This window comes from Neolamprologus multifasciatus, chromosome 11 (genome assembly GCF_963576455.1).
Source record: "Neolamprologus multifasciatus chromosome 11, fNeoMul1.2, whole genome shotgun sequence".
In the NCBI taxonomy this organism is placed as follows: Eukaryota; Metazoa; Chordata; class Actinopteri; order Cichliformes; family Cichlidae; genus Neolamprologus; species Neolamprologus multifasciatus.
The window spans coordinates 8966718-9462651 of record NC_140449.1 but is presented as its reverse complement, the minus strand read 5'-3'; the positions used below and the strand labels follow the sequence as shown (position 1 = coordinate 9462651).

General features: G+C 39.7%; 7 protein-coding genes and 6 long non-coding RNA genes across 22 annotated transcripts; 2 read left to right on the top strand and 11 right to left on the bottom strand.

Annotated features, from left to right (window-relative positions):
* The first annotated feature begins 8323 nt into the window (after nucleotides 1–8323).
* On the top strand, nucleotides 8324–10340 carry LOC146507808 (uncharacterized). The gene is made up of 2 exons (XR_014876828.1): nucleotides 8324–8696; nucleotides 8736–10340. It is a non-coding gene; the product is annotated as an uncharacterized LOC146507808 (long non-coding RNA).
* Nucleotides 10341–66068: 55728 nt separating this feature from the next.
* Nucleotides 66069–323964, bottom strand: cdkal1 (CDK5 regulatory subunit associated protein 1-like 1). Of its 3 annotated transcripts, none has more exons than XM_085176654.1 (15): nucleotides 323805–323964; nucleotides 322708–322871; nucleotides 320634–320746; nucleotides 282980–283064; nucleotides 245040–245136; nucleotides 240196–240244; nucleotides 233983–234103; nucleotides 213685–213788; nucleotides 178257–178423; nucleotides 167193–167338; nucleotides 134836–135016; nucleotides 121663–121725; nucleotides 86232–86315; nucleotides 81270–81434; nucleotides 66069–67822 (listed from the first exon to the last, which is right to left on the bottom strand). In XM_085176654.1, the coding sequence occupies exons 2-15, from the start codon at nucleotides 322863–322865 to the stop codon at nucleotides 67670–67672; spliced, it is 1686 nt and encodes a 561-aa protein (XP_085032780.1). In that variant the 5' UTR covers nucleotides 322866–322871; nucleotides 323805–323964; the 3' UTR covers nucleotides 66069–67669. The 3 variants fall into 3 exon arrangements, with proteins under 3 accessions (XP_085032780.1, XP_085032779.1, XP_085032781.1); XM_085176653.1 differs by having other exon boundaries at nucleotides 66069–67831; nucleotides 323805–323963; XM_085176655.1 differs by lacking the exons at nucleotides 66069–67822; nucleotides 81270–81434; nucleotides 86232–86315 and adding an exon at nucleotides 106818–107972 and having other exon boundaries at nucleotides 323805–323963.
* On the bottom strand, nucleotides 96229–106168 carry LOC146507807 (uncharacterized). Its single transcript, XR_014876738.1, has 2 exons — nucleotides 105956–106168; nucleotides 96229–105922 (listed from the first exon to the last, which is right to left on the bottom strand). It is a non-coding gene; the product is annotated as an uncharacterized LOC146507807 (long non-coding RNA).
* On the bottom strand, nucleotides 189030–213678 carry LOC146507806 (uncharacterized). The gene is made up of 2 exons (XR_014876735.1): nucleotides 192499–213678; nucleotides 189030–192464 (listed from the first exon to the last, which is right to left on the bottom strand). It is a non-coding gene; the product is annotated as an uncharacterized LOC146507806 (long non-coding RNA).
* On the bottom strand, nucleotides 252831–269060 carry LOC146507805 (uncharacterized). Its single transcript, XR_014876736.1, has 2 exons — nucleotides 267892–269060; nucleotides 252831–267857 (listed from the first exon to the last, which is right to left on the bottom strand). It is a non-coding gene; the product is annotated as an uncharacterized LOC146507805 (long non-coding RNA).
* On the bottom strand, nucleotides 269455–282973 carry LOC146507804 (uncharacterized). Its single transcript, XR_014876737.1, has 2 exons — nucleotides 271006–282973; nucleotides 269455–270974 (listed from the first exon to the last, which is right to left on the bottom strand). It is a non-coding gene; the product is annotated as an uncharacterized LOC146507804 (long non-coding RNA).
* Nucleotides 323965–326081: 2117 nt separating the features above from the next.
* Nucleotides 326082–339183, bottom strand: LOC146507802 (transcription factor E2F3-like). Of its 2 annotated transcripts, none has more exons than XM_085176652.1 (8): nucleotides 338257–338580; nucleotides 336513–336633; nucleotides 335209–335339; nucleotides 335029–335117; nucleotides 334205–334363; nucleotides 332061–332172; nucleotides 330709–330850; nucleotides 326082–330274 (listed from the first exon to the last, which is right to left on the bottom strand). In XM_085176652.1, the coding sequence occupies exons 1-8, from the start codon at nucleotides 338302–338304 to the stop codon at nucleotides 329973–329975; spliced, it is 1104 nt and encodes a 367-aa protein (XP_085032778.1). In that variant the 5' UTR covers nucleotides 338305–338580; the 3' UTR covers nucleotides 326082–329972. The 2 variants fall into 2 exon arrangements, with proteins under 2 accessions (XP_085032778.1, XP_085032777.1); XM_085176651.1 differs by lacking the exon at nucleotides 338257–338580 and adding an exon at nucleotides 338598–339183 and having other exon boundaries at nucleotides 326084–330274.
* Nucleotides 339184–351320: 12137 nt separating this feature from the next.
* Nucleotides 351321–366254, top strand: mboat1 (membrane bound O-acyltransferase domain containing 1). Its single transcript, XM_085178760.1, has 13 exons — nucleotides 351321–351903; nucleotides 352593–352738; nucleotides 353841–353918; nucleotides 355650–355745; nucleotides 357169–357224; nucleotides 357599–357653; nucleotides 360180–360372; nucleotides 361783–361975; nucleotides 362090–362193; nucleotides 362312–362376; nucleotides 362467–362599; nucleotides 362995–363146; nucleotides 364850–366254. Exons 1-13 carry the CDS (start codon nucleotides 351814–351816, stop codon nucleotides 365013–365015), a joined length of 1527 nt encoding a protein of 508 aa, XP_085034886.1. The 5' UTR covers nucleotides 351321–351813; the 3' UTR covers nucleotides 365016–366254.
* Nucleotides 366255–367156: 902 nt separating this feature from the next.
* Nucleotides 367157–411165, bottom strand: LOC146507800 (transmembrane protein 65-like). Of its 2 annotated transcripts, none has more exons than XM_085178775.1 (8): nucleotides 409762–411165; nucleotides 409095–409495; nucleotides 388464–388508; nucleotides 383904–383971; nucleotides 383354–383408; nucleotides 378682–378724; nucleotides 372550–372655; nucleotides 367157–371526 (listed from the first exon to the last, which is right to left on the bottom strand). In XM_085178775.1, exons 2-8 carry the CDS (start codon nucleotides 409399–409401, stop codon nucleotides 371377–371379), a joined length of 774 nt encoding a protein of 257 aa, XP_085034901.1. In that variant the 5' UTR covers nucleotides 409402–409495; nucleotides 409762–411165; the 3' UTR covers nucleotides 367157–371376. The 2 variants fall into 2 exon arrangements, with proteins under 2 accessions (XP_085034901.1, XP_085034899.1); XM_085178773.1 differs by having other exon boundaries at nucleotides 409095–409437.
* Nucleotides 411166–411297: 132 nt separating this feature from the next.
* LOC146507798 (protein MTSS 1-like) lies at nucleotides 411298–457844 on the bottom strand. 6 transcript variants are annotated; one of them, XM_085178753.1, is made up of 17 exons: nucleotides 457256–457844; nucleotides 455525–455586; nucleotides 449572–449645; nucleotides 427161–427245; nucleotides 426005–426096; nucleotides 425719–425793; nucleotides 424680–424691; nucleotides 419907–420064; nucleotides 419524–419631; nucleotides 419287–419384; nucleotides 417670–417934; nucleotides 416555–416668; nucleotides 415957–416196; nucleotides 415571–415780; nucleotides 414686–414845; nucleotides 414297–414578; nucleotides 411298–414210 (listed from the first exon to the last, which is right to left on the bottom strand). In XM_085178753.1, exons 1-17 carry the CDS (start codon nucleotides 457325–457327, stop codon nucleotides 413744–413746), a joined length of 2574 nt encoding a protein of 857 aa, XP_085034879.1. In that variant the 5' UTR covers nucleotides 457328–457844; the 3' UTR covers nucleotides 411298–413743. The 6 variants fall into 6 exon arrangements, with proteins under 6 accessions (XP_085034879.1, XP_085034882.1, XP_085034884.1 ...); XM_085178756.1 differs by having other exon boundaries at nucleotides 417670–417799; XM_085178758.1 differs by lacking the exon at nucleotides 415957–416196 and having other exon boundaries at nucleotides 457256–457843.
* Nucleotides 427291–449565, bottom strand: LOC146507799 (uncharacterized). Its single transcript, XR_014877048.1, has 2 exons — nucleotides 437870–449565; nucleotides 427291–437815 (listed from the first exon to the last, which is right to left on the bottom strand). It is a non-coding gene; the product is annotated as an uncharacterized LOC146507799 (long non-coding RNA).
* Nucleotides 457845–460183: 2339 nt separating the features above from the next.
* Nucleotides 460184–473324, bottom strand: mal2 (mal, T cell differentiation protein 2). Its single transcript, XM_085178776.1, has 4 exons — nucleotides 473005–473324; nucleotides 471789–471959; nucleotides 469894–470073; nucleotides 460184–461063 (listed from the first exon to the last, which is right to left on the bottom strand). The coding sequence occupies exons 1-4, from the start codon at nucleotides 473143–473145 to the stop codon at nucleotides 460992–460994; spliced, it is 564 nt and encodes a 187-aa protein (XP_085034902.1). The 5' UTR covers nucleotides 473146–473324; the 3' UTR covers nucleotides 460184–460991.
* A 4497-nt stretch (nucleotides 473325–477821) lies between these two features.
* On the bottom strand, nucleotides 477822–493610 carry colec10 (collectin sub-family member 10 (C-type lectin)). Its single transcript, XM_085178771.1, has 7 exons — nucleotides 490102–493610; nucleotides 488165–488236; nucleotides 484603–484674; nucleotides 482740–482793; nucleotides 480363–480458; nucleotides 479843–480054; nucleotides 477822–479618 (listed from the first exon to the last, which is right to left on the bottom strand). The coding sequence occupies exons 1-7, from the start codon at nucleotides 490199–490201 to the stop codon at nucleotides 479391–479393; spliced, it is 834 nt and encodes a 277-aa protein (XP_085034897.1). The 5' UTR covers nucleotides 490202–493610; the 3' UTR covers nucleotides 477822–479390.
* Between the last annotated feature and the right edge of the window lie 2324 nt (nucleotides 493611–495934).

Sequence of the window (495934 nt, the reverse complement as noted above, 5' to 3'; positions counted from 1 at the left end):
ACGAGTTTCACACTAACAGCTGCCAGCACCCACTGGCCTGTTGTCCAAAACACACTCGTCCCCAGAAACCTGTGGTTACTAGGCCAGTCGCTTGGCCGGTGTGAATGGATCTTTAATGATTAAATCCTCAACAACTCCCAACAACCACTCGCAACCAGTCAGGGAGTATATTTTTTTTCGCCTGATGGTCACTGATTATTCTCTAGGCCTGTGTAACTAAGGCCTTGGCCTCTGGGAATAAATATTTAAGGGACACTTTTCTATCATGAACATTTGGGTGATTAGATGGAATGAAGCAAAGGAAATGGAGATGAGAGAACCCTCTATTTAAACACAGGTGGCAGAGAATTTGAGTTAGCAGACAGATGACACGAACAACTGGAGATGGGGAGATTATGGTCTGATTGGCAGAACAAGAAAATAGCAATATATGAGTAATCCAGTGATTCACTGGACTGGAACAAGAAGACCTTTAGTGCAGGGTAACTTAAAACAGAGAAAGAGGAGCGTGAACAGTCAACTCTCTTGCATATTAGCCATGCAATAATAAATGCCATCTGTCACCATCAACTACGTCATGTCTGTTTAAGTAGAAGAACTGAAACACAAGCCACAAAACTAATGCGTACAGATTAAAAGAGAAGCGAGACGCACAGGAGGTTAGGTGGGATTGAAAGTGGTAAGAGTGGGTATGCAAGACCATCTGAGGTTATTAATTAGTCAGTGTCAGAGGGAGGGATGGGGGGTTGGGAAGCAGGTAATGCACTGATATGTTAGTGATGTGATTCTGAAAGAGTGGCAAGGCTGCTGCAGAAAGAGCTGCTGTGTATGGAGTATATATGTAGCGTGTCACAAGGCTGCGAAGCTCGTCCTCGTTCAGTTCTGACAGGCTAAAACTGACTTCCAGATCTCCTTTTCAAATTATCAAATGTTTAAAAGGGTATTACTTAAAATAATGATTTGGTTAGCATATTGCCTTTAATTCTGAATTATTTTAACCTGAGTGCTCAGTTTGAGTCCCTTGTTTCTGTTCTCATTTTTCTTTTGTTTACTTGTTTACTTACTCTATGCTTTTTCTTCTCCGGCACCAACAAATCTGCATTCCTTTCATTATCTCATTGTCTGCCATCTATTTCTTTCTTTCTTTCTGCACTGTACCGTTTGACCCTGTTTTACTTCGTTCTTCTTATTCCTCTTCACTCATATTATTCTGTATCCTCCTTGTCAAGTAAGTCAAACAGAAGATAAAAATCTGGTAGTTATTAATAAACCAGAATTCATCCATCCATTCATTTCCTCTTAGTCTTCTATGACCTTTTCCACCTACTTTTCATCCCACACTAATCCCATTCAGAAGAGATTCAATAAAAGAGCTACTGGATCGCAGATCCCATGGATAGGGGATGCAGCCTTTAATCACACTGATGTTAAAGAGATTATCTACAGAAAAAAGGAGTATAAGCAGTGTCTGTTTATCGCTGCATTATCTACCACTATCCCATTTTGCATGCTGAAACTGTGCCAAGGGATTTGATTAATACAGGAACCGACGTCCATACAGTAAGAAATCTGAAATGAAAAGCAGAGGTTATTTGCATACATACTATAGGTCAACATAGGGCATCGGGGCACTGAGTGAGACAGATGGAGAAAAACAACAACAGAGAGGTTAATTAGAAAATATTGCCATGAGTGATACAAGGCTTTACTTTCTCCTTTGCTTGGGATAACGTGCTAATATTTAACTCTTCATCTTATTATTGCTGAGCCCGTGGGCACTGCTAGCTTAATAAAGGTTTCATATAGAAAACTTTTGCAACTTATGGAGCTCAATTCACTTGGTGCTGTTTTTCTTCATAATTACATGAAAAAAATGTTTAATATTGAGTGAAGTGAAGAGAAGAGAAGAGTGAATTTGTCCATAATAAACCTTGCATTATTAATGAGAGCATCATTATGACTGCTTAGCTATGCAGTGTCTATAAAGGGCCCACTAGACCTCCTGTCTGAGCACTCCTATGAACAGCACATAGTGCACAGTTAATCACCCTGCTGTACAGCTGAGACTATTACAGAAATATTCTTTCAGGCTGAAACTATACAGTATATCCAGGCAAAATAATTCTGATTGTAATCATTGCATACATGAACTGTTAAATCTTATTTTAACCAAAATGTATCTCTTGCTAACATTAGCATTTATATGACAATAACAGCTCGGTGAAACAGAGGGAGGTCTGACATTTCATACATTTGCATAAGGCCATCACATATAGGGTCTGAAGTCGTAACTGGGAATACATGTCAAAGTCTAACAGTGGTTCTGTTGCTGCTCTTTATGAGGCACATGGAAGAGAAAAAAATGAAAAGTAAAAAAAAAAAGACCCAGAAAGCGGTGCCTTAATCACTCGCTCATTCCTCTCTTTCATTCCCCCTCTCTCTTTTTCTTTCTGTATGCCTTTGGAGATGCTTTAGTCACTATAATCCACCGAGCGCTGCTTTAATCACATCTTCGTGGGTCTCCACTTTTTAATTAAGGCCCATGTTTCAGCTCATTTCACTGTGCATATTTAGTGAGCCAGTGGGACGCAGAGGCATTCATCAGACTGAGTATTTATTTTAAAGGCACTGATTTGGTTTTAAACCAAGGGCAGATGAAGGGCTGTATTATAAACACAAACAGATCATTGCATATATTTAATTTCCTCATGGTGTAGTTTTCTTTTAATTACAGATGCAGTGTAAGAATAAATGGCACCTCTCACTCTTGGATCTCTTAAACAAGCCAATTAAAGATTTTGTCCAAACATCATATGGATAAAACAACACGCTGTGCCGTAGATGTTACATTAATAGCCATTTGCTTCTGATTTTAAGCTGTTTGTTAAGTGTTCTATAAAAATGGTCACTTCCTCTCTATGAATCTGGCATGTGTATGTCTTAACTCATACCCAGGATTCCATATTGCTCTTGGTTTCTCTCATTCAGACTTTACCTTTTATTCACTCTATCTATCTGTGTCTCTGTCACACACACATACGTCTCCACCCACCGCTCCATCAGTGATCATCACAAAGTCTTCCATTAACTTCACAGCAAGTGGTTTTCCATCTCGCTCAGATTGCTCTTGTTTGTCATCCTAAGCTCTGCCTTCAATCATGTTTGCCCACGCCTTTACAGCACATTGCCCATTTAATTGGATTGAGAACCCCATTTTGAATATGTAAGAGAAGGAGCTGCATAATAATCAGGGATATTCAAATGAAGGACAGTGCTTTAACTGACATTTGTGGATGTGCTGGAAAGGACGGAGTCACTTTGGAGGATTAGCAAATGATGTTGGCTTTGTAAAAGGATTTTTTTAAAGAGCAGAATCCATGAAAAATGTGCAGAATTGCCTCATAATCTTTAATGAAATCTACTTCAGATATTTTATCACAATGGCATCAAATGATAAACATTATTATGCAGCTAAATGAAAATCTCTATATGGATGATTTTAAAGGGACATTTTTTTAAACAACTGGTGATTGCAAGGAAGTTCCCCACGCGTTCTTCACCTTTCCGCACAACTCATGTATTTGGAGATACACCTTTTGTTAAGCAAACATGTTAACAATTATATTACTTATATTAATGATTTTAAAGAATATAGATTTAAAGAAAACCAGTCAGACTGAATACAAAAAGGGGAGAAATACATCCAAAAACTAAAATTCACCTTAATTAGACAACAAATTATAAAAAGACAAAAATTAATGAAGCAATTTGAAATTGACTGAACCCAGGAATACTAGACCTAAGCTCATCCCCATCCAGGTTTAATTTGTTTCTTTCTTTAAAAGCTAAATGTCAGTTATTGACTGCTTGAGTGTAGGCTGAATATTGACATCCCCAGGCACACGTAGGAGCTAGTGGGGTTAAGGTCAGGTCCACTGAGTCAGAGTTCACGTGTTAGTGATAAGAGACTTTGCTGAGTAATGTAAGAGAACTGTCACTGTAATCACAGAGGTGAATTAAAAAGTTCCCAATAAACAGACAAATAGTAGATGGCGTAGAACAGAAAATAGCCTCTTTTTGTGGATCGATAAATGGATATTAGACTGAAGCTCTGGTAACAATCAGACCTGCGTGTGTCTAGTCAAGCTGCAGCTTTTTGGATATAGTAAAATGGTAAATGGACTGGTTGTTATATAGTGCTTTTCTACTTTAGCTCTCAAAGTGCTTTATACAGCCTTCACAAATTCGCCTCTTCACATACACACTAATGTAAGTACTCTTTTCTATGCCTAAATGCTTTCTATCTAACGTGTCTGTGAAAGTTCTCAGCCATCCAGCGATTTGAATCCTGGGTGATGTGACCTCAGGATATCACATGATAGGGTGGGGCTAGGTTTCACAATGAGTTCACCCGAAACCTTGGCTGATTGTGACCCACACCCGTTTTCACACTTTGGCTCATGCGATTAGGTAGAAGACCATTAGGGGGTCCATTGTCCTTCTTGGGAGGATACTCCCACAAGGCTTAAATCTGGGACTCTCCACCATTTGACCCTAGAACTGAAGAAGCTTCTCGGATGAGAGGTGAAACGTCTTCAAGCAACTTAAAGAAGTCCAAGCTCATTAGACCCTTTATATCTAAAATTCACACTGCAATACACACACTGAGAGCAACTCGGTTTCAGTATCTTGCCCAAGGATACTTGGGCATGTCAACTGGAACCAGGGATTGACCAACCACAACCTTCTGATTAGTAGATGGATCACATGAAGCTGATGTCCGAGAAGCTGCAATGCTTCCTATGTGTTGTGAGATCAAACCCACTTTAATGGTTATTAGAGCTACATGTTGTACCAAGACCACACGAACAGACCTTGGATGAACACCTGCTGTCTAACCAAGTAATTAAAGATTCTTAAATGCACTTTTTGGTGCATTCTTTTTCCCACCAAAATGTTTCTGTGTTGTATTTTTTGAGCCGTGGAATGTATTGATTGAGGAAGAAGTTTTGCAGTGAGCAAACCAAAGGAGCAGATAAAAAGGGAAAACTGCCAAGAGGAGAAGAGATAGTGAGAGCTCAAATGGAGAGAGCATGCAGACAGCATAAAGTAGTAACTTATAACAAAGTGACAGAGTTCAAGGCAAGGCTGAGTCCTCTTGTCTCCTCGTTGCTTTTGTCATGCTCGCACTCACACACAGACACACACATAAAACACACAACGGTTGACAGAGAAAAGGGCTGATTCCATTTCTTTGAGCTGACATAAAGATCAGTGTTGCATGGCCCAGGCAGCCTACTGAGCGTACTCTGTGTCGACTCCAATACTTCCTGACACCGGAGCCTCGGGGACAAGAAGACTCTGTCGCTCGTGCTCAACCATATAAAAACACAGAAACCACAAAGACCGTGACAAAACGCCACTTCTGTGTATAAATGTGCACCACAATATATATCTATATATCTATGCTTGAGCACCTACCTTAGAACGCACAGTTCCAAACTCGAGCTTAGGTGCGTGCCTGTGTGTCTGTGTGTGAGTCCATCTATGTGTGGGTGCAGAAGTGTGTAAGATACTGCCCTTTTGCCTCATCAGCAAATGCCAGCAAGGACCAATGTGTCAGTGCTATGTGCAAATGCCAGTCATGATAAGAGAGAAGGGCAATTACCACCATAGGGCTTTGGAGTTGGACAGCTGATGGCTTTAGAGAAAAAAATGAAAAGGACTAGATATTAAAAGGAACTTTATTGAAGTTCTTTTTTTACCCAGAAAAAAAGTTATCACCAAGGTGTGACCATGTTGAATGGGAAATCAGTTCTAGGTATCAGCTATTCATCTGCAAGTTAACATAAATCCCTAGGAAACAGAACTTTCGAACACTGCACCTACAAACAGCTGATCTGACTTCACCAGCACAACAGTGTGCAGCAGTGAGACTGTGGGGAAATGGAGATTGTTGGACTTGTAATTGTAAACATAAGTAAAGCATTTCTATCTTGATTTACAGCTAAAATCTCAAAAGCCTTTCAACTTCAATCTGTTTCCAATTTTAAATCCCCTTATAAACAGGAATTTCTTTCATTTGCACGGAGAAAATCAAATTTTCCCCAGCGGGAAATCAGACTTGACCTTTGAGTTTATCATTCCACTGGTGGTGGTGGTGGGGGGGGCATCAGTGAAGATCTGTTTTCAATAGGCTTCTTCTATTAGGTTTGATTTTAATGTAAAAATCCAAACACCCTAAACACTACTAAGTCGCTAAATGTTACTCACGAAGGATGTTTAGACTTGAAAGATGTGAGGAATGCAGCATGCTTGTGGGGCATGTTACAAAACAGATTAAACTGCACATCATTTGCTGTGCCAGTGCTTCATGAAAGTAAACTAGAAACATAGAAAGGGTCTCTGTGGTTAGAAATATAGCTCATTTGCAATGTTGAAACTTGATGTTTACCTTTGAGAAGCAGCGTTTCCACTGCTCACTGGTGAACATATGTATCTCTTCTAGGGTTGTAGCAGGAATATATATCATACTGTTTGAAATATTTTAGATGAAACATATGAAATGCTTTTAGGCTTGTTAGGGTTTGTGATATTTTGTTTACTGATGTTTTGTTCTCAACTGCAACAAACGAACATGTGTGTAGCTTTTGGACCAGTTTAAATCAGGTCTACAGTGATTGAATGCACAGTTTATGAAGTAAGTTTATCTTATAGGCTTGCTAGAGAATTTCACTGTAGTTTTACAAGTTTTTCTGAATGCTTAAACCCCAACTGTGATTCTTATAGCACAATTTCTAAAACTATTAATACACAGCAAATTCAAAAGTGTTAAATGTTTTGGTGTTAGTAGTCTTAGAGTTAATTTTACTCTAAGTAGAGTCACATTCTTTTAATGTAACTCTGAGGTGTAAAATGATAGTAGTTAAAATCGAGTGTTAAAAATGAGTGTTTCTATTTCAAATCTGGAGGTGTTACAATGGAAACATTAACTCTTGACCTCTTAACTCTGAACTCCTACAGGGGCTATGACACCAATAGAGTAAATTCACAGACTCCGCCCCCAGCACCATAGGCTCCAATCGAAGCTGAAGTGAAGCCGTTTCAAAACATTTTGCTCTACATATTTGAGTTGTTTGCCATGCTTGGTAAGTCATGTTTTCAAAGATTGTTTCAATTATTGTTATTAGCTTTTACTTCTGTGGCTCTTTGGAGTTGAGACAAAGCTGTGTGAAAGGCATTAGCCATGTTGCTCGGTGATAGCATAATATTCTGTTTTAGCTAGCTGAAAGGTATTGTTTGCGGGCAAATACCACAGCCTTGAAAAAAGCTTGCATGTGAATTTTCAGTCAAATTTCTTGGTCAAATACACTTAAAACAATGTCTAGAATGTGAAATGTTGGTATAATGGTGCTACTTGAAGCCTGAAAACGATCTCCCATAAAAAACGAGCAAACAGCAGTAGCAGATGTCCCGAGTCCCGACTGAGTTCTACGTTAGCATTTAGATTCCTCCAGAGTTTTGTGCACACGGTTTAGGTAAAAATGAAAAAGGTTGAGGTTTTACATTTAGTTCAGTATTACCTGTTGCCTGTGTCCTTGTCTTTTGGGAAAATACTTTACACAAGTAATGTCTCAAAGAGGATTCCTTTTTTTTACTGTGCTGCAATTGATTTGTGCCATTAATTAGTGTCAACTAATTTTTATTCAATCTCCACATAGGATATGCTTGTGAAGATGGAATATGGGGGAGAGCAGAAGTGCGTTGAAGTTCCACAAAGTGATGAATGAAGGACATGCATATTGTATTTTGTATTTATTGAAATAAGTGATGAGAATGCTGTTATTTGCATTTACCAGCTCACCTATGTCAGACCTTTTGATAAATGAAATTCTAATGAAAGTGAGAACATGTACACTGTTACATCTTTCAGAAAATGTTTCGAAATTGTGGTGCCCAGTTCAGAATAAATGTTTTTCAAAAACCATTGCGTCTTTTTAGTAAATGTTTATTTCCAAAAGAAATTTCTAGAAGTTCAGAACAGTAAAATTCCCGCTTTTTAGAATTAATTAGAAGATAACTCTTACGTAGTTAAACTAAAATACTCTCTGAGAGTTAATATATAAACTCTTAACACCAAGTGTTAAATTATCAACTCCAGAGAGATTTGGCGTTTAACACTAAATCAGAGTTAACGTACCAACTCTCCAAAAAGAGTCAAATCAACACTCTCTGGTGTGGACCCATATAGACACTTTAAAAGTGTTGAAATCAAATCTGACAGTGTTAATTTGGACATGCTGGATTTGCTGTGTACTTATAGCAAAACCAAACACTGCTTTGCACTCAGTTTGCCACTTTGTAACACACAACTGTAGGCACAATCCACTGCACAGCACTCTTTTTACAGAACTGTAAACACAACTCACTGCTTTACACTCAATTCCCAAATGATCAACGCACTCCTAGCAAAACTATACACATTTATGGCTATTATTTACACTATTTTGCCAACTGTCTGGCACACTGTCACATGTGAAAACTGTTTTAGATAATTAGTTCACTTTGCAATCAGCATAAGCACTATAAATATAAAGGTAACTATAAAGGTAAGCTGTCCGTGTGGAGTACAATGGAGGGAGCAGGAAGAGTGAGAAGAGTGAGAATTAGAGGAGGCCGAGGAAGAGGACGTGGAGGTGAAGACGTAGGACGAAGAGGACGACAAGGACAAGGAGGTGAAGTTAGAGGAAGAGGACAAGGAGGAGCAAGAGGAGGACGAGGAGGGGTAAGAGGAAGGGTAAGAAGAATAAGATATAGAATTGCTGATGACATCAGAGCTACAATAGTGGACCATGTAATCAACCATGGAATGACCCTGAGGGAAGCTGGCCAACGGGTCCAGCCTAATTTCAGCCGCTACACTGTAGCAAGCATCATAAGGACATTTCAAAATGAGAATCAGTTAGTACAGTCACTTTGCACTAAGAGTTGTAGCACTGCCATATGCTAATGAGAAACACAACAATACCATAGATGTAAAAATACTGAAATTGTTACTTTACAGAATTGCTAGACGACCAGATGCTGGGGGCAGAGGAAGAATGTTCACTGCAGACGAAGAAGCCCATATAGTCAATATGGTGATTGCAAATCATTCCATAAGGCTACGCAAAATTCAGCAGCGCATAATTGAGGATGACACCACCTTCCAAAACATACAAAATGTGAGCATTTCTGTATTAGGTCGTGTACTTGCTCGCAACAGAATCCGAATGAAACAAATCTACAGAGTACCTTCTGAAAGAAACAGTGAACGTGTAAAACAGCTGCGATATGACTATGTGCAGGTAAGCTATAGTATCATTGATACTGAATCTGGAAGTGCACACTGTAGTGCTGTGCATGTGCCTGCTGTGCTGAATTTGTTTCGTCTTGTCTAGAGAGTGATGTCATGAGCAGTTTTTTGTGGATGAGGCTGGTTTGAGGTGGCAGGAACATTATTGGACACCGTGCCATAATCAATGTCCCAGGACAACGTGGTGGTAACATAACTATGTGTGCAGCTATAAGTCAAAATGGTGTTGTTCACCATCATGCAACGCTGGGCCCATATAACACTGCACACATTATTACATTCCTGGACACCTTACATGACATGCTTACTAATGTTCAGAGACCAGAGCAGACCAGATACGTCATCATATGGGACAATGTTAGTTTCCATAGGGCTGCGTTGGTCCGCAAGTGGTTTACAGATCACCCACTCTTCACTGTAATGAACCTCCCCCCATACTCTCCATTCTTGAATCCAATTGAAGAGTTCTTCGCTGCCTGGTGCTGGAAGGTCTGACCGTCATCCCCATCAACGCATAGCCCTTTTACAGGCAATGGAGGAGGCATGTGGGGATATTGACCAGCCATCATGTCAGGCCTGGATACGCCATTGCAGAAGATATTTTCCCCGGTGCCTTGGACTAGAGGACATTGCATGTGATGTAGACGGAATTTTATGGCCAGACCCAGAGAGACGACACAATGTAGACTGATTTCTTTTTTTTCCTCAGTGAAATTACTATTTTGTTTTGACTTGGAAATAAACACTTTTGATGTGTGTGAATAAACACCAGTACTTGAAGTCCGGATCCCTCTATGTTTACGGACCTATGACAAAAGTATGACCTCAAACTGACATAGCCTACCTTGTCCACAGAGAAAGCAAAAGCCAGATGTGTTTTTTATTCATACCATCAGTGTGTAGTTGGTGCATTGTGTGCTTATTAATGTGATGGCTTGTGTTAACTGTTTGATACGAAAATACCATTTTTACAAAGGTTTGGAGAGTTAAGCAAGGTTTATTAGCTTTTGCAAGAAAACGACAATGTTTTGCTGATTTGGTGAAGGGTTTTCTTATCTGTGTGTAGAGTTTTGCAAAAAATAGTCAATAGTTACAAAAAATGTGCTTAAGCCATCAGAAAAAACTGTAAAAAATAATAATGCACACTAGCCAAAAATGCTGTATCGGTATCCATGCATATACTTTCATCTACCTAAAATGATGTCCCTGCCGAGGTATTTTGTCTGTGGATGTGCATGTATGCCCATGAAATGTGGATACACATATCAGATAGGATTGGGGTCACCAGTGTAATGAGCTTTGTTGTCCCCACATGGTCACTGAGTATTGGTAAAGAGCTGAACAGACGGGAACACACACACATACACGCAGGTCCCCCCGGAGCAGTGTACATATAGGCGACATGTTGGCACTGATGAGGGCAGACAGCTCACCCCCTACACGTAGACAGACCCAGACAGGATGGCATGGTGCCAGGAGGATGGTGCATGCATGTGTGTGTATTTGTATGTGTGTGCGCTTGTGCTTGTGTGTCAACTCTGCCCACCTCGAGTGTCCTGCTGGGAGTTCGGCTCCATGTTAAAAACAAGCAGACAAGAACAAACAAGAGAGAGATGGATACTGGGAGGAATGCAGACTTTCTATCTGTCTATTCAGCGATTTCATCTTTCTACAATACCTTTTCTTTACACCTGGTTTTTGTTTGCAGCAAAATCTTACCACCCCTGACGATGGAATAGAGAAAAGTTCTTGTAATCATCCCCCTCCGTGTGTTTATTTATCTTGGTAGCAGACCCTAAACTAAAACTAATTAACCCTCCGTGACCTGGTTACAGATTGGCATTTGTAATATACACTTTTGTCTTTTTTGAAAGTGAGCAAGACAGCATATATATATTTATGTATAAAACCGCACCATGTTTTCTACATCGGTTACAAAAATCACAAAGCATAGATTAGAGATAATGAAGGTTGAAGTTCTCTAACTCTGTGTCGGGAAAATGACAAACACCTTCCATCCACCATGTGTGTGTGTATGGTTGTGGGGATGTGCGTCAGTCTCCCAAATCCCACACCTCTAGGTGTAAATGAGATTGAGAGGCAGCAGACAGAGGCCTACCTCTAACTAAGACAGAGTGAAAGAACAAACAGACTGGCATTTTGTCTCTTTAGAGCATTTCCCTCAAACAGATTGAGACACACACACCTACATGTTGTACGTGAACAACAAGGACCCCCTGTGGTTCGTGGCGCTAGCTAGTTATGCTAATGTCTCTCCTCACTAAGACTGTCAAGGAGTGGAACCGGATTAGCATAAAGTTGATTTCAAAGCATGTACACACGTATACCCGGGCATCTGGCCTATTTCAAATAATCACTCCTCATACTATAAGCTAACAGCACATGGGTGTCAGGCATTAATAGAACATATATGTGTGTGCAAAAGCAATCACTGCAATCGTGACATCCTGAACTTAACCCTGTCTGCAGATCTGTAGCATCAAAGTAATTTGCAGTTTTGCTGAGAAAGAGATTTGGAGTTAGAATTGGATTTATTGGATTAAAACAAATCTATATATAAAAGATCCCTTGAGAATATACAGAATATACCCGAAGCAAAGAGATAACAAAAAAACCCAAACAGGTAACCAGTTTCCAGATGACCTTCTTGGAACAGGGATGCAGTAACCGTATCCAGTAACATAAAATGTTCAAATATAGACCAGCCTATTAAGAAGTGCAGGTATAGACACAATAAATAGTCAACAGACTATAAAAGGGAATTCCGTGTGGAGAGAGATTATACATTTTATCAATCTTGTTTATGGAAAATAAAATCCCATTTTAAAATATTCAAAATTTACCAGTCGCAAATCCTGTCTGATTACCCTGAGAGCATCTTTGGTCCCTTTTCTAATAAATCTTTCTTTAATCAAAAGAACCATGTCAAAATTTTTCATTATAGAAATTTATTTGAGATGCGTAGTACCGTAGTCTTCTTAATCCCTGAATGATATGGCAGGAATTATGTCATAAGATGTAAGGTTACAGATTTTCTTATGCCTAAAACAGAAATCTGTAACAAATTATTCTATCAGCTCCAGCACAACACAGTGAGTTTCATCAGATGTTTCGCTTATTTCTCTCTCTCTCTCTCTTTTCACTTTCCCTGTATCAAGAAACAACAGATGGATGGAGAGGAGGGAAGTGGGGGAAGTGGAGTGGCAGGAGAGCGAGGGAGGGTGGGAAAAAGAACCGGGGAGGTGGGGGGGGGGGGGGTTCTTCTCTTTTTTTTCTCTTTCCTTTTTAAATCTAAACTGAATCTAAACTCTGTGCTGACATATGCTGACCTGCAGAGGAATGTGCCATATGCTCAGAAATTCATCAAGCGCTACCAGAGGCAAACACTGAATGAGCTATGTGGATTCAAGGACTATTGGAAACCTTAATGCTCTTCCATAAGTGCTGCTGGTGAACATCGCTGCAGAAGCTGTGAAATAGTCTTTGTTGCTGCAACAGGCAGAGGTTTAATGGGGGCGATTAGCTTTGAATATAGAGCCTGGCACGTAAATGCCTAGTTGAATATATGAAATATAAAAAAAGGAGCAAGGCCTTTTAATGTACCAGTAAATTCGCTTTACAACTCAGTGGTGCTTTTCAATGCATACATAAAGCTTGAGATAAATGTTGTTTGGGACTGGTGCTCACCTGATTTTTGCCCTATAGACCCTGGTCTTCATGAGAGTATTTTCCTAATACTGGATGTAATACAAAGTGCAGTTCAAATCTTAAAACACTGCATTGAGTGGTACCAGGAACCAGTGTTGTGACAACACATAACAGGTAATTTAGCAAAGAACCAGTTTTAAATTTTATCTTTGTCCACTTTATCACTAGCAGCCTGTCACAAAAACACATCATTAGCTCCCTTTTTTTTTTATTAGCTAAATCAACAAAAACTGCCAAAGATAATTTGGCAAAAAATGTTAGTTTTGCCCCAACAAAGTGATTGTTAAGAGCTATGAGCTGAAAACTTGGTAAGTGCTGGCATGGTGTGCAGTGTGTCCTTAAAAAATTGAGGAAATTAGACAAGTGGAGGATGAAGGATGTAGCATTTGGAAAGTGTCTGATGAGCAACAGCTTAATTTTTCAGCATTACAACGATCTCAAAAACGCTGACAATACAGTAAAAGAATACCTGCATAGAAAAACGTGCAATGGAACAGTATCAGTCATTAGCCAGATCTACCCAGAGCTCAGACCTCAACATTGTTGAAGCAGTGTGGGATCATCTTGACAGAGAAAAGAACAAAAGCAGCAAACATCCAAAGAAGAGCTTTGAATGTCCTTCAAGAAGCATGGAGAACTATTCCTGATGACTGCTTAAATACTTACCAGAAAGCTAAGAAAATTCAGACTGTGTTGAAGATTAAAGGTGGTCATACTAAACACTGACTTTCAAGCTCATCAGAATTGTCTGATTGACCAACGGGGATTATGCCCCGGTGTTGCGTTTCCTATTCAGAAGCATTCACATTAACAGTGTTTGACTTATTTCTCTCACAGCTAGAAGAAGAGGCAGAATGTGGCACTGCAGCTTTAAATGGAAACATGCAAAATATCAGTCATGTATCAAAATATGATACTCCAATGAAAGTTTGAAGCAAAACATAATTTCCATACACAGGTAAAGTATTTTGTCCTTTATAGTCATTAACTTTATCTAACATGTTTGTTTTTCCAACACCATGAGATACCGTCTCAATGCGAAACTGTTTTGCATGTAAATACCACCTCCGTTTGGAATTTAGCTACTGTTATAAATGCTTTTTAAGCCTTTGACTTCTTTCTTTTTGCCCAGATGTAAAGAAAACACCCCTGAGACAAACCATTTAAAGGTCGCTGTTATATTCAATGACATATGCCTCAGCTGGACAAAGATAAATGAAAATGGTTTTCAAAGCTTTTTCAGTATTTCAGGAAATGCAGAAATAGTATGAAATTCATACACTCTGAAAAATGTGAATTTCATAAGGAAATCTTTTCAAATCAACTGAGCAAGTAGAGGGATGCCCCAAAGGCCTCGCCTTGATCACGAGTGGAGGTATATCCTCTCTCTCTCTCTCTTTCGCACACACACACACACACATAAACAGAAAGTGCGATATGAGGGTTCTTCCCACAGATATGATGGGATATCGTTTGTGTCTACCCGTTGAGGTCCCACCACGTGCATACACACATATGTGTACACACACTGCCTAGGCCCTGCTTGTCTGCCACGGGTGTCAGTACATCTAAAAGGTCTCAACATAAATGGGATTAATTCAGTCTCTCTCCCATCGGCAATCATTAAGCATTCTGTTTAAAGCGCAAACACACTCAAAATAAACGCACTACCAGTCTCCCCTGCTGAAGTAAATTATTCAAAGAAAAAAAAATTAAAGAAAGAAGGAAAGGGGGGAAAAGAGAGAAAGTGAAATAGGGGAAATATAAGTGACTCCTCTGAGGGAGGAGGTGCATTGGATAGGAGGCAGAGAAAAATAAGAGGTGGTGGGGGGGGCACGTAAAAGAATTGTTTTAGAGTTAAGAATCCTAAATGCAGCTTTGTCACCGAGGACTGATTTCTCCTTTTTCCTCTAGTTTTTCTCTTCTTCTTTTTCCCTCCTCATCTCCGTCGCTCTGTCCTGACATGTTCCACCCGCTCTCTCCAACTTTCTCCTCCCATCTCCCTCCCAGTTTGAAATCCCTGCATGCTGCTTGCCATACGTTAATAACTGTTTACTTCCCACTGAGAGCAATTAGGCTAAGAAGGGCTTATTGTTTTCTCCTTTCATATTCTTGAACTTTTGAAACTGGGCTTAGGTTTTCAAGTCTATCTTTGGTGGTCCTAAGTAGTTAGAGCGTGGTAGTCTGGGTCTCTTTAGCAAATGAAAAATGTTGGGACAAATCAGAGCAGAGCAGAAAGAGTCTGCGCTGGTCTCTGCTTAGTTTGGATTAGGCTTCTTCTGAATTTACGAACAAGGCTTTTATTTGATGTTAAGATTGCTACAGAAGGAGATTCTTTTTCATTAATAATCCGCATTGCCTATTAAACAGCAAACAAAACGTAAGATCAAGTTGACTGAAAAACTAAGTGGAAGCCACTTTTCTTTGATATCTCACACTCGGGTGGGGGTGGGGGCTTATGTTGAAATTGCCAGCCTCTTGCTGAAAGAACTGCTGCATTGACCAAAGGGTCCCCTATAAGCATCCACATGCACCACATATACATGCCTGGCATCACTGGGTCACTGTCATTTTCCAGTGGGCATTTTTAATGTTCCATTTCTAACGCTAACCACCAAGCTTTTGCTAAACCTAAGTATTTTTTTATTGTTCTAATCAAGCCAAGTAGGCATTTGAATGCCCTTGAATGAGGTTTGAATTTCTAGTGCGATGACGACCCTAATCTGAAGTGAATTATGAAGACAAAGATCTTCACACAGAATTTACTGATCACATATTTCCTTCATATGACTTCTTCTGTAGTAACTATATCAATATAAGCCACAAACGGTGCTGGGAAGGTTACTTTTAAAACATATTCAACTACAGATTACAGAATTCATGGCCAAAATGTAGTTTGTAACGTATTCCATCAAGTTACTCAATGCGAGTAATGTATTCTGAGTACTTTGGATTACTTAATATATTGCCATGCCTTTTAGAACTACATGAATGTAGCAATCACATCCTTCTGGCTGCTTCTTAACGGACTGTTAAGCCTAAATTTTTCTGACTAGACAATATATGTAATGTAGAGGAGCAAAGACTTAGGTTAACATAAGTTAACACAAGATAAGACATTAGCTCGGTGGCGAGTAGCCTTCAGTAAAAGTAATAAATCACACAGCAATAGTACATTGAAGATACTGAAGTGGCACATAACCCAGGTAGCTACCACAACTAAAACAAGGTAGTTGCAGTAGGCTAACGTTAGTTTAACGTTAGTGTCTTGACGCTGAGAGCAGCTTGGTTGCTGGCAAACAGCACTTGCATTGCACGGTCAGATTTCGCCCATCCCTTTCTTCTTTAAATGTGAAGCGGTATCGGAAGAAATGCATTCCTGCCCTGGCTCTGTTGTGCTGGCTCCGAGTCCATTGTGTATCTGACACCACCAACATTAACAGGACGCTTACATTAGAGCCTCTCATTGCGTGCTTTGTTTGGGTTTCCAGCAATGCGTGGAATTACCAAAATTAGAGAGGGGATAGCCTAACATACAAAATGGAAACAGGCCGCCGTGTAATCCATTTATTTTAACAAAGTAACTGTATTCTAATTATCGCTGCTTAAACAGTAACTGTAGCAGAATACAGTTACTCATATTTTGTATTTTAAATACCTAAGGCGGGTACAGGTATTCCATTACTCCCCAACACTGGCCGCAAATAACATTAACTAGTAATTGCCAATTGATAACAGCAACTTTTCACCAGATACTCGGTGCTTTTTGAGGTAATGTAAGGTAAACTGTTAACAAAAACAGTTTCTGAGACCTTTGTCTAACTCTAACAGATATTTTCATTGTTTAAAATTGACATAGATGTACTTAATTAAAGAGGGCAGCGTTTCTCTGTATGTACACAAGCTTCAATAATGGTCTTTTTTCTCACTTTAATGAAACTTGTGAAAAAAAGAAATGTCTTCATGCCTCTCTAATTTTATTCTATTGTCTTTCGCTTTACATATTCATGTGTAAATTTGTTCTTCTTTCCTGTTTCACATGTCTTTAGTATTCAGCACAACCTTGTTTTCTGCTATGCACATAACATAATATCATAGCCAGAAGTAGAGATTAGAGGTCACCATCTTTATATTCTTTTAATCAGAAGCAACACTTTAACAAATTATTTTTATGTATTATGCATTTGACGCAGTATTTTTTCATCTTGTTTAAGGAATAAGTCTTTATAATAAAAGTTATTATTTGCTGTATTTTACAAAGGCATAATTGTCATTAAATGTAACAATGAAACAGCGGTGATCAGCAGTGACTTATTGAAGAAAGATAGGACCTTTAGTTCAAGGAACATTTTTCACTTATCTAGAATGTTCTTTAATGCTGTTTTTTATTCATTTCGAAGGCCACCAAAAACTTGGCAAATCAGTCTTCTTGTTTTTGAAAAACAATGGCCGTTTTTACATATAAAACTAGACTGGGCGATCATGGCTCAAAGAGTTGGCAGTTCGTCTTGTAGCCAGAAGGTTGCCGGTTCGAGCCCCGGCTCGGACAGTCTCGGTCGTTGTGTCCTTGGGCAAGACACTTCACCTACCGCCTACTGGCGGTGGCCAGAAGGGCCGATGGCACGATATGGCAGCCTCGCTTCTGTCAGTCTGCCCCAGGGCAGCTGTGGCTACAACTGTAGCTCGCCTCCACCAGTGAGTGAATGAATAGTGGAATTGTACAGCGCTTTGAGGGCCCCGAAATGAATGCAATCCATTATTATTATTAAAAATTCAATTCAATTTTATTTATATAGCGCCAAATCACAACAAAAGTCGCCTCAAGGCGCTTCATAGGTACAGAGAAAAACCCAACAATCATATGACCCCCTATGAGCAAGCACTTTGGCGACAGTGGGAAGGAAAAACTCCCTTTTAACAGGAAGAAACCTCCATCAGAACCAGACTCAGGGAGGGGCGGCCATCTGCTGCGACCGGTTGGGGTGAGAGAAGGAAAACAGGATGAAAGACATGCTGTGGAAGAGAGACAGAGGTTAATAACAGATATGATTCAATGCAGAGAGGTCTATTGTATTGTGACTGGAAAGGAAAAGAAAAACTCAATGCATCATGGGAATCCCCGGCAGCCTACGTCTATTGCAGCATAACTAAGGGAGGATTCAGGGTCACCTGGTCCAGCCCTAACTATATGCGTTAGCAAAAAGGAAAGTTTTAAGCCTAATCTTAAAAGTAGAGATAGTGTCTGTCTCCCGAATCCAAACTGGAAGCTGGTTCCACAGAAGAGGGGCCTGAAAACTGAAGGCTCTCCCTCCCATTCTACTTTTAAATACTCTAGGAACAACAAGTAGGCCTGCAGAGCGAGAGCGAAGTGCTCTAATAGGGTGATATGGTACTACAAGGTCATTAAGATAAGATGGAACCTGATTATTTAAGACCTTGCATGTGAGGAGCAGGATTTTGAATTCAATTCTGGATTTAACAGGAAGCCAATGAAGGGAAGCCAAAACAGGAGAAATATGCTCTCTCTTTCTGGTCCCTGTCAGGACTCTTGCTGTAGCATTTTGGATTAACTGAAGGCTTTTCAGGGAGTTTTTTGGACATCTTGATAATAATGAATTACAGTAGTCCAGCCTGGAAGTAATAAATGCATGAACTAGTTTTTCAGTGTCACTAAGAGACAGGATATTTCTAACTTTAGAGACGTTGCGCAAATGGAAGAAAGCAGTCTTACATATTTGTTTAATATGTGCGTTGAAGGACATATCCTGGTCAAAAATGACTCCAAGGTTCCTCACAGTGTTACTGGAGGCCAAGGTAATGCCATACAGAGTAAGAATCTGCTTAGATACCATATTTCTACGATTTTCAGGGCCGAGTACAATAACCTCAGTTTTATCTGAATTAAGAAGCAGAAAGTTAGCGGCCATCCAGGTCTTTATGTCTTTAAGACATTCCTGCAGTTTAACTAATTGGTGTGTGTTATCTGGCTTCATGGACAGATAGAGCTGGGTGTCATCTGCATAGCAGTGAAAATTTATGCTATGTCTTCTAATGATACTGCCTAAGGGAAGCATGTATAATGTAAACAGAATTGGTCCTAGCACTGAACCCTGTGGAACACCATAATTGACCTTAGTGTGTGAAGAAGACTCTCCATTTACATGCACAAATTGGAGTCTATTAGATAGATATGATACAAACCACTGCAGTACAGTACCTGTAAAACCTACAGCATGTTCTAATCGCTCTAATAGGATATTATGGTCGACAGTATCGAACGCTGCATTAGGTCTAGCAGGACAAGCACAGAGATGAGTCCACTGTCAGAGGCCATAAGAAGATCATTTGGAACCTTCACTAAAGCTGTTTCTGTGCTGTGATGAGCTCTGAAACCTGACTGAAACTCTGCAAATAAGCCATTCCTCTGCAGATGATCTGTTAGCTGTTTGACAACTACTCTTTCAAGGATTTTTGATATGAAAGAAAGGTTGGAGATTGGACTATAATTAGCTAAGACTGCTGGGTCTAGAGATGCTTTTTGAGTAAAGGTTTAACTACAGCCAGCTTGAAGGCCTGTGGTACATAGCCAATTATTAGAGATATGTTGATCATATTTAAGATCGAAGAATTAATTAATGGCAGGACTTCTTTGAGCAGTTTCATAGTAATGGGGTCTAAAAGACACAGAGGTTTGGAGGAAGTAAATATTGAAGTTAACTTAGAAAGATCAATTGGAGAAAAAGAGTCTAACTTAACATCAATGGTACTAGGAGTAGCTGTAGATAATATTACATCTGTGGGATGATTATTGGTAATTTTTTCTCTAATGATAAGAATTTTATTTGTGAAGAAGTTCATGAAGTCATTACTAGTTAACGTTAAAGGGATGGTTGGCTCAACAGTGCTCTGACTTTTTGTCAAAAAAAATTATTAACAAGATAATCGACCTCTGTTGGAGCAGCGTTCGGATAGCTGCTCTGCTCTATGTTGGTACAGGGCATTGAAGATGTTAACAGTGGGTGGATTATTTTCTTAAACTTAGTTACAGCGCTTTCAGAAAGACATCTACTGTGATAAAGTCTACTCTCCACTGCTGTGTAATCAATTATTGTAAATGTAAATGTTATCAGGAAAGGATCAGACAGGAGAGGGTTTTCAGGAAACATGTTCAGTTTCTATGCCATATGTTAAAATAAGATCTAGAGCGTGATTAAAGTGGTGGGTGGGTTCTTTTACATTTTGAGAGAAGCCAATTGAGTCTAATAACAGATTAAATGCCATGTTGAGGCTGTCATTTTTAGCATCTACATGGATGTTAAAATCACCCACAATAATTATTTTATCTGAGCTGAGCACTAAATCAGATAAAAAGTCTGAGAAATCAGACAGAAACTCTGTGTAAGGCCCAGGTGGACGATATATGATAACAAGTAAGACTGGTTTCTGAGTTTTACAGCTGGGTTGGACAAGGTTAAGCATCAGGCTTTCAAATGAATTAAAAGTCTGTTGGTCTTTCGTTAATTAATAGGCTGGTGAGAAAAATTGCTGCCACAGCGCCCCCTCGGCAGGTAGTTAGACACAGTCTCAATTAGGGATGGGTATCGTTTAGGTTTTATCCGATACCGGTCCCAAACCGGTACTTTTGAAACGGTGCCGGTGCTTAAACAGTGCTCAAACCGGTGCTTAAAGAATGGAGAACACAAAATTGGTCCAAAAACCTCTTATGTTTAACCGTTTTCCACTTTTTCTTTGGTCATTTTAGCCTTTTTGGCCAGGGTGAAGGGAGTATCTGCCATCAAACAAGAAGACAGCCGCATGTAGCTATGATGATGTTTGCTAGTTCACCTTACATGCATTAATGTAATAATGTGGTTAGCCTACGCAATGTAAATTACATACATAAATAACAACATTAAGCTACTCACGCAGAGAAGAACGGCTGCTGCTGCCATCATCATCTGTCATCATTTCTGCTACACTGGCAGGGCTAGGGGCCAGGACTGTACTCTTCGGGCTTTTGGGGGATGTTGCTAACTCTTCGTCCGATAACAGGCACCACACCCGCAGTAGATGTGCTCGGTGTGAGGTCTCGCAGCAAGCTATTAAATACGGCGCATTTCTCGGCTTTAAAAAAACGCTATGCGTCACCAGGTGTTTCATCAGATTTGAGGTGTTACTTCCTTTGACAGTATCACAGTATCAGCTTAAAGCACTTGTTGCAGGCTGCTGAGTTTGCATCTTTTGCTGTGAAGTACAGCCAGACTTTGACCGCTTCGCCTTGGGCATTTTTAATCTGTAGCTCTGCTCTAAAAGAACGTACGTACCTGGACCCGCCTACTATCCTCGGAAACGTAAAATGATTGGCTAGAATCTAAAGTGTGTGACATCTCAGGAAAAAAAAAGCACCGAAATAAAGCACCGAAATGTGCGCTGCTTTTCGGTCTGTTTACTACCGTTTATGTCAGAACCGGTGCCATCATGGCACCGGATACCGGTACCCATCCCTAGTCTCAATGGAGATGGGTGTTTTGGGGGGTAGCAGAAGGAGAGAAGCCTCAGAGAGGCGTGTAAGACTGCAACTCTGCTTCCTGGTCCCAACTCTGGATAGTCATATTTTGGGGGTTTAATAAATTTGTCCATATTTCTAGAAATGAGAGCTGCTCCATCCAAAGTGGGATGGATGCCATCTCTCCTAACAAGACCAGGTTTCCTCCAGAAGGTTTGCCAATTATCTATGAAGCCCACATTGTTTTGTGGACACCACTCAGACAGCCAGCAATTTAAGGAGAACATGCGGCTAAACATGTCACTCCTGGTCTGATTGGGGAGGGGACCAGAGAAAACTACAGAGTCCGACATTGTTTTGGCAAAGTTACACACCAATTCAATATTGATTTTAGTGACCTCCGATTGGCGTAACCAGGTGTCATTACTGCCGACGTGAATTATGATTTTACTGAATTTACGTTTACCCTTAGCCAGCAGTTTTAAATTTCCTTCAATGTCGCCTGCTCTGGCCCCTGGAAGACAATTGACTATGGTTGCCGGTGTCTCTAGCTTCACATGTCTGAGAACAGAATCACCAATTACCAGAGTTTGACCCCTGTCGGGTGTGTCGCCGAGTGGGGAAAAACGGTTAGACACATGAACAGGTTGGTGGTGTACCTGGGGCTTCTGTTTAAGACTATGCTTCCTCCTCACCGTCACCCAGCCGCCCTCTTTCCCCAGCTGCTTGGGGTCTGCCGGGGGGCCTACACTATCTTCGGCTGCACCAGCTACAGGGGCCTGGCTAGCTACGGGTGAATGAAGGGTGCGAAGCCGAGTCTCCAATTCAGTAATCCTGGCCTCCAGAGCTGCAAATATGCTACATTTGTTACAGGTATCATTACTGCTAAAGGAGGCCGAGGAGTAGCTAAACATCTGACACAATGAGCAGGAAAGTGCAGAAGGGACAGGTGAAGTAGCCATGGTGCTAACGAGTCAGCTACGACCTAAGCTAAGCTAGCGAAACAGTACAGAGACAGTGAGTGAATACTTTGGCTATAAATTAGGTAGTGAGTACACAGAAAGTGTGCTTCGGATGAAGCACGTGAAGATTATACTATGAAAAAATAATGTATTTAAAAGTTTTTAATTAAATTGCTAAGCAGATAAGCTACTCAGAAACACTGTCACTACCCGATCCGTACCGGAAACCCGATCGGTACCCCGCATGCGTGAAAGGTGTCTACCTCTGGTCGAAGCGTTTTACGATAGTTACGGGTCAGAGTATCTGTTAAGAATAATAAGTATCTCTTAAAATGTTTACGATAATGAAAAATTTAATATAATGTAGACAAAAATAAAAAGATAGTTACGGATCAGGACTCCCCGATCCTTACTGCGCATGTGCAAAGTCGGACCGTACAAATCGGGTCTACCCGATCCGTACCGCGCATGTGCAGGGGTTTTCTTCTTCTTCTGTTCGTTTAATGGCAGTTTACTCCCCTGTGTACGAGGATACTGCCACCTGCTGACCGAGAGAATGAACCCTATTGTAAACTGAATTAGCGTGTGTTAAATTTGATTTAGTGATAGTCGAGTGTGTTTATGCTTGTCTGTGTGGAGAGGATTGATTGGAATAGTGATGATGATGTCCGCTATCACTGTCAATTGTCAGTAAACACTTCATCTGGCTGATGAATCTTCATGTGACATATTACAAAGTCTGTATTATTAACTCTGTAATTAGGCGCCATTCTTCTTATTTTACGGCGCTGTTGTTCAATCGGGGAACGCTCTCTGTTGAGGAGAAAAGCATGAATTTGTTTGTATACAGATTATCCATTGTTTAAATGTCCCGGTAGTCGAAAAGGAGGCAGAGCTGTTGAGAAATGCAAGGAGCTAACTGGGCGCTAACCACTAATCATCCCCAATGTTCTCAAACTATTAGAAGGTATAATAACTAATCAGGAACTTGTTAAGAGATAAACAATATAATGTTTTAATAAACAATTAATATTTTATATTGTTTATATAGAGATAAACAATATAATATATAATATTTCAATATAATATAATATTTACAAACTCAGTTTCAGAGGCACAGACTTCTTGTGGAGTGTATAAACCACCTGCAACAACATTGTAGCTCCACACTCATCTTTAAACCCTCAAGCTTTTATTTCGATGTTATCCGCATACCTGTGCATAATTGCATCTTGTGAGGTTATGACAGTATCATGTTTTACATAAATTTATAAACACCTACCAAAGTCCTCAAAACCACCTTTTGGTAGGTCCCGCTGGATTAAGTGTTTTCAAACCAAGAATTTGGGATGGAAACACACATGCAAAGGGAAATAAATAGACGTTGGTACTTGTCACATTGTTTGTTATCATATCTCTGTGCTTTTTTCTCTTTAAGCTTTACCCTCATCTCAAGTCAGTTGAGGCAGATGGCCCTGAGCTGGGTTCAGTTGGAGGTTTCTTTCTCTTAAAAGGGATTTTTTTTTTCAACACACAGTTGTCAAGTGTTTGCTTATAAGGAGTACTGGTGTGTGTGTGTGTGGGGGGGGGGGGGGTTCTGAAACGCAACGATTTTACATAGTGTTTGAGGCTGTATTTGTTATATTCAGGACTGTATTCAGGACTCTATGGAAAGTTGCAGGGATTCCTTTCTGAATTATTTGTTTATAAGAGCTCAGGGCCAATCGGAATGAGTTGGTATCTAGCAGATCTGTTACTTGATACAGTTTGATTGGCTAATTTGTTATAGTGCTCACCTCGGTTTTGCTCATCCTCTTGTCTTCTCCTTCTTCCTTTTTTGCTCAAGTTTCTAAATGTCTTGCATTTTCTTTTCATGCTTTGTGGCTGTTGTGCCCATATATACTGTGCTGTTTTTCTTCTTCGCTACCCCATCATCCTCCGTTCGACAAGTGACTTAACAAGCCAGTGTTCTGATTAACTTCAAATGTATGACGCAGCCAAACTGTCATTGAATACATAAAAAATTCCTTTTTTCATAATTAACTATGACTCTGCTGTAGTTAATTACCTTTCCCTTGGTTCATAAGTAAGCTAGAGAAAGCTTGCTGAGTCTATATACTCCCCTTATCTCTCCAACAGTGATTTACAAGGAGCCATTTTTTCATGTGTAAATTGCTTTATTTGAAATTTAAATGTCTAATCTTATTGGTAGTGATAGCGGCACCATTTGGGAATCCTGGCATTTTCATCAGGGCAGAAGTATGAATGTTTCACTTTTTTGGGTTACATTACACACGAACATTGCAACAACAGCATGCATTGCGTTTAGAAGCTATATACCCAGTATATATCCAGTTCAAAAGTCTGATTGCGCTCCTCTTCGGACTCTCTGATTTGTCACTTTTCTGTAGTATGAAATCCACACTCATGTACTCTGAGTACTGAGCTCAACTTATACTGCAAAAGAAAATCTTGTGAGCTGTGTCTTTGACAACAAGGGTCTCCAGCCATGAGCTTTGATTAAATATGGTTCAAGGGATAAGGTTATAACATCTATACATTCTTCTCATCTCTATCTGCTCCCTTTCGCCTTCTTTTGATTCATAAGTAATGTTACACAGTGGGATTCATCAATAACCGACTACAACGCTCCTCTGTGAAAAAAGCATCACGCTCATAAATGTTATCACTACCCCCAATGTATAGCACTAGATGCTGTGGTATATCAGTGATATTTCTCTGTGCAGGCTTGTGTTGTTTGTGAAGAGAGAGGCAGAGTCAATAAGCCATGAATGAAGTTACACTCATGTATATTCTGCTTTAAATGTATATTCCCCGGGGTCAATTATGTGAATGTGCAGATTTCTTTGTTACTGCAAGCGGAAAATGATATTCAGAGTGGCCCAGGGCTCTCTCACCTTCCTGGTGTTCATAATAACACTGTGTCAATGTGACACTTTATTCGTGAGTCATTAAGCCATATTAGAAGAGAGTCTAAAGCTGAGAAAGCTACATTCGGATGAACAGAATCAAGTTTTTGCCATTCAAATGTAACTGCAATTCAAAGTCCCCTTTATTTGTTTTTTATTTTAAGGTTAGTAGTACAGGTGGTTACCAAAGGGACCAAAGGATACCATTGACTGACTGTTGTTAAATACATTTGAGGCTCGCCAGAATGTCTGCTTTATATCTGGAAGAGGCTTTAGAGTTTAACCACTGTTAGCCAAGTAGCATTAGCCAGTGCTGAAAAATAAAGCTAATGCAGAACTGTGAAGAAAACCTGCAGTTCCCATACCTACTTACTCCCTAAAGAGCCATCCATTTTCTTAACCACTTTTCTAATGTATGGTCATGAGGGGCTGCTGGAGCCTATCCCAGTTGATATAAGGTAAAAAGTGGGGTACACCTTGGACAGGTCACCAGTTTATCATAGAGCCAACACATACATACTCACACTCACATTCATAACTACAGCCAAAGTAGTACGCAGAGAGAGACCACGCAGGCACAAGGATTACATGCAAACACCGCACAGCAGGGTGCCTCTATTTTTTTTTTTTTCAACAATTCATTGTACATACTTAGTTTCAGCCTCTGTTATTGGTGTGCCAACATGCTGAGGGCTGTCTGCTTAGCCTCACATCTAGTAATTCCAGTCTTGACTGAACTGGACCGTGTTTATGGTGTTGGAATGGAATCATGATATTATAATAACATGGCCTGCTGCGAGGTACAGCCAGCTATACATCCAGAAAATCCACTGAAAAAAAATCACTCCACCCTCTGGTCTAGAAAGTCACTTCTGGTTGCAAATAAAGACACCAAGTGTGTAAACAAATGATTGATGCTACTTTGATATACTGGACATTCCTGCACTGCCATATTGCTTTTGCACTGTTGCGTAGAAGGTGTCGCTCGCTCTCTGATCTCTTTATAAATGCAGTGTCAAAGGATGTACTCACGTGCATGAAGACGTAAGGGCAGTTGGACTGGATAACAAAACACGGAGCAAGGGTTATGACATTGAAAAGTGTACTACAAATGTCATTTTTATAATGCAGCTTTATATGACACATACATAGATCTTGCATGTAAAATATTTCTGGAACACAAAATCAAATCAGTTTTGTTATTCTGGTTTGAAGACATCTTTTACAATAAAGGCAAATGATGAATGAATTGTTGATGTGTTTTGCTGCAGTTAATGGTGCTATTTCTTGTATAGGTAACACATGTCAAGGATGCTTCATGTAGCTCTAATAGCTGGGTTAGAAGAGTCATTCTGGCTATCTGCATGTTTTGTGAGCTGTTTTGCAGTGAAAATGACTAAATCTTAAACCCTGATCGTTGTTGATGTCTCCTTGAACAAGACATTGAACGCCCTACCTCTGGAATGGCACCATTAACTTAATTAATTTTTCTCTGCTGAGTTAAAACATGTATGCACCTCCCAGAAATATACTTCTAATTACATGGCTATTTAATATGGCCAGTGAGCACCCTAGATTCTTAAATTTAGAGTGCCCTAAACTTGAATATAATATTTCCCTTTCATCACCCACATGCCTTTGTGAATATTACAGAATAGAAGTTCGCAGGGTTCACATTAGCTGTGGTGATGGTGGTCGGGGGTTAGAATCAGAGAGAGTACTTTCAACATATTAATTAATAATCCATGGCTAGGTTATTATTGTAGGAGCGATTTCAGGCCCCTATTACTGTAGATCAGTAAAACTAGAGGGCATCAAGGGAAGGGATGAAGGAAGACGACACAGACTGCCTCTTAATTCTAAATACATTAAAATAAAATGAGTACATTTGTTTCCTATTCAGTGGCTCCCTGCAGTGTTTTCACCCTACAAGCTACTAACAGTAGAACTATTTGTTGAGGATGCTAGTTAACTAACCAAGTTAACTACTCGACTTTTTCCTTTAAGTCAAGGACAAAGTTACTGGTAGAAACAAGCTATATCCCGACCTCAATTCTTGGATATTTGCTCCTATCAGTCAGTTTCCTATAACATGTCCTCATATTTCAATTAATAATGACTATAATTGAATCAAGAATCTATGAGCTTTGTGGGCCCTTTTGGATCTAAAAACAGTCTGACTTCACACTACACAAGAGGAACACATCTCCTAAGGAATCATCAAATGTAGCCCATTACCTACACATCACACGAAAAAAACACCTTGAAGCCACCGCGCCACTATAGCCAATTTAATTTCCATACGCTTATGCTAATAAGCCTGAAATAATCAAGCTAATTTAGAAAGATGCAAATGTGTTGGAGGCTGAGTTCATTAGTAAAGGAAGCTTGTGTGTGTGTGTGTGTGTGTGTGTGCCTGAGTGCGTGTCTGTGTGTGAAGAAAAGAGAGAGCGAGAGGGAGAGAGAATGGGTGTCATTAGCGCGGGGCCCTAATGTGTGCTGAGAGGGAAGCTGTGCAGTGAAGGGGAGAAGAATAGTGACTATGGCAGGTACAGTTTCTCCAGAGAGTCAGATCATTATGTATGCAGTGTATTTTAGTCACTTCCACCCATCTATCCATTTTCTTCACCACTTATCCAATTTAGGGTCACAGGGGCGCTGGAGTCTATTCCAAACTGACTTTGGGCGAGAGGCAGGGATGCACCCTGGACACGGCCATCATGGAGAAATAGGAACTCTCACATGCACAAGCTAATTTAGAATCACCAATTAACCTAACATGCATTCCCTGGACTGTGGGAGGAAGCTAAAGTACCTGGAGAAAACGCACGAGAGCTCCACACAGAAATATCCCACCCAGGAGGTCCTCTTTGGAAGGGATACATTAAAGCCTTTATTTAATGGTGCAGTCGTGTACATACTCATGCCATGAGAATAAAAGGATTTTCATTATCTATAAGAGACTGCATTGAAATTCTTTGATGTTTACGCTTGCTTTTGGAAACCACAGAATTTAAACTTACATGCATGGCTACATGTGGTTAAATCTTTTCGGTTTTGCATTGTGATCTGTGCACTGTCCTACACAGATTTGCACAAGGAGACCTTTGTGTATCTGTAGCTACTAATTAAACATTGTAATATCCCCTTGCCCTGCTCCGCTAAGAAGCTGGAGACCCAGATTACGCACAAACACCTCTTCCGCAATTATACTGATTACATTAGAGCTGCAAGTTCAAACACGTTCTCAGATGCACATTTTTTTGCTACACTTACAGTACATATTCTCACATCAACACATACATATAATGGCATGCATACTCTGCCAGGTCCCTCAAGGCCAGGCGTGGGTGCCACTGGAGGTTGTAGCAATTAAAAACATCATCCTCCGCTTGTCACAAACATGATGAATTTGTAGCAGCAGAGCAGTAAGGCATAACTCCTACAGCCCATAATGTGTCACTTTCTTCTTCTCTTCTGATTGTTTTGGGTTGCTGTATCATTATGCTTGTGTTGACAGCAAAATAAAAAGTATGACGCTGAGATAGCACCAGTAGTCAATGCTATATTTATATAGTCAAGTAACTTCTTCTGTTTTTTTTTTCATTTGCTGCTGAAATGGCTTGGAGTCTGGATTTGTGGCGGTGTACCTGTGCATGTTGCAGCACAGCAAATGCATTTAATTGTCATTTAAGTGACAGCTGCAATTGAGCAGATTTAAAAGGACAGGGCATTCTGTTGACACGGGGAACACTTGACTTGCCTTATTATTCAAGAGGCTCAATAATCATTCAAGTGCTTGTCAACGCAAGTGCAATTAAATGAGCTGAAAATGGTCTGTTTCTTTAGAATCGCCGTTTCACCATTAAAGACCCACAGCTGGGGTTGTCTCCATATTTTTTCAATCATAAAAACGGGGTTTATCTCAGCTATTTCAATATGGCTGACACTCATGAAGGAGACGAGTGGTTGAAATGCCTTAAGGCATCCATTTTTTTGGTGTCCATCGCATCAGTCAGTGGTCTGTTTGATGGCAAACAGCTGAACAAAAGAAGAAAAGAATATGGGGGAGCTTCAGAAGCTAGCCTTCAGTGCAAGCCTCTACTGGAGTCTTCATGCTCAGTTTATGTCAGCTGTAGCAGTTTGCTTTAGGTGGAGATCCCACTTCATATTCATCAGGCAGTACATGTGTGTGTGTGTGCTATTCTCTTTGCTGCTTTAACTGCATTGCCCCACCTCATAACATATGCCATCTACAACACATCTAAAGCTCCAGCATGGTTCAACGTGCTAACCCACACGCTGTGTGTGAATAAGTGTACGGGGGGAATAAATTAAACCACCTGCAACAGTGTGATCAGCAAAATGTTGCTGGGTGAAAATACTGCGATTAATTGTCCTCACTTTTCACCCAAGGCTTCAACTTATTAAAGTTAAATTTAGAGTATTTTAGATTTGCATATGCACAAATGTTCTCCAAAATCATTTATAATTCTTTAAAGCCACGTGTATTGTGTTTGATACATGTGTTTTTGTGAGTTCTTGAGACTTCTACGTCATCAGCGTGATTTTTTTTTACCCTCAAAAAATGATATAAATTGCATGACACAATTTTTATGATAGCCCTGCGACAGACTGGCGACCTGTCCAGGGTGTACCCCACCTCTTGCCTGCTGGGATAGGCTCCAGCACCCCCGCGACCCTGCAAAGGGTAAGTGGAAGCGAATGGATGGATGGACATTTTCAATGACTAAATTGCAAAAATATGGCTAATGTAGCAAATTTGATACAAATTAACACCCGTATATGCAGTTTAAAATTTTCATATATTTTTATATATTTTGGTTCAACAAACACTCCATTATCAAAAAATTAAAAAATTCTGTTTTTTATGGTTCAGGTTTTAAAGGGATAAAAAATCTGACAAAAGTCTTTTGAAACACTCCTGCTTGAGTTTGCCGCTGCTGCGTTAGTCTTTGAGTAAAATGATTTTTGTCTTGACGTGGGATTATAAAACTTTAAAACAGTGCACCTGTCATTACTGCAAATGTCACGGCGGCCCGTAGAAGGCATCCAAATCATCGGCATCAGTTTGGAATAAAATCATCCACGTTAAAATCATTCCCCTAATGCAACTCATCGTTAAACAATCAGAGCTTGTTAAGCTCCTTGTTTGTTAATCAAGCACTTGCTTGTTAAATATGAGATGAGATAATAGACCTCTAGTGTGTGTGTCTAATTTTGGGGGCTGTCTATCTGCCTGATTGTTTATTACTTTTAAATATCAGGCACCGCTGAGGAGGCTTCTCTAATTGGTTTGTTTGACTTAGCCTTGAGTTGGTTGGGTCTTTGCAACTGTTTTCCTAAAAATCCTCTACCAAGTATCTATTTATTTTTTTTGTAATCCCACAGTTTGGTGGTGTTTGGGATAAAAATGAACATTTGCATGTGCTGCGAGGCGCTTACAAAGACACGTTTGCTTTACCGAGTTTCATGATCGCTCCTTTTTTTCTTAATCTCTTGTTTTAGTCCAAGAATTTTCCCATTGACAGTTACATCCTAATCCTACACCCTGTATTTTATTGTCCAAATCAAAGTCCAAATTGTGTTGATGAGTCTATCATGTGATGGAATACACTGGCTAGTCAGCTCTTGCATTTTGTAAGGGGATTGGTGTAGTTCACGCACATACTATTACCCAAGTAAACTGCTGCAACCCACATAGATTATCAACCTCCACAACACTGACATCAAAGGTTGAGAAAACCTCCATTTCAGGTTTCAGCCTACATATCTGTAAGTCATAAATCCTAAAACAAGGAAGGGTTTAGGGGGAGAGGTGTTTCTGTGCTATTATGAATGCTAAGTCCTTTTTTTGAGAGCGCTGACAAATCCTTGTCAATGAATGCATCAAACCTGATCACTCTGGATTTGATTAGCATTGCCTAATGTGCCATTAAATGCAGAGAGAGGGACGGAGGGAGTGAGTGAGACAAACGAAAGGAGGAAGAGGGAATAGTTTAAAGATTTTGCCGCGTTGGTTTCCGAAATCATTTCACTGTAAGCCAATGGACAAACGCGCTTCTTCTGTTAAGACGCTTTGAGGCCTAGAATAGCTGAATGGTTACATGAGAATGTTTTGATGTTGCAGCAGGTAATTCGCCGCGTATTGGCCTAAAGCCGGCCACAGAGCTATGCCAGATGATAAAATAACATGGATTCAGTCAATGGTGTCTGTTCTTGTCAGCAAAGCCTTTATCTCTCTCTCAGGATTTTATTTTTCTGAGAGGTTCTTAGGGGGAAATTGTCATGTTTTCATGTCAAAGGCGTGCTTTTATCTGTTTGTTTTCCAGGGCGCTTAAAGTTGTTTACTGTGCCAGGGGGGGCTTTCAGTCTGTAGATACTGTGTGTTAGTGTGTGTTCCTGTGAGTGTGCGCAAGACAGAGAAAACCACCTAAGCAGGGATGATGCAAGGAGGAGGTAGAAATCTGACATCTAAGCCTTAATGTATCACTGTATCAAATAGAAAAGTAGAAGCACGGGACAAAATTTAGCAATGGCCTACTTATCTTTGATCACGCAGAGATGTCATTGATTCCCAGCCAAATGTTGACATAAAATAAGTCAAACGTGTTGATGACCTTTTCAAGTCTCCCAAAGCAGAGCAGGGCCAAGGTACAAAAGCTGACATAGTATGTGATGGAAATTATTCCTCCTTGACATTTCAGGGACCTCGGCCCGTAGGTTTTTAGCATTCCATTCAAGGCACCAAAGAGAAAATGTCACCTTTTTATTTACTTGTGGGAATACACCAATTAAATGTGACTTTAAGGCTAGGCCACAATAGCTCATCTCTACCACTGCCGCGGTTGTTCAGGAGCCAAGCCACGCAAACGCGCACTCTTGGAATATGTCCTGAACGTATCAGTGACATTTTAAATAGAGCTGGTGTTTGACCCTGTTAAGGTAACCTGTTTACACCTTCTTCTGCTTTCTGAGTTAACTGCACCGAGCTGTGGAACCACTGTTGGAAATTTGTATTAGAGGGAGTGGTTGCTTTCTACCCGGAAACAGGACCCACAACAGGAATTCTAATGCAATGTTAGGGTCCTCCTTGGTGTTGTTGTTAGTATTTCCTTCATATAACTGTAACACACTAGCATTTGTTTGGTAAAATGAAGAATGGTATACTTTGAAAAAATATTCAAACACAAAATAATGTTGTGTTCTTAAAATATGATACCATAGAGGGGAATTCATTTTTTAAAGATTTGTTTGTGAGCATTTTTATTAGCAGGAGTAGTGGAAAGAAACAGAAAATATACATGAAAGAACTGACATGCAGTGAATGAACTGGCCAGCCAGGAATCCAACCAGGGACTTGCTGCCCGGGGCATCAATAACCATGTGGTAAGCACACCAGCTGCTTTGCTACTGGGTAGAACACTAAATTATTATTGTTCTGTATTTGGGGATTTCATATGTATTTTTTTCATAATACAAATTATTTGATAATTGTTTCAGGATTAGATTCGAGATTAAACATTGGTGTTATATATATATTATTTATATATTGTTTATTGAACTTGTTTGTCAGTGAACTGAGCTATAGATCTCTCTGCAGAAGTCAGCAGGTGAAACGGGAAGAGAGGAGAAAAACAGAATATCATCATTTTTCTCAAGACAGGACACAAACTTAGCTGGTACAACACGCTTTATGAAAAACTATAAATCAAATCCAGTAAGCAGAGGAGCACAAACAGACATTTTTTAAAAATCCATATACAGTGCAATGCCCAAGGCCAGGGTACAAATACAAGAAAAAACGATTTTTAACCAAGTTTTTTGTTGTTGTTGTTCATAAGTATAGCAGGACACTGTGACTTAAAGTATATAATAAAATGTATAGTAATATACTACAACAGCCTTTATTTGTAACATACACAGTACAACATGTAGTGAAATGCTTCAAGATCCAGACAGACTGTGCAATTCCAGGGCTTGGTTTTAGCATGGGGGGGTCTAGCCAGGACCCTTACTGGATACTGGGTGGGAATTGAACTTATGATTCCTGCTCCAAAGGTGTGTAGGCGTACCATTACACTGTCCAGCGGTAGGCTGGAAATACACTACGGTAAAAACAGTACGTCAGCATTTGTAATATGTGTTTTATGAATTAAGCAGAAATACATAAATGCACCAAATGTACATATGCATTATAGGACTGTGCAGTGCATTCACGTCATTGTAGCACATAGTAATAGTTGTAAAGATGATGTATAAACATCATCAACATTCATTCATTCACTTTGCTTTTTTTTCCTTTAAACAGATTTACCGTCAGGCTTCTTTCTTACCGTCAAAGCCAAAAAGGAGTTTTAATGTTGAAATGACTACTGTGTTCATCACAGTGGCCAACGCAGTCTCTCGTCTTTCAAACAAGCAAGAAAAGACAAATTTAAGCCAAATAAAACGATTAATTGGTATTTTCTCAGCAGCGAGAAATCCACTAATTAATCGTAATAAGATATTAGCTTACAGAAACATGGTACCCATGGTCATTATAACAGTGACTACGTGGCATTTGAGAACATCCTACACAGTCATATTCCTGCCAAGTTTCCTATTCCACTGTAGTGTGCGTGACTTGGACTGGGGTCAGGCAGAGAACCCTGTGTGAATGTAAAATTGTATGCAAGAAACAGCAGTTCAAAAATAACTGATGCAACATATTAAATTGGACAGGAAATGCCTCTGAAGCACAGAGGATCTTCATCTCTTTCCCCTCTTTAGTCCCAAATCCAACCACCCCCCTCTTTAATTAGTGCTTTTTCAGTTTCTCCAGCAATTTTTTCATCAGTGTATAGCTTTGCTAGCCTCGGTTCAGTGGGAGTAAGACAGAAATGGGGAGAGAGAAGGTCCTCTGTGGCTGTTAATAGTTCTCATCTCTCCCCTGGACTCTCCTTTAATTGCTCTGCTCTGCCTGCAGGGTCATTATTACTCTGATCAAGTGCAACTCTGGCTTTCCACTGCTTTTCATGAATATCATTTTGCAAAACAACTGCTTTGAGGTTTCTCAGGCAAGACATCAACTTTGATCACCTACTCTGACGCAAATGTGTGAGCATTCTTGGCATTAGCAGGACACAATATCTTTCACATGCACAACTTTAAAGTCTTTAACAAATATGACATCCACAACACTTTGAAGTATTTTCCCCCTTCACTTACCTGCTTTAATCAAGCAAAATGCTTTTTGAGGTTTTGACAGTCAGTGGTCAGACCGCATGCATTAGTTCACTCGCTGCAGCTGCAGGAATTATTGTCCTCAAATTCGCATAAATGTAACCTTCTGGTAATATTAATGTCTCGCTCCCCTTTGCAGTTTTCTTAGTCTTTCTGCGGGTTATTGTTGCTCTGATCAAGGGCAACTATGTTTTTAGAGGTTTTCTGAATGACATTTGGCACATAAAAAAATTAGTCCTGGTTTTCTCAGCTAACAGACACGAATAAAGTCCAAAAATGTAGCACAATGGGAAAAAAAGGGAACAATCTCATTCATTCAGCAAATTTAACAGGGCTGAATGTCAATGTTTGAAAGGGATATCGCTGACAAAAAAGTGGAACCAGATGTATCACATCAAAAAGTACAAATTGTGTCATTTTTTAAATTCTATTTTCACCTCAAATGAAAGAAGATCATTAAAAGATCAACAGCACTTTCTAAAGGAAAGGAGAAGATGAAAAAGAATGCAGAAAACAGCTGTTTGCACTTGTCTATCAAACTTTAGACAAACATGACCTATTCAGAGCTTCCTACTGAATAATGTCAAACCAGTTCAAATAATGGCAAAAAACATATTGTACTATGTAGTTATGTCACATATTTTTGAAATATGTTCCAAATCTTCAAGTGACTATGAAAGGCAAAAAAGAGACAATGTGTTGGTATCTGTTCTATAACACAGGTATAATGTTAATAACAGCTATCTATCTTAGGTACAATTATATGCAACCCTACATGATAGCCCCCCATCGTCTTACTATGAAGGCTCCTAAGACAAAGACTGCCATGTTGCTTGCCAATTGGTAGTCAGTCACGCAAACTCTGTGTACCATGCAATCTTCCATGCAGGCGTCGTCAAATAAACAAGTGAATCTTCAAATATGGAGAGGCTTATCGCGTACTTCCACTCCCTTGATGCTTTCGAAATTCAAACGGTCTCCTCGGTGTGGCTCTGAATGCTGATTTCGCTGGGTAAACACACTTTTAAACTTACCACACATGTTTTTACCAAACAGATCATCTGCAAAACCAAACATCTGCCCGGCCAGCATTTGCCACTGGATTAACAGTCACCTGATTGGCATTACAGAAGTATGAACAAAGACAGACATTTTGCAGATTTCTACTCATAAATTACTTGCTTTAAAAAGGAAAAAAGAGCAGGTGCAGGAAGTTTCGCTCGAGAGCTTCATCTTTAAAGTTAACCAAAGCAGAAAAACACAAGTTATTAATGAAAGGACCTAAAAGAAAATCCACGGTTTTGCACTTTTCTGCTAAACAAATCAGGCAGTGAAGCACGGATCAAAGCGGTTGCTGTAATGAATATTATGTGTTCACCGTTTGTTCTCTGTCATATTTACAAATATTGTATCCCATGCTGGTTTGCAGGCAATATTTTTTGTTCCTCAATTGCATCTTTTTTGACGGCTAATGTAATGTGTGTATCATGGAATCAAAAGAAATATTCATGTCCAAGGTGTGACTGACTGCCAGCGGTGCAGTAATGAGCGCCTTCCTCTGCCAAAGACCAAACTGCTTCAGTTTTCAAATAACAGTGTACCCAAAAGCAGCTCCATTATTCGCTTGGCTGAATAACAAGCTCTGTAACAATATTGTCAAATATACTTCTGTGAATATCAGAGGCACTCTCTATGCTTATGATTCAACTCAGTAATGTGGTTAGAGGGTCCAAAAGCACATTTTATATCCAATTTTCTTGGGCTGCACAGTCTGGGAGCCTGCGGGCAGGCCACTCAAAGCAGGGGATTCTGTAATGGTTGCATAGCTGTTGAAACAATTTGTTATGCAACCTCTGAAATACAGAAAAGAAAGAAAAGGCAAGCAGTCATTTTCACTGCCAACACAACACAGAGAGAAATACCAGTTTCAGCTGCATGCCAAGATTATACCCACATGCATTCGTACAAATAATTCAGAACTGTGCCTTTATGCACCTCTGTTTATCTCACGTTTTACCATATGTGCTTTATATATATCGTTTATTAAAAACATGTACAAAGTGGATGTTTACAATTTGCTTTGTAGTAGCAGGCCCAATTAAAATCATTACCAAATGACTTCTAATCTGTATATTTACTGTATAGCCTATATAATCTTTAGCATGAAAAGTGCATATTAAGTAACACTCATTATAACAATTAGCTCTCACACAGGGCACAATATATTAACTCACAAGACTTTCACTTAATGAGAAGCAAGTACTTAAACACTGATACACTGAATATTAAAGATATTTGTAACTCTCAAATAAGCAGTAGGTTTTAGTCATTTCAACATATATGTATACACTTGTATGCATTGTACAAACAAATAATTTCTCAAAGTCAGAATGTCAATAAATCAAATCAAATCTCTTCCCCCGAGGTCAATCTGAGAGTCATATTGGTTTTCAGGAGGTTAGGGCTCTTTCAGCAGAATCCTATCTTGTCAATATATCACAATGTAGTTTCCAGTCAGCAACTTCTGTGTGCCTGTATGTGTGTGTGTGTGTGTGTGTGTGTGTGTGTGTGTGTGTGTGTGTGTAAATGCGTGCTTTCCCGGCAGACCTGCCACTGGCCTGCTTCGACAACAGATGTGTGTAGAGTCCAGCGGAGAAGAAAGTCAGCGCATTGATCCACAGCACAGCAGACATCAAAAGATCCATAGGAGAAAGAGGAGAAAGAGCAGAAAGGAGCAGGGAGGAGGGTGGGAGTATTCACACCGCAATGTGTGTGTGTGTGTGACTGAGATTAGAGCTCATACAGAAAACAAAATGATTAACTTAATATCATTATACCTGCCATAAAAACAGAAAAGAATGACTCATAACTGTCTTCCATATTCAGAGATTACCGAAAAACTTTACATCTGGTTTACTAAAATCATTACTTGTTGGCGACCCACTACGCCTGTGTTTTATGAAAAACTACTGGGGGAAAAAAAGAGTGATATTCATTACTGTGATTGGGTTGGCTGAGGGAATTAGAGATGTTGTAATGCCCTGGCAACACACACATAGATCCTAAGTTGAGTGACTTGCCAAATGCCAAATCTCTGGGTAGCAACACGGCAGAGAGAGAGGGGGAGAGGGGGAGAGAGGAAGAAAGCGAGCGACTGAGAGAGACTGTGGGCAAAATGCAGCACATTTGTAAAAAAAAAAAAAGGTCTCCACGTACCGAAACAAGATTTCAATTACCACGCTGCTCTCTCCATCACCCAATAGACTCTTAGGCAAACACACGCATTTGAAAAACCAGTGCCATTTATTCTATTCATTCTCTGTTTCTGACACAACACAGAAATTAAAATGTTCGTAGCAGGAGATAAATGGCACATTGAAAGACCGTATGAATAGAAGGAAGCAAGTAGAGGCAGCCTTGACTCAGTAAGTTTGCAGGGAGCTGTACCCTGAACTTTCCTAATAAAGCTGTTTTGCCTGTCAAACAGCTTCTGTTAAGAATATTTGTAAGGTAATGTATTACTGTTTTCATCAGACCAGAAACGGTGAAAACGTGTAGTATTTCTTAACAAAAAAAACCCAAAAGCACTGGAATGTATCTTTTTTTACAAGTCAGAGAGTGTCGAAACACAAAAAAGAAGCAGACCTTAATTACTGCGATAAGGAAAAAGAAACACCGAGGTTACACAGCGTAACCCTAGGTCAATGCAAAAGTCTCATTCATGGCTATAGTTTTTAAATGTAAATTTGCTCGAAAAATAAATTTGCACATAGAATTTTCACATAGAATAGTTTGCAGCTATGAAAGGTTTATATTGATCATATGTAACTGTTGAACTCTGACTTGTTCTCCCATAGTGTGTCTTTTGTCTGAGCTCCCTCTGTTCTCGTCTCTTTCCCGCCGGGTTTCTTCCTGTTAAAAGGGGAGTTTTTCCTTCCCACTGTTGCCTTGTGTGTGCTCATAGCGGCTAATCTGATTGTTGTGGTTTCTTTCTAATACTGTGGAGCCTTCACCTTATAATCTAAAGCAGCGGTCCCCAACCTTTTTTGCGCCACGGACCGGTTTATGCCCGACGATATTTTCACGGACCGGCCTTTAAGGTGTCGCGGATAAATACAACAAAAAAAAACTAGTACCGGTACCGAAAAAAAGAAGATTTATTCATAACACACGTGAAAAGACCCAGGAAAACCGAGTTAACGATAAAAACGATGACAAAATAACGCTGAAAACCGATAAAAACCCTGAAAAACTATACATTTCACACCTGAGCCTCAACTCTCGCGGCCCGGTACCGGTCCGAGGCCCGGGGGTTGGGGACCGCTGATCTAAAGCACTTTGAGGCAACCTTTATATTATATTATGACAACTTACAACCCATAATCACATGTGGTCAGGACAGTTATGCACTTTGTGTGACTCTCTTTATATTCCACTATCAAAGCCAGGATATTAATCTTGGATTTTTATCGTTAATGGTTAATAACAGATGTGGGTTATGGTGGTCAAAGCCTTATACAACATTTGGTAAAATATGTGCCTATGTCAAAAACTAATTGGTGGCAGATATAAAGAGACAGTGGTAATACAGTGGTAATAGAAGACATATAATACAGATTGATAGCTATTAATCCTCTTGAGACTTTCTTTTTAGCTTTCAATAAACAAACATCTGTTTTGTGTGTCTGTGTCCAACACATTGTTCAATAAAGTTGAACGGGTTCGGTAGCTGATTCCATCTGTTGACTGTCAGCTGATGCAATAGGAGGCAACTGCTGAGAATTAGCTCTCCTACTGTCTGTGAAATCTGGGCTCTATCCAGCTCTCCCTTTCTCTGTCCCTGCGCGCGCACACACACACACACACACACACACACACACACACACAAGCAAATGCACACCGATGCTATCTTTGTGAGGACATTGCCTAATACATTCCCAACTCTTGCTTAATTCTAACTCTAACCTTAAAACCAAGTCTATAAAACCTCCAATCAGCCCGTCAAAGGGGTGTGACAAAGTAAGAAAGGGTGTGTTTCCTTTCTTTTCATACCTTGTTAAAAAGTGGTTAAACTTTGCACTTAATGAAGAGCTATTAACCTATTTGAATAGCTGGTTGTGTGTAGATCTTCTCTTTGTCCCTCCTGCCTACTAATTTATCTTCTACGTGGATGGGACCAACAGCCTTGGGTAGACCATGGCTCAAAAGTGGCACATGGTGAGGGCAAGCTGGGTCAAAATAAGACAAGCGGGCATGCGCGCACACATGCACGTACAAAAGAGGACAGCAGACGGGACAAGGGTGGTGCATCTGCTCTTTAATTAAAATAAGAGGGGGGCCTGCAGACAAGGCCTTAATCAAAATGTGCACTTGCTCACATACACCTACACACACATACGCAAAGAGTGACCTCTGTTGTTGATCCATGAGACATAAAATTGTGAGCCACTGCAAAATAGAGAATAGGATAGGTGGGAGAGAGGGAAAGGCAGAAACACTTAACCTCTTAAGCCCCAAGCCTACCTGATCTCCTGCCTTTTGCCCGCGTATCAGGGGCGTTGGGGCTTAAGAGGTTAAAGAAGGGCAACATAAATAAGTAGGTGAAGTATCATTAAAGCTAGAGTGTTTCTTTAACATTAAAATTAGGATTTAAGGTATAAGGATGGCTTCAGCTCTTAAATGTAATGGCATGTTGTATGTAGTCAGGTCCATACGTATTTGGACAAAGACATATTTTGTTTTGTTTTCTTTTGTTTTGCAAGATTAGCTCTCTACACTTGATTGATTTATTTTACATCAAATAATCAAGATGTAATTAAAGAGTAGAGACTTTCACCTCGGGTCAGTGAATTGGCCATCACAGAATATCCCATTTCACTGCCTTGAAACACTCTGTTCTTTTTTTGGCAGTGAGCTTTTGGGTCATTTTCCGTTAGCACTGTGAACCGTCATCGGGTCATTTTTGCAGCATTTCTCTAAATCTGAGCAAAGAGAACAGCCCTGCACATTTCAAAATCCCTTCTATCAGCAGTCACATCATCAGTAAACACGAGTGACCCGTCTCCACTGGCAGCCATACATGTCCGTGCCACATTTCTCTTGCCATCACTCTAGTACAAGTTAAGATTGGAAATTAACACACAATGCAGGCAACAGAGAAAAGAAAGAGAGCTATTTTCACTCAGAGATGAAGAAAGATAAGAAAGACAGGACAGGACAGGAAGAAGAGAAGTTAGATTTAAAGGTCAGGACTGCTCAGTGGGATTTGATAAACTGCAAATTTGAAGCTTACATGCAAGTTTAAATCAGGTATTGGGTCTGAACACGTGACATTATGTTTTTTATATTGTGAAACATGGTGCAAAACAAACCGAGGTAGACTAACTGTGTTATTTAAAGGTTGCATGAAAATCCTCTGCAGGTTAAAGCAGGATAAACAGGTTAGTTTGCTCTACTGTAATAAATGTAAAGTAAATAACAGAGTGTGACTGGTGCCCAGTGGCTATATGAAGTTAATATAAACAGTCAAATTAGGTCAAAGCTAAACAGTGGGCTGTTAGTGTAGCGCATAGGTGTCAAACTCTGGCCCGCAGGCCAAATTTGGCCTGCAGCCTAATTACATTTGGCCCGCGAAGCCATACCAAATTACTATTAGAGCTGGCCTACTGGTATTATACAGCTAATATATATATTGCTTAGTATTAAGCTTTGCTTGTTCCATATTCAGTTTTTCAGCAAAACTTGTTTGAGTCCATAAGAAAAGATTCATTCTTATATCTAGAGGAATTATTTTTTTTTAATATTCAATAAATATTAATGTTAGCCTGCGACTTTGTTCCAGTTTTGAATTTTGGCCCACTGTGTTTGACTATTTGAGTTTGACACCCCTGGTGTAGAGGATGAAATCAGCCAGGACAACTCATTAAACATCTGCTGACATCTGGTTGATTTCAGTTGTGTACATCCACAAAGAGCAGCAGGTCGGCTGATCACAGCCTGTACACTAAGAAAATCTACTGGAGCTCCTTATAAAAATCTACTGATATTATTTTATCATTATGTTCATATAGCACAAGGTTGTTAGATTTGCACAAAAATAGAAAGATCCCCCAAATAGCTACTTTTTACTTTCTTACTTTGAGTACATTTCATAGCCTGTACTTTTTTGCTTTTACTTGAGTAAAGAAATTGAATTAGTACTTCAACTTTTACTGGAGTATTTTCAACAGTAGCATTTTTACTTCTACTTAAGTGCAGAATGTCTGTACTTTTGACAACTCTGTTTATTATTATGGGGCTTGTTGAACAGTCTGGCAAACAGGTAAGCGGGCAGATTCAGTGGTGTCTGTTTGTTGATTATGTCAAACACCAAAAAGCAATGAAATGACTTTAAAATTTCTTGAAGCCAGCAGGAAAAGACAGTCTGTACAATATTATTGTTGCTCATCAGGGAAGGCTAAAGGGTTTAAATGGCATCTAGAAAACTAGACCCCTAGAGAGACTCCTGGAAACTCCCCTTATTATCCACACACTGAGCTCAGTGGGATCTTCTAGGAATGGTGATACAGTTTTGAGCAGAACTGGTTGGTCAGTAAGCAGCTGTTTCATGAACGCTAGACTGTTATCTCAAATAGCCTTCTCCAGAACAGATTAGGTTTCGGGTGTAGGTTACCATGGTGATGTATCCTGGTAAATGTAGAACCAGAGTGAAATGATAAAAGTTACCTCACAAAGTCCAGAAACCTGTTTTGTAGTTCAGATCTCAGTTCATGACAAAATCTCAACGAAGTGCTAAAAAAATGCAAAGTGCTGGTGATAAACGACAACACTTAAAAATTATCTCCAGAGGAATGGGACATCGTCAACTGGCTTTTTTCTCATTGTCAGTAAAACATTTTGTTTTCCTCAGCTGTAGGCTGATAGTTTAATGAATGATCAGCTCTGTAAGTAACAATTTGTTTATTTTTAGAAAAGCAATCAGCCTTTCCTTTTTCCCCACCACAGGCCTGTGCCATGATGTAATACTTGGAGCTTAGTGGGGTAGCTTCAAGTTCAACCTTGGGTTTTCAGGTCCATGCAGGTGGTTCGCTTTTTAAATCAATATGGTAAATAGTGCTGATGCACACATAGTGAGAGGGTATTAGCAGACTGAAAGTTTTGCCCCTCCGTAATAAGAAACAGAGATTTTTAAGACCAGCTTAATTCCTTGCTCTTTTTCCCCCAGCTTGCTGCAAGCAATTTTAAACCAATTTTGTTGCTCGCTGTGTTAATATAGTGAAGAAATCCTAAGGGCTCCAAAGCCTCGTACTTGTTGACCCTTATAAAAATTTGCAAGTATGCCTGCTTACCAGTTTGAATTCTATTTTTCTATTTGCTCTTTACTTGCTCTCAGACTGCCTGGTTTTGCAGCTGAGAGAATATGACTAAAGTTGTCTTAAACATCACAGAAATACCTTCATTTTAACCTTAAAGGAATAAAAAGTTATAGCGACTAGAGCTGGATATAGGAAAGTCACTTACACGTTTGGTATTTTGTATAACTCCCTTCATGGCTATGCAGAGATTTATTTATATAGTGTTTTTATACTCTTGCTGATCACTTGAAGCATACGAATTCATTCTGTAGAGCTTTTTTACTTTCAGTCACACGCACTCACATGCTGCTTTGGCTGAAGGACTTGTGTTACATTTATCTAGAATTACTTTTTATTCTCTATTTTCTTTTCTAATATTATAGCCTTCTTTGTAAAATAAGAGACTCTTCTGCTAATACACCTGCTCCTTTGTGCACTTTTTCATATGTAGTAAATACAACCTCAAGTGTTGAGTTAATAACTGCCTGCATATGCCCAGTTACATATAACAACTTATCAGCGTAAGGGTAAGTGTGGCAATATAAGACAAGGATTTTCTAGGTAAACTGAATTTATTTCATAGAATATATTCCCAAAGGCTATTGTACCCCAAAGAGTCTCTCATCACCTGCTGCAGAGAGCAGACAGAAGTACGGGCCAACACTGTCTATTGTTGTAAAAAGCTTTCCACTGCTGTTTAAAATGTTATTTTTAAATCATGTCCACAGTCCTATCACTGTGTGCACCCTCAAATGTTAGTGGGTTATGAAACAAACAAAATCTAGTGTTATGGGTTTGGTATGCTGTAGTAATCTAAGAGAAAAAAGACACATCTTTGCATTTCAGTGGGAAAATATGAAAATGTCTCCAGTCCACATCTGTGTTTTGCTCCAGCTACCAATACTTAAGAAAAAAAAAGGGGGAAGTCATCGAATTGTTCTTTACAAGGTCATGTGAAATCATGTGAACTGGCAAGAAGGAAACTGTAATGTTGTGATTATTTCATTTGCAAGCATTTAAAAGAAATTGCTGGGGAGTACTGGAATTGAAGATACAGGCTATTATTTTTAAGTTTATTTAATTGGAAAAACAAATATTATTCTCATAAATATACACTGATTACTGTTTAATTATGTTTTACAACAAAATAATGCGTTCTAATAACCTTAGATTTAATCCATTAAAAATACGCAGGAGCTGGCTCTGGTATTGTGGAAGACACCATGTTACTCTACCATGTTGAATACAGTGGTCAAGATGGATATTGCCATTCTGCGTAATCATATTATATGTTTGTGGCTAGAGACCAGCCACATATGTAGTACACAAAAGGCGAAGGAGAAAAGAACCTGTAGGCATTTGTTTGTGTACCAATGAGGCAAATTTCAATTCTTGTCTGAACCTTTAGACTCAACATATGGAGTTTGTTTATGTGTCATGAACTGAATTCAGGCCTTTAATGCAAGAAAACATGTTTATTTATTCCTGATATTATTGTCAGCAGATTAGAAGTGTGACCCTCCCATCTCCAGACAGCTGTCGGCTAAACAACAACAGCTGTTAAGCAAAAATTGTGGCAGCTAATGATTGCTTTGTGTGTCCTTAAAAAAAAAGAAATCACACTTTTCTCCCGATACACCATCATATGAGAGCAAATTCACTGTCCATGTCCAACAATGTTAGATTCATTTTAAAGAACGTTTCACTTACACCGGCCAACAGCAGCTAACAGAAGATAACAGCAGCTAACAGAGGCTAACAACAGCTAACGGAGGCTAACAAAAGTTAACAGAGGCTAACAACAGCTAACACAGGCTAACAAAAGCTACTGATAGAAAAGTACAGGACATTCTCAACAACTAACCTCAGTGTCACTATCACTTATCATCTCACTGGGCTTCTTTCACAAAGTTTTACAGCCTCATCCAGAGTTAATAGACAGCAATTCTCACCTGGCATATTGACAGCTGAGGTAAAGAGCGCACAGACAGCCTACGCTGACTACAGATGAATAGCGGCCAGCGTTTTGAGGGGGCTGCCAAATATTTAACAAATCAATTAAAAAATTCGGACTTTATATTAGTCAAATATCTTAAAATAGTCAATGTTTTGTTTTGTTTTTTGCTTTTGTTTTTGTTTTTTTGCGGGGTGGGGGATTCTTTTTTACAGTAGTAGAGACAAACTGGCTGGCCACGGCCATTATGGGTTAAAGTGTAAATTTTATGCTTTTGAGCTCTAATTCTGTTCGTGCTACAGTGGCCACCATAGCTGTGATTTCAAACTTACGAAAACAATTCAGTTGACTAGAATCCGCAGTCTACTGACATCTAGTGGTGAGATTTTACATACTGCAACTTTAAAGTAATTTCAGGATAACGCGAGACTGTGCAAATTTTCATGGTTTTCAGGCGTTTCATGCATAAAAGTAAACACCAAGAGTCGCCACATGCACTCCAAAATCTGTACTATATAATGTGTATATATATATTTTTTAATTGTTAGATTATCACTTCAGTAATTCCTTATTTAAAACACTTTCTGGCGAAAGCAGGCGAATCCATCTGCACATAAATGTATTCTGCGTGAACACTTTTCCCTACAGAAGTAGTTTTAAACTGAGTGTGCAACTGAATCTCTACGGTCGCTCTATGGGGAATGTCTCACTGGAATAGTCAGAGTGAGCAGGACCCCATATATCCACCATAACTAACAGGATTAAACCTGACTGGGTAGGGAGACTGATAAAGGGGGGGAGTTAGTGGAAGAAATCAGGTTCTCGTCTTTCACAGCAATGGGAGAAAGAAAGGAGGAGGGGAAAGAAGAAGCAAGTTATGAGCATCAAAAAGAAGAGGGTAAGGCGGAGGATCAGAAGAGACTGATCAGTGTGGCTGGAATGGTGGGGGAAAGTAGAGTATGTCTGTGCATACATAAAAAAATCATTTTATGTTTACCTACGCAAGTGTTTCCACCATGGATGAGTAGTCCTCCTTCCATCAGCTCTGTAAGGCATATATTCACCAAACCTGTCCCGTGGGCAATTTAAGAGCAATTTCGAAATGCGTTCACACTTTAATGCCTTCAACACCACTTCAACACACACACACACGTGCATATACACAAAGCCATGTAGTGCAGGGAGCATAAAATCAGAAAGCACAGGTCAGCAAGATTTGGCATTATTAATCGAGCAGCATCTAATATTATATTAATATTTAGCAATATTAATCAACTATGGTGAGGAACAGGGGGAGGGGGGGGGGGGAGAGGACCTGTTTTGCATCATCCCATGCTGAGTAAAATATGTTTTCCATAAGGTTGCCTTTTGCAAAGTGTGAGCCCTGCTCTGCTGGGTTTTTACATTAACACCCTGCAAGAAGTCATTCACCACAAGCACTGCAATTTCCTAAGTAATAAGTCAGCATGTTATATTATTCAATAGTCTTTCAGTTTCCTCTGGAAGCTACACCAGGGTTTAAAATCATGTTCCTGCTAATGTTTTAGCTATTAAAAAAATGTTGCGCCGAGACCTGAAAAAAAAAATCTGATTTGCTTACTAATGCATCTGAAAGCAATAACTACATTGCAGTCCCATGAGCGAGGCTGGTGTAGCAGATGGAAAAATGTAAATAAATGATCATTTGACAATCATACTGCGAGCTTTTTCATGATGAGAGAGTTGTTAGAACCGCACAAGAAAACACAATCAACAAAATCAAGAGGAGGTGTGAGTTTATTTAAATGGTAAAATAAGAAGGGGAAACAGAGTCACCATCATTCATTTTCCAAAGTCAAAAAGTTTGTGCTACAGATTTTGTGTCTGGTGCTGAACTCTAAAAAAAAGAAAAAGAAAGAGAAAAAAAGTTTGTCTTTTCATCTCAGTGCAGCAGGTTTTTGAGAATGTCCTTCAAAAGGTCCTTCCTAAATCCACCAGTGTAACATCCACTCTGCTAAAAAAGCCCTACAGGCTAGAGAAGAGGACTTAAACTGTTTTAGATCTTGAGGACAGCTAAATAAATGTAGTTGAAAATGAATGAGCAGAGCTCTGCCAAAAGGTGTGACCTAGTCAACCTTGCTCAAGTCCCAAGTCTACATAAAACGAAAAGAGTATGTGAGTGGAGAGGAGCCACAGTAATTTCTGCTTGCTGCTCAAAGCAGCCTGTAATCACTCTGCTCCCAGCTGCTCTGGGATTTCTATCTGCCCCTGCAGAGAGAAAACCTGTTCGCTTTGTAACAGGTTTGGCTCGTCTTATCTCCACAACAGTGACAAAGTGTGAATCCTGCCCTACAGTTGCACCCTGGGCTGCTAGAATGTGTTCTTTGCATTCAGCTACAATGTGAAGTGAAAGAGGTGGTATGGATGTGTATAAAGTGAAAATGGAAATTCACATCAGTGCACAATAACACATCTGCTCAAGCTGAAACTTAATTTAAGAGTAAACTTTGCAGTTAGAGTCAGATAGTTCTGTGCATGTGCTGAGGCAGCAGCAAACAGCCGGAGGCCAGGAAAAGAGGAAGTGAATTAGTTTGAGGTTTGTCTGGACCTCTGCACATACACAGAAAAGCTATCACACACATTCATGTGCTGTTTATCGCTATGGATGACAAAATTTATCTAAGTCACATAAAAAGATGCTTCAAACTCTATGATCTTGCGTGAAACGCAAGACGATTCGGCCTGCCTCATTTCTGCCTGCCGTTTATTTACTTTCCGGCTCTTTGAAACGACGTGGCAAAATGTCGAGGAAAAGCACAGAGTTTTTTAAATGGACTAACAATAAGGTGGAGTTGTTGCTGTGAGTAACACAAAGGTACAAAGTTGCAAAGGCGAGTGAGAATTAAAGAATTTGAAGAAAAGCTATCTGAAGAATGTACAAACTATTCATCTTTGATAGGGCTGTCAAAATTGAGAGCAAACAAAACAACTGCTGTATAATGCCCTCCGCTATCTTAGTTTAATTAGTCACTTGACTGCATCACATGACTAAAATGTGTCATTGCTTTGAAAAAGTCTCCATTTTCGCTGTCCACGCTGCGACGCGAAAGCACCGTTTTCAAATGTATGCATTTTTGAGAGTGTTTTCAAAACACTGCGTTTTCGTTGAGTGAAAACACTGTCTCGGTGTGGACATGAGGACAAACCGGGGAGAAAACGATGCGTAAAAGTAAAAAAGGCATCGTTTGCAATGAATTTATGATTCTGTTGCCTTTGAAATTGTTGGTTTGAAGACGGGGACCTGGTCTGCAACCGCTCAGTTAGTTGCTGTCTTCAAAGCAACTTTGGTGCATCAAGACGGCAATAAAATTTAATCAGTTTGCCATCAGTTTGTAACTCATTGGTGCCCAGTTTGCAATTACACACAATCTGTTTGTGATGATACAGTGATTAACTGTGATTAGTCTGCAAAATCACAAATACCCTGCTGTCAACATACACAGATATTCACTAAAAACTTACAGAGTCTGGCCAAAACCTACAAGATCTGAAGCAGAAACTTATATAGTGATGTAGTTAAAGCTGATCGGTTGATTCAAGATGCCCAGTATTCATGCTTTTATATAGGCACTATAACCACTCAGCAACCTCTTAAGTGACCTAATGGAAAGAGACTTATTGCAGAGGAGTTGTGCTCAGTCACTCTGACTGATTCAGAGTGACTGCAACATGTTGCCAGTCTGTCTCCATCTATACATTAGACAGAAATTATTTGCTTCACCATTCTGTCTGAGAAGGATTGCAATCAATCAGTGATTGTGATTATTTGGAGACAGGTTGCCTCCCACCAGCCGACCTGTGCAGATGCCCTGCATTCAAAGGGTTGGTCGCCCGGAGGTTTGGTTACAGCAACTGCTTCTGATCAGTTGCTGAATGCAACAACAACAAAAAAAAAGAATCAATGCAATTCTTTCATCATATTTTTACTTGAGTGTGACAAAACCATTTATGTCTGATTGCTGTCTTTTTCATGAAATCATGATCAACTCAAGTATTGCTTTAGCGAGTGCTGACCTCATACCTTTTAAATTCCTGGAGTCGTTCCTTTTCAATCAAAGAGCTCACACATAAATCAAGCTAAATATTCCTTTAGGGGTTTCTTCCTTCCTTCTTTTCCCAGCCACAGTGCCCTTGAGCAAGGAATCTAGACTTCAGGCCCAGCAGAGCAGCTGAGAGAACACCGGGTGTATGCAGCTGCAGTTAGTGGTTCCCAGGTATTAACATTTGCCAGGGTGCTGCTGTAATGAAAACAAGTGTGCTCCATTGACTTTCTTGGATTCAATTCAATTCAATTCAATTTTATTTATATAGCGCCAAATCACAACAAATGTCGCCTCAAGGCGCTTCATAGATACAGAGAAAAGCCCAACAATCATATGATCCCCTATGAGCAAGCACTTTGGCGACAGTGGGAAGGAAAAACTCCCTTTTAACAGGAAGAAACCTCCGGCAGAACCAGGCTCAGGGAGGGGTGGCCATCTGCTGCGACCGGTTGGGGTGAGAGAAGGAAGACAGGATAAAAGACATGCTGTGGGAGAGAGACAGAGATTAATAACAGATACGATTCAATACAGAGAGGTCTGTTAACACATAGTGAGTGAGAAAGGTGACTGGAAAGGAAAAACTCAATGCATCATGGGAATCCCCCGGCAGCCTACATCTATTGCAGCATAACTAAGGGAGGATTCAGGGTCACCTGGTCCAGCCCTAACTATATGCTTTAGCAAAAAGGAAAGTTTTAAGCCTAATCTTAAAAGTAGAGATAGTGTCTGTCTCCCGAATCCAAACTGGAAGCTGGTTCCACAGAAGAGGGGCCTGAAAACTGAAGGCTCTCCCTCCCATTCTACTTTTAACAACAAGTAGGCCTGCAGAGCGAGAGCGAAGTGCTCTAATAGGGTGATATGGTACTACAAGGTCATTAAGATAAGATGGGGCCTGATTATTTAAGACCTTGTATGTGAGGAGCAGGATTTTGAATTAAATTCTGGATTTAACAGGAAGCCAATGAAGGGAAGCCAAAACAGGAGAAATATGCTCTCTCTTTCTAGTTCCTGTCAGTACTCTTGCTGCAGCATTTTGGATTAACTGAAAGCTTTTCAGTGAGTTTTTTGGACATCCTGATAATAATGAATTGCAGTAGTCCAGCCTGGAAGTAATAAATGCATGAACTAGTTTTTCAGCGTCACTCTGAGACAGGATATTTCTAATTTTAGAGATGTTGCGCAAATGGAAGAACGCAGTCTTACATATTTGTTTAATATGTGCGTTGAAGGACATATCCTGGTCAAAAATGACTCCAAGGTTCCTCACAGTGTTACTGGAGGCCAAGGTAATGCCATCCAGAGTAAGAATCTGGTTAGATACCATATTTCTAAGCTTTTCAGCGCCGAGTACAATGACCTCAGTTTTATCTGAGTTAAGAAGCAGAAAGTTAGTGGCCATCCAAGTCTTTATGTCTTTAAGACATTCCTGCAGTTTAACTAATTGGTGTGTGTTATCTGGCTTCATGGACAGATAGAGCTGGGTGTCATCTGCATAGCAGTGAAAATGTATGCTATGTCTTCTAATGATGCTGCCTAGGGGAAGCATGTATAATGTAAACAGAATTGGTCCTAGCACTGAACCCTGTGGAACTCCATAATTAACCTCAGTGTGTGAAGAGGACTCTCCATTTACATGCACAAATTGGAGTCTATTAGATAGATATGATACAAACCACTGCAGTGCAATACCTGTAATACCTACAGCATGTTCTAATCGCTCTAATAGGATATTATGGTCAACAGTATCGAATGCTGCACTAAGGTCAAGAAGGACAAGCACAGAGATGAGTCCACTGTCAGAGGCCATAAGAAGATCATTTGTAACCTTCACTAAAGCTGTTTCTGTGCTGTGATGAACTCTGAAACCTGACTGAAACTCTTCAAATAAACCATTCCTCTGCAGATGATCTGTTAGCTGTTTGACAACTACTCTTTCAAGGATTTTTGATATGAAAGGAAGGTTGGAGATTGGCCTATAATTAGCTAAGACTGCTGGGTCTAGAGATGACTTTTTGAGTAAAGGTTTAACTGCAGCCACCTTGAAGGCCTGTGGTACATAGCCGATTATTAGAGATAGGTTGATCATATATAAGATCGAAGAATTAATCAATGGCAGGACTTCTTTGAGCAGTTTTGTAGGAATGGGGTCTAAAAGACACGTTGATGGTTTGGAGGAAGTAATTATTGAAGTTAACTCAGAAAGATCAATTGGAGAAAAAGAGTCTAACTTAACATCAATGAAACTAAGAGTAGCTGTAGATAATATTACATCTGTGGGATGATTATTGGTAATTTTTTCTCTAATGATAAAAATTTTATTTGTGAAGAAGTTCATGAAGTCATCACTAGTTAACGTTAAAGGGATGGTTGGCTCAAAAGAGCTCTGACTTTTTGTCAGCCTGGCTACAGTGCTGAAGAGAAACCTGGGGTTGTTCTTATTTTCTTCAATCAGTGATGAGTAGTAAGCTGTTCTGGCTTTGCGGAGGGCTTTCTTATAAAGCAACAAACTATTTCTCCAGGCTAAATGATGATCCTCTAAATTTGTGACACGCCATTTCCTCTCCAGATTACGAGTCATCTGCTTTAGGGTACGTGTTTGAGAATTATACCACGGGGTCAGGTACTTCTGATTAGAGACCTTAGTTTTCACAGGAGCTACAGTATCCAGAGTCGTACGTAGTGAGGAGGTGAAATTATTAACAAGATAATCGACCTCTGTTGGGGTAGCGTTCAGATAGCTGCTCTGCTCTGTGTTGGTACAGGGCATTGACGATGATAACAGTGGCTGGATTATATTCTTAAACTTAGTTACAGCGCTTTCAGAAAGACATCTACTTTGATAAAGTCCACTCTCCACTGCTGCGTAATCAATTATTGTAAATGTAAATGTTATCAAGAAATGATCAGACAGGAGAGGGTTTTCAGGAAACACTGTTAAATGTTCAGTTTCTATGCCATATGTTAAAACAAGATCTAGAGTGTGATTAAAGTGGTGGGTGGGTTCTTTTACATTTTGAGAGAAACCAATTGAGTCTAACAACAGATTAAATGCCATGTTGAGGCTGTCATTTTTAGCATCAACATGGATGTTAAAATCACCCACAATAATTATTTTATCTGAGCTCAGAACTAAATTAGATATAAAGTCTGAGAAATCAGACAGAAACTCTGTGTAAGGCCCAGGTGGACGATAGATGATAACAAGTAAGACTGGTTTCTGAGTTTCACAGCTGGGGTGGACGAGGCTAAGCATCAGGCTTTCAAATGAATTAAAAGTCTGTCTTGGTCTTTCATTAATTAATAGACTGGTGTGAAAAATTGCTGCCACACCGCCCCCTCGACCTGTGCTTCGAGATTTCTGGTAGTTAGAATGACTCGGGGGTGTTGATTCATTTAAACTAACATAATCATCCTGCTGCAACCAGGTTTCTGTAAGGCAGAGTAAATCAATTTGTTGATCAATTATTAAGTCATGTACTAACAGAGACTTGGAGGAGAGAGACCTAATATTTAATAATCCACATTTCACTGTTTTACTTTTTGGTTCAGATGTGGATACTGTATTGTTCTTTCTTTGTAAATGTTTAAGTTGTTTGTTGCTGGTTTTTAGTTTGTTTTTTGTCTTTTTGGAAGCAGACACAGTCTCTATGGAGATGGGTTTTTGGGGGGGTAGCAGGAGGAGAGAAGCTGCAGAGAGGCGTGTAAGACTGCAACTCTGCTTCCTGGTCCCAACTCTGGATAGTCATGTTTTGAGGGGTTTAATAAATTTGTCCATATTTCTAGAAATGAGAGCTGCTCCATCCAAAGTGGGATGGATGCCGTCTCTCCTAACAAGACCAAGTTTCCTCCAGAAGGTTTGCCAATTATCTATGAAGCCCACATCGTTTCTGGGACACCACTCAGACAGCCAGCAATTTAAGGAGAACATGCGGCTAAACATGTCACTCCTGGTCTGATTGGGGAGGGGACCAGAGAAAACTACAGAGTCCGACATTGTTTTGGCAAAGTTGCACACCGATTCAATATTGATTTTAGTGACCTCCGATTGGCGTAACCGGGTGTCATTACTGCCGACGTGAATTATGATTTTATTGAATTTACGTTTACCCTTAGCCAGCAGTTTTAAATTTCCTTCAATGTCGCCTGCTCTGGCCCCTGGAAGACAATTGACTATGGTTGCCGGTGTCTCTAGCTTCACATGTCTGAGAACAGAATCACCAATTACCAGAGTTTGACCCCCAGCGGGTGTGTCACCGAGTGGGGAAAAACGGTTAGACACATGAACGGGTTGGTGGTGTACCTGGGGCTTCTGTTTAGGACTACGCTTCCTCCTCACCGTTACCCAGCCATCTTTCCCCAGCTGCTTGGGGTCTGCCGGGGAACAGCTAGCGGGGCCTACGCTATCTTCGGCTGCACCAGCTACAGGGGCCTGGCTAGCTAAGGGTGAGAGCAGGGTGCAAAGCCGAGTCTCCAGATCAGTAATCCTGACCTCCAGAGCTGCAAATATGCTACATTTGTTACAGATATCATTACTGCTAAAGGAGGCCGAGGAGTAACTAAACATCTGACACAATGAGCAAGAAAGTGCAGAAGGGACAGGTGAAGTAGCCATGGTGCTAACGGGTCGGCTACGAGCTAAGCTAGCGAAACAGTACAGAGACAGTGAGTGAATACTTTGGCTATAAATTAGGTAGTGAGTACAGAGAAAGTGTGCTTCGGATGAAGCACGTGAAGATTATACTGTGAAAAAAGAATGTATTTAAAAGTTGTTAATTAAACTGCTAAGCAAATAAGCTACTCAGAAACACCACTGTGTTTGAGCAGGAACAGGAAGCGATACTATACCACAGAGCGAGCGAACACCAAGTGACAGCGCCACCGACAGGAGAGACAGCAGAGAGTTCAAAACCTGAATAAAGGGTGATACCCCATAAACACTGATGACTGATACAGACACTCAGAGAGATTATATAGCTCATGTAGCCTGCACAGAATGCTGTAAGGAATCAGAGAAAGGGACTGGAAAGTGGAGATACTATTATAATGGGAATAAATCACGCTACACTCTGGGGCTTGAAAATGAAACCTGACATGGGCCATAAATCTTCAGGGATGTAAATAAAGCAGGACCAGAAATTAGATATTAGAACTTCAATATCCGATGACACCAACTCTAAAATGCTTATCGTTTCATCTAAGGAGCAAAATATTATACAAATAACTAACATGTTCCAAGAAAGAGGAAGATGGAGAAAGGGTAAAAAAAATAAAATAAATAAGAGAAAAAAGAAAAAGATTTGGAGAGCGCAAAGGAAAAGAGCAGAAAGAGAGATTAATGCAAGCAGTAGACAGCATGAGAAGCGAGAGAGAGAGAGAAAGAGACAGGGATTATGAGTACTTTTCTTTTGCAGCCTCATCACAAACAAATAAGCCGATCGTCAAGACCCAGCCAGGCAATTAATATTCAAGGAATTAGTTTTCTTTTTAAAAAGGAGGGGAGAGGAGATTTAGATTCTTTTCCTCCCTTTGCTGCACGAGGATCCTTTTTGCGAGCTTAGGCTTTAAACAGCTTGAAATCACTTTGACAGCCTGCGCTATCTCATGGAATACACACACACACACAGACACACACGGGCACCCGCAAACACACACTACAGGGAATTTTAATTTTCAACCTGTGAAATTGTAATTGCCTCCCGTGCAAGAGGCAAAGGATTGTGGGAAGGCAAACTCCCATGTATCAGCTCTGACAGTACGACTTCTTTATTTGATCTATTTATTGGTAAGTTTAAGTTTTGATGTAGTTTTTATCTCTTATTTTCCTGCTCCCCTTTCACCTCTGTCTTTTCTTCCACTCTCGCACTTTCCTGTGCTCAGATCTGTTTCACAGCGCTGAGGCGAGCCTGGCAGAGCTGACATTAAATTAACTGGAGCTGTCAACGACAGGAGGAGGGTGGCTAGGAAAAAGAAGAGAAAATGAAAAGAGCAGGGAGGAGAGGACGAAACATAAGGAGGAAATGAACAAAAGAGAAAGAAGAGTGATAAAGAGAGAAAAAGAGCAAAAGGTGAACCCCCACACCCACACCCACATGACAGGAAAATGTGACGAAAATGTCTTCAGGGAACTTGAATGCCATTACTGTTTTTCCTTTTCTGTTCATTTTGTAGTTCTGACTCCTCTCGCTGCGAGGCTGCCCTGCGAATGACTTCTCAACTCCGTATGTGTGATTGTTGTTTTGCAGACCGCCTGCCTTGCAAACTGTCAGCAAAAGCTATGTTCAGCTCAGAAAGAAAAAAATAACTTCAAAATATGGCATGAAAGCCTTGCACGTGCATGTAATTAGCTGTGATATTAAGTCTTTTCAACCTGTCAGTGCTCTTCTCCCTCAACCCAGACACTCGCACTATGAGGTGAAGAGGTGCCTATTAAATAACAGCTCCCTTTTATCAGAACCTAACAGTGAAAGTCCTTTAGATGTATGAATATGTTTGGATATGATTTGAGTTTGTCTTCTGCTATATGTGCACCGAATGGGGAATGGAGGACGGGTGAGTTTACCTACTTTATTCACCAGTGAATATCCATAACATCAGTTCAGTTCAGTTCTATTGTATCAGTACAGTGCTAATTCACAATAACAGTTGCATCAATGTGCCTTATATTTATATTCTAAGGCAAAGACCCTACAACAATCCCAAAAAGCACACAATAATAATGGACTGCATTTATATAGCGCTTTTCGAGACCCTCAAAGGGCTTCACAATTCCACTATTTATTCACTCTCACATTCACACACTGGCAAGCTACAGTTGTAGCCACAGCTGCCCTGGGGCAGACTGACAGAAGTGAGGCTGCCATATCACGCCATCAGCCCCTCTGACCAACACCAGTAGGCGGTAGGTGAAGTGTCTTGCCCAAGGACACAACGACCAAGACTGTCCAACCCGGGGCTCGAACCGGCAACCTTCTGGTTACAAGACGAACTGCCAACTCTTGAGCCACGATCGCCCTGAACCACGATCGCCCTACACAACCTTGTAGCAACCATTTGGCAACAGTGGGAAGGAAAAACTCCCTTTTAACAGGAAGCAGCGTCCAGCAGAATCAGACTCGTGGAGCAGCAGTCATTTGCCAAGACTGGTTGGGGGTGAGGGAAGGGAGAAGAGAGTTGAGGGAAACAGCACAGAACTATAGGAGAAAGCCAGAGTTTAATACTTGCTAATGAATAAATGCAGTAGTGGTGTATGAGTGAAAAGAGATACAAGTAATGAAGAATGCAGAGATGAGTGAGAGATATGACAGAGGGAGAAAAGCAAAAAAACTAATGAGGGGAAAAGGGGGATGATATATAATTTTATAATATATAATAAAGTAAGGCAGAAGAGAGAGGCTGCCCTATTGTAGTTATTTTTAATATACCAGAGTAGTTTTCAATATCATTCACCTTTTGCTGGATGATGGTTATTGCTCTCAGTTCATCTGCGTGGGGAAACATTTTTTAGCTCCCGTCCCTTCTTTCTTTAGGCAGTTTTTCTACTTCTCATTGGCTGCCTCATGCAAACAAAAGTTTTCACCAGCAGGTGGGTGGAGCTTCTGAGCCTGAACTGATCTCCGCTCAGGTGTAGGGAAGGAGGACCCAGGCACGGAGCTCTGTGTGCTTAGCAGTGCGTTTATTTACAGTGATGGAAAAACATGACAATAAATCCCCGTGTTCTCCCGACTCCTGTGACGTGTCCTCTTCCCAGTGCTAGTACTCCTGTCTCCGCTTCTCCGCTGTCCTCTCGTCTCCCCGCTACTCCTGGGGACATAAGAGAGAGGCAGCAGTCAGACACACAATAACGCAGCAGACTTAAACTGAGAACTGGTCGAGAGACTAACGTGAAGCCACGCAACGATCCAGCGTCGGAGAGAGCTCCACCACACTCTCAAGTAGCTCCTCCGACGAGGCCTGATCAGCTGCAGGTGTGTCACGGTCTTCAGGTGTGGCCAATCACCTCCCAGGGCCACACCCACCAGGCCTGAAGATGCCTGTAAACGAGTGCTTACAGCACACCTGCATCCACACACATATATCTACAAGCAGGGAGAACGAGGGACAGCAATACCAAAAATACATATATTATAATACAAGTTCATAACTGGTCAGGGTCCCTGAGTCGCTCAGACCGAGGACCGTGACAGATTGACGTGATACAGAGCCGAGAGTGATAAAAGACTTTGCGTTTAGAGCGGCCTGAAGGGATGTTTCACACAGAAATGCAGAGAAAGTTTCTGGTCTGTCAGTGAGGGTGAAAGCATGCAGCCTGTTCTACAGTGACCACTTGAGTCATAGCCCGGAGGATGTGTGGAGAAACCCACCATGGCTGGATCTCTGGGCCTTTATATCGATCTACAGTGTATACGTTTTTACTGGTATTGGTTTATTCAAGTAAATTTTCTTTTTCCAATCGGTTTGAGAACAGTTTAATTTCTTCATGTAAATTTAATTCAGTTTCATGTAAATCTAATTGGTCAGACTGGGCTGAGTTCTTGACCTCACCAATATTTGTTCTCACACTTTGTCCACTATGCAAGTTGAAACAGTAGTAAATAGACTAATATGTACACTTATTCAGGGAAAGCCCCCTGGGGAGGTGCGGTATGAAAAGGGGGAGAAAAAACCCAAAACGCTTGGATACTGCTAGCACGGGGCGCCCACAGAAACGCAAGAGATGAAGCATCGCTGAATATGTTTCCAAACCAACTTCATTCTAAGCCAAAGACTAGAAAATATGGTGAAGCATATCTTCCCTTTGGTTTCACCTGCACAAGTGCTGAGGTAGGTCTCCCCTGCAAAATTGGTTTTCCCTTCGTTGGGAGCAGCGCTGGGCTGTTCAAATCACGGACAAACAGTATCCCACATTCTTGATTTTTAGTTCACAAACACTTGTTGTAATGACTAACTACTCCTGACATTTTGGAGATGTTAGCTCTTTATACAGTAAAGTTACAGCGGGATACAAATAACATCAGGCTGATCCTGCAACAATTTGTTCCCCCTGTCTAAATCACAGACAAACAGTATCTTACAGCTGTTTATGTTTTTAAACCCATTTTGCACAGAAAGGCATTTTTGAAAAATGTATTGATAGCAATGTTGAATATTATTACACAGGAAAAAAACAACAATTACATGTAAAATAATTACACCGTGATGCCTCTGCCTTTCTAAATGGAGGGACATTAACTGCATGTGTATATGTAAGCGTGTAAAACCTGAAGACAGTCAGATTAACAGTATTTTGTCTCTATCTGCCATTCTGCAATTCATCTCATGTAAACAATAACGTGGCGCACAGCGTGACGTGAATAAAGGCACATACCTTTGACGTTGCGTGACGAACTGTATTCCTCGTCCACACGTAAACGCAAAAACTGAGTTTTAAAAAAATCTCAGTTTTCGGTGATTCGAAACGCCGTTTACGTTTTATTTTATTACCACCTGTAATTTATTGCAGATTACTTGTATTTGCTTAATTGTTTACATTTGCAAAAAAGAGCAATAAGGATCATAAATAAAGCTACTTCAAGAGAACCATCAAATCCACTTTTTATCAAATTAAATATTCTCAAATTTAAAGATTTGGTTGACCTCAGAACTGCGCAAACAATGTACAAAGCAGCGAAATCTTTGCCCCACAACATTCAGAACTTGTTCCAAATAAGACCAAATACTCATGACCTGAGAGGAATCCTGTGTTCAGCAAGCCAGTAGTAAGGACAAATGTAAAATATCAGAGGAGTTAGTGTGTGGAACACCTGTACAGATGCAATCAAGACAAGTACATCAATACAAAAATTCACACGATTGTTCAAAAACAATAAATTGCATGAATATATGAAATCTTGAGTTGTCTCATTGTGTCCTCATTTTTTTATAGATCAAAGCTGAGTAACCCAACCTTAAGTGTTCATTAAGGCGTTTGTCACATAGATATAAAATAAGCTCAGAGATTAAGCGGCTGTTATAGACAGGGTGATTAGTTTATGTAAAAATGTAGTTTGTTGTTGTTCTGGTTTACATGCTGAAAATGGTTTTATTTGTGTATGTTCAATGTTGTACTTGTACTTGTACATAGTTAACCGTATATGATCAAATAATGATGAATCCTGGATATGGATTTGTAAGCAATGAAATTTGAAATAAGGGGTTAGGAACAAGAAAAGTGTAAACTTCATCCTACTCCTTTTCGAGCACACGCATTCTGTAGACATAGATATTTACATGAAAACGTGATAATTTTTACGTTTTGGGTTGTTTTTTGTTTTTTTTTCTGTTGTTATTTCAATTATATTTGCATGTTCGAAATAAAATTCTATCTATCTACTAAATGTTTGAGGTGTGAAATAAACCACAATGGAGCAAAATATGGGTGTGTGTGGTTGGAGGATGTGTGCGTGCGGGGGGAGGAGGGGGCACAAACATTTTTTTGTTAAACAAAGGGGGGCCCAGCAAAAAAAAGTTTGGGAACCACTGGCTTAGCAGATATGATGTATCTACATATCTCTACTCTTAAAAAACACCCTTAATTCAGCATTCTGCTTTCACACATGTGAGAATATCGCCAATAAACATTAACAATGTAGTTATGTAAATGAGCATTGTTTCATGCGCGGACAACGCCGCAGGAACACTTCACCATGGCAACAAACCAGCCCTCAGGAGTCTCAGGCAATGTACAGTTATTTCCATGACAACATCATTAAAAGTTTCTTGGAAGCCAAGTGAAGTACTCTAATCAAACATTAGCAAGAGGAAAACAGCCACGAGACCTCAAGGTGATCTCTCTGTTTTTCTCTTCTGTTTTTTTCTTTTTTTTTCAAATTCCTGTTTAAAAAGATATTATGCACGTTCCTGCTGTTTGATGAAAAATATTCAACTCAGACGGTTCATTAAACTAAAACCTGCTAAATGTGGCACATTACCGCAATTAGCAAAGTTTCTCGGAGTTACTTTTTTGACCCTTCCCACGGTAAAAGTGAGTTGTAAGCTTGCCAAGATCTACAGCGTAGCTCTTATCTGAGCAAACTTACCTGAGTGAAGTGCTCTCTCTCTCTCAGAAGAAGAAAAAAAAAGCAGTCCAGCAGTTCAATGAGAAGCTTTTCATTAAGTATCCAGAAGCCGGAACAAGTTGAACATAAATGACATCATGAACTCCTAAATAGACTTCATTTTGACAGGGCTTTTGTGTGGAGAGATTTTATTTCATCGACAAGATTTCACGACTATGCAGACGAGTTCACGATGACTTAACAAAAATCTTCTCTTTTTTTTAGTTTCAGACAGATAAACTAAATGATTTTATCCACTTCCTGTTGTGCACTCAGCACACACACGGCATGTTTAGGGACATTAAAACTGCCTCCAAACTAATAACAGCTTTTAACACCAAGTAATACTGCGGCGCTGCCGTGTCTCTGTGTGCTTATTAAAGTGCTTTCAAGAACAATGAAAGTGTGGAGCTAAAATATTGACTTTGGTCTCCCGTCCCACTGGTGATTACAAACACCCTTAACCGTTCAAAGTCAAAGATGTATGTAGGTCCATCAAACACGAAGACACAAAACCAGAGACACACAAAGAAACACACTGAATCAGAACTGGCAAACCACCAAGACGCTCAATAGAGCCAATCTCTCGCTCACACGCCAGGCTGTGAATTCCCAGTTTGCTTTGCAGCGACAATGGGGTGTGTGTGCAAGTCTGTGTCTGTGCGTGAGTGCAGATAAAAACGCCACAATCACTGAATGCAGGCACAAGGGCCACCAAACTAAATGCTTGGACGGAGCTGGCATGAGGACCCATGTACACACACATATATATATGATTAGGAATGGATATGCTTGCCAAGACGGTTTCCCCTCTGTTCCAGAAGGCACTAAGGTGCTTAAGCACTCAGCCTATATAAATGGAAAGGCAGAGTGTGACAGAAAGAAGGGGTAGGGTGGGAGGTGAAGATGACAATGCAACAAAGCAAGTTGGTCACCAAAATTGCAAAAATTAATTGGTTACACCCATGTGGGCTTTCATTCACACTCAACAATTGCACTTGGGTCTAGTTGGAGCAAATTAAGCCAGTTTTAGGTGAAATATCCATCAGTGCAAATATTTCCATTCATTATCACAATCCGTCCTTGTCCTTACTCAATTAATAGCCGGAGTACTGGTTTAATTCCCTGTAGCTCAAGTCTGATATGGCTTCAGTGTGCTTCTTTACAACATGCGTTTACGATGTCGGTCCATGCAGTGCGTGCAGAAATGTGTGCAAAATTTGGAAGGTGGTGAGGAAAAGAAGGATTTTTCCAACCTTGTTTCCAAAGAAGGTCACGGCGGCAGCTGGAAATTAGCGCAGCGCTGCACGCACATTAGCGGATATTGTTTCAGCCAGGCCTCAGTTGTAAGGTAATGCCAATCACTGCTCTTACGGTGTATCTGCCCCGGGGCCTAGTAGACCACACTCCCTCCAGACACACACGCAAGCGCTCACAGATCGCAGTATTTTCATATTTCTTTTTGTGGGCTCGTCATCCTGCGTCAATTAGAATCAGCGCTGTAATAAATGGTGCGTGAAAGGCTTTGATGGTGTAAATATTTTATTTGCACCTTCAGCGCCGTTGTCCGTGTAATCTCGCTGCTGCAGCTTTGACTGGCGTGGAGGAAAGATGCTGGTTAAAATTCTGAGCTAAAACACACGGGGAGAGAAAATGATATTTTTAATGAAACCGTTGTGAAGCATGCTGAATGACAGCATGGTAAATTGACTGTGCTAAATTGGGCTTAACCTGACATATATCAACATGGGATTTATGTCAGGTTTTTTCATTCTCCGTACTTTAATGACTGCTTTCCTGCAGGAAAGAGGAACAAACATTAACAAGAGTGGTATCAGGTAAAGTCTAAAAAAAAGCAAAAACCTTGCTTTCTAAATTGTATTTGTTTGCTTTCATGTATTGAAAATTGAAACAGTCAAAATATCCATTAATCAAAAGAATCATTTACATTCAGATAAAGTCGAGCTGGGGCTACTGCATACATAATCTCAGAGGTGGATGCAGAAAAATGGTGAGAAATTTACTTCATTAGATGAGAATGAAAAGGTCATTGCCTGAGATTGTGGCTAATAAGAATCTCCGTCAGCCAGTGGCTGATGTCAAGACCCTCTGTATTAACCAACAATTCACACAAGTTATTGCTATCAAAGTGTATATAGTCTAATTTTGACATGCATTTATTTAAACAGAACTCATCTTCTGTGAAATTGAAGTTTAATCTAAAAATAATTGTATTCTTACGAACTTTTGATCAGCTCAGTGGAAAGGGTACCTGGAAAGCCAGAAGAGAAGACTAGCTAGTGCATGTCAGATTCTACAGCACCATTAGATTTACCGGATCATGGGCGCTCAGGACACACAGATCCAGTCAAAGAAAAGAGCTTGGATTGAATAGCAGAACTCAAAGGGTAAAAAATTCACATTTGCAACAAGGCTTACTGTGATTTTGGAGTATTGATTTTACGTAGGATTTTAGCCCTGGGAGAGAGGAAGCAGGTGGGGGCAGGTGAGCGGAGACTGGAGAACAGAGGTGTGGCTGGTACAGTTAGCCGAGAGCAAAGTGGACAGCGGAGAGGGCAGGTTTTATCCGGTGAGAGTAGAAGGTGGATGGTGGGGTGAGGCAGAACTGGTGGCTGGAGGAGAAGAAGAAATTGAGATGGAAAAATGGATAGCTTAGAGGTCAAAAAGAGCACAAGAAGAAGACGACCATAACTTTACAGTTACAGGTGTGGTGTGGTGTAGTGCAGGCCTGAACAATCCAGTAGGGAATGATAAAGAGAGCCAGGGGTTAAATACTGCTAAGTCTTGATGAGCTGATGAATCTCAAGTGTGCCGTTTAATTGGTCAGAGATGCAGGAATGTGGAAACACCTAGATAGAGGGAGCGAGAGAAAGAGGGGGCAACACGAACATTAGGAAACGAGAGAAAGGTCAAACGGAGGCAACAACAACAGCAATGAGAGAGAGAAGCATAGTAACCAGGGGGCTGTGGAGTGATTAAGCATTCAAAATGATTTTTAAAATGATTTACATTCTACATTCTTGGTGCATGTGTTTCATCTTTATTAACTTCTAATTAGAATTCATCCGATTCTTGTGTCACATGGTATGTACAGTAATTTGAAAGAGTTCTGGGCAGCACTGTTGTGTGGCTGTTAGAACCGTTACCTGAAAGCAAAAAGGTCTTGAGTTTAACTCCAACATCTTTCCATGTGAAGTTTGGATGTTCACTCTGGCTTCCTCCCACAGTCCAAATATATGAAGTTAGTGGAGTTAGGTTAATTGGTGTTTCTAAACTGACCATAGGTATGAGTTGTGTGTCTCTCTGTGCTAGCCCTGCCACAGTGTGTACTCTGTCGGGATAGGCTCGAGCCCCCTGCTGGAAGAGAATGGATGGATGGACTTTTAGGAATTGAAAGGGCAAGTAGCTGCCAGGTACACTCAAATCAAATGCACTTGATTTCACTGATCATCAGTAAGTGTGAGCACATCTATAAAAGCAGATGTTTTTGCAGTTTGCTGGTCTGGAGCTTTCAGGTACGCCTAAATAAAATGCTACAATCTTACCAGGAGTGAATTTCTGAGCATATTCACCCCAACAACAGTCCATGCAAGGCTTGGAAACAACAAAAATACCATAAATACATCTCAGACCCTATGGGCCACAGTTAGCATGTTAAATGTTAAAGTTTGTGGCGGCATAACTAGAAGATGATTCAAGTACTGTTTATTTGGAAGGGTTGCCATGCTTCTTCTCTCTAAAAAAACATGGCTGCACAGCTTAAATGTAATTGATACTCTACTGTGTGTGTGTGTGTATATATATATATATATATATATACATACACACACACACACACACACATACATACATATATATACACACATACATACATACATATATATACACATATATATACATACATACACATATATACATACACACACACACATACATACATACACACACATATATATACATACATACACATATATCAGGGGGTTGGGAAGCGTATCTGTAACCGGAAGGTCGCCGGTTCGATCCCTGGTCGTTGTGTCCTTGGGCAAGACACTTTACCCTACCCTGGCAGCCTCGCTTCTGTCAGTCTGCCCCAGGGCAGCTGTGGCTACACGTAGCTTGCTTCCACCAGTGTGTGAATGCGAGAGTGAATGAATAGTGGAATTGTAAAGCGCTTTGGGTGCCTTGAAAAGCGCTATATAAATCCAATCCATTATTATCATTATACACACACACACACAGAGTAGAGTATCAATTATTACACAGATAGAAAAAAAAAGGTCCTATACTCACTATCAGACAACAATTTGGGCTGCAAAGGGATGACATACTGTGTAGCAGCATGAAAACAGTGAGCGTATGCTGGCCTCCCACATGCTACCACTTGTACAGTTGAAAATGCAAGACGTCTTTCTTCCTTCTTCCCCCTGTGGTCTACATATTAATTGTAACTTTTCCTGTAGTAAATCACTGTCAAGCTCTAGAACAAAGACTTAAAGTGTGATCATATAGAATCTTAGATCTCTTAAAAATTTTTTATTTTGGATTAGAAGACCTTAGTTTGATGTACCCCTGAAAACATTTTCTTATGCCGGCCAAACAGCATTTAGATCAATGAACTGAGATGACAAACAAATGAGAGACGACACCGAAAAGTGTGTTAATGTTCAGCCTCCCTTGCATTTGTCTTGCGTCCAAAGTTTCTCCGTTTCAAACCAAGAGGACATCACAGATGACAAATTGACAACAGCTGCAACTGTAAGACAAGAATTCAGAAACCGCCGCTTTTATTAGAAACGACTGAAGTGAATGATGCGAAGTGAATAATGATCTTCTGTGGATGGCTCCCGCCTCAATATTTCACAGTAAGTGATGATCTCCTAAACATAAAGGGTGTCGTTGAATCCATATTTCATTGGAGAACAATGCAGTGTTACTGACATACACAAGCAGGAAATGTGCTTACAAAGCATCAAAAGAACTGTCGCACAGTATGGATGGCTGCAGAATAATATAGGGCACTGCTGGATGGATGTAACAAGCTTCACAGCTACACGCATCATTTGATCACATAATACAAAAGGTAGTGTGTGCGTCCGTGTGTACGACATGCATCATTTGATCAGGTAATACAAAGCTTTGGTGCTTGTGTTTGTGCACAAGTTTGCCTGGCATGCATCATTTGCCCATACACTACAAAGCTACAATCTGCTGTGAGTGTATGTGTGTGCGTGCATGTAATATGCATCAACTAGGGAAGAAAAAGCCTGAGCGCATGCTTGTATCTGTTTGTCTACAAAATGTGTGACATGCATCATTTACTTAGATAATACAAAGCCTGCGTGTATGTAGGCTACAAGCAGTGGTATATCTAACAAGAGGGCTTTTTGAATAAGAGAGCGATGCGTCCTGTCAGTTCTAAAGCATGCGCGCGCACACACGCACACACAGAGACGCACACATGCTGACTTTCTGCTAAATTAAGCACAGGACGACCCTACAGACAAGACATCAGACAGCAGAGGCATTTTCTGACACACACAACTTTTGACACAAGCCCATAAACAAGCTAAGTGAGTGACTAGAAATAAATATGCACAAGGCGCGCACACACACACACACACAAATACAGACATACTGGTGGAGACACGTCCCAGTGAAGCGCCACATAAATTGGGGCATGCATTATTAACTGTCTGGGGTTTTTAGAGCTTGCGCTGGGACAGCTGTAGGTCCAAACAGCCTGACATTAGAGAGCAACACAGGGAAACTCTATGCATGACAACAACCGAGCAATCAATAATTCAATGACTCAGTGAATCAATCAACACTTTGGCAGTTTTACTCATGGCAAATGGATTTTATCCTTTATTTAATAATTCTGGATGGTTGGGACAACAACCCCCCTCAAAAAAATCTAACTATAGAGAGTTGTATTGGAGGGTAATTACACTGGAATTATAGAAAGGGGGGGAAACTAAACAAACAAAAAAACACAAGCAAGTTTTGGTAAAATCCAGCAGTAGTATGATATCGGTGCACTTGAGATTTCTGCTGCTATCCAACTATTTGAATTTTGTCCACATGTGAATTATGAACCCTATGAATCAATGATGGAGGTGGAATCATTCTCGTTATTTAGATTGGCATGGCAGGAAATCAGCTAGATACCACTGCAAGTCAGCCACACATGCCTAGAGACCAACTGGTAACCCTCTGGGAACTACAGATTGCTTGGGAAAATGTGTATTCCCTGCCGTTTGCAGAGGGTGCCGCAACAAAAACCTCTTTGCTTTGGTTGCTAGCAGATTGCTAGTCACCTATAGTTTATCCGGGCATTAGATTGATGTCCGGAACACTCCCCATCTAGTCGCTGAGCTGCAGTGAAAGTGGGAAAAAGTGTGATGCAAAGTAAAAGCTGTGCTTTATTCTTTTAACCAACAGGTTTAAAAGGAGCAACTTTTATAGTTTCACTACTGCTAGGCAAGCAGTTAGAGTGTGTTTGGAGACAAGTTGGTATCTTCCATGGAAACTACAGGTGACAATGGCTGCTTGCTGGTTACCAAAGAAATTACAAGGATGTGCAGGACTGTATACCTCTTTGCAACCAATGTCACTCAGCAACAGCCAGCAACTACTTGGCAACTGGTGGGGGATTTTTCTATCGCAGCCTGTGGTTGCCAGAGGGTTTCTCACCATTCTCTAGACCTGTGTGACGGTGGCCTATTGGAGAATATAGGGAACCTTGTATGCTAGAAGCAAACAACTACATCTTGTAAAATGTGTGCGTGGTGACACAATGCGTGTCAATAATAAATGAATCCCAGCAGTAAGAATCGTTCGCCTGGCATCTCTGCCAAATATTCTATGAATTATTGTGGAAAACTCTAAACACAAAGCACTTCTTGAACAATGAAACATAAGGTTAACATTTTAAAACAACACAAATGACATTTATTTTCTGAAAATATGTTCATGTCTCACTTTCAAAAATAAATACTGTGAAAAGAAGTTGTACACACTTTAATCAAAGTATAACGCAGATCATCACTCAGTTTCACGAAATGAAATAAACCAAGCTTAATCACGGTCCAATTTAAAAGGATGCAGAGTGACAGATCAGACTCTCGTACTGGTGGTAAAGCCCTGAATGTATGATCAACTGAATATCTGTGTAACAGCTGCATCAGTAGCCATCAGTAAGAACTAAACAAAACACACTTTTACCTTTTTCCTAAGCAAGAAATGGCTCTACTGTCACTGTCACAAGTAATCAGCACTTAAAAAAATATTCTAAATGAACTCCTAAATCTGGTGAATTATTTGTACCAAAAAGACTGGTATAAAAGGTGTTTGGTAAAGCCGTTTGACCATGCCGATAGACTGCCAAGAGAAGGTATTGACATTACAATAAAAAAGACCGCACACAACAGTCATTGTTCAGTACACTCTCTGTACAATATAAGCCAAGATGACTGCTGCCAGCGCAAGCCCGATCCCAATCTTCTTCAGCATTTCTCTGTCCAGACTATTAGATCCAATGGAGAAGGTGCACAAAGAAGGCGTGGGAGCAGAAACATGGACGCCATTGACCTTTTGTTCCTGTCGGAGGAAAACAAGCAGATTAAAAAGAATCCCAACACAAATCAGAGAGTTAAGAGAGTTTTTTCTGCACCATTTATAACAATTGGTAGTTTAAATGATTTAATTTTAGCATCATCTGTGATATGTGAAAACCCATCTCCTATGCAGACACACAGAGAGCTTGATACTGAGGCGGTTCATATCATGTATATGTATATAATTATGGTGGAATCATCTTTAAAATAAATCAGCTGGCCACAGTCACAAATCAAAGAAGGCTTGACAGCACAGTGAAGAAGATAAAGAAGAGCATTTAAGGACCAAACCCCAGCTGTCTTTGAGTCTATTCCACAGCACACAAGCTATTTCTTTGAATATGACACTTCAGCCAACTAAATAATTTAACTGCAGTTCCTGGACAGATGTGAGGCAAGCCCCAAAAGAAATATCAAAAAATAAAAAAAATAAATCCATTCATAGATCATACGTGTTGATTACTGCGTACATTTTGAAATATATCTATGGATGCTGGTATGCTGGCATGATGATAATGACAGGGATTTATCACTTCCTCTGCTTGCTCACTGCTGTCTCTTCCTTACACCTTCTGTCTCTCTCCATCTGTTTCCTCTCTAGAACTCAGTTTCATGTAGAAAGGAAAACAATAATAAAGTGAATTTAAAATGCAGTGCTTGTTTTAATACTTTGCGGATGAAAGCATTCATAAAACTGGCCATTTGCTTATGCAAATGAGTGCATTTCAATTATGATGCTATTATCTCTGTGTAAGCAGTTAATGCAGTTTTGTAGTGATCCAATTACTGCAGAGTGCTGTCTATTGAATGGAGCTGATGATGAGAAGGTGCACTGTTATGTAGTTAGAGAAGCCTGGATTGACATGAGGAAAGAAGACTGATGTGATGGTGTTATAGCAGCACGGCTGAAGCAAGACTGTGGTAAAAAGACGGTGACTGCATTTGTATTACAGTGAAATGATACTGCTCTGCTACAGCTATCAATTCAGCCTACAATATCAATATCCTAAAATCAAGAACAAAGCAACTTCCTAAAATCAATAAGAGGAAGCATTAAGCCAAGAATGCTGAAGCAAATGGCTACAGATAGTCTGGTTCTGTTATTTAAGTCTGCAGTGATCTTCATCAGTGGCACATACAGTGCTGTATAATCAGACAATTGGCAATATGTTAGTAAATTTGATGTTGATAAAAATGGTGATATACAATATGGCTCAGACCTTAACACCCTAAACCTCTGGTCAACACAACTACTGCTACACTCAACCTCTGCGAAAACACTGATGATTGCAAGATGACAGCAGAGGTGACCCGGTGGGAGGAAACTAGTCTCCAAACAATCTCAGTCCAATTTGTACCAACTGCAATGAATCTGAGACAGATTGCCAACATGTTGCCATTAGTCTGAGTCAGCCTGCACGGATGAGCCCAACTCGTCACCACATCTCTGCAGCAGTGGACTCGACTTAGCTGGTTGCCAACTGGTTGTATTCCAATTACGTTGCTATGCAAAAGTAAGGTTGCCAAACAGTTATGTCATTTTACAGTTAAACTGCTGTCCTGGAGCAACTAAGTCACTATATGTGGGAAAATTAGGACTGAATACAAGTACTTAATGTCTGTATATAGACGGCAATAGATTTGCAAGTTTCACCAGTTTAATTAACTATATTATCACAGATAGAATGCAAAGCCTGACCACCTTTGAGTGGTCAGACCTGGTCCCTGTTGTTGAAGAAACCATTTCAAAGGTAACAACAGTGCAAGTTCACTGCACACGACTGCAAAAGTTTTGGTCGTGCTGCAGTCTCCAACTACTGTTTGATTGTAGCGTTTCAATATTTTGTGAATGTTCATAAAAGGCGTTAATCCGTTAGACCAGGGGTGTCAAATTCAAATGCACAGTGGGCCAAAATTCAAAACTGGAACAAGGTCGCGGGCTAACATTAATATTTATTGAAAAAAAAAATCTTCCTCCAGATTTAAGAATGAATCTCTTCTTATGGACTCAAACACGTTTTGCTGAAAAACTGAATATGGAACAAGCAAAGCTTAATACTAAACAATATACATATTAGCTGTATAATACCAGTAGGCCAGCTCTAATAATAATTTGGTATGGCTTCGCGGGCCAAATGTAATTAGGCTGCGGGCCAAATTTGGCCTGCGGGCCAGAGTTTGACACCTATCCGTTAGACTGATTTCTAATATTTAAATATTTAAATATGTAATATATGTTCAGTGTGCAGTCCTTCATTTACATTTGTTATCTCATTATTTTAGTCAGGTTACCCACTCCTGATTCAAAGCATTTTTTAAAAGTTAGATTTAGCAATTTCCATGTTTGGCATGAAACATTTCAACAATGTACATTATCATGTGACGTTCAAAAATGCAGTTTGTGGCGAGAAAAACATCAAAAACTCGTTTCAGGCCTTGATAGCTGTAATAATTCAGTTACTAACACTGACTATCAATCACTAGCCCAATCTCTCCCTGGCCTCCACCCACCGTCATTGATCACCATTCTGTTTGATTACACATTTATATGATTTTATCGTAATGTATGAGAACGGAGACCTTAGGTGTGATTTGAAGCTAGGCTAATTAATTGATTGATTTATAAATAAATAATCCTTCACGGTGTGGTGCTTTTAATTTCAGCCTTAAACAAATTGCAAGAAGAGGAAGACGGGGAGATAATCGATCCAAATGTCCTTGTTCATGTACGTTGCTTTAATATACGCCATCATCTTCATATTCCATGTCTCTTTAACACGTAATATGTGGTGTTTCCAATTTTCTGTACCTTTCAAGCTTTTGTTTTTAGGTCAACAAAGAAAAATTCCAAAATAAAAAGAGACTACAGAAACTCACACTTTACATACAAACATACTAAGATATTTTTACCCAAGGACTGAAAGCAAAACAATGGCAAACTTTGTTGACTACAAACACCTACCTGCATGTACACTATACATTCATATGAAACTGAGCATCGCTGCACGCCTACACGTCTTGCACGCACATGGCTGCGTGAGTGAGCAGCTGCACGGTGTCTTGTCCTCTGCCTCTCTATCCTCCGCATTACTCTCGCTCCCCTCTACTTGCTGGAGGTTGTGAATGCTACCTTGCCACCCACTCGTTTCCTGAACACACTGTCATGAATGGGTTCCTCTGTTACGGGCGCACAATGGTGAATGGATACTATAACCGACAACGCCTAGGTGACACATCTCTAAGTCGCTTACAGTAACTTTAGACAATGAGTCGAGAGAGAATCTGTAACAGTCGTCTAGCTGACGCATCCATGTTCGCTTAATGTTAGGATCACAGCTTGACTCCCTAATGGCAAAGTGATACGCTGTTTTGTTTTTAAAGATGCTTGAAAACAATAAAGGTGCATTCAGGCTCAGTGGCAAGACACACTTGCCATGACTGTGAGAATTGCATCATGATGGATGAACCTCATTCAGATTTGGATCGCCCATCCTCTCTCATCCAGGACATCATATTTATAAAGTTATTTTCTATGAAGATAAATACTAAGTATTGTTAGTATGGTAATATAGTATTATTAGGGATAGTAGTGATAGTTTTGCAGTGCATACCACACCGGGTAGAGAGGGCAGCTGATAAGCGTGTGTGCCCAAAAAACCCTTATCAATAAAGACCCGTCACCTTGCAACGGCGCGTGCGTGGGTCATCCTCCTGTCACGGATAGGTTTTAAAAGAAAAGACATGGCAGATGAGGAAAAAGTTACAAGACAAAGTAAATATTTAATTACCACTGTGACAAAAGAAGAAGTTTATAAAGCGTAAAGGACTAATGCAAGAGAAATAAATATGCTGTGGGCCAAGTCCACCACCTTCTTCTCTATGCTTCTATTTATCTGTCTCTCTGCAGGTGTCTTTTAACAATGGGGTGCCAGAAAAGATACTGAACACTACAGTCGAAAATCTATTACTAGTAAGAGGGATAAGTGAAAATCCAAGTGCCAGTAGGTGCGTGTCAGCACAGTAGGAAGCAGCGGAGCAGAAGAGCAGAGAGGAGAGAAGGAAAAACTGAGAAGAAATGAGAAGCACAAGAAAGGGAGCCCCCCCCCCAAAAAAAGAGATGTGGCTTTCAGTGATAGTTTACCACCTGCTAGCTGGCATGCTGAGTTTGTGCATTTCTGTGAGAAAGACAGCTGGCATTTGTGAGTGAGTGTGTGTGTACATGTGGAGACCTGTGGTAGATAATGTCTGTCTCTCTGCTCACAGCAGTAAAACACAGCAAAATAATCCCCCTGAAAATCATCTAACACTACACCAGGAGTACAGACTGGCTAGCACAGCTAGATACTTTTCCCTCAAGGTCTAAGGCTTCTCAAATGTCTGTTTCTTGGAGAAAAAGAAAGAGAGAGCGAGCGGGGAAAAAAAAAAAAGAAAACGAAAACTCTTGCTCCAGTTCCACATATGCACCTTTTTTAAAACAAAATCTGCCTGCGCGTCTGCTGCAGCCTTTGCCAATACACTGACATATTCGCACAAAAACACACACTGTGAAATGCACAACACATCACGAGAGCCAGGAAGCACAGTGCACAATGGTCACATTTCTCACATGATCCTCACCAGCTGTCAGTGTCACTCTAGACACACACAGACCACGGAAGTTGGTGTGTGCGCGTATAAACAGATACTGTAACAGGCTCCTTAGTCACGGCTGATTCAACAAAGCCATAATGACAATCACAGTGTGCTGTAGCTGTATTTACAACAGGAAATAGGGACAGTCGGGGAAAAAGGAGGAATTGCAAATTTTTCTTTTTCTCACCAAAAGGTCATTAACCTAAAACCAAAGATGGAAAGAGTGATTTACCCTAATGTATGAAAGTCTAGCAAAGCTAGAGCACTAACAGCTATGCTCCTGAGGGCTGGCAGTGTAGTGTGACCCTCCTGCCTTTGCCAAGCTCCCAACTCCAGGGGAAACCGTAGTTCTTACTAAAAAAAATGTCTGCAAATCACCACTACTGATAAGGATGCTATTTCTTGACAAGCTTTCTGTAACTAAACTATTACTAGTCAACTTTTAGCATTTACTTCTATTCAAACTTGGTTAAAGTTAGCCATTCACTTTTGACATTTTGCCATCAATTTTGGAGCTTATTTTATTGTATTATTACTGATATCTATACTCTCTAGTCAAAATGTCATCATTTATATCAATAAATCAACTTTCCACAGTGGATAACTGCACTTCAGGCCTTTAAGTGAGCGCCACACTTAAAGTAGCCTTTGCCTCCAAAGGACTCTTGATGGGCGATACATCAATCAGTCCATCAATTTATAAACTGCTTAGTCAACTCAGTGTTTTGTTCGTTTATGCTAATCTGCCCAATTACTTTTGAGTGAACCTCTTAAGAAAGGCCTGAACACCACAATCCCTCAGTGTAAAAACTGTCACTGTCAAACTGTATTTGGCTTTTGTGCAGACTCACTTTTATCCCACTATGGCTCAGAAAATCACAGCCAATCAATGGAAACTAATCAGTTCTATTCTAAAAACAGTCTATAAAACAGTGTTTTCAACACTAAAGGTAAGAGTTTGCTGTGATGTGATTTTTATGTGTGTGTGTTTTTTTTAATTGTGTTGTTTGTTTCCACTGTTGTATAGTAAGTTGTCAGAAGGACTAGTGTCCAAGCAAACAATTTGTATTGGAATGCAATTTGTAACATAATTACCACACTAATAGACATTAACTTTAATCAAAATGATCTCAAGAGATTTGGTACGCACACTCAAGTCCTAACCAGCTTCTATCACTGCAGTGCTAATGATAACTTGTCATTAAAACACCATGACACACACATCTTGGTCTTCATACAGTCATTGCTTGTATAGAGTGTATACAACACTTGTCTATAAAGCTGCTCACAAAGAGACACAAACACATATGGTTTGCACAGTTTACAGTTACTGTAACTAAATACAGAAGAGCACTACATGTGCTACACTATAGTGTTGGGTGTGCAAACACATGACTGATCAAACACATGGCAGGTAGTCACACACAGACAAACGGGGGGAAGAGGCACATGTTTTCAGGTACTGGGAAAAGTACACAGACATAACAGAAAAATAGCATTTGCAGATACACACATAAATTTTAAATGAGCAAATGGTGGGATAAAAGGTCCGTGTTAAAGTGAAAAGACTAGCACTAAAAAGAGAACGCACAAGAGAAATATGCCAGTTTCCATGAAAAGGGTGAAAATAACATGCCAAAAGAAAAGACAGGAGCACGAGTGGTGTTTTGGGAATGTTTTCTTGTTGGGGGGAGAAAAAGACAGAATAAAAGATGGGCTGGGATACTGCTTTAACCACCTTGCTGTTCAATGCTTTATAGCTTTTGAAGATGCTGGACTTGTCAGTGGTGTTGGAAAACAAGCTGACATGTCAGAAAGCGTAGCTTGATTGCTCAATTGCTCAAGTTATCATTGGTGCTACATTAAGTTGTCAGTTTGATAAAGATATTTCTTTAATTTCCCTGTGTTTTATCTATTTGACTGTGCTGTCTTAGCACTGACGTCTCTCAGTCTTTGTACTAATTTGCATTCCTTGTGTCCACTACATATATCCACTTGCATTATTTCATGGTTTTAGTATATTCTGTTTTAAAATTCCAAAAAAAGAAAACGGTTAAAGTAGTTAATAGCTCTCACGTAAATGAACTTGTTGGGTCGCTGTGTAAAATACAAATAAAAATGGACAAATCTCATAAATCAACAACTTTTTGACACATATTACTGCCATCAAATCATTGCCTTCTGCCCCCCCACCCCCACTTCTGCCTTGTGCTCTGTCATCCTGGAAGAAACGCTTTCTATCTGGACAGAAAGATTGCATCATAGGATAAAAGGTGATCAGTAATCCTTTTCTATGCAGCGTCTGTAACACCGAAATGACACACCAAGCTCAAGAGGAGGACACGCTTATAAATAAAACACAAGACATGGATGAGACACTTAAAAATGTAGTGGTGTTTGTTTACAATGCCCACGCTTGGTTATGGCTATGAAAGCATGCTAAAACATAAAGACTGCTGTAAACTGAACAGATCGTTCCTCGTTCACACAAACTGATTTAGGTGTTCATTTCTTTTTTGCATTTACTTTTTCTACCCGTGGTTCAAATATTAAAAGCTGTTTGAACTCTTTAACATTATGAGGCACAATGAGGATTTGCAATGCAATCTGACATGTCAGGCTGGAACAGAGAAAACACACCCGACTGATATTTTGATGGCGTAACATTTGGCTCTAAAGTGGAGCCGCTGTAATGTAACTTGACACGCTAAACGAAATGCTTAAAAATAACGATCCCTGCTGTTTTCAAGGCAAAACAAATGATCTGCTATTAGAGTAAACAAAGTGGAGCAAAGGCCAAGCAAAACCCTTTGACATTTTAAATATAAGGTTTAAAAATAGACCAATTTCAGAGGATTAACTGTTCCCTGACCAGAAAATTACATCCCGATCTTTGATTTTGGCTCCTTTCTTGACAAAGCAGATGACAACACGTGAGGATAACGCAACATCAAAGCAAGAACTCACAACAATTGCACGTCAGTCCGGAGGAACAAATAAAGGAAAATGAACTCCTACAGAGAAATACTGACTTTTGTGCGAGCTCCGTGTCTGTGTGCATCACCACTGCTTCTGTTTTGTTTATGTGATGATTGCGTGTGTGTAAAAGAAGCACCTCATACAGCCCGCGGCCAGTCAGAGTCTGCCAGGCACACTGGGGGAGACAGCATAAGCAAGTATGTGCTTAGAAATGTGCACATATAATAATCAACATGTGTGTATAAGCTTTCCTTTACCATTGACTGCTGCTATATGCAAGTGTGTTCGAGTTTACGTACTATAAACACTATGATGCAAAGCAAAGGCAATCCCACCCACACGCTCTGTACTAAAACCCCGTTTTTCTAGTTGCATTTAGAAGATGTATTTCAAAAACTGCAAACTGACCAGATGCCTTCTCTTGCTGGGAATTTACATCGAACGTAAAGGAGAGAGAGAAAAAGCTGGCAAATTTCAACTCCATTTCTGTTATCCTGCCAATTTGTGGTTATGGAGGAACATTGTTCACTACCTAGATTCTTCCCCTCCTCCAGATCTCTCCCTTTTACATTCTGCCTTCCATACAAGCTGTCAATTTACTCTCTTGAGGGAGCAGAGCAGTTTTCTTCTCCCTCTCTATTCTCTTGGTCTTCTTGAGGAAATATGCTGTGAAAAGAGCTGATTATTATATGGCACTCCAAGCTGCTTCTCTGAGTCTTGATCTCTCCATCTCACTCACTCTCTCGCCATCATTTCTGCTTTATTTTCCAGTCTCTCTCTCTCTCTCTGTGTCTCTCATTCAACCCCTTCCCATCATTTAATTTCGTCTGCAGATGAGGACTGGTGAAAAAACTTTTTCCTTCACCATGATGTGCTTTCTTTGCTATTGTGTCTCACCAAAAGACTCATTACTGTCCTTCCTCTCATGTTGAAAGTGCTATTTCTGTGAATGAAGGACTAACAGGTGTAGAGAGAGTAACAGAGAGAGCGAGCGAGAGACCGGGAGACAGGAGGAAGATGTGATCCATCTCAATAAAAGAAAAAGTATGGTGTCTTTAATGCTTTTTATTACACGGTGGAAAAAAAGCACACTTAGCAGTTTATAGATCTTAAGGTGGCCCACAGGAGGTTCAACGATACACACAAAAAGATCTATACATAAAGTGATGCTCTTCCTCTCTCTGTAGAAAATCAAAAGTGTTTCTTGTCCAGTGTTTAAAGCAAGAAAACACAATTTACTACACTTTGGCATTAGTTACACAATAAAACCAAAACGTCCAACAGAGGTTTTGTGTTTTCTGTGGATTTTGCCTCATCTGGTCCATAAAAGCATCGTCACAGACGCATATTCTTTGCAAAACAATTTGGGGATGCTTTTGGATCACTATTAATTTATACACATTACTCATCCATCCGTAACTGTAATATATTGTTGATATATTCACACATCTCTGCACCGATTAAACCAACTCATTCACCAATTTTGGGCAACTAAGCCACATTCATCCAAATATATCTGTCGCTTTTCCCAACCATCCACTTATCTGCCACTTTCTTCTTCTTGGTTTTTTTTTTTGCCTTACATTGCTCTTCTGCATCTTAGATGAAACGACAAAGCTCAGATTCTTTCCTTCTATCAGCCATCCAGCTATCATGCACGTCATCACACACCGTCTCTTATCCTGCTCTTTTTTTCCTTTTGCCACAAGCCTGCAATTATAGACCCTGCCACAAGACACAGGAGTGAATATGCGCCTTACCGCAATCACTCGTTCTTCTCATACTCCACCTTTTTCTGCAGTGGACTCAGCTGCAGACACTCACTGTTACACCTCTCTCTCGACCTCATTTGTACATATTGAAAACAATATGAACCAAAAAATTCCAAATTTTAATTAATCACTCCATAACTAACTCCACCTGCTGCCACTGTGCTTCTACCTCAGCCCTTTTCCCCATTGCTGTTTCTCACAGAATGGCTTCTTGAAACCACTTCTGATGAGGCTTCAGTGAACAGTAGGTCAACTGTATCAAGTGAAGTGTCAGATGCAGCTCTCGGGTCCTGTGTCAGGCATTTAGTGGATTTATAAAGGATATAGCTTTCAGATACTGTTCACCTGCTATATTTAAATATGTTTTTTCTTAACTTTGGAATTTTTAATAGACTCAACTAACAAAATGGGAAAACATTTTGTATACTCGTACAATAAGCCGGTCTTTTCCAGATACTATTGTTTTTCCCAGAGACTAGGTCGATTACTACGCTCCGCTTAAGTGCAACTCAGTACCATTAAGAGCTGACAATGCAGGTCATCAGGATTGCAGATCGTCAGCATCGCTGGAGATTTTACTTAATATAACTCAGTGCTTAATTGCAAATACACCATGGAAAGCAGAGAAGCATAAACGGAACTTTTCAAGTTCAGACACAATATTTAATTAAGACAAACACTAATGTTTGTCTTTTAGCTTGATTTCTTAGTTGTCTTCCTTCAGTTCATTTAATACTTCTCCAAATAAATTCTCTACATTTTGTTGTCATTTGTTAAGTCCTTGACTTGCTCAAGTACCAGCAAATCAAGACAGTCAAAACAGTCAAACTCAAAAACCTTCACAGCATCAGTTTTGTTTGCAAAGGGATATTTAAAAAAATCAACAAAAAAAATATCAATGTTTCCTATTCAGCTATTGCAATTCCAAAAGATTCTCTCTCTTCTTCCTTGTGTCAAACTCAACCTCTTAACATAAATTCTCTTCTACTTCTCGGTGACCTTATCTCCCTTCTCACCTTGGGTAATGGAATAGCTGGAAATATATGTATTTGCCCATTAAGCATGAAAAACAGTGTGCAGGTAGAGTGCTGGGTTGTTACTGGATCTGAATAGGCATTCAATATGTGAATTTTTCCAAAAGTTAGCACAATCGACCCACAATTAGTCTGTGTTGCACTATATACACCATTTATATATGTGCAGCCCTGTTTGTTTTTAACCATTACTTAGTGATAACGATCAAGTATGGACATCTAACAGTGCCCGTCTCGTTAAAATGAGTCAAAGTTCCATGAATCCGAGTTTAATCAAGCTCAGGGATGCTGGAGTGTAACTGCCTCCTCTACAGAGGTTTTCGAGAAAACAAGTTACCAGTAGACGTTTGGGTAAACTGGCTCTATACAGGCTCATCGTTTCATTTGAAGGGATTACTGGTGTGTTGTTTTTTGGTTTTTTCATTTTCTTTTAGTGCTGCCTGAGGTGATTTTGGTTAATCTATGTTGAAGTGTGATCTGATGTGTGTGTATGAATTTATGGGCAATCCACATGTTTCTTCAGTGCCCAACAAAATAAGGCCTGGATTATTGTGTAAGATTTTCTTTTGGAAGACTGCAAGTGTTTGAGAATGAAGCTGGGTGAGGGGCGAATGCATGTGTGCTGGATGACCTGCGGGATTCATAAAGCTAGTAGTTTTACAAGGCCTAGTCTCCTCTTCTGAACTTTTTACTGCTGAGTGACGTGCCACTTGGCTTCCTGTGAAATCCTTCTTTTCCCTTTCTTTTTTATCTCAGTTTCTGCTCTCCATTTCTCTTTCTGCTTGCTTTCCTCTTCATCCATGCCCCCTCCCACCATGTCTCTGTCTGTTCCTTTCTTCCCCTCCCTCTACGTCTGGCAGTAAAGGCTGATGGAGTGTGAAATTAGAAAGTGTATCATATTCTGCTCTGTGGCTCCATGTCCTGAGCTATAAGCTATAGCTAGTCAGAGTGAAAAATAACATGCAGTGAAACAGATACATTAACATGGTTTTGTGTGTACATGTGCGTGTGTGTGTGTGTGTGTGTGTTGAAAAAGACAGTTTAGCCGGCCTGCAGCTTATCTGAAATTACTTATCTCATGGATGATACACTGGGGCTTCTTCCTAAACTACAGGACTGAGCATGGATTCAAATTATGGACAAACATAAATACACACCTGACTCAGATGCTGAGTGCACACAATTTGAATAGCCTGTTGTAAACAAAATTTTAATAGTTTTGATAAAGAAAGTGCACAGAGTGAGAGATAGATCCTCTCACTAATTGAAAAAGACAAGACCGCAGTATTTGATCAAATACATGCATAGTCACAAGAAAGAGTTTGCAGACCAAGATTTCTGTACTTATTGCTGATACAATATATAACCTTCATCTGATTTGCAAAATACATAAAGAACTGAGTGTAAGATGAAGTCCACACCACACTTTATGAGCAATGAATGCATCCTAATCCTGATTTTCAACGTTTTTTTGCGACTGTAATTATCTGTTAGGTGTACCTGCTGCACATTACATTTGCTTCCAACACAACTCACCGTCTTAGGTTCACTATTTGTTCCACCTTGGACAACTATCAGTTTGATTACAGTGTAGCTTACAAAGAGCAACCTACAAACCTTGTTCCCAAGATGCTGTAGCCGATTTGTTCAGAGCACTATCCACCAAGTGGCTATTAGAACAGGAACCAGTAGTACCACATCATGTGAAGTGGTCTTAATAAAAGGGAACACTGGTCCTCAAAGTATATGGAGTCAGTTAAACTTCAGGGATATAAATGTGTACACTTTGGAAGTCACTTTCACCTGCTTTGGTGCAAATTAAAGTGACAGCAGTTGCACAGGAGGCTCAACAACAAAACCTCCAAAAATAAAATAAAAAAGGAGAATGTCTTTGGAGCCATAGACCATTGTTACTTTTCTTGTCATTCTTGGTATTATGGGAAAGTACCTGCAACCCATTCACGTTGCACAGGTGTTCCACTTCTTGCAGTAGGACATTTTCATTGGCGCAAGAAGCTTTTTGTGTCTCCCAGCACAGTCTCAAGAATAGGGGGTAAATACTGTACACAAGAACAGCTGGACAGGTCTGTAAAAGTGCATCAACCAAGCACCAAGACCCAAATCTGCTCTTTTGTACAAGGAGGAGCAGGAGGAGCTCTACCACAACCCTACAAAATTCTTCAGTAACATGCACACATGTAACCTACTGTGTTAGCATACGGTGCTGTGTACATATTCGCACCGTGCAGTGAACACTCCTGTGCACAGATCATAATAAAGGACCAAGAACCCTCATGCCACCCTCACGGAGGCCGATTCTGATAAGCTGAGTAGAAACATGCACAAGTAACCTGCTGCATGCATTTTATGTCTCCTCCTGTTTCTCATCACATAAAGCAGCAGATGCCATGCCTTGTTGCTGGCTCAGTGCCCTTCTATGGTCATGTTCAGCTCTCCTTCACACTCCTGAGACTGTGCTGAGACACAAAACTTCTTGTGAAGGCATGTGCAGAAGTGCAATCCTGGAGGAGCAGGTCTGCTTGTGCAGCCTGAATGGGCTGTAGGTATGGTCACATGGACACACTAGCCTAAAGCGAAAGTAGAGAGAAATTAGTCAGGAGGGAGAAGGAGAGAGCACTGGTCTGTAGCCAACATGCACAAAACCTCCCTTTTTGGGAGTTGTGTTGTTTTTGCCTCTCCAGTGGACTTGTCATTTTTATTTGCACGAGAGCAGGGATAATGGACTCACAGTGATTTATACTTTGTAACCTGACACATTGATATCCCTGAAGTTTACCTTATATTGTGTTATACTCTGATCACCTGGTGTTCTTCATTTTTTGAACAAGTGTGTTTTTGTCCAAGGTATATATGAATATTTGAAAGACGATATCTGTTTGTGCATCCATTTAAAAATGTCATAGCACCATAATGAGACAAGACAATGACACATATAGGCATGAATTTAATTACTGTAACTGTAAGCATGCATGTATGTGCTTACCTGCAGCAGACCAGACACCTCTCCTTTCTGAAGCGGCATGGCAATGGAAGGAGTGAACGGCTTACTTTCCTCAACTGGTTTGCCTTTCATGAAGTGTTTTCCTGCCTCATAGACGTCCACCACAATCATCTTTCCTTTAAACTCCACCCTTTTAGGTACCAGCACCTGCAAATCGGAGGACATCATAACTGACTTCACTGCAAAAAAATACACAAATAAAAAACACTTTAAGGCGAAAATTCTAACAACTCCATATTGCTAAAATTTCAAGGTAGAATATAATGGATACAATTTTGTTGTTTGCTGCTTAGTCACCTTCTGTGGAGTACATGGAAGATAACTCAAAGACTTTAATGTGACTGATGTAAAACAGCGGACCTATATAACCGTCCACTCCACCAGATAATGTTCCCTGGTTCTTTACATCTGTCAGCCTCCATACTGATTTAGCCAGTCCACGGCTTCACAATAAAAACCAACAACGACAACAGCAGAAAAAAAACAAACAAACCCCCCCAACTGAGTGCTTTCAGTTCCATTTATGGAAGACCTCAAGGTCGACAAGTACAGGAACAGCTGGGCGCTAAACCAGAGGGAAGGATTTGCTGGTTTGTCTTATTATTTCACCATGGCAACTGCACATCTTAGCTGATCACAGCAGGAAGGAAAGGGAAAACAAAGAGTTATAATTACGGATTCATGTGGAAGGGAATTTGTTCTTAATGACTTATTCCTGTAAATAAAGACTGTATGAAAATACTTTTTCCTTCAAAGACAATTTCAAACTAGCTACAAAGTCAACAAGCTGATAATGATGTACGGTGTATGATTATCGTGCCGATTTACTCCCTTTCTTCGCTCTTCTTTTCAGATTCAGTCGTTTTATGTAGTAAACACTAATTAAATGATTTGGTGTGCGTGCATTTTTGAAGGATGTCAGGCAGTTATAAAAACTTCTTAAATTCTAATCACTGCAAAAGTGTGACTTTCTTTGTGAAGAAGGCATCATTTTTTTTATCAAGCTTTGTGAACACCTTAGGAGAATAATAGCAGATGTAAATCCATCCACCTAGATGGATTTCATCTGACACTACACAATAACCTTTGAAAAAGTTGTTTGAGAACTTGTTAGCATATTATTATACATCATTAAAGATAAAGATGATGTACAAAATGAATAATGACGATAATAAGATGGCATGTCACTGATCCTTGTCCCTGCTATAAGTCCTGTAACGTTTTTGCTTAATCCTTTCCAAGGACAGATCAGAGTTCGGGTCATCAGCCTCAGACATGCTGGGAATTCAATGTCTTGTACACATTGGCTTCAAGCAAGGCGCTGACGTGCCGACTCGGATCATCTGGTGGTCCGTCTAACCATTACACTACTCTGCAGGGCTTAGGCACTGACTGAGCAGAGAATAGCGCATGAACTGGAGGAGAGATTGTTACTGGTGTGATGGCGGGGGCACGCCTGCCTCAGTGTTAATCTGTCAGCCTTCATCCAGCTGGTAAAATATGATAGGAGACGGAGTGCTGGCCAAACAGACACAAAGCCAGCACGACGTCTGCCCAATCAACACACCTGCTGCTCAACACTCTGACCACAGAGAGAGGCTGTGTGTGTGCGTGTAAGTTACCAGCTGCCAGACTGTGAGTGGAGAGGTGAAACCGCAGGGCTGTGGAAGAGATAGCTGTCTTTGTGTGTGTGTGTGGGTGAGGGTCATTCGTTGCCCATTACATAGTGATTAAATGATGAAAGAGCTTGTCTGATTTCATTGGAAACCCCCTCTCCTGCTGCCTCACTCAGACACTAACACATACACACACACACACACACACACAGGTGGGTTGGGTACCTATTACAGCCGTCAGGATAGATATCCATCTGATGGTGTAAAAGTGAAACTAGGCCATTTGTTCACTCTCACACCTCTCTCTTCCTTATTCCCCATTTCCTTCAGCCCGCACATCCTCCTCCTGTCCTTTCCTTTCCTCTCAAACTCACTGTTTCTTTTACAGTTCAACTACCTTAACTTCCCTTTCTCGTCATCCATTATTCCATCCATTTACACTTTTATTGCTACGCAATCTTTTTAGCAATAATAACACAGGTTTTAGAATAATTCGATCTGTATGGATCAATATGGTAAGACTTAAAGTGAGGCTGAACTCACAACATCTGTAATGTATAATGTGTATGAACTGGAGATCAGTGAGCTGCCTTAATGGTCCCATATAACGCTCCTTTTGGACAAGTTAATGTCTCCTGAATGTATCTGTTATGTTTCAGGTCACCACCTTTTGTTTTCTCTGGCAATGTGTCTATTAACCGCTCTGTTTTAGACGGATTCCAAATGAAGCTGGTTGTAACTTTCAGTCTGTTGCCCATGACCCCTTTCATGCCCTTTTCCTGTGACTTACCTACTATTGCAATGAACACCTGAGTTAAAACAGAACAAATGTGTCTGCAGTGAGACTCATAAAAGTGAGCGTGTAAGAGGAAGAGCCGGTGCTTTATGAGCACTCGTTTCATAAACATCACCTAAGGCTACGTCCATCGTTTTCTCTCCATTTTGGCCTCCCGTCCACACTGACACGGAAATGGTGGAAAATCACAGCTTTTGGTGGAAAACGCAGCTTTTTGAAAACGCTCTCGAAAACGCATACATTTGCAAACTGGACACCAATGAGTTACAAACTGATAGCAAACTGATTAAATTTTATTGCCGTCTTGATGCACCAAAGTTGCTTTGAAGACAGCAACTAACTGAGCGGTTGCAGACCAGGTCCCCGTCTTCAAACCAACAATTTCAAAGGCAACAGAATCACATATTCATTGCAAACGATGCCTTTTTTACTTTTACCCATCGTTTTCTCTGCGGTTTGTCCTCATGTCCACACTGAGACGTGTTTTCACTCAACGAAAATACAGCGTTTTGAAAACACTCTCAAAAACGCATACATTTGAAAACTGTGCTTTCGCGTCGCAGCGTGGACAGCGAAAACGGAGAGTTTCTAAAACAATGACGCATGTTAGTCATGTGATGCAGTCATGTGACCAATTAAACTAAGATAGCGGAGGGCGCTATACAGCAGTTGTTTTGCTTGCTCTCAGTTTTGACAGCCCTATTAAAGATTAATATCAGTCTGTACATTCTCCAGATAGCTTTAACTTTCTTTAACTCTCACTCGCTTTTGCAACTTTGTACTTTTGTGTTACTCGCAGCAACAACTCCACCTCATTGTTAGTCCATTTAAAAAAACTCTGTGCTTTTCCTCGACATTTTTCGGGAAAGCAAATAAGCGGCAGACAGAAATGTGGCAGGTTGAATCTTCTTGCGTTTCACGCATGTGCAGCATGCGCAAGACTGGAACGTAAGCGTTGTCGCCCGTTTCAATGTGGACGCACAACTCTGTGAAAACGACCGAAAACGCTAGTGTGGACGCGGACAAAAACACCATTTTCAAATCTATCCGGGCTAGTGTGGATGTAGCCTAAGTGACAAAAAAGCTTGATTTTATCAGACAATGTTGTAGTTACAAACTTATTAAATGGCTATTTTTGCAGCAAAATTATGGATCACTTTGTAAATGATGGGAAGCACGACATCCTACTACAAGTTACTGGCAGCTAATTAAACTGTAGTCTTACATGTGGGCTCTAACAGCTATAAAAATGCAAAAATTCTTCAGGAATGATTTGAAGAAGATGACTGATTTCCAGGTGTTCCCTTTCCCAGCATTCCCGGTCTAATTCATACCAAACATCTGTTTGATGTGCTGAAAAGACAAGTGTGATTCATGGAGTGTGCACCTCACCACTTACGGGACTTATGGGACTATTGCCTGTGGAGTCTGTTTTAACAGCACTAGAGCATCCCAAACTATTTCAGGCAAATGTTTAAAGTGTTTGCATGTTCAGCAGGAGTATGGATATTTCAACACAAGAGGGTCAGAGATTGTGCTTAAGTACGGTCAGCTGACACACATGCCAAGACATACACAAATCCAGGCACGCATTAAGGAGTGCGCACTCACGCAACGCACACATGAACACTTGTAACTGAAGTTTATAGCCTACAGAAGAAAGTGCAAAGGAGGAGGAGAAGAGGGGAGGAGAGGGAAGTGGAAGGGAGGAAAAATTATTACCATCCTTTGCCCTCCCTGCTAATAAAAAGCATAACTTCAAACATGTTTCTGATGATGGTTAAAGCAGGAGGAAATTGATTTATTTGAAGATGTTTTAAAGTGGATTTTTCACAGGTTGAGAGAGGGTCTTTGAAGCCATGCAAAGGTATATGTGTGTGTGAGTTTGCAGGATGGAATGTTCATGTCTTTAGGGCTGACCTTAATGTTAGTACAGTTAAAAAAAAATAGTACTACTGCTATCAGCCTCCAAATGCTGCCATGACCACCGCAGGGTTTATGTGTGTATTTGTGAGTGTGTTTGATATTACAACTAACCTAGTTTACTCAATACAAGCTCAAGCATCTGACACCTAATGTGACGAGTCCTGAGACATGAAGAAGAGTTGGAAAAGTTTCACACTGAAAAAACATATTCGTTAAATTATTGATTAATTTGCCTTTCCACTAGAGTTTTCTATGGAGGAAAGTGTATGTGGAGACCATCTTAAGCATTATTGATCCATACAGTGCAAGAGCTTGGCTGAATGGTTCTTTAGCAGACAAGCTATCCATAAGTCTGTGCACTTAGATTAAATTTTCACTATCAAAATATGACTTTTTTAAAAAAAAATATTACCACACTAAAATTCACACTTTTTTATTTTGTAGAGAATAATTAAATTCAGCAAAGGCACGGCTCACAGTTATCCTCACTGGCTCCTTGAGATTGCATTTAGGTAATATATTCGATATATAAACGGTGAGAAACAAACACGATCTATGGATTCTGTGCTTGAGTCGTTTGTTAATGTATCTGGACAATAACCTTACCTGTTCGTAGTACTTGTTGTGAGCCACATAGTATTGGGAATCAAATGACTCCTCTGTCACCAACACATGCTGTCTCTCCCCTACCTGCACAGACAGAGGGAGAGAGAGTGAAAAGGAGAGAGAAAGAAGTTATCCAGTGGATTTACTCAGACAAAAAAGAAAAATTGGACTATGTTAAAGGTGGACATCAATTAACCATTCACAATAAACAAGCTGTAAAGCCGTTTGATTTAAGCTCATCCAGTAAAACTGCTAGTTTCGCTGAAAAAGAACACATTTACTGCTGCAGCGCACACATGCACAGCAGACGTTTATGAATGTCTGCCGTGCATAGATGCGTTGGCTATGGGGTTGCAGTTTTTGTTACATAGGCCGCGTTTCTTCTTCAGTTTTAATTCAAGCAAGCTTCCTCAGTCAAGCTTCTATTCACGGAGATCCAATATTCAATAAAAGCTTTGCTCTTTCACGTTTTTTTCAAGTTTTATGTTAGTGCCCGCCGTTCACCTTTTAATTAAAATCTCAAGGTTTCAGAGCCACTTCAGTTTTAGTGCTTTGCAAAGAGATGGCGAGCACTATTCAGTTCAGAAAACTGCATTTAAAAAAAAAAAAAGAAGTCTATACACAATACACGCAATTCAAATGCATACAGAAAACAGTCTATTCAGGACATCAGAAAATCAAATACTACAAGGTCTCCCCATCTGGCAATTTAGTGTTGGATGAAATGAGAGAAAGCACATTTTTGTGGAGGAATGTTGTTGACTCTCCGAAGGATTAATAGAAGAGTAGAAGAACTTTTTTGAAAGTTCTACAGGAAAGAATAAAATCTATTTAGGACTAGTTTTCTTACCAAAAAGGGGGAAGTGTTTCCATATTTGAACAAGTATCAATTCATCACAGTTTCTGTGCTTCATGACTATATATACGCCCGTACATTTCCTAAACGGCTAATTCATTTTAAGTATATTAACAGGTATAAATTATGCATTAATACATCCCTTCATCTCTGACGTAACTTTGGCCAGTATCACCTTTAGGTCATCTTCTTGGGCAGCCGTGACTAAAAATGACCAATGGATCAGTAGCTCCACTTGTGTTAAATCCTTGCATTTTCACTCTTCTCTTTATGGTAGACTTGATTAATGTGCACATGCATCACCCGGCATGCAGCCTGTTTCAGTTGCTCCTTTTTCTCCATATTTGAACTTTTAATTTTTTTCTTTGTCTTTTACTTCGTATTAGAGTGTTTGTTTTCATAGTTTTCTCATAATTTCCTGCCTCCTGGAGATTTTTCATGACCTTGTTGTGAAGAGGTTTTTCTATATCATGTCTGTGATCACCACACACGCGTCTTGAGGATTTCCAGGCCGGTTTATGTTGCCAAACACAGCACAATGTAGCAAACTGTGGATGTCCTAATGTCCACGCCGTCTCTCAGATGGATTTGTTTTGTTTTTGCAGGCTAAGACGATTTGCACTGATATCTGCTTTGACTTGGGGTTCACAGAAGTACTTTTTAAAAGCCAACATGAGCGTTTGAACAAAGCCAGGCTTTGATCTTCTAATTAATGAAAAAACAATAATGAAAAAACTAGCCATACTTTTTCATTTAACAGTTTTGAGTAAACTGTCCATTTCATTTGAGCCCATGAAAACAGGCTGACAGCATTCAGTGCTTGAAGCAACACTGTGCAACTTCAAATGTGAGAAAAGTGTCACCGTTTAAACATTTTTAACTGCATTTGAAAATGTTTCAAATTCAGGTGTCCTGTGGGTAGCATTTGCATTTTAACTCTGTCAGTGATGAGACCTTTACTCAGAGTATGCTGACTGATCATTTCCTGAGCAAAATGTCAGAGCCTTAGAAATCACGGCTCTGACATATCGCCCAAGGTATTTCCATTTTTGCAGACGTCCATATTCTGCGCTCTCTTCTTCCTTTTTCCCCCCCCCATGTTTACCCTTTTTCTTACATCCCTCTCTACTGTCTCTGGGCTGTCTCTTTGTTTTCAGCCACTTCCTCTCATCATTGACTGACTCTCACAGAGAGCACCTGCAGAGGCAGTGACAGACTCAAAAAGCGATCAAATAAATTGTTTTTATTTGAAGGGTTTTATTTTCAGGGAGAGAAGTGGGTAAAAAAAACCAACATAAGACCATTATTACTGGACAGCAAGCACTCAATTGTTGCCTTTCTTAGTGCACTTAAACCGAAGACAAAATATTTTTCCAGGAAGATAAAAAAAACCTTTTATTTAGTCATAGTCAAATTCTCCTTTGCCCTTCAGGTACATTACAAAATTATAAACATAATATTTAGGTGGAAATGTATATGTATGCACACACACTAATGTTGCCTGAGTGCATCTAAAAAAGAAAGTATTGTTGAAAAAGTTATTTTTTGTAATTTAATTGAAAAAAATGTAATTTTCATGGAGTCTAAGTGCATATGTCAAACTTCTCTTTAATTTTGATTGAACCCTGGTATCTTTAATTCAGTTTTTCAACACATTACTGCTCAAACAGTAAAAAAAAATACTGTGTAGCTTAATTTAGCTCGGTACATGCAAACACAATCTTGGGGAAGACTGCAAACTTGACAGTGGCCCAGATGACCATCATCAACACCGTCCAGAAGGAAGGCGAGCCACAGAAGGTCATTTCAAAAAAGGCTGACTGTTCACAGTGCTGCAGCAAATGGAAAACTCAGTGGTAGGAAAAAGTGCACACACAAGCAACAGGGATGACCGTAGCCTTAAGAGGACTGTCAAGAAAAGTCGATTCAAGAACACGGGGAATGAAGACAGTGCAACAAGAGCCACAGATGGGTAGGAATGTGGCTAAACTGTCACATTACCAATGTCAAGCCACCCCTGAACCAGAGACAACGTCAAAAGCATCTAAGTACTGAACTGCTGCTCAGTGGTCCTTTTTAGTCTTTTTAGATGTAAGTAACATTTTAAGTCAACAAAATCAAGGTCCTATAGACAGTCTCAAGGTCCTAAGGCAGGAGAATTCAAGCTAGTGTGAAGTTTATTCATTCTGTACTGATTTGGGGTCCCATGTGGTCATCTTCTAATGGTGGTGGAGGTTTACCCACTATGTATGATCAAGTCAAAAAGTCAATGTTGCAACCTACTGGAGGTTTCAGAGCATTTCATGCATTCTTTCGCTGACAAGCTTCATAGAGATGCTGATATCCTTTTCCAACAGGACTCAACACTTTCTCACAGTACCAAAACTGCTAACCAACTTTTACTGTACTTGATTGACCTTTATATTTACCATTTTGAATGAAATAAAACATATGTAATGTAAATATTGTAAGGAGTAGTTCTAAAGTAGTTCTCCAGTTATAACAGTTTGTGTACGCATTTGTTTTGGCTTGTTTGGCCGCTGGACTTTTTTCCTCTCATATCTGCGTATGTATGTGTATTTAGATTTGTATTTACTCCATCTGTTGAAGAACGTCACAGCTTTACAAAGAAGGACTGAATGTCTTTACACAGCATGATGGTTTTTTATTTCACCATCCAGAGAGCAACATCCCAGGATACACCGAAGATCCAGTAAAGATTTGCGGGATCATGTGTTTAATTGATAATTAATCCACATCATAACAAGAACAAGGAGACGACTGTGGCTTTGAATTTTAATCACCATTTTTATCTGTGCCACTAAACATCATCCAAATGATTTTGCTGCTGTCGTTTTCATTTTGAGCAGGAAGACTAATCCGGGCGAGAAGCAGTCGGTGCATGTTGTAGTGGGATACGTAGCGTCATTCAGACATAGGTTAGTATTACATTCATGCCCGTCACAGCTTCATTCAGACATTCCCACAATGATGTAACAAACCACTATTACAGAATTATTTAATATGTGCAAGATTTCACAGCACAGCAGCTGATATTTAATGCATTAGGTTAGAGTTTTCTTCGCATGGGGACTACATTTTAATACTTAAAGCAGTCAACTAATAAAAAAAGCAGCTCAAGTATATAAATCTGTCACCGTGTTCAAATGTCTGCAATTATTTTTTCAGTTATTTATGACATTACTAGTGTACTGTAACTACTGTTACACCATGTGTGTAAATGCGTGCACCTCTTTCAATTTGGAGAAGGTTGCTGACGGACTGTGATGTTGTGTGGTGCTGCAGGTATGCAATAGAGAAAGTGACAAAAAAAAAACCTTTATACATACTTTACAGTATTGTAGTTTCTTATTTTGAGTCATAAACCTGAACATCCACCTTTGGTTTGTTCTGAAATGTTGAAAAGCTCAGTTTGTGTGCAGAAAAATCCTGAACACCACTGTTGAGCAGTGGCTTGTAGACTTACAAACACACCGCTAAACGCCGTTCTAGCAACCATTGTACATTTTATCACAACAGTCTTGCGCAGACGCACTCATTTTTACCTCAACTATCCTCTGGACTCATTATCCATCCATACGATTCTTATATACACACACAGTTTATCACACAAACACATACATAAACATACACAATACATAAACGTTGCTCAACTATGACATACGCACAAAGCGGCACACACACGGCTTTTTTGTAGCTACTTGTAGAAAGATAGTTTGTTTTGTTGCCTGCTGAACAATCGCTGTGGGGAGTGATTTAACAGGGCTAAAGAAAGAAGCTCTGATGTTTTGGAGGTTCTCTTTGATTCTTGAAAGATGAAGGGAAAAAATCGCCCCTGTTGGTCTGGGTATTTTGTTTTAGCCTCAAAGTAAAAAACAATATAAAAGAGACTCAAATTTTTAAGCGTTGGCCATGAAACAGAGGGGATTATGGGTGGTTTTGGTTTAAAGATTGCAGGGACAAATGTAAAATCAAATCAAGTTATACAAATAAACTGTTCTACACAAGGCATAATTACTTTAGACAGAGTAATAGCTTACAAATGATGAAGACACAAGGAATAGATGTAAGAAAGGTTGGAAAACAAATGAAAAAAGGATCAACATTGAAGAAATTTAGTCAAACTAAGCTAAAACAGAATAGCCTGGGAGCAGTTATCAGATCTTTGTCCCAGTCAAAGCCTCTACTAGCTGGTCCAGGTCAATAACTTCACACACATACACACCAGCACCAACAGTTTCTTCACCAAGTCAATAAACCTTCCAAACACTCTGTTCGGGCAATGCACTTGACTTTTTACAGCAGATTCAAATTGCATTGTGCTTGATTCTCTGAGCCCTTCAGAACTGCAACAATATAAAGTATATAAGACGAAATGTGTGGTTTGCTAGCCTGTGGAAACTATCACTGTTTTACCTACCTCCAGCAAGTAAAGTGAGATCAACCATAATCTGACAGCTGAATTTACAGTTTGATAATGCATGATGCCAAATAAGCAGTGATTATGTATAATTAAGTAATGACTACTGAATATTTTAGGGGGGAAAATAGAGAAGTTAGCTTAGAGAACAATGCAACAGTTCTGGTTAATCTTAAATACGTGAAACACTGATTACACACAAATTAAAGCATACACAGAGAAGGAAAAAAAAGCAATCAATGTCTTTAAGCTTTCAGGGAGGAACTACACTTTGAGAAAACATGTTGGAAATTTCAGTGGTAAAATTAAGTGAAAAGTTCTTTTATAGCTTTTAAAGGAAGTTTGAAAGTCCTTCAGATTTGCCCAGATCTATACACAAACACTCCCGCTAGTAAGAAAAACGGACCGTGAATTCATGAATAACTCTTTTAAAGGTGGTTGTGTGTGAAGATTTTTCCGTTTGACAGAAACAGAAAAAATAAATAAATTAAAACCTGGTGTTTGTTAATCCAAAGTAGTCTCCATCCACCTGCCTGAAACTTCAGTGCCTACATGTACATTGGTGGGAACATAATTTGCAACTGTAAATGTGAAAATCCATTAGGGTGGAATTCATTCTTTTAACACAAAATACACAATAACACAATAATGCAGATTAAAGCATACAAAGGGAAACTTCTCATGCTTTTGAGATTATGCATATGATACACAAAAATATCCTGTAACATTGTCTCTTACAAAACAAGTTCACAGTGACATTTAAAGTGCTTTTTTAAAAAAGTATTTTTCAAGGATTTCAGTATTTTGTTGACTATGGATTAGAAATATCCCTGCTGTTGTGAGGTTTTAACTTATACAGATGTTTATACAGGCCCGATGAGAGTATTTAATTACACAATTTGGGGCGGGGGACTAAAAATGCTGTCTGGAAATTTAAAACCTTCCTATTTCCCTGGATATTTCAGTAAACCATTTGCTCTGATTTCATAAAACATATACAATAGAATGAAAGCTGAAGGAAAAATTAGTGTTTGTGCTTGTTTTCTACTTGGAACCTTGAAGCTGAGTATCAGTGAACCATTGACCGAGCCATATAATAGTCAAGACTGATAAACAGCTTGGAACAAGTTGAAGAGCTGGAATACAGCAGAATAGTGACTCTTCAATGACATGCCCATTGTAGAGTCTTTACTTTACAATGCAAAGCTCCTTGAAAGCGACTGTTATTATATGCAGGCACTATATAAATAAATAAAAATTGCATTTGAAGGTTGTCTATGGAAGAATAATGACGGATTAACAGAAGAACTATAATGGAAAATGTGTAACAGTTCAGGTTTGGAGTTAACCACACTAGTTGTAATGGTAAAGGTTAGGGTAAAGAGCTTTGCGGAAAAAATACGTCAATGAGGATCATCACAAATACAGAAAGGTGAGTGTGGATGCGTATGACGGCCTAGATATCTCCTGGATCATAACAAACTCTCACAACACACACAGGACAAAAGTATTCACAATAACACCTTGTCCAGCAAAGCACTTTATAAACAGAGTCTAACCCAAGCTCCACATTTACAGAGAAAGGCTCTTTAGACAGCTTAATATTCTTGTTGATTAACTTTGCTTGTTTGCCTTGAGGCTCTGAATTAGACCCGTAAAGTGTTCTTGGCCTTGTAATGTCCACTGTCCTCTCTCAGAGCTAAGGGAAGTGTCTGCAGTTTTTACCCAAGCAGAATGCTTCGTGCCTGCATCAAATCTACAAGCCCCCTCCAGGTCCTCTCCAGCACTCACAGAACTCATCAGACCAAAGCTCTCTCATGCACATGTGCACACTTAAAAAAAGAGACTTTAATAACGTTGAGCTGCTGATTCAAAGGAAACAACTGTTAAACAGAAGGGAAGAAAAAAATATAATTTTTTAGCAAGAAGACTAAAACCCACAATAAAGGAAATGTGCAAAATTAGTAGAATTAGTACAACCCCAATTCCAAAAATGTTATTAAAAAAATAGAATTCAATGATTTACACATTTGGTAAACCCATATCTAGTTCACAGTAGAGCATAAAAATCAAGTATTTAAACAGACATTTTAGTATTTCATTAAAAAGTATTAGCTAATTTTAAATTTGATGCCAGCAACACGTCTCAGGAAAGCTGCGATGGGAACGATAAAGGCTGGAAAAATAAGTGGTACTAAAAAGAAACCGGTTGAGGAACATTTTATAACTAATTTGGTTAATTGGCAACAGGTCAGAAACATGAGGAGATCTAAATCAGAGATTAGATTAGAAATCTCCGTATGCAAGGGACAAGGCTAAACGTCAGTACAGGATGCCTGTAATCTTCAGGCGACACTGCTTGAAAAACAGGCATAGCTCTGTCATGGAAGTGCATGGGGGTCAGGAACGCTTCTGGAAATCATTGTCTGATCACAGTTCAATGCCCCATCCACAAATGCAGGATACATTTCAAAAGCACTGCAAAGCCAAATTGGAAAAGTGTTCTGTGGACAGACAAATTGAGATGTTAAATTCTTTTTTAGAAAACAAGAATGCTGCATCCTTGAGACTAAAGAGGAAAAAGGACCATCCGGCCTGCTGTCAGCGCAGAGTTCTCCAATGGTTTTAGAACAACACATGATCCCTGCAGAGAATGTCTTTTTCAGGGAAGGCCTCATCCTAAACTGCATACTCCTGCCATTACAACATCGTGGCTTCGTAGTAGAAGAGTCCAGGTGGAGTACTGGCATGCCTGGAGTATATACCTTCTACTGATTCAACACATGGACCACCTAGGGGAGATTTTTTACTAGGTAAAAATCCAGAAACTGATGTTATATGATCGATAACATACACAAGTCTGCAACTGCTAGCATTCCCTAAATGAATGATTGAATTTTGCCATGTGTATGGGTGTGAACACATATGTATAACTGTGTGTGAGTGACTGTGTGAACATCGTTTTTGCACCACAAAAACCAGCCAAGACTGTTGAGCAGCTTGAATCCTACATCAGAAGAGAATGTGACAACATTTCTCTCCCAAAAGTTCAGCAACTGGTCTGCACAGTTCAGAGACTTTTATGCACTGTTGTTAAAAGAAGAGGGGTTACTACACAATTGTTAATATGTGTGCAAATTTAAAAAGTGTTAGTGTTTGAACTTTGAAATGCTGGTTAAGCTTGCACCAAGAACACAGACTTTCCAAGCCTGAAGGATGGCATCCTTGCTGTTCTCTTCTATATAACAAAGCAAAGTTCTTTATGGTTTTCTTGAATGCTGAGGTCATAATATGTCTTGTGTCAAACAAGGACTTTCAAGAAGTTTCACAGAGTGTTTACTAAAGAATTGAAAGCATGCGAAGGTTAGCGCAAAATCATCACAATAACAATGAACAGGTTTGGTATGCAGTGTCAGTTTTGGTAACATGTTCCAAAACATTCTCACAGTACTTCTAAATTGACAAAAAAAAAACCTCAAAAGGAAACCTTGTACAAAGCACCTACCTTTTAAACCCTATTTTATGAGCTATTTTATGAGCTATTTTATTCTGCGTTTACGCAAAACGGAATGTCTGCCTGCATTTGATTTTAATGCCCAAAGGTGAGCATACAAGAAAACTCCATACACCAAAAATCAACAACCAAAGTCCTATATTAAAAGCTTTTCTATCAACTCAAAAACACAACAATCACGAAGTGCTGGGCTCCATCGCAAATAATAATGTCCTTCATTCTGAGCAGCAGACTTGAAATCTGCTCTTAACAATAACTTCTGCAACTAACACATCATCGGGTTACATGATTAAACTAAAAACCTTTTATTTTACTTCTTGTGAAACCAACTAATGCTCGTGTTACTGCTGATCGCACCAGTTTATTAAACATTCTTTACCCTTACAAAAGGTTCAAGTCACATTCTTAGCCGGCCCCAAAATACTGATTCTACTTAATACTTAATATTGCCTGTAGGCACTGTGGTACCTCTCCTTTATCTTAATTTGACCCAAAGATGTCAATGTTGGATTTGTCACTCTTTAAGACCTGTTCCAGAGACACACCTCAGCCTTTTCTGGCCGCTCCCCCTCTTTAAGAATGGCTTCTCGACAGCCGTCCTCCTATTGAGAGCACTTCTGTTGAAGCTTCAGCTTGGTGGGTCAACTGGATCATTTGAAGGGCCTGATGCATCTCTTGGGTCTTTTTTATTACAATGTGTTTTTATTAGTTCTTGAAAATAGGAGAAGCAACCCAAGACTTTTGCATAGCGCTGTATATTTTCACCTTTTATTTTCACTAATGCTGACGTTACCCTTGAACTAAGGACGGTATCTACCACTGGCATAAAATTCTTTATAGCAGAAAGTTCCTACAGTCATAACTGTGGGTTAAGTGAAAAGACTGGATGTTTTAGCATCTTGAAGGCATTTGCTCAAAGCTTTACAAGCTTTAATTATTTTGTTGGAATAAGTTGGAATAACATTTCTCGTTTATTACAATTTGTTTTTGAAAAAGAGACGTTGACCTCGATGACTTTCTAAATACATATCGTTTGCTAAACAGTTTCTAAAAACAAAGGGGAAAAAAGCCAAATAAGAATGATTACACAGTGCAGTCTTTTACCGTTACAGTTAATTTATTCGAATTATTGCTCATATGGAATATGTCCCATAAAGCTGCTTTATTCCTTTTAACCTCATGAATGTGTACTCTGGTCCTACTTGCACTCTATAATCTAGAACGTACAGACGACATTAAAGTTTTCTGGCAAAGTTTCACTAAAAACTTACAAACATGAGCAACTGATTACCTCATCAGTTTCAGCCATTTGAAAAGAAAAGACAGCCAAGTCCGCCACCAGCGTGACAGATCTAGTTTGTCAGACGAGAGACAGATAGATGTATCTCTCACTACACATAAACACGCAGGCCTGTGACAGTAGCCCGTAGGCTGTTTAGTGTCTCAGAATGAATCACATCAAAACAGAGACGTGGCAGAAGACGCAGGAGGAAAGCCTCTGAAACATCAGTTGCTAAAATCCAAGGCATCACAGACACAGAACTCACAAACTGCTGAAAACACATATACTTGGTCATGCTAGAGGAAAGATTAACGTGTCATGTCTTAGAAAAACATGTGAACGAAATACACAGAAAGAAATCACACAGCACAAGAGCTGTAGGTGGATGTGGTCTCGAGTTTATCACGTCCTTCAATATTTTATTTTCTCTTATTCTCAATACATGTATTTATTTATTTATTTATTTTTACATGAGATACTGCAGACATCCACTCCTCACAAACTGTCACCAGTACCCTTTGGCCCACACCCATTTGATCTACAAGGTTTCAGACAGAGGACTGGCCATGTACTTCTTTCCTATCCAAGAAAAATAACAACTAACCTCAACTCGCTCCTGACCACAGCGATTGTAAACGTTCCATCCTTCATTTATTCAGCCCCTTATTGTCAGGCTTATTAGACAGAGTGTGTGTGTCTGTGTACACGTATGTTTACGTAGGGATGTAGACTGCAAAGTCCTCTTGGCATTACAGCATCTGTGCGTCTGAAACTCTGTGTGTGTGTGTGTGTGTGTGTGTGTCTGTGTGTATGCAACTGTAGCATCAATCAGAGCTCAGCTGCGATTGTCAGGCTGATTGTCTGTTATGTCCCTGTGGGCCTGGAGGCCTTGGTGTGTGTAATTCATGTATTTATGTGAATATGTAACAGACACGGGAGGAGACGGAGAAATAGAGAGAGTAAGACAGAGTTCACATGTAAGGCATACATCTATACATCAACATTAATCTATAATAGCAGCCGAGGCTAATGCCTTGGCAATAGCGGTACAATTATGATTATCACTGGAGGCCACACCGGGAGACACAACAAATAATCGCACATGCACTGGCCTATCTAGAGCAAACGTCGGATTGCTGTTCAAGGCTAGCCCTCCAGTCATCATAGTAGGATGAGGGAAAGTATGTGATAAGGGAGAAAGAAAATCATGAGCTACAAGGCCATCCTGGTGGCTCTGTGGGATAAGGCGAGGATAGTCCTAATGCCTCACTGGGTTAAAAGCTGGATCATGACCTTGATGCATATTCCTTTCTTTTCTTGTTGCTTTTTTTTTTTTAACGTGATTTTTTTACCAACTGCACAAATCCAAAAATACTGATAAAAGACTTTAAATTTGGTGAGAAGTGATAAGACAGTCCACTGAGAATAAATGTGTAGAAGTGGGTCATTTAAGACATTTATTGTATCCATCTATCCAGGTTCTAGTCCCAAGGCCCTTTTACAAACCACTGTAATGGTTGGCGAGTGACTTGACATTGAAAACAGGGATCGATAATACCTTCAGTAAATCTTGTTCTTGAAAAGTATATGATGGTCTATTTTTATTCATGTTTATGTATTTTATAACATGTTGGTGTGACATTAATTCTACTTTATGTTTGCATGGTAGGCAGTAGTTTGAGGTGTTTCAGATTTATGTTTATTTGTTTAAAAGATAATTTTGTACTTCCCACTGGAGATCAAAGACAAACAATGGCATTTTTGTCACTAGATGAAGCCAACAAATTTACAACTGTAGTGTAGCATTTTAACAAGTTTGTTGGAAGGAATACTATGAATACTATATAAATATACAATTTCTTTAAAAAAAACTGTGCTTAATCTTATTACCAAGTTTTCTTTTCTGTTTCGCTGAATTTAAATCTTTCCCAACAATTCTCCTCCTTCACAAACAGAAGCGTTCCCGTCAACCAATATCAAGGAAGCTGCAGCTGTCGCTCAGCACAGAGTAGGTTTTGTGTATAATTGTGATGTGCATCTTTAATTTCCCTCACTTATGCACATAGAACGCAGACACGGGGTTTAAATGTGTGCTGTATAGGGTTGCTTGCTCTTGGAATCTCAACATTTTGATTCCCTTCATGAGCTAAAAATTTTGCACGCGTGTGTGTGAGTCTTCCTGATTCAGCACACTTGCGTCCTCTTCATTTGTCCCACTGATGGTATATTCTGAAGTGCAGCAATGATGGACTGTGAAGTACTTTGTTTTTTTCCTTTCAATGAGTCACTCAGGTACCAAGGACAAAAATACAACAGATGTCCTGAACAAGGAAATGTGGAGAGCAGGATGCAAGACTGAAGGTTTTTATTTTCTTTATGCAATCCATTTGTTTTCGCAGGCTTATTGTCAAATGTACTTTTATACTTTTTGATACCCCCCCCCCCCAAAAAAAAACAGGTGAGTGATGAAGCAACCTGTTGTTGTTAAGAGCGTCTTTAAGAACACACGTGTGCTGCTAATTTGTAACAATGTTAGCATTTATCTATTTCTTAGTGAATAGTAGTAAATCACAGAAAAGTGGGAGTCATTTCTTAATAGGTTCAGGTTCAGTCTTTAGATATGTCAGGCAATTAAAAGAGGTACATACACTAATTAAAATGAGGAATGAGAACATAGAAAAACTGAAAATGCAGTAGGATAAGTAAAATCAAAGCACTCTAGTCCACCTATGCAAATGTGGTGCACATTAAAAACTGCAGACACTCAATACAAGTACAGCCCTATTTTTGCTGGTAAATCTAAACCATCAAAGTGTATACATGTATATGTAGGTAGCCTGAGTGGAAAGCGCAAAATCAATAAATGAATAAATAAATAAAGACAGGCTGTTTAGTGGCCACAGGGTCAAGAATTGACAAACTGGATATGTATGTGTTTGTTAGCCGTTAGCACATGGACTATGTCGTAATTTGAAGGTTGGAATATGTCACTGTTTTTAACTCGAAAAGAAAACAAGTGATTAACGAGAGCAACCTGAGATGATATACCTCCAAACTGACTAAAAATTCCTTCCACACTACGCAAGAATTGAGGGCCAGAAACTAGAAGGATATCTGACCCAGAAAGAAGGGGTGACTTTCCCAAAACCGATTGACTCTGAACAGACACCCCAAATGAAAAGTCTTCAGATGGTGACAAAGGGATTCGATTAAATCACAGAGAGGGGAACCCGTCATTTTAGAGTATTCTGCTTTTTGCAAGCTGATCTATGAATTCATTTACTTTGTTATTTGGCAGCCAGAGTCCCAATAGGAAGAGACACAAACAGTCAATGAAGCATTTATACTTGCTGACCAATTATGCAGTTGCCAACTATAGCATACTTTGTATTTCAAGTGAATATAAAGACAGAAGAGCCAACAGATGAGTGTCGATGGAAAGTGAGAATAAATTAAAATATTATTTATCGTTTGAAACACTGAGGGCCAAAATTAGCAAACACACACACACAAGGCAGATTGTAACATAATTAACAGGTTTCAAAATGCTCTGAATGGACATTTATGTTCTTTAATGACTTTGCCTTAATATCATCTATCAGATGGTCTTACTGTTCATTAACATTTAGAACAAAATAACACAATTGTTTTCTCCCCTCTGACGGATGTAAAATTGAATAATGTAGTAATTATAAAATATATATACTCTGATGTTCACAACTAGAGGAAAGTGAATCCATAATTAGCAGATGTGTTCAACAACAACATGTTAGTAATTATGAATTTATTAATTCTGTCAAAATATCTGAAAAAAAGTCTCTCTATTGTCAAACGTGGAATTATTTATTAAATTCTTCCAATTCAAAGAACGAAAGTTTACATTTTACAGGATGGTCTCTTGTTATTTGCCTAGTAGTCCAAAAAAAGCCCAACTTCAAAATATTTAGTTTGCTATCATGCTTGATCAAAAAAAATTGTTGGGTTTAAAGGGGGAAAAAATCAATTATAAATAAAATGGTTGCAAATTAATGTTGCGTGGCTTGTCTAAACTTGTCATAGAAATCATTAAAAATAAAGTCAAAATCCTCATCAGTAAACGTCAGATTGCCTTCAGCGAGATGAGACTTGAATAAGAAAATGGCTCACAAAGGGGGCAATATTAGCACTTCAATGGTGTTGATTGATTTATGGCAGGGGGGTCAGGTTGAACTGGCTCTGTGAGCACATGCACACATGGACGCACACACACATATACACGCAGACATAATGAGCATTAATCAAAGGCAGCAAGTAGCAATCAGAGTGAGATTTAAGAGGCTAGTGTGCTCGCACACAGCTGTGCCATTCAAACCAAAAGTCATCAAAAGACAGACAAAAAGTCCAATCCCTCAGCATTCAACCAAAACCAGTAAGATAAACACATAGCTAATACCCAGGATACACTCATAAGAGTGCTCTTGTTCATACGAAACCACTTCAAACAAGCACGCTAAGCATGATGCAAAGTGTCTGTGATTAAAGCAAAAACACTTTGAGCTCAGCCTTTACATGGTCACTGAGATGTGTGAACTGAGAGGAGGTAAAATGGCATGTGTAAGCACTGATGTTTAAAAAAATCAATATCCTTCAGTATTTATGACCAAGGAAACGATATGTGATAGCAAATAAAATAGTGAGTTTATGATTGAGATAGATAACATTAGGTAATGTAAGTGCAAGTCTTGTGTGCAGGCAAGTCATCTTTGAGTGGAAGTACAAATAAAGGAATAACCTTAGTGGCTATAGATGAATTCAAATATGCCTTAACTCGGGGGGTGTTCCATTCTGGGTATGAATGTGCATTTTTAAAGGGCTGGTTTTGCCGACACTGATCTGTTGTCCAAAAAGGGGTTACACCAACAAATATGTCTGGATTATACATGTGTTGCTTTAAATCTATTTTCATACAGGGAATGAGCTGTTAAAATGACAGGACTGCTTTGTGTAAGCAGAATACACAAAGAAAAACCTGATTACTTCAGCATGTGTCTCTTGTTACTGTGCATTTGTATTCCAGCAGATGCCAAACCCTCCTGTGGCATATGGCTGAATGACAGGGCTCAAAAACAGCCAGTGCTTGGGTGTGTGTGTGTCCATGTATAGACAAATTCAGGCTCTGAATAGACTAAGATATGATTGCTTGAATGTAGAGCGTGTATATTAAGCACTTCGAAACAAATTGGCTCACACACTCACAAGCACCTGTATGCTTGGCATGGTGGGCTTCACTAATTTGACACTCAGCAGATGCTTGAAGCTACTGTACTCATTAACACAAACCCATATTCACAAAACGGATGTAAATGTATGAGGAAGTGTTAAAAAAAACAACCCTTGAATAATGCAAATGCACAGACATTACACAAAGATCTGCATAGAAATGTGCATGTGCATATGAAATGAAGCAGAGTGCTGGAAATTATTTTCATTTATATAAAGGTGGTAACACTTTAATTGCCTTGCACTTTGCAACAAATAAAATAATAGAACAATAAGAATTAGTGATTCCTATTGTGGGACTCCAACTCTCTAATCTTAGACTTGAGGTAGTCGGTAGGTCCTGATCTGCTCTGAAGCCTTCAGTTTGATCTCCGGAAACAAGCCTGTTCAACTGCAGCGTAAGAGACTGACTGGAAAACCAGCTGAATCACACAAAGGACCACCAAAGCAGCAAATGAGCCAGTGAACCATCCAGCAGGGAAATACAAGATGGGAAGGGTTGTGCAAGCTGGTTACCAACTACTGGAAATGAAGAAATGTGTGTGTTCCTGTCTAGCTATCTTTGTGAGGACCAAATTCTGCATTCTACTATACTTGTGAGAACCAACAGTCACTTGTGAGGACACACACACTGGACTTAAAAGTTTGAAGGCCTTTTTGAGGGTCGAATGTGGTTTTAGTGTCAGGGTTACAATTAGGTTATGGCTAGGTTTAGGGTTAGGGTTAGGCATTCATTTTTGATGGTCAGGGTAGGGCTGCTCGATTATGGCAAAAATGATAATCACGATTATTTTCACTGAAATTGAGATCTCGATTATTTGACGATATTTATTTAACAATAACAATGTATTGAATAATGGCTTTAAAGATGGTCAAAAAATAATATAAAATAGTGTGCAAATACTGATAACAGTGCAAATGTTTGCAAATGAAAAAATAAATGAAAAATGTAAACGTCTATGTTTAGTGAACTTTGCAGTGTTGCTCTGTGGTGCAGCTACGACACCGTAGCAAAGTTTACACACTATGTCTACTTGATCCACGTCTGACTCCACGAACCCATAATGTTTCCACACCACTGAAGTTTTTTTTTTTTTTACCTCTCTTTTCAACCAACGGCAGTCACTCTCCTCTCCAAATAACTTCTGCTTAGCTTTCCGAGCTTCCCTCGGGTCCTCTTAATTGTTGTGACACGCGTTCGAAATGCAGAGAGGTGCGCTCGATTTGCCACACGGAGCAGCGCGAGAGTAAAGCACGAGGGAGGTGCTAATAATCGGCTCAGTCATTTTTAATGATCGTTGAAAGCCCAGATCGTAATTTAGATTAAAATTCGATTAATTGAGCAGCCCTAGGTCAGGGTAAGGGGGCATTATGTCAATGAAGGTCCTCACTAAGATAGCTGAACGGGCTTGTGTGTGTGTGTGTGTGTGTGTGTTTTCATGTCTCAGCAGCTACTGTAAGAGTTAAATCAATATTTCTATGTTTCTATATTTAAGGGAACACAAGTATATTGGACACACTATAAAATAAAAGTTTTTGTCTTGCCAACTGTCATTTTATCACCTTTTACAGAACTGGCAAATTTCATCCAACTACTAACAGCTTTTCAGTATGTGTTAGATTTAGCGTAGTCGTCAACATGTTATATCTTTTAATGATTGAAATATCTCAGTTCTCCATCTCAATGTGAAACTTACAGTAGCTTTAAGCCATGAATTAAAAAGTTTTCACATTTGAAACAGACAAAAAAAACAGACGTCAGTTACTTTTCAAGTGTGCAAACGCAAAACATACACAGTAACAACACTACTATAGTGTTATATAAAACGGGGTCACGGTGAACAAACACCATGATATAAGCACGGCCGTATGGGATACGCCTGCTGGGGTTCGGGCTAACACTTAACATAATGTCTTTTAAAACAAACCAACTTTTTAAATGATCCTTTAGGACCTTGTTCTTAGATTTGTTTTCAGTCTCGTGTGTTAAGAAGATCTAAGCAAGATAAACTGGCATATTGGCCGATGGCAGACTTCAATAAGACTTAATCATTTACCAAGTCTACGCATCAAGTACAAGTCTGCGGTACTTGTTCTTTCTTTCTTTATCCAACACCCTGGACACACACTCAGTTATACTCAATAGACATTTACTCAAAGCAAGAAAAAAACCCTCCATACTATACTATATTAATAAACTAGCTGGTGCCTTCCATAAGGCCTCCACACAGTTCTTAGTTCAATCCATACTTGCCACTAAAGGTTATCCACTCATATATGGTGCATTAGATATGTAAACAACTTTGTCCTTTGTAAAGACCTGAGGCATTTCATGCACATTGCTGCACAGTTACTGCAAAGAATGACTTTTGACTTTTTCTAAGGCCTTAAAAAAGGCTTAAACTCATAATGCATAATTTTCTGTATATTTACTGTAAAGCCCCGCTCAATGACACACATCATGCATGAAGGCTTGTACTATGATGAAACAGTGTAATGTTATGAACATGAACTGCACATCAAGCAAAAAACTGTTAAATAGTAATGCAAAGAAACTTAATGAGTCACAAAGGGACAAATATTTCTACGGCTTCTGTATTTGTTCAAATAAAAATACAGTTCTATGCATGTTTAGTCAGAAAATGTCTATAAAACTGGCAATTCATTTGTGCATTTACATTTTATGAATCTAAATGCATGGTACGTGATATTACATGACGTTGCCCAGGGCGACAGCATAAAAACATCCCACAAATAATCAAACCTCAATCAGCAACGGCGGGGTTTTTTTTTTTGCTTTTTCTTAAGTACAGACACATACAGTGTATGTTATATGCAAGAACTAAGACACACATCAGCATATGGATTGTATTGCTTGTCAGTGCATTCAGATTTTTCTACGTGCTAAACATCATACACAAGATGAGGCCAATGAAACCCCCAGAGTGCAGTTTTACCACCTTTAAATTAAAAGGTTAACATTGTCTCTCTCTCGATATCTCTATATCAGGGGCGATTCTAGGATTAGAGCTTTGGGGGTGCTGAGCACCCAGAGAGCTGCCCAGCCAGGCAAGATAAACTTTACACGTCACGATGAGACTTCTTCCCTGTCTCTGTCAGTCCCTGCATCCTTAAATGTCTTCAGTTGTCCCGAGTTCTCTACAACTGTCTCCTTGGTGCATTTAAACCCCTGTTCCTCCCTGTTCTCGTCGTCTGTCGTCTTCTTCTCTGTTATCAGTCATCATAATTTTACCATCTCTGTGCTAGTCTGCAAATTTCTTTATTAAATCATAAGATTCCTAAATTCATCAAGTCTCTCTGTGCCTGGGTCCTTGTCTCAAAACATGACATCACTGTTTTGTACATTTTAACACAATTTAATCCCACATTTGTGAAAGAAAAACAAAACACTTTTTTGAAAAGTCTGTAACAAAACCATCAAATCTGATAAAGGTTATTTAAATGCTGCAAAAGAAGAATGGATTGGAATAAAAAAAAAAATACATATCCTAACCTTAATTACTGGGGGAGAATAATGAATGATGATCATAGTGAGTAAAAAGTAAACTGGACAGAGATTTACTTTTAATGTGTATGTATAATATAATACAGATACATAAAAAACACTCCCAAAACAGAATAAATTATTACAAATAAATTATTACAAAATATTAATAAAAACTATAGAAATTGAGGCAACTTTGCCTGTGGTAGAATGTATAAAATGTATGAAAAAATCTTTACTGCAGACACTAATTTTGTGTTGTAAGATTTATGACTTTCATGCTTTCATAGTGGTACTTGGGAGAGCTTGACATTTTATCAGGTGGTACACACTGTAAGAAGTTTGAGAAACACTGATAAGTGTATGTGTGCTTTTGGAAAACATTTAAAGCTGCAGTACAGAATCTTTGAAACAAGCTTAAAACATTTTTAGAAACAGAGCATCTGCTTCTCTTTACAGCTCCTCACTCCACCAGGCTGTTTGGCACTGACAGTGTGCAAATGTGATGTACGTACTGCGGCAGTCATACAGACAACTAGACGGTCCAAAGGTTGGCCTCCCTGTTACTGGCTGAGGTTTTAGTAGAGTTGTGGCTGAACCACATAAAAATATATCATTAATTTTCATCTTCCCAATCCATTATAACGTGATGTTGGAATGTTGTTAAAGAGGGTCAAAAATGTTTCAACCCAGTTTGTTTAGCAGATTCTGTATAGCAGCTTTAATATAGGGAGAACACAACTTCCAGATTGTGTGAGTAAAATTAGTTTTTTTTCTTTGTCAGTTTAACAGTTTCCTATTGTGCCTGTCACTGTTCCCTGTCTGTTTGCTTACCTGGTTCTTCCTGACCTTGTACTTGCTCCTTACAATTAGATGAAAAATTACATTAATATGAAAAAAATACTATTAAGATCACTAACAAAAAGTCCTCTCTCAGTCTACTTTAAACCAAAAGGCAAATAACCAAACCACATGAACATCTAATAAAAGATAAATATTGAAACACTGATCCAACATTATTATTATTGATTAACGGATCATTTGATTTTACACTTGATTTTACACCTGAATGTTGCTCCTTTTTTTATATCCCTTATAAACCTGGCTGTCTCTCTGTACACACACACACACACACAACAGGAGTTATAAGGTTAATGGGCATTCAGTCAGTTAGCTAGCTTTTATCCATTTCTAACAGGACAGTGGTAACAACAGCAGGCTACGGACAATTTTAAGTTTTAGATTTTAAATAGGCTGTATACATTTCAATGGGAGCAACAGGACAATGAAATGTCGCTGATTTTACTACAGGAGGACGGATTGTAGGGTAGCAAACATTGTCGGAAAACATGTTTTCAACACTGCAGGTTACCTGGTGTAATGCTTTTCAGCTAAAAAGAAACATGGTCTGACTCCTACCTAACTATATAAAGAGTAACTCAAGGTTAAATGCAGCTAATAAGTCTTGTTTTAAGCCAGGCACTTACACCTCCGCTCTGCTGCGTCTCAGCCACCATCGCTCTGGCAGAAAGGGCGCTAGAGCAGGAGCAGGGGCGAGCTGGAACAAACCATTTTGGGAGGGAGGGGGGATTATCTATACTTTTGTTGTTAAAATGTTACGTCTCAACCAAGTAATGTATGCGTTTTATATTTTTAGTAGTGTGTCACACAAACAGCAAATATTGTCAAAAAAAAAAAAGTCAAAAAAGTAAGAAATCTTTGGGGGTGCTTTGATTAATTTTGTGCTTTGATGGGCTAAAATCGCCCCTGATCTATATCCATCTATTCATAGAAATAAAGATATATATAAAACAACAGAGCTAAGAGTTTACACCACAGTTAGTAAAAAATAGCCTGTGTCCCTATGAGATTTCCTGAAATCTCAAACACCAACACCAAAATACATCATACAGTTACCCAGAGGACATAGCATTAAGCTATAGTCTACGTCTCCTGTTTTTGCCTGTTGGGCATTAAATACACTGATTTTGCCAATGCTCAGCCATAGCTTGAGGCCTTATTGCTCCTACCTGTGCTGTACTGATGAAAAATACACAATTTTATTACAATCTGGCATTTGCATACACACACACACACCCAGTGAGAGAGCGAAAAAGACCGCTGAGGCTGTTATAGCCATATCAGAAAAACAAACATCACTTACACATGCTAAGTCACACACAAAACTGAAGCCCACATGGCCTAAAAAGGCACATATTCAAGACGATGCACATACAGTATATCTCCCTACTTGCACAGAAAAACAAAAGCTAGAGGGGTGCTTAATTTGTTTATGCTGCAGTTCCTGGAAAAGACTCTGCTCAAGGCTGGCATTACTTCTGCATCAGAAGAGATGACTCGAACGGGTCTGCCCTGCTTTTAACGTCTCATCCCCTTTTTTGTTGTCGCCATTCTCGGCATATGTGCTTTTAACAGGTCTGTGTCAACTGCTGACTTTATCCTTGGTTTGTAGTTTGTATTTAATATATATTTGTGTGTGTGTTTTTCACCCTACATCATATTCCAAAGCAATTTTGGGGCTAAACCCATACAGGGATTGGGTCAAATGGTGTATATATGGTGAATACTATAACACTGTAGCGTTTAGCTGTAGCTATTCCGTTCTTCTGTTTTATTATATTACTTTTTAAGTTAAATTCCTCATTTTGATTCCACCAGCAAAGCACAGTGAAGTTCCATTATGTGCTAAAGATTCAATCCATCACTTGAAAAGACTTCAAATAAGAGTCTGTGTTTAATAACGGAAACAGGCACAGACACATATTCACAGGTGGCCATTAAGCATTTGATCTTCCCTGCTTTCTTTCAACAGAAGCTTCATGTCATCAAGTCGGCTGACAAGCCCTCGGGGTACTGCTCCTTCCTTTCAAAAAAAAAAAAAAGAAAAAAAAAAAAAAAGACTTATTTTAATGGTGTGACAGAAATCTGTCTGACTCAGAGATAAATGGTAGAGAAGGAGACCAAAATAAGAAAGAGACACAGCTTGAAACATTAGTTCAAGCTGTTTCTTTTAGTGAAATATGTATAACAGTTAAAACCATATCACAGATCCAAAAATTGAATCTATGCTAAATCACTAAAGATGTAAATTAAGTGCAGCTTATAGAATGAAAATGTCCCCTATAGACATCAGATAATACATTTATTAATAATGGTTACTGGAAGTAAGTTGATCATTAATTTAAATTTAGTTGATGATTTACTGTAATTTACCTCAAAATTCATTTTTTTTAATGTAGTTCCTTCCTGTTAAGCAATGGATGATCATTAATGTTTAATAACTGGTTGCAAATTGGTTTATAGAGCATTTACATGGTTAGTCTAAAGCTGAATCTCATTGTTTATAAAAATCTGCAAATTAGTGTGATGATATGTAGTTTGTCTATAGCATAAACATGTTAAAAATGCCATATTTACAAGTTAAAAGTTGTGTTCTAACTCTTGATTTAAAGAGGTTGGCATAAGCTAATTTTAGTTTACTTAATCTTTCATTTCACTTGCTGTTTCCTTATGTTTACTAGCTTTTTGTTTTCATTTTAGGTATCAAAACCCACATGTATAAATACCCAAACACAACAATGCTCGTGGGTTCCAGTGTGTTAAAGTGTGTCTGTGAAGAGCTCAATATATAATAACACATAAAGTGTCAGCCACATCATCAGACTGCAACTTATCTGCTATAATACAACATCTAAGTGAATATATAATTCTTAAAACATTATTTTTATTACATGTGCTGTGATGAATTTACTGAAAAACATTCATTTGATGAATTTTGTGAGTTTGGTATCAAATTTAGGATGATCGCAGAGTGATAACAGAGTGATGCTAATGGAAAAGACATGGTATTGTGGTATTGTGACATTTCTAGACTGAAGTGTTTATATATTTCACCATTGATACTTACAAGGTTGACTAATACCCTACAAGTGATACAATGCCTCAAAGCCATACAATAAATGTGTTGATAAAGCTCAACCCTGAACCACCACAGGTCAAGCCGCTGTATGCTTTCTGAAACACCACTTCTTGCGTCCTTTGGCTTTCTAAAGAGTCAATTAAAAGTAATCAGATCAGGACACAGGCCAGTTATTTACTTCATGAAAATCACAATAACCTCAGGTCTATTTCTCGTGTCCCTGAAAGCCCACAAAATGAGAGGGTGTGACAAAAAAACACAAACAAAAAAACCCAGACAAATAAAGTGCATTTGAACCTCACCTGCTCCCATTCAGCTTTCTATTTGCTTCTTCGCAGGCATGAAATAAAACCATGGGTGAAAATAAATAGCTGATACAGTCAAGAGAAAGAAAATCCCTGATGCTTTTCTGCTCTTTAAAGGGCTTAAAGTTCATTTTCTTGAACTGGCAGGACTTCAAACAACTATACCTCACTTCAACAAGCCTGGGCTCATATATCAACATACACAAAAAGACAAGCAACCGTCCAGGTCAAAGAACATAAGACAAGATCAGGAGCAGAATGAAGATGACAGAATGATGACTAAAGATGACAAAGGTGGGGTTTGCAATCAGTTTTCAGCCAAACTACAAACGCACAGTATCCTTTGGCTTTTCAACACACTGTCATTACAACACAGAGACTACACGTCTTTAACAACATACATTAAATGTGTGATCCACCTTACACTTTTCACAAACTACAGCATATAGCGCCATATATATTTAAGATTCACATGACACTGTTAAGGCGTTGGGGTGACAATACCAGGTAATACTTCCGATTTATCGCTGTTAGTATCACAACAAATTAGGGCTGCCACAAACGATTGTTTTGGTAGTCGACTAGTCACCGATTATTTTTGCCATTAGTCGACTAATCAGATCATGCATCCATTGGACGTAAAAGTACAGCTTATTGCACCAGCAGCATCTGCTCTTATATAACTATCATTAGCGTACAGCTTTACGTGTTTAAGGTATGTGCTAACTAAAAATAAAGGCGAGATGATAGTTTATTAAATTTTAATGAAATTTGCAGATTGTTTCGTGAAGTTTAATAAACTCCTTGCTATCTAAAATATAACGGGACACCGGAGTATATTCTCGAGCATCTCACACTTCTGATAATCAGTTGTCTTCTTGACATTTATTCAGCTGTGTAAAAACTATAACTTTAATCTCAGCCAAACCGATTTACTCAGGAACAAATAAAATACTAAAAAAAAGCCAAACAATAACATTTTTAAGTTATCTAAGTGACTTATTTGTCACTGTTTAACCTGAGTAGCGAAAGACGGCGGTGGGTTTGAAAACGATTTGCCCGGAGTCCGGGGTTCTCACCGGTTCTAGTGAGCTTTGCCCCCGGCTAGCTATCGAGCTAGTGGGTAACAGACGTCGGAGCGCTTTTCGAAATATGTGGTGTCTTAATAAACTGAGCAGATATTTGAGGTTTACACAGTTACATTCTCACCTGAAAATATGTTAAATGTTTATTTTGTGACCCAGAAAGAATAATAAGAGTAATATTAACACTAACTAGCTGCCGCCATTGTTGGAAACTGAGCTGGGCCGCGCTATGAATTCTGGGACACAGCTCCTTCTTCTTCCTCGGGGTTTAACGGCAGTACATGCAGTGCTGCTATCTTCTGTTTTGTCCGTTATTACACTCTTAAATCCTACTACTTACTCCTGCGTCTTTTGTGATCTTACAAAGCTTCAAACGAGGCGTCGACTATTAAGTCAGTTGTCGATGATTTTGATAGTCGACGTAATCGTGACTAGTCGACTAATCGTGGCAACAAATGTCTCACTGGTGACAGAGAAACCTACCTTCTTGGTTCCAAAGCCGCTTCTGTCAATGCTCCTTTAATCTAAATGAGTGATACTTTCAGGTGAATTTCACCATACTGTAGTTCATTGTTCTCCTGCATCTGGTTGCCAAAGCTTTAACACCCCTGCCTCGCCCATGCCTGTTAATTACGGCTATTTATTAGCCCCAAACACCCAATTAACAGGCCTTCAGCACAACAAGCAAACACACTAATCTATGCGCAACACATTGAGAGACAACTCCACCAAATATTATGAAGAAAAATTAAACCGAGGGCCACCTCAAGAATAAGTGTCAAAGCTGTTGAACATTGTCTTTGTTTTCCTTCTCTTCCGTTCAGTCCCATAAATATTCAGCCCATTGTTCTTTCTGAGGTGTTTTTGTTCTTTTTGTCTCGTTTTCTCCTCTTCAATATGTGGAAGCTCCAGCTCTTTTCTCCACTTTATCTTTAATTGATTCATTCCTTCATTGTCCCAAGCTGTCCAGCGTGTTTCAAAAGAGCCGAGACTAATGATGCCGGGTTGACCACATCGTTATGACCTATATGAAGAGTGTGTACTATAAACGCAATGATCAACAAAATATGGACAGAATTATGTGCTGCTATTGAAACATTCCAACCAAAATAAACAAAATTCTGCAGTAATGAATCAACTTCAGTTGCAAGCTTTTGTAGTGGCAAAATGTCTCGAGCCTTAACATGAAATGAAAAATCAAGTAATTGATTACTATGTGGTTGGTATGCATATAACATTTATCATACCCCTTGTCTGTCATTAAATGAAAGGGATTTCTCACAGAGACATGGATCAGCTCCAGGGTATGTGACAACAGTTTTATATTTGGACCTACATGGTACAGTATACACATAAATCTGGATTATTAGCATTCGATCACTGAAATATTCTGAAGTGAGAGAGGAGAGGAAATACCTTAATTCTCTCTTGCTTATTGATTACATCCTTATAGCAAATGTTTCTGAATATGAAAGTCATTTGTTAATATGTAGTCAGGAAAAGAAACGGCAACAAGATTAGGGTGTAGAAGGAAGCGTCAAGTTAAAAAAAAAAAAACATAAAACAGAGCAGACTCCCACAGCATGATGACATGGGTTAACCACAAATGAGCTCTAATGAATGATCCCATCAAACATACAGGAAATTTCTGAAAACAACAATCTCACATGGTTATAATCTACTGACTGACTTTTAAACGAAAAAATAAATATTTTATACGTCACACAAACATGTCAGATATGACAACTTGGGAATAATCCTCGCCACCCGAACCCGTACAAAGAACATAAGGCAGACTTGCATCACTATTTTTAACTGCCTTCATTTAAATTCTAAAAATCTGGCTTGCTTACACAGACACACACAGACACACACCCACACAATGCCTGCAGACAGTTAATGTATCACTTATCCCCCCTACTGTGCCCCAGTTTCTGGAAGTCAGTTATGAGAATAAGGACTTTACAGCAGTGATCCTACATTTGGTGCTATACACACAGCTCATTTGCAGGGCCTTGTGAGCAGCATGTCTATACTCCAACTGGAAAAACTGTTGTCTTGAGCGTAAAGTCACTATTCTTCAGGTACTCCAAGATCTTCCTACTCTAAGATATGTTGCTAACACCTCTCCCTATCAGTAAATTTACAAGAACATAGATTAAATAAATATATAAAACAAAAACAACATGCAAAGGACTTAATGACCAGGCAAATAAAGAGATTTGATACAAATTCAGGCATGTCTGTCAACAAACAGTTCAGAGTTCAGATGGTTCTGAATACAAATTATGTATTTGGTCAGTGGAGGCAGCATGCCCACTGAGGAGCTGCATAAAAGGCAATATGAGATAAACACAGATGGGTTTTTTTCTTTACAGAGAGAACTTTGTGCAGACCAAGAGTCTGTGTGTAAATATATAATCACATCTTATTGGAGTTATACTAAAAATGCTAATATAGCGTTAACTGTAAACTTTTAATGAAATACCAGAGGAATTTTTAAAAGGCTGAAATAAAAGTTTAAAGATGTATTCTGACTAACAACAGGGATCTCTTGCAGATGAAATGGTGGGTGGTGCGCTCTCCCAGAACAAAGCCAAATAAAGCGATCCTAACTCAACTGAATTAAGATAATTTTAGTTTTGTCAACATTGTCTTGGACAAAATGTGGTAAAAAAACTGACTTTTTCCTTTTGTTTTGTAAAGACAGACACGCTTTGAACATGTTGAAGCCACAGGAGGAAAACTCATTTTGCATACTGCTAATTCAAAACCTTTAAGATTTAAACATTTATGTCTGCACTGTTTATAGCGACTGCCGAAGTTAGTTCTGTTGGACAAATAGATACTCTGTAAACATACAGTGGACAAGATAAAAGCCAAGTAGAATCAATAAGCAAATGCAAGATTTCAACCTGTGTTAACATGCAATTTACAATGGAAGATAAGCTTTCCAAAGGCCTGTGAAACTAGAAGATAAAGTGGCTAACAAAAGCGCTTGTGCAGTATGCAATATATACAGGCAAAGAGAATTAATTATAGAGAAGGGCTGAGTTTTTCCGATGTTCTGATGAAGTGTATGCGACTCTGACTGTGCAGTACTGTGATAAGCTGGGATTTAAGTGGAAGAAGTGCATTAAATAACCTTAAAACACACATAAAATTCGTACAGCATGAGATCCAGGTATCTTGGTCTCTGTGCTAACAATTATCCATCTTTGCTTTAGTTAGTGGCTTAGATGGAACATGACAGGATTTCAAGGTGAGGTTTGGATTAGGGCTGTGCAATATGACCAAAATCTCATATCCCGATATAAGAATTCTATCGTCCCGGTAACGATATAAATCACAAAAATGTAACATTTTCTGTAAATTCTGTGAATCTCGGGCAGCTCGACTTGCGGGAAGTGTTTCCTACTGTGTGTCGCGTACCTGGAGTCGAGTGTTTTAACCGATGCATGAAACAACACATTTTTAGACATAAGTTATAACAGCCGCCGTTTTCTTTGTGAGTATTGATTACACGGCGTGCTGCGGGGAAAAGCCTGTTCTAACGTTTGAGTCTAAGGTTTATTTTTTTAGCACCTGGCGGCTCTTTTTTACTTCTCATTCGTAAATAATCTGCTCTTTCATGTGATTCAGTTTATTTTGAAAAGTCTCAACAGGATCTTGAGCTTTATTGTGAAAGGTTTATGTGGAACATAAACAAGCGGACACGCGATGCTGTTACCATCATTGTTGCTAACCACAACGCATAAAAACAGGCGCTTGTCCGTCTGTAGTGTGGTTATATAAAATATAAGAGAAAGAGAGAACTTCAAGAAATTAATATAGCCACTACAGTGACCATCAAAACGATGAAAAAATATTGCCGTAAACAGTTTATTTTGCGACACCACAAAACAAATGATAGCGTAAAATGAAACGATAGACGTTTTTTATATCGTCATCTGATATATATCGTTATATTGAACAGCCCTAGTTTGGATTCATTGGATTCTTCCTGTGAGGAACAGAGTGTTGGCAACTTTGTACCTCAGCACTCAGCGACCCCGCTCTGTAACTTTTCATACTCTTCTACTTTTGATACAACTCCACTTTGCAATAATACAACTCACAGTTGACTGTGAAATGTCTACCATGGAAGAAATTTCACAAACTGAGCTGTTGCAATGATGACATCCTATTACAGTACCATGCTCAAATTCAGTGAAAAAAAAGAAAAACCAATTTTTTCACAATTGTTTTTAAAGGCACACTTCATGCAAAGTACGTGATTTTATACACTTGGAGCTAAGGGACTGAATTCAATGTCTTTGTAATGAAGATATTTATTCAGTATGTATAATGGAGGCTGCAGGAAGTATTGGGAGCAAAATGTCAATTATCCAAAATAAAGCTAGATAAATATCGAGAAACAGGTGGGAAATTGTCATTTTGGTCAACTGAGGGAATTTTATTTTGAAAGGCCAAAACATTTACAGGTACCCTGTTTAAACAAGGCTCTGCTATTGCACAGCCAAACAAGCAAAAACTTCCAGATTGCTGATTTGATATTAAGCCATCTCCCCTCAGAGACTTTCATCACATCATACAGACCTAATATGTTATGTACCTTAGCCCAGCGGCCCCCAACCTTTTTTCCGGACCAGTTTATGTCCAACAATATTTTCACGGACCAGCCTTTAAGGTGCCGCGGATAAGTACAACAAAATAAAACCAGTACCAAAAGCAAGATTTATTCATAACACATGGGAAAAAACAGAGTTAACGATAAAAACAATTTTAAAAAATAACAATAAAACCCCTGAAAACCATACATTTCACACCCAAGTCTTCACTCTTGTGGCCCAGTACCAAACGACTCATGGACCGGGGGTTGGGGACCGCTGCCTTAGCCTACCTAAAGCCCCCTCAGGTTTGTCACAAGGATTTTATTTTTATGTTCAGCGGGTAACTGCCAGGGTGCTAAGCATCCATTACTTTAATTACTACAGAAAAGCATCAAGAAGTGTGACAAAGTTGCACAGTCAGTCTGATCCACTGCCCAAAAGAACAATCTACAACATGTAACAGTAAAACTTTGCATTGAAAGTGTGAGCCCTGATGTGCAACCCAGTGAGTAAGTATGCTCCAGGCCACACTCATGATGTGACAGTTTCAGGCTTGGACACTGCAAGCCATGCCAATGAAAATTAATAATTATCATCATGAATAGTAAATCAGTTGGAAAAGAGTTTAATTAATCAACATAAAACTAAATGAAACAGAATCAACTGCTTTTGTATGCTAGTAACAAAAAAGAGTAAGTACTTAAAAAAAAAGCTGCACAGAGCAAAACGGGTCTTTCACAGAAAAGCAAAAACCGATGGATGAATAGACAAGTTAAGCGAACATGGCAAGAAAATAAATTACCATAACCAGTACTAGTGTCTCATTTTCCCACTTCCTCCTTGTCTTGTCCTGAATAGTCAGTTAATTAACAGGAAAAGAAAAAAAACAAAAGCAAGGCAAGCCAAAGTCAAGTTTAACAAAGATAGAGGTTAACATTTCACAACAATGCAAAACAACAGCAGCTTAAAAACTCATTTTAAAGAAAATAACGGCAATTAAAAATGGCAAAAGGGGAAAAAAAGAAAATGCTAATTGTTTGGTTTAGTAACAGGCGGGAAAAAAAAGGCCAGTTTTGTAGAGAGCTGCTAGACTAATTAGAATTTTTCCTTTTATTTCCCAATGATAGATAACTCTGTAAACTCCTAAACAAAGCAGTAGTTCAGAATATCCAAAGGGGGAGTTTATTAATGTGTAATTAAGTGTTTTATTTTCTACACATGCCTTTATTCCCTGTTTGGGCCTTCATTATGAGCCTATTATTCAGCCGTGTCTAACTCCCTTTTTATTACTATATTCCCTATTTCTGTTTCGCTCCCTTTGTGTGTGTTTCTTATGAGGCTGGGCAGGTGCACCGGACCATATTGACAGCTTGTCCCTCCTCTCTTGCCGCGGGGAAAACTGTCACCCCTGTCATTCAGGCCTATGAACACAGCATGGAGAGAGTATGTGTGTCTGTCTGTGTGTGTGTGTTCTCAGGAGACTGTGACAGTGCGTGGGGGAGAAGAGAGAGGTGCTTTGTTAACTCGAGTCAGCTGAATATGTGGACGCACACATTGCTGACAATGACCTAATCATGATGGGGACTCCACAACCTCAACCTGGAAGGGCAAATCCTTCAGGGAGCAAAACTTTGCAAGTGATGACACGGTGATGCAGCAAAGTCTGAATGAGAAAAGTGCAATTACACACTTTAACTACACATTTATACAGGGAAATATAACTTAGTTGTTCTTGGCAAACAATAGCAAGGATGCTAGTATTACTGTGCATCACCACTGACTATGCGATACGCATAAGAAAAACTCCAAGTATCTTAATAACTTGAGCTATGAACAGGTTTTAAATTGTTTTCACTGTAAAAGATACTTATTGGTTAATAGTGGAGGTCATATTGGTGTTTGTTCCTCAGACAATTACACAAAGAGATATCTTATTATTTTTCTTACAAGTCTGTCTATAATTAGTCTGTCATTTCTCTGTATCATCCTCTCATTTCATTCGCAGGATTCTCTGTGTGTCACCACAGAGTGACAATTTTAATATGAGTGTAACGTCCAATCAGAATGTCAACATTTGGCTGGAAAAAGCTGATTGGGGAGAAATTTTCACAAAGAATTTCAAATATCAACCACCAGACCAAAGCACAGTTTTGGTGTCACCATTCACAGAATATCTTGCTGTCCTTACTTATGAAAAGCTCAGCATTTATATCTTTTAGTAAAATTCTCTGCATTCGAAAACCCTACAGTAGTATACTGCCCCTCTACTGCATGCTAGAGAAAAGAAGTTTGGCATTGATATAAAAAAAAACAGAAACAAGCCTCCACCCTAGAAGTTTGTTTGTTTTGATTTTTTTTAAGTTGAAGGCGGAAAAAAACAACAAAAAACAAACAAGAACCTGCAATCCTGGAAAAAAAGAAGAAATTTAGCCCCAAAACAATAACACAAGGATTCAACACGGCTTAATAGGTTACACTGTCAAAGCCTAAGAGAGTCTGTATGTGAGTGTGTCCGATGGGGGCACTGGCCCCAGACAAAGTGCTCTGCCAGCTTTCTGCCCACTGCTCTTTTCATTGCTGATGGATGGACCTTGTTCACCACCATCTGGCTAAGGGATACCTCACATTAATCATTGTAAACACACACACACACTCACACACTCACACGACACAAGAAGGTCTTTTAAACATAAATACAACAGAAGAGTGCAAATGTCTATAAGTGATGTATACTAACTGTTTGAAAGTGGAGCTCTCCAATCGCTCACTATGACTTATATATATTCATACATTTATATTTTTTAAACTAGGTGATTATTTATATTTATATTAACATAATTTTCTCTAGAGGCAGATATGGGGGGGGGGGGGGGGGGGGTGTTTTAAACACCATTTACCGTGCACAGACTGCAATAGTTTAACTTTTAATGTCAAAGTGAAAACAAAAAGAAAACCCGTATGCTTTCTAAAAACCTTTTATGGTTTTTATTTTAGCGAGCCACTTACTCAGTTTGTCATTCAGAATTATTGAAGACAGATTAAGACACAAGCTCTGTACAAAAACAACAATTAGTTCATTTAAAAACATTGTTTCATCGGGTTGGTACCCTGAAGCTACAATAAAGCCTCGACTAACTCACAACACTCTCCCCAACTCAGTCTTTATTAATGACCTTTTCATCACAACCGGCAGATGCATAAAAACAATAATGGCTTCAGAAACGACTATTTCTCCCCTCTCTCTAAATCTAAATGGTGACTCGCTCGTTATCTCTCCCTCAGCCTCGCGCACAAACACGCACAGAGACGCACAGACATAGGATGTGTTAGTAAACACACGATATCCTTAAATAAACCATAAGCTGAGCTAGCAGACACCCAAGGGAATCATGGAAAATGAGGGACATTATCAGCCTTCATTTATTTTTGTCTAAGGGCTATATGGGCTTAATACACGCTGATTTGCTTCAACATTTACACAGTATACGAACACGGGCAAGGACAGGAAAAACTCTGCCTGCTGTGGGAGAATGCATGCTTGACATTACATTTGCTATCATTAAATCACATCTCACGGCCACCCAGATTTTTAATCTAAAGGGATCTATTTGCACATCTCCACAAAAGGAAAAAGACCAACGGTAACATTTATATACCATGAGCTGATTTGTAGAGTGTTAAAAACACTCTACAAGCTGGAATATTTTTTGTCAATCTAAAGGAAAACCTTCACCTTTACTTATAAGGGAATAAGACGTTTGCGGTGCAGTGAAAACAAGCTTAAAGTGCAGCCTTTTACATATTTCCCCCATCAAAACCATTTTTAATGTACCTGAGAGAATTTTGAGTACAATTATTTTTTATTTATGTGGCTAAAGTACGTGTGAGCATTCATTTAATCTTTTAATTTCTCTTTTCCAAAAATGATTATACTTATTCAGGTACACTGTACATGTATTCAAACTGTTATGAATATGTTATCAATACAAGCAATGCTCTAAATATCATTACTATCACTTTAACATTAATAATAAATAATCAGGCCCAATCTTATCTTAATAACCTTGTAGTACCATATCACCCCATTAGAGCACTTCGCTCTCGCACTGCAGGCCTAATTGTTGTTTCTAGAGTATTTAAAGGTAGAATTGGAGACAAGCCTTCAGTTTTCAGGCCCCTCTTCTGTGGAACCAGCTTCCAATTTGGATTCGGGAGACAGACACTATCTCTACTTTTAAGATTAGGCTTCAAACTTTCCTTTTTGCTAAAGCAAATAGTTAGGGCTGGACCAGGTGACCCTGAATCCTCCCTTAGTTGTGCTGCAATAGATGTAGGCTGCTTGGGGATTCCCATGATGCATTGAGTAATTCTTATTCAGTCACCTTTCTCACTCACTATGAGTTAATAGACCTCTCTGCATTGAATCAACCGGTCGCAGCAGATGGCCCCGCCCCTCCCTGAGCCTGGTTCTGCCGGAGGTTTCTTCCTTTTAAAAGGGAGTTTTTCCTTCCCACTGTCGCCAAAGTGCTTCCTCATAGGGGGTCATATGATTGTTAGGGTTTTCTGTATGTATCAATGTAGAGTCTACCTTACAATAAAAAGCACCTTGAGGCGACTGTTGTTGTGATTTGGCGGTATATAAATAAAATTGAATTGAACCTTCAGGTCAGTCTATTCATCTTTGAAGGAGAGGTCATAGGTCAAATGTGGCATGATATTTTAAATACTTATACAGTACCTTCTGTACGTTGACAATACGCAGCACACTTGTAAGAATCACAGTTTCTAAGTTTTAAGGCTTTTTGACAATTTTTGACCAATAAATCGTTGAACTTTAAGATCTCAGTGGACGTAAGACAAATGTGTACAAATAGACTACCCATGATCCCACTCTAGATCACTACAAAGTGCTACAAATGTGCTTTACAGTACAAACAAACACAATGTAATGTGCAAAATAAAAATAAAAAATATCACAACCAACCTCAGATTATGTCTGATATATGGTGTTAAATGTACTGTATTATCTCAACAGCTTAATTAATCCTTAATTCATTCTTTCATAAATCAACATCCATGTATACATTGAATTTTCATAAAAGATGACAGCATGTGGAGCTGAAAAGAAAATAGCCATAAGCTTTACGATATGGGTTTTATTTCCAAGGCAATTTCAGAAAGAGATATTCTTTATGTGTAGCGTCCTGGTATTAAATTTCCTGTTATTAAATTCAAAGATTTATCCAAAAGTGGACCAGGGTTTAATGAGGCTTTCTGCAGTAGTAAGAATTTAACTTCTTCAATAAAGTTAAGCTTTATCAGCATGTTCAACAAACAGAAGGAAAACATGAAAATGAAAAAAGTAAAAAGATATTTACAAGATGCCGCAGCTTACCACGCCAAGTTCTGAGTGGCACACTGTCACACATCTGGTTTCTCAATCCCCGTGAGAATCATACTTAAGGATAGAGCATGCTTATGATCCATGTCTGATAAAAACACGTTTATAAATTTTAATGGCATTCTTTTCTTTTCCTTATTCACCCTCTCTGCTTTTGCTAAAAATTCTCTTTTCTACTATTTTTTCCTGAATGTCTGTCTGAGGTTGTGTGGATCTGCAAAGGTGTGTGTCTACACCAGTAAAAACGTGATCTCTCCCAAATCTTTAAAATTACTGCTTAACACATAAAAAAATACTATGTTACAAATAAAAAGCTAAGCTGAAGTGTTGCTACATAGCTGGATATAACTGATCTCGTTCATGATGGGAGATGGTTATTAGAGTTCATGGGTTTGACCCTTTCAGAACACGGCTTTATATATGAATGCAACACATAAAAGTCATCATCATAAACGTGCCTGAATAGTGTCATTTTTGTTCTGCTGTGTAATGTCAATCTGATAACATTTGATTTTCTTTTCCGTGCTAACAGCACAAAGCCAAGGTCACATGACACAGAGCAGTAAGTGTAGTAAGAGTTTCTGTGATGTTGTGTGATGAACATAGTAACAACTATTGGCTGTACAGCTGTGGCTCAGACAACAAACAACAGTTTTAAGAGTGGAAAAAAGCCTCAACTCTTGCCGACACTCATCCAGTAGCACATTGTGAATTTGTCCCCCAGCAATAGCCTGTCAACAATGACTTCTAGTCGAATGTCCTCAAGTACCTCAAGAGAATTTTATAACACATAAGGCTTTTTCTTCTTATAAGTGCAGTTCATGACTTTTTGATCGCACTTCGTATGAACCCAGACGGAGATAAATACAGGAGGATCCACACATGGACAGAGATGATTAGCTTTATATCAGACTTCACTCTCTCAAACACGCTCGCTCTCACGATGCAATCAGGAACAAACACTTGAGCCGTCCTCATTCACTAGATTTCTAACAAGAGCCATAGATCTTGGAGAGACAACAAATTCATCATAGCCTTGAATACAAGGCTGCGATGGTGGCCTACAACAACTAACTTTGCGGTCTAGAGGCGAATGACACAGAGCTTAAAGCTTGGCTCGTTGAGATACATTAAATGAGCAAATAAAGCAATATACAGTGTTGAAAAAGAAATGCTGCAATTCACGCTGGCGAGGAAAGTTATTCAGGGACAAACAGTGAAAGATCTTACCTTATGGTCATAAGGGTTGTAAGAGTGGAAGACTTGCGACAGCTCTTTAGTTCTTTGCTTCTTCTGCAGACAGAAAAAAAATGTTTAAGAATCACTTACATAATTAACACAAAACAAATAATCTCACTAATAAATGACGTTATGTTTTTTAATGACCATCTGGATGGAGACTTGAAGAGGTGCAGTATCGAGTTTGAAGCTGGATGAGGGGGTGATCATATTTTTGGAAGTGCAAACCCACGGGAAGATTTGTGACCTTTCATTTCAGTTTTTGATCTTAAACATTGTTACATACGTCTGTCACCTAATTCAGGTACGATTATTAATAAACATCTAAAAGTGACTCTTTTCAAGATCAACCAATCAACAACAGCAGAGGCTAACCACTCATTGTGACTGTGGCTAGCTTTCCTGAAACAGTGGCAGTAATACATTCACACCTTTGGTGCTAATTAACCACTTTGATTTAACTGTAGCTCCATCTACGTAGTTAAAAAGACATGATTACTCTCTTACTACAAGACTAACAATAGAACTTTAAAATGACAACTCAGTTCAAGATTATTTATATAGCGCCAAAACACAAGAACTGTTGCCTCAAGGTGCTTTATATTGTAAGGTAAAAAACCTACAAAAATACAGAACTAGTCCGACTCAACAATGGAAACAAAAGATTTCTGATTCACAGCCTGAATTTTCTTGTCCTTTATTTGTTTTGTTTGTAAAATGTTTCTTTGGACGTGTGATACCTCTTATTGGCATTTCCTTGTCCTCTGTATTTCTGATAATGATCATAGAGATATTATACAGATATGGACATACATTACAGCTCCACTGATATTAACTGGATTACTTCAAATGGATGGAAAAAAGCCAAGGCTTATAAGTATGCCCACAATGAATTCATAATAATAATGAACGGACAGTTGGAATGTATTTATCTGTACACCATCTGTGGCAGAAAATGCTTCATTTCATTTCTAGTTAAAGTCTGGCCTTCGTGTACTTACTGTATAATGAGATGCACAAGCGTGAGACGTGACGGTTTGATCTGTGGCAGTTGTTAATGCAATGAGTTACATGAGGCTGATGCAGCTACAGAAAGTGCTAATTAGCTCACTGATTAGGCCACGTATGGCTAAAGGGAAAGGGCATATGAATATGGTACTGTATCTAAAGGGAGTATGCATTCATACATTATGTCATTATATCAGTCTTTTTGAGTGTTAGAATGTGCAGGGTTGAGTTGAATGTCCTTAAGCATGAGCCGTACATGCTGAACAGAAAACCTGTTGTTCCGCTATTGCACAGCTAGACAAACAGGGTAATTCCAGACTGCCAAAGACAGCTTGATCTTTCAACGTAGAGGTGGAAAAATGTCTGCTGACTAACCAAGCATAACATTCAACTAACCATATTTACAACATGGTGTAGTCAAGTTTCAGAAGCATGCCATACAGCCTCTGCTAAAGTCCACAGATAAGAGAAAAATTAGGCCAAATTGAGAAAATAATAACAATAATACAATAAAAAATATGGTGTATGAACAGAAATGTTGTGTTTTGGCCAGTTTGGACCTTTTCTGTTGTTCTCTGCCACTGCTCCTCTCATAGCTCGTAGCTCTTTTCTCCATTCCTCCCATCTATTCGCTTTCTTCTCTTTCCATATGTTACCCATCTTTTACTCATTGTCTGTTCACTCAAGCCTCTTCTGATCCATACAATCCTGTAATCATTGGCCCCGTCCCACTGCCATCCTCACATTCTTGTTTTCATCTGATTCCCTCTCTATTCCTCTGCCAAAGGGTTCTTTGGAATCCCCAAATCCTCTTTTCTCTCATTTTCTTTGCCTTTCCACAGACCCCTCAATGCCCCTCCTCCTCCTGTTCTGTTTTTCCAGAGGGTGAAAACTCATTCTAATCATTCATTCTTCGCTCTCTTGCCCACTCTCCCCCACGTAAGTATGTCTCTTGATAATTTCTTGCACTCTCTCCTTTTGCCTTGAGCACCTCGGCTCTGAGCAGCGATCTCATCATTGTTCCTCAACACCTTTCTCCCCCTTCTTATCAGCCCTTCATAACTTTTACCATCACTCTGTATTCATTGATGCTCCATGGTGTGCTTGTGTGAGAGAGTGCGACTAAGACAGCTTTAACTCCAGGTAAGGATTTATCAAGCCCCAATGAATACTCAGCAGAATTTGGTTCTTTTCAGGAGCAGCACACATACACACAACAAACAACAACAACGTACCAACTCAAAGGCACATACTGACTAACACAAAAAACAAAAGCTGTACACTCATATGGACAAAAGTATGAATACAAGGGATTCAAAGATCAACATAAAAACGGACAAACAGAAGACAAAAAGAGATAATGTGAGCCTAAAAAAAGCTGTTAAAAGATAAAAACTCATGAAAAAAGTGTCCCAGTGTCGCACCAGATCGGGAAAAGGTGGAAACCTCAGCTCATTATTTGAAATCCTACAGCTTTGTAATATTCTCAAGTCAACTTACCTGTTCCTAACCTTTAAGATAGGAGCTACAAAGTTCCTTTAAACCTCCCGATTATTGTGGAAAGCTGCTAAAGAAAGCTGAATGCTCTCATTATCCCACAACTGCTCTGTCTGTGGGTCCTAGAATAAGAACTACACTCTTAGCTATAGCAGTAAAAGTCTAACCACATGCATTAGTTTATAGTCTGGAGGTAAAGATGTGTAGACTAAAACTCAAACAGACTGCGGATGATCTGTAAACACATAATATCATTTACATCAGCGGCCCCCAACCCCGGACTGGACCGCGAGTCGTTTGGTACTGGGCCGCGAGAGTTGAGGCTCGGGTGTGAAATTTATGGTTTTCTACGTTTTTATCGTTTCCCTGGCTCTTTTCCTGTGTTGTAGTTGTGTGTCTTATTTTGAAATAAATATTTACGCTTTACCATAGTGACCAGAGAGAATAAGGGACAGAGAGGAGGATGTTACACTCTGTTGTTGGTGCATATCAGAAGGACGCTGCTAATAAAGTTACAATTACACGCCGAATTTGTGTTTATTATTATATTTACCAAGAAAAAAAAAAAAAAAAATCACAATTTTTGTCTTGGTCGTTTCATTTTATTTTGTTATATTTATCCGCAACACTTTAAAGGCCGGTCCATGAAAATATAGTCTGACATTAAACCGGTCTGTGACAAACTGCTCTGGAGTTTGTTTGTGAACCGTAGACCACTGCAATTATCATGTTCATATTTGTACAAACCAACCACACCAAAGGGAAAAACAAACCAAAGTCTGATTTAAACAAACCAAACATCACACTTTAGTTTGTTTAAAAGTGACATCTGTCCAAATAGTCATCGCCTAAAAATGATCCCATGACATCTTTAATGTTATCAAGTCTGCATGACATGTATGACTTTTTCCTCTGTACACAGATATGTGTGTGTGCATCTGCGTGTGTTTGGGTGCATGTTCGAAGTTAATTTTGCATGCTGTCGATGTCGCTGTTAGTGACAACCCAGCAATACAAAGCCAATCCGTGAGCGTGTGGACCTGTCAGCCGGGTGATGATGAACAATGGTTGTTATCATGACATCCATCTGTTGTTGTCCCCAGAGACGGATGCTTCATAAAACCAGAAGTGACATTACATGAACGTAGCCAACTTCCAACGCAGGAGCAGTGGCGACACAAGTAAACAATATCGAAGCCATCATAAAAAATACAATTATCTTATCTAATAAACAAGTAGCAGCACAAAGCTCATAAAGAGTTGATCTGATCAAGCTCTGATTTTGTGATCATTAATGACACCATCTGAAAAGATTCAATATTAAGACCAGGAAACAACTGCTAGTTTCGCCGACTTAAAACATAAAACTAATAACGGGATTCTAAATGGTTTATTGCTGATTGAGTGACGATTTTATATGTATGTTTGACATACATATAAAAGCAGAAGCTGTTTTTAATGAGTATTTTGTGTATATACTGCAATTCAGTGAGGCCCTGCGCATAGTTTGCCAATTCACAAAAAATATAGATTGCATGACTCTGTGACGCAAGGCAGTAGAATTGTGTGTAATTGCACGTGTGTGTCTATGAAACCCATACTGGTATTATTCCAGCATGCCAAAATGATTGTGTGTTGTGGGGCAAGGTAACAATGATCTTGCTAATACTTAAATTGCTTCTGGTCACCAATATGCGCCCACTTGTCGTTCCCTAATGGCAAACAGATGTTAATGATATAGAGCTCGAGCGTCATTATATCTATAGTCAAAGAGCCTGAGGCATCAACCGCAGCGTTGTGAAGGATTTACACTTCCTAAAGCATCACAGAGTGGTCACAGTGGGGTTTATGACCTTCCTCTCTCACAGAGGTCACTAAACTAACATTTTCTTACCCACTATCTCAGTTAAGCAATCATCATTCATCCATCCTCTTCCTCTCAGTCAAATCAGTGTTGTGCGAGGGCTGGAGTCTATCCCAGCTGTCATAAGGCAAAAGGTGGGGTCACCAGACTATCACAGGGCTAACACATAGACATTCACACCTACAGCCAGTTTACAATTGCCAGTTAATGTATGGCTTTGAAAAAGCCACTCAGAAATGCACCGGCCAGTGGATCTGAGCCCAGGACTTTTGCTGTGAGGCTTTCCACACCACTGTCCCACCCAGATATATAATGCAAACTGCTAAAATGTAGCAAAGTTTATTTAGCAGCATGAGTCTCCTGTAACTGCTTATAAGATAAATTGTGGATCATTATCTCCTACAATAATGTTGTTCATCAACATTTCTGGCATGAAAAGGCCCCCTGAGTCATTTGACCAGGGTTAAAGCCACGCCCCTGACTTAGCCAGATCCGAAGACTTTGGATCACCCAACGTCTCCTCCGAGTACTAGATCGAAGACTGGTCGCTGCAAATTTCCTAATATAATTTTCAAATCCTCCTTCCATCAGTGACTGCAAGCCATCCAGGCCTGAGGCATTATGAAGCAGGACAGCCCCAAACTATGCAGCTCCCGTGTTGTACAGGGTAGGGATGGCTCAGTAGGTAGAGTGTTCGCCCCGAATCCACCGACGGCTATCCTGTCTCTTCATGAATGTGTAAAACTTGAGTGAATGGGTTAAATGCAGAGGACTACATAAATCTCACGTGTGGGGACTATAAGGGATAAAAAAAAAATACATATAGTATTTGTTGCCTTTTCCCTCTAAATTTGGGGTTGTGCAGAGCTAAGATAAAAGGGAAAAAAAGGGTCAATTTGTCTCATCTGCACACAGAACATTATCCAATGAGATATGAGAACATTGCCCGAGATGTTCTTAATTCTTTTGATTTCCTTCATGGTGTCCTTAGATTATATCAGCTCTTTCCGAATTGCACATTTTGTTCTTGGTGGTATCTTTGTAGCACAACTACTATTAGGGAGAGCAGCAACAGAGCTCCTGCCGCCCATTTTTTTAATAGATTGATGGATACAAAGTAGGAAATGCTGCAAAAAGTGTATAATGCTTCTTCTAAAGTAACCAGATTTTGTACACCTTTGTTTTTAAGGTGGAGCACATCTACAACCTGCACTTCTAATTGCATTCGCTTTAATGGAACACCTGGTTCCAAGTAGCTTTTGGGGAGTCATTACCACCGAGGCTCGTATATTTCTCAAGCCCGGGCTGTAAAGTGATTACTCAGTGTGTTCAATAAGGCATGATAAGCATGGCTGTTGCTGTGTTATTTGTCTAGTCAGATTATTGTTGTCTATAACTGTGATTTAGAAAAAGATCAAATCACATTTTGTGAGTAATCAATTATGATATCTACATAATTCCAAAGGGTTTTGAAAAGTTTTCTTCAGAGTATATGCTTCAAGTGCACCAACAGTCAAAGTGTTCTAATTAAGAATTTCTCCAAATTAAAAAAATGACACTTTATTCACCACAATCATCCTTCTTCAACATCAAACAAAATTCCCTTCAGTCAAAAAGCCTACTTTATTTTTCCACACATTATTATTGCTTTTCCCTCCAGCTATAACAGCGCGCTGATGACCTATACACAGAAAAAAATCATTTGAATTAAAAAAGAAAAAAAAAAAACGTATCATTAAAATGCAATGTCTTCTATTATTAGTGTGCTAGGAGCTCATTAATCAAATGTAGGCCTCTCTAGCATAGACAGCAATTTAACCATTAACTCAACTTAATACCTGCTAGACTCCCTTTAACCAACTGTTATTAGCTCCCCTGTTAGGCATGTAGGAGTGTTTTGTCTCAAATACAGACAGAGATGGAGGGGAAGCGTGGATTTTTCTGAGTGTGCATCCAGGCATAGATAGATGATACAGAGGCTTGAAGATGGAGCTACTGGTGGCTGGCCAGCTGTTTTACTTTGACAGCTACTGCACTGGTGCCTCGTGGGTAATGGAGTTTTTAACCAATTACAACCAGGGGAAATTAAAAACACTGTCCCATTTGAGCAGCCAATCTCTTTCTCTATCACTTTTTTCTTTTCTTTGTCTCGTGCAGCTGCTCACTGGAAAACCCGGCCTTACCAGCAGACATCCAAACAGCTTCTACTTAGCAAGTTCATTTATCAAGGCTAGGTTCGAGTCACCTGGGGATGATTAGAGGGATCCAAGCTAATAATATTCACTTCCCTTTATTCTCAACACGATAGCTTTCTCTCTCCATCCATGTGGTCTCCTGTTCTTTGTGTTTTCCTACACTTGAATCTAAAGTGAGGATTCTCTCATAAGTCATCTAATATAGCCGGTCATAACAGAACAGGACAGCTGGACATGAAGATGGACAGGCTTCACTCATGACTGCATTTTTCTAATCAAATATTTGTTTGCTTGTTAGAGAATAGATTGTCAAATTAAAACAATTTAACCTTAAAACTCGGGATTTAGAAATAGCCAAATATTTGCACCAAATTCTCTTTTCTGTCCTCAGCTCATCGAGTGCCAAAGCAGCAAAGCGTGAAAAAAAATCTCGTTTTTGAAAAGGAGTCGTTTCTACACAGTGACATCGAGTCTCATCAGTACAATACAGATGTATTTTCAGGAGACAGTGGCACTGACAAAAGGACAGGAGCCCGAACCAGAGATTCTGCGATTTTCATTGAGGGTGTCCAAGATGGACAACATTAGAAATGAGTGTATCAGACACAAATTCAGGCTGAGTGGCTTGGAGACAAAGATGGTTTGGACACGTGTAGAAAAGGGATAGTGGATATGTTGGAGATAGGATGTTGAATACAGAGCTGCTGGGCAAGAACACAGAAGATTCAAGGGAGTAGAGAAGTAGTTTGTGCAGACAGCTGGTGTGACGGATGTAAGGGATAGGGCAAGACGGACATAGAAGATGCCCTGTGGTGACCCATTAGCAGTCATTGGTACAATATAGTAAATATGGTTTACTATATTTCCCTCAAAACCAAACTGTAACTATGAAAAGCCTCACTACATACATTTACATCAACATCAGCGGCCACATTTAGGAGGCTGTGCAGAAGCCCCAACATGCATCACGGTGGACATGTCCCTTTATGTGTTTCTTCCTGTCTCATTATTTCCTCCATCCATCTCCCTTTCAGCAGTGCTTTCTATCTGCTCTCCTTTCCTACACACTCTTTATCTAAGACCTCCGTTCCTAATCCATCTAGTTCTCCATCCATCCCTCCTGTGGCTATTGAACACAATTGTATTCCAGACAAACCATCTGGTGCGCTTTATTAATGACCGACCCTACATGGCTTAGATGTCGTCTGTTTGCTGTGTGTGTTTGTGTTTGAAAACAGGTGCATGCTGACTGATGTAGTGATGTTATGTGCGGCTTTAACCACTGAAGCAGGTGTACTGTATACAGAGCCACACGAGTATATATTTCTTGTCTCTCTGACAAGAAATATATACCATTCTCTGTCTCTTTTAAATTGTTCCTCAAAATGTACATTTTCTATAAAGTTTAATAGCAAAAAAACAAAAACAAATGATTGCCATCTTATTCTAGGCACCTAAATATGGACTTTTGTTCATGTGAGGCAAGGCTGTTCTTTATTACAATGATTTTTTTTTCCAGTATACCCAGTGACTCAGTGCAACAGTATCAATTTGAGAACTATTTAAACCACCGATGTTGCCTCACCAAGATAAGAAATATCCAGCATGTTTTTGGTGTACAGTTAAAACTTCTGGATCCATGATGGTATCTGGGTGCAATACTGAGCAATGAACACGGCATGGGTGACTGCCAGGTCACAGGTTTTGGACCGACATGTCACGGCATCCATTTAGGGCCACACAGTTTAATTTTTTATATCAATCGTGCGCGAAGATCAGACTATTTTCAAAATGAGCGCTCTGCCAACAGGACGCTAAAGAAAAAAGCTAATCCAGCGCTCTCTTCATCACTGCCTGACTCCACGTGCCTGCATGTGATGTTTCATCCTAATAACACTAGGATGAAAAACAGAAATGCAACAGGTAACAGATCATCAAGACAAAAGGCAAACATCTGGCATGGCAGGAGATAAAGTCCTGGATCCTTTACGTGCAACATGCGCAACCAAGCTAATTGCAGTATGACGACGTGAATTGCCCAGCATCAGCTCAGATGTCTATAAAACCGAGCTTCATCAGTGTGTCTGTGTAACCATCAGTGTTGGGCAAGTTACTTTGAAAACGTAATTAATTATAGTTACTAGTTACTTCTTCAAAAAAGCAACTGAGTTAGTAACTGAGTTACAATATTCTAAAAGTAACTAATTACTTGAAAAGTAACTATTGTGTTACTTTAAAAAAAAACAAAAAAAACAACAACATTTAACCCTCTGGGGTCCAGGGTATAATTCGCCATTTTAACTACTTTTGATTTTCCCTCCACAGTTTACCTTGTTTGGTATCATCCTTTTCAGCACAACCTCACGTGTCTGAATTTACAGTTATGTTTTCATTTTGACATACTGTATTAACACAATTGATCTAAAATCAGACAAAAAACATAAAATCCCAGTAGAAAAAGTTGTATTTTTTACTGTAGCAATCACAAACATGTTTAATGAATCATATTTCGTAACTTTAAATGCAAATATAAATCGTCAATTTTAAAATCCTATGCACAAGTTTTGCAAACAACAAAAGTTATTGACCTTTTACCTTGATTTTTTTAAATAACCATTTCAAACTATTTACAGAACAATCAGCATTTCTGCATTCAATATGATGCCACACAAATTATTTGTGCCACTCCAAAAGAAAAATTTCTGTCCACCATAAAGGAGAACATCACAGCCTGATACCTGCCGGTCTGACAGCAGCAGGTGTATCACTCCTGTTTCTACCTGGAGACAGCAGTCACCTCATTGTTCTGACACACAACACAAAACTATCCACAACACTACACACTAACTACACAAGACAACACATTAACTACACACCAAACACGCTAAATGTCACAACTCTTTCACATCTCAAAACTCGCTCTCTCTCTTTTTCTGCTCTCTCTCTCTCTCTCTCGCCGTCACTCCTAAAACGTCCTGTTTTTTGTTTTTGTTTGTTTGTTTGTTTTTGGTCATAAGCAGAGAGTGCTTGCTAGCGCTGTCCTTAGTAAATGTGACGAAACTATTGAGGAAAAAACGCCGCGTATATATTGTTTATCATGACTCTGGTTTTACGTGGCCTATCAACACAGTTTATAAACTGGTATAGATCACCTTGTTGCTTTGTCTTTAAGTGGTCATGTGATTGGCTTACCACGACCACTTTATTCTTCCTCAGTCAAACAGCAGCACTCATGCTAGGACTGGGCGATATGACCCAAAATTCATATCTCGATATTTTTTAGCTGGATGGCGATATATCTCGATATTTTTTTTAAAGCCATAAAGTAAGAATAAAAATAGAGTTCTTAGTCGAAGCTGTGTCCCAGATGTCACACAGGCACTTTTATTAACATACAGCATATAAATATAAATTATGAGCATTTATTAAATAATAATGCTCCATAAATAAAAGAAAATGTTGTTTTTGTGCATAACAAAGAGCTCACAATTGTGCAGTCAAAATGTAAACTAACAGACGCTGAGCATAATAACAAAGAGACAGATTTCACAGCTGCTCTGTTCCCGAGTTCTACAGCGTGACTGACAGCCTTGAGTTTGAAATCCTCTTTGTAACCATGTCTCTTAACAGGTGCCATTTATGGTCCTTATACACACACAATACGGTAATATTACGTTGAAGCACAGTACGTATCACTCCGCGAGGCTCCTCGGTAGCCGTAATGCTCCGACAATCAAGCGGTGCAGCTCCGTAGCTTACCAAAGTCGTACCAAAACATATTTTGACAGATTGCTGAGCGCCGTGCAGTACATAAAATCGGTTCGCGGTCATCAAGCACAACCAGAATTCATACATAGGGCGCGCTGTCAACTTTTGAGAAAATGAAAGGATTTTAGCCTAAAATCCTTAGCGCGGTTATCGTTAGCGCGGTTAGCTCATTAACACGTTGACGCCGTCCAGTCCCACGCACAGGGCGATGGGCGGTAACTCGTTAACGGAGATTTGCCGTGTCCATCTTGTCGTTGCCTGCAGGTGAAGCGATGGGGGAGGGGAAGTTGTGTTCAGTGAAGGAGAGAGGCGAGGCGGAGTATCTTTGCGTAGAGTCAAAAGTCGACAAAAGAGAGGCAAACTTGCGGCTCCACAAGTATAATTACGTAACATATACTATATCCATATAAACGATATTGTCACATCTTATATCTCGTATAAAAATATATCAATATTTTTAAAAAACTCGATATATCGCCCAGTCGTAACTCATGCGATTGTTTTGCCCCTTTAGCTCCTGGTGTTGTGCTAGACAGTGATCGTGATTACCGTCCGCGAGAGTGCGCAGCTGCTTAAAGCTGTAGTGTCCAGATTACTTACGCAGTCAGCTACTTCCGTGCAACTGATATAAGATGCGGTAAGCTGAACACAGCTTCAACCGTCTGTTTGTTGAAAAATAGTAACGGACTGCATTTTCTTGTTAGTAACTGTAACGGCGTTGTAACGATAGGAATAGTAATTAGTCAGATTACTCGTTACTGAAAAAAAGTAACGCTGTTAGTAACGCCGTTACTTGTAACGCCGTTATTCCCATCACTGGTAACCATCCAGGTCACCAAGAACACTGAAATCCACAATGTACTCCCGTAGTTGTATTCCATTTGTCCAATAAACACAGAGAGTAACAACTTACTACTACTAGTAAGACTTCAGGAAAAAGAGTTACCTACTGGACAAATATGGTACTTTTCCAAAGTGGCAGTGCATCGCAGGGGAAATGGAGAGAGATCTCATAGATGTTGAGTTATAAATTTTATTCACATCCATCAATCAGCCACGATGAAAGAATTGAAAGACTTGATATTTTGCTTCTTCATATCAAATATATTTACATTGTAATTTACTTCACTTTATTCTAAGTGACTCTATGAATTTAAATAAGAACAATTTTATTTTGATGCAAAGATTTGCAGCACGAATAAAGATAACGATAATGTTAACATATCAGTGTTATATTTAACTGACACTACAATAAAAATATTTCTGCTGCTTAAAATCAATTAAAAAAAATATGATAAATAATTGCAATAGTACTTTTAGGCCATAATGGCACAGCCCTACATTCAATCAGCTTCTTGATTAGGTTAGCTTGTTTATTTCAGCAAAATGCCAAACCATATTCTGTATGTATTAAAAGCAGAGCACTGCAGTTCAGTGAAGTCCAGTTTTTAGGATTTTACAGTGTCCTGAGTTATTTTGAAGCAGTTTTGTAAGCTCTTGTCTTACAAAAAGATGCTAATTTGACAATTAAAGGTCTTCTTACATGTCACATTTTAAACTCAAAAAGCTGAATGAAATCTTGGTGTGATTGTGCTATAATCCAAACACAGACAATAAAGGTCAGAGGAGAAGGAACGAAGAGGGAAATAAAGAAGAATAGAAGCTGTAGTGTGGTTGTGTCTGGGGATTGATCCCTCTAGGAAGCACCCGGCTTCTCCTCAGAGAGCAAAGTGAGGAAGGCGAGAAAAGGGAAAAAGAGAATGACTTATGAAGACACTCCACTTGAAAGAGATGTGTCAACACTTTGATGTTGAGTATTGGAGTATAAATGCAAGAAAGAAGACAACACGGTATAGAGTACAGCATATGTAAAAGGTCAAACTAAAGAAAAAGGAGGTCAAAGAAAATATTTCAGGTAGAAGTACAAACACAAGCAGCACATGTGCAACGGGCAGCACTTCAGTAATGTGAGCTGTTGCATTTTGTTGCACGTTTTGTCCAATAACTTTAGAAACAGGATCATATTTTAGTAATAGTAAATAATTTTTCACGAGTAAAGATTTTTACAAACAACTGCAAATAATCGCGTGTTAAGTTTAGTTCCTTAAGGGAAAAAAAATCACAAGGTGTACTATTGCTAAAGTGTAGTATGAAGAAAAAAGTGTGTATAATCAACGGTGTGATCATAAAGTTCAACTACATTATTACTTAGCATTGATATAATACATATGAACGCTTTAGCTCATTATATAAGAATTTAGTTGCGCCAAACAGCAATCTAGCTGAGAAATCCATGAGCGAAAAGGTCAAGAAAACGTTGGTGTGACTGAGTGTGATATGCTCAGTCTGGGTTGCTTCTCACTCCCTCCCTCACTCACACACCTTTGCAAACAATTAAGATTTTATTAGCTGTTAATTGTTTTATTTGGCAGCAGATGGGGAGATGTAGGAAGCTAGAGAAGCGATGTGTCGCAAGTTGGGTGGTTATACAAAGAACAATAATGTGTTCAGATGAGACTGTTACCACCGTTAGACAACATTTACTAATAGCATGTAGATCTCCTGGGAAGTCGAGAGAAAAATGCTTCAGACAATTTCTTATTTAAGAAGATTTTCAGCTAAATAATGTCTATGGAGCGTATTAGCTTGATTTATGTTCTCTCGCAGTCACTCCTCCATACATTTCAGGATTAGTGATACTAAAATAGTGCAAAATCTTCACAAGTATAGAAAAGGCTTTTACATTTTTAAGTAACAATAAGCTAAAGTTTGCTTCTTTAATTGGCATGTTTCTGAGCATCTGATCAAAACTCTGTCCGTGTCTGCACTCACCACATGTGCTGGTACTTGCTCCAACCTGGCGGCAGGCGTACCGGGTCGGGGGTAAAACTGGTTGATGAAAAGACTGGGGAATCGATAGGCTTTCACTAAGTCTATGGTTGCTTGAAAGTCTTCGTCGGTCTCTCCGGGAAAACCACAGATGATATCTGTAGCAATCGTTACACCAGGGACTCTATAAGAGAAAGAAAGACAGAGACACTTAGTTTAGTTTTTGCTACATCCTAGAAAATCATTTTAAAAACAAATAGTGTATAAAAAAAGGCATTCATCTCTATTTTTATTGCTCTGAAATGGAAACTAATCCCTCTCAAATAATGGATGTCTCTCCTGCTTCTTTTTTGTTACACTAAACAATTTCAGCTGATTGGGTAAAGATACTGGTAGCTACTTTGTAACACAAAAAGTGTTGCACTAGCTTTATTAAAAAATTGTATCGTGCAATCAAGAGTTACAGGACACTACTTTAGATGAAAACCATGTCATAGAACATCGTGTTATCAACATTTACCTTTTAAAAATCCACAGCAAAAGATCCACTTTTGCTATGAAACCAATCTACAGCACTTTAGGACCACTGGTTCATATCATCCATCTTGTGGAACTACTTTTACTTTGGTTACACACACGAAAACAAATCACAATACAATCACTGGCAGCCAACTACTACCTAATTTATTACATAAGATTCTGCCCGAGTTTGGAAATCACAGACATTTGTCCACTGCTGCTGTGCACCTTTGAACTATCTAAGGCACCATAGCATGAAAGGAGGGTAGTGCCTTTCCCCGTGGACTCGGGAGGATTCAGCCAATCAAAACCTAATTAGCAACCTCTGCTGCCGATCATTAGTATTTGATTATTGACCGGCTGGCTCATTGGATTAATCGGGGCCAGTAGAATGTTGTGGGAATAAATGCAATGATTTCTTCCATGTATTTTGTTTGTATTGACAGCTGTTGGGCGGCTTGGAAAAGAACTCCATAGGGGAAAAAGGTGCATACCTATAGGACATGACATTCCCATTGAGACTGACAGTATGTGTTACCACAAATTTCTGTGATAACACCTAATCCCAAAGGCATTTAGGCATTTATTACTATTATTTATCATTATTTCTTCCAATTAACAGCCAATTACCCCAAAAGCCCAAAGTAGCATAAGAGAATTCTTCTAAAGACAAAGCATTTTACAAGTACAGGAATCTAAAATATTTTTTGGGAAACTGGCCTTCCAATAGAATCTTCTGTAAAAATTCAAACTGGAAAAGGTTTTAAACAGAACAGAAAATAACATTTATATTTAAATAAGCATAACCACTGACTACAAGCTTTCTATCAAAGTACAAAAAGGCACAGAGAGAAATCAGAGGGGTGCAGGAGCATCCTCATGTAACAGCACCCTGTCAAAGACAACACACGAGACCATTACATGTAGCCTTCTGACTATTTATGCCTTCAATCTGTTTTCTTTCCCCAGTCACTTTCCTTCTTACAAAGGCTTTCAGATGTGCTACACACACAGAAAAAGACAACTATAAGGAGTGCTTGGATGAAAATCCATGCAAAGCACAAGATATTTGGACAAAAATCAAAAACGCACAAAGGCATATTAAAGGGCCTTACAAAGAGAAGACAGCTCAACAAAGAAATTAAGAGTGGAAGAGACACTTTCTCTGCAATCGACAATGTGATGCATCTTTAATTACATTAACTTCCTGCATCTGCAACCCCAAGATAACCTCTGAACTATTGATGACTTCCAATTGGCTGCTGGTCATTAATATTAAATCACGGCTTGCGGGCACAGGCATCCTTGACCTCTCGGATCTGCCCGACAACTATCATATGGAGAAGTGGAGCTACGTTTAAAACGCAGTGCAAGGAATGGTCAAACGGCTGAATAAATGTATAATTCCCGATCGTTCATTAAAACAGATTCCTTGGATCTTCTGAAACTGCAGTTCTACTGAGTATCTATTGAAGGTCTGTACCCTCCTACAACAATCAGTCAGGTAAAGTATCCTGAAAATGAGAATATATATTTCATTTTCTGATGATGAGGCTGCCAATTGTGTCAGTGTGTCAGACAAGCCACATTTAAGAAATCCTGTGCATCACATGAGATTTAATCACACACACAAAATGAAAAGCTCATCTATTCTAAGGATAAAAGAAATACCGAATAAACTAATTTACTGCTATTTAAAGCTCTTGCTCATATAGTCCCCTGAGCTGTTTTATTAACGCAGTGGTAGGGAAGGTAAATAAAATTAGGACTATGAACAAACAAGCACTTTTTTCTAAATACAAAGACGTTTCTTGTATCTCCAGAGGGAACGTATATCTAATTTGCTATTGCCCTTGGGTAGTGGTGGCAGTGAGGAGTTAAAGGCAGGCACTAGGTGCTTTTCATTTTTGTAATACTACTAGAAAGTCACACATTGCTGCTATGAAGAAAAATGCACAATTCAGGCCAGGGGTGCAAAATAACAGAAGAAAAATGGAACACTGAGGGAAAGAGCAGGAACTAGTGCGAATCGACTTCTGTGGCTTTTTCTTTCGGTGAAGGAGAGGGTAAAAAAAATATGCGTGCGCACATGTGTCATTTTGACACCTCTGCCTCCTCCAGATCTAAGGGTGACAGAGGTGTGATATGTGATACTAATGAACAAGAACCACACTGATACTGTCCTTGTTAAAATGAGAGAGGAGAAATGGATCTTGTTATTGTTCACCTTTCAAAAACAGAGAGTGTGAGAAACAAAGAACCAAAGATAGACCCAAAGAAAGAAAGATGGGAAGTAAAAAAAAAAAAATCAAGGAAAAGATGTAAAATTACATTTCAGCTCAACTTGCTTTCAATTAAAGCGGTGCAGAACAGAGCTATTTTTACAAACTTCAGATCCTGAAACACTGGTTTGTCTTTTTAACCTTGTATTAACATTTGCCACAAAACACCGGGCATAATTTAAACAGCGGATGAGGCATGCATACGTCTTTGAATCCTTAATAAAGCCTGCAAGTTTTATATCCTTCCACTGAATTTTTTAAGCTCTATTTTACACCTTACGCCTAGAAAACGCTTTCTGATATTCAGTAGTGCTCTAATGCTGCTCTTAGAACTGTTGCTTGTGAGAATTTTGAGGACGCGTGCTTTAAAAATGCGTAGTCTAAAGAGCTTGGAAAGAAAAGCGTCTGGACTTCTTTGAGTTGCTTGAAGACGTTTCACCTCTCATCCGAGAAGCTTCTTCAGTTCTAAGGGTCAATGGTGGGGAGTCCCAGATTTAAACCCAGTGGGAGTTTCCCCCCAAAGAGGGACAAAGGACCTCCTGATGATCCTCTACCTCAGGGGTGTCGAACTCCAGGCCTCGAGGGCCGGTGTCCTGCAGGTTTTAGATCTCACCCTGGGTCAACACACCTGAATCACATGATTAGTTCATTACCAGGCTTCTGGAGAACTTCAAGACATGTTGAGGAAGTAATTTAGCCATTTAAATCAGCTGTGTTGGATCAAGGACACATCTAAAACCTACAGGACACTGGCCTTCGAGGCCTGGAGTTCGACACCTGTGCTCTACCTAATCACATGAGCCAAGGTGTGAAAGCGGGTGTGGGTCCCAATCAGCCAGGGTTTCGGGTGAGCTCATTGTGAAAACTGGCCCCACCCTATCATGTGATTTCCGATGACCTGGATGACTGAGAACCTTCACAGACATATTTAAAAATGCGTGTTTTTCAAACCAGTAGACAAACCAGTAAAGATTTACCAAAAAAAAAACCAAAAGTGTGTGTGGAAAGGAGATAAACAGAAAGCAGAAAAGGACATTTCAATAACTGAGGCATTAAAAGTGAGTGAGTGACAAAAGTGTTAAAGATTTTATATTTATTAAAGAAAAGCCCACAGAGTGTCTTATTTGACACAAAACACAAACAAAAATAAATGTATGTTAAAAATATATTGTGAAAGAAGCATCATCATCAAAGTCTAAATATGAAGCTCCATATGTTAAACTCAGCAGGATTTAAATAAAGCATAAACATCCTCCGCTTTCACCCCTACTGACAACTTACAATCTCCCCATATATGAACCATAAGCATATTTAGGATGCATGAAAACCTGCATTTAATTTGGTCCCTATTTGATGAAGTCTGAGACCATGGATGATGTGTTATAATGGAAAGCAAATGAATACCTTGTGAATATGTTACACATGTGAAGAGAAAAGAAAGAGCATGCAGCATACAGTCAATCGCTACTCTAATGACTAATGGTGAGACTTCAGCAGGTGCTTAAAAGGCGCTGCTGAAGAAAATCATGTGTCTTTGTCTGTGTATTTTCCTCTCTGTCACTTCTGCTCCTGCTTCACTGAGGCAAATGGACAACACCCCCATAGACAGCAGCCTCCATTAGCTATTAGTTAAGTTTTAGTTAAGTTTTGCACAGGGGGACAGGGAACCATCACGAAGGCTAAGCTCTACTATTAAAATCTCCAGCTAATCCCTAATCAGCCTGGCTGGGCTGAATTAAGCTTCAGAAATCTCACCATCAACTCTTTGTTTGCTAAAGACTTCACACGTTCAATACATGCGTGCACGAGTCCCCATAGACACAGAACGAGCCTCGTCACCGGATATTTAAAATATGTGTATGTTTGAACAACAGATGCCTGTGAACGTGGCCTGTGACAAAATGAAGGCACGACCACTGGGACGGGAAACAAACCAAAACGCAGCAAGCGACAAAATAAGTATACGGTATAAAAAGGTGGAGGAAAGAAGGATGAGATTGGAAGAAAGACAATCTGGGATGGTAAATATTTACCTGTTCATGTGTGGGAAAGAGACCATGCCTGCCATCTGTGCTGCACTGTGTGTGTGTGTGTGTTCTCTGAAATGATAATGTTTGGCTCAGTCGGGCTCCTGTAGCGTAGGAGTCAGTAGGTGAAGAGAAAGAGATACGGCAATGAGAAGAGATGTAAATTAAGCGCTATGACAGATTTTTTGTTAAACGCAAAAAAGTTTGCAAAAATCCCTTGAAGAAACTTCAAGTCCTACATACAATCACATTAACATGTAACCTGACAGCTTAACTAGAAAGTGTAATTATGTGTGAGGAAGGGAGAGCGCAGCAGCTGTAATGAGACTGAAAACAAATTCTGTTTGAGAATTATTGCAGGAAAATTTCAGGTCTGACATAAGCAGTGCTGATGTGAGGAAGAGCAGTGGGAACTGCGCTACGGATTTCAAGCTTTAAGATCCATCTGTCCAGTCCAATACTCTAAAATAAATAATGATTCATGTTTTTTTTTTCCTCTTTTTGTCCAAGATAGCAGGGCGCTTGAAAATTCTAGCTCTAAAAAATAGACCGGTAAATGCTTTAGACTCTCATCTATTACATAATGTCACTCTCTACACATGATGAACTTCTAGAGCCCCCAAGACAAGTCACATCGAAATAAAGAATGCTAAAGGAAGCCTGAAGAATATTGGGAGCCCATTCTTTGATCAGATGACAACAACGCCTTCAGCTAAGGTGGGCATGTTGGATAAAAACCTGAACTGTGAATGTGACGATGTGGGGCTGCATGGGGACAAAAGGTGTCTTAAAGAAAGCAGCTTGAAATACTGTAGCTCATAGTATTAATATGGCTTAACATCTCTCTCCATCCTTAGGTGGTTTCTACTAGTTTTTGCTTTACAGGGTGGGCCATTTATACGGATACACCGTAATAACATGGGAATGGTTGGTGAAGTCCTGTTTTGTGGCACATTAGTATATGTGAGGGGGCAAACTCCTCAAGATGGGTGGTGACCATGGTGGCCAATTAGAAGTCGGCCATCTTGGATACAACTTAGTTTTTCAATAGGAAGAGAGCCATGTGACACGTCAAATGTATTGGTAATGTCACAAGAAAAACAATGGTGTGCTTGGTTTCAATGTAACTTTATTCTTTTATGAGTTTTTAACAAGTTTCTCTTTGTTCACAGCCATTGTCATGTTGAAGAAGTTAACACGTGAGGAGCGAATCGAAATTGTGTTGATATCTGGTGAACGCAGTAACCGGGTCATTGCAGCAGATTTCAATGCAAGACACCCTACAAGACCACCCATCTCCCATGCTACAGTCAGCAAACTGCTTGCTAAGTTTCGTGAAACTGGTTCAGTGTTGGATTTGCCAAAATGTGGACGCAAGAAAACTGTCACTAATAAAGAAACATCAGTGGCTGTCCTAGCTTCATTCAGCAAGAGCCCACAGCGTAGCACTCACCACATGTCACTGGAGAGTGGCATTAGTCGGATATTAGCTACTCACAAATGGCACCCTTACAAACTCCAGCTACTGCAGCATCTCAGCGAGGATGACCCAGATCGGCGCACAGAATTTGCAGAATGGGCAAAACAAAAATTGGAACAGGACCCTCAGTTCACGCAGAAGATTATGTTCAGTGATGAGGCAAACTTTAATGTGAATGGTGAAGTTAACAAACAAAACCACCGCTATTGGTCTGACACTAACCCACATTGGATGGATCCCTCCAAGACTGTTGGAACAACAAAAGTGATGGTTTGGTGTGGTATATGGGGTACAACAATAGTGCATCCATTCTTCATCAATGGAAACTTCAAGGCCACTGGATATTTGAAATTGCTACATGAGGATGTTTCTCCCTCTTTGTGCACTGAAGCTGGCACGTTCCCTGAGTTGCCAGGTCCGAGCATTCCTCGATGAACAATTTCCTGGAAAGTGGATTGGTCGTCGTGGGCCAGTTGAATGGCCCCCAAGGTCTCCCGATCTGACCCCCTTAGACTTTTATCTTTGGGGTCATCTGAAGGCAATTGTCTATGGTGTGAAGATACGAGATTGTGCAGCACCTGAAACTATGGATACTGCTGTGTTGCTATCAGTGTGTGAAGAGTGGGAGAAGAGGGTTGCATTGACAATCCAACACAATGGGCAGCACATTGAACACATTTTATAAGTGGTCAGAAAACTGTAAATAACTCATGAAAGAATAAAGTTACATTGAAACCAAGCACACCATTGTTTTTCTTGTGACATTACCAATACGTTTGATGTGTCACATGGCCCTCTTCCTATTGAAAAAACAAAAGTTGTATCCAAGATGGCCGACTTCTAAATGGCCACCATGGTCACCACCCATCTTGAGGAGTTTACCCCCTCACATATACTAATGTGCCACAAACAGGACTTTAATATCACCAACAATTCCCATGTTATTACGGTGTATCCATATAAATGGCCCACCCTGTACTAAATGTAAACTCTTGATATACTAAGTTGAAGAAACAAGTGATACGTTTGCAGGGATACACCCTCTTCTGTTGTGTCCTGCGATTCTTCTGCAAAAGAGACAGAAGGAATCTAAGAAAGAGGAAGGAATAAGGACACTTGTGAGGAGTGTATGTAATCACTCACACACTTAAGTGTTTGATTTAGCTGTGGCAGCTGGAGGTAATAGCACTGTCATGTAGCAGTTCAATTTACAGGGAAAGACAAGGAGAAAGAGGCCTGCTTGGTTATCACTTACTTTCCTCACCCACTGCCACTATCAAGGATGAGCGAGAGGGGGCTGTGAATACCAGCAGAAGACATGCCAGGTGACTGAACAGATAACACAAGAGTTAGAGGCAGATCAAAGCTGCAAAAGTAGGGTTCACGGCTTCACCGTGGCACTAATATAAACTCTGATTACTGTTAGCAGACCTTGCTGTGAATTCTGCAGGTAAGACAAAAAGAAAATAACAATAACTTAATATTCTCACAATTTGCTATTAACTTAAAGATTAGAAGATGTGAAAGGTTTTAGAAAAAGAGGTTAGAGAAAACTGTGGCAAGATTAAGAGTAGGGAAGTGACATAAGAGTGACTGGTTAGCAGACAGAATGAGATGAGACAGGTGATAGTTTCAGACGGCACCAGAGGAAACTGTCAGAAAGACTTTCTAAGCCTGTATCGTTTACTTTTATTTTCCTCAAGTCTCTGATGCCTCCCAGTCTAACTTGTGGGTTAAAAAGTAGAAGATGGAGCAACTTTTTCAAGTGTTTTAATGTGTATTTGCAACAATTTATGCGACCATTTCTTTTGAAATAATGAAAAAAACAACTATGTAATAAATGTATCTTATGTTTATTTATGCAGCATCTCACTATCTGAAATTTTAAAAAAAGAAAATCTGATCTTGGATATCAGCGCAAATTGGTTGTGCAAACACGCTGGCTCTGGTGGTCTCCTGAAAGAATAATAAAGTTATTTGTCTTTAACCCTGCAGTGCAAAATAACCTCCGTCTTTCTTTGCAGCGGGTCATTTATAAAGATCGAGGTGGCTGCCATGGAATGAATGGCGAGCCTACTAAATAATGATCCCGCTGGAGTCATTTGTAAACTTTATCATTTAATGAAACAGTCTGAACACAGCAGAGCAGAACTGCAGTTCAATTTAACACACTCGCTTACACATGCTGGCACACACATACTTCATTAGTCTCGGAGAAGGGTAATGAGAACGCACGCGTACGCATTCCATTAGTCTCAGGGAGGAGTAATAAGAGCACACAGACACCACAAATCCATCCATTCACACACACAAACAGTTATTTTAAACACGTCTCAGCACAGACACCCACGCGCACATCTGAAGACTTGGAGGAGGGTAGCGGTGCAAAGGCATCCCACTCACGACTGGTTAGCCAGGTGTTAAATGGACTGACCCTTTGCACTTTATTTCATATTCATCCAGCCTTCATTGGCATAGCAGTAGCATGTAATTTACCATTCCACTCCACTCTCCTGACCTGACCCTGCAGATATAGATAGGATCTTGGCATCAGATAAATGAACATAAAAGCCTCACCTGAAGCAAATGAAAGGTAGACACGAGTAAGCTTTGCTTTCTTTACTCAGCAGTTCACCCAAAGCAAATTAGAAATATTCAACCTGAATGGATAAGATAAAGAGTGCCATTTATAAAGTGATAAAAAAATAATTCACTTAAACCGGCTTACTGAAAATTAACAGTTAAAACCAATCAAGTAGTTGCTGTATTAAGTATTGATAATAATCAGCCTTTTTATAGTAAAGATTGATTGTATGTTACTCGCACTGAAGATTTCTCTTGAGCTGGCAATAACACTTGATTTACTTATAACAACACTGTGTGAGAGTACTGAGCCGCCTCTATTTATTTATATATTGCTTCCAAGCAGCCAGACTTTCTTGTACTTTTTTTCTAAAGTGGTCTTGACCAGTGGCTCATAAGCCACTAACTGCGGACCTATAAATCATTCAAGCATTAAAAAAGAAACTAAGTCACGGAATGAACCAGTGTTGTGTCTACACAGTGAACTAAATCTTCCTCAGGCACTTTTTTACTTGCAGCCTGTCACAAAAACACAAAATTTTAAGATTACTAGGCATAAAATGCTGTTTTTGCACCAACAAGGTGCACATTTCTGCATGTTGTGTAATGTGTTCCTAAAAAAATTGACAGAAACTGAACAGGTAGAGGACAAAAGAAGAAGTGGCTGGTATTAAAAGATATCTAAAGCTGATTGGGGTGGAGGGGGGGGGGTATCTAAAGCTGATTGGGGTGGAGGGGGGGGGGTACAGCAAAGACATGCATCTGGCCCTTAAAGTGATGCATCTGCTGTTCACTTAAGCCTGTTTGCTGAAGAAATGGCTTGAATGTAAGGTTAGCCATAAATTTCTCAGCATAACCATGATGCAAAACACACTGCAAATGTGGTAAAAGCATATCTAGAAGAAAAAAAAAACACAATGAAGCACCATCAGTCATGGATTGGCCTCCTCAGAACAGTACAAAAGGAAACCAAAATCCAAAGAAGAGCTTTGAATGTCCTTTAAGAAGTCTGGAGAACTATTCCTGAAGACTACTTAAACTTACCAGAAAGCTAAGAGAGTTCAGGCTTTGTTGAGAATATGTCATGCCACAGACTTTGTTTCTGCATATATATTTGCTCATCTTTCAAAAAATCATTGCAATCATTCCTATATTTCCAGCAAAATATAAAGACTCGATGTCTAGACAGTCAGTTTTTAAGCTTCAGTATTTCTTTGTGTTAAAAAAAACAAACATGAGATATGGGTGCACAAAACAAGCAATGATTCAGTTTGTAATAATCTTTAATCAGAACAGAATAGAATAGAATAGAATTCTACGTTATTGTCATTGCACATGTCACAAGTACAAGGCAACGAAATGCAGTTTATGGGCAAATTCAGTTCAATTCAATACAATTCAATTTAATTTATATAGCACCAAATCACAGCAACAGCTGGCTAAAGGTGCTTAGAAGCACTACAGCTCATAAACATCAGTAGGCGTTTTCCTGAATGAGAAAAAAACCTGTCCTGCCTGAACTGCCCAGTAAAACCAGAGTTACAGAGATCGGAGCCCACGCTGATTCACTTTCTGTCACTCAATTATTTTAACAGTGACACGACAGGGGTGGGGGCAAATTAATGTCATCAATCATTTTGGCATGTCACGTTAGAATGAATCTAGGGTACAATTGTACAATTCACTAGCAACATTGCAAAGAAGAGTGACTACAGCCTTGGAGGCCTGTGTCTTCTTAACATAACATAAAGCATGACATTGCAGAATCCTCCTATCATGTGATCCTGGAGCACATCTGTGAACGCCAGAGATCACTCAGAGGTTCAGGTGCACCCTGGTACAGAAGAGCATATGGTGCAGGATTGCCTCCTGATAAAGTGAAAGCTTGCAGGAAATCTAAGCCTGATTGTCTTTCAGTGTTGCAGACATCTGAGCATTTCCCTGGAGTAAATCTTGCCTGACATTAAATCTGATTTAGGTGCTAGTAATTTCAGTTTCCACCATGCAAGATCAGCATTTAAGCACAGGATTAAGTGGAATCATTATTAGGGTCAAGGATTCTCATGTTAAATTTGATTTCACTTAATGTCTTTTAAGTTATTTATGTTTTTACCTAACATCACAATGTCATTTTTGAACTCAATGTAAATAACTGTATAAATAATACAATACAGAACTGGTTTATTTATGTCATTTATTTTGCTTCTAATTGTTCCTAATATTCCTTCAAAGGAAGTACATATATAAATCTTCAGAGGTGTGGACTCGAGTCACATGACTTGGACTCTAGTCATTAATTTTATGACTTTAGACTTGACTTGAAAAAATGTTCCAAGACTTGTGACTTGGACTTTTACACCAGTGACCTGGGACTTGAATTGGACTTGAACCGGTTTACTTGAAAAGACTTGATATTTCACCCCAAATCTAAAATTTAACACACATATTATATAGAAAGTGTGCACCATTAATTCAATTCATTCATTCATTTATTTATTCCAACCACACTCCGTACATATGCATGAGCTGTAGCACAGCCAATCAAATTAACCAGATTTTTTTAAGAAGAAAAAAAAACACTCAAAAATGCTGCAAGGAGTTATTTTTTTCAGGTACATAAACAATGAAGTAGTCAACAAAAAAACGAAATGCAATATGCAAAACATGCAAGAGGAGAATCACAGACAGAGATGGAACAACTTCCAACTTTGTCCGACAGTTGAAGTTGCATAAAGAACGGTAGGTTCTCTTTTGCTATGATGAGATAGTTGACATCACAAAGTTAGATGAAGTCAGCTAACTTTAATGTGTATGATATTTTTGTCATGCTATTTTAAAGCCGGTCCTACAAGCGCATCCAAGAATAACATGCAGCTTATCTCAGAACTGTCGGTGAAAATTATTCTTGGAGCTAAGTTTAATTGAGCTGCATTTTATAGAGGTGCAATTTCACAATTTGTGTATATTTTCTAAGTTCACTATTTCGTCATGTGTTGAGAAAAACAGAGATTTAAAAATCACATGGTCTAATATTTACATTTAGCATATAACTGCAACATTCTTTTTTCTTTCTTTTTTTAAAGACTCGAAAGGACTTGAAATTCAAAGTTTCAGACTTGTGACTTTACTCTGACTTTTAAACCAGTGACTTGAGACTTGACTCTGACTTGCCTGACATTACTTGAGACTTGACTTGTGACTTGAGGATAAAGACTTGAGACTTACTTAAGACTTGCAAAACAATGACTTGGTCCCACCTCTGTAAATGTTTGATGGCCATAAATAGTATATCAGCATTCCTCATTTGCTTTGGGGCTACATAACCGGCATGACAGCATATAAAACCTTAAGGACATAACTGTTAAAATGGGTATGGTGTGAGAGAACATAGTTTAAAGTTTAACTTATTAACTCTGGTAAACATTGCTGGGTCATGAACAGAACTGCAGTGGAGGGAAATTTCCCGCCATGTTTGTGGTAAAAATTATATATAAAAGCAAATCCTGATAGCGTGGAGGTTTCACCACTGCTTCACTTTTTACACCCATTTCTGAAATGTATTGACTAAATCGAGCTTAGTGTGATATACTCAAACTGTAAGTTGAACAGATTTGCCTTATGCAACAAAGTCTGCTGCAACTTCATGGTTTGTTACAGTATTAGCTTAGGAATCAATGTGCTGTCCTCACAACTCAGTATCAGACTGATGCAATCTGCTGTAGACGAGTAAAATCATTTAAGTCAATATTTTACTTCTTACTACTTATGTTTTATGTTTCCTGTGGCCATTGCCATTTTCAATTAAAGCATCCACATTTTAATGTTCTCCAAATGCAGTGGTTTTAACCTTGAGAACGGGAGTTGCAGCTTAGCCTGGAGTTACTAACCCCCCCCCCCCCCCCCCCCCCCCAAAAAAAAGACACCATTTATTCGATTACATTCAAGTTATTCGTTTTAACATCAGTGTTGTCAGAAGATGTGACTTTCTATTTTTCAGCTACATTAATGATGATTAATTGTCTTATATTTTCAAACTGCCAGGAGTCATGCAGAGGGTGGACTCTTGATGAGGAGAGACGGCGCCTTTCAGGGCGAGTTCTAGGCTGGAGGCATTTTAATATGTTCGACACAATTACCGGACACTTTAAAAGCTATTTTAAGTTTAAACAGTTGTTACAGTGCTGTTTGCTTGTCGTTTCTGCAATAAAATGATTATGAATCTGAACGCTTCTCTATTTTAAATGTTTCGTTTACCTACCTACCTGTATTTGATGAAGTTTTCCAGATACCTTGGCGTTAGCACGTTCCAGAAAAATGCTAATTCTTGGCCAGATAGAGCCATGCCGGTATCATTAACAATACAGCATAATACTTATTTTTTTGCATTTAAAAAAATAAAAATACCTGCCGAGTCATCTAATCAGGTTCTTGGATTTATTGACTTCCAACTTATTCAGGAACGCACCATCAATGAAAAATCTAGTAACCAATCACAACACATTGCTCTAGTTTGTTTCTGCAGTGCTGTAGTGAGCTACTCCTAGCATATTCGAATGAGAGCCATTCACACCTTCGCTAGACAACCTGGTTTGCTATCCCTGCCCGTCATTCTTTCCCGTTTCTGACAATTTCTGCCATTTATGAATGTTTCCTTCACAGTCTGTGTCTACAGAGCTGAAAATCGTAGTTTTCTTCTAGAGTTTAGAAACACAAGTAGTGGACAAACGGCAGAAGTTGTACTGTCGTCACTGGTAAGCAATCTCAGGCTGGAATACCTGTTGCCCAGCGATAACGTTTAACAAGAATAATACTCAAACATGTTCAACTCTCACACAAACAGATTCTAATACAACCCTGAGTGAAACTGTGTGGTTCTCAAAGGCAGGATGACTCAAACACTAAACAAGAGAAATCTGATATCTTAAAGAAACTGAGAGGTGAGTCAGATGCTGAAATATGACTATGTCCCAGTATCAGCTGAGCAGCAGTGAGTGCATGTGAAGTTAACAAGTTACTGCTTGATTTACTTGGCGTTCCATTAGTGTGTGTTGTTTGCAGGTTGCTTGTATGTCCACATTTCACTGCCGTGCTACTTTGCTCCCACTCACTCAGTGCTACTGTGTTAGCATTCCAAAGGTAGGTTTACAGGTCTGTCAGAACAAGACAAAGTCAAAGTGTTTAAGCCTGCTCTGCATGACCAGACTGTAGAGGCAACTGAAAAGCTGGCATGAGAAGAAGATGTAACATGATTTCATGTGGATAAAGTCTATCTGGGAGGGCATTATTAGCTCAAACGCGTTTGCGGTTTAAAAGTCATTTCTAATGTTCTTCCGTGCCCAAAAGGTTCCAGTTTTTTGACTCTGTTTTCTCATATCAGCTATAAATTTTTAGCATTTGACTTCTGGTACGGTGAAACATGTCTTAGGGATTTTGATAGTCCATACCTGGCTCAAAGGTAATAATTTGTGTGTGCTTTTGCATATTTTAAAAAGCCAAACTGAATTTGTAACTGTAAAATGATATATTAAAGCAAATCAAAGGGATGTTTTAAAATCAGAGGACGAACAATTACGAGGAACACACGAACAAACCAGTACCTTCAGATAAATTCAATCCCATACATTCCCAGATTATAGTTGGCATATTGTGTAGGAATTGAATTCAATTTTATTTATACAGCGCCAAATCAGAATGATAGTCATCTCAAGGCGCTTTATATTGTAAGGTAGAATAATACCTACAATAATACATACAGAGAAAAACCCAACAATCATACGACCCCCTATGAGCAAGCACTTTGGCGACAGTGGGAAGGGAAAACTCCCTTTTAACAGGATGAAACCCTTGACAGAACCAGGCTCAGAGAGGGGCGGGGCCATCTGCTGCGACCCGTTGGGGTGAGAAAAGGAAGACAGGGTAAAAGACGTGCTGTGGAAGAGAGACAGAGATTAACCCTAACCTGAACTCTTCCACGACATGCATTTCTCTTTGCTATTTGGGCTGATTGGGACCTGATGAATGTAAAAACAAAGAATTACCAGATTTTTTTTAAATTTTGTTTTACCCAATTTTTGTTTCTGAGAAATATAAGATCCACACATGAGAACATTTGCTTTAAATTTCGATAGAACAGTGGCAATATAATGTCCTCGTGAGTGGATACAAGGCCCTTGTAGAGCAAAATTTAGTATTTTGGTCTAGACAACCCACATATGTGGACGCCAGGTCCTATGAGGTTAATGACTCAATGCAGAGCGGTCTATTCACACATAGTAAGTGAAAAGGTGACTGAAGAAGAAAAAATACTCATTGCATCATGGGGATCCCCCAGCAGCCTATGCCCATTGCAGCATAACTAAGGGAGGATTCAGGGTCACCTGATCCAGCCTTAACTATATGCTTTAGCAAAAAGGAACGTTTTAAGCTTAATCTTAAAAGTAGAGATAGTGTCCGTCTTCTGAATCCAAACTGGGAGCTGGTTCCATAGAAAAGAGGCCTGAAAACTGAACTCAGGAAGCATATGTACTTTCCCATACTAGTGTTAAATACAATGTGTTTGAGGAAAAAGAAAAAGAAATAACTTACTTGATTTAAGTAAATCCATAAATTGTTTACCAAATCAAGTAACTGTGGTAACTCAAACACAACCTCAGTCCTTCTGAGAAAGATAACCTTGAAACTTATGAGCTCAGCCCACATCAAAGCATTTCATTGATAAAAATGACAATGATAAACTACAGTTACTGAGTAAAGCAGCAAACAAGTGGCCAGTCAATATTATCCTTAAATAGCTTGAAACTTTTCAAGACGATAAGCTGATAATGAACAAGATGACTAACATCTCCTTTACAAAAAAAAACTTGACACCAGTTTTTTGTAATTAAATGAGTGAAAAGTAAAAGCATCCAAAAAAATTCTAAAAAGAAAATCTCATTCACCCAAATCATTTTTTTCCCTTCAGATTACTCTTTACACAGATTTATAGATGTGGGTTTAAAAAATAGTAAAAACATTAACTGTGACTGTTGCATTTGGAGATAATTTCATATTAAATATTGAAGTTCAGTGTTGCAGTTAGTCAAAAAGTGCCAAGTGGACAGGAGTGGAGATGGACTGATCCGATATTTATGTATCGGTCCGATACTCACCTAAATTGAGTATCGGATATTGGATCGGATATCGGAGAGAAATACAAAATTTAATCCGATCTATTAAATATCACAAAAGCACCTCACAAAACTTGCAACATAGCGTAACCCAGCTCATAAGCTTAGCACATTGGAGCAGCATGCGTCACGTGATAGAGCGGCTGCGGCTTGCTAGACTTGTCGGCGGTCTGGTTGAGCATTTGGAGCCTCGCTACGAAACCGGCATTTCGTCTCAGAAAGTTATCCCAGAGAAGTAAAGCAAGTGTGTAAGTTCATCTCTGAATGTTTGTAAAGCATTCCCAAGTTAAGTCTATATATGGATATATGGAGTGACTGCCTCTCTCTCTCCCTACCTCTCCTGTTGCTACTTCAATCATGAAACTGATCAATGATCAGCTGATCGGCTTTTCTGTCGTGAGTCCGTCTCCCTTGTTTGTTTATCGCCTACTTTGCGCCAGAAAGAGAAAACAAGTGGATAAACAACAGCAGCACGTTTAAGCTTGATAAGCTGTTGTTAGAATTGATTCAATATTACTTTCTACACCAGGATCCTTTTCCAAGTAGCTGACAGCTGGTAACTGTGCAGGGGCGGATCTAGCAAAGTTTTGCCAGGGGGGCCGATAGGGCATGAACAGGGAAAAGGGGGCACAAAGACATACTTTTCTTTCTTAATCTCATTTAAAATGTGTAGCTTTTAATAAATAATTATCTGAATCTTACAACCAAAGTTTTCATCTCACGTAAAATGTATAGAAATCCATTATTGTATATAGTAACTATTAACTCTAATATATACCCTGGCAAGCTATAGTACCTTTTCCTTTGGGAAGGTACCATCTGTGGAGTCTGCAGTTCTGTTGAAGAAAGATGTTGAATCTATTTAAATATTGTAGAAAAATAATTGATTTCTGTGCATTTGTTTTACATGTGCATTAAATTAAAGTAGATTACGTCGATTAAGTATTATAAGGCGGAGAGTGGGGGGTGGTTTCCTATTATTTTTGCTCGGAGTTGGCAAACCTATTAGTTAGGTTGTTTAATATTTGCTAAGTACAGTATAACATACCAGAATAGGGAGGATGGTGCAGGTTTAAGTTTATTAGATTGATCAGTTTTGCTGAACTATGAAATATTTTGGGTGCAGTGTATTTTTTGCATACAGGTATAACAGAATAACTTTAGTTTAGTTTACTTTTTTTTTTAACTTGAGTATGAACTTATACAAAATGCAGCAAGATATTTAAAAAAAAAAAAAACAAACTGTTTTGTTGATTATAAAATGAACTTTATCGATTCACATCGGTATCGGCAGATATCCAAATTTAGATATTGGTATCGGTATTGGACATAAAAAAGTGGTATTGTGCCATCTCTATACAGGAGATTTAACTCTGGCATGTTAAACAAGTTGCATCATTACCTTTGACTACGAGTCTCTGAAGAGGGAAGCATGAAACAGGGAACACTGCAAATATATTCTTATAAAATTATTAACTTACCCTAATACGCTCTAACATTCAGATATGTATGTAACACACTAACACAGACCCATTGATTGCTGTAAACATGACAAACATATGTAAAGTAATCTCTGGTTTGTATTTTTAGCTGAGAAGAAACAAACATAAACATTGCTCTGTGGGCACTGCTGAGAAAAGACGTGCCGAGATGTTTCCATTTTGTACTGATCATTGTGTAGAAATGTGATTAAAAGCCCGAAACACTGGAAGCTACTTTATTCACTGTAAAAAAGAAAAACAAAGAAAACAACACGTATCCTTTTCTGCATCTTACACTGATGCATAAACATACTCCCTTCAGTTCTTTCAGTAAAATCCAGCATTATTAAGGAGCTGGAATATGTAGGACTTTGCTGTCAACACTTATAGTGAGGACTGAGTATAAAGCTTCTTCAGATAATATCCACCCTCTCATTAAATAAATCAATCCTCCTACCGGCATCGATCATGCTTTCTGATGTTAAATCTATTGTGATTTATAGTAAATTGACTGCCACAAAACTTAGTAATGCAAGTTTCATTATTTAATGGAGCTGACGAGTTACACTCATCAACGCAGACAAACCCCAGCTGATTACAACATGTTGGCAGTCTGCCTGCATTTCTAAATGAGATGAACTGAAAAACTTCGCCAGTCTCTTTGAGAGTGGCAGCAGTCAGTCCGAGTTAGACCGAGACAGGAGTGGTTACGCACGATGATTCACTAAGCTCAACAGCAGAGTTTGAGAGTTAATAAAGATGTGAAAATAATTCAGCTCAGTAACGTGTTTTACAGCATCACGGACTATAAAGCATAATACTGAGCATGCAAGCCACATGCCGTGAATGACGAGCGGGTTAAGGTTGATCTTTTCACTCAGAAATGCAACTGCTCCTCTCTATCGGCCCGTCACAGCAGTTGCATGATCACTTCCAAACATGCAAACATTTCTGCAGACAAATCCTCATAGCAAGACTTTCTAACTGCGGGACATGAGACAGCAGCCCTATTGCACAACTCCAATCCTGTTGCATACATTTACGCCTTTATTAACACACTGGCAGCTTGGGTAAATAGCACTTTGCTTTCTTCTACACATCATACACCTGTTACACACAAAATTCAGGGGAATAGTTTTTAGTAAAGCAACTTTCTGGATAAATCCTAAAGTCCACCTGAATCTCAGCTGTCACAACTGCACAGTCCCCAGCAATTTCTAACAGAAAATTTCACAGTTATATCAAACACACCGAGTCCTCTTCAACCTCCTCTCATTTATATGGACTGTCACTCTCAGAGAGCCAGTATAAAGCCTGCATCTACACTGTGTTGTTCTTTAGGTACATTACTGGCCCCCTCACTTTTGAGCTGCAAATTTGCAATACTTTTAGTAGAAAGGCTGGTCCTTAATAAAATGAACTAGCTGCATCTGGTTGTTTCTAAATGTATAAATTTGCCCTGTTTAGATCCGGTCCAGTGTGACCGAGAGAGCCGTGTCTAATGTGCGGATTTTACACGGTCCGCTAGTGGCGAGCCTGCCGCTGGCTCCACTACAGCACCATGCATCTGATGTAGACAGCAACGGATTTGCAACAGATTTGAGATTTACCACAGTTAATCGTGGGATTATCACAAACAGACTGCACATAAATGCCAACTTGACCTCATTCAATTACAAACTGATACAAGCCTGGCTCAGTTTTACTGCCCTTATATCCTTGTTTTATCACCGTCTTGATGTACGAAAATTGGTTTGAAGATGCAAACTAACTGCATGTGGTCCACATCTTACAATCAACCCTTTCAAAAGGCAGAGACATCAGAAGCTGATGACACACATTCACAATAATTTATTGTCATGCCACAGTTTCCAACCCCTGTTCTCCTTATTGTAACCGTAGCCTAAAGGAATAAGTGTACCCAAACCACAAAAATAAAATAACTCCCAAAATATAACTACCAGATCTTCTCACCGTGGGGATCAAAGGTGTCGGTTTTTCCTTTTATTTGTCACCTGTATCTTTTGTGCATGAAGTTTGTGGTTTAAGTGGAGGAAATGAGGTTTAATCCAGAGGAAGTATCAATAAGACTCTAATGTTTTAGGAATTTGCGAGAGTCATTATCCACAAGGCGCGTCTTTCTCTAGACACAGACACACACACACACAGATGAAGAGGATATCGTGGTGTGAAGCTAATGAGTCGTCTCTGCTTGTTTCCTGTTGTTTAAACTAAGACAATTCACAACACTAGACTTATTGACACACACAGCCAGGTATGTTGGCAGGACTACCTGCTACCTCTTTCACTCCTTCCTGGATTAAATTACTTCTACACACAAGCTAACAGGCAACATAAACAGTATTAACAGGTGGATAAACAGACACAGTCGCAATAACAGTTGTTGTTACTCAACCCTCCCTATCCTGTAAGTTTAAATGTATTATTTATAACGAATAAACTTTATGACATGTCTACGAGTTAAATCTATGTGATAAGAATCATTAAATCTCTATTACTTCTGTTTCTAGTGACGTACTTGATGACTGTGAGTTTAAAATTTACTAAAGACTTGTAGAAATACACAGATGTAAAATCTTGCACAACAGAGTGGAAGCGCTGCTCGATGAGTTTAAAAGCACTCGAGCGTGTGCGTGTGAGAGTCCGTGTGATGACTAAACCAGGTTGTTTGTTCTGCATATTCTTTCTGCGGTTAAATAGGGGTTTTCAATCAAGCACTGAGAGTCAAAGTACACAGATACCTGGCCCTCTCCTTTCCCTCCAGCTGAATCATCAGCTGGAGGGAAAGGAGAGGAGAAAGGAGGCGTAACATGTTGACAACTCGCGCCAGTGTGGCAGGTTGGAGCTGCAAACCCGTCTAGCCCACTGCTCCCTTCCCGCTTCTCTTTCCCTCCCTTCTTACTTTCCCTAAACAAGTCTCGTCTGTTTTTTCTGCTTTTCGCTTCTATTTTTTTGTTGTTTCTCTCTAATTCCTTCAGGGATCTCCTGCACCTCCCGCCTTCCAGTGAAACATTAGCCCAGGCTGATACCTTAAACCCTTGTGGGAGTGCTTGTGCGTTAACTACAGAAGGTATCTTCAACAACAAACAGAGCAAGAGGCTGTCTCCAGAATGCACAAACACACACACTGTGTAGTCACGCTACTGATGCATGTGTCCTGCTGTAACCCAAGGAGGTTTGACATAACTATCTCGCCTCGTGACTAATAGAGATGACTAACACACACACACACACAGACAGCCACGCATACGGGACACAAAAGCGTCTTGGAGCCGTTTGTTTGCGGAGAAACAGTCGCTGCACTCAAGATACAGACACACAAAGTTTATCAGGCGTCACAGCGCCACTCTGGCGTCACATTCCAGCACATTACTAACAGAAAAAAAAACTGCTGAGCAATAAAATTGATTGTTTTAGTAAAGCATTGACTGAAAACAGGGTCTACTAGAACTTTCCCAGGATCAAGTCCTGACTAACTCACATTACTGTTACATTCTCAACTCATTTACTGAGCTGTGAAGTCACTGAAGAGTTTCAGTGTTTTATTAAAAAGGAAAAGATCACATTGGAAGAGATAGAAAAGATTGATGTATTTCATAAGAATGAATACCGAAAGAAATTGTTGGTTGGCTGTTGGTTCTTGTCATAAGCAAGCACAAAAAGCCTTACAGACGTTTTCTAGCCCAGGTGTCGTATGTATGCAGGTGTCGTTTGTGTTATAAGATTATTCAAGTTGTGTTTGTCTACAACTGTCAGATGAAGATCAGACCTGGAAATTCCAAAGAGCTCCCAAATCTTTCCTTGCAGCTGTCTGCTATATTAGTTTCACTTACATTACTGGTGTTAAATCCTGTTTAGACTGACGGGCCGTCTGGTGTCACTGAATCAACTGTTACACATAAGAGAAAATTACTTCTTATCTATTGAAGTGCCGCATATAAGAGGCAGATTTGAACAAATAATTTTATGAATACATGATATGCATTTCACTCCCGTGATTCCGCCAGCCGGGCTTTTAAAAAAAATCCTCTTTGATTTCTAGATAGTAGTAGGGTCATGAAAGCTAGAGGAATCGTATGCTAAAAGGTTCAGTGACTGTCAGCTTGCTCTTGTTGTACATCTGTAAATTCAGCCTCATGCAGCCATGAGCATGTGTTGCATTTAAAGAAAAACAAAGTGAATGGGTTTTGGAGTTGGCTCTGTTATGGTAATGGTTCAGGTCAGTAAAGATTATAGTCACAGCAGCATGTGAGGTGAATGCAGCTCATGTAAAAAATTAATCACATCTCAGGGAGTTAAATTAGTGAAGCAACGGAGTGAAGCGGGTCAGACCAAACGCTTAAAAGGTGCTTAAATGGGACTGATAGGTTTCCATAGGTCACGTTGTAGGTCAAGGGTCGTTGAATCAGTCAGCTGCTGACCTATCCAAATCCTTATTCTTTTGGGAAATTCAAACGTAACGAAATTACACAAAATATCACCTTATTTTGAAAACGTTGTGCTGTCGTTTTGCTCTTCCTTTGGCCCCACAGCTTTGAAACAGATAAATAATATAGTTTTATTTAATGTGAACAATTCTGGCCATAAAGACATGCAAATTGGAAGAAGGACCTCTATGCCCTTATACTAAAAGGGTTTTAAGGGGTCAGGAACACACAACCTCCAGGGAAACCAGCCTATCAACCTAGAAGGAAACCCCAGAAGGTGCCACTCGAGTTGTACTCAATCATTCATCACTGTTTGGTAGAGTGATATTTACGCTGTCCGCCTCTCTTTTCTCCTCAAACCAACTAGCCCTAAATTTCAACATAATGTTTTTTCTTTGCACACATATAAATCTAATAACTAATCCCCTACTCACAGGGGCATAACCATTCTATTCCTGGCCCTTTCTTTGGTCCCAGTGGTTAAAGCACACTTAATCCTTGAGACTAGTTCAGGGAAAAATCAACCAAATACTTTAACAAACTATGAAACAACTGTAGAAAATCCTCTGACCACATCCACTCATTCTGTAAAGGCTTAATTCCACCATAACAGGATTTACTCCATACAGCATTACATAAAGACTACACTGAGTTATGTGATTTTAATTGATGGAAGCAAAGAGAAAAGAGCAGGAAAAAATAAGGTCCATCCCAGAAAAGGAGAACAAATTAACTATTTTAATGAAACAATCATTCCACTGATTGTTAGAATTATTCATGGAAGAACACAATTAAGTTAAAACCACCAAAAATTACCTCCAGAGTTATTCAAAGGAGAATACACAGAATAATTCTTTTCTCCGCAGATTTGGATGAATTTAGTGGAAGGTTGTACAATTTGTAGTGTAAGCTGGGCTGAATATTAAAGTTGGAATAGAGAATGTGCTGTGAAAGAACAGACAGGCTGCAAAAAATACTGCAAAAGATTAATATTCAAAAACTGTGCTTTCACCCTGGAGGTCAACACTGTTCAGCTGTAGCTTCCACAGGAACTTAATGCATTGTGCAAACAGTAAGCACAGTGTGAACCAAATGGTCCATTATGATAGAATATTCTTAAAAGGTAATTGATTTTATTTAGCAAAGGAATATTGCGTTTGCCATTTTCTTTGTGGAGTCATAACCTCTCATATAATGCTAACGCTGGATCAACAGAGGTTGCAGTTCCTCCTGCTTTTTAAAGACATTTCTAAATTTCATAGTCAGTTTTGAACTGTAATGATGAGCCTGGGTGCTGAATAATTAATTTCTGATCTTGACTTGACCATTTCCATTTTCAGCCAAACTTATTGGGCTTTTGGAATCAATTTTGCTCACTTTAATGGCATCGACACAAAATCATTGCAAAACATTTTGCAGAAAACAAAACAAAATCAAAAAAAATTTCCTTGAGAAAAACAATTCGACCCCAGGTATGTACCCTTCACTTCCTAATGGGGTTCATGATCCTGAGCAGTAAACAGCGTCAAGGAGAAAGGTCTAACGTGTCATGTACGGATATATGCGCGCGTTTTCAATGATAACAGAGGGCCGCAGGAGCGTGACCCCTCGTGACCTCTGCAGAGCTGCTGGCATTAAGCTGTTTGTACGGAGAAATAACATTTGTCTCCTGCTGTGTGTGTCAGTCGGATAAGCCGTGACCTCAAACACACCTGGGCAAGACGCCTGTCTCCTTCTCTGAGGTGAACTTCACATGCTTCAACAAAGGACTGTTTGTGAGAATCTACATTAACAGCCTGACTCATGCATACACAAACACTCCCACAGAGCATGCGTGGAGCCTTCTTTTATGTGTTTAGCACTTGAAAGAGAAATTCAGAGGAGAAAACTGTTACAAACAGACTTATTTATTTTATGGTCAAACAAGAATTAATATAGTTTTGACCTTTTTTATGTGGGCTGACTTTATCATCAAAAATTAGCAACAACTTTAGGAATGGAGACAACCATTCAACCATTATGGATGTATTTTGAAATGAAAAATTATTAACAATCATGATGTATCCTCTATATTTATTTATATAAGCTGCATAAGCTGTCCTTTTTCACTGAAAAATCCACTTTCCTGACCACACAAACAAGACAGAGGACGCTGATACCAGCTCTGCCTCATCATCAACTTGTTGCGTCCATGAACTGAAACATCACTACAGGAACTAACGCGTGCCAAACACACACGCATACAAAAAAACATTTATATATTACACATGCCCACTCTTGCGCCTTCTTACTCTCTCTCTCCTTTTGCAGGAACACGAACACAGTGGGTGTGTTTTTGGCTTGTCTGAAGTCCTGGCCTCTCTCCCAGACCCTGAACCGTATCTCTGTTACTGCTGCAGCCAAACAGTTTAGACCACTGGATGTGTGCTGGTATCGATTTCACACAACAAACATCGCCCATTTGTGTCTGAATGTTTATGTACAAGTAGCCAGAAAACACCCGCGCACAAAAACACAAACACACACACAGAGATTTGTCAGGGCCTCACACAAAAGACAGTTAATGGCCAGTATGTGGAAAGAGAGTAAATACGTGTGTGTTTGCGGGAAAGGTCTCTTTGTGTGTTCCTTGACAGTTTACCACAGTGGTGGGTTTTTGGGAGGGGGGCAGATTAGTGGCACTGTAGTAGGATTTCTACTAAACGACACCAAACAACAACAAAAAAGAGAAAAGAAAAAGCCAGAGACAAGGCAAAAACTGTGGTATATCCACAAAACGAGCCAAGGAGAAAGCAAAAGACCCTGATGCAAAATAAATTTATGACTTAAATTAGAAAAGGCAAAACATTTACTATATCTATTTTTTTTAATGACCTGAAAGAAAGATAAATGATCAATACACAACCAATTCCTAAAAAGAAACAGAATACAACTTGTAAATGTGACTTCTAAATCTCAAACCCAAATTTAATGCGAGGTTAAATTTACAAAATTCTTTTTTGCAAAGTGTTAAATCTGATGGCAACAATGTCCCCCAAAGACATTGGGATTTACTGAAGTATGATGTAATATTGCTTTTATCTGTGTTTGGGTTTTTTTCTCTTTCTTTCTTTAAAGCTACCTACTATCTGTAGCAAGCCAAAAAGAACTGCGCACAATGCAGCACCCCCTTTTATTTATGTATTTATTTTATTCTATTTTTGTTTGTTTTGGGGTTTTTTTGGTGGGTTTTGTTTTGTTTTTTTTGTTTTTTGTTTTTTTTTTTCCCCTGTTCGTTTGTTTGTTTGTTTTTGCCTTGTTCACGTGATAGTACTTTTTTTTGTATGTGCCCATAGATTACACATTTTTCTGCATCCAACTGGTTTGCCACTGCATGGCGTAACCAGTTTCACAATGGCAGTGTTTGTAATCGCAATTCGAGTTATATTTTTCTGTACTTTTGTCATATTGGAAAATCATAAATAAAGTTGTCAAAGACATTGGGACAGGACCATGATTACCACGGTGCAGGACCCGCTCCTCTTTTAACACCATCTGCAAATGGGACCAGTTGCTGGACTTTTGGAAGAGTAATCTTGTCCCATTCTTGTCTGAAATGCAATTAAAGCTGCTCAACAGTTGTGGGTCTTTGTTGTTTGTTTCATTTTTTGTTTCATGGTGTGCCGAATGTTTTCAGCTGATGAAAGCTCTTAAATGCAGGCAGGTAAGTTCAGCACCTGGACTCTTCTGCCATGAAGCCATGCTGTTAGAATAGGTTCTGCAAGCAGTTTTGCATTGTTTTGAGGAAATATGCAAGATCTTCCCTGAAAAAGACACCATTTGGATGGGAGTATATCTTGCTCTAAAGCCTGTATAACCTGTAACCCTTCAGCATTGACGGTGCCATTCCTGATGTGCAAGCTGCAGATCCACAGGCATTAATGCAACCTCTAAGGCTGATAACAAGCTGGCTGGTCTCGCTTCTTTTGGCTGGCACAGTGAACTGGGTTCACAGAAAGTGATTTGTGTTTGTAAACCCTTGCAGTGATTTCCATGATGGGATCATGCCTGTTTTTAATTCATTGCTGGCTGAGGGTTAGAAGATCAAAAGCATCCTCGTACTGTACCTCACACAGAGAGATTCCTCTGATTCTCAAAATGTTTGATGATATTATTGACTGTAGCTGAAGAGATATTCAAAGTATTCACAGTTTTAAATGGAGTAACATTATTCTGAAATTGCCTTAGAAGCATTTTGTTTTCCAGATTAGTGAACCTCTGCCTCTCGAAGACGCTCTTTTTATACCCAATCATGTTACTGACCTGCTGCCAACAAATCTAATTAGTTGCAAAATGTTCCTCTGGCTGGCTTTTTTTTTTAGTACCACTTACTTGTCCCAGTCTTTTAATGTCCCAGTCCCAATCTTTGAAATCTTTTGCCTCCATAAAATACAATAAGCTAACATTTTCAGTAGAAAAGGAGAAGTTTAAAAATGTCTCAGTTTAAACTTTTGATGACATGTTTTGCATGTTCTATGAACAGGTAGGTTTTATGACATATATACATATATACATTTACATTTTACACAGCATATCAACTATTTTTTGGAAATTTGGTCACATATTGGATATAAATAAAGTATCTAAAAGAACAGAGAACAGGTGAATTTCAGACTAATGGAGCTCGTGTTTTATGTCAGCAGGGTATCCACAGAGGGCCAGAGGGAAAACAACGGGAATGTGGGAAAGACTGGATGAGAAAAGAGTGTAAATGGGAGATGTGGTCAGAGATAAAACGAGACCTGCAAGTGCGTTGTGAGTCACTGTATCCAAAGAGATACAGTGACTCAGAAAGTATCACATGTACACACAGACACAATAACATATGGACATGTGAGGAAGGGAAAGAAAGCATGGGAGTGGTTCTGTGAAGCCCGTAAATGCACAGAGTGTTTAAAGGTACAGTTTCATTTCACAAGATTTGTTCTTGAAAAGTCACATTTTTGGGGCATTTGACTTCTTTACACCAGGACAGTGGACAGACATTTCCAGTTCTGGCACTGTTTAGCAATTACAGCCCAAGTTTTCAGAAGCTCAAAAGTAATCCAGCAAACTAATATAATGTTAAAGATAACAATTGCTTTTAACACTTGGATGACAATAAATATGCAATCAGTGACCTCCTGAAGTCTAGAACCCACTGTGAGGTTCTCTTTTGCAGCATTTAGCTGAATCTGAGCAGGAGTTCATCCTGCTCAGATTCAGCCATCACATCATCAAATAAACACTAGTGACCAGGTTTCCCCTTGCAGCCATTCGTGCCCATGCCACAACATCGCGTGGCATGGGCACGGGCATGGGCATCATCTGAAGCAACGTGGTATGCTTCAGATGATGAAGTGTCTTCTTTGCTTCTCCATATTCTTATGAATAAGTGAATCTTGTGCGGTTTTCAGAACGGTGCCAGCTCTTTTAGAAGTTTTCTGGCAAAGTCTACTCTGGCCTTCCTGGTTTTCAGCGTGATCACAGATTAAAATCTGATTCTGTGTTTACATTTATGAAGGCATCTCTTGATTGAAGATTTTGATGAATACCTCCTCAGTACTGTTTTTGACTTGTTTAGTTGTTGTGAAGGACTTTTCTGAACCAAGGACATAATTATACTGTAGTTCACTTTGGTCATCTTCTGTGGTTTCTCAGGTCTTTCGGTGTTACTAAGCTGGTCAATCCATTCATTATTTTAAAAATTGGTCCAGATTACTGATTTTGCAACTACTCAAGTTTCTCATTTTTTTGAGGTTATCCAGTCAAACAATCTCCAGTCTTTCCGCCTTCTTCATCACCACATCTTGGGAATTCAGAATACCAGTGAACTAGTTCAATACTGGGAATCAGCTTCAGATCTTTTATCTGCCATTGTCATAGAACAATGAAGGAACAGGTTTTACTCAGGCACGTAACTGCTTGTCAGTCAACTGTCCACATTTAAGCCTCTGGAAACAGGTGACTTTGTATCACATGAATATGCAGAAAGACTTCAAGCAATACCTTTCTTTGAACCTCTTGAATTAAAACTGAAAGTCTACTTCTACTTATTTACGTGGCTATTATGAGAGTCTTTATGTAATGCTTCATTGTACAAATATCTACAGGCCTAACTGTAGATGGCTGTGTGAGTGATCTGCGTAAAATGAATCATCCAGATTTATATTGTTTTCTAATCTCGGCTGACTTTGGCTTATACATGAAGCAGTTACTGCTGCAGTAAACGAAAATGATCAAATTATAATGAAACAAGGTCTTCAACTTTACAAAACAAATACAAGAAAAAAATAAAATAAAAAAAAATATATATATATATATATGTTAGGGGTGCAACGATACTCGTATCGATATTGAACCGTTCGATACAGTGCTTTCGGTTCAGTATGCATATGTATTGAACAATACTAAATTTTTTATTTATTTTATCAACTTTTCTTCTGACGATGCTGTCTGTGTTGAGTGCTCAGTGGATCTGCATTCGACTACTCCGCCTAGGCTGCACTGTCGAGTGCAGATCCACTAAGCGCAGCACAAGCTAGCGAGACAGAAGCTAAGCTCCTTGCAACATGGCAAACTGAACCTCTCCCACCCTCATTCAGATCTGGCCTTTGGAACTATTTTGGTTTTCATGTGAAGTATGACCCTGAAGGTAAGCGCGGCATGGACTAAAGTAAAACAGTATGTCGGATGTGCCACGCAATGCTCAATTATATTGGTGGGAACTACTGCGTTAGCGCAGTTTGCTTGTTAACGTGTTAATGCCGTCCAGCCCCACGCACGGGCGATGGGCGATAGCTCGTTAACGGAGATTAACATTTCAGATTAACGCTGACAGCACTAGTGGGAACACAACGAATATGACTGCACATTTACTCTGACATCATCCTAGTGCAAAGATAAGGGGAAGCAGACAAAAACAACAAGCAGGCATGCTACAAACTTTACCCGAGTCATTTAGACAGCCGTTAGCACATGATTCTCCTTATGGGGACCTGATATGTTTAATATGCTGCTGAGAATATAGCCCAGAAGAAGCGTGTAGTATAGCTTTTATTTTGGAAAGAGACATTTCTCTGTAATAAATTCTCTTTTCCAAAGATGAGCGATTTCCCAATCAGATAGATTTATTTTTTTATCCCTTTTTTTTCAACATCATTAAATTCAAAAACTGTACTTTTGAGTTAAAATATATATTTATCATTTTAATAAATAACAAATTAAAAAAGCATGAACATTTTTTTGTATCGAAAAGATATCGAACCGTGACACCAAAGTATCGAACCAAACCGTGAATTTTGTGTATAGTTGCACCCCTAATATATATATATAAAAAAAATATATATATATATATATATATATATATATATATATATATATATATATATATATATATATATATATATATATATATATGAATATTATTGGAGTGAACACATGTCGATCCTGAGATTAGGCCTTACTTGTGCTTGCTTTTTCTCCCTTCTCATCTTTGAAACTCTCAAGAACGTACTGATTGCAGTCCGTCTTCTCAATTAAGATCTATTGTAGAATGTGCTCGCCTTCTTACGCAGACATTAAAGCATATGTGTGCATGAACACACACAGGCACACTGATCAATGACCATGAGTACCATTCACAGAAAGTTGGGGAATGGCTGCAATCACAGCATTGTAAGATGGGGAAAGATGTACCCTTAGGCCCCCTCCTCGATTCAGAGATGGTTTTTCCCTTTTCACGTAAATGGCCTCCTTGACTCCACGCTCAAACCAGCGTTCCTCCCTGTCCAGGATGTGCACATCCTCATCATTGAAAGAGTGTCCACTGGCCTGTAGGTGTAAATAGACTGCAGAGTCCTGGCCTGACGAGGAGTCGGAGTCGGCGTCAAGGAAGCCATTTACATGAAAAGGGAAAGACCATCTCTGAATCGAGGAGGGGGCCTAAGGGTACCTTATATTGTTGCCATGGCAACAATATATAGCAACCTTATACAATGCTTTCGCCATCTTACAATGCTGTGATTGCAGCCATTCCCCAACTCTCTGTGAATGGTACTCATGGCCATTGATCAGTGGTCTTTGATCAGTGGGTTTTGGTCAGTGGTTGTTGATCAATGGTCATGAGAATTTGCATAATTAAGATTAAGGAACTGATCTCCCAGCCCATTGTTCCTTCAGTGGGCTGGTTTCAGTCATTATGCAAATGTACTGTTTATAAGATTTGGGGAAACCTGCAGTCAGCTGAGACTGAAGAAGTCACTTGGATGAGTGACGAAACATTTCTCCCACAAAAACGCTACGTCCAGATGAACAGAATCAACTTTTGGAGAAACTGGAATCATGTGTTGTGTATTCATGTGTTTTACATATTTCCTACATGCCATACAACTCAGGCTAAAAAAAAATGTAGGTTATGATGTGGTAAGAGCAATAACATTCCAGCGTATTAAAAAGATGTTCTTTTTTGGTAAATCTCACAGTAATAGCAAGCATTTTAGGACATATCTAGAATACACACTGATTTTCCCATGAATCCCTTCATTATATATTATCATAGCATCAGTTTTATGTTTATTCACCTCTCTGACATGCACTGCCATCAGTGCTGATGCTCAAACTCTATGACAGATTATCTTCCATATATTGAAAGATTAATTTTGCATCTTTCTGGCAATGCCAGAGGTCACATCTGTGCATTATGTGGTTATATTTAATCCATGTCAGAGATGTACACATTTCTCTTGAAATCTGTGTGAGGAGGTCACACTGTGTATTTGCTAAAGGAACATTTGCTTTAGTGCAAGGAATCTGGTCTCAACCATTCAAATGGTGCTGCAGTCAGTAAATTCTGAGTTGGAAATGCGTAACCTTGTAAAGCGATGTCGTTTCAAATGAGAGCTTACAGAAAGAGTCGTGCAGTAAAGAAAAAGGAGATGAAGAAAAGAACGGATCAGTGCTGCTATTCAAATATGTACATTTTTCAGCAGCTAAAAGAAAAGTATGGTTTGTAAAAGGCTCACATTTATGAGCCATAGCAACAATAATTACATCTATTAATGGCATCAGAACACTGTTGGAGGCTGACATGCACACTGGGGTGTGTCCGTGTATACAGGTTCACGCCTGGATTTCTGCCCGCATTTTCAGAAACGCTTTATACTATGTTTTCTCTTCTTTTTTTAAACCCCCACAGCTGTGCTAAACTGCTGTGTGGGAACAGCAAGTGAAGAGTGCCAAACAATACATTAAAAACATACATAAATGGACCATATAGTGGAACACCAGGTCTAAGGTAAATGAGTAAAGATCCAAATGGTGTTTTATTAGTGTTTAACTTAATGGTGTTATAGCTGTTCAGCAGATATCCATCCACTTATGTTAAACAACTAGGGCCTGCTCAATAAATTTGTAGTATAAGTCAACGTGTACGTGTTACTTTATACTGGTTGTTGTTATCCATCCTCCACAATACTACTGAATTATAGAGGAGGGATAACGTTCTCTGTTGCCTGGCAGAGATGTCATTGGCCAGTGGTGATGTCAAAGAGAGATAATAGCACATCTAGGCCTATGAAGCAAATGATCCAAACCTAAGAGACACTACAGTGATGAGGTACTGCTTGGAAAATGTGCCTTAAATATTTCAGTAGCATCCTGGATAATTAAGGCAATATAAGGAATCTGAGCACAAAGATGGGCAGACAACAGTTTGCATAACCAAAAACAGTTCAACTCTCAGATAAAAAGCAATGATCCATTTTAAATCTTATCTATACCTTAAAGGAAGTATAGGGAAGGAAGTGTAGAAAGAGAGTATAAAACAGCATTGCTAGCCAAAAAGAAAGATGTTCTCCCAACACCTATGAGCTGTTCTGATAACTTACGACAGCGGTCCCCAACCTTTTTTGCGCCACAGACCGGTTTATGTCCAACAATACTTTCACGGACCGGCCTTTAAGGTGACACGGATGAATACAACTTAATAAAACCAGTACCGGTACGCAAAATAAAATGGAGATTTATTCATAACACACAGAAAAAGACCCAGGGAAACCGAGTTAATGATAAAAACGATAAAAAAATAACGCTAAAACCCCTGAAAACCATGAATTTCACACCCGAGCCTCAAGTCTCCCACCCCGGTACCGGTCCATGGCCCGGGGACCGCTGACTTAGGACACACAGTTCCTGTTCAAGTATATAATGAATAACAAGTGAGGAGGAGAGTGTGTGTATCGCTATGAAGGTGAAAGTTATAATATGTCCCGAGTTTGTAGTTGTAGTTACATGCTTATATATGCATTTGCACTCATAGACATAATCAGTCAACTGGGAGTCCATATACTGCCTTACCTTTCTTTAAGGAAGTCTACCACTCGTTTGAAGTCGTCAATGCAATATTCTCTCTTCATATCCATCAGTACGCTATCAGAGGCTGACTGCACGGGAACGTGGAGGAAGGCATAGACGCGTGGATGATTCAAAATCTTGGCCATCTCCTAATGTCACAAATGGGAAAACATTAAGGAGGTAACATTATTATAACATGCTGATTTTTGAATGTTTAATTTGTAAGTGTGACTCTATTAGTGAATGTGGATATGCTATAACACAGCAGTGGATTTTAAACAAGTTGCGTCTTAGGGCGAGAGATGGGATACACTTAGAACAGGTCACCATTCTCTCACAGCGCTAACAAAGAAAGCGAGCTCACGTCCACACCTCCGCATCGCCAATTAACCCATCATGCAGCTACACGAACATACAAACTTAACAGAACGTAATGTCCATTAATTATTGATTTCTTGACACAGATCAACACCTTAAAAACTAAAACATGCAAAAGGAGAAAAACAGGAGATGTGAAGGCTCACTGAAGCTTCTGGTGAATGATAGCCGCTGGCTTTGAATAAAATAAAAGTGCCATTAACATTCCTGTCTCTTCCTGCACTCTTTTCACTCCTGCACTCCTTTCAGAGCTTCTACAATACACAGCTTACATCCTATATTTATTTATTTTTTTTTGTATTTTTCCTTTTCATATCGGAAATTTAAAGTCCTAAGAGTCAAGGTTGCTCCAGTAGGGCTTCTTTATGTCTGGAAAGTCAAGAGCTTTTACTGAAGAATGCAGGTCCTATTTTCAGATCAAAACAGATTCAGAAGATTCTTCATTTGATTTTATTTCAATAAAAACCCTCTATCCGACAAATCAAAAGAATATTTCTGCCAACACACAAGGCTAAGTCCACAATCTTATATGAGAAATGGTGGAGAAAAAAAATTAAATTGGGGGGGAAAACACCCAAAAGAGTACTTTGTGTGTCAAATAAATTTGCTAAGATAAATTAAAACCACAATCATCATTTTTTCTGTGCACAAACATGTATTTACAAAAGATCTACATGCTTTTACAGAAATTTGAAAAACTGAATTCACCAGGAGCAACACTCAACTATAACATGCACCCCAACTCTAATACTTTTAATAAGAACACTGCATTTAAATGCACTACAGTAATTAGGGGACTTTGCAAGGTTTTTTCTTTTCGTCTCACTTTTAATTTCCTCAGTAATAGAACTGGAGAGAACACAGATGTCAGATTGTTCTGATGGACATAATCAGGATGCTATCATCACCATGCTAATCACCATAAGAAGGCGAAAAAGAAAAGGAGAGGGGAGGAAGAAATGATTTAATGATTTCCTACAAGAACGTACTGATTGCAGTCCGTCTTCTCAATTAAGATCTATTGTACAATGTGCTCGCCTTCTTACGCAGACATTAAAGCATATGTGTGCATGAACACACACGGGCACGGCTCAGTATCAGCGCCACAGGGGGTTGACCGCTGGAAGCTCCAAATTAGAAAGAATTAATTTGGTTGGAAAATGGAACTTGATTGGTGACAGAAATCAGGCTACTGCATGTGTCTGTAAGTGGGTGAGTGTGTGTGTAAAAGAAAAACCATGAAAAAGAACATATATTTATGTGTTTTTAAATGTATTATGAACCAGAGTAAATAGCTGAGTGATGGATTCATAGTGCCTCTGTTTCTAAGTGTAGATGCTTTATTGTGTATACTTCAAATTTCTGCTGTGAAGCTCTTTTAGAGTCCACAACCATCAATGGCACCAGAAGAAAGAAGCCTTGAGGCGACTTTTGTTGTGATTTGGCGCTATATAAATAAAATTGAATTGAATTGAATTGAAAGAAGCAAAAACTACATGCAAAGCCTAGAAAAAGGGACATTCCACATAAAATGTGATGAATTAATTTTGTACTACAATAATAAAATATACTTCAAATGGTAAGGTTCTGTTGTTATAATACATTTTAAATACTAATGTAGATGTACTACTATTGCAACAATGTATCTACATGGAAAACGTGGGCATCTTCTGTGTGTGTGCCTTTCTAAAGTGTAACCTTTTACCTCTCTTCTATTATTAAGTTACAATCCTCTAATGTGGTTTTCCTGGCAAGCAGAAGTGACCTATAAGATCTAATGATGGCTATCAGGGAGAGGGTATTTATTAATGCTCACTTGTGTGCTTTGAAGACATATATGATGTGATGTGTATGATGTGTTTCTTTTGAATCAGAATTTAAAAAAAAAACTTTAATAACCACTAACGGAATTAGCAATTATTAAAGGGTTACAGCTGCTCCAAGACAATAACGGTAACAGACTGAACTAATTAAATAATACAATATATTACAAAGTTTGAAAACTATATACAAATAACTCAAACCTGTAAAACCTTGTCATTTGTTATTTTACTGTAGAGCATGTGTAAAAGGGTGTAGCTACTGCAAAAATTTAAAAAATTTATGATGTATTTACACAATAATCAATCTTTTTTTTGGTTTTGTTCCAGCAGTGTACTGTGTGTACTGAGCTGTAAAGGCTCCTCCATCTAAGGATGCCTACTATCTATCCCGGAGCTTCCCCTAAATTAACAGTATTGCCAATTACCAAAATCACTCTTTATGTCTCTATAATGATTAGTTCACCAGTATGTAAAACACTTTAATCAAAATTAGATTATTTAATGTTGAAATATAATTATTGTTGCTATGCACGAATTTTCAAATTTGCTGTTCTACAAAAAGTAGTTGGAAAATAATGTTAAGAACATTATTATTTTTGGATTAAGATGCCAAATTATTCTTATTTAATTGCATTCCTGAACAGGGAAAAAGTTGTTTTAATGGCTGAGCGTTATGCTTGATTAATTTCTGACTTTTCAGAGGAATCTAGGATGTCGGCTGAAATGCGGGTATGAAAATGTGAATTTGGCTCGTTTACTCACAATATCATTTTTGTTAAAACGGGCAGATATTGACTCAAAAAAATTGTGGTGTCGTGTTTTTATGACAGCTAGTTAAGTACATTTGTTAAGAGTATGCGTATATGTATGTAGCTGGGTGGCAACACAGTTTCAGGAGACGTCCCTCACATGGATCATTTATCATGCACATGACTGTATAATAGAGATCTGCAAATGATGTTGCAAATCCCAGAAGACTTGAGGATCTTTAATATTTCCCAGCTACCAATACTAAATGTCAAGTGTAAATGATGCTGTGTACGCAATAGGCAGGTAAAAAATGTTTTTTAAAAAACAATATGATGTTCAATAAATACGTGCTGCCTTGATATTGATCATCTTTAGAGTTATGATAGTTTTTAGATCAAAGCAAAGCTTTGTTTTCTTTATGCAGGAATATTGCAGTTCCAGTCTGTACTGAAGTTTTTATACCTCACTGTCACTGTAGAAGTGACACACTCCTAATTGTTGGCTTCATTTGTTGACACACCATTGCAACGTGGCTTTAATTGCTTCTACCATGGCAATGATGTTGTCTTCCAAAAAGTCCAATAAGGGTAAATCAAAAAGGATGTGCCATTAACTTTAGTTTGAGATTTATCAATCACATCTGCTCAAGTTACAATCTGGGATCCTTCAAATGTGCCCAAGCAAGGTTTTATGATCAGTCAACTGTAAGCTTTTTTGTGTATTTATATATTTATAAATCAGCCTTGACCAATACCGTTTTTGTTCCTTAACCCAACAGGTTTTCATCTGCAAAAAAACAATCTTTTCATCTCTGGTTGATCAGTGCAAATAGACACACGAACACAGAAAAGATCGAGTTAAGCGGATTAGCTCAAAGGATCTGATATCGCCCCCCTCAAATCAGATATCACTTAAAAGAAAAGAAAACATATGTGGGGGGAGAGGTGATGAAAGTCGATTTAGCTCCAAGCAGCCTCAGCACGTGACTACAGACGTTTCACAACAATTTCCCAGAAAATATGCTTACTCTAAACTTTTCCGTTTCTTTTGTTTGTGTATCCTTTTCATCATTCACTCTCCCTTCTTTTTTGTGTTTGGCGCTTAAAACACGTGATAGTCATGTTTTGAATACTGCGGGTTTCAAAAATGAATGTTTCTTACTTTCTGTCTAAGCAGGCTGCTGAAAGTCAGGGTCAACTTTGTTTGAATCAAGTCATCTCTGTCTGTATAGCTTGTGACTGCAAATATGTTATTAATCAAGCACATCGCACAAAAATGAAATAAATTCTAAACTCTGCAACCCAAAAGAAATCGACCTTAACTTTTCAAGTGAAATTCGGTTGAATTTAAACATTTGAGAAAAACATACATGGTCAAACGGGCCAAAAGGGATCAGTTCAATGTAATTCGGTCTCCTCGGGGCAGCGGGATATTGTATGCGTTATTCAGAAATAAAGAAGCACCGACTCACAAGCATAAAGCCAGAAGAAAAATGAAAAATGGCCAATGAAGAGACAAAATCTTCTATAGTTATTTTTGCAGCAAAAAGGTTCAAGTAATAAATGTGAAAAAATACATGCTTTACTTGTTATTTGTGCCGTCTTATCATTTGAAATTGGACAGAATCCTTTAAAACTCAAAGCTTTGAAAGATGAAATCAATTCATACATTCAGATTACCTGAACCTCTAAAAACATATCTTTTAATATCATGTGTCACCCAGTGAAGTCTGTAGAGAAATCTATTCCCAGGACAAGTCAGTATTTGTGTGTACATGACCAAGCACAAGGACACTTCAGAAAGTGAAATCCCTCTGGTATTATACATTTTAAACACTTCAAGCTGTGCTTGATTTTCCTTGGCATCTATACCAAGCTTGCTGCACACCTCTTAGAATGAAATGCATTGCACGGTTAAAGGTGAATTGGGTGTATGTGTAGGATTTGTCATGTGCAAGTGTTTTCTGTGACTGTGACAAACTTTGTTTTTAAGGGGACATGCACAACAAGTCACTCAAAAATACAACTAAACTACAGTCTAAAGGCACAACAGAGGCGCATCTGAATAGCTTTGCTGTGAGCTTTCATTTGGTTTAGTTCCTCAGACAAAATGCTACATTAGGCCTCTAATGTGAAGAGGCTCTCAAAGGCTTCATTAAAATGAAAATGGATTGAGAGGGTGTTTCTATACAGTTGCCCTTGAGCCCAGGCAAGAGATGGTTGTGGCTGTGTTTCTGTGAACAGGTGTGTGTATGGGACAGACCTTTTGCTGTGTTATAGCTATTTGGTAGTTTATCAGGGCACACAGGGAAATGCTTCTGATAAGTGCTAAAAGTGGGAGGGAAAAAAATAAAAAATAAAAAGCAACCAAATAAAATGAAATATGAACTACAATTACCATATTTTTCGGACCATAAGGCGCACCCGGATTATAAGGGGTGATTGTGGCCCACGGTTTGGGAGTTCGTCTTGTAATCGGAAGGTTGCCGGTTCGAGCCCCGGCTCGGACAGTCTCGTTGTTGTGTCCTTGGGCAAGACACTTCACCTACCGCCTACTGGTGATGGCCAGAGGGGCCGATGGCACGATATGGCAGCCTCGCTTCTGTCAGTCTACCCCAGGGCAGCTGTGGCTACAACTGTAGCTGCCTCCACCAGTGTGTGAATGTGAGAGTGATTGAATAGTGGAATTGTAAAGCACTTTGAGGGGCTCGAAAAGTGCTATATAAATGCAATCCATTATTATTATTATGCGAAACAAAAGAGCCAGGTAAGTCAAACTTTACTCAACTCATTCTTCTTGCTTCCTCCACTTTCGTACCATTGATCCATTAATGTTGAATTCTCTCGCAGCTGCTCTGTTCACATGTTGTTGCAGTATATTAATGACTAACCTCGGATTGTGGATGGATTATCTCAGTTGTTCTCCTGACTGAAGTTTGGTCTGTTTACAACATCCTGTCACGTTAACTTCTATCGGAAAAAAGTTAGCATTCATCCTCCAGCTTTACTGTGTTTTTGTTATGCTAACATAGCTGTGTCGCTAGCGATCACATAGCACATCATTAAGGTACCCGTAATGCTCCGACAATCCATCAAGCGGTGCGGCTTCGTAGCTTGCTGAAGTTGTACTAAAACATTTTTGACCGATTTTTTAGCGCCGTGTTCCACATAAAATCAGTTTGAGGTCGGTAAGCACAACCAGAATTAATACATAAGGCACACTGTCGATTTTGGAGAAAATTAAAGGATTTTAAGTGCACCTTTAGTACGGACAACACGGTAAGTGCAATGAGGAGGGAAAGAAGCCATTTACGTCCACTGTGAGCGACCATCTTTAAACAGAGGCGGTGGTTTACGACACCAACTGTCTGCCATCTATAATCCAGTTTTGAGATCCCTTCCCAGACGCTTTAACGCCCACTTACATCCTGGGCCATCTGACCTCAGGAAATCACATAATAGGGTGGGGCCAGGTTTCACAATGAGCTCACCCGAAACCCTGGCTGATTGTGACCCACACCCGTTTTCACACCTCGGCTCATGTGATTAGATAGAGGATCATCAGGGGGTCCTTTGTCCCTCTTTGGGGGGAAACTCCCACTGGGTTTAAATCTGGGACTCCCCACCATTTGACCCTTAGAACTGAAGAAGCTTCTCGGATGAGAGGTGAAACGTCTTCAAGCAACTCAAAAGAAGTCCAGACGCTTTTCTTTCCAAGCTCCTTAGACTACGATGACCTGGATGACTGAGAACCTTCACAGACACGGTAAGTGCAATGTGACACAGCATAAGAAAACCACACAAAAGTCCAAAATTTTTGGTTTTACTTTGTTTCCTTAAACTTAAGTTTGTTTCCTCAAACAAAAGTTTGAGATGAACATATAAACACACGTGCAATCAATCTGTAGTTTGATTGTTTTTTTTTCAACTTGATGTCAGACTGTCCTCTCTTTGAATTACTGTTGTTAGTAACAATGTATATAGATAAACAGAGACTTGTAGCATGTTCGTAAATAACATCTCATGTGAAAAAACTCCACTGGGTTATCAAGAAACTGTTGATCGATCACAATCCACACGGCATTATCACCAAAGGCCAAAGATGGAAAACTCACTGGCATCACTAAGGGAGCAAATTTCACTGGTTGACTACCTACATGGAGACTATTTTCACACCTCATTTGCCATTTCTAGTATAGATTATTATAAATCGCCCACACATAAAGGCTCACAGAAACACATCCACACTTATCTGCACACACACACACAGAGTGGTCAGATGTGGCTGTACTGTGGACAGACGGACAGATTCAGAGATGGGTGGATGGGGAAAAAGATGCTACACTCCAAAATAGAAAAACTGAAGAGAGGGGGAAATGAGGAGAGAGAAAAACAAAAAGTGGCACTGTAGAGATATTTTTACGTGAAGCTACTCAAAAACGAAGCACTGATAGCACAATGCAATCAACTAAAATGTCAGGGAGAAGTGGCCCGTGAGAGCAGATTGGGCCTTTAACTGCTCCAATCAGCAAATGGTTCTACGGGGCTGTCTACATCTGTCAAGAAAAACAGGCTGCACATAGGAAGAAATTGTGTGCTCTTGTGTGACAGAAGGAGACAGTGCAGACGCGTTGATCTGTGAGTATTTGTGAGAGAGGGTGATCTTTAAAGGGGTAGTGGAGAAGTTACTTGGCCTTTTCAGCTTCAATCACAGCCATTCGGTATGATGCCATTATATAAGTGCTAGCGTTCTTCAAAAGAAGAGACAGCAGGACATCATTCAGCCTTTAAGATGAACGATAAAAATAGTCTGGAGACTTGGCCTTCTTCATCGCCACGCCACTGACGTGATTACCATCATGACGACTTCGATTGGAGAAAATAGACAAAAGAGGTTATGGACGAGTAATTAGGAGAAGAAAAAACTAAAAGCAAAAGGTGAAGGGAAAAAGATTAAAAGTGTCAAAAGGAGAAAATGAAGAGCTATACTGAAAAAGAAGGAGCTGCAAGAGGAAGCAAAGAAAGAAGGAAAAACTCTGAGGAAGGAAGCTCAGAAAGACTTTCAAAAGACTTTTTTTTCTTAATGACTGTCAGTACGCCCTTATTTATGAGTAGGACTGCAAAAAAGAGAAAAAAAAAGGACAGTGTGGAAAGGGTAGAAGACAAGAGGGGGGGAAAAGGATGGATACGAAAGGGTACATAGGGAACAAGAGCAACACAAGACAATGATAAGTTAAAGAAGACCATCTTTCCTTATGTAGGTTAATTGGGTGAGGAATTAAAGCAAAAAATATATAATTCAATCCAACACATGGACATTAACAATAAAAAGGGCTGCTAGCATATGAAATTATTCTTAATACACACACACACACACACCAAGCGACTGTGTCTTCCAAGTGTGTTTCTAATTATCAGTTAATTGTTATTCCCTATCATTAGGAGGGTGGGTTTTTAATTGTAATGTAGCCAAGCAGAAAGCCTACCTATACATGTGGGGGACAATTAGCCACCTCCATTAACCCCTGGTTAATTACAACCTCTATAGCTGCTTCCCACAGCACTTTTCCCACTGCTTTTTACCCCTCGTCTCTATCCCCAGGCCTTCATCCCCTTACTTTTTTACATTTCTGCCCTCATTTCATTAATCAGTGATCCCAATCATCTTTGATTGTTTGATTCAAAGTATCTGTTATGAATTTATTTTTTAAAGAAAAAAAGAAAGAAAAAAAAAGTTCTGTCATTTGCTTTTTCAAGGTTACCATTACCCAGTTCATCCTCTATTACTTCCACTGACATGTTTCTCCTCTCCTTTTTCCAACCAACTGTTTTTAATCAGGGCTGAAATTATGAATGCAAACAGGCAACCAGAGCAAGAATAATAGGACTGAAAAATAAGCCAGAATTTAAATCTATCAAGGTCAGCAATCACGTTCAATATAACATTAAAATATTAACTAGAATTTGTACAAAAGGTCCCACTTCCTTGAGTTTTATCCCTGTCATTGAAGCAAAAGTTCACATGTGATTTTATTCCCAGCAGAACATTGCTTAATAAGAATTGTGACATTGGGAAAACCTGGCATCAGAACGAGTAGGAAGTGTTCAAACACCTCAGTTTTAAGGAATGAGAGGTTTTATCATTAACTCATTGTCCCAGTAAAGGGTTTTAAGAGTGCAGTGCATTACCTTCTATCATGTTTTACAGATAATTTGTACAAAAATCACAATCAGACCAAAACAGAACAAACCAAGAAAAAAAAGGAAGTTGCTTTTCAATCTAAGTGGCTGAAAAGTAACTTCCTTTGAGATAAAGTAATCAATAAATAAAGATTAAAAGACTCAAGTCGCAAAAGAGCCGTCAAAAGCAGGCCACAGAGGATGAGCGGTGTATCTATAGCACTTCTCAGGAGCCTTAACACGGGCAAACACTTATGGTGGGTTAAGATAGACCTGCAATGTACAGTAGATGAGCAGATGAACAGGAAGGAAGATGCAAAATATCAATTTATCGAACACATACTGACAATGATGTCTCAAGTCACACCTACTATGCTGGATCAACACCATGGTAGGCGACGAAGTAAACTAGCACAGCACAAGCATGACACACTGGCTCTCATCGTCACAACACGATGCTCACCATTATGCTAGCTGCTTATTATATCAATATTTTGATGGCTGAATGAAACATCCATGCATGTTTAGATCATGTGACTATAAGCAAATGATGTCACACCCTTTCTTGCACTACTTTACAGCAGGTTTGCACAGACCATCAGTTTTCTTGGTGTTTTATCACATACTCAGTCCAAATGTATCCAGTTTTTATATTCTTCTCATTACCAACAATGCAAGATTTAGGTTTAACAAAATATTCTATTCCCAGAAAATCTGGACACCACCAGCTCCCATATAGCAGTGATAAAGTCAGACTGAATAACAGCTCGCTCCCCTAGCTGAGACTTTCTTAATGACCTGAATGCAGGACCTCGGGGTAAAAATGCACCACGCTTTACCTTCTCTCACAAAATTGAAACAGGGAGCTGATAACGGTTGTTAAACGCACTCATCTGGCAAATTATAACTTCAACCCTTTTCCATTATTGGTTTATTTTCAGAGTGATGGCACAGTGATGATCTGTCAATGATGATCTGTCAATGTCAAAAGGCAACTTGCTTGCTCTTTCTCACATTTCTCTGGCAATGACTGCTAAAAAAAAGAGCAGACTACAAATCCCCACAGCAGCAAATTTTACAGGAATACCAAATGAAGTAGAGAAAGTCTTAATTGATGGCAAAACCCTGATGTAAATTTACAAGTCTAACTTTAATTAACCAATTAATAATCTAATTAACTATTTCACAGACTCCTGAAGTTTGCTAGAAAGTGAATAATAATGAAATAATTGAAAAGAAAATGAACTGGTTGCAACAAACAATGGACCAGGAAACAACATGTTGGCATGTGTCATCTATCCAGATAATCTGGACAATGGAAGGACTTTTTTTTAAAACACACATTGCAATCCTTTGCACTCAATACATGAATATGTTATTTAAAAAGAGGCACAACTGTCAGTTCATGAAAAGCGATAGAATATAATAATGTGTTGTGTCTCCAACACAAGTTAATTTTTTTTAAAAAAGGGGGTAAGGCAGAAAAAGATTTAAATGGCAGAAAATTCATGTCTCACAGACATGCAAATGCACAAAGAAGTCAGGGCTAGAGATCGAGAGAGAAAATAGAGAGGGGTAACAATGCCCATTGTTCCATTAGAAAAGACAATAATGATTGATAAAATGAGGTTACTAAAGAGGACACAATGGTCCTTAATTGACTCATTAGGGAAAGAAGAGAATGAACTAATCAGCAGAGAATGAGAGCTGCAGCTAAACTGCTTGGTAAGCAAAACAGAAAGGCTTTTAGTTTATTAAATCTAGGCAAAGCAATATTGTTTGTTCACAGAAAGAGCCCGTCAGGAGAAAAACAAAGCAGGTAAAAAGGAAGTGTGTGGAGTGTCTCAGTCTTTTACTTTTATTAATACCGATGCATTATTATATTTGATAGGACTCGTGGGTGAAATTGGGGAGGTGTTTGTGTGTACTGCGCATACCTCTAGGTGTTCCAGGATATATGGTGGATTCGTCATCCCCAGCCTTAGCATGGCACCTTCGGGAATCTCCTCCACCAGTCTCCACAGCAGCGTGGGCAGGTCTGTCCCTATGTCTCTACCGTAAGCACCGGTGTCCTCACTGGTCAACCAGATCTCGCACACTCCCTCTACAAAGGCACGCACATATAAACATGCTCATTAACCATAGTAAATTCATTAATTCACATGACGTAACAGCCACCAATAACCACCATCAATAATCAAAGCAGGCTGCGTATTAGTTCCCAAGTGGGAACAGTTTACAGTGACTGTGGGTACTGTTGTACTTAAGGGAATCTCATGTTAACATTTCACTAATTTGATTAAAAATAACCTTACCTACTGAAGGTAATGAATGAAAAACATGTAGGCTGAAACCTGAGGGAGATATTTGACTGTTAAATTAACTGAATCAAGCATTCCACTTTAGAGTTAATGTTTAGCTTGTGTGTGTGTGTGTGTTAAAATACCTTTTTCATGTTTAACGACTTAGTTAAAATTATCCATGCTGCTTGTGCTATGAGGACATCGCTCTCCTCCACCACGTATTATTCAAAGTTGATTTTAGCGCTACATATTTAAAACTTTCAAAACTTTGGCTAATTTGAGGTCAGAAGTTCGCTGATAACATTCTGCAAACTGCTTCACGGTCCTATTTTTGACATCCATACAGCCCGTTATGGCTGTCTGCTTAAAATAAGTCCAATTAACAATTACCGTCTGTGCTCCTGACTAATGAGTAACACCTGAAAAAGCTTTAAAATGCCCTTCGTAAAACTCTCTCCTGCTCTCGTAGCTATAATTCTCTGCGGGAGTCTCCTCACATCACATTATTTTCTTCTTCTTTAAGCAACTGTCAGAATAAACGTAAAAGTTGGTTTTTACTCTGTTTTACTTCCTCCTTCATCTGTTATTAGAAATACTAATGTAAATAGTTATGACAGCCAAGCTCAAGCTCCAAAGGTTCCATGTCATTATCTCACCTTCTCTCAGGTATCATTATTTCACTGCCACTCTGAAGCTTTTGATGTCATTGCTTATATATGCCAGGTCTTTGATAGAAACCCCATTTATGACAGTCACTGACAAGTATTAAAAATACCAGTGTTGTAAACATGGATTGCAGGAATGTGAAGGTCAAATGCAGCAAGAGGGGGTGATCAACTGGCTTCATGCTAAATTAGAGCAACGCTCAGCGCTAGAGCTTAATGAGCTAAGTGTCATTTGACTGCAGGTCCGGAAATGGCTGAGTGTCTGTTTAAGCTATGTTTTAAGACATATTATATCACACAGGCACACATAAACACATTTGCACTTGCAGGGGCACACACACGCAAATGCACACAACCATCATTATCATTAGCTGTGCAGAGACAGACAGAAAGATGCATGTGGTCATACCGTTTGGCTAATTGGACAGCGTGTGTATGTGTGTGTGTGTAGAGGTGAGCATGGGCCAGATAGATTAAAAATGATGACGGTGTAATTGTCTGGAGTCGAATTAAAGTGTTTCCAGAGCTCATCGTCGACATTAAGAAGCACTAATGATTTCTGTCGCCAGCCGCGTCTAAAATCGCAATCAAATGCATCCATCAATCACACATGCTTAAATCGTATCAGGCCAGCATGCACACTATATAAGAATATATCAAGATAGCTTCAGTGTGCAATTAATCCGATGCAAATTTCACCTTCGGACAATATTTAATAATAACCTAGTTCATTAAACTCCCTATCGTTATTTAATTCATTCAATTTATTATGCTTAGAAAGTACGCGCTGTTTTTAAGCAACCTGTCTCCTCACAGGCATAAGAACTTCCCGTCTGCTGCTGGCCACCAGACATCTTCAAACCCCCCCAGAGGTCGAGCATATCTCATATAGACGTGTTGTCTTCTAATATGAATTTGTAATGGTGTTTATTTACTGCAGTATTTACTGTATTTATGTAATTTGTCACATTCCCATCTTTTAAAGGTAAAGAAAAGCATTGATAGCAATTCCATGGACAGCTCAAATCAGCTTGTTTGGGCTCAGTAATACCAATGTCACTACCAAGTCAAGGACCTTGACTGCATCATCTACATACCAGTAATAACCAAAACCAGCACAATAACAGTGTCCTTTTCAGCTTAACTGTTGCAGAAAGACACTGGCCAAATGATGGCCTCATTCACAGCCAAACGTACTTTGAAATGACCTCTGAGCTAAATTGCTTCCTTCCAAAACAACATTCTTGTGATTCCAGTCCAATAATGCTGTACAAATGGTAAGCATATATATTGTTTGCTGTGAAATATTTCTGAATCCCCTGTTAATTATGTTTTGAGCAGGGTGATGCTTTGCAAAAGTCTCTTATGTTTACTCAAGGCCACAGCCATGCACAGCTCTCCAGCTCAACTCAATAACCTACCCAGTAATTTGCCCTTTTGGCTTGCTTCTCGGTCCTTTTGTGTCAGGTGTGCCAACGGTGTTATTGTTGGCCAAATACAGAGAGGAGGCAGCTATTAGGAAATGCCTGCCCTTCTGTATCTGGTCTTATACAAGCTGCACATCTGCTTCCTCTGCTTTTGTTTACGTGTAGTGACGAGAGGTCACAGTGGTGAAGCGCTGACAACTGTCTCCTGTCAAGATGGTGCCAAAAAGTCACGATCTCTGTCAGGAGGAATTTGTGAACCTAATAGCGCATTAGCCATTGCTTTTCATAATGTACTCGAAAATAATTTATATACAGTACGCCTAATTGCCATCATTATATTATCTGGCTGCGAGTGGTTTTACTTCAATAAATACTTTCTGGTGAATAGAAAGTATGTACACTGCTGAATGGTTTAGGAAATACTGTTCTGAGCACATTTTGGCCTCTGATACCATTGAGAAATATGAATATTGATCATGTACTATCATTGTTTTATTATTATTTTTAAATATGGGAAGATGAATCCCATGCAACAAAGTCAGGAGGGACACATTTCCACTGTGCTTTGGCCTGTGCGTGTTGACATTACACATTAACATTTGACCCAAGTCCTTTTTCCAACCACTTTATGATGTCGTTTGATGTCAGAGCAGTTCCAAACACGGGTGGGTAGCACACCCGTTTTCCTAAACGCTATTAACATTCCCTTCATCCTGACAAAGCATAGCACAGACAGTGGAGTGAAAAAGCATGTCAGGATTTTAAAGAGTCCTGATATGCAAAACAAAATCAAACAAAGGTAAAACAAAACACTCAGTGAGATAGATCTGCACTTATGACCGCATTCCCAAACCTACAAGCTGAGAGAGAAAGCATGAACACAGAGGAAACAGTTGCATGCATGTCCAAGTTCCATTCGTCTTTGTCCAAGAACAACACCATCAGTGCGCCTGAATAAACCATACAAAACCATCATCACACCCGGTCTCGGTCAAATACTTGTTTGCTGTGTCTGGGTTTGCTTTTATGGACACGTTTTCATTTTAGACTAAATGTAATGAGGACATTTCTATACTTGCAATTATATTTTGGCTCTTATCCTCACAATATGAAAGGTGCTTTCTAGACACAGATTCTTCCCCATTAATCTGACAGCACCTCATAGTGTCAGCTGTATGCCTGAATGCAGCACTTGTTCAACTTTTTCATTAAAGTCAAAATGGACATCATACGGTGGTACGGTCTAGGACCGTACCATGTTGCATCTTTCAACATGGTACAGCCTGCAGGCACTCTGTAACAAGTATTTGCCCCCTTCCTAATTTCCAAGTGTTTTGCATATTTTTCACACTTACATGTTTCAGATCATCAAAAAATATTAATATCAGACAAACATAGCCAAAGCAAATAGAAAACACTGTTTTTAAATGATGATTTCATTGATTAAGGGGGAACAGTTATCCAAACCGCACTGGTCCTGTGTGAAAAAGTAATTGCCCCTCTTGTTGAATCATGAATTAACTATGATTAACTAATTTTTTTGGGAAAGTTGAGCTCCGTTTCATTAAACACACTCAGGCCTAATTACTGGCAGACCTGAATCAAGAAATCATTTAAATAGAACCTGTCTGACAAAGTGAAGCAGGCAAAATGATCCCAAAAAGTAACAAAGTCACTGAAATATCAGTTTTGAAAGGTTAACAAAGCGATTTCTATTTATTTTCTTTGGGACTCCAGTGAACCACAGTGAGATTCATTATACACAAATGGAGAAAACTTGGAACAGTAGTGAAGATTCCCACGAGTGACCGGCTGACAAAAGTTACTCAAAGAGCATATTGATGAGTCGTCCAGGAGGTCAAAAAAAACCCCAAGAACAACTTTAAAGAACCATAGGCTTCACATGTCTCAGTTAAGGTCAGAGTTCATGATTCAACAATGAGAAAGAGACTGGGCAAAAATGGCATCCATGTTTCAAGGAGAAAAACCACTGCTGTCCAAAAGGAACACAAAGGCTCGTCTCATATTTGCCAGAAAAACATCTTGATGATCCCCCCAAATATATTCTGTAGACTGACGAGACAAAACTTTTTGGTTTGAGTGGCGTTACATTTGGCATGAAAGTAACACAGAAATGGAACATCATACCAACAGTAAAATGGTGGTGGTAGTGTGGTGGGCTAGGGCTGTTTTGCTATCTCGGGACCTGGAAGACTTGCTGTGGCAAACGGAACAATGAATTCTGTTCTCTACCAAAACATCCTGAAGGAGAATATCTGGCCATCTGTTCGTGATCTCAAGTTAACATGCACTTTGGTTCTGCAGCAGCACAATGATCCAAAACACACCAGAAAGTCCACCCCTGAATGGTTTAAGAAAAACGAATAAAGACTTTGGAGTGGCCTAGTCAAAGCCCTTAAACAAGCTGGGGGGTTTCACAGGATTAACAATGTGGCTAAATTACAAAAATTCTTCAAAGATGAGTGGGCCAAAAATCCTCCACAGGGCTGTAAAAGACTCATGGCCAGTTATCACAGTTGTTGCTACTAAGGGTGGCCCAACCAGTTATTAGGATTAGGGAGCAATCACTTTTCCACACAGGGTCATGTAGGTTTGGATTTTTTCCCACTTAATCATAAACACCTTCATTTAAAAACTGCATTTTATGTTTACTTGTGTTATCTTTGTCTACTATTTAAATTTCTTTGATGATCTGAAACATTTAAGTGTGACAACCAAACACAAAAAAGGAAATCAGGAAGAAGGCAAACACTTTTCACTCCACTCTACAATTCACAAAATTAGGACTAAGCATGTGTCTCACCAGCATCTCGAGTGACAGATCTTACAAAAAAGGGGTTGTTTTTTAAAATACCCAAAAGAGCAATAACTTAAGAGTGAGGACAACTCACGTCTAAGATATACATCGTATTCAGCAGATGAAAGGAAACTGTTGATGCTCACTGTTTAGATCAGTCCATTTTAGACAGCGACTGAGGGACTAAAAAGAATTGCCTAAATAAGGAGTAAAAAGCTTAAAACCCTTACTTTAATATTACAGAATTCATGTACAGAAACCTGTATTCAGTCATACAAGAATATAATTGCGATTCGCAGATTTGGCACTGGAAATTACAAATTAGACAACATGATCACAGATTTCCATGACAGGCCTGTTTCTGTTCAGCTTCCATACTTTTTAGAAGTACATGTAATAGTCATGTTGTCATGTAAGACGTATATGTAATAATCAAAGAGGCTGGATCAATGTTCCCTCTAATTTTCCATGTGTCTGAGCGAACGCACAAACTCCCTGAGCGATCCCTTGGCCCACTGTGAGCAACAGCAGACGTGTGCACTGTGGTCACGCCAGCATCGAATCCATCCAAGTTACATGGTTTATTAAAATAATCAAATTACAGCATTTACATTTATGTTAGACTACTTTTAATTAACTGCTTTAGCACTCTGTCTGCAAAATACAGTATATAATGACCAATGCTGGGCAATTAATTATATAGTTACTTCTTCAAAAAAGTAACTGAGTTTTGTAAACAACAAAGTTTTTTGCAGCTATTTACCTAAAAATGCAGCCAAGGCGTTTTTTTAAATAAACATTTCAAACTATTTACAGAACAATCAGCTGTTCTGCATCAAATTTGATGCCACACAAATTATTTGTGCCACTCCAAAAAATAATTTCTGTCCACTATGAGATAAAGGAGAACAACAGTCTGATACCTGCAGGCCTGACAACAGGAGATGTATCACTCCTGTAACACCTGTAACATTCAGCAGTGGCCTCATTGTTCTGACACACACAACAAAACTACTGACTACACTACACACTAACTACACAAGATTTGCGCTAAACGTCGCAAATCTCTCACATCTCAAAACATTCCCAAAACTTTTCCCCTTCCTAAACAACTGTTGCCATATCATTTTTTGATTGGTTGACATGGTACATTTTTTGACCAATAGGAAAGGGTGTGGTTTTTTTGGTTTTTGCTTTTCTCACAGGCGGAGAGTGCTTTCGAGCGTTTTCCTTATAAAACGCAGTTTTTACCGTTTCTTCCCGCAGTAAATATAAGCAACGATAGAATTCAGGAAGAAAACCAAACATTTCATATATTTTTATCATAACTCTGGTTTTACGTGGCCTATCAACACAATTAAAAACTGGTATAAAGTCCACACTTTTTCCGTCAGTACTTCCGTCTGTCCTGTTCACATCTCCAATGGTTGTACACGTTGTCATTAACGTGGCTTCACTCCACATCAACCACGCCGCTTTGCTAGCTAAAACACCGGTGTCGGCACATAAGGACCCTGTCATAGCCTGTCAACGACGTTGATTAGCTGCGTATATACGAATGTGAATCGCATTATTGGCTGGACTATGGGATAAGGTGACATCGTTCTAATCCCATACAGGAGCAGCCAGTCACTTACTGACTAACACTGTAAAACAGAATTGTTAAAGTTTTAATTTTAATTTCAATTCAGGTTAGATTTTTTTTGTGCGCAACGCAGATTCTCTTTGCCTGCAGTGCGCAATTGCGCAGGCGCGCAGCTTAGAGGAAACATTGGGCTGGATGCTAAAATTACTAGTATTTCCAAACAGAATAAATGATAACACAATTAAATATCTGCGATATTAACAATCAAAATAACACAGAAATGATACAACTGATGAAGAAATTTCATTTATTCCTATTTTAAGGTTAAAACTGTTGTATTTTTTGCAAAAATATGTTATATTTAATATGTATTATCTGAATATTAATTTTGAAAATATGTACGTAAGCACACTTCCTTTCCAAAACAAAAACATAATGATACAAACAATGATGCAAATCTGAACATGTTTAGATTTTCTTGCATTGTTACGGTTGAAGCAGTGGTCAAATGACACTGATTAAACACTTCTGACTAATTAACACTGTGAAAAATGGAAAATGGCATCAAACTATCCAAGCGTAAAAAATGTGTTATTCTAAGCAAAAAGGAGTTTTCTATCCCTCAAGCTATTTCTAGGACATAGCTGATTAACTGAAGGATATTAAATTGGCAATCCAAAGCCCTCTAAAGCAATCTACAGGAACTCTCCCCTGTTTCCAAAGCACTTTAATGAAGATGAAAAGTGACCAACAAATTAAAAAGAAAGAAAAAACTGTTCAGGCATGATTCATTCAAGATAGTCTGACTAAAATCAGCAAAAGTATTGTTGAGGAAAAGATATCAAGTGGTGGCCTCAGAAACACAAGATTTTATCAGTGAGAGCCTGTTTTACCAACTATACCCTGGGATACTTACACTGACCCAACTACACAGTCACCATAGGGAAGAGTTGCCCAAGAGCATAATGAACTCAAACCTTACAAGAACTTGAAAACCGAACCACAGGCATGTCACCTCAACCCACTTGAGGGGAGGTCTTTTTGGTTGTGGAAAAATTCAACTTTAATGATACATTTAAACACTGAAATATGTAAGTACTCCTAACATCACGAGAACCTCTGCAGGACATTGTCACATCATGCTGGAATATTGCATAGTGGTTATAGGTCCAGTTTGCCAGTTTGACTGATATCAAGGTACTCCAATAAACAGATATATATGAATGATCATCCACCAGTCCAGTCAATTGTATGATTCTACAGAAAATCAATTTTTAGAATTTTTTTTCCTATCCACTCATTGACTCAAATATATTTCTCCACCACTGAACTACCAGCAACTATGGCCTGGGCATATTTGATTATATGATACAAGGCCTTATATTACATATGGTGATGTGATCACTTGGTGATTGGTGGATAGGTAAACTGGACAAACGGCAATGGTGGTTTTAAATATTTCCTACTATATTTCTTTTTCTCTATATACATTATTTAAATTGCTGTAAACATGTTACAGTATACACATGGTAGAAAAGCATGTGAAACAGAGGGCAACCCCGTTTGGTTGCTTTAAACAAAACATTCTGCTAGTTGAATATTTGGTTGATAATTTATTCAAAATGTAACACAAATAATGTGACAGCCTAAAGCATAAGCATGTGCACACCCTTGTTTTCATCACGGTAGCTCAATGTTCACACCATGTTTAGCTATGTGTTGCTTTGAGTCACGGAAAATGTGCTTAATGTAGTGTCTGCAATCTAATAAATATTAGCACTGAGGGGGTTTCTATGACCCTGCACATTTGCAAACAAAAAATAATATATAACAAATGTCTACAAAGAAGAAAACACCACAAATCAGGCCTGGTCTACGACTGAGCTATAAGTTTGTGAACTTGGTACCTTTGGTCAGACCGATCACAATTCCCATCTCTTCTTGTTTCTCATGGACACCAATAAAAAGACTGATTATAAATATGCACAAACACACTTCGGGTCCCTCCAAAGAGAGATGAGTGTCAACACAGACCCAACGCGGATCGATAGATTTCCTCTTAAGTACATTCAATCTGTGCGTGCCCAGAAATTCATATGCAGGGCAGCGAAAAGAGTCAAGAGAGGCTACATACAAATGATGTGTAATCAATATTATTACAACATAACTGTAAATTGAGTGATTTCCAAATTAGATTCATACGAGCAAACTAGATTTATGCAATGAATATAATGCCAAACTAAAAGACCGCAACATATTCAGATATTATTTTTAAAATAGCAATTTGTATTTATTTCAATAAAACACTTTAAAATGACTCAGTATATAAAATCCTCACATGTGGAATAACACATTTAAAAGGTCCATGAGGAATTCGGGCTTGTAAACACAAAACATGTCTTTTCCAATAAATCATTAAGTTCTTCATCATATGAAAATATACACACACGAAAAACACACAACCATGCAACACTTCTGTACTGTGGGTCTGACTGGAAGGCCCGTCTGACCTTCAGTCACATCACTCCCTCCCCTATCCTACTCCATCATCCACTCCCCCCTGGCTGTCTGCCTCCACAGTAAACCTCCCCACCCACCACTACACAGTAAAAGATTCTGGGGCACATGTCAGGAAAAGCAACTTGAGAAATTAAATGATGAATGTGGAAGGAGAGGGAGAAATGCGAGAGCTCGTGTGGTGAGACTGAATTAAGGAGAGAGAAAAATTTGCTGGAAAAAGAAGAAGAGGGGAAACATTTTAGTTTAGGGATAACAGATAGATTTGTTGATAGAAATCCATTTACTCCATAAAAAATTCTGTTCTTCTGAATTTTCACATGAAAGACATTTAAGGATTCAAACGGTACACAGAGTACGCAATTATTAGTTTAATCGGCTAACAAGTAAATATGTGTGATGCCACTTCACAATTTCATTTAAGTCCTCTGATATTTACATAAATTTATGTATTCAGCAGCTTTCGCAAAAATTTCTAAACTTTACTAACAAACATTTTTATATATCAAGAAGCTTCACACACGCATTCAGTCTCCACCACACACACATTATCACACTGCAGCCTATGCACAAACACCACACACAGAGTTTAATTGCAGTAATTAAGCAGCTTAGTTTAGAGCAACAACTGTTGATGTGATGCGTGGGTGTCTTGGCAGGTAGCATCATCATCACGGATTAACCCAACACACACACACACACACACACACACGTAATATGCAAATATCTCTCAAGCATGTTTACACCAATTACATGTATGTGTGCATGCTGCACATGCATGTTTGGTGTACGTGTGTGTGTGTCGCGTGCATAAGTGAATATACATGCATAGCTTTAATTAATAGCCTACACAATCCTTTAAAAAACAACAACACATCAGCTTTAACCTACTTTTGAATAGTTTCCGAACTGCAGGCATGACCTTCTGTGCACGTCTATGCATAACACAGAGCGTCTCAATACATCAAAGCTTGTTTGTATGTGCACACATATGCGCACACGTGATGTCACGGAAGATATGGGTCAGACACACTATGGATATATCAAAAGTAATTGGCAAGGGAGCTCCAAGTATAATGTTTATGTGCCTATTGCGTCTATGTGTGTGACTGTAACAGTGTGTGTATATGAATACAAACAGAGTAATGGGGGAAAGATGACACATATGCACGCTTGTCTTCTGTGTGTGTGTCTGTGTGTACTTGTAGAAGCTGCCTGTTTTCCAAGATGATGAATGACTACACATGAGAGGATTGGGACCAAAAGCAGCCCTTTAACTGCCTTAAGTGCTTCACGACAGTGTTGCTTCCACTAAAATACGAGGAGTTCAGTGAATTAATGGGCAGAGAAAGATGGAGGTGGGAACTATCTGAGGATTTTTTTTTTTTGCTGAAGTTTCATAATCATGTAGCATTAGAACATAAATGTACCAAGGGGACAAGATTTAAAGACCACAAAAAAGAAATATGTTAATGAGTTAGCAATCAATCACAAGTAACTCATAAAAGTTTCATGCAGCCTGACAGCCAGTACGAATGTTTAAATGTTCAAAAAGTAATGACACAAAAATAATTTAAACATTTGATGTTTGAATGAATGGAAAAATATCCTGACACCTGTGCAATTTAGATATTCTTTTGCATTGTTCTCCTATTTTCCTGTTATTGACACCCAATTACAATTTGGCACGAGGAAAAATGTGTAAAGGGCATCTGTGAGCAATGTATAATATGAGAAATTACATCTAATACCAAAATAACAAACATGTACAATGAGTGTCTTATATTTCGTTTTCATATGGTTGCAATGGAGCGCATGAGCCTTAACAAGACAGTGATGCAAGAAGCCCAACAACTGATATACTTTAGGTAAGACTCAAAACGTCTGTTTGCATGATTGTTAAACAAATATGTAAGACTGCGTTCTTCCATTTGCGCAACATCTCTAAAATTAGAAATATCCTGTCTCAGAGTGACGCTGAAAAACTAGTTCATGCATTTATTACTTCCAGGCTGGACTACTGCAATTCATTATTATCAGGATGTCCAAAAAACTCACTGAAAAGCCTTCAGTTAATCCAAAATGCTGCAGCAAGAGTACTGACAGGGACTAGAAAGAGAGAGCATATTTCTCCTGTTTTGGCTTCCCTTCATTGGCTTCCTGTTAAATCCAGAATTGAATTCAAAATCCTGCTCCTCACATACAAGGTCTTAAATAATCAGGCCCCATCTTATCTTAATGACCTTGTAGTACCATATCACCCTATTAGAGCACTTCGCTCTCGCTCTGCAGGCCTACTTGTTGTTCCTAGAGTATTTAAAAGTAGAATGGGAGGGAGAGCCTTCAGTTTTCAGGCCCCTCTTCTGTGGAACCAGCTTCCAGTTTGGATTCAGGAGACAGACACTATCTCTACTTTTAAGATTAGGCTTAAAACCTTCCTTTTTGCTAAAGCATATAGTTAGGGCTGGACCAGGTGACCCTGAATCCTCCCTTAGTTATGCTGCAATAGATGTAGGCTGCCGGGGGATTCCCATGATGCATTGAGTTTTTCCTTTCCAGTCACCTTTCTCACTCACTATGTATTAACAGACCTCTCTGTATTGAATCGTATCTGTTATTAATCTCTGTCTCTCTTCCACAGCATGTCTTTATCCTGTCTTCCTTCTCTCACCCCAACCGGTCGCAGCAGATGGCCGCCCCTCCCTGAGCCTGGTTCTGCCGGAGGTTTCTTCCTGTTAAAAGGGAGTTTTTCCTTCCCACTGTCGCCAAAGTGCTTGCTCATAGGGGGTCATATGATTGTTGGGCTTTTCTCTGTATCTATGAAGCGCCTTGAGGCGACATTTGTTGTGATTTGGCGCTATATAAATAAAATTGAATTGAATTGAATTGAATGATTGTGACAAACAATAATGTCATTCCTTCAACAGTGAACTCTACACACAGTAGTTTGTGAGAGTCAGGAAGCAATTTTCTTGGTATGTTCTCAAGGCAGGGTTATACATTCAATTAAGTCATTGTCAGCCCTCTTATAATACCAAAATATATATTTAAGCATGTTACTACTAACTATGTCATTGTATAAAACCCCACGTGCTGCAGGGGTAGATGTAATTTCTGTCAGAGACTCCAAGAACTGCAAAACAATAAGACCATTAGACAGACAGACAGACACACACACACACACACACACACACACACGTTTTACACATGAGAATAACATATGGAAATTTGTCCTTATTAAAAAGTCATTGAGGTTTGTACTGGTTAATATCAGCTGTCAAGAAGTTAGCATAATGGACAAACATACACACGCATAAATATGTACAATCACATATACTGTATATACATATGGTCATACAGGACAGAGTGACATACAAACACACCAGACTTTTTACAGCTGTGTTATTAATCAGACATAATAAGGCTTAATTCCATTCATTTCAACGGTGCTGACCTAATTTCTTGGTTTGTGTGTGTGCGTGTGTGCATGTGCGGGCATTAATGTGATAAATAATTATAGGTCCGGTCAGTATTTATGCTAATATATTCATGACACCTGCAGGCATGATGTTTGTGTTTGTTAATTTATTTAGCCAGTTTATGCGGTGTGTGTGTGTGTGTGTGTGTCGTGCGCGCCTTTGGAATTAGTTACTGTAGCAAGCCCAAAAGAACTTTGCACTCTGTGTGACCCTGTGTGAGTGTTAATTAATAAAGCAACTCTAATAAGTATTCAGTGCATTTGCAGCTGTGTTTTAAATATTTGCAAATGTATTACTGCGTTATTCTGTGTCATATGTGTTAACTGAGCGCTATTGCACAATATTATGTTATATAAATACTTCATGAGGCACCGGTTCTGTATTAAAGCCGTTAGAAGCTGAGGTCCATACAACAGAAAGAAATGTATAGTTCAATAACTCTATTCTCAAAGAACCTGTCATGGGCTGGGTCTGTGACCCAGTGTTTGAGTTTTTATATATTTTGATATTCATTTGTGCCCTAGTTTAGTTCATCTAGTTAATTTCGAGGTTGCTGTTTAGTCCTTTGTTTCTTAGTTGTTTATGTCATCTCCTCGTGCATCATGTCTATGTGGTTATGTTCAGTTCAGGTCACATCTAATCCCCATGTTTCCTATTTTACTTTGAAAGTCTGTGTCTAATGTCAGTGTATGTAGTTTCACTTTCCCTGTCCTGTCATTAGGTTCATGTGTATCAGCTGTTCCCCCTCATGTGTTTCCACTTCCCTTGATCGTCCCTTATGTGTATTTAGTCTCTGTGTTTTCTTCAGTCTGTGTCGCGTCGTCTGTGTTCCCACCTTCCATGTTTTCACGGCCAGTCTTTGCAGTCATCGTCATAGTTCTCTGAGTCTCCATAATTTATCACAGTATTAGTTTCCCAGTTTAGTTATAGTTTAGTTTAGTCACGGTATTTCTGCTTTGTTTGAACTCTATGTCATCAGCCATAATAAAGGCTCGCTTTTAGTTTAAGTTCACTCCCGTCTACTCACTTGTGTTCGCACCGGGGTCCACCACACACACCACCGCACGACCGGTCTCCACAGACCGTGACAGTACCAAGGCCATAATGTGCTTTTTGGGCAGTCAAAGGCAGGAACTGACTGGTCCCAGTAAGAATAGACAGTGAAAACCAAAGGCCAAAGCTTTTCAGGGAACAAACTTCAATCACAGCCACATGTTTGAACATGCATAGACATTATTGTTTGCATCTTTTTTGTCCACAACTTATGCTGCATAAGTATAGCCATAGTTTGCAGAGAGATTACATTGGCAGACAAGGATATACATAAAAAGTAAAGTGCACAGGAACGGGTCTGATTTACAGTTCTTAGAAACCTGCAACCCAACTGAAAAAATAGAAAATGTAAAAAATAAAATAAAACATTTGAAAGTTTTGTTTTTTGTTCACCTGTTAACCCTGAGGGGTGTTTCTGAGGTCCCTGCTTGGAAATGAAATGCCCAGACAAACTATCTCAGTATCAAAATACAGCTGCAACTTCATCAGTTTATCAGAGTTATAAGCATCACAGCAGATGCCTTTGTGTCAAAGTAACTGAGGATAAAACACAGAAAAATATAAAGGAGCTTTTTCTTATATATCTGTGAAGGTTCTCAGTCATCCAGGTCATCGTAGTCTAAGGAGCTTGGAAAGAAAAGCGTCTGGACTTGTTTAAGTGTCTTGAAGACGTTTCACCTCTCATCCGAGAAGCTTCTTCAGTTCTAAGGGTCAAATGGTGGGGAGTCCCAGATTTAAACCCAGTAGGAGTTTCCCCCCAAAGAGGGACAAAGGACCCCCTGATGATCCTCTAATCGCCTGAGCCAAGGTGTGAAATTGGGTGTGGGTCCCAAACAGCCAAGGTTTCGGGTGAGCTCATTGGGAAACCTGGCCCCACCCTATTATGTGATTTCCTGAGGTCAGATGGCCCAGGATGTGAGTGGGCGTTAAGGCGTCTGGGAAGGGATCTCAAAACTGGATTATAGATGGCAGAGAGTTGGTGTCGTAAACCACCGCCTCTGTTCAAAGATGGTCGCTCACAGTGGACATAAATGGCTTCTTTCACTCCTCTTTCAAACCATCTGTCCTCTCTGTCCAAAATGTGAACGTTGGCATCATCGAAAGAGTGACCTTTGACCTTTAGATGCAGATGAACTGCTGAGTCTTGTCCCCTGGAGGTGGCTCTTCTATGTTGGGCCATGTGCTTGTGAAGTGGCTGTTTGGTCTCTCCAATGTAGAGATCTGGGCATTCCTCGCTGCACTGTACAGCATACACCACATTGTTAAGTTTGTGTTTTGGAGTTTTGTGTTTGGGATGAACCAGTTTCTGTCTGAGTTTGTTGCTGGGTCTGAAGTACACTGGGATGTCATGCTTGGAGAAAACTTTCCTGAGTTTCTCTGATACACCGGCTACATAGGGGATGACAATATTGTTGCGTCTGTCTTTCTTTTCCTCCCTCGCTGGTGTCTTTTTTTTAAGCATTTTGTAATTTTTTTGGTATTGAATGGCAGAAATGAGGTTTTCTTGTCTGAGGTCATTTTGGTGGGGGAAAAAAGACAACATTCGGCCAACAACATTAATTGGTGCATAATTAATTGTTGGATCCAGAAATTGTTTGCTGTGAGTTGCATCTCAGATAGAGCTCATTGCAACAAAGGCTACTACTGCAGAAAACTAAACGTCTAGAAGCAAAGTAAAACAAACATCTTGCTACATACAGTTTTAGCTACTAGGCAAGTAGCTTTACAGTTAAATTGTCCCCCCCCACCCAAATACACACAGACACAAAAACATGCAACGGGGGGTCGAAGGGAATCAGGCACAGGGCTTTCTGCAAAGTGACAGATGTGGCGACAGGCTGTCCAGTCAAGCAGAAACGCTCAACAACTTGTTTAGCCGAAGACCTGGAGTGACAGTGACTGTGGCTAGAGAGAGAAACGTGTCAGGACAGACAGAAACACACATAGGAGAGGAAAGCATACAAAATACCGTTACTCCACTATTGGAGTCAAGAAACACAAACTTTGTCTTAAACATACTTTTTGCTATTAGCAAAAAATGATCCAGTCTCTACTCACTGCACACCAGAAGGTCAACCTCCTCCCTTCTTCCTGTTCAAGTCCATCTTAACCTCTTCTAATCATCTAGCCCAGTGGTTCAAGGTTTCAAATTTGGTGCAAGGGCAAGTGGGGGTACATCCAGATGTGCATTGGGAATTTACGTCATCCAGGCCTTTTCATTTAAATGCACAAAAAATTTAAGAATGAAATTTCCAGTTTACTGTGTTAGTACAAATCAGATAGTCTGGATCAAAGCCCCAGTCAAGAGGAACTACTACCAGTCCAATAACTTCAGCCGTAGCCAGTATTTCAGCACTTTTTAGTAGAAGAATTTTTCTGTGATGTTAACTAATTCAAAAACAATGCATCAAACAAACTTGGACACCAAATCTCTCTTCTGAGGGAAACTTTGTCTACTATAAAATAGCCTGGGACCCAGGGTCTACTGGATTGGGCAAAAGCAATAAGGGGATGAATGCAAGTTGTATGCTACTGAAGCTTAATGCACAGGGAAAAAAGTTAAGGTGACCTGCTCAAAAGTGTCTTTATCTGTAATATAAATATAGATAAAATAATGACATTCAAGATGACATAACACCAGTTATATGTAGATACACATGTAGGTTTGCCTTGAAATTATGGCGTGCTCCTGGATAAAAATTTAAAAACCACTGCCGTAGCAGCACCACTAGATAGCCAGCTAAGGCGAAAGGTTGCTTTTTGCTACCAAAATTCCTTAAATGGTTAAGGTCTCAGGATCTGTCTCAGAGTGGAGCCAAGTATATTGACTACATTTTGGGGCCCTCTTTCCAAACTCAAAAGATTTATTTATGCTTTATCTGATTTAGGCCTCACATCAAATAAAGTGACAGCTTTCAGAGAAGACAAAGTACTATCCTGTGGATAGGTTGTTACACTACGGAGAATTAGAAAGTCTCATATGTGGCCTTATTGTTGCGAGGCTAGCAGTTGGTTTCTATCTGTTTACAGCAGGTCTAATCAGCACTAAAAGGGTATGAGCCGCCTTGTGAAGGCTTCGATAATGTCTTTTATACTCAGAGAGGGAAAAAAATTATGATAAGGAGAAAATCAGCTGTCACTGATGATTAGCATTTTTTACCGTTTTTAGCAAAAAGACAAAACTTAACTGCTTTTTTTTTCCAAAATGACACTGGTTTGCTGACTGCTTTTAATTATCCTACTGGATATTTTAATCGAATAATTTTATATGTAAATAAAACCTCTGTTTTTCTTGTTACTATGCAACATTTGATAGTTTGGGGCTTCTTCTGAACTTTTTTTTAAAAAATGCTTTGGAGTCATGCATTTGGGTCCGAGTCATGAAAGCCCAATAGCAATAACTCCATATAAAGCAATATCCCCTAAGTGAAGCAATGTTCTCTTGATTAACACAAAGTTATGTGCTAAAATGTGCTTCTGTTTGGCAAGAGTAATGAGATCACAAGAACTACTGAGGCTAAATACTGCACTGCCACCAGAGGCAGGCAAAGATAAACACACAGTTGCATGCTGAAGACATGTCCTGACATGTACAGAGCTTGTGTTTGTGTGTTTGCAACCCATGCAATTCAAAAGGATTCTCTTTTCTTCCTTGCCAATGGAAACTGCTCTCACTGGCTAAGCTGCAGGAAGTGATAGTGTATTCCATAAGATCAAACAATTTTAAGCGCTTCTGTCTTATATTCCATCGTCTCCCCTTATCATTTTTCTTTTTAATGATTCATATCTCTTCTTGCCGTTATACATCGCTGAAAGCTCTTCTCTTCTTTTCACGTTTATCTTTCTATCACTTTCTCCAGCAATTTGCTTACTCTTTTCAGCCACTTTAAGTATTCAATAGCATCGCCTAATGTGCAGTCATTCCTGCCCACCCTGTCAAAATAGAGTCCCATGCAAAAATCCTCTTTTAATATTATAATGCTCTAAAACATTCAAATCCATATCATATACCACAGTATTCATTCAGTATACCTATACTGAATATATTATACCTTTACCTCACCAATCAAAAACTGACATTAACTGGAATAAAACAAGCATCAAGAAAGCTAATGTATAGTTAGTGCTCTGAGTCAAAGATCTAAGTAAATATCCAAATAAGTATGTTTTGTAAAATGGAACTTCTTATCACTCAAAGAAATAATACAGTTTAACTAAAAGATGACTTTCGAAATGCCCTTTTTGTCTGTACTAACTGACATCACGTGGTTTATGTTTGTTTGGCGGTGAACTACTGAAGTTCCATCATATTAAAGTCGAAAAATTATTTTTTTTAAACTCCCAGTGTCAGAAAGATAAATTATCACTGCTATTCTGTGCATCACCAAACAGAAAAAAATGTTTGCACTACAACTGCTGTGGTTTAATGTTCAGGTTAAAGTAAATTATTGGTAATAGATAGTCATCAAATCCATGATTTTATTAAAAAAAAAAAAAAAACATTTTATAACGAATAGTGCAGAAGAATTCTTCAACCTTAGTCTCAAAAAATAAGTCTGTTTTTCATCAAAAGAAAGCCTGCTTGGTTTAGTCATCAATGGCACCTCCCCACCCACTTCTATGATTTGCATACTGTGCACGAACATGCCATCTGATAACACCAAACATTAAATATTCACAACGAGCAGGCAAGAGCTCATTATTTGAGCAGCATATTGGTTGCAGGTTGGGTTGCCTTGAACCATCACAGGATTTAAGAAATAACCTAAAAAATCTAACTAGAATACACTTCTTTTTTAAACTGTTTACAATTTAAAGCTCTTTAATGACTTTGTGTTACCTTTCATTTTCGAACCTTAGTACAATAAGTGTGGTGAACAGACCTGTGCTTTTTGCCCCGTGTCAAAACTTACTCTTTCAACTGGCGTCTTGCTGCAGTTTGTTCGGACAAAGTAATTCCGATGGTGAGCAAAAGAACTGAATCAATGTCCTTTTCCTTTTTTAAACCTTTCTTTAAATACAAATGAAAACACTTCGATGCGATTACGAGTCTCTTGCTAGCACATAGTCTGACATAAGCAAGTGAACTAGCAGTGAAATGCAGTGGTTGTTTTGACAGTGAAGTCGGATGACTCATCAACTAATTTAGTTCAGTTCAAATAAACTATAGGTATAAAAATGCCCTCAGAATTAGCTGGCTGTGTTATGTCCAGGTTCTACCACCATTCAAAGCATAAATTTGATGGATTGTATCTAACTGCGTTGCCATAAAGCATGGCTTGACGAATGTGTAAAGCCACTGCCAGTATTGCTGGTAGGAATGTTGTTGACTCTTCATTGAACAGGAATGCTACAATTTAAATTTGATCAAGTGTTTTTGATGCTAAAATGACAGCTCAGACATAAACCTGAGGGATGAAGATTGAGTACAAAATGATGATCAAGTTTTCTGCCTTTTTCTATCTGCCAAACAATGACACATCCAACAGAAGCTGCTTTGGAAAAGTAAATGCGATGGAGTAAATATTTTTGAACTGCAGTGGGACAAAACAAAGGTTGTTTATCGAGGGGCAATGCCATGTACAACCTGAAGCACAAAGAGTTTGAGCTAAAACCGTTTGAGGGAACATTTCCTAGAGGACACATTCAGTAGTTTCCAGCATTTGCAAAATATTTCTGTGAGCAAGCTTCTGTTATGTTTGCGTAAGTATGTGCATCAGCTGTCTACCCTGTAGCCCCTTCATGTCACCCAACACCAGGAGCTCGTGGCTATAACAACGGGCAGCCCACTATGTGAGAACTGCTTCCTGCAGGGGGTGTGAAGAGACCCCCTGATGGTATCAAAATATATTTTAGAGAAGGACAAACACAAACGTATGCACAAATACACAAAAACTACACTAGGTTATAAAAAATAAAATAAAATAAATTCCACTTAGAAGATGTGGGTGTACTTTTGTAGAATAACCGTACGTGAGGACATGTTTGCCAAATAAAGGCACTTTTTAAACTTCTTTTGATTCCTAAAGAAAAAAAAATGAATATGACACAAATAAGTCTACACCAGTTTACTGATAAAACTATTCTTATTTTGCACGATTTGAGCAGCTTGACAGAAGTAGTTAGATAAAATTAATAAGTGATTGAATGTATGAATATGTTTGTTATATGTGAGCCTGAAGCCATTAAATTTAATGTAACAGCACTAAAACAGCTAAAATCGTGATTAATAAATTATATCGCAAATCCACAACACAACTTCATCCCAATATGGATCATTTAAAATTAATTTAAAACTGAAGGCCAAATAAACAAACTTCAGGGCTAACATTTCTCTCTTGGTTTTTCCTCATTCCTTAAGCTAAATGGGAAACAAATAAGTTGCTGATGATGTGTCCCTTTAGGAATAAATTGGGTTTTAGGCTTTTCATAAGCAATGTTAATACACATAAGTTAACACAGGTTGGAAATTAGGCAGTAAACTCTGATACCAATAAACAACAAGACTAAAAAACCAAAAAGGTTATAGTTGTCAAGTGAGAACACAATCTTAAAAATTGTTAAAAAAAAAAAAAAAGTTTAAAAAAGGGGGGGAAAAAAGACTCTGAGACAAAGAAATGTACACAACAAATCGACAACGGGACACGAGGAAGACTGTGCCAGTGACTGATGAAGAGGAAAGATCAAAGAAGTTGTAATGACAGGGTGAGAGAGCAGAGTCGGTAAAGAAAAAGACGAGTAAACAGAGCCATTAGTGAGTGTGAAGTGATGGAACGATCCAGGCAGAAAAACAGCTGCAGACATCATTTCTCTGTCTTTCACACGTAATGAGTTGCACTGATCACAAAACATGATGTGGGTTCCATGTTAATTACAGGTAAACTACCAATTAATTGTGATGTGTTAAGTGGATGGATGTGTGAAGTGTGTATGGAAAAAGGTAGGAGGCCAATAACCTGCTTTGGAAACCAAAAACTTCTGTTTGCACTTCTGCAGACAGACCGTTTATATTTTTTGTGGGCCATGGGGAGGAAAAAATGCAGTGAAGTTAAATCCTGAAGTTGGAGTCTGTCAGTTGCCTAATAGCTATAATGGGAAATATGAGTAAAATGCATACATGTAAAGAATCTTTCCACATTTTAAAAAGTGTTGAATATGCTAAACTAAGCAGTTTAGCATATTTCAGCTTTTTGGTTTTACATCACTGAGAATCTCATCTGTGCTTTTTGCAGATGATGTGGTACTGTTGCATTCATTGGGTGGCGGCCTCCAGCTCGTACTGCAGAGGTTCGCAAAGAGTGTGAAGTGGCAGAAATAAGGATCGGCACCTCCGAGCCTGAGGTCATATTCCTCGACTGGAAAAGGGAGTTTAAATATGTCAGGGTCTTGTCGATGAGTGAGGCGAGTGGGATACTGACAGACTGATTGGGTCTGTCGCTTTGAAGACGGAGCTTAGCGTAAAAGTGAAGCTGTCGGTTTACCGGTTGATGGACGTCCCTATCATCACCTATGGTTCTGAGCTTTGTGTTGTTACTGAAAAATGAGATCCTGGAATTTAGTATTTTTAGTTCTGTTCAGTCATTAAAGAGGGCCTACTCGTCCACATTAAAAGGACCCAGTAGAGGTTGTTTAGGCATTTGAGAAGGATGCCTCCTGGGTGCTTACTGGGAGAGGTGTTCTGGGTATGTCCTATTTAGAGGAGGCCAAGAGGCAAACATAGGACATTCTAGAGCAGTGGTGTCCAAACCCAGGCCTCAAGGGCCAGTGTCCTGCAGGTTTTAGATGTGTCCTTGATCCATCACAGCTGATTCAAATGGCTAAATTACCTCCTCAACATGTCTTGAAGTTCTCCAGAGGCCTGGTAATGAACTAATCATTTGATTCAGGTGTGTAGACCCAGGGTGAGATCTAAAACCTGCAAGACACCGGCCCTCGAGGCCTGGAGTTGGCCAAGCCTGTCCTAGAGAGATTACATCTCTTGGTTGGCCTGGGAACACCTCAGTGCTCTGCCGAACAAGCTGCGGATGTGGCTGGGAAGATATGTCTGGGCTTTTCTGCTTAGGCTGCTGTCCCCATAAACCTGAAGCAGAGGTGGGTGGATGGATGGAAAAACCAAACCACTTACAAGCTACAGAACCAGAAGACTTCCCTGTTGACCTGGTGGAAACCAAAGTTCAAGTTTAAGGACCAGTAAATTTTCAATTTGATATCCATTAAGGCAAAACACATTGCTTATTTAAAAAAAAAAAAAAAAAAAAAAATTAAACTCAAAAACACAAGCCACAATCTGATAATGATGTATTTATTCACATATTTGTTTTTGTGTACAGAACAGGAAGTCGTGGGTCCAATATCAGGTGGCTATGCTGGAAGCCCTAAATAACAGAGTCAGGGGACTAGCTAATGATTTCCCAGACTTATGCTTGCTTTACTGTTGTGTTTTATGAAGACAGATGTTATATGACAAGCTGTTCTTCAGTTTAATTATCATAAAGTAAGAAAAAAGGCTTCTCTCCACTTGAAAATTATAAACAATAAAGATGGAAAGGGAAAGTGCTTATTGCAATTAAAAACACCCTAAATTAATCTGTTGCTGTGCTGCTATAAACAACTTCGTACTCAACTTTCACTCATCTTAAGCGCTCTTCCCACACAGAAATCCATCTGACACAAATATGCCACACGGTAAAAACTTTAAGCCCTCAGGATGTCGAAAAGGCTTTTTGTTTTTGTGACACTCACAAAAAGCTTACAAAGGAACTGTGTAGATTAAACAGCCCAATTAATCTCAGATTCTTCTGCCTTTAAACCTCCGAGACAAGACTTCAAAGCAGACAAACTTGAGGACTTGAGCCACTTGCGGCTTTTTCCTTTGTTTCGTTTCGGGACTATGGACACAACCTTGTGGTTTTTACAGCTTTCCAGTAACACTCAACTGAAAAATGATTTTTTCCCCCCCTTTAATTAAATCTCAGGTATGACACTAGGTAACAGGCATGATCTGGACTCAACTGATCATGTAAATCAGTATCCACCATCATACATGACTGTTTTTCATAACTCCTTTTACCAGAACAGAGTGATGAAAGTATGAAAACAACAGCAGAATAAGTAATAAATTAACTAAAGTCATGCTGTGATATGATGTAATTAAAGGCTAAGGCCAAAAAAAAAACCCCAAAAAAATCAAACCAGTACTTTTTTGTTTTTATGCCACCATTACAGAGCTTGACTAAACATGAAAGATCACAAGGGAAATGAAAAGATGATTGCCCCCCACCCCAACCCAACCCACTGCCACCACGAGGAAACAAAATAAGAAAACATGAAAATAACTTCTTTAAGCGGGAAATCATTCTGAATATTTATAAGGCTACAATAACAAAGAAAGAGGGTGTCACGTTATTTGTTGTCTTTTGTGATTCACATGGACTAACAAGGAGGAAGTCTGCAAGTAAACAACATCAACAGTAGTGCGCTCAGCTGCTTGGGAAAGGGAACCCACACACATACAGAGAGAGGCACGGGCACATTTTTTTGGCGAGAAGGAACTAAAAGCCAAATGTGAGTCAGAGGACTTACAGCAGTTAAGACACAAGCTGACTCTCAGAGTGTGCGAGAGACAGTGTGGGCATGTGTGCAAAGCTCTACAGACAATAACAAGACCAGTGAAGCAAGCGCATGGTCTGCGGGCTAATCCAAGTGTCCTACTGCCACCTATTGATTGAGAAGGGAACTGCTCCCCCCTCCCCCCACACAGTCCTCCACAGCAGTTAAATACAGTAGAACACGCTGACTTCAAAGTGACAGAGAGTAAAAAATTAATTAATAAAAGACAGATTGAGCTGAGGAGGCATGGAGGGAAGATAAAGTGACATAAGAGGAAAGAGACGTGAGAAAAAGGAAAAGGAAAAAATAACATGCACTCAACTCTAGAATATAAATAATCTTGTATGAAAGTCTCATACAAGTATAGCAACAATTGTTGCCAGATTAAATTATAATGTACATTTAGTAGTACACAGAAGGATCATCAAGTGTAGTTTTTGCTTACTTTGTTGTGTTTTTTGTCAAAGTACGTTATGGTGAAGTGGAACAGGAAGAAGAGAGGTGTGGACACGAGTTCACAGAGTACAGAACAGATGGTGTCTGCTGGACTTACACAATCGCACATACACACTTGTGCACACAGATACACAACACGCTGGTGACATAATAGCAGCGTGCCAGGTGTGTGGTTGGTGGCCTGCAGTGTGGCATTGACTGCGAGTTTTGTGTGTATGTGCCCTCTTTGTGTGAAATGGGCCCCCTATTCACTACTCTCTGCTGCCAGCTTGGCACTAAATCACAGGACAAGATGCTACACACACACACACACACACACACACACACACACACACACACACACACACGCACACACACCACCCTCTGCTGTCTTTTTTGTCCAGACTAGGGAAAGAATTAAAAGAGGTCAAATAAGAATGCAGAGGCAACAACGCAAGTGAAGGACAACAGCAGTTTAGCTGCACCGGAAGAACAAAATGTCACAAAGATGTTTAATATGGTATCACAACAGAGATTTAAAAAAGTAGAAAAGAACCAATCCCTCGCCTTCTTCTTTCATTTCAGCAGCTTTCAACTCTTCTGGTGTGAGCGCACAGCGACACACTCCGATACACGCACAACACACAAACATGTCCACGATAATGAGCAGTTTTATTTTGCACATACAAATCATGATGTAATTGGCTCTTCACTATCTTATTCTAATATTCAAAAAAATGGATAAATAATCTTCTTTCATGGAATTTCTTTTACTGTTGGCCGTTACGACACCGATATGAAAATCAGTTCATTTTTAAAACAATAGTTTTTATTATTTCTCGTTTTTCTCGTTAACTCAGTTTCCCTGGGTCTTTTCCCAAATCTTCCTTTTTTCGGTACCAGTACTGGTTTTATTTCTTGTATTTATCCGCTTAAAGGCCGCTCCGTAAAAATATTGTCGGACATAAACCGGCCCGTGGCACAAAATAGTTTGGGGACCGCTGCTCTTGTGGACAAACTATGCAACATCAACGCTCATAACATTAAGAGTGTTTCTCCCGGATCATCCTTAAGCTGCGTTCACGCTGGAAGTGATTTGCAACAACGTGACAACCAGGCAAGAAAATGAAGCAACTACCAATGAGAGGGAAGGATACTGGTGATTGACATAAAGAAGTAAATACATCAAAGGGTCACCTAGACAGCCAGAGCCTGGAATATCTGCAAGCGGCAAGCCGTCAGCTTCAAAGTGACATGTGATGAACAAATTACGCCCATCGTGTACAGAGATTTACTTTCTTCATTTTCATTTATCGACTGTTATAAATTCAGATACCAATACATTAGGGGTGCAACGATAGTCGTATCGATATTGAACTGTTCATACAGTGCTTTCGGTTTGGTACACATGTGTATCGAACAATACTAAATTTTTAATTTATTTTATCAACTTTTCTTCTGACGATGCTGTCTGTGTTGAGTGCTCAGTGGATCTGCGTTCAACTACTCCGCCTAGGCTGCACTGTTGAGTGCAGATCCACTGAGCGCAGCGCAAGCTAGCTAAGCTTGTTGCAACATGTCAACTGCCTCAACGCTACCCGAAATTGAACCTCCCGCACCCTCATTCAGATCTGGCCTTTGGAACTATTTTGGTTTTCATGTGAAGTATGATCCTGAAGGTAAGCGTGTCATGGACTAAAGTAAAACAGTATGTCGGAAGTGCCACGCAATGCTCAATTACATGGTGGGAACTACTGCGTTAGCGCAGTTAGCTTGTTAATGTGTTGACGCCGTCCAGCCCCACGCACGGGGCGATCCGCGGTAACTTGTTAATGGAGATTTGCCGTGTTGTGGCGTTAACATCATTTCAGATTAACGCTGACAGCACTAGTGGGAACACAACGAATATGACTGCACATTTACTCCGACATCATCCTAGTGCAAAGACAAGTGGAAGCAAACAAAAATAACAAGCATGCATGCTACAAACTTTACCCGAGTCATTTAGACAGCCGTTAGCACATGATTCTCCTTATGGGGACCTGATATGTTTAATATGCTGCTGAGAATATAGCCCAGAAGAAGCGTGTAGTATAGCTTTTATTTTGGAAAGAGACATTTCTCTGTAATAAACTCTCTTTTCCAAAGATGAGGGATTCCTCGATCAGATAGATTTATTTTATTTTATTATTTTGTTTTTTCAGCAACATTACATTTAAAAACTGTACTTTTGAGTTAAAATATATATTTATCATTTTATAAATGACAAATTAAAAAGGCATGAACATTTTTTTGTATCAAAAATATATCGAACTGTGACACCAAAGTATCGAACCGAACCGTGAATTTTGTGTATCGTTGCACCCCTACAATACATGTGAAAGTAACTAATATCGGGCGATATAGATACACGAGGCTCTATTAATTACACCAAAATGTTACACAGATTAATTGAATTGACATACTGAGGCTAACTATATTTTTAACGAGGATTAGACCACTTTTCTATCAAATACTTTTTGTCATCAACAGAAAACAGCAGACAAATGTTAAGCATATTAAAACTGTTTGTTCCAAAGGAGTTGTTAGTTTGTCTTTTATTCGTGAAACCTGGTAAACAAACTCCTGATCTCCATGCAGAAGTAAAGATCTCCAATCAAAACCACAAATCTCACGAGGAGTCTCACACACTGCTTCATATGTACACTGAGAAGTATATAACAATGTCACAGAAGTGCAAAGGAGCTTTTCCTGATTTCGCCAGATTGATTAGTTTCCAATAGTCAAGCTCTCAGCATTTCCCCGTCTGCTGCACAGACCATTACACCGGATCTTTAAAAACTGTATTCCATACAGCCGAGATTTTCTACATCTGTGCTTTAATTTGCGTTTTGCTTCAGTTAAACATGCAAACAAACACCAAAACAGACCTGACAACAAATCAAATCGAGTAACTATTGTTATTAATTCTTCGTGTGTCGTTGTCTGAGCTCTAGTGCATGTGTTCATGTGAGATTGCAGTCTTTAATGAGTTTGCTTGCTCCACAACACCCAGAGTATGAGAAACTGTTGCCGGAGCCGGAACGATTACTCAGTAAGAGCACACACAGAGGAACCTCCACATCTCAGTGAAAAATATCAGCAAGCTATCGGCCTGATAGCGATTTAGAAAATCCATTTTTAGCTTCTGTGAGAGGGCTTTCTCTGTGAATAATGAATGCGAGTGCCTCCACACAGGAAATTTGTGTTACCGCTTGCATGCTCAGCAGTTTTCCACATGCTCTTTCTAATAGATGACTCTTTGGTGACTCAACTATGATCAATGCTCTCCCATCAATATTTCAGTCTTGCGGTTTGTTCACCTCCAGTGTGAGTTTTTATTTAATCTCACTACCTCCATCTACATGTTTACAATTTACATTACATACCCATCTGTATCTGTGCACATATTTCACATATATCATCCATTTTTGACCTTGTGAGTCTTAATTTATAGCTTTCTTTTGGTTTTCTCTGTAAAACGTTGCACTCACAACTCCACAGCCTTTGCAAGAAATGTATTGAGCCAAGCAGCAGAGCAAAGGTTCAATTCAAACGCACAAAACTTTAGCTTGAACACCTGACTTACATGGACCGCTCACCCATAGAGGATCGTTCCTGGCAAACTTTGGCAGCACTGTCTGTCCATGTGTCACATAGCTGCAGCGGCAGAGGTAAACATGAGCTGACACCTGTCACAGATGTTGGAGCTAGCCAACAACCTAGCCCACATATCTGCCCGTCTATCTGTGGCTATCTGTCATATGTCATCCAGCTGGAACCAAGGAACTAAGCAGTGCCATTTCTGCTAATATCTCTTTCAACACTGATGCCAGGAGTCATGTGGGGGGAAAGCAGATGATATCTTTTTGTGGGTGTTATATAGTTCAATACTTTGCTTAGAATTTTACAACCGTTGTTCAAGCCCTTCTAAAATGTGTAAAGCTTTTTCACCACCAAACAACTCCAATATTACATATATACTTTCTGACCCTGAAAGAAAAAGAGCTTTTTTTTAAGTATGTATGCTATTGTGAAAACCTCCTGATATTACAAGAAAAAAGTAAAATCCAAATGAATATTTTATTCCGTATTCTATTCAAACACAAAATAGCCCGAGGCATCCAGGCAGCAAACAGAAGTATCAGCCGACTGCCTTTCTAGTCGTTATTGACTCGAGACAGTCCAGAGCCTCTGCTACACTCACACCACAAGCCTTTGTGCTCAGATGTTTTGCTCAGACTAGATCGTTTTTTTTCTTTTTTCTAAATTTGGTTGTTTGCGTCATTCCTGAAATTTGTCCACTATCAGAGTTTCGCGGGAACTGGTTACGTCCCTGAACTGATACACATGGATGAAAAGAACAATAACAAAGATGTCACATGCACAGCGCTGTCATACAGAAGTATGCACGAAGGCCACTAAAATCAGCAGATAGTCTTTCATGTATAAGCTGATGTGCAAGGGCCATGCATATTTATGGAGAATAACATATTAATGCATAATCAGGAGTTGCAGAATTGTTATACGAGTAGCATTACTAAATAAGATATTTTAATTCAGGATGCCACTGGCTACTTAAAACTACACTTTCCAGCTTGTCTCTCAATCACTCAAGTATGGAAAGAAGACTCATCTTTTTTGCTTAGACGGGGAAATGAGATAAAAGTCATGAGAATTCTGGCTTGCCTGTTCAGACCGAGAGACCTTAACATAACAGTCTCAGAATCAGGACTGGAAAGATCAGATCCCATTCTGTTTATTTTTCTCTGAAAGACCAATCCCAAAGACAGTTCCCAAACCCAAAGGATCATTAGTCAGAAATGAAAGAAGTTATTTCTGGTTGAAAACTTATGACCTCATAATAAAGGAATTAAAGTTGAGAATTTCACTCTGCTGCTCAGCATCACTATAAATGTCTGAAAGAAGGCTGAAAGTCTATATATAAGTTCGATATAGCAGATAAATCTCTCTAAATTCTTCCCAAATAACCAAAAGTCATTCGTCATCCAACTTAAATAAATAAACTTCCCTACTTATTTTCATATGAGCACAATGGCTCAAATCAGAAATGGCACTAAGATCACACTCAAGCCACAAACTAGAGTGGACCTTCACCAATAAAATAAATTAAATCTCTCCGTCCTATTTTATTCCTTTTTTAAAGCAATGCTAACACAAAACCGTCAATCTGATAGTATTATATTAGATAGGCAATGCAGAAACAATTTCATTTCACACACTTTTTGCAAGATTCAAGGATATTTAAGAAGTTTTTAAGGATTTTCCAGCACAGGAACAAGCCCTTTTAGAATTTAGCGCATCAATCATTTGTACGTGGGAGAAAAGCACCAGCTTGTAGTTTTACAAAAAAAAAAGAAGAAATATTGGTGATAGGAGGTTTCATGTCGTGTGTTTTCATTATGCCAACACCAGCTAGAGCCAAAAATTCAAGCTGTGTTGTGATTGCTGAGACGCATGTCACACGCTAATGTAGTGTGTCATGTTGGAATGATAGCAGTGTGTCTGTATCTATGAAGCGTCACATCCTGTTTCAGACAAGGCCATTTCAAAAACACCCTACTGACAGACAAAAATGACAAGGCGTCTGCCGCAGTGGGGGTTGAGGAATGCAACAAAAATAGAGTTCTCTCTCTGCACAGCCCTGGCACCTCCCTGTCACACCGACTACTCGTCTCCCATCACACTTCTCAGGAGCAGAATATCTGCAGGTCTCAGAGCTTTAAGCTATAAAACATGTCTTTCATTCTGTACAATCACTGTTAAATGAGACTGTAAATGGGTTGTACACAAACTGTGACGTGTGATATGATACTTCATGTAACACAGGGGGGCCAAAACTCAAGGCACACTTTAGGTCGCGGGCCAAACAAGATAAACATTTATTGAACACACTAAAACAATGTTTTTTAAACATAAATATAAATAAAATCAGACAGGAATATTATTCCAGATTAAATAAACTTAAAAAAATAAACTTTAACAGGTGCAGTTCAGCAAAGTCCGCTGACTTGGTTCAACATTACTTGGCAACAGGGAAAGTGAGGCAAGTTGCACTGGTGCATTTGTGACAGCTTCACTTTTTTCACCGCACAACACCGGCGCTCCATCTGTTGTAAGTCCAACAAGTTTGTCCCAGGGCAATTTCATGTCGGTTACACTTTGACATACGTTTTAAAAATTGTCTTTTCCTGTCGTTGTCCCGTGCATTGATTTAATGTTCAATATTTCCTCTCCACGGATGAAGATGGCCAGCTGTGCAATGTCCATCATGTCTGTACTTTCATCCACAGCAAGAGAGTATGCAAGAAAGTTTTTGCTTCTTTCACACAACTGTGTTCTTAAATCAGTGGCCATCTCACAAACCCGATCAGCAATCCTATTTCTGCTCAGGCTCACATTTGCCAAAATCTGCGTTTTGTCTGGACACAAGACGTCGCACAGCTTCATCATGCAGCTCTTCAGAGTGGTACCAGGCTGATTTGGCTCCTCTGCTTTCACAACAGCTTCACTTTGTGATTTTGCTCTGGTGAAAAAAGTCTGCTGAAATGTCAGATTCTTCTTTAGCTCTTCTACTTTCTGTAGTTTCTGCTCTGCATTTAGGTTTTTCACCTTATCCTGACGTTTTGTCTCATAGTGCCGTCTTAAATTAAATTCCTTAATTACAGCCACATTAGCTCCACTAATAAGACACACGGGTTTACAAGCAATGTCTGTAAACATATATTCAGTCACCCACTGGCGCTGAAAGGCTCTGCTTTAAGAATAAACTTTTCTCTCCACCATTGTGAGCGGCTAGCTTCGCAATAACAGATGTTTGACTTGATTGAAGCGGAAATGTTCCCAGTTAGCCTAGCGTTCAGCAAGGAGGCTGCAGCGCTGCATTATGGGATCTGTAGTTTGTATATTATTAGCGCCTCATATCGCCGGGCCATGCATAACAATAATAGTACATCAATATATATATACACACACACACACATATATACACACACACACACACACACACACAGATATATATAGGTATATATCTATACATATCTGATTTACTTTTTCACTATGTAAAGGACAGTAACAGGTTATAGCTGATTAAAAAAAACTCAAAAAGTATTCCATGCCAACATATTCTTACAAACTTATTGTCATTTTAAATAACTCTATATCGTATTACTATCGCTTTGTATATTGAAGGAGAGGTCAGAGGTCAAAAGTGACACATTTGAAATATTTATATGGTGCTTTATTTATGATGACAACACACACCACAGTCATAGGATCATAGTTTCTAAGTTTTAAGGCTTATTGTCAAATTCTGACCAATACATCATCAAGCTGACCTTGAAGACTTTGGCAGATGTAAGCCAAATTGTAACACAATGTTAATTTGACCCCACTCTACAGCCCTACGAGCGTATTCATAATTCCTTCAAAAATGTTTGAGCTGTTGTGTTTACAGACAGAATGACTTACGACACAATAAGAACTAAACATGTGGGCGAAATGCAATTGTAGAAATTGGGGAGGTTAAAAACAGATCTAAAGATGTGTTTGTTAAGCACTGTTCTGTACACAATGTTCAAGTCAGTCTAAAATGTCCTTATGTCAGTATGCCCTACATCATAAATGGCTTGAATCCTAAGTTTATTAATGACTATATTCTCTTGGAAAGAACATTCTAGAGCACTCCATCCGTCTCCATTAAGACGTGTATTGTTTTTTTGGGTAGGGGGGATCCGCACACTGGATCAGTTCAAACTACATGCTGACTGTCAGTTTTTAAATCTGCCCTTTATTGTCTAAGGCTGGTGCCTGCGACCTCTCATTCAAACTTTAGTACTATCCATTGGTCACATGTAACTACTAAGCCCCAGACGCTTTTAACCAGTAACAGTACCTTAAATTTTACAAACCACATCCCTGCATCCTCTGTGCTGACAAAAAAAACAGAACGGCAGAGACATTTTATCCAAGTTTAAAGCTGAAACTGAAAGCTGAGGTTAAACAGCTGAGTGTTCACAGTAAGTAGGGTTTGATTGGCATCTCCAGAAGAATATACACCCATGCTTTCCCACTGACACGCAAACCAACCCACTCAGCTCCCCAGCACGTGTTTGTCACACACATGAACCCCTCCACTCTCCGACCCATACGCTCTCTCAAACACACACATACACACACCCCTGTCATTTCCCGTGACATCCCCAGCCTCCATTACCTGCATGCATTAACAAACCTCTCTGATGTTAAAAATTATAATTCATACATTTGAATAATTCAGATTACTTTAAAAGCTGTGCGCTCACACTCGCTCACTCTCTTCCCAGCTTGAATGAAAAGTGTTTACCTCAAATCGCATTCGAATAAATCCTATAAGTCCTTTTAAAATTCCTTAGATAAACCAATCAAATACCCCCAGCGCTGGGCTGACTGGCCAATCAAAATTAGCATTCGTAGAAGCGGCCTAGTTTTACTTAAAAGCCATCAAATAGCAAATCAAATTGCAGCGTCTATTTGTGAGGTTCAGTTTGTTAGAGTTAGAAAAATGGTGATAAATAAAGTGAGAGAAAAAGGGGCCCTGCTGCACCAGATGTGTGTGCACGTGTGTGTGTGCATGTGCGCATGTGTGTGTGGTGAGAGAGAAACATTTGAAAACAGTCAACAAGAAACAGGTTAGCAAACTGCACGTTCCCTTTAGATTAGATCTAAGGCTTGGATGGTGAGACCTCACATCTTTTCTCATCTCACTGTCCATGTCGGTTTCTGTTAATTCCAGCTATCTGTAAATCATAACCTTCTGCTTCCTTTTTCTGTGTTTTCAAAACAACAACTGTCTCTGACACTCATATTTCCTGTGCTGTAACGGATTACTCCCCACCCTACACTCAACACACGCGCAGACAGTTCCCATAACTTCAGAGGACATCACTCTGACTTGCACTCATGTCACAGACTTGTGCCAATCCCGTGGTTCTCAAATTGTGGGCTGGGCCCCCTTTGGTTCCTAGTTGGCACAGAGCCAGCACGGGGGATGTGTGAACAATGGGCATTTTGACTCTGTACGTTTAGACCTGCGGCGTTGCAGTGGTGCAGTGTGGAGTGCTTTCATTTGGGGACAGTGACAAAAATATCTGAAGTATCCGGTAGTGTGGGTAACTCTGGTTGGTGTTTGTGCTATTGCGGGTCCTTATGTGCAGCCCATGCAACTTGTGTTAGTGTTAAAAAAAAAAAAAAAAAAGCACAAACACTCAATTGTATCTCCTGTTTGAGCTTCTCACACATGCTTCTTTTTTTAATTTTGCACTTCTTCCTCTTAATGGTGAACTAAAAAAAACACACTTTTTAACCAATCAGTAGTCTGTCTATACATGGGATTATTACTTGTACATGTTGATGGCTTCTTGGCAGTGTACATGAGTGTGCCTCCATATAAGTTGAATTCCTACAATCCCTTTCTTGGACACACAGGGAAATGCAAACTTACACCAAAAGGTAGAACGATAAAAATTCAGTGACTACAGTTTATATTTAAATTTAAGATTCAACTTGGAATGAGCATTGCTCATGACACACACAAGCCTATTAAGGTTATCCATTGTAGTGCATGAGGTCCTGGAAATTAGGAGTGAAAGATGTATATACTGATTTATGTATTTACTGTTGGTAGTTAGCAATGAAAGCTAAACCTGTTTTTAAATCTATGCATGCGTCTTCCCAAAGTCTGAGTATACCCTGTCTTTCTAACGGGCAGGTGCGTTTCTTCCTCCTGATTTCACCCAAATCATACGACCATAATCATAAAAACATACAAATACACACCAAGGTTCAAGCAGCTGGTGAGTTTGTCCTTGACTGCCCACCCTGTGGCAGTGGCATGGATGCAGCTGTTTTAGAGGGTTCAGGATGGGACTTTAAAAGCCGTGTCCTTGTCAAGGGTGGACTCTTGGTTTATGTTTTGGGGGGGAGGGAGGGTTAATTACCCTAATATCGAAGGTTGTGTAAAGACCAGCACTCACATTGCATTGAAAGTTCCAGGCTCGTTATTTATGTCAATTAAAGTACTCTATTAGCTGTGCAGGAGCAATTAGCACACAAGGATATTTTCTTTTGGGAAGTAATACAGCAGACACCAGCGTTATCCAATCAGTTCTGAGAAAATTATATAACACACCTGGCACAATGCAGTACAGAATTTATTCATCTCTTCCTCATGCACGCATCGCAACAGGCATCCCTGCTGCGATGCGTGCACTCGGATGGAAAACTGTGGCGCAAAGGTAACGCAAAACAACTTTTAATGATTTGATAATGATTTTCATGACACTTAGTATTATCAGTAGTGCATTTGGGAGCCAGGATCAACCTGAACGAGTAAATCCTAAGAGTCCAGAACACAAGCAGCCTGGCAAGTCCTGTTAGTGGGATGTTCTTAGGGCAGTGGGGTGAAGAACAGCATAATAAGAAGTTTCAATACTTTGCGAGAGGTTTTATATATTTAATTTTATCTGTAGGTATGAGGCTAGAACGCTGTTATAAAAGAGAAAGGAAGAAATGTACCTTTGTCCCTTTTCAACTTAGCATGTTTTTGTGATTACTGTGAAATAAGTAAAGTTAATGGCAGAACGAATGGATTTTTGTCATCGTTTTTCATGTCTTTGGCAGGGAGATTTTGTGCATTAACACTTAGTTTTACAGCAAAGTTTGAAACACAATGAGCTCATGGATAAACGCTGGTGTTAAAGGGATACCAGAGTGACCCTAGCTAGTTTAAACAAATGAAAAACAGGCTTTTTTAATAGACAGTTGGCTTTTAAAATGCATATCATAAAATGGATGATAGCGCCTCAATAATTAAGTTAGCCACTTGTGTCATGAGTGCGTAGACTTGCCCTTGACTGACCTGCCTGGGGCTCTAACAGAGGCATGGCCTGCTGTGCAGTTAGGGATTCTGGGGGTGTGCTCTTAAGGAACAGATGCCAGCGCACAACAGCTGTTCCTTTGGCATCAAACTAGAGCCAAATGGCTGGACCCTCCACCCAAGAACAAAAACATCAACATGTGTTACTAAAACCTCTCCCTCTTAATAGGACACACACACACACACACACACACACACACACACACAGGAGTACGCTGAATCAGAACTTAAGTGTCTCCACAACCAGACTGAACCACAGAGACACCGACACAACCTTTTATACTCAATTCGAGCACAGTCAGGGTCAAAATCCACCAACATAAAGGAGAAAAGGGGCGCTGGATTTATAACCCAAGGCAAAACAAGAATGTGTCACATTAATTTTTTTATCTCAGTTATCTTGTTCTAAACCAAAACTGTAACTGAAATTGAAATTCCAATAATTGCACAGCCCTGTGTAGTGATAGTGTGTGTCTGTCTACAGAGAAAAGGTACTCACCCTGAAAAGACTGCCTTGCTCTCTCCACTAGCTCCTCTATGGGATAACTGGCCAAGTCTCCTCTTGCATGCTTCGTCTTGCAGTAGGTACACGCATTCAGACACCTACGCCGACAGAAGGACACAAAAGAAAATGTAAAAAGAGAAAGATCGAGCAAACCTTCACTTTTAACTTTATTGAAGAAAACATGTTTTTTGCTTTGGGGGCTTGTGTTTCAATCTTTTTGTGCTCCATTTATATCATACGGCACAAATCTAATAATATATTAAACATCAAATGAAAGCAGCTGGTTGTATTCACCAATGCTATTGGAAATGGATGTCAACTTAAATGAACTATACTCAGCTCAAAGTGTGAAGGTGGAATATAAAAAATATATAAATGAACAGAAGAGACTTAACCTCCTAGGACCTGCCGTCCACATATGCAGACATCACATTTTGGGTTATTTAGACCACAATACTCAATTTTGCTCTACATGGCCTGATATCCACTTACGAGGACATTATACTGCTGCTGTTCTATCAAAATTTTAAATGAATATCCTCATTTGTGGCTCTCATTTTTCTTAAAAACAAAAATAAGGTAAAAAAAAAAAAATCTGGTAATTCTTTGTTTTTACATTCATCAGGCCCCAATATGCCCAAATATCAAAGAGAAATTAAAAATGCATGTCGTGGAAGAGTTCGGGTCTTAGGAGGTTAAAAGGAAAGTAATGAAGCTTGCCCTGTCAATTCAGGAAAAGCACTAAAAGACAGGGGAGAGTTAAAACTGCTCTCTCTTTCATAAACTATTTCAAAGGATTAGAAGTGACCATGGACAGCTGTCTCGAAGACCGAGACAAACAGTGGAAACGCTAGAGTCGCCGCATTGTTTTGTTCGAGAAAAAGAAGAGAGGCTTGATTCAAATTGACTGTGAAAGGAAGGGAAAGGAGAATGAAGCAGAACAGAAAAACGAGAACAAAAATAAAACTGCCTCACACTAAAGCCCTGAGTATGGCAGGGTGTAAACTCCGGGAGAGTGCTTGGTTGGAAAGATCAACCAAACCACACTCTATTAAAACCATGTGATGAATTTGGATTCAATTTCAGACCTCGAAGTTGTCATTGTAGTTTGAAAAGTACAACCTGGCATTAAAAAAAGTTTGTGCGATGTGTTAACATCCTGAACTGCAAATCAATTACATCCTATATTAAACTGAAAATGGTAAAACACACACACACACACACAAACCGACAGTATTACAAAAATAACAGAGTGTCGTTCAGGTGCATTTTAACATGTTTTACAGCCAACTGTTGTTGGCATGGAATTTCTGAGGTTACGTGAGCATATGACATCTTTGTATTTTCTATTTTCCATCTAATTTTATTTCTATGCATTTTTCTTTTTCTGGCTTTTTTCCCCTCGTTAGCTCCATTAGTTGGAAGTACATGTTATTGGGTCAGTCTGACTAAAACGCTGTGGCATCTCATTAGCAAAATACTGCAAAGTAATTGGGGGTAAAGACCCAAACAAACTCAATTATAGCTAATAATGGGCCAGTACTTCTACTCATAAAGAAAACCTGACTGTCCATTAGCACAGCACTACTAATGGAGGCTTCTAACCTTGGGAATACATTGGGTACAGCTCTGTTGCTAAAGCTGATCATGGTAACATAAAACAATGCTTGGGATTTGTTATATATGCATCCTAAAAGCAGCTCTGTTCTGGTTCACTCGAAAAAGGAAGCAAGAAGAATGAGTTGAGTAAAGTTTGAATTATCTGACTGTTTTGCTTCGCTTAATGCGCCTTATAATCCGGTGTGCCCTATGGTCCAAAAACAAAAACAGTAAGCATAAACTGCATCCTTGACATTCAAGGAAAAATAACCCAGAAACCTGAAGCACAAAGGACAAAATTTGTCATATGCCTCACAAAAGACACCACTAATCACACTATGATATTACTCCATATATAAAACAATATTGTGCTCAAGAATGACCATGTTTTTCAATTAGGAATGGTGGATTCATTAATCCTGATGATTTCCACTATCCAGTGAGTAATGTTGTCAAGCATCTCTCAGGTGGAAGCTGGGATCATCTGTAATATGGTAACATTTTTTATATAATCCATATAAATATTACACAAAATTCAGCGTTATTCTCGTTAAAATGACATTAACGCCATAATGCGGCAAATCTCCGTTAACGAGTTACCGCGGATCGCCCCGTGCGTGAGGCTGGACGGTGTCAACACGTTAACAAGCTAACTGCGCTAACGCACTAGTTCCCACCAATTGAGCATTGCATGGCACATCCGACATACTGTTTTACTTTTGTCCATGATGCGCTTACCTTCAGGATCATACTTCACATGAAAACCAAGATAGTGCCAAACGCCACATCTGAATGAGGGTGGGGGAGGTTCAATTTCGGGTAGCGTTGAGGCAGTTGCCATGTTGCAACTAGCTTAGCTTCTGTCTCGCTAGCTTTCCCTGCGCTCAGTGGATCTGCACTCGACAGTGCAGCCTAGGCGGAGTAGTTGAACGCAGATCCACTGAGCGCTCAACACAGACAGCATCGTCAGAAGAAAAGTTGATAAAATAAATAAAAAATATTGTATTGTTCGATACATATGCATACTGAACCGAAAGCACTGTATGAACGGATCGATACGAGTATCGTTGCACCCCTAATAAATATGTTCCGTAGAGGAAAGTTCAGCTGTTCTTCCTCTGATGGTTCATAGTTAAATACTGGATCACATTTAAACCAGTGATAAAAAAAAAAAAAAAAAGGTTAATCACAATCTACAGAGCAGATACACTACAACTTTACACAAATTCTTTGTCAAAAACAAGTAACACGCAATAACCTAAAGATGACAAAAAAAGAGGTTATTCTGTTACGAAGCAAACAGCTACATTATACATGTCGATCCACTTGTTCCACTGCATTTGTTGGACCATCTAACACCTTGCACACTAAAATGCTGCATTCCCTCTCTTATAATCGTTCTGACATTCATTTAAAATAGCAGAAGAATTTTCAATGACACAAATCACCACAACGGTTAAAGAAAACAGAGCTATCCATCCATCCATCTCTCCTTCTCAGAGTATTGCTTCGCTGAGGGCACTAAAGATGGCAGCTAGGTCACAGGACCTTGCTGTGGAGAAAACACAGACAGATGGGACCCCGTGTGCGTGCACACACACCGACACAGACACACACACCACCAGGGGGTCAATCCATCTTAATGTGATCAGGCCCAGCTGAATGGATCACACCAACATTAATCTCAAGAGACAGTCAGTGGCCTGCTTGTGTGTCTGTGTGTATTTGCATCAGTAACGTGCAATGTGTGTGCGTATGGCTGTGTTCAAGTGTGCTGCTGTTGCTGAACATTTCTCCAGTATCACAACAATGCATTAGCGGTTTCGACTTCTCCATTAGCCAGGACGGTCTGTGACAACTAGACCAACGCTGAGCGCAAGAGAGGAGCCCGTGTCCCTCACTCACTGTGGCAGGCACATGCACGCCTTTACTTTGTATTAAAGTTGCGATGGATGATAAATTATTTGAAATAATACAATAATTTTAAAGCTGCTTTTACCATTCAGGAAAACTAAGCAGCTGCAGTGACGTAAAGACGCACTTTGATAATTAAATCCAAATATTTCTCGGCCTACTTTATATCTGTCCTTGCTCCCTCTTCTGTTTTGTCCCAGTTAATTAAACCACAGAGGTAGCTGTTGTACCTGACAACAGTGTAGTTCATCAATGTGTTACAATGAGAAAGGTTACCTCCCCAATGTGCGTGTGCGCGTGTGTGAGATGAAGACGGAGAGATTATTGTGTGGTTGCAGCCTTGAAAAGGTAACAAAGGGAGGAAAACCCTGAGGTTCCTCTATACATTTGTAAGCCTGCCTCAATACACACACACACACGCACACAAACAAAGTACAGTTCCCTTCGGGAAGGCTCCCTTGTGCTGCATATTAAGAACAAGAAAATCATTTCTCAGTGATAAGTATTTAGAATCTAGACATTAATTAGAAAGCTACACATTAATTAGAAAACAGCCATCGGTGTGTATTAGTGTTCGTCGGGGCTCGTATTGTGCCAGCTTCAAAACGCAATTATGAAAACAAAGCTTAAACTGCGAGGGGAAGTCGGAGCGCCATGCAAATTGTAAAGCAAGATTAGTCATTGCGCTTATTGTCGAGACAGGGAGGCGCTGAAGTGGGTATATTAGCAAACAAAATCTCCAAACTGCTGTTATATGGCTGAACAATGCCTCGAGCCTGTAAGTTTGCAGTTAGTGTCATCTCAAAGTCAAAGTGGAGGTGGCGAAATAATATGGAGTCAAGGAACAAAGACTGCTGACACAATGAAGTTAAGACCTATTAGGAGCAATGAATAGAGGGGTTATTAGTAATTCAGAAAAAGATTGGCAGTTAAAACCCACTTCAAGTTGCATGGGAACGGCACACACACCGATGATCTTGTGTAACTCATATAAAAAGGCAATATTCATCACATCAAATATTATTAGGCGCTCTAATCATAAGGGTTTGGGATTAAGCGGCGCTTGTGGCGCTTAGTCAATGGGGGTTAAGTGGAGTTGCGACGGTGGGTTTGAAACAACACAACAGAGATTTCACTTCATTTTTTTAAAAGTGTAAATTTGTGCGAACACTTTTCTACGGCGGCTCGCTGACTTGTGACGATTGGTTAACACTCTGAAGCTGTGTGTTAGGTAAAAAAAAAAATCAATCAAGTAAAAGTTTTTGCACCAATATTTCACATGAGGATTGGTTGTTTTTGCGTATTTGTGCGTGTGCATGGACTTCAGTGAGCTTCCTTTCATCTACGAGTGTGTGCTCTAATGCAGCTGGGCCCCGTTTCTCTCTGTGTTCAATCCAGCCTTTGTTCATGACCTCTCGAGTTCTGTTATCGAGTCTCATGTTCCCCGTGTTAAATACTGAAAGAGCTCTGTGTGCATTTTCGAAAATGTGTCACATGTTGACCCCGCGTTTCTGAAACTACTACAGCAGCTTTGCTTGTTGTTTTGACTGAAAAAACGTCAGCGTGTGTATGTGTGTGAGAGCGTGTGCGCTTGTGTGTGAAACCACATCTCCACGTCCACGTAGTAGCTGTGTTTTCCCAACTTCTTGTTTTGTCTGTAGTCTGACCTCGAGACGGTGTTTGTACTAAAGTCAATCGGCCTATTGTTGCTGGAAAAGAATGGTGCGATATTTGTTTATTTTTGAACTCACTGATAAAGTGTCACGTGAAGATATGCTATGAGGTTAGGCCTAGAATCAGGCTGACTGAGTCAGTACTTGGTCAGGTGATCGGCTCACTTCTCTGGCTTACTAACCACTTTGCACTCTAACTTACTTGATTTTTAAGTCCCCTTTTCGCTGATGATCTGAATGCTGAGCTGACTCACACAGTAGATAGATTCAGAGGTCAGAAGGACCTGCACACAGTAATAACAGTCAACTGACAGCTTGTTTTGCTGACTTACTACTTCATGCAAGTCACTAGACAAAAAAACAGTGGTTGGAGACCGCAGGTCGCCTGAACTGATTGTGACCGTTTGCAATGAACTTGTGATCTTGTTGCTTGAAGTTGATGAGCAGGTCTGCAACCACTTGCAAACAGCTGCCATTTTCAAAGCAAGTTTGATGTGTCAAGGTGATAAAACGGCAAGACTGAGCAAGTCTGCTATCAGTTTGCAAAAGAACTGCATCAAGTTGGCAATTACATGTAATGTGTGTGTGTTAATATGGTATAAGTTGTCCACCTATACATAAATTTAAAGTAAACAACAATTCACATTAACTACTTACATTTAGAGTTCAGCTAGAACCTCAGGTTTCAAACAGAAATTCTTCCACAAACATTTTATATTGGAATAAAACCAGAATAGAACCAGATGACAACCAGTTTAGTTGAGTTCCCTGTTGCAGAGAGATGCACTGCAGATTGACTAAAACATGTTGACAACGTCTCAAACTACACATTAGAGAGAAATTATTTTCAAATGCAGTCAGTGTGCAACAGAATTTTTACTCCATTCTGACTGAATCATCAAGGAGTGACTAGTCAAGTTGATATTTCAAATGCCTTAAAGTGGACCTATTATGCTCTACCATGTATATAGTGTGATACAGTGGTGGTTACTCACATAAAACATGGCTAAAGCTTTTTTCTTCCTCTTGGCTCTGTATGACATCACTAAAAGTCGATATCTGTTTTAAGCAGATGAACCGAGGGGCTTCGACAAAGCCCAGTCTAAGATAAATAAGGGTAATTTTAAACCGTAAATCATGCAAAGCTACTCTAATCAAACCCACAAATAAAAATATGCAGCTGGAAATGTGCATAACAGGTCCACTTTAAAGCTGTTGTCATTTTACATCTAGCAGAATCTTTGCATATATCAGAGGATGTAAAGGAATTATTGAGACCTTTTAAAATGTTTCGGGTTTTTTCTCAATTAAGAGTTTTCAAAAGGTTCCTAAACATTTTATTACAAACGTAACCACTCTCTTCTTAAACTCCATTCCTCTAAAGCAACAAAACAAAATGACTGGACTGCATGTGTACACACCACTACAGATAATGTAGTGGAAATCACCTCATTACTGGGCTGGTGTTTCTTATTGACAAGAAGTTGCTGCTTGAGTCACAAATCTTCTCTAAAATAGTCACTCGTGTGTGTGGTCTGGGTGTCGCTCAGATTGTAGGGATGTAAATTTGTTTACACAGTCACACTATGTCAATGTGTTTCCTTAGGAGGATAAAAAAAAGCTCCTGTAATGTCTGTCGTTAGATTTTTAGGTGAAGACATGTTGTTAAGGTTGAAGTAAGCTTAAGTTTTGACATGTAGTAGTTATGGTTAAAGCTCCAGAACATTTGTAACTGAACGTAATGCCCCCTGAAATCATGGACACACTAATAAACTACTGCGTGTATGTGTGTGCACGAGTGTGTGTGTGTAAATTGTGTTTGCCTGTGACACACTGGGACTAATTCAGTTACTCAGGGGTTCTGTAGCATAATACCTTGTAATGACACACAATCTCATTTTGTCCAAGGAGACACATCAATCTTTTGGATTTACTGTGGGGAGCACAGTCTGTCCTGGTGAGCGAGTGTGGAGAATAGTGTACGGAGTGTGTGCGTGTTTGTCCTGAGCATATATTTGTGTGTTTGTGTGTTAAGCAGTGGGAAAGAGGGAAATGGAATAAAGTGTTCAGACCACTGGAGCTGAAAACTACCCATACATTGGTTTGATAAACAGCAGGAGAGGCCACTGTGGTACACAGCTAGAAGAGGTGTGCGCATATGTCTGTGTGTGAGTGTGTGTGCCTGTCTGCATATAGTCGTGTGTGTGTGTGTGAGTGTGTGTCAAGAATGAAATAGAAAAAGAAAATGAGAATTCTGTTGTGGAGGTGTATGTGCGTGTGTGTCTTGTGCTGAAGTGCAAAATCAAAATGAGATTGTGTGTATATTGGGCATCCATGCGTCTCTGCGACTGTTCACACATATGTACGTGAGAAGAAAACCTTTTGTAAACACCCTTCATTCTGCTGTAATTCCACTTTTCTGAAGCACATCAGCACATTTTCTCCATCTTTTGTTGCTGCTTGACATGATGCATTTTCACTTCTGCTCTTTCAAGAGAAAAACAACACAGAAAAGAAAAGATGAGATCATTGACCAACGGCAAACAAAATGAAAACGCAGTCAAGCGGCACGGTCCAACATGATTCTGTTGTACGATGTGGAAGAGATATGGACCGATATCATGCAGAGTGACTGTGGATATTAGAATCTGAAGTTAGAGAAAATATACCTGCTTTCATTATTAGGTTAAAAAAATGATGTATAGGAGAAGGAAAAGGGAAAAAGAGACGTTGATCTCGAGTCCCATTGACTTCCATGCTGTTGTGATGAAACTGAAATTACAAAACATAAGTTTTTTTAAGTTATCAAATAACTTCGCTAATGAGTTTGCATCTCTCCATCTTTGCTTTCTGTGTCACACTCCCCTTTAAAGCAGAGACTTATCTATAACACCAACACCTGTATTCCTTTTGTAACATTAGCATTCTTAAGTGCCTATAGGGAATAAATGAATACAAATAACATTTAATAAAAATAATAATGTTTGCCTTATGCCAGATGCCCCACCTGATCCAACCCCACAGGGATTCGTGTCTTCTCCCAGGATCGCACCAGGAATCTCTTGATTATGCTATTCCCAAGTGACACCCTTATAAAGTGCGCACTCAATGAGTTTTGTTCTGACTTTTTACCTTGCTTAGTCAAGGAATTTGCCGTATAAATACATAAATCAATCATAATGACATTGATTGATCTGCAAAGAGAAACGGTTAAGAGGACTAAGAAAAGAATCCAAGCATGGAGGAAACTCTGAAAGTGAAACACGCCAATCACATAGTGATGACTGTCATTTCTTTTCTTGAAATAGGACCAGCATGATTGTTCAAAGTCAAAATTAGAAAAGCGAACTGGGAACTAGGAGTTAAAAATACACATGAGCACAAAAGCTGTTTTTTTGCGCTGTTTTTCAGAAGACCGATCACAGCGACACACTACTGATGGTGAAATTTAATGACAGAAATTTTGAGCAGACTGCAATTAAAATGATCACTGAAGATGAATTTAAAAGTAATCCTATCAGACAGAGGCTAATATAACTTCTAAATATAAAAAAAAGGGCTTTCTCCAAATTTTGTGATGTGATTTGCTTGACACTTTAATATTTACTGGGGAGGCAATATTCTTAATATTGAAATATTAAGACGGGCAGCACATGCTCAAAAACTTTTGCACAAATTTTACTGAAACTAGGGCTGTGCGATATGACCAAAATCTCATATCCCCGATATAAGAATTCTATCGTCCGATAATGATATAAATCACAAAAATGTAAATTCTGTGAATCTCGGGCAGCTCGACTTACGTGAAGTGTTTCCAGCTGCGCATCATGTAGCTGGAGTCGAGTGTTTTAACCAATGCATGAAACTATACATTTTTAGACATTGTTGTAACAGCCGCCGTTTTCTTTGTGAGTATTTATTACACAGAGTGCTGCGGGAAAAGCCTGTTCTAATGTTTGAGTCTAAGGTTTATTTTTTAGCACCTGGCAGCTCTTTTTTAATTTTCATCCATAAATAATCTGCTCGTTTACGTGATTCAGTTTATTTTGAAAAGTCTCAACAGGATCTTGAGCTTTAGTGTGAAAGGTTTATGTGGAAAATAAACGAGCCGACACGCAATGGTGTTACCGTCGTTGTTGCTAACGACAACGCATAAAAACAGGCGCTTGTCCGTCCGTAGTATGGTTATATTAAATATAAGAGAAAGAGAGAACTTTAAGAAATCAATATAGCCACTACAGTGACCATCAAAACGATGAAAAAAAATTGCCGTAAACCGTTTATTTTGCGACACCACGAAACAAACGATAGCGTAAAATGAAACTATAGATGTTTTTATATCGTCATCCGATATATATCGTTATATTGAACAGCCCTAACTGAAACAACATTGAGACACAAGCAAACAAATTAAACCACAGAATAAAATCACATCGCTTTCTGTTTAAATAAGAAACACCTGCCATCCAGCACCTGTATGCAGCTTTTTTGTTTCAAGTAGCGTGCATTGTTTGTTGTTGCTAGCTGACATGCATGAGTTCAGTACTGGCCAGTGGACCATCTCAATCCAGCCTCCAAAATCCTCCAACCTTAACAAACCTTCCAAAAGTACCCTTAAACCAAGTCTCCACCTGCAGCAGCTTCTGTTAGGGTGGCCTTTCAACTCGCACACAGCGGATCAAGGACTACCATACCCAGGTGCACTTAAAAACGGCAGGGTCTGAGTGTGTCAAACTGTGGGATGAAAGCATCTGAGGACTGCCTGTAGTTTCTTCCCTCGTTTAGTTTTGACTAAAGTATTTAGACCTTCATTCTGATCCGTCCTTGTTACTCAAGGATGCGTAATGTCAAAAAACAGGAGTCATAAAGTGATGTTGTATCTGCAGCTTAACATCTGAGTCCTAACCCTGCTCTAAGGCTAATTGATTTTCTGTGCACCGAGACATTAGTGACCCCAAATTTACCCCACTCTCAGCTGGTTAAAGTGTTGTGCAATACACCTTAGACACAATGGTTAACACAAATCTACGTGAAGGTCAGCACTAAAGTTGATAAGGCCTATTATTCCACTGTGTCGGCTCGGAGAGGGGACACAAATCACAGGAAACAAGGAGGCTAACACATAGGGGGCCTCCCGGATAACACAAATATGTTCACAATGCACTCTAACATAGATTTTTTACATGCTCATCTGGCTTTGTTTACATTGTGTCTGTGTGCATAGCGTAGGTGTATTTTGCTACACTGATTGTGGTTGCTTATATAAATACATAAATGAAAACAGCAGATAACAAAATAGAAAAAATAAACTGTTTTTTCTTGAGATTATTAAAGCCAAATACAAATAAAGCATCTAAAACCGTCACGTGAAACGTTTTAATCATCCATTCAAATCCCTAACAATGGATTCATGCGATATTCAACACAGTAATGGGAAGATAAATTAGCTTTCTGTTAAGTAGATAAGAACATTACTATTAATGTCACGAGGTGAAAAGAAGAAAAAAAGAGAGAAATCAGGAACTGGATAGAAAACTGTGAACAAAGGAGAGAGAATAAATTGGTGTACAAGTTCCAAGGTTATCCATTATAGTCCCCGGACTGAGAAGAGCAGCAGCTACAAGAGGAAGACATGTTTACTCTCCTGTAACAAAAACGAAGAGCACTGAAATTTATCATGCATTCAATTTTCTGATCCTCTGATCTATTTGAAACCCATTGTAAACCTAATCTGTGGGCATCCAACGGTATATTTTTGCATTAATATTTATTTTAATTGAGATCTATAAATTAAAAAATGCACCATCATTCTATTGGAATAATTTGTTTCAAAGTTTTTTGATACCTCTTGATATTAGCAGTTCAACTTCAAACTATTTGTTGCAAAGGACAAAAAGCCAGCCCAGCGCTCAGTCGTCACGGTGCAGTCGGCCTTCGGGCAATTCTTCAAATGTGTTTCAGAGAGCTTTGAAACACATTTGAAACACAGCCTACTCTTGCTGCCTATTCTGATATCATCCTGTCCACCTATTGGTCTGCTGGGAGCAACAATACAGTTAGTTATTGGTTAGAGGTTAGAAGACGGGATCATGTGCACCTGACTTTAACATGCTGCAATCTCAATGACAGAGAGAACTGCCTGAAATGCAACTAAACAGAGAACGGGGAGGAGACAGCTAATGAAACGTAATGAGCTGTAACAGCGGAACAAAGGACTTTTTTACGCCTGGAATCTAATAGCAAAGGTTGATACAGACACAGCAAGACACACACACACACACACACTTAATGACCCATTCTGTGCAAGTGGCTGTAAATTCCTGTTTATGACACTGAAGCACCACATCTGATCTTGCTCACAAAATGGTTACACACACACACACACACACACTCTCTCTCTCTTATATATGTCCCCAATGTTTAATCAGAATTTGACACCCAATACCAATGCCTGTCCTTTTTTGTTCATTTCCCTTTTTCCAGGGAAATTTTTCATTATATACAAAGTTTATTACAAAAACTTTGCATTTTTCAGCCCTTCGATCACATATTAAAATCATAAATATATTTGAAAATACATCCCATATAAAACACTCACAAAGCTGATGAGACACCAGATAATGGTAGGTAATTAAGTTGGCCACTATATTTAAAATAGCGTTTAAAAATCCAAAAACAATCAGTGTCGGATTTTCAATCCATGTAAAACAATCCAAAAACAAATAATAAGGAGGAAAAATTATACCAAATAAAGAGCACAAGCAACAACATGAAGTCAACATCAAAAATATAAGGAGCGTGGTTTTCAAAGCAACAAGACCTTATTCAAAAACTCCAAAAGTTATGAGTGTGTATTTCCAATATTCTTTTTTCTTCACCCCATTACCACATCTATTGCCTCCATTGCTTCACCACTCTCACTGACTATTCAATGTATCCATTCACAAGGTGTGAAAAAGCCTAGGTTGATGAACATCCAAGTTCTCAAGGTTTGAATTACATGGAATAAGAGGCAGATGACACTATCATTTTCTCATTTTCTGAGATTATCCATTTCTGTACCACCTCTAAAGCTTACAGAGAATGGTCCAACAAAGAGAAAATATCCAGTTAGTATCAATTCTCTGAGGGAAAATACCTCATTGATGTCAATCAGAGGAGAATAGACTGAATGTTTGAGCCGATAGGGAAAAAAGCGCTCATTAGAACAACGGTATACTTTTAGAACTAAGGTATGCAGAACAGCATCTCTGAAAGCACAGAAGATTCAAGCAGATGTTTGGATATATTGTGCATGATGATGGCTACAGAAGTATAAGACCAAGAGCCACTCAGCTAAGAACAGGAAGGTGAGGCTATAATTCACACATGCTCACCAAAAACTGGACAACAGAAGACTAGAAAAATGTTATCAAGTCCAATGAGTCTCTTCTGCTGCAACATTAAGATGGTACAGTCAGAATTTAACATCAACATCATGAAAGCACGGTCCATCTTACCTTATGAGGTAATAAGGTGGTGTAACGGTTTGGGGGATATTTTCCTTTCATACACTGGGCCCATTAGTATAAATTAAGCATTATTTAAATGCTACAACTTGAGTGAGTATTGTTGCTGACCATGTCCTTCATCCCCCTATGACCACAATGTACCCGTCTTCTGATGGCTGCTTCCATCAGCACTTTCGGGATGTGGTGGAACGAAAGATTCACATCATGAATGTGCAGTAACTGTGAGACGCCATCATGTCGATATGGACCAAAATCTCTGAGGAATCTTTTCAGCACTTGCTTGAATCTGTTATGAATAATTAAGGCAACCCTGAAAGCAGAAAGGAGCCCAACCCACTACTAACAAGTGACAGCAAAAGTGGCCAGTGAGTGTATATTTGCAATACAACATGCATAATATATATGACTCCCAATGTTTGGAAGTGTGAAAGTGAATCCAACTAAAATCCAAAATCGGAAGCAAAATGAAACTAAATTAAAATTCCCAGCCATTTTAAACAAGCTATTGTTGAACCAATATTAAAGAAACCAGATTTGGACACATCTCTTCCAAGCAGTTACAGGCCAATATCAAAATTACCATTGGTGTCAAAGATCTTGGAAAAAACAGTTGGAGAACAACTTAACAACTTTTTGGAGAAGAACAATGTTCTGGACAGTTTCCAGTCTGGTTTCCGCAAATTGCACTCCACTGAAAAAGCTTTACTTAAAGTGTCTAGTGCAGGGGCGGGCAATCTCCGTCCACGAGGGGTCCCTGCAGGTTTTAGATCTCACCTTGGGTCAACACACCTGAATCACATGATTAGTTCGTTACCAGGCCTCTGGAGAACTTCAGGACATGTTGAGGAGGTAATTTAGCCATTTAAATCAGCTGTGTTGGTTCGAGGACACATCTAAAACCTGCAGGGACACCGGCCCTCGTGGACTGAGATTGCCCACCCCTGGTCTAGTGACATTCCGATGGCAGCAGACTCTGGAGAGTACACCATTCTGGTTATGCTGGATCTCACCTCTGCGTTTGATACTGTTGTTCACAGCATCATGATAAATAGGCTGAAGGACTTGTTTGGGATAACTGGTGTTGTTTTAAAATGGTTTATGTCATATCTATCTGAGAGTTCTTTTACTGTGTGTATGACTCATGTGTTGTCTGAAACATCAGTTCTGCCTTCTGGGTTATCTCAAGGATCTGTTTTAGGTCCGATTCTCTTTTTGCTGTATATACTCCCTATTTGTCTCAACAAATCAGCTCTGGATCGCCTTCAAACTCTACAGAATGCCGCGGCAAGACTTTTAACTGGCACAAACAAGAGGTCACACATTACTCCAGTTTTGGCTTCTCTTCATTGGTTGCCAGTAAATTTTATGGTTTATTTTAAACTTTTAGTTGTAACTTCTAGAGCTCTGCATGGTGAAGCTCCCCAGTATATCTCTGAACTGTTAAAACCTCATGCGTCATCCCGAAGACGTGGGGATCGGGCTTTTCAGGCACTGGCACCAAGGCTGTGGAACTCCCTGCCGTCGTCTTTACGCTGTCTAGACTCCACTGACTCCTTTAAAAAGCAGCTGAAGGCATTTTTATACAAACGAGCTTTTGATTTTAACTTTGTTGTCATGATGCCAGGTCTCTCTTGGAAATGAGATTTTTAATCTCAATGAGATATTTTTACCTGGATAAATAAAGGACTAAAATAATTAATTTCTTCACTGTTTTTTTATATTATTTTTTTTGTATTTCTGATTTTATTGTGAAGCACTTTGTGATTTTTATCTGTGAAATGTGCTATATAAATACATTTTGCTTACTTACTTACTAAAATAAACCTCCAAATGATATAAGGATCAATATCACAGGCACATGGCGGCCCTTTCAAAGTACAATCCAGGACTGTTGTTCATTTATGTAGCTAGTAAAGACAACTAAAAGTAACTGTGCTACTGGCCAAGAAGAAATCTAACAATGTTTCTTTGATACAAAGCTGAGGCTACGGTGAATGTATTCTGAGGAGATGAAATTAACTTGGTGGTGGTGGCGGTGGGGGGGAGCCAATCTAATGTGGATTTAACAGGAGCAAATGAAATTAATATGCAACTTAATGAAACTAATATTGTGAATCAATTTGAACACAAAATTACATTTTTATAGGTACTCCCAGGTGAGTCACTGTGCCAGGCTTTTGGTAGGATTGGCAATAATAAAGCAAAGAGGATGGTTCCCTAGGTTCATCTACAAGACCCAGAATAAAATTAGCATGTGCAAAATAATTTATTTATTTCTTCTTCTTTTCGGGAGGGGGTGTGTTTGTTTGTTTGTTTGTTTGAAAATATGAACTACTTGACCTTTCACTCTGTGATCATCTAAAGTTCTAAAGCTCAGAGTCGTCTAATTGTTGGGGTTTTCGCTGTATTGTTGTAGTGTCTTTGCCCTAAGCACCTTGAGATAAGTAATCTGGCGCTTTGATTTACTACATGTTGCATGCCATTCTAAAATTCAAAACAGCACTAGTAAAATTCTAAGAAAAAATATCTTAGACATGGCAAAAAAGCACGGAGATATCAACTGGGTTTAAGACATGTTCAGTTTTTAAACCCTAAATTTATACAAGATTTACAACGTTTCAAAGATCTGTGGAAGCCCTCCACCCTGAAGCATGACACCTACTTGACATTTGGCAAGAATAGAAGAGAGCGCCCTCAAATGAATGCATCCCACGAGTTCATATAAAAAAGCAAATTGGCAACAAACTTGAGACATTAAAAGCTACACGAACGAAGACACGCACACATAAATGGTTTTGAGTGTTCTCTTCGGTTATTTAAAAAAATAAGTGAATGTGAGCGCCTGTGTCCCACACAAGGATTTCTCTGTTTTAACAGCTGACAAATGTCACCAGTGATGTCACCAAGACCTCAGAGGAATAATTACGACTGATCATCCAAAACTAGAAAACATAAAGGACACATTTTGTCTTCTTTCCATTACACCCCCAAACACACACAAGCGCACACACACACACACTTTAACCTTTAACCATGTCAAATTACTGACAGCAGTGGCTGACCAGCTCATACAAAAGCGCATATTAAGCTTGGATTTTCAGTAACATAAGTGTTATCTGGAAGAGACTGGGTCGATTCACCCAATCAAATATTTGAATAATCCACTATTCTACTGAAGCCGTTTTGGTTAAAAACAAGAGGATTTATTTGCTGCCAACCCAACCCTTTGAAAAACAACAGCGAGATCATCTGGATCAGACACAGACCTCCTGCTGGCAGGAGGCTCCAAGAGACTGACATCTGCACACCCATACTGCAACACAAAGCCACAAACACAATTCATATACAGTGGTGTGAAAAGTGTTTGCCCCCCTTTCTATTTTTTCATGTGTTTGTCACACTTACAGTCAATGTTTCAGATCATCAAACAAATTTAAATATTAGACGAAGATAACAGAAGTAAATACAAGATGCAGTTTCTAAATGAAGGTGTTTATTATTAAGGGGGAAAAAGTTTGTGAAAAAGCAACTGCCCCCTAAACTTAATAAAAGGCTGAGCCAACCTTAGCAGCAACAACAGCAATCAAGCTTTTGGAATAACTGCCAGTGAGTCTTTTATGGTGCTGTGGAGGAATATTTGCACACTTATCTTTGCAGAATTGTTGTAATTCAGCCACATTACAGGGTTGTAAAGCATGAACCACCTTTTTAAAGTCATACCTCATACCATATGTCAATCAGATTCAGGTCAGGACTTTGACTAGGCCACTCCAAAGTCTTGATTTTCTTAAGCCGTTCAGAGGCGGACTTGCTGGTGGGTTTTGGATCACTGTCTTGCTGATCAGAATTGTTGTGCTTCAGCAGTTCTGATCAGCTGGTCACGCCTGGGAAACCTCACCACTGTTCCATGTTGTTGCCATTTGTGGATAATGACTCTCACTGTGGTTCACTCAAGTCCCAAAGCTTTAGAAATTGCTTTATAACCTTTTCCACACTGAAAGATCTCAATTACTTTGTTTCTCATTTGTTCATGAATTTCTTTGGATCACGGCATGATGTCTGACTTTTGAGGATCTTTAGGTCTACTCAACTTTGTCAAGCAGGTCCTACTTAAATGGTAAATGGACTAGTAGTTCTTACATTACGCTTTTCTACTCTGGGCACTCAAAGCACTTTATATAACTTGTCTCATTCACCAATTCATACATGGCTTTTTTCTATGCTTTTCCTGTGCAAGTGCTTTCTATCTAACCTTCACACACATTTGTTCATATTCCAACGATCACTTCTTCACACAGGGCCATGTAGGTTTGAATTTTATTCTCCCTTATTATTAAATACCTTCCTTTACAAACTGAATTTTGTGTTTACTTCTGTTATCTTTGTCTAAAATTTTATTTTCTTTGATGACCTGAAACATTTAAGTGTGACAAAAAAAACAAAGGAAATCAGGAAGGGGGCAAACACGTTTTCACACCACTGTATCTCCAGGTTTAATGACCCGCTTAAGCAAACACAGCAGAAACAGTCATATGCGTTAGTGCAAAGGTACACAGAGCAAGATACAGATAAGAAAAATAAACTGTGCAGCTTCAAATATTGTATCTTTCAGACTGACAAGGAATAAACCAGCTGCACTCTGGTGACCAATTTTAAGCAACACTTAGAACATTACAGAAAAGTGCTGTCTCTGATGTGCACACTTGATGGCAGTTGTTGCAAAAGACGATTTATTTAATTGAAACAAAAATCACAATCCTGCCATTTTGAACATGCTAAATTGGACATCGATCAGAAGTGTCAATTTAGATGAAAAACAGTGGCCGAACCAGTTAAACGTACAGATTTTCTACTTGTATCAGCTCAAATGTGGTCTAAGAAGTTTTACTCTGGAACTGAGCTCTGCAGATTATGAACAGCTGAAACACAACCGGCTCTTCAGGAAAGACTCCCACAACTTCTCAGCTGATGCTTTTCAGAATTAAAGCAGTTCTTAACCTTGGAGTATCCATCCATCATCATCATTTATGTTGTGTAATAATAACATCACTTCTCACATCTTTGAGGTAAAGAAGGATACCCTCTTCGCTCTAGAAGTACAAGCACGCAAGTGAGGAAATACAACAGGCTATATATTTTACTACCACCAACAGCAATGCTAGTGGTTATACACCAAAACTGATGTTACATATAATGACTTCAATGACTGCAGACACTATATAAGGAAACCTTTGCTGACAAAACAAATACAGTTTTAAGCAGCAGCATTATAAGCATGATCTTATCACGTTAAGTGTGAAAATAAGCATAAGAATGCTGCTGCAAGTAGTCCAACAGATTCAAGGAGAAAACTAGTAATTCTAGTAAAATCTTCAACTCCCTCACTGACTGTAATAAATGTAAACACAAGAGGTTCAAAGAAAAAGACGATGTACTGCTGATTATGTGAAGTCTACAACTTCTTAATGGTGCTTAGGAACAGCTTAAGCTTGTTTACTCGACAGCTAGTTAAAAAGCAGGAGGGCCTGAACACATCTGTACAAGAACAAATACTGTGTATTTAAGCCTAGAATGCTATACTCATAAAGAGGATTATTGCTTTGGTACAAGAGTACTTGGTCTGGGAGTCAAGCCATTAATATATAGAGCCGGAAGACATGCATTCGGATGATTGATGGATTATCCTCAGTGGAGGTCCAGCACTAGGAATTAGTCCGTCATAACCCTTTTTAACTAGTCTACTGAGAATATAGTGCATGAGTTAGAGGAGACATATCTGTAAACAACATAAAATTCACCCATAAAGTCCAGCTGTGCAAGAGGATGTAGGTCTCAGAGTCTGTGTATTTGAGACTTAATTATCAAATTTATATAAATTGACAAAATTTAGATATAATGTAGAAAAATTATTTTTAAATTAACTAGGAGTGACTTAAAAGGCAAGATCTTGCAGATTATCACAGCGATGATGGAGAAAATAGGTTTTTTTAAATGATGCTTTTGTAATAGTACACCGAGAAAAAACTGAGAGGCATGTTAAGCATGTTAGGCATGCCACTCCCCTGCTGATTCAGCTGCATTGGCTCCCTGTCAAGTTCAGGGTCCAATTTAAGATCATAATCATGACTTATAGGGCCCTGCACGGTGTAGCTCCAACTTACTTAAGCGATCTTCTTCTTAATTATCACCCCAGCAGGTCCCTGAGGTCTTGTGACCAGGGGTTGCTGGTTGTCCCGCATACAAGGTTAAAAACAAAAGGTGACAGAGCGTTTGTATCAGTGGCACCCAGACTCTGAAACTCACTCCCTTTGAGTTTGAGATCTGTGGACTCAGTCATGTCTTTTAAAAAGCAGTTAAGAACCTATCTGTTTAAACTCACTTTTGGTTGATTTTGTTTTGTTTTAGATTTTAATGTCCGTTTTCTGCCTCTGTAAAGCACTTTGTGATTTTATCTTACTATAATAGTGGTGCAACGGATCACGGTTGATCCGTAATCCGAACCAATCCCACTCCACGGTTCGACACGCACGTGATCCGAAGATTCAAAAAAAGAAGGAAAAAAGTATGTGTATGGTGCGCGTGGTGGGTCTGTCAAGCGATAGTTATGGCCAGTGCTAGCGGTCCAAGTGGAGGAGCAGAGGAGTATTTAAGCAGCCCTTTGCTGCCCAGTCCGACCGGGCTAAAGCTATTACAGAAGCTATTGGGGTGTTTAGCTGCAGACGGGAGGCCGTATTCTGTTGCGCAAAACAAGGGGTTTAAACTATGATGAACGTGCTTGAGCCACGCTATGATATCCCGTTTGCGTCCACTTTAGTGGCAAGATCATTCCAAGCATGTATGAGCAGGAAAAGATTTAAGTTATGGCTGAACTGTCCCAGACATCTTCTGTTGCCCCGACTACTACAAATGGGTGGACCTCCAGGGCAACGGAAAGCTACGTGACCGTGACCGCTCGTTATATCACAGCGGAGTGCGATATAATGAGCGGTATGTATTATTGTAGGGTCTACCTTACATTATAAAGCGCCTTGAGGCGACTGTTGTTGTGATTTGGCGCTTTATAAATAAAATTGAATTGAGTGGTAGATACAAAGACTGTACTGCCCTATATTGTACCATATTTTTTTTAAATAATTGCGTGGAATGAGTCTTGAGTTGAATGTTTTTAACAGGCAAAAAATATTTCAATAAGTAAATAAGTAAATGTTACATTTTTGTCTTTTTTCGCTGATCCGTAAAATTGATCTGATCCGTGACTTAAAACCGTGATCCGATCCGAACAGTGAGATTTTTGATCCGTTGCACCACTACTATATAAATAAAATTTTACTTTACTCCTATTACATTTCCACTTGATAAATACCAATATATGTTCATGAACATACTCAGATTTCATACACGCATGCACACCACGAAGTGATTTAAAATACCCTTATTAATTAGGCATAGAGATGCGCTGCTCAAGTAGCTGAGCAACCAGAAAGAGAGAGCACACCAACATGCACATGCAGTAAACTGGAAAGGCAATAAAACTGTATTCAGTTGTAACATAAATACTTTAGGCTATGTTCTCTGTTAGTGTCTCCGTGTCCTACCCAGTGTTAATTGAGATGATTTCAATGAGAGGGTTCTTCCTGATCTTGGGGAGGTCCAGTCGAGCTCCTCCAAGTCTTCGGCCTCCATCTTTCTTCTGACCCAACAGACGAACCGAGTGGCCTGAAAAACAACAAAAACAAATCGTCTCACATAATCAAATGATCCTACTAAAACGCTGACTGACTATCACACTACTGTCCATGTGCAGATGGATGCAAACATGTTTAAAAAGGCACCCTGAAGTATTTTTGTTGCTGTATTTTAGATGCCAAATCTGAATTGCACTGCTAAAGAGAAAAATAAATACAATATAACGGACATAAGAAACATTTTGCCCGTATTGGTTGTCAGAGCACTTGCTCTCTCTCGAGTATGTCTCTCATCAAACTTACAATGCAAACAATGAGATTATATTTGCATTTTACCCACAAGCAAAATGCCAAACAGAAATCAAACTTCCCATTGTGCACCTCAAATAAATCGCTCTCCTCAGGACAATGAAGAAAGACATAATAGCAGATCGAAGCACATGCAAACAGGGTTTTTCCTTCTCAGAAGTGGACTTTGGGGCCTCTGGCTCTCATTAACACTGTTTTGGGGTTGGGAGGGGTCCTCAGCCGTGCCCATTCACACTATAAAAGTTGGTATCCAACAAAAAGTACAACCAAAAAGAACAGACCCATCCTATTTCTGACAACCTGACACAAACTAGGGGTTAACAAACACAATGGAAACACAGTAGGAAGAGGGTAATAAGGCCCAGCTGAATACAATTAATTACAAAGGCAGGAAAAGTAAAAAAAGGAGGGAACAAAGACACAGAAAGCCACACTGTTTGTCAACATTCAAAAGAAAAAAGGAGGTAAACTAATAGACTGACCAAGAATAAAGTCACATAAAAAAATGGAAAAAACCAAAAACTGATAATATTAGAAATGAAAAGGGGATTCCTCTACATAAAGAGGGCTACTTTACCCACAGTGAGAACTAAAAGAAATTATTTCTATTTAACTATCATAGTGTCAACCAAGGCAAATGAAAAATCCACAGCTGAGCCTAACAGCTAGTGACGTCTAGCCTTTGGTGTGTGGAAATGGGACGCAGTACTCTCTCTTTAACCGTTTAATAGGCTGCTAGCTAGCTGTGTGTGAGATGGAGGCGCTGAGGGATGGAATTGTCTTCCTGTTTTCATCCGCAATACAAGGGTCTCTTGGGAGGGTGGGTTCAGAGCAGGAAGCATGGTTATCAATTGGAAGATAAAAATGACAATCTGCCCCAGAGGAGGACAAAGAGCCAATCGTTGCGGCATGACTGGTCTTAATATCCCAGTACAAGCAAGGAAATACAAAAATGTCCCTTGTGGAAAACAGCTGGGATTTGGACCACATTTGGCCCCACATATTTTTTTTTTCCTCCCCTGGATCTGTGCGTCCACCCTCAGTCATGAAACAAGGATTGAAAACTCATGCATGTGCTAATAATGCCCTGAAACATTTGGAATATGTGAAATGTTAATGGCTACAAAAAGTCACAAGAGTAATTTCGCTGCAGGTTTGTGGTAAAATCTGTTTTTAGAATTCCCTCTTTTTCTATTTTCATATTGAACATTTATTTCTGCACGGTGGGAAAATATACTTACTAAACATAATTGCAAACACAGACTTGTCAGGAAAAAGCAATTACCAGTATGGTGCTGGATTTCCAGATGTTTTTTTCCCCCAAATAATGAGCTTGTCCATTCTAATAAAACTGGAAATTGTCATTCCCCACATACTCCTTTGCTCTCTAATACTGCACAGGACCCCTGTCACTGTGACTACCGCAGAAGACTCTAGAAATAATCTCACTGCCAGCATGGAGTCACTCCAGGAACGTACCCAAAGCCAAATTCAATTTCAGGGCCTAGGGGACCATGAATGGGAAGCAAGAGATAAAATAGCTAATATGACTTGCTGAAGAAAACCAAAGAACGCTTCACTATTTGTCATCTCAATTACAGAGTTTACAGAGGCCAACTGCTGTGATGGGCAACCCTGCATAGTCATAGACACACACACTCCCGTCTACTAATACCACATTTTCTTGTGACTGACTGCCCTCCTCTTTTTCCTTCTCAACTTTCCTCAATCGGTTCTTTTCTTTCCTTTAAATCTAAACTGCTAGAAATGTCCTATCCACTCATAACGTCCCACTAAAACACGCCAGAAAAGAGAAGGAAGGAAAGGGAATGATAGATGGATGTGAAGCTAAGATTTGTAGATGCTTGGATGATGATGAAAGATGTGTAGGATAGCCAGATGGATGGTTTGGAGGGAGAGGGAGAACGCTAAAAGGATGACCTGTTGACCTGTGTCTGATGTCTTAGAAGCAGAGGGTCTTGTTGAGCTTTCTGGGTTGATTGTAAAGTAGCAGGCAGGAATGGGGGAGAGGTGATGGGAATGTATTGAAAAGAGGGGACAGAGGTGGCAGATGAGAAGGACAAGAGGGTTTCATGTTTTTTCCATTTATCCTTTCAACCTAACTCTTTATTAAATATGTAAGACCGTCTTTGAAAAAGCTGTTTATGTTCTGACCAAATCTCACACAAACCAGTTTTGATGGGAAATTTTCTCACACACGCATCAAATGCATGAGCGCTACAATGCCAACAATTCCCAAGAGTGCTTCCCTTAAACGTCATCCAGGTTTTGACGCTTTACAAGGAAGATTTTTTGGTCACATCTAGAGGGGCTCTCTCAGAGCAGACACGATACTCAGAACATCTTCAGATGACTTAAAACATAAGTAAAAGTCCTAACGTTTTTCATTTCTTCTGCTCTTCATTTACTTCACTTACTATCATTTGTCTGCATCTGTTCAACCACACTTCTGCTCAGTTTTTCCTCTGCATTGATAAAGGCAAACAGGTTATTAATACTGGTGAAATAAGGCTCACAAGGTTATAAACTCTGATCTGTAGCTGCACACATAAATTATCCTAACTATGCTTTTCCTACTCCCTGTCTTTGTGTGGCATTCGCACACCAACTATAAACTGTTTCCTTAACGATAAATGAATATCAGGTGAAAAGGTAATATCCAAGGGCATTTCTCAGTGAAAGAATAAGAATATTAGGAGTCTTAATTATAAAAAAGTCCCAAGATCAGGGCCCGTATCCCTAAAGAATCTTTGTGCAAAAGGTGGCTCCTAGCGGCCAAATTCTAAGAAAATTCTCAGAGTCATGACGTTTTCTTAGAATTTCCCCTAAAAGTGACACGACAATCCCAGTTAATATAAAAGCTATTCCTCAAGATTCCTAGCGCTTAAAAGGGCTCCTAAGGCGAGATCTGCTAAGAGCAGGGAAGAGGACTTTTAGTGGCTTAGGAGTTCCCCTAAGTAGCTGCACAAAATGGCCAACAGAAGAGGCAGGAGAGAAGTCCTGCAAACACTGGATGACAGGGAATTATTGAGACGCTACAGATTGGATCGTGCAGGAATCATGTTTGTGGTGGGTCTCCTTAGAGATGCAATTACTTCACCAACTCGACGCCACAACGCTATTACACCGGAGACGAAAGTAATCACAACCCTGAGGTATTTGGCAACCGGGAAAATGCAACAATGCAGCAGTGACTACTTGGGTCTGTCCCAAGTCATCACTGAATTTCTTGAATGTGAAATATTATTTACAATTACAGTCAGCATAAGATTAGAGTGTATAATTATGTTTATTGATTTGAGGGTACATCCTTTGCTCATTATCACCAAAAGCTCATTTCCATCAAACTTGTAGGATCAACCAATCACGGCTTTTGAAATGATGACTCATACCTAGCAACGGGGTCAACCACACCTCCTCACTAAGATAGGATTTTCCATCCATTCCTTGCTCAGAGTTCACTGAAAATGTTCTGGAATCACTTCTAAGCTAAAACTCCTGGCAAGGAATTTTTAGGTTAAATTAGGAGCTCTCTGAGAGGATTCTCAGAATCTTTAGGGATACGGGCCCAGATTATTAGTATCTTTTTGTGGGTTTTTCCATACATTCTTCTCGATTAAAAATATTTTACTCATTTGTTCTTGTGGTGTGTATTTGTCTGTTGAGCATTGCCGAGAATCGTAAAAGCTGCCCTTGTAAAAATGTGTATCCACGGGTGTCATTAATGTGTCTTTTTTTGTTTTTCCGTAAATGGAACTGCCAGTGGGCTCGGAATACAAGACGGAGTCAAAGCACGAGTTGTTGTTAACAAGAAATTAACTTCTGGCACAACTAAAACAAATTGATCTGGATAATCAAGCTCGTAACCACAGTAACACCACCACCAACAAATAAATAACACTGTATAAGCGAGCATGCACCGACTAAGCCAGGAAGTCAACCTGAGATAACACGACGGGATAAAAACACGTCCTATCATTTACTACAGGTAGTAACTTGAAGTCTTTATTGCACAGATGCACTATGATAAAAAGCAGCTTTACAACTATGATGTATCCTCATGACATCAAGGATGTTTAATTCATTTAAAGCCTGGAACTAAATGAAAAAGTCACACACGCTAAGAAGCGAGTCCCCAAAAGCATATGAGTACTCTTGTCATGTGGAAAACAGGACCTGCAAGCAATTTTGGCACAGCAAAGACCTGTATCTATTAGCAGTTCATTGAAGTAAGTATTTTAGTAGCCATTACGATAGGCAAATCCCCCAGCTTTAAGGTTTATGCCCAGGCCTCTGAGACGAAATAACAGCTCTCAGTTTATACGAGGTCATAAAGAACAGTAATGATACTGGGGAAATTAGTTTCTATGGAGGGGCTGATGGTGGGAGGAAAAGGGGAGGGAAAGAAACAGGGGGGTGAGAGGCGAAAGAGAGGAAGGGAAGAGATCAAAAGATTTTGGAAGGGTGGGAGGAAGAAATGGGGAGAAAAAAGACAGAATGAGCAAATCACAGAGAAGAAAGGGGGAATAAAAGTCACAGAGTAGATGTGTGACTGTGAGCTTGTGTGTAGGCTCACAGTTTAGGCTTGATGACACATTGTAAAATTAAGCCTTAGTTCAGCTGTCCTTCATTAGAGTGAACCCTGCAGTGCAAAGTAGTCACTCAGACGCGCACACACACACACACGCACAGTGTAAACTCAATCTGTTCTTTATTAGAGAACAGCTGGGGGTGTATGACAGCTTGACTAGACTCACTCACACTGTAAACTCTCTCTGACCGTCATTAAACAGCTAAGTGTGGTGGTTCGCTAACAGTTTAAACGGATGACCTATAACTGCCATGTGTGTCTGTCAGTGAGCTGCTCAGACAGAGAGGATCATTTAAGAAGCAGCTCAGACAGTTAGATCGGTTTCAACAAAAGCTGAAGACTTTTGCTTTAAAATACACATTTAAAACAATTATTTAGTCAAATTTAGTTGTTTTTTTGTTCTTTTTAGTTTACCATGACAACATAAAAAGCATGCTCTTTCCATTCACTTTGGAAAATACTACATTTTTTAACAACCTTAACACTATTATAGCTAATAATGACTGGTGGATTTTTTTTTAACAGTGTTAGTATAATATTAAGTCATTAGCATTTGATTATGTGCTCTTCTGATGCAGTGTGATGCACTCTGATTCTTACCGGTCAAGTAGACTGTAGTAAAAGTGGAGAAACTAAAATAATACACGTGGTGGTTAGCACTGTGGCCTCACAGCAAGAATGTCCTGAGTTCAATTCCACCATCAGGCCGGGGCCTTTCTGTGTGTGCATGTTCTCCCCGGGTCCTCCAGCTTCCTCCCACAGTCCCAAGACATGCACTTAGTGGGGATAGGTTAGTTGGAAAGTCTAAATTGCCCATCGGTATGAATGCAGGAGTGAATGTGAGTGCGAACGGTTGTGTGTGTATATGTGTCAGCCCTACAACAGACTGGCGACCTGTCCGGGGTGTACCCCGCCTCTCGCCCTAAGACAGCTGGGATAGGCTCCAGTGCCCCCCGCGACCCTGCCAAAGGATAAGCGGAAGCGAATGGATGGATGGTTGGATAAAATAATACATCCTTGGATCTTATTCCTTCCATCCATAAGTGCAGATTTGTTTTGTGTTGTAGTCGGGATATGGATTTGTGTTAGAGGACCTTAGTTTTGAGTTTAATTGCGGTGGTTAGCATTACGTTAAAGACCACGCAAAGACAGTAAAACAAGGATGCGTGTGTGTGTGTGTGTGCCTTTGTGTGGTAAAATACCTTTAACAGCCTCGTCCACTACTTCCACCACTCGATCAATCTGCTGGACCTGTAACACAAAGAAACAAGAGAAAACTTTATTGATCCTGAAAACCCAAGTCCTCACAGTCAAACAGAAGCCTGATATTGACGACCCACAGACACACTGATACTCTGATCCACATTTAAACAAGGTGGATATGTAAATATACACAAAGGCCATATGCAATAAGAGCAGAGACAAACAAGCGCAAAAAAGCTACAATCACCAGGCAGGATTAAGGAATATGGATTTCCTAAATGCCACTGACACTGAGTGTTTGTTGTGTATGTAGTGACAAACATGTTCTGTGATAGATCAGACCACATAGGTAACAATAAAGCATTACCCAAGTCCATAGCTGTGTTTTTCTCCTCATTGTCTCACATAGAAAACAAATCCTGCAGTTCTGCTAATGGCTACTATAATGAACCACCGCACTAATATAAAGAGAATAAATAAGGCCCCCCACAGGCCACAGTTTAATAACAGGCAGACTTTAAGTAGGGTAATCTGGATACTAAAAGAGCCAGAATATTAAACGAGGAGTTCAAACTTTACTTATCTACCAACCGATATTACATGAAGGGGAAAAGAAGCAGAACGAGTGAAAGAAAGAAAGAAACAGAATACTAAAGTAGTGACAGGGGGACAAAACTGATAATTTTTCTGCTGTTATTTTCCTTTCGCTCTTCCCAGCAACACCTCGAATTCTCTCCACTTTCACTCCACACTGGCCCTTGGCACTGGCTCTCAATGCCTTCAGGCCCATCACTTAAAATAAGCCTCCTTTCAAACACACACACTCAGATTCACACTGTGCTTTGCAGGAAGCAGTTACTTGCATGCCACATGCCTGAGTAAAACCTTTTTCAATCTAATGGTCAAGCAATCTGGGCCCATTCAGAGCAGCAGCAGGCGTCCCTACACAGAGTAAAACTCGGGTGTACATTTCAGCTATTAATTTAAATCGCACTTTTCAACTTTGGCTGTTTTTAAAATCCTCCATTGTACCCATAGAAAGAAAAGGATGAATACTGATATATTCAGCACATTTGTTGCATGTAAAAGGCAGTCACAGGTCTACTGGACGAGATACATTTCTGCCTGTGCTTAAGTTTTATTTTAAGGTTTGTCGTTCTATTACCATAACTTAATGACAAGCACTAATGCGACATCTATAGTATTTGGATTAACCTTCGATAAAGTAATTAAAATTGTATATTTTTAAAAAACAGGACCATAAATACTGTATCCTGTGAAAGCTGAGGTGTGACATTTCCTGCTCACAGCTTTGCATGCCCATTCAGATCCTCTGATTACTTAACCAGCGCTGCGTAGGTGTGTGTAGGTGTGCGATGCATGGCAGTTACAGGATGCGACAAGTCTAGTTAAGAAAAGCGAAGCACTGCAGTCTTGCGTGACTGTCTATGAAGCTCACACAATACGTTTGCAGTCATTAAACAGCAACCTCAAACAAAACAGCACAACGGCAATAAAACACCACTCAGAAAAGCTGGCAATACACACACAGGTCAGATAAAATGAATTCAATAGGAAGGCCCGCCTATTTATTTTTAACTAAACTCCTTATCTGGCCGTTGGTGCAATCACTATACACAAATTCTGAACTTGCATTTGCATCCAATTTGCATAACCTACCAACTGCCACTATCATTACATGTTCCACTGTGGGAATACAGAGGGACTCTGCATTCTCATATATTTATGTCTGGGTTTGTTACACAGTGTGCCTGTTCATGCATGCGTGTGTCTTTAAGTTAAAAATGCTTGTCACTGAAGCTCTGGCAGTTATACGCTGTTTGTGCTTCACCCCGAAGCCTATTATAAGCACAAGCCTGTTTATCTGAATAGAATCATATTATACATGCATGTCACTATATCTGAATCGTATTAAGTTACATTGTGGCATTTTTTACTTAAACTGAATAACATTATTTATTGTTAAAGATATCCAACTTAGCACTTGAGCTGTCTTCAATCCATTCATTTTAAGGTAGCGGGAGTAATCAACACAATACTGTTTGATTTGTTCCCATTTTCAGCACAGCAGTTTGTTTTACTTTCCATAAAAAAAACAAAATATCCAATTATAGAAATAAGAGCACAGCTTTGCATGGAGATTTAGAAGGCATATCCTGGTTGAATTACATTTTTAAAAATACCCTGCCAGATTAGAGCCTTTTAGTCTTTAAAACTTTTTTATGGCGCCAATTCAGCAAGGTGCTGGAAACATGATAACATCACGTAAATACTGCAGACTTGTCAACTGCACATCTATGATGCAAATCTCATATTCCACCACATCCCAAAGGTGCTGTTCTGGATTGAGATCTGGTGACTGTGGCGTGCAGACATCTTCAAGAAATCAATTTGATATGAATTAAGCTTTGTGACATGGTGTGTTATCCTGCTGGAAGCAGCTAACAGAACAGGGGCACCCTTTGTTCATAAAGGGTTATGGTCAGCAATAGGGCTGCCACAAACAATTATTTTGATAGTCGACTAGTCACCGATTATTTTTGCCATTAGTCGACTAATCAGATCATGCATCCATTGGACGTAAAATGTACAGCTTATTGCACCAGCAGCATCTGCTCTTATATAACTATCATTAGCGTACAGCTTTAAGTGTTTAAGGTATGTGCTAACTAAAAATAAAGACAAGATGATAGTTTATTAAATTTTAATGAAATTTGCAGATTGTTTCGGTGAAGTTTAATAAACTCCTTGCTATCTAAAATATAACGGGACACCGGAGTATATTCTCGAGCATCTCACACTTCTGATAATCAGTTGTCTGCTTGACGTTTATTCAGCTGTGTAAAAACTATAACTTTAATCTCAGCCAAACCGATTTACTCAGGAACAAATAAAATACTAAAAAAAAAAAAAGCCAAACAATAACATTTTTAAGTTATCTAAGTGACTTATATATGTTTAACCTGAGTAGCGAAAGACTGCAGTGGGTTTGAAAACGATTTGCCCGGAGTCGGGTGTTCTCACCGGCTCTAGTGAGCTTTGCCCCCGGCTAGCTATCGAGCTAGTGGGTAACAGACGTCTCCGAAAACGTCGGAGCGCTTTTGAAAATATGTGGTGTCTTGATAAACTGAGCAGATACTTGATGTTTACACAGCTACATTCTCACCTGAAAATATGTTTAACGTTTATTTTGTGACCCAGAAAGAATAATAAGAGTAATATTAAAACTAACTAGCTGCTGCCATTGTTGGAAACTGAGCTGGGCTGCGCTATGAATTCTGGGACAGAGCTACTTCTTCTTCTTTGGGGTTTAACGGCAGCTGGAATCCTTGTACATGCTGTGCTGCCATCTTCTGTTTCAGTCCGTTATTACACTCTTAAATCCTACTACTTATTCCTGCGTCTTTTGTGATTTTACAAAGCTTCAAATGACGCGTCGACTATTAAATCAGTCGTCGACAATTTTGATAGTCAACGTAATCTTGACTAGTCGACTAATCATGGCAGCCCTAGTCAGCAACAATAATCAGGTAGGTTGTGGTATTTAAATGATACTCAGTTGGTGAAGTAAACTGTATGGAGCCTGAACTGTTACTACAATGCACTGATCCATGTTTACATGTTCTTTACTCCAACTTCTGACACTAACATATGAAGTTTGGTAAGCTTGTGCAAATCGTAGCATCACTTTTCTTTTCTTAGCTGACAGGAGCTCTCATGGCACTGCCCATCTGCTTCAAGGTTAGACATGTTATGCATTCAGAGACGTTCTTCTGCATACCTCGGGTTTTTTGATTCACCGTTGCTTTCCTACCAGCTGCCACTCATTCTTTTTCTCCTGCTTTTGGATTATTCTCTGTAAACCCCTAGAGATGGTTGTGTGAGAAAATCCCAGTAAATAAGACGTTTCTGAAATATTCAGACTATCTTGACTGGCGCTCTCAACCAGGTCACATTCAAGGTCACGTGAAGCACCTTTCAAGTTAAACTTCAGCGCTGTGTCTTGACGTCTACATGCCTCAATGCGCTCAATAGTTGCCATGTTACCGGGTAATTAGTTGTCTGCATTAACAAGAAGCTGAACAGGTGTAACTAATGAAGTGGCCACTGTGTATATGTGTTAGGCATAGAGGTGTTAGGATGATTTTGTCCAGGCTGCACTGTGGCAGTGTGCTGAAAAGCAAACAAACAACGAACTGAATCAATTATTCAATGAGGAACACTCATTTCGCTATTAACCAACAACAGGCTTGACATATCCATTAGTTCCTTTCTGTGACAGCAAAGGTGAAACAGAATAATTCATCTGCTCTGTATCTCTTTGTTATGCACTCCAATCACTCACCAGTGGCTGGTAACCAAAGCAGAACAGCTCAGTTTAAACAAGTAACAAGTTAAAATGTATTTATTGTCATATATTTGTCTGTTTGCCGCTTGTACTCTCTTAAATATATTAATACTAGTAGCAAAAGTAGAGGCTAGACTGCCCCATGCCACCTTTAAAGGAAGCAGTCTATGCTGAGGAATCACTGACGTGTCCTTTCCTAGCTCCGTCTCTGTTCACCCATAACACCTCCCCATAGTACAGGAGTTAATGTACCCGATCTTCCTTTCACGCAGAACATTTGTGACTAGGAAATGTTCTGCCTGAAGAGAATGAGCACAAGACAGAGCAAGGTTAGCTGCCCGGTGAATGACATCCCGATCAATCTCGAAAAGCGTGTCCGTCTGTACTCGTCATCGGACACAAAGGAAGATAAAGAGACACACCTTTAATACAGCCAAGTCAAAATACACAGATGTTCACAGAAAGTGCACGTACCCCAATGATGCTGAGACCTTTGAGGTAGTCCATCCTCGGCTGGGCCTGGGGAACGCATCCTGCTACTACCACCTTTTTCTGCTGTTCCTGGGCTTTTCTGTGCAAAAGCAAAAAGAGAAATAAGCATAGAATAACAGGTTAACTGTAATATATGACAAACACTACTGTTTTTCTGTTCCACTTTCTGATTTAACCCAGGAAAAACACTGATCAAAAATATACAGTTAATGTATCCTCTGGATCCTTTTGAAGATGAACATCTTATTTTAGAACCTCAACGGTTAAAATTAAAATGAGTCCTTCATGTCATATGTGCTAAAGTCTTCCCCTCCGACCATCTGTGTGCATGTAATTTTTGATCTCCACTAGAAAATTTCTTAGGCTGACATATTCTAATGCAATTTTCAGTGAGAGTAAATACTTTCCGATAGCTTGGGAAATGGATGAATCCAAGCTTATGCTTCATTTGGCAGAATGCATCTGGCCCCCGACCCATTAAAACAGATTTCCACAAGCCTTTGCCAAGCCAATCACCACTGTTTATTTAAAATGAGGCGTGTTTGATATAATGACCACACTGTAGGCTTTTTACATTGTCACCTCAGCCCTACATGGCACATTTCTTTGCTCTGACTGATTGAAGGTCCAGAGGCATTTTAATCTGTAGCTGATGAAAACAGCTTTTGAAATTATTGCTGTAGTGAGATGTTCCCAGCTAATTGCATTTATCTTTGCACGTAAGGCTACTGTGCTCCTAAGTCATTAATGGATAACGGCTTGACAACAGTGCAAACAAGCAAAATCAACCGCATGCAGTGATAAAACTTGTCTGTATGTTCTAGCAAATGAAACAAACCTCCAAATTCTTCTGATACCCAATTCTTAAAGTCAAACTTTATAAATAAGTTACAGAAAAAAATCTAAGTGTGGATTTACTTAAAAGTAAATTGTGCACATCTATGAAATAAATCTAGGTGAAACTCAAAAATTAATTTAAAAAAACTAATGTTGTGAGTTTATTGTACTCAGAATTTGCCCTGTCATCCAAATTCACTCTGCTACAGATTATTAGGTGATCGAGAAAATGCTCAGTATATGAAGCTGAGAACATCATTATTTCAGTCGCTAAATGGCTGAGCCCAAAAACGTACAGGTCTAGTCTTTGATTGGCCACTGCAGCACCTTTATTCTTTCCATGTTCACACATTTTGCTGTAGATTTGCTGTTGTGCTTGGAATCATTGTCCTGACATAAGACTGAATTTCAGCCAAGCCAAACAGAAGAGTTCACAGTCGACGCCATGACTGCAAAGTGTCCTGGCCCTGTGGCTGCAAAACAAGCCCAAATCCTTATCCCTCCATGGTCGTGCTGAACAGTTAGCATGAGGTTGGCTGATACGCTGTGCTTGTTTTTTTTACAAACATGGACAGATATCTCCACTGTCATATGTCTAAAGTACATTGTTCCAGAAATCTTGTGGTTTCTTCAAATGAAACTGCATAAACCTTAGCCATGCTGCCGTGTTCTTTTTAGAAAGAACTGGCTTTATCCTGGTAACTGTACTGAACTTTCACATTTATCATGCTAACTGCAGCCTGTAGCTTCTGAGATGTAGCTCTTGGGTTTTTCATCATTACATGATCTGAACTTGAAGGGAATATGTAAAAATTTTCCAATCATCAGTCCAACAATTGGCAATGGGTGATTGTTAACGCAGCGTTAACGCAGCTTAAACGCGGTCATCACGATTAAACTTTTTAACACTCTCAACCCATCTGGAGCGCAAAATGAACAAAATTTGGACAAACTGCCATTTCAGAGATTTTGACTCAATCTGCGCTCCAGACGGGTTAATTGTTAATCATGTTAGTCGTGATGGCGGCGTGTAAATGCTGACAGCACAAAAAAATATAAAGTCGGCAATTTGGAATTTATTTGGCTTTAAACCGGATGAAAGAGGTAAACCTAAGGATGTAACCAAAGTGGTGTGCCGCTTGTGCAGACGTAGAGTGCGAGCAGTACTGAAACACAACTAACTTGCATGAGCATGCATGTGTCCACCATCCGGCTGAGTATGCTAGACTATCACCAGCTTCTGCAGCTCCATCAACAAGCATTTGGGCGCACTCTGAGGAGGGTGCACCTGCTCGCAGATGTAAGAGGGTGCTGTTAAAACAGCGCTATTCATTTTTTTTCTGTTGACTGCTTCAATTAGCTCCATCATTGTTAGCAAACTTACTCATGGACAAATAAATAAATAAATCGCCCTTGTAAAAACTATCGATGATAGATAGTCGATATACTCGTCCAATGGCCCAACCCTAGTATGAAGCACATATAGCAAAGCATGCATTACACCTGAGGTGGAAACAAACTAGTAAACAAAGGCACCGTTTTTCCTTTTCACATTAACTAAGGTACATTACGTGTACATACATGTGTTTTTATACTACTTAAATTGGTAATGCATAAAATCCAAAACAAAGCAATGTCAAACATTTCATGTTGCATGTCAAATATTGATTAATAACTGGTAAAACACTTAACAGCTTTAGAAATCCTAACTGATAAGCCGATGTGAATTAAAAAGCAGCGAGGCAGTGAATTCGTGAAACAAACCAGAAGGAAATTGTGTGTGTGTATTTGTGAGTGTGCATGTGGATTTATGCAAGTCTTTATGTCACATCCAGTTAGTGACAGTGAGATTTAAGGCATTCGGTCTATCTGACAAAAGCTTTTGGAAGAGCTGCCCAGACTCTGCAATGAATCTTTAATAATGAAGCCTCCTGACAGCTGGAGTGAAAGAGGGAGGTAGAGAGGGAGGGACGGAAGGGGGGGCGGGGGGGGATGCTTGTAAGTGAGGTAGGAATCATAGGAGTAGGCAGCAAGGAGCAGCAATGAAACTGGATGCAGAACTGTCAGCTGTGTTTTAATTTAGACTGTTTGATTCTTCAGGAAAACAAAGAAAGTGATGAAGGTGGGGAGGGTGGGGGTGGGAGAGCATGGTGTGATGGGAGAAAGATCTGTGAAGGTAGACATCGCAATTCAAAGCCAGTTTAATCTGTCTCGTGTATGAGAAATGAGGGGACTGATAAAAGCTAAAGTTTGTATGAGAGAAGAGATGGAGGAGAAAAAAGAGATGAAAGCAATAATTAAGGACTTTTGTCCTTATTTGATTATAAGAAGCTGCTCGCATTAGGCAGTGTAGTTTCAGAACCAGAATCTGTTAACTGGAAAAACAAGTACACAGTGCACATACAAGGGAATTTGAGTCCAGTATATTTAGTGTTATATAATGCTTGTATATAAATTCTAGGAAAAGGTAAAGCAAGAATAAGAGTTTTCTGACACCAGAAAAAAAAATGGTGGGCAGACAAACTTTCATGACCAGGTTAAGTGAGTCAGAAAAGCCAGGACAAAAGAGTCGGTATCTGTTTAGAGTAGCTTGTTCTTCCCACACTGGCAACGCCGCACATACAGACACACTCACAGTAGGGGTGCGTCTGCATAATTCACACCGTCTCTTGCCAAAATGCGCCAAACGTTCCTTTAATGCTCTGCTCGCTCTCTGCACACAGACTCGGAGCCATAGCTGACACAGCGAGTAAGCAGACAGCGCCTGAGTCGCCGCCCCAGGGGGAACGGGCCAATCACGCCGCACGCAGTTCCTGGGTGGGATGAGACGGAATGGGATTATGCGATGCGGTTGCCGTGGTGATACTTTTGAGCCCAACCAAGCGCTCGTTGCCAGTGACCCGGACTAGAGCAGATGTCCCCCAAGATCAGACGACGAGGTGTGTGTGTAGTCCCACACACACACACACACACACATGTTTCTCTTTGACTTCTTTGGCACCTCGCCCTAAATCTCTACGGCCCTCTGTCAACTCTTTGTCACCACTCTCCATTGCCTCAGGACCACACGCACAGACACACACACACACACTGAACACCCACATGCTTCAACGATACAATGCATACACATGGTCCTGGCTGGCAATGCCATCAGTGCACAATATTCTATGCATACATGCATGACCTCTGTGATATGTATGCATGGTACAGCGTGCTGTGCTGTACATACAGGTTTTTAACAGCTCAGTAGAGACAGTGAATCAGTCAAATTAAACCAGACTAAATGTCCAAGTGACTTGATCAGGTTGACTTGGGAGATGTCTCTGCTATGAATATGACATTAAAATAACTTAAGGCACTGGATGGACCGCAGTGCATGACCTATATAAAGGCCTCTTCAACTTTGTCACAACAAAACCTGAAGTGAAAGAGAAGCCCTTCCTTAGTGGATTACAGCAGCCGCTGGAGCTGAGATGTAGTGACATCATATAAACAGAGGTAATATGCTGAAGTCTTAATTCCTACTCATTTGAAAAATGGTTATGTTAACAAGAAAAATGGCAAAGATAAGATAAGATAGGAGGACCTTTATTAGTCCCACAGGTGGAAAATTGGTTTCCCACCTGTGGGACTAAGATCGAAACAAAAGGTATTGATCTTTATCCTTTTTACGAAAGGCTTTTTAACATAGCATATGTAGCGTCACTTTGGCCTTGTAGGAAAGTTTTGTGTTGACCTGAACAGAAGACTACTATCCTACACACTGCTATGGTCAACAAGATAGCCACAACCTCCCACAGAAACATTTCATGTGTATTTCCATTGTCTAGATCAAACCAGAACAATTATCAGAGGCACTAAAACCTAGACGCCAATCTAGTGAGGTTTCTTAGTCAGAGCAAGAATGAAAGCCAGGAGTCTGTGATAATTTCTGCCTAAGTTCTGTGACTCAGACTTAAAAATCAAAGACCAATTCAAACTTTCTTCTCCATGTGTGGTTCTGCAACAGTTCCAGTGTGTCTGCCACTGTTGGTTTGCTCCTTCCTATGAGCACATTGTGCATCTGCAAAGCCCACTGGATCTCATTCAGTCTTGCCAAATGGCAGCACTTCAATTTTAATTTTATTTTAACCTTAGGATGTTTCAAGAAAACGTAGCATGGGCAATATGACCCCAAGGAAAGAACATAATACCATATATTTGAATATATCTGGTCACATCAGACCAGCTATATTAAGATGAGTTTGCCACATCTTCTCTACACAACTTTGATTTCCATGGTATCATTACAGTCACACATGTGCAAGTGCAAAGAACTGTAGCATCCCACTGGAAGTGGGAGCTGATGCTGACGGAAAAACCTTCCATCCATCTTCTTCTGCTGCTTTATCCGGGGCCGGGTCACGGGAGCAGCAGCCCAAGCAAAGAAGCCCAAACCTCCCTCTCCCCAGCCACCTCCTCCAGCTTATCCGGGGGAACACCAAGGCGTTCCCAGGCGTTCCAGATATAATCTCTGCAGCGTGCCCCGCAGCCTCCTCCTGGTGGGACATGCCCGGAACACCTCACCCAGGAGGCATCCTTGTCAGATGCCCGAACGACCTCAGCTCGATGTGGAGGAAAAACCATCTATACATAAACATATCCACTATAGTTTGTGGTTTTGTATTATACTTCTTTCTTTCTAGCCTGCCTACAGTTGTTGGTGCTGCCGTAGTGCCGTAGAGGTTGCACGGATAAGTACATGCAGTCGTAACAAACTGGACACCAGCACAGAGCGCTGGTAGGGCTCTTCGATATAACGATATATATCGGATGACGATATGAAAACGTCTATCGTTTCATATATATTATGCTATCGTTTGTTTCGTGGTGTCGCAAAATAAACTGTTTACGGCAATATTTTTTCACTGTTTGATGGTAACTGTAGGTTTTCTTATACTTCTATCCTTCTCTTATATTTAATATAACCACACTACGGACGGACAAGTGACTGTTTTTATGCGTTGTCATTAGCAACAACGACGGTAAAAGCATTGCGTGTCTCCGCCGTCCGCTTGTTTATTTTCCACATAAACCTTTCACAATTAAGCTGAAGACCCTATTGAGATTTTTCAAAATCTGAATCACATGAAATAGCATGTAGAGTGTTTACAGACAAGACGCTAAAAAGAGCCGTCAGGTGCTAAAAAATAAACCTTAGTGAGTATTTATTACACGGTGTGCTGTGGGGAAAAGCCTGTTCTAAGAAAGTTGCGGCCGTTTCAACTTATTTAACACTCGACTCCAGTTACACGACGTCCAGCTGAAAACACTCAACAGTCAAGTTGCCCGAGATTCACAGAATTTACAGGAAATGTAAAAATTTTGTGATATATATCATTGAAGGGGCGATACATGTGTTATATCGGGATATGAGATTTTGGTCAGATCGCACAGCCCTAAGTGCTGGTGTCCAGTTTGCGCACACCCTCCGATTTTGAAGGACAGACACCAACAGACCCCTAGCATACTTGCAAACATGGTGAGTATAACGCTGCTGTAACTGTGTCCTCTCAATGACTCTCCCTGCTGCTCAACATCCTCAGCCCTGCATAGTGGGGGAGAGGATGAGCTCATTACACACACACACACACAGAGCCAGCCATATGCTCCTTTACAAGCATGTTGCTTAAAGGATGAGGTCATACTGGTAAGAGTGGTGAGGAGTTTTGTGTATGTGAGATGTACACATTGACGGTTTAGCGTGATTTGAATTCGATGCATTTTGGGGGAAGCAAAGTCCAAAACATAAACTTACCAACATGTCAGGTGTGTCCCTTCTTCCCTTTCCTATATCTGGCTTGTCCTTGCCCCTGTCTCCCTCATCCTCTCATCTCCACTCCGACAGTTGTTTCTGGCTGATTTGACAGCGAGCCAGCCACTCGGCACACTCCTGACCTCTCTGCATTAGCATAAGCAGCAAGGGGCAAGGTTAAGTACCCATCAAGCCTCAGTAATTAAGATGTGAACCAGTGTGTGCACAAGTGTGTGCGAATGTGAGGCCAAATGTATCTAATCTTCCACTTCATTTATGTGTCACTTCCACAAACTTCTACATGTAGAATAATTCAGTCTCACGGATGGTCACTGTCCTAATTTCAATTCCAGGATGGATATCGAAGTCTAAAACTTTACCTTACATACATTTGAGCTGCTTCAATATATGTTTTATTCATTGTTCCATATTTATTTCCCCACATGTTTCATCCAAGCACCAGCAGGATATGGATCTGCGCTGACTGACAGCACAGGCTGTTACTCTGATGAAGAATGTAGCCTTCCCTGAGTGAATAAGTACATCTGCAAAGTTTACCCAAAACAACTGTCAAAACACAAACAATATAAATAAAACAGCAGCTAACTCTGGGCCTAAGGGATCTGACTGCAGACAAACTAAAATAAATGAAAGCCATTAATGTAGTGGAACAGGATCCTGTAGGAGATGTTGCTGAGAGAGAGAGAGCGAAGAGGGAAGAGGGAGGAAAAGCAAAGAAGGATTCAGTGAAACTGTGAAAAGAACATCTTTATAAGAAGGAGAGAGAGAAGACAGCACAGGGGTGTCAGAGAGGAAACGGTTGAAGCTAGAGGAGATCAAACGCGGGGAAACCTGAGAGCAAAGTCCCACAGATCCCACCCGAAGTTAACTGCCAAATGTAAGGTTGACCTTTTAAAGACCGACGAGTGTCCATGAGCGATCTATCCCAGCTCAGACACTCGATACAGTGCAGCAATACTCTGTTACTGCGTCTGAATGATAAGCCTGATGTCTTTAACTGCATTTACACCAACTTTAGATTACAGAGGCTCTCTTTATCAATATCTGTTATTATTAGAGGTGGGAATCACCATACATCCCACGATACGATATTATCACAATACTTAATGCACGATACGATATTATTGCAATTTTTTAAAAATATTTTGCGATATTCAGATTCTGTACATAAAGGTAAACTTTATCAATATTCATTTTATCTAATAACAAAGTCTCACACTCAGTCTTTCTCTCATTTCAGTTTTATTGTTGACAAACTGAACGGTTTGTATTACAGTCTAGTCCAACTTAACTGAATGCAACCATCTGGTACAATTATAGCTATTCTGAACTATGCAATTTGTGAAAACTATGCAGCCCCTTCAGCAACTGAAGAATTTGAAAGTAAATTAAAACAAAATATAATTTTACATTAAAAAAAAAAAGTTTTAAACTTATTTTAATTTAAGACATGTTTTATTTTAATTAAGTAAACTGTCATGTTTATTGCTGCCAAAAAAAAGTTAAACACATTTGGACAGTGAAGGAATGTCAGGATTCTTGCTCAGAAAAAGGATCAACATGCTCTGAAGTCAGAGCACCCAAACTTTTTTTGTAACAAAATATCGATTTCTGCTGTCCCTGTATCGATACATTATTAGCAAACAAAATATCACGATACTACACAGTATCGATTTTTTTCCCCCACCCCTAGTTATTATTATTGTAATATAGGATAATGACGACTGCTTTCCAAATGAATCAGTGTTTTGGATATAATCAGAGCAAATCCAACCCAGCGGAATGGCAAACTTTGCATGATTTGTCTTTAATCTGGTCAATACGCGAACATGGACATTACTCTGTGCTGTTATTTTGAAATATCTCATCAGTGTTAATGTACCAGAATTAACTTCACTCTTAAGTTCACTGTTACTTGCCGTCCAACAAAACCATCCATCTATCAGCTACACTCACTTATCTTCAAAGCAGCCACGGCCTGTACAAGCTGACACCCGGTTAGAGGCGAGGTACACTGAAGTGTGTTTGTGCTAAATGGCGAGGGGTTGTGGGATCAGTCACGAGCGTATTTGAAACTGGCAATGAGTAAAAGGAAGGAAAAAGGGCACATCTATTAGCACAACTTCATCAAAAAGTAAAAAGACAGGCAGGAAGAAACTCAAAAGGAAATGAAAGAGAGAAATGTAAAGGTCAGGGGCTGCTATAGTTCCTTGGGACCTCTCTTTTCTTTCAAACACTCATAGATAGAAATTCTTCAGCAGTGCTATGTTGTTTTTAATTGGCTAGACAGAGGCAAGCAAAAGCAAAACTAAATGAGAAATTAAAAAAAACAAATAGACGACAAGACCAGCAGCAGAGAAGGGACGTGTGGATTAATCAATAAAACATAACTACATGAAAGCAGATCTCATAAACACATGTTGTGGAATAAGATGGTAAATGCAATATAAAATTGGGCAGCCTAAGCATTGAAGACAAGCTGCGAAAGCCTAAAGTCACCGCAATGGTGGCCAGGCCCAGTCCACCTGCAAACATAACCACGTATACAAGGAGAAAAAACTCATAATAACAATAATAATAAAGTCAACAGCATGGCTCATTTTCAGTTTTGCACATTTATTACTAATGTGCTTAATAAAAGCATTCACATTTGAGCTGTGTTTTACAGGATACGGGCCAATCAAGATCTGTTGACCAATCAATGCACATCTATAACACAGCAAGTTTATGGCCAGCTCACATGGCCTTTGGGTATATCAGAGATCGGGCTGCAGACCAATTGTCAACATGGGGCTAGTAAAAGCAAGGCAGACAAAATGCAAGGCTTACAGATTACAGCCTTTAAAAAAAGAAAATACCTGCCACGCCGGCCCAACGCTGTGAAACACGACATCTGTCTTGTAAAAACTGCTGAATGTGTGATAAATATTCCATTACTATAAATGAGTTGTATTCACCACTTGAGTGGTTCGTAATAGAGAAAATGCTAGTTAAAAAAATAACACAACAGCGCACAAACATTCAGACACGCAGACTCCAGGGAATAACTTTAGCTAAGCTGAACCTGAATCCTGGGAAGAGTCCCAAGAGTCCCATTTCTAATGCAAAGTCCTGCAATCTATACGTGAGACGCTTATGGAACAACGACACGGTGCCAGCCCAGCAGCCTCAAGCTGCGCTGAAGAGGCCGAAAGGGGAAACAAACACATGCCGCTCATGAAAGCAGAGGGTTTGTATTCTTTAAAAACCAGGAAGGTTCTCACGAAACAATCACACGCTTAGAACAAACAACTGGAAAATGCATCGCACTGAGCTCCTGTTTGGGGACAGCAGCAGTTATACGATAGTGTGGCAGCTTTAGTGTCAGACTGAACAGGTCATTTCAGTGGGGAATAAAGATATTTACCATGGTGAGCCGCAGCCACTGAAAATACGAGAATGTTAGCAGCAGGGAAACAAGCGTTTGACTTCCTCCATTTGTGCAGGCATGAGCGACTATGCAGCGTCTCTGTGTGTTTGTGTTTCTGTGCAATTATTTTGATCCGAAAGAGGAGATGAGCGAAGAATATTTGCTGGGATTACACAGGTGAAAGGACATTCTGGTTGAATGGATCCCTACAAAATTAGTCCAAGCATAAACAATCATGATTGGTTTCAAGGTCATAAATTATTACAAGCAAGGGTTTGGAAAAGTGGAATGGCACATGCTCAGTGACCTGGAATGCATCAACAGTCTTTGCAAACCAACACATTTTTTTTATTTTTTACAAAAGACAAAGACAGAATAATTACACCATTCTAATAAGGATTGCATAGCAGTATTCAAATTGTCTAAAAACATAACACAAAAAATGTTTTAGCAACTAATTTCTTGATTGATTAAAAGGAAGAAACTGACTGATTAGAATGAATCAAAACACTCAAAAACAGTCATAATTAAGCACAGTTTAAAGGACTTCGTCCATATACATAACTGTGTATGTATTTACACATAAAATAGTAAGGGTTGTTTTGAAATGCATGACAGACTGATGCAAACAGTCAAACTATTCAAACCTTCTGTTCTTGCAGGTTAGGTTTCTTGTGGTTAGGGATTGCTCTGTGGTTCTAGACCAGTTGACTCTGACGCAGCACATATACAAATAATCATTTCCTAGATTATAACACTACAGAAACGCACTGGGACTGTCGTCCGTCTTACTTTCCACCTTGCTGTTCTACAACTTCTGGCACAGAGAGAGGGTTGCTGCCACCTGCAGTAAAGTCTGGCTACATAACATGTAAGACTCCACAGTTAACTTTTGTTTTACATTATTTATATGATGAATATTTACCATATCATCCAACAAGTACTTCTGGCAAAAGCAGCAACACTAAATATTCAGTGCATCTAGTTCTGTCTGTAATTACAGAATAACAGGAAAACAGTAAATGATGAGATTAAGATGAAGACTAATAATGGGCACTAGGGAATACTCACTTCTGTACTATAAGCAAACACTACCTCAGGGCTGTTTAGTATATCGTGCTGCAAATGTCCCAACTTCGAGTAAAATCTGTTTCATCTTACTGTAATTCTTCCTTTGATGGATATTTCAATATTAGCATAAACACAGGAAATAAAGGGTTTTTCTGAACATGCAGCTTCGATATCATTTTATGTGGGTGGAAGTATTGCAGGGAAGGTGCTGAACACAACATGAAGCTATAGTGTGCTATACTTGGCAACTCCAGAGAAAAAGTGAGTTTCTGTAGAGAAGACGAGGCTTATTTTCACAGCGATGTGTTCACAGCAATCTATACTATGAATATGACTGTGCACTTAATATAGGAGACGTGATTGTGGAGTATGTTCCTCATGTGTAATGTATGTATCCAGGGAAGAGATGAACAGATGAAAGAAATCATGCATGTTAACCTCGTACTTTGCATCAGTGGAAATCAAGGCAACATGGAGTTTAGCTTTGCGTCCCCTGACTGACTGTTTGGAAAGAAGTAAACAGGCTGCTTTTCATTTCCTGATACACTTGCCTGGCATGAAAGTTGGACTAAAATCTCTTACTGGACTTCTGCGGTAAATCCTTGTAAAGCTAACAACATAACCTGTGTGGTTTACGCCGTCACCAGCATTCATGCTTTTTATTGGTCGTTCACCTGTTAATTACCTGGTGGGCCTGTCCCAGTGACACAACAGAAACAAAGTGCTAGGACTTATACAATGTGACCAAATATATTTGCGCCTCAAGCTTTTCCACTTCGTTGTAGACTTCCTCACATCCATTCTCATAGATTTGGTAGGCCCTCTCCAGGAATTAAGGACGCGGTTGCTATTCTCTCACTGATGGATTTAAAATTGAAGCAACATGCAGTTAAGAGTTGCAGGGAGGTACACTTCAGGGAGGAAAGGTTTGGGTTTTTTAACGACGCACCTTCCTATTTAACAGAGGTATAAATCTCTTGTGCCGCAATAATGATAAAAACACAAGCAAGAAATAAAAGATAAAATTAAATTATTTCGGTTGGTGTGCCGTTATTATTTTTTATGTGAACATTCATTAAAAAAAAGCAGATATGTGAGTAAATGTACAGTCAGAGCAAAAATACAACAAGTGTGGGAGTCTCATTATAGAGCTACAAAAGTCTAAGCATCTATTCAGCCTGTTAATTTCCCTGGTTGAAGAGGCTCTACAGTGGCTCATCAGTCCCTCTAAATAAGACCCCTCGTTTTACCACAGCGCCTTATTTATCCTAAACAACATTCTGCTGAAATTCAAGGAAGCAGTGCATACAAAGCCGACTACGCGACTAAATAGCTTTGCAGGACCCCTTTCTTTGTAAACATTAATTTATGTAATGCTACTTTTCTTTTCTTTACTCTTCTCATCAGAGTCAACGCCAATTAAAAGGAAGGTTCAAGACTCGCTTCATTATATTAGAAAGGAGGACGAAAAGGGTATGAGGAAGGAAAAGGCTTTACTGAAAGAGGTGGTGATTATGGAATACATTTAGCTTGTTAGAAGGACGCTGAATATTTTTACAGATGTGCATGAATAGAGTCGTCTCCACCTCTTTTGTTGAACCGTGTTTATTACAGCTTTCTCCTTCATACACTTTCAATTTGTTAGGACCACGTTCAATGCAGACTCGTATACTGTGGTGTACAATAATGAAATGACTTTCAGTTTCTAAGACACTTTAAGAATACATTTGTACGCTGCATCACAATGGACATCAGTCTTCATTTGAAGCTTAACATCCATTTCCTGTATAAGCTACAACGAAGGACTGCTGTTAACAGCCGGGTAAAATTCTTGTTACACCATGCGCGCTGCATGATTTTTAAGTACTTGCACCTGCATAACTAAAACACATCTCTTCAAAATTGGTCACTATTCTTAGATTTAATTTTCACATAGGGTGTTGTGTTCATCTGCAAAAGTCTAGATGTTATTTGAGTTTTTTTTTTTAAATCAATTTCAGTGAGAACAGCTCAAAGATGTACGAGTCAGAAAAAGCTACAATTACAAACTCAAAGTCACTGAACACACATACACAAAACTGTATGACACAACAAAGTTTACAGCAGTATACTGTACTAAGAAGCAACTTAAACATACCCAGGATATTTTCTTTCTGCTGTCTCACTTCAGGTTAAGCAGTTTAACATGCTAAGTAATCTAGCTTGAAGCACATAAAACAGACGATGACAGTGATAAAACTATTAAATGGAAAAAATAGTTATTGTTGTTGAAGTAACAATAATAGCTTATGCTTAATTAACAAGTGAACTGCCTTTGTAATAGCAAAAACCCAGGGCTAACCCTTAAGTGACATGACTATGCCCAATGTACAGCCCTCAAGTGAGTGTAGCTGATACAGAGGAGACACATGATGGTATCTTGTCTGACAGAATCACATATCCAAATATACACATAATCCCTTGTCATCGCAAAAATCCAGAGCCTTAAACACGCGCTCAGATTCCCCGCAGCAGCATCGCTTCCTTGTATATCTGTCTGTTTGTTTACAGTACCTCACATGTTAAGAACTGCCCCAGGTATACTGAGGCTCTGGCTTACCAATCCCTTACAGAGGTTGGCAGCTAACTGTGTACATTTCCACACATGTGTGCTCTGCATATACCAGTGGCAAAGTTGTAAGCCCTGGGCTTCTGTCACTCCAAATAGTGTTTGAGAAATTTCTTGGCTAGCTTGCTCCTGCCCATCAGCTGGTTAAGCAAAATTAGAAACGAGCCGTTCTAAGAGTACCGAGATACTTAGATGGCAACATCTTCTAAACAAATATAAAACGACTGGAAATAATATACACTATAAAATTCACATTTATGTACTGAAACACAATCAAGCGCATGTTTTGTTTACATTAGGTTTGCAAGAAGACATCCACAAATTAGCAACCCTCTGCAACATCTGTATAAGCTCCTCCAGTTCCCTCTTCTTTAAGGCTGACCAGTAAATTCTTGCTGTCATTGGTTTTTCACTCCAATCTTTTCCACTGTGTGCATCGCCCTAAACACACCTCAGGGTTTAAGCATAAATCACGCAAAGGTCGAAGATGTTACTGTCATCTTGCATGACTTAATGTATATCAAGCACCATATTTAAACCCTCAAACCTGGATGTGACATCCACTGACCGAAACTTTAAGACCGTTTGTGTCTTCATCGGGCCGATCGGGGTACCGCAAAGCTGGCCAAATAATTCTGCCGTCGCTCGTCACCCTGAAGCTGCATGAAGAGTGAACACAACATTTTCCTGGGAAAGAATGTCATCTTTTATAACTTGCAGCGAGTATAAAGAATCTCTGTGGCTCAGTGGTAATTTCCAGGTCAGTGCTTGTTTAGCTAGCACTAGCAAAAAGGCCTCTGGAATTGTTAGGTGGAAAAAAACTAATGAATAAATAAATAAAGGCAAAGACCAAGACGGGGAATGCAAGAGCAGCTTGCTCCTCGAGAGAACGCACTAAACTCTCTCTTACCATTGCTCTTTTCCTTTTCTCACATATAATAAATGAGTAGGCAATCTAAAAGCAGTTTGCTGAAACACAGTAGGCCTGTGCGACACGATAAAGTTTGATGTCGTTTTGAAATCCACGCGTCTGCACCCAGTTTTTGCCTTTCCTTGTTTGTCTCTACGGGTGAAAAGATCCAGGCCGATCATGTTTCAGTGTCACAGGTTTTGGTTTAGTGTCAGAGCCTTGTGTGTGTAACTAAAGATACTTGATAGGAACACAGCAGCTGCTATCCTGTCTGTTACACAAACACCCACACCTGCCACCTGAAGCAGTCGGTCCCACAGGCCTTTTCTTCTTCTTCCTTCTTTCACGCCCACCCACTGAATCAGCAGACATTATGGCATCTCTGTGGACCAGTGTGTCACACGGGTCCAAACACACAAATATGTCAAGAGAGATAATCTCGCATTAACGCATTGTCTTTCATGCCAGAGAGGCGGTTTGAAATCAGGTGAGAGTGGGTGCGAGGGGGGCGGGGCAGCAGGTGTTGTGTGTATACGTGACTTTTTCTCAGTGCAGGTGAACAGAAGGTCAGAGCGCTACTCTCCATATGCCATCTGTCAGGTGAGCTACATCTCTCACTGACATTTCACTACTTGAAATAACGATGTCAAACTACTTAGACTCCAGTCCAGTGCATTCACCGGTAGCGACACACAAACATCAAGTTTCTCATCAAATATTTGCTTTAGTTTGTAGATTTAGTTGCCACATTACACACAAGCGATTCCTTTAAGGGTGCAACATTTGCTTTTTAATCTGTTGATTATGTTTTGAGGAATTTTAAAGTGTGAGAGAGAAGCATTTTGAAATGTAACATATGTAGATTTCCACATTATTTCAGCTTGATTAATTCTTTCCGCTTTAGAATTCATGCGCTTTTCATAAATACCTTGATCTGCATGCATTAATCCAGATTTACAAGTAATACCCAAACTTCTCACAGCTACAGAAATGGACTTTGCTGAGTGTGAACATTTGCACCGGAGACATTATGCTTCCCTCAGTGAGAGATTGCGCTATACAGTGGTCCCTCGTTTATCGCGGGAGTTACGTCCTAAAAATAACCGCGATATGTGAAATCTGCCAAGTAGACAACTTTATTTTTTACAATTATTATAGATGTTTTAAGGTTTTAAGACACTTTATACACTTTTCGCAGACAGGCATGAACATTTTCACACTTTTCGCTCTTGTTTATGCCCTCAAAGTACAAACCTTTGTAGAAAAATAAGACCAAAGGCACGCGTGGTTGCCTTTGACGGTGCAAAATGTTTCGTCAACATTGCTGTGTTTGTTGGGGAGAAAACTGGGGTAGCTGCAGCTCAGGAGGTAGAGCAGGTCACCTACTGATTGGAAGGTTGGTGGTTGGATCCCTGGTTCCTCCAGTCTGCATGTCAAGTGGGCAAGTATCTTGGGCAAGATACTAACCCCAAGTTGCTCTCCGATGCATCCATCAAAGTGTGAATGTAGTTAGACAGCACTAAGTATAGAGAAAGTGCTTGTGAGAATGGGTGTGACTGGGTGAATGTGGCATGTTGTATAGAGCGCTTTGAGTACTCCGGGAGAGTAGAAAAGCGCTATATAAGAATCAGTCCATTTACCATAACTTACAAACATACAGTACAGCATTTCAGAGTCACACTGCTAACAATCAAAGATTTATGTAAATTTGACAAGCTGAACCCATCCTGACTGCACAGGAGACACGGCACGAGATTGATTGACAATGGTCTACAGCCAATCAGGACGCAGAACACAATGCACTGTAAAAAAAATAATAATAATTTTAAAAAGCATGGAAAATTGCACAAAATTTTTTTTTAAAAAAAATCATTGAAGCAGCGAGGCCACGAAAGGTGAACCGCGTTATAGCGAGGGATCACTGTATTCCATTGTTTTGAAAGCTCTAGTCCTTTCACTGATAGGCTGACCAGGAATAGCATAAACAGTATGTGACATGTGATGAAGCCTGTAAACAGACATGCAGGGCATCTTCTGATTTTCAGTATGCTCTGCTTGGACTGCGGATCACCAGGTCAGCTTCACGTATGTCCGGTTACGAGCTTGTCTGCTTCACACATGGAACACATATATGGGCTTCCTACAGCCGTTTAGCTGCTTGCAGACTCAAAGCCACACACTACGAGCAGCCTGTTCTCTTATGGTGTGAGTGAGAAAGATATAAAGTTTGCCAAAGTGAACCACAGGGAACAACCAAAGAAACTTCTTAAAAACAAACCTAACCAGATACTTTCATCACCTTTGCCTAGTTGAACATGGCTATCCAGAGGTCAAAGCCACAGACAAGCCACCAGCCTCAGTATGACCAAAGGCTCAAAGCAGTATAAGGAACATGATGAGTGAAAGACAGAAAACTGCCCATGCCTTGTTTTTTGGTGAAGTAATTAAAAATTAAGTGGGTTATTAAATTAAGGAAGTAATTGATTGGTTCTGTTACATAAACCTGTAGCATCTGCCTTTTTCTAGTAGCAGAGAACTTTATTTCCTTTGTTTTAAGCAAAAGAAGACGCTGGAAAGGTGATTGTGTTTTGTACATGCTGACAGCTATTGTTCTTAGAAAGAGAATCAGGATCTTCAAAAATAAATGTATTAATCAAAAACAAAAAGTATCGGCAGATTACACCTTGAGGGGAAAAAAGAAAAATTAACCTGTAACCCAACAAGAGGAAAGACGACTAATTTGAATTCTACATCTTTTGACGACAAAAGACGTAGTCTGACAACACACAAAAGATGAAATGAAACTTTTGAAAACTGCTAAATTGTCTAAGCATAACAAAAAGACCCATACTAACCAATTTAGATTTTGCTGAAAGTAATGTTCACACAATGTGCTCAAAATGCTCAAACAAAAGGTGTCACGATTAACCCCGCCAGGCTCCATTCCCCTATATTTCTTCAACTTTATAATTACATTTTATTCCCAAGGGTCTAAAGAGTACAAATGAAGGATATTGACTTTAGGTTTTCATAAATTCAAAATATTAGTAGTATGTTAAAACAAAAAATGCAAGTACAAGCAAATAATTTTTTAAGGCCATTGTAAAGATGCAACCTTATTAATCAATATTTCCATTAAGTTTCTAGTTTTTCCTAATAAGACCTCATTTAGGATGAGTAAAAAACACAAAAACCCTCAAATCTCAGTTAATTTAATTCAGCCCTGAACTGGGCTCGACTCTTTTCCACGTCTCTCCCAGTCGTTTTTCTCCTTCCCCATCCGTCTCTCTCACTCTCTCTCGCCATGAAAGTCCTAATGAGGTGCTAATGAGATTCGCAGTCTTCTTCTGAATGAGATTACAGTGAATTATGTATAAAGCCTTTAAATCATTGCTTTAAAATTACATGAGTTGGCCATGTAGCAACATGACAGCCTTGTGTTTTTAGAAACTGACAGCACAGCAGCAATGCTAATTTTATTAAACAGAAATCACTGTGCAGTCATTTTAAAGGCTGGTATTTCTCTAAATGACATAAAATACACACAGGCTACATACTCATATAGCAAGAACCCATTGCCCCAGAATTTGAACTGTAAAACTAATGACAAAATTTAGAGGAAAGAAAAAAAACCATGAAGACCGTTGGTGAGGGTCCAAAAGTGGAGAGAACATAAGTGGGGAGAGAATGATAGACAGAAGGAGGTAATGGTGTGACCTTGTGAAAGCCTGCCATCACCTGCTGAGAAAAAATTACCTGCAGGAGAGAGCTCCAAGTACACCTCAAGATCTGAAAGAATCTCGTCTCTCTGCCTTCCTTCTTCACCACCTCCTTAACGACTCCCAAATGAAATGACAAATATGACGAATATGTTACCTGCTTGAAATAACTAAACTCAATTAAAAAGGAATAGAAATGACTCTTGTGGGTTCTCTGCTCTCATTAATTGGGAGCAAAATAACCTCGCTCCCATTTACTCCTGCGTTCCATCCATCTTTTTTATCTGTCTCTCTCACTTCTTCCTTTCCCTCCTCTACTGTAATTTGTCTTCATCTCTTGCAAGTTAACACTGGAGCTGTAAATTCAATTAAATGCGCATTACTGCTACAAAACTTTGAGCGCAGTGTTGCCAAAGCATCAAGGTCATCGGCACTGTATTGAAATTGTTCCGGGGTACCGACACACCAAAACACACTTTTTTATTTAACTAGATCTCTTACAAGAGAGAAAAAGAAAAAAAATGTTTTGATATTTGTGAGCGTATGCGTGCAATTCTAGTTTTTAGGTTTTGAAAAGCACTTTGTCATTTAAACACAAGTTATGAATGAATTCTTTAAATACATGGCAATGTGACTTTGCTGTCAGCAAAACCTTTGCATCAGTAATTCTCAACATTAATTACCTCAACAATTGCTTTCAAATTCTTGATGTGGGATTTCAGCTGCTCGGCAGCTCCTTTTGCATGTTTTCATTCATAATGCTACAATGTTGTTTTACTACGGTCTGGATTGCTGGCAAGCCAATGTGCCACTGCGACTCTTAATATTAGCAATGCTGCCATAAAACAGCACAGCCTTGCTGAAATAAGCAAGGACATTAATGAAAAAAAAAATTATTTATATGATATTTTTCTCCAGCGCCTGTATATTTGACTCAGATATATAATGTGTAATAGTGACTTGGTAATGATTACCGTATTATCCACACTATAAGGCGCACTTAAAATCCTTTAATTTTCTCAGAAATCGACAGTGCGCCTTATGTATGAATTCTAGTTGTGCTTACTGACCTCAAACTGATTTTATGTGGTACTCGGCCCTCAAAAATCTGTCAAAAAATGTTTTAGTACGACTTTGGTAAGCTACGAAGCTGCAATGCTTGATGGATTGTCTGAGTATTACGGCTACCATAGTCAGGAGCCTCGCAGAGTAATCTGGGTCCAAAATGCCGTCCGCTTCAGGGCCCAAAGTTGAACGAACACTGCGACTTCATCTTTAATAAAATGATCAGCGTTGACGCTTTACCAGGTGTAAAAATTAAGTTTAACATCCAGGCATCCATGAAAACAGAATTTATGAAATTCAACAGAGTTAGAAGTTAGCGGAAGTTAGCTCGCTAGTTTCCACCTAAACATGATATGCCATGTTCTGACTGAGAGATTTCTGAAAAAATTAAAAAATACAGCTCTGCTATCACTTCCAACATAAATGAAGACAGAAAATTAAACAGCAGTGATGTTTGTAGAGTTACTGAAGTTGGACTAGCTGGTATATAATGATGTGCTACGTGATCGCTAGCGACACAGCTATGTTAGCATAACATAAACCGTGAAGCTGGAGGATGAACGCTAACTTTTTTCCCCCACTCGATAAAAGTTAACGTGAGATCTTAAGAGATCCTTAGGATCTCTTAAGATCTCACTGTTGGGTTTGTAAGGCCATGTTACTCCTAAATTTCTATCTTGTTCAAAGAGAAGATATAAAACAAAGTTCTAAGCTAATCGACCTTAGTGTTCTCCTTTTTTTTTTTAAAAATCGATAAGAGAATCGATAAAGAATCGAATCGTTAAACAGAATCGAAACTGGAATCGGAATCGTGAAAATCTTATCAATACCCATCCCTAAAACAGACCAAACTTCAGTCAGGAGAACAATTGAGATAATCCATCCACAATACGAGGTTAGTCATTAATATATTGCAACAACAAGGAAATAGAGCAGCTGTGAGAGAATTCAGCATTATTGAATCAATGGTACCGAAGTGGAGGAAGAAGAATGACTTCAGTAAAGTTTGACTTATCTGACTATTTTGTTTCACTTAATGCGTCTTAGAATCTTTTTTCATGCACTTTTCATTTTCATTTTCATGCACCTTATGTATGAAAACATACCCGCTCATCAACGGTGTGCCTTATGGTCTGAAAAATACGATAAGAGAATTTTTTTCCTATCATATAGACTACAGGAATGTTTTCCTCGTGTCATTTCATCTTAAATGCTAAACTTAAACACTTATTAGACACTTTATTAGTTATACCTTGCTAGTACATGCTGGGCCACCTTTTGCCTTCAGAACTGCCTTAACATTTGATTGCATAGATTCAATATGATGCTGGAAATTTTCCTCAAGAGGTTTCTGTCCACACTGACATGATAGAATCAAACAGTTGCTGCAGACTTGTTGGCTGCACCACTGACACATTTTCTTCCACCACACCCACGAAGTGCTCTTTTGGATTGAGATCTGGTCACTGTGGAGGCCATTTGAGTACAGTACACTCAGTGCCATGGGTCTAGGAGCCAGTCTGAGAGGATTTGGGCTTTCTGTGCTATATTATTTCTTTTAAAAATCGGGTTCAATGTCCAAATCCTGAAACTGAACGCCAAGTACCCAACAGAAGAACAAATATCCAAGTAAAGTTTTAATGAACTGCTGCCTGAGGCCCTTGAGAAGTGAAGCTAGCCATTCAACATTGTTTTATTAATGACTTGTACTTGTTACAGTAATTAACCTGGATTCTTTAAATCCCCGTGTCCTTTGCATTGAGAAGTGCTTTTCTTAAATTGCTGAATGATTTGCCTTTACAGTCCTCCATAGAGCTCCTTCTCTGTATTTAATTCTGTAACCTCAGATGGTTTCTGTTACCACCTCCAGGTTAAAAGTAGCACATTTTTTAGCAACCTCTGCTTGTTTGCATTCTTCACACACCAGTACCAAATTCTGTTCATGGACTTTTGACTTTTGTAGATTACCTGAACAGCTGCCTTTTGTTTCAGTTACTGGAACAGAGTTACCAGTTTCACGTTCTATATTATCATTTTACAAGCTGGATTCAGTTCTCAGGCAACCCTAACACCATCATATCCTTTAATTTCACACAACAGACTCCACATCTTTAGTTCTTTGGGGTATTTTCATTTCCCTAACTTGGCAGTTAGTCTTAGAGCCCAATAAAGCCAGTGGTATATCCCTGTAATTAATTGTTCAGGGCTCGTAATACTTGACTCCAACTACTTTTTACTTCCCATCTTGCTTCATCAGTCTTCTACCTATGTATCACACTCTCTCCACATAACTCTTGGTTACCTGGGACAAAAACAAACAAAACAGAAACCAGCTTATACCACCTTAAATCTTTAGAAATCAGAGAACACTGTTTCCATCAACTTAGATATTAGTTTTGAGTCATCTCTGATTATTCAGAAAGGAGCATTGACCTTGTTATTGAATAAATAGACTGAAAACAGGAACATGGGGAAGTTCTGTTACTAGATGACCTTGCAACTGTCAGAAGAGTAAACAGTGGTCGATTCTCAGATGGCAAGGCCTCAAAAGGAGGAAAACAGCTTTGAGTTCCTGAAAGTACAGGCATCTTTGACTTAGAGGCTAATGGCAGCAGCGAGTCACACAAAACTACTTCCTGAACAAACAGTGAGGTAAGAGAAAGAGTGAAGCAGGTGTTAAAGCAGGGAGGTGGGAACAAACGCACTCTAACACAGCTAACATTATCTTATAGTTGGGGCTGGATCAGGTGATCAAGTACCCTCCCTTACCTACACTGCAATAGACCTAGGCTCCTGTGGCCTTCCAATAATGCATTGTATGTTCTTCTTCACTCACCTCTTTGTATGTTTACAAGTCACTCTGCACTTAATCGTTAGTTATTATCAATCTCTAGCTGTCTTTTGTCCTGTATTCTTCCACTCACCCCTAACCAGTCATAGCAGACGGCCACCTCTGCCTGAGCCTGGTTCTGCTGGAGGTTTCTTCCTGTTAGAAGGGAGTTTGTTCTTCCCACTATCGCCAAGTGCTTGCTCATAGGGGGTGATCTGATTGTTGGGGGGTTTCTTTGTATTATTCTAGGGGTTTTTTTACCTTACAACATAAAGCATCTTGATGCAACTGTTGTTGTGATTTATATAAATAAAACTGAACTCAAACCTCAGAGTCAGAGTAATAAAACACTCTGCAGATTACATCAACAAAGCAATCTCCAATAAATCATTCTAACAAACACAACCTAAACAAACAAGAACAAAGCCCAGTAAGAGTCATCCAATAGGACTCCTAACATGACAGAGACTATGCAGTGAGCCTACTTGATCAGTGATTCCCTGGACAACACAGATCCATGTGTATATTTATATCCACTATGTGCAAAGCCACACACACACACACACACACACACACACACACACACACACAATTCATCACTAGTTGTAGAGAGAGCATAACCTCCAAAACCTTTCAGGGACCTCTGGCCTCTTCAACGTGACCTTTTCCAAGGGTCGCTGCAGATTTATCAAACAACATATAATGAGCATTACAGCCATCATCACTCACCAGTGCTAGCTTCCTTGCTGGAAAACACACAACAATATACAGGCCAAATAAAAATAACACCACAGTGTCAGCGCTCCTGCTGAGACCTCCCATTTCAAAATATTTCACCATTTTCTTATTACACCTGACAGCCCACACCGTCTCTCAATCGTGCACTTCTGCCCCACTGCTTCACTTTTTATATTTTCTATTTACCTTTGTTATCACACCACACAAACTCTAAGTCACTCACTGATGGCAGTGGCGTGTAGCTGCCAATGGGTATATTATGTTGCTGTGACCAGAGTCAGTTTGAAACACAAGCCTCCCTGACAGAGTAACACAGCTGCGACGGTATTATTGACATCTATTCTTATTAACAGCCTGAGTGCTGTGGATGACAAACTGACATCATTGTATCAATTACCCATTTGTTTTGTTAATTCAGTGATTAAAAGTCAATCTATATAATATTACACACACAGTCATTTAAGGAAATCAAACCCACGCAACCCAAGATAAGACTGTCATCTCAATCGTCTGCAGACACTTCAGAGAAATGCAGTTTCCTCCTCTGTCGAGGTAAGGCTGACTCTGTTTTAACATATGCATAAAGAATTGTGATATAAGCAATTCATGAAAACAAAATGCAACACATAAATGTCAAAATCTGGAATGCTTGTTTACATATCCTACAATTACTGGCTTTTTCAAATGCCATGTGTCTTTGCAGATACGGGACTATCAGTGGCATACACATCTTTTAATAAGACAGTATTTCCTGAGAAGTCTAAGAATTGCATGTCCATCAAAATAACTACAGGGGGATTTAGCTCATTCAGCTTTCAGACAACGTGGAGAGTGATTTGCCAGAACAACACAAAAAAAAGCAGTTTGCATAAAGCAGTGGCAATCCTGTCACAGTGAGTAGATGCACACAGTATGGTGAATCAGAACGATATACTATATATACAGTACACACACAGAGTATTTACTTAAAAAAAGAATCATATGATTTCAAAGTGCTTTAATTTCGCAGCTGTTCACCGGTAACAACCAAAACAGAACAAAGGGATTCGTGAGTTTTTACGTGGTTGTTGGTGTGTTAAATAAAAACAGCAGTGGCTGCAATGACTCCAGATATGCTCACAAACACATGGGATGAGTTTGACTATTGTATGGAAATGTGCCATGCATGCAGAGGGGACACACTTGACCACTTGTAAACAGTGTTTCGTATGTAAAACTTTATATTCAGATTACATTACATTACATTCATTTGAAAAAAAAAATTATATATAAAAAAAGAAAAGAACAAGAAACCATCGCCAGCTCTGGTGCTCTCTGGTAGATGCCAGTCGAGCTGCTCTGTAAGCGCAAGTTCCTCTGCAGGAAGTGAGGCCCTTGTGCCAACCTCATGAAGTCTAGGTCAGAAACATGCACATGAGGAGCCCACTGTAGGTCATTTTGTAAGGTTGATTAACATTGCCTTCATACTCAAACCAGTCAGTGACCCCTTTCCAGCCGTACAGACAGAGGGACTGTCATCTGAGAGGGTACAACTCGAATAATGAGTGAAGTTAAAGAAACCACTTGGACAAAAGTTACAATCAGAACAACTGCAAGCGACTCTTTTCTCTAAAGGGACAACTGGACCGAAATTATGCAAGCAAAATGTCACCCAGAGAACCACTCTTTTAGTAACTTGTTTCAAACGTAGTACAAAAGCAGCCAAGTAGTAGATATTCACGAGAAATAAACAGAATATTAAAGGAAGATTACATGTGTTTTAATTCCATTTTTACAAACTGATAAGATTTTCTCCAGGCACTGTTAAGTTTTGCTTATCAAAAAAAATAAAATAAAACCTACAATCCAGTTTCAAGCCTATTAACACACATAAACCGTATGTTTTGGAGCCAAATTCCTGTCATTTAGAAGAATACTCAGCTTTTCAGGAAAACTCACGGATATGGATGGAGCCCTGCCTAGCCATTCGCTATTTCTTTATCCAAGTCAATTATAGGCAGACTATCCCATTCCCAGACTCATCCTCTCACAGATGTTTAAAGCCCTTATCTAAAACTGCAGTGGGAAATGCAACCCTCCCACCAATGACAGAAAACATATGGGCCTACAATTCTGCTTTAATTTTAATCTTACCAAATTGTGGCCTGAGTCCCCCTGTCTCTGCAATCAACATGATTGCAGAGACCCTGAATATGGGTAAGAGATTCTTTTAAGCTTTTTAAACCAACTAACTCACAAAAAGTTGAATTCAACTTGAGATTTAACTATGGAAACCAGTTATTCGTAAAACACCACGGTGAAAGGTCCTCCATTTATCTTCAAATCTATATTAACTTGGTCTGTTATGGCTTAAATCCACAATCGGGGATCAGCAAAAATGCAGGAGCCCAGTGGGGTGCCTTAAGAGCTCAGCCGTCTGAACAGATGAAAGGCGGGAGTTGTTTGTGATTGCTATTCAAGAAGGCCTTATAAGGCCAGCAACAATGTGACAGGCTGTGATTATGCAGCCATTCATTTAAGAGATCACTCATGCGCACACATCACTTGAAATATGCAACAAAACACACAAAAATAAATATCTGTTTTCCAGCAGACTTGAGCTTTTGCTCAGTTTGGGATAAACGCTTAAGAAGATTTGAAGTGCATCCATTAGTTTGTAATTTTATTAATTATTCTTCACGACTGCTTAAACAAGCACCATATTTCCTATTAAATGTAATTACCAACACTTAAATCATTTAGATGCAATAATATGAAAACATGAGTGAGAAGAATACATACAAAGAACACACAGATGCAAAATCAAGCTGGAGTAAAGTCATGTTTATCAAGATCTGGTTGCATGATGAGAGGTTATTGATTCAGGAGAGGCGCTGCAGTGAGAAAGGCTCACAGTGTGGACGCATGCACCACACCTCGAAACCATAGGCTCACGCCGAGTTAAACTTGGTCCAAAGCTTTTTGCAAATCAGGAAAAGCTTGATGGCAGGTTGCTTAAGAAGCTTAATATTGATCAGATTGGCTGAAATGATCACTTTAAGTCCAGTATTGGTTCAGACATCAGTCTCTTGCTCTGGCAACTTCTGCATCTGAAGGCTTCTCTCACTTCCTCACGCCGTATTTAAAAATAGTTTGGAGTGAAGTTAACTGCGAGTTTGACGTCAGTCACAGTTAGCTGGTTCACTGCCCACCCTCCTCAGTGGATCCTGTGTGGCGCAAAGAACATTAAGTGTGGTTCTTCCTATGTCTTTTTAAAGCCTATTGCTGAGAAGAAAAGGAGAGGTATGGGAGTAGAATTCCCACTTCAAACATAAAAAGAATAACACAGGCTGCACCTGTGGGAGAGCACAGATTCAGGGTTTGCCTCATTTCCATGCAGCGATAAATGTTTCTTAAGTCTCTGCAGCAAACGACACTGGGATCATTCTCATGAATGGGGAACACATCCAGAATTTATTTTAATGTTTATTATTAGAATTTTATAATTTAGGGCAAGCGTTCAAAGGAAGCCAATAACTAATAACAAGTTGGTGATCCAGCAATATCCCTCTGATCATGGAAAACATGTTTTTGGCCTTTCATATCCAAAAGGTCAAAGGTAACCTCAAAGGTAACCTCTGCTGCAAAAATACTTTTTGGCCATGCTTTAATGCACCAACTCAGGAACAGGAGGGAAGACTAAATGTGCCGTCTACCACATATTTTCACATATGGATCTCGGGAAGTGTTGTTTGGTTTATAGCTGGCAGGTAATCGGATTTGCAGTACACAGGCAGAAACCCTACATGTTAGGATTTCATGTTTTGGCACTTTGCCCTTTAACTAGTCACAATCCCCAAACTAAGCCAAGACTGTTAAATTGATGGCAGAGCACTTCATGTCCAACTTGAATATGTTTATTGTTCTCCACTGATTTAAAATGATTCTAATGATCATTTCTAAACTGGTTAAACTACATTTCTCTCTCTACAGAAATTGTGTATCCTGAGAAACAACAAACAACCTCTGAGATGACATTGCAAGACTAAACTGGTATGGACTTTAATTGGCTGTGGAAATGAAAGCACCTTCTACTTAATGTTTTTAAGCAAGCCAAGAAAAGTCACCTTTAAAAGGAAGAGGGATCTAATATTTTTAGCTTTTTATCAAATTACACTCATCCCTTCTGATGCTTGAGAAGCCCATGACCTTTTCTGATAAACAAGCTTAAAAATGCTAAGGTTGTTACTTTACTTAAAGCGTTGCTTGCACCACAAACATTGGAGCTGACTGTTTGTTGTTAAGGCTGAATGTCTTAGGATAAGTACCAAACCTAGCCTGACAGCAGGTAAGTCATTTTAAAAGGATAAGGCTAGGATGACAGATAATGACCCGATTATGCGTCCAGTTAAGTCACACTTAAGTCAATCAGGTCAAAGCTAGAGCTGTTCCCAAGACGCTGGGGTCATGGAGTTGAAGGTGTATTGTTAAGGTAAAGTTTTAAGAAGAGGAACCTATCAGTATTATGAACAGCTTTAATAAGATTTAATATGTATTACATTTAATGAGAATATTATGACATAGCTATTGTGTTGGCAGGGCCTATATAATATCAGATATCCACTTTGAGCTTGTTTTGACCACTAGTTTCATATAACCTCAAAATGACTATGAAGCAACAGAGAAGAAAGAAGCAGAACAAGGCAGATAATAGTGCAAAATAGCCAAAGCCACTTGAACTGCTCATGAATTACTAGGTGCAGTCTGTTTTCCATTTGTGCGTGCCATTTTAATTTCAAGGACTCTCTTGGCATACTCAAACTTAAAAAAGGAAATTATGACTACATTCTGAAAAATAATTTGTAGGGTTCACAATGATAAAAATCCACAAAAAGCAGTACAGAAATAGGGGGCAGTAATATCACTCAAAATCTCAACAATAGCAGATAATCTTCTCTCTACTCGACAAACCAACATATTACAAAAATAGAAGAAAACTGAAAACTCAAGTATACTCCAACTATGCAGATGTTAAAACAAGGTCAGGTTGGGGTCGGTCCCAGCTTCGGTGTGGTTCTCACACAGCCCTGGGCTCAGTGAGGCCAAAACAGGAGGCCTGAACTCGGCTACACTCTCCCATCGTTTCTCCCCCGTCTGTCCATCAGTCAGTCTCTCCCTCTCTATTTTTGTGTCTGTGTGTACCCAAAAATGTAGGCTAATGCCCTGCAGAACTGACAGATTAAATGCCAATCCCTGGGTTTCTACCAAAACCAGCCCAAGGCATCAAGCTCTGTGTATATGTGTGTGTATGTGTGTGTGTGTCTCTCCAGCCAGACACAAATTCTTGCCCGCATCTCTGCTGTACTGCCTGAACACAGACAAAACAACTGCCCTTAGTAAACAGCTCTAAAGGTCACTGCAGATATTTCAGATTGTTTATACCTCGTTGTCATGTCCTCATGAAAGGAAAACATTTCTGGCCTTAATGTCAGTCACTTCTGTGTTCAGTTCATTTGAAATAACATGCTGGCAAGGCCTGTTCAGCACCTCTGTAAGTTATAGGTACTTTTAGAGGAAAACAAGTCAGGATTTTGGGAAATATTTATGAATGCTTGAGTCATTGAGGTCACTGTCTAATCCTTTATTAAATCAGTGGGTCAGATTTTGCCATTTAAAAGATTTATCAGATTGACTACGGTCTCGGCGCAATTCAAGGTTTTCGAGAGACCCGCTCATGCTCAGAGCAGAATAACGTGTTGATGCTGTACGTTGGCCTTGGTAGATGTTTCATCAGAAATCAGCGAAATAAAAATCACTTGCATGGACTGAAAAGCATATTCACCACCTATAACTTCACTGTATACAGTGGTGTAAAAAGGTGTTTGCCAAAATTCCTTCAGAGCGCTATTAAAGGCTCTTCGCCAGTTATTGCAAATGCTTGATTGCAGTTGTTGCTGCTAAGGGTGGCAAACCAGTTATTAGGTTTATAGGGGGGCAATCACTTTTCCACACAGGGCCATGTAGGTCTGGAGTTCTTTTCCCCTTAATAACTGACACCTTCATTTAGAAAGTGCATTTTGTTTACCGTATTTTTCGGACTATAAGGCGCACTTAAAATTTTCTCAAAAATTGACAGTGCACCTTATAATCCGGTGTACCTTATGTATTAATTCTGGTTGTGCTTACTGACCTTGAACCGATTTTATGTGGTACACAGCGCTCAAAAATCTGTCAAAAAATGTTTTAGTACGACTTTGGTAAACTACGAAGTCGCACCGCTTGATGGATTGACGGAGCACTACGAGATGCGTAACATACCGACGATTTGTCACATCCCGAGACGTCCCACGGGAACGGGAATCGAACAGAATGACACTCTCGAGGGTAACACACGTTCCAGCCGTGTATTCCAACCCTAACCTTAATAATAACCATAACTATAACCTTATCCCTAACCTTAACCACAACCTTAATCGTGTTAATGTTTTCCAAAGCGATTAATGATGAGAAAGTAAAATAAATGTACATGTGCAGATTCATTCCAAACGGTTCTCATGTTTCCAAGTTTGACTTATCTGACTGTTTTGATTCACTTAATGTGCCTTATAATCCGGTGCGCCTTAAGGTCCGAAAAATACAGTACTTGTATTATCTTTGTCTAACATTTCAATTTGCTTGATGACCTGAAACACTGGAGTGTGATAAACAAGTATTAAATTAGAAAAATACTGGGGAACAAACCGTGTCCCATCCTTGTATCACATCAAAATACCAATGCATAACCATAACTAGGATGATATTTGATATGTAGCATAGTTATGAAGTAGCTTTGGTTCCGTTTTCCAATCTACTTTTGGCAGCATATGGTCTAAAATTAATGGCCCTAAATTTGCACAGAAACTTCTGCCAAGGCAACACTGATGTAAACTGTCCTGTAGCCAAGGGTTATAACACAAAGTCACACCCAGCCTACACATCTGTTAGAAATACTCCGTATAAGCACATTACATATACACTTTGGACGTCTTCCACGAGTTCATTCTGTGTGATGTGGGCCCCTTTTCAATTAACAACTGTTTTCTTTCCTTCTTGCGGTTGTTTCATGAATATTAAAATTATATTGAAATGAATGTAAATATAATATGGGAATTGGTGTATTTGGAAGTATAGAGCTCTGAGCTGGTTTCTAATTCGTTAAACATCCATTCCCTTGATCATACTAATTAGTAGAAACAGCCAAGTGGAGAAATCCAACGCATGCTGAAATACACACAAACGGAGAGCGGTTTAATTGCAGCGTGCTGAGCAACTACTCCTTTAATGTATTCTGCATTCATTGATTTGAGAGGTCTCTGACATTGAATTACACTATAGATTCTAGCATTTAAATGCACACGCATGCATGCCCAAACATCCATACTAACTGACTTTTTAGCATTCAGAAGCTGCTCTATTAGCAGTTTATGCTACTTAGTTCCTGACGCCAAAGCCCTGCCGGAGGAGTAAACAGCAGGGTGGAGTAGACCTTCACTCTTTTAAAGGATCCTGGAAGGTATCCAATCTCTCCCTGCACGCTGACCGGAGAGAGCCAGACGAGCACAAACTGAAAACGCTGAGGGGCAACCGTACGGCTGGCATTGCAACACCAGTGAAAGTAATTATTAAGCAAACAAATTCTGTCTTGGGCTTTCATATAATCTCAATTATAATCAGCACAGAATAAATCTGAACCTCTCCTAGGCATCCTTGACGAACACGCGTTTTATCAGCGCTCACTATAGATCTACCATAAATGGATTTTGTGCGTGCACTCACACAAACTCGCTCACACTGCAGACTCAAAAGAAACCTCATGCATATCTGATCGCGGTCTCTCACTGGGAAACCCTTCACACCAGACACAGAGCGCTCTGCCTGGGCATTCATCCACCTGACAACCCTCATACACATATGCGCAAATTCAGCTCCTTATCGCACACACACTTGGCATGGATGCCAACTAAGCCCCAGTTCTCCTGAGGTAATAAACCATCTTTTCACTGTGTCTTTCCAAACCACCATAGAAGACTGTTCAAAGCCCCTGTGTTTGAGTTTAAAAGCCCTCAGCTCGTTTATTATTACACTTGTTACTTGTGTGACCACGATAATGTGTGTGTTTATGTTTGGCCGGTGTTCATTTGGCTTTTTCCTCTTACACATGATAGTACACAACTATATATCACAATTAACAGTCACATTTACCCCTATAAAAGTCAATTTATCTAGGTTTTAGGAAATATTTAATAGGTGTATGAACATTTGGACCAAGTTTAATTAAAGGACATTTAATGTTTTCCTTTGTTTTTATATAAAAATCAATACGCTAGTGATCTTCGATTGTAACAAATGTAACAACGCAACAAATAACGCATTTCTCATTCATCTTTGTCAATGCGAAAGGTCACTGAGGACCTTAATAACCCGTGTGATACCGTTCTCAAATGCCTCTCGAATGACACTTTAGTAAATATTAAAATGTTCATATTTTAATAAAACTGTGCTGAAGCCTACAATACTGCATAATTAAGGCACTGGTTGCTTTGAGTGTCAAGTAGATGTCATTCTGTCTTGTATATTAGAAGACACTTGAAGTAGACAGCTGCTCAGATTTCCCAGTGCACATTTTAATTTCAGCCTGTTTTTCACTAGTGAATATTAATTTTATATAAGTGATATTTCACATTATACTTCTTATGACTCAAGTTCTCTGATTTGTTTTACTCTTCCTGCCAAAGTCTCTTAACAAATTACATCTTTTTACCATGTGGAGTAGATCGAGCAGGCACCTGTGCAATGCAGAGTTGTGGCTAACAAGTCCTCGGGTTTCTTTCACTTTTTCCTTTGACAGGCTCTTGGCATATTTTGTGACATGGTTATGTTAGGATGTAGGCTATGTTTCCTTGTAAAGCAGCAATATTTGCCTATAACTTTACTTTGTCCTGTATCGTGTTTACTAAAATTAAAATGTGGCCACACATTTCTTTTTCTGGAGTAACTCCTCTCTACCAGTCATTCCAACAGTGGACTGGTTTTCACTTTTCTTGCTGTCCTTTGGACTAACACTTTTTAGATCGGATAGTGAGTTAGCTATCTACTTTTTACAGAAATGTATGTTCAAACCAGCTTAGCACCAATGATTAGCTGGTAAAGAGTTGAAATTCAGACATGCACACATACACTACCAGTCACAAGTTTGGACACACCTACTCATTTAATGGTTTTCCATTATTTTCATGACTATTTACCTTGTAGATTCTCACTGAAGGCATCGAAACTATGAATGAACACATACAGAATTATGTAGTAAACACAAAAGTGTCAAAATATGTTTTATATTTCAGATTCTCCAAAATATCCACTATTTGCTTTGATTACTGCTTTGCACACTCTTGGGTGCTCTCTTAATGAGCTTCATGAAGAAGTCACCAAAGAACTCAAATTTGGACTCAGACCAAAGCACAGATTTTCACTGGTCCAATGTCCATTCCTTGTGTTTCTTGTTGTTTTTCCTTATTAGTCGTTTCTTGGCAGCTATTTGACTATAAAGGCCTGATTCAGTTTGTCTGCTACTGGAACTCTGTGTGGCATTTATCTGGGCTCTCATTTGAGGCACTGTTAACTTGCGATTTCTGAGGATGAATTTATCCTCAGCAGCAGAGGTGACTCTTGGTCTTCCTTCCTGGGGCGCCAGTTTTCTTGCAGGGTTTGATGGTTTTTGACACTGCACTTGAGGACACATTCGGAGTTTTAGCAACTGACTGACCTTCAGTTTTTAAAGTAATGATGGACTGAGTTTCACTTTTCTTAGCCGATTGGTTCTTGCCATAACATGAATTCTAACAGATGTCAAATATGGGTATCAGCTGTGTACCAAGCTGAGTTCTGCACAACACAACTGATGGTCCCAGCCCCGTTACGAAGGCAAAAAGTTCCACAAATGAACCCTGACAAGGCACACACGTGAAGTGAAAACCATTTCAGGTGACGACATCATGAAGCTCATTGAGAGAATGCCAAGGGTTTTCAGCACTGTCAACAAGGCAAAGGGTGGTTACTTTGAGGAATCTAAAATATAAGACATATTTAGATTTATTTAGCCATTGTTTCTCCTGCATTATATATTTGATGTCTTCAGTTTGTATCTACAATGTAGAAAGTAGTAGAAATAAAGAAAAACCATTGAATGAGAAGGTGTGTCCAAACTTTCCACTGGTAGTGTACATACTTTATCAAGGTTACAAGTCAACTTATTACAAAGCAGAATTTAAGAATTCATATGAAATGAAATAACCTACAGTTTGGTACAACAAGTTAGGCCCTAAGAAAAGCAGTTTAATGGCCGAATGACACCTGCTCCCTTGTTATTTAATGGCAAACAAAATGATCAAATGATGATCCAAAGTGTTGAATTTGTATTTTATAGCTTTTCACTATAATTTTAAATATGAGGCCCAAATAGATGCAAGTGCAGGAGGCCATCATTAGAACCAAGATTAACTTGAAGCAGGTTGATGGGGAGAGAAAAGTATGGAGAAGGACAAAGTTCATGATGTGTAGCATAGCACAGGCCAGAGGAACTGTTGATTGATTCTCTGAGTGCTGATAAAAGTATCAGAATGAATTAAGAAGTGTGTAGGACTGTACTCTGCTCACATTCAGACAAATACTGGAAAACTGAACAGTGCAAATGGATAATGACCCAAAGCAAAAACAAACCAAGAGTTTCTCAAAGCAACGAAATGGGCTACCAGGTTGACATTACACCAAGTCACATGATCTGAACCCAACAGAACAGCTTTTCAGTTTTTGAATACAAAACTGAAGGCAGAGACTCACAAACAAGCAACAGCTGAAAGTGGCTACAGTGTTTGCTGATATCCACCGAGATCTAAATCAAGTGCAGTGTTGCAGAGAGGCAAAACTACAAAAACTGTCTTTGTCCAAACAAACTATGGACCTTACTATCTGAACAGAAATATTGCCCCGGCCCATGCAAGTGTGTGCGAAGTCTGAGTGTGAGTGTGTGGTACCAGGAGGCGCAGGCGTAAGGGCTACCGTGTGACTGAGCACGAGGCAGCTCGTGTGCCTGTCTCCTCCTCTCATTTTCCCCCCCTCTCTCTGTCCATCATACAAAGAGAAGGCAAAGAAAAAAAATAATTCTTGGAGGAAAGAACAAAACGGAACGACATGTCGGCATTTGGATTCGCTCACATCCCGTACCCCCTCATTTTGTGTCTCCGTCTTGCACGTTGCAAATGATGAAAGGGAGAAAAACTTTTCCATTTCTTCTGTGTACGTGTGTGCATCTGTGTGTGAGTGTTTGTGTCCTTCTCAGTGAATAGAGCATTAATTGCATTAGCATTACAGCTGGGTGATTTTCCAGTCTAAGAAAAACTCTAGCATCAACGAGCAAGACATTTCAAAGTCCTGAAGTGTGGTGTTATTTCGTGCATTTCAATTGGCAAATTCGAAGCATTATTTTAAAAAATGCCATAACAGAAGGAATGAAAGAGAACCGAGCACCAGGAGACAGCTGGAGCAGGAAGATTGCACTGATCAGGTTGACCAAGTATAACTGTTCAGCTCTTGAAATATTCCCTTGATAGAAGTTATTCAATTGCAATAATTCAGCCACCAAAATGAAAATGTGGCAGATATTAAATTAAAGCTTTAGCCTGATTTAGCCCGAAATGCAATAATAATCTAAAAGAGTAAAATCTAAAAACAAAGTGAAGCTAACTGGGGCTCAGCTCTTTTGTTTGGCTGGTGCAGAAATTCAGCTGGTGCTCCATGCTGTGTGTTGTCGGTTTGTAATGAGAGGGGCAATAAAGAAAATAAAGGAATATCATAATAACAAGCAATAACTAAAATCTTTCTCAATTTTCTGAGTATTTAAACCAGAATAAAATCCCTGATATCTAATTAGGTTGTATTTTTGATTATTGTTAGTTCTCTCTGTGGGCCACTGATGCACTGGAGCAGCTGAGGTCAGAGCAAAAGCGTGTTAACCTGCACTCTCTCGAGAGGCCCCAGGAGAGACGCTCAAGTGTATATTAATTTCACACGACTAACTTGATGTTAGACAAGGATCATTAATTCCACTTTCCCTCTTCACCCTGGCATGGTAAGGTTAAAACCGCATGCAATAATATGCAGTGTATGGACATAAAAACATATGTGTGTGCTTAAATCATTCGGGATTTGGATTTCTTACTCAAAGTAAACCTTAAAACCTTTAGTAGCAAAATCCAAGTTCTGAGTCGCAAACAAAAGCACATACCCGCCAGGTGTGTGCGCCCCTGATGGAGGCAAATTAATCAAAATGCAAAACAGTTAGCTTAATTTCTCTGTGTTTATGCAAATAGGTAGGTGTGTAGGTGTGTGTGTGTGTGTGTGTGTGTGTGTGTGTGTGTGTGTGTGTGTGTGTGTGTATCGCTGAGAGAGACCAGTAGAACAGTGAGTAGGTGGAAATTGACACCAGGCAAAAGGCTAAAAAAGAACACACACAAAATTATGCATAAGAAAAATGGTTTTCGCAAAAAAGCATCACAGTTATGTCCACGCTGGAGTAAAAAGGTACATTTTGAAATAATTAAAGATCTACAGTCATGGTAAAGTAAACCCTCTGTCAAGTCTGAGGTTTTATTAGTCAGAATATGGTAAAAATCCATCTAGTCCTCACAAAATTTACAATTATTTTAATACAAACTCTAAGTACACCCCGGGATTCACTAGCTTGTAGAACCTCCTACTAGCAACAACTAAAAGTAACGGTTTCCATATAACTTTTTCAGTGTCTAATATTGCTGTGGATAAATTTTAGGCTTGGTTCATTGAGATTTGTAGGCATTTGTTTATGCATAGCTCTCTTAAGGTCCTGTTATAGCATTTCAATCAAGTTAAGTTTTGGACTTTGGGCCGTTACACCTTTTTTAACCATTCTGTTGTAGATTTGCTGCTGTGCTTAGGATCATTGTCCTATTGCATGACCCACTGTGGACCAATCTTTAGCTGTCAGAAAGATGGCTTTACATTTGACTCTAGAATACTTTGGTATGCAAGTTGCCTAGGACCTGAATCTGCAAAACACCCCTAAATCATCAGCCCTCCACCACCGTGCTCAATGCCTGTATTTGGTCTTGACAAACATGGCACTGTGCATCGTGACCAACATCTCCACTTTGTTCTAGGGATGGGCGATATATCGAATGTACTCGATGTCTCACGAGTTTTTCCATGTATGATGGTTAAAATGGCTTTATCATAACCATGGAGTATACATCGAGTAACTGCCATGGCAATATTAAGCTGTCTGCATGTAATTCACTGCGAGTTTTCTTTCTCCCACACACTGCAAATGCATCATTACCCCTCCCAACCAGAAAATCTTCTACCTGGCACACATGCATTTTTATACACGACCAGACTGGGAAAAATAACCATAAAATGTTTATTTTTTTTAAAAACAAACATTTCAATTCATTCAGATTCTTTGAATTCAAAGTGGGGAAAAAAAAAAACACTGAATGGTGAATTTGAATGAGTATACCAGTGCAATAGTGCATTTTAGGCACTTTATGGTTGCAAATAAAATTTGTTTTGGGAGGTGATTTAAAAGATTGCCGGTTTGATCCCCAGCTCTGTCTGTCCTGGTCGTTGTGTCCTTGGGCAAGACACGTCACCTACCGCCTACTGTTGTTGGCCAGAGGGGCCGATGGCGCAATATGGCAGCCTCGCCTCTGTCAGTCTGCCCCAGGGCAGCTGTGGTTACAACTGTAGCTGCCTCCACCAGTGTGTGAATGTGAGAGTGAATGAATAGTGGAATTGTAAAGCGTTTTGAGGGTCTCGAAAAGCGCTGTATTAAAAAAAATGCAATCCAATATCGTGATATATATCGTGTTATAGCCAAAAAAAATATTGTGATATTAGATTTTCCTCATATCGCCCAGACCTACATTGTTCCAGAAGTCTTGTAGTCTGTTCAGATGCACCTTTGTAAACCTAAGCTGTGCTGCCATGTTCTTTTCAGAGAGGAGAGGCTTTCTCTGGGCAACCTTGCAAACAAACCGTACTTCTCAGCCTTCTTCTAACTGTACATTAACATGCTAATTGAGGCTGTGAAGTCTCACATGTACCTCTTAGGTTTTTTGGAGTTTCGATGAGAATTTCATGCTCTGAACTCAGGATGTCCGCTCCTGGAAAAATGTTCGCATTTCCTTTACGATCCACACCAGCAAAAGGGACAAAATTCTGCTTTTATAGATGTGCTCACCCTTGTTAATGATCACTTAATCAAGTGCATTTGATTAGCAGCACCTGGGGGCTACTTACCTTCTTATTTCCTATGGGAAAAGTAAGGCTGCACTTAGTGCTTCTGCATTTTGGCTTAAAATGTGTTAAACATGCCTTGTTTTGTAGTTCATTTGTGTTAAATTGATCCTGGATTACGTTTTCTAACAAAACACAATTAGATGTTCATTTATTTATGAGTGAATTGTGCTCCCTTGTCACACATAGTTGTGATCGTGATTCAGATTTAGTAATATAAGACATAATTATTATAACAAAACTCATCACAATGGGGAAATCTTTTTGGCACACATTAATTTGTAGAAAACTATTTCTGATTGTCTGTTGAGCAGCAATTCTACATATGCCAGTTTTTTCATTTGTATTAAGATTATTTTTTTATTCTTTTTTTATTATAATTTAAAATTTTTACTTTTTTTTTCTCTTTATTCTAAACTCTCCTGACAGAAAAATGAGCCATCATAACCCCATATAAAAGACCTACTTAGCAAAGCTAACACTTCTTTATCCAGTTCCTATTAAAATGTAACAATCCTTCGAAAAAGACAAAGATACATATCGTTTGTGTGTGTGCATTGTGCTTTTTCATTACTTGATTGAGTTTCTGAAGTGATCCTCTGCAGGGTTTTTCACAGTGCAGCTGTTGAGCAACCACACATCTGCTTCTGTCGGGTCATCTACAAAGAGAGACAACGCATTTTATTTTTGCAGACTGGAAAAGCAAACGTAGCATTACAATGTTATGAGTACCCAAGATGAAGCCAACACACAGAAAAAAAACCAAACCGAAACTCATATACATGAGTCAAGCACAAAGCACATGGCATCCTAAAAGATGAAGAAGTGCTTAATTAGTCTCTGGTGGAACTCCTTTGCGTCTGAATTCCACAGTGAGTCAGTTTGTACTCACAAAATGATCCAATGTGTGTCGGTAATTTTAACCCCATGTAAATTCCCACTTCTCTATGTTGTGAAAACTAGAATTAGAGCGCACTGGAAAAAGTGTCTCTGACAAAACATGGTTGATTCCCGTGTCCACTTAGCATTTTCTGCACTTTCATATATATATATATATATATATATAGCTTATATAATACACCAAGTATACAACTACATTTTTAAAGCTGAAAACCAGCTTCGTGTCAAGTGCCAAACAAGATAAATTCTCAACTCCTAGTTGCTTAAAATTAAGATCGTTTCAACATGTTTAACCAGCACACACACACACACACACACACACACACACACACACACACACACACACGCTCTTTGAGACGATGGTATGAATCTTAGCACTGCCAGGAGAGCTGTCACACACAGATTTGGAGGGGATGTAATGGCACGTTGGTGGTGGGGCGCTGCTCCTTTATGCCACATTAAACCAGATATTTCAGGAAATCTACTTCCCTGCTGCAGCCAAGTATACTCACACACAACATTACAGTTAATGTGCTATATGGTGGTTTTATGTAATAAAATTACCAAAGAAAATCAACGTACCATAGGTAAACTCTACGGTCAATAGAGTTCACTTTCAAAAACAAACAATTTTAAACCAAAAAAAACCTCAAACAAACAGCCTACATACCATTTTTTTTCTCCACCAAGGGCAAACCAGAATGAAACAACTATTAAATTATTCATAGCGCCACACAAATATATGCAAATGTCTCTCCACTCTCATTCATGCTGTGACCAAGTATTCAACATTTTTCGGTATATTCAAATTCCAGTTCGTTAAAATTTAAACCTTCATGATGTCACTTTGCCACTAGTTTTGAATACATAAGACAGAATAAATTTCAATATGATGAACAATCTGTAACAGCGATATTAATTCAGTAACACACGAGCACAGACGCAAACCGCATCTTTAAAATGTACAAATGCAGCAGGTTTGAGGTTTGTTAGTCGACTGGATCCGACAGTAAGTTTGACTAAATGATGCCTCATCAAAACAGACAGACAAACAGACAGTCCTTCTAAAAGCACTACGTGTGACTCACAATAGTAGGGCATGAATCACGAGCATGTTTTGGGTTTGTTTGGGCTTTTCTGTTTGGAGTGATCAATTCTTTAAATGACAAAACTAATAATAGAAAGACCAGACATAATGAGTAATCCTAAAGCTACAAATGTGTGTATATTTGTGCTGATGATTGGGAAATGAATAACGGAAAGGGACGAGGGGAGGTGAGAGAAAGAGAGAGTGTTCAGCTGGCAAAAGCTCTTATTATGCCTACATTTATTTGAGAGGCAACCAACACACACAGGCACACACACACACACACACACACGCACACACAGGCACACACACACACACACACACACACACACACAGGACTTTAGTGAGAGTGGTCTCAGCTGTGTGGTTGCTTTCTCCTCTCAGTCCCAAGGGATGCTTTCCAGACCAACAATAACAAGCTCTCCATCAATTTAACAGAAATGCGCGCACACACATATGCGCGCGCACACACATATGCACACACACACACACACACACACACATATGCACACACACACACACGCACACAACAATCCTAGCTACAGAATAAGCTTGCTAGTGCAGAGACAAAAACTATGCTGGAAAAAAAAATGAGCGAAAACAACTACAGTAAATATTATGGTGCACATCCTGGATTTATTTCTTTTTTTATTTATTTGGTTTAAAGGGACTTTTTTCCTCATTATAAATTATAATATATCATATTAGCAACGGGCCTTTATTTTGAAATTAATCTATTGGTTAAAAATACAAATAATCTTAAAGAATGATCAAGTGAACAGCAAATGAAAAAGCAATACAACACCACATGAGCCTGAATGTAGAAGCATTACCTTGTAGCTCAAAGCTAACATACAAAAGCACATTTATGACATCACACGATGTTTGAGGTCAAAGGACGCTTTATTGTGTTGTATTTTTGGAAAACGGAGGCTGTATTTAACTAAACATTTACAGAGAGGGCGCGGAGGGAGCGGCGCATTAACGGAGCCCTGACAGTCGCTGTCACATTCTCAGTGACAGTCGCTTTGGCTTCTTCTTTCACATTTTCATCTAACTGAAAACTAATCCAGGCGTAACTGCTATCAACCATGTGACGATAAAAGACAGGCGCTGGCTGTTACAAGCAGCCAACCAGACGTAGATGTGCAGAGGACGCAGAATCTCAAAGATGCAAGACTGTACATTTGCAAAATAAGGTTTTATGTAGTTGTGGATTAAATGGCGTAGCCAGCAGCTGAACTTTAGATCATGTTTTGTGGAATTTTTCTTTTTTAAATCAGTGAATCAAAGTGCAAATTTAGACTGTAGATGACTTAGTAGGACACTAAACATTTCCTAGGGTCAGACTAAAAAATGAAGTCTGCATTAGATCCTCTGTTAGATTCAATATTACGGGTCCGTGCGTATGTTCTCTGCCTCTTCATCTCTCATCCTCAGGTATGGACTTGCTTTTATAGAGCGCTTTTCTAGTCTCGCTGGCCAATCAAAGCAAAAGCTTTCTCACGGTAACCTTGACTTAGTCACCATTTAAGCTCCGATAAATTCCAACCACATAAAGACATCATGTTGCTGGAAAATCTGTGGAATTTCACATTTGCATACATTTGCATGAGGACAGAGGTGCAGCCAATGGCACAGAAGTCATTTGGTTATTTTTTGCCTGCCATGTCATGACAATGTCTTAAAACAGAAAGTGCACAAAAACTGTTGACTTATCTTATCTAATGCAGGACATAAAGATCTGTATCCCAGCCCTGTGCTTTCACACCATGAATGATAACTTTACCAGTTAGACTAAGGTGACACCAGTGGGTAAATGGGTAACAAGTAAAAAGTTTAATGATGCTGTTCCTGCCTTTGTGCCATTCTTAGACTTCACAGAACACATGGAACAGCAAAAAACAACATTTCTACACAGCATATCCAAACGAAAACCCATCAGGGCCTGCATGGTGAAACCATAGTTATATGCAAGTGCATAAATGTATGCATCTGATATTATGAGAAACAAAGACAGAGAGCATGTAATAATGGCTATTCGCTTTTTATGTGCAGCACGCACATAAAAAGCCTGTTTCATATTTTGTTCAGTGTAAGAAATGTATTCCATTTGACCACAACAGACTGATATTTTTAGGCTGTATGTTTGTGAGTTTCTCCAATACTATTAAAAAAACTCCAGCAATCCCAAACCGTTGACCCCAATATATATAAAAAAAAGAAATTGACCTGTGTGCATGCACATGTACAAAGCTTGGCTTTGATTTCTATGTATGTGAATGGAGGTGCGGTACGTCTACAGAGGGCCCAAATGATTAAATCTTAACCTTGAGGTTATTTCTGTTTACGCGGCGTGTGTGTGTGTGTGTGTGTGTGTGTGTGTGTGTGTGTGTGTGTGTGTGTGTCTCACCCTAACTTCACCCTAAAACCAAATCATACAAGAGAGACAGGGATATTGGAAAAGCAGCACCTGTGGTCAGTGTGTGTGTCTGTGTGGGTGCAGACGTATACACAGGATCATACATAACATATTTCAATCACACTAGTCCCTATGGAGATGATGTATGGGAGGTTTGGGAGCAGGTGCACTCATCAAGTAAGTACGGATGGAAAAATGGCCAAATCAAAGGAAAAAAAAGGGACTGCAAGTTATTGTTTCTTACATAAAAATGAATAAAAATGAATAAAATAATACGTAGAACTGACTTAGAAACGAGTCATCCTGAGAGAAATTGAAAGTGTGTGTGGAATAAGGCAGGTGATAATTTACCCAAACACATTTTTTTTTTTTTTTTTTTTTTTTTAATATGACAAAGTAAAAACAAAACCCACCACAATCAACATAACTGATTAGAAACAGAGCCGAAGTCCTATTTGTCTGCTCACCTTTACACTTAAATGTTTTTGGTTTACAAACACTACAAAATGATGAATTCTGCTGTATTTGCACATGACTGTATTTCTTGCTGATTTACCCACAGGTGTGTGCAGCACCCCGCGGAGCAGCAGACAGTAGGCTCAGCTGCAGGGTCAGAAAGCAGAGGAACACAAACAATAACAGGCAGAATGGGAATACGGTAATTTCCGATGCTCGCATGTACTTTATGCAGATGTGCCAATTTACAACTGAAAACTGTAAATTTCACTCACTTGTTTACTGTAAACAGACAGTTGTCTTGCACTTAGAAATGAGAAATGTCTGTGGTTTTGTCTGTGTGTCTAAATTTAATTGATTATGAATTTTCTATTTTCCTATTAGGGCCTAATTACATTTACACTAAACAATAAGGATATAAAAGCACATAAAATATGTATAAGAAGTCATTTTCCACTACAAATATTATTTTTACAGGCAAACTAACCATAATGAAAAGCAGAGGCTCTCCAAATTTTCATGATTGAGTGCCAATTTAGGGAGCGAGCGCGACTGAGGGCAGCAACATGCTTAGAGGATGGTTCATTTGTCAATGTTAGCAAGGTTTACTCTGCAACAATGGCTACAAAAGACAAGCTGAAATTGAATAGATACTTTAATCCTGTCACTTTATAGTATGACATGAAAAGTATATTACAAATATTACAAAAAGGCCACCATTGACCAGCATGGCCCGCTTTGTGAACTCTAGATATAAAGGATACATTTTAAATTACTAGTACTAGCCTGGAATTTACAGTTTTTACCACTGAAAACTGTAAATTTTAACTGTAAATTGTAGGGATGGGTATCGTTTGGGTTTTATCCGATACCGGTGCCAAACCGGTACTTTTGAAACGGTGCCGGTGCTTAAACGGTGCCCAAACCGGTGCTTAAAGAATGGAAAACACAAAATTGAACTCTCATGTTCAGCTGTTTTTTTGTAAAAAGATAACAATGTTAGTCTTTTCTGCAGGTATAGGGCATATATGGTATCACTCTTGGCTGGAAGCAGTGCTTAAACAATGGAAAAAACACAAACTTTGTCAAAAAACCTCTCATGTTTAGCTGTTTTCCACTTTTTCTTCGGTCATTTTAGCCTTTTTGGCCAGGGTGAAGGGAGTATCTGACATCAAACAAGAAGACAGCCGCATGTAGCTATGATGGTGTTTGCTAGTTCACGTTACATGCATTAATTTAATAACGCGGTTAGCCTACTCAACGTAAATTACACACGAACAACATTAAGCTACTCACGCAGAGAAGAACGGCTGCTGCTGCCATCATCATTTCTGCTACACTGGCAGGGCTAGGTTCATCGGATTTAAAGTGTGACCTCCTTTGACAGTATCAGCTTAAAGCACTTGTTGCAGGCTGCTGAGTTTGCATCTTTTGCTGTGAAGTACAGCCAGACTTTTGACCGCTTTGCCTTGGGCATTTTTAATCTGTAGCTCTGCTCTAAAAGAACGTACGTACCTGGACCCGCCTACTATCCTCGAAACGTAAAATGATTGGCTAGAATCTAAAGTGTATCATTCCATACCAGTTGGTGGCGGTAATGCACCTTTCAGTTGTTTGCCAACCGCCAATAGAAATGTAAGGAAGAAGAAAGTGTATCACAGCTCAGGAAAAAAAGCACCGAAATAAAGCACCGAAATGCGCGCTGCTTTTTGGTCTGGTTACTACCGTTTATGTCAGAACCGGTGCCATGATGGCACCGGATACCGGTACCCATCCCTAGTAAATTGTCTGTTTACTGTAAAAAGAGCCATTTTCTACTTTTAAATGACCCACTTTATTTAAACCCACATTTTCTCCAGTTAAACAAGAGGTTTGATGGTTTTATTTTATATTATTATTCTCTTTGTAATAGCAGAAATGTTGGTTTGAACATCTTTTAAAGTCGGAGTAAAGATAGCGTACAGGAAACTACTTTATTATGTGGACAAATGATTTGCTCCTCGCCAATGCTGAGCCATAACAGCCACAGGTCTTTCAATTTTACATTTCTTGTAAGCAATAAAGAGTTGGATCATCTCTAAAAAGAAAAGAAAAACAAGTATTCTAACAAACTGCAGGTTTGGAGCACAAGCTTAATTTTTAGCTGTTACCTGATATTTCAGTCAAGTAAAACAGTCCCTGTCAAGAGCTTTGGCTTATATCTATGCTGTGGATGTTGTGGATGTTCCTTCTCATTACAATATTACCAGGATGAGGCATACCAGTCTTCAAAAGCAGTGTTGCAAACCAAGATTAAACAGTTACATTTATTTTGTATCTGACAGGTTCAAAATTCATTAGGATGTGAAGCTAAAAAAAAACTCTTTTTGATGCACTATATAATTTTATTGTCAGAATTTGGACCCCAACCCAACAGCACCTTTTAAATATTGTGGTAATGTTAAGAAAATACAGAAAAAAAATAGAAATCCTCTCTACATATTCTAAATGTTTTAAAGTATACACACAAATGAAAGGAAAACACTGAAATTCTGGCCACTCAGCAGGTCTTAGACGACTAATCTGCCGGTCTAAATGATTAAATGACTGAAAACCCTTTACATTCATATCTTCAGCTAATTCACCAGCTATAGTAGGCTAAAACTATCCTCATCCAGAGTTTTCCTATTGGTATAGCCTCAGGAACTTGCGATCGGTCTCAGTGTTTTGCTTGTTGCTGAAAAAATCTATTTCCACAGTGGGTCTGTGAAGGTTCTCAGTCATTCAGGTCATCGTAGTCTAAGGAGCTTGGAAAGAAAAGCGTCTGGATCTCATCCGAGAAGCTTCTTCAGTTCTAAGAGCAATTGGTGGAGAGTCCCAGATTTAAACCCTATGGGAGTGTCCCCCAAGAGGGTCATGGACCCCCTGTTGATCCTCTACCTAATCACATGAGCCACGGTGTGAAAACGGGTGTGTGTCACAGTCAGCCAGGGTTTCGGGTGAACCCATTGTGAAGCCTTGCCCCACCCTATCATGTGAGTTACTGAGGTCAAAAGGCCCAGGATGTGAGTGGGCGTTAAGGTGTCTGAGGAGGGATCTCAAAACTGGATTATAGATGGCAGACAGTTGGTGTTGTAAGCCCCGCCCTCTCTTCAAAGATGGCTGCTCACAGTGGACATAGATGGCTTCTTTCACTCCTCTTTCAAACCATCTGTCTTCTCTGTCCAAAATGTGAACGTTGGCATCCTTGAAAGAGTGACTGTTGTCCTTTAGATGCAGATGGACGAGTCCTGTCCTGTCGAAGTGGCTCTTCTATACTGTGCCGTTTATGTAAACAAAAGTAGAGCCTGACCAACACTGGGTTTTCAACACTGACACCTTTATTGATATCGTTATTTGGCCATTTAAAAAGCTGATGTGTCGTCTCATTATTTGTTCCTCTTCAAATACACAAAGATTAACATTTCTCATGTGTAGCCATTTCTGAGTTAAGATCTCAGTTGTTGTTGTTTTTTGTGACAACAGGTTGTGGGTTACACTTCTACGCTCTGCCCTCCTCAGCTCGGATCAGCTGGGTGTTCTGTTTGTGGCGTTACAAACACATGCTGCCGACTGAGAGGCTGCAGAGTACCTCCTAAGAGAAACTATGAAACATCCACACTTTAATCTGATTTATCAGCCAACACCAGCATATCAACAAATGACTAATATTTTCCTCTCTAAAAAAGAAACTGGATCAACTATGCTAAAAATCCTAAACCACAGTAAGTGTAGGTTTCAAAATGTCATATATCGACGTATGCACTGCAGTAAGGCTGTAAAGTACACATCGTGGTGTAAATAGCAGCTCGAAACTTACACTAACAGTCCCTCCAAATAGGGCTGCCACAAACGATTATTTTGATAGTCGACTAGTCACCGATTATTTTTGCGATTAGTCGACTAATCAGATCATCATCCATTGGACATAAAAGCTTACAGCTTATTGCACCAGCAGCATCTGCTCTTATATAACTATTATTAGCGTACAGCTTTAAGTGTTTAAGGTATGTGCTAACTAAAAATAAAGACAAGATGATAGTTTATTAAATTTTAATGAAATTTGCAGATTGTTTCGGTGAAGTTTAACTCCTTGCTCCTTGCTATCTAAAATAACAGAACACTGGAGTATATTCTCGAGCATCTCACACTTCTGATAACCAGTTGTCTGCTTGACGTTTGTTCAGCTATGTAAAAACTATAACTTTAACCTCAGCCAAACTGATTTACCCAGGAACAAATAAAATACTAAAAAAGCCTAACAATAACATTTTTAAGTTATCTAAGTGACTTATATATTATGTTAGTAATATATAAGTCAGCGAAAGACGTAGCGAAAGACGGCGGTGGGTTTGAAAACGATTTGCCCGGAGTCCGGTGTTCTCACCGGCTCTAGTGAGCCTTGCCCCCGGCTAGCTATCAAGCTAGTGGGTAACAGACGTCTCCGAAAACGTCGGAGGGCTTTTGAAAATATGTGGTGTCTTGATAAACTGAGCAGATATTTGAGGTTTACACAGCTACATTCTCGCCTGAAAATATGTTAATCGTTTATTTTATGACCCAGAAAGGATAATAAGAGTAATATTAAAACTAACTAGCTGCTGCCATTGTTGTAAACTGAGCTGGGCTGCGCTATGAATTCTGAGACAGAGCTTCTTCTTCTTCGGGGTTTAACGGCAGCTGGCATCCTTGTACATGCAGTGCTGCCATCTTCTGTTTCAGTCTGTTATTACACTCTTAAATCCTACTACTTATTCCTGCGTCCTTTGTGATCTTACAAAGCGTCAAACGACGCATTGACTATTAAATCAGTCGTCGACGATTTTGATAGTCGACGTAATCGTGACTAGTCGACTAATCGTGGCAGCCCTACCTCCAAATATTGCTAACATGGTAATTAAATACCTCTGCAGGGATCAGCTATCAAAGCTAGCAATGCCTTAAAATAATGAAAAGAAGAATTGTCCTTGTGTGAGCTGACACAGAGGATATAAATACAGTTACACAGATATTTAAGAAAAAGAAAAAGTTGGAAAACCGTGTTCTAGACCACAAAAATCTAAACCACCCACCCCGGGTCTTCAACACTGGTAGATGATACATGAGAGCTACTACTGGGACGTGCGTGTGTGCACGTGCGTGTGCATGTAAGTGACAGAGAGAAGGGGCAGACAGCAGCCCTACGGGTCATTTTGATGCTCCTGGTGCTTCACATACAGACTAAACCATGACCCACTTTCGGCCCCATCCCACAGACACCCCCGCATTCACACGCACTTCTCCCCCTTGTTATTTCTGTCCTGTACCCTCCATCCATTGCGCCCTTCATCTCTAACATATCGTCTTTTCTCCTCCTGTGCCGCCCCCACTGCTCGTCAGACACACACACAAAAACGCACAGGACATGCCGACCTTGGGATACGGCGCTGTAGTGCTCTATCGGGGTAAGAGTGCTGGGGCAAGGGGTGGCTTTGGGGTGAATGGACACACTTGACTGAGCTAACAAGGCCTGTATGGGCTTATTGGCTGATAGGCTGGCCAGACAGCTGGATGCCAAGCGTACTGGCTGGGAGGACAGGTGGACTGGAGGGCAGGGCGGGGCAGTGACCCTGCTCCACCGTGTTATGCATCTCCCAGAAGTCAGAGAGCTCACTGCCATGAATAATGTCCTAGCACAGATATGGCTACAGCCCCCTTTTCCCCCCCTTTTTATTCATTTATTTATTTATGTTCCCTCCAAACAAACAAAAAACTAAATACTAAAGCATATTTCATAAAACATATTGTCAGGACAATAAATATTTCAAACATACATTCTTTTAATGTATTTAGACTTGTTTTATCCTGGCACTACAGCAGTCTTAATATGTCACACAGAACGAAAACCACATGCCACTATCACGAACACATACAAATTCAACAGAAGGGAAACTGAATCAAGCTTGTTTTGGGGTTTGTTTGTGTTTTCATTTCTGTCAATTCATCATTTCATCATTTCTTTCGACACTTTGTGTCAAAACTGCAACTTTACAACATCCCACAGTCACAGGCACTGGTAAACAAGCACAAACATAACAGCTACAATCGCAAATGCACAAAGTCATTCTGTGTGTGTGTGTGTGTGTGTGTGTGTGTGTGTGTGTGTGTGTGTGTGTGTGTGTGTGTGTGTGTGTGTGTGTGTGTGGAGCAAGGCTGATTCTCAGGTGATAACATTTCTGCCTAAAAGGCTCCTTTTCCTTAGGGGAACGAGTGTTAGTGTGTGTGCGCCTTACTGATGTGGCAAATTCTGAATGGCTCTTAGAGGACTTATGAGCTTCACCTCCAATCACATTTTACAAGGAAGCACTTGCACTGGCACACAGCTACAGCCACACAAACACTAAGACATACGCACACTCATATACACAGACAGAAGGCCCTGGGGTTTGGCAGTTGGTCCATACATCTACAAGGGTGAGCAGCCACTCAGCCGTGGATGATAATGCAATCAACTATCATTAGAGGGATGCTGGCTGACTGCATACGCGCGCACACACACACACACACACACACACACACACACACACACACACGCACGCTACAGCTACCCACAACACACTCAGACCTGTCACACTGAGGAAACTGCTCATATTGCTGTGGTAAGACGCGATCCTACGTTTACAGTCACTTTTTCACAAAGTCCTCATTACAAGGTAGGAAGCAAATGAATTTTTTAATAGATTAAACAATCAAATAATCATCAGCAGAATAACAAGAACGGAAACAATCTTCGGCTATAGCCCTAAACTAAAAGGGATTTTGTTAAAATATCTATAAAAATAGCAGAAAGACGCACAAACAAAGAAAAAACTGGCACAGGCACATCTAACTTTATCACTGCTTCATCTTCTGATGCAACTACAGGGCAACACTAGTGCGCAACAGAATCACAGTGTCTCAGTATTAAAGCGTCTCAGGGCATCAGTTCTTTGTCCTCTTTTGGCCAACTCTCTATTTATTCATGTTTTATTTAAAGCTTGCTGGTGGCATATAGTTTACAGAGTCATCAGCATCTCCGTAAACTGAAATCCGATCAGACAGCCTGCTTCTCTGCTGGCCAGTGAACCCTTATTTTATGTTTTAAAACTATAGATTGCCAAGCCCTCTATAAACTGATTGTCTATGTTATATGTGTCTATAAAGTTAAAAGACACTCACTTAAGAGTACAAACATGAATAAAATAACTTTACTGAAAGCAGTACAGACTGCTAAAGAAAACTAATTTTTACTGGGCTATGGAGAAAATAAATACAGGAACAATCGCAAAGAAAAAAAAAGATGTTCACACAGATTTCCATTCAGATTGATTTTGAGTAATTTATCCATTTTTCAAATATTTGATCTTCAGGGTTGGAAAATCCTAAACTAGATTTGAAAAGGAAAAAAAAAAAAAAGCTTACAAATTAGTACAAATTACATCGTCTGAGATGTCAGATTTTACAGTTTTTCTATTTTTGACAAACCTCAGAGACACCAGACTGCAGTCCTCTCAGACTCACTGTCTACATCGACTCTGTTAAATAGCAGAAATCCACAGCAGTGGTTCTCGTAATGTGTGCATAATCTCCCGACTCTTCTCAAGGGACAGATATGGCCGTGTGTGCGAGTGTCTCTGTGTGGAGGTAGGGAAGTAGAGAGGGTATGCCAAGTTAGGCACAGCGGGGGCCCGTGATAGCACTCACGTCAACAGTTTGACAACATCTTAGAAAGATCTGTTCACTTGGGATTACTCTCCTGTCCTCAACAACTCTGAGTACATTACTGTTGGAGGAGGAGAGTGAGCCTGACAGATAGGGGCTGAAAGAGACAGAAACGATGAGGATGCAGGGCTGAGAGGCAGGGAAAGAATCACGACTAACAAGTTAAGAAGGATGGAGGTGAAGTGAGAGGAGAAATTCAAAAGGGGGGGGGGGGGAGAGAGAGAAAGAAAAGCAAGCCAGAAGAGATTGAAAAAAGGAGAGTGATGAAAATAAAATCCAAGAAACAGACAGAAAGAGTACAAAATAATGAAGATGGGTAAAGGAGAGGGAGCTAGCATTAGAAGATGAAGTGGGAGTACCTCGGTGAAAAATAGCACGCAAGCTCAGCTGAAAGTGGAGCAGCCATGATGAATGCTGCGAGACAGGCCAACCACTAATTTGGATGGCAGAAGTTTGCTTCCACAGGGCAAGAGGCCGGAGTCAATCTGTCTCTCTTACGTCTGACCACAGAGCCACAGTGGGTGCACCTGGGTCCAGACAAGGGCCCCCGTTTCAGACCAGAACTAGTGAACTGCCAATATGAAGAGTCAAGCATGTACGCGCCTACACGGGGAAACATTAAGGCATGTTTTTCCACTACAGTCATGGAGTTACAAATGTTTTCAGGTATTGTGTTTCAAACAAATCACATTCTCCAGCAGAATTAAGGTCTTGTAGAGCATATATGGGTTACATATATGGGGAAAAAGTACAATGGAGAGTAATGATAAACATCTGGCAGTCAACTTCATGCAATTTTAAGTGTGCATCAAGTGTGATTTATTGAGCTGCAGGCAGGCACGAGATGGAAGCGAGGCCTAAATAGATTTTTGCCATTACATGTCTCACCTTGCATAGATAGGATGATTTGAAGTCTGAGGTTCATGCTGTAATTGGGGCCAATCACTAGTCAGCAGCTCAGACAGAAAACCATTATGATCATCAGCGCAGACATAAAAAGGTATTTCACACAGCCAGAAAGGGATTATTAGAGTCAAGGGCACAAAAGTCAGGGTGTCTGGGAGAAAGAAGGGCCTGAAAGGTTACTGACTGACAGATTAATATACCAGTGATTTCACTTTTACCACACACCTCAGAGTGAAAAATGACACACACTTTCGCTTTCCAGCGTAATTTCAAAGGCTGGATAAAGAATCTATTTTCCAATTAATTGCCTTTTTAAAATCCAATATAGACTCTTAAAAATCCTCCTGACTGACATTAGCATTTGAGCACACATGTCCTATACATATATCATCTCTGCTAAACATTATTCAAACGTGCACAAAGCTAGCATTATCATTTTTAATCTAGCAAAAAGTTACAGATGGCTATAAAAGCTGCTGAGAGTCTCAACAGTCCAAACTAATGAAACCGTGAGTGTTTATACAGACCCGTCGCAGTTTAAGACCCCAGCAGTCGGCCGTACCAATTGTATTTGATCCAGACAACACAATTACACGAGAAATAGAATAAAGAAGGAAAAGTCTGCACACTGGTTTGAAATCTGTGAGTGTTGACAAGATATTTTCTCTGGCTACATCATATGAAGCCCATAAGTCGAATAAACAGGGTGTGGATTTTACTTTATCCAGTCTGTCCCTGCCGGGAGCTAATACTAGCCAGCCAGCTGCCTGCAGACATCAGGCTGATCTTGTCAACACAACACCATTCTGCAGACGAATTAGCGAGCAAACTTTCAGTTTCTGCTCTGTCTGTTTAAAAGGAATGTCTTAAAAACAAAACTCAGAGTCCATCGTGAGTCTAAGACACAGGATGTAAGTATAAACAGCCTGTTCAACGTATTGAATGGTGCAGGTCCTAAAAATGTGTGTGTTGTGTGTAATGGGGTTCTGTATTTATTAATTAAAATGATCATTTAAAAACTGAATGTGAAAATAAATGGTTTGTTTTAGGGGTGTGCGATATGACCAAAATCTCATATCCCGATATAAGAATTATATCATCCGATAACGATATAAATCACAGAAATGTAACATTTTCTGTAAATTCTGTGAATCTCGGGCAGCTCGACTTGCGGGAAGTGTTTCCAGCTGCGCGTCATGTAGCTGGAGTCGAGTGTTTTAACTGATGCATGAAACGATACATTTTTAGACATAAGTTGTAACGGCCGCCGTTTTCTTTGTGAGTATTTATTACACGGCGTGCTGCGGGGAAAAACCTGTTCTAACGTTTGAGTCTAAGGTTTATTTTTTAGCACCTGGCGGCTCTTTTTTGCTTCTCATCTGTAAATAATCTGCTCTTTCACATGATTCAGTTTATTTTGTAAAGTCTCAACAGGATCTTGGGCTTTATTGTGAAAGGTTTATGTGGAACATAAACAAACAGACACGCGATGCTGTTACCGTCGTTGTTGCTAACCACAACGCATAAAAACAGGCGCTTGTCCGTCCGTAGTGCGGTTATATTAAATATAAGAGAAAGAGAGAACTTTAAGAAATGAATATAGCCACTACAGTGACCATCAAAACGATGAAAAAATATTGCCGTAAACAGTTTATTTTGCGACACCACGAAACAAACTATAGCGTAAAATGAAACGATAGATGTTTTTATATCGTCATCCGATATATATCGTTATATCGAACAGTCCTAGTTTGTTTCCTGAGGTTCTATTGTCCTTCGTTTCCGATAAAATTACACTTTATCCACGTGTCAAAACTAATCATCCAGTTTCAAAAAGCTAGATTCCTTCTGCTGAAGGGATCGGCCCGTTTGTTTGTTAGCAGGCAAGCATCCACAGTTTCCAAGATATCACAATAGCTCAAGTTGATTTCAGTTTCATCAGCTCAATCAAGGTCACGCTCTTCTGGAGGAGTTGCACTCTTTGAATGCTTTTGTTTTTAAAGAAGTTTGCAGTCAACTTTAAGGTGTCCTACCTCAGATGCACGGCATGTGATGATACATTAGTGAATGTATCATCGCTGTAGGCACTGCTGCTGTTACGCTACCAACCAGCAACCACGTAAAGCCTGTGAAGACCCTCGCGAATCCACAGTAAACCTTAATATCGAAATCAGGCCATTCTTTTCTGACGCACACTGTAAAATACAACCGAAGACAAAATCCAAACTCACCATAGTTGACTCAGCACCTTGCGTGACATCACATTAGCAAAACTAAGCTGGTGTTTGTGTTTGGATCTACTGGTATTTGCGGCGTGTTGTGTTTGCCTGTCATTTAGAACGCTTCATATGGAAATGTAAGATGCACAGAAACACTCAGCGATTTAGTGATTATCACGCGATGAAGTTTAGATTATAATATATGCAGAAAAACTTTCCTCTGTCACAGCGAGATGGCGAATAAGAGAAATACAGACTTGCATTTTAACCCCTCTGGAGCAACTGGTTGCTTCCATTGTCATATCTAAGATGTGCTGGTTTTCAACAGATCACAAATAATTTAACTAGAAAGCATATAAAATTATGATCGGAGCTCATGAAAAAAGAAAGCGAGAGAAAGAGTGACTTTCTGTACCTCAAAGCCAACTGTCATGCACACCATGGTAACCACAGTCTTTTCCCCATTTCACAACAATAACAGACTAGACAAATATTGACACGCCATTTCCCTGCCATTACAAATGTGATTATATTTGCTGTTTGCCCTAGGAGATGGCAGTTAATATTCAATGGTGTGCGTGTACCTTTGTGTGCAACTGGGTGTGTTTGTGTATATGCACAATTGTGCGATGAAAAAAAAAAAAGAAAAAAAGAAAGCACACGTCTGTTTGCTCTGCACACAAAAGAATGTGTTAGAGGGCGACCAAGGATCCAGAAATTTCCTCTGTGTGTGTCTGTTTTCTTTTATGCCATATGTCACCTGGTACAGAGACAAAGACTTAGGATAGAAAGCTTAAAAAGTAGGAACCACCTGTATGTAAAAGCTCACCTGTCCTCTGGGGGGGAAAAGCCTGTAGTGAACGTGTACTGTAGCAGATGGAGTGTGAGGCGAAACAAAGGTAGAGGCAGTAGCTAAAAGGGGCCGTGGTCAATAAAGGGAGAATACCAAAGCAGTTCTTTTAGTTTTTTGTTTGTTTTTTAGTCTTTTTAGCCTAGAGAATAGATAACCATCTTTCACAATTACACACAAAGACCTGTCTTATTCTGTCCACAGTTTAGATACACACTGTAAAGGAATGGCAGCTGAAAGGACTCTAATTCCACCATTTAGATCCTGATCTACCAACATCCAGGTTCATGCACTGCTTAGACACGAACAAGCATGGCTACTCCAGCTGTAGGCGAAGAGAGTTAGAAGTTTGTCAGTGGGAACGGAGACCTACTGGAAAAGCAGCTGAATAATATTGTTGCACAAGAGCAAAGCGGCTCTCTCCACAGTGGGAAAACATAAGGCGGGATGTCAGCATTAAAAATAAATGTCTGTGTATTTGTGTTGTTTGTTTTTTCGGCCACATATTACTGGCGGAAATGGGTTATAAAAATTATTTTTAAAAATAAAAAGAAGGTTTGATTTGAAGGCTTTTTGTACGACTGTTAGCAAAATGAAAGGATACTGTATCAAATATTTACATCTCTTACATTATGTTAGATCATGTGTTGTTTTAGTCTTTTTGAGCCTATATATATTTAAAAATTGATTGAATCAGCCCAAAAATATACGGCTGATTAGCTATTTTGAAACTCAAAATAACTCCTGAGAAGGACTCCCAACAGAGGAACGTTGCATAATCTTTAACTCTCCATATGAAGAGCAACCATCACTGACGATGAGTGAAAAAGAAAACTTGGAGTAGACGTGGAATTAACACCCTCCATTCCTCTGCTGGCTAGTGGCTGTACATCTAGCCAACAGCAGCCAGCCACAAGGATCAGAGACCTTAGCAAGAAGCCAACTGCAACTACAACATCAAACATCTATAGGAAGACGAGAAAAACATTAGGCACTGCTGTTTTGTTTTTACCATAGAAAAAAGTGTGTGTGTGACTTAAAAGCTGGTATAAAGCTTAGACTCAAATTTTATTCAGGTTAGCCTTAATGCTGCTTATACTCAGATTGCTTGTTAGCGTTTGGAGCTAATAACTACTTCACATATTTATGTTTCACATGTAAAGTGACCTAATTTGATTAATAGCAATAATTAGAGCTTCCTCTGTGTTTTCTTTTTTTTTTTACTTCTGGGTGAAATTGAAACAATTTAGGTCATCTGGCTCCTTATTCCCAAATCTAAGCTAAGGGACATGCAAATCAGATGCAAATGACACCCAGAAAAGTGAAAACTAGTTATGGGCCCTGGTAATAAATACTGAATTTAGCCTCTTGGCATTCTAAAAGCAGCCAGTTGGGGTTAATATGCAAATTGTATGCAAATAGCCCAGATGCAGAGAGCGCCTTTTTCTCCCCTGATATAGAAAGCACAGGGGGTGTCCTGATGGCTTAGAAAGCAGAAGCATATAACATGCCCTTATGATGATACCGTCCCCTGATACTTGCACTCTTATATTCACTCTCCAACTATCATAAAAAAGAAAAAAAGCACAGATATGATTTAAAAAAAGTGTAAAGGAAGAGAAGAAGAAAAATTACAAGCCCGTTTGAGAGGAAAATGAGGGGGTAAGACAAGGAGACAAGAAAAATTGAGAAGTATGGTCTGTAATTTCAATACTAAATCCCAGACAGCGTTGTTAGCTGATTAGAGGATCGGCGTGGAGGCAAAGGCAGAAAGAAATAAGAGTAAAATATACAAAGTACAAAGTAGGAAAGAGCCAAGTAAACGTAAAGGGAGAAGGGTCCAAAAGGATGATGAGCTTTGACACAAAGGGGTTCAGGGAGTAGTAGTCAGCAGCTTGTATGTAAAAGTCACAGGAGACAGACCTAAAGATATGGCACACACGCACACACACACACTTTGCTGATCCTGTTTGTGCATAAAGAGGAAAACTGGGCAAGTACAACACATGATAAGCTTAGTGGACCACCTTGTTCAATTGGCGGTGTCTCCACAAATTACATGCACCACCGGCACACACACACACACACACCATGCTATATACTCGCAGTTCCACCATAATCACTATAATGCTGTTAATTGAAACCCAGACTTGCCCTGAACACATCACCTGATCTCCCTACCTGCAATGGTACCACATTCAAAATGAATACCACAAAGCTCTTAATCACAGATTCCACCCTCCGGTACACAGAGGCAGGCTGGTTGCTGATGTGCTTCGTGCTGAGCATTAAAGGGAATGTGGAGGCTGGCAGGTAGACTGGTGATTAGACGGGCTGTTCTGCTAACGGCATGTAGACGATTAAAAAAAAAAAAAGAGAGAGAAAGAAACACACGCCAATACAAATTGCTAGTCTGGTTCACAGCACATTTCCATACACAGACACTAAGCAGGGTGGTCCATTTTTGAGCGTCGCATTTTCATCATCTTCTTTTTATCTCAACACCAAAAATCTACAGTGACTCAAAAACCCTGACTGCAATAATTGCTAGGAAGACAGAGGAAGAGATATATGGATGTAATAAAAAGGGGGGTCTCATGACTGGATTAATGGAGAAAATCATGCCAAAAATATATCAACAGAAAGAAAGGAAAATAAATACAAGGATTATTCTGACTGAAGAGCATGAATTGAACTGCAGCTATTGATTAACTCTCTAAATTGACCATAATTTAAGATGCAACACAAAAAAGATCAGTGACTTGGCACATACAAAGCAATTTAAATTGACCACCTTTATTTTCCAAGTAGTCACTGTGCGCATGGGGAAACGGCAAAAAGGCACTCTCTCTCACTTTTTCCATTAACCTCACATTGTCCATATCCTGCTGCTTTTCATTGCTTCCAGTTTCCTATCAGCATCATATACCACACCCCTTCTAAACTGCTGAGCCTCATTTAAAAATCTCCCTTTTCTCACTCATCTTTTCAGAACTTTTTATTTGAAGTTATTAAAAACCTGTTTTATTAACACTTATGCACATCTAAATGGATAAACCTATAGAACAATTTAAAGTATTTTGATAGTAAAAAGCTGCCTATGAGACCTGTGTGTGTGCGTGCACACATAAATGTGCGCCTCCATTCATTTGTGCCTGAATATATTATATAGGTGGAGTAAAGATGAAGCCAAATCCCAAAGAATGCGCCTCCCCTAATTAATAAATCATGACAAAAAAATGGAACAATTAAAGTGTTTCTCATTATAAATAATTGATGTGTTTGTCCACAGAAAACAGTATCTCTCCTCTTGCAAAAAAAAAGTAAAAAAATAAACCAAAAGGTAGAAAAAGCTGCTGGATAAAAACAAACACCGAGCCTAAAACAGCAGCATGGACGATGAGAGAGAGAGAAGCAGGGGCGGCGCATGCACAGAAAAACACACATTCCATCTCCTAACAGATTCCATTCAAAACAGATGGTATCAGAATTATCTGATGTCCTGTCACCGTCTTTTTATATGCTAATCCAGCTCCTACACACATCCGAGTGGCTTTAATCAGATATCAGGTCAGAGAAGCTAAATCAAGCTGAGACAATCGTGCTGCTAGAATTTTACACTGCGCCGAGGCAAGCAGTCACACACCAACGTATCGTTGCACTTAATGCCGTGAGACTCAAAGTGTGGAGCAACAAAGCTGGGCGATGTTGTTTCCCGCACTTAAAGTGACTGATAACTTGGACAGAGCATACCTGCTGCACTAACTCACTCGCTGCAGAAGCTCCACACCTGAACGTTCAGCAACGTGACAAACTTCTCGTGCATAATTATCTCTTATTTATCCCCGTTTGCCAGCAGTCATTCTGTCACTCAAGTAGCAATGGCACAGCAGGAGTCTTGTTGTTTTCTGTTACTGCTCAGTTCCTGTGCCGCATGCAGCCGTTATTGATGTTTAGAACTACTGTTGAGGATAATTCAACACTTTCTCCTTCAAAGTCGATCAGTTTCTAAATAAAGCTACGAGATAAGAGTGATTTTTTTTTACTGTATGGTCACCTCTGGAAAGGTGACAGAAAAATAATGTTACCAAAAGACGATGACTTGTTAAAGTTCGTGCAAATGTAGATTTTTTTTATGCTTTTTATATGAACTCTGCCCTCTCTATCTTTTAAACAAAGTACATTATTCAATGTTTGCACTAACTGACTACTGTTCAACTGCTCTTTAATTCCAATATCTAATCAGCCAATCAAATGGCAGCAACTAAACTGAGCATCAGAATGGGGAAGAAAGGTGATTTAAGTGACTGTGAATGTGGCGTGGAGTATTTCAGAAACTGCTGATTTGCTGGGATTTTCACACAAAACCTTGACAAGGTTCAAATTTTCAGTGACCTGCAGCTCTCTGTGTGAAAATGCATGCAAGTTTATTTCCAGGGCATTTATTTCTACACTTTTTTATGCATGCATGCTTCATTATATGTTGTATGTATGCTGCTATGACAATTCAATTTCCCTCCGGGATTAATAAAGTCTCTCTGAACCAACCTCCAATTTGATCTGAATAAAACACCTTTGAGATGTCGTGCAACAGGAGATTTGCATCATGGGTGTGCAACTGACAAACCTGCAGCAACTCTGTGATGCTTTCATGTCAACGTGGACCAAAATCTCGAAGGAACGTTTTCCATCTATGAAACAAGAATGGAGTTCTCAAGGTAAAAGGTGTAATTAATCATGTGGCCAGTGGGTGCACATCTACAAGGTTCCTTTTGTCTTGTGTAGATGGACAGAGGAAGACACATGCGCACAGCAAAGGCTGTGATCTTCATGTCAAAGTTTTTCCAGTGTTTAGATTTTTTTGGCATCATGTAAAATAAGGCTGTGCGATGACCAAAATCTCATATCCCGATATAAGAATTCTATCATCCGATAACGATATAAATCACAAAAATGTAACATTTTCTGTAAATTCTGTGAATCTCGGGCAGCTCGACTTGCGGGAAGTGTTTCCAGCTGCGCGTCATGTAGCTGGAGTAGAGTGTTTTAACTGATGCATGAAACGATACATTTTTAGACATAAGTTGTAACGGCCACCGTTTTCTTTGTATTTATTACACGGCGTGCTGCGGGGAAAAACCTGTTCTAACGTTTGAGTCTAAGGTTTATTTTTTAGCACCTGGCGGCTCTTTTTTACTTCTCATCCGTAAACACTCTGCATCTTTCACGTGATTCAGTTTATTTTGTAAAGTCTCAACAGGATCTTGAGCTTTATTGTGAAAGGTTTACGTGGAAAATAAACAAGCGGACACGCGGTGGTTTTACCATCGTTGTTGCTAACGACAACGCATAAAAACAGGCGCATGTCCGTCTGTAACGTGGTTATATAAAATATAAGAGAAAGAGAGAACTTTAAGAAATTAATATAGCCACTACAGTGACCATCAAAACGATGAAAAAATATTGCCGTAAACAATTTATTTTGCAACACCACGAAACAAACGATAGCGTAAAATGAAACGATAGACGTTTTTATATCGTCATCCGATATATATCGTTATAGTGAACAGCCCTAATGTAAAATACAGCTATTTTTTTTCTTTTCCACTGAAAACAGTGAAATACAGCCACATCAAAATATTCCTGTTCAGTCACTTAACTACCAACGATAGATAAGTTATACATTTTTTTTTTAACAAAATGCTGAAAGAACACATACAAGCAGCTGAAAAACACACATACACACACATAACAGCTGGGACCTTCAGAGGATAGACTTATTGAGTTCAACCGCAGAAATACACACACACACACACACACACACACACACACACACACACACACACACACACACACACACACACACACACACACACACACACAGCAATCATAAGATCAGATCAGATCTCAGAAGGCAGTGTCTGTCTGAAAGATTAGAAGAACCATCTGTCCGCCATGTGGAAAGCATTGGATTATCAATAAACTTCACACACTTTTCGATGTGCATGCCTCCATGTGCCTGTTTGATCCAGAAACCGAGTGTGGAAAGTAAATGAGGGCAAAAGCAAAGAAAAACACATCTATACACCAGAATATAGAAAATAATAAAATTAAAATAACCACTCCTAGTAAAAATTTCAAAATAAATCTCCAGATTTTAGCAGACTAGATAGATATAAAATATGTATTGTCTGTTTTTGAAAAAAATGAATAGAGGCAGTGCTTTTTTTTAAAGTCGTGAGTTTAATAATATATAAGAACCCTAAAAGTTACACTAATGCATTGTGTCATTATTCAGTCCAAGCTAGAACTTATAAAAAGTTCTATAAACACACAAAAAAAAACAACAACAATCACTCGCCTTCACACACACGACCAGGAAATTACTTGTGGCCACACTTGATGCTTAATCAATACACAGCCATCGATCTCTTGCCTGGCTAAACATTACTTGTATTTACTCTGCTAACTTTCCCCTGTACAGATCCATATTGCTAAAATAACCACAGAACTAGAGGATAGCAAGCTTTCAAAGAGAGCACAAAGAAGTTGAGCTGAAAATTCAAGCTCTGTTATCACCCTGCTCTGCACAATCGATAGCAGATGAGCCATTTGACTCAAACCCTGTGGATAACCACACACAGTTGCTTATATTCATTCACAGTTTTTTATTTTATCTGGTCAAGCAAGGTCCCGCCAAGCCTCCCTGTCAAGTTGCTTTTTCTGCTCGGCGATCAGGGTTACTTTGTCGGATGATGATTCAAATTAAACCCGCTGCTCAAATCATCTGCTGCTTTTTAATCCACTTTATCCATTATCTGTTCTCTCACATGGAAATCAGGAAATCTAGCACAGAGCTGACTCATTTATATGGATGAAGACGAGATCAGAGACGCATGCAGGATTCATTACAGAAAGGACATAAGCGTGTAGCACTGAAATACTTGCGGGGACCACAGACTTCTGTAACATGCTTATTATCTAGTGCATTTATTCAAAGGGGCGACTAGCCCTCACACAGCTAATAAATTCATACAACACACAAACTCATGGTCACATTTTTTCCCCCTTTTCACTCACAGGTAGCCAGTCCTTTCATTTCAGCAGGTGGCCTCATACAAACATCCACACACAACAGCGCAGGTCACCCCTGCTTTCCATTTCAGCAGGTGGTCAGTGAGTAATGGCAGCTGATGGCTGAACATTGGACACTCAGACAGAAAGTGGGGGACTATCTTCCAAAACAACACAAAAGGGCCAAAGTGAAGAGAAGGAGAAAGAATAACCTCAAAGGGGGCCTTTGAAAAGTCATTTACTACGTGTCCTTGAATGCCTAAAATGATTTCTTTGCTTTTTATCCATATGTCATCCACCCACACCAACGGCTTGGCACGCCACATTAATTACAAATGTCTTTTAAGCATTTCCTCCTTATGAAGGAAATTGCATTTGTTTTCCTTGTTGAGTCAAGATGACAAGGAAACCAAAGAGACTTTTTAGTCTTTCTCACTTCTAATTTGTCCCCCTCCTCTTTAAGCTTGTAACGTATTAGACAAGCTAATTATTCTGAAACAAAGAAAGCTACAATAAGTTGTCAAATGTCAAAGAACACAGATCATCTGTCTTTAGTCCTTTTAGCTCTACTGCCAGAAAGCGCGACACAAAGTTGCACTGTTTGTCCTCCAAGAGCAGGAAGCTGTGTGACTACGCTGCACCAAACGCTGACATTTTGAAACAATGACATTTTGAAATTGGGACAATTTGTGCTGCCAAATTATGTGAATAAAGCTCAGTTTGGACTTTGGTGAACCCAATTAACACATTGTTAGCTCTGTGTTATTGCAGTCACTGGTAAATTACCACAAAAAATAAAAAAAATAAAATAAAAAAAAAGTCTTCTTGCGTGCATTACAGTTTTTTTTAAATTGTCAACAAACCCAATGAACAAATATGTACTCAATTCAGTTAGCTGAGTTTACAAAGTCAAATTTATTCTAGCTAAGGTGAATGCTCGCAGGCTTCAACAGTCAGGCTTATAATGGTTTGTGCTATATATGGTTCGTATGGGGCTCCATCGTCAGATAGGATTTCAATAATATAAGCACTATCCAGTCTTTAAGTCTGATGTCATTAACCGTTTCCAGGTCCAAAACTCCGTCCTCTTCAGGTCCTAAAGTCAAATGAACACTGCGGCATCACTGAGAGTTAAAAACTGTCTAAATTCTTTCATCTTTAATAAAATGAACAGCGTTGCTGCTTTACCAGGTGTAACAATTAACATCCAGGCATCCATCCAACAGAATTGACTAAATTTAACTGAGTTACAGGTTAGCAGGAAGTTGGCTCGCTAGTTTCCAAACAAATATAATATACCGTGTTCTGACTGAGAGCTTTCTGAAAAAATTAAAATGTACAGCTCTGCTATCACTTTGGACATAAATGAAGACAGAAAACTAAACAGCGGTGATGCTTGTAGGGTTACTGAAGTTGGGCTAGCTGGTATATAATGATGTGCTATGTGGTGGCTAGCTAGACCGGTATCATTAGCATAATATAAACACGTTAGCACAGTGAAGCTGGAGGATGAACGCTAACTTTTTTCCAGTTGATGAAAGCTAACATGACGGCTCCCAATGGTTATGGACAAATGCTATCGCATGGCAGGATGCTGTAAACGGACCACACTTCAGTCAGGAGAACGACTGAGATAATCCATCCACAACACGACGTTAGTCATTAATACCGCTGCATGCATGGGGCTGAAGGTACCACATAAGGTTTTAAAAACTGAGCTTTAAAATGAATAGTGGTATAGGGCTGTTCGCTATAACGATATATATCGGATGACGATATAAAAACGTCTATCTTTTCATTTTACGCTATCGTTTGTTTCGTGATGTCACAAAATAAACTGTTTACGGCAATATTTTTTCATCGTTTTGATGTTTCACTGTAGTGGCTATATTAATTTCTTAAAGTTCTCTCTTTCTCTTATATTTAATATAACCACACTACAGACGGACAAGCACCTGTTTTTATGCGTTGTCGTTAGCAACAACGGTAACAGCATCGCGTGTCTGTTTGTTTATGTTCCACATAAACCTTCCACAATAAAGCTCAAGATCCTGTTGAGACTTTTCAAAATAAACTGAATCATGTGAAAGAGCAGATTATTTATGGATGAGAAGTAAAAAAAGAGCTGCAAGGTGCTAAAAAATAAACCTTAGACTCAAACATTAGAACAGGCTTTTCCCCGCAGCACGCCGTGTAATAAATACTCAAAGAAAACGGCGGCCGTTACAACTTATGTCTAAAAATGTATCGTTTCATGCATCAGTTAAAACACTCGACTTCCAGCGCAGCTGGAAACACTTCCCGCAAGTCGAGCTGCCCGAGATTCACAGAATTTACAGAAAATGTTACATTTTTGTGATTTATATCGTTATCGGATGATAGAATTCTTATATTGGGATATGAGATTTTGGGCATATCGCACAGCCCTATAGTGGTAATAAAAACCGGGAGAGACCGACAGTGATCACTGACTGTTTTGTTTTGTTTGGGGTTTTTTTGTGGTTTTTTTGTGGAGGGCTGGGGGGTAGTAAATTGGACCCGGAAGCAGGGTTCATATGTCATCACTTAAAGAGCGGATTACCAATACTGCAACATTACAATCATCACGGCCAATTCTAACACAGCGGTGAGCTCACTCTATGTCTCTATAAAAAGTTCTAGCTTGTTCCTAGCAAGTTACCCCAACAAGAGTACTTGTTATGCAACGTGTTTCAACAGTGAACAAAAGCAGCTGAACGAATAACTTTTCTCTGTATACAAACTGGCTTTTTATCTGCAAAGATTTTCTCAAAAGTCTAGACTTCTTACTTAAAGAAGTCCAGACGCTTTTCTTTGCAAGCTCCTTTGACTACGATGACCTGGATGACTGAGAACCTTCAGACATCTAGAAAAACATCATCTTTAAATTTACTCTGTGTATGTTTGTGTTTCAACAATAGCGTAGATGCCGAACCGCCATCATATGTAATCATCTGATGTCCCTTTCATCATGAACGTTTCTGTTGGTGAATTTTCTATTACAGATGCACGTAGCAAATCCGTGTGAATTTCACAGTTCGAGTAAAATTCACACACTTTTCAAAAGTTGGCGACAACCTGCGAGACTTTGCTTTTTTTATTTACCCTTACCCAACAATTGAAAATGAGCTTGATTGTGCTAGCTCCCTGCTATTCAGTAACGGAGCTGCAGCTGCTCGTCTAAGCGCTAATTAGGAACATGTGCGAAAACCAGCGTTCACACCGACCCGGGTCAATAACTACAGACTTCTTTTCATAATGATACCGTCTGTTATCATGACACGAGGTTAAGCCAGTCACAGTCTTAAGTTTAGTTTGGCAAATTTCACCAGCACTGGAGCCAGAGCGCTACACTGAAGAGGCTAGAATAACAGCCACCTTTATTAAGTAAGACGCACTGCACTGCTTCAATTTAAAGAAAGGGTTTTTTTTTCTATTTTCTTATTTTCTTATTTTCTTGAGGGCTCCTGGTTTGTCCCTTTTACAAGCAAGCAGCTTTTTAAATACAGCATACTGCATGTAACTGAAATTACATTAAATGTAGGAAATTCAGTACTTTTGAACGTTTGAACACATCAGCAACTTCATTATTACAGTGTTTTAGGAACATGAAAGCATCAACTAATGTTAGATTAACTTAACGTCACATGAATGCCACTTAGCCAGATGTTTATCAATGCTACAGTGCTGACCTGTCTGCCACCAGAACTAATACAACAAGACAGCTCTGTACCATTTGCTCAGTATAGGTGGGTGGAGGACATGTCACCAAAGGTCAACCTGTTACTGTTAAAGAAAATCATGAATAAAAGCAGCAAAAGGTACAATGATCACCAAATTAAAACTTCTGTTTAGTATGACGATTTAGCTGAACTATGTAGCAAATGTAGGTTCAGAAAGTCAGAACGAAAATAGCAGCCATGAGAGAGAGTAATGTAAAACAAAATAGTGATACGATATATCCCATTTCTTCCTCGTGTGATACAATACACTCTTTTTTTGGTCTTTGGTTCTTAATATATTAGTTTAACTGAAAATGCAGTTTCAAGGCTCTTTGTAGTGCCACGCACAAAGAGGAAAGAGGGCAAACCACTCAGACAGTTTCAGATGGTGTGTAGTGCATCCTTTAAACAGTTTGAGTAAAGTGGAGGACAAAGGAAGAAGAGGCAGGCCTAAAAAAAATTAAAAAAAAAAACTATCTACAGCAGATTAACAGTCATTGGAAGTCATGTCCTTAAATAAAAACAAAAACCAAACCTGACACAAGACCTGAGGCCAGGACAGGTACAACAGTGCGAGTCTGCAGCCATCAGAAAAACACGCTGGAGGCTCTGTCATGGTTTGGGGCTGCAGGGCCCACTCGCCAGTTTCCCAGCAGAACACAGAAATTCGATTTGGTACTCGACACGGTACTTTTAAAGATGAAACATGAAATGTAAACATCAAGCAGCTCTAGTTTGACTCAAAATCATAACTTCATGAGTCCTTGTAGAGGAGCTTAGCACAGAATGAGGGCAATGAGGAATAAGGCAGCGGTCCCCAACCACGGACCGGTTTATGTCCGACAATATTTTCACAGACCGGCCTTTAAGGTGTCGCGGACAAATACAACAAAATAAAGCCAGTACCGGTACCAAAAAAAAGGAGATTTACGCATAATACACAGGAAAAGACCCAGGGAAACTGAGCTAACGATAAAAAAACATAACGATAAAAACCCTGAAAACCAAAAATATCAAACCGAGCCTCAACTCTCGCAGACCAGTACAAATGATCGGTCCGTGGCCCGCGGGTTGGGGACCGCTGGAATAAGGGAAGAAGAACATCCTACACTAATGTCATAATTTGTCAATAAAATTCATTACTAAAACATAGTAACAGCAATAATATATATGTACAGCTCACTAAAAACCACAATACAGTAAAACAAAAACAAAAAAAAGTTAAACCTGTACAAGCAATGGGCAGCAGCACACACATACACCGATACCCAGTATACTATAGAAAGAAAACTGCTCAGATACTCACCTGGATGGAGACTGTTGTCCTTTCAAAACCCTGCTTAAAATGACTCTTAGTATCACATGGATCTGAACCATCAAACAAAGCTGAAATAGCGCATTACTGGTTTAATGCTGTGGAGGATACATATGCATAATGGTCTGCTGTACTTTACATTTACAGCATAATGTGCGACACGGCAACCCTATTCTTTTTACAGAACACCATCAACCACCAAATCTGCAGGTTGCAGTATAGAAACCTCACATTAGTTGCAAATCACATACTTGTTTAGTTTTACTTGTCCTTACACGCCATGAATATGACACAGTATTAATTCTGGGGCAAAAAATAAAAACGTAGTTTGATCTCTTTTCCTGTCGTATGCTTTGTACACATAGGTCATTCCACTGTAATGTAACTATTAATCTTAAAATACATATGAAATACAAACACTTTCATCTATTTCATTTATATTGAATGTAGCCTAAAGAAGATTTAAGTCTTCTAGAAAAAGGAAACATTTTTGCTTAGTGTTAAAAAATTTATAAAGATGAAGAACGAACTATTATACTGAGCCAAGAACTATAGACTCACTATAATCTTACTATAATATATTAACAGGAAGCAGTTTTATAAACAAAATTTCACACACACTGCCCAAGAACACACACGCAGTATTTGTGTGTCATATTATTACACATGAATTGGCAACACTTGGGCAATAGAGGGTGGGTGCATACACCTAACTGGGAGCTGCCCAACATATCCACAGGCATGCCATGTTTTCCATCGAGCAGCTCCAGTGGAGACATTAGGGGTTAAATGCCTTGTTAAATGGCACCCGATGGATTGCGTTCAAGGGGAGTGAAGGCTGTACTCCTGCAATTTCCCACACAGTGTGGGTGTGTTGGCCACAGAGCTGAACTGTCAGTCGTAGGCCAATAGATTTTTTCTTCTTTTAAGCCTAGGCCACCTTCAATGCCAGAAACCAACATCTCCCAGCTTTGATTTAAGGCTCAATACTATGGATGTTGAGCAAAATCTAGCCTCACCTCTTATCCCTTTTCCAGACAACCTCCTTTACTTGTCATTTTGCTAGTCTCCTTTCCTTTCTGCCCCTCCACCCCTACGCCTTTCCTCCAGCTCCTGCCTTATCCCATTATATCCCCTCCATGATATTCACATTATGCCCCTTCAGGGTATTCACAATCCCTGTGGAATGCAGGCGGTATTCCTGGTATAACATGGGGTTTACTTGGCTGGTTGGATTCTAAAGGGAATAGGTAATACACTTCCTTCCTCCACGGGGAAGTAGCAAAAGAAACTTCCTTCCAGCTTCTCTCGTTCTCTTCATCAAGAAATGAAAGTGCAGGGACACAAATGACTGTGCAGATGGGGAACTGGAGCAGCTTTTCTTTTTGCTTCAATTCTTCTTCCTCTCCTACCTTTGAGGTTTAAGGCAACAAGGATGAAATATCACTGCCCTTTCGGAAAAAAATTTGTTCTGTTTTTCCCCCCTCGGAGAAGCGAGGAGAGGTCTCTTTTTAGTCAAATCTGATTGCTCTCCATGCTCCTTAAATCATACACATGAGAAAGGTTTTCCAGCAGTGAAGGAGATCTGATTCTCGGGAATGAGTTCCTGGAAGGAACATATTTGTTGCCCTCCTGCAGTCTCTTTACCATGTAGGCATTTATTTTGCCCATTTCCACAGCACATGCAGATTACTTTTAATATTGAACTTTTTTGAGAATAAAAATCTCCAAGACTGACACTGTGTTTTCCAAACCCCGTGACAATTTCTTGCCGCAATGATTGTTCTGCTCAGACGAGTTTACAATGCTATCAATATTCCATTCCTTAGAGTAATCACCGATTGACACCGAGCACCGATCTCCCCCTTTTCCCTCTGCCGCTTTCCATAATTCCCTCAAGGGAATTTTAAGGTCTTTAATCCTATGGCTTCTAAATGGTTACTTACTGGGTGCCGTCTACACATGGGTCACCTTGTAGGATCACCAAAACACACATGTGCGTGCACGCACTGGCACACGCACAATGCTGGGATCACTCTAATCTTCTGATCTCTAAACGGTTCCACCCGACTGCCTGGACTGATGGGTCTTTCTATCGCAACTTCAGACAAAAATCCCAGCTCTGCGGACTGTGTGTCCTTAGTAAATACCTAAGAAATGAGAGATTGGTGTTGCTTTACCGTTTTAATAGTTTCTCCTTGTTTACATCAAATTGCATTACACAAAAATGGAATAAGGACAATTTCTAAATTTAGCAGATTAGTGCAAAGTGCTCTTTCAATTCAAACACACGCGGTGGAGTTATTTTATTTTTTTACATGATTCAGACGATGAATAATTCTGCTAACTTTTAAGAGTATTTCATTTATTATCCAGCAGGAATCTTTTCCCTCGCACTGTATCTACAGCTGCCAGATAAAATTTTGTATTTTCTTTCTGTAGCTTCTCTTTTTTTTCCCTCTCCCCTTACATCTCACCTGTCATTCCTGGTCATACAAACCACTACACGCTACATCTCTCTACTCCCCATTTCTGCAGATCTGCCAGATTCTAGCTCATTTCCCTGGCACCGTACTTGCCCTCCCTGCTCGCCTTCGCACTTCCAAACCGTCGCTTAGACTAATTCTGTCTTGAAGTGCCATCTACGTCTGCTGTGCCCCGCATCCCACCACCATCTTTCCTTCCCCTCGGACTCCTCCTCTCATCTTTCCTTACATTGCCTTCTCCTTCATTCTTTCCCAGTCTCCTTCTCCCCTCTCTAAATCAGTGAAGCGAGCCGCGCAGCTACGCCACAGTGGAAAGACGGTGAGCATACAGTGAGTTTTTCTCAGGCGTACAGACACCAGGCGATAAGTCTAATCTTACAGAATGATGACTGTCGAAAACCCGACTGTCTCTCAGATACTTTCTCTGCACAACACCAATTCCCACCACGGCTGCAACTGTGTGTGAGAAGAGTAAATGTGCGTACGAGCGGGCGGGCTGCGAGCGCCAATGTGTGTGTTTATGTGAGAGGTGGAGTCAGGCAACATTGTAAGTTTTCATTGGCTATAATTTTACGGCGTGTAATGTTGCGTAGCGTGTAGGCAGCCAGTCAGAAGGTCCTCGCACGCTCCGTTTTATGAATGAGACGGCACGTATGCGAGGAACACAGGCTCAGAGTGAGAATACTCTACGGTGATGTAATACAATCACACAGAGCAACAGAAGAGCTAGAAACACAAATGCAGTGTGAGCGCCATCAGAACATTGTTTCAGGGGTTTCAGCCAAAACATCCAAATACTACAACAATTTTTCTAAGGCTAAGCAAATGTTAAAGACCCTTAAGAGCAGTAAAAATACTAGATCTAAATTTAAACTATTATTTTTTTAAGCTACTATTGACTAAACACTTTTAAGTGCTTTAGCTCAGTTGGAAAAAATACTTTTATTACTAAAAGCAGTATACATACAATGCTTCAATCTCAATTAACCGATATATATATTTCATATTTTTTTGACAATTACCTGCTCTGAAACAAGGCTTAATAAAGGAAAAAAAACACACTCTGTGACACTCACAGCATTTCTATTCACGGCAGCACCTGTAATACCTGCTGATCAATTAAGTCCTCGTATCATTTTGTCAAAGCAGCCCACACCCTCTCTCTCTCTCTGAAACCCATATCCTCTAACGTCTGCGTCCAAACCAGGAACTGAAAACGCCTCATTTGGCTGACATTGTGTACCCGGGAGTAATTTTGCCTAACCGGTATGTAAAATCCTAACTGAAGTGCTGTGTGCCCGGCTGGATGGCAGAAAAGATATTGGGAGGGGAGGAGACCAGCCAAAAACAATCAAAATATCCTGGTGTGACTTTCCATGAAGGGTGTGTTTGTGTGTGTCTGCACACTCATGTGTGACCATAGATGCCTTCCTATGAAGTCACTATTTGGCACATTGCTCTTCTGCTCAAACGCCGTTCGTCGGTGTCGGTGTGCTAGCGTGGGTGAAGAGTGCCCCCTTTGGTTGTGCGCAGGAACAGCAAATGAGAACGAGCCATAATAAACCAGTACAGCACTAAAACAAGTGGAAGACAATGAAAGCACAGGTAAACAACAGTGTCTTTCATTGATGCACACAACTTTTTAAAAGGAGCAAAGAGAGCCATTGTTATTTGATCAGCACTATTTAGTTTATGTGTGTGTGTGTGCGCATTTATATAACTAGAATATGAGCGTGACCAAACAAATAAACGCCATGGCATATTATTTATCGCCACAGGTGGCAACCAAGTAATATGCTAATCTCAAATATGAATGTAACTGGTTAAATAAAAGACGTTCCTGAGAGTTACACCTTTAAAGCACTCCATGTACAGGCTAAGAGCATCTCCAGCTACAGATGAGGAGTGATTTTTCTCAACTAAACACAACTACAACAATCTGCATTAAGCCTTAACAGAGCAGCCTCCATGTTTATATGTTTATAATACAACTGATAGAGAGCTGGCTTCATGTACAGCTTGCATATAATCAGTGGTTGCTTTGAAAGTTACACATTTTAAAACCATGAATGGGAAGAGAGGATGTTGGAAGGATGACCTCACCCTGATATTGTAGTGGTTCGTTCTTACAACAAAGGGCTGCTACACGGGGAAAGGCTGCCACCTATAGGCCAACACAAGAACTGCTACTATCTACTATAAAAGTGATGTCATAGTTTAAGAAAGAAAGTTAGAGAAGGGTAGGAAGGAGCGACAAGGGGGGGCACGGGGATGTGATGGAGAGAAAACAGGAAGGAAGGATAAGAGAGAGAGGGAGAGAAGGTGATGTCATATTTTCAGAGGCGCCGCGGCTCCTTTGTCCATACGCTTTCATTAAACTGCAGAGCGACGTGGTGGATTTGAACACACATAGGCGTACAAATTACAGAGGTAGGCGGGAATTTGTGATTTCATATGGAACGTTCAAACTCACAAATGATAATGTTCGACCTGTCCTCATCTTCCATCTGGCCAACAGCGCCATGCTATTCACAAGCCTTTTTCTATGTTAGTTATACCACACGATTCCACCTTTGATACACTCCTGACAATTTCATGCCTTTGTAGAAGACTGCACATCATTCCATACAATACCATTCAGCACAATCGTCACCTCTACCAAGTGTAATCTCACCTGATTTTGTCCATGACCGTCCATTTCTTTCTAACAATCTCACACTGAAATGCAACGACTGACTGCAGATTTTAACTCCGAGAGGGACGGAGGGACGAGGACGGCAGGGAAAGAGAAAAGATACAGGAACGCAAACAAGACACGGATAAAAAGCAGAGCTGTGGAGGACAGAAACCAAACTAAGCCTTTAGCATTAGCAGTAAGACTCTGACCTTTAACATACTTTGTTGAGAGAGAACAGAGTGAAAAAAGGCTTATGAAGAAAAGCAGCGGTCGTACTCTGAGGCTTTATGAATGTAAGATAAAGGTATACTTTGGGCTACAGCACAGGGTAAAACAACACCTTTTCATCGCTGTGAATAGAAGAATTTCTCACCTTTTCTAACCTGTTATATGTGAGACATGCAACTAACAAAGCTTGCATACATGTAATGATGGCCATCAGCATTTCTCCTATTATAGGGAACCTATTACTGTTCCCTACTCCGCGCTCTGTTTGATGTGACTTGCATAAAGAAATAGTTTTTTTACAATCTCACACACGTTCACATCGTTTCTATCTCCCTCTGACTACTGGAGTACATCTAGTCTATGGCTGTGGCCACGTTTCTGTTAAGGTCAGCTTGAATGACAGCAGAGAGATGGCCTTTACATTGTGGAAATATCTGCATTATTCTGTCGCAGAGTTATAAGACGTATTTTTTTCAGCTGCCAGGAATCTCTAAACGCATGCGCCCCCAGCAGGTAAATTTATGTGTGGCAATCATGCTGAAATAAAATATCATGTTTAGGGCTGCAGAAAGTTATAAGGGAAGATTTACTAACATGCTGCACCAGCACAAATTTGGTTTTGCCATTAAAAAAATAAAATAAAATACTGTCTGTATTTACAGTGAGGAGACTGTAAGAGGTGGGAACTGAGACTTTTTGCGGCTGATCATGTTGCATATGCATTTCTGGGAGTTCCTTTCTCAAGGTGCTAAATATAGAAAGAAATCAAGCGCACAGACTGATTTACTAATGTTTGAGACACGTCATTTCCTGCCAACTGCTCTGCTATTTATTTTAAAGAAATCATGTGTTTAGTGTATGGAAGCCCGTTTCCACCACTAAAAAAAATTAATTAATTAATTAAAAACAAAAGTATTCATAACTCGAAATTTCAAGTTATTTTCTTGAAATTTCGACTTATTAACTCGGAATTTTGAGAAAAGTAACTCGAAATTTTGAGTTAGCGCTGCCAATCAGTAATCTACGTGAATGACGTAATTTCCTTGTTTCCTTGTTAAGCTGAAGCCCTGAGCTACAAATGCTAGAGCTAAGCTAACAGTATCACAGCCAGTCATGAATGCACAAATTGCTGAGTATTTTCACCGTGGCTTCACAAATGATTAAATCCTTGTGTTATTAGCTGAATCACATCAGCAAGCATGCTCTCAAAAGCGCCAATTTGTTGCGATCCGGTTTTAAGTGCGCACTCCTCTGTGCCATATCCTTCCAGGTAATAAGAAAACGATGTCAGTCACATAGATTACTGATTGGCAGAGCTAATTCGAAATTTTGAGTTAGTTTTTAGTTTGAAATGTCAAAATTTCGAGTTATTTTCTCGAAATATTGTGCCTGCACACTCATGTGTGCCCACATATTTCGACAGAAACAACAGATACTTTTTTTAGTGGCGGAAACAGGCTTGCATAGAAACAGCACAACTGGTTGTTGTTTTTTTGTTTTTCTTCCTTTTTTCTTCCTCTTTCTTTTTTCTGTTTTATTGTTATCATCCTAATTTGTTTTGATATATGTCTTTATATCAGTTGGTACTTGCTGTATTGTGCCTGATATGTCAAATTACATGTGCAAAACTTTATAAATAAAGAGGGAAAAAAACAAAAAACAAAAAAGAAAAACAGCACAACTTTTGTAAATCACGTGAAAGACTAAGCACACCTATTGAGCACCATTTGGGGATCATGCTCAGATGCACATGTCCATAAAGACCCTGGAGTCAGAAAACTGTTCTGGCAAAGAAAACGTTAAAAAAAAATTGGTGAAATAGCAGCTTCACATCAAAGTACGGCGTCAGACAGAAAGAAAATGAACCTACGTTTCAGCAGAGTAAACATACCACCGGGGCACACACCAGGGAGACAAATGTATACGACAACATCAAACAAGAGCGCATCCTTTCTAAACGTATTCAACCATGCAAAATATATGCAAACAATAGAAGACAGACATTCAATTAACTTTCTTCTGACCCTCATGTGTATTTATATCCAATTTTCTCTTTTAGTGTTTAAAGTCTGCCTCACAGGCACATGCTCTGAATGATTTGAGCTTTCTGCTGCGTAAGATTATTAAGGGTTTCACTTTTCCTGCCCGGTCGCTGTGCAGCCATGCTTTTAACATGAGGAGGAGACAGAGAGAGTCTTCACCCGGAGATTATAATAATCTAATACCCATAACAGCAATATTTAACCTTATTACCAAAGAGTGTATTACATTACACCCTCTTGCATGTATATCTGCTGAGGACTTTAAGACAACCAGAGAAGCAACATGTGCTGTAATCAGATTCAGAGACAGGAGGATGCTACCCTTACAAAGGTCAAAGTGGGAATAGAAAACAACTGTCTGAATACAAACAAGTTTTCTCTACACTCTCTTCCGACTGCAGCCATTCCACTAAATTTAAAAAAAAATCCCAAATTAAATTAGCACAGAAAGTCTAAAGCTTCAGTAGATGTGTGACAGGATCTGTTACGAAGTGGAGGGGCAGGTGAAAGACGACAAACTGAACTGAGATGCGTTACGTCAGCAAGGACTGAGAAGAGAGAAATCAAGAGTCTGGCCTAGCAGATGAGGAGAAAAACTATTGGCCTGTGGTCATGGGCTTACTGTGTCTTGCGTGTCACGTTGAATGAGTGGGTAGATCTGCATTTTTGAAGTGTGTGATTAATTTTGCTCTATCCCTGTGGAGACCCCACGGAGAGAAAGAAAAATGCCTAAGGGGTTTACTCCGTCTTCTTCATCCGTCTTGGTGCGTGTCTATTGAAACACACACACACAACAACACAAATACTCACACTGAACACATAACTAATCACACAAAGCCACGGACAATCAATTTTCCTTGTGACAAACATGAGGTCACAAACATTCACCAGAGTATCATATTTAACCAACTACAATGCAATGCAACACTCACTCTCTGCGTTATCGTTTTCACCTGTGTCGGTCTATCACACCTGTGCACACTCGCAACAAAACCCTCCTGAAAGACGTCCAGTAATTTAGTACCGAACATGGCCAGCGTCTTCATGCAAAACCGAAGAATGAAAGGCAGCATTCACTATATCAGTTTTTTCTAACGAGCTGTAATCTGAACCATGTACGCTCTCATCTACTTTAAGTCAGCTTAAAGCATGTAAATGACCGCTGTAATCATGGCGATGAGAAATAACAAAATACAACTGGTTCCTAAAGACTGACAGACGTGAATTAAAATGCTTACACTGCACAGTTCATCCATAGGTGTTTTTAACAAGTTCAATTCAATGAAAAATAAAACTCACCAACCAGAATAACATTTAAGGTTCAGTGTACTTATAGAGCAAGACCGCCCTCTTGTGTTTAATAATAATATTGACATTAATCCTATAGACATTTAACAATAATAATGATATTTAAATGGTTTAAAGATTTGTGGCCTTTTTTGCTTTTACTAGATGCACAGTGGAGAATAAACAGAAAAGCATAAAGTGTGGGGGAAGACAATCGTCAAAGGCCCATGGGTTGGAGCCGACCCAGAGCGCTGCCCCTCCTCAAGCAGCGAGCTAAACTGGCACCCATAATAATGGTAAATGGCCTGTATTTATATAGCGCTTTACTTAGTCCCTAAGGACCCCAAAGCGCTTTACACAACCAGTCATCCACCCATTCATTCACACACTGGTGATGTCAAGCTACGTTGTAGCCACAGCCACCTTGGGGCGCACTGACAGAGGCGAGGCTGCTGGACACTGGCGCCACCGGGCCCTCTGACCACCACCAGTAGGCAACGGGTGAAGTGTCTCGCCCAAGGACACAACGACCGAGACTGTCCAAGCCGGGGCTCGAACCGGCAACCTTCCGATTACAAGGCGAACTCCCAACTCTTGAGCCACAAAGCCCAATAATTCCATATTTACCACTGTAGCTGTTCATCCATTTATCTTTTGTCTACATATAAAATACATCCAATATTTCTATTGTAGCGTTATGGTATAGGCAGCTTCCTGTTGTTACTGTTGACTTCAAATCAACAGAATTAATACAACATAGTACAATTACATAATTTCTTACCAGTCATCTTGTATCCGCTGGCAGCCAGCTGCCCAGCCATGTACTCCCCATCTGAGTTGTTATGACTGCAGCCCCATGTTTTCATCCAGATCTTTTGGGTACCAGGGATCAAACTAAAAAAAAATACACAAGTAATACGTCCATTTAAATCATCCTGATGTGCAAAAATCGATGTCTAAACCAAACCGGCTGACAAAAGACTGTCTATTGTAAATTTGCTTTATTACCCATGTGTGTTGGAGGAAGTACAAAGGTGCTTTTACACCAGCTGCTGTCAAACTAAATGTCAAGAGTAAATATCAAACCACCCTGATAAGGTGGCTTTCCGATTCAGTGGGATCTTGTGTAGAGCATTTGTGGCTTGGAAGCTTCTAAGGTTTTTGGTATAGCTGATGTATGCTATTGGTGTCATTTCCTCTGTTAGATAAGAAATGCAAAAATTAAGACAACATGAACGTGGAACAGCAACATGTACCGCGACTGTAATTTTGTTTTCCCCAGCATAGCCATGTAGAATGTAAACATGCTCAACATGACTATGGCATTTTTCTAATCTATCCCATTACTGAAATATAAATATATAAAATATTAACATAAAACTAATCAGAAGAAAACAGTTAGATGAAATTATGGGGGGTTTTTGTTGTTGTTTGGAGTGGTGGAAGTAGTGGAAGAAACAATTCAGTTATACCAACAACTAGAAATGTAGTTGAAGAAACAAACACTCCTTCAAACACTTCAGGAATTTCAATTAAAAACATCACTCACTTGGAAAACTAAGTAAACACCTTCAGAAATCCCCAAAATTACGAGCTTCCAGATTATACACTGGTGACCAGAAACCTCTCGCACAGGGTACAATCGATAGAACAATCAAGAGAACACTGGTAAAAATGCTGGAAATAGAAAACATTTGGTTTTGTTGAACGAGATGCTTGGAGTAATTTAGAAATAGTGTCCAAATAGTTTGCTTAGCACTGTAACTTTTACAGAACTCTAAAAAGTGTCAGCAACGCATGCAGCCGAGTTGTGATTAATAGAGCAGTGTCTTGATTTAAGTTGCTAAACACTTTGTGAAATACAGTCATTTTCCTTGTTACTAAAAGTGTTTGGGATCATTATTCCAAGTTTCATAGCTCTAATATGAGAAGAATTTACCGCGGATTCGACAAGCTTAAACCAAGATGTTCAAATGTATGTAATGATTTATGTGTAACTTTTGAGAACTCGCAAGTGCGTGTTTAAATCCACACACAAATGCAAAGCAATCTGGCTCCACAGATAAGATAATTCTCTCTTTCAAAAAGCTTTCTGTGCGTATAAACGTCTAAAACTAAACGTAGTGTCCCTCATGCTCACAAAACCTTAAATGTGTGTGCACAAATAGCCTGACACACTCATCTCACCTGGAGTTTTGAGACTAATTTCACAGATCAACAAACATGAGATGCGTTCAAGTCCCAGTGTGAAACTGGGACATCTGTGCTTCCACTGTATACCTACATTTCTTTCTTTCTCTAAATAAAGAGAACAGATTGTCACCACTATACTACAAAACATACAACATGTTTCATCCTACATTTGTGGATCTGTGCAAAGCTGGCAACATGAAATCTTTCTCAAAACCCCAAATGGGTAGGTACGAAAAAGCATTAGGGCCACATGAAGAAAAAACATTATTGGTCATTTTGAGAAAATGTCCAAATGTGGTGATTAAAGTTGTTGTTTCAAGAAAAACTGCCATGGCTGCTACACCCTCTACAAAATGCCAGTGGTTATCGATGGTTAAATCATGAAGAGGATGTATGTTGAATGTGTTTTAGGCTTGAATTCCACAACTACAATCTCCACATGGAAGTGGGCTCAAAAATTTCAGTGCACTGATGTTAAGAGATGGGTGGACAATTATTAAAAACCATCTAAAAGACGTTATTCCTTCTAACATGAAGCCAAAATACACGTTTTTCTACTAATACATTTTTTTAATACATGGTTAATTTTTTTTTATTTTTAGGCCTACAATTTCCCTTTTTCCCCCCCATGGCAGTAACATAATATCAAACACTGGACACACCTGTCAGCTTGAAGCTCCTCATCGTGCAGGAGCTCTTTCTTCTTCCTTGCCCTTGGTATGATACTTTTTCTAGCAGACTGTCTTTCATGAGGAGTGGGGTCACTAGAAGACACCATGTCCTCGATGTCTTCCATCAGAGAGTCACAAGAAGACGGCATGATGATCTGGAAATTAAGCAAAGCTTTAGTCAGCTTTTTGGAGTAACATAAAAATATATAGTGGCAGAATCCCTTTAAGAAAGCTCCATGCTTCACTGTTGCCTGCAGACTCTCCTTCATTTCGCAGATTTCAAGGTTTTTAGTCATAAAGTCTAAAAAGGAGTACCTGCAAAATTCTTGGTATGGTTTTGTGGACACTTTGTTTTGTTCCTAAACTGTTTTGCGTAATGCTTCAAGATTTGGATATGAAACCTCTTCAGCAATATTATGGCTAACTCTTCCTCAGTCTCACTCCTTGTACCTTGTACTGTTTTTTCATTAGTACCGTTTTAGGGTTTTAGGAATGCAAAGGCTACGTGTGCAGGAACAGCATTAGCATTTGCAAAATAAGCATGATTATTAGAAGGATTCATAGATAAAGAAAAATGCAGTGTGCAAATTATGGATTAAAGTATTACTAAAAAAAAACTATCAATACAAGATCTTCATGACCAGTGAGTGCGACATCCTGAAGTACAGTACCTCTATCTACTGATGCACGTGTATTAATTACCGTTACATTCTCTTTAAATGTGTTGTTCACGATAAGTAGATGAAAAGCTGCATGTCTGGAGATACAAGCTATGCTGAATATGCGCACACGTCACGTAAACGCTTACTGGGTTCAAGTTGTACAAGTTTTATACAACAGATCACGTTTCACACTTATGAGCTGGTTTTACGTTACCCTAAACGAGGGTTTACACAGGGAGGCTAACATTAACGTAAATTTACACATTTAAAATGCTTCATTTGACACTTATTTATCCCTCTTCATTGGTTTTACTGGTTAACAAGCGCAGGGTAGCGTTTATCTTGGCTAGCCTCATTGGCTAGCTAGTACCCACGTGTCTCTTATTCTGAGCAGACAGTCCCAATAAAAACATTAAAGTTTCTTACCTTAGTCGTACTGTAGTTGTAGCCTTCAGCTAAACTCGAATGTCGAGGGCAATATGCTTTAAAAAGGCACACGATGATTATTTACGCCACCAAAGCAGTCACCACAACCCTTAGACCGCCATACTTGTCTGTAAGTACGGAAGGTAAATAGGGACAAACTGTATAAGCGCGTGTTTTTCTCAAGTAGTGGGTGAATAAGTTCAGGCCAACTGAATACGGGTATGATTCAGTGTCGTGTGTGGATAACACTACATATACGGTCACCAGCTACTTCATTAGGTATACCGGTTCAGCTGCTCATTTAAATGGTAAATGGGCTGGTTCTCATACAGCGCTTTTCTATTCTGAAAACTCAAAGCACTTTATACAACTTGCTTCCTTCACCCATTCCCACCCACACAAGCACTTTTCTCTTTGTAAGTGCTTTCTATCTATTGACAGTGCATTGAGACTCCGATCAGAGAGCAACTTGGGGTTAGTATTTTGCCCAAGGATATTCAGCATGCAGACTGGGTCTGCAACCTTCTGATTAGTAGACGACTTGCTCTGCGTCCTGAACTATAGCCTCCCCATCAGACTGGATGCATGTATGTTGAGCCCCCTTCTCTTCACTCTGCTGACCCACGACTGCACACCATCACACAGCTCCAACCTCTTCATCAAGTTTGCAGACGACACAAATGTGGTGGGTCACATCAGCAACAACAATGAAACCTACTACAGGAGTGAAGTTAACCATCTGGCCGAGTGGTGCAACAACAACAACCTGTCCCTTCAGGAGAACTCACACCCTGCACACCCCACTAACCATCAACGGTGCTGCTGTAGAGAGGGTAAGCAGCACTAAGTTCCTGGCTGTGCACATCTCAGAAGATCTTCCTCTGCAAACTGAGGTGAGCAAGAGCCTCAACCACCATTATGAGCACCTTCTACAGTGGCACCGTTGAGAGTATCCTCACCAGCTGCATCACTGTGTGGTATGGCTCCTGATGGAAAAAGTTACGAGTAGTGACAGCAGCGGATCGTGGATACTTCTCTTCCCTACCTCCAGGACATCTACTGCACCCGCCTCATCCGGAAAGCCCTCTGCATTTCAGGTGACTCAACTCATCTGTCCAACTTCTTCAATTTGCTGCCATCAGGAAGGAGACTGAAGAGCCTCCGGGCTAGAACCAGCAGACTGAGACACACACAAACTCCAGACCTGCATTGACCTCTTCCCTCTGAACACCCCCCAACATACAAACTCTGAATCACCACCATTTGCACACGAACTTGCCCACAATCACTATGATTGTGTTGGACACTGCTGTTTAAATAATTGTATAGTATTGTACATAAGACTTATCTTTATATTGTTTTAGTGTACACTTAGGGCCATGAGAGTATTGCAATTTCAAATTCCTGTGCATGACTGTACATAGGGTCTTTGACAATAAAGCTGACTTTGATTTAGACATGTAGACACGGTCAAGATGACCTGCTGAGTTTCAAATGAGCAGAATGAGGAAGCAACATGATTTATGTAAGTCAAAGGAGCTTGCAAAGAAAAGCGTCTGGACTTCTTTAAGTTACTTGAAGACGTTTCACCTCTCATCCGAGAGGCTTCTTCAGTTCTTCTGTTAAACTGGGTGCGGGTCCCAATCAGCCAGAGTTTCGGGTGGGGTCCTGGCTGATTGGGACCCACACCCAGTTCCACACCTTGGCTCAGGCGATTAGAGGGTCATCAGGGGGTCCTTTTGTCCCTCTGTGGGGGGGCATACTCCCACTAGGTTTATATCTGGGACTCTCCACCATTTGACCTTAGAACTGAAGAAGCCTCTCGGATGAGAGGTGAAACGTCTTCAAGTAACTTAAAGAAGTCCAGACGCTTTTCTTTGCAAGCTCCTTTGACTACGATGACCTGAATGACTGAGAACCTTCACAGACATGATTTATGTAACTTTGAATGTGAAATCCCAGACAGGCTGGTCTGGGATTTTCCCCACACAACCATCTCTTGGGTTTACAGAGAACGGTTGGCAAGAAGAGAAACCATCCAGTGAGCAACAGTTTGTTAGTGTAAACAAATTACTGATGTCAGATAACAACAGCCAGACTGACTCAAGCTCTCATGAAAGCTGTTACCTGGATGGACAGCCAATAAATCTGCAGCAACTGTTTGAAGCCATCATGTCAATATGGATCAGAATCTGATGTTTCCAGTTCCCTGTTGAATCAGTCTTACAATTACAACATTCCTGAAGACACAAGGAGACCTAACCTGTACAACTAGTAAGGTGTAATTAGTGGCAAGTTACTATACATGTTTAAACCTACAGACCTCTAATAATGCAGCCAAACTTTCTACCATAGTGCAAACTACTCCCTGAAGACGCATCAAGACAAAATATACATTTCCTCATTTATATTTGCTTTATTCAAATTTTCAATTACAAATGCCCAGAGTACAAAAAAACAAATTCATTTATCCCCCCCCCCCAACCCACCCCTACCCCTCCAATACACACAGACACGCACACACATACACACAGCTCAAATTCCTCATTTTAACAGATGTACATAAACAAGCATGTAACTGAAATACACACATCAAAAAACATCAATTTTATCTCCAACATTCATGAGCTCTTTCACCCATGCCTTCACATCGCAAACTGCTCTCTCTGTTCTGTAATTAGCAAAAACAGGCAGAAATATAATTTTACAGACAATCTAATCAGATTTGTTTTTTGTTTGTTTTTGTTTTTTTACATAAGCTTTACAGAATATTCACTGATCATTACATCGTATTTGGTAACAGCTCAAGAATAACCATAAGAAAATAAAAACAAAGCTGTTTCAATGTGGACCATAGTTAGCATCATACTTAGCCTAACGATACACTTCAGTAAGATCTAATCACACATTTCGAAATGAAAAACAAAGTTGCAATTTAAAGTCACTCATTATTACCAGACACTAGCTTTAGCAGTGCACGAAATCTCCAACATTCCATTAGAAACCAATGGAAAGGCACAATCTTTCCACCACACACACACACAAATCCCTCATGTAAAAGGACATAAAATATAGCAACCAGATTCTGGTTGCTTGAAATCCTTGGGGGAAAATATTTTAACTACTGTAAACTGGAGAGTGGGTGTTTAAACTTTGCATGAATACATGTAAAATACACCAATATAAATACGCCTGTGGAGAAACTCTGCTGTGAATCAGGACATTTTTGTGCATTTTGTAAAGACTGAAATAATGAAGAGACTGGATGTTCTTCTCAGAGTTGAGGCTATTTTTTTAACAAGTCAACATGCTTTTCCTGAATTGCCCCCATCGTGCTCTTGCGTCAGAATTTTGCAGATGTGAAATGCTTCAAAAGAAAAGAAAACCCAACAAAACAAAAAAACAACAAAAAAAACAAACAAAGCAGCACAAAAATTTAAAAAGTCCATCCAAACAACAAAATAAAATTTGCATTCGAGCATTTTCTTCTGTAACCTCTCGGTCACTGTGTAAAACACTTGCACCTAATGGCTAACTTGGCAGACCCTAAAAGAATGCACAACCCTGTATTTTTAATACAGTCCAAAGCGATGTTCTCATTTACATATTTTGCCTTTCTGCTGTCAGATAATGTCACCTTGCCTTTTCATGCCAACTAGCCATTTAGTGCAGACTGTGGGGATTATTGGGAGTGGAGCATTCAAGGGACACAAGTGCAAGTTTCAGACAAAGGGAACAGAAATGCTGCAGCAATGTACGGTATAATGCGTTCTTTGAACATTAAAGCATGCAAACATATTCTAGCTCCTTTAGCAATAATGAAACCGAGGTTGTACATGAACATAATAGGGGCACTTGGAGAGGTATCACTCCTCTCCAAAAAAGTGAGAATTGCAGAAATGGTAAGGAATATCAGGGGGAAAGTTTCCAAAAGTTCCTACACACTTCCAACAGAGAACAGCCAAACCAGGGATGCGAAAAACACAGATGTCTCTGCATGACCTGATAGACCAACTGTGAATCACTGCCTGCATCCGGGATTATTGAATATGTCCTTTTTGTGTCTAAGTGGTGCCTCTTCATTTAAAAAACATAATTAAAACAAAAACACTGACACAGGAGCTAAATAACTTATTGGAGAAAAAAGCAAAACAAAAACGACACACACTAAAAAGTATTGCAATACATTCATCCACTTTTCTATGCTTCAAATGTGCACCGCAATGGTGAAAATTAATATGTGACAGTATAAGTCTGGCTTTTGGCCAACGGTATTCCCACTATAATGTCGGGGTTTCCGACATGACTGCTAAATAAAACGCGGGCAATTCCTAAAACAAAAGAATTCAAAAATCATACAGACTATGGCATTTATCTCTTAACGCCCTATTTTCTATTTTGCAACATTAAGTGAGAGGTAGCCTACAGTACCTTGTGCACTGAAAAAAAATTAGAAAACTGTACATCAATTTACACACAGGCAGGCTTACTCTTTAACGCAAGCTCGACTCTGACATTAACTCACACACGTGATTCCTCAGGCACACGTCAATCAGGTCGGGCGGTGATAAGTCAACAATAACAGCAGCAATATCACCTGTGATCTCTAAAAGCCAAGGTCTCTTTGCACTTCACTATTATAAGGGATGTAATCAGACAAGCTACTGGTAGTGAACTGTGATGGTGTTTCTAATACCTAAAGTGGAAAAAATTACATCCTCTCAGCTTGTTTTTCAGCAAGTAATCAAGCCTTTTTTGCTGGCTAACCACGGTAAATTCAGTAGCTCTAAACAAACACAAGTCACTACAGTTTAGTTGCGCTGAATTCACTTAAATTACAAAATAGCTGTATTTTTTTTAAACATTTTGTTACAGAGGAAAAAAGCCCTTCATTACATGCTGAAGTTTAAATAAGTGGCTATCTCATCCTGTTTTTTTTCCCTTAGATGACCCAAGACGTTAAGTAATTTCTACAGTTTTAAAATCCATTAAAATTCAACAGTTATTGAAGCTAAAAAGAGCCAACAACAGTCTCAGTACACACCGAGCAGGAAGTGTGCACAGAGTGGTAAGTGATTCAAATACAGGTTTCTCTGAATAGCTCAATCCACAGTATAACTGCACTGCACACAGTCTAAGTGAGGAGGCATTAAGGGATTCAGTTATGCGGGCTGCTAATGAAGATGGGAAAGGTAAAAAGCAGCGAGAGTCGAGGAGTCAACTCCCAAATACGCCAAATCAAGAGTATAGGGTGGAGATGATTTTTAAGTGTGCACATCACGTGTTCAGATTTACCCACTGGCAAGAAATGATGGCTTTTCCAGCTTCCTTTAGCAACTTAGCAAGTTGTGTATTTGTCAGGAGATGAGACACTGGAATATGTGGAATAAATGACTCAAGAGTGCATATTCCGGTTATTTTCCACACTAATTTTTCAATGGACACCCAAATGTACCCAATACTTATACTCTGAACTTTATAATCAGCCTAACCTAACTATTCTAACTATGTTGCGAGTGCTGTGCATCAAAATCAGCCCTGTTTCCATTCTTATATATATATATTTTTTATAATTTCCAAAAATGTTTCATATGTGCACACACACAAGATGGCTATTTAACAGTCAGCAGTAAAAGCCTTCAGTCACAGATCATTGTTGTGGATGAAATCAGCTTGAACTCTACCCACAGCACTTGGCAGTAACACATATAAAGCGTTACCTGGGTAGCTCTGCACACCCGACGATAAAACAAAGAAGATCGACTTTTTCCTTGCCAAAACAAATTCCCAGACAGGATCCTTCAAGATTTGACAATGTGATTTTTCTTCTTTCCCAATCTCGAGGGTGTTTTTTGCTAACTGCACGGTTATGCTCAACAATGCAATAACCCCGGATGTGAGGTAATGCCAAGCACTGTGGGGGATGTTTCCTTATAGCTGTTCTCTCTTTGCTGTCTCTCTATAGTAACACCCATACAAAGATGTGGATACCCTTCCCATCCCCATTTACATTTAACCAGCCAGCCATGTAAATTAGCATCCACCAAAAAGGAGATCAAAGGCTTTACACTGCTGATGACGTTTGTTAGTTATACCATGAAAGAACACGGTACTCCCTGTGGGACAGAAAAAGCCCTCTGTGTGTCCGTCCGTTTTGTTCACCTAATGCTAGCTGCCCAGGAGCTCATCCAGGCCAAGAGAGGGCATTTTATCAAAGTCACAGGATTCAAACAAGTCGCTAATTCCCTGGTCGTCTCCCAAACCTAACAGGTAGTCATCTTCTTGGTCCAGAAGAGTAGGCCCAAGGTTTAAGAAAGGACCCAGGGATGAGGGGATCTGGTCTTCTGTCTGCTGCAGGAGACTGGTGTAAGGGGATGAGATGGGTGAAAGAGTTGTGACGGAGACAGCTGAGGAAGAGGAGGGAGGTGGAGCCAGAAAGGGGTTAGGAGAAGTGGTTGTGCAGCTGGGATCTGTGGAAGGAGAAAGACAACTTGTTATGACACCAACACAGCCAAGAGTACCATTGGTATTCAAAGAAGCTGTACGGCTGTTTTGTTGCACTGGAAGCAAATCTAGTGAGCTCTGAACATCTCTTCTGGAACCACTTATAGATCAGCACTGAACACTTAACTCATATTTTACCAATCCATCCACACTATTTAAGAACAATGAAACAAAGCATGTGGTTTTCATTCATTTCAGTACAGAAAACTGTTTAAATGTTGCCAATTTCTGTGACTGTAATAGAAATGGGGATTTTTTTCCCCCCCACGTGTTTAAATGGTCATGCTACTTCTTCTTTGACTCAGTCTATGGATATATGTATATGCAAAATGAATGGATCAGCTTTTCATTATGAATGACAAAAAGTGCTACGGTACACCACTATCCATCTGAAACCAACCTTGAAGGACTTTGAGGAAAGGAGAGTTCCCATTGATGTCTGTGTTCCCATTTTTTACGGGACTCCTGGGGTCGTTTTCCTCATCCGGGCACAGCAGAACCTCTATGGGACCCTTTGTGCTGGTCAGGTGTATGGATAAACTCTACAGAGAGAGAACAGGTACTCGAATCAGAACAACAATGCACGTAAATGTACTACTGATTACCAACATGTGCACACACCAAATGTAGGAGTTTATGCATGTAGCAACATATCTACATAACATAACCAACATATGTTATGTAGATATGTTATGTTATGTTATGTAGATACTCCAACATAACATAACATGTTGGAGGCTGATGGCAGTCGCTGGAAAATGACACCCATTTCCCCCCCACATAACAATACGGGAAAAAAAGATGCATTTTCCCGAACCAGAAAACGGTTGCTAGCATATCCCTTCAGTTGCTTATTGTTTCCATGAAAGTGACAGACTTGTCTGTAAACACTGTCCAGCTGCTCTGAGCTGTAATGAAACGGTGACAGTGTGAAACAAAGCGTAAATGATGACCACTCGCCTTCAAACTAAAAGTTTACTACTTTTCCAAGATGCTCTACCGCTCAAGATAGTTAGCAAGAGTCTGCAGAGAACCATGGAAAAATACTGGCAGTGGTCAGTAGTACCCTTCAGCCTTCTAATAGGTGCACCTATGGGACGAATTTCAAAATCCTAGGTGACCATCTTCTAAAGTTATCGCATTGACAAAATATTCAGAAAACATGACCTTCGACCCCTGATCTTGAGGTTCAAACTCGTCTGAGATTTTTACTAGATACACCTATGGTACCAATTTGAAACTCCTACAACGCTTAGTTCTCCTGTTATCCGTTTACAAACTTGAGGGTCCACATCTGCCTGCCTGCCTGCCTGCGCTGCAGGGTGCTGACAATGCACCATCAACCTTTTACGGTTGAGGCGTAAAAAAAGAACTACTGGCAACTGGGAAATCTGCTACCAACCGGTGCAATATAGGAGGTTTTCATGCAGCACCTACTTTCCAACAGATTTCACCCAGCGAAAACCAGAAACCTCCATGAACCACTCTGAACCAATCAGGCAATACACACATTATTGCCTAGCAACCAGTGGTTGTATAAGATCCAATATGGTGCCCAAATCTTGAGCAAGATGTGCATGACATCACGTTGAAAAACTTCAATATAGTTACATTCAAAACTGACTGACTTATCCGACTAAGGTCAGAAGTGAACCTAACCAATATGAAGTCTTGTCTATAAAAGAACTTAAGTCATATGACAAGTGGTCAAAAACAAATTAGGCGCGTGTGTTTGTGAGCATGTATACAAACCTCTTCAGGGTCCGGCACTTCTAGTTTGGTGTCTGTGGGCGCTTTGACGACAATGACCGTCTGGTCTCTGAGGCTCCCTTGTTTGATATCTTGGTATGTTACATAAGCATATGTGGAAACAGCCGGGTTAAAGAAATAAAACTGCGTCTGTGTTGATACAGAACATAGACTATATGATTATGTGCGGTTAGAAATGACTTGCATTCTGTGACATGTTAGAAAAGAGATGGTTTGTTCGAGGAGAAGTAAAACACAGCTAGTTGTTCCTGAAGGCAGAGCTCTTAAAGTACTGAAAGCATATTACAGCTTTTTGAGAAGAGACTTTTAGACTAAGAAACAGCCGTGTCACCATTCTGTGCCTGTCTAAACCCCCTTTTGGCATTATAAAACAATTAGTGAGACTTAAAGAATTCATAATGAAAATTTACAAATGAAAGGCACGAGCACAATTATTTTTGCCACTAGCTGTACTGCATGGTATTTGAGCACATGCAAACCATGACTATTAACTTGGATCACAAGGTAATCCATTTTACCCTGATGATTCTAATAATTGGCTGCAAGCTAATGTTAAGCAGAAAATCTTATATATAAAATCTTATAAAATATATATATATATATATATATATATATATATATATATATATATATATATATATATATATATATATATATATATAGTCTACAGGAACATTAACTTTTGATGATTGTGTGATCTTCTACGCATCCTATGTGTGAACGTGCATTTGTGCCTCTGCGGTCAGTTCTGGATCTCCTCCAGTTAATCAGAAGTGTTATCATTAAACTTGATTTTTAATTTTAGGGAAGTGGATAACATTGCAGGGAAGCAACTTTGGTGAGTGGGTTATTGGTGAGTTAACACTGCTGGTGTGAGGGACAAAAAAAGAAGTCTGTTTTCAATACACTCGGAGATGAATCGCCACGATTGATGACGTCGCAGTGCACAGCGCTGAAAAAACTGAAGAGCGTTTTCCATTAGTACCTACTCAGATCAGCAAGATGTGACTCGAGTCTTGTGGCGATACAACTCGTTTTCCATTACAACCTAGTACCAACCGGATGTGTGCGGGGTCGTTACTGCAATGCAGCTAAGCACTACAAAGGTGGACGTCAAGGCAACGTTACACCTGCTGCTCAGTGTGTGGAGTTTCAGACTCAGCAAAGTTGTTTCTGTCCAGCTGTTTTCCTCATTGCTGGGTTTAATAAATGGCGGTTTTGATTTTTGTGAAGAGACACGATTCACTGAGTGAACCCACTAACTAGCCAATCGGTAGTATGCATTCTGTTTACATTACATTTTTAGGTCACTTGGAACACCGGCCTGGTACCAGGTCTCATCACCTAATGAAAAATCCTGAAAACTGTGGCGAGCCGCCCTGAGTGGGTACTAATGGAAATGGTGCTCTAGTGCCACTCCTCACCTGACACGCTGCCCTCAGGCTTCCAAACTGAACTCCTACACCTGCTGAAAACTAAGCTGCAGCTCAGACTTATGAACAACAATCCTCCACATAAAATTAGAGTTAATTTGAAACTGACCTTGACTTTGTGCGCTCTGCGCAAGTTTAAATAAAAACGCAAATTACACAGTTAAAGGGTTATAGCACTATAGGACCTGCTGCCTGGACGTGACCAAGAAAAATCACCTTTACTGGGGAATCTCCCAAACTCAAATCAGCAAAGGCTTCTGATGTTTGGCGTTTTTGATCAGATCGCCTGTGACAAACTTATTTGTAATAAAACAGCCACTCCCTACTTGAGCTGCAACATTTAAGAAGCGAATGGCTTCCCTAGTCAAGAGCGATTTCTAACAGACTTCAATCTCATGTCAGAACGTATGAATACTCCGTCAGCTTCCTCCCACTGATCTGAAGAAGCACACTGCTTACAGAGACATTTAAAAATCTATCATCAGGTTGTTTCTGATTCTCCAATTGTCACTGCTCTTAGTAAAACTGCAGTGGACACTCCTGAAATTAACTTGCTTGGTGTTTCCTCAGAAATCTGCAGTTTTAGTAGATTACAAACAAGACCTTGCAATCCTGTACTAACTTACTCTGCATCTTTACGAGATTTATGTTGAACTAAAACTTTAGCCACTATCTCAACTAACAAAAGGATATTTCTGGTTGCCTGGCAACTCGCTCATGTGTCTCATATCCAGAGAGCATCTCTGGATGAGTTGTTCGAGCCTCTGCTCTTCATCAGCCAGCGCAGAAACTTCAGCTGTCAGTCTCTGTCTCTGGCTCAGCGCCCCCTCAACCTCCAACAGACTACAGCCCCTGTAAATGAAAGAAAAGTCAGTGGAGAATGAAATAACAGCGGTTTAGAGTCACCTCAGGGCGCTCAATTGTAGCCATTTGGTGTTTAGTTTCAAATATTTGGCACATCAACTTCAACAGTGCAAAAAAAGTTCTGTTCAAGTAAACACAGGATTATGTTTCCGTACGTATGAGCTACCTCTCACTTAAGCACCTTTCCTTCATTACAAAGAAGGTGTGATTACCAGGCTCCACTGACCGCATATCCTGTAAAGAACAAGTGACTTCAAAACATAAAGCTGGGGAAACTACCTTCAAAGTATTCTGACCCAATAAATTTCTGTAGTCATTTCCGACTTTAGTGCCTGACAGAAACATGGCCTACATCTTAGGCCATGAGAGGAAAATCAACAGAGCTTTAAAATAAAACCATAACAGTACATACAGCTCACAAACATGACTCAAAATCTGTTTAAATGAAAAGCCACCCTAAACTGCAAAGCACAGGTGTCTCGTGCCCAGTTATGAACTTATGAGTGAGCGAACTACTAAAATGATTCAAGTAAAGTGAGTGTCGGCACTGTTGGGTATCCTCATACGACATCAGCTGGGGTAAAGAAAGAAGCAAAGATGGAGGAGTCCAACCAAGCACCTGCATGGCAGAGTGAGGGATAATAACCACTTACATCCACTGAATGTTGTTCTTGGATTTCTTCTTGATGAGGTGAATGCCTTCTAGTACATTGGTGATATCATACAACCGCCTTTTCTGTACCTGCAAGTGAGGAACACACGTACAGATTTAACGGCGTAACTCATCAGTCGCTAAAACGCTGACCGAAAACAAAGCATCTTCCTCAATTTACCTGTAAGGTTTCAGCAGCAAGGTTGAGGTCCAAAACGCCATCGGAAGACTGAGCAAGAAGGTCCACGAACTTCTTTGTTAAGAGGCCCAAAGATGTGTCGTACCGCGTCTTCTCTGGTGGAGACTTAGGTGCTATGGTGGACAAAAAGCAGAAAGAAGGGGAAATTAAGTAATTGAAGCAATTTGAAGGACGGTTTCTAGCCAAGACATGAAAACTCAGTCATTGCTAGATGCAGTTTTAACATGAGAGCATATGGCTGAGCGAAACGCAGCTTCACCAATATGTCCGAGAGTCAACAGGAGTCCAAGAGCAGCAGGGGTGTCAGAAGAAGCAGACTACCTGCTGGACGGATGGGTGACCATACTCGGTTTTGTGTTGTGACTCATTCACAAAGACGAAGAGCCAACTTTGAAGTCATTGTTGGAAACAAGCGAGGCATTTTCATACTGAGCACATTTACAGTACGAATTGCTCATTAACACTCAATATTGGGAAAACTGAAGACAGTTTTTCCAGGGAAATGCTGAAAGGGAAATGACTCAGCAACGATCGCCGGGGTATTTTTGTGAAGACGAGCTACAGGCCAATTTGCAAAAAGATCACTTTTTAATTCCTCTGTCGGGTTGCAATTTAAAGCTAAACGTTTTTTCATTTTAAAGGCTCTGTTCGCACAGTATCCCATTCCTGTTCTCAGTGGGCAGAGCGGTTTAAGAGCAGAGATCCACACCACGTCACCTGTTGTGACCTCCCACAAGACCACGTATTAATGGGATCAGTAGATTCGTGTAAAAGAACCAGATCTCTCTCCCCACCCCTTTCGTTTTTAAATTTTCTAAGAATACAGGCCAAATAAAACACCAAGCTAACAGGAAGTTACTTACTGTGCTTGAATATAGTCTGGAAGCAATAAGCTTCATATGAAACACTTCCTTGCTTTTCTTTAATATGTTGAGAGAGTTCCCCATTTCAGCTCCATAGTTTATATACACAAAACTACTGTTTATATATTGAAACAGATTAATCAACACTACTAATATAGTGATATAACACTGGAGAGATTATTCTTCATGGAAAGCTGAGTGAACCACTCGGAGAGAACCAAAGACCTTACCTTCATGGTGATGTTTAGCTCAGGAGAAAAAACAAAACTCCTTTTATTGGAATAACCATAAAAAAAAACAGCTGTATCTACACTGTTCTCATCTGTGCTGCTCGGCAGGAGCGTGGACATGATGACGGTGAAACAATCTGCAGTGAAATGAACAAACAAGATGACAGAGGGCTCTTAAGAGCCACCTTCTTACTTCTGGGTGTCTTCAGCCGTGCCCCATTTGATGCCGCGGCTCCTCCTCTACCTCTTGGAGTTTTGGCTGGTTCTGTCTGGTACTGGTGGTCCGAATCATCGAGCGCCAATCGCCTTTTTGCCTAGGAGAGAGCAGAAGGGATAGTTAAGGGTGGATGTGGTTATTTGGCAGTCACTTCCAAAGCCTTTCCATAAGCCTAGTCTCTCTAAAACACAGTATAGGACCAAAGAAGAGTTTACATAGAGTGACTGCTAGTTTCGGGCTGCTTTTAGTCACCAAATGTGATTGTTCTCCGTCGACTACTTCAGCATTCCTGAGGTTTTCGCAGCAAGGACAACAACATCAAATCTAAATTGAAAGAAGTTTTGTCAGCCACAGAGATTCCATTTTTTCAAATTTATTGGAAAGGGCAAGCCCAAATAGCTCAAGAGTGAGTCACGTCGACGATTTGAACGTCCCACCACACACCAACGCCAATCCCAATAAATAATCGACCGTATAACTCCACCCAGCCAAATAATTAAGTGAAGCATCAAGTAGTTCTGCTCAGTCAAAAACTTAATTCCCAAATCCAGACAAAAATGTCTGATGTCCAATTACCCACCATGAGTCAGTTTAAGCGTATGATCCAGCAATTTATGGCTCCAACACAAGCTTTTATTTAGCTTCATATGCATCTACATTGTCCCCAGATTCATCTGTACCATTCACTATGTTTAAGCCCATTTATGGCATGTGTTGAACATTGGATGTGGTAATGCAGATGTTAAACTTCTTACCATAAACATACCCGATGTCTTGTTTCTTAAAGCACAAAAATACAATAATATTTTTTAAATCAAATAACCCATCTCAATTATAGCCCAATGAACATGAATCTGTGCTTTTGCAAGAATCCACCCTGTTTTAGTGTCTTTGAGCAGGACAGAGTGCCACCAGCTTGCTGGTCTGCATTTCCGTCTAAAACTCATGCACAGCAGAAGCCACTTTCCCCTGAAATGGAAAACGCATTATAATTTTTAAACCCATACTTACTACTTCATCTTTTGCATAACCCCAGACTGAGAAAGAAAGAAATATGTCCTCTGTTGACAGTCAAAGTGTCAGCCATTTTATATCAGCAAGCAGCTCCCCTCACCCCAAAGCCTTCTCATGGCTCACAGCCTGATATGTGCAGACTGGTTGAGTTCATAAAAGATGAATAACCAGGAGGAGAAAGAAATGAAAACAACACCCTGAATGCAGCTTTAACTGTTTTGTGTGGTTTGTGCATGTTGAGAATACAGGAAACGTAGAATCAGCACTAAAGCAACAAACTCGGGTTTCACTTTACTTGACATGAAAGGCACCACAGCGTTACTTCAGTTACAAAAGAGTGGCATGAAACAGTTGTGCCGAATTAAAAGAATAAGGTCAAGCTCGACAACGACTAACGTTGCTCTCTAATAACCAATAGTGCTACTAGCTCTGATAGCTAACGCATATTTTCAAAGCTTTACCCAAGTTGGCTTGCATCTTCACAGACGACTGGGAGAAAATCTATCGAGCAGATCCCAGACTGAATTGTAGCGATATCTGCGTATAACATCATGCCTTTATAAGTTCCACTAATCATGTAGCGTTAAAACGCTAAAAACAAACATATAGCTTACCAAGAAACGGGCAGGGAAACCATCCCCCAACCCCCCAAATTAAGACACCAACAGCAGCCACTAGGCCAGCGCTAACGTTAGTCATCTCTTACCAATATTTCCATCTGGCTGCAAGGGTGAAGCGGACTCAAAAGCACCATGAAGTCTGCTAACACTCTCTTAGATGACAGGTCTGCATTCCAGTTAACGCTAAACTCACTTAAACTTGTCACTGGCGTCCCCACAGCAAACGAAAACACTTAACCAGCCTACTTGGGTAACTTAGCTAGCGGTAGTTAGTTAGCCACCTCGCTAGGTTGAGTCGTGGGAATGTCCTGGCTAAATAGCTAACATTAGCTGCCCTGAACAACAAGCTCGGCTAGGTTAGCAAGCTAACATTGTGTCGTTGAGCGTAGCAAAGCTAAATGTATAAGCAAGCTGTGTGGATTATTACCGGCGGTCTTCCCAGAGCTGGTCGTTGTCCTGCTGCGTTTGCTGCAGCTTGTTGTGGAGTTGTGTAAATGTTGTTAATCTGAGGCTCGGATAAACACACATTTGATGTCTGTGTAACGTTGCAAGGCGGTGGTGTGGTTATTATTTGGATATACGTAGCGTTTGATTGACCGGGGTTCAAACGATCCGAGAGAGCTGTTAAAATTATATTATTATCCAGAGAAGAGCCTCCAACCCCTGCTAAAATCACTTTTTCCTGAGCCGAGGAGGTCCCTCTTCTCATCTTGCGTATTCAGGGTAACCCCTTTCTTATCTCGGAACTTTCGAGCTCGTATAGCTGCTAATCCGCCGCAATGGTTACAAAAATAATCAGACCAAAGTAAAGACGAGTGTCTGAACTATCGATTTCTGAAAAGTATTTTTCCCTCAGAAAGTGCATTTAGGCAGATGCAACGGATTAAAAAGTAGCGTAACTCTCGTTTCCCCCGTCTAGAAATGGCTTCAGGAAACGGCCTGATGAATGAAGGGATACGGTTTACGCGCTCAAGAACCCTCCCGCGAAACTCAGATTTCCCGGGAAAATTTCAAACATAATTTACATGCCAGACCCTATTGGCTCCTAACGGCAGAGTACCCACCCATATCGATGTCATTTCGACCAATGACGGCTTCAGATTCAGTGCGCCACGTGTTCATTGGCAGTTGTAAACACGTGACGTCACTTGTCACGCCTTGCGAGCTCTCTAATAGGACGTAAGGTGGCGCCAGAGACCAATTTGCTGAAGAGAAAGCATGAAGAACCAAAACATATCTACGGACTTTACGGATATTAAATTATATTTAAAATGTAATTATTATCATTAGACCTATTTTTTTTTTTAACATTTGCAAAAGCCATGTGTTTGTGCTTATTATCATTTCTGAATAAGTTTACATTAATCAAGTTTGGATCTTACCTATAACTTTAAAAAAGTCACATACATTGCAAAATGCAGGTCCCAATACACAGTCTCAGTGATGCAAGTGAGCTCAACTCTATGTTGCAACAAATGTGATTAGCTTCTTTTTTTTCATTAGTTTCCAAAGCACCCAGTGACATCACAGATTTTGTTTTCTTTGTTTGTTATTTCAGTGATTGCTTAAATAGTGTTTAAGCAATGTGATGTGTGATGTTCATCTCTTTGGACCATGTTCAAGGAGAAAATTACTGCTCTCAAAACCACACAAAATTGAAATACTGTATTTGAGAAACAACTGTGACAAGAAGGATGATGAATGTAGCCAGCACATTGTTCGGTCAGGTGAAAGCATAATAAATTTGTTTGGATTATGGGATCTCACATGTTTGCTATGGAAATGGCTGTTACGAACTGTGAGACATAGAGGAGTGAGTGTGAAGATGTCATCTGCATAAGTGAAAGAATTATAGGGGAAGATATAGATGGCATGAAGTTGCAGCCAAGTGAAAAAGAACGTTTTCAGAAGTTAAAATAGAAGTTTGATCTGTGGAAGTTAGAACTTCCACTGTAATTGGAATTAGCACTCAGGTACTGCAAATGAAATGCACTTGATTAACTGATCACCAGCAAGTGTGAGCACCTTGATAAAAGCTGAAGTTTGAGCAGTTTGCTAATCTGGAGCATTTACTGTAGGTGTGTGTTGTCAGGACAACGCTGCAATCTTCCTGGGAGTGGACATTCCAGAAAATTCATTCCATCTGACCGTACAATGCCCAGATAAATGGCAAAATCTAACTGTCAGGCCTCAGTTTGTATGTTAAATTTTAACGTTTTTTGGCAGTATAATTAGAAAAAAAAATGAACATCTATGGCTTGTTTGGAAAGGTTGCAAGGTGTAAGCCTGAAGAACATGACAACACAGTTTGGGTTTGCATCTGAACAAACCACAAGAATTCTGGAACAATGTCCTTTGGACAGACCAAAGTAGAGATATTTGTCCATAATGTGCAGCACCATGTCTGGAGAATATCACACACAACAAATCTGTACAATCACCTAATGCCAACTGTCAAGCACGGTGATGGAGGGGTGATAATTTGTTTTTGTTTTTTTCCAGCCACAGAACCCGGGTGCCTTGTAGTTACTGAGATGACTGTGAACTCCAAACCCATATGTACATATGAAATTCTAGAGTGAAATAAGAGGTCATCTGTTTGCCATATAAAGCTTGGGTGAAACTGGGTCAGCAGCAAATCAACCACAACAGAATGCCTGAGAAAGAAAAGACCCAAGATGTTGTAATGGCTCAAGTCAAAGTCCAGATCTCCACCCGATTGAAAATAACCTGAAGAGAGTTGTGCCTAAACAAAGTCCCACAAACCTCAATGAAATGAAACATCAAAGAAGTGCAAGGCAAAGTTTTTCCACAATGACACGAGATACCGATAAAGTTATACAGAAAACAATTACTTCAATTTGTTGCTGCTAAAGGTGGCTCTACAAGCAACTGAATCATGGGGTGTACTTAGTTTTTCACAAGATTATGTGGAGTAGTGATGGGAATTCCGGCTCTTTTTAGAGAACCGGCTTTCGACTCCCAACTGGCTCTTCAGGTTGTTTTGTTGCTTTAATTAATTTATTATTAACAACAATATAAAATTATGCACAAAATTAATTACTAATGTAAAAATTTCAAAGCACGTACAAACTTCAAAACACATTTCTAGCGTTAACTGAACTTCCAAATCAGAGCTACCTAGATCACATAAATGACACAATTGAAAGCATATGTGTTTTGGTTGTGTATTTATACACAGGCACTCATATATATTCAACTAATTTAAAAAAAAGTTTATTTACCTGTTACTACCACACACCAAATCCGGTCGTTGGTACTTCCTGGCTTGTGTAGCCACTTTGGAGTTTTTATGTGTTGTTTTCACGTGCTTCGGAGTTTGTACGTGTTTTGGAGTTTGTACGTGTTTTGTCTCTAGGGGCCACCATGAATAATTTTTTATTTATTCACTCCACATAAAATGTAATAAATAAATCATATAATACAAAAACCAACTATTTACATTTCAACTTTTAACTATTTAAATTTTCAACCTTTTCCTTTTAAACAAATTTAAAGTGAAACAAAAACACTCCAAAACACGTACAAACTCCAAAACACGTGCAAACGTAAAAACTCCAAAATGGCAACACAAAGCACACTTGAAAAGTGATGGTCAATGGGCATCCTTGAAAGGAGTGCATTACTTCATATGCGTTTTTTTAATGGTAATAATGTATTTATTTAGGCACAGGAGGCAATGATCAATTTTAAAATGTAACATTTATTTAAATTTCATCTTTTATGCTAACAATAATGCCAACAGTGTTCTCTTCACTTGTCCCACAACTCTGACAGTTTTACTCCTCTGCTCCCCTCACAATTGGCTGATATCCATCTGAGCTGCTACTGTCAGCTGCATCAAACTGATTTTACATTGCCTTGTTATTCTAATCTTTATCTGTGTTTAGGACTTCAAACATTCACATCTGCTGTTAGTAACCAGAGCCCACAAGAGTGTAAGTGGTGTAGCTCAATAAAGTGATCAACGTGTTCACTAGTTGACTTCAATAAACCCGTAACTTATGAAATCTATATTTTATAGTGAGTACATTACTGATAAAAGAGGTAATAAACTGTTAAATAATAATATTTAAATAACAATAAGTCTGTTAAATTGATTTTGTGGCTGTTTTCCTACAGCCACATGGGGCCTATCCAGCATAGAATTGAGGCACTTCAAATAATTCCATCCCAATAACACCCACCTTGAAGTATCCCAAATACAGGAGTTTAAAATAAGATCTGGTTTCAAGCCATGGCGGAAGTCGTCCAGGATGCTCTTTATGCGCATCACAAAGTAAAAGCGGACCAGGTGGTGGGTGGACTGAGGAGTCAACACACATATGTGTGGCCGAAATTGGACCTCTTTGTAATCTGTGCCATTGTGCATTGGACCCAGATAGCCCCCTTTCATCAGGCAGTCCTGTTCGAAGCTTATCTCACCCTAAAGAAGTAGGTTACAACTGTAAGAACAACACAAACAAGTAGGTGAACTCGTTTCTATTTGTGCAAAAATATTACACTGATTTTTTTTTTACATTACAATTTAAATGACACCAGTGGAATGATTATAACATTTATATTAAATAAGTTAGCTGAGGTCTAATCTGGTAGCTTACACATGATTATACACCCTGCCCTCTTCTTTGTGTCAGTGTATAAAACTGGTAAATTTTAGCCCTTGCCTTGCTCCTTAGTTGATATTTCTCTTTCTGGATCAGCAGAACCAGATCCTTATATACAGAGCGCTGAACTGAGGAAAAAAAAATAAAACGATAGATTAGAAGCAGTCCCCATAGAGTCAAACATTACATTATGCAGATTCACTTCATTAGGCACACTTTTCCACTTTCCACTTCCATCACTTGGCAGAAGATTGGAGGAAACTGGGCTGGTTTTAGCATTTTAGAAATTGCTGATAAACTGAACTTAATTGCTACCATCTAATTGAGCCAGAGAATGGTTCAGAAAACAAATAAAATATATACAAGACGTCTGGATAACAATGTCTTGATGACAGCAGTTGACACCAGGGCACATGACACATTGAATAGGGTAAGAATTTAGGTGTAAGCTGTGTAATTTACTTTTCTTAAATTACTGCCCTCGGGATGAATAAAGTATTATAAATCAATCAATCATTCATGAATCTGCAGGGCATCTCTCCCCATGAATTGACCCAGTGGTGGGCTGGGTGGTAGTGATGGGATCTCCGGCTCTTTTTAGAGAACCAGGTCTTTCGGCTCCGCTCACTAAAAAGAGCTCTTTCGGTTCCCAACCGGCTCTTCAGGTTGTTTTGTTGCTTTAATTAATTTATTATTAACAACAATATAAAATTATGCACAAAAGGAATTACTAATGTAAAAAAAAAAAGTGCTTTTATTTATATATGTTTATTTATAATTATATACGGTGGCCCCTAGAGACAAAGCATGTACAAACTCCAAAAAGCACGTACAAACTCCAAAACACATTTCTAGCATTAACTTCCAAAACAGAGCTACCTAGATCACATAAATGACACTATTGAGAGCATATGTGTATTGTTTGTGCATTTATACACAAGCACTTATATATATTCAAATAATTAAAAAAAAAAAGTTCATTTACCTGTTACTACCACACACCAAATCCAGTCGTTGGTACCTTCTGGCTTGTGTAGCCACTAGGTAACAAAAGCTCAACACTGCGCCTAGCATCCTGGAGCACATCTGTTGTGTTTTGGAGTTTGTACGTGCTTTGGAGTTTTGGAGGTTTTACCTGTTTTGGAGTTTGTATGTGCTTTGTCTCTAGGAGCCATCTTAAATATACTTTTATTTATTCACTCCACATAAAATGTAATAAATAAATCATGTAATACAAAAAACAACTATTTACATTTCAACTTTTAACTATTTAAATTTTCAGCTTTTTTCTTTTAAATAAATTTAAAGTGAAACAACACAAAACACTGCAAAACACAACACAATTAAATATAAATTAAATATGAAAACAAAAAGAACATGCATATTCTCTGTCATATAGATCTGCATGAATAAACTTTCTGAATCCTTTATCATTCGCAACTGAAAATAGTTGTGGCTGATTACTGTACCTTTCTAATGTGACCTTGTTGTCCCTGGCTCTCTTTCTCTGTCTCTCCCTCCCGCTCTGTTCCTTCTCACTCCCGAGGCGTAACATGCCGACGTTTTGTCACGTCCCGCTGCGTTCCTGAGGAACGCGAAAGGAGACCTTCAGCGTTCTTATGGTACGCAGCGGGTACCATAAGTACCCGCTGCGTACCATAAGTACTGAAATCCAGTGCAATGACGCTCCCGCGGTAATAGACGTTCCAGCCTTGTATTCCAGCCCTAAACCTAACCTTATCCCTAACCATAACCTTTTTCCTGACCTTAACCAAGACTTTAATTATGTTAAATAGCATGTTTCTAAGCGATTTGAAGAAAAAGAGCGAACATGTGTAGATTGAGTCCATAGGGTTCTCATATTTCCTCATTTTTCCGAGGTCCTCATTCAGGAACGTGGTGGGTAGCCGAAAACAATATGTTGACGATTTGTCACCTAGCGTAAAATGTTAAGCTTTGAGAGTGAGAACGTGTTGGCTACTGAGTGTAACTACTGCCCCTCCCCCCTCTTCCCAGTACAAAGCACAAGGCTCGTGTGCAAAGTGAAGCAGGAAAAAAGTGTGGGTGAGATAAAGAAAAAAAAACCCATGGCTCCCAATAATGAGCTCGCATTTTTCACTTCAAAGACCTGGCTCTAAGAGCCATTTCGTTCGCGACCGACACATCACTAATGTAGAGGGTTGTGAAAATTGTCTTTTTTACATGACTCTATACAACTACACTACTGTCTTGAAGTCTCAAGATCTACCGTATGGTGCCCTGAGGTGCAAAACATAACAATACAACTAAAAACACAACAAAATTACCCTTTATTAGTATTATTATTAGAATGATCGACAGCGACAGCCTGATGTTTCTATACTACTTTGAGCAGTGTCCTTTGGAGTTTTCAGAGAGTTAAAAAAAAAAAAAATATGGAAAGGGATTTTGGAATAATGAGAGAATCTTTTAACAAAGACATTCCTTCCATGTTAGGACACTGGAAAGAATTCAGACTGAGATCACTGGATAACATTATGCAGAGTTATGCCTGCTTTTCTTATCCTGAGTTTTGTCTGTGATGTCACCACATGTAGCTAAGCAGAAACATTTTGTTTTTTGTTTTGCACATCAGGGCCACTATACAGGTGTTTTGATGGAGGGGAATTTTCTGACATGACAGTGAGGCCACGACAAAAAGTTATAAGTATAACTGACTTCAGTGATAACTGTCCCCTGACGACAATCCAATTTAGTTGGCCTGATTGCTGAGTGCGGTTCCTTAGACAAGACCCACACGACATTCTGTTTCCCCACATTTCGTTTTTATTTTTACTTTGACATATAATACAATAATAACTATAAAGCCGAAGGTAGAGCAGCTAAAACAGCTGAAAATAACTGTGTGTTGTGTCAGTCTAGAATATAAAAGGGAAAACCATCCATCATGACTTCAGTGATGTTTTACTGTATGACAAGTTAGTGGTTTGACTTAAAGGTCACATTACTCTGCTGTCTTTCTAGCCAACAATATGTCAGTATGGTTTGTATACCATGTAAATAGACGGTGAATTGTGGTGACAGGATGACATAAAGGCCAAAGAAACCGTCCTTCATATTAAGAAAGATTCAGAAAGAAACCACCTCAGACTAAAGCATGATGATATGTCCTAACTAACCTTATTCTGGTTTGATTTTGCAGTTGATCTTAACCTCTGTCTTCATCACTGAGGGGAACCAAAAGAAAGAATAATTCTGTTTTAGAGATCAATATGACATTCAGTGTCATATTGATTGTTTATCATTTAGAAAATATGAAATTTTTAAGTCCTCCTGTTGCCACGGGGACCACTGTTGCCTTCACCTTCTGCATCCTCTAGCTCCTCTCTCAGCCCTTCGTATTTCTCCAGTTCTCTACTTTGTGATGCTGCTATCACTTGGTATAGCTAAATCTACTACTACAGCCATCTCCTGTGCTCGTCCACCACTATGATGTCCGGTTGGTTAGCCACCACCAGTTTGTCCATCTTATCTCCACAGGATCTTAGTTTGGTTATTTGCAACAACCCTTGGGGGTGTATCCCATTTTGATCTTGGAACTCCTAGGCTATACTCAGCACAGATGTTCCCATAAAATCAATAACCTCTTCCAGCTACCATAGGGCTAGAGAAAGGGTACACCCTGGACACGTTGCCAGTCTGTTGCAGGGCTAGCACAGAGAGACTGTCAGGTTTCAGGGAAAACAAGATCCAGATGCAGGACTTCCTGATAGGTGAAAGTGAATTTATTTATAGTGAAAAAACAAGCAACGATGTGCAAAAACAATTCCAAAAACATGGTTTTCTTTGTGACAGTCTCCCAACTACCTCAACAATGTTTACAAAATTCAAGTCAAGAGGGGCAGGACTATGGCACAACAAACATATGACAGAAACATAATTTTACAAAACAGGGTAATAATCAAAATGCATTGTGGGAGATGTAGTTTATGCTCAACATGCACTTTTAAGCAACATACAGTGAACTTATTTTAATGCAGAAGTTCTCCAGCCACATTTGGCCCACAGGCCTTGATTTTTACACATGTGGTGTAGACAATCTGAGAGTCTAGTTCCAGGTTCTGGTTCTTCCTGCTGAGCCTCCTTTATTAGTGGCTTGATCTCCCATGTGAGAGATTCGATAATGCAAGCAGCGGGTAATATGGGCTCTTCCTTCTCTGAGGTCTCATTCAGAGTAGAGAATTGGTGTGATCGAGGGTCCGGTTTTATATTAAGGGATATAGGCCTGTAAGTGATAGTGAGATTGAAATGGGCAAAGGCTAAAGCCCACCTGGCCTGACGAGCATTCAGACACTTGGCTGCCTGCACATACGTTAGATACTTGTGGTCCATTCAGATGATCTGTGGATGTTCCATCCCCTCCAGTGATTTCCTCCATTTTTCTAATGCAAGCTTGATGGTTAGAAGCTCCCAGTCGCCCACAAATTAGCAGAATCAAGGAATCTTTGAAGCTGTTTCCTTGTTTGGGGTTGATACCACTCCACCACGGCTTTAATCTTAGCCAGGTCAGCTTGTAGCTTACCTTGTTCCACGATGAACCTGAGGAAGGAAACTGACTGGACGTGAAACTCACATTTTTCTCCTTTTACAAAGAGCTGGTTCTCCGGCAACTGCTGCAGGACTTGGTGGACATGTTTCTTGTGTTCCGACCTGGATTTGGAGAAGATGAGAATGTCATTAACGTAAACAAATACAAAATGATTGGTGAAATCTCTTAGGGCATCATTCACTAAGGCCTGAAACACTGCAGGGGCGTTAGTGAGTCGAAATGGCATGACCAGATATTCGAAATGTCCAAGGTGAGTATTGAAGGCTAGTATTGTTTTCCATTCATCTCCCTCCCTTATTCTGATTAGGTGGTATGCATTTTATAAATTGAGCTCCTTGCAGTAACTAATTAGGGATGGGTATCGTTTAGGCTTTATCCGATACTGGTGCCAAACCGGTTCCTTTGAAATGGTGCTGGTGCTTAAACGGTGCTCGAACCGGTGCTCAAACCGGTGCTTAAAGAATGGAGAACACAAACTTTGTCCAAAAACCTCTCATGTTTAGCTGTTTTTTTTTTTGTAAAAAGATAACAATGTTAGCCTTTTCTGCAGCTATAGGGCATATATGGTATCACTCTTGGCTGGAAGCAGTGCTTAAACAATGGAAAAAACACAAACTTTGTCCAAAAACCTCTCATGTTTAGCTGTTTTCCACCTTTTCTTTGGTCATTTTAGCCTTTTTGGCCAGGGTGAAGGGAGTATCTGCCATCAAACAAGAAGACAGCCGCATGTAACTACGATGGTGTTTGCTAGTTCACCTTACATGCATTAATTTAATAACGTGGTTAGCCTACTCAACGTAAATTACACACGAACAACATTAAGCTACTCACGCAGAGAAGAACGGCTGCTGCTGCCATCATCATCCGTCATCATTTCTGCTACACTGGCAGGGCTAGGGGCCAGGACTCTCCTCTTCGGGTTCTTGGGGGATGTTGCTAACTCCGGGTCCGATAACAGGCACCACACCCGCAGTAGATGTGCTCGGTGTGAGGTCTTGCAGCAAGCAACAGTTTTCACAGCAACAAAAGGCTCCACCTGGAAATACAGCCTTTAGACCAGTTGATCTGTGGGTTATGAATACTCAGCAATGGATAACCAAGGACTAAGGGAGTGCCATTTGCATGAAAAAGGAACAGACTAATCTCTTCTACATGGTTGACAAATAGAGAAAGCTGGATGGGCTGAGTTCAATAGGCGATGTCTGGTGCCATTTAAGGCAGAGACTTGCAACGATTCAGTCAGAGGAATTAACAGGAGGTTGAGTTTCTTGGCTAAAGACTAGTCAATAAAATTTTACTCTGCTCCTGAGTCGATTGAAGCATTATAAAGGTGAATATAAGGATTGAGAATAATTTTGCCAAGTACCTGAGTGGAGGTAGGGAAACACTGCACCCCTACGGTTACTGATGGGCATGGGCGGGAAGGACAGGCATTGACATAATGCCCTTTCTGACCACAAGAGAAGTACTCAACAGCCAGCAGCCACTTCCTAATGTCTGATGGCGATAGCTGGGCTCGGCTGAGCTGCATGGACCGCTCCTCCCCATGGTTCGCTTCCTCCTGGACTCTGTTCTCCTGAGGAGGCTCCAATGGCCGGCGTGAATCCACCACTAGGTCGCCAAGAGCCAATGGACCATTTGCCATACTCATGCCTGCAGTCATCCATTCTAATGCACATGGAAATGAAAGCGTCTAAAGACTTGGGTAATTCCTTTGTAGTTAACTCATGTTTCTGGGCTGGTCCAGACTGGCTTCAGCTGGGAGAGATGAAAGGGGTTATGGATCTTCATATTGTGAGGTAAGTTTAAATGGAAGGTCACAGATTCAGAGATTAGATTCAGTTCTTTAAGGTACATTTTAGTGGATAACCATACTTTCTGACCTGATTGATATGGTGAGGCAGAGACCCTGTGAAGGTCAGCCAGATGTTTGTTTTGTTCCTCTGACCTGAGGAGGGCTTGGGCCTGGGATTTTGGGAAGAAACCCGAGTACTGGAGAGAACCCACACATGCATTGGATAAACTCTACACAAAGGCCCCAGCCAGATGGCTTCTTGCTGTGAGGCAAGAGTGCTGACCACTGTGCCAGCACGCTGCCCCAATATGTATATATGATGTACATAAGTATTCACAGCCTTTGCTCAATATTTTCTTTTTGTTTTGTTAAATTTGGCAGATTTAATTAAATTCTTTATATGTTATTTTTATAGCGGCAAATCACAACAAGACTTGCTTCAAGGCGCTTTATATTGTAAGGTAAAGATGCTAGAATGATACAAAATGTCAACAATTACAGCCTCGGCTCTTTTGAGTATGATGCTGCAAACTTGGCATCCCTATTTAAGGAGAGTTTCTCCCATTCCTCTTTGCAAAACCTCTCAGGCTCCATCAGGTTGGATGGGGAGTGTCAGTGCACAGACATTTTCAGATCTCTGTAAAGATGTTTGTAGAGATTAGGTTCATGTTTAGGACAATCAAGGACTTCCACAGAATTTCCTGAAGACACTCCTTTGTTGTGTTGACGTTATCCTATTGGAAGATGAACCTTCATCCCAGTTCACAGCACTCTGGAGCAGGTTATCATCAAGGATGCTTCTGTACCTTGCTGTATGCATCTTTCCCTTGACCCTAACTAGTTTCCTAGTTCCTGCTGCTGAAAAACATGATTTAGTTAACGGATGGTGACAGGTGCCTAGTTTCTTCCAGACAGGAAGCTTCACCAGATCATTTTGTTTCTCATGGTCTGAGAGTTCTTCGGGTGTCTTTTGGCAACTCCAGATGTCCTGTCATATGCCTTTTACTGGTGGAATGCTACATGCATTGTCAACAATGTGAACTAATGTAGAAAGGTTTCTGCATTTCCAAATAATTTTGGGCTTTGTCATTATGTATTTAAATGTATTGAATCCATTTTAAAATGAGGTAAAATAAGCTTTGTTACTAGCAGCCTGTTGCAAAAACAACATATTTCTTTTACATTTCTTTAGTTGAAACTCATGAAAGATGCCAAAGATAACAGCTCGGCAGAAATAAATTTATATAGGTTTTGCACTAATAAAGTAATTACCAAAGAGCTGCTGACCAAAAAATGCGACATATTTCAGCATGCTGTGCAATGTGTTCTTACAAAACTTTGGGGAAACTGGACAAGTGGAGGAAAAGTGGCAGTCTTAAAAAAAACTGTTTACAGGAGATGAACAGTTCCTGAAAAACTTTTTTTTTACTGATAGGAAAGAAATACACCAAAGACCGGACACATTTAAGGCTCTTGTACAGTGAATACAGAAATTTACTGAGAGTTCTTGATCCACCGATACCATCTGGAAAGCATGACAATGATCACAAACACACTCTCAATGCAGTAAAGGCATAACTGGATAGAAAAACACACAATTAAGCACTATTCATGGACTATTCTCTCCAGAGCCCGGACCTCGATATTATTGAAGCAATGTGAGCAGTTTCATTTTCGGAGAGAACAAAACAAAAGACAGCCAACATCCAAAGATGAGCTTTCATTGTAAAAAAAAAAAAAAAGTCTGGAGAACTATTCCTGAAGACTACCTGAATGATGAGAAGAAAGCTTGCCTTAGAGAATTCAGGCAAATTATTGACATTGAGATGAGTTTTCCCAAAAACTCTGTTTTTCCCTTATATACTGTATTTCCATGTATGTTTCAATAAAACACTACACCTATTACTCATTTTCCGTGCAAAATATAAATACATAAAGAGTTGCTTAAAGCTTTTGTACAGTACTGTGTTTATACTGGCTCATAAGTAACCTTTGTCCGTAAGTCTGAAAGAAAACGCACGTTCTGAGATGTTAAGTTCGAAAAAACACCGGAAGTTATGTGTAATAACATTGTTATGTTTTTAAAACTGCTTCAACATTCTTGATAAAACTTTTAACATCATAAGTAAAGGTTAAAGTTTAACTAGGATGTCGGCGCTAATGCACACGGGGTTATGGCTTAATTTCGTCTTTCGTGATAAAGCTGATGTTTTCAAAACAAAAGCACACAAGTCAACTTTGCGTTTGCCTGGACACAATAGCAATCTGTGCTCTCCATTCATCAATAGTGGACTCTAGGACATTGTATGGTTAAAAGAAGACTTTAGTCTGGAAGAGATTTGTGCGGTTAGTTCAAGTCTGCCGTCTAATTCGCTTTGAATTGGCTTTTATTTTGTAAGCCGCAACCGGAGGGGTTTTTATTTTTCGCCTGCCTTTGTCTAACTCGACTGGTACTGACGGGGAGGGAAAGAAGGAGGGGGAGTGTTCCTGGTCTGTCGACTGGTTTGACTTGTCACAGGCGCCCAAGGGAAAACGATGAATTTCAGTCACAGAAAATAGTTCGTAGTTAGCTACAAACAAACGTAAAGATAACCTGGCAAACCGAGGTGCCGTGACAGAACAGCTGCGTAGGATGGGCGAGCCGGCACAGACTCCGTTTAAAACCACAGGATCCGAGTGGCTGCTGCCTGTCAGTGAATACTTGGGCTTTCCTCTTGATCAGGTAGGACAAGCGTGAGTCACAAGTCAGTGGGGCTATTTCGGAAGAATTAAAATCTTTTGATATATTACTGGGTTTTTTTCTTAAAAAAAAAAAAATCATTTAGTGTCATAAATGATGTTCCGTCAATTAACCTCGTGTCACTTGTGGGACACGCGTGCCGTGACTCCTTAAAAGTCGTCCACGTCCACATTATTGTCTTTTTATTGGAGGCTTTGTCCAAAAACTAAATTCTGTCTTGTTAAAGAAAATTATTAATAATAAAAATAACGATAAAGTCCCTTGTGGGAATAGGTTAATTGGATAATCCAAATTGCCACTAGGTGTGAATGTGCGAGTGAATGTGAGTGCGAATGGTTGTCTGTCTCTGTGTGTTGGCCCTGCGACAGACTGGCGACCTGTCCAGGGTGTACCCCGCCTCTCGCCCTATGACAGCTGGGATAGGCTCCAGCGCTCCCCGCGACCCTGAAAAGGATAAGCGGAAGCGAATGGATGGATGGATGGACGATAAAGTCCTGTAACGTGTCATACGCTGTTTTACGTCCCTATAAAAGTTTTACACTATCATAGTACACTATGATAATATACTTTAAAGCCCTTAATTGCCTATAAAAGTATACAACGTGAAATGTTTGTTGATTATCTCTCTTAGCTGTTCACTCCAATCCTTATTTTTATCTCTTCCCACACAGGTGAATTTTCTGGCATGCCAGCTGTTTGCCTTAACTGCTGCCTTCTGCTTTCGTCTCTACCTCAGCCCGGCCCATGTCAGTCCCCTGGTCAGGCACTTTGTTGCCGCTCTCCTCGGTATTGGTTTTCTCGTCTTCTGCTTTGGATGGTAATATATGGCACTGTCTCACACACCACCCCATTCATTTTTTTTCTCCAGTACACGAGTCAAAGATATTTTATGTGTCCATATTTCAAAAAGTGTTTTCTGTCAATGAACAAAAACATTATATTTTATAATTACAGAACAGTCCAGGCAATAAGCTACCGGAACTTTTTCTGTAATTTCACACACTTATGTTGAACAACTAAGATGTACTGAAACGGCACTTCTTTTTCTTCTACTAAGAAGTCTCAGGGGTTAAATATTCAAATGTCTTTACAACGACAGAAAGGGGAGTTTCACTAGCCTCACTTAATATCAAAGTGGGCTGTATGTGGGCCCACCTGTATAAGATTTAAATAAAATCAGAATGCAGTGATTAATGAATCATTTACATCACACGTTTAATTGGAAAAATACTACAAAGCAATGTATTAAATGCTGAAAGAAAAAATGGTGTTGTCCTTGGAAAAATATGTGCTTAAAACATGGTAGCAGGTCAACATAAGAAGAAAAAGACCAGCCCACTGGATCAAAAGTTCTTTAAGAATATGGTCTCAGGCCCTCAGGCAGTAAGCTGCAGCACTAAAAACAGACCTTCTGTAGGAAAACTTACTTCATGCGCTCAGGAACACTTCTGAAATAATCCATGTGAACCAGATTAAGAATACACTTCTGCCTCCTGCCACTACAGCATCATCTGTGGTGTTTAGGTCCTTTAATGCACAAGGCATTGGTATCATCCACCTGTTGTGAAGGCCACATTAATAATAATGTAAGTTTTAGAGCAAAATAATATAGCCACTCTGACAACATGCATATTGTTTATTTCAGCAAGACAATGCTAAGCTACAACATGGAAATAGTTATGGTACTAACTGGCCTGGGTGCACAGTTAGAACATGTTTTTAATGCCTCGGGCTTATAATTGTAGTAGAACACTGAGGGTATGCGGTCATGAGACAAATTGGAAACACATGTATTTGTATGGGTGTGTATTGTAGTGCTTTAGCAGCAAGTATCTGTGGGAAATGTGTTTAAGTTGTATTGGCACATGCTGCCTGTGTCATTGAAAATACCTACAGAAAGTTTTGTGTCACTTCTGCAGGTATTCATCTCACATCCTGGCTGTGGTTGTTGCAAACTACCTGATCATCATCAAAGCTGACCTCAACAGTGTGCACAGGTAAATTCAAACCTCAATCAACATAAAAGTCTAGGGAATGGTAAATGGACTGATTCTTATATAGCGCTTTTCTACTCTCTCGGAGCACTCAAAGCGCTCTATACAACATGCCACATTCACCCAATCACACCCATTCTCACAAGCACTTTATCTATACTGAGTGCTATTTAACTACATTCACACACATTCATACTCCGATGGATGCATCGGAGAGCAACTTGGGGTTAGTATCTTGCCCAAGGATACTTGACATGCAGACTGGAGGAGCCAAGGATCGAACCACCAACCTTCCGATCAGTAGGTGACCTGCTCTACCTCCTGAGCTACAGCCACCCAAATGGCTATATAATGGATTCTGAAAGACAGAAATAAAAGTCTGAAACACCAGTGGATTCTTTCATGGATTGTGCAACTGTTGCTCTTTTGCACGTAATTCCTGTAACGATTAATTAAGCTTAGTCGGTCTGGTTGTAGTCGTTCTCATCGCACACACACCTTTCCGCTTGCATTGACTGACATGCCTGCTTCATCAAGCTGGTACGTGATTGGCAGGACTGCATTTACTATGATAGGGCTGCAGAACTAGCTGTTGCTGTTTTCAGGTCAAACTTGCCAAACGAGATCAACCCATCCCACAAGCCATTCACTTCATAGGTGGGCTAAGTTGCTCAGTTTAAGCCCTTGAAGTTTACCACTCATTCACTCCCTGCCGCGCATTCCAAGAAAGACTTCATTCTACTTCACCTTGCCCCCTTTGTCTTCCTGTTCCAATGTGGCCTGAACGAAAGTACCTTTTTAAAGTCATGAAACCTTTGGAGAACACGTCAGGCGACAGGCAGCCAGGTATGCCAGCCTGACCAGTCTATTCATGAAGATAACTAGCAGGTGTTCATGTTTACAGGGTTTCAGTGGAACTCTTAAGAGCACATGCACATTTTCATTACGTCTGGGTGGATATGGGTGTTGACTTCAGACAGCATGGCTCAGGTGTGTCTGGCAGTTGTTGCTTTTTTTGTTTTTTTTATGACTAGAGCAAAATTGTATGGTTATCTTGGTGAGGTATTCAAGGATTACCTGTAGGTAGAGCAAAGTAGAACTGGTATTGTTCTATGGCTTTAGAGGCAAAACACTGTGTAAACTCAACATGGGCTTCTGGACACACACCTCTGTGTCACTGATACGGGGAAACAAAGTAATGGAACATTTTAGGTTAAAGCCGGGACAATCTAGGGAACGATCAGAACAACAGGTGATTGTTACTTTAAGATATGCCGATGTTTGTAACTGTTTAACATTTTTTTGACAATGTGAAATGTAAAGCAGAATATCAGGTTTTCAGTCCTGCAGAAATAACACAAGTTCTTACCTGTGCCTGTTCATTCTTTTGTTTTTCATTTGAGAGTGATGAAATAGTTGCGTCTTGTCAAAGTTAAACCATGCTGGAAGTTTTAGAGGTAGTGTAAATGGCACAAATATTAAAAAGAAAAACGCATAATGCTCACTTTTTAAAAAAAAAATTTGTGAAGTAACCCAGAGAGGCAACAATCACTTCCAGTAATTTCTAATGACTCATAACTTAAGGAAACTTCTTAATCTCCTCAAATGCATTTACTGGTGACTCAACTGTTACCACACCAGCTTGTCCTTTTTCTTTTTTTCTTAGTATTGTATTAAACGATTGATTGAACTGCCCTTTACTTTATTTACTTTGTGTCATTCTTTTCCACTCAGGTATTCCATGGTGATATCTATGGGCTATCTGACTGCGTGCCAAGCGGGCCGAGCCTTCATCTTTAACTATGGAATACTTTCCACTGACTTCTCTGGGTGAGGAAAATCTGAAGCATTTATTCTTCTCTCCTCTTTGCCACACCTTCTTTGTGACAACACATTATGGAGACATTTGAGGTTTAGATACGTTATCAGTTTCCACCCTTGGTGGTACCAGCTTACACACCGACTCCCCCAGCCTTGTGTACATATAAAACAACTGAAGAAAAAAAAAAAATAGCAGCAGCATTGTTCACAGTTGACGCTGCCCAGCTTAGGCTGCTTTCTGCCTCCCATTTTATTGGAAATGTCTGTTTTTCTATGTGTGGTTATACTTTATAAAGCGACAGCTGACTTTGCTGGCCTCTGTATTCAGCAGCAGCTACTTTGCCTTGTTCCAGTGCGGATTAATTTGTTGGCAGCCTCATTTAGACTCCACGTGACTTTAGAGATGAGCAGCCAGGCCTGTGAGTCAGCCTCTGGTGTGATCCCATATTGAATTAGGGATCCAGATTTTCTTTTATTTTTTGATACACTTTCATGTTTCGGTATCAATTCAGTACAAAAAACCCCCCAAAAACAAATTACATTCACTACTTTCTGAGCAAAAGTTGTGTGAATCAGACTGAACAGCAGTCATTCATGCTGATAGATTTCTGGTTTCTCTCCATATTTCTTTAGTAGGGTGTTATGTCATTATCTCTAAAGTCTGTTTGCATTTGTTCAAGAGCATTTCCATGAACTGAAATTGACACTTGACATGAAAATCATAGGTACTATGCTCGCTCTATAATGTACAAAATGGAAAATGGAGCCTGTATGCTATAGTAATGGAGTTTTGCACATACTGGCTGAAAACATTACTTCAGAGCCCCCTGCCAGCTCTCACTGAGCTGGCACTGCCAGCCGCATGGCCAGCCTCTCTCTGCCTCAGTTTTCCATGCTGTGCACACAATGCAGCCCTCACACCCACACAAACTAGTGTGTGTGTGCAAGAGAGACGTGGTTTATATGTGGACACACATTCACATGAGTTTCCTAAATGTGTGCTTGATAAGCTGAAAATCTAGCTGTGCTGGTTTAAAAGGGGCCCGATGATCCAATGAAGCTCTGGGGATAGGAAAGTATTGCATTGGATTAATAAGTGACCTGATTTGCCACAACTAGAGAAGAATGAAGTGATTCACAATGGTAAATAAATCCAAGAGTCTCTCACAGAGGCTTGGTGAGCTTGGGAAGTGCTGTGCTTAAATTGGTAATGCTTTAAATGACTTAAGTTTTTACTTTCACTTAAAAAACAAAAACATATATTAGAATTGCTATGCTGTCATACTTGCAACATTTATACAATTTAAAATGATTATTAAAGTGAAATCTTTTCAAATTTGCCCACCTACAATCAGGCACAGGTTGTGAGCATCAATTTCTAAACTTCTTAAGATAAATTAAAAACAATAATTTACCATCTTTCTCTGCCCAGACCTTTGATGATAGTAACACAGAAGCTCACCACGTTGGCTTTCCAGCTCCATGATGGTAAGTCAGACAGGTGGATGCACACATACATATGGAAGCTCAGCACATTGGCAAGCCTTTCACAGCATGCTGTCTGAGTAACTTAACGGGGATGACAGGTTTTTACACAGATTTTCACACCTGTTGTAAAACATTTAGCCTAGGCTTTTATTAAAACACGTCCTTCTGATTCTCTTCTAATATAATGTCGAAGTCATAATTGTGTAAATGTGCAGTCATTGATGTTGTTAGTAACATTTGTGCTTTTTCCATTGTGAGTTGTTAGTGTTTCAGTGAAAAAGTCTCTTAGAGTCAGAATTAAACATCTGTTAAAGAAGGACAAGAGAAGGGGAGGGGGGGAATTAAAGATATCAACAACTCCATATTTCTTTCAGGTATGTGTAAGAAGACTGAACAGTTGACACAGGAGCAGAAGCTCATGGCTATAAAGTAAGTTTACACAGCAAAGCAAGTTAGTAACTTACAGTGGTAACTGTGTGTGTGGTCTTTTTAAACAGAGTCTGATTTGAACAGACTAGAGTTCTTTGGGATTTTCCTATGTCTCTGATTTTAGCCTTCAAGTCTGCATAGATAAACTTACATATACCAGCCACTTTATTAGGTACACTTGCTAGTATTGGGTTGGTCCCCCTTTTGCATTTCGAACTCTTTTATTTTTCATGGCACTGATTCACCAAGGTGCTGGAAACATTCTTCAAATTTTAGTCTATATCAGGGGTGGGCAACTCCAGGCCTCGAGTGCCGGTGTCCTGCAGGTTTTAGATATCACCCTGGGTCAACATACCTGAATCAAATGATTAGTTCGTTACCAGGCCTCTGGAGAACTTCAAGACATGCTAAGGAGGTAATTTGGCCATATAAATCAGCTGTGATTGGATCAGGGACACACCTGAAACATGCAGGACACTGGCACTCGAGGCCTGGAGTTGCCTACCCCTGGTCTTTGTCAACATGACTGCATCACAGAGCTGCTGCAGATTTGTCAGCTACACCTTCATTATGCAGAATGATTTCACATTCCTGTACCATCACAGCTCAAAGGTGCTCTATTCAACTGTGACTGTGGAGATCTTTTGAATCCACTACAGTTTGCGATGATATGAGCTGTGAGATATGATGATGGAAACAATCATTAGACGATGAGTACATTGTGGTCATAAAGAGATGGACATTGTCAGCAACAATACTCAAGTAGGCTGTGCCATTGGACAATGCGCATATGGTGCTAATTGGCCCAAAGTGTGGCACAAAAATAGCCATAATATAAGACTTATCAGACCAGGTAACCTTTTCTAGTCTTGTGCTGTCCAGTTTTGGTGAGCTCGTGTGAGTTGTAGCCTCAGTGTGGTACCTGGTGCTGCAGCCCATCTGCTTCAAGGGTTGATAAGTGTTCTATTCACAGATGCTCGTCTGTAGCTCTTAGTTGTAACAAGTGGTTATTTGAGCTACTATTGCCTTCTTATCAGCTTGAACCAATCTGGCGATTTTCCTCTGAGCTCTGGCATCAGTGATTCTTTTTTGCCTAGAGAACCACTGCTTATTGGAGATTTTCTCTTTTTCTGACCATCTCCAGAGATAATTGTGTGAGAAAATCCCAGTGAAATCAGCTTTGTCTGGCAATAAGAACTATACCACATTCAAATCCACTTAATTCAACGGATTTTACTCCCAAGGCGAGTTGGGAGTTCGCCTTGTAATCGGAAGGTTGCCGGTTTGAGCCCCAGCTCGGACAATCTCGGTTGTTGTGTCCTTGGGCAAGACACTTCACCTACCGCCTACTGGTGTTGGCCAGAAGGGCCGATGGCGCCATATGGCAGCCTCTCTTCTGTCAGTCTGCCCAAGGGCAGCTGTGGCTACAACTGTAGCTTGCCTCCACCAGTGTGTGAATGTGTGTGTGAATGGGTGGATGAACTGGGTGGATGACTGGGTGTGTAAAGCTCTTTGGGGTCCCTAGGTGGAACCAGTAAAAGCGCTATACAAATACAGGTCATTTACCATTTTACTCTATACTGTACTGCTCGGTTTGAACTTCAGCATCGACCGTGTCTACATGCCTAAATGCATTAAGTGGCTGCCATGTCATTGACTGACTACACATTTGGATTAAGGAGCAGTTTAGCAGGTGTACCTAATAACGTAACTGGTGAGTGTAATCCTATAATGTAAAGTTTACATGTGCAGCAAAGATGTGCAGATACTTTAACAGTGCATCTGAACTTGGACCTTATTTAAAGAATAAATAACTGTTTCTTTTCCTTTAGCCACGAAGGACAATGACAAGGACATGAAATCATGGTGAATAGTTTATTTATGGAAAAAAGCATGCTGGGAACTTAGAAAAGAGACATCATTTTGCATGGAAAAACATTTTTGTGCATGTGAATTCATGAAATCACATTATCAGTGGACTGTACCATGCATGCCGTTTTAAAATGAATTAAAATGTATTTTAAAAGCAGCCATAAAATATAGCCGCCTACCTGTGCAATAACCCAGTAGCTGTAAATCTGGTAATTGATTGTCATAATCCTTAAATATTCGATTAACTGGACTAATTTTGTTCTTATTTATCAGGGACCAGACATTGTCCTTATTCCAGTTTCACATACAAGTTCTCCTGTACTGTAAATATTACACATAGTTTGTAACATGGATGGAAGTGCATTTGGTCATGAATTAGGTCAGGTTTTAATACCCATCCTGGTTCGTTTTATTGCTCGGCAGCTGGTATATGTACAGGGTCAGAGAAACCGAGTTAAAGACGAGCGATGATGCTGACTGATTATGACCTGTTGGATGTTTAATTTAAAACTAGATGGCATGTATTTCTCAGATTACGACTCACCTTGGAAGAAAATCTAAAGTAGCACCGTCACCTTTCACTCAAAGTGATCTCAGTTAGTGTTTTGAAAAGGTTTGTTTCTTTTCAGTGATTTCTGCCTCGTCTCTTTGTAGTGTGAGGCCTTCCCTCATTGAGTACCTGAGTTACAATCTGAACTTTCTGAGTGTCTTGGTGGGGCCATGCAGTAACTACAAAGAGTACGTAGACTTCATAGAGGGCAGACACATCAGCACGAGGCTCAAGCAGCAGCATGCCTCAAGTAATCGGCAGAATGGCTACAATAAGACCCAGGACCCATCACCTCTGGTAAGTTCATGAATACTGGTTACTACTCTTGTAGTCTTTAACTATATTCATTTTTATATTGATAGGTTATTGTTTTATCAGGAGGGGGATTAAATGCTTATCCAGCAATATGTTTCTTCTTCCATTGTTTGGAATCTCTGTAACTTTACTACAGTGGCTTTACTTCTTGTTCTTGTTTTATTGAAAGAGCGTTTGAACTGTCCTTTACTTTACATCATTCACAGTTCAAATTATTTTACTGGGATGTGGTGCATGCCTACACTTGATTCAGTTTCTGAAGTAGGTCATTTTGACTCTCTTCCCCATCTTCTTAGCTAGTTTTCTTCTGATTGGCTGTTCCTTGGAAATAAGTTTACACAAGCTCACAGCAAGAGTTGCGTGTCTGAATTGACATGAGGATCTGGCCTTCTTGATAACCTACAGAAACAAGAGTAGATAAAACTTAGAACAGGTGTTTAGAGGAGTCTAAATTGAATAAAGATGTGCAAAATTTCACCTACGCACAATGAATATTTTTGGAATTACAGGCCCTTAAAGTTCACGTTAGCAGACCAGGACTTTTAAGGACTAAAGAGCAAAACGACCTTGCCATGATGTAACTTCTTTTGACCTGTTATCTATCCAACATTGTGAAAACACCCTTGAAGTTCTCTATTGAATTCTCAGAAAACAAATAAAACGTCTAAGCTATAAATGTTTCTTTCTGTTACTCTGTTATAGTAATTGAAATCTGTGCAAAGTTGCTATCAAAATTATGATGCATCCCGTGATGCTGGCGCTGAAAGTTGATTATAGAAAATTTGATTTTTCTTTACATTGTAAAACTTGCAGAGGGTGCAAAATTACATTGGTTACAATTTGTTTCATGTGATAGCTGTTGTACTTAAGGAGTTATGCTGGAAAAAACAATAATGTAAACTAAAAAGCACCAAATTTCAACCTAACCTCTTTAACATAAATTGCATGGGGGCCTATAACTCAGAAAATACCTTCAGTAGGGAGGTTAAAGTTTTGCGTGGCTTCATTTTCATAAAAAAAGAATAGAAAAGTCTTGGCTGATGTGGACTAGATAAAAAATCTGCTACAAACATATAGTCGCAGAAAGGCCAGATATTACTGAGGTACCCAGGAGGACTTTTTTTCAGCTTCAAAGAAAATGTGTAACTTCTGTGGTTACAGAGTGGACCACAGAGGTTGGATCTAGTGTCTAGTGGATACATTTTAAATGTATCCACTAGAGCAGAGCTACAAACTGATAGTTTGTTTCTGGTTTCTCTTGGGTTAAGTTAAGCCATAGATGCTGATTTCTGCTAGTTTGAGAGTTGCTTAAGATTTAATGGTAATCATAATATTATCCATTTGTAATGGGTGCTTCTATCAGTACTCAGAAGTAATTTGCTTTCTCTGCAGAACGCTGTTTGTCATAAGCTGCTAGTCTGCGCCGGCTGTATGCTGTTCTTCCTTACTGTCACTCGGGCCTTGCCCATAAAGTACAACGTTGACCCCGACTTTGTGAGCCAAGCCTCCTTCCTCACCAGGCTCACTTATGCTTTCTTCTCCATACAAGCTGCAAGGCCCAAATTCTACTTCGCCTGGACATTAGGTGGGTATTTAGTGCGTCTGTGTGTTTTACTTGGCCAGTTTTTTGTTTTGTTTTATTGCTTCTGGGGACAAATGCCACGGACGTCATGTGATGATCTTCCTCTTCCTCTGTCAGCTGATGCAGTCAACAATGCTGCAGGATATGGTTTCCTTGGGATGGATGAACATGGAAAGCCATCCTGGGACCTTATCAGCAACCTCAACATCATCGGGATTGAGGTGCCGTGTTTCAGATGCTTAAAATCGAGAGCATGATCTTTCAGCACTGTGTCCAATTGTGAGTTAATTAGACACTGGAGCACACTCTTATTGTAGCTACTGATCTTTTTTCTTTTAGACAGCAACCAGCTTCAAGACCTTCATAGACAACTGGAATATTCGAACAGGAATTTGGCTTAAAACGTAAGTGTTGCGAGTGTGAAATCAAATTGTGTGCACAGTCGGAAAGTGGAAAAAAAAAAAAGTGAAATTCCCAACCCGTTCCTTTTTCAGGGTGTGCTATGACCGAGCACCAAAGCACCGTTTGGCGTTGACCTTTATCCTGTCTGCTTTGTGGCATGGTGTTTATCCAGGGTACTATTTTACCTTCCTCACCGCCATCCCCATCACCATAGCAGCAAGAGCTGTAAGTTGTCTACATTCTCTGCAAAGTAATGCTCTAAAATACAAATGGAAGGTAATCGGACGGACACAAACTGACCATGAATAGATGGGACAGCTCTTGTTACATTTACAACGGTGCAATTCCAGTAGCTTTGTGAAGATTAAGGATATTTAATTTTCCTCAGTACAACTACAAACAAAAACATATCTTATCAGTATGAAAGTGGCTCTAAAAATGTTTTTGGTGCCTGTTCAAACAAAACCTCTCTGGGAACAGCTTCAACTGACTTTTTATTGCACTTGGCACTTTCTGCTTCTCGCATGTTAATTAAATAGTTCGACAAAAGTTTTCCTTGAATACACTAATCCTGTCATCTATTAAACGATAATTGTTGTCCGTCTGCCTCTCCCCACCAGATACGCAGGTCAATTCGTCATTACTTCCTGGGCTCCAGAGTCATGAAGCTGGGTTATGACATCTTGACTTGGGCAGCCACACAGCTGGCCATCTGTTACACTGTCATGCCTTTTCTCCTTCTTGCAGTTAACTACACTATAGTTTATTACAGGTACGTCATACCCCGCTTTAATCAAACTATCCTTTTGCTTCAACTCTGTGTGGTTCTGCGCTCTATTAATCTTTCTATGTACTCATACATGTGAAGCTGAGCAGGAACCCCTGTACATACATCCATAAACTTCCAAAGAGGCGTAATCCCAGGCATGCCGAGTGGATTGTCAACAGTTCTTATATCATGCGTCAATAAACCGTTCTTGGCCACATTTCCTCTCTTTGACAGTTGAGCGAGAGACAGGAAGTAAGGGCAAGTGCCCGAGACTGCTCTTTGCAGTGCTGTAGATTCTCCTTTAGCTCTAACATAATAAATCCCCTTTATTTCCTTATTTTCTGCAGTAAGTCTGTGTGCACTGTAGACCATATAGGAGCATGCAGCGGTGTGTTTATGTAGTATTTAAAAATCCTTTACTATTTAAAAACATAAAACAATTCGGTGAGGTTTCATGTTCGTGTGTATTTTGATGGTCTTAGAACCCATTTTTAATCACTGGCCATTTTATTAGGTATACCATGCTAATAGTGGTATAAGCATGGTTTGCTGCTCATCCGTGATGTGAATTTCCTAAACTACCACATCCCAAAGGTGCTTTTAGATTGAGAGCTGTTGATTGTGGAGGATATTTGAGTACAGTGAGCTCATTGTCATGTTCAAGAAACCAGTTTTGAGGTTAATTTTTTCTGCATTTTGGCATGTTGTGTTATTGTGCTGGTAGCACCATTAAAAACTAGTTACATTGTGGTTAGAAAGGGATGAACATGGTCAGCAACAATAGTCAGGTAGGTCAGTTTGTGCTTAATGGGCTCAAAGTGTACCAAGGTGTGGTCCACCACACCATTGCACCCCACCAACGGCAGCTTGAACCATTAATACCATGCAGGGCGTGCCTTGGAGAGTCATGCTTTTATGGTGTTTACACCAAACTCTGACCCTAACGTCTGAATCTGGCAGGAGAAATTGTAACTCATCAGCATCTTATCCAAGCAACGTTTTTCCAGTTTTGGAGAGCTACTGCGAGTTTCCTGTTCTTAGCTGACAGCATGGTATGGTTTTCTGCTACTATTGTGCATTAAGAGATGGTCTTCTGCATACCTTGGTTGTAATTATTTGGGTGTAATAATGTGAATCACCGTTACTTTCCTATCAGCTCTAAAGTAGTCTGGCCATTTTGACCTCTGGCATCAACAAGGCATTTTTACCCAGAGAACTGCTTCTTACCGGATATATTTTTATTTTATTTATTTATTTTTAACCATTTGGACCACCAGACTGTTGTGTGGGAAACTGTCATTAGCTCAGCAGTTTCTGAAATGCTCAGGATACTCTAACCATCTGGCACCAACAACCATGTCACATCTAAAGTCACTCACTTCACCTTTCTTTCTTTCTCATTCTGTTGCTTAATTTGAACTTCAGCAGGTCATCTTAACCATACTCATGTGCCAAAATGCATTATGTTGTTGCCATGTGACTAGTTTTGAAACATATGATGACTGCTTGCCCCATTGTAAACACAATGCGCATGGTTTCTTGTCATAAGTTAGTAGTTAAGTTTGAGGAAGTTTCTCTGGATTCATACAACAAAGTGTGATATTGTTGCTCGTTTCTAATCTGAATTATTAATGAATCTAGTATAAATCTAGCTGGATCATTTTTTTCCTACATAATAAAAGTTCCCTTCTGTTTTTCCCACCTAGGTCCATGTATTTCCACGTGCACATAATCAGCATTCTGGCTGCAGTCGCCCTGCATCGCAAACACAAACCCAGGGAACCCACCACCAAAACCTCCTCTGTCTCCTCCGCTGCTCCGTGCTCAGCCCAGTGCCAGCATGTTCACTCCAACAACAATGACAAAGACTGAAAATCTCACTTTGCGTTCTTTTACTAGGCTTTTAGGACTCGGCCTCCTTTCAAAGACAAATGACTATCCCTAGGGCATTCAGCCAGCTTGAAATGGGAAAACATTGTGCTATTTATTTTTTGACTATACAGAGTAAAGAAAATTTGTACTTATGGTACTGGATGTGTACGGGGAGAGCCCTCTCCCATGATTGAAGCTCATCAGGCAGACACTGAAGGAAAAACCTCAGCTGAGGAAATGGTTCTGGTACAACCACCACCACCACCAGAATGCTGGCCCCCAACCCCCTTTCCCCTTTTACCTACTCCCGCTCCCTGCAGCTTTTCCTCCCTCCTTGGCCATCTCACCAGCACCAGCCTGCCTCCTCCAACAACAATACAACAGTGTGAAGAGAGTATTGAGACTCACTTTCGTTCCTGTCCTCAATCTGTGCTGTCCCACTGACTGGTGGGATCTCAGCCAGCACAGCGGGTCAGCAGCTCATAAACGGGCCACAAATACCAGAACACATGCACACGCAAACTCATGCATAAATAGACACTAGGAAACAAAAACGCACATATAGTCGCTCTTAGACATGCTTGTACTCGGTCGCATTCGGGCGGCACACAAAGGCTGCCCTTGTGAGGCTGCAGAGGAGCATGCCAAGAGGAGGCTGCACCCGCTGCACTCGCTCTGCCCAGAGGATTTTGTAGATCTGTGTGGGTGATGGTTTGCCCCACTGTTATATCCCAACAGCCACTGTCAGTGACCCCCCGAGTGTGTGGACCTAATCATGAAACACTATGGACTGTCACAATACTTCCACTGTTTACTGGCTTGGATTAAAACCACATGAAAAACTAATCAGACCATGGAGCTCTTAAGCTTTTTAGTGGAAGCCTTAATATTACTGTTAACCATTACTAATGTTTTTTAATGAGTTTGGCAGCTCCTTCAGGTGAGGAGACTAGTATTTTATAGTTTCTATATTTCTTGGCTTCCCTCCCTGTGAACAAAAAGGAAAGGGTAAGAAATAAAATGAAATCTTTTGCCCCTGTTGGTTGAAAGCCCAAGTACACTTCCCATAGTTAAATGAGTAAAGTTGATCTATTCCTCTACTGAAAATCCCCTTTTCTCTAACAGTGACAAAAGTGAAGTTAATGTGCACAGTGCTCAGTCCCTGTTGGCAAAATGTCAAGGAAACTGAGAAAAGGCTGTGGTGACACTCAAAGTATGGAAATTCTGATCTGAAAAAGTGATGTTTCTGTGATTCTTTGTAGCAGCGGAGGTTTGATTTAACAGAGACATCTGGTGGTTGCGTGAACTGAGCTGAGCCAAGTCATGAAGAAAAGTCATCTGACTGACATAAACAGCCATTTTTCCATGTGACATAATGGCGTTGCATCAGAATTCATTTTCTTCCCTGCACAAGCGTTTCCCTTTGCACAGACGATGCTGAAAAACTAGAAGTTAATGTGCAGATTACAGACTGTAAACACGAGACACCTTTGCCTTTTTAATTTATTTTGCAGTACTTTTTTTAAATTTTAGGACTGATTATAGATTTTGGAGCATTAGTAGTTTTAAAGGTGGCACAGTGGGATTGTTCTTTAATGGTGCTATCTGCAAGCTATGTGATAGCATTTCAATACATTTGTTATAACACGAGTTGCAGTGCGAGATGTTGTTTTGTAAAGAAAATGCGCATCACATTTGAAAATGTCTTACAATGCATTATACTAGTTGCCTAGTGCATCACGTTTAATCACGTTGGAAGAACAATCTTAATGGTTTTTTATTATCCGCTTTGGAATTTAATCTAAACTTGATAACGACAGAAAATGTTTGCCTGTTTGGCTCAGTTTTTACATACGGACTAAACCCTTAAATTTATTAAGGCTCTGCTTTGAGGCTTGACTTTTTGACATATCAGGTGATGTTACAGCTGCTTCACAAAACTTGGGATGAGGAGAAAGCATGAATTTAACACTTAAAAAATAGACATACCAGGGTATTTTAAAGATTTTAAAGGAAGTTAAAAATGCTATTAAATTTTTTTGAATATGGTAATCTTTGAACGTACATGAGTACTTGTCATGATGTTAAATCTTAGGGATGATGGCTTTTGGTCAAAAGTTCTGAGCATTTAGGTCTAAAAAGTGTGAGTGTATTACACTTGGTACCCACAGGCCTCATTAACCCGGCAACAGATTTGCGGCTCCACGGGTTTCTGTGTCGGCGATGTGATTTTAGAGCAGGATGACGAGCAGAGGGGCAGATTTACAGTATGAATATGTTGACGAGCAGCTATTTAAATGATTTAATACCGATACTGAAGATATTTTTGTATTTGCTTTGATGATGTTTGCTGTCTAATTGTACTGACTGTGAGAATGTGAGATTTTCTAATTACACCAGTGCTCCATTTTAGTGTTTTGTGTGGAGGAATGTCTGAGTAACAAATAAAGCTCGAATGAAACTCTGTTGCAGGTTTATTATAAACTATAATGAAGACGCTTTTTGTTTTTGTGCTCTGAAGATGTGAATGTAAAACCTCTTTTAGGAACAAACGAAGTCTAATTTCTGATGTCAGAAAACATTTGCTGTGTTCGTTCTTGCAGTTTGCTCTCCTTCTCCATGCGACACCTCTCCCCTCAGCAATTTAACCTCGGATGATATTCTCAAAGGGGCTCCGTCTTCGTCCCTCGTGTCACGTCTTTTCCCATGTGACACAGACGTGTGCGTGTGCAGTGATTCTGCCTGAATTCAGTCACGTAATGACAATTGGGAGGCAAGATGAGAGGAAAACAAACCTGTATAAAATGAAGTGAACAATCACTACACTGCCTGACTGTTTTCATTTTAGAGAGACTCAAATACCTCAGCTGTTATTAAAACAACAGCTGATCAGAAAAGTATGGATGCTTGCATAGCTAGTTTTTGCAAATATAACCAATCATCTGGAGGGATTAGAAAAGGTGAAAGTATGCACCTTTTTTTAGTCAGCTGTAGTGTTTGCATATTTCTTAAAAATCCTCAACCTGTCACCTAAAAATGTGTAAACAAGTTGGATAAGTTTTCCACACAAGCTACAAAAATGCACAGGATGAAAGGAAAAAATGACTAATCTATGAAGTTTGATCAAATTACAGAATTAAAGAAGATTATCATACATTTCATCATCAAAACAAAACAAAATTTAACTGTCCTTAATGAACAATATAAAACAAGAAAAAGCCTCCACTTATTGTTCAGGCTCAGTCCTCGTCTTTTATTTGTTCATGCATCCTGTGCTAGTCCTAAATCTTTGCTACTATTTGATCCAAACACTTGCACAGGAGTAGGAAGAGATATTAAAAAAGGAGAAGAGGCTGGAAGTTCCTGGATCAGATAAAGAAAAGCACAGCTTCACTTTCCCAAGCTGACAGAATGTTAATGATCCAAAGGCACAGTTTTGAAATAACTTTCAAAATGCTTGTAATTCCTAAACGGTGAAGGAAATACTTTTGCTAAACCCTGAGAATTAAACCTGGAAGTCTGCACTTCAATTCCATCTTGATACTTTGATTTAACATCCACTGCGTTGGTGTAAAGAGGCAAAATTAATCATCATTTGCAGATAGCCTGATGGCTGAAGAGCTGCAGGCTTGTGAACCTCACAGATACATTTAAAAACAGCGTCCTCATGCAGAACATTCTGGCAAAGTCCACACTAGGGAAGATGTTTGCAGCCAGGTCGCAACTTTAATCAAAGCAGATCAATTCTGAAACAACACAGCAACACACTCCTATAATCTACACCAGTTTTGTCCGTCTGCATTATATTTAAGGATTATTTTAATGGTTCTATTCTTTATACAGTTGCACAGAGCACATATTCAGTGTTTGCTTACAAACAACAGAAATCTTTATCTTCACAGAGAGCAAAACATGAATTTTTTAGGACCTTGGACTCCATCATGACACAGGAGCAACTGGGCAAACTGATTATTCTCGGCTAAAATGAAGTTTCCTAGAAAGATGAAGCTGATCTCAGCTCCTGCTTGTACCAATGCCATGAATTTAAACAACTTACCAACTCACAGCATTCGAGGAACACCAGAACGTCAAACAAAAAAGATCCTCAATGCATGCATTTGACTGCAGCATGCTGGATTCAAACATTTCTTTTTTCCCCACCTTATTTTCAAAAAACAACAACAACAAAAAGAGATCGCAGCTCAAAGTTTCTGTGAACTGGAGATCTTGTTGGCTCTCAACAGCACAATAACTTCAGTCGTGTATTTTAAATGGTATCCAGGAAAAGGCAGTAACCGTCATATTACCATACTTTAACAGAGATTATATGTTTTTACTGCGGCTGGCACACTGAAGAGAGCCTTAAAGCCTGGGACAGGCCATTTAACGGCGCGGTTCAAAGAGGCAAATTGCTGTTATTACTGCAAACCTTTCCCATCCTTCATAAAATCCTTTTTGCAGTAATAACAGCAAATCCAATTTTAAGCAACTGAAGTTTATCGCTAGCTATCTTAAATTGAAGCACATGATTCTTTATGGCCACAAAATAGTTTTTATTTATTTTAAATAACTTGTGCATCTTATTCCAGCCGGAGTACTTTATCCTCCACCAGTGAGTCACATCCTGCTGTGATGCACAACCTTACAACATACTGTTTTTTTAAATTAAGGTTTCTTTTTATTAACAGTGCATGCAAGGTGGATATCAAGCAATCAAGATAAAAAACTCAAAAATCCTAGCTACATATATGTACGCGTTCATTTTCTTCATTATTATCATTCTTCAGGATCACTCTTACCCACGCAGTAAATATTGAAAACAGTCATATACAGGGTATACAGGGTCTCCTTAGTCTTTTTAGAACAAGCGTAGTGAGTTCAGACTGTAACATAAAGCGGTCAGCCGCTGGGTCCTTCATGGCATAGAAAGCTGCTAAAATATTTTCACGGCCCTTAGAGAAGAAACACAATACAAATGTACATGAATACCAGTCTATTATAACAAAATAAATACATTTGCTGTGACGCAGAGCTGCCTCTTGTATATTTCTAGACACTTCTTCAGTGCAGCTCCTGAAGGAGAATCATTCAGAAAAATAATTACAGGGTGATGAGCGATGTGAGGAAAGTTGGAAATTATAACCGGGGGAGACTAGCAGCTAAGGTTTGTGGGAGCTGTGGTGAATTATAGCCTGTGTAGGGGGAAGGGGGGGTGGGGTCGTAGCAGGTCCACCAAGTTGAAAGAAAACAACTAGATCTCCGTCTATCGGCCAGCGGAGGGCAGTAACACACAATAGAAGTGAGGGACAGGAAGAAATACAGCCCGTCTGCACACACCGTAACAGTTAATCTCACAAAATGAAAACACTACAGCAGTCACGTTATGCAAAATAACATTCATCTCCCCCCAAACCTCCACCTCGACGTGTGGCTGTTTTCAGAAGAGGTTGAATATCATCTCACCTCTGAGGGGGATATATTGTATTTCGTCCAGTAGGTGCAAATACGGACATATGAACCGGAGGATCAGTGCAAATGAGGAAAGAGGATCCAGCTGTTCCACGGTTTGTACTTCGTCGTCTCTTCCTCCCTCTGCCTCTTCTTTAAAATATTTTGTAGGACTTTTAAATACATTTAACTTCTTCAGTGATTTGTGTGAACCCTTTGGCAGAGCTTAGGTGCGCATATGCAGTGCATCACTGAGGAGAAGAAGAAGCTTTCAGGTGTTACAGATTTAACTACCTGTAGCGGACTAGTTGTCAAGGTCTGTGGATGAGGCAGGACGTGCACAAATCCAGAAGCTTACATGCTTTAGGAACTGAAGACACTGTGTTCTTGGTTTATAACCACCAAAAACTGACAAGGAAACACGGAAAGGGTGTTTAAACTGACTTCGTTCCGTCTTCCCTGTAAGGTTTTCAAGATTTCTGACAGAAAACAAGAACTTTATAACACGACTGAGCTCTAACTGGGTTTTCTCCTATAATATTTCAGGGGTTGCATGAAGCTGTCAGTTAACCTATATGCGATCTAGCCATCTATAGTCAGAGGTTAGAGGAGGTGTCTTAGACAAATGACCGTGTCGGTCAGTCGAGACGAAGTGAGGTTACGGGATCAGGTAGCAGCAGTCGTTTCTTCGAGAGATGACGAGCCTCCTGTGCTTAAGTTCAGAGTTTGTGATCGAATATTATCTAAAATCCTCTTCAGAATACCTCCGATAGTTCGACTGAGCCGTGCGATTGGACCGTATGGAGTTCACTGATATTTCCATACGCTCCAGCGCACAAGGCGAGAGCAGTCGGCGTCAGATTAAGTCAAGCATTCAAACGGATTCTGAATAGTATTTGTCTCTAGCCTCGCCTCAGTTTTTGCTGCTCTCTGTTGGAGCAGGTGATGACTGCGTTTGCTCCTTCACCTCCGCCTGGCCTTCTTTCTTCTCATCCTCGTCCTTGAAGAAGAGGAGGGGAAACATACCGAGGATGCAGCCGATGCCCACGCCGATGGCTTTACCCTGCGGGTGGGAAGAAGACAACAAAGATTTTAGCAAAGATGGAGGGATTTCTGCACATTGTTACCGTGGGATTATTCTTCATTTATTTCAGGATTACATATTGTTCTCTAGGTGTGATCTTCGCAGGTTGGCAAATCCTTGAGACCCTCAAATTTCTTTTTCTTTTATTTGCAGAAAGCCCGCCTTATTGCTGTCTGATGAACACCCTGAGCTTTCTTAGCCTCTGTGCATCCCTATACTCCTTTATTTACTGAAAAAAGATGATTTCTGTCTGAAAAACAGACCCAGAGGCCTTAATTTATACGAACTGACATATCCACAACCCACATCTCCAATCTGGTCTCCTTAACTGGAGCAGCTGAATCCACGAACCCTGTGGAGAAGTCATTTACACAGAGGTGGACATGTTTCTCCGGCCTGCAGCGCGAGTTAAAATTCACTAGGTTCAATAGAGGCACAAATGGAAATCCAACTGTCTTTTTATAACTGTGACTTGGAGCATTAAGAGTTGTTTATGTAACTGTAAATTGGTCTTTATTGTCACTTTTTATTGAGCTCGGTGCTTTTCATGTCACACCTTCCCTCTTTACTGTAACCCTAACGGTTGGAAGCAAACACTTAAAATCTCCAAAGGCCGATATGTTATTTTAGGCTTGTATCTATTAAAAACTATTTCTTCACAAGCCACAGCAGCCTTTAGCAAGCAGCCAGGTGCCAGACTAATCACTGTAGCTTATTATATTTCATGCTTCAGCACTTATAGCATATTAAAGATCACCAGGTCCCATTTCCTTTTATGACATTTGAAAGCTGGGCCCCGTCACACAGACTTGTGTTACTCACATTTGAGTTGTCAGCGTGCAAAAGCCTGTCCTGGTTTGATGTGCATTTTGCACAGTAAACAGAAACGCAACAGAAACACTTTTTTTTGCAGTAGTTTCACTCGCACATCAGGAGCCGCTCAGATTGGGGGAGCGAACAGGAGCGAACCAGAGCAAATTCTGTAACCGTTTCTATACCCACCGTGTGAGAGCTGACTCTTGTCTGCCACATATCAGCCTGTTTTGGGCTCAGGTCAGGAATCTGCATCCCCAACCGAGACGCCAACGCTTCTACATAACCTGCCAGCCTGAGGAGAGGGAGAGACCGATGGAGAGAAAAAGAATTAAACAGGAGGGGACTTAACACAGTTCAGCAAACTGCAGCGACAGCATTATTCTATTGATAGCACACTCTATATACAGCAGGGGTGGGCAATTCCAGGCCTCGAGGACCGGTGTCCTGCAGGTTTTAGATCTCACCTTGGGTCAACACACCTGAATCACATGATTAGTTCGTTACCAGACCTCTGGAGAACTTCAGGACATGGTGAGGAGCTAATTTAGCCATTTAAATCAGCTGTGTTGGTTCAAGGACACATCTAAAACCTGCAGGGACACCGGCCCTCGAGGCCTGGAGTTGCCCACCCCTGATATACAGTGTACTGTGCAAACGTCCTGAGCAACCCCTCTTTTATTTAATATTTTGCTATGGAAATGGGAAATAGGTGCAGTGAATTCTTGAAAAGCACAGACATAAATGGAAACACGAAATATGGGCAAAAACGTTTTGTGATTTTTCTCATTGAAAGCAAAAATACAAAGAAATGAGGAGTGGCTCAAGATATTTGCACAGTGCTGTATATACAAACACACACACAAACATCATCCATCAAAACCTTCTAATCAAATGAAGTCTGAATACCAAAGTCTTGTAATTTTGTTGAAATGTTATTGTGACAAAAAGAAAATCAAAGAAACATTATGTGAAATAAAAAGTCTCACTCTGTAAAATGTGGCAGCACAAACCAATATTGCATCAAAGCCGGTTTTGTAAAAAGATTCCGGCTATTTCTGTAACAGATTGAATTCACCGCTGCCTATTTGTGCTTGCATTGTTTCTGTTTATATAATAATCCCCCCGTTGATAATTTTCTCCATTACATATCATAATTCAATAAACCCATGATAACATGATACTTCCCTACCAAGGCAAACAACAACCAGAGTCGGTGTGAATAACGACAAAATAAATCAACAGATTAATGCTCCGTCGCTGATGTTCATAAACCCAGCAGGATGCCAAATCTCAGCTCTAACAACAGATGGAGTAAAAGAGGAAGCTTCCAACAGTGTATAAATTAACTCAGTCCCAGGACTTTGCGTGGATTTACACAGATCACAGACCGATGACGGATTGCAGCAGATAAAGAGTGCTCCACGGAAATCACCACGATGTAGAAAAATGAGTAAGATTGTATCAAGAATTCTGTGCAACTAGAAACACGAACATTCTGCTGGATCTCTATTCTGATATGGACTGGGTAATGCGTTAGAAATGAAAGGATGCCATATCATCCTTTCATTCCTTTCATTTCATTTCATTTCTATCATTTGACAGAAATGAAAATGATTAACCTACAGGGGGCCTCAGCTGTGGCACTCCTGATTGTGCTCAGGCGCCTCCTGCTTCAGTTATGTGTCCACAACCTGACAGGTTTCTGCTCGTGTGTTTGGGAAAAAGTGTTCATTGTTTCCAAAGAGACACTTGGCTTAATAGTCCTGAAATAAAAGACTCTTGGAAACAGTGGGAATATTTCTACAGTTAGCCATCCTGGAAAGAGAGCAAGAAGGTCATCGCTACGCTCCAGTGAGCAGTTAGAGCCACTTTGGTGTAAAATGGACATGAAGCGACAGCCAGCCTGCCAAATGTCATTAAAAAGGAAAATTATCTGGCTGAAGCTAGAGAGGCTCTATTAGAGATTAGAGACTCCAATATGCAAACGAAGGGAACCGACATAAACACTGTCGTGTGACCCTACATGTGCCAAGGCACGTAAATATAGTGCAGGTGAGGCGGTTTTGAATGTGAGGGAAGAAATATGGGTTGACATTTGGACCCAGGTCGGCTTCACTCACTGGCACTAATGGATCCTCAGTCGGCTGCACATACAAATAAGCTGCAGCTGGAGCTGTTAGGGGGGCGATAAGCTGCACACAGCATATCTGAGAAAAAGGCAAGTCTGCCTGCGCATTTGTGTCCAGGGGGGTGTGCTTTCGAGCCCACTGCCTTTCAGGATGGGGCAGCAGAAGTAGTGGAAATAGGACTGATTCTTATCATAACAGATGATGAGCTATTAAGTCCTTATGAGGAGAATAAGCAGATTCATTAGACAATATTCTTTCTTACAGCATCTCAAGTGGATACACTGTAGCCATTAAGTCTCAAGTTTATGTTTTCTTTTTCTATTTCGCATTTAAAATGATGGTTAAATTAAAGTAATTGAGACCACAGCTTTGAAGCTCAGTAAGCTACAGTGAGGGTGGCATTTGGTTTTTCTCTCCGCTTCTTTGAAATTCAGTCTCACCGCCGAGCCCCAATCCTAATTTCTTTCACATTCATCCACGGCTTTAGATCAAATTCACTCCAAATTACCCGTGCTCCTGTAACAGCGGAGGGCAAAATAAATAAGCTCTGCATTTAAAAAAAAAAGAAAGCCAAAACAAAATACTGCAGCAATCACAATGCTGGCATGATGACATTTACTGAAAGGCCCGAGCTCATCCCCCCCAAAAAAACATAAAACAAGACAGACAGGCTGTTCACTGTGTGAGAAGCAGGCTGAAACACGAGCTCGGTGCATCGCAAGCCCCAGAAAACCCAGTTATACATTTTATCATTTGGAAAATTACATCTGGAGGAACTAAAAGCCATCATGTTGATAGAGTTACTCAGCTTGTGTTTGGAAGAAAAACACAGAATTTTGTGCATTGACGAAATGTCACCTTTGTTAATCTGTAAAGTTCAAAAGGCATCAGTCACACAGGCATTCACCCACTTTTTTTTAAAAAAAAAGAAAGGTAATGGAATATAATCCAGATTATTCCAGGATTCAGAAGGAGTAAGGTAGAAAATGCAGGCATGATACGGAGGGTGATGAGTCTCCACTTCTCTATTCCCTAAAGATCCCCAATGTGCATTTCCTTGTCTGCCCCAGAAAGCCACCGATGCATTGCATTTGTAAGAAATTCCTAAAACAGCTGAGGCTAAACTCGACAAAAGCATTAGTAATAACCAGCTGAATGGTCAGAATGACTCATGACCTCAATTATGGAGTTCAGCAAGATTCAGATGGTTTCCTAGGTTTGCCGAAATACTTAAAAGACTCAGACGGAGTGAAATATTACAAACGTGGCCTAACATGAACTCCTACATGATAAAATATGTATGCACTGGCACATATGTGGAAACGGTTGTGCATGTTGTTCAGCACAGTCACACACAGAAGAGTCTCTACAAGTGAGTCAGTATCTCTTAAATGAGCAGATTTCCTCTTAATTATGAAGACTAAAAAGCATCATTGCATGACTGGCCAAGGGACGTGCTGCAGTGACAGCTACGTCTGTGCACTTTGATTATGTAATAGTCAAAATTTAGTAACTGGGAGTTACTAAACTCAGAGGATCAGCAGGTTTGAGGCTCTTTTGATGCAATGTCCAGAGTGTTTATGACTCGTGTTACAGTATGTCCTTAACTTTTAATGAAGACCAACTCCTGCACATCAAATATCACGCTGAAAGTGTACGTGGATATCAACCAAACAACTTTATACCGGTAAAAGGTACAGTATATAATTTTCTGTGTGCATATAATATATATTTTACCCTGAGATAAGCATTCATTGCTGCAGTGGGTTTCTGCATAGCAACACGGTGACCAAATCAGGATCTTCTGTACATACAAGCACATTAACCAGCAGAATTCAGCTAAGAAAGAAAACTTTCTTAGCTTTCTTAGAACTCAGTAGTTCACTTCTTGATTAAATAAAACTTAAAGGCACTTCAACAAACGAAAGCTAAAGGAAGCTGCAGTTCACAGTAAGTTCGTTAGAGGCATTTTAATCAGTCTCTAGAGCCTTTCGTTTGGCTCATCTATGCAGGTGGAAAGTGAGTTCAGTTGCGGCTGAACATCATCACATCTATGCTGCTTGGGAATGGGAAGCCTGATCTTGTTCCAGGTGAACTAAATGTCTGAAAGTTTTTCTTTACGAATTTTGCCAACTTCTGTTAACCAAACAGTTTGAAATCCAGCAGTAATACTTGCAGTAATTAGTCATCTGGGATCTAATTTATAAGACGAGCGTTATGTGGACACTAAAGCGTTTCCTGTTAGAACAAAATCTGTATCGCAAACGTTGCTGTGAAAATCTCTTGTTGCAGCTCCACCGAGACTCTGAGGCAGACAAATGGCCTTCACACGCCTTGTCTCACCTTGATAAAGCGTCCACGGGGGCTCCACTTTCCTCTTTTGATTGAGCGGCAATCACACACTCGCTCACGGACGCGTGTGTGTGCCTGCTGAGAGTGTTTACATGGACCACAAGAACTAGACTAATATATCACATGGAAAACAGAAGGAAACAGCATATTCCACTTCTGTCATCCATGCATGGGTATGATTCACACGGAAAAGGAGGAGAATAAATGCACGGCATCATTGCATTCACCCTGGTGTTCCCTTATATTAAGTAATGGGACTGGTTGAGCTCATGAAGCAGCTCAGGAAGCTGGTTTTGATCTCTGTGGCCACAAGGAGGCGCTTAAACAGTCATGCATGAGCTGATGGAAGGATCGGAGAAACATGACCATCAAGCTTTCCTATATCATTACGCTGTTATTGAGGAAATCATATTACATTACTCTGTACAAATTCATCAGTCCTTACAGTCAGTGTTTTAATCCACTTTTACTTAATTTCATTCTTTTAATTTTGATTATGCAGGAAAGGGAAAAACATCTGACGGGGTTTTTGTTGCTGGGTTTCTGGGAAAGGAAACAGAATAAAAATGAAGAAATTGGAGGAAAATGAATGAAAGGATTTTTCAGGGATTTAAAAAACCAAACATTTAAATCATTTTAAAGTCGGTGTCCAAAACAAATTTTACATTTCATGTTTAATACGTCCATGTTTGCATGCTTTCAGCATCTTTATTGACTCTCCCGGTTGCTGTACGCTCCAACACTCCAACAACAGCAACGACAACAGTCAGAGCACAGACTTAAAGACGGCGAGGCGTGATTGCGGATGCCGCTGAGGTGTGTCCGGCTCCCCTGCAGCACCACCGCAGACCACGACTCGCCACAGGAGTATAATGCCATGTAGAATTTTACATAATTATTTATATTATGTGCACATTAAAAAAGAACTCCCTTTTCTACAGGACAAATTGTCCTTTTAAATACACAATAATTTCTACTTAATCTTTAAAGACCTAGTTCAGTGTCATTTTAATCAAACCACACCCCTGGGCCTACATCCAGTAACTGTCATGGTCCTGGGCCATGTTGGCCCAGCATTCTTAGTTTTCTTGTATTTTTGTATTTTGTTCCTTATGCCGTGGTTCCTAGGTTCTGTTAAAGATGTTCCTTATTTGATTACCCCCTGTGTGCCCCTCTGTGTATCTGTGAGCCCTCGTTTCCCCTCCTTGTGTTTCATTTAATGTTTTCCCCATGTCTGTGCTCTCTCTCTCTCCTCCTGTCTGAACCTCTGTGTACTTCCTGTTTTACTTTGACAGTCTCTCGTCAGTATGCGTCATGTTGTGTTCACTCCTGCCCTGTCTCGTTAACCCTCTGTGTATTTATGTGCACGTCTCCCTCAGTTCAGTGTCGCGTCGTCAATGTCTCCTCCCCGAACCTGTGTGGCTTTCTGTGTTCCTTCGGTCTTCTGTTAGTATTCCCAGTTTAGTTCTGTTTCGTGTTAAGGCCTGCAATAAAGCAGTGATTTTGAGTTCAGTTCCTGTCTCCGTGAGTTTTGCGTTTGGGTCCTCATCTGCCTCCACACAGCCAGTTCATGACAGTAACTGGTTAAAAGTGAGCAATTCATTGAATTAGCCCCACGAACAACATGATGGTAAACCTTTACCTTCTCAAAGTGATGTGAAAAGGACCTTTGTTTATAAATATTATTATTATTATCTGTGTATATTTGTGTGGAAAACGTGTTGCTGTACAATCAGATTAATGGCTCTTCCTTTCCTTGACTGATTCTAAATTTCAACTGAACTGTTTGAATTTACCAAACGTGTGTGTGTGTGTGTGTGTGTGTGTCAAGTCTTACCCCAGTCCTGCCAGATCTGATACCAGGTTGCCCAGCGCAGCAGCTGTAGATAACGGGAGAAGCAGAGGCATGGGTTACAGAGGCATTTTTCCGTAGGGCATGATGGATATCCCAAGTGCATTATGGGCTCATGAAAGAAGCAGAGACACAACACACTGAAGAAGAAGACCACACTGCTGCCGTTTTGCTTCTTACATGCTGTGGTGCAAGTAAAAGAGGACGAGGGAACGCTGAAATAACTTCACTGTCACCTGTTTATGCTTTGAATGTGCCGTATGGTACTGTAACAGCTGTGCCTAAAGACAGAAAATACTCCTGTTCTCTCAGCTGTCCCTGACCCTGAGTGCAGAGCATTGCTGCTGCAGCATTATAGAAACACTCCAGAGGAAACACACAACGCAACCGTGTCATCACTGCTGAGGCACAGTCATCATCTCCGGCTGGTCTCGAGCACTTTCATCTGATCTTTGAGCTACTGTTGCAATAAATATTATACACATTACTCAGAGACAAACACTCTACTAACAAAGCGAGCAGAGACACATGCATCCTGTGGCAAAGCGTCTTTAAGCTTCTGGTTTATAAAAGTTTAAAAGCAAGCAGCTTCTTTTTCTGTGACAAGATCAACGAGCGACTTAACTAGAGCCTCTGAATGAGAGACGAGAGCTGTTGCAACAGCTAGGAAAGTAAAGGAAAGTGTGCAACTCTTGGCCCAAGAGTCGGTGCCAAAACACACAGAGCATATTTGGACTAAATAAGGTACTTTCAGCAGAAATCTTTGCACTGTGCACCATTAAATCTGACTGTAAATCAGCAAATACCACAAAGGAAAAGGGGCTTGTTGCTTCAGCTGATTTAGGTCAGATGAAGATTTTGTGTGGTTATTTAAACATTTTTAGTCAATTTCTAAATATAACGTTACTCTGGCAGTGCATAAATTTAAACATTTTTCAGTGTGTTTCACCTCATGTTGGCACTTAAACAGAGAGAGCTGCCATTAGCATCACAAAGCTGAATTCTTGGCTATGCAGCAGAGGTAGACGCAGCTCACAATGTTCAGTCAGCTGAAGGAGGATACACGTGCAGGGGCATGTTTGGAAACTACCCAGCTTTGCATGGTTGCTTTGAGGCAATATGGCCACGTTAGCCAAATTAATCTACACTCTGAAGATGATTAAAACAGATGTAACACAATATCTTGCTGACGTTAAACACTGCACCTCTGTACAACCACTGAAGAGACAGCAGTGATGGAGCTTGAGCTTGAGACTTTATTATGTGGTCAACCTCCTCAGATGTAATTACAAGACAAGGTTGGCTGTGCCTTTAATTTGCTGCTTTCTCTCCCTCTTCGGGGCCTTGGCATTAGATCTGATGCACATCAACAGACTGATGAGGGGGCAGGCAAATGCATCACAATTCAAGTCATTCTCAAGCAGCTACAAACACAGAAATCACAGTGTAACTGATATTCTGACAAACTTTATCAAGTAGAAAAAGGGAAGTCAATTAAAGAGACAGAGTAACAAAAAAATAAAATAAAAATCTGATTCCCTGTTTGTAATCTCTGATTTCTGGCTGGACTCTAAATATAAGTATTACATGTGAACTCCTACTTAATGTAAATTTCTGGTATGTGGAAAGCAACAGGCTGTGAGAGGTTTGGGGATTTTCCCTCATTTATCAGAGTTAATCGCTGTATCATCACAAACAGACTGCATGTAATTACCAGCTTAATCCCATTCAATCACAACCTTGCAGTGTTTGAAGAGACAAGCCTGTAAATTCATTGCAAACGCCAAGCAGCACACTCTTTTCTTTAGTTTACTTTCATTCCTTAACCTTTCTGTTACTGTTATCACATGCTTCCTTCACACTGTATTTCTTGGGAACTTTCTAAAACTTTTTTGCCTAATAGTTGACAGTACTGTCAACCTGATGGAGTGAACAGATTCAAGTGCCTGGAAGCAGGCAAAAAAGGAGCTTTTTACACCTGAAGCAAAACTAGAGAGCCTGTCTGCATGTGAACTATTCACTGACGGCTGCTGTGGGATAAATGTGGCATGAAACAATGTGAAGTTACAAATGGAAGACAGCGGGAACATTTTACACTAGCTGTATTGCTCCTGTACAAGCGGTCATAATTTATAGGCGTGCACGAACAGCACTCTCTACAGTGACACAAACAGGAGTATACCTACACTCAGCAGTACGTGGCCTTACATGCTTCTGTTCTCACTCAAAGCTGAAAATTTGTTTGCGTGAGGCAGCTGGAGCTGTACAAAGGCTTCAAGTATGCAAACTGAAGCCTGGAAGCACCGATTCTGTCAAGAAAGAAATTTACACTTCTATTTCTTCCAGCTTGCTCCCCTTAAGGGTTGCCACAATGGATCTCCAGCTCACCCCATCCCTAGCATCCTGTTCTGTTGCACCAACCCTCTACATGCTGCATCTGTGAATATTCTCTGAGGTCTTCCTCTTTTTCCTCCCCCTGGGAGCGCCGTATTCACCATCCTTTGTCTAGTATTTCTCAACATTGCCTCTCTAACTTTGTCAGCAAACCTTCTTTTTTAAAATTTTCCCTAATTCTGCCCCCCAAAAAAGCCCAAAGCAAAGAAAAGCCTTAAAAACCCCTTAGTTTCACCTCATATTTATCACCATTGTTGCATGCTCAACCATTTGGTTTGTTTGCGCGCCACCAGTTTGACCAGTCTCATCAATCAAATGTTCTAAACTGTGCACTGGGAGGAAAATTCACTCTCACTAAACATGAGTAACAATTTTAAATAAAATCAAACTGAAATGTATTTATTGAAAAACCTCATCTTTAAGGAAAAATGTGCTTGGTACAAATTGAATGCATGCGAACCAAAATGACCTCTTTAATGCAATACATTACATTATACTTATTTAACAGAATTACACTGAAAATTTACCTGTAATTAAATTAGTTAGAGTTAGAATTTTGGCCAAATAAATCTTTTTTGAGTGTAATTGTTTGACCTCATATTCATTTTGAGCTGAAGTCTTTTCACATCATTAAGGCTGTTTAACTGAAGTAATTAAGAAAGTCAGGAGTAGATGATTCATGCAGCGTCCACGCTCATCAAGCGCGCAGAGACATTTTTGCCTCCTATAAGGTGATTTGTCGTCTTCACTAGAGACTTGACATGAGTGCTAAATCACTCTGGACCGGGTTAGATAACTGCAGCATTTTAGTTTGCAGACCCCTGAATGCCCTCAATCTAGTGCGAATGACTAAATGGGGTCTGAGTGATAGAAAGTGTGTTAAGGCTGTGCTTAAGGAAAGAACAGAAGTCCTGTGTGCTTCTCTTCTCCGAGTGGCTCTGCAGTAGATTTAGATTTTTTTTAAACTACTAGTTTAATGATGGTGTCTGTACAGCTCACTGTCAAATCCAGGTTAGAAAACCTCTCCACACAAAGGTAACAAGCACTCCCGTCAAACTTCACAGTGGCCTCTCTAAAACTGAATTTTGCACATTCTGCCTGATAACCTTCTTTCTACGAGTCCTACCATGCCTGAAATTGCTTCAATCAAAATTCCAATCATCCATTCAATCAATTCACTGGGAATGAACTGAACAAATGGAGATTTTTCTTTTTTTTAACTGAAACTTGGCTGAATAGAAATATATGGAGAAGGGTTTGAAGTGAAAATTCAAATGAGTCTTGTCTACAGTGCATCCCTTATAGATCCATTTAACTGGAAAAGGTCAAGTCTTCCTTTTCCAGTCCCTCCAGGTGAAGTGGAATTTAAAAAGCCTCTGGCTTCTACCTCCTAGGCTCTCGGACAAAAGATCAGTTTACCCAGTCTGCTGCATGTTTAAAAGCTTGAGCTAAAGACAAAGAACTGCCGTCACCACCAACAGCAACAGAATCAGAAGCACTGATTCTGCTCTGCCTCGATTAATGACAATCTAAAGGACGCTCGCTTTGTTTGAGTTGGACAAAAAGAAAAACACTAAATTTTAAGCACTGAGTGATACGGTCATCCCAAAGCTAATGTGTGTTCATTCTCACTTAGGGTAAAGTAAGGGGCTCTTTTAGACACGGCGAACAGGGGCGGGCGATAACAAAAATTCTGATGTGCGTCGTCAAGGGGATATTACAATACCCATTCAATGTGCTTGTGAGCAGCATTAACATATTCATGCAGTTTTCCTTATCGTAGCCAGCCGCTCTTCCTCCTCTCTTTCTTTAATCTGACCTCGCTTTATAATTATTTTTAAATAGTGTCACAGTTCCATGATTAAGGTTTAAGTTGCAACACAGTGCACTCTGTCAACACGTCACCTAAAAGTGCCTTTTCTTCTATTTGGAGACTTGGCAGTCAGCTATGATTTAGCATGCTGCAACATGAATGTGAATTACTCTCAAATATATTTTCCTAAATCGAATAAAATGCAATAAATAAATTGATTTGACTGTTTTACAAGCAGATATTCTTGAATCTGAATGTGACACATATACAATACATATGTAACACACGTTTATAGAATTGACCAAGTGCAGCACTGTGGGCGATCCTCCTTTTGCTGTTCAAAGTCTTCTACATAACTCATATAATCAATACTTTAAAAGGACAATACAGGAAATGAAAACGTGTTTTCAAAAATAAAACAGATTCAAATACATTACGAGATTCTCTGACCTGCCATAGTTGAAATGCCGAGAACCACGCCGATTGATAACTCAATCTGTGTGCCCTGGAAAAAACAAGAGAACAGAAGCTCATTTGTACAAAGACGAAAGCTCAGTGCAAGTTGTTGTCTGCATCTCTTTGCAATAAGAGTCTCAAGCCAGGATGCCAAGCACCTGTGTAATTTTGGAGTTAAATCACCTTCCTTTAGCATCTATGTCACTATTTCTGCTTCTGGCTGGACCGGAATTTCAATTTTCATCAATTTATCACAGTTAATAATCGTGTCGTCACAAAAAGGGTCACACATAATTGCCAACTTGACTCCATTCAATCATAAACTGATAGCAGAATGACTACGATTACATTTTTAATGCCTAAAAAATGCAGCAATTGACAGCGAGTGGTTGCAGTAGTACAACCTTTAAATGCATTTTTTCAGTCTTTCAGGTTGCATTAGCTACCTCCAGAGACTGAGAGAATAAAATGCTAGTGGCTACCTTTATATTCCCCGCCCTGACTAAGCAGATGGGAGTGCATGCTCCATGAAGCAGACACTTACAGCAACAATCATGATGCAGTTGTCCAGGAATCCAAATCCAACGAATGGGAGTGCATTGTGCAGCAGAACTGTAAAGCAAGCAAACACAACAAATCACTGTCAGACACATTATAATGTGACTCAGCATGGATAGACAACAACGCATCACACATTTAGAAGAGAAATGAGAACATTAGACACAAAACGCCTCTGAAGCCATAAGCAGCTGTAAATCAGTATCAGGCAGTGATGCATTAGTGCATGCTCATTAATGTGGTACGGGGGTAAGTCGTTCCGTCTTATTTCTTTAGCACTGCCGCTGGTAAAATGCAGACAGCTACGAAGCCAGCGGGTGAACACTAGACTCTTGATAAGGTGGAATGGATTTTTAAAACAGGAAAGAGTAAATAGCATCATAAATATCAAGAAAATCCACTTGCAGCAGGGGTGCATGGATACTATAGACAGTCTGATGTACCGATGGTGCTATCAAAGTGAATTTTAAAAGGTCATCCACCGCCCCAGCAAAGTATATTCGAGCTTAAGTTCAAGTGAAGTTCAGTTTAGTTTAAGTGACAAATCTGCAGGAAAGTTTGAAGCGTAATCGCCACGATGCGACTGTGTTCTCTACGGATCTCGTAGCGCTGCAGCTCTCCTTCAGGACGCTGTGAGAACTTTCAATCCTGCTGTGAGTGCTGTGAGCGCCAGAGCTCAACACGATAAACACCGACACACTGAACACTTAAACACAGACGTGTATGCTGAAACGGAACAAAGAGAGCACTCAGAGAATTCTCGGTGTTGGGTTTGACTGATTCCCTACGGAAACAAACTGGAACTCGAGTGTGAAATTTAACAGCACTTAGTGAGGTCATTCGGGAAATCTCAACATTTGGTAAACGATTTGCCTCTTTATTTCTCAAATGCGTTTTCAGATCCTTGATGCGTCACATTTTTATTCTTAGCTCAGAAAAATGATTTAAGAGTGAAGCTGTCTTTAGAGATTTAAAAGCAGTGAACGCCACGATGCTCTGAATTTGAATTTCACAGCAAGGGCCTGTTATCTTAACTGGACTCGGCTGTCTCAGGATCCCATTCTGCACACTTTGAGTTTAACCCAATATTAAAAAATGACTCCTCTGGCCATGTTAGCTCTGATTATAACAGCCATCTGGGGACATTTTTCCCTGTTGGTGGGGAAATTTCAATTAGGAAATTTGAGGCAATCACGACTGCTCGTCCTTAGTTTTCCTTTTTGTGACTTGATATGAACTTTCCTCTAGTATCAGCTCAAAGTTTGCTTCCCACAGGCAAAGGTCTGGACTGTTTTATCTGGGCTCCTCTAATGTTTTCCTGGGAACATCACAGCTAGCCTACAAGAAAGAAAAACTCTGAGCTCGCCAAAGTGAATATTTGAGATGTCGCAGGCATTTTTTTTGAAACTTCATTCCTCAGGTGGACTCCCATCCACCGCAGCTTTCACAAGTTTTCATCCCTGAGATGGATGCAGTGTTTTTTTTTTTTCATAATCTTGTAACTCCCGGTAGGAAAAAAAAAAAAGGCAACAACAAGAAGATTGAAATTATCATCACAAATGTGTGCGACACCACAGTGACAACAGGCTGAGTCAGCGTTCCACTTGAAGTTTGTCTCTTCTGTGTCAGCTCAAAAAGACAAATGCTCGACTCCAGAGGAGACTAAATATTTCCCACACAAAGCGGCTGTTGTGACAAAGATCTGTTTTTGTTAAATATAAGACAGACGAGGAGGAGAAGCTTCCAAACCTTTAAAGTGAAGAGAGAAAGCTGAGCTCATGAGATCACCAACAGAGAGAAAAATGCCCACACAGCCTTTGCAGTTGGATTACATCCTTTCTTTGTGAGCACAATGAGAAAACCCCCACTCAGCTTTATGCTGAAGCTTTTCTGGCTGGTCCCTTTTAATCTTGCAGTTTTATATACCAATTCAGGTTTAATTCATTTCATTTTTCTTCAATTTCTCTGTGTTTTACATTATTTTGACTTCAAAAGAAATGCATGCTTCAAATGTTTTCTAATACAAACCCTCATGTTGGGAAGTGCTGACTGGTTTATACAAGATGATCCAGGACGTAATAACGGACAACTGTACAAACAGAAAACATGTCTCCTTATACAAATTCACCATCCACCCACACATCCATCCGCTGAACCCCCGGTATCTTTTCCAGCTGTTATTGGAGGCCAGGTAGATATGAAACCAGGACTTCCTTGTTGTGAAGTAAAATGGTCAACGGCCTGTATTTGTATAGCGCTTTACTTAGTCCCTAAGGACCCCAAAGCGCTTTACACATCCAGTCATGGCACACCACATGGCACACCACATGACTGGTGCACACCACACCAGTCATGTGGTGGTGATGGCACACCCTGAGGCTGCCAGACACTGGCACTACCGGGCCCTCCACCACCAGTAGGCATCGGGTGAAGTGTCTTGCCCAAGGACACAACGACTGAGACTGTCGGGGCTCGAACCAGCAACCTTCCGATTACAAGGCGAACGCCCAACTCTTGAGCCACGGTCACCCAGTGAAGTAACAGTGCTGACCACCGCACACGTGCATAATAAAATAACACCTTTAAAATCTACTTTTAGCTGCATACATAATTTAATGGGTTGTCACAGGCTACTAATATTAAGTGCGCTTAGTAGTGTGATTAGTAGAAAGAAGCACTGATAAAGGGTAGATGTCAGATAATGGATGAAATAGCTCATCCATTTTTTACCCCTACCCTTCCTTTTTCCAAAAACACGTTCTATACAAGTCAGAAATCCTGTTATATTTTCTATTATCATATATTAGGGAAAGTCTGAATTAAAAAACGCTTCAAAGAAATTGAACAAGGCACAAATGGACTTAGGACTACGTGCAGCAAGTATTGTTCTCCATGTTTAAGCAGATTGTCATTCCGGATATTTTTTTCAGAGCATAATATTATGATGTACATCTTCACACATTTGCTGTGGCAATGTTTATTATAGTGAGCCATTACAATAGTAAGAACTAAAGTAGATTTAAATATCAGTAATATTGTATATGATGGAACAGCTACATATTAAAGTTACAGTGTGCAAAATCTCACCACTAGAGGTCAGTAGATTCCAAATTGCATTCAAATTTGATTTTTGTTTTTTTTTGTGTTTGTTTTTTTTACCACTCCCAATTCAAGTGCATAATTCTAGCTATTGTGGCCAATGTAGGAAAAACAACTCTGGCTGTTGTTCATCTCTTGTGAGTGTAGGCCAGGGGTGTCCAACTCCGGGCCTCGAGGGCCGGTGTCCTGCAGGTTATAGATGTGTCCTTGATCTAACACAGCTGATTTAAATGGATAAGTTACCTCCTCAACATGTCTTGAAGTTCTCCAGAGGCCTGGTAATGAACTAATCATTTGATTCAGTGGTGTTGACCCAGAGTGATATCTAAAACCTGCAGTATACGGCCCTTGAGGCCTGGAGTTGAGCACCCCTGGTGCAGGCTGTCAGTCCACTGTTTACCTCAGCTGGTCACCATGACTGTTTACTTCGGAGGCTGCAAAACTTGTGAAAGGAGTCAGATACAAACTGAAGAGAAGCTCACTTCTAAACATTGACAGTGATCCTGAGGTGAATTGTTTAGGGAATCCTGAACCTTTCTGTCAGTAAAGGCTGCTGCTTTTGCTGCTGTTAGCTGGCATTCATGAAGCTTTCTTTAAAGTGCATCGAACATTGTTGGACTCTGAGACTCATTGAATAAACTCTCATATGATATGAGAATGCAATCAAACTGTTTATCACAGCCTAATATTAGCTGGCTTAATGTTAGCTCATAACCAGCTGTTGTTGGTGCATGTTAATGCACGTCCTCGTGTGTTAGAGCTCAGACATCAGATCAGCAGGTGACACTTGAGGTGAGAAGGAAGAAGACGTAGTTTTATCGAGTCGCGTTGTCTCTGTCCTTCTTGTTTTAACTTCTTTGGTGAAGTTCTCAGATAATAAAGCATAGATACTCATATCCTGAGTCTGACACTCTGCACGGGAATGCCTACGAGTTTTCTTCTTCTCCACCTCTGGTGTACTATGCATGTGGCCGCTCTGCAGCCACATTCATAAAACACTATTACGCTGAATAACAAGGAATTGAATTGCAAACCTGCTCCTATCTAATTTTATTTATTAATTCTAAGTTTACACATAAATTCAATCCACCAATTTGTTGTTTTTTTCTCTTAAATAACCTCAAAAAACCACTGATTTTACATTTAAGTCATTGTGACCTCAGACTCAGAGACTTTTTTACTCCTTATTAGATTCAATTTGGATCCATTAGGTCCATAAACAGGGGTTTTTCCTTTCCTTTGGACAATTCACGGAAACAACACATTCACAATGAGCCATTAATTAAACTGGTCCTCATTAACTTTCCTAAACTGACTGACTGTTAAATGAGGCATGTCCTAAAAGATTAGTGAGCAATTTTACTCATCTTGTAAAATGAAAAGGATAAAATATATAGAGACACATTGAGGAGTTAATATATCTGCCAAGAACAAAAGGACCTCTTACCATATCTTAACTGTGCTGCAGTGGGTGGTGCAATTTCCAGCTGTCCTGGAAAAAGAAGAAAACAAATATTAAAGAAAAACATTTCTATTGAGGAGAACGGTCAGCATAATTGAGAGACACTTCATAGATGGCAAAACATAAAAGCAGAGAAAAAGAAGAAGGAAGGCATGCAAGAAATATGAGAGGAGCAAAGAGAAAAGAAACCACACCTCCCTCGACTGAACAAATATATATGGATTTGTGGATATAGACTCACAGTAAAACACAGTCTTACAGTCCTACATGCCTGCATAAACATATTAAATGGACAAAAAGGAGGGGAGACAGATTAAAGAAAAAGCTAGCCTATTAAAAATAGTTTTTAGCAGTTATAACAAACCACAGATAGGCTGATGAAGGTCACTTCAAAGTTTAGAAGCTACAACCTCAAAACTGTGATCACCTCTAGTTTCAAAATAAGAGCACAAAAGGGTTAAAAGACTCAGATAACATGATTGGAGACGCCAACGATTAGAATAAGGTCTCTATATAACTCTGCTATATGTAGACCATGCAGGACTTCATATGTTATTTACAACGTTTAAAGTGGATTATGAATTTCTCTGGAAGCTTGTGAAGGGAAGTGAGAAAAGTGGTGATGTGTGAGCACCAGCTGGTTTTCTTAGTAGCCTGGCTGCCTCCAAAATGAGGGTTAAAGTGATGTCGACATATAATAACTGTTGCCAAACAAGCTTATCGGGAGACTCGCCATCATACTGATTAGCGTGAATGCACGTGGCGCCAAACAATTAGAGCCAAGACCCAAAGATTCAAATATCTGACACACACAAAATACAAATACAAAGTTTACTGAGATTTCATTAAACTTTGATACTGCGACAGCACAGCTGAACTGAAACGGAAGTTAATGGGATGCAACCTCTATCTGCGAGCCTGGATTGCAGAGTAAAATTACTGTCAGACTATATGCCACATTTACTCAACAGCCACTGAAGTGTGATGCAGCACAATGACCTGCTGTAGAGAAATAGATAATTAAATTGGTTCTAAGGCTAAAGACACAAGACAAGAGGACTTCTTCTGCAGGTCCAGTGAAATTGGATTTATTGCCATGAGATCAGTGGAAATGTTAGTCCACATAATGAAGTCTGCTCTGTCATTTCCAGGTGTTATTGCACCACTGCACGGTAAACCAAGCTGGAAAGGTTTGGATTATTAGTAGTGAAGGTGATTATACTCCAAACAAACATACTCCTTCATTCCCTCCTTGGACCTTGGAGAAAACTATTAACTTTTGTTTTTACTTAATTAGAACAAAAAAAAAAGCTTGAGCACAATTTAATAATTTTCAATCACTTAATGGATTTATTTATGTTACAGTTAAGTTCAGAAGTTTAAAAACTGAACCTGGTTGATCACAGAATGAACGGGAAACTAAAGATAGCTTTCTGCCTTCTTTCCTCCACCCTGTGTGCCTCCCCCACACCCACTGCCACCCATGTTCAGTGTGACATTATGAGCTCTACAGTCTTCAGTTCAACTCCCAGCTCATGCAGCTCACAACAGATGTTCATCAGCAAAGTGCATACACAGACACACACTGACCTGTCAATGCTTCCAGTTTGTGTATAAAGAAATATTATTATCCCATTTTCCAAGTTTCTGGACAATTATGTTGCTTCCACAGGCATCAACCATCCAACTACAAGAGATGGAGATCTTATCCACATGGATGGTTTACTTCCCTCCAGAAACCATTTGTTTCCATTTATTGCTCATCCAGGGGCTGCTTCAGGATTTAATTGAAGAGCTTTCAATGATCATCAACATCAGTGAGGCAGTAACCATTAAACCTTCTTGGTACGCAGTTATCCTCACCTGCCTTACAACACTAACATTTGTTAGAAAATGGAACTTTTCAGTAAAGAAAGATGGATCAGCGTTTTAACGATATTCCCCCACTTTTTTATATTTCAAAGCAGTGTTTAACACCACCCTAAAACTATCTGCTCCCTGGTGAATACCCACCAGTGTCAGATGGATGAATTGCACATAAATCAAAGTGGTAAAGGTCAGCTGAATCAGTCCTCAGCTGACGCCGGTGCAGTGTCAGGTCATGTGATGTGAAGGGCTCATACTGCTCATTTAGCATGGCTCTGTCTCAGCCTTCCTTCCGTTTGCTGCTTTATTTGTATTTGTCTTTATTTGTAACATCTCAAAACTTAAAAAAAATCTAAATAAAAATGGAATGAATCGGTTTACTTCCACGCAGAGACTGATCTTCAGGATATTTGGATAAAGACTTGAAACATTGATTATCTCTCTTTTTTTTTAAAGTTTGTGCATGTAGAATTATTTAATAGCTTTAAATATTATACCCAAGCAAAAAGAGGGACTGATTCAAGGATTTGTCTTATATTCAGAAATGGGGGCAACCGATCCGAAACTGATACAGCATTAAATCTGCATTAGAAAACACTCGGCATGACTTTTAGGCTCATCACCTCGCTATTAAATAAGATGCAGTGGTTCCAACATAAAAATTGTTTTGTATTGGGGAACTTTTTGTACTTTGTTAAGTATTTTGTGAAGCCAAAGAAGCAACATATTGTAAAATAATGTTGCAAATCATGCACTGCAAGTTAATTTGTGTCACGTATTAGCATCAAAATATATATTAAAATATACTTAAAATATAAAGGAATAATAAAAACATAATGGAAAAAATAATAATAACACATAATTTATTAATTAGAAAAGTATTATTATATAGCATAGTCTATAAATAGATTTTATATTTTATGTTCATTATCTAAATTAGCAGAAATAATTAATATAAAACCATTCTCTTATTGCAATGTCCTATTTACAGTATCCCAGATTAATATCATTGGGGGTACTGGGGTGGTAATTAAATTTTAAAAGCTGGGGCATGTCTGCCCCCCGGTGCCCCCCTTTTAGATGCACCCCTAGAAAAAATGCTGACTCTCTTGGTGTGTTCAATTTGAAATTGGAAATCAGAATTTCTGAGTTGCCAGACGAGATTTTAAAGCGAAACACCCCCTCAAGTCAGAACTACAACTTGAATCAGCACCACCAACCCCACCTAACAGTCCAAAATGGTGGTGGTACAAAAAACGTAGTAAGAATTAAAAAAGAACAAAGTGTAGCGATTTTGTGTGTAGATGGCATTTCCTTAGAGAATAACACATAGTTAAATTATTTATTTAATGTAAAGCCCATTAACTTCAGTTATCAGGTATCAATAATCCCCGAATCCACAAAATTAAAACATTATCAGATTTTGAGGTGTCTGGCCCCCGGTGCCCCCCTTTTAGATGTGCCCCTGGAAAAAGTGCTGACTCTCCTGGTGGGTTCAATTTGAAGCTGGAAATCAGAATTACTGAGTTACCAATGCAGATTTTAAACGCCTGCCTCAAGTCAGACTGAAAGCTTGAATCAGCACCACCAACCCCAAGTTAACAAACAAGATGGTGGTAGTACAAAATAGTAGTAAGAAGTAGAGCTGGGCGATATATCGAGTTTTTAAAAAATATCGATATGTTTTTATACGAGATATAAGATGTGACAATATCCTTTATATCGATATAGTCTATGTTACGTTATAACTATACTTGTGGAGCCGCAAGTTTGCCTCTCTTTCGTCCACTTTTGTCTTTACGCAACATTACTCGGCCTCGCCCCTCCTTCACTGAACACAACTCCCCCTCCTCCCCATCGCTTCACCTGCAGGAAGCGACAAGATGGACACGGCAAATCTCCGTTAACGAGTTACTGCGCATCACCCCGTGCGTGGGGCTGGACGCCGTCAACGTGTTAGCTAGCTAACCACGCTAACGCTAACGCCATGCAGCCCAGAGGCGCTGCACAGCCTAAAATCCTTTCATTTTCTCAAAAGTTGACAGCGCGCCTTATGTATGAATTCTGGTTGTGCTTGATGGCCGCGAAGCGATTTTATGTGGTACACAGCGCTCAGCAATCTGTCAAAAAATGTTTTAGTACGACTTTGGTAAGCTACGGTGCTGCACCGGATGATGGATTGTCAGAGCATTACGGCTACCGAGGAGCCTCGCGGAGTGATACGTACTGTGCTTCAACGTAATATTACCCTACTGTGTATAAGGACCATAAATGGCACCTGTTAAGAGACGTGGTTACAAAGAGGATTTCAAACTCCAGGCTGTCAGTCACACAGTAGAAGTTGGGAACAGAGCAGCTGTGAAATCTGTCTTTGTTACTATGCTCAGCGTCTTTTAGTTTACATTTTGACTGCACAATTGTGAGCTTTTTGTTATGCACAAAAACAACATTGTTTTCTTTTATTTATGGAGCATTATTATTTAATAAATGCTCATAATTTATTTTTGAGTAAATTTTATGTACATCTATGCTCTATGTTAATAAAAGTGCCTGTGTGACATCTGGGACACAGCTTTGACTAAGAACTCTCTTTTTGTTCTTACTTTATGGCTTAAAAAAAAAAAAATCGAGATATATATCTTATATCGCCGTCCAGGTAAAATATATCGAGATATGAATTTTGGGTCATATCGCCCAGCCCTAGTAAGAAGCCGCTTTTACTTATTATTTATTTAACGTAAAGCCCAACTTCAGTTATCAGGTACCAATAATCCCTGAATTCACAAAATTAAAATATTATCAGCTTTTGAGGTGTCTGGCTCAGTTCTGCACCAGTAGGCATGAAGTTCTCATGCGCACAGCGCAGGCCGTGATCGTGCCGATGGAAGAAATAGTGTAATAAACATCATTTCAGCTCCAACCAGCAGTCCGTACCTGCTGCATTTTCTCATCACTTTAAAAACAATGAGAGAAAATGAAAGCACAGCTGAGTCACTACACATGAGCACTCAAATAAAAAAAAGAAATAAATATTAAAGAGGGAAAGATTCCAGCAATGATTTTTCACGTAGCCATTTATTATGCCCTGATAGCTGACATGGCCCTCTGTTGCCCCCAGAACTCTCCTATATTGATCAAATGGAGCCTCAAATCCCCCTGAGCTGCTGAGAGACTTAAATTTCAAAAGATAAGAGTGATGGGAACGTTGAATGGGTCGTAATAAGTCGCTAACTATGACTACAAAGCAGAATCAGCTCCATCTGATAAAGACTGTGTTTACACATAAACAGACTACACATTTCAGCATTCTGGTCACAGATGATGCTGTTTGCAAGATCAGGTATAACACCTGTGTGAATTTGGTAAACTCTAAAACTCTGTCACTTATTCACATGAATTTCCTGTAAATCCTAAATCTAAAAAAAGCTACTACTTTGAATTTGCTCTATATTTCAAAAGTCATTGCATAAGTGGTAGCTGGTTTGGCTCAACCCACAGATTATTTGCCTTGTTTTGCTGCTTTATTCCTCCCTCTATGAGAGTGTTGCTGTGATCTCAGAAGAAGGCGAGAGGAGCTCGCAGTGTGTTGTCTTTGTTTTGCTTTGACAAATGGCCACACTCTCTCGGTGCTGGTACAGTATGAAACCAACGTGTGAAGAGCTTAGTTTTGTAAATGGGAGATAAGTATGAAGAAAGGAAAAAGGCAAACAGCCTCAGCCACAGGAAAAAATAAGTTGAATAAATGTCTGTCAGTCCATTCTGCATTTCGTTTTTGTGCGTAGAAATGACAAATACAGGCACTGTGAATTTCGGCTTTACTCTGAGAGGGTAAAGCAACAACTACTGCAAGGACATTTCTGCACACGGTAGTTCAATGCAGTGTTGTGTGTGTATGTACCTGTTTCTGTTAGTGTGCATGTCTCGCATATTATGTACTAAAACATGGAGAGAGTCTCGATTCCAGAGGGACGTGTTTCTGTATGAATCTATGTCATTGAATTGTGTGTGTGTGTGTGTGTGTGTGTGTGTGTGTGTGTGTGTGTGTGTGTGTGTGTGTGTGTGTGTGTGTGTGTGTCTGGGAGAGAAAGGACAAAGGTTCAGCAGAAGAGGAACAATTGAAGGCTGGAGCCATTCATCAGCTGCACAGCACCTTGCTATTCCCCTATGATATATGAGACAGGAGAGAGGAAATTACACAGCACAAAGAATGTGGACCTCGTGGACAGGACAGTCATTAGCAAACACAAAATGGGAACGATTTTTTCTTCCTTGGGGGAGGGGGGCACTTTTTAAAGGTGCAAACAAAGCTGAAATTAGTCTACAGAAGGATGAAGATTAGGTATCATAAAAAGACAATGAGTTAAATACTCAAAGAAATATCAATAATAATAATATTTTTCTTTAACTTTTAGTGCCCTGCAATATGCTTCTGAATGTTAGAATTCATCCATTGAATGTCGGAGAAGGTATCATGAAATTGACTGCTTTTCTACTCTCCCAGAGTACTCAAAGCGCTCTATACAACACGCCTCATTCACCCCTGCACTTCTAAACTCAAGTGCAACTAATAAACATTCTCACATAATCACACTCCAATGAACGCATAGCAGGGCAATTTGGGGTTAGTATCTTACCCAAGGATATTTGGCATGCAGACTGGGGGAGCCAGGAATTGAACCACCACCTTCCAATCAGTAGCTGATCTGCTCTAACACCTGAGCCACAGCCACCCCAAAGCTGCTTACTTGCCATTGGGAGCCAGTCTGCCAACTACTTAGGCCAAAAGAATTCTGAGTGACCCAATGCCGTCCAGAAAAAAAAAAAAGAGTCCTCAGCTTTTGTTTTCAACATGATCTGTGAGACTATTTCAGTTTTGCCCAATTTGAGGACAACAGTATTGGCCTTTAGCAACCCCTACTATGTGTTCGGGGGAGGAACTTCTAAATGTCATATCACAACACGAATGTCTGCTGAGAGAAAACAATGAGTAGTTTCTCATTAAACGCAGAATTACCCTGTCAGTTTACTTCTGCGAGAAGAAAACACAAAGCACTGGAGCATGAACCTACACAAGCAGATGCATAATCCAGGACTTCTATTTCAGAAGAGTATTTTTTTTCTCTCTGAGCTCATTGAACTCTAAATGGCAGGTAGAAAAAGAAATACAGCTTTCTGTTTCCTCAGTGACGATTTAGGGAGCTGGGAAAGCCGTGAAAGAAAACTGGGAAAGCCGTGAAAGAAAACAAAACCACCACCAATCCCTGCAAAGATCCCTGACAAATGGAAAACCACTGGAGAAGAGAAGGAAAGCAGGAAGTGCAGTTTCAATTTTGCCTTTGATCGCCCAAAAGTTCACATTGGAAGCAGTGTACAACGGCTTTACCTGTACTTAACATTAAGTGGCAACTTCGTCAGGTACACCTGTTCAACCGCCCTTATCTCCAGTATCTTATCAGCCAATCGCAAAGCAGCAACTCAGTGCATTTAGGCATGCAGACTGGGACAAAACGACCTGCTGAAGTTCAAACCAAGCATCACAATGGGGACGAAAGGTGACTTTGAACATGGCGTGATTGTTGGTTCCAGACAGAGTAATTTAGAAACTGCTGGGATTTTCCAGTGGAACTCTCTCTAGTGTTTACAGAGAACGGTCTGAACAATACCTTAAAGAGATGGGCTACAGCAGCAAAAAACACTCCTGTTGGGGGAGAGCAGTTCACATGGGCTCAAGCAAAATGCAATAACAGAAGATTGGAAAAATACTGAGTTTCAATTTCTGCGGACATCCAGATACTAAGGTCACACTTTGGAGTGAACGACATGTAAACGCTACAGCCAAACCAAAAGTAGTGTTGATGAACATGTCCATCCCTTTATGACCACATTGTACCATGTGACAAAGCTCAGATCAGCTCAAACTGAGTCTTGAACATGGCACTGAGTGACTGTACTCAAATGGCCTCCATAGTCACCAGATCTCAATCCAGTGGAGCACCTTGCAGATGTGATGGATCAGAAGATTAACATCATGGACGTGCAGCTGTCAAGTCAATATGGACCAAAATCTCTGAGGAATGTTTCCAGCAACTTGTTGAATCTGTGCCATGAAGTGTGGTTTGTCTGTGCAGGTGCACAGCAGTTCAACTGCAGTGATAGTTTTAGCTTTTAAGCCAGTAAGGTCATATTTTTGCTTGGTGTCAGTCATATGAAATATATGTCCACTATGCAACAAATTGGTCTTAAATATTTAAAGCATGTGACGTAAACCATCAAACACATTTGTAATAAATCAAAATTTTAACCTGAAAAATGTCAAAAAGTGCAAGCTGACGTAATCAATACTTTTCTCAAATAACTGTAAAAAGTTTTAAAGTCTTAGCTACATATTCTCCTGCTCCCCTCCAGCTCATAAAGAGCATTTTACCATCTTTCAGCTCATTGTTTGGTTTTTGTTTGGCCTGCTTTCACTGCTTGTCTTTTAACCACTGATTCCAGACACAGCAGGCAACCAAAAAGACGCCTGCACACTAAAAAAAACAACAAAAAGCACAGATGCACCAAGTTCAAAGTTATCTTGTAAAAAGGGTGAAATATTTAGCAGCTAAATGGTCATTTAAATTCTATTTTACAGAGGAAAACCAAGGTTAGCGAGTTGCTTAGAGCAGTGAAGCCAAAGCAGCAAACCAGCAAATACAGGGCCAGAGAGAAATTAACCTTGATAAGCAAGTGCTGACTTGAGCATTATGGGGGAATCGGCAGCCATAGTCAGCCAGATATATCTCTAAGGGGCCAGGTAGAAACCAAGGAGACATTCTCATCCGAGTACAAAAGTAAAGCATGGAATAACAAAAGCAAAGAGAAAAGCTGCTTGGAGAAGACAAAAGGTAAATATGCGGTGTCTTGAGAGGTTGTGATACCTTGTGAAAAAGACATTTTTTCCATCCTTGTCTTTTAAGCTTTTGACCTCGTCATGAAATGGACAGGCTGGCCACAACAAACACCACCTTGAATGTCAAACACATCCCGCTGTGCATAATATTACCCGAGCTTCTGTGATGCTGTATAATTTGATTCATGGCTCGATCCATCTGCCTAGACTTCAGAAAAAAGAGCAACCATATGCAGTGATTTTCTGCCCCGCTTTTGTCCTCCCCGTATAAATTATAAAAATTTCAGATTGGCACCAGGCTGAAAGACAACATCAGTCTTTTATTTTTAACTTTATTCCCCTTTTTTTAGACTAACCCTCGATTTTCTCCTTTACAAGGACTTGCAAGAGGAAGCAACTTCATGTAGTACAAGGGTCACAGCAGTGGAAAAAAAATTACTACGTTGTTTTTGCTATTTGCCTCCAGCAAACAGCAAATGTATTTGAGCCTTTAGGCAGGTAAAGTAACTGACAGGAAGGGAAGCAGGAAAAAGGGTGCCATCAACAATCTGTGACGTACTGAGCATGAATGACAAGAAAATCTGGCACTAAACAAGTCCAACTGCCAGGTTTAGAATCTATGAGTGGACAGGTGAGAACAGGTGTGTGAGTGGGCGGGAAGGACAGGTGCCTGGGATTGGTACAGTCTGAGGACATCTAGTGGCTTCATGGAGATTTTACACAGCAAACAGCCTCTAGATGGCTCAGCAACATCATCTTAAATCCAAACAGGATGATTAGCCTTAATTCAAAGACCAAGGCGCATGTCATTAACCAACCACAGTTTGTTGGTAAAATGCTGCAGGAGTGCTTGCCTAGTTCCAATCCTGGATGCTATTACTGTTCAGCAGCTTTTGTCTCCTTTGCACAATTAAGCTTCAACAACCTGAGCCAGGTTCACTGTCTGTGTGCTGCTGTTGTTTGGATAAAGAGCTTTAAGTGCTCGTTTCTTCACACTTTAAACACATCAACAACACAGCATGCATTTAGACATCAAACACATGTTTAAAACCCTCTAGACTAGGCTTTCAACCCACTTGTGGGAGCTAAAGTGGTTTAATTAGCTAACTGCAGCTAATTAGATCCATCAGTAAGAGTGAGCAAAATCAATAGTCTCATTATGGAAATGGAAAGCCTGTTGTGGTAAACAACAGTAAACTGGTTTAGTATAATTAACCAATAAGAAGACCTGATTGAAAGGTAATACTGATTCCAGTATCGCTTAATGTTTGGGACGCATGCTATGAATCGTGGCAGCTGATTGGAAACGTTTCCAAAAACCACTTACTTTGTCTTACTGGCATGTTGAGACTGATTAGTTATTAATGGCTGCACCTCTGTTGTTGGCAGCAAAATCCAATTACTCCATAAACACAGTACTGGAGTATCTGTGTGATGTATGGTGTGTTTTCAGTACGTAAATTATCTGTCACAGAGACAACTTCCACAGGACGGTTACAGGCCTCCCTCTGTGATGTGTCAGTAACCAAAATAATTCATCAGCGCTGCTTTCGACCGACGAGTATCAGCAGGATGGCAGCGTCGCACCACTGATGTGGTAATCTGCGATCATGCTTCGTCGCAGTAGGTCAAACGCCACCTGGGAGCGCCATGTCCCAGCAGCACGTTTGAATTTGCATCACCATAATACTGTGTGAGAAATTCAAAGGTGCTCTCCTCTGTGTGTTAACCCAGGTAAGATGGACACAATGTAAAAAAAGGAAGTGAGAGGGCACGGCTTCTCCTTTCAACATGAAAGGTGAAGTGAAATATCACCGTGCTGTCTGACGGCAAAAGATATTGAGCATAAAAAAATAGTAGGTATATAGATGCCCCATTGAAATGTAGTAACCTGTGCATAGAGGATAAAAGCTTTGATCATCTATTTGTTATTCAATCTGCTTCAGTCGTGCCGTGGAAAGAGCTGCTAAACAAAAAGAACCAGTTTTTGAAAGGAAGCTTAATTCGATGGCACTCAGACTTGAGGGGACAAACAAAGCAAAGTCATAAAGATCATCGAGCCGTCTCCCATCCTCTCGCAGCTTGCTTGCCTCCTTTGCATCTCCAATTAAGTCTCCCTCCTTTGCGCCATAGAGGCAATTTCCCCTCTATCTCATCTCCTCTCGTGTTATCTCTTCACCAGCAGCCCTGTGGGCAAGCGAGGCATATAGTAGACATCACAAAGTGGCTGAACAGTGAGGATGACAGAAGTCCAGAGGAGCTACAGAACGATTCTGTTTTTCTCTTTTCCCCCTCATCTTTGCATGCATCCGCTGTACTCCTGACATTTTTGGTGAACAAAAAACTTTATATGCGAATCTATGCTCCCAGTGGGAGAGGCGATAGATACGAGGTTTTCTTTAAACCCCCCAAAATGTGTAGAGATGAGCATGGAGATACAGATTCAACTATCCTATAAAGAAGGTTTCAGCTGTAACTAAATCTGCCCTTTTTAGCAATATTGTTGGAAAAGCCACAAAGCAACTTCAGTCACAGGCTTACTACAGTAGACACAATATGTGTGTGTGTGTGTGTGTCTTCAAACTTCAAATATTTATGTAGATCCTATAAAAACATCCTATGTTTGTAACTTGATCTATATCCACAGCATATAGATCATATATGACATCATCATGTTGCCTAGGAACTACCAATGGGCTAAAATGACAATTTTTTTTTAGGATATGAACAGCATCTCCTGTATCGATTTAGTTTTTTTAAAATAATAATCCATCACTCCTAACCAGTCATGATGGATGGCTGCCCCTTCCTGAATGTTATTCCTCCACTTAAAAGGGAGTTTTTCCTTCCCACTGTTGCCAAGTGCTTGCTCATAAGGGCCTGTCTGATTACTGGGATCATTGTAGGGTCTTTACTGGACAATATAAATTGACTGTGACTTGGTGCTATATAAATGAAATTGAACTGAGTTGAAATTACTTTCCTGGAACAGCTTGATATTTAATTTCTCCATCAAGTATCAGTTTACGAACATTATGATCAGGCCAAACAACACTGCTGCATGGGGATGTACTATTGATTTAATAATAAATGATCTTGTTATGACAATAACAGTGAACTCAAAACTATGCTTACTGAACGAGACGGTGAAAAAAAAAATTACAGTACATCAGACTTTCATTTTTCATGACTAAATATCCCCGTGTAGTTGTTCTTTTAATATTTCTAATATTTAAATTTGCAAACACCATTTAGAAACAACTCTTAAATCTATATGCAATCTGATCAATACAATGCTCCTGCTACAACACAATGCTACAATGCTCTTTAAAAAAAAAAAATCTTTATTTGAGGTGAATGGTTGTCAGAAAGGTTATAACTCAAAGGCTAATTCACTATTTTAATTTCTTTTGATGTCATGAACTCAGTTTTCGGTTCTCTCTTTCTCTTTTATTTCAATGTTTTCTTAAAATGATGAAATTATTATTGATGTTCCTGTTTGATAAACTGGAGTCACAATGCACCAGATTATTACTAGTAGAGTATAGCGCTTCTCTCCATCCTTTTAACCATCATCTAAACAACTCAGCCTTTAACACAGTGTCTGCATTCCTCCGCTTTCTCCGTTTGTTCTTGTTCCAAACTGATTTGCTATCAGAAACCTCTGGAATAGACCTTAAATGCCCCTCATGAGTAAGACCTTGACTACAAATTGCTCCTTCTTAAATTTTTGTGGAGATGTTAATTCACTATTTTCCATTAAAACACCTGGTAAACTTTTCTCAGGAGAATTTTATAACAGTAAAAAGAAAATAGTGATAATTTTGGACAGAAGAAAAGGGAATAACACCAAAACAACAAACTTTTAACCGTGATCAAACTTGAGTTTGCTGATTTTCCAGATGAGCCCATTAGTATATCAAAAGTATAAAAGGAGAGCGAATATAATTTATTATAACAACCGCATTTGAAATAAATGCTAATGTTGCATTTATTATCAGAATCAGAGAAACTTTATTAATCCCAGAGCCAATTGAGTTGTCATAGCAGCAAATATACAGCAAACAACAAACACTCATATAAAATGAGTGTAGAAACAGAATTATGATAGATAAATATGTAGTAGGAAACTATTTTATTATTATTAGTCTTATTTATCCAGATAAAAGTCTCACTGAGTTTAAAATCTATTTTTCAAGCGAGAGCTGGCCAAGCTGAAGTTACAACAAATGCAACAAAACCATAAAACAAATAGAGAAACGGACACAAACATGTGAAACATATGCAATAACAGATCATTGAAAGCAGTCAAGCTGACCAAAAGAGCTATTCTGCTGTTCATTTAAAATCGACTTGCACTCCCTCACTATAGTTGCGGCAATTTCCGGAAATAGGGGCAGTGTATTTTAAATTCTTTGCATTATATTGTGAGAACGTGGGCTTTTCTGGTTGTGGTTTCAACCCTGGACACACAAACAAGAAGGAACCAGCCCAAGCTGAGAATTTAGAGATAAAAACCAACCAATGGGCGAGTCTGCAGATATACAGATGTAACCAGACAGTCATGTGTTTAAATGTTCACTATATGAATTAAAAAAAAAAAAATGTTGCTTGATATGCTCTAAAAATCAATGAATGCATGTTTAAATCAAAAACTACAGTTCCCTTCAATTTCCTAATTGTCTTTCCTCACATCATTATTATTATTATTTTAATTAAGACACATTATACACGCAAGTGGGAAAACATGTGCAAGAGTAGTTGCAGACAGACAAATGTAATATTTTAAACTGTTCCAGTAAAAACAGTGAATGCAGGTTTTTTTTTTTTTTTTAGCTTGTTTCATGTCTAGACAGTAAAGTATTTTACATCAATTTTTTCCAAGTTCAGCGTGAAACCAACAAAAAGGTAATGTTAAAATGTTCCGTGACCTGACAAGGTAAGTGCTGTGTTTAAATTCAATCAAGGAACGGAGGTCTGCAGGCAATCTCTGCAGCAGAGCATTGTAAATAAAAAATACAATGCTGCTGCTTTAGATTTGCTCAGTCCAAATTTTTCATATATGATACAGTGGGGTGTAAGAAAAGAGCCGTCTGTGATAAGTCGTCATCCACTGTGATACCGAGAAACAAGAGGCCTTTAAGGTGGCAACAGAAGCATGCATGTAAACAATGTCATCAGAATCAAGCGCAAACAAAATTGTGGATTGAACATTGAGAAACAAGATTTGTTTGCATATAAAAATCCAATTTTCATTTTTAATTTTCTTGACTTGCTCCCAACTCCAAGATCCAGGTGGATGAGTTATAGAAAAATTCACTCCACTTGGAGTTTATATAGCGGGGGAAAATATCAAGAGGCCAAAACTGCATTGTATGATGCTAATATACTTTTTGATTAGGTAAAGTTGGACATTTTAGCACGGGACTATGTGGGGACTAAATCCCTTTCACTCTGAATACCTACTTTACATTGTATCTCCCTTTGTATACAAATGTGAAGACTCATTCAATCTACTTTGCAATGCAGCAGAGCACTTACATTTACACGTAACAAGAGAGGAAAAAACTTACAAAAACCATAGTTACAGTAGCAAAAACGGAAGATTTTCACAGAACAAAACAGGAGAGAATGTAAACACTTACAGTACCACAGAGGGACGCTGTGTAATGGTACATTACAGCAACAAAACAGTGCCCAGAATCTCATCGACCTCACACCTAATGCTCTCCCTGGCACTCTTTTATATCTTAGAGCATACTGTTGTCTTCATCCTGCTTTACTTCACATGCACAAACACACATCCTTATTCCACGTCTTTAATGAGCACACTTTAAAATGTTTATTTGAGCATCATGCATGTATTGAACATATTTTTGGAGAGCAAAATGACTCATCATAAACTTTGCCTCTTTAGTTCACAATGACATAAGTGACAGGATGTTTAAGACTCATACTGATATCAATATTGGATTTAAAACTCTGATATATCAATTGATAAATGAAAATAATTTCCTGGTGCTGATATATTGGCTAAAAGCTAACAAAATCACTCTCTTACTCCCGTGGGTTGCCACAGCAGCCAGCACTTTTCCTAAACAACAATCCTAATGGACTTGTGTCTCCTCTCAGCATCAAACCAAGGATCTTTTGTTTGTTAGTTGCATGTGTAAACCACTACACTATGGAGCCATTACAGGCAAACACCTAATACCAGCTGGCTGATACATTGGTTTGGGCTCTAGCTGTTTTAGCAAAACGTTTTAGCAAAAACCTGAGCGTAATTATCTACAAAGAAAAAAGAGGCTTCTTGCTCTGTTTCATAAAAACAAAACTGAAAGATTTGACATATTTTGATAACTTTTACTGTCATTCAAGAAGGAAAGCTGCTGTGAAAGACTGAGAGGCTTTTGTTTTGCACATTTTTGGATGGCCCTTGTTAACAAGCAGCTAAATCTAAGCTTTATCACTTCCACTTTCCCACGCTGTCAAGGTGTTTGTGTCATCACCGGTCTACTCCAATCACCTTCTCAGTATCCATGTCGCGTACTTTAAATCTCACTGCGCATCTGTCATTATCCTTTGCGCAACCAACCTTCTCCCAATCTCCACCTCTCATCACTCAAGCTCCATTCACGCCACCTTCATATCCACCACTAGCGGACTAGGCTCCAGGGGATCCTGCTTTGATGCTGGGGTTCAGTTCTGCCGAGACGACCCATTGGAGTCTGACCGCCAGACACCAATCTATATTCTGTTTATCAATAAATCATGTTCATTTTTTCTGATTATCGGTCCTTATTGAACTGGTCTCAAACCTGGATGAAGGGGATCTGGCATAAAATCTGTGCCAAATCAAACATGCAGATCCACTGGAGAAAATAAGAAAGTGTCCAAAAGTATCTACTCAAGCTAGCTGGGTTGGTTAGCAGCTACCCAGCTTTACCCTAATGATAATGGCCGAAAGGCTTAAAGCATTCTAAACAGCATCCTCATCTCTTTAATACAATCTGTTTAAAACTGAGACGAGGAGAAATTTTACAGCTTTATTGTCTATAGGACATTACAGCATCTCTGTAGAGGTTTTGACCTAAGTGTTGATAAATACCACTGATATAAAGCTTGGGATGACATTTCTTGCTTTCAAGCCTCAATATGTAAGCAAACTGTGCATGCAGTATGAATCTGTTGCTCTTGAGGCAAGCATTTTCAAATATAAAATATAAACTGAATTTAATATAACGATCCATCTCAGCGGAAAACACATCCAGTCGATATGGCCGCAACCACCATGAATCTACCGCAGCACACTCCATTAACCCAGAGGACTGGCTGGTCCTAAGATAAGTCAGCAAGTGCGAATCACAGGCAGACACCCAGCACCCTTACCAGTCAACCAGCCCGTATGTGAGTGTCAGGAAAATGGAAAGTAAGGGTTTGGCGTTAAATGTCCCACAGACTGGAAGTGGCATAATGATGGATGCTCATAAGCCTGTCAAAAAACTCAACCTACCTGCCAGCAAAGCAGTCAGGGAGACCGTCGACCAGTCCAAGCAATTACAGATTCAGCTAGACTGCAGCCTGCATCCACAGTATGTAAGAGAATCCCTCAGGGTTTTTATAGAGCGAAGGTGAGGATGTCAGCAGGCTCCAGTCAGGCAGGCCCCACAAACACTGGCTTCTGTGTCTTCTCACCTCATTCTAGTTTATTTTGAGATGATTTGGAATTCTAGGATATGTGCCATTTAAATGAAAGCTGAAGATAACCTGCAAGTATCATAATCGTTCAAGAGAAACATGAATCGGTATTACCTTTAAGATTTGATGAGTGGTGAAATAGGTGATTTTCTTCATCTGCAGGCGTATAGATAATAATGTACTTTTGGAGAACAGTAATATCTATCTATCTAGCTCTGCAACATTCTCCCTCTTTGAATTTTTATGTATATTTACAGCATATTTTTTGTAATGACTTATTTTTTCTTTTATTTCCTCTTTTAAAAAGACAACAACAGTCCAACGGCTGATTATTTGCTTCTCAGAAGATGCCAGAGCGAGAAGATGTGGTACAGATGTGACACTTGCGCACATTTTTGCTTTATTCTGACTTTTTCTCTAAAGGTTAAACAACTCTGGAGCTGCCTGCAGTGTGTGCATTATCATGGAAATCATTTCTCCATCACCAGCCAGGAGAGTAAACGTAGCTTCCCTGAAAATACATACATGGCACATACTTTGTTCCACAGTCCTGAGGCTAGTGCAGCATTTCTGATTTTTAAAACCGATATTAATAACAGAGACAAAAGAGCAAGGAGCCTCAACCGAGTTTCTGATATCTAGCTGTAGTTTTGTGACGCTATAATTGTGACTGACAAAGATTAAAACACGAAGCTATTAAATAAAACAAAGAATATTTATTTTAAGAACTGACTCTGCACTTTATTCCCGAGAGGAATATGATGGGTGACAGCAGGGTGCTCCCAGAGAGCTTCGTATGCTGTAAAACCTCATCGCCATCGCTCATGTTTTTCCTCATTCCCAGCCTCTCTTCTCCTGTATTGATCGACCCATTTCTTTCTGTCTCCACTCGTTGCAGATCATCAGCACACCGCCTCCTTCTCATATAAACTTATAATGTCATTGCTACGTTTCACGAAACCCAAGTCATGCCTCAGCGCTACACTTCTGGAGTACAATGGACTAAAAAACAACCATGGTAACCTTCTAACATGGGGAGACATGTTGAGAGATAGGAGACATTACAAACTGTGTATGGTAAACCAGAGGCACCAAAAAGTCCCAGTTTTGATTAAATTCGTAACAATTTGAGAAACTGAAGTCTGTCAATGATTAGTTATTATCAAGCAGAACCAGAAGACTTTAGCTTAAAAATGGGAAAAAATCTATCAAGATTACGTGGTATAATGTGTTGGACATTGACAAAACAATTCTGAATCTAACAAGCAAGATTTGACACTTTCATTCAAACAGTTTCTACAAAAATGTTGCATGAAATCTTTAGGAATTACAGCTATTTTTATACAGAGTCCCTCATTTAAACAGTATAATGAAACTAACATAATTTTAAATATGAAGACTGTTGCTAATACTTGGATGAAAAAAAACCTTGCAGTCAATAGCGCCTTAAGTCTAGAACCCATGGACATCACTAAATGTCGTTTCCTTCCTTGAGATGTTCTGGCAGGCCTTTACTGCACCCAGCTTCATTTGCTGCTCGTTTGTGGGTCTTTCTGCATAAAGCTTAGATCTTCAGTAACTAGAAAGCATCCTCTGTTGGATTGAGATCAGGTGACTGACTTAGCCACTGAAGAATACCTCATTTCATTGCCTTGACAAACTCAATGGTTGCTTTTGCAGTATGCTCTGGCTCATTACCCATTTATAATGTGAAATGCAGACTGATCGCTTTCACAGCATTTGGATGAATCTGAGCAGAGACTACAGCCCTGTACACGTCACAGTTTATCCTGCTGCTCCTACTAAAAGTGAAATCAAAAATAAAAACTACTGACCTGGTTACACTGTAAGCAATATGCCCATGTCATACCACTGCTTCCACAAGGTTTGACAGATGATCCAAAGACATTTTTCAGAACTGTGCAGGCTTGTTTAGATATTTTTTGACAAAGTCTAGTCTGGTCTTCTTTTTCTTGAGTGTAACCAGTGGTTTGCACTTTGTTCGCCTCTGTATTAACATGGATGAAAGACTCACTTCCTTGTAAACCTTGACAAGATGAACCTAACTCTTTGAGAGTATTCTTGGTTAGATGCCGTTGTTTTCATTTACCATGGAAATAATTCTGTGATCATGCACTTTAGTTGTCTTCTGTAGTCTTTCAGGCATTTTAGTATTGCTAAGCTAGTTATTGGCTCCGTGGGGCGATCGTGGCTCAAGAGTTGGCAGTTCGTCTTGTAACCGGAAGGTTGCCGGTTCGAGCCCCGGTTCGGACAGTCTCGGTCGTTGTGTTCTTGGTGATGGCCAGAGGGGCCGATGGCGCGATATGGCAGCCTCGCTTCTGTCAGTCTGCAGGGCAGCTGTGGCTACAACTGTAGCTTGCCTTCACCAGTGTGTGAATGTGACAGTGAATGAATTGTGAAGTGCTTTGGGTGCCTAGAAAAGTGCTATATCAATGCAATCCATTATCATTATTAATGCATTCATTCTTTTCAAGTATGAACAACATTGTGATTTAGAAACTTCAGAAGTTATTGCTATCTCTGATAGATGTATTTTGGGTTTTCAGTCCAATGATGTCTTCCCTCACATGCATCAACACTGTCTTTGGGCCTCATGTCTAAAATTTCTGCAAAAAGCTATAAAATACAAATTCAACACTTTGAATCAACTTCATATATTAGACTACAATGGCAGATATTATTCTGCCTCATTTTTCATAACACCGACAGGGAACCGGCCTGACCTGGCTGTGAAACTACTTGTTATTCAGTTGTCCAATTACTTTTGACACTCTAAAAATAGGCGACAGTTTATAAAAAGTTGATGCAAAATTACTGTTAAACCCCTTAAATTAAAGCTAATAGTCTGCAGTTTAATTTCTGTTGTTTGACTTTAGATTCACAAAAACTGCAAATATGTGTCTTTGTCCAACAAATTGTTGACCTCACTGTATAAGCCTGAGAAAAAAACCATGTTCTCTGACTCAGTCCTCTTTGCTTGGCTGAACATATCAAGCCACTTTTTTTCTGCAACACTTTTTTTGGCAGAAGCACCGTCTCACCCATGAGAGAAGACAAATCACCAGTCCACCAGAGGACCCAAGAGGAAAGTCACTCACACTCATATTCACACTCAAAAGCGCTTTGGACTTTCCAGTACAACAAACTTACATGTCTTTGAACTGAGAAGACACGTGTAACAGTTGTGTGACTCAAACACATTGTGGCCTAACTACTAATCGTGGACCACAGAGACTGCAGACAAATGAAATGGGGGTGCCTGTAAAAATGCATTGTGTTTTATTAAAGTGTTGGAAAAACAAAGTCAAGGAACACTGAAGTGGCTCTGGCGTATTGTCGTGGCCCAAATGCCAAACCTCAGGTCTAAAAGATACACCTACTGCTGCATTTTGATAGTGGTAGTGCAGACCGATGCACACTCTGCTATAGCTATCTGATTAGTTCAAGATCTGGAGACTGATGAAAACTGCTGCATCTAACTGAGACTATTTTTATATTCTCTGGATCCTGGAAGAGATCACTACCATTATCACATAAGAAAGATAATCAATCAGGAAAAAGTCTCAATGCCAACAAGGTTCGTTACATTATAAGAGAGCTTCTTTTTTGGGGGGTCAAGGTGAAAATGCCAAAGTGGGAATTTAAAGATCAGAGGTCAGGAAAGAGTCAGGCCATTTCCTCGTGATTAACAGCTCTTCGTAAGGAAGTTATGAAGGATTTATTAGAAGCTGCCAATCCTCCACCATGCCTCAGAAGCGTTGAAATGGGAGTACTGCTTTAAGAACAGCACACTCCTAACTCTACAGGTGACTTCATCCTTTAAGCCAGATGTCAATGGTAATAAAGCTGAAGGCTGAATATTTGTAACCCCAGAGGTAACCCTTGTCATCACACACTGTATGATGAATAATAGATGCAACCAAGACACACCTCCTTTGATCATTACGACCAAAAACAACTGATATCAAGCAAAACTTAAAAAGAAAGAAGGACTTTAAAAAAAAAAAAAAAAAAAAAATTAGCTGTTACATATGACTAGCATGAACTGTTTCACATAAAGATTCATGCTAAAGCACAGCTTAGGGGGTGGGCGGGTGTCACACTGGACACATATATAAAAGCACATGTAATGCATCACATACCTTGAGCAATAGCTATGGACTCGAACCTGTGCAGCTCTCTGAGCAGACAGGTACGCTCAGACGGATGAAGGCTATAAATAAACTCCTTGGCTCCTCGGGGTGAGTTGAGGGGCTCCATCGGCTCCTTCAGGGGGTGTGTGCCCAGGTGACACCGCTGCACCACCACGGACAGCGGGGTCTCCGAGGCGAGCTGCAGCGGGGATGCTAGGGCGGGCGTTTGGTGGGTTTTGAGCGCGGCTCCGGTCAGACCAGTCCCGGCTCTGAGAGAGAAGGCAGGCCGCAGGACTCTCCGCAAGCAGGGCAGCATCTCTGAGATGGGGAAGTAGAGCGAAGAGCCGGAAACCTGATGGAGCAGAGCAGGCGACACCAGGCCTGGTTATCACCACTAAACGCGCACTCACCTAAAACCACATGGCGTAAAGATTTATATAATTATTTATCTCCAGTGTGGAACAATCGCGGCAACAGCCATCGCACGATAACATCCTGTACCCTCCACAGACAGCCAGGCTTACTTAACAGGAGCAAGCACCGGCCTGGCAATGATCACCACACTGACCATGTCGACGAATAAATATTGATTAGAGCGGATTGAACGCATTTGCTTGGAAACCCAAAGGTGAAAAAACAGATTCGCCAGTTTTCCAACTTGACTTATCGGACTCACCTCAGTCGATGCTCCGCTGTCCCGTCCAACAACCTCCAGAGGAAACCTTGAAAACAATGAGGTCGCTCCGGCTCATACGCGTTCCTCCTTTAAATCCGGTGAGATTTTGCGAAGCCCAAAACCTTTATAACTAGCTGGGTGTTTATACTTAATCGCATTTTTGCGAGCCTGGAGCCCTGTCGGTGTAACCTCTGGCTGACAGGATAATGTGTGAAGCGGATGGGAGGGCACTTAAGCGGCCAGTAGCCCTGGAAATATTTTCCAATGGCAGCGCCGCTTTCCTCCGTGCGTAGCTGTGACGGCACCGCCACACGCACGTACAGTCAGAACTACACTGACGGTCGGTGTATTCATTTTATGCCACATCATCTCATAAATTATCTTTATTTGCTCACGGTTGTGCGTATTCTCGTGAGGATACATTCTTACTGCGATTTCTATCGCGCATCTTCTGTGGTGTTTATAGCGATAAAGGTCTGTGTTTGTCTCCTGGGTGTGTGCCCATCACTCCCTCTGCTGTTATGCACGTGGAGCATTTGAATTATTCAGCCAGATAAGACAAAACTACCACGACGAAACATGACATCATGTGGAAGTTATTCGGTTTAGAAGAAGCCCGCACCTCAAGGAAAAGTAGTCTCTGTTCCTCATGCTGTTTCTTTTGCTTCCTTTTTTTTTTGGACTGTTTAAATGAGTTGTCCACTGACTATTTCATTGATAAATATTTCCAGGCCTCTAAGGATGGGTGGAGTAATAAAAAAATCCAAGTCGAAGCCTTGAATCAGGTTTGGATGTTTAAACTTGGATAAGGGCGGCCCCTGGTGGCCAAATCAGGGATAACATTTCTATATTATTAATTAGAAATAACTGCTCTTGTTTAGGCATATTTTAATTAGTGCTTTGTGATCCTGCAAAGGTTGGTATTGATCCGACAGCAAGTAGATACAGGATCAGTATTACTGACACCAATACTTTCAGCCTATAAGTGCACCTTATATAGGGGAGAGCAGATTTATAAGATGAATTATCATCAGTAAAACACTGACTTTTACTTTCCATAAAAACTAGCAAACAAAACAGAAATCTTTTAACATTTCATGTTTTTTTTTTTTTTTAAACTGGGCTTTTTGGACACCTGGGACGTACATGTGCCGATCCTACTCACTAGTATCAATTCGATAGTAATACCTGCTTTGGTATCGATGCCATTTATTTTTGGATTGATCCACCCACCTAATTTTAATCAGTATGTGTTTATAAGGGCAGCACCGTTGCCTCACAGCAAGAAGGTTTGAATCCACCTTCTGGGTAGGGCCTTTCTGTGTGGAGTTTGCATGTTCTCCGTGGGTTCTCACTGCCATGCCTTCCTCCTACAGTTCACAGACATGCAGTTTGTCGGGTTAGGTTAACTGGTGATTCTGAATTAACCATAAGTGGTGAATGATGTTAACCTTACGACAGATTTCTCTCTCTCTCTCTCACACACACACACACACACACACACGCTTACATATTTGAGAAGACACAAAGCCAAAACAAAATTAATATTCTTTATTATATTGCTAAAGCTGTCATAACACAAAAATAACAACATTTTTACCTCCTTAAACAAAATGCATTAAAGCCTGAACTCTACAGGGACAGACTGAGAGGTCAACTCTCTGTGGGGAAGGAAAACAGCTAAAAACTAAACTGGAAAACAGACTTAACTATACTTTAAAACTTTCACAAACTATAAACTTCTTATAGGATATACTGACATTTGGCAAATATAATATTTATATATATTTATGCTAGTAATTTAAATATGGGACTTACAGGTTAATGATACAAGTTTTAAATGAGTGGACGGGGGTTTGCATGGCGCAATCTGTTTAGCAAACTCTTAGCATGGTTGTTGTCATTCCACTTTCAGTTCAGTCTCCAGGGGGAAAAAATCATCACTTTAAACAATAATTTACAAAAAACAAAACAAAAGGTTTTGTCGTTCCCACTCAGATGAAAATGCGCCGTTTGGACTGAACTGAAGTGGGTGCAGCTCTGCACAAGACCTGGGCTCGTAATACTGATGAGACTCAAAACCACACCTGCATTTTTCTTACAAAAAAAACAAACCAAACCGTGTGCTTTCAAACCATCTTATCTGAATTCATGATGCAGAATATACAGATGTGTGAAATGAGGGACTGACAGCGGGACAGTCGTGAAGATTTGACTGAAAACTTTAGACGGCACTGATCGAGGGAACAGCTCTGCCACTCTGATATTTTATAGTAAGTATAAAAATAGAGACGAGTTGAGGAGGAAGACATTTAAAGGATGAGAAATGAAATAAATTAAAATCGTGTGAGATCCTGGACTAACTAAATAATATTTACAATTTCAAACATCCTGTAGTAGCCATGGTCTCACAGTGCTTGAACTGAAATGCAAATCAAATACAGACTGAGTGACACTAACTAGCCTGTTTAGCCTCTGGTCTAAGGACGGGCCTAGTATCTCATCTTATATGATGGTTTTTATGCGATTTCCTTGTTGATAAGATAATCACCTTTGTAAAAACAACCAAAAACAACAAAAAAACAAATTTAAAGTGGCAGTTGTAAAAACGTGGTCTGAAGTCTGAAGGACAGAAACATCATGGCGTTAACAAAAATTTCATTTAACTCTGAAATAATGCTTCAGGTTCAACAAAATGTTTAGTTCTCTCTCTCTTTTTAAACAGAGACAGTATATACTTTGAGATTTATTACTGCCGCTGTGAGCAATCAACGCCAAGCAGCTCATACTGTGGTCAATAAATGACAAACAAAGGAAAGAGGTCGTATATTAACACGAGAACCTCTGACAAGGTTTAATCTGCAACCCATGAACGTGTAGAGACTTCAGATTAAATGAGTCATAAACTGAGGAGAAGTAAACCCAATCCACTTGGAGGCAGTGTGGTATGATGATCCTTATTTCCTGTTAAAAGATGTGGAACTGATTGATTTTGAACGTTTGAACGAGCGATGCCGACACTCCCCGGTAACACAGACGTGCAAAATTATTTACAAGCCGTGTCAATATGAACCCTTATAAAGACGAATAGGACACAACTTTAGTCTCTCTTAATGTCACAGCGTCAAACATGTGACACTTTAGTCACACCGTAGCCTCCTACGACTCCGAATGCAACACAGTCATTTCCTTTGCTTTTGTTTTGTTTTCTTTAGGAGCTTCCTGTGCTCGTGGCGTCTCTGAGTATCGATGCATACTGCATTTAAGTCTTTGAACTGTGACTGGAAGCTCAGCACCTATGAACAGCCATCAGGGCGTGCCTCCAAATAAGCACTGATGCAGGTCAGGAGTTGCCAAAAATGGAGCCATCAAAGGCCAGCCGCTGAAGCCGTTACTGTTATAGAGCACTTTAATATCGCTCTCTCGAGGGCGTGTCGTACCTGCAGAGGTTATTGCCAAGTCATCAACAGTAAGAATGCTGATCCCACCGCAACAGTACAGTGCACTCCCAAAACACTGAGTCTGTGTACACATAATATACAGTACTTTTTTTTTTCCACTCAGAGGAGACGTAAGTATTGTGTGAATGTGTGAAAATAATGAGTGATCAGTGTGGTGCTACTTATTAACAAAAACATGCTGTTTTATGCTGCTCTTTTACATCTGTGGGCCTGCAATTACAGCTTATACAAGGGTTAGCACAAATGGCCTCATCCAGAGTGAGTTATTAACCTGGCTTTATATCATTTCTAGGCAACGTAAGCCCAATAAGACAACTGCTTTTTGAGTGATTGTAAATGGGGGCTGTAGTAGGAGGTTCTCACAGATAACGAAAGCCAGCAGATACAACTGATATTGCAATGTGTTATAAGAAGCCTTTTAAGTTTGCACATTGCACTTCTTATCTGCAACGTTCCTTTTTCCTAAAGTTTTTGACCTAATTTACAAATGAGGTCACACGTCTCCTGCGACCTTGGCCGAATCACGCGATGCGTGGTGCAGAGCGATCGTTGGTGAAGGTTCTCTTGAGCTTGACCCCTTTGCGGATGGCGATCAGCATGTCTCCTTCTTCTTGCTCTCCTGAATCATTTCCTCCTCCCTCCTGTCTCATCTCACTCTGAAGGTGCTGCTGGCTCACATAGTTGGGTAGATTGGGAGGGTTGGTTGTGGCCTGACCGCTCCAGGACGCCATGGGTAGCGTGCCGGGATCCTCCTCTCCTCCAAATGTTGGAGAACTGGGGGATTCTTCTCTGCCTCCCATCTCCTCGCCTCTGTTCCCATTAACAGCTCCTGGCATATCAGGCACCGTGGGGATCTTTACAGGAACGACAGGAGTGCGAATGGGAATGGGACCTGTACCTGTAACGGAGCCCGAACGGCGTCCAGGTTTTGATGAAGGCGTGCGGCGGATTGTGGCAACTCCAGGGGTCACAATAACTGGACCGTGGCCTGTAGAAATGGGAAGAGAGGCATTTTGGGAACTGATGGCCACGATATTTTATCACCAACATTAAGAAAGTGGCCAAAACAGTTACCTGTAGGCGTAGGGGGATACTGTGCAGTAGGAGTAGATGGATAAGCGCCTGTGTGGATTGGTGTGGAGGGATAAGGCCCCGTGTGGTAGGCCCCCGGGCCAGGATAAGGTACCTGACTGCTGGGTAGCCCCGCTGTGGAGGCTGGGCGTTTGGCCTGGAACATACGTCTGTAGGACTGAGTGATATCACTGTTTCTGGGGATGGTGGAGGACTTATCAAAGTCAGGCTGCTGCTGCTCAGACTCTGGGTCTCCAGCCATTGAGAAGTAGTCATAGTCTGATACTGGAACGAAACAAATAAAGAAATAAGCAGTGTATGCACCCAGCCACGTGACGTATGATATGATGCTAGCAAGTTAAAAAGTAGCAGAGAACTGGTGAATGTGCTACCTTGTGACGGTATAGTATCCTCAGAGCAGCAGGGTGTGTTGGTCTGTGTGCTGTAGCCACTGGAGCACTGGATAGAGTCTCTACTGGACCTCTGGGTGTCCAGTTCCAGACCTCTGGATAAGGCCAGAGCCAGATCATCCTGGGCCTCGATATCCCCGGCCTGGAGAAAACCAGATGCAATCAACCAACAAAAAGAAAGAAAAAACAAAACATTTAGTAACAATCTGAATGTTTGCCTGGAACCAGTCAGGTACAATTCATTAAAGCCATTAAAGTCATTAGATTCAACCCATTAAAGTCATTAAATGGGGACATTAGTGGTGGGAGGCTATTCATATCATTGAAATTCCAGGACAAAAACATTGGCCTGCAAGTAGTTTAACGTGGCTTCACCTGAAAGTCAAGTATTACAGTTGGCAATACACACAGACTGATCTCCGTTTACAGACTTCACGAGTTAGTAGCAGTAAGATAGAAATGAATCAGAGGAATTTTTATTTGGCTAGCAAAAATGACCACAGCTTTTAAGCATTAGGGAAGGATCTAAGCAGGAATCATGTGGTGCTTCTCGGCATAAAAAGCCATGAAAAAATTGAGAAGAAGTTAATTGAAGTTAATCCACAATTTATGGAGAGCATTCATGTAAAGTAGACCAGTAAATTTCTCACCAGTTGCTATTATTAACAGTATATTTGTCCAACACAAGAAGAGATAAAAAACAGGCTAAACAGTAAGAAGTGCAAATGAGATTCCTTAATTAGGAAAAACGTGTTACAGAGAGACCAAAAAACCAAAAGAACATTTGGCTGAAGCCTCACTGGCTAACTTACAACATGCTTGTTTAATCAGTTAACAAAAAGAGGGAGACAGAGACAAAAAACTGACCCTGACAGGTGTGTTCCTGTTCTTGTCTTGCACTAATGCTGATTGGCTTGGTGTTTGCACTGCAGCTGGAGCTGCGGTCTGGGCAGAGGGCGGGCTATTATCACAGTTCATACTCCCATTACTGTCCACCACAGCTGGACTCTCCTTGTCTTTCTTTCTCCGTAACGTGTTGACCATAGGCTGGTCATAAGGCCCAGGCTTCGCCCAGTCCTGTTAAAAAACGAGATGCAGATGTCAGTGTTTGTTGTTCATACTACATTTTTGGACTCAACTAAAGTAGGTAAACAAAATAAAGAAAACCCAAATAATTCACTGAATGTGTGTTCAAACTGTAGACAAGGAGGATGGAAATGTGTCGATCGTCAACTCAGAGGAGATGGACAAACCTTCCAGCTGGGGACTCGTGATGAAGGCATCATGGGGGAACCCAATGTGCAGTAGGGAGGGTAGTCTGGCAGCAAGGCCGATGCAGGACGTGACCATGAACGAGTGGGGCAGGAGGTGGAGGTTGAGGAGGAGGGAGGGAAGAAGGGGAAGGCAGTGTTTGACACTGAGCCCAAACTGCCCCCGTTGCTATGCAGGTAGGGGGAGCTGGCTGGGCTGTAGTGGTCGAAACCATTGGACAACTGTTTGTGTGCATGCCGATCAGGAGGAGGGATGAGAACAGAAAGAAGACAAGCAAACAAATGTGTAATGGGATAAATCATTTAAATGATAAAACAGTGGAAAATAAAAACAAAACATAACTGAGGATAACTCAAGTACAGGAAACACAAAAAATATACTAATCAAATCAACACAGAAGAAAGGAACTGCACACGAATGCTGAAATGAATGAAAACTGAAGATGCACATACAGCATACAGAGTACCTTTGCACTACACTGAATCGATGGCATACACACCCGGGTTTAGAGTTTAGTATGAGGAAAGCATGTTGCGTGTGTAAAGCTTCTAAGATTCATTGTGGATGAGTGTTTATCACCTTGTCAGTAGAGGGCTGAGGTGCAGTAGTATCTGCTAGTGAAGAAGGGCTGCTGCAGTCACTATGCAGCAGCCCTGTCTCTGACATCTCAGAGGGGCTGGAAGTGGGACAAGCCTGGGACAGCGAGGGCAGCGGCAAACAGGCAGTGACACGAGACCAGAAGGAGAGAGGAGCGGTAAAAGGAGGAGGGACGTGTAAAAGGAAAGGATCAAAAGATAGACATGTCAGCAGGTAGCGAGATAGAAGCAGTTTGTTAAGAAAGCAGAGGCGACTTTTTCACTGTTCTCAGCAGTTAGTGCAGTGCACAGCCGAGTGACTGCAGAAGATGTGCACTGGGAGTCAAACCAGCATTAAATGCATGGACATCAGCAGTGCGAGGGTGAGTGCTGGAGGCTGGAAACACAAAGTTCCTTGTGATGTGTAAAGTGCGAGCTGTGAGGCCGTTCTCTTTCAAACTCTTTCAGCTACTGTAACTACACCAAGAAAGAGGCAACGAGGAGGCCGATTCCCAGGACTGTACTGTAAATGGGTCAGAGTTAGACTTGCCAAACCACGTTCAGTGCATCATAAAAACTTGGAGCCTAACTCTACCAATGTGTTCTGGACAGGGGAACTCTGGTTGCTGGCATGCCAAGACAACATCAACTAGTGCAGCTGCTCTCAGTGCTGATCTCCAACCGCGGAGCCCACATAGACGATCCCTTGGACTACCTCGCAGACGATTAGATAAAAGTGACAGACTCAGACCTGCTGATAAAGACATGCTCTTAGCGACTGTAAAACATAATGTTGATGCTCTAACATGCAATTTTGCTGTAATTCATTTAATGAAAATACAATACACACCGCAGTCTGTCACAGCGGTTGACTTTTTAATAGCAGGATGGGCCTGACCCGTTTTGCCCTGGGCTAGAATGGAGGCAGACTAATTTCCTTCACATTTATGCTATAATAATAGCAGTGAAATGACTTCACCATGATCACACACACACACACACACACACACACACACACACACACACACTAACTGCTGCCAGCTAACTGTCTCTCATCGTCTTGAGAGAGTTGGATCCAAAATTATGGTCAAGTGTGGGTATCTGAGGACTTTTTCTTACCTTTTTTTCAGCTGGCAGTGGCGAGGACGACTTGGATAATGTGTACTGGTCTTGTGATGAAGAAATGAAGCCCGAGTCGTGGGAGGAGATGCTAGGAAGCCGAGCTGGGGTCTGCTGGGGTAGCGTGGAGCTGCGGTATCGATGGCGAGGGTGATGGTGGTGGAAGAGGTGGTGTGAGGAAGAGGAGGAAGAAGAGGAGGAAGGAGAATGAGAGTGAGAGCCACTGGATCCCCTGGAGTCACTACTGTTAACGCTGTTCAGACTACTGTGAAAGGGGAAGGAGCAAGCGATGAGGGTAAAGAGAATCAAGTGCACCCAAAGGCAGATTGGGGTGAAGGAGGGGGGATGATTGGGTAAGGAGGAGATAAAAGTAGACATAAAGGCAAAGGTTTGGGGGTGGGGGAGTGGAAAAGACATGGTGGGAAACAATTAAAACACCACACCAAGATGCAGCAGGCAGTGAATTAGGCCAATCCCCTCAAAAACAACAACACAAACCAACTTAAGGCGACTGAAATCATAGATGGCAATAATTGCAGGCAGGATTTGTGCAAGCTTTTTGTAAATATCCACAGGAAAAAATCATGAAAAACAAAAACAGCATAAACAGTGGGTCTTAATTACTCTGTGACTTCTAAATTAAAAGATCTGTCCTACTATAAATGCAGCGTGAAGCAAATTATGACAATAAAACAACTATATGCAAATAAAAACTATAACCAGCTCAAGCTGCTAGTGCTGTACTATGATGCACCATCTGATAAAATGTGTATGCATTAACCAAGTCGCCAAAATCTCAGATGAAAATGATATATTTGCAAAAGCCTTAAGAAACAGGAGGAAAAGCAGCAATTTTTGTTTTTGGCCTCAAAGTCTTGCATTGTTACCATATAGCAGTCAATCATAATCTAACATGTAATTTAAAGTTTTGGTCCAATCATCACACCCACAACCCTGAAATAGATTTTTAGCGCATTTAAAAAAAAGACGTAAAGCAATACACAACCCAGGCATTAGACTTATTTCCTTAAACCAGAACAGCACTGGAAAACGAATCATTGGAAGATACACAAAAGCAGTGAGGACAGAGTAAAGACGACAAGATCTGAACAGCTAAAAATCATTAGCTGCTTCCTTTTGTCAATTCTCCTTCATCTTTCTTAACACTTTTCACCAAATACAGTTATACCAAAACATATCTTTAGCATATCTTCTGCAAAGTATTGCAGATAATTTTGGCCACTAGGTGGCAGACAAAGTTTAAGCAAAGCCAGTAAATCATTTACTCCTACTTTAAAATCTCTTTAAATTGATATCAGCTATCTTCCAAGCAGATTCACAAGCACTGATATGGTTAAAATGACAGTTTTGCATATTTTAGTAGATCTTGCAAAGTATATGCGGGACACTGTTATAAAACTGTGGAATTCTAACTTGACGAAACACTGTAATGCAGTTCCATTTCTCTTATCACTTTATGGAAACTGGTCACAAAAATGGCGTAATTAAATTTTACTTTAATTTAATTTTAAGTAAAGTGAATTTCAAAAGTTTTTATGGGTGTAGATTCATGTGTGCTTATAAAACTATGCCCCTCTTTCACTTATTTGAGCCTACCTGCACATGCTAGACTTCCTGGACATGGTGGTGCTAGGGGATGAGGGCGGAGTTTGATATGACCAACCATAGTCTGAGCCCTTCAAGTCCAAGATCACCTGAAATGGACAAAATTATTAGCGTTTTTTTTTTTTTTGTCAGAGTTGAGAAAAAAAGATAGTAAACAGAAATTTTTAAAAAAGCACAAAAATATGACACACATAATGAGTACTTTATCCTTTTAATGTTTTTCCTCACCTGTTCACTCGCAGGGGGAAGCTTGTGTGGGTCTGAGGTCAAGGCTTTGAGGTCCTCAGAGATGGTCTGGAGATGGGTAACCTCTCCCAACATGGAAATCTCCTCATCCTACAAGGACAGGACATGTAGACAAGATGATTGCGCCTAATCAGGTTACACACCAGTAAGAACTGGTTTTTTACTTTAAACATTTCAGTGTTTAAAGTAAAAAAAAAAAGAAGCTTACACTTCAGTGTCTTAAAGAAAAAGAAAGTTCAACGTTTTCTATCCAGTGTGTGGGATGTAAAAAGCACAGAGCCTGTGGAGTTAATACATTTTTCTGTTGCTCTCTCTGAGTGGTTACCCAAGGCCCATTTCTCTTTCCTCTCCCCCACTGCACTCACCACTATAGGCCGCAGCATGGCTACAAAACAGCAAAATCTCTGTCTCTCCTCTATAAGAGCCTTCCTCAGGGCCTGCTTCTCCGTCTCTTCCAGCAGAATGTATTTGTCACTGACATCCTGCATGGCGCTGTCCAGCTGTGGCTGGATATCACCACGACCTTGGAGGGGGAAGAAAAAAGAAAAACAGGGGAGAAAGAAGAAGCTACGTCAATAGAGGAATATAAAAATGAGATCAGATATGTGATCAAATTGACAGGTTAAGTATGAAAACAATACTTTTTACCTTTGTAATTCCTTCACAGCACAGATATTAAACAGAATAGTTACCCTAGTGCGAGACGCATGAATAATCACTACTCTTTGGTGTTAGCTTGGTGCTAGCAACTTGTACTGCTTTGCATGTTGTTCATTGAGGTGGACATTGCTGTTGTAAAAACTACTGTTTGAATTTCTTAACTACTCCACTGCTCCTTGTAAAGAGCCACTCGTCCCTGGAGCTTCCCATCTTTTGCTCAGAAGTGGAAAAACAAGTTATCAACCTTAGGCTAAGCTTTCGCACGTCTTGGAAAGCTTCCCATATGTTATGATAAGATAGTAAAAATGGCACTCGCTTCCATCTATCTTTCCACTACCGTTTGTCGATTCCTATGAATTCCTGGAATGTGTTAAGAGAGAGAGAGAGAGAGAGACACTGTGTGCATCAGCTTTCATAATCACAAGAGTCCGGGGTATTGACACAACCATCTGGTCCTTGTGCTGCGTTTTAATATGCATGTATAAATCCAGGAATGTCTGAGGACATTTGCAGTCCCCAAAGGTTATAGTGTCATTCAGCACTTTCTGTTCTGATTCTGTGTTTAGAAATTGCATTTAGTGTATGATTTTAAGAGAGGATAGGATGAGGCAGCAGGAAAGCTGACGACTGCCCGACACTGTGCTTCAAAGGCACTTAAATTACACTTACACGCAAACATATACACACACGCACAGAGTTTTAACTTTGATAATCAAGGTTAAGCATACACTTGCAACGTGAACAAGGTCTGTGGTCTCTTTGTCTACTCTTGTGTCTGGGCAAAGATCTTTTGTTGACGTTTCATGTGAGGCCCTTTATCATGCAAATAGATACCAGAGAAAACACAGAGATGGAGTTACGCAGGTAAATCATCCTCATCTCAAATGTAAAACACACTGTAAGCATGCGCATGTCATCCTGAGGACAAACAAGCTTGTTCCTCGTGGACGTGTCCGTGTGTGGTCTATGCATTTTTAACAGGATAAAGCAGCAGGAAGATACATTTTTATAATTAACAGTGACTTGCAGAACACACAAATACCAGCACATGAACACTACAAATCTAAATATCACGGGGCAGTCTGGGTCTGTAATGACTGCGTACAAAAAACAAGAGACGAGACAAAAGAAGCTTCAATATGAAGGGAATCCATTTACCAAGTTTAGCGGGTGAGTTTGACACTGGACTCTGAGGAATGTGAGCTGTGTGTGTCTTTATGGCAGCTAAAAAGTAAATTGACTGTAAAAGCTGGACTGGGAAGTCCAGATTGAAGTATACATTTTCAGTCTCATATAGATCCAAATGCAACTTCTGAGGCAACCCAGGGTACAATTATAACATGCGAGGGTTTGTGGAGAGCTGGCTATGTGAGCAAACTTTAGAGGGCTAAGACAGACCTCACTCATTAGTCTGGTTTCCATTGCAGGACTGAACTCATTATAGGGAAAATCGTATCCCTCCTTCAAGGCAAAAGACAAGGAGGGATGTAATCAGTGCCGTGTGTCTGTCACTTAGGTATAAGATGCAAAAACTACAAAACCAAATTTCATGAATTGTAGTGGAGTGATGGAGCGCAGGCACAGGAAGACCCTCTTCCAGTCTGGTATGAATCCAAACAGCTATTTGAAAACAATGTCGAGCTCTCTTAAATAAAAGTTTAAGTTATTGTGATGTTTTATGTAAAATCGTGCATCTGTAAGGTTGTAAGTACTGGCAATATTTGAATCTAAAATATGTAAACTCTAATGGGAAAAATTCCTTTACATGCCATGATCGCAAAAGATGCTCTGAGCGAATGTACGCTCTCTTATTAATACTCATTTATATGCAGTATGTCAGACAAAGTTAAAAAAATGTTCTTAACATATTGTATCAATGTTTTCCTTCACTCGGTTTTGGGACTAAGTCCACGCTAGGTCTCAGTTGGCCTCGGCGTAGAAGAATAGCATTTCAACCCCCAAAGCCTGTGGTGTCTCCTCAGGACGCTGAATTCTGGTTTTCTTTACTTTAAGCATTGGCAGACGCTTTTCTCAACAAAACCGATGTGGTTTTGGAAAGACGCTACTGTAAGTTGACGTACTTTGTCTGACACAGATGGAAAGCCAAATATTTTCTTTGTTGCTGTTTTTTAGAGCTCGTGAGTAGCTCGAGTAGTGCTTCTAATTCTGCTTCTGTTAACGGTCGAGGCTCGAGCAGCTGATCCCTTTACTCGCTCGATTACATGAACAGTGTAAAAGTTGCAATGTACTAATTGGTTTATGAGTTTAGCCTCTTTAAAGTCAAGTATGAGGCAAACATGCTTATTTACAATAGCGTGTACTGACTAAACCCCCAAACAGGTACTTGTTAATAACCTGCTTATACTATTCAACCAGAGGCCATATCTGTTACTTAACAACATCAGAGACTTAATAAAGATACTACAATTGACATAAATGACTTAAATACTCAGACACAGGGACTCAAGTGTATGAGGCGGCCATGAAATGACAGTTTTGGTAAGAAGAGGTGGTGTTAGTGTTGGTTACACATTGGGTTTGTCTGCATTCCTAGTCTCTGAGCAGCTATGTGGATGACAAGGTTTTGATAGCTACCTTCTATTTCCCTTCAACTGCAGAAAACCACCAAGGTATAATAAAGATCTGTGGTCACTGACCGCACATTACAATCTACTTCACCGCCATTTTTAATGTTCAATCAGACAATTGGTGCTGTAAGAGAAAAGGAGAGACGGTCAAATAATGTGACCGTACAGAATTCATAGGATATATGAACAAATAGCAATTGTAGCATTAGGTACACTGGTTATGTTTAAGTGCTTATTGATGCAAAAACCTATTCAGCCAATCACATGGCAGCAACTCAATGCGTTTAAGCATGAGGACATGGTTAAGATGACTTGCTGAAGTTCAAACGGAGCATCGGATTGGAGAAGAAAGGTGATTTAAGTGACTCTGACATGACATGATTGTTGGTGCCTGAAAGGCTGGTCTAGGTATTTCAGAAACAGAATTTGGGGTAAACAATATAAGCGATCCATCTTGCCTAATATCAGCGGTTTAGACTGGTGGTGGTATAATGGTTAATGGTGTGGCACACTTTGGGCCTTTTTGTACAAACTGAGCATGAAACTGACTGTTCTTGCCGACCACGTCGATCCCTTTATGACCACAGTGTACTCATCTCCTGATGGCTGCTTCCAGCAGGATAACACACCATGCCACAAAGCTCAAATCATCTTAAACAGATTTCTTGAACATGACAATGAGTTCACAGTACTCAAACAGCACAGTCACCAGATCTAAATCTAATAGAGCATCGTAGGATTGTGGTGAAATGGGATGTTCTCATCATGGATGTGCAACCAACAAATGTGTGTGATGTTATCAAGTATGAACGCCATGAGGAATCAGAGGAATTGGCCAGTGTTCCTTTTATTAGCAAGGCTAGCTTGTGCAAATGACTGCAGAGAGCTTTTTTAGGTTAAAAGCAAACCTAAATCATCCTAAAGATTCAAGAATTCAGCTTTTTTCTTTTCAGTTGTTTTGAGTTGTTTGAATCAGGTGGTTGAAGTAGCCCCCATTCGATTCACATGTAGATACATGTGCACACCCAAATGAGATTAACTGCTTCAGCTTTCACGAGGGCAATGATTACATTAGGTTGCAGTCACAGGCTGTTTCTTAGAACGGCCAGGGTCTCAGGTCAGAAAAACACCCTCACAAGACACATATCAAACATCAGATATCGACTGACCAACACAAGCAGACAGATGGTGTCTTACATCTGATAGCAAATGGAGCAGTCTTCTTTCAGTGTAGCATATTAGAATCTACTAACCTACTGCTTTGCATTTTATTTAAAGATCTGTTTGTGCTGCTATCAGTCAGGTTTAAAGAAGCAAAGCTAGTTACGATTGTCTTTGCTCACATCAGTGTGGAAGTCTCCAAAATGCCTAAATAGAAGATGTCTATAAACAAATAGCAATCAATTTGGAATTAGTATGAAATATTAAAGGGTGGTTAGATTCAGCTGTTTATAAAAAACATCACTTCGGCTGTTTCTGTAGTTATGCTATGACAAACAACAAGTTAAACCGCCTATAAATGTGGTTAAAGTTAAGGTGATTATCAACACGGGTCCTCAAATCTGGAACTACAGACCATGAATATATAAACAAATAAAGAGAAGGTAAATGAAGCATCTACATAAAGTGGGAATCCTGGTTTCTCCACCCCTGAGGAAAAAACAACAACAACATGCTAATATGTTGTGGCAACCATCGAGTGTAAACAAGAGTTGCCTCACCTGTAGAAAAGAAAAATGAGCATGCAAATAACTGGAAGCATTTACACACATTAAAATTTGCATACAAAGATCCATGGTACCTATTTCACAAGACAACCAAGATGCTCGGTTAAGCACAATGGCGTGAGCAACAGTGTGGACAGTGTGTCTATTCTATAAGCTGACTTACCGAAATTATCAGCTGCAGTGCAGCGTAAGGTGAGGGATGGTATCAGAACCACATGGGGACAAGGAAAGGAAAAAGATCCAAGTCAAGTGAAGGAGCGCCAGCGCTAAACACTAATCATCACATGATTTTGGAGCATTGTGTGTGCGGATGGACCCTGTAGCATTTTAGGAACCTGAGAAAAAACTAAAACAGTACTTCAATGTGCTTCAATATGTTGATTCCACTCAGAAATAGATTACATATACAGTAAGTGTTTATGTATATTTGAGTGAGGAATTATTGACTGGCCATGTCTTTGTTTCTTATGTTTAAGCGAACTTAAAAGTCCTTTTAAAATATTATTTTGCTGGATATGTTTCACAGATTCAAATGTATATTCCTGAGTTAAATCTAGTGCTGAGCTGAGACTTTTTTTTGGCTTAAGTGTTTTGTACGAGTTATCCACTGATTTAAAAACGAACCCGCAATATCCCTAAAGATACTGAAGGGATGTCGGACTAACTCCTTTTTTGTGTATCGAATTTTTTTTCTAGGTAGGTGAATGTGTCTGTAGAACCTGAGCCAAGAAAACGGCGGAGGGAAACGAGCCCTACCCTCCGAGGGAGTGTTTACCAAGTAAGGTAATGTTTAGCCTCAGTGAAGCTGCACAACTAAATCAGTGGGGACAAACGTCTACGCACATCGCTGGTGTCTAATGAAAAGCTCACATATATAGTTTGAACATTTCCCTATTACAAGAAGATTCGTCAGCTTAAGACACGTAAAAGTTTGTCTTACATTTAAAATAATCAGGTTTTTAATTTACAGTAGATGGTTCTCTTAAATATTGTAAATATTGTAGGGGAGCCAAATATGTCTCGTCTGTTTTTCCTTCTACCCTCATGTGTCTTTATTTTCAATTGTTTTTTTAAACTTGCGAGATACAAAGGAGACCCCCCCTTTTTTAGCGGGAATTAGTTTATGTTGTGTCATGTGTAATCCATTTACTGTTACCAGATTTTAGCAGGTAAATTTATTGCAAAAGTTAATTAAAAAGTACCTTTTTTTGCTTTCTTTTGAAGTTTCAGCGTGTCCGATGACTTCTTCTTAATTTCCTGCCGAGCTCTTTTGTACTCTGGTTCACATGGACAAGATTAATGAGGTCAACTAACAGTTTTAAAGTACAGTTTTCCACAAACGTATTATGTGAGATGGGAAGAAAAAAAAAAGATAAAATAATTCTGTATTTAAAGCTTTGGTAACATCTAATACAGTATGAATAGAGCTAACAGATTACCAATACTGCTTTTCCCACAATGATTAGAAGTTTTTTTCGTTCATCCCACCTTTTGCATGGTCCTTGTCCAAAGTGTTGACTCCTCTTTTCCACTCCTCCATCTGTTCTTGTAGAGGGTTGATCAGACCCTCAAGGAAGCCCCTGTAAAAACAGCACATACCTCACCCCTGATCTAAGGTCAACCTGATCAGTTAACCACATTTCACCATATACAGCAAGTATTTGGACAGGGACCTTTTTAGTCTTCAGGGTGTGTGCTTCAGCAGATTCAATTTGAAACTGAATTGTACCGAGTTTGAGATTTAACTGGAGTAGTTTTAGATTAATATAGAAATAACTGTGTGAAAGATACAGCAATTTGAACACAGCGCAAGGTTATACCTGCCCTCCAATTAAAACTTCAGACAGACTGAAAACTCATTTGTTTAGTTTTCCTTTCTGTTTACATGGTCAATCATTGACAGGCAGAGAGAGAAAAACACTGAGAAAAAAGTACAGTTATATCTGTCAATCATTACAGACGTATCTGTGAGTGTGAGAGGTGGACAGCTGCAGTCTTAGTGCATGCAACTAAAATTAGACTATTCCCACTTGCAGACATTTCTACAAAGTCCCTGTGTGTGTGTGAGAGTTTGTGTGTGTGTGTGCATGCATTTGGGGGGTTGGTGACCCCAGCCCCCTTGTGTACAACTACTACTATGGAGCTCCAAGTGGAATCTCCACTGAAATGCCAGCTGAAATTAGAGAGCCCCTTGTCTGTGTAGTGTGTGTGTGTGTGTGTGTGTGTGTGTGTACAGAAGAGAGACCTGGTGTGTACGTCTTTACAGAGACATTATAGATGCACATACTGCCAGACGAATAGTCTCTTTCCCAGCATTCCCCGACACGGCAATTTCACCCACACACACATGAAATGTCAAAACATGGCGGGCACGGTGTGGAAACAACTGAATTACAAACCGTTTTATTAGAGCTGCACAGCATGGAGGGCAGCGTGGGTCATTAACTGTGAGTTAATAATATAGGAACTAGTGCAAGAAGAAAAAACAGAAAAAAAACAATCTACCTTTGCAAGTTGCAAGTTTTGAATCTAATCTCAAAGCAGCAATTGAGAGTGGCTCACACAACTGAATAGCACTATGGTTAAAAATAAGTAAGGAAGGGTGAAGCAGCACAGTAATATACAGTACTATAATGTTCCTTACGTGGAGAACTGTTTGAGTTTAGCCTCTATGCTGCGATGTCTCATACACATCCTGGTCAATGCTGATCCAATGTCTCTTGTGCCACCTGAAAGACAGCAAAGAAGAAAAAACCCACGTTATTTTGTTAATAAATCATGCTAATTGTGAAAAATGTTCCTGCCAGTGAACAAACCTAAGACATTTACCTAATGATACTAATGCACAACTGCACGAGCAGTGTTCTAACCCCCTCTTCCTCCCACCAGTTTAATTTTACGAGAGCTGACAAATGATTGGGACTGAATCAAGAAAATGAAGAAAGGGAATGATGTTTGCCGATATTTGAATTCTTATTAGTAACAAACATTTTTTTCCAGTTTAGACTGGTGAAACAGAAAAAAAAAAATCCATCTGTGTCTTATTCCCGTCAGCCAACAAGACTGTTTTTGATATGAACCATCTCATACGAACTGCCATCCAAAAGTTATATTTGCAATAATTTGCTTGAGATTGAGTCATATTATAATTATATCAGAGCTGCAGCTGGACCATTTAGCAGGACCTCCAATTATATGAGTAACAGCAGAAAACGTTTAGCACAGAGCAAAAACAAAAAAAAGGAAAAATGCAGTCATGGGTCTTTAAAACAGATAAATTCTAATGTCCTAATTATTGTGAAAAGATGCAAATGAACTCCACTGACTGCAGCTCACTGGCCTTCCTGACCTACTCTCTATCTACACTTCCCCATAAAACTGTCAACACTGAGCTACCAAATGCACATACTGTATGTATATACATACATATATATATATATTTATACACATGTATTCAGGGGTAAATGTGCTCGCGGCTAATATAAGATTCCTTTAGTGCTGTCCACCAGAAGTCTTCAGGCTGGACAGCAGGCCCCTGACGCTGATTGACAGAGCTATTGTCTGGCTGCTCGGTATGACTAGCCGCTTTCTCTGTGGGACTACTGCGAGTATGTCTATGACGGTGTGTGCGTGACAGAGGGAAGTAGAGGGCAGAAAGATCCTGTATGAAATCGTGCAAAATTATCGTGATACTGTCTATGTGAGCACGGGTTTTGTGTGCGAGACTGTGATAATCTGATGTGAAGTGTGAATCCCCTCCAACAGAGCAAGCCATTCTGCTGTCAGCGTGGCCCTTACCGCGTGCAGAGACGCACGCAGAGCTGTCACTCACTCACACATTTACAGAATTGTCTTTGACTCTTAAACCCTGCACAAAACACGAGCTCTCCGACACTAACACAAAATAGCAAGAAAGAAATCCTACAGCTATAATCTGATAAAGACAGTTTGGAAATTTTACCAAGTGCATTTCAGGCTTGTCAGCATCTTGTGCTATCTGGTGTGAAGTGTGTACCTCAGATTAAGCCAGGGTGCTAAAATGCTGGGCCCAAAATTATTCTCCTGTGGAATTACTGATTAATTTAGTGTCTAAATTCAATTATTAATAATGCTGAACAATAAAGCAGCACGAAAAGTGTGTGAATCAGCAGCTTAAAGAAGTGTGGGATGTATCAGCACTATCAGCAAAGTTCTTTCGTTCACTAAGCAACAAATGTTTTTGTAAGTGCACTAGAGTGACAAAACATCTCAGTGTCATCATCACACGTGTGGTTTGTGGGGGGTTTGAAGCCACAGTCAGACAATCTGCCTTTTGTCACATACTTCTACAAAGACATGTTTTCACGCTGTTATGTTTTAGACTGCAGAACGCTGGACAGAAATACTAGGTCATTATTATTAGGCTACTCTGATTGTAAATCACCATCTAACCTTTCGACTTAACTCACTGTCCCACTGAACTCAGTCCTAACCAAATTTTACCCTCTTTCCATTCATTTATTCATCCTCTTTTTCCATGTGCTTGTTATTGCAGAGGGTGTGGCTTTTACGTGCCATGAAAGACCTTTTTGTCATCCAATATCATAATGCTCATTCATTCCTGCGTTGACTTGTTTAGTCATCATATCTATCAATCTGCCCAGCTCTCCCTTACTATGTGTGCTTGTTATTCTAGAGGGTGTGGCTGATAGATGCCACAGTTCCACAGAGAGGCCACAGCAAAAACTGGGTGGTTAGTTTCTCATTATAAAAGGTACCTTTGTGTAGTTGCAGCCCATTCTGACGAATGAAGAGTTTGCTTTCAGTTGATTAGTCCTTTGCCACAACCTCACCCACTGTTATTGGATTCAATGAGGCAAATAAGACAACCAAAATCAGCTCATGTCTCGCAACTAAAGATGAACAGACCGCTGCCGTTAGAGCCTGATATTAACTACTGGTATCAGCATTTATGATTAAAAGGTAAAGAAGAGACGGGATAAACATCTTTTAACCGGGCTATGAGTGTTGATGTTGCATAGTTTGTCAGCCAGAAGGCATTCTACGACTTGTGGGCGACGCCACAAGAACAACAAGTCGGGCAGAGCCTCAATGAGTAATCCTCAACTTGGTGTGACACTAAAACAATTATTTTATTATTTTAAACAGCGTTGCCATATTATCTTAGTAAGGGCTCACTAAACACTGCACATAACAAAATTAAAACGTTAAAATCTGAAATAAACAAAAGAATATTTTTAATCACCAACTATTAGTATCAGTAAGGTATTGGTCTTAAAAATCCTATATTGGTCAGAGTAGTTGTAATCATGCCAAAAGCATGAGGTTAACCCCAAAAATATTCAATACTAGGGGAGAAACTTCTCTTCCTACCACTATCACAGCAGGTAGCCGGTCACTGTGGCCCCTGCCTTGCCTCCTAGTTACCAAGGAAACTGTACACAATATGCATCTGTATTATGGGCGCCTATAACAATTTGATTTGGTGCCCCAGTAGAATAATAGCGGTTTCTAACATATGACACATTAGCATTAATCACTCATGCATTACATACACAGAGAAGTGTCAGGCTGATTTTCCCTGCGTGCTCTCAGGATAAAATGTCTGCTTACACACTACACATAGTCTGCTCTTTCTAGCAATGATTGACCCCTGGATAGAAATAGCTGCATTGGCAGCTCCAGTTGTCTGCGACAGACGCACACAAAAAAAAAAACAAACTTCAGCTGCGTCAATACCAGGCCATACCTCTTCTGTGTGCGTGTGTGTGTGTATAGTGGCATAGCTGGCTGTCAGTAGAAATAGCTGCTCTCTGACAAGCTTGTTTTCAGAGGCTTGTAATTATCCCTGCACCACCAACTTAACCAGTCAGAGAAACTATAGGCTTCATTCTTTGGTGAGAAAAAAGGAGCAAATTTAGCCGCAGAATGTTTCAGTATATTATTTCACAATATTTTGGTTGTGCATGGTTTGGTTAGCCATTAAAAAAAAGCCTTCCCAATCAACAAAAGAAACCAAACAGTACGGAGCGAATGAAACATCTTCATGCTGCACTTTATTAAAAGAGTTCTTGGTGTTGATTAACTTAAAAACCTCAATGAGTAATTTTCTTATTTTAAGAATCTCAACGTTTTGTCTCATGGTTTCTGATATTTCAGCTTTCGTGTGAGCCAGCCCGCAGAGAGTCTGCGAGGACATTTGTGACATTTTTCTCTCCGAGTGAGAGAGAGAGAGATAGTGTGGCAATTAGATGCCGAGTTGCCAAGTCTGTGTCTGTCCTCAACCCCCTTCCAGACTGTTCCTTGGAATGTCACACTGTGCTGACACAGGAGGAGTGTGTGCATGTGTGTTTTTGCACTTTGTCAGACTGCATTAGAAAGACAAGACTTCAAAGCGCTGGAGCACTCAAGGGTTCGTGTCTAAATGGACTGGAAACATACTGTAAAAGACACCCATCAGTTTACAGTGTTTTTAGTTGGTATAACATCGTGGAGTGAGCGTCGACTGTTTGTTTTTGATTGGCTAATCTTTGAATAAACCGACCTGTTAGATAGACCTACTAGGCAACTGTCTGAAAGGCAGCAGGCTGTGTAAAGACGGAGGGCAAACATTCCTCTCAAACAACTCTCAGGTTGCTCGTGGATTATGAAACAATCTGATGCAATCTGAAATCATCGATCGTCATGGTATCAATAATGCAGGAACCAAGATGATACTGAATGCTTCTCGGCTATAAGCCTGCAGTTTGCACCTGCAGAATACAGTACATACTAAATATAAACTTGTATGTTAAGCATTAGGTTTCTAGTTTATAATGACAACATACAGGCACACAGGAAATGCCATCTCGAGATTCTAAATAGCCCTTTTAGCCCTGTGTCAGACTGGGGACCTGTCCAGGTGTACCCTCGGTATCTAGGATAGGCTCAGCACACCTGCAACCTTGAACGGGATAAGCAAAGGAAAACAAATGGATGTTAAGCATGTGTTTAAAACATGTGTGTGGTGGATAAACGGTGTATATAACAGTTACAATAACTATATCATACAAAATAATAATAATAATAATAGTCCTATTTTTAAACTTATACCAGCTTTTCTTTAGACATGATGAGAGAATTATGAGGGAGGAAGAGAAATGGAGGGGGTGAGGGAAAAGTCTATGAAGTAAATGTTAAAAAAGCTTCTATTTATTCATTTAAAACATGAGGGATAAAAAGAGCGGTGAACCAAAAAAGGAAAGGGGAAAGTGAGGAAGGAGAGAGCATGTAGTCCTGACATGTGGATGAGAGAGGTTGGTTAGCTAAAACCAACTCTGTGCATGGGCACCAGATGGCTGCTGTTAACTACGGGGCAGTGGTTACGCTGATAAGAGACTGGAGACTGTACAGCTGGTTACACACACGCACACCCCCCCCCCCCCCCCCCCCCCCCCCCCCAGCTGGACAGAGGTAGGGTGATCTGCTCACACACACACACACACACACACACACACACAATTAAAGAACCGGAGAATAAACATCCACACTGAGTCACCTAAATCTCACATAGCTGGTGTTTTTTACACCACAGAACGAGTGATGTAATTTATTTCAGAATCATTATGGAACACCAGCTTATTCAGAAGTTTATACAACACTACTGAAACTAACCTGTATTTATATGTTTCATTCGTGACTTTTTAAACTGCTCTGACAACCTTAATTTAAAGTAGGCCACATTTACAGGGGACATTTAGTCAAATCACCATTTTCTACTCATTTACGATAGCAGAAACAGAACTAGCATGTTTTCATTACCATAGAGAACAACTCATTTTACTATTTAACTAAAGAGGAAAACAGTGTCACAAAGTGTCCGTGATTTAGTTTAAAGCTACTACTTTAACAATACTGTACAGGCTAAAAAAGAAATGAATCCGTAGACACACGCACACACAGCCCTAGATGAGCAGTTGGCAAGCCCAGATGGAGCCACCCACACAGTACAGATAGAAGCTAGGATTTCATTCACTGATTTAACTACTCTGCCAGTCTGGTACCATACTATTAGTGCCCAATTACACATTTCTGTAAGTGTAAAACTAAGTGCCTATTTTTGATGGGCTTCAATAAATGTAGGAAATAAGGGAGGTCTAAAAAAGGCGATTTAATTAATTTAACTGATAGATTCATCTAAAGATTATCTCAATAAATCTAAGTATAGCAATTAATTAAGGTGTGCTGCATGGATATAAATCAGAGTTAAGCTTGAGGGCTTATAATAGCATTTTCTCTTAGTTAGCCTGCCCTGCTTGGCTCAACTCTTCATTCATCAATAGCTGCTGACAGACAGTCAGCTCGTCTGTCTTACGCTGCCTACCCACGTACACGCACAAACACACCCTATACCGTCAGCAAGTCTAACCTCAATGGGCACCAACACATGCAGCGTGCGGGCGAGCAAACGCACGCACCTGCTTCAGTGTGACCCGTGCTGACACAGAAAAAACCCGGGACTTTCTGATTACATCTCCAAACAGCTGTCATGCAACGACAGGATAAGGAAAAAAGGCAGAAGAGGAAATAGGAAGAAAAGAAAATGGGGAGAAATTATGGCAATTATCAGACACAGTTAAATATAGTGAATGCATTATCAATGTACTCATTTCCTGGACTGGACTGTAGAGCTGTGTCACCCTTTGTAAATGTTTTGTAAAGGTCTCAGAAATATAATTATGAATAACAATTCACTTTGGATAGACAGTCAGCCAAGTGATGGATTTCTGGATTATTTAATGATATAAATATTGTTGCTTCTAGCATTAAAAAGAGATTAAAACATTTACAGTAAAATATGCTGACAGGGAAGGGCAGTAATTGGCTCAGTACTGCGTTTGCACCATCAACACTGGTACATGTATAACAAGTTTTCCACTCTTAATCCCTGAACCTATTACCACGACCTTACAGTTGACTATTAAAGGATTTACCCAGCAACAAAGAGTTTGAACTACGAGCACCATGTTCATTGAAAAAAAAAGAATAAATAAGGTGACAGGAGGGGATTAGGGAAAAAAGGAGCGTAATTCAGCACATATTATTAACTAGAGAAAAACTAACAATGCCATTGTTTAATGCACTTTAGTGAAATGAGGCAGAAAAACATCTGGAGCTTGACCTCTATGTCTACAAAGCTATTCGGGATATTAAGTATCCTTTAGAATAAACTGAATGTGTGTCAGTCCACCACTGCAATGCAGTGAAATGCTTTCTGAATAGTAATGCATTACCTTTCTCTCCTTTACGTTGCTCTTCTCTCCTGAAGGCTATATTTTGTTAATCTCCTTACGTGGTTCTCTTTTTCTCTTCTTCCTGCCCAGATCATGTTTTCCCCACCTTCCTTTCTCCCCACTCATTTGTCCTCTTTTTCTCTTTTCATCACCTTTCTGCACGCATTCCTTCTATTCTGCCACATCATCGTCAGCAACGAAATTTAAACCAAAGATAGCAAAATGTTTTGGCACTGGGTGATGTATTTGGACTTTTAAAATTTTGTATACTAAACAGAACCGAGGCTAATATGAGTGAGTGTTTTAGTATGCCACTGTAGTGCTGCAGCCTTACTACTACTACTACATCTTGTTTAAAATTTGAGTAGAAAAAGAAATCATTTTCCAGAGGAGAGCTGAAAGGGAAACAGGTGATAGGATAGGGATATATCTACATATATCTAGAGTGTGACAGTATGCCACCTTACTGCAGTTCTGCTAATGAGGTCTTGAAGCTGTAGCTAAACACGATGAGACAGCTGACAAATTCAGTGTCTCTTTTCGTTTGAATACCACAAAGCGACTGTATCCCCACCTTCCTCCCCTGTTAGTCTCCCCTTTCACTGTTTCCGCCTCACAGTGCTGCTTTATGAATGGATGCTAAAGCAATGGATGGGAACCAATTAAGATAACAAGAAAGCATAGCTCTTGCCAACACCATCCCTTCTCCTTTCACTTTTCCGACTACGGCGTGCTACGTGGATTATTTCTAATCTTCAACAATTGTTGCAAATCCAGTCCTTATTTGTGCATGAAACAACGCTCCTACTCGTTGTCAGATACATGTTCGGTGAGTTTATAAAAATAGATTATTAGCCCTATTAATAGTTTTTAAAGTATTTCAGTTTGTGCTGTTTACTTTCAAAGTATACAGAACAGAAAACTACTTATTTTTAGGACCTAAACATACAAGTATAGCTAAGTGCTTTGTGCCCAAGCAGTGGAATGTTTAAGGGTGGATGACCCAGCTAACTGACCTCAATCCAGATGAGCAGATGTTTCACTTGACACCACAAAGAAGCAAACCAGCGCCCCAAACAAGAACTTAATGAGAATGGCTTTAGTACATGCCTAGCAGAGCACTGCCATAAAGATTTCCATTTGATCAAAAAAGGAAAAAAAAGGAGGACAGTGGTAGTAGTTGTAGTACAAAGATCCAAAGATCCAAAAACTCTTCTGTCTTTAGACTTGACGTGCAGATATATATCAACTTGCAAGCTGTACTCTTACAGCAAGAGATGTCATAACGTCACATTTCGGTTTCAGCTGCAGATTGCAATGGAAACATCGGCTATTTATTCCACTGCATTCCATGTTTAATCTTTTATCTCAATGATCTTGTTGTTCACAGTTCACTCCAATCTCTCTGTGCCGTGTTTGTTTCTCTATACAGTCTGAGGCCTTGACTCCCACTCGTCTCTGATGTCTCTGTGATAGCAGTACAATAATGTTAACGCTAAGCCCGAGTTAATCCAGTCAGTAAGCAGCTGGCTAGTTCAACGAGTGGTCAGAGTTAAGAACAAAACAAACACTCAAAGAGAACGAGAGACTATCCCATGAGAAAGTACAATAAGATGAGAAGGCAGTTTGTGTATTATTGCATATGTCTTGACTCTCTTGAGGGGGAGATTAAATGATTTCTGTGGAACATTTTGTTTTGCAATGTTGCCCTTATTTTGCCTTCTGTTACACTACTCCACAGTGTGCTTTTACTTATCTTTGAAGCCTAAACGTCACCAATCATTGGGCCTCTTGCACGACAGAAGCAAGTATTACATGTTGTTAGTGTGTTCAATTAAAGTGTTGCTGCAGTAGGACTTCTGCTCAGGCACCGTGGGTTGAAAAGCCAATGCAAGTTGGTGCAAGGCAACCAAACTGTTTGATGGGACTGGCGTGAGCCTGGATGGAGGTCCTTGGATGGCCTCTATGTAGAAAACCTTTTATTGCTTTTATTTAACTTTTTATCTTGAAATCATATTTAGAATTTAAAAGGAAACCACTGTGAAGTAGATAATTTGTAGTTTTTAAGTTGAATGATGCATGAGGTTTCCAAAAATCAAAGGGTAATTGCATTAAATATTTATGCCACTTTAGCTAAAATGAATCTACAGTCCCATGCCAAACACTGGGCAATTGTTTAGTGTGCCTGAATAGCAAAAAATCAACACAATTAATACATTTCTGCCCCATTAGCAATCATCAAATGTTGTGTGAATATCTAACATATAAAAAGGCACAAAAAAGATGTATGTAACAGCTCAACAGCAGCAACACGCCTGCTGCAGTTTAAGCCACCATTGAGTGGGTTTAAGCATAGAATAGCCCCAGAGAGAGAGAAAACGAGAGAAACAAATAGAAACAGACAGAGAGACAGTGAGAATAGATTACCCTAGAGCCCACTCTGGAGCTTTTCTGGGCTTTGGTGCCCCACTTTTTTCTCTAATCTTCCTTTCTGGTCTGACACACATTCCACAGACAGATAGACAGACAGGATTTACCAGGATCGACCAATGAACTAAATTCACTGGTTGTTTTGGGTGAACGGTTGGCTCTGTATTCATGCATGCAGCACTGAGAAGCAATAGCAACTTAAGCTAGAAAAAAACCAAAAAAACGAAACAATATATGACTCAATGAAAGGCAACGTTAAAACACACATGCGCTGCAGGGCGCCTGCGTCCATTTGGAATGTGCAAAAAGTCTGACGCCACAGTTAATCATTTACAACAAACAGTTTCATATTTCCACATCAGTTTCTCAATAAACTCATGACTCGTCTGAGTCATGTTTGTCTTGCGCTCAAGACAAACAAAGTCAAAAGTTCAGATCGCAGTGTGGAGAATGTGTATGTGTACCAGTTATAAGTCAAATTATTATCAATGCAAATGAGCATTATCATCATCATCATCTTGTATCACAACAATAAAATAAATAAATAATTACACCCTAAAAGTGATTAAGAGAAAACTTTGTTACAACATGTATGTGTATAAATCATAGAGAGAAAACAGGTAATTCAACTAAGAGGGTGGAGAAGGTTTACAACAGTAATTAAGACTTTGTAGACACGTTTGAAAAAAAAAATCCTACAAGCAAAGGTATACATTAAGTATGTGTGTAAGAAAAGAGACTTTTATCTTCAACAATGGAAAGACCTTCATTGATTGTAACCTACAAACATGGTGAAACTTTCTGATGAGCACCACCCTAAAATGGTTTTCATTAACAAAGTTGCTAACAAGACAGCGACTTCACAAAGTAAAGAAGTAAACTTCCTTCTCACTTAAAACCAAACAGGAAACACAACATATGAAAAATATCTGCAATGTTTGGTTTGTCACTGTCTGCACTCAGTATGTGAATGTGCCACTGACCTCTTGTTTCCCTGTAGGGGGAGAAGCTGAGAGGCCGCTAGTCTGTGCGATACTGGTGATAATTTAAACCAGAGACGCACCAGAGAGAGTGTACTGTTCGGCAGTGCAACACAACACTGCCTTGTTTGCAGTAATGACCACCAGATTACATCTGCCATGTGTGTGAGACTCTGCATGTACATGTGTGTGTAAGAGACCCCCATAAAGTCAAAGGGTTAGTGAGGGGACTTTGTCCTCCCCGGTGCCACTCCACATATCCCTCCACCCACACAAGTAGCCACACTTCACACAAGTGCATCATTCATTCAGTCTTTTATGAAGAATCTAAGAGGGAACAAGTCAAAGAGATTACTGAATCTGGCTGCTTACTGAGTAACTTGAATGGACTGAACTTAAGCAGAATATATCCCTCAGTCGACAAGTACAGTAGAAATACTCTCTCACACATGCAGTTTTACACATAAGAACTGTTGCTAGCACAGGAACTACCTCTGTTCAAGCTTTAAATGGCCCTGAAGAATCACTGGTCTGGACTCAGTGCTGATTGAATTACAAATAAATGGCATTTAAGTAAGAAGAAAACCAGCAAGCACTAGAAAAATCTGCTATATGAGCTGACACAAAAGCATCAAAATAACCAAAGTGACATTGTTCCTGTCATTTTTGACAGGAACAATGAATCGTAAATGGTCATTCTTTGAGTTTGGTGGACAGAGTAATGGAAACAGAAAACTGAGAGGCCCGTTTAAGGGGCTACCTGGTGTAGGCAGGTCCTGCAAGGGAAAGGTTAACCTCACAATTGTTAATCACATCAAACGAATGCTGTATGACAAGCTTGTTTTGAAGAGTTTACAGCAGAAAAACCATAGTGTTAAATGACTATATATAGAAAATGTCTTATTTAAATCAAATACACCTAAAGAAAAAAGTACTTTCAGTGACTTGGGAGAACTGCATGAGCTGACACTTTGTTCAAGTTCACCTTTAATGTTAATGCTGCAACAGATGGCCCAGCTGCCCTCACAGCAACAAGCTGACACGGTATCCAACTGTGCGTGTGCGTCATTTTATGCAAATATGCAGCACTTCATTCTCAAGTATGATACATTCAAAACTGTAAAGTCTTAACACACAAGCACATTTTTCCCATTACAGATTTCTCTGTGCTGCCTCTGCACTCCTGCATCCTTCACTCTGTCCTTGAAGGAAGGATCACTGGCAGATAAAGCCACACCGTAAGTGTTGCTGTCAAAGATCAGTGTGGGTACACTTTCCCTTGACAACCTGGACATAGTCAGGGGTGAGGTTAGAGATTTAAAAAAAGAGAAAATCAGAGTTAATCTTCCTGAATGATATTTGGGCTAACTGAGACCACAGAGGGAAATTCTCTCAGTCGCAACTTCCCCGCCTATATGAATGAGTGTATTTATGTGTGTGCTGCAGGGAAGAAAGGTCAACTTTGTTGGGCCCAAGCTTGGCTGCTGGGACGTCGCCTTGTGTTAAAAAGTGCATTAAGAAGAGAAACCTAAAATTAGCAGACACAGCAACAACACATCTCTGCAATTGTGAGCTAGTCACAAAACTACAGATGTACACAGTTTCCTAGAAGTAAACAAATTAGTATGCACACACACACACACAGCGTATATGCAAATAAAACACACTTGAGTTTGACAGAAACTGACACTCATACACAGAGCATAAACAGACCAAGATCAGATCAATGTTTTCCTCAAAAACGAGGTGTACAGTGAGACAATATCAGCTAATATCACTGCTTTTTACAACTACTGGGGCTACTGAAGCTGATTCTTCACTGCTGTCTTTTGTCTTGAATAATAACAGAAAAGATTTAGAGCAGCACCCAATGTCCGATGTGCAAGTATCACTTTAACCAACAATAAGACAAACTGAGTCCTAATCGATTTGAGCCGATATCTGCAGATAGAAATGTGTAATCTGTAGGCAAAGAAGAATACTTTTGCTACTGGAAACCTTCTAGTTCCCATTTGCAGGGCAGGGCAATTGATTAACTACTGACCAATCACGTTTGATCACACATTGGTTGCATCCAGATTAAAAGTCCATGTGGTGAGCAGAAGAGGGAATGCAAATGCTGCTGAAATATAATCTAGAAACAATCGGCTATTGTCTTGTACTGGATATCAGCTGGGTACAGTGCACCCCCAAAACACTGGCTTCTGTCCACAGAGGCTATGTCATCAGAAAATAGCCAGCAGCTTCCCAAATTGATTAATTGACTCCATTTTTGTTTCCACAGAAATTTAGATTACAGTTCGCTGTATTTATTTTTCTCCCTGTGTTCTACCCCATGACATCTGCTGTATGACGTGAGATTAGAGAGAAAGACGGGAAAAAACAAACATAGGATAACTCCTGCAGTGCATCTTTTCCATCGGTAGAAAAATATCAATTTGGCAACTAACTTAGTAAATAATGATTTCAGCACTTCGGAGATAAACAGCACTGAGGTGCATTTGCCAGAGAAGTATGTTTTGAATTTGGCTTTGCATGCATGTCAGATGTTTTAAATCCGAAGCTCACTGGTCTAACCGGGTTTATGTTTAAACAAAAACAGAGAGCAAACAGCGCTAACACCCACAAACACTTGTGTAGACACACGCTGTATGCGTGCATAGGCAAGTGCACAGATGATTCTATGGTACTCTATTTGCTTCTCTACAACATACCTATTCTTTCTCATGTGACTTTCACGTTTCTGGTCCCTTAACTGTATGACAAGGGCAACTGGACAACTCTGAATTTGTAATGTTGACGTATATATACTCTATGCAAAGCAGAAGGCTGTACCTAAATATTTTAGAAAACCTTTCTTGCATTTTTGTAAGCTTGTAGCACAAAGCTCGTCCAAGGGATGAGATATTGGTCTGCACTGGACAGAAGACAGGAAACGTACATAGCCAGAGCCAGCCTGAGAACAGAACCCTCTCAGAGAGGGCATTGAGACAGTGGGTTAGTTCGGGATCTAAGGCTGCTCTGTTATGGAGGCCAAGGCGTGAACAGAAAAGGGGCAAAGAGGAAAGGCCCCGATTTTTTTTTTTGTTTTTGTATGAACGCCTGTCCACAGCAGCACACACAGCGTGTGCTTAGAGAAATGAGCAAAATACATTGAGAATTACATCAAGTCTTGTATGCAGAGCATTCCAATGTGGGTTTAGAAATCAGTGAGTCTTTGAGAAGTTAAAGCAAAAATGTTTATGTCAACTCGAATGCTTTTTGCTTTAATTAAAAGAAGCTGGGTGTAAGTCAGTTCCCAGTAATTACATGGTCCAGTGTCACTCACAGTAAAAAAAAAAAAAAAGACTGAAAAATGCAGAACAGAAGCATCATTGAGAAACAACTGGAGCATGCATATGTATCTACACTAACTCACAAAGACTTAAGAGCACAAATGTCTTGCATGCAAATGCCTACATGAACATACACACCTATAATCCCTACTGCTACTGTGTTATTGTGGAGGTCATTAATTACTCCCCTCTAAAACCTGTGATACAATATTGAATTCATTATAAACTTTTTGATGGCAAGACCTGCAACACCTGAGGTAGAGCGGGGCTGTCAGGATGTTTGTGTGCGGCACCTTTTATCATCCAAACATAGTGCTGCCTCTCATTTTGGACTGATGAGTACTAAGGTCTTTAGAAATGCCTCTGAAGCCTTTCACACAAACATCATTTGCCTTTAATTACAGGGAGGAGCACCTCTACGAGCCACACCTCCAATATCCTCTCTTTAATTGGAACACCTGCCTCAAGGTAGCTTTTTGGGGAAGATGTTAGGACACAGGCTTCCATCCAGCCTATGTTCAGATTGTGCAAGTTAAGAGTAACTACTTGTGCTTTATTTTTTAGGACCTGGATAAAAATCCAATTGCATTTTATGAGTAAATGGTGCAGAAACTTGAGATCTTGAGACTGTACATGTATTTATTGTGCTTCACTTGAACCTCTCATCCAGTGTAAAAGCCCACACTAACTGGTGACAGGGCGAAAAAGCAGCAGATGTGACGGCTTCTGCCTCGAATTAGCAGAAGTGCCAAGTACAACAATTTATATAATATCTGCTGATTTGGGGTGTGTCAGTTGTGTGTTCTTTTTTAAAGTTTTAGTTTCACAGCTTTATTATTTAAAAACAAAAGGAGTGATCACTGATAGTTATCATGGAAGAAAATACACCACCTCTAGGCTAGGAGTTATTTTGGGATGCTGAACTCATTGTTGGCACACAAAGGTCTCAGTGGAGCTAAGCTATTCCATAAGGAGGGGCAGAGCTGCTGTTAATGGGAGAGGTTATACAAGGCAGTGTAAAGAGGTCAGAAAGATGTAGCACAGCCGCTCTGTGACAACCAGAAGCAAGCTGTCAAATACACACAGATCGGCCACAACATTAAAGCCACGACTGATTTTGAAGGTCCCCTTTGTTCTGCCGAAACAGCTCTTGTCCGTGGGGACGCAGACACAGAACCTCTGGGGATGGGTTTTGGTTGGTGGCTGTAGATTCTTTGGGGTTTTGAGGGTTTTAGGTGTGGTCTGGGCTAATTCCAGCACATCCTGCGAACAATCAGTTGGATTCAGATTTAGGGAGCTCTTTGTCTTAGTCATATTCCTGGAGCTGCTATCTAGCAGTTTTTACTAGCAGTGGCGCATTGTCCTGGATAAGAAGGCTTTTGCAATTAGAGAGGGTGAGGAGTTAGGAACATCCACACAAACACCTAGACCTGACCTTTCCCTGCAAAACACTGCAATCTATGTAGATGATCGGTGTCAGTCATCTCGCCATTAGTGGTCTTAATGTTGTAGAATTAAAAGCACTGGCATTATTGTTGGTAAAACTCCTGAAACTTAAGTCTTGACAACAATATTCATACTATACACTTTTATTCTCTGAATATTTTAGACTTCTATGTCTAAGGAGAGTCCAAGAATCACAGAAGCTTTGTAAAGCTGGGAGGCTTCCAGTCAGTCTACTGGTGTTTGTGTTCAGTTGATGTTTTGTTTTTCCTCCGCTCCATGCCTGTAATTACTGCAAGTGACAGCTAAGATGGATGTCAACAGACAGGATGTGCATGAGATTTATCCTTTTAATAACAGCTAACTAATATTACACCATGGGAGTACAATAAAATATCTGGCCTTTAGGGTTAGAGCCTTAAAAAAATGTTTTCATGGAACATTTATTTTGTTTATGTATTTGATATAGATCACAGGAGGATTAAAGTAATTATAAGCTCTACAAAAGAGTTGCTAACTAATCTTTTTAGGTTATAACAGATCCAACAGGCTTCTACAAGTAAGCTTTGTGGCAGGTGTCTATTTCATCTCCACGGACTCAAACGTGTCCAAACAGACTCAACATCAGAGCTGCTGACAGAGTCACGGGGATTAACATACTGTATGTGCACAGGCTCACATCCACATGCAGACACACACTTAAACAGCACACTGGGTATGTACACACTCTACAAGTAGTGACAGAATCCTAACACCTGCCAACCTGCTTGTCAAACTGAATGGATTATTTTTATTGCTGTGAACTCTTCTGGGGAAATTAGGTGTGAGAGACAAGTGCACTGTTTCCCACACAGACCTTATTTGGACAAACTGCTAACATGGGCTAAATAACAGATATAATGAAAGACAGAAAACATGTATGGACCTCAGTAAATACTTTCCTGGAAACTTAATGGGCTTAATCACTAGTTTCATTGAATAAAACATTAACTTTATTTTGTAATCGATGGCCATTGCACAAGTCAGAAAGGAGGACTATCTAGTCTGTGCTCATTGGATAATAAGTTGTCAATGAACTTGTGGAGTCCTCGGTTTCACAATCATATCCACTCCTTGTTTGGCACATCTGATTTCAAAACACCAAGATGGCGATGAGAGAACCCCCCCCCCCCCCCCCCCCAAAAAAAAAAAACAGCTTGAGGCTTCACTAACTAATCAGTGATGTCATGGTGGCTACATCCATCTTTTATACTACCTATTATTATCTTTACCGTTTTTTTCCAAAAGAAAAGGACTACCTCTCATCACTTTGCTCGTGGACAAATATTGTTGCTCATCTTATTTTGAAAATTTTGTGAATGCTAACAAGTCAGCCTCCTTCCTGTCTGGCCAGTATGCTGTCCTTGATGTCACTGGGCTGTCTCTCCAGAGAATGCCTCACCCCACAGACCGACACTCCATCGTATTGAACTTGAGTCATGCCAAACTTACTGAGGCTGCACGCTTGTACAAGGACTGCTGTCGCCATATGCAGTCCAACACAGTGACGCTGGAGACAGCTGCGAGACAAGAGGTTCATCGAAGAGACCGCTTCACTCCAACAATATGCAGTTCTTATAAAGTGTAAACTTCTCTTTATATTATTAATTGTAACTTTAGCTTTTGGTGTCTCAATTGTTGCATACAGTGAGAACATCTCTCTGTGTAGGCCAGATGCCGCCAGCTGTTTCACTGCGGCTGCCTTGAGAAAGGTAACACAGATATACATGTACACACAAACAAGCTAAAAGACCACAGGCACACAGAAACAGATACAGACACACAAGATCTTTCTGTAAAAGAGGAAACAATGATGCATCTATAATTTGATACTAAACAGAGGGAAAGAAGATCTACATGGAAAATGGACTGTCGCTTGATGAAACAAGAGAAAGGATTATTCTCCAGAAAAGCTGTTTTTGTCTGTTCTCGTGCCCCTGTTATCGCTCTCTCTCTCTCTTCAGGGATTCAATAAGGCTTTGTCTCCTTCTTCACCAATGACCGCTACTGTTTCAAGTTTTTGCAGTCAGGAAATAGACACTCCAGACTGCCTTGTGTTGTCTCCATGGAAAGCGAAAGTTGTGCAAAACACTACGTCAGCTTGTTTTTCATCTACCACCCAGCACCTTGTTCAGAAATATATTAAAAAAAAGAGAGAAACGTTAAAGGTTAACTCTAAATCTTGAAAAAAATCAATACGAAAATCCCAATTCCAAAAAAGCTAGAGCACTGTTTAAAATGTAAATGATGATGGACACAATTTGCAAATAAATGACCTTGTTTGTATTGTAATAATGATAAAGTTCCTCAATTTAGAAATTTGACATGTTTTTATGTTGTATTGTGAACATATTACAGATTTATGAGATTTGCACTGATGATCACTGCGTTCTGTTTTTATTTACATTTTTTGTGCCAGCTCTTTTTGGAATTAGGGTTGTATATCGTTTCCATTTTGGAAGCAAACAAGCCTGTGAGTATCCGTGTAATCAAATCATAGCACCGTCAACTGGAATCTAATTTAACAACTAACTAAAAGAAGGTCACTCTTTTTCCTTCAATAAATTCACAGACACCTCTTAGTGTCAGCTTGTTTGCCAGTCTCTAGGGCACAGGAGTTCAAAACATGTTTAATCATTAACGTTTTCACATGAGTTTAAATCAAATAGAACCATTATACCTATTAGCACAAACACTGTCACACTGCTTCAAGGTCATCTCTGTAGATGCGTGCGTGCATGCGTGCGTGCGTGCATGCGTGAAGGATAAATGAAAGAGTGAAGTCAGTGAAGAAAAAAAGCTTACTAAAGAGCAATGCCTGAGCATAACTAGCATCACGTGATGAATCCTGTTTAAATACAATCGAGCCTGAAACCAATGCAATCCAGGGTAGCTACAGATGTAAGTTTTCTGTCTTCTACATTTATTTGTTTCTTATGTCTCACTGATTCTGTGTTTGTATCACCACACAGATGAATGCTTTAATGCAGATAAGTAGGTTTAACAATCAGAGACAAAAGAAATCCAACAACCTTATTGGTCCTGGTATATGTTGAATCTTTCAGCTGATGGTTTGGTCTGGTCTGCAGTGCTGATGTTGGTTTTTCCAACAGCACAGAAAATGTTCAGAAGCTTAAGGAGTAATTTATTATCTACCTTAGGATAAGAAATGCTTTGCCCTAAAACTAAAGTCAATCTTTGTTACTTTTATTAAACTTTATCCATTTGACATTCGAGTTCCTTGATTGTATTCAACTAATGAACCAGTAAGCTTAGACCTTTACAACTGTAGACAATAAACTTTTGAGTTTATTTTGGTAATACATGTGTGTCTTTAGCTTGGTTTGGTCCATGTATTACAGAAACTGGCGTAATGCTCGAGGTTCGCACGCTTTTTCTCTTCTGCTAATCTTTATCAATACATCTGGTCCTCGTCACTGAATTCAAACACTATAAATCACATTTCTACAGAAACATCTAGCAACAGCTAATAATTATATTGCTACAGACTTTCGCTGGACTACATCCAAAACTTGGCTGAAGAGTTTTATTAAACCACAATGATTAGCTCATGCAATGACTATTTACTAATGTTAACACCGGGGGGTTGTTTTAAAAGACCAGTGTGTTTTGCTTGAAACAATTACAGTATGGCTACAAAGCACTACTGAGATTTTACACAATTTCTTCAATCTAAAGGTTGCCTCAGTGGGCTTAATGCACTTTAATATCAATAAGAGCTCAGGGGAATAAGTGTAGAATAGTGTCTGAATGTAATTTGTAGCAAACATTTATTTATATAGCCACTAAACAGGCCTGAGAGAGCTACTCCAAAACCCTGTCGGCAGTAATCAAGAAACCATATGGCTACATTCTAATCTGATAAAGCAACTGACTTATCGCATGAGGAATAATAAAATATACGAGAGAAGCCAGAGTTGGTAAAAAAAATCTACTTTCCAAGGAAAATATTAGAAAAAGGTTAGATTCTGTGAAAAAGGTGCTTTCATTTTAGTGCTGGAACTCAGGGAGCTGTCAAAGGCGACCACTGTTTTACAGCTTTTTATTGCCAGCAACCCTGATCTCCACAATAACTCAGTGCGACGTTTACTGCACATGTTCATGTTCACCTCTTTAGTGAAGATGCTCCTTCAATCGAAGAATCGTTGAGGTTTTTGATAAGCAGATAGTCTATGAAGAGCATATTTCTAACAACAACAATAATACTGGTCAATCATACAAACAGATAACTTTGAGACACTTTATACAACCTAATTATTATTCCCAATGGGACAGTAAACTTCTATTTTAAGGTCTACAAAGACCATCAAGTATCTAACTCTGATTATAGAAGAGAAACAGTATAATTAAAACCTAATACCAGTGTAAGACACTACTGTGTTGTATGGCATGCTATCCTTTTGTTTCCCAACACTCCACTCACAGGGTTTAGTCCCTACCCCACAACGTCCCTCTGGGTAACATCCCCGACCTAGACAAAGCCAACCAGCCCAGCAAAATTAATCTAGACAGTCTTGATTGAAAAATGCAAATTCGATCTTCTTTAAGTCACCACTTGTTTCTGTGCTTGCTCCCCAGAGGAGGATGGCAGTCTCAGTGTGTTTTTATTGGCAAAGAAATTACCACTGGTGGTGCTGAAATCTCTTTCTAGCTCAACATTTCTCCTTTAAAACACAGGAGCATTTTGGGTTGCATCTCACACCTGCTGCTGCACATGAAAGCCATCCAGTGGTAAAAATAAGTTTAAATGGAGTCAGAAAACCCCTAACTTTATACTAGAGGACTAAGTGGATATGAAAGGATTTTATGTGCAGGGATGTGCAATGATTTGTAGGGTAATACACAGCAAACATAGTTCCATGAATGCTGTACACAGGCTGGTGGGTGTACATTTAAATGCATTATTTAAAACTAAACCTTGGATGGGGTGCTGCCATGGCTTACCTGGATCAGCACATGACAGGTTAGGTTCAAATCTGCCCCCAGCCACCCCCCACCCCCCAAACACACACACACACACACACAAACAAACTGTCCTGTTCCATAAAAACTGAAAGCACCAAAGATACAATTTGAAATGCACCTCTCACATGTCGCAGTTTTTATAAAACACCACAAAGCAAAGTCGAACCTCATGCTGCTTCTCTAATCTGACTGATAAAGCAGTCCTTTCATGTTAACGCCAATAAAAGTACCTGCTGTCAGATATCAAAGTCAGCCGGTTTTATAGATCACCCCTTAAATCTTTATATACTATAATCCTCTCAATATATAAAAAGCAATACAACACATTAACTACCCCAAAGGGCAATCGAAACCTCTCTTATTATGATTAAGACGTTAATTGACCTTTAATATAGGACAAGAAGATTGGAGTAGATAAAAAGAAATGAATAAAAGAGGTCACAATGTACTGCATAAACGTGTGGCCTCAGAAGCACCTGAAGACACACACACAGATTATGACATTAAAAAAAAATATTTACTGCATTTCAACACAAGCATCAGTAAGATCTTGAATGAGACGAAGTGAGATGTTAAAAGATTTGTTTCCCAAAAAGACCTAAAAATCTAGCCAATTTTAGCCCCTCTGAAGTCTGTATACATAAAAAAAATCTACTAAATGAAATTAAAACAAGTTTAATGGATACAAATCTGATGGTTAATGTAATCTTTGAGTCCCACTGAAAGCTAAGTTTAGCTGTTAAAACTGCACACGGTATCACTACCTTTCTTTTTCTCAACACTGAAGACTCGTCTGTGACACCTGACCTTTTTCCTGCCCACTACAGTTTTATTTAATCCATGACTAAAAACAAGTTCAAAGTCTCCTAACGTTCTCCTGCAGTTAAACTGAGCTAACCGAACACTTTCAGTGCCAACTGTCTCTGAATAATAATTACTTCAACTGTTTTAAAACGGACTGTTATCCTGAGAAATCTGAGGCAAGAAATAAGACTTGCCTAATCTCTCCTTTATCGACCATATATTACTGATAATCTGACAGCCTCCACATTTATTTGGGGCAATACAGTATCATTGTTTTTCAGAGCAGTGGAAAACTCCAAACATGTCTCTCTGTTTCTTTAATGAACGCATCAAAGTGTTTGGGAAAGTAAGGAAAACTGTGTAGATTTCAGGCTAACTCTGCTAAGGTGCAATAGCTGATGGGTAACAACTGGTGCACCACTAAAACACTTCAGTTGGAGCATGTGCTCTTGGATTCCGACATAGACATTTGACAGTTTGGCTCAAAGGGCATACCAAACTGTTTCAAAATATCAAAAGAACACATCTTTACTCAATGTTCTTCTCTCCCCATTATCTCTCCAACACATGTTGTCATTACAGCAGCTCTCTGAGCTCACTAGTGCATAGCCAATTCAGTAAAGTCTTTAATCACCACGGAAAATCAAACAACCTTGTCTTGCAGGAATACCGCCATTAGGTAGACAAAGAGTGCATGTGTGCCCATGTAGGTTTGATGGTATTATAGTTCGATCTCTATTAGTTTAAAGCATTTTTATACAAGCATTTTAGAGGATAATGCAGTGATAAGCAGATTAAAATCCCTTTGCTATAAGATACTGTCAAAGCTTTTGTAAGGTACTGACAATAATTCACACAAAAGGTTAAATATGTAACTTCGGTATAATGGATGATTTTAAATTCAATCTGTAAATCTAGGATTTGAGACTCATTAGTAAAGGTCTTATGGACAGGTTATCTACCTGTGTCTCAGACATGCAGCTGTGTATTATAACTCATTATCCATGTTTGCCTCTATTCTGAATCGCTAGGTGTTTAGTAAAGTCTGAAAAACAGAGCAACAAAAAATGAGGGGTGGTATATGATACCCCTACCATATAATACTATATATAAAGATAACAAAAATGGAAGTGATGAAAGAGCACAAAGAAAATGACGCAATGCTCTTAAGCTAACTGAATATGACTCCTTCAAAGCCAACAGATCTACTGTATGAGTTCAACACCAGAGAGCGAAGAGAGCAAAGACTCCCTGCACTCCCCCGACTCTCTCTTTAGCTCCATGCACTCTTCTCTCGTTCTCTTTGCTGTGAGTGAGGTGATGAATGTGTATGTCTATCTCAGTTTCTATTAATAGCTTGGTGCAGGGCTGGAGGTGTCAAGGCTGGGGAGGGATGAGATCTTTCACCCTCTCCCTTACGCTCTCATAAACATACAGAATTAAAGCATGCTACCACAGAGTCCAGATGTAGCCGAAGTGGGGTGTAGGTGGGGGTCTGTTGAACGGAGCAGAGAAGAGGGGGGTAGAGGTGCAAGACAAAAGCCTGCAGCAGAGCTTCAAACAGGGTACTGAGTGATTTACTACCCATATGACAGAAGCACAGCAGAGCTACACAAACACAGTGACGCACGAGTAATAAGACACATAGACTGTCAAACAATGACGCAACAGTTTTAGCCCTGTGAGCAGTGCGGTCTGTCGTGTAAGAGACGAACAGTAGGTTTGATGGAGAATACTACTACCAGCTACACACTTAAACTTCCTACCTCTTGAGTTGGTAGCCAAGTCGGCCACTTTCTGAAATGCATCTAGGAAGGCGGCCACGGCAACCACTGTCGCCCTAGAAGAAATGACAAAGACAAAGGTTGATTTAAAATAAAATGACAAAAAATGTATTTAAAAAAATTAACTGCAGCATACAAGTGATGGTAGTCAAAGACACAAACAAATCTGATCATTTTAAGATGAAAAGAGCCACCCAACAGGGAGACGTTAGTGCAGTCCAGCATAACCGATAACTCTATACTACGTTCACCATTAAAACAGTGGACATCACGTGTGCTTCCTCCTACATGCTCTACCCAGGCAGCTCTCTCACCTAAACCGCGATCACTTCCTTTAGCGGACCCTTTCCTGCTGTGTGCTACATATGAGAAAGGACAACTGTGGAAAAATACCCCGAAATTCATGTGTGAAAATGGCATAAATGTGCTAGAGTATACTGAACATATTGTTTAGTGTGTATTTAGGTTAAAACTTGAATGTGTCCTGCTGTGTGAGGAATGTCTATGCAATTACTTAAGAGACCACTGGAATCTGTCTGGCTCAGCAGAGCGGCTCTCGGGTTTGCCACACTTACAGGTCAATGAAAGGATCAATGGGATCTACCCTGTTCGGCTGTGAAATGGAAGAGCGAGTGTGCAACTTAAACCGGCGTTCCTGTCATCTTGCATCGCTTAGCAAAGTGCACGTGCAGCATAAATTACCCTTTAATCGTGGCAGATTACAGAAAGGGCAAAATCCAGTGCATCATAAAAATGAATGGAAGTCTTGTGTTGATTACTTTCTGTTTTACTCATTACAGAAACCGTCTTCCTGGTACACCAACTTGACTGCCGACCTGGCTGTCTGGCAGACCAGCTGTTGTGCGTGCTCGCAGCAGGCGGCTTAACTGTCGAACCCACTGACAAGTTAACGTACTTCAGATCTCCCATCGATTAAGATCACAGGTATAAATAGATGAAAGGCTCTCGGTGTGGGCACGTGCACGTATGTGATATCAGATCTACCAAACAGAGACTAGGCAACCGCAATCTGTCATGCGTGCCAGACAAAGAAAGACAATTGATGAGAAATTTTCCACAGCACTCCCAGCCACAATAGATTGTTTGTTCTAACAAGGGGGTTTTAATTTGTCAAATACTTGTTAACTTCCATGGGTAAAGAGAAAACCTTCATAAGGGGACACACATCAGGGTTGTAGCCACCATCGTATAGTCAGGTTCCATCCATGTTTTTTCTGTTCATAAAGGCTTCTTCTTCTTTTGGATAGTCCCTCTAAGGGTCATCTGCCACCATCCCATCCTATTCCTAGCATCCTTCTTTGTCATACGAACCCTCTGCAAGTCACTACACTCATGAACCGTCTCCGTGGTCTTCCTCCTCTGTTCACCATCCATCCTTTGTACATGTCCAAACCATCTCAAACTTGCCTTCTTTAACTTTTTCTCCAGCAATAATAGGCGATACCTTCAAATAAGGGTTTAGTGTCACTAATTAGACATCTGCACAAATATGAACTGTTGTCACAATGCCCCCCTACTTTTATTCTTTATCAATTTTTCCTATTAAACATTTTTACTTTACTTAACTTTGCTCCAGGCATTCTTTGGATATTACATTTCTGCATGGATGATGGTGACCGAAAGCATAATGCCTCAGGCTACGAATGGTTTGTCGCCAGCATGGAGGCATGAAAACAGATGTTTATCCAATGACACATACAAGGCAATGCTGAAAGGTTTTTGCACAACACACCTAAACCTCAATCAATCTGTCAGCAGTTGTGTTGCAGTGTGGGTAATGCTGGATCCTGGATACAACAGGAAGGAACAATGAAGGAATAAGCTAATTAGAAAATCAACCCTGGTTCTACAGCATTGACTTGACACCGTTTGCTTTATGTCTCACAGTATTATCAGGAGCGCAATAATAAATCATTTTCTATTAATACATATCTTTTGGGATAGAAGGAAACTGGGTTTCAACCAAGAACAAGTGCTGGAAATAAATTCTGCTTCACATACATTCCTAATGCTGACTTACATATAGTGTGCATTTGTATCTCACTGTTTCAATGAAGTTGTTTGGAGATATCTCAGAGGGGCCTTATGCAAGGCTGACAGAAAGGAAAAGCAGACCAGATGATAAACAACCCTGATTCAAAGATTAGTCAGAGCAGGGCTGTTAGGTGCTAGCATCCTTCAAAGGACAAAACTTTTTCTTTATCACTGCAAAAAACCTAACGCAATATTGCCTAACAAGTGTTGTGTTGTTTCAGAGCTGACGCGAAGATCCTGGGGTGTGTCCCGCGAATGGAAAAAGAAACATACGCGCAGGCAGACATAGATTCCTTTCTATTTAAAGCCCAGTGCGGGCACCAGAACAACCTCTAACTGATATCTGCCCCCACTAATTTATAACATGCACACATTGGTCTATGGATCATATTTTACGTGCATTTGCAGCAAAGTCAAGTTTAACTCATAAATTCAAAGCAGACTTGTGCAAACACTGCTTTCAGCAACCCTGGCTCCAGACAACTTAAGTACAATATGTGGTAGTTAACCGTTACTTGTGATGATTATCTGCTTTTATCTGCTACATACCTTTGCAAGAAAATGCTATTAGTCTAGTTTCACCATTAATTCCAGCTCTGTGACCTTTTTGTGTTACGACACAAAGAAAATTGGTAACCCTAACCCAACTGGGAGGAGAACCTAGGGCCGAAGCAGGACATGCTGGAGAGATTATGTCTTTTGGATACCTTGGGAATGCCTTAGTGAATGCCTAGAAGAGCTGGATGAGGTGGCTGAGGAGAGAGAGGTCTGACTATCACTACTCAGAGTGCTGGTCCTGTGACACAGTCCCACATAAGGACTAGAAAATGGATAAAATGGATGGACAGATAGCTAAAAAGTCTCAACATGCCAAAAATAAGACAGAAAAAAAAAAGAAAAAGAATCGGCTCTCGACAGCAGTGCAATAGTGACCTGACTTCTACCGATGGTCTTAAAATCTGCACACACCCCCATTCTTGATTTAGCAAAAATGACTTTAACATAACTATCCCAGAAGGCTTTGGTCAAGCCAATTCAAACTCCCTATACAGATTGACACAGTCCAGCAAAGTGCACTTTCTGACAATGACACATTCAGCACCACTGCCCTCACAGCCCTATTCTTAGTGCAGCAGAAACTGGAAAGAAACTGGAGCAAGTTTGAGTAGGAAGAGGGTCTGTTCAACTCAAATTTATAGCTCTTTATCAATAAATGAATCTATATACATATCCTACTGCTTATTTGAGCCAAGTAAGTTTTTCTAAAGATAGAAAAATAGTTCAAATCCAACACGAGCTGTCTTTTTAAGGTTTATGTTGGTCTCTTTCAACAGAAAATGAACTTAAAAGCAGAATGGTGGGGGACCGTATCAAAGCCCAGCTTGGACACAGCTGTGTCAACCTCGGTACACCAAACAGACCAAACACTGACAAGTTAAAGGAGGACTGTCATTAGAAATCAGTTAGCCTATATTCCACCCTGCCTTCCTTCTTCAAAGCTCTGTTCTATACGCAATCACATGTGTATATATATTTGTGCGTGTGTGCGTGTGTGCGCGCGCACAATGGGTCTTTAGAACCACAAAGAGCAAAGGGAAAAAAATGACAGAACTACCCGAACACTGTAATTGGTTGATTTCCTAGTTACTTCGTAGGGGAGAGGGGGGCAGAGGGGCTAAATTACAGAGTAGTCTGCCTTAGGGCATCATTACACACACAGACATATGCCGCTAACACTGCTGGCTAGTCACTTATCCAGGCCAAGGAGGGAAGGTGGGTGTGTTTGTGTCGTACTCTGCGTATGTGTTTGTGTGTATGTGCGCCCCTCTATGTAGTCCACTCCCCAAACAGATTACAGAGGACTGTGGGTTGGGGGTTGTGATGTAGTCAAAAGGGCTATTTTTGCATTTGTAATGGCTTGAGAGAGGCTTTAAAGGCAAAAGAATTAGTCTTATTTGTAGGTCACCATGAGCAATCCTGCACTTATTAGTGATCCAGCAGCAAGGGCATCATTAAAGGCACCCATATGCAACAACCACTGCAGACTGTAGCAGGCTGTAGGCCAAGATTAATCAGGAACATTAAGTCTAAAATGATCCTGTGAAGGATGAAATGTTTTCTGAGAGCATCAACTGGCTCATCCTCACAGAGCTGTCCAACTGACACAATGACTATACAGTACATGCCACGAAAAAGGCAAACAATCATCCAGCTAACACTAGTGTACTGAGACTAAATAAAAAGATCCTAGTGTGAACTCACTAGTGTAAACTCCCCCCTCAAGTCAAAATCAGCAGGTTTGTACTTTTACCAATGTTCGGAGACCCAGACACACAAACACTGTTCTGCTAAACAACCAGTCATTAGCAAAGAGGTCACAAATACTCCCCTGTGCCTTAGCATGCCAGGGTCACATATTTAACCCCTGAATGATGGAGACACTTGAATAACATATCACCATTAATCATCCCTAATAGTGAGAAAATGGACAAAGAGGACATGGAATTCCTCTTGGAAATAATTGTTAAGTCACTGAGCCTTTATACAGCTGTCCCTGTTAGTCTGTTTGAGGACACGTGGACACTTAAATGGAAAGAAAAATGCCATGCACTGTTAATCAAAGAATAATTGAAACCACAGGACACTTGTGTTTGCAGAACCCAATGGACAATGAGCTTTTATTTCAGCTGTCATAAGTTATTGGACTGGTGACACGTGCCCACTTAAAAACAACTAGGAGAGGTGGCTGGGATTGACATCCATTGTTAGAGGAGGACTTGGAATAATAACGGCAAAAGGTGTGTAACTGTACAATAGAGCAATGTCCTAAAGACGGTAAAATGATGAAGAGGGAAATGTAAAAGACCCCTGTGCAGTATTGCTAATGGATGAGACGTTTGTGTAAATTCCATTGCTCATTATGTCCATGTGGCTCCTTGAAACTTCTTGAGAATGAAATCGTACAGACATCTTTCCAGAATTTACACCCTTAGTGCTAAAGAGGATCTTCGTGAGGTACCATAGAAGTTACGCAATAGTGACTTGGGTGTCTATCCCATGACACATACATGTTAGAGACTGCTATTGCTATAAAGCAATTCTTCAATACCCCATATTTTGCAAGCGAATCATCAGCTGTGTAAGTGATGAAGGCAAAAACCAGGATACATGTATTTATTCACTTCATTGTGCCATTGGCGTGCATGAGATATTATTAATAGACTAAATAATGTGTTGTTTTAGTTAATCAGCCCTGTGTTTATTATCCCACCTATCTGAATTTGCTCAAACGTCATCACAAATGCAACGATTAGTAACGTACTTGTCGTTAAAAGAAGATTGTAAACCCCGAATCTTTAGATTTTCGTATATATTACGTTTATTTCATCATCCCCTTGTGAATACGGTGTTATTCTCCGTTTGTTTGTCACATTCAACACACAGAGGAAAATATGCACTTGTTAAACCTCACAATTTTGAAAAAGAAAAGGCCACAGTCTTATCATTAACCTGCACATGTCACGTTTTCATGTGTTGGTGATTAAGCTTGTGACATGGAAGCTTCAGAGAATGACACAGACAGGTAACAAATTTGAGGAAAAGCCCAAACCCTTAGACCACCATAACAAGGGGATCCAGTGGGTCTGCTGTGCTAGTTTTCTGGCATGGTTTGGGTCCTCTTGTCCATTTAGAGGAAATGGTCACAGCAATACAAAGATGTTCATGTGCAAGTAATCTCCTTTAGCCAGTAAAAATTTATAACCTGTTGTGATTAGTCTTGAGAATGATAATGCCCCCATCTATTAGGTTATGCAATATCTACCTCTATGAGTAAAAGACATAAAAACACACATACACATGCACAAAAACATGCTCTCACCTGAGCTGCGACTGCAGTTTGCCTGCCTTGGTGATAAAGTCCTCCCAAATAGGGTAGCTGCTCTGTGGAAGTAAAAAAAAAAGAAAAAAGACTCAATCATGACTGACTGACAAGATCTCATGACATGATCAGATTACACTTTTCCCACAGTTGCATAAGAATTAAACCGATAAAGGTCATACTGATGCCTCACCTCACCTGCAGGGCTAAACAAATCTAAGCCAAGGTTTAGGCTTCCCTATGCAACCAAACCCCAAAATAACATGTTTTCCCACCCTATCAACAGCAGACCTGAGGGTTTCTGGAAATTAAAGCTAAAATGAATCAATCAGTTGTATGCAAATGAAAATCATTGGCTCTCCCAAGAATCTGGCTTTCATTTCACCCATGTTTTATTCAATATTTCCTGCACAGACACATTTAACTGAAAAACAGGAATGGGCTCAACGACGTCCTGCGCGTGTTAGATTTCAAAATGGGTCAGAGATGTCTTTTAGCTCTAATACTATGGTATAATGAGCCTGGTTCCCAATAGGGGGGCTTTAAATGTTTCCTGATTCAGGTCCCGGGCTGAAAATAGCTGAAGAGTCTTTTATCAAAACCATTAAAGAGACCAAGTGGCCTAATCCGTCGTCAAGAGGAGCTAGTGAGGGAGCACAAGATAAAATGATGACTATAGCATGAGCACATGTTCGCCATTAATGTGTTACTACTGTCAGAGGCCTGAGGAATGTTTTGTTATGCTGTCAAACTTTACACCCAAACACCATCCCTAGTTTCTACTACCAAGAGTAGTAGAGACTAGGGACCCTTACATCACCTCTGCCCATCTTCTCTCATCGTGTCATCCTGGTCCCCTCTGCAAACCTCCTGTTGACTCTCTCCCTCTAAACATCACCAAGACGAATGGGCTTCCCCTGCATCTACCCTATCCTGCCATCACTCCTCAACAGATTAGGCTTACATACTGTGAAAGGTTACAGTAGGCAGGCATATCTTCATCAGCTGTGCCATAAAAGACAATGGGAATTTGAATCTTTTTTGTTTAGATTACTACGTGCATTTGCACATTTTTTATTAGCACTACCTTGCAAGCAGAGTGGCCTGACAGCTAAAAAAAAAAAAAAATTAGTGGAGTGAGGCGTGAAGGAGGTCTCATAACAAACTTTCTGACTCCATCAGGCAAGTCATGTCAGAGCCTTCAGACCCTGTGGGTAGGTTTCTACACTGACAGCTAGGTCCCCGGGCATTCCATTAGTCAAACACAACAGCTGGGGAATCAGCTAATTGTCTCATCAGCCAAGCTCTGTCAAAAAATAACATCAAAACAAGACGCCCTAGTTTTGTGACTGCCCCAGTTAGCCTTTAATGTTGGTCACTACATCTGCTTCAAACTGGAGCAAATAAGAAGACTGCATTGAAACGTAACAAAACACTTACCGCAAAAAAGCAAAACAAAAGAAGCAGGGCAATTTACATTATGGCCACACAAGCTGATAACCATCAAGTGAAAATCATTTTTCTATTCGTATAAATGCATACAAGAGGTTAGGGTTGATTTTAAGCTGAGATCAAAAGCCTGGCTCTAAGTGTAAGTTTAAACTCAGCTAACCAACCATGGCTCTCGTTTACCAGTTACCAGGCTGCTGTTAGGGGAGTCAAGTAGCTAGTTATGTTTTGGATGTGGCTCTTTGATAAATTAAGTGATAGTGTAAAGTTTAAAAGGCTTACTTTCATGTCTGCGATAACAGTTTGAAAGAGTCCTCCGAGCGCGCTGCATTCCTTCTCGATAACAGCCTCCATTTTTCAGGACCAACTCCAGCGGTCAGTCCCGACTCCGAGAGCCGTTTTCACTTCACCACCTCCGCTCTCCACGAAAAACACAAACTCTACACAGCCCTAAAACTGATTCGTAAAAAATTCAAGCAAACCCGCGAGAAATAACGTCGACTGCTCTAGTAACTTTTATCGCGAGGGAACACTGGCCGTTTTTTTCTGCTGAGGTGCACCGTAACTACTTCAAATCAAAAGAAGCTGTCGGGACGAAAAGAAATTTAAATCCCCCTCTCCCCTCCACGCCGCCCCGCTCTTATCCATAACTGAAGCGCCAAGATACTGTTTGGAAGTCTGCTAATCGAAACGCATATAATCCACGATGTTCAGCTGGTAACGTTATTCCGCAGCTTGACAGGTAGCTTTAATATCGACACCCGAGGTCTGCCCTTACTTCACAACACTGAGAGGGAGAAAAAGCAGTAACGAGCCGTCAAGCCTAGCCGAAAGATACAAAAAGTGCACTTCCGATCGCCTGTTTTTCATCAAAATAAAACATCAATTTACTGGAGGATTTAAGGTCATAGCTCGTTCAGCGTTGTAATTATATGATTAATAGACACAAATAACCAATCGAACATAATTTAAAATTGAATACTACGGCCTGGTGGTAGCTCAAGGTTTTTATTTTTGGTTTTTATTGTGAAGTACCTACGAAGGAGTCTTGTTACTTCCGGTTTAGGCTGCTGCAGATGTGCAGGTGAAGTAACGCACGTTTACAAGTGACTTCTAGCGTATCCTTAAGTAAGTCTGATTTTGTTTGTTTGTTTGTTTGTTTAATTTTTAGTTCAAATAGCACAGAAACAACGACTGAACGTGTTATTTCAATGAATCAGAAACGTGTTTCAAAAATGTTTTATTTCCTATAAATGTAGTTTGACTTCGAAAATATTGAGACCGCAGTGATAAAGCAAATTATTTCAAAAATACATCATCATACATTCTTGTTGGTGCAAATGTTTTGCTATTTAAACTGAACATAGTTTAGGATATGTTAATTTGGAAAAGTGACGCAACAAATCACAACAGTTTTATTAGCAAAGCACGACATCTAGTGGTCGAAATAAAAATCACAAGATAAAATCACCGCAAGGGACTTTATTAATCCAGGAGGGAAATATGCTGAATATGCTGTATTTCCACGCAGAAATTGCAGTTTACTCGCACTCATACTTTTTATTCAATACATCTTGAAAAGTTCATAATCATTCTCAACACAAAAGCTGATACATTTTGAAACATAGAGGACTTATATATGCATACTGTAGTAGTAGATTAACAGTGAAATCAAATATGTATAACTATGTATTATAAAAAAATATATACTATAGCAACACTTTGTAAGATCCAGTAAGCCCTGTGAAATAATTCATCTCAAACAGATACAGGACAATGACTTGCAAAGGAAAGTACACCCTTTCAGTTATAATGTTTTGCATATCAGGTCATAATAAAAGTAATCTGATCCTTACCAGATCTTAAAATTAGGCAAATGCAGCCTCTGATGAACAAAAACACATATTACAACATATTACAGTGTGTCATTATTTATTCAGCTAAAGCTAAGCTAAAAATGCAGAAGCAGTGTGTAGATAAAAATTGTTACTGCTTCCATAGAAATTAATAGGAAACTAACAGCCAAGTGCTGCAAGTGTGGGAACCTCTGTAAAAGCAAAGGTTATGTCAGTTTACTGGTCTGGATGTGTGTTAACGTGATGCCACAACGTTCCCAAGAGTGGATATGCCAGCAATTTCAGAGTGGGTCAAATTGCTCTACAACAATGTGAGAGACTGATAAAGTCATACAGAAACCTATTAGGTGAACAGTAATAGCTATTGGATGAAGGGAGTTTTTTTTCTCTACAAATTGCTTTTGTATTTTGACTTAGTTTTTGTTAAATAATTAATGGAACACTGTGACATGTCATGTTTTGTTCCTCTGAGGTTGTATTTACCCAACGTTAACACCTGTAAGGCTAAATGACTTTTAATAATGTTCTATTATGTAGAATTGAATTTCTTTTTAAATATACTTGTATCTAAGGTAACTGGAACTGGAAATGTAATATTATGAAATAAAATAAAAATATCCGCTAATAATCACATCACAATTAGCTCTACTGATTAGGATTTTACACAAGCAGGGACATTTTTGTGTAGGTTGTAAATACAATAAAGCCTCGTTATTATAGACTGAGAAACATTTTTGCTAAAATATATAGATGGAAAAGATGGAGTCAGAACTTCAACAGTCAGAGTGAGGACTTGGAGGGTTTCATAAAGTTGAAAAGAGTCAAAACCAGCTTATACAAGATAATTGAAACTCCCAGCAACAAGACTCGTGCGTTCATAAAACCCTGCACTGTAATTTAAAATGTTCTGACTTTGGCAACTCTTAATTACAATATTAAAAAACCCCAAAAACAAACAAACTGTTGACTGTGACAGACAAGTTAGTTTTATTTTTTTAATTTACGACTTTTATTTGTTGATCTAAAATGCATTTAAAATATCAAACAATCAAAAACATATTAATTTAACACTATTTTAAATTAACATGTTCCAGTTGCCTAACACAAACAAAAGCATGCAGCAAAAACAAATCATAAATCACATACCGAGTAAGATAGTTATTCATTTAAGCAGTTTAATAAGGCATCAACACAATTAAGTATTAAGGTCAAATATTAAAACATTCTATTTAAAATATACTTTTTAACAAAAATTAATGAACAGGTTAAATTATTGATTATTATTACCAGTAATGACTAAGTCTGCAGTAGGTTACAATATTTTGAAAAACATTCAATCAAAAATATTAAGACATTCAAACACCAGATCCACCTGTATTTTAAGCCACATGAACATTTCATGACAGCAGTGTTAAAATCAGAGTTCACAACGCCTTAGCACCAAGGTATGTCAGCGACACTGGGATTAAGAATATGCCTGCTGTTTGTAGTCTGTGAAACATATTGTGCTATCAAAGTAATCTAATCTAATATTTGTAATGGAACTAAAAATGGGAATTGTTTCTTTCAGTGAAGCAGTGATTTAGAAACTGGGACATTATCTGTTTGCTTAACGTAGCAGGGAGGAAAACAAAACTCGAGCATCATTTGAATTATTTTAATGACCCTCACTAGTTTCACAGTCCTGTGCAATATAACCACTCACAGCTTTCCTTATCTTCCCATATCAATTTTGAGTGATTAGCATCAAAAGTTGCAAAACTCTCGGTTAATAAATCAAATCTATACGCTGATAACGAGCCCTATAAGCACTGTTCTTTATCCATGTCCTCAAAATACCTTTATCAGCCCTGTGTGAATTTACGTGAATCTCATGATTTCGATATCTCAAAATAAATTACTGCAGAAACATTAACATCCAGACATCTTGCCACATGTTTTGTCTGAGGCTGAGAATTTCGTCATCTATATTTTTCCACCGTAGCTTTGATGTGGTGATCACTTTCTGACAAGAGCGTCGTAATAGGAAATAACAGTGTGTGCTTTGCCGAACTCAGTAGCAGAGCTCTCTAAGGAGCACTGCACAATGTGACTCATGTTTTAATACACGTCGAAGTTATGAAGCAGGAAGTTGGAAAATCAAGTCGTGTCCATTTTCGCGGTTACTTCCTCCACCTCTTGAAGCCCATCACCATACTGCAGCCATAGCATAGTGTCACCACAAAGGCAAATATCTGGGACAGAGAAGAAACAGGGTTAACCAACAGTATGGCCATTATGGAACTGCCAGGCCAAATATTATAGCCTGGCAGTTCCAGCTGACAGCTGGGCACAACAGATGCTCTTTTCTCTTTATATAACATGACACATGCTTTCACGTTACCAAGAGCTGTATGCAAAAATCTAAATGCAAACCACAGGCTGTATGTAAAAGGTGAACATAGTCTCCATGACAGCACTCACTGGTTAGTGAAGAAGTGTTGAGAAGCCTCAAACTGAGCATTTTCTCTGTTGTTGTAGTGAGGTTTTGAACCCAGACATGGTGAGCAAGGAAACACGGCATGATGATAGGCTAGTGTCTTTATCCTGCTTTTCAAGCCTAATGGGACCACAAGGTCATAAGGTGGCAGATCTAAGGGGCTGAGGACCACTTCCTACAGACTTCTATACAGGCAGGCATCTTTGTGAAACCAGAGGAATTCCCCCCTTCTGGCCATTAGAAAGCGACCGACTTATGAATGTTCATCTTTTATATACAGTCTATGTCCAAAACCAAAGCAGCAGGGGGTAATTATAATGAATGGACCTTCTGTAAAACCACATGTACTGTTGCTGGCAGTCGTGCAACTATATTATAACTAGTGCTGTCAAAATTACTGCATTAAAGCAAATTAATCCACCATCACGGTCAACACGATTAAAAATTTTATCGCAATTAACACATCTGGAGTGCAGGATGACTCAAAATCCCTTAAGTGTTTCTGTCAACGCATTTGTCGGGCAGTTTGTCCAAGTAGAGTTACTTTCGCACATGCGCAAATGGGCAGTTGATCTGGTAGTGACGGGCAGCTGAAGATGATAAACGCACACTGGCCCTCTCGATGGGAAATTTGAGTATTAAAAAATAACAAGACGGAACAGTCGACCGACACAAAGTATTATGCACATTGTGCAGGAAGGAATTTTCTTTTCACCGAAGCACTTCCAGCTTAAAATATCACATTGACGCGAAGCAGGGGCGGATCTAGAAGGGTGGCATGGGGTGGCAAGTGCCACCCTAAAATGATCCCTTGCCACCCCAAGTGCCACCCCAGTTTTGCATGTGACAGTGTTGTTTATTAAAATAAGATAGCATTAACAGTTTGAGCGTAGTTACAGTCAACAGTGAATGTAAATGCTAAAACTGAATATATTGCATAGTGTTCCCCCCCCTCCACCATTAACAAATGGTTCAGCCCATAGCAGGACCGGCTTTTTTCTTGTTTTCAGTAGCAAGCGATGGTTATTATTGTGCCAGAGCACATTTTGAACAACACCATGGGAATTTCGCTTTTTACACAGGTGGTTGGATGTTACACTGTGGAAATGGAAGGAAGGTGAGTGTTATTAACCCTCCGTGGTCCACGGACACGCTGCACCTCTAAATCACATGACTGATGTAAGCTGACACAGCAACAAGTTGCACCTACGCTGAGTCTCTATTTCAGCCCACATTGAAAGTTCGGACTTCAAAGTTTTTACATTTTAATTACAGGCCAGTAAATCCAGAGTTATGATAATATATATAAGCCACGCTTTTTTCTAAATACTGTCGTCACGTTTTTGTGTGTGTGTGTTTTAAGCGTTTTCTAAGGACAGCGCGAAAACAGTAAAGAAAGAAATAAAGCCACATGTTTCCTATCGGTGGAAAAATGCACCATGTCGACCAATTAAAAAAAAAGTCAACACGTGGGATTTGGTTGTTTAGGAAGAGGGGAGAGTTTTGGGAGTGACGGTTATGGCAGCGAGACAAAGCGAGCGAGTGAGAGAGTTTTTAGATGTGGGAGGTTTGTGACGTTTAGTGTGTTGTGTTGTCTTGTGTAGTTGTTCTGTTGTGTAGTCGTTGTTTTGTTTTGTGTGTCAGTGAGGGCACTAATGAATGTCACTATGGCACATTTGCAACATAAACACTGTCACTAAGTAGAAAACCAGCGGAGTGATACACCTCCTGTCCTCCTGTCAGGCCTGCAGGTTTATCCCTGTGCTGTTCTCCTGTCTTTTGGTGGACAAACTTTTTTTTTTTTTTTTTTAATTGGCACACGTCATTTGTGGGGCATCTTATTGCAACACCTGATTGTTCTCTCATTTTAGTTTTAGTAATATTTTTAAATGGTTGTACAAAATGAAAAAAACAAAACAAAAATGGCAGATGTATTGGCCGCATTTTTAGATAAATTGTTGTTTATGTTTACAAAATGTACATTTTATATTTGCATTTCAAGTTATAAAAATTTACTCAACATGTCTGTGGTTTTTTTTACAGTAAAGAAATACTACTAGGATTTTAAGTTCTTTTTTGTGATTTCAGATCAGTAATAGTACTATTAATAGTAATAGTAATGCAGTATGTCAGTGAAAAAAAACAACTAAATTCAGTTGAGCTGAAAAGAATGATACCAAATAAGGCAAGGGGAAAAAAATAAAATGAAACAATTTGAGGGTGAAATACAAACGTAAACTCAAAAGGAGTCAAAAATGGCCGGTTGCGTTTCAGACCTTAGTGGGTTAATCCAACAAATCATGAAAAATTAGGTTTAAATTTTTGTTCATGACAGTGCAGATTTCTGACATTTTGTGTAATTTAAGCATGTAACAATGTGATTGTTTTCTACCAAAAAACAGTGTGAAATTTAAGTTAGACTTGTGTTTGCAAATGAACCGCCCCATGTTGTGTAGCTTTCTGAATTTTATATTTATTGGGCTACATATTATTTATTATACAGGCTATACAGTACAAAAGATCAAAACTCCCATGTTTTATGTAACTAAAGTGTGTAATTATGTGGGCTTATATAATTAAGTTATAGACTATATTTATATGAAAAACGTGTATACTTACTGCATTTGAATTATTTTAACCATATGTAACCACCTGCCTATGTGTTTGAAGAAAAAAAAAAAAAAAGGCTTTGATTTTGCCACCCCATTTGATTTCTTTGCCACCCTCATGCCACCCTAAGAAAATTTCTCTAGATCCGCCCCTGACGCAAAGCATATGTTAGTCGGGGATGCTGCTAGCACTTTGGCTAATGCATAGGTGTCAAACTCTGGCCCGCAGCCTAATTACATTTGGCCCGCGGAGCCATACCAAATTACTATTAGAGCTGGCCTACTGGTATTATACAGCGAATATATATATTGTTTAGTATTAAGCTTTGCTTGTTCCATATTCAGTTTTCCAGCAAAACTTATTTGAGTCCATAAGAAAAGATTCACCCTTATATCTGGAGGAAGATTTTTTTTTCAATAAATATTAATGACTTTGTTCCAGTTTTGAATTTTGGCCCACTGTGTATTTGAGTTTGACACCCCTGCCATAAGTCATTGTTGATTTTGTCTTCACTCTCCATCCCCTGCCAAGCTGCACCTGTGATTCTGCGGCTGCTCGCTGATGAGCTGACAGATAAGATCTTTTCTTATCCTCTGCATCCTTACCCTATCACCTCTGCCTCCCACAGGGCGCCAGCCTACCCTGTTGAAACACTATTTTTTTTCAGTGTTTCAACTGAAAAAAATAGAATGCCATTGATCCAAAGTAGAATGCCTTTGATCCAAAGTAGAATGCCTTTGATCCCTTGTGATGTCATCATCTTGCTGAGAGAAAAACCCTTAAATAGGAGCTTTGCTCTGTTAAACTTTGCTGCTCAACGGACCTTGACCTGACAGTAAGCAAACCCTTTTGGAGAGTTTTGAGAGAATTTCGCGTTACTTAGCAATTCACTGACCAAGCCGACACATTTCACCATGTCAGCTAACCCATCCTTCCGCTCAAATGAGCTTGGAATAGTTGAAGGGAGCATTTTGGGAAACCACTACAAGGTAGAGGCTTTCCTTGGAGAAGGGGGCTTTGGTATTGTAGCCAAATGCCGTGATACCAAAACCAACCAAACTGTGGCTATTAAAGTGAACAAGAGCCGCCCTGATATTCTGCAACAGGCAAAACTGGAAATTTTCATTCTGGAGCAACTGAGAAGGTTGGATCCAGATGCCGCCAACATTGTTAAATGGAACGGCTTTTTCCACGACGGAGAGCGGGTTTGCTTAAAGTTCGAACTCCTTGATCAATGCCTGTGGGATTATATAGGGGACCGGAAAAACCAGGGTCTCCCCATAAGCGAAGTCAGGCCAATTTTAGGTCAGCTCACTAATGCTCTGTCCCACCTGGGTTCTGTGGGAATAGTGCACGCTGACCTCAAACCTGGAAACATTATGGTTGTAAACCGCCATGAGTCTCCCATCAAAGTCAAACTTATAGACTTTGGCCTCGCATGTCCTGCGTCTGCAGTGATGCCTGGTGACCGTGTGGGGACGGTTGGTTATAGTTCACCTGAAGTTATGCTTGGCCTTCCTTACAATGAAGCAAGTGACATGTGGTCTCTGGGGCTGGTGGCTGTGGAGCTTGGTACAGGGGTGCCACTCTACCCTGGAAATGAAGACTATGATGTTTTGAAATTCATCATAGAGACTCAGGGTCAGCCACCAGATCATGTTCTAGACTCTGGCGTGTACACAGAAGACTATTTCATTGAAGACAACGACAACCAGCAGCGCTGGACATTTAAGAATGACCAACAATTTCAGTACGAGACAGGATATGAGTCCCTGGAGACAAGATACATAAAACTGACGCATCTCGATGACCTCGAACAAGTAATGATGTTTAGAAGAGGACCTGAAAATGGCCAACGTTTGTTTGTAAGCTTAATTAAACAGATGTTGGCCTTGGATGCAAACCAGCGCATAACACCGTCGGAGGTTCTCCGGCATCCCTTTTTCAACCCTAAGAGTTCCCCTTGCATTGACATGAGTGCTGAAAGACCACAAAACCCTGTGGTCCATCAGCACCCTTCAAACTTGAAATGCAAGAGATCAGAGAAAATCAACTGCAGTTTTCAAAACTCGGTTGAATTTTCTCAGCAAGTATTCGTCCACACGTCAGCCAGCCCATCCTTCAGCTCAGATGAGCTTGAAATAGTTGAAGGGAGCATTTTGGGAAACCACTACAAGGTAGAGGCTTTCCTCGGAGAAGGGGGCTTTGGTATTGTAGCCAAATGCCGTGATACCAAAACCAACCAAACTGTGGCTATTAAGGTGAACAAGAGCCGCCCTGATATTCTGCAACAGGCAAAACTGGAAATTTTCATCCTGGAGCAGCTGCGAAGGTTGGATCCAGATGCCGCCAACATTGTTCAATGGAACGGCTTTTTCCTTGACAGAGAGCGGGTTTGCCTAAAGTTTGAACTCCTAGATCAATGCCTGTGGGACTACATACGGGACCCGAATAACCGGCGTCTCCCCATAAGCGAAGTCAGGCCAATTTTAGGCCAACTCACAAATGCTCTGTCCCATCTGGGTTCTTTGGGAATAGTGCACGCTGACCTCAAACCTGGAAACATCATGGTTGTAAATCGCTATGAGTCTCCAGTCAAAGTCAAACTTATAGACTTTGGCCTCGCATGTCCTGCGTCTGCAGTGATGCCTGGTGACCGTGTGGGGACAGTTGGTTATAGTGCACCTGAGGTTATGCTTGGCCTTCCTTATAACGAAGCATGTGACATGTGGTCTCTGGGGCTGATGGCTGTTGAGCTGGTTACAGGGGTGCCACTCTACCCTGGAAAAAAATATTATGATGTTTTGAAATTCATCATAGAGACTCAGGGTCAGCCACCAGATCATGTTCTCGATCCTGGCGTGTACACTGAAGACTATTTCACAAAAGACAACTACAACCAACAACGCTGGACATTTAAGACCGCCCAACAATTTAAATACGAGACAGGATATGAATCTTTGGAGACAAGATACATAAAACTTAAACGTCTGGATGACCTCGAACAAATAATGATGTTTAGACGAGGACCAGAAAATGGCCAGCGCTTATTTGTCAGTCTAATTAAAGAGATGTTGCCTTGGATGCACACCAGCGGATAACACCCTCTCAGGTTCTACGGCATCCCTTTTTCAACCCTGGCCTCTCCAACAGGTTCCCAAGTATCAACATTGAAAAACCATACAGAGTCAATCTCCAGCATGGCATCTTCCACCCTGGACAAAAGTGATAAAAACACAAACTGGGGTTGGAAAAGGATATTAACACCAAATTACACTGGAAATATTAATTAAGCTGCTCCAATAATTATCACTTTGGCTTTTTTTAAAAATTTTCACTCCCCCCACCCCAACCAGTCGCGGCAGATGACTGTCCCTTCCTGAGCCTGGTTCTGTCGAAGGTTTCTTCCTTTTTAAAGGGAGTTTTTCCTTCCCACTGTCGCTAAATACTTGCTCATAGGGAATCTTCTGATTGCTGGGGTGGCCAAAACTCTAGGGGAACTAGCAATTCATGTGAAAATTTAAAAAAAAAAAAAAGCCTACCAATATTCAAAGCAGAGCAGCGGACACCTTACCATCACATCAGTCCTTTAATCCGACCTAAAACACCATGTTTACAGAAATAAATTCCATACAAATTGGAAATAAATTGTTGTTTTTGATTGTTTATAAATATATAGTGCTACCCTTCAGCCTCCTAGTAGACATACCTGTGTTATAAATGTGAAACTCCTCTGATTTTCAGAAAAGTTTACCTCTGACCTTGAAGTCAAGGTCACAGATTTAAGCTACACTTAAATCTCTTAAATCTTACAGATCTCTTAGATCTGTAAGATTTTCAGTAGATGCAACCATGGTATTGATTTGAAAAATCTACACAATCACAAACTTGGATATCCACAGCGCCTCGCCATATACCAAAGATTAAGAGGTGGGTTTTTTTTAGGTTTTTATAAAGATTACAAAACACAAATAACAAAAATGCCAACGCTATTATCATTTTTGACAACGCTATTTTGATGTTGTCTAATGTAGTGCAAAAAAACAAAACAAACCCAAAATTTAATAAATAAAGTAAATAAGGTATATACTACATAGTATACAAAATTTTAGTGGTCCACAATGGGGTCAATGAACAGAATGAAGGAAGTAAGTCTTTTATATGACAATGGTGTGAAAAAGCGTTTTCCTATTTATTTGTATGTTTGTCACACTTAAACATTTCAGATAATCAAACATTTTTTTCTTTTTTATGTAAAAAGAAAAATCCTTTAACTGTCCAGTTTTCTTGATGTTATGATGCTTCTACCACTGGTTTGTCATTAATAAATCAGACTTTGGCTGCTGCAGCAGAAAAAGACAGAGAAAATTTAATCACACAAATCAGAGGTGCAGATTTACACTTTACCTGAAACAGAGCAAAAGTGCTTTTTAAATAGGTTAATGAATATTAAGTAATATAGGCTAGATGTCTGGACATTACTAGTTTCATTTGGGCCTTCTGGGCCATTAGTCCTCTGGCTTATTGCCAGTTACCAGCCAAATAGCTTGTGTATTTTATTATCTTAGTGTGTTAAAGATTCTAGTTCTTATTCTGGTCAAACTGTGCTTCATTATTTGTTTACAGCACAGCTACAGTTCCAGGTGACTTCAAGTCAAAAGGATACTACATGTCAATGGCCAGCAGCCTGTATTCAGTTTGAATATTGCAGTAAATGTACCTGGATCTGTTTCTATTGGGTTGTTAATTTGGTCTCACTGTTACATCCAACTTTTAGAGTGGGATAAAGACAAAAAGAAAGAAGAGAGAATGGATTTGTAGTTAGAAATCGAAAGTTGCTTTTGTTTTGCCCACACACATTGATGATGATTTCACATCACTAAGCAGATTATCAAATGTGGACAGAATGTTAGCAGAATCTTATAATTCTCATAAGATTCTGTTTTTGCGGCCCGCATGCGCAAAAGAAGACGTCACACACAACGCGCTCTGTTTAGACCCAGAGCAAACAGTATTGTTTGACAGATGGCCCTTAATATAAAGACTTCCGACTTTACGTTTTTACCCAATTTTTGCTTTAAGTTATTTTGTTATTTACATAATAATGTAGATAACCTAATAATTATCCTTATTGATGTTTAAGAGAGGAGCGGTGCTTCAAAGGATAGTTGCAGATTTCTGTCAGAATCTGCAGATTATACAGTACAAATAAAATGTTCACGTTTCTCCAACGTTGTCTTCCCAACAGTTTCACTGACATCTACAACGGATGGCCAGGAAGCGTTCGTGATGTCTTCTCGGGCGCTTCTCTGGCGCTGATAATTGGCGTCTGTCTTGTGTCGGTGACGTAAAAGACGGATTTAATGCTACATGACCGTTCAAACAGCAGTCGCTTTCTAAAACATCGGATATGTATCGGATTCAGTACCACATACGAAAGTGACCCAGATTGGATTTGAAAATATCGGATTTGCGGCGTTCACACTGTCACACCATGATCGGATATGGGTCGCATAGGGTCAAAAAAAAAACGGATTTGATGCACTTTCGCCTGCAGTGTGAACGTAGCCTAAGTCTACCTCGGACATATTGACCGACACAATTGCCAAGTGGATTGCAACAAACCTCAGACCTATTAAAATCGTTGAGAACACACGCTTTACATAGCTTTGGTTCCTCGTTTCAAGGACTTGAAGGTCCTCCCCAAAAGTGAACATTCAAAGATTCTTTGCGTTTATTCTGCATTTACTTCATTATGTTGCATAAATATCAGTTACAAGCTTAAATATAAAGTTAAGTAATTGCAATTAGGCTATTGATCAGGTAATTGCGATTAATTACAGAAAATTGTGCGATTAATTAGTTAATTTTTTAAAATCTATTGACAGCACTAATTATAACATTACATTTTTTTTAATCTTTCAACAACACTTGCAATATCAGAGACTGAATGTGACAACATATACAGGACTTACCGTGGCTACCACATTAATACTGTACTGCCTGCCATCCAGGAATGTCAAAATATTGCCTCGAGGTTTCAATATGCATGCGGTTTGGTTTGGTAGAATCTTGATGGCAGCTGCTGTTGTTGCTGCCTCCAACACAAAGGCGGCAAAGTAGAAGAGGAGAGCTATGAAATGGTAAAAAAGATCCTGAGAAAAAGAAGAGGAAACACATTATGCACGTTTAGCTTTCAGGGATAAACAACTACAGGCAAGAGTTTTCTTTTTTTCTTCTCTTTTTTTTGATAAAATTGTTGAACAGCTTAGATTTCATTACTCGGTCCTTATGCCAGTACATGGGAATAAATAAAAGCCCAACTTGCACAACAGTGTTCTAGTCACTGTGGCCTCTTGCACTTTGGAATATATATCAAATGATATTAACAAAGAGATGCATACAAGACGGCGCAAGAAGTGATTTATACTAGTGCAGTGTAAAGAAGGTTAATGAGAGTTTGTGCTGCCGACTCGGTGAGCCTCGTGGGTCTACAGGCAGGTCTTTGTTGTGTTTTAGTGTGAGCTCATCATCCATGTCACTCATTGTTCAGATGAAAACAAACAACACCACAAGCCGCTTTTGGGGCGGGGCTCAGAACCTCAGGCCAGTGTGGCTCTGTCTGAGAGCCCAGACTGGACACAGACATGAGTCCTTTATAATGACAACACAAGAACAAGGCACAACTTCTGGCATTTTTACTTATATTTAAACATCATAACATAGTTATTGCACTAATTAAACTTTTTTTTGGCTTCCTTTGCTGTGATCTATATGTTTTACTTCAATTTGAATGTTCAATGCTTCGATCCAGTCCTGGGTAGCATCTTCAGTCACATGTCTTGAAACTTTGCTCATTTCACTTTAAAGCGATTGAGTGATTGTAAAATGAAGAAGTTATCTTATCTCAGTGGATCTCAGTGGGCAATATAAAGTGATGCATAACCCAACAAGGGAATCCATAAATCCTGCGAGAGTCAGGGTACATAAACAATAAATTTGAGAACATTGCATTGCCTTTTGTCATTGATTCAAAGCCCTATAATGTCTTGTGTCATTTTCCAAGTTCTCTAATGTGTTAAAAATGTAAGATTTGAACAGTTCACAGATGTGACCGAATATCTACAACAAAAGCAAACGAATGAACATTACACAATTTACCTGCAGTCACACTGACAAAGCCTATTAATTTAGATGCAATAAAGGAGACTGTACTCAACAGCTTGCTCAACCAGCTAAACGGAAAACCGACAACAGCTGTGATACTGTAATACAACAATGTGCAATTGTCTAAACAGGTTTACTGACTCAACTTTAAGAGGGGAGTCTTTGTTTGATATGTAGAAACTCCAGTGCACCAGTTTGCTAAAATACCGTCTATGCAGTAAAATTGACTGGATTGCAGTTTTCTCACTTAAACAGATCTCCAGTGCACATGCCACAAACACACATTAACCAGTGGTTAAATTTAACCCACTGGCTTGCCTTTCTTTTTAAACTAAATTATTCCATTTACAGGTTCTTTTAAATCACTGTCAGCTATCTCATAGCAGTTTATGATATGTGACTGCTGCTTTTCCAGATCGAGTCAGAGCCTCTCTGATTTACTTATCGCACACCAAACCTTGGTAAATATTTAAATATGTCCTTTGAGTTCATTATAGAGGGGGCTCAAAATGAATGTGCAAGTTGGCATGTTTAAAAGAGGATGCTAGGAATTGGGTGATGCGGAGGCAGGTGATCTTTTGTGGCGACCCCAAAAGGGACCAACCGAAAGAAAAAGAAGAAGATGAAGAAAAGGTATGTCTGTATGTATAGATGGGAAGATGACAGACAGGAAGCTTGACAAACTAATCTATCAACAGCTTACCAAGAAGTTCCAGTCAGTATTGATGCGGTCAGCCAAACCAGTGATGAGGAGAGCGAGGTAGGCGGAGGAGAAGACGAAGGTGGTTACAGACACAAACATCACCCAGCCCTGCAGCAGGGGCACCGGCACATTTGACGAAGCCACCAGGATCCATACTAGACCACCAAAAAACTGGGGACACACACAAGAACCTGCATTAGTGACGGACGCAGTTATTCCTATTTTTTTTTTCACTGCATTAGCAAGGCTGCTTTGAATGAGCCTGCTTCTATCCACTATCTCATCTACTTGCGTCACAGTGTGCAAATTCCTTAGACCATTTTCTTTTAGAGGTAACATGAGGGCAGCGAGTCAGCAAAACACATTATCTTATACTACTGTATCAGCCTGTGCATTCTTAAAAGTGATTTAAATGATATTGTAATGTTCTTTTGAAACACACCCTGAGGCTACAGTCAGTTTTGTTTCTTGACAAAAGCAATCTGTTTTATTGTTTTCAAGGTACAGCATGTTTTAAAGCAGACTATGAGGATGCAAATGTTGTTGCTGCTTGGAGCATTTGGATAACGATCAGCAACAGAATGTAAGTCAAACTGCCATAGCTACAATAATTCATTCTGGAGAAAGACTGTCGTTGATAATGACAAGTTTTATTCAGTGGAAACACCTTTAGCATTAGCAAAGTTTGATATCAGTCACAAGAAAACATTTGGCAGGCTGAAGGAGCGTTTAATAAGGCTGTATCTGCGACAGACAATTAGTAAAATAACCACCAAGATTAGAGGACGCATGTAAAGGTGGAGTTGAGGTCACCTTGCCGAGTTATAGGATGCACTTCACTGCTGGCACTGCAGATGCAAACAAGAAGTTATCTGCTCACTTATTAAAGTCTTAAAGTCATAAATAGTTCGTAAGGAGATAACGCTCGAAGACCAGCAGGGTTACAGAGCTGCTGGTAAGGAATCACCGTGACGAAGAGTCACAGTGCGTAGCGCTGACAACGACACTGAGAAAGAAAAAAGGGAGAGAAATGGGAGGGAAAAAAATCTACAAGTAAATGTCTAACTGGACTTTATCTGCAAGAATCATCAATTATTAATAAAGACAAAGTGACTATACACACACACATACATGGTCACTGATAAATGTACGAATAAAACCAACAGGTGCACCTTTTGTTCGCTCTCTCCTTTCTAAATATAAAAACAACACTTACTATTTCTAAACAGAGGAGGGCTCCGGAATAAGTCCTCAACACGCCCGGTCCCAAAGGTAAAGTAATAGTTGCCGTGGGAAACGAGGTGGCAGCGGGGTTGACAGCAGGGTTGACAGCGGGGTTGGCGGCTGGTTCCGACATCTCTCCTGTTTCTGTCTGCCCCCTTTCTCTTCCCCCCTCTCTCTCTCGCCCTCTCGTCTCCCACTAAAAAGAGCCCGTTAAACAAAGGACAGTGACAGAGAGAGAAATTCCTCAGGCGTCGTATATCCCCAGAACAGGTCGGACAGGTGCTGGGGCCACTCCCTGGTAGACCGCGCTGCGTTCAAGGACATCACGGAAACTTGTGCTCCCAGAGCCAATCTTTCACTGGAACGCCTGAACTCCAAAACTGACTATTTGGTTTATTTTGAAAACAAGATTTGGGTTATACATGCAGTGGTTCAAGCTGAACAAAATAAATAAATAAAAATAATAATAAAAAATTTACTACTTTTACTACTATCACAACTACTACTACTACTAATAAAAATAATAACAGTGAATTAACAAATCACTTATTTTAAAGGGAAGTGTAAAGTTCTAACCGATATGTATACGCTATGACTAGCTATATTAAGAACAGAAGACAGAACACAAATAATGTGTGTAATAATAAGTGTGATCCAGCTTTGAATTATTACTTTGTGAGGCACGGGATACACAGTAGCTCTTGCCCAGAACAAGTAAATGTATTTATTCATATACAAAAGACTGACAAGTGGGTTTGACTCAATAGTAAAAGAGCTACTGTTATGTCCGATTTCTAGTTGCATTTAAGTTAGTACTGACTTTCAGAAAGGTCATAAAATGCTTAAGGGTGTGTAGCCTGATGATGATACAACCATAGATAGGTCACTCCTTTATTTCTTTAGTTTGTTCATCTGGCTTTTAAGCTCTCCACACCCTCATTGTCAATTTCACATATCTCTGCTGTTATTAACGAAGGTAAAGGTTAACGCTCTTATTGCGATTTAGATAAATCTAACGCAAAGTGAAGGCAGCAATTTAACACAACGCTGAATCGCTCTGTTGGAGCGCTTACTCCCTCTGTGTGAACGGCCACAGGCAAGCAGACACCACAGCTATTAAAGTATTAGGGAGAGGCAAAAATCTGATAGCTGGAGTCATGACTAGACACTCACTGATCCGTGTTACAAAAGAAATATGGGCTAAGAAGCAGTAGTGCAGGTACTGGTTAACCTTCATAGTGCAGGAGGAAAGAAGCTTTAAAAGTAAATATTAGTTTAAGCAATGACGTAAGAACCGAAGAGATAAAAGCACTGATTTCTAAACCGACACACACTTGCTTGTAGTAAGTATGTCTGAAAAGATGAGTGTTGAGGAGTAATTTGTTGAAATTGGTGGCTCACAAGGTTGTTATTATCAACTGTGGATGAAAAGAAAAGGTTCTTTTGAAAAGCCACTGTTAATGATTAGCCAGGATTTGTGTTATGTGAGCCAGCGCTGATATGACCTCTAAAAAGGCACTATTCACTTCAGCTTGACTCACAGAAGCAGTATGGCCCGAATAAAATTTAGTAATCGAAAATGAAAAGTAGGGAAGGCATTTAAAAACTAATCATCTGTAAAGGTTTACTTAGTTATGTAATGTGTAATTAATGAGACATAAAAATAAATCTGATGCTATTGTTTGCTTTAGAAGTAGTGGAAGAAGATATAAAGGGTGTTCTTTAAATCACAAATGACAAAAAAAGCAGGGAGAATTAATTTAAATAATCTGTTTTTTTGGGGTTTTTTTTTTTTTTTTTTTTTTACTACATAAATCCCCTTTACACAGTTAAAATAGATGCACCACACAATATTATAAAAATGCCATGACATCATACAGTCACATATTAAGTAATTATTAAAAGTTTTTTATGGCATTGGTTTACAGTTTATAAGCGGTTGCTTAAGTTCAATATTAGGGTGACATCATCAGGAATGATCGCCGAAATGATGACGATGATAGACGTGTACAGATTATTGTCACGGATCTGGGTCATTTTGACCCAGCATTTTCAGTTACTTGTATTTTGGTATTTTTTCTGTATTATTGTTTATGTTCTGATTCTTTAGTTATCCTGTTTTGAATATTATAAATCTATGTTTCAGTTTTTTCTGGTTAAGGGCTTATTTCTTAGGTTTGCTTTTGTGCCCTCGTGGTTAGTGTTTACTGTAGGTTTAGTTCAGTGTCAAGTCTGCGTCTCTGTGAATTTTTTCTTGATTCCTGTTTTACTTTGAAGGTCCATGTCTTATGTCAGTGTAGGGGAGACCGTGGAAAATTGTAACATTTTTGACATTTTTGTCTGTAGCTTGGAGCTCTTTTAAGGTAGTGGATTCAAAATGTAATGCAAAGTATTTACATGTCTCTGCTATTAAATAGTACAGATATTTTCTCTGAAAAGAAATATTTATGCAGCTATGTGTGTGTGACAGAATGCAGAAATCGAGCTTTTGAACATATTCCAACAAGACAAATTATGGAATTTTCAACAACTGAATATTTCATTAATTTTGGTTGGCCTTCCTTGAGTTTGGCCTCATTGACTCAGTGGGCATTGTAACCTATAACTCTTGCACCAACTTTTGAACATAACAATGAAGCTGAAAAAATGTAGTTGTGCACCAGCTTCATCAACTGAACTATGCGTGTTTGTGTCAAGTTTCTAATCTATCAGAATCACAGTGGTGACAGACGTATGGCACTCCTGGCGTGCAGTCCTCATGAGCCCACAGTGTACAAGTCAGGCACGTCAAGCTTCTTTTGGGTTTGAGTTATTTTTAAGTTTTCCATGCACATAATACAGAAATTCTCATCAGCGTCTGAGGAATTTGTGCTGTCCTGTTCAGTGTTTTTCATTTTCAGATTTCTCTTTCGCGATGTTAAGAGCTTGGATTGTTTTAAGTTTGCCTTGTTTCTGGCACAGCCTCTTCTTTGGGAAACGTATTTTCCTCCTTCTGTGGCCTGCTTCAAGGGCCACGTTGACTGGTGTATCACTGAGTCTTGCTGTTTGTTTCCTTTTTCTTCCCGCTAAAAGGGTTTTTCTTGGTCCAGCTTTTGCATATCTTCAGTTAGAAGACTGCAGATGTGAGGATCTGGAGGAATGGTCACGTCATCAGCTGTAGGACTGGTGAGATGAGCCGCAAGAGGAGCGGACTGTTGGTCAGCTGGAGAAATGTCTGTATGGAGAGTTGGAGAAGGACGATCTGTGACCTGTGATGGAGCAAAGTCACTTTGTTCAAGTATGTTTGGATTGTATAGCCAAATTCCATAGTACTGGAATTCAGCTTGTATAGTCTTTGGTGTAGCTGCTGATAGAAGTGCAGTTCTGACAAGACCTGGTATTTCATATATTGTCATGGTCTTTCCTGGATTCATTCTCATCCAGCAATTACTTGCACTGTTCATCATCTTTTTCAGTGGGCCATAAACACTCCTGTCAAGTGGTTGGAGTTTGTGACTGCAGTGAGGGGGAAATGTGAGCATCGCAATTCCATTGCAATGTCCATGAGAATAATTACTTTTTTTTAAATGGCTAACCTGGGTGTGGTTTGCAAAGTGCTTCAGAAAGATGAGGAAATCTGTTTCTTGCATCCATCCTGATTTATTTCCGCTACCATTACTTCCTACTGGCCCATCTCTGACAAAGTGGTCTGCATAACATATGCGTGGGAACACAAACATTGGAGGAATTGTGTTGCCAATGGCATTAACCACATATACAAAGATGACCAGTGAACCTTTCTCTGCTGATTTCATTGCCCCAACTTGGCAACTAATGGACAAAGTTGGATTTCTTTTCATGTAGGCTGAGAACCATTCTGGTCCAGCCCTCCAGAATTAGTCCCAGGACTTTGGATATTTGCATCCATGTTTCACTGCAAGCTGATATGTCAGTTCTTTTACCTGTAATTTAAATCACGAAATATGTTTGTATTTCTAATATACTATATTTTAAATTGACACTATTACAAATTTCTAACCTTCCCCTGCCTTATCCTTTATCAATTCCTATCTGCTTACCTCACATGGATAAAAAGCATCTGCAGATCTCATCAGGTATTCTGTTAATTCTTTCTCTTATTTATCAGTGAAGACCATCTTTCCACCATGGTATCCTACTGTGGGAGTCCCCTTGATCCCTGCTCTTCCAGCTTCTTCCTCTCTTTACAAAATCTGTGCAAACTGACATTGCAAATGCCGTACAATTTTGCCACAGATCTGTTGGGCTTTCCCTGATCTCTAACATCATTTGATGCTCTCTCCAAAATACTGAGAGGCACCCCTCGGTCAGTCTTTCTCTTCCACGACCTCGACATACTGTAATTCAAAGAAAACAGTTAAAGTAATAGTGGTGTAAGTTGTAACATTTGCATTATTGTTACAATTAACCCAGACTGTTGCCGTTACAACTGACCCAGACTCCTATAGCCCTGCTGTTTAGTTTCCCCCAGTATAGATTATCTTTAGTTCAGCTTTGCCATTTTCACCTTGTGTTTGATTTTGCAATAAACCTCCTTCGCATCTCAGCGAGTGCCTGCTCTTGGGTCCTCATTTATTTGCTCCACACGGCTCACCCCAGTTAGCCATGACAATTATGTTAAAATAGGTCTTTTTGAAGGATATGGTATTCCATGTTTTGCAGCATTTTTGAGGTGCACTTACAGTAGTTCAAAAGTGAAACACGAGGTGAACATGTGCAAGCCATATGTTTGTGACTGTGAATCTCCCACATTGTTGAGAAATTTTACTTTTTAATTTATGTCTGAATGACTTGATTCAAAAAACGTGGTCATAATCAGCTGCACCTGCTGTGAGTGATACAAGATATTTCTCCTGCTTTTGGAAACACTGGAACTATTTTTTCATTTCTTTTGTAATTACTGGGATATTTTTAAAATATATGCGTGTTTGTATGTGTGGTCTTTTATTCTTCTTCTTTGTTCTTTTATAGTGAAATCAACTAAAATGTCTGAAATAATGATTGTCTGACAGAGGCATGTTGACATTTTGGGAATCAGTAGGCTAAATCAATAGGATAAACTCCTAGGATTCACTGGACCTTGATTCTCACAAAAACATGGTAATTCAGTGCCACTAAAGATCCTTTCATTTGCCGGTTTTACCCGAGATCTCAGCACAGTCCCCATATCCAGCACTATTCAGCTCCCTGCTACCACAGAATCCATCATCTGCCAGGTCAGTTTGATCCACCCACTTCCACTTGCCGTCTGTTCATGTGGGTTAGTTTCAGGCTTTAGTTTGCTCCATTTCTAGTACCACTTGTGGTTGAACTCTATCCACGCTGACCAGCAAACTGTACCTAAAGAAGGTACAAATGTATTTGTAATTTTGACTGTCAGGGTTCAAGCAGGGGTAACCCATTCATGAAGATGCAGTTCAAAGATTCTGAAGACGACTGTTTTATGATAAGGCTGTATCACAAGTTTTTCATTGTTAGCCTTTACCCAGAAAAAGCAGCATTATGGCACCTTTTCAAAAATAAATGTTCATAGATCTTCAGTATTTCTGTCAGAGCAACACAAGCTATTAGATTTTTAATGAACCAATTATTATTTTTGGATCGCGTACAAATACTTTACACTATTTCGCATGCCACGAAACATCATCAGAATATATAAGGGACATCCTAAATAAGAACAATATAATCTGAAACCTTTATATACTTTGTCCCTTTATTTCCTTTGTCTATTTCAATTTCCCTTATGCACCAATAAATACATATTTCAGAACACTCAAGGTTACATTCCTTGCTAATCATGTTTTCTTACTCAGATTTTCTTCATATATTCTTTTTACTTTACTTCTGGACACTTGTAATTGAGCAGACGGGTACAGCAGTTGTAAATCTCTTATAGATGTTTAGTAAACTTTAATTTGCTTTGGAGTTGTGAGTAACTCTCTGTGTGAAATAGCACGATAAGCCTGTGTGCTTAAGCACAAGGCCGTTTTACTCTAATCTAATTGCCTAAACCAACCTCTTGAACCCTGATATAAATTTTTCAGTACAGCCGTAGCCTTCAATGATACCGATGCAGTGCCACAGAATAGGTAAAAACTGCTGTAAAAGTGAGCCCCATATTTTCTCAGATAGTGAAAGCCACTACAACTGTAAAAGAAAACGAAATTAAAAGAGGAAACCCAATTTTAGTTAATTTTAGAACAATTTTACTGATTTGTTGGTGGTAATGGTTCTTATATACGTGAACACAGTAGTCTCAATCAAACTGAAATTGTCTGCATATTTGCAGGAAATGTGAAATATAAATGTGTTTTTCAGGAGTCTGATCCTTGTCTTGACATGTGCAGTGAGTGGCCAAGGTCAAGATGATGACGAGGCAACTGCCTGTCTTCCTCCTCTTCTTCTCCTGCTCTTTGGGAACTCACAGATGAAAAACATGGTGGCTTCACACTCCACGTGAGCCCACATTCCAGTGCTGAGCAGCTCCACGCAGCTGGAGTTTGTGTTGGGCTGTAGCTCCTCCTCTTGGCTCCAAGATGCAAAACCCTGCAGAGGGGTGGAGTCTGCATAAACGTGACTGCTCCCGTCCTGATTTTAGAAAATAGAGAAGAGATTAAAAAAAAACAACAACAGTTTGTCATCATTTGTTAACTAATTTTGTTCTGTTTTTGACCAACACTGCCCACAACAGCCTAAAATATGTCCTTCTTACACTTTACACACAACCGTCTTTTATTTTTCAACATTAAAAGTATCAAAAAAGCATTAGACTTACTAATTACTACCTAGTTAATATTACCAAAACCACTTACCATGCCCTTGGTTTGAGTCTGCACTCCTATATACACTCTTGTCAGTCCTGCCTGACTAACATAGTCTGCCATGAGACGGTTGATGTTGGTGCTTTTGGGCATGGCCAGGGTGCCTCCTCTGAGCTTGCAGTTCATTAAAGCCTCTCTAAACCTCTTGGGCTCCTTCACCAGCAGGTAGTACCTCTCTTCTGTTTCTCTCAAGCCTAGAACCACTGAACAGGACATGTTCAAAGGTTAAAGGTCATCTGACATAAGTTTAAAGGCATGTTTTCATTGTTCTGATTTTTTCTTCTTAACACAGAAACCAAATTAGAAGTCAAGTGGCAGGATGATGCACAGACATGAAGGGACTAGTGTACTTGTGTAATGTAAGTCTTGAATGAAGAAAGGATTTGGTGTTTTGAGGCCAGACTTGATACAAGCTCTTTCACACAGAAACCTGTCTCAGTTCCTTCTATTAAATTTTAAAGGTAAGACATCGTCTAGTGTCTAGTAAAAGATTAAAAACATAGCGACTTACCGTTCTTCACAAACTTGACTGCATTCCCCAGCTTGCCTACATTGATATCGAGCTGTCCAACCACCTTCCTGTACCTCCCACAGTCACACATTGTACCTAATAGATCAAATGGGGGTTAGGACAGCTCAGATGAATATTTGTCTGAATGTCAGACGATGTCATAAAATTAGGCAAATGTGGAACCTGCTTCTTGGTACAAGGACTGGTGATTGTAATAAGGATCATTAAATGCTTTTCTACAGCATTGCTCCCTTAGGGACAATCTCCATTAGCATCTATTTGAACCGATTGAGAGTCACAAACAAATACTTGTTTTTTTTTTCCCCAGAAAGGAATTTGAAGGAATTTTAAATGTTGTTTATTGAACTCCGTTTCCCAGATCAAATCCACTTATGGGTGTGGTAAAAGTTTTTGTCACGGCCGGGGTAGCAGTTGTGTGGTGTTTGTAGAAAAAGGACCCAATATTCAGGAAACGGCTAGATGCAGGTAAACGTTTATTTACAATGTGAAAAACAGGAAATGAGGCACGAGAAATTACTTTCTTTTTTTTTTTTTTGTCCCGTTTGGATCTTTAGCCATCAGAATTGTTGTCTTAAGGCCAAGAAAGATGCCAAGCGGATTTATTTTACCAAGTGGACCATCATGGCCTTGCCATATTGGTCCATTTGATTGACCTTTAATATAATTATGTATTTATTTTATTTTCGGTTGCTACATGACTGGGGTACAGGACAGGGAGAAAGAATGAAAGAAAGAGAGGGAGAGAAAGAAAAACAGAGGGGAGAAGAGACAGTGAGAAAGGGGGGAAGAAAGAAAGAAAAACAAACAAAACACCTGGATCACCTGTATGGAGAAAAAAAAAACAGAATGAAAGCAAACAAGGGAAGAGCAACATAATAAATACAGCACCATCACAATAAACTAGCTAGCAGTAGATAACAGTAGATACTAAATATTAAACGCTATTACGAGAAATTACTAAAAACCTAAACTGGGAACACTAATGAGGAGATCTGAAATAATAACCAACACAGACGAACCGACGAGGAGCAGAGGTAGACACACACTAAATACACATGCACACAAGGTAATCAGGAAATGACACAGGAAAACACAGCTGAAACTAATGAGCAAGATGAGCCACAGACCTTCAAAGTAAAACAGGAAATTTACAGACTGTTTTACCAACACAGAGACACAAACAGAGCACCGGAGGAGGACACAGGTAGGAATAACACAACACTAAACACAAGACCCCAAATCCTAGGAACTAAGAAAACAAGAATTAACCCAAAACATCAGAAAATACTAATATTAAACACAAAACACTGGGTCTAACGGCTCATACCATGACAGTTTAAGTAAATACTGCAGCATTCTTTTTCAAGGTTGTTTAACTGCATGAGTAAGACTTTATCATTTGACCTACAACAAGTTACTGATTCATTTCCAGTGATTCAGTATTTTGTACAACCACTTTCAGCAGCAATAACTTGGAGTCACTGCATGACTTGATCATCTCTCACATGGCTGTGGAGGAATTCTGGCCCACTCGTTTTCACTGTGTAGGCGGGGTATTCATTTACATACAACTCTCTTCAGGTCCTGCCACAGCATTTCAACCCAGATGAGGTCTGGTCTTTGACCACTGAACCTTGGTTCTATTCTTTTTTAGCCATCCTGATTGAGATTTGTTGCTGTGCCTGGGATCACTGTCCCATTTTTGGCTAAACTTTAGCTGTCAGACAGATGGCCTCACATTTGACTCCAGAATACTTTGGTATAGGCATGAGTTCAATGACAGCAAGGTGCCGTGGTCGTGTGGCTGCAAAACAAATCCAAATCATCACCCCTCCATCACCGTACAGCTGGTATGAGGTGTTTGTGCTGATATGCTCTAAACATCTCCACTTTTGGCTGGTCCATCCAAAGGACAGTGCTCGAGTTTTGTGATTTGTTTAGATGCAGCTTAGAGAGAAGAGACATTCTCCTGACAATCCTTCTGAAATAACCATACCTGTTCAGTCTTTTGTGATTATACTATCATGAACTTTAACATTTAGCATCCTAACCAAGACCTGTAGAGGCTGAGATGTAGCTCAGTGTCTCTGAGAATTGCATGGTGTGACACTGGGGTGAATTTGCTCTGACCTCCACTGGGTGTCATTGTGTTACCAAACATCTGAGCGCTCCAGACCAGCAAACTGACATCACTGTTAAAAGTGATGACCAGTTAATCAAGTGCATTTTGATTAGCAGCACCTAGCAATAATTCCTCTGGGATCAGTAAGAATGTACTTAGTTTTTCACAGGACATAGCTTTTTTTTGCTATGGCTGTATGACTGAAAACGAGAGGCAGTGTCTGCATGCTGTTACCTGGTTTCCCTTTTAAACCAGTTGGTCCATCTACACCTTTATCACCCTTGTCACCTGCAGAAGAATCAAAAATCATTAATAGCACCCTTTGTTGTTAGCTGTATTTCAACCTCTAGAAGCTTCCTGTTGACCTTGTCATGTAGTTACAACGCTCTACCACCAGATGGCTGTATCACACATTGAAAACTCAACAGGGCCGCACGCCTTTCTAGATGGTCAACGTTTGACCAACAGGTCATAATTAATTATTCCAACAAGATAATTTATACCAAATAACACTAACATCCACATATATTTTTAATTGAGAGATATCATCAAATGTTACTGTTTGTGTGTAAATCTTGTCCTGAATTTGCACTCACACTGTTGTTTCATCGTGGAAAATAACCCAAATGGCAGTTGCAAATTTTGGGGAAGTGGGTTGCAGTACAAACATCACAATGGCCTAGCTTTGAATGAGGAACAGTCAGAACAGTGAAATACTGTACCTGTAATCTGACCAGTTGTTTTGCCATACTGATGGATTTGATTTATTTGAGTTTGTTTGAGCACCTTTGCAAAAAATACGGAAAACACAGTGGGTAAATATGGTAAAATGTGACCTGATATGGCTTTCCAGTGTTTCAGTGGACTATACAGTAGAATTCATCCCAAACAGTCCTCCAGCTGCAGTCAGTTGCTTTTTTTTGTTCCATATAAACTCAGTAACTCCAGTTTTACAGTCTGTAGATTTATATAGTTGTTCTTTTGGCCAAAAACGATGTAAGCTCTGCAGACAATCTGATAAGGATCCATATACATGGAGTTACAATTATAAAAGCGATGTCTGCTCATTCATCATGTTTTTATATTATGAATGAACACCAATTTCCCATGTGGAAACTAAACTGAACTGACTTTCTTCAGTGCTCCTGTGTCACGGCCAACATTCTTGCAAACACGAACTGAATTTGAGCTTGTGATCTTGTTATGTTGGCATGTCCCTGAAAACAAGTGTTTTTTTTTTTTTCAGGTGTTTTATGAGCTTTGGGCTTTCAGCATCAATGAAATCCAAAGCTGTGACTTCACTCCTTTGCCTGATATAGCTGACACACAGCCACTTTCCTAATAGCGTATTAATCATAATGAATACTGAGAAACTGAATGTCTAGAAAGACAGGGGAACATGACTGCTCATAAAAACAAATCTACAATAGAAACTGTTTTAGCCACTTCAGGCAGAGCAACTGCATGACATCATGTTGCAGGATCTATTGATGCGATAACTTAAAACGTGAAAGAAACTGACAAAAATACAAGCCTTTAGTGGAAACTGTCTAGTTAGCTCAATAATGAACAGATTTAATTTTTAAAAACTCTCCTTGTGTGTTTGTCTTGGGACTGATTAAGTCTGCCAGTTAGTGTAGTGATGCGGGTTTTAGTTGAGACCATTGTTGGGGAGCGTGCGGCAGTGAAATCTCAGGAGGGCATCCGGGAGGCCGTATTTTTTCTTAAAGACAATTTGAAAGTCATTAAGCGTCTGCAGAAACCTCACAGCTACCTATCAAAATGTTTAACGGCACTGGAGCGAGAACAAATTTATACACTCGAATGAAAAATGAAAGGTCATTAATCTTTCTCGCTTTTGGGAACTGAGGGACTAAGTATTACCCCCTGATGTACTTTATTAGTTCTTATTTATTTATTATTTTATTGTAAATATTACACTTGAATGAGTAATGCAATAGTAAGGTTTTACAGTATGGTTTCAGGCAGATGGATGGACAGATAGGAGGCAGGACTAGAGAAGCACTGAGACTGACAGGAAACTGTGTTAAACTGCATATCAAACCTGAACTTTAGATTAGAATGACTTTGTTGTACCTCTGTCTCCAGTAGGCCCAATCTTTCCTGTGTGGCCCAATTCTCCTGTAAGGCCCGACTCCCCCGGCACTCCTGTGGGAGAAAGGAAGGATGAGATTTGGAGGTATTTGCGATAGAGTAAAGAAATATTATTTGGAAAAAGTGTTGAAAATGCTGTTTCAGTCCAACATAGTCTGCATATGCCAGAAAAGCAGAGGATGTGTGCATGTTGGAAGTCAGCATAAACTGGAAAAATCAGTTATTATCGCTTTTAATAACTCAATAATCAATTTCTTTTTGTGTTAGTATCATTATATTTTAGTTTCTTTTGTATAATCTGTGCAACTCTATTCCACGCCATTCAATCTTTTAAGGATTCTCCCTGCAAAAACTGCTGTTGGCTCCACTGTCTGTTAAATGCATGTATTTCTAGTGTCATTTTTACTGTTATTTATTTAATCATTTATGAATACATTTTATTTTTTTAATCTAAAAATAAGTGATTGTAATGGATTGAAGTACACTGTAATCTGATTACCACTGCCTGGCTTACTGTTTTGTTTGTCTTTAGAAGAACTTAGGAGTGTGCATGATTTTGGAGGGTGCCTTAAAAATGTATCCTAAATGGGGAACATTAAACTAAAAGGCAGTGTGTGCGTGTGCGTGTGTGTGCGTGTGTGTGTGTGTGTGTGTGTGTGTGTGTGCGTGCGCATGGGAAAACTAGCAGACCGAGGCTCTCTGCCAGCCCCTGAATGAGTGTTTCCTCAGGAAACTATTCAACTGAAAATTGATGGCGTTTAAAATACTAAGTGACGCATTGGAGAAGCCTGCCACTATTAGAGGGATTTGCCACACACACACACGTACAGCCAGCTATTCACTAATATTTCACATGTCCCGCTTGCGCATGTTGACTTTCGACTCGGTGATTTGTTGGCAGAAGGCATGAGTTCTTATGTGTGTGAAGTCGCTGGGAAAAATTTGCTCACACAAGGGTGCGATTTTTATTTATTTTTTCTTTTAAATTAGGAAAATTCTGCATGAACGCACCCGAGAAGCACATTCGCAAAGTGAATGCTTCAACAACACTGAAGTGACAAGTGATGACAAGAAGTGCTTATACGTGTTTGTTTTGTTGCCACATGAAGAAAGTTAATCTGGTGGTCTTTTGTTATTCCATCTGCAACAGGTGAATAATGTTTTAGCAGTGCTTACGCTTGCCAGTTAAACGGCCTATCTCAACGTTCAGATAACGGTCCTTCCTATCACTTTTAATGGCCAACCACCCCAACTGGTTTAACGTCTGGAATCTCCAGCTGCTGGAGGATAAAGGAGGCGAAGCCTTGGGGCCTAAGGCAATTTAAATAAAGCCTTCAGCTATTTCAAAACACCCTTGAACTAAACAACTAGCTGTAGCCATAATACAACAAAAATAAAATGCATGTGGTTTCTAAAATGATCGTAAATCAGTGTATTGACTAAATGTTGCTTGCACAGTTGCAGAAGTGGAGTCTCATTTTTGACATTTCTGTTTAGTCGAGATTAATAGAGAGATGGAACATGAAAATAGGGTTGTTCTGTTGTGCACTTCTAGCTACCTAAAAGTGCACAAGATCTAAGATCCTCATATAACACCATAGTTTTGAGCCAGAGCTATATATCAGTCAATACATAATGCAAAAATAGATGTGTGTGTCATCTCATGGTTTGTCTGGCACCCTGTGCAGCACACATGAACCAGAGACGTGTAACGCTTCACTAGGTTATAGACATACTGTATTTATACTGTCTGTTGATACTGGCTCTAAAAACCTTGCACTGGACATGCTCTTCCACATTTTTGGTCTATAATGCAAAGATTTCAACCTCAGTTACAGTTTCGATTCAAGCTAAAAGATGTACAAGTCCAGCACAACAGTTTGTTGTTGTTAATAAGCTTGGAGCAACAAACTGTTTTTGTTGCCCACCGGAGCATTAGCAGTCACATATTCCCATTTAACATTCCAAAATTAAGCAACTGTTTCCTGTAAAACTGCCTAAATTAAAACAGGGAATACATGCGTCATCTGTCAGGCTGCAGACATACTACAGTTACAGAATCATCACAGAAACCTGCTTTCATGCCTACAGTAAGCATACACACATAGAAACCATAATGACTGGCTTTGCTATACCGTTGAATAATGTCCGCAAAGTTGAAAAGTTGAAAGAGTTTCACGTGTACGTGCTTTCTGTACTTTTGAAAATGACCCCAGCGGCTCTGGCATTTGTCTCCCGCACACACTGATAAAAGAAGGGTGTTTTTTAGTGTGCAGCGTGCACATGTGTGAGCTCTGTGAGACGTTATAGAATAAAACCCGGGTGTGTGCACATATACGATCATGACACTATATTTTTTGCATCTATATTTACACATGTGTGAACTGTCTATTGTCTTGTACTCTCTGGCATGTGCAGGATGCTGCATTTCATGTGTATTTTTTTTAAGCATGTGTGAGCAGGTATTTGTGTGTATGCCTATCAGCTCAGCTGGAAAAAAAAAACCTTGTGAAAGCCCCTGCTTTCTTCAGCAGCAATTTACAGATCTGCTTCCTCCACAGATATACAGATGTCATGTCAGTGCAGTGCTGTTTGTCTGTGGCACAGCTGAAGGGAAATGCAAAAGCTGCACACTGGGTGGTTTTGTTACTAGCTATGTTTGTTCATATTAGACAAGCAAGGAAAATTAACTTTTTAAAAAAAAAAAAAAAAAGACTGGTGAAGCCAGACTTAATTTTTTTATTTCCTAGGTGTGATTATATAGATGTACACTTATGGCACTCATCACTTTTTCTCTTCTTTTTAACCTTCAGCTGTTCTACCCCACTGCAATACCTAAAGGAAACATGCTAATGAAGAAGCTGGGGATTTTCTTGCATTTACATCTATTCAAAATAATAAAAAAAAGAATTCTGAGAAGTGAGTTTGGAAAAAGTATTTTACGGTATGTGATTTGAAAACCTGCCAATTAGATTTTTTTTAATTTATTTTTTTTTTTTAGAGGTTTTAAATACAAATGGATTTTTTTCAAAGAGCATCGTGTCACGTTTATTAGACTTGGAAAATTGTACTAAGTATAAGAGTCACATTTTTGTATTTGTTAGCAAGCGTATGACTAAAAAGTACTGCAGTCAGCTCCATTTGCCTCTGTGCACACACTTACCAGATGAATGGTGAGCAGCTACAATGACAATATCACCTGTTAACTGAGTGTCTGAGTGCCATTAAGGCAGATGTGGAGTCATTGTGATAATACTGATGTTTGCCTGTTTCACCATCCTAAACTGCACTCTGATAGAAAAGCAAATTAGATTTTATTTGGGTTATACTGGTGATAAAGGGGAACCCCACTGATTTTACACATCAGTTTATTTGCTGGCTCAACGAGGACTGCGCTCATGGACAAAAAGTTGTATGAAGCCTTTTTTTTTTTTTTTTTTTTCTTTCTAAATGTCTTTCATGTTTTGTGAGTATACACATCACCGGGGTCTACGTGTTTTTGTCCTACAGCTTAGCCATTTTTGACTAGAAGGATACTGGATACCTGGAAGTCCTGGTGGTCCATTCTTCCCCAGTTTCCCCTGATCTCCATCATCTCCAATCTCACCTTGGTCCCCTGGATTTTAGAAAAGAAAGATTGTAAACAAAAAGGCCATCAGTGTGGCGATCCATTGTCAGCTCTAACAGCACGTCAAAAACCACTTCAGCAAAGAGCTTTGGTGAATGATTGTGTGTAAGTTTCAATGTAAGTGTAGCAGAGTGTTTCTAATCATCACACGGAGATGGACTGAATCCTCTTTGGATGTTTATAAAGAAGAAATAACTCTGTTTTAATAAGTCTTCGGCGAGCCAGTATAATTTTTAAAGGCATCGGTGCTTTAAAAGTATTAATGGCACAAAGTCCTTTTTAGAGCTGAAAGCACAAATGAGGTGTAGCAGAAATGTTTGAGGCGGGACCATGGATCAAAAGGCTCTTGGCATGAAATCTTAAGAGATTTCTGAATGTCTATTAAAACAGTAATTTTGCCTCAGTTGTTGATGCAGGCAGCAGTTTATATCTTGTTAAATGCTGGGCTTAGAAAGAAGGACTGCTTAGAGTCTGCTTCTATTAGGCTGGCAGAAGTACTTAGGAAAACTGATAATTCTGCTCGGTCGGCTGTGTAGACATTTTCAAGCTAAATCACTTCACGGTCAAGTGATACAGTCTGCGTAAATATTTAATTTTGTGGACTACTAAACTGAAACCATGTAGCATAAAATTAGCAAAAGGCCTGGTTTGTGTGATTAAGGTGTCAAATCAAATGAAGATCTTTCATCTGCTATTTAACATGTCGCAGTAGCAATAAGATGGGTTATTTCCCCAAAAATGTCAGAATTCGGTGTTTATTGTCGTTCTCAAGAACTGGGCCTGCAGCGTCCTACTTTTTTACGTCTAAAAAAAAAAAAAAAATTCCCGTAAATCTATATAAGAATGATGAAGTCAACATACCAGTAAATGTAATAAAACTGTGTTTGTTGAAAAAGGTTAAAATAAGTCGTTAGACATTTTTGAGGGGTCTAAAACTGGGGAAAAATGCGCATTTGTCACCCACCGAAATACACAGATGTGACTCTACACAAACTCAAGAGACTGCCTCTGTGGTGAGTAGTATCTGGATGAGTCTTGTACAAATAATCTGTTCGCGTTTGTGGCAGCTGTCTAAATACACAATATCACGATGGAACAATGGGAAACTTCTCTGGAAAGCTGTGAAAGTATAACTGATGGTACAGACGCCTCTTCCCTTTGCCCATGACAAACATAATTTATCTTTATTTCAGAAGCTGCTTTTGTAAAACAGACTTTTTGTTTTGGATATAATAAAACTTCAACAACTTAATAAATGGCCTTTATTGTCACAATGAGAGAATCTTTTAGCTTAACAATCTCAGTTTCTGCATGCCAGCTCCTTGAGAGACGGGCCTCTGGCTTCCATTTACAATAAAGGCCATTTTTTTTTCCAGCACAGTGCGCAAAAGAAAAGAAAAGAGGAAAAAAAAAAGCATAGCTTCACTTTGTGTTTTATTAGGGTCTGTCTGTCTCAATCAGCAGGGGAGCAAGCCACTGGATGTCATAAAATGGAAAACACACACAGGGAGGCATTCCCTCCAAAAGACCGCGGGGTAGCAGACAGTGAGCTAGTAAACTTTAGAACATTTAATGCTTGGTGGCTTTACCATCAGCTCTTTAAGCTATAAAACATTTAGGGGGTATTTCCTCAGAACGTTGCACTCTCACACTCTAACACTCTCCTGTAACGTTGGGACACAACAACGTTTCCAACATCATGAACAAACATGAGCACAAAGTACATGAGTACTGTTGATTTTAGGTTGAAAACATTTTAGACTTCATTATGCAAAGATAAACATTTACAAATCGAGCTGACATCCAGTCAAAATCCAAACACACACATTTACAACAGCGCCACAATGCGTTACCTTTAGCTCCTGGTATCAAGGAGCTGGTGCAAACCTCTATAGAAACAGAAACGTAGCTGAAGATGGCTACAAGCACGCAGAGCACCAAGAGCCGCGACATCTCCCAACCGTCACAGACCGCCGCAGAAAATCCAAACCTTTTGGCTTTTTGGAGCAGATGGTCGAGGAGCAGGGATCAGCGTAGCATTAGTGACAGAAGAAAGCAGTGCTGCTGTTTGTAGAACACACAGACACACTTGTTTATACAGTCTTATCAGTTAATTGTCAAAATGTCAAACAACACTCACCAGAGTACTGCATTCCTGTGCATGTGGTTTAACTTTTTAATTGCATGTGAAAAATCTTACCATCATTTGGACAGATACATGGGTACCCTGTAAAGAATAAAGCACAATGTCTTGATGCATGCTCAATTATCCAGGTAAGGAAAACACAAGGAAGTCCGTTTCTCAATCATTAATATGCAAATTGTCATGACCATTGATCAGCTGAGACAGGAAAAAGTCACTCAGATAAGTGACGTGATTAAATGTTTCTCCTACTGAAAACCCTATGCCTAGATAAACAGAATTAACTTTTAGGAATAAAATGAAACGAACACTTCTCTGATTGAGGTTTAACACTTTGCCATCACTCCCTTAGAGGTTGGCACATGCGTGATATTTTCATTCTTGGAGAGAGAATGTGGAATCACGGGAACGTCTGAGAGCCACCTGTGCTTTGCTTCGGTATTACTTTCACTGATAAAAGAAAAATCTCTGATCATGCTCGGCTAGCACTGGGGAGTAACAACTGCTTCTAATTTACTGAAGGGAAATTAGATGAACCAGAGCTCACAATAACACTGCGTAGGTCCTGAATGAATAAAAGTGCTAATAACATTCTTGGAAGTGTAAAAGTAAATACCTTCAGTCAGAACAAATAGTTCCAGTGAAAGTGATTTTTTTTCCTGATAAATCGATTAAAGATGAATGCAAATCTTTCGGCCCTAATGGCGACTGCACAGTGTGTAATAATAAACAGGAGACAAGATTGCCTTCTTATCATGAACAAGGGAGTAGACTCGCTTTTTCTCTTGTCCCGAGTCTTCAGACGAGAAAACACTTGGCAAGAGCGGTTTACATAGAAAATACTGCATGCACGCAGGTTCTTGCCCGCTTGTATCCTGCACTGTATCCTTGCTGCTATGCGATGACAACACACAGTACAGTACCAAAGAAGACAAATAATTAGAGGATGAGTCTTAATAGGAGACGCAGAGGAAGGAGACAGAGCAAGGAACAAAGAGGGATCGCAAATTAGGAGGGGAGCGTAGTCCAAGCCACATGTCTTGGCACAAAAGGAGATCTCCTTATTCAAGAATTATGCTTCCTGGAATGTCTTTAGTCCTTCATCAAACAACTCATCAGTGGCATCAGTGTGCTCAGGTCCTTTTAAGTAGAATAAAAACAAAAAAGAGCAAAAGAGAAAACTTCATCTTAATCAGACTGTTGTTCCCTGAGGGACTGATTGGCTAGATGTCACTTTGAAAAGCATTCAAAGTGAAAAAGCTTTGTATTTTATTGTTGGAAGCCCTTTTTTTAAAAATAATGTTATTTGTATTTAGAGACAAAAATCTTTCAAATGTATCCAGTATTGGCCCTACGATAAAAATACAAATTATTTCAACTGCTGGAAAAGCTGCAGTCTTCAAAGAAAATAACATGGACCTGATGCACTCTTGGAGCAGTCGCAGTCATTAATCACTTTTTTGCTGTTGATTGTGATGTTTGTTTCTCTTGGGTTATCTTTGAAAGGCAGTTTAAACCACACACACACACACACACGCTTGAAAATATTTAAGACCTCACATGCTTGATATCAGTTTCTCTTAGCTTCTGCCACGGTTTGCTTTAAGCTTCCAGCCCTGTATCGTTTCTGCAAAGGAATTTAATGATGTTAAGAGAGGGGCGCTTTGGTAAATGAGCTATTTTATGGCTCTGGATTTTGGTGTCGCTGACCATAACTTGCTAGCATGTTGGATTGCTCAGTGGAAGTTCAAAAGAGACAACCAAGGCCAGGATTGCGAAAGAAAATCATGTGTGGTCACGCCCCTTGATAGAATAGCCACATTTCCAGGGTGTATCCCAACTGTTGCCCAGTGACAGCTGGGATAGGCTTTAGCCCCCTGTGACCCCGAACAGCAGCAGTTAGCATATAAAACAATGGATAAATAGATTCAGTGGCATCCATTTAGTTTCTGACTGCCCCTCAATAAGATAGAAAAGTATAGAAAGGTTACTTTTATGTCTCTACCTGATGAGCCAAAGATCAATTTCCACTTTTCCGTTCTATGTAGGTTTAAGTTCTCATCAGCTCCTAATGGAAATAATTAGCTATTTAAAGGCTAAATGTTCCATTATGTTCACAACATGGTTGCTAACGTTGTCCATCTGCTGCTCGGTGCTTGGCAGATGTGCGGTGCATTTATAATGAATGAATGGAGAGACATTGAAGCCCTTTCAAAAACAACACTTATGAGACAATGCATCAGTAAAGAGTCAGTACTTCGTCTTGTGTGTGCGTGTTTATGTCTTCACTTATTAATTACCCTTTCAGTCTGCGTGGACTTGTCTGTTGAACTGTTTCAGGCAACTTATGGGATGTAAAATACAGACTCGTATACATCAGAACAGCCCTGCTACCCCGAAGGCTAATTATTTACACGTGGTTTAGATTACGTTCTCTAATTAAGAATGTGATTCACACTCCTGGATTGAGGGTTGACTCCAAAATGGTAACCACACCACAAAACAGCCTTCTTCTCTCTGCTGCTTACAGCTCCGTTTACAACACTGGCACCACCATTGGCATTTTAAAGCAGCAGCAGTAGCATACACTGCCCACACGTGTGTCACTGACAAATCGGTCAACAGCAACTCCAAGTATATAAAACATTTACGTAACCTCTGAACCACATTAATTTACTGCCGAGCACGAGTGCCATTACTGGCCTGAGCTGCATGTATTTCCTGGTATTTACTGCAGATTGGGGCATAGAAAAAGCCCTTTTCCTAGGAAAGCAGCACGCAACAAACAGTGACAACCGAAGGCAGTGCATCTACTTGTTTTTATGATGTCACATTTCAGAGGAAGTGACTCAGTTCATTTTCACTGTTATTGAGTCTTCACATGGAATGAATTAAAGTCATGTTTCAATTTGTCTCAGCATTTTCCAAGTAGTCAACCATGAGCGCTGGTGTTAATCAGTACTGCTGTCAAAACCTTCAGTTTGTTAGTCAAATTTTAAAAACACTCACCTGTATATTGACAAGATATAACATACAAACTACTGGGATTATATCGATAATTAATTATGTGGGTGTAATGGCGGTTACCTGTGCCATCTAGACACTTTAGTCTGCACATGGCCAACAACACACTAGTACCTCAATTTCTATTCGTCTCTTACATCAGACTGGAAAAACAGATTTCGATGTCACTGAGTCGAATAAGCATTTGATCCCTTATAACTAGGGATGGGTATCGTTTAGGTTTTATCCGATACCAGTGCCAAACCGGTACTTTTGAAACGTTGCCGGTGCTTAAACGGTGCTCAAACCGGTGCTTAAAGAATGGAAAACACAAAAGTGGTCCAAAAACCTCTCATGTTCAGCTGTTTTTTTGTCAAAAGATAACAATGTTAGCCTTTTCTGCAGCTATGGGGCATATATGGTATCATTCTTGGCTGGAAGCAGTGCTTAAACAATGGAAAAAAACACAAACTTTGTCCAAAAACCTCTCATGTTTAACTGTTTTCCACTTTTTCTTTGGTCATTTTAGCCTTTTTGTCCAGGGTGAAGGGAGTATCTGCCATCAAACAAGAAGACAGCTGCATGTAGCTATGATGGTGTTTGCTGTTCACCTTACATGCATTAATGTAATAACTGGTTAGCCTACTCAACGTAAATTACACACGAACAACATGAAGCTACTCACGCAGAGAAGAATGGCTGCTGTTGCCATCATCATCCGTCATCATTTCTGCTACACTGGCAGGGCTAGGGGCCAGGACTCTCCTCTTCGGGTTTTTGGGGGATGTTGCTAATTCCGGGTCCGATAACAGGCAACCCACAAGCAGTAGATGTGCTCGGTGTGAGGTCTCGCAGCAAGCTATCAAATACGACGCATTTCTCGGCTTTAAAAAAAAACACTATGCGTCGCCAGGTGTTTCATCAGATTTGAGGTGTTACCTCCTTTGACAGTATCACAGTATCACCTTAAAGCACTTGTTGCAGGCTGCTGAGTTTGCATCTTTTGCTGTGAAGTACAGCCAGACTTTTGACCGCTTCGCCTTGGACATTTTTAATTTGTAGCTCTGCTCTAAAAGAACGTACGTACCTGGACCCGCCTACTATTCTCGGAAACTTAAAATGATTGGCTAGAATCTAAAGTGTATCATTCCATACCAGTTGGTGGCGGTAATGCACCTTTCAGTTGTTTGCCAACCGCCAATACAAATGTAAGGAAGAAGAAAGTGTACCACAGCTCAGGAAAAAAAGCACCGAAATAAAGCACCGAAATGTGCGCTGCTTTTCGGTCTGGTTACTACCGTTTATGTCAGAACTGGTGCCATCATGGCACCGGATACCGGTACCCATCCCTACTTATAACCCAGCCGGCGTTCTGGCTGTCACAGATTGGCTGTATGCCTATCAGGCACAAAGATTGCCATCAATCAATTCATCATTCTTCGTATAATAAAAAAACAAATAAATAAATAAAAACAGGGATATCGGGGACAAAGTTGAGAAGGACCTTGGTGGGAAGGTAAAACCTGTTGGTGCGAGTATTCAGAATTGCTGAGTATGAACCAATGAACATCATCTCTACAGTCAAGCATGGAGGTGTTTGTTTTGCTTAAGTTAGAGGATGACTTCGCCACACCGAGGAGCCAGTTAACATGGCCATTCACTGTGTTATCATGGATGACAACCTCCTTCATTTTAGTCAGAACTCTGAAGATGAGTCATGGATGACAATGTTCCAAAACACACCGCCAGGTCAAGAAAGGAGTGGCTAAAGAAGAAACACATCAAGTCCATGGAGTGGCCTGGCCCATCTCCAGACCTGAGTCCTATAGGAAATCTGTGGAGGGAGCTAAAGCTTTGAGTTGCCAAGCAGCAGCTAAGAAACCTAAAGCACTTGGAGAGTTTCTGAAAAGAGTTGTGAGGAGCTCAGTAAAGCACACTGAATATAAAGTTATTTGTGCACTTGTTCCCAAGTGAGCTCAAGAGCTACCTGCCATTTCCTACTCTTTCTATGGCAGAAGCAAATATCTTAAAACTATTAGAAAGTACTAGAAACTGGGCAAAATATTTCTTTGAACTGACCTGAAAACGTCATGTTAAAACCTATAGATTTATTCTAATGCATCTAACAGGATAAAGGTGAGCTCACAGTTGACCTGTAGGTGGAGTACTTCTAGATACAATCAGTGTTGGGAAGGTTACTTTTAAAATGTATTCCATTACAGATTACAGAATACATGCCCCAAAATGTATTCTGAATACTTTGGATTACTTAATATATTATCATGCTGTTTACAACTACATGAATGTACTATTGCTGTGATTTATTACTATTACTGAACGTCCGTGGCTCCGAACCGTAGTAAAGGGACCTCTGGCTAATACATCGGTTCGTGTAGGGCATAGGTGTCAAACTCTGGCCCGCGGGCCAAATTTGGCCCGCAGCCTAATTACATTTGGCCCGCGAAGCCATACCAAATTACTATTAGAGCTGGCCTACTGGTATTATACAGCTAATATATATATTGTTTAGTATTAATTTT

Bases quoted from the DNA above. Each gene is read 5' to 3' on its own strand.
- mboat1 (XM_085178760.1), top strand. From the start codon at position 351,814: ATGGGCGAGCCGGCACAGACTCCGTTTAAAACCACAGGATCCGAGTGG. The intron at 360,373-361,782 runs GTAAGTTCATGA...CTTTCTCTGCAG, and splicing joins CCCAGGACCCATCACCTCTG to AACGCTGTTTGTCATAAGCT. The intron at 362,600-362,994 runs GTAAGTTGTCTA...TCTCCCCACCAG, and splicing joins TCACCATAGCAGCAAGAGCT to ATACGCAGGTCAATTCGTCA.
- LOC146507800 (XM_085178775.1), bottom strand. From the start codon at position 409,401: ATGCTGCCCTGCTTGCGGAGAGTCCTGCGGCCTGCCTTCTCTCTCAGA. The intron at 388,509-409,094 runs GTATGTGATGCA...TTCTTTTTCCAG, and splicing joins GTCCATAGCTATTGCTCAAG to GACAGCTGGAAATTGCACCA. The intron at 371,527-372,549 runs GTGGGTATAGAA...TCCCACCCGCAG, and splicing joins CAAGAGTCAGCTCTCACACG to GGTAAAGCCATCGGCGTGGG.
- LOC146507802 (XM_085176651.1), bottom strand. From the start codon at position 338,879: ATGAGAAGAGGGACCTCCTCGGCTCAGGAAAAAGTGATTTTAGCAGGG. The intron at 332,173-334,204 runs ATATCCTTTTGT...GGCTGTTTCCAC, and splicing joins GAGTTGCCAGGCAACCAGAA to ATATGCTTATGTAACATACC. The intron at 330,851-332,060 runs GTTTGTATACAT...CTCTCTCTGTAG, and splicing joins AAGTGCCGGACCCTGAAGAG to AGTTTATCCATACACCTGAC.
- colec10 (XM_085178771.1), bottom strand. From the start codon at position 490,201: ATGTCGCGGCTCTTGGTGCTCTGCGTGCTTGTAGCCATCTTCAGCTAC. The intron at 480,459-482,739 runs GTAACAGCATGC...TTGATCTATTAG, and splicing joins TGGTTTAAAAGGGAAACCAG to GTACAATGTGTGACTGTGGG. The intron at 479,619-479,842 runs GTAAGTGGTTTT...TTCTAAAATCAG, and splicing joins AGACTCAAACCAAGGGCATG to GACGGGAGCAGTCACGTTTA.
- LOC146507798 (XM_085178753.1), bottom strand. From the start codon at position 457,327: ATGGAGGCTGTTATCGAGAAGGAATGCAGCGCGCTCGGAGGACTCTTT. The intron at 414,579-414,685 runs GTAGCACATTCA...GTTTCGTTCCAG, and splicing joins GGATACTATACCGTCACAAG to TATCAGACTATGACTACTTC. The intron at 414,211-414,296 runs GTAACTGTTTTG...CCATTTCTACAG, and splicing joins GTATCCCCCTACGCCTACAG to GCCACGGTCCAGTTATTGTG.
- cdkal1 (XM_085176653.1), bottom strand. From the start codon at position 322,865: ATGCCGTCTTCTTGTGACTCTCTGATGGAAGACATCGAGGACATGGTG. The intron at 240,245-245,039 runs GTACGTGCACTT...TTTGTGTTACAG, and splicing joins AAGGTCTCAGCATCATTGGG to GTCCAGCAGATTGATCGAGT. The intron at 178,424-213,684 runs GTGAGTACCTTT...GTGCCTTTGTAG, and splicing joins AGCAAGGCAGTCTTTTCAGG to AGGGAGTGTGCGAGATCTGG.
- mal2 (XM_085178776.1), bottom strand. From the start codon at position 473,145: ATGTCGGAACCAGCCGCCAACCCCGCTGTCAACCCTGCTGTCAACCCC. The intron at 470,074-471,788 runs GTAAGCTGTTGA...TCTTTTTCTCAG, and splicing joins ATACTGACTGGAACTTCTTG to GATCTTTTTTACCATTTCAT. The intron at 461,064-469,893 runs GTAAGTCCTGTA...TCTCTGTCCCAG, and splicing joins GTATTAATGTGGTAGCCACG to ATATTTGCCTTTGTGGTGAC.